This window comes from Ooceraea biroi, chromosome 5 (assembly GCF_003672135.1).
Source record: "Ooceraea biroi isolate clonal line C1 chromosome 5, Obir_v5.4, whole genome shotgun sequence".
NCBI lineage: Eukaryota > Metazoa > Arthropoda > Insecta > Hymenoptera > Formicidae > Ooceraea > Ooceraea biroi.
Genome location: NC_039510.1, coordinates 8,773,527 through 9,247,814, shown reverse-complemented (window position 1 = coordinate 9,247,814; position 474,288 = coordinate 8,773,527). Strand labels below are relative to the sequence as shown.

General features: G+C 40.2%; 32 protein-coding genes, 7 long non-coding RNA genes and 2 pseudogenes across 57 annotated transcripts; 18 read left to right on the top strand and 23 right to left on the bottom strand.

Annotated features, from left to right (window-relative positions):
- The first annotated feature begins 2,974 nt into the window (after positions 1–2,974).
- LOC105275155 lies at positions 2,975–26,299 on the top strand. Of its 5 annotated transcripts, XM_011331815.3 has the most exons (18): positions 2,975–3,305; positions 10,460–10,840; positions 13,386–13,456; positions 17,018–17,115; positions 17,177–17,300; positions 17,469–17,700; positions 18,232–18,717; positions 19,312–19,356; positions 19,551–20,159; positions 21,182–21,625; positions 21,809–21,951; positions 22,062–22,139; positions 22,236–22,578; positions 22,869–23,073; positions 23,150–23,337; positions 23,627–23,799; positions 24,357–24,579; positions 25,142–25,230. In XM_011331815.3, the coding sequence occupies exons 2-17, from the start codon at positions 10,660–10,662 to the stop codon at positions 24,555–24,557; spliced, it is 3,621 nt and encodes a 1,206-aa protein (XP_011330117.2). In that variant the 5' UTR covers positions 2,975–3,305; positions 10,460–10,659; the 3' UTR covers positions 24,558–24,579; positions 25,142–25,230. The 5 variants fall into 5 exon arrangements, with proteins under 5 accessions (XP_011330117.2, XP_011330115.2, XP_011330113.2 ...); XM_011331813.3 differs by having other exon boundaries at positions 24,357–25,265; XM_011331811.3 differs by lacking the exon at positions 24,357–24,579 and having other exon boundaries at positions 2,979–3,305; positions 25,142–25,585.
- Positions 26,300–26,597: 298 nt separating this feature from the next.
- LOC105275156 (basigin) lies at positions 26,598–37,900 on the bottom strand. The gene is made up of 5 exons (XM_011331817.2): positions 36,901–37,900; positions 30,098–30,361; positions 28,878–29,120; positions 28,304–28,748; positions 26,598–27,799 (listed from the first exon to the last, which is right to left on the bottom strand). The coding sequence occupies exons 1-5, from the start codon at positions 36,974–36,976 to the stop codon at positions 27,754–27,756; spliced, it is 1,074 nt and encodes a 357-aa protein (XP_011330119.1). The 5' UTR covers positions 36,977–37,900; the 3' UTR covers positions 26,598–27,753.
- Positions 37,901–38,759: 859 nt separating this feature from the next.
- On the bottom strand, positions 38,760–40,130 carry LOC105275154. Its single transcript, XM_011331810.3, has 3 exons — positions 39,767–40,130; positions 39,219–39,640; positions 38,760–39,141 (listed from the first exon to the last, which is right to left on the bottom strand). The coding sequence occupies exons 1-3, from the start codon at positions 39,823–39,825 to the stop codon at positions 38,810–38,812; spliced, it is 813 nt and encodes a 270-aa protein (XP_011330112.1). The 5' UTR covers positions 39,826–40,130; the 3' UTR covers positions 38,760–38,809.
- A 756-nt stretch (positions 40,131–40,886) lies between these two features.
- On the top strand, positions 40,887–42,922 carry LOC105275151 (histone chaperone asf1). The gene is made up of 3 exons (XM_011331808.3): positions 40,887–41,227; positions 41,490–41,605; positions 41,861–42,922. Exons 1-3 carry the CDS (start codon positions 41,119–41,121, stop codon positions 42,233–42,235), a joined length of 600 nt encoding a protein of 199 aa, XP_011330110.1. The 5' UTR covers positions 40,887–41,118; the 3' UTR covers positions 42,236–42,922.
- On the bottom strand, positions 42,678–44,476 carry LOC105275152 (60S ribosomal protein L11). The gene is made up of 4 exons (XM_011331809.3): positions 44,190–44,476; positions 43,836–43,985; positions 43,610–43,757; positions 42,678–43,242 (listed from the first exon to the last, which is right to left on the bottom strand). Exons 1-4 carry the CDS (start codon positions 44,361–44,363, stop codon positions 43,115–43,117), a joined length of 600 nt encoding a protein of 199 aa, XP_011330111.1. The 5' UTR covers positions 44,364–44,476; the 3' UTR covers positions 42,678–43,114.
- Positions 44,477–52,901: 8,425 nt separating this feature from the next.
- On the bottom strand, positions 52,902–55,797 carry LOC113561905. Its single transcript, XR_003406519.1, has 3 exons — positions 55,488–55,797; positions 54,686–54,720; positions 52,902–53,453 (listed from the first exon to the last, which is right to left on the bottom strand). It is a non-coding gene; the product is annotated as an uncharacterized LOC113561905 (long non-coding RNA).
- Positions 55,798–58,070: 2,273 nt separating this feature from the next.
- Positions 58,071–60,490, bottom strand: LOC113561911 (formin-like protein 14). Its single transcript, XM_026969514.1, has 2 exons — positions 59,226–60,490; positions 58,071–58,356 (listed from the first exon to the last, which is right to left on the bottom strand). Exons 1-2 carry the CDS (start codon positions 59,658–59,660, stop codon positions 58,135–58,137), a joined length of 657 nt encoding a protein of 218 aa, XP_026825315.1. The 5' UTR covers positions 59,661–60,490; the 3' UTR covers positions 58,071–58,134.
- Positions 60,491–61,111: 621 nt separating this feature from the next.
- Positions 61,112–61,753, top strand: LOC113561986. The gene is made up of 2 exons (XR_003406544.1): positions 61,112–61,227; positions 61,565–61,753. It is a non-coding gene; the product is annotated as an uncharacterized LOC113561986 (long non-coding RNA).
- Positions 61,754–74,892: 13,139 nt separating this feature from the next.
- Positions 74,893–76,546, bottom strand: LOC105286064. Its single transcript, XR_895173.2, has 3 exons — positions 76,425–76,546; positions 75,771–75,913; positions 74,893–75,674 (listed from the first exon to the last, which is right to left on the bottom strand). It is a non-coding gene; the product is annotated as an uncharacterized LOC105286064 (long non-coding RNA).
- Positions 76,547–76,582: 36 nt separating this feature from the next.
- On the bottom strand, positions 76,583–81,606 carry LOC105286063 (putative uncharacterized protein DDB_G0282133). Of its 5 annotated transcripts, XR_003406527.1 has the most exons (5): positions 81,503–81,604; positions 81,247–81,413; positions 80,493–80,622; positions 80,285–80,358; positions 79,719–79,914 (listed from the first exon to the last, which is right to left on the bottom strand). XR_003406527.1 is itself a non-coding variant. In XM_026969573.1 (4 exons), exons 1-4 carry the CDS (start codon positions 79,275–79,277, stop codon positions 76,699–76,701), a joined length of 861 nt encoding a protein of 286 aa, XP_026825374.1. In that variant the 5' UTR covers positions 79,278–79,471; the 3' UTR covers positions 76,583–76,698. The 5 variants fall into 5 exon arrangements, 1 of the variants encoding a protein (XP_026825374.1); XM_026969573.1 differs by lacking the exons at positions 79,719–79,914; positions 80,285–80,358; positions 80,493–80,622; positions 81,247–81,413; positions 81,503–81,604 and adding exons at positions 76,583–77,125; positions 77,378–77,642; positions 78,817–78,909; positions 79,202–79,471; XR_003406528.1 differs by lacking the exons at positions 79,719–79,914; positions 80,285–80,358; positions 80,493–80,622 and adding exons at positions 77,624–77,642; positions 77,742–77,804 and having other exon boundaries at positions 81,503–81,606.
- Positions 81,607–88,962: 7,356 nt separating this feature from the next.
- On the bottom strand, positions 88,963–90,711 carry LOC105284638. The gene has a single exon (XM_011348307.1). It carries the CDS (start codon positions 90,709–90,711, stop codon positions 88,963–88,965), a length of 1,749 nt encoding a protein of 582 aa, XP_011346609.1.
- Positions 90,712–91,219: 508 nt separating this feature from the next.
- Positions 91,220–94,394, bottom strand: LOC105286539 (annotated as a pseudogene).
- Positions 94,395–95,312: 918 nt separating this feature from the next.
- On the top strand, positions 95,313–96,904 carry LOC113561928. The gene has a single exon (XM_026969572.1). It carries the CDS (start codon positions 95,336–95,338, stop codon positions 96,299–96,301), a length of 966 nt encoding a protein of 321 aa, XP_026825373.1. The 5' UTR covers positions 95,313–95,335; the 3' UTR covers positions 96,302–96,904.
- Positions 96,905–99,786: 2,882 nt separating this feature from the next.
- Positions 99,787–100,909, top strand: LOC113561927. The gene has a single exon (XM_026969571.1). The coding sequence runs from the start codon at positions 99,801–99,803 to the stop codon at positions 100,773–100,775; it is 975 nt and encodes a 324-aa protein (XP_026825372.1). The 5' UTR covers positions 99,787–99,800; the 3' UTR covers positions 100,776–100,909.
- Positions 100,910–115,498: 14,589 nt separating this feature from the next.
- LOC105286992 lies at positions 115,499–117,491 on the bottom strand (annotated as a pseudogene).
- Positions 117,492–118,264: 773 nt separating this feature from the next.
- LOC105287000 (anaphase-promoting complex subunit 6) lies at positions 118,265–125,771 on the top strand. Its single transcript, XM_026969929.1, has 7 exons — positions 118,265–118,401; positions 121,170–121,336; positions 122,237–122,310; positions 122,685–122,795; positions 123,355–123,447; positions 124,623–124,920; positions 125,169–125,771. The coding sequence occupies exons 1-7, from the start codon at positions 118,399–118,401 to the stop codon at positions 125,452–125,454; spliced, it is 1,032 nt and encodes a 343-aa protein (XP_026825730.1). The 5' UTR covers positions 118,265–118,398; the 3' UTR covers positions 125,455–125,771.
- Positions 125,772–126,365: 594 nt separating this feature from the next.
- Positions 126,366–132,157, top strand: LOC105286993 (exonuclease mut-7 homolog). Of its 2 annotated transcripts, XM_011352353.3 has the most exons (14): positions 126,366–126,557; positions 126,724–126,841; positions 126,927–127,067; positions 127,279–127,469; positions 127,554–127,792; positions 127,876–128,057; positions 128,158–128,346; positions 128,408–128,617; positions 128,712–128,861; positions 128,977–129,255; positions 129,333–129,481; positions 129,642–130,358; positions 130,434–130,624; positions 130,742–132,157. In XM_011352353.3, the coding sequence occupies exons 2-14, from the start codon at positions 126,733–126,735 to the stop codon at positions 131,088–131,090; spliced, it is 3,096 nt and encodes a 1,031-aa protein (XP_011350655.1). In that variant the 5' UTR covers positions 126,366–126,557; positions 126,724–126,732; the 3' UTR covers positions 131,091–132,157. The 2 variants fall into 2 exon arrangements, with proteins under 2 accessions (XP_011350655.1, XP_011350654.1); XM_011352352.3 differs by having other exon boundaries at positions 126,367–126,841.
- Positions 132,158–132,161: 4 nt separating this feature from the next.
- On the bottom strand, positions 132,162–135,715 carry LOC105286994 (paraplegin). The gene is made up of 9 exons (XM_011352354.3): positions 135,462–135,715; positions 134,991–135,281; positions 134,680–134,911; positions 134,278–134,592; positions 134,030–134,198; positions 133,598–133,950; positions 133,024–133,520; positions 132,670–132,795; positions 132,162–132,541 (listed from the first exon to the last, which is right to left on the bottom strand). Exons 1-9 carry the CDS (start codon positions 135,627–135,629, stop codon positions 132,380–132,382), a joined length of 2,313 nt encoding a protein of 770 aa, XP_011350656.1. The 5' UTR covers positions 135,630–135,715; the 3' UTR covers positions 132,162–132,379.
- A 479-nt stretch (positions 135,716–136,194) lies between these two features.
- Positions 136,195–147,408, bottom strand: LOC105287001 (serine/arginine-rich splicing factor 4). The gene is made up of 11 exons (XM_026969928.1): positions 146,333–147,408; positions 146,079–146,237; positions 145,747–145,901; positions 144,510–144,617; positions 143,911–144,001; positions 139,737–139,799; positions 139,256–139,378; positions 139,013–139,105; positions 138,461–138,695; positions 138,186–138,300; positions 136,195–137,782 (listed from the first exon to the last, which is right to left on the bottom strand). Exons 2-11 carry the CDS (start codon positions 146,213–146,215, stop codon positions 137,778–137,780), a joined length of 1,125 nt encoding a protein of 374 aa, XP_026825729.1. The 5' UTR covers positions 146,216–146,237; positions 146,333–147,408; the 3' UTR covers positions 136,195–137,777.
- A 1,026-nt stretch (positions 147,409–148,434) lies between these two features.
- Positions 148,435–151,284, top strand: LOC105286997 (2-hydroxyacylsphingosine 1-beta-galactosyltransferase). Of its 2 annotated transcripts, none has more exons than XM_011352357.3 (4): positions 148,435–149,422; positions 149,523–149,868; positions 149,990–150,065; positions 150,503–151,284. In XM_011352357.3, the coding sequence occupies exons 1-4, from the start codon at positions 149,055–149,057 to the stop codon at positions 151,015–151,017; spliced, it is 1,305 nt and encodes a 434-aa protein (XP_011350659.1). In that variant the 5' UTR covers positions 148,435–149,054; the 3' UTR covers positions 151,018–151,284. The 2 variants fall into 2 exon arrangements, with proteins under 2 accessions (XP_011350659.1, XP_011350657.1); XM_011352355.3 differs by having other exon boundaries at positions 149,055–149,422; positions 149,990–150,245.
- On the bottom strand, positions 151,069–184,706 carry LOC105286998 (protein Wnt-1). Of its 2 annotated transcripts, XM_011352359.2 has the most exons (8): positions 183,788–184,706; positions 158,793–158,973; positions 157,036–157,159; positions 156,726–156,883; positions 155,001–155,178; positions 154,369–154,600; positions 153,893–154,097; positions 151,069–153,796 (listed from the first exon to the last, which is right to left on the bottom strand). In XM_011352359.2, the coding sequence occupies exons 1-7, from the start codon at positions 183,856–183,858 to the stop codon at positions 153,896–153,898; spliced, it is 1,146 nt and encodes a 381-aa protein (XP_011350661.1). In that variant the 5' UTR covers positions 183,859–184,706; the 3' UTR covers positions 151,069–153,796; positions 153,893–153,895. The 2 variants fall into 2 exon arrangements, with proteins under 2 accessions (XP_011350661.1, XP_011350660.1); XM_011352358.2 differs by having other exon boundaries at positions 151,069–154,097.
- Positions 178,094–178,712, bottom strand: LOC109611494. Its single transcript, XR_002193925.1, has 2 exons — positions 178,467–178,712; positions 178,094–178,311 (listed from the first exon to the last, which is right to left on the bottom strand). It is a non-coding gene; the product is annotated as an uncharacterized LOC109611494 (long non-coding RNA).
- Positions 184,707–187,194: 2,488 nt separating the features above from the next.
- LOC105286999 (CDK-activating kinase assembly factor MAT1) lies at positions 187,195–189,335 on the bottom strand. Its single transcript, XM_011352360.3, has 3 exons — positions 189,103–189,335; positions 188,900–189,026; positions 187,195–188,807 (listed from the first exon to the last, which is right to left on the bottom strand). Exons 2-3 carry the CDS (start codon positions 189,021–189,023, stop codon positions 187,966–187,968), a joined length of 966 nt encoding a protein of 321 aa, XP_011350662.1. The 5' UTR covers positions 189,024–189,026; positions 189,103–189,335; the 3' UTR covers positions 187,195–187,965.
- An 8,224-nt stretch (positions 189,336–197,559) lies between these two features.
- On the bottom strand, positions 197,560–202,462 carry LOC105284830. The gene is made up of 2 exons (XR_894932.3): positions 202,319–202,462; positions 197,560–197,867 (listed from the first exon to the last, which is right to left on the bottom strand). It is a non-coding gene; the product is annotated as an uncharacterized LOC105284830 (long non-coding RNA).
- LOC105284829 (decaprenyl-diphosphate synthase subunit 2) lies at positions 197,883–201,215 on the top strand. Its single transcript, XM_011348628.3, has 6 exons — positions 197,883–198,661; positions 199,603–199,728; positions 199,928–200,129; positions 200,274–200,540; positions 200,655–200,810; positions 200,890–201,215. The coding sequence occupies exons 1-6, from the start codon at positions 198,330–198,332 to the stop codon at positions 201,043–201,045; spliced, it is 1,239 nt and encodes a 412-aa protein (XP_011346930.2). The 5' UTR covers positions 197,883–198,329; the 3' UTR covers positions 201,046–201,215.
- Positions 202,463–203,222: 760 nt separating the features above from the next.
- Positions 203,223–204,428, top strand: LOC105284828 (oligosaccharyltransferase complex subunit OSTC). Its single transcript, XM_011348627.3, has 4 exons — positions 203,223–203,566; positions 203,804–203,877; positions 203,968–204,185; positions 204,278–204,428. Exons 1-4 carry the CDS (start codon positions 203,428–203,430, stop codon positions 204,294–204,296), a joined length of 450 nt encoding a protein of 149 aa, XP_011346929.1. The 5' UTR covers positions 203,223–203,427; the 3' UTR covers positions 204,297–204,428.
- Positions 204,429–204,493: 65 nt separating this feature from the next.
- Positions 204,494–206,433, bottom strand: LOC105284827 (calcium and integrin-binding protein 1). 2 transcript variants are annotated; one of them, XM_011348625.3, is made up of 7 exons: positions 206,294–206,433; positions 206,140–206,154; positions 205,955–206,047; positions 205,812–205,846; positions 205,471–205,718; positions 205,185–205,383; positions 204,494–205,103 (listed from the first exon to the last, which is right to left on the bottom strand). In XM_011348625.3, exons 3-7 carry the CDS (start codon positions 206,003–206,005, stop codon positions 205,082–205,084), a joined length of 555 nt encoding a protein of 184 aa, XP_011346927.1. In that variant the 5' UTR covers positions 206,006–206,047; positions 206,140–206,154; positions 206,294–206,433; the 3' UTR covers positions 204,494–205,081. The 2 variants fall into 2 exon arrangements, with proteins under 2 accessions (XP_011346927.1, XP_026825238.1); XM_026969437.1 differs by having other exon boundaries at positions 205,955–206,154; positions 206,294–206,428.
- A 45-nt stretch (positions 206,434–206,478) lies between these two features.
- Positions 206,479–207,299, top strand: LOC105284826. Its single transcript, XR_894931.3, has 2 exons — positions 206,479–206,638; positions 207,001–207,299. It is a non-coding gene; the product is annotated as an uncharacterized LOC105284826 (long non-coding RNA).
- Positions 207,300–207,465: 166 nt separating this feature from the next.
- On the top strand, positions 207,466–214,937 carry LOC105284824 (maestro heat-like repeat-containing protein family member 1). Its single transcript, XM_011348619.2, has 22 exons — positions 207,466–207,766; positions 207,871–208,016; positions 208,147–208,355; positions 208,493–208,659; positions 208,740–209,031; positions 209,180–209,386; positions 209,493–209,583; positions 209,644–209,802; positions 209,892–210,035; positions 210,110–210,414; positions 210,504–211,029; positions 211,117–211,274; positions 211,338–211,422; positions 211,494–211,681; positions 211,792–212,050; positions 212,153–212,330; positions 212,415–212,608; positions 212,703–213,086; positions 213,168–213,485; positions 213,567–213,917; positions 213,999–214,168; positions 214,251–214,937. The coding sequence occupies exons 1-22, from the start codon at positions 207,724–207,726 to the stop codon at positions 214,438–214,440; spliced, it is 4,764 nt and encodes a 1,587-aa protein (XP_011346921.2). The 5' UTR covers positions 207,466–207,723; the 3' UTR covers positions 214,441–214,937.
- Positions 214,938–215,976: 1,039 nt separating this feature from the next.
- On the bottom strand, positions 215,977–217,928 carry LOC105284825. 3 transcript variants are annotated; one of them, XM_011348620.3, is made up of 5 exons: positions 217,560–217,928; positions 217,299–217,476; positions 216,996–217,209; positions 216,591–216,707; positions 215,977–216,528 (listed from the first exon to the last, which is right to left on the bottom strand). In XM_011348620.3, exons 1-5 carry the CDS (start codon positions 217,571–217,573, stop codon positions 216,329–216,331), a joined length of 723 nt encoding a protein of 240 aa, XP_011346922.1. In that variant the 5' UTR covers positions 217,574–217,928; the 3' UTR covers positions 215,977–216,328. The 3 variants fall into 3 exon arrangements, with proteins under 3 accessions (XP_011346922.1, XP_011346923.1, XP_011346924.1); XM_011348621.3 differs by having other exon boundaries at positions 217,580–217,925; XM_011348622.3 differs by having other exon boundaries at positions 216,591–216,671; positions 217,560–217,924.
- A 102-nt stretch (positions 217,929–218,030) lies between these two features.
- LOC105284822 (autophagy protein 12-like) lies at positions 218,031–219,549 on the top strand. The gene is made up of 4 exons (XM_011348616.3): positions 218,031–218,225; positions 218,340–218,718; positions 218,804–218,940; positions 219,028–219,549. The coding sequence occupies exons 2-4, from the start codon at positions 218,556–218,558 to the stop codon at positions 219,148–219,150; spliced, it is 423 nt and encodes a 140-aa protein (XP_011346918.1). The 5' UTR covers positions 218,031–218,225; positions 218,340–218,555; the 3' UTR covers positions 219,151–219,549.
- LOC105284823 (cilia- and flagella-associated protein 52) lies at positions 219,478–224,896 on the bottom strand. Its single transcript, XM_011348618.3, has 11 exons — positions 224,851–224,896; positions 224,264–224,463; positions 224,018–224,195; positions 223,461–223,710; positions 223,025–223,298; positions 222,325–222,497; positions 222,093–222,241; positions 221,502–221,647; positions 221,045–221,196; positions 220,244–220,806; positions 219,478–219,896 (listed from the first exon to the last, which is right to left on the bottom strand). Exons 1-11 carry the CDS (start codon positions 224,894–224,896, stop codon positions 219,631–219,633), a joined length of 2,397 nt encoding a protein of 798 aa, XP_011346920.2. The 3' UTR covers positions 219,478–219,630.
- Positions 224,897–226,721: 1,825 nt separating this feature from the next.
- Positions 226,722–240,290, top strand: LOC105284821 (putative inorganic phosphate cotransporter). Its single transcript, XM_011348615.3, has 4 exons — positions 226,722–227,028; positions 235,810–236,027; positions 236,241–237,132; positions 237,250–240,290. The coding sequence occupies exons 1-4, from the start codon at positions 227,004–227,006 to the stop codon at positions 237,579–237,581; spliced, it is 1,467 nt and encodes a 488-aa protein (XP_011346917.2). The 5' UTR covers positions 226,722–227,003; the 3' UTR covers positions 237,582–240,290.
- A 1,231-nt stretch (positions 240,291–241,521) lies between these two features.
- On the top strand, positions 241,522–245,371 carry LOC105284820 (ankyrin repeat domain-containing protein 27). Its single transcript, XM_011348613.3, has 3 exons — positions 241,522–241,717; positions 241,919–242,277; positions 242,360–245,371. The coding sequence occupies exons 2-3, from the start codon at positions 241,931–241,933 to the stop codon at positions 244,653–244,655; spliced, it is 2,643 nt and encodes an 880-aa protein (XP_011346915.1). The 5' UTR covers positions 241,522–241,717; positions 241,919–241,930; the 3' UTR covers positions 244,656–245,371.
- A 98-nt stretch (positions 245,372–245,469) lies between these two features.
- On the top strand, positions 245,470–249,787 carry LOC105287440 (presequence protease, mitochondrial). 2 transcript variants are annotated; one of them, XM_011352985.2, is made up of 2 exons: positions 245,470–245,925; positions 246,388–249,787. In XM_011352985.2, exon 2 carries the CDS (start codon positions 246,435–246,437, stop codon positions 249,546–249,548), a length of 3,114 nt encoding a protein of 1,037 aa, XP_011351287.2. In that variant the 5' UTR covers positions 245,470–245,925; positions 246,388–246,434; the 3' UTR covers positions 249,549–249,787. The 2 variants fall into 2 exon arrangements, with proteins under 2 accessions (XP_011351287.2, XP_026825594.1); XM_026969793.1 differs by lacking the exon at positions 245,470–245,925 and adding an exon at positions 245,940–246,234.
- On the top strand, positions 249,578–251,688 carry LOC105284819 (protein RRNAD1). Its single transcript, XM_011348612.3, has 5 exons — positions 249,578–250,118; positions 250,201–250,419; positions 250,505–251,084; positions 251,158–251,286; positions 251,352–251,688. The coding sequence occupies exons 1-5, from the start codon at positions 249,912–249,914 to the stop codon at positions 251,597–251,599; spliced, it is 1,383 nt and encodes a 460-aa protein (XP_011346914.1). The 5' UTR covers positions 249,578–249,911; the 3' UTR covers positions 251,600–251,688.
- Positions 251,689–251,742: 54 nt separating this feature from the next.
- Positions 251,743–253,472, bottom strand: LOC105284818 (mediator of RNA polymerase II transcription subunit 8). 2 transcript variants are annotated; one of them, XM_011348610.3, is made up of 6 exons: positions 253,195–253,471; positions 252,831–253,076; positions 252,561–252,569; positions 252,170–252,340; positions 251,918–252,035; positions 251,743–251,835 (listed from the first exon to the last, which is right to left on the bottom strand). In XM_011348610.3, the coding sequence occupies exons 1-6, from the start codon at positions 253,357–253,359 to the stop codon at positions 251,759–251,761; spliced, it is 786 nt and encodes a 261-aa protein (XP_011346912.1). In that variant the 5' UTR covers positions 253,360–253,471; the 3' UTR covers positions 251,743–251,758. The 2 variants fall into 2 exon arrangements, with proteins under 2 accessions (XP_011346912.1, XP_011346913.1); XM_011348611.3 differs by lacking the exon at positions 252,561–252,569 and having other exon boundaries at positions 253,195–253,472.
- Positions 253,473–253,612: 140 nt separating this feature from the next.
- LOC105284817 (magnesium-dependent phosphatase 1) lies at positions 253,613–256,112 on the top strand. The gene is made up of 4 exons (XM_011348608.3): positions 253,613–253,821; positions 253,958–254,015; positions 254,104–254,325; positions 254,419–256,112. The coding sequence occupies exons 1-4, from the start codon at positions 253,785–253,787 to the stop codon at positions 254,582–254,584; spliced, it is 483 nt and encodes a 160-aa protein (XP_011346910.1). The 5' UTR covers positions 253,613–253,784; the 3' UTR covers positions 254,585–256,112.
- Positions 255,350–374,380, bottom strand: LOC105284816 (discoidin domain-containing receptor 2). 3 transcript variants are annotated; one of them, XM_011348606.2, is made up of 16 exons: positions 374,037–374,380; positions 319,457–319,638; positions 316,054–316,159; positions 308,636–308,867; positions 297,085–297,232; positions 296,141–296,451; positions 288,332–288,539; positions 278,644–278,983; positions 277,450–277,640; positions 277,031–277,212; positions 274,102–274,224; positions 272,674–272,783; positions 268,897–269,097; positions 267,650–267,742; positions 260,398–260,539; positions 255,350–260,256 (listed from the first exon to the last, which is right to left on the bottom strand). In XM_011348606.2, exons 2-16 carry the CDS (start codon positions 319,557–319,559, stop codon positions 259,909–259,911), a joined length of 2,838 nt encoding a protein of 945 aa, XP_011346908.1. In that variant the 5' UTR covers positions 319,560–319,638; positions 374,037–374,380; the 3' UTR covers positions 255,350–259,908. The 3 variants fall into 3 exon arrangements, with proteins under 3 accessions (XP_011346908.1, XP_011346909.1, XP_026825595.1); XM_011348607.2 differs by having other exon boundaries at positions 277,031–277,209; XM_026969794.1 differs by lacking the exons at positions 316,054–316,159; positions 374,037–374,380 and having other exon boundaries at positions 319,457–319,578.
- A 28,712-nt stretch (positions 374,381–403,092) lies between these two features.
- On the bottom strand, positions 403,093–405,187 carry LOC105284815. The gene is made up of 2 exons (XR_894930.3): positions 404,462–405,187; positions 403,093–404,393 (listed from the first exon to the last, which is right to left on the bottom strand). It is a non-coding gene; the product is annotated as an uncharacterized LOC105284815 (long non-coding RNA).
- Positions 405,188–450,093: 44,906 nt separating this feature from the next.
- On the bottom strand, positions 450,094–452,335 carry LOC113561992 (THAP domain-containing protein 1-like). Its single transcript, XM_026969791.1, has 2 exons — positions 452,268–452,335; positions 450,094–452,158 (listed from the first exon to the last, which is right to left on the bottom strand). Exons 1-2 carry the CDS (start codon positions 452,333–452,335, stop codon positions 451,915–451,917), a joined length of 312 nt encoding a protein of 103 aa, XP_026825592.1. The 3' UTR covers positions 450,094–451,914.
- Positions 452,336–474,288: the final 21,953 nt, after the last annotated feature.

Below are 474,288 nucleotides of genomic sequence, written 5' to 3'. Positions count from 1 at the left end.
TATGACGCGTGTGGAGCACTAAAAATGTCTAATTCTGTTCCTCTATATAATAGGAAGACTAGTTTCGCATCTACCATCTTCAGTGCCATGAAGATGGTGGTTTCCCTACATGAAGAAACACCTCAAAGTATCGAGAACTCGAGGCTTCCGCACTGCTGATCGTTACAATTGCATTCAGCTTCCGGGATGGAGTCGCATTTTGTGTTGCTTTCCGTTCCAATGTTTCGTGTATAACATTTCAATCGACTCCACCAGGAAGAAGGGTAACCTGATACGGTATCAGATTACTCCTCTCCCTGATCAAATGGACTGAATGTGCACGAAGTACACATTCACATTGGTACTTGGAAGCAATCAAAGTGATAAGAAACCCGAGTCCGTCCCGGAAGCCAGATCCAACGATACCTTGCAAATGCCATTATATTTTCGTAATAACGATAGACTGACATTTAAAAATATAATTGAAATTGTCGCTGTAGCCGCGTGCATTGATGCGCGACGCAATAGGCTGCTCGTTGCGTATGATCGATGGCATACCTATCGGAACCTCTGATCCACGCCACCCTCCCTGGCATATTTGCGACTGATCGATGACACGTAATATGGCGTAGTCGTTATGATCGGCGAGCGAACGAACAAGAGACGAGTGCCGCCCGGGATGAAACCCGGGGGTCGGAGAGAGGCGGCGGATAGGAAGGACGACGTGCCTCCGCAACTCTCCTCGAGGCCGGCCGAGGGAGAGGCCGCATTCCGAGCTGCGCACGAGAGAAAGCCTCTCATGCTTAGCCACGACGAGCGAGCCTTCGGAGGTCGGACGAACAAACTTCTCTCTCTCCCGTGTCCGTTAGTAGCCTGAAGCACGTCGCATTTTCGTCCTCCTGAAATTTTTTTCGTCAAGATCGAATTAAGAAAGAACTGCGCCCGCAAACGTGTTTCATAATGTGTATATAGAAAACACTTGACGACTCGATGAACAAGACACGCTGAATGACTTCCTCACCTTCTCGCAGTTACGTAACTACTTGAAGAATAGGACCCATTAGGCCTTTGTTTGTTGCAAACAACTTGCTCAGAACTTTTCGATTTTTCGAGTTACGAAATACTCCCTGGATTTTTTAAAACGATTAATCTTTACTCATTTTGTCGTCTCCCTCGTGAAGGTCGCAGAAACGGTCAAGGGCTGCAGAGGACATGCACACCGCAGGGTTGTTTCGAGATGGTACCATTGGTACTCGCTGGTGATCTGGTGATCATTAGTCTCTCTCTTTTTCTCGTCCCTCTGCCTACTTTCCATTCCAATCTCTCGGTGATCGGTAAGGAGCGACGCCGTATAGGAAAATACAAGCGGGCGCACCTGCGTACACCTGTGTGTATCGACCCGATCGCCTGTCTAATTGGATAACGATATTGGGATTGGAGTACCGCTAAATGGCCGCGGTCCGCTATCATTGCCGATACGCGCATATCGAGGCTTCGATATCGGCCAACAATTTTGTACCGTTGAAAAACGCGGAAAGGCTCGTCCGCGATATCGTCCGCGTTGTCGGGGACTGCATTGCAGAGCCTGCGAATCGCAGGTGATAACGCATTCCCGTTTTGCATTCCGATCGCCGACCTGCGGATACGCGCGCAAAAAGCAAACGCGCGCACCACCTCTCAGGCGCGCATACCAGCGTTCGACTGCGCAACGGCTGAATGAAAGCCTCCTTCGAAAAATTCGCCTACTCGAGGCGAAAGACGCCGAGCGCGACTCAATTCAACGGGTAAATGGTGCCTCGTGTATACGCACTTGTTATCTTCTAGGTCCTTCTAGGTCTTGCCAAGGGAAACGATGTTACGCGTCGACGTAATCTCGCGAAATGAAGTCTAGAAAGTCGCTGAGAAATATTTTACCAGTTGCGTGATCGCTACAACGTAAAATCGCGTTTATAATTGAATTCAGATCGCGGAAGGTTGCCTGCATTTCTGTTCAACTTGTTGAATACATTTCGAGGGATTTCGAGGGATTTCGAGCTACTGGACAGCTTCATAAAGTAACACGTAACACTGCCAACGGGATCAACTGCTGCAGGATTGTCACTGCACCAGTTGCACTACATTTCCTCGGTTAGCTTGCCGCGTTATTAAATTGCGGATCGCGCAATCGAAATTCCTTCGGAAGTTAGTCATATGTTGTAACATTATTTATTCGTATTTAATTCATATTGCTTGATCTAGGCCAGTGGTTTCCGGCCTTGCGATCTCATGCTTTTGATATTTCAGAAATCTATCCTCGCAAGTCTCGACCAGCTCAACTGCTTTACCTCCTGGACTTGTTTTTACGACGGAAGCATCGAAAGTTAACAGGCAAAGCACTTTTCTGCTTTGCAAGTGATCTCTCCCTGAACGATTCCTCGGCCACTTATCCTTACACGAAATGCAACATGTGCATTTGCGTGTATCATGAAATGAAAACTCTTATTCCTATACTTTCTCTGAAGAGCATTTCTTTTACTTATTTTTATCGATACAAACCTATTATTGCAAAATAAAAAAAAACGCAATTTTTATCATAGTTTTGCAAATTCTAGAAAACTATTCTCTTGATTTGGTTCTCGCTACCAAACGCGCTGAACAACGCGCTGCAGCTAACGTCTAAATATTGAATTTACTGTGGCACGTAGTAAAGGTCCAGAGTACTCCTCCATCTACTCTCCGGTGTAATTCATTCCCGCGAAGTTTTCAAGCCGAGCCCGCTCGCTCGCAGGGAAGACAGGCATTCGAGCGAGCTTCGGCAGGCGGAGAGAAGGCAGGCGGCGGGGAGGCAGGAGAAGCGGGACCGAGCGACCAGGTAAGAAAGCAGGCGAGCGAGTCTTCGGCGTGGAAGGTGGGAGGCAAAGTAGTAGTGGAGGAGAGCGTAAAGTGAGTTTTCGCTTGCGGCGTTCGCTCGCTCGCTCGTTCGCTCGCGAGCAGAAGCGAGTCGTCGTCAGTCGACCGCACGTTTCCGTGGTGCCTGTGTCCTGCTCATCCTGCGAGTGCGGTGCGCTCTGCACCTCGTCGACCTTGCGCGACCGTCAGCGCGACCGTCGAGCCTCCGCGTAACGCAAACATCCGGTCGGTGGTCACTGAAACCGAAATGGCCGCGCGCTGAGAGTTCTCCGATCCGAGTGTCGCGCGGATTCCTCTCTCCGAACTCGGAAAAGTTTCCTCGCAGTGTTACTCGTTCTCGCAAGGGTTTATTCTCGACGATGACGTCGGCAGGGGGACGCCGCGGATAGGATCCTCCGAGGGACGAGACGAAGGAAGAATCTGGACCTCCGAGCCAGGTAACGTCCGTTCAAATCTATCTAAAATGCGCCTCTCGGGTACGTGCGCCTGTATAAAGTTGAAGAATTTTTACGTGGATTATTTACGCGGTTGAGAATAGTCCTCGAGACGGTGGTGAATGAAAAGGCGCAGCGCGTGATAACATCAGCTCGACGAGGTCAACGGCACCCCACCGTCACTAGCTACGTTCTCCACGAGGAGTATGTCGATGTGCATTAGCTGACCGAATCCGTTAAACGTGATGCAAGTGTTACACACAAGAATGGAATATTGCTCTTATCGTCTTTTAGCAAGAAACATTCATAAATCACGGGCTTTGCTATTCCTGTTTCTATATACATGTCACTATTTTCAGACAAGGCACAAGAAGACGATTTTTAACGATTTCCGGTTTTATAAATAATAATTTGAGCACTACGTATAATTGATGATTATATATGACTCTCGGCTACAAGCCGTACGTCGATTTCAGTCTAAAATATGACGATTATCGATCGTCATTGTTTTTTAGTAATTAGAATGAAATATATCTAAATAGAACAGAATCTATACATATAAAATCCCTATTCTGTCTGTCGTTGAATTGATCGGGTACTTCCCGACATGCTATAAACACCAAATTTCGCATGGTGATAGGGGTTCACTCCCAGGTAATGGGAAAATTCTTGAAATCTTTAATTTCAACAATGATAACGCCTGGCGTAGACAGGCGTTTCCCTAGTAAAATATAAGAGAATAAAATAGAATAAAATAGAAGAGGCAGCATCTAATCTCACGGAAAAATAGGAACCACTCTCCAAGTACATGTACTTACTAAAGATAATAATAATTGTACAGCGGAGTCGCGGAGCCAATTCGATTGGCTGCACCGCGATTTCAGACTTGTTCAGCGAACGTATCGGTTTTACAGCGGAGCATTACGAGAAAATATGACTCCTCTGTTCAGCTACATCGTCGTGTTGTAACATCGATGGGTTTGTTTATACGGAGGGAAAACGGGACGCCGCGTCGCGCCGCGCGCCGCCAATGAAAACGGGATGTTAATGAGTTCGACGACGCCGGCTGGAATGCCGTGCTGGCTCGCTTTCCATAATACATCGGCGCAACAGCGTTCTCCATAAACGTCTCGTGATTCCTCCCGCCCTCTTCGCCCCCTCGTCGTCGTCGTCGTCGTCGTTGCCTCCTTTCCCGTCGCGCTCTGTACCTCCTCTCGTGATAACATCGCGACTGCCGGTCCAGGTATGAGAACCGCGAGGTGCAAACGAGCGCAGAATCAGAAACGCCCGACCGACCAAGGCCGCTCGAGGAATGTCGTCGAATCGTTCGATATCGAGACGACAATCGGAAAGTCGCAGAAGTCCGCGCGAGTCCGCTTGGAAGGAAGCGCTTTTTTGCCCGCGATAAGAGCAGGGTTGGGTAACTTCATTTTTTTCTTTAAGTCTAACATAAGTTAAAACTAAGTTAAGTCTAAAGTTAATGACCCAGAAATTAACTAAGTTTACGTTAAAAATTACTTAAAATTAACTCAATTAAAGTTAAAAACGTAAATTAACTTATTAAAGTTACAAGTTAATAACTTTTTAACTTTTTAACTTGACTTTTGACTATTTAACTAATCAACTCTGGATAAGAGACATCATATTGATATGTTGTTAACTAGTTGATAGCTAGTGAAGAACATGTTCATTAGATGACTCAAGGAATTTGTTGTCTTTAAGTATTATTATCGCCTTTGCACGTACGCCAGTCAGTGAACGATTGACGAAGAGGAATTGTTAGCTGACGAGGTCATCAATAATCTGTTCGCTGATTTCTATGAATAACTGTTCTCATTTATAACCGATCTCTCTCTCTCTCTCTCTCTCTCAGCAGACTGGTTAAAGACCGCAGAGTCTCAGGGACAAGTTAGTCCGCGTCTTATTCAAAGCGGACGACGCGAAGAGCAATCCCGAATCTCGGTAACAGCGTGATTAGGACGAAGGACGTCTGCCGTTTCCGGCGAGTCGCGTACACTTCCGCGTTCTTCTTCTCCCGCTGGCGGTCTCGCGAGTCCGCGCTGCTGCTAGATGCGTCAGTGAGAACAGGAAACCAACGAGATCAACGGCATCGCGTTCGCCGGAATGCCAGGTAGCTTTCCAGGACGTAAGGAGAACTGTTCCATGCACGTTGCGGTCTTAATCTCCCACCTCTCCTCCGCGCTCCTGCGCTACCTCTCGTGCCGCTCGCTCGTTCGGACCGCTCGTCGTGCATACGCGGACTGGCGTGTATCAATGAGAACGATCGGCAAATGCAAAATTACCGCGTAGCATATGCGAGAGATACTTACTGCTTCGAAGCAGGCCGCGATTCAGCTCTTTTTCGAAACCTCGATAGCCAGCTTATATCTCATAGCCTTTTTATTTCAATTAATCGGGGCAAAAAATTCAATTTCTGTTGCATGTATATAAATAGCATCATGTATCTGACTGGCAGAGAGCAAACATTCTTTCTGACTAACAAGTAACACTACCCAAGTGTCACACGCCGATTTTGATAAGCTTTGAATATGTTGTTGTCTGGGTCAAAATATGAGATACATATTTTTTATATCGGCCCGTTTTGCCATTAAGGGGGTGAAACACCCTCTTGAAAAAAATCGGGTTTTATATTTCTTAGCGAATACCGTCGAAACAATAAAACATATAAGAAAAAGTTTCAAGTAAAAGTTTTATGGATTCTAATGTACTTTATAACAGTGCAATCAGATTTTTCGAAAATGTCATATTTTTCGAAATTCCTTTCCCCCTCCAGAATTTTTGAAAATTTTAAAATTTATCTTTCAGCAAAACTTCAAGCATATTTAACGACAATTCAACCATATATGATAAGGTCATATTCTGAAAACACATTTTTCAAAAATAAGCTAAAAGTACCTCTATATCGCTACATACGCGCCCCGTCCGTATTCTCGTATTTAATACGCTAGTTACTCCTGGCAACAGTTTTTTCGCACAGAGATAACAATGAAGTCGGGGGATTACTTTTAATTAACAAAATAAGTCAGGTTCTCGCTCTCTGCCGGACCCAGAAATGGTCAACGTAGAGCTGACAAGAAAATTTTACTTTTTTTATTTTTTTCAATATTTTTAAATTTGTTTGTTTTTTTCTCTATAATTGCATATATACTAACATTTCTTATAAATTAACATATATTTGTGTGTTTTTGAAAAATGCGTTTTCAGAATATGACCTTATCATATATGGTTGAATTGTCGTTAAATATGCTTGAAGTTTTGCTGAAAGATAAATTTAAAAATTTTCAAAAATTGTGGAGGGGGAAAGGAATTTCGAAAAATATGACATTTTCGAAAAATCTGATTACACTGTTATAAAGTACATTAGAATCCATAAAACTTTTACTTGAAACCTTTTCTTATATGTTTTATTGTTTCGACGGTATTCGCTAAGAAATATAAAACCCGATTTTTTTCAAGAGGGTGTTTCACCCCCTTAATGGCAAAACGGGCCGATATAAAAAAATATGTATCTCATATTTTGACCCAGACAACAACATATTCAAAGCTTATCAAAATCGGCGTGTGACACTTGGGTAGTGTTACTTGTAAGTGAATCCGTATGCGTCAGTCATATATTTTGAAATATTTCTGTATGGTAGTCACGCATCTCCTACAGAATCATTTTCCAGAAGTTTCGTATGTTATGATCCGTAAATGTTAAACAATTTCTCTCTCTGTACGTTATTTTAATAATGTCATTTTTTCTCTTTTTGTCACATAAGTCAATGTTGAGGAAGTTACTCTTACGTTATCGTTACCAATCAATCTCATCATGATCCCAACGTAATAAATGTCCGTATCAGTGCATCTGCGCATCCATATCGATAATAAATAATGACTTGCATTAATAAAGACACGGTGAATGAGATGTAACTAAAGGGAAGAGACAGTCGCCTCTACGTTCATGCTCGTTCCTTCCATAGGACTGGCTACTCAGTATCGTGTACGGTTTATCTTCATCAATACGACTCGTCATCAGTTATTTGATGGTCACATCAATTTTGCTGTAAGCGTTGACAACTCCTTTTAAATGACTGTCCATATGCGGAACCGGTGATAACGTTGGATTCCCTCACATGCTGCTCGACTCTAATCGAATCTGTAACAGTTACTAGTTTTACGTGTTTATTTCTCATTGCGAGCAAAATTAAGGAGAACGAACTTTATTGGAATGCTTTGATTGGGATTCTTGCTCGCTTTCCGCTGCGAACGAGAGAATCCCGTGCATGCCAGGAATTCTCAGATTCTTCGAATCGTGAATTCCTCTTGGACATATTTGAAATGCTCGTGCTTCTCCGCTTATTTTCATTAGAGGTCCAATGCAGAATTTAATTTGAGATTTTGTCATTTGTATGTCAAATGTATGTCAAATTCCTTTTTTTTCCGTTAACTAGACACTCGTGTATAAGGTATATTGTAAAACAAAATATAATTTCTCTCTTTTTTTTAATTTAACATAAAATTGATATCTAGTGTCAAAAGATAGTTTTTTAATATCTTAGAGATTCTCTAGCTTTTCCACAAATTTCATACAGATCCAACACACATGGTTTAAAATGTTGAATTTTCCTTTAATTATCTCTTTTTCCATCAATTAGTCGTCTTTGATTTAGCTTCAAGCCGCCCGTTTGTGAAACAATGTTCTACACTGTGTGCATGCATATTCCTCTTATATTGCTTCCAACGTGGAAATCCGACGCCTGAATGGGGTCGTTCATCGCCATCGACGCATCGCTTGATGTGTCATCCGTGATGAGAAGGTCGTCCTCAATGCGGTGCCTCTCACATCTTCTATTCCAGCGTATCCTGCAATGCACAGGTGGTTTCAATCTGGGACGTTTTTGTATGTTTGACTTCACTCGTGCGACAAATTTGACGAAAAATCAGCGCACACATGTGTTGCATTTATCAAAGTATTTTTGATGTTAAATATATTTGCAATGTTTAGGTGCGCTGGTCGACACTGTGTTTGGAACATCGACACAGAGCAAATGGCAATGTGCGATGCGTTCAACGTTCGCATGTCGCAAAATATTTTTCGGGGTATTTCGGTTGATTCTCACGACGGTGGCCGCTTCTCACGTCTGCGAGGCGCATGGAGTAAACAAGGCGATTCAGCTAACGACGAGATAATTACCAGCTGGTGGTTGTGGTACTTCCATTGTTCGCCACTGATCCAAACTCACGCACGTTCCTTTAGTGGTGGTATCTTGACTTCGATGACTCATAAGCGCGCCATGCGCGCTAAATAATATACGCGCGATGGAAAGTACGCTTTATACCCGCAAGAAATATATGAATCGAGAGGAATTCGAGTTGCGAAATTAGATCTCCGCTAATAATCCAAGAACTTACAAGAATTAAGATTATCCAAGAACTAACAAGAATTAAGATTATCCAAGAACTAACAAGAAAATTCGAGCAGGGTTCACGTTCATCAGTTTCACGTTAGTCATCTCGCTCGTTTGGAGATGACGCGATGCGCCTTTTTTTCACGGAATCAATCGCAAATCGCTGCGAGAACCGTGAAATTCCACGTGACTTGTACTGTTGCAAAATATTTAATCGGATAATTTTATTGTTCGTCGTCCGTTCGTCGTGAAACATGTTCAATCCTTTCTCTTTATTTTTCTGTTTTCTTTCTTTTCTCTTTATCCGTTTCACGCATCTCCTCCACACATCCTTTTATCCCACTAATAGAAGGTGGCAAGGTGGTTGCGTGAGATGTAAGTATCCTTCGACTTATGCGATTCGTAAGATCCCAGCTCAGGTCCGGGCACGATCGCGAAGATCGATAGCAGGTCGAGGAAAAGTACACGGCTCCTCCTACTCCTTCTTCACCTGCCTCCACGCCGAGCAAGTACATCAGGCTCTTCTTCTTCTTCTTCCGACCCACTCGTTACGTGTTTATTTTGCAATTATTACGTTCTCGCGCCTGGCGCATACAATAGACATCAATGTACATACCGATTAACGAACATCTAGTTGATGAATCCACTTATATAAGAAAACTTTGTATTCGCGTCGTTTTCCGATGGAACATGGAGAAATTTTTCATTATAACTATTTTCATTGTAACTTTATTAGATATTCCAAGATCAATTTTATTGAAAAATTAAAATTCTTTGGAATCTGCAGACTTTTTTATTGAAGCGTATATACTGTAAAATACTAAAACATTAATTTGCCTGCTTATTTGGGCGCAACGCAATGTATACGTCAAGCCTCCTATAATTTAATACGTTACAAACCGCAGCATTGCGTAATTGCGAATAAAACGCAGGCAAGGTTATTGCATATGTGTGTATTCTTCCTGTGATTCCGATTCTTTGTATGAGCGAGGAATCTTCCTTCACACAAGCTATTTCCCACGCTTCTTCGTGAGCGAGCAAGCAAGCTAGCAAGGCGACCAGCCAAGCAGCCGATCATGCAATTCGCAGTGAATGTTTCCACTTTCCATCTTTTCACGTCTTACACAAATCTCCTTCATTGAAGTCTTGCAACCCATCTTGCCGAAAAAAGCTGGAGTGATTACGATTTCGACAAGCTCATGTCAAGCTGTTATTCATCGTTTATTTTTCTTCGACAGGTGGAACTTTCACTATTTATCTTTTCACTTCAAGGAGAAGGTTGCATGATCGAATCTGAACGTAATCAAAGCATCTGAGATAGCGTGAATCTATACAATTTTGCAAAGTCCTTGTACATGTAGGTAACTTAAATATTATGATAATAATATAATATATGATAATATAATATACGATAATATAATATACAATAATATAAACTAGAAATTGAAGACTTTACAGCGATAAGTTTTCGTTCTTTCCTAAATTGTTCATTCATTTTTATTTCTTCATCCATGAACTTTCGTAAGCTTCAAATATAAACGCCTTTATTCATGAAAATCACGTTCAACGTGATAATGAGAACTGGACTGGATCACGTTTATCGCTCAACGCGCGTTAGGAATATATTCCTTGGTGTTCAGATCCAGATCTCGAAAGAAGTACGTCCCGTAGCCGCGCCGTTCTGAGAGCGGCGATCGAGATCGAAGATCGATTGTAAATAACAAAGTTCATCGCTTTGGCTTTCAGAGATCGGCCTCACCGAAGCGAGTAAGAGCGACTGGACGCCCATGCCGGGCAACGGAAGGGCTCAGCAGCAGGAGGGTCTCAGGAGTGCGAAAGGAAAAACCGTCGGTGGAAAACGCGGAGGCGTCACGTCGTAAAGAACATCGTTCTTTTATCGCGAGCACAGAGACTATTTTCCCTGCGAAACGCTCTCACACGGAAGGATGTCGTGGAGAACGGTACACCCGACGCTCCTAGCGTCGTCTTTGCTACTCCTGATGCTAACGACAATGTCCTGGAAAATCACGCAGGCTCACGTGGCTCTGACGTTTCCGCGGGCTAGACAATACGATCTGGACTTCCTGGATAACGCCAGAACCCCAGCACCATGTGGCATGCCGCGTGGTAAGTATTTTTACGCACGATAATCGCTATTATTTATACACGACAGGATGAGATATCCTTCGGAACAACTTGTCGATAGCTAGAACTGAGGAACGCGGCGCGTTCTGCGGAAACGCGCGAGGTATTTTCGTAGAGAGCTGCGTTGCTCGTCTCAGTCTGTGGCTCCGGAGAAGCAGTGAAAAGAGAGGGGTTGGATACACGTCGGGGTGAAGCAGCAGCGCGCCGGGGGCATTGGTAGTATGGGAAAACGACATTAACGCGGACGCTCGATCTCCCTCTCGGTGGGGATAGTCCGCCACCACTAGTCAGTCCGATTCGAAGCGACTTTCACCAACTTGTACGAAGGGAGTGCGAACCTCTCTCAGTACCGCGAGCATTACCTTCCATGTTTTACGTGTACCTAAACACCGATACACAGGGCCGCATTTATATAGAAAGAAGCACAGAAGAATGTATCTCAAAGTCTGGAGTAGGTGAATTTAATAATCTATCTGAAAAGAAAAAGAAGAGAGAGAGAGAAAGCAGACCTTAAATACATGATAATTTCTTTGTGTTTTTATATTTGTCAATTTGCATATAAGATATAAAATACGATGTAACATTCTGAGAAGAATTTAGCAGCACTAGAACAGACTTCTCTTAAATATCGTCATAGTAAAACCTGTGTTTTAAATTGGAAATGTTGCCAAGTTCTGCTCCTTCTGCTACTTTTGTGCCTCATTCTAATTTTTACATCAATCTGTTCTTACGGCAAAACTTAATGGGGCGGAAAGTTGAAGAAAGGAGGCAGTCGCTGGCAAGTTTTCATACTGTTGCATCGCGACGGGCACGGGCACGAGATAGACATTGTTACAATTATCCTGCTCGGTGTCGTCGGCCTCCGTCATTTTTTCTTGCGAAAGCGTAATTAAGACCACGCCGTAGATGGTACGGTGTGACTTACGTAAGTCAAAGAGAGACAGAGAGACCTATATCATTATACCGTCAAGTCGGTGGAGTCGTAACGTGGATTATTCGTTAGCTTAACAAAAGAAGACGACGCCTTCGTGGACTATTTCCGCGCATCGGCTCTTATTTGCCTCGCCTCGTCATCGTCAGTGTACTGATGAATTTGTAGCACGCTACTTATCGCGAGCACGTTGTCTCACATGTCGCAAATTGCGAAAAAGCCGCGTAACCGGTCACGGAAAATTGCAGCTCGGACGTATTCGGTGTGACGTACGTCACACTAGTGTATGCAGTTGTGTAGTGATATTTACATCGACTGCACTATAATTGATAAATTAAAAGGCCAATGTACTTACCTCCATTTTTCATTTATTAATACTGTTTATTATACAATTATATATATATTATTATCTTTTGATATTTAATACACTTTCGTATTATATTGAAAGAAATAATTAACTGAAGATAAAAGTAATAAAAATAATTAAGTAATTACATTAAGATTTATAGTCTTGAAAGAATTTCTATTGCGAATATATATTTTATACAAGCGTTTCCTTATGCATTTCCTTATGCATTGTATTAATATTATTCATCTTAGCATTCGATTTTATCTGATTACAAGTAGAATATAATGATTATTGGTCGAAGTTTTACTTGTTTCTACATTACATTAATGTATACTAGCTGCATGACGTGCAACCATGCCAATAAATTTTTCTTTCCGCGATCATAAATTTAATCGAGCCGCTCCGACGACTGCGCTCGGTCAGTGGAAGAGAAGAACCGCTTTCCTTCCGGAGACGCTTGGGGAAGCGGAAGGGAACATAGTGCGGTAATACTGGAAAAGTTGATTAAAAGTACCGGAGGGTAATCAGTTATTTGCATTTATATTAAATTAGTACATGAGCCTCGCGGATTCGCACCCTTCTACCTTCGGTGCAAGATTGTTTTAATTAGATTAACATACACCGTGTAAAATAATCACAGTAGCGATAAAGAATAGTAAAATAATTACATAAAAATATTAAAAATTTATATATACATATAAAATTCTTTATCATTACATCAAGTGTTTATCACACTTATTAAACATGTTCTTCAACATTTTGAAGAAAAGAAAAACTGCGAAATATATTTCCAACTAATTATAACGCAATACTAACTATTACGCAAAACTCCAACTCAATGATTAAAAAATAGCTCTAATGAATACACGTGATAAAGTTTGGTTTTGTACGTATGCACGATTAATAGTTTTCCTTCAAAATCTCATCCATACATGTCGAAAGAATGTTTGATAGAAGAACTTGAATAATTAGTAAGCGAAAGATATCTCGCGCATTAAATATTTGTTTCGGAATACGTTTAGATCGTGAAATACCGGCATTGGACATACGTGACCTCTGAAATATGTCACGACGAGTGAGCAAGCCGGACGAGGTCAGAATCTCAATTTCTAACGGCGACAAATGTTCATGATTTAATCGGCGATAAAGTGAGACGATTTATCAGTGTCGAACTTTGATTACTTGTGAAATCTCGCCTAAAAGTTACATTCTAATTCTGACATTTCATATTCGTTTCTTTTTTTCAGGCAGCATCAAGACGTCGTTATTGGCAGGAAGCAATTTTAATGTCACTTGGCACCTCGCCTATCCTCACAGGGTGAGTAAAACCCATGCAAATCTATGGAGATTTTTATCACATGAGACGAATCTTAAGTTTATTTTACGCACGTTAGGAGAAAAGTGTACAATGTGCTAAAATTAGTATAACTGGATAAAATTCTGAATATTTAAATAATGACGATAACTGAGCAATGATACAAGTTTAGGCAGGGAGATTGGGATTACTTCGGAGCTCGCTTTGCGCAAGAATGAAAAAATCTTGAGGAGTTTTCGATGTTGGGAGATTACATTAACGAGAGTAACGGGAATTTCTTGGACACCGAAAACATGAACACATGCGAGGAATTATTTCCCTGAATATTTTATGATACAACATTCTTTACCGAGCACAGTTTTAAATTTGTCACGCTACTCTTACAGCATCAAGAGGTTTTTTCCACCAAAATTTTATTTCAACTGCTATGTAACGTCGAATTAATTGTTATAACATTATCGCATTGCCATTCATGTTTATGTCATGAAAGAAGAATGAAGAAATTTTTTTATAGACTGCACGTAAATTACTATGATTTTATATTTCATTGTACCACTCTCGCAAATTTGTGAAGAGAAAGGAAAACAAAGTGTAATGCCTCCGGTTACTATCGCCACCGGCGTTAATTCCCCCTGCGTTACACATCTCAAGTACTTCAAGGCGCGAGCGAACCGACCGACTGCCTGCCTTCCGCCGACTGCTTAAAAGTCACATCAGCGATTACGCGAGGCAGGATAAAATTGTACGTGCGTTTTATTATTTCGGTACTACTTTCTCCGGAGCGCTGAACTTTCCGGCTACGTCCTCTGCTAATGCGGACGCAAAACGCGTTCGACATAATGGAGCATTCTTCGTGCACCGCAGGTGGTTACCACGTTTTCTGAAGTATCTTTCCCTCGTAGCAATTAACTCCTTTGCAGTGCATGTAAATGTAGGCTGTAATGACACAGCCGTCTGCGCAGGTTTCCAAATAGCGAAAATTAGATGTAACTTTAGGCGATTAAATCTGGATTTCCATTTAGGTAAATTGCGTTGAAATTATTATGCGCGCAGTCGACTATCGATTATATACATAATCTCATGAAACAAGCGATTCTTATGATGATCTCTCAAAGGCAAGAAGAGGAAGCTTCACGATCCCTTGGAGAAAGCATTATTAGAGTGCGTTGGAAACGTAAGATTGATGAGACACTGTGTGCTATCAAAACTTTAGGGGACCGTAAAAGATAGCTCTTGCGACTGCTGCTAGTCTATTGAAATCAATTTTTCCTGTCAGCTGTGAGAGCAACAGCTGCGAGAGTGACTTTATGAGCGTTCGCAGGAAGCGTTTCCGAGGTATGAAGCGTGAAAAATTATCGAGAGGAATCATCTTATCAATAAATGTTATAGGATCATAAGTGGTATAACAACCATCGATTAAAATTTGAGAGAAAAATCTCTTTATCAGGAAGAACCGACAGAAAATATTATCGCGCCAAAAAACATGCAACAAAATAACGATAATAATAAATTCTTCATTGTCCGCGATTTATTAAATACATCATCAGGCAAACGAGTAAACGTCACTCGCTCCACTCGTCCAATAAGCTCGTCATGCTCGACGATAATCGCCGCTGGTCGTTCGTATTCAAAGAACGAGTACGAGCACTCGACGCCGTCCACAGGACATTACAAATTTGTCCGTACGTGGTCTACGAAAGGAAAAGAGCACGACGACGAGAGAGCCAAGCCGAAGAGAGATTCTCTGTGCCTACGCGTGCTCGTCGCTCAAGGTGACGCACGCTGAATTATTCACGAGCGTGGTCTCCTCGTAGGCATGTGGCTTACGAGTAGGCCGAATAGAGGCGGTACAAGCAGGCGAGCAGGCAGCCTCGCATACGTAGACGCGGTGCCTGGAGCCTTTGAGGTAGAACAGATCGGTATGCCGAGTACCGTAACTCGAACATCGCCGATGACGATCGTTCAAGCACGAAAGCGTCTTTCGTCGCCTTCGGTTAACGTGTAAAACCCGCGATTCTTGCCCAGCGAAGCGTGGAGCAAAACCGAGCGAGACCTCATGTGCAACGACGTTGCCGAGACGGTCTTAATCATAAAATGTATAAGTACCAAAAGATTTGTTACGTTGTTCTTTTTGCTATTATACCTAGGCCCGTAACAGTGTCATTACGTCGCAGCAGTGAAAGAAGGATCGCTTTTCAGACATGCAAGGAAGAAAAATGATCCTCCTTAAGAAGATCTCGAGGCATGAGCCGCGCGAGTCGCTAATGCCTCACGGGATGGAAGAAATACCGCAATAAACATTCGCGCAGATTACATTACGACGGACGTTAAAATCTTGACCGCAGCGGCCACAGCAGCCTTCGTGCTTGAAAATATCCTCGGCACGAGAAAAATTCGACTATAACAACCGTGCTTCCAAGAGTGCAGGTGTGTTCACTCTGGTGCGAAGCAGTGCCATGTCGTTGCAGCCGTTTCTTCCCTTTCTCCTTTGCGGCATCTCGAGGAAGGGATCGCGTCGTTTCGCGACGACGAGCACCGTTCCGTTCTCGTCGTTTACTGATTTGCGACCGATCGCTGTGTGCGGAAGAGGTCACGCGACATTCCTAAACCAGCTACCAGATTTATGCATCTCTTGCCTCAATTTTATCAAATGACAAAAATTACTTCAATGAGAAGCGATAGAGATAAATCTGATTATAATATATAACAGCAGATATGTGACAAGATTTACAAGTCTCCTCATCCCGAGCGCCAAGGCAACAAGAATTAGATGCGAATCTGTGCAACCGGAAGTATTAATGACCGGAGTTACAGAGCTACCGAGTCATGTACTTCGATTAAGCTGTAACAGTTGCTAATCGCAGATCGCCGTGCGATAATCCTCACGTCTTCCTACGGATGCGGATGTTACTCAACAGCGTTTATGAACTTGCATCAGCTTGCGCATGAGCTCGCTACACACTTTCCTAACGGTGCTTCGGGCCTGTGTAGTGCGGATGACGCGATCATAAAGAATCTCACGATGTCGCAACCGGTGGCGCATATCAATCGGTTGAACAAGGTAGTCATTAACTCGCTGTCATTATTCCATCCAATTATTCTGGGGAAACTTCGGTTCCCCGCGAGCTTCATCGGCCGCGCGCTCTTAATTCGGCGCACGTTTCATAAATTGTCGTGCGCGTTTCACCAGCGCGGTATTGCGCGACGCGTTCGCTTCGCGGGTGAACGTTAACAGAAATAACGTGACCAATCGCGCAAGAAACTCGTGTCTTGTGCATATAGCGTGCTTACGCATGACACGACTCCGTGTACCGCTACTCACCGACATCGTGGCGCCTTAGACACAGATTTGTTTGATTTATTTGCGAGGCTTTAATCAATTAATTAAAAGTTATCGATCACGACCAAAGAAAGAAATATGTACGTACTCTTATATTTGTTAAATTAGCCGATTATAAATTCTTATTTCAGTCTTCTTAATGTCCATTAAATAACGCGACGTTTAGCGTTATTAAAATATTTTTTCTGCTTCTATCTATGTGCCTTTCTTCCATTTTTTTTTAGGGAGGTTTTCGACTTCAAATCCTAGATGCTCTCGATAGGCCTTTACTCGATCTGACGCCCGTTACGCAAAACAGCGAATTTGTTGAGAACGATGCTACGTAAGTATACGGAAACGCATTTCGCTTGAACTAGCACGAGCCTGACGTTTCCAATTTTCAGAGCGCAGAGTTACGCCGTGCAGCTGCCACAAGATTTCACTTGTACCGACTGCACCATCAGATTGCTGCGGAAGGCCGAGGAATGGGGCTCCAACTACAGATTTTGGTCTTGCGCAGATATCGACGTAAGTTACTCGTGATTTTTATTAGCATACATAGCTGCAAATCATTTCAGTAATCCATTAGCAGTCAATAAGAAGACAGTGGTGTTAATGACACCAATTTCCATCACAATCCGTAAGACATTTTCCTCGTAATTTCCTTTCGAATGATTTATATGCCTCTGCTGACAGATCCTTGACAGGAAGGCTTACCGGGAGGATTGTAGCGGTCACGGACGTTACCTGCTGGGCAGGTGCAGATGCGATCGTCTCTATCACGGCACGAGGTGCGAATTTAAGGAGGAGTGCCTGGACGACTCGGACTGCGGTATTCAGGGCACGTGCATCGACAATGGTGGCACGACCGCGCCTACCAAGCAATGCTACTGCAACGCCGGCTGGTTTGGTCCGGGTTGCGCGAAGAGTAAGTTTCACCACGCGCGCGCGCGCGCGCATTCCCAGTGCGAAATTCCTTTCAAGAATTTCTCGCGTGCCATGGGTGGCGACGCTTCTGGGACACTTGGTCGATATCAAAGTCGAATGGAAAAAAGGAACATCTCGCAAAATAAAAATTACATTATCTTAATTTAAAAAAAAATGTTTCTAGCACAAAAGATATAGGTAAACAATTTTAATTGGCATTCTGTTGAATGCATAAAAAAATATTTTAATAATTTAAAAATAATAAAAATATTTTAATAAATCTCTCTTGAGATTTAAAACATTTTTCTTATATTATATTATATCTCTGGTAATCGAATGTATGTATGAATGCATACTTTTAAGTACTGAGTTTTTTAACTAATCACCAATCTATAAACTGCCACGATTTCAATTAAGTGAAAACTAGAATGAGAAAATATCAGAGATTAAAATGACCGTTGTTTATTCCGACAAGTTTACCGTACAACCGACTATACAACCGTGTTATCTCCATTAATGACTCAACTTTCAGGATCTCCGGTAAAAAACATCGACGTCAACTTGGACGCATATACGATGAGGCGGTTCTCTGACGACGTTGTATTCTATTGGAGGATTCTGAAGGACAGCAAGGAATTAGAAGGCGTTCTAATGGCCAATTCCACAACGTGGATCGCTATCGGATGGAGGCCTAGCAATTTGGGTCCGACCTGCCGATCCTTCCCGAAAATCGAAGATCGACCGAAGGATGAACCGCTTCCACAACCAGAACCAAAGCTGGTACCAGTTGCTGAAGTGAGCGCCAAGTCGACACCGAAACCGGAACCGGAGCCCGAAGCAGAACCAAAAGCAGAACCAGCGCCGGAGCCAGAGCCCGAGTTCGGAATCGAGAGCGAGAAATCGGGTGCGAAGAGGCGGTCAGCTAAGGCAGACACCGCAACATTGGGCATAACGCCGCGACCGGATGTCGACGTCACTGTGCAGACCAGCGTAACTTACCAAGTCAGCACAAAGCAAGGTAAAATTTATTTTGTTGCTTTATTCGATCACTATTTTGCAAAGTTAGATACGCAATTTATTGTAATTGTTGAATTCTATGCAAAATAAAGTTTTAGTGAAATATTATCATAGAATAAATGTTTTCTTGAAATTGATTCTGTTCTTGCTGAGCAATGTGATATTCTGATATTACATGCAAATGTTTAAGCAATTATAAATACATTTTCATGCATTACATTCGAAGGCCGCGTTTAACACTTTTTCATTCGACTGTTGCGTGAAAAACAGTTGGCAGCACGCAGTCGTTGTCATTTAATGTATTCTGTGTTATATTTGATCGAAATCGTACAAAGTTCAAGGAGCCTGTAATTAGCTACATAAATACTACTAGAAGAGGATGACAATGCAAGTACTTAGACGCGTCAAAATAATGATATGTTAGCCATATCAAGAATCAGAAAAATACACACGTGTTTTACTTTGATCACTTTGGTTTGCAATAAACAAATTTATAAATTCTTTAAAAGCTCTTTTTTAAATCAGAAATTTTTGCATTGCAATGTAATACTTTTTACGAGACATTTTTGACTAATAATTAATTTTTATTACGCAGGTCGCAGGAGAAGATCTCCGCAACCAATTCCACTTTCTACAAATGGTATGTATGCATATTTATGTGTAAAACAGCTCCGATGAGTCGCTCGCTTGTTCAAGGACTTAATACCAATACGTAGTTTGCCCAAAAAATCCTAGTAGTTTTTGTAGCAATTTCCTCCTTTCGAGACACGACGCACAAGGTGATGGCCCGTATAAGTAGGTAGTTTGCACGACGTACGATGCTTTGTTGCACAGGGAAACCGGTCGCCGAATCCAGCATTGTCATCGGACAAGAACCGAAATCCGAGCCAGAGCCAAAATCCGAGCCAGAACCTATTTCTGAACCAGAACCAAACTCCGAACCTGAACCCAGCTCTGAGCCAGAACCAAAATCTGAACCACAATCCATCTTTGAATCAAACTCCGTTCCCAAACCTAGCTCTGAGCCAGAGCCCAGCTCTGAGCCAGAACCTAGCTCTGAACCAGAGCCTCGCTCTGAGCCAGAACCCAGCTCTGAACCAGAGCCTCGCTCTGAACCAGAACCCAGCTCTGAACCAGAGCCTCGCTCTGAGCCAGAACCCAGTTCTGAACCAGAACCAAAGTCTGAACCAGAGCCAAAGTCTGAGCCAGAGCCAAAGTCTGAGCCAGAACCAAAATCTGAGCCAGAGCCAAAATCCGAACCAGAACCAAAATCCGAGCCAGAACCAAAGTCTGAACCAGAGCCAAAATCCGAGCCAGAACCTAGTTCTGAACCAGAACCAAAATCCGAGCCAGAACCAAAGTCTGAACCGGAACCCAAGTCTGAACCAGAACCCAGCTCGGAACCAGAGCCAAATGCAGGTCCGAAGTCGGGAGCGACAAAAGGTAACAAGGATTAAATAACGCTTATTTTTGCATCGCCATGCTATTGTATCATTAACTCTTAAACTACTAGAGATTTTTTCTTTTTTAACTTGTCTTTAATAAATTACTTATGTTGCATATGTATTTTTATTTTTCACACACATCATATAAACGGTTCGTTCTAATGAAGAGAAATTCAATAAGACATGAAAAAATCTCTTGTAGTTATAACCATCAATACATTTTCAACAGTGATCAGTAGTATGTACATCGCTCATTACTTTCGGTATTCGCGACTTTCACGGTAACCGTACAACCGTCGAGAAAAGTTTAAACAACTGGAACGTGAGGATCACAACGGTAAATATTTGCTGAGAAAGTGTAATTAGCGTGCTGATAAGAAGCGGGAGTAGTCTATTCTGTGCGCGCGAAATGTGCCACTTCCACCAGATGCGATTATGATTGCGAAATGTTAATGCAACTGCGCTGACAAATTGCACAAATTGCCGTTTAATTAATTTGCCAATTGCGGATTTTTAACGGAATTCACGTAAAAATGTAACAGTAAAAAGGCCACCTATAGATACATCGATAACGCTTATGCTTCACATGTCATTGCTCACTCACCATCACTCACTCACACTTACCATTACCGAATTTTATTTTTTCCTGTAAATATCGGCAGTCTCCGACAGCATGCATTATTTTGACACGAAATTTGCACGTGTCTCGATTTCACGACTCTTCTACGACACCGTAGAACACCATTTAACGCCGCATTATCATAACATCGACTCATCTCATTAGAATAAGTAATTCTATATCGACTGAAATGCATTCAATAAAAGAATGCGAACTTGATCAACAGAGATTCAAGTAAAACGTGTCCTAAAAATAACGGATACGAGACAACAAATTTTATGAATCTGATCTTTAGACATCAGACGCATTTCAGTTCACCACTCAATTTCATCATCGGCCAATATTCCAATGCTTCATCTGTATCTTTTATATTAATTAAATCTGCATTTTCGCGCCCAAAGCGTCGTTACCAGCGCCAGGACACAGGTACACGCCCAAGCACGACTTCAATCCCATGGACTGCACGGACATCATAATTGGTACAGCGAAAGGGACCAGTTACAGAATTGGTGATTATTATACAAGGGATAGATCGACGCCACGTAAAGACGAATACTGGGGCGGAAGGGACAGCTTGACGGCCGCATTCGGTTATGAACGCGACGACGTCACGACGATGCTCTTCCGTAGGAAATTGGCTGCCACAGAGCTGACCGATCACGACATTCTTGACGGCAATATGCAAGTGATTTGGGCGAAAGGTCAAGAGCCGGGCAAGTACGTGCATCAACCGCCCAGTGGGATTGAAAAGGCCAAAGTCAGCGTCAAAGATTTCTACAAGGTCGACGAGCTTAAATATCACGGCCACGGAATGCAGAGAGGTGTCGCGACGATGAATTTCTTCGGTGAGACTTCCAGTGTCTACCCTGTAATTTAAAATCGCTGAATTGTTCATTAGACTATTATTCATTAGACAATCTCGCGCATCTAGCAATATATATCGCTAACGGAATAACAAAGTCGGAATTAAGAAATTAATTTATGTACGGAAAGCGCATATATTAATTATTTAACGCGTTATATCTCAGATGAAGCGAAAAAACCAGAATTCGCCGGTGGAGTGACGTTGCAGGACGGTCGTTGCGGCGGTCAGTGGCGTTATCCGAGAAATTGTTTGGTAGAAAATGGCACTTGCGAATATGCCATACAATGGACGTACAAGGGTAGAAAGGTAATTTGTCTCTTTATTCCCATCACATTTTCTTTACGCGGGAGGCAGATAAAAGCGTCCTGCTCCAACTCCCTCTCCAACGAAATCAATATTATGAAAATTCTTCGCAGGATCTGATAACGTTTGTCATCTCCACGACACATACAAATTTGTGGACCGGAGTCGGATTTTCTGATGACAGAAGCATGGTAAGAAAGATAAATCGTCTTTTAGGATTCCTTATTAGGAAGAAAGCGATGAAAATAATATTGCAATATATAAATTCTCGTACGTTCTATTCTTAGTCACAAACCGATGCTGTGCTTGGCTGGGTCGACAACACCAATGGGCGAGCTTTTATAATGGATACTTGGATCAGCGGCTACAACGCGCCGTTGTTGGATCCGTCGCAGGATATCTACAACATCAGCGGTCGCATTGAAAACGGCGTAACCACTCTGAGATTCTCAAGAAAGCGCGCAACAAAGGACAGCAAAGATCTTTCCTTTGCAGACGATCATTGCCTGTACATGATGTTCCCGGTAGCGGGTGGTGCATTCAACCCCATCAATAAGAAGATCCGAAAGCATGATCAGACGCCGTTTGTTTCATCCGACAGAATATGCATCAAATCCTGCGGCTTGGAAGGTAAATATTGAAAATATGTTATTTCATCTAATTATATTGCTGTTAGTATTATTTAATTAATAGCAATCATTTTATTCAAAATTACTTTCGCAATTACTATATATCATTGTTTTTTTATACATCATGCATTGAGTGAATTAAATTATTAATTTTTAATTTTTAATTTTAATATGTATAAAAGTTTGAATTGATGTTCTACGATGCGTGAAACGTCACGATGGCTTATTGTATTCTAAAATGTATTTTAGATTTTATTACTAAGAATAAATATTATCTATTTGTTCATTCAGAAATCGAGGGACAAACTACACCTGCACCACCGAGATTGCATTACGATATCGAAGTGAAACTTGTCAACTTGGGCGACGGGTTTGTAGCTCCCACACCCGACAGTCCCGATTTCGAAATAATCTCGAACACGGTATCAGAAAGCTTCGGACCAGTTTTCGAAAAACTTCCGGGCTATTATCAAGTTCGTCTTGATGAGCTGCACAAGTAAGGCGAAGCACAATGTTAAAAGAATATAAAATAATGGTGTACGGTACTTGAATACGTTATCTTTTTCTCTCAGAGACAACGAGGAAGGCGTGATAGCGCGCATGAACTTGATCCTTGATAAGAATGAGGCTAAGGGCAGATCCTTGAAGCCTGTGGACACTGGCATAGAAGCAGAAAAGGCACTGCGCGAAGCTCTCGTGACTGGCAAGGTTGGAGCACTCAGCGTCGATCCACAGTACTTAATCATTAGAGCACCTCGAGGTAATTCGCTAAACAATACATGAACATTAGTCGATTACCGATTACCGGCATTTTTTTCAGCAACTTTAAAAATTTTCTAAAATCATGTAATGAAAATTGTGCGGCATTGAGTAGCATTATTATATTGAAAATGTTGTACAAAACGATAAACAGATTACCCAAATTACTCAAAATATTCAGCAAAATATTTCGAACACATCATTAAAAGCTCAATCGGATGATTTTTTTGGATAAACTGCCGAATTGCCGATATATAAAATTATATTTATATTGATATTTTTATTTTCAGTGAATGATATAGAGACGGACGACGAGAATGATCGACCAGTTTCCGCGACAGACTTATTCCTCGGTGCTACGAAGCTTTATATCGTTGTTGGTTGCGTGGCGGCATTACTAGCTCTCGCATTGCTGCAAGCCAGTTGCACCCTTTACAGGAGTTCGAAGAGACGAGCGACCAAGGTATATGTGTGTGTTAGAATGTACATGTGTGTTCAAAAAATCTTCTTTTCTTTTTGCATAATTTTTCTTTCTCCACTCTCTCTCTCTCGCATCCCAGACTTTTCTTCTGAGTGTTCTTGTGTTCTGCTCTTCCTCTAACGAACTCATGTGATGTGATCTAATGTGTTCCGAGAAACATGTATATAACGTTATCAATACCGAGTACCCGTGAATGTATCCCCGGAAAGAATTATAGTTTCAAGTAAAATTTCATATAGAACTTCCGCATTCATAACTCTTTCATCTAATTAAACAACTGTGACGTAGTAATTAGAAAATAATTCATTCAGGAATTATTAAATACTTGAGCAAGCGGTTCAAGATAATATAAGAAAATAGCAAACAAAGGCACGTTAGATGTTCTTCCTACTTTTTGAGAGTACTTTGAAAACCTGGTATTCGCGTATGTCTTCTTGGGACACTCTGTAGCGTACAAACTACACTTTCATCCCCTACTGAACCCGACATCTTCTGCTTCGCTTGTGTTGCATGATCCGCGCTCCTCGCAACCAAAAAAGAGGGTGTACTCGCTGCCTCTGGCTTCTTCTGACGCGTCCAACCCGATTCATCGCACGAACGCGACGCGGTATCATCGACAACAAAACGGCGATCATCATCACCATCACAACAACAACAACCACCACCACCACCATCATCATCATCTTCGGCATCATCAATACGCTCCATCCGAAATGCGTCGAGCTAATCCCAGCTGGTAGAACTCCTCGTCGAACACAATCGGTGCGCAATATTATGCTTTTCTCACATTCTCTTTTGCTCACTAATCCAGATGTCTGACTAAATTTCCGCACTCTTAGCTGCATTTTTTCTGCACTTTTCCTAAACGACTACTTTCCGAAGCTTTCCTCCTACTTTAATTTTGGTCACTAATATGGAATGGTTAAATTAATTGTATTATGTCAATTTCAAGTATGCATAAATTCTCAAATACACGAACAGAATATACGTATACGAAGCATAAATTTTAAAAAATTATGTGTAACAAGAGAGTATGCTTTAAATTGAAAAATTGGAAGATTTCTCAGGACTTTTTAAAGTTTATATATTATCGAACTGACATGGTCTATTTCTGAAAATTCGTCTTAATCCGAACCCTGATTTTCTTATCTTCAACCTGATTAGATGAAGAATAAATTTTATTCTTTTATACTTTAAGCCACTATTTCATTTGGCTTAATTCTCAAGATCGTCCGCATCAATGATTTAGTTATTTTGAACGCTATAAAATTGCTCCTCGATTCTCAAAACTTTAATAAAACATTAAACGTACTTTCCCTTTTAGGAGCGTTTAATTGCCAGCAACGCTTGGAAGGACTACGCTTCTGGCGCGAACACAAATTTTGCGTTCGAGGCATTCGAGACGGAGGAAAAAGCACCACCGCCGCCAGTTTCCAGTCTGCCGAGACCCAGGGAGATGACCAGCAATGGTACGACTGGCATGAACGGGCACGACGCCGTTGAAGGACCCAACAGGATGGTCGGCCCCAGGGCGACCTACAGTCTGCCTCGTGCGCCCGGTGCTAGACACTCGGCGCCCATTCAACCCGGTTACTACACTCAGGACCGCAGGGATCATTACGGCCGCCCCAAGAGTCTACATAATCCGGCGGTCGGTGCATCAGCGCAAGCAAATCAGCCGGATTTCTACTTCATGCCCAGTCAGCGAAAGTACAGCGGCGAGGTCGTGCGCGTTTACGTGGATTACGGCAGCCAGATGCCGAAATAACGAGTTCAAACTGAATCACAAGAGAAAGAACGATTCTCTCGCTTCACCGAAGCGATCTGTATATACCTGAGTTAGTGACAGAGAATGCGGAGAAAGGACTCGCAGCCCCTGCGCGGTGCTATTATCTCTATCTTCTTCTTCCCCTTTCCCTTTCTGTGACTTCCCTCTCCTCCGCTTAATCAGCTCGCCGAGTTTGGTGCTTGGAGAGGGAAGTCCCCGTACGGAAGCGTAGAAGTGGCGCTTACGACCAAAGAAGTTATCCATAGAGCGCACACCGTATTTCTGTACAGAGCGCATAAACTCTCGTTAAACTTTTTGTGCTTTTGTGGTGGAAACTGTATAGTTAAGTAAGTTTCACGTAGCCGACATAGAGTTTCAAGGATCCTCGGGTCCACAAATCTTGCGATCTTGAGGTGTGTTCGATATTCAAAGATTCAAGAACTCCAAGGGACCTTGAAAAATTCAGTATCAGAAGAATCAGGGCTCTGAGGATACGAGGACGCAAAGAATCTGAAATTCAAAAGTTCAAAGACCCAGAAAATTATGTATCTAAAATTAATACTCTCTTTCTCTCTTTTGCTCGACAAATACGCGTCTATCTATCGATTTCGCTCGAACATTGACATGACCAACGAGTGCACCTACTTTAGGAAAAAAAAAAAAACCAGCATGGACGTGCATGAGCAATAAAACATTTGTACATTTCTAAACAGAGTCGACGCGTCTTTTTCTTTAATTGATATTATCCTGTTTATCTTTAAATTACCATTACCTTCAACTACGAGCGTGCGTTGTTGGTCTATTAATCTCTATTAATTAAGATAAGAATGTCCTGGAAGAGAGACACGGATAAAAATGGCATGTACGAATAAATCTGGAAAAAAACAACAAAGTATCCGCGGTTTCAGGCGGTTGTATGTCGTTATGGATTGAAGTCGTGATACCCATGATGACACTGTCGATATAGATAGAATCGTGTTGGTACGGATTATAAATTATTACAATAGTGATAAAATTAACGATATAATACTTGTAATAATAACGATGGTTGTAAGCAGTAATAACGATGGCAATAATATTACAGTATTAATTACATTAATGTCGTTAACAACGGCATCGCGTGCAGCCAGACTTCCAGGATATCACCAGGAGAGATGGAATACATCGTACGGTATAAGGCGACGCCGAAGGTAAACTCTTCTCTTCTCTCTTGTAATCCCGATAATTTCTTTCGCTCTCTCTCTCTCGTGATCTCCAAATATATACGCGAGCATATATATCCGGAAGTCAATTGCGACGTTGCTCGCACGCACTGTCCGCGTTCCTATCATTACGTAACTAGTATCGAGCACATATTTTTGGCTCTACCATAAAGTTTATTTTTTTCTTCGTTCACACGTGCGAAGTCTGATAAACGATATTCTACGCGAATCTAATATTCTTGCGACACGCGCCCGCCGAATGTAAGTACGAATAGCACGCGCGCAACGGGAACGGGAAAATGTAATGCGACGAACAAACCCACGACTGGAACTCTGGTACTGTACGTGTATATGTATGTCGGATGTCTCCTGGAGAACTTGTGATCACGTACATACACGCATTCGGCGGACGCGCTGTCTTATCTCTGCTTTTTTTAAAAATCTATCGGTCTCCGTTTTCTTGTTAGTTTTTTTTGTCACTCACGCATGCATTATTTTGCTCTTTCTCGCCCATTACCATCCTTAAATCTCCGGTACGTATTCGTGTCATCGGCACTTGGACATAACTTGTATCGACACATATATACTATCTCTCTCTCTCTCTCCCCCTCCCTCTCCGTCGGTCAAAGCAGTGTAGTTAAAGAATACGAACAGGCGAACATCTGATAAATGGAGTGAACACCGTAATAAGGCTTAATTTAATTTGTTAGTAACTTGTGATCCTGCTTTTTGTAAGCATTTGTTGCACAAGCCTGTTTTCACGCAGGTGTGCACTATGAATGGCCCACTCGAGCTCGCTGCTGTTCATTTGCCAGTGTCTATTTCACGTTTTGCGACGTTTGATACACGTTCTTCATATCCAAAATCGTATCCCGTTGTCAATCTCTATTGTAGTCACTCTTCACGCACGATGATTCCCATTTCAATCGCATCGCTCTCACTTATTTTTATCATCCTTCATCGTTTTCACTTCCTCTGCCTGACGTCGGATTCCTTGTTGGGCGTCGGTTTACTATAAATTCAATAAATTCGAGATATCAGACAAACAGTTGCTATTACAAACATTGTTTGCAAAATATACTGAGGTTTACAACTTATTTGTAACTTATTTGTGAACGATATTCAGAAATATTGAAAAATTTAGAGTTTTAAAAATCTTAAATGTGAAAGTAGATAAGAAGTGGAACGGAGTAACTCTCGTCTGCGTTTTTCTTTCTTTTCGGGAGTTAATTTAGTCAAGCTAGGGTGGATTCTAGAGCACGACGTTTCCGGAACTCATCCGAGATGAGGTAAAGTGAACGCTGTTGATGGATTGGATCTATGACGTTGGAGATGACATTGGAAGAGGGAAGTGGTCCGTATAGCAGAATCATATCACTCCAAAGGTTCATCGACAACAGTTGGTTCTAAAACGCTACGTCAGGCGAAAATACAAAATCGTACTATTGTACTAGCGTAAAGTAATGAAACTTGACTTGCACAAAGTGAATGGCAATCTCGGAACAGACATACTTACGTATCAGGACTTTGATCGGTGTCTGATTCCTCAAGCTCGGCTTTGTTCCGCTTCTTTTCGTAAACTAGGATGATGGCACACAGAACGACTACCTCTGCGCAAATGCCTAGGAAAGGCCAGAGCGCGGCGAGTCTATCCTTGACCCTGAGAAATGTCTCGGCCTCCGATGAGTGTTCCGCTTCGGTATCGGACCAGTTATATGACACCCTGCAGATAACGTGACCGCGATCGTTCATCTCGATGTTGTCGACAGTTAGGACGGCACCATAGATACCCCTCTCCTGATCCTTGGAAATCTTTACGCGATCCTTGCTACGCGTATAATTCTTATCTCCGAAGGTCCAAGATACCTTTATGCCGGGGCTCAGTTTTCCGCCGCACACCAAATGTAACTTTTCGCCCTCTACCACGCTGGTAGATTCGGCCAAGTGCGCTGTTGGCCTTGCTAAAATTTTACGACACCGAAAATAAAAACATTCTTGAAAGTAAGACTCTTGCAAAAATTTGTTTTTCTCGTAAAACTGATATTTTGATGATATCAGTCTGAAAGAATACTGTACTTGAGCATACTTACGTACGACTCTATACTCTGTTGTGGAGTTTGCTGCTTTACAAGTGTAATTACCGTAAACCTCTTCCTTGTCCTTCAAAATCTCCAGGGTACCTGTCTCGTTATCAATCTTGATATCTTCGTTACCAGGCAATGTTGTCAGCGGTGTCTTCTCTCTCAGCCACTGCACCTTATCACCGGCGCTTCTGTTTGTACATTCGAGCACCAAAGGTACATCCTTCGGCGTAAGTACTTTAATCCTAATATCTGCATCAAGCAAAGAGACAAAGAGATTTTCAGCAGGCTTTATGTCATTACCGTGCAATCTACAATTTCAAAAGAATATCCAGATATTACAAAACATACGAGTGACGACAGCAACTACTAGTTATATTTAGAACGTCGTCCTAAATATTTTGTAATAATAGCTAAGAGTCTCACACATGAAGCAACTGAAGAGAGATGCAAAACAACTAATACGTTCTATTTACGTAGAATAAGTTCATTCACTTCTACATGAACTTGCCTGCAAGTTATCGATATATTGCAGGAAGAAATTTTTATCGAATTGTGAAAAATATAATTTAATTGTCTTTTACGGTTAGATATGTGATCAATATAAATCAATTTTATAATTGCTCAATAGTGACAGAATTTAATATATATTTTATATTATATATTCGCAAACGAAATTTTTTAATTATCAAATATAAACAACATGCAACATGGAAATAAGATTACTAAGTCTTAAAAACTCTCAAACTTTTACATGTAAATGTTGTGATATATACTGAGATTCTCTACATTTATTGTTAAGTTAATAAATGATAAATAAATTGATGTTCATATCTTGTACAATCTCATATTGAGAAAAAGAAAATAAGTAAAGTCATCTTAGCAGCAATAAACTGTGCAATATAAGTAACGACGAATTATCAGTTATCAAATATTATCAAATGCGTCGAGAAAAGACTTTAGATATGGGACAGTGTATCCATGATACTTCAAGACAAGCAAATACTTCACCTGTTAATTTAATCGATAATAGATATGTAGTTATTTATTCGGAGACAAGAATCCAATAAATGTGTAATAATAAAACAGTACTGCAAATGTAGCTTTGAGCATATGATAAGCAATATAATGACACGTAATAGAATAAAAAAAAGCGTAAAATTTTGTTAATAAGTTATTAATAAGAAAATCCTTAAGTATGATTAGAAATTGAATTACTGCATACATACCAGAATATATCGTGAGATGGAAAGAATCGGAACTGTCGGGTGTGCATTTGTAATCTCCGTCGTGGCTATCCGTCGCTTGATTCGCCGAAAGCATGCTACTACTGGTGCCAGCTTTTGATAAGACAACCAGTTGACCGCTGGACAGTTCAGGTTCTAGGGTCTGACCGTTCCTGGTCCATCTAATGAGATCATCCTCCTTCAAGTCATTGCACTCAATCTTCCAAACTTGTCCCTCGTGCACCATCATCGGTCCCGTGTATATCACTTTACCGAGAAAGAAAAAAAAACAAAATTACACAATTTAAAAAACACAATCAAATTCATTGTAAGCTGCAACAGTTTATTAATGGCGAGAAAAACTATACGAAACAAACATGATATTATATATTAATAAAATCGAGAGAGAGAGAGAAATTCTTTGTAATAAAAATTAATCACGACAAGTTATTCCAGTATGATTATTGTAATATTATATTTCCTATAATTCACGTTTTTTACTAGTCTAACAAGAGTCCGACTAGTAACTGCTAGCTTGGCACATTTCAACGAAAATTCATCAGCTCTTATTTCTTGCGTGTTTATAACACTTTTGTGTAGTCACGCACAGAAAAGGCCAGTGTCCGTATAAATTTGTAAAACCTTGAATAGAACGGTCCTCCAAAACATTCTCACTTCACAGAAAAGGACAAAATGATGTATTGAAGAGTTAGTTTCCTCATTAAGAATAAATACAATACTTTTTAAATTATTCTTTTCATCTCCAAAGTGATATTTATTATGTATTTGCTCAGTACTTTATTTTGAACCTTTTCGCTATTATTATCAACAAAACAAACTATACACACACGTAACTCAAAATTTAAATAAAATAAAATTTTCTTAATATATATTACATGAAATCTCTGCATATCCATGTATTATAATATCTAAATATAATAGACTTAAAGTTGTTTAAAGCACTTAGAGGGTAACTTAAAGAAAATAAATGTAGCAAAAATGTAGTTGTTCTTCTCTCGGATACAAGAAATCTGAATATCAATTGCGTTCGATATTTATGCGTATTTACGTGCATGCTCAATAAGTTCCTCTGTTGTTACGTCATTAGCACATATTATGTGAATGACCACACGACCGTAATAACTATATGTATATAATTAGCAATTCTTTTACAAGAAATATGCGTAAAGATATTACATAAAAAAATAATTATATAACATTAAGAAATTACATTTTATAAAGAATGCACACAATAACTGTTGAACAAAGAGTTTACGTTAAACCCTGCTCCATGTATCAGTGCTACGAATGATGACGAATCAGCAGAACCATATGGACGTGATGACGTAAATGTGTATGTACATGTGAGTGTGCGTGTGCGTGTGCGTGCAAGATATATGCGTCACAGTGACAGCATAAAGTACTGGCATGAGCAGTAATGTGAGTCAAAACCATTATTTGAAACGTTATAACTCAGTCCTTAAATTAAAGTGCTTGGCAGTATTAATTACGAGGAACAGACAGTGTACAAAATAAGCCACATATTCTAATCAAATTCGATGTTGCAGCTCAACTAGCAGCTAATTGGTATTATCGAAAGTGTTATTTGGTGAACGAAATAAACAAATTTTGAAAACAAATCATTTATCATGGTATTGTGTAATTAATCTCGTTAGAGATTAGAATTGTTGTCTGGATATATTCTTTTCAAGAATATAGATATCAGGATAGATACTTATGCTCAATATATAATCTAATTTAGTGACAAAAAAGGAATTGCCCGGTTGAGTAACGCGATGTGAAATGCGCGAATCGACATGGCATAATATGTATATGTATATAAATATAACTCTCTGGGAAAATCAATAAACTACCAATGTTATTTTAAACCCGCTTTCACGACGGCTCCACGCAGCTGAAATTCACGCGAGTTTCGTCAGCAACGAAATGAGGATACGGCAGACTCTTAATCATCCTTGCGCATTCCTAAGAATTGTTGATGAAGACACGTGAAGTTTCGTATGGATTAAAAAAGAGAAAAACTCACAAAATAGCCAATCTAGCACGTTTCACTTTTAACACGAGCAATTACAGTTTACAATTTGACATTTTTTCGGAGTATGCTATAGTTTCTGCCAATAGTTTCTGTCTTCTCACATGACAATCTTATATAATTTTAACTGTAGCATCTTCTGTGTTTCTCAATCGCATCAGAAAGACTATGGTATCCAGCATAAGCTTAGAAGTCGTAAAAATAGATGTATCCTTGCAGGATGAAACGTAAGCGTACTTCTCATCTGGTGTTCAAGAATAGAGATATTTCCTGACCAGTTTAATGTGTGTGATGGTCAGATACAGTGACTAAAATAGTAGAATGACTGCATTGCTACGCGTACAAAATTACTTCTGATTAATAATATGTTTAAAAACATTTTAAAAAGTCGCAAATGCTTCAAACTTAACTTATTAATAATAAATTCCTAACATACACTTACACATACGCGTACATGTATCTTTCAAAATTCTAATACAAGTTCCATAGATCTCTAGCTTGACTTTTCCAACAAAAGTGAAAATAATGCGTCAAAGAGATGACGAAAGTGGCAGTTTTAGCCGAAATGATGCCTATTAAATTTTAAACACTATATTCCGTCAAGTCGCGATTTACAAATGTAAAAATAAATAGACTATAGCTCTCTGATATTAAGTTTTTCGCATTCTCGCATCTGACATAAACGCGAATAGCCCGGCAGAGGCAACGTCCTCCACTCTTCCTCTGTCTCTTCCTTCAATGTAATCTTCCGCGTACATGTCACAGCTAGGTCTATAACGATCCTCTCGGTAGACTGATATACCAGATATGGGTTACCATTCGCAGAAACCGAGTCGAGTTTTCTGGGTGGACGAAAAATAGGGTCAATCGTTGCGCAACAAAAGTTGTCGCGGCGCGAATAGTTCGCCGCCGTTGTCGGCCGGCGTCGTCATCCTCGACTTGATCGTAGCCGTGGTCATACTGGTCATCGTCCTCGTTCTCGTACTCGTCCTCGTCCTCGTCATTGTCACCGTCATCAGCCTGGAATACGAGACTGGAATACGAGCGTTGAAAGCAAAATGTTGCTTTCGCTCGATCGTTCTCACGAGATTCCAGAGGCGATTTTCACACACGAGTGTCATCGATCGCGTTAAATCTGCATTATGATGATGCGATATCCTACTGTTCATTGCACGTGAAATCCGTATTGACTCAGAAATACACAGCAGAAGTATTCAATCTTGACAGCTATTGCCTGTGAAGCCTTCGTTGTGTAAGCAACATCGTGTGAACATAATATGATCCATATCTATATCACGTATTTATGTTTAAATGAGACTGCTTATGTCCTAAAACAAAATAACGTGCTACATGATCTCGTGACACTAATAAAGAAAGATAAAGAGGCAGAGAGCGAAACGATTGTATTTAACGCCAAGTGCGTTAAATAACTTAAATATATGACTTCAAAACAATCCTTTGCATTGTGAGCTATCGTAATAAAATTACTCGATGTCTGGAAGACTGACATGAGGTTGATGACCGAGAGATGCAAACATCGCGAGAATTAGATCAAGATACACATTGTGTATATACAAACACCTATATCTATTATTTTTCGCAGAATGCACACTTATTGTATCACTAATTATAAAGCATTAGTTTAATTATTAACTTTTCGAAATTTCCATCCGTGAGATAAATAACTTGAAGAAGCGTGTGCGGTATACAAGAAACTGCGATGGGTGCAGCATGTCATGACTCACGAGAGGATGCACTGTTGCAGCATTATCGACTAAACTTTTTTAGAACGCGTCCCAACGGTGTCGATAAGTCTCATTAAATGACCTAGAAAGCAATGCTCGTCGTGAGATATTTAACAAACCGCAATAATTACGCTGATAAACATCCCGTCTAACTGGCCACTTTGAATCTTCGTTCGTTTACCGAATCGTCGTTATGCTTAAACATACTCTCATCGTGAGACCCGAAAAATAAATTATATGTAAGAAGATTAAATGTGAAAAAATCAATTTTCTTCTTTTTGGGCAATGTATTTTCCATGTGAATCTTCTAAAGCTTCTATTCACGAGTTTAACTCTGATTGTATGTTCGTGGATTCCATATGTGATTAACACGTGTTACATGAATCATGTAACGAGAGGAAAACTTTCGGTTTTATCTTTGAAAAGTTTCTCCAGCCCTTCTCCGTGAACGTGGGTGTACCGTTTTGATATATATAGGCGTGTCGGTAGTATCATAAATATTAATAGACTGCGAAAAGTTCGTGCCGACAAGTCTGCTGTATATTCAAAAACACAAAATAGCGATGAAACAACTTTTCAACGAAAGATCTGGCGAAATTATGTTGGAAAGCAAATTTATGTCTCTATGGACGTATCGCTTTAATATTTTTTATACGATAAAATCGCGAATGTTTTTCTTCTGTCAATAAAAAACAACTGTTTCGCAAGTTGGCTGCTGGCTAACTTGTATTTTATCTGTCGTATATTGCTAAACACTCCTCCGTAATTATCGCGATAACGCTAAAATAAGAAGTTGAAGTTGCTTGAAAGCAACTTCAAAAAGCTCAACTAATCTTGGAGAAATAGAAACTAATAAAATTGTGATTTATTTTTTAACCTTTTTGTTTTTCTCGTTAAGGTGATCCTGGAGTGGCCAGTGAACTCCGTCGCGGCGTCTGTATTACCGGCGAAATCGGTGATTTTCCTGCATTTTTCAAGAAATATATCTTTTTATTGAATTCACAGAATGAAAAATCCTTTTCCACGATGAAAGTACACACAATAACGTAGTGTGGAAAATAGGACTTAACTTTCCAAATGGAAAAAAAATAAAAATTGTGATTTTTTTCCATTTGGAAAGTTAAGTCCTATTTTCCACACTACGTTATTGTGTGTACTTTCATCGTGGAAAAGGATTTTTCATTCTGTGAATTCAATAAAAAGATATATTTCTTGAAAAATGCAGGAAAATCACCGATTCCGCCGGTAATACAGACGACTCCAGGATCGCCTTAAAGCTTTTGCTCGAAAATATATGTGCAAAGTAATATGGAGTAGCAACAAAAATGTTATTAATACTAAAGCTTATCACTAAAAACTTGAATGTAGATCTGCCTTTCTTTAAATCCATCTTTAAGTCGTTTTCTTATATTTATTTAGAACTCTTTCATCTTAAATTATGAATCTCACGTTGATTCTTTTCCGTACATTATAAAAATTATAATTATTACATCTTTGAGTTTAAAAAATCTCAAGCTTTGAAAACTGATTCAAGCTTGATGTCAAAAGTCTACTAAGCTGTTAAATTGCAGAAATCGCATGATTATTATCGTTATCTGGAAGATAATCAATCTAATCTTAAAGTCCGCATGATAGACATAATCGTAATAAAATATACTCAACGTAGATTACTCAATATAATATGTCATCATTCTCCATAATTATTACATAACACTTTTGTTTCATTTTAATCAATTTTAATCTCCAAAAGTGAGACTTATATCCACAACGCGATCAATACGAAGAAATACGACTCAGATGTGCCATTTTCACATCTAGAACTGTTTTCTCATTATACACTTAGCGCTAAATATGTCAATCTCTTTCTCTCTCACTTAGTATCGAACAAACATGAAATAGAAAAATAATAATCCTCCTCGGACAAGGTTTTCCTTATGTTTATTCGCATTGATGCATTGTAGACTGTTTTCGCCCGTGTTACGTGATTATAACTTAAGAGAAGACAGTGAATCGTCAATCCCGGATTGACCAATTCAGCGTCATGCAACCCAAGCTTAATAATCCAGGTCTGACTTTAATAAGCGCTGTGCAAATCAATCGAACGATCCTCTCAAACGTAGTTTAGAAAAAGCGAAAGACAAGTGGCCGACGTGTGATCGATAAAGTGATAATAAAAGTGAGCCTAATCGATAAGAATTAAACCTTGATCTCGATCAAAAACTATTGACGCCGCTTGAAAATTACTCCAGTCTACATTTAGTAAATAATTAACTGTCATTTTGTCAATTGCCAATAATACATCTCCGACATCGTCACTTGAATGATTAATGTAACAACAATCGCACGCAGCATTGAAGTTGATGTAACACTGCTAACGATTGTTTGCTAATAATTATTAATAACGTGTGTCGCGTTGAAACAGATATACCAAGGAATTTTAACGATATCGCATCACTCACCATGTGGTGAGCTGATCACTGAAACGTGTTCTCTTTAACTGCAATGCAATCTCTTAAACCACTAAAGTTCACGGATTTCTATATTTCATTTTGAATTCATTATCATGCTGATAGCCAGTGCCGATCATACCGTGGCAATCTCCATCTCAGAATTGTATTATCCATCATGGTAAACGTCAATTAGGATCTACCGTATGCGAATGACGATATCGCGTGAGCTGGCTGTTATCGACCCCGTCAGAATCAGCATTTTCAGGCGATTCTTATCGTCGGTCTTGCAAGACAGAAATTCAGCAAAAACGGAGGAATTGAAACGGCCAGGACGATCGGTCACCCATGTTTCATTAGGGCACAGCTGGGGCCAGGTAAGCCAGGTAATACTAGGAATCGACGGATGAGGAAGAAGTCGTCCCGTGCGCGCAACGGGACGAATGAACGGTCGCGAAGGAGAAAGCAAGTGAGCGAGCAAGCGAGCGAGCGAGCGGGTCTGCCGCTCGGAGGCCGAAAGAAGCGAGAGAAGACAAGAACAAGTGCCTCGGGGAGACTCACCTGCCTGGACCATGTCGAGGGTGCCCACCGCTAAATATAGCATCCCTAGCAGCACAAAAGCGGCTCGCCTCTCCATCCCGGTGGCGCTGTTGCTGATGTATGCGGTGGCGCGTGACTCCGTACGACAATGCGATATCAACGAGTGATATCACGACGTCCTCCTCCTCCTCCTCCTCCTCGTCTCCTCGTCCCAAAGAGGTAGGTAGAAAGAGAGAGAAAGAGGGAACCTCCTGCACGCGGGAGGAAGGATGCTATATTTCCACGACTTGATGTCGTGGTCTACGTGCTCGTGGATTGTCGTACACCAAAGCGAAGTATTATAGCTGTCGTCGTGGCCCTCCTCTTCCTCGTCGTCGTCGCTACCACCACTGTCGTCGTTCCTGTTCTTCCCGCAGCCGTGGTCAATGTCACTCCGACTCCTCGCGATCGTTAAGCCCGTTATGTCGTACGTACTAATCCGATCTGTCAATCGCGATTCCCGACAGCGATCTCCTTTTCACTCGACCGTGCGCGACTGACGATCGCACGTTCGGATCGCACGTTCGCGCGAGAGTACTCACTCCGTCACTTCTCCTCCTCTTCCTCCTCCGCCGCCGCTGTCGCTGTCGCCGCCGCCGCCGTCGTCGTCGTCGTCGTTGACGAGCAGTCACGATCTATCACTGACGTCTGTTCTTATCGTTATCGGAACACTCGGTTTTTATCTTTTGATATTCACTGCACAAACAGATCCGGACCACCACTGTCGTCGTTGTCGTCGTCGTCGTTGCGGTTATGCTCGTCGCACACGGTGCTCTTTCCTTCGTCGTCGTCGGTTCACCTTCGCGAGACAGAAAGAGAGAGAACGAGGGAAGGAGGGAAAGAGATAGTTCCGCACGGCAAATAGCACCACGAGTTTCAAGTAGCTACGTTAATGTCAGAAGAAAAATGGCCGCCGTTCTGTCTTCTGCTCAGACTTCTGCGCGGACGTTCATCTCACTCTGTCATCGACGTCACTCCTTCTTTCTTCGACGGAACGGATTTCACCAGCAACCAGCACGTCCTCTACATCGCCGCCAAGAGCCACGAACTCGATGGCAGTCTCGAGAGTTGTCAGTTGCGTCACTTGGAGCGCTAGTGTCGTTACAGAGTGAAGTTTGCCATTATAAAATCGACTCGACGACTAATCTAGAGAATATCCATACAATATCCAGATTGGTCCCTCAGATCTGGGCAACTCCCGCTCATATTTGAATCATACAAACCTCATATCATTAATATAAACATTATATTTCAGTAACACAAATAAAAAGTAAATTAAATAAATTAAAAATAATGTTTTAGAAGAACTAAACATTATGATCATTTTATTTAAAACATCAAAATAATATATAATATTATTATAAGCAATTCCTTGCACTTAATCTTTCTTTATTGAGTAGTTGTATATAATTAACAAAATAAAATAAAAATACAAAGGAAAATAAACACACAAAACATTATAATCAAAATACTTTATGTATTGTAAAATAAAAAATTAATTAAATAAATTATTACATTATTAATACATAACCTAAATACTATATATTGCTAATTTTAGTGTAAGGCAAAGATTTTAATTAAAAATCAATATCAATTATATACAATCACCGTCTTGCTTTTCTGATAAATATGTCCAGCCTGTGAAAGTAATTGAATAAATAAATATTTCCTATTTTCTTAGAAACATGTGTAATATAAACTTTTTTATATTACACATGATTATAAGGAAAAATTAGAATTTTTATTCAAATTAGTACATATACAATTCAGATATTTTATTATTAAAATATACACTTTCTTTATTAATTCATAGATTTATTTATAGAAAAAACATAACAAATACACTGAAAATTATATAAATGTCTCAGTATTCTTTTATTAATTATTACTGTTATATATTTTGAGTTATTAAATTTTCAGCAGTCATTTTCGATTGTAAATTTTGCTGCTGTAAATGTTTAACAAGTCCTTTCATCAGTGTTAAGCGAGCAACCAATCTATTTCGCGCTTGCTGTAAAGTTTTAATTTTCCTTTGTTGCTTTGTGATGATGCATTTTACGAACTGTAAAGTTCTTTTAGCTCTTGTAGGTGTTGCAAGATGTGACATTCTAATGTCACCAATGTAGCGAGGTAGATGATCATGAGTAGCTTTAACAGGTATTTGGAATCGAGTGCTTTCGCAACTCGGTGGTGTACATGGACGCTTTACTGTTGCAGAAGGTTCTGTAGAGGTCATCAATTAGTTTTTCAGTTACAATACGTTTCAATGAAAGACACTGAAACACAGTAATTTATTTTACCTGGAAATGATGCAGTGAGATCTTCATCGACAGATATAAAGTTTTTCTCGTCCGCAGTTTCATCATGGACTGTTTTGTCAGTGACAGTTCCATTGTCAATAGTTGTAAGATACACATCTTTAACGTCTACATCATTCATCGAACATGTGTCATCAACAGTTCCATTGTCGCAGTTTTTCAGTTTTTTTAGACAATCTTTGTGTATGATTACATTCAAATATTGATCTAAATACACTTTCCTCTTCTTGATAATAATACATGGCACAGCATTGGGCTTAAGAATCGTACCCTTAGCTCTGCAAATTATATCACCTTCTTGGAAGTGATTTGAACACAGTTTGGTAACGGTGTTCAAAACATCTGGCTTATCAATATCACAAAAAGCTAGCCACTTCTTACATAATTCAACGTTCTTCGGAAATCTATTGAGAATGAGTGAAATTAATATTCAATTTGCAAACCCGAACAAATATCGTACAAGACACTAATTTAAATTTTATGATATTATTCATTGTATACATTGTAAAATATTACATATATTTATTTACCTGTAATACGAGACTGATTTATCTCGGTTACCACACAGCACACAATATGAGTTTGGCATCTTTTTCTAATAAATGCAACAAAAACTTAACCTACGTGCTCGAGCGAAGCAGTCTTCCCCAACGATAAAGATACCATAGCGCAGTGACAGATGAGATAGATGAGTTTGCGAGTTTGAAGCCATACATCCACGATGATTCAGATCATACATTATGTATAAATTAAGATAAATATCTGATAGATAATTGAATTCAGTCAGAATTCAAATCCGTATTTCCGATGGAGTTCGATAATCCACTCATCTTTGGTTCGCCGTGTTACAGATCGGAACCCGACCTCGCCGATATCTACTCATGCGCATTGCAGAAATGCAGACATTTCTACCTTTCTCTCTAGCACGCATGTTGGACTGTGTTGGACACAGATTCGTTCCATTAGAAGATTGTGATTATACAAAAAGAGTCTTAAACAGTCTGTACAATAGATAACTGTATTCTTTGCAGATAATAGAAGAGACTTAACCTCATGTAGTCTGATCGAGTTCGAGACACTTTTATGTGTACGCTATCTTAAAAAAAGGAACCAAAAAAATTGTAAAAAAGGAAGAGAAAGCGCATAAAGCATGTACAAGTTCAAAAAACCTTTATTCAATAAGATATTCCGCATATCTTTCATATCGCATACATTCCCTCCTCCGCGGTTTTCATTGGACGCCGAAAACCGCAGTGCGTTCGATCGCGGGCGCGTATCGCACGAACAGCATATCCACCAATCCAAACCCGAAAAGAAGATTTATTTAGATACAAATAAAAAATAAACCGTCGATCTTTGCAGTCTCATTCGCGCACAAAACCATCCTCGGACCTGCAATCCCTACAAGCTTGTGCGTAACATCTGTCTTCTTACAGAAATCATCATCCTTCACGCAGCTTTTCGAACATATCGCTGGCTCGAGCTTTCAAGCACTGCGGTAAATCTTCGCATCGCAACGAGACGACGATGCGTCCCGCAGGCTGCTTCATAATTCGAATGGGAATTTCTTATCAAGCTCTCATGATGATTCACATCAACGCGTACTACTCCACGATAACGTACAGTCACTTTTTAACAGAACACGCACGACATCACCGGAAGCGAACTTCAGTCATTTGCCGCCAAACTACCCTGCGGGTCGCGATGAGATTGTTTATCCGTCGACTCGCGGTTCCCTCAGACAGAGATCGTTAACGCACGGGATTGCGTCGGGCGTGCAGATATCGCAGATCGTTCCGCTTCCAAGCTTCGTAGAGCTGTTCGCGAGTTCTCCATTGAGATCGGTTAACCGCTCAGGCTTCCTGATCCTGTCGGACTTACCATGGCGAAGGTGCAACTGGCGAATGTTGCTGTCCTCGACAATCCGTCGCCGTTTCTGAATCCGTTCCAGTTCGAAGTCACGTTCGAGTGTATCGAGGAGCTGAAGGAAGGTGCGAATGTACATTTTGCCGATGCGATCGGAAGGTCCGCGCGGCGAACGCTCTCGGCACTCGGTTCTCCTGCAAATACGAGCAAATTTCTGGGTGCTCTTTCGATGCGCGTGCATCGCTAGGTTAATTTCGTGCTAGTGATGTCAGCGTTCAGGAATCTTCCCGCGGAATCTTCCCGAATATTCCATGATGCGTTTGTCCGAGAAATAACATTTTGCTCATGAAAGCTAGGATGAGATCCAAGTTTCTAACGTTGTTTCAGATCTGGAATGGAAGATGATATACGTGGGAAGTGCGGAGTCCGAGGAATTCGATCAGGTCTTAGATACTATCTACGTTGGTCCGATTCCGGAGGGAAGACACATGTTTGTGTTTCAGGTAAAAACATTGTGGATTAAGTGTGCTACTTGGATACTCGTACTTGTAACTTGTCCATTTAAGGGAAAGCTGGGATCGTCTGTATTACAAGCAATTCTATGTGTATTATAATTATGGAAAAGGATTTGTTGTCCTGTGCAACCAAAAAACAGTAGCGATGGAATTAAATCATGGGTAAAACAGACGACTCCAGGATCCTCTTAACTTGGCTTGGCTGCATAGAGCTGCCGATTATTGCTGGTTCATTATTCGCAGGCTGATCCACCTGACGTCAGTAGGATCCCAGTCAACGATGCTCTGGGTGTAACAGTCGTATTGTTGACTTGCTCCTACAGAGGCCATGAATTCGTTCGCGTGGGCTACTTCATAAATAACGAATACACAGACCCGGAACTACGAGAGAATCCACCTGCGCAGCCACAATTCGACAAGGTCCAAAGGAATATACTAGGAGATAAGCCACGTGTCACTAGATTCAAAATCAATTGGGACGATTGTCCAACCGGCACGGCGAACAATCTCTCCGAGGGTATGGACACGCCAGCGTTAGAAGAAACGTCGCAAGATGCACCTACGTCTACGCTAGGGTTCACGGAAAACACGCAGAACGGTGGAATGGAAGTGATGTGAAAAACAATCTGCTGCGGATAAAGAAATGAGTTTTCCGGTGAAGCAGTAAACACAGTAACTTAAACGATGAAGTAGTACCTGGAAAGAGAATGGAAGTACATGCTCCATAACATATATTTAGATAATTTGAAAAACTCGCGCAAAATGACCTTCCATAAGTATCGATGTTGCCCTTCGACGAGATCTACGAACGTTTGTATATTTTAAAAAGACACTACGTGTTGTAATGTGATAACTTTACACTTGAGCAAAAGAATGAATGCACGAGTTGTGGAACAGCTGTCCCCACAATTATCCCAATCAAATAATGGTACTGAATTGCGACTTAGTATCTCCTAAAATTCGTGTAACTTTCGCGGAAGAGCTTACAGATAATCTAGCGAGCAATAATTCTAGCGTGATCCATCACGATGATTAAATTGAGTATCAACAAGCGATATTAATTATAAACATTTATTACAACGCAATGGCAAATTCGATCGTACAACACTGCATAATTATTGTTTTTTGAAATTATTATGCTCGGTAGCCTACAACATTTGTTTGAGACTTCAAACTGAAAGATGCACTTGATTCTTCGAGTATTATATCATTGTTGCTTATTATTATTACGTCGCCTGGCATTAGATCGTAAAACAGTTTCCATTTTTTATTAATGTATATATATATACGTACTAAGATAAAAAATAAAATACATATTGTTTTTTACTTGAACAAAATACATTGTGCATTGTTCTCCTTTGACTCTCTCCCGATTGAGAATCAGGCGCGACAGAAGCTTGACATTTTTCTTAAATTTCGACGTGAAAAGTGATTCAAATAATGTAATAAATTTTTGTTGGAATATTTTATAATTTAGTCACACGTAAAACGTAGGTATTACTTTTTCCCAGCTATGATTATTCCATCATATTTCTGTTGGAACCACTTCATTGCGTCTTCTTTGGTAAGCCTATGCTGGAAACCAACTTTACCAGTTTTCCTCCTTCTATGTGCTACATTGAATCCTATAAATCAGATTCAATCACTTTACAAGCATTGTGTCCATGCATAGTAGTAAAGTATATGTGGATTTCCTATTTTATATTTCGCTAGAAAATGTATACAAATCTCGAAAAAATAATAAAAATAAGATAAAAGAACAGCCTCAACTGAGTGATGCGTGAATACAGCAAAATAAATATGGAGTGCAAAAATACTGCACTTTTCTCTAGCAATTCAATATATTCAATGCAATTATATATATATATATGATATATATATATATCATATATATATATAAGATATATATATATATATATATCATTAAAGAAGATGATTAATAATATGTCACATGTTTGTCGATGGTTAACATATCAAAATCACGTTACCAACCTGGGCGTCCCAGCACAACGTAAAAGTCCAAACCATAGATACCAATACTCGGGTCGTATTTGATACCCAGGTCTATGTGTTCTTGAATACCGAAACCAAAATTCCCAGTGTCCGAAAAGTTCTCTTTTCTTAATTCATATTCTCTTACCTGGAACGTGAGAGAATTATTAATAATGTAAATATACTGTAATGTAAATATAATGTAGACAGAGAATTTCTGACTGACCTTTAAGCCACGCTCAAGAATCTCTTCAGCTTTCGCACCACGCACGGTACAGTGCACAGCTATCTTCTCGTTACGACGGATTCCGAAAGAACGCACTGTATATCTAGCTTTAGAGAATACAGGTTGCTGGCCAGTCAGTTGCTCCAAGACCTGTGGAAGATTAAATGAACTATTAGATTCTCTTCAGCAAATAGTTGAAGACTGGAGAAGCTATGCTGATGTTGATGTTGATATAACTTGAGATTAATAGAGTAAAATATTTAATTAGTGATAAATTAATTTTTTATTAACTGGACGACACACACATATTCATAGTTTCAATTAAAATTCAGACAAGATAATCATGAGACTCACCTTGGCAGCGCGAGTCAGTCTATCACCAGACTCACCGACACAAATATTCAGGCACAGTTTCCGGATTCGAACTTCACGCATCACATTTTTAGACGCATCTTTTGGCTCTTTCTTCGGCACCTTTTTGTTGGTCTTCTTACCGACCTTCTTTTCGGTCGCTTTCTTTGCATCCATGTGATTAAAGTCTAGCTTGCAAGTATTCTTCTTCTTCTTTGGTTAGTGGCGCGCAGTTCCATGAACTGAATCGACCATGCCGAACCAATAGTCGGTGACGTAAAAATGGCGCCCAGTTCTATGAGCTGGATCGGCCATGCCGAACCAATAGTCGGTGTAGTGCGCAACTCAAGCGACCATGACATAGGAAAAGGAAGGAAGGAGCGGGAAATTCAAATCATAATATCCAAAGATTTAGCGTACAACAAACGACACAGTTGCACAGACGGAATCTTAAGAAATGGTAAAATATTGAGCGAATGCATAACAAAACCATTTTGAGAGCGAAGATACATCAAAAGATATCGCGCATGAAAAGAAGTAATAGGACAATGAAAGATGATATGATTTATGTCCTGATGCAAAGCGCCACAATTACAAGCAGAAGAATCTACCATTTTTTCTGATATAAACTAGCATTAAGATTATAATGATTACTCCTTAATCGATTAATTAAAACGATTTCACCTCGTTGTAAATTCAAATCATAATACCACGGACGAATACTTAACGAATGATACAAAGAGTAATATTGACGACCAGCTGAAAACGAACGGGACTCAAAATAACACTCCATGCTACGCTGGAGATTACGTTTACCCAACACGTAAGCATCCGTAAAAGGTAAAAGAAAAAGAGGTTTAAAACCATGTCGCGTCGCAAATTTAGCCGTCACGTCCGCAACCTCATTGCCCCGGATGCCTCTATGAGCAGGGACCCACATGAGGGTGATCTCAATCCCATCAATCGTTAAAGAATAAATCTTAAAACGAATAACATTAATTAAATAATTACGATGACACGCTAAAGGAGAACTTACTGCTTGTAAAACACTCATGGAATCTGAAAAAATTACCGCTTTAACACACCCGAGCTCACGAATCTCGTCTAAAGCAATACAAATCGCCCAAGCTTCAGCAGAAAACACAGACGTATCCGGCGGCAACTTGTGTGAAAATCGAACCTTGAGCTCAGGAGAATACACTCTCGCGCCGACCGTCAAATCGGGATCAGATTTGGAACCATCTGTGAAAAAAGAAATAGCATTATGTCTAATATCTATCGTGAGTTCCAAAAAAATAACGTTCGCCTCTACCCCTTGACAAGGCGGCAAATCCAAATAGGATATAGGAGGTCGAAAAATAGTAGCAGGAAAGGATGAAAGAAAAGCAGGCAAAGTAATGGACTGATAAATACGAGAACGCATGTAACGATAACGTATATACAACTTAAAAAGATATATATCTCTAAGAGCTCTAAGGCGAATATGAAGAGGAGAAGCTGCCTCTATGATGAGATCAAAACTAGCTAAAACAGGATCAAACGAAACCGACATCCGCTTAAGTAAATACCTAGTGGATAATAATCGAAGCCGATGTAATAAGAGCGGCTCCTTTGCCTCCGCCAACATAGCAATAATCGGGGTGGAATTCCGATATCCCATGGCAATCCTGATAGCTCGATTGACGATTTTCTGCAAAGGATGATCCATAGCATTACGATTATCAAACGGAAAAACTTGATGCTCATATTCAATAGAGCTCCGCAACAAAGAACGATAAACTATTAAAAGCAAATGAGGGTAAGCACCCCACCAAAGACCAGCCAAAGCAGATAAAATATTTAAAATACTCTTACTCTTATTCAATAAATATTCCAAATGCATACCCTAATAGCACAAAATATTTTAAAAGATTTAATATATTTCAAAATATTTTTGAAGTATTTTAGAAAAATTTTTTAAATACGTTTTTTCCAAACTTTGTTAACATAAATTTATAACATATTTAAAAAATATTTTAGAAATATATTTGGACGAAATATTTTATTATAATATTTTGAAATATTAATGAAACATTTATATTTAATATTTTTTGTAATAATTTCAAAAAATATTAAAAAAATATATATTAAAATATTTTTAAAATATTTTCAAAAAATGTTGGCATAATAGGTTTCAAAACATTTCACAAAATGGATTTAAAAATATTTTTAGAATATTTCTTGCAAATATTTGAATAACACATTTTAAAACGTTTAAGAAACGTATTTTTAAAATAAGTAAATAAGATTTTGGGAGCTTTCAAAACTATATTTCGTTATACTCCATATTAGGAGGAAAAGGATAAACTCTGAACTAGTGCAGCCCAGTGCAGGGAGTTCAGCAATAAAGAACAGACCTCATCTGTCGAATGCTTGCTAGTTACGATCGATTTGAAACGTTAAAAATTCTTAATTAGTTTAAAAATATTCATGTTTTAAAACTTAAGTGAGAATTAAGCGAATCTCCGGGTCATAGATCTTAAACATTCTTATTGCATTGTTCTAAAGTTATGAGTGAGTGAAAAATCATCAAAAAACGCATCTTAAAATGAAAAGAAAATTATACAAAATTTAAAAAAAGTTATTAATGAAAGAAATATATTTGTAAGATTTTAAAATATTTTTATTTAATCCCGCCTCTGATTCACCAAGCGACCGATAGATGGCCAGGCCAGGCGTGACGTTCTCGCAAGAAACATTTGCGTTATCACCTTATAAATAACCATCCGGAAAACCGATCCAGTACTCTTTACTTCTTCTTTTCTATTGAAACTTTTGAAATCATTATTGCTTGAAGTGATATCTCATTCCAAAAGAGTGAGATTCCACTACACGAAATTTAGAGTAATTCATAAAATATAAAAATCTAGTTTTCAATAAAATGGTTATGAAACGTTACGTTAAAACGTTTATGAAACGGCTTTGAAACCAATGTGTGCTGCCTGAGTCTATTTCGCGAAAAGGTTCGAAAAATAATTTCGCGGTATGGCAAAACATTTAGATATATTAACAAAATCTTTTAAAATATCTTACAAATCTTTCACAAATATTGTAAAATCTTTCAATAAAATATTTTATTGAAATCTTTTTCGTGAGTTACATTTGGACTTTTAAAAATATTTTAAAAATATTTTTCATATAATTTCAAAAATATTTTATCTTTTAAAAAAATATTTGTGCAACATTTAAAAAATGTTTGAATACTATTAGGGTAAGTAAAAGATAAAAATATAACGTAAAATTGTTTCGACAGAAACAATTTACATAACTTTACTACTCTATAGCCTTCGGCAGACCAGCGCGACGCGGCTCGCGATGCGCGATACGCGACGTGCGATATCCAATGAGCGTACAGCTTTTCCATAAAAACTGTACGCTCATTGAATATCGCACGTCGCATGTCGCGCATCGCGTGTCCGTCGCGCTGGTGTGCCGTACCGGTAAAGCCCGTATTCATAGTCGGATCTTATATTTAAGACCGTCTTAAGTTTATCTGCAGAGCATCGATTGTGTATCTTTGTCGATTTTTCTCGCTTCTCGTACTTTCATCTCACATGAAACAATACGCGCGATTGGCTTTGGGCATAGTGAAAATGCGATATCCCTATACTCACAGAAGTGAATTGTTACAAAAGCGAGCAGTTCACCGCTTGTGGTCACGGCCATCCACAGCGAAATTGCCAAATCTTTTTCGTGTATTTTATCATACGTGTATAATATATTATTATAATGAATGTCACCGAGAATCAAAAAGTATACATAATTCGTTTTATGCAACAACACCCTGATTTTGGTCGTGGTCGGTGAAAATAAACGAAAAAATGTAAGTGTTATGAATGACAATTCATCTATTTACAAATATATTTCTGTAAGTAGTATTATTATAAATTTTAGTTTTGTATATATCATATTGTTATTATATTATTTAAATATTTGTAGGATGAACTTTGGGAAAAATTATCATTATGTTTAAACACAGCATACGTTACATGTTATTAATAAAAATAAATATTCAGTTTTTATTACAAATATATATTAATTAAGGATCTTATTACAAAACAATCTGTACAACAGTATATGCATATGTATGTTTAAAATAAAAAACTATTCAAAATATCATCTAACAATATTTTTTCGTATTTGTTGAGCGTTATTTTCATTAACATCATTATATAGTATTGGTGCTTCTTGATCTATATTCTCTAAATATATTTGTAAAACACAACATGCATTTATAATATGAGCTAAAAAAAGAAAGAACTACGTTAATAAATACTAAACAACTTTTTTTTCATGGAAGAAAGTATATATACCTAATACCTGCACATTCTGGCTTATAATGCAACGCCCTTTCTTTTCGTAAACATCGCTATCGGCCTTTTAAAATACCTATACATTTTTCCATAGCACATCGTACTGGTGTTATGTTATGTGTATCTATATTCTGAAGATCCCATAGGTGCATTTATGAATGGTTTTAACAGAAAAGGCATTAGCGGATATGCAGAATCTCCTAAAAAATATATTAAAATGCATAATTTTAACTGGCTGCACTATTTTCGACACAATTTTGCGTTATTCGACACAGAATTTCTTGTCGAGTAATCTCACGTGAATATCTCGCATTTTCCCTGTAGTGAAACTTACCCAATCAAGAGAATGCTCACTTTTGTCATTTTCACTAGGTTTCGAGATACACAATCGACCCCCAGATGCTGTATGAATCATTTCATTAGCTATGGAGTATCTGCAGATAAACTTAAGACGGTCTTAAATATAAGATCCGACTATGAATACGGGCCAATCACATAAATGCAAGAATAATCATAAAATATAAAGTAAAATATTTAATTATTTGGATACTAATATATATAATTTAGTTGCAGTTTGTATGTACTTTATTAAATATTGCATTGAGAAAAGATTTTTTATGTATGACAATTTAATGGGACCATATGGAATCATAACTACTTTTTAAACTTATCAATATGTAATGGAAAGAATATAACGGGTTTATCAATCTTTTCGTGCACTACAGATATTTTTAGTAAACTTTTAAAATTTTTGAAAAATTATACAAGAAAATTTATAAATTGCGCTTATTTATTTTATATTATATAATAGAAAAACGATATATAATGTTTATTATTAGTCTGTATATTTATTTATTTTTATTTCAAGAGACACGGTAGTGTCTCGCGCCAAGTATACGCGCAGCGAGACCGCACCGTGACTCTTTTACACGAAGCGACGCTTTCGCAGACACTCAGATTATTAGATCTCAATAACCGCTGAACGGATCAACTTCTAAGTAGGCTCAATAGATAGCTTGGGGTCGAATTATATAATAAAAGTGTTTTTATTTTTTTGTACGTGCCCTACGAGCGGAGATATGGCGATGCAAAGTCTGAAAAAGTCTAAAATTGGAAAATTTCATTTAAGAAACGTCGTCATTGTCGTCAAATGTACAGTCCGTTCTTTTTCGTCGAGATGGCAGCAGCTCTGTTTATACCGACCGGCGGAGATGCTGTTGGTATATCCGTGTGACTCACCATACAATCATGTAGAGGCTCTATATTAGAAAACTCTAACTTATCGACCCGACCGTCATGCGTAAGTTACACGGATATACGGACAGCATCTCCGCCGGTCGGTGTACGACAAATGTACGACGCGATGTAGTGCAAGAAGTTGGAGTGAGAAAAGATATATTTGCGAGAAAACGAGTGAGTGAGTGAGTGAGAGAGCAAGAGGGCGAGTGAGTGAGAGGGCGAGAGAGAGAGAGAGAGCGAATGAGAGAGCGAGTGAATGAGAGAGCGAAAGAGCTAATGAATGAGAGAGCGAGTGAGTGAGAGAGCGAGAGGGCGAGAGAGCGAGTGAATGAGAGTGCGAGAGAACGAGTGATATAATGTCTATGCGTGCAGCGCATAGCGATCCGAGTCGTGAGAGTTACGTATTGTAATCCGGTAAGTATATTCAGTTTAGCGGCCTCATTAAGCTCTTTCGAGACGATTTACACGAAACGAAAGAATCTGGTAGAAAAAAGCGTCGCTCTGCCCCGCAAAGCGGGATATTAATCGTTAAAGTTGATCACTTTTCAGGTTAGGAAATCTGTCAAATACATTACTAAATATAATGACAGGTTTCCTAACTTAAAAAGTGGTCTACTTTAATGAGTGATATCTTGCTTCGTGGGGCAAATTGACGCTTTTTTCTGCCTAATTCTTTCGTTTCGCGCAAAACGTCTCGAAAGAGCTTAATGAGACCGCTAAACTGAATACTTACTGCATTACAATATGTAACTCAACTTTCTTTTCAGATCGGGAATATCTCTTATGTCCATAATAATTGTATACACTAATTTGTGAAAAAGCGCGATTAGACAGTTTTATACGTCTTTGAAGCTGGCACGATGTTCTACGAATATCGACAAAATATTAGAAGTTCTAATAGCACTTTTCATAGTTCTACAGTTCCTGATAAAAATTAAAAAGAGTTCTACATTCCTTCTATTGAAAAATCGAAATTGAAAAAATGTCGTGCTAACTTCGCGAATCTAGTACGACACTCTCTTCTCTAAAGTACTATAACGCGTGGAAAATTATTATTTTTGACTATAGTTCCCGATAGTTCTAATCGAGATTCATATATATATATATATATATATATATATATATATACACAATTTCAGATCGATATTCCACCAATTAACAATTTTTGAATAATTTGGTATATCTGCGTTCAGCACGACACTTAGTGAAAATGCGTCGTACTGATGATTTTCAGCAGTTCTAACGATAGTTCTCGACAGTTCTGCAAGAGTTCTATGCAATAGAATTAGTTTCAAAAAGAGTTAACTATCGTTAGAACTGCTGAAAATCATCAGCATGACGCATTTTCACTAAGTGTCGTGCTGAACGCAGATATAACAAATTATTCAAAAATTGTTAATTGGTAGAATATCGATCTGAAATTGTATATATGTGTGAATCTCGATTAGAACTATCAGGAACTATAGTCAAAAATAATTTTCCACACGTTTTAGTACTTTAGAGGGAAGAGTGTCGTGCTAGATTCACGAAGTTAGCACGACATTTTTTCAATTTTGATTTTTTAATCGAAGGAATGCGGAACTTTTTTTAATTTTTATCAAGAACTGTAGAACTATGAAAAGTGCTATTAGAACTTTTAATATTTTTTCGATATTGGTAGAACGTCGTGCCAGCTTCACAGACGACATTTTTATTGTGTCATTGTATTATATATAACTACAAAAATGCATGATATCTCGATAAAATTACCTTTTTAAAAAAAAAAGTAAAAAAGGGCGCCAAGTATGCGCGTGGTACGTGCTCGAAAAAACCAATGTGGTAGTTTCTTTAATTAAAAAAAAAATTAAACCAAGTAATATGTACCTTTTATATTCTCATTCAATGATCCTATTCCAATCCAAGCGATAGTAGTTCTAATTGTCTTTAAATATTATTATTTTATAGTATTTTATAAAAAAAATTTATGAAATCCTCAAATTGCGCCAATTGCAAAGAGGATGTATTACCTCGAAAATTAATTATTGTACAACAATTTAAAATAAACCAAGTGGTAGTATCTTCCCAGTGAGCATTATTGAGAGCAAGAGTTCTTTAAAAAGACTTTTTGTAGACCTCATTAACATCTTCTAAAAACGATATCAATAAGTTATCCTTTCATAAGATGTCTTTCAAAAAAGCTCTTTATGATACCTTCCGTGCAATCGTGCCTCGCGCAGTTCTTTGCGACCATTTACTTTCATATGGCGAAAGGTGTATAGCGCTACATTGCACGCAGAAATATCTATAAAATACAAAGAATTACTATATATATAGAGAGAGAGAATTACTCTCAAAGAGAGAAAGAACTTTGGCACTATTTTTCGGTCTCACTCGGCTTTAATTTTTTCCTATAATATTGTTAATAAAGTTCACTGAGTGGAACATAACCTGACTACAAGAGACTAGGAAGAAGGAAACAAGAGGTAACGTTATCATTTTTTGTCATTATGTTTTTATAATAATGAAAATTGCATTGAGCATAAATAGCAAAACAGTTGTAAACATAGTTTTGTTGCAATTTTTCCAAATTATTACAATAACTATTATTATTATAATTATTATCTATTATTTCCAGTTAATTTTGTTCATTAAGTATTCACTACATACGTTTAACGTTCAAGAATTAATTTTAATTTCTTTTGGAAACATTTGTATTCTGATATTTCTTAATATATTTTTAGAAAATAATAAATACATAAAATGAACAATTTATAAGTTTTATTAATTAATAATTTTTTATTAAAAAAATTTTATTAATCGTATTTTTACAGAAGTCATTATTAGTGGTAGTGGAAACAGTATTTCTTCCCATTCTATCCAAACAGTTATTAAAATCTGGCTACAGCATGCTGGAGATTGGATCAATCAAAATACCAAACGACATGAATTGAAGAAATTAAATGTTTAGAAAAATAGTGGAGAAAAAGTAGCGGATCTACTTAGTCGCTCAGTGAGCGATTGTATTACTGAATGCATCCATTAATTTTTTAAATATTTGATTTTGTTTATCGGTAAGTGTTTAAAAAATGTTTAAAAGTGATATTGAAATTTTCTTTATATTATTGTCATGATTTTATTTTTCACGTGTGTGCAATATGGCAATATATTCAAATTAAATTAAAATTTTAATATAACATGTTCATTTTTTGTATGTATATATGTGAGTCGTATACATACACCAATTCAGTATTTTCTATTATTTTTGAAATTATAGTTTTGTATGTTATAAAAAAATTATTTTTGTATTATTAAAATGTAATTTCTAAAATGATTTTATAATATTATAATATTATATTCTATATGTACGTGTAATAAAATTTTATATATGTAATACATATATTCGGTTATTTTATCTTTTTTCATATAAATAGTACTAGTAAATAGCAATTCTTAATGTTAACATTTTCTTGACATTTATAAGATATCAAATTCTTGTATTCCTTTAGATGTCATTTATGTGATGTCTTTTTTGTATCAAATATTGACGCATTAGAGAGCTTATTGACATTATGTTATCTTCAAGATGGCATTGTCAGAAGTCCAACTCTCAAACCTGATTACTTGAAGAGCTCTTTTTGATATCACAATGCTCACTGGGTTACCAATTACAAAGAGAATCTATCCCAGTCAGCCAAACCTGCGAAGAACAGACATTAGCAAAATCTGTTCGACAAAATATGTGAGCAGAGAGGCCACAGATTGGGTACAAAATCCACCCAGTAAGCACACTGTCAGCAGTATGCCGACAGATTGGCAGCAGATATGAAGCAGAATAATGCAACAGATCCGATACCATCTGTGTCCGCATTAAGCTTGTGTTCTGCCAGCAGATCCTGCTTATAACATGATCTGACAGCAGATTGGCGGCAGAAACTGAACAGAGCCTGCCGACATAACCTGGCGGCAGATTGGCGGCAGAAATAGAGCAGGATCTGCGCAGTGTAGTTGGCAGCATATTGGCGACAGAAACCGAACAGAGCCTGCAGACATAACCTGGCGTCAGGTTGGCGGCAGAAACCGAACAGGATCTGCAGCTTTTGACACTATTCAAATTTACACGGCTAGGAATATGCGTTTTCGCTTCGCACCACTAGGTGGTGAACATGTCGAGTTCTTACTCGACGTTAAGATTTAGCCTGACAGTTATATAAGTTAATATACGCGTCTTGACATAATAATATTAATTTTTCTAAGAATTTTTGCACTTGCGGCACAGAGGGTCTCATGGACAACGTCCACACACGCCGCAAGCAATCTGAAGGCATTAAATTTGCCCATTTAATCAAATTAAATATTGATTAAAAAAACAGATTACTTTACAATAGTGGACCAATATAAGAAATTAATTCATACCCCACATAAAAAATTAGATTTATATTGTTAACCAATATTGCTCCAATAAATTTGTACTACTACGGCACTTTCTCGCAGAGCCTGCTCGATTTCTGCTCCCAATCTGCTGCCAACTACACTGCGCAGATCCTGCTCTATTTCTGCCGCCAATCTGCCGTCAGGTTATGTCGGCAGGCTCTGCTCAGTTTCTGTCGCCAATCTGCTGTCAGATCATGTTAGCAGGATCTGCGGGCAGAACACAATCTTAATGCGGACACAGATGGTACCGGATCTGTTGCATTATTCTGATTGAATCTGCTGCCAATCTGTCGACATACTGCTGACAGTTTGCTTACTGGGTATTTATTATACATTTAACATAAATAATCAAAAATTAACAAAAATACTTATCTCCTCGTAAGGTTACCATCTTTGACTATTTTAACAATTAACAAATTTAAATAACTAATAAACAAATTTAACAATTAACTAATTTAAATAATTTTAACAAAAATACTTATTTTCTCGTAAATTTACCATTTTTGGCTATTATTAAACTTTTCCACTTTAGCCTGAAAAAATAAGAATAAGATTAGTTTCAATAGCGTCTTAAGGGGATACTGGAGTTACTAGTGAACTATTTTTTCACTATAGCAATGGTAATTGCAGTTTCGAAAATTCTCTTTATTGCTTGTGCAGAATAAAAAATCCTTTTCCACAAATGAAGTATAGATAGAAAGAAAGTCCGCTCTACAGGACTTTATATTCAAAATGGAAAAAAGTTAGAAAAGACAAATGCAAATTTTTAACTTTTTTCCATTTTGAATATAAAGTCCTGTAGAGCGGACTTTCTTTCTATCTATACTTCATTTGTGGAAAAGGATTTTTTATTCTGCACAAGCAATAAAGAGAATTTTCGAAACTGCAATTACCATCGCTATAGTGAAAAAATAGTTCACTAGCAGCTCCAGCTTCCCCTTAAGAGGATGCTGGAGTGGCTAGGGACATTTTATATTAACCGATATTTTATATTACGAATATCTTTGAATTTGCTTTACAAAATTGCAAAATTCTTCCACACGATTAAAGTACGCAGAAAAATGACGAGGGCGACACTCAACTTTATAGGAAAAACGAAAAAAAGTAAAAATAGCATTTTGTCTTGGCATGTAGAGCTGTCACCTGACAACAATATTGACTGAATATAAGAAAATCTACAAATATATATGCCAAATAAGACTGTCGCCCTCTAGGGACAACATTTAAGACAAATATTATGTAATTAGAACTAAGATTAAAAGGCTAGAAAAAAAGATATTAGTAATGTAAATTTTATAACCTCAAATACAGATGGAGATGATAAAAAAGAGCAGTAATTCGTACAAAAGTAGATGCCGGATCTTACGAGAGATGGCGCCACAATCTGTTAGCACGGCAGCATTATTTTCGTCTGTTCATGTGTGTGAAAGTATTGTACATACATGTCGCCACACATATGTGTCTACTTTCTCTTGATTGCATGCTCGCTCGATTGCTCGTTTTGGCTTCTTCGCGCCTCGCCAGGGCCGGATTATGATTTTTAGGGGCCCGAATTATGAATTGTTGCAATTCATAAATCAATACCCGGTAAAAAATTTTTTATATATCATCATATAAAACTGTATGTAATTATATAGAAATATATAAAATTATGTATCAAATATATCCATACATACTTCCTTTCTCTTGTATAATTTCTGATCACATATATGTAGAACAAATAATAAGAAAAATAATTGAAAAATAAGTAGAAAAGTAATTTGCGCATTGTCTTTTTGTAAAATTGTTATTTTGTATAATTGTGAGATAATATTTTATCATCATCATATATAATCGTATATACAAAAGGTATTTATTGTTCGACAATTCTGGCAAGTGTAATACAAAAGTACGACGTTTCGACCCCAATTCGGGCCCTTCTCAAGTGCAAATATAAATAAATCCGTAAAATCCATTCCTTGCAATGTTAGACACCCTATTTAAGTCCATGGTGTTGTATCAATATCAATAATAATAATTCCGCCAGATAACTTTAATTATAAAAGGTATTTATTGTTCGACAATTCTGGCAAGTGTAATACAAAAGTTATCTGGCGGAATTATTATTATTGATATTATCTATATATATAGAAACATGTTATATACGATTATATATGATGATGTATAAAATATTATCTCACAATTATACAAAATCACAATTTTATAAAAAGACAATGCGCAAATTACTTTTCTACTTATTTTTCAATTATTTTTCTTATTACTTGTTCTACATATATGTGATCAGAAATTATACAAGAGAAAGGAAGTATGTATGGACATATATGGACATATTTGATACATAATTACGTATAGTTTTATATGATGATCTATAAAAAATGTTTTACCGGTATTGTTCTTCCAAATCTTGAGAGTAAACCTCTACAAGAGTTTTGGTGCTTACTTGCATTTCATCGCTCGCTCTTTCTGTCTCTCATTCACTCACACAGTCATTCAGTCTCTTTCTAATCAGTCAATCGTTGTTTCATGCTTTTGGAATATTTCATTTCACGTTCTCGCTTCTCTCCTTCACTATATTTATGATTACCCGTTATGATATTCTTTCTTTCATACTGCTTGTATTCTTTACATTCTTTGCATTTTTGCAAACATAGAAATAAATGTATATTGTATATATAAAATTTTTATGCATTGATTGCTCGCAGATAATGTCCATTCACGCCTATTTATTTTATTTCTTTGTCGTATAACTTACGTATGAATGTATTAAATAAATGTATATAATATGAATATATTATATGTATATATACATATACACATTTTTATTTTATAGTAGATATGAAGTATTAAAAATATAAGTTATAGTTTTCTTTTATATTAATAAATATAACTATAATATAATAATATAATAACATAATATAATATGTATTCTTTACATGTACTAAATGTTCTTAACATGTACTACATAAACATAATTTAAATATATGTATATGTATTATATGAATATATGTATGTTTTTTTACAACTAATTGTTAAAAAATTATGTTTATTGTATACATGTAAAGAATACATGTTATATTATATTATTATTTTATGTTACATTATCATAGGCATATTTATTAATATAAAATAACTTATACGTATAGAATGTTGCGTCCGGGGCGTCTTCGGAGCGCGCAGCTGATTGCGATCAGCTCGTAACACCGGGTGGTTCCAAAACACAGAGCCACCCCGGACACAACAATAATACTTCATGTATATTATAAAATAAAATGTATACATATACATATGTGTGTGTGTGTGTGTGCGCGCGCGTGGTGTGGGTGTGTGCGCGCGCGCGATATAGATTTTATAATATTCATTACATTTATTTTATGGATTCATACGTAACTTATACGGCAAAGAAATAAAATAAATAGAAGTGATTGGACATTATATCTGTGAATAATCAATGCATAAAAATTATATATATATATATGTATAATATACAGTTCTTCTTACGTTTGCGAAAATGTAAACGACGTAAAAAGTAAAAGGGACATGAAAGAATATTCGGATAATCAGTGTGAAAACAGAGAAGCGCGAACATGATAAAACCAAACATGTCAAAGGCATGAAACAACGATATAGTAAACGATTGATTAGAAAGAAACGGAATGACTGCGTGAGGGAGGGAAGGAGGGAGGGGGGGGGGAGAGAGAGAGAGAGAGAGAGAGAGAGAGAGAGACGAGCGAAGGAACCAGAACGAGCAATCGAATATAAGGTAACTTTTCAATATTGTACGTTTTTGATCATTTTTTTCTAAACAATCTAATGCAGGTAAAAGGATGTCTGGGAATTTATTGGGAAATTGTGCACATGTAATAAAAAATTAAATACATCAATATATTTTTTATATGATATTTATTATATAGAATGGAATGGAGAAGGCATATTTTTAAAGACAATTTTTAATATCTGTATGGATATGGGTACGGTGCATACGGTGTGGGCGGCAGCGGTGCGTACGGTACATACGGTGTGGGCGGCGGCGGTGCGTACGGTGCATACGGTGTGGGCGGCGACGGCGCGTACGGTGCATACGGTGTGGGAGGCGGCGGTGGTGGGGGTAGTGTATACCCCATTCTCCTCCTCTCCACTTGCAGCGCCCGACGAATGATATTTTTCACTTGCTGAAAAAATACATTTTTTAACTGTAAACAAATTATATTAATCGACCAACTCGCTGTATGTAATTTTTATTCAAATGTGAATTTATTAATAAACACAACGTTTCGATCGTGATTCCGAAACTTTTCAAGCGCTAGTTCAATCAGAAATATGAAATTATTGTATGTCAGATTGTACAAACCATGAAGTACTCAAATTAAATTTAAAATGTATAAAAACATAAAAAGTAGTCAATTATAATTGAAATGTATGTTAACTGTAAGACTTGTCAAAAGAATGGAAAGAAAACGTGTAAACAAAAACAGTACTTATTTTGTTTCCACGTTTCCTTTCTTTTCATTCGTTTTCATTCTTTTGACAAGTCTGACAGTTAACATACATTTTATTTATAATTGACTACTTTTTATGTTTTTATACATTTTAAATTTAATTTGACTACTCCATGGTTTGTACAATCTGACATACAACAATTTCATATTTCTGACTTGACTAGCGCTTGAAAAGGATCGGAATCACGATCGAAACGTTGTGTTTATTTGAATAAAAATAACATATAGCCAGTTGGTCGATTAATATAATTTGTTTACAGTTAATTATTACTGGCGAAAAATTGCGTGCGTGCATGCGTATGTGTGCGCGCGCGTGTGCATGCATGTGATGCGTAACGTAAGCGTATTTGCGTGTAACAGAAAAAAGTAAGGAATTAGTGAACGAAGGAATGAGCGAGCGAGCGAATATGTCAACGAGCAAAGAAGCAAGAGAGAGAGAGAAAACGAGCGAACGAGCGAGCGAGTGAATGAATGAAGAAACATGCGCGCGCGAACGAACAAAACCGAACCTAACCAAATATAATTATAGAAAAAGTACTTACTTTATGCGATACGGGCGCTCCTTTTCCTCTTCCTCTTCCTTTTCCTGCATCCCATGACGGTGGATGATCCGTTGTTTGTTGCCCCGTCGGCGGTGGTGGTTGCGATGGTGGTGGCGGTGGTACTATCGCTGTCGTCGTTGTTTGTTGCCCCGTCGTCGGTGGTGGTTGCGATGGTGGTAGCGATGGTACCATCGCCGTCGTCGTTGTTTGTTGCTCCGTCAGCGGTGGTGGTTGCGATGGTGGTGGTGGTGGTATTATATTCGCAAACGTTTCCCACAAATAAACGTGAGCAATATAATTTTTGAAAAGGTGCAAACACAACCGGATTATACGAGTTGTGGTATTTATGCTGCCGCCTTTGCTACTGCTATAGCGTTGGGAAAAGATCCATGCGAGGAAAAATATTGCAATGACGTGAAGCGCATGAGACGTCATTTTCTTATTATTTTACAAAGTAAGGAACTGACGCTTTTCCCGACCTAAAAATGTTTACACATCACATTTTCAAAGGCATCACATACATGGCAATGACCTCATAATCAATGATGTCATAAATATTGAGTAAAACATTGTTGCTCGATGCGTGCGTTATTCGCGCGAACGCTTCTTGCAACAAATGCGTTATTGCTCACATGCCTCCTATGATCAATCGGAGAGACGAAAAAATAAATTGGTTGCGTTCTCACGGGAATGGGCGTTGGAGGGGCCCATTCTATTTCTAAACTTTCATAAATATTTTAAATTTTCTAAATATTTAATGTCACTGAAGGATGTTATTAGTAAGTAACTTATTCGAAATACTTGGCGCTGCTAAACCGACTCAAGAGGACGGTGTTCCATTGCTGTACTAGTTCAGAATGTTTCTTTTTTCTTCTAATATGTAATAAAAACATTGCCTTCTTTCTTATTCTTATTTAAAAATATTTTAGATATTTTATATATTATACATAACACAAGTTCTCACAAAACAGCTGCATGAACTTGGAGAACACATAGAGCAAGTATTTGGATTTGTCAACATTTAAATTGTTGCAAATACAGGAAGAGGTGGCGATTCGAAGACGAATAAATGCACTCATGGAAGACGTGACAGACAAACAGAAGGAGAACGCTCGTTACAAATGCGGTATGCTCAGTTACAAGACCAGTTGCATCAGTGTTGATTAAATAATACATAATTATTTAAAAATACATCATTATGCTTGTTGAATGTTATGTAGCAAGCTTTATTGCAACATGTATTATTTTCCAAACTATATTTAATTTTAATAAATACTAATTAGTGTCATTTTCAGATTTATTTAGTTTATATTTTTATATATTCCCATCACATTTATTCAAAATCGACGGAGATTCTGCGTTATTAAAAATAATTCAAAGTATTCTGACACATTCACAATCATTTCACATCATTTTATTAACTTATAAGTAATCTGGCTCTAGATTTTGATACAAATAGTAGCGATGTTTCGGTGAATTTGGTTTTTTGTTTTATAAAGATATCCTATAAAAGTTTCATATACGAGAAGCTACAAAATATAATGATTGTATGAAAAAAATGTTATTGGAATGTTCATATGCACATTTGATATATATTGTAAAAAAGTAAGTTTGTTGTGATATATAATACATCATTATAAATAAATGCGCGCATATGCGCGACTCGGAACGCACCCTAAATGTTGAAAGACTTCTTACAGTCCAGTTGACGTTCCAAATGCTTCAGAGTTTTGAAGCATTCACGTTTTCCCGACATGTCGGTAATGTCAATTCTGTCAGCCACTGATATTTTAGTTCCATCGAAGTGGCAGCACTTTCACGAAAAAGTTCACTAACTCTCGTAACAGCGACTAGAGACCCTAGAAGTAAGAGACTGGACACCTCGTCTAGTTGGATACAAAATGGCGGATTTAGTCCGTTCTTGTCAGCTGCACTGGTAACGTGTATGTATTAGTTGAGCAGTGCAGACATATCCGCAATTATTAATATTATTATCGTAAAGGTAAGCATATGCTTAAGAAGTAAATACTAGTTAAATAAAATGAAGATACATTTATAAATGTGTTCATGTTTCTGTTTTTCTCATATTTTATGAACGTTTCATACGTACTTATAGCGATTATTCCACAATATTTTGTTTTATATCATATTTATGATTATATATATATTATATATTACATAATTATATCATAAACATTTCTTTACAATGTAGTTTTATCTGTTTTCCAAGTTTCTTTTCTTCAATTTTCTCGCCTATTCCGTCATCACTGATTGGTTCCGCCATTCCGTAGCCAACCAATCAAAACTTAGACCACAGGTGTCCAGTCTCTTACTTCTAGGGTCTCTAACAACGACTAGAGAGGGTCAAGGGAGAGTGTGGCCAATAAGCCGGAAGCCGCCATGTTGAGCACAATGAGATTGAATTAAGATCGAAAGCGTATATATGTATTGTAAATGCGAAAGAATGCAAAATGTTATGTAAAGAAGTAATATAATCGTGTCAGTAACATTCTACTAAAGAGTAAATATTATGCATGTTAATACTTAGCCTCCAAATATTAGAGAAAATCATTGAATAGAATATGCATGATCTTTATCCATCGAATCGTGTCCATAATGAAATAAATCGTCACGTATCTCTTTAAATATAGACAATGTGTCAATACTACAGATTCTCTAATGATGCTTTTACTATTTGGAAGGAATATGTAGTGATGAAAAGATCTTCTCATCTGTCAAAATAATATAAAATACCATTTCATAAAAGTTATGTTTACTTTTACAGTTAACCTTTTATTTGTTTGTCTTTTAGTAAACAATTTTCTAATATTTCATTAATATTAAATAGATTGAACCGAATATTTATCTGTCAAATAGCATAGAGAACCATTGCGCTTGCGCACATACAAATGTATATCTATATATATGAAACTAGCGGAAGTGTTCTCAATATGGCGGAGCCAATCAGCGATGAGTCCCTACATCGGCCACACTCTCCCTTGACCCTCTCCAAAGCCCGTATTAGACTACGTATTGGAGATTGGAGATTGGAATTTGACGAATCAAAACAAAGCGGACCCAGATTGCTTTGTTCTGATTGGTCAAATTTCAATCTCCAATTCGCAATCTCCAATCTCCAATACGTAGTCTGATACGGGCTTAACAGCGACCGTCCGCTAGCGACACCACCGACAGACTTGACAATTACCGACATGTCGGGAAGACGTGAATGCTTCAAAACTCTGAAGCATTTGGAATGTCAAGTGGACTAGGCAATTTGCCAACATCATTTTGATATATATATGTATATGAATGCATTCTATGAAATAAAATTGTCTCGTTATTATATAATAAAGGCTAAACTTAATACTAAATACTAAATTGCTACATACTAAACGCTGAAAGAGAGAAAGAGAGATTTCTTGTAATACTCGGTCTAGCAGCGCCAAGTATTTTGCATTAAATATTATTTAATCAATCAAAGTTTTATATTTTTTGAAAGTAGGTGTATAACAAATTTTCAAGACAATATATACATATTAGTAAAATAGCCTGTCTACGCCAGTTAGTCCCTGGACCGAAATTAAAGATTTCAAGAATTTTCCCATTACCTGGGGGTGAACCCCTATCACCATGCGAAATTTGGTGTTTCTAGCATGTCGGGAAGTACCCGATCAATTCAACGACAGAATAGGGATTTTATATATATAGATACCCAGTAAGCAAACTGTCAGCAGTATGTCGACAGATTGGCAGCAGATTCAATCAGAATAATGCAACAGATCCGGTACCATCTGTGTCCGCATTAAGATTGTGTTCTGCCCGCAGATCCTGCTAACATGATCTGACAGCAGATTGGCGACAGAAACTGAGCAGAGCCTGCCGACATAACCTGGCGGCAGATTGGCGGCAGAAATAGAGCAGGATCTGCGCAGTGTAGTTGGCAGCAGATTGGGAGCAGAAATCGAGCAGGCTCTGCGAGAAAGTGCCGTAGTAGTACAAATTTATTGGAGCAATATTGGTTAACAATATAAATCTAATTTTTTATGTGGGGTATGAATTAATTTCTTATATTGGTCCACTATTGTAAAGTAATCTGTTTTTTTAATCAATATTTAATTTGATTAAATGGGCAAATTTAATGCCTTCAGATTGCTTGCGGCGTGTGTGGACGTTGTCCATGAGACCCTCTGTGCCGCAAGTGCAAAAATTCTTAGAAAAATTAATATTATTATGTCAAGACGCGTATATTAACTTATATAACTGTCAGGCTAAATCTTAACGTCGAGTAAGAACTCGACATGTTCACCACCTAGTGGTGCGAAGCGAAAACGCATATTCCTAGCCGTGTAAATTTGAATAGTGTCAAAAGCTGCAGATCCTGTTCGGTTTCTGCCGCCAACCTGACGCCAGGTTATGTCTGCAGGCTCTGTTCGGTTTCTGTCGCCAATATGCTGCCAACTACACTGCGCAGATCCTGCTCTATTTCTGCCGCCAATCTGCCGCCAGGTTATGTCGGCAGGCTCTGTTCAGTTTCTGCCGCCAATCTGCTGTCAGATCATGTTATAAGCAGGATCTGCTGGCAGAACACAAGCTTAATGCGGACACAGATGGTATCGGATCTGTTGCATTATTCTGCTTCATATCTGCTGCCAATCTGTCGGCATACTGCTGACAGTGTGCTTACTGGGTGGATTTTGTACCCAATCTGTAGCCTCTCTGCTCACATATTTTGTCGAACAGATTTTGCCAATGTCTGTTCTTCGCAGGTTTGGCTGACTGGGTATATGTATACAGGGTGTTTCGCATAAGGGTAAAAACCTTTCGCCCACAGGTAGATCAGATTGAATTAAAAAGTCCTGTACCATTTTGCGATTTTGCAATAATTAACGAGTTATTAATTATTAAAAATCGCTGTATTAGTCCGGCCCACTGCCGAATGCAAGCGCGCGGCGAGATGTGACCGCCTAGCGATCGAGATTGCTAGACGCGCCGGGAGTTTTTTATCACAATAGTGGCAATGGTTAGGCAGATGCAGCTTGATGTGCTTGATTAGCTTTGTAATTTGAAATAATACTTGGCGTGCCCGGGTCGTATTGGACATGTATTCTTCCCTTGTACTGCCTTGAGTATTTTTACTGATGACTCGTAAATCTTTGTATTTGGTAATATTAAAATAAATATGTTTACAGTTTTACACATTAGCAAAGTGATTATAAATATCCCTTTTCATTACTCACTCAATACATGTAATTTACGCATAGAGTTTACATAAATTATAGGTAGGACGTACGTTTTAATGCGACCCGGGCACGCCAAGTATTATTTTAAATTACAAATCCTCACACTGAATTGCTTCTAGTTACTTGGCTAGTTAACTATGGATTTCATCTTATTTTTGCTTTTTTTATCTACTTGGCGTATTTTTTTTACCTTTGTAAGGTTTTTTTAGAGGTATGATATTTTCCATTTTATTGGGAAAATAGATGAATAACAATATAATAGTATTACATATATGAGTAATGTCAGAAAACTTTTAATATTTACCTTTTTTACTTTTTAACGACTTATCTGCACCTTCTGCGTGATATATATGTTTAATTTTCCAATTCTGTATACAAAAAGATATCAAATAAATATATTTAAAATGTCACGTGAGATTACACTTTATTTTTACGATGTTTATAATTTAAAAGGTGAGTATAACGCAATGGACATTTTTAAGCAATAATATCTTCATATTATTATATGATATAAAATCGTATCGCATTTATAATTAACGTGTAAACTGCATTGCTCAATTACCTTTGAGATTATTATTTTCTAAATATTTTATTTTATAAAATATAGTTTTACAGTTGTCAATATTTGGTAGACCAACAGTATCATGTTTACAACATAGTCTATATCTTAAACGCATACCACTAAAAAAAGCTACAATTCGTTAACTAAATATAATATATCGTTTGGATATTCAGTTGCTAACATCTTATTTGGCATATAATAAGTGCCTTTGAATTCACAGAAATATACGCCGATTGCGCAACTATTAATAGGTGTCGGCGTATTTAGCTTCTCTAACTCGTCTGAAATAAAAAATATATACAATCATGTTATTATACAGAGTGCTTCCAGGTTAAATGACCAAACTTGAAATATGAATTTAGAACCTCAAAACAAAACAAAAATCTTTGGAAGCTCGCAAATGCTTCGCTCAAGAGATTAATTTCTAAAATTGTTAGGATGTAAGTTCTGTTAGGAATAAATAATTCTGAAACAATCTAGGTTTGTCATAATAGGCAAATTATTAGACTAGATGGTCAGTCTTAATTACTAAAGAGAATCATTTATTCAAATTCGAGTTTTCTGCACGCCAACAGGATTCGTCAGTCTTAAAACACAGTTATTTTTCAATAATAATCAACAATAATTATTCTTGATGAATCTTATCAATAGAGAGGTTGTCTATCAGCGATAAAATAACTGTGAAGATAGATAACTTCCATCGACTGAGAGTATTTTTCATATAAGTGTGGATGAAATTCCTAACTCAGAAACAGATCCTCTGATACTTGTTGATGGGTTTTAGTTGTAATGCTGCAATATGATACCAATTATTCTTTTATTTTGCAGAGGTTCAAAAACTCCATCAGTTCGTGGCACCATATTAAATGACCCAGTTTCCCTCAATGATTCGTTGAAATGTTAAAGATAACAATATCTTATTTGGCAATCTTCTGTTTGAAAATCGCGTTGCGTATTCACAGGGAACAGCATTAATATTTCCGTTACAAAATCTATATAAATATACAATGTCTATCAATGACCTATATACCGAAAAAAGAGATATTTCGATTATATTCAATCCTATGCTTCTGTAGCTTCAAAAGTCAATATCTCTTGAACAAAGCGCTTGCGTGCATACTTCCAGAGGAAAATGTTTTATTTTGAAGTCCTCATCATAATTTAAGTTTAAGAAAATCATATTTTAAGTTTGACCGTTTAACCCAGGGGAATCCTATATATAGTAATTATATGTGTATATAGTAAATATATATAATTCAGATTAACACAATGTATTTAATATAGTTTGTTTATACCTTCGCAAATACGAAATATTCGCTCTGCAGAAAAGACGAAATACCATACAGATTGATTCTTGGCTCTCAGTTCCAAATCATCAATCTCCGTCCATCCTATTATCACGAGCGGTATATTAGGCAATAAAGAATCTTTACAATTCCATTTCACGATCATTCCAACTGCGAATTTCATTTCAGCCTTCCTCTTCTTCGGTTTGAGTATGTATTTTATATGTTTTTTGCTTGGTGTATTGTAACGAGATTAGAAAGTACAAAATAATTAACGATAATATATAATTATCTTTATAATTTCATATACAACACATCCCTATAAAAGATAATCTCTTCAAAGAAGGCAAAGTGGAGTAACAGAAGCTTGTGTTGTCTTCATAAATTAATAACATACATTTTTAATAACATAAGGTACTAAGGAAATTTTAATAGAAGGAAGTCTATTGTCACTAACGTTCGCAAGCTTATTAAATTTAATGCAGTATTACGATTAGAATCTTTCTACATTATTTTTTACATTTATGCTTTCTTTTGTCTCTGCCATTATCTCGCATAAGAAATCACCTTTGTCAGAATGTCGTCGTGACAGTAAAGTAAGATTTAATTATGCACAGAATATTATATTTATATTATCTTTTTGTGTATATGTGTAATCTTTATCTATCACACAAACAATGAGCACGCGTACGCGTAAGGACATACCTCATATTCAGAGAATATACCGGTTTTTCTCTGTTGGAAATCGATGTTCATTAAATAGATGTCTATTGAATCGAAGTGTCGACTTACATAGTAGCATTTAACCCTCAATTCATTCTGCACATATGTGGAAATACGAAAGTTATTTATTGTGGAAACATTTCTTTTTGCATCTATAGTATTTGACAAATATGTGATACGCTTATTTCAAGATATATCGATACTCCTAATAAAAAGTTTTATGTAAAACTAAATAAAATATTCATATGTATAATGGATCTTAGTATTCTTTGTTATATGGAGATATTTTATCATAAAAAAATATATTAATGAATCTTATTTTCAAAAAAAAAAGAAAACAAAACTACAGGAATTTCATTTCTTTAGTTATAAACTTATTGAGATACCGTTTCATACCAATCCATCTACGAGCTTAAATCCATCTTTTGTTCTCTCATATAAACAGACAGTGATGTCGACAAGTCTTCTTTCACCAGATGTAGAAACCTTGTCCACCAACGACCTTCTTCCAACATTCGTCCGAAATTATTACAATTTCTTCCATGATAATAATTATAATTCGTATCTTCCATTGCCATCATATAACTTTTTGACAAACTTATCAGTAGCTACAACAAACATTACATTCATAAATTAAACTAAGATTACAAAAATTTCGAAAACAAAAAATGTTTTGAAATTAGAAACGACTCACCCTTTAAGGGGAGAGGGTCAAGTAAATGACCTAAAACTTTGCGATTTTTTTTCGAAGAGAATAATACATCGATTGTTTTGAAAATTAGTACATGTTTTTATATAGTATTTAAACTGCACACAGGAATTGTTTTATGTAAAAATAATTAAAATTTATTGAGTAGTAGCTGATTGAAGTTGCCTCCTCCGCGAACGCGCCGTGGATCGCAGCTCAGTGAATTTTCAAACAATCGATATGTCCTTGCAGATACATATACTTTAACATCTTCTCCTCAGCATGAACCTAACGGATTGTGGAAATTTTTGCAATAAACAGTTGTTTTTTGCAATTGTTTGTAAAGAAAAAAGTCGTTTGTTTTTAAATTGCTATTATTTTCTCAATTAAAAATTTATTTTCCTAAATAGGTTCATGCTGAGGAGAAGATGTTAAAGTATATGTATCTACAAGGACATATCGATTGTTTAAAAATTCACTGAGCTGCGATCCACGGCGCGTTCGCGGAGGAGGCAACTTCAACCAGCTACTGCTCAATGAATTTTCATTATTTTTACATAAAACAATTCCTGTGTGCAGTTTAAATACTATATAAAAACATGCACTAATTTTCAAACCAATCGATTTATTAGTCTCTTCGAAAAAAAAAGTTTTAGGTCATTTGCTTGACCAATAAAGGAAGTTCTTCCTTGTCGAGAATTACATTATGCAAAAGGTAGCGTTCGACATATAAATTGTGGGGGTGTTGAAAACAATGGCCTTCCCAAATGCTTTCCTGCAAGAACTCATCAGAAGGATTGTGGTAGTACTTTTCGCTCATTTGTGCCAACAAATGCCGCAATTCTTCCTTACATTTTACTCGTGCGTCTTCAAAACTGAAGTAGCCTTTATACATTTCGGTTTGACGAACATTTTTCAAACCAGGGTATCTGGAATAAAAATGTAAGGAAAGAATATATTTAATTTTTCGAATCATTGGATATATAATTGTATAAATAAAACCATTGTCAGAGCAATAAATTTTGAGGAATGGAAGAAAACTTAAAATTACACATACTTTTAATGCAAAAATTAAGATAATTTTTAAAAAGATATTTCTAAAAGGATATATTTAATTGGATAAAAGGAGGATATAAAAAGAAACAACAGCAATAATATAATCTTTCGACATCTTCTTTATGATGGTTATATTTATCTCACAAAAATTACCTTTTTTGAAAAAGGGGAAAAAAGGCGCCAAGTACACGCACCAGTCGCAACCAACCAAATAAAAATTAATCTATTAAACAAATGTCGTATATACATAAAATTAACCAAGTAAAAATTAACTCATTAAAAAAATGTCGTATATAAACCTATAAAAAAATATGATATCGCAAATGGTGCCAAGTAAAACTTTACCAGTCACAACTAACCAAGTAAAAATTAATCTCTTAAAAAAATGTCATATATATATAAAAATAAAAAATAGTAATGCTAAAGAACTTGGCGCTGCTACATCATTAAGTAATACGTTAACTGACAATGCTAACTAATGTAGCAGCGCCAAGTTCTTTAGCATTACTATTTTTTATTTTTATATATATATGAAAATGTTTTTAAGAGATTAATTTTTATTTGGTTAGTTGTGACTGGTAAAGTTTTACTTGGCACCATTTGCGATATCATATTTTTTTATAGGTTTATATACGACATTTTTTTAATAAGTTAATTTTTACTTGGTTAATTTTATGTATATACGACATTTGTTTAATAGATTAATTTTTATTTGGTTGGTTGCGACTGGTGCGTGTAGTTGGCGCCTTTTTTCCCCTTTTTCAAAAAAGGTAATTTTTGTGAGATATCATTAATTTTTTTATTATAATCGAATGTCAACACCCAGTATATTGTAAGTAATTATCGGTATACAAAAAGTGCAATTTATCATGTCAAATTTTTCTGGAATCACAAATACAAGTTTTTTGGGTTGGTCAATTAAAATCGGACACCCTATATATTATAATAAAAAATCGACACCCAGTATATTATAAAATTATAAATACAAGTTTTTCAGTTGGTCAATAAAAATCGGACACCCTATATATTACAACCAAAAGTCGACACCCAGTATATTATAAAATCACAAATATAAGTTTTTCGCTTGGTCATTAAAAATTGGACACCCTATATATTATAATCAAAAGTCGACATCCAGTATCAATATAATTACTCATCGGAAAAAATAAAGTTTTATCTATCGTGTCAAATTTTTCTAGAATAACAAATACAAGTTTTTTGGGTTGGTCAATTAAAATCGGACACCCTATATATTATAATAAAAAGTCAACACCCAGTATATTATAATCCGTATTAAAAACTTAATTTTTTAAAAGTCGGGTACCATACATGGTCAGGTTCACATACGTGAGACACTACCATCTCTTGATTCTTGTTATTTGAATCCCCGAACACACCCCGCAGTCGATAATAACTCGTAAACGCCATCTAGTATACAAAGAATGAACTGTACATTTTCGTGCCAAGACGACGACGACGACAAGAGAGTTTCTTAATGATACAAATTTTCACGATGTGGACTTTGTATCGTAATATCTCCCTTCACCGGGCATGTACGAGAAAAATAAAAACACTTTCATTATATAATTCGAGTACGCAGAATCGATTGAGGCTGTTCTTAACTCGATCGATCCACACGTTATTAAGATCCGCAAATCTCGGCTAGTCTCAACTAGTCGGCTCGCGTAAAGATATACGGTCCGTCTCTCGCTGCCATTGCGCCGCGCGTGAACTTTGCGCGAGACACTACCGTGTCTCTTGATGATAGTGCACCACACAGAAAAACCTCATCATAAGGAAAATTGAAAGTATTACACATGTGAGCCAAATTTATACGCTATATTTTATCTGTTGTACGTTCAAGGAAAATAATAAGAGCTTTTCCGTTGCTTGCATTTCGAAAGAAAAATACGATCTAAACGAATCGCAAAAAAGTACTGACATCTGGTTCCGTTTTATCATAAAGGCAGCTTTGTGGGAAAGGATAGCAAAATGGGATCAAGGCAGCAGGAGTGCAACAACTTGCTCTCGAAACTCCTTTACTTATTTATCTTATCTCTGAAGAATGTAATATAAAATTATATAAAATGTTATTGACGCATGCGAAAGCTGTATCATACACAAAAGAGTCTTTCCCTAAAAAAAAAGTATCTCTTTTAAATCTTTTTTAAAAGCGTTTATTTGATTAGTCACTGGATAATGGATATACAGAGTGTCCCGGGTTTTAACCGACAAACTGCGGGAGCATATTCTACTAGTGGAAATAAGAAAAAATTCTTATATCGAGTTTGCTTAGAAATGCTTTATTACAAAGTTATAAACCAATATTGAAAAGAAATATGAGATAAGTAACAACGGAACATAGTGTAGAATTTGGAAGGTCGAAGATGTTTATGTTATGTGTATTCACATGTATTCATGTTCACTATGTTGAAACGATTCAGTATGATTGTTACTTTCACAACAGTAGCTGTTAGATTTCAATCGTCGTGTCAACTAGCAATTACTATCAGAATGCCAAAAGTGTTTTCAAATGAGGAATACACCGATATTCATTTCGTGTACGGATTCTGTGACGGAAATGCACGAGCTGCCGTACGAGAGTATCAACGTAGATTTCCTAACAGGAGAGTACCAGATAGATTTAAAGCAACGAATTACTAATTCAGTTACTGAGATGCAACAAAATTGTCAGGAATGTCGTACTGTAACAAATTCTGTACTACGTCGATGTCTAGCTTGTATCGATGTGCAAGGATAACATTTTGAAATGCGTCACTAAATCATTGCGTAGATAATTTTTCTTTTTGTGAAAAAATCCGTTGTTACTTATCTCATATTTCTTTTCAATATTGGTTTATAACTTTGTAATAAAGCATTTTTAAGCAAACTCGATATAAGAATTTTTTCTTATTTCCACTAGTAGAATATGCTCCCGCAGTTTGTCGGTTAAAACCCGGGACACCCTGTATTGCGATCAATGTGTTTATTACAGAGCTACGTTCCGACTTTTGCTGTTAATACTGAAAATTTAGTTCATATATTACGTACATCGAACTTAAACAGTTATTTATATATTTTTTATGCAATTCGCAACAGAGCAGCAATCACGTAACACTTTTTCTCTAATTGTAAGGCGGAAGAAAAGTAAAAAGTTTCATATTTTAAAATGTCACATATCTTATATGAAACCATTTCAAACACTTTCTAATTACACACTTATGAAACAAACACAAACTTAAGCACTGAATTCTTACAAAATTTCAACAAACCAGATGGCGCTCGCGGCGCAGTTTCTCGCGAGCAAGAGTTGCCTAACAAGGTATTTATTAAATCGCGATACACTGGGAATATCTGAAATCTGATGGTCGGACTAAGATGCAGTAATCTCTCGCTCTAGGAACCAATTCATCCACTACGCGCCAACAAATTCGTTAGACTTAATACATATAAACATTTGATTTGCAGGAAATTTCAGAAAATCAAACACCTTACGCGTGTAATATAATTAAACACCAACCACAAACCCAACACTTATAAATGTTTGAAATGTCAAACATTAATAAACATCTTGAAAACGACGACAACGAAAGTGTTTGAAATTTCAAACACTTATTATTTAGAATATACAATAATTGCATATATATTGTATTGCAATGTTGCTGCAATGTTACATTGCAATATTTCTGCAAGCGGACATTTTATTGTTGCTGCAATGTCATAGCAAGCTTGCAGCAATATTTCGTAATGTTACTGCAATGTTGCAATCTTGCAGGAAAACATTACTGCAATGTTGCTGCAATATTTCTGTGCTGTATGTGAAGAGACAAACACCGCATGCGCATATTACCGAGCTCAGATTCTGGTTATCACACATCATTGGTCGAATAGATTTGGACGAATCTCGTTAGGATAGAAGACTCCAATGTTTTAATAAAATGAATTATTAATATTAATTAATTACAAATTTTGATTGTGCAATGTTTCCGAAACATTAATGTCATGTTGCTACAAGTGTGCTGGTATTTTGCGGATATATATCTCTGCAATGTCTTTGTACTGTTGCATTGCAATTTGCAACGTTGCAACGTTGCTGCAATGTTGGTGCAAGCTTCTGTGTTGTATGGGTTTTCAAGGCAGATCCCATTCATATAGAACCAAGGCTGCGTTCCATTATTCACTGCTAGAGACCCTCATAATCTCACAACATTTCGTAAACGGCTCTCGCTTGTGTGTGTTACCCCCTCCACTACTCGGACCGCGGACCGCGTCTGCATTCTGGCATCTCTGATCCAGAGCAGTACCTCTGAAGTAGCTGCGCAGATGGGATATATCTCTGCATAAACGAATGACAAACTGCGCTGCAGTCGCTTTCGCAGGCAGAATAAACGAACAACATCTGCGGCAGCCACTGCGTAAACGAACGCACCCCTTGTGTCCACGATGCTAGAAATCGGATCGAGATCTCGGATCGATTTCTAGCATCGTGGACACAAGGTTTAACTCATTTGTAACATTTTTTATAATCAGTTTTTAAATTGATTTTAGATTAATAATTTAATAATTTTTAATAATTTTTTTTATTTAATAATTTTTTTGACATATAGTTTTGGATAATTACATGCCAATATACGGTTGGCCCACGTGGCACAGTGTTGCCAGAAACTGGGGATCTATTACGTATCTCTAGCGCGGAGTGAAAATGTGAAAAGTGAGCAAATTTACTATATATTTTTCTCTCTCACATTTCCGGTTATACTCCACGCGCGCGAGCCAATCAGGAATCGTTCACCCGGTGTCCGATCTCTGTTATAGGATCTTTAGTATTGGGGTACCTCGGTACCTGTGGTGGGGATGGTCACGTGACGTGACCATCCCCACTCCATCCTCCATCCCACCACAGCTAGAGATTGGAGGGTCACTAACTACTCACTGCTAAAGCTCACTTTTACTCAGTGGGCCACAGCGTCAAGTGAAGTGAAATCTCTGTGCTACGTACTTAGTCGAATTTTCCATCAAGTACCAACTCGAACTTTCCGTGAGTCACGATGTCTGAAATTCTGTGGACTGGTAAGTACACGTAAAAATTTAAATTTTCATTTATAATTTGAAAAATTTCTAGATACATTATACTATTCACGAACAGTTCACGCATGTATATCTCTCATTACACAATATTATGCATAAAAATGTTGTTTGCCAAGTATTAGATATTGAAAAATTATCAGTCACGATTTAAATTATCAGTCATTTGAATCTTATGTTTAATTCATTTTTACTATTTTATTATTAGAAATTTCTTGAAAAATACTGCTACTACTTAGACCCGTTTCTACCAATGTTGTTTAACTTTAACCGTAGTTAAACTTTAACTTTAACTGCTCTAACAGCCTAATGACCCAACTTTGGTCCGCCTGGTCCACCTGGTCCACTTGGTCCATAGGTCAGTCTGGTCGCCATGTTGGGCCCGTAGCTACTTTTCGTCTCTTTCTAACTATCCGCCTTAGGCCCGTTTCTCCCATCTTTGCCTTAACCTGCAGTTTAGTCAAACTTTCTTTAAAATTAAAATAAATATTAAAATAAATTAAAATAAAATTAATATAATACTTCGGTTTAATACTGATAGGTTTCTACCAACATTGTGAACGTTTAGCTAAACTTATAAAGAAGCAGAAAAATTTATTTTGATAGATATATGATGTTTTGATACAAAAATAAATAATAGAAAAAGCCCATACAGCCATGAAAGATTGCAAAAATGTCTCACGGAAATATTGTAATATTGCAGGTTGATTGCGCAATATATTTGCAACATTGATGCAATGTTATAGTAACGTAAAAATGTCCACCTTTAGCAATATTGCGCTATCATGTTGCAGCCATATTGCAATGCAATGCATATGCAATAATGAAAATAATTTATCGCATTATTACTATATATTATTTAAAATACACTTCATGAAATAATTAAATAAACAAATTGTGATGTATACATTTTATTATAAAAATTTAGTACAAAACTATTTATTTAAATCCACCGATGCGTGTATGCATATAATTTATAAATAACATTAAAATTAAAATAACATTTTATACTTTACGTAGGCATATAATTATTGTATACTTAAAGAGTTATACATAACTTATACATATATGAAAATAAAATTTTTTTATCGAATCTATATATCTGCGGAACATGGCATAATGATCGACTGACATATATAAACCGTGCGGATGCGGTATTTTCTCAAAAATAAACATATGTAAAATATGGTAACAACATTAACACGGAAGACGTACGGTTGCGCAGCAGAACTGTAAGGCAGGATTCACACAGCGTCCGATTTCCGTCCGATATCCAATAGAAGAATTTGCTTTATATAAAACAAATTTTCCTATTGGAAATCGGACGCTGTGTGAATCCCGGGTCAGACGCGAGATTTGTCTAAGTAGCGACGACATTCTGGATCAATCCTTATCACCCGTTACATCACATTGATAACAACGTGTTATCAGATTGCGTTCGCGCATTAATAATACGTTTTCTTATACAAACATTGTAGAAAAACGCAGAAGAAATTTCGTAGAAAGCTAAGCATAAGTCCGTTTGAGTAATTTTTCTATCATGTTTGGTAATCTCATATCCAATGGTCCGGTAATATATTCTAACTTGATACCGTCATACCTTTATCACTTCCTGCTGAAGAAACTTGAGGGATGTCTGTTGAACTGCCAATCTGGTCTGATATATGACTATTCAGAGTACGATACCGGTTAAACAATTAAACCAACTGCTGCGTCCGCATATTTTGCCCAAGTATTAATATTTTTTGCAATTATCACTAATAATTGCCAAAATGAGATGAGTTCTCCTCCGGTTGAATACGTTTGCTAAAAGTTGGAAAAAGGAAAGAAATTAATAACTGAATAATTGATAAAATATCAAAGTTAAACACAAATAAAAAAATAGTAGGAATCAGAATTCACATGTAGTATGTAGAAACAGAATCCACCAGCTTATCTAATTGTACACTGCACATTAATCAATGCAGTGGTACATGAAGCAGTAGCGATAAACAAAATCAATGGTATTCAACTAATCCCTAGCAATGAAAGTGTTATAAGGTAGTCTGTAAAAGAAAATAAATTTATATACATATGTACATTATACGTTATAGAACGTATTACTCTTAGGACCGTATTCATAGTCGTGACTCAACTTCAGAATCAGGTTTTGAACTAGGTTCAAATCAAGTGTTTTAGAAATAAAAGATTGATTTGAACCTAGTTCAAAACCTGATTCTCAAGTTGAGTTACGACTATGAATACGGCTCTTAGAGAAATTGAATACTGATTAAATTAGCTAGTGATAAATTACTGTTGCTCAATACTTTGATTATACATACGAGTTAATAAAACTATTAAGTAACAATAATTTATGATCAATTTACCACCATTAAATTTCTATACAGACTTTTATAAAAGAAGCACGTGTTAAGAATACTTAACCATAACCAACGTATGAATAATCAAAAATATTGAGCAAGATTAATAATAAGTTTATCACTAGTGAATTTATCACAGTCAGTATTAATTAAAATGATAATCATACATAATCTATACAGGGTGTCCCAGACTTACCGAATCACCGGTTCAGGGTAGATTCCTGAAGTCATTCTGAGACGATAGTTCCTCTTGCAAAATGTCGAGGGTGGCGTAGTTTCGGCGCTACGAAGGGTTGTAGTTATCCTATCCTTGTGCAGAATTTTCCCGCGTTCAGTGACGGTAGGTCGAAGGGGCCCCACGCATCGCGCACACTTCAATTTGATTTTAATTTTTCGCGGCTGTTCACTGCGTGTTTCTATTCACTGCACAATGTCCTGCAAGCACTATATCCTGTTCCTGTAAGCACTGTTCACTCTTCAGGGTCAAATCCGAAGACCTTGCTGGCGAAATCACTCGCTCCGCGTTCGATCCATTTATCCGCGTATGTCTCGTTAAACGCATTTCCACATACGTGTACACCGAGATTTTCACGCGTTATCGTTCGACTTTCTGCAACATCGTTTACATTGATTACATTCACATTCATCGTGATGTTCTTCAACATCTGATTGATCAACATCGATTTCTTCCCATTGTGCTTGTTTCCGTTTTCATTAGGTTCCGGTGTAAGGTCGGTATTGCTGTCAGCATTATTATCAGTATCGTTGTTATCAGTATCCTCATTATCAATATTGCCATCAGTATTGCGCTCATAATTGTACATATAAGTCTGCAATACTATATTTCTGGCGTTATCCTGATCCGCAGTTGATTCCGGCATCGTAATAGCCAATTGTCTGCAACATGATTTGCGACTTATAAATATCATTAGAGATAATTCTCTTTAAAGAATTACTTTGATCAACCGATCAAAATCGACTCGTCTATAAGACGATAAGTTGTGATACGACAAAATAGCAGGCCTACTTTCTATCTATAACAATGCGCATTTCTGGCTCATGCTGCATATATAGCAACATTTTTTGGCCAGCTCCGTTAGTGAAAAGATTATTATCTATTGCAGAAAAGTAAGAAGGAAAGTTACTCACCCTGCGGTTGAGTTGTTAGGCACATTTGTATTAGGCACATTGCGTACAGGTGGTACTTGAGCTATTACATTATTTCCTTGATTAGGAGGATTGAAATCGTCGTCGTCGTCGTCATCGTCGCCCAACCGGTTCGTGCCGTAATTGGCATTCGAGACCCAGTTCGGCGTTCTCCATGCAGTTGCGCCCACGAGTTTATCGATAGCAACGACCTTGTTGTTATCGTTTTCAATCGTCAACTTTTCTTCCTTCGATTCAATAAATGGATCTGAAAATAAGTATTTGCCAACTGTACTCGATGCTGCCGTACGCGCCGATTATTGGTAACTTATAAAGTAGGCCTATGCCTTGCTTGCTGAGCAATTACCGCATTCTTAACTCTTCGCACTTTCATTTCAGCATTCAAATACGTAGATATGCTGTAGACGTACTGTAATGTAACAATTACGTTGTTTTCATTAACGTGTATAATTTAATTGATTGCTTTTGTGTGATTATTGTGCATCTAGCTGCGTGTTCAAAGCTTGCAGACGTGCAACTACAAGAAATGCAAACTCTCTGTGAAACATTTAATTGACTGTCGATTAAGAAATTTATGTAGAAATTTATATGCAAACTAAAAAACATGTCTACTTTGTGCATTATCAAAAAAACATTACCTTTCTTTAAGATTAATTAACTAAGAGCCACTTCGACCAAAGTCCAGTTAATTTAATCGTCGATTAACTCACTCTTCGTCTCTTTCTAAGGCAGGTAGTTAGAAAAGGACGAGGAGTGAGTTAAACTACGGTTAAAGTTAAACGGCATTGGTAGAAGCGGGCCTAATGAAATTAATGAAAAAGCGAAGCTGCGCGGTAACAAACGATTGTCAATTGATCGTTTGTAATTTGTACATACCACATGAAACGAACACATAAGTGTATGATAAATATATTAGCGAAAATATATAAAACAACTAAATATGAATTTTTAAATGAATCAAGTTAAATTTTAATATGAATTAAGCTTCTCTTATAATTTATATTACGTTTATATTGTGATAATATTGTGATTATACAGAGAAAGATCATGTAAAAGATGATAAGCTTGATTAAAGAATTATAAATATATTAAAAAACATGAAAGAAACCAAAACTAAGTTATTTAAAAAAATATTTTACGTTTTATTATTTTCAACTTATTACGTTTAGAAGTAAGTTCGAATTGAGCATATTGGATCTAATATTTAGTCATTTTTTAAAACACAAAAAGAAATATAGAATTAATAACATTTTTCTATATGATTAATCTTTTCAGGATATTACTACATCTTTAAATTTGAACAAATTATATTAAAGATTTTGATTAAAGAACTTGACAAAACCATATTCCCATTACAAGTTATATATAAATACATATATATATATACACACACATACATACATATGAGTAAATATACTTACTATATTCTTCCGGTGGAGCATTGGCATTGGTTGCTACTGCATTGTCATTATTAAACTCAACGCACTCGACGTCGTTACGTTTACAATAATACCCTGAAAATTATATTGAGTATTTTAAGTTATGCTCAGAAATAAAAAAATTGTTAGATTACGTAATTTACCACTTTTATGGTTATCATAAAAATGCAAAATTAGATCTAAATATGTTAATATGAAATATAACATATAGAAATACAAATTACTTATTTTATATATGATATAAAAGAAAAATTTATGTATCATATATAAAAGAAAAAGAATATGAGACTAAGACTTGTAAAAAGAAAAATTAAGAGACTTGTTATTAAAACAATACGCGCGTGTTTGCCAAAGATTACAAACTTACATTTTCTAAGGAGAAACTTCCACAGGATGCAACCTAGTGTAGTAAGAACGATTAAACTACTCCCCATACAGCACATAAGCTTCCAGTTTCATTGCAGGAATGTTGCAACATTACAAGTTGCAATGTAATTTTGCAGAGATATTACAGAGATATATAATTGCAATATTGCACCGAAATGATCCTGCAAAGTTGTATGCGTTTTCGCTCCGCACTACTAGGTGGTGCATATGTCGAGTTCTTACTCGACGTTAAGATTTAGCTTCACAGTTATATAAGTACGTACCTTAGCATGATAATAATTTTTCTGAGAATTTTTGCACTTGCGGCAGAGGTTCCCATGGACAACGTCCACGCATGCCGCAAGCATCTGAAGTCATTAAATTTGCCCATTTAATCATAATTAAGTATTAGCTAAAAAACAGGTTACTGTATAATATTGGACCAATATAAATTACTCTCTTTTACTATACTATTATATTTTTTGCAATGTTTCTGGGAGCACATATTTCAATGTTGCTGCAATGTTTCCTAGGGCGGACATTTCAACGTTACTGCAATGTTGCAGCAACATTGCAGAGACATTTCGCAACTTCCATGCAATATTGCAATCTTTCAATGTAAGATTTCTGCAACGTTTCTGCAATCTTTCGGTGCTGTATGGGTCAAAGTTCCTACAAGTAACCATATTAGCGCGGTTTGATCTATTGTAGACACTGCAAATGTTAAATATAAATTAATATGTGTTAAATGTAAATATAATATAAATAATATTAATATAAATTAATATAAAAAAATATGAGAAGCATAAACAAATGATATGTACTTAATTAAAACAATAAATTATAGAATACACAGATATATTTAATAGAGAATTTATGGATATATATATATATATATAATGTTATGAGAACAATATCCATATATATATATATATATATAATATATCGATTTTATATTTAAGCAGGAGAATAACAAATGATTAAAATTGTACATTACAATTTAGCAAAATGCATCATCAATCACTTTACATATTTCTCAAATGAAATTATAGAAAATTATTTCAAAGATGGCAGTATTACTCACGTGAATTTTCTGTCTGGATCTTTTTCGCGCAGTATGACCCATCGTGGCCGTTTGCAAGCACTTCATTTGTATATCTATAAAATCGAGGAAATATACAATTCTGTGTAAAGTATAGGAGACAATTGTTTCATGCTTTGTTCTTTCTTATTTATGCAAATAGACATATCAAGTAGCCCCTCTGTTGTTACATCGATTATGTAACACGCACGTGTTCGCCGTTGACTTTGATGATTACGGTCATACGACGCCATTCTAATCGCACAGTTTATTTTGACAGTGACACATAATCAGCTCGTGGATTAAACTGAAGTTTTATATCGGCATTTGTCACTCATCACCTAGGTTGTCGAACAACCAGAAAAATATATTTTTATATCAATATAAAGTTTATTATGAACAATTCAACTTTTCTTATGAATGAATTAAATCTTACGTGTGATATTAAATGTAATGTTAAGAATGAGTATTGCAATTATCCGTTAATCTTAATCGCTGAGGGACAAATGATTAGCACTTTGTGCCAAAAACCAGTGAAACTTGGATAGTTTTATGTGCAAGGATGACGCAACAAATGCCTTTTTGCTTGCCAAGTTCTTTCAAATTCTCTTGTAATGTTATTTACAAATTTGAATTCTATTAGGCGCTAATATTAGAACGTAAACGTGTAAAGCGCGACAGAAAGAGCGGAAATAGAACCTTCCCAATATGTCTGATACAAGGAATTAATTAATTCGAGTGCAAGAAATTGTAGATTAATATTATTGCATTGTTGCATAATGTGCATGTTATATACATATATCATGCTAGTGCGGTTGAAAGAATTTGAAAAGGTGCTGATAAAGGGATCAACAATGACTAAGCACGGAAGCAGGCGATCATTGATGTTTGTGTGTCATAATACCTAGATAGCATTATAGCAAGTATATAAGAAATGTGAATGCAAATGTAATTTTGTGTCTTACCCCTCAAAGCATGGCCCGCATTGAAAAGGGTTCCGTGCCAATTTATCTGTTTCGACACGATTGTACCTGCTGCATATCGTATAATTCACGCAGTGTCCAGAAAGTTTATAACAGTACTGCTTCTCAGGACAGTCTTCATCCTGTTTGCATGCTTCAACGATCGCGTCCTGAAAAATAAAAATAAAATATATACATGTGTGTGTGTTTCTTTAGGAATTGAAAAATAATTCTTATAATATCTCCGTTTGCTTATTACATTTATATTTTGTTGTTCTTGACTTTATTTATCAAGCCACAATCGCACAATAAACGCTCATGAAAGCATCTGTAATATAAAAAAACGTGGGACCGATCAATTTGTTCATGGTAATGCAAAAATACGCATTCCAGCGTATCATATTTGAAACAAAGACAACAAGAGACAAACAAATTCAGTCATAAACGCTCCAGGTTTTCTAATTCCTCCGCAGAGCGCAGAATACTTTGTTTTCGTCTGCATCACAAACTGTGCACAGTAGTGATGTTGCTTACTCTTTATCAGACTTGTAAACTAAACGTCATACTAAATCTTAATCGCACTAAGCGGCAAGCAAGTGATTCATTATCGCATCGCTTCCTATTGTTGTAAGATACTTGATAGATATTTTTATCTGTTATTCAAGCAATAGATACACACACATTTATTACATATATTTTTATTATTATTTAATATATATATATATATAGAGAGAGAGAGAGAGAGAGGAAAGTCCCCGATTATGAGATACCATATTGATTTTGCCGAATGTAAGGAAATCTATAGGCAGAATTTAAAAATGTAATACGTTATCTTGAAGAGAATTTAATAAGCTTTAGGTTGGTAAAATGAAAAATCTAATTTAAATATTATTTTTTCTGAAAATTAAAAAACTTTAAAAAAAGAGCTTTACGCAGGATCGAGAAAGTGTGCTCCTAATATAAGATACTTCGAGAAATCGGTGTTAAAAATGCAAAATACATCAGTATTGCAATTAAAAAACTTTATTAGATAATTTTATAAAAATACTGCTGCCACAGCCTTCGCCAAATCTTCACGATTCCACTGTCGACGCTTCCTCGTATCTCTAATCTCCATAGTCAGATTCTATAAAAATTAAATACACAAAACTTCGTAATATAAATTCGTATTAACTTTTCTTTAATCTTAAGTAGTATTTTCTTTCTTTTTATTACACTACATAATCTTCATATTCGAGCAATAATTATCTCATATTAAGAGTACCCTGAATATCTCATTATACGAGCCACACGCCTAGCGGTTCCGCGATCATGAAATCTAACCTCTACAATTAAACAATTCAACAAATTGCGTATTTTCCTGTTACTATGATTCTACTCTATCATTGCATACTGAATTTATTACCAACCATTTCCTTATTATATAATAAACAAGGTTTAAAGACTTACCTCAAGTTCCTTTGACATGTTCACAATTTCACAAATCTTTTCTTGCAAAGGCTAAACGCAATAACGAACAATGAATTTTTCACTAAATACATTTTACACCAAGAGTAATAAGTTCATGGTGGAACTAACAGATGGTGCTCACTAGTTTAGCAGAAACCCCATTATCTCATATTAGGAGCATATCTCATAATAGGGGATTCTCCTCTATATATATATACAGGGTGTTTCCTAAGTAAGTAGACAAACTTAAGGAGGATATTCCTTGGCTTATTTTAAGAAGAAAAGGTCATATAAACATATGTCTTAAACTGCTTTGTTTTCCAAAAAAAGTACATCACTGTTTTCGTTCACTTTTCGTTTATTATAGAACAGTTTGTGTTATTGCAAATGAAACAAATGAAAAACAATAGTAACCAAAAAGAAAAATTATAACGAAAAAGAAAATAGTAACTAAAAAGAAAAATAATAACATCACAGTAACTGCTGAAAATGTCCACCTGCAGCCATGATACACGCCTCAACTCTCCTTTCCATTGATTAACGTACACGCTCAAAAATACCTGGAGTGTTACGCATTCTTTCACATCCATCTATTATGCGATTTCTGAGATCTGTTAAAATTTGTTGACTCGTACTGCAAAAGCACGCTATCCGAAAAGTGAACGAAAACAGTGATGTACTTTTTTTGGAAAACAAAGCAGTTTAGGACATATGTTTATATGACCTTTTCTTCTTAAAATAAGCCAAGGAATATCCTCCTTAAGTTTGTCTACTTACTTAGGAAACACCCTGTACACACACACACACACACACACACACACACACACACACACACACACACATACACGCACGTGTGCATTTCGGAGCACTTGCTGTTTCCAAGCGCGTATCGGATAAGCGAGAGGCTGCGCGCTCGGAGATTCCCACTTTGATTCGAAAAGAAAATACCAAGAAGACAAGTGACTCATGCTGTTGCACGAGCTTGCTGGTACGGCTCATTTTGGCATGCGGCAAACGAGCAATCGAGCCTCTCTCGTCCTTACACGATCTCGACCATGAACCGTTTCCTTTCGTTTCGCAGTTTTTCACCTTGCGTTTCGAGCATGAATTTATTTTGAGATGGTCAAGTGGTCATCAAGTGGTTGATTTTCGTCACGTCAATTATCTGTAGTACTACGAGGCGTACGCCGCACCACCATTCTACATCCGCCACCAGCGATAGCAACGAAACGTATAACAAAAGAGCCGCGATATGACCTGCCTTTGATTTTAGGTCAAGATCGAGAGCATTTCCCGATCATTGTTGCGTAACTGCGAGCCTTATGGTTGGCGTAACGCCTGTCCATTTGGCCCCTGCGCTCGTTCGGTCGTTTTTCCCGTTGGTGGGGTTTAGTTCTTATTTGTTACTTTTTCCTATTTCTAAATTTAATATTTTTCCTATGGAAGCGAGGAACCGTGGAGTCTCTGGACGTAACACCATATACAACTCAATATTTTTCTTTATATATATATATATATATATATATATATATATATATATATACCCAGTAGCCAAGTCTGTTAGAACAGATTTTCGTCAAATACCCGCTACAAATTTTGAAAGCAGAAAGACTGCAGACTGAATACAGGAACTGATATAACAAATGATGTTGTCAGTATGTCAGCAGAAATACAACAATATCTGCTCACATAACTAGACAGAAGATAGTCGGCAGAAACCGAGCAGAGCCTGCTAATATAACTCAGCAGATTGACGGCAGAAACCGAGCAGGATCTGCGCGGCGCTGTTGTCCAGTTATGTTTTATACAGATTCTGTCGACAATCTGTTGTCAGGTTCTGTTCTACAGTCTCTGCCGCCAAAACAAAAGCTTAATGCGGACACAGATGACTATGGTTCTGGTGTGGGTTTCTGATCGAATCTGTTGCCAGCCTGCAGGCAGGCTGCGAACATTTTGCTTACTGGGTATATATATATATATATATATATATATATGTATATATAGCAATATTATTACTTTTCATTCCGTATTAATAGCTAATGATTATGAGTAAATATTCAAAGAAACATTTATTAACCGTTTGAACTGTGCGTGATTCAAAATTTTTATATTTTTATATATTACTAGATGGCGCTTGTTCCTCGCGCGCTTCGCGCGCTCGGTATTTTTAGAAATTGCAAGACGATTGCACATAGCCTATGTTACTCAGGAAGATCTAAGCTATCCACCAGTGAAAGATTTTTTCAAATCGGTTTAGTAGTTTCTGAGATTACCCCGAACAATGGAACAAACTTTACCTCTTTATATATTAGTATAGATTATTTGTTGAAAATAAGAAATTAATTCGAACTAGGCGGCAATTTTGAGCTGATCCGGACGATAAGATAGATATGAAAAACAAAGAGTAGACTCGGTAATGCGGATTCGACTCTCTCTCTCTCTTGTTGAGCAACCGGCGTAGCGAACGGACGTGCACGTACGAGCGAGCGAGCGAGCGAACAATAGCGTGGATCCATGCGACCGAATTTATTAATTGAGAGTTATACAAGATAAGTAAAAGGATATTCAGAGTGTTGAGTAAGGAAGGAACTTTCAGAATACATTGATTATTGATTAATACACGATTGGTTTTGTTGATTTTTCACAGAAGAAAACTACGGACTGAATGTTCCTTTCTCACGTATTAATATATTATTTTTCTTGTGATCATCAAATGTGTATAGTTGATTTGCTTCATTTTTGTTTATTTTGTTTACATTGCTTATGTAACTGATCACAAAATACACTTTATTATTTCTTTCAAGAACACACAAATCTATTTTTTTATCAATTTTACCAATCTACCACTGCAAATCGCAACATTATTATTATTATTGTTATTATGTTTTTTTACCTTTTATTATGTGTATATATATGTTCGCAACTGTGCAAGACGTTAGTAGTTTTCGGTTTCGTTTCCCCTTTGCGTACTATTCTATGTTAGTCGCTGTTTTAGTCTATGTTAGAGTATATGTACCTATTTTACGTTGCGCATCACTATGGTCTACGAGTTAGTCCGGGGTACATTTCCGACTTGAAATTTTTTGGAGCGAATTGAATGTAGCCCATCTTGATCAAATCTCTTTGACATAATATCCTTCGTCGGGATGATTGTCGATGGTAAGATCGACGAAAGCGCCATTTTCATCCCCCTTACGAATTTTAATTTTCCCGTTCTGGTGTTCTGCAATCGCCTTTGCCATTTGGCGAGTTTCAAACGACCAGTTCCCGGAAGGTTGCATCGCTTACACGGGAGAGGCTGCATGCGACGGCCTGCCATGGTAGTTCATGGAAGCGCAAGGGTAATCGACAGCATTCATGGAGAGGCCGCAGGATATGCCGTCCCCAGTCCTTCAAGGCGATGCGTGCCATATCTCCTTCGATACCCGTTATGCATCCTCGATGCCATCGCATCCCATCCCTAATGGCTATGGCTTCATTTACCTTTACCTGATCTGGATAGCAGACTATGTATTTCCCTCTACGTACATCGCCACCTGAAGGTCCTCCCTCATTTCCTGGTAATCTATCTGTGAGTTTTTGATGTGTACCCAGATCAGACTCGGGGAATTGACCTTAATGACGGTGACTGCCAGCGGTCGTCGTGTCAGGAGGGTGACGTCAATGGTTTTGATTTCTATGGTGGCCAAGAATTTCTACAATAATTGAGCGTTTTGTAATTGTGCGGAAGGGGTCGTATATTAGGAAGTTCCAGATGGAAGGGGAAGTTCCGCGGAGGATACTCATTCCTTGATATCGAAAGTGAATGTAACATTTTTAAGTTCATCTTTGGGGGGATAAGAGTGCAGGAGGGGGTAAACGCTAGACGACGAAGGGCTACGTCCGTCAGTTTCGGGGGCGGTCGGTTTTGCCGCGTCTGGGTCAGTTTTATGACCAGTTTCCGGAGACGACGCGTCACCTGACGGTACAGGCTTTTTCCGTCCCAAATGTAATAACAGCTACGTGAGAGAATCCCCATATGGCCCCAAACAGGTAAAGGGACCAGCCATAGACAGTGTGGAGCGCGTACCCGTGCACGATGGTATCTAGTACGAGTTTAGCCACTCTGACGAGCAGATATATGGCTATACATCCCGCGCTTAAGTTTCCAAAACTTAGAAATTTATTCCAAAATTTTTCCCAAGTTGAGATGGCTATTTTTTCTATGGAGGTTTCGTCAAGCAAATTGGCGATCGAACCTCCGTGTATAATGGTGGGTCGACCCATCACGCCTCGTGCTACTGTGTTAAGAACCGCAGGCCGTTCCGCTGGGAACATTATATGGTCGGGGAGCGTTTCCAAGTCTTGATCTGTGTATATACCGCTAGTTACCAGTGATCCTGGACTGATATATTTCCAGGTAGGTTTTGTTAGTGGCTTCATTGTGACTGGAGGTAGTGTGTCCACTGGTCTTGGTGCCAGCTTATACCAGGAATCACCCAGAAGATACATAGTGGGTGCTAACAGGTTGCAGGAAATTTGTGTTCCTTGTTTTAGTAACACATGTGTTTGTGGAGTCACAAAATACGTCTGATTGTCCCGAACGACTGACAGCTGATTGTAACACTCTGTCGTCCGGAAAATTTTTACTTCTACAGGTACGCATTTTACGATATGTATTACTTCTCCGGCTAGCAATGCCATAATCCTGGACCCTTCATTAAATAATATGCAAATGTGTCAGGTGATTGCGTGGTTATAGCTAAGGCGTTTTGCAGCATTTGTTGCTCCAGCCGGCATTGCTGAATTAATATGTTTCGATATAATTGATTTATTTGCGTACTGATATATTTCTCGACATATACGAACTTTGAGTTTGTGTAAGCAAAAATATCCAGATTGTTAACTCGTTTTGGTCTTTTAAACAGAGCGACTCCATGGCTAGTCGGAAATATTATCAGCTTTGGATGTTCTGTCCGTATGAGAATGTGTCCACAGACCACTTCCTCCCCTCTAGTTGCCAAAGCAAAACTAGTATCTTGTGACGTTAAAGAGTAGATTGTTTGAGAGTTTTCGGTGATACTATCGATAATTCGGTCTGCGAATCCTTCGTACAGCAAACTGTACCCCGTGAAACTGCAAGAGTAGTAGTATGGTAGTGCGTCCCAGAAGGTGTTTCCACCCTCCATGTCGGTGCAAATTGTATCACTTAATTCGCAGGTTATTCCAGATCTTAATTGTACACGATTGCTATTTATTCGTACATCTGCGTCATAATCCTGTAGCGTAATTTTTATAGTGCCGATTACTACAACATCGGTCCAACTTCGGTAATGGTCCGAATATGCTCCTCCGGTACAGGTTCCGGTAGTATCCACGTTTCCGACGAATGTAACAGGCCGACTCGACGTTGCATTTGATTTTAATCCGTTTATAAAAACTCTTCCTATTTGCGCACTTCCAACCATGTGCATGCGAAAGCAAGCTTCTCTGGTTACTTCTTCTATATAAGCAAATTTTCCATTATGCACGTCCATGGTGTGGGAAAACATTCCACATTTCCGAATCAGTCTATCTATTTCCACTTTGCATTGCATTACATGTACAGATTCGAAATCATTCAACTGTAGTAGTTGTACGAACTGTCTGCTGGAGTTCACGGTTACGTGGGGTATATCACATTCTTCGATATTTAATAAGGACATAGTAGTTATATTTGTGGTTGATGCACACAATCATAACCAATGATTCCATATGTGCTATGAGTCCATATTAACATTATTATGAAAATTAAAATGCCTTTGTGTAATAGTTCCATCTGAAATCTTGAAAAAACAGTTATTTTTACGCTAAGGCTTGATGTGAGATATTCTAAGTCGATTAGGATGAACTATTTTGCTATTCTTTTTAATCTTGATTTTCACATTGTTTCTGTTTAATATTTCTAAAATCTCATGAGGTCCTGTATATTGATCTCCAAATTTGCCTGGTTTTGGTCCTTTTAATAAAAATACTTGATCACCTGGTTTAAATTTTTGTGGGTTTATCTTGCGATCATAATATTGTTTAGACTTGTGCTTGGCCTGAATAACATTTTTCGGGCGGTCGTTTGAATATTGTGTAGTTGCGTAACTAAATTGACTAAGTAATCGTCGTAAGTAGTCAATTTATCCTCGGGAGCTAAGGCATCGTGAGATGGAATTCGGGCTATTTTACCGTATATTAATTCGTACGGAGTGTGTTTCGTAGCTTCGTGTACGCTTATATTATAATTAAATATCGCGAGATCAATCACCGGTCCCAGTGGTTCTGTTCATTAACGTATTGTTTAAGGTACTCGCCTAAAGCATGGTGTGATCTTTCCAGTGATCCATTCGATTGTGGGTGAAATGCGATGGTTCGAAATTTCCGAATTTTAAATATTTTTGCTAACTTCCTCATTAAGTCACTGATGAAATTTCTTCCTTGGTCAGTTAATATTGCTTTAGGTGCTCCGAATACACAAATGAATTTGTTCACGAATGCTTCAGCTATGGTTGCAGAAGTTTGATCAGGTAATGGTATTCCCAAGCAAAATTTAGTCAATTGATCCTGAAGGGTTAAAATATATTCATTGCCATTGTCCGTTCTCGGCAAGGGTCCTACGATATCCATGGCGACTTTATCGAAGGCTGCACCCGGTGTATCGGTGATTAACATCGGTTGTTTAGTTTTGACTCTAACTAATTTTTTCAGTTGACATTGTAGACATTGTTGTATGTGCTTCTGCACGTCGGACTTTAAATTTTCCCAATAATATTTATGTTTAATTCTACTATATGTTTTGGTAACGCCGCGATGTCCTCCTGTAGGCAAATAATGCATTTCTCGGATTATCTCTGAGTGCAGATCCTTCGGTGGGTATTTAATTTGCCCGTTACAAATTATTAGTTTAGTCGGTGCGTTTGCAAAGGCTAACTGTAGCTGAGATTTCACATTGTTCCATGGCACATTATTAATTAAATCAGTCTTTGCAATGCTGAGTGTTTGTATCTTTAATTTGTCAGAAGTTGCCCTTAAGTCTTCTATAACGGGAATAATCTGTTCCAATGTCAATGTTGGTCCTTTCGACTGCCTTTCGCTAGCAGGTAGTACCAGGTGTAAGAAGTTTTTATGTTTTATTACTTTGACCTGCCCTAACGTGAGGGATCCCATACGTGGTAGGTCATTGCGCTCGAAAAGTTTCTGTGAGCCTGAGTCCAAAGGGTTTCCGTCTGTATCTACGAAGTATGCTACGTTATCCTTACGTAGGAATAGCAATTCTCGTGATTCAATGACATTTTCCGTGCGATTTTCCGCCTCTTGATGACTATCCATGTCTTCTGATTCTTCCTTTTCATCGTCGGTTTCGCTTACGTCAGCAATATCATTCTTTTCGTCATACTCTTGCTCTTGTGATTGTTTAGCACTTTGGCTGCATGTTAATCTTTTTTCCATAATTGGTGGATCTTGAATTAATGCTGTTTCAGTTGTCTGTTCTCCTTCTGGTTCTGGATTTTCCTCAAGTTGATTTTGTTCTAGTTGATATTCCTCACAAATCTCATTATCCGATAAGTGTAGTTCGAAATTATCATCTTCCTCTTCATCGGATTCTTCCAAGAATCTAGATATTGCTTCAGCATCTTCTGGACAATCGGGATTATAGAATCCAGGTCTAATTATTTTGCAATCACCTTCATTATAACAAACCGGATTTCTGGATAACGCGTCGGCATTTACGTTTATTTTACCGGCTTTGTAAACCACTTCGTAATCGTATTCGGCTAGCTTTAATCTCCATCTGAGTATTCGCATGTTTGCGTCTTGTGTATTTTTGAACCACATTAATGATTTGTGATCGGTAACTAGAGTAAATATCTGTCCGTACAGATAGGGTCGGAAGTGTTTCACGCAATATATTATGGCTAGGGCTTCCTTTTCATAAGTGTCGTACTTGAGTTCGGCGTCTGTTAACGTACGGGAAGCGTAGGATATCGGGCGATCCTTAGGGAGCAGGCACATGGAGCGTAACTTGCGTAAGCGTAACCTGCGTATTCTAGTGATTTAATAAAAGTTACCATGAAGTTGCGCTATTCTGAAAGCCGTCATTCCAATGGGGCGTAATTTGCTGAATTGCGCAAAAATACAACCAATCGCTGATTAGAGTTTCTGTTACAGAAATGCTAAACAAATTTGCGATTGGTTTTCGTAACCTATGCGCTTTGAAAAGTACGCCTCATGGGGAACCGGTGCCCACGACATTCGCACGTACATACCATTTCAAACCTGATTCACATTAATGATAAGTACGTTATAATTAATAATTCATTAAGTTAAAATTAGAATATTAATATTACGAAATGATTAAGGTCACAGAAAATTGGCATACGTCTTATCGCGCCACGCCACTTTGCCACCAAATGCTTTTCAGTGGCCTGTAGTCGCACAAAGTTCCAGCATAGGCAGTTTTGGTCTTGACAATTGTTCTTAACATCTTTGAGAGTTGTTTGTCGAAAGAGATAATCCCGTGTATGTCGAAGGAGATCACGAAGGGCTTAAAAAGCCACCTCAAGTTCCAGTTTATTTGAATTACCCATTGAATTACAAGCACAGTTTTGATTGTCGAAATCTGTAATTATCGTAATTCGTAGAATACAATCTTGTGACTAAAATAATTTAGAAAGCGAGACCAGCCTCGGAGTAAGTAGTGAATATCTTCTCAATCGAGTTGACGTACGCGGCTGTCCTCAGGTCGAGTCCAAGATTAAAATCTCATGGCAGTTTTCATGATAGCCTGGAAGTAATAAAACGTTGCTTAAAGTCTGAATTTCATTTAATAATAATGATTTAACGAATAATGAAATATAATAATAGAAATAATAATGAAATAATAATGAATAATAAAAATAAAATGTTCCTATTTCGTATAAATATGGCATCTCGATTATATCGATCGAGGTAATTACCCTAGCTGATCTCTCCATTGTGTAATCTAGACCAGAATGAACGATGTCCTTTTCGGAAGCGCCAGATATACGTTTCTGGAAGGCCTCGGACGGTGTGACGGGTATGCGGCCATCAACGCGACCGAATCTACGTTCCAGAATCTCTACTCCTGTACCGATTCTGTAGGAAGAAATTTAGAAGATTAGCTTTCCGCTTATTCCGCTGTCTGCGAGTCTGAACTTTAATCGAGCCACTGTTACTTAATGTGACTCAACATACCTAAAAGATAATAATTGGACTCCCTTTCGTACTTGAAGGTCAAGCGGCCGTACGATACATGGTTCAGATTTTTTAACCACTCGAAGAACGAGACTGTGATACTACCGGCGTTAATGTACAGATCCGGGATTACCAGGATGTTCCTGTCAATCAGGATTTTATCCGCTACGGGGGTGGTCGGTCCATTAGCAACCTCCGCGATAATTTTCGCCTGTCGAAAAATACGATTTGAATGAAAAATTTTATTATCCAGGATCTTTATGAGAGAAATAAAAAATTTTAATCTTTCGCAGAAATAATCCGTACCTGGATACGTCCTGCGTTGTCTTTGTGAATTACTTTCTCTATAGCGGCCGGTATAAATATATCGCACGGCTCGTATATGAGATTCTCGCCTTCGTACGGTTTGGCGCCCGAAAAACCAACGATGGTGCCGTTCTCTATGCGATACTCTTCCAATTCCTGCAAAAAATAACACGAGAAGCAAACTCAGAAAATTTTCTTGTCTCGTATAATCGATGAAAATTTAGGCTCACAAATTATTAAAGCATAAATGCTGAGATAAATACATTTCTTCATTTACCTTTGGGTCGATGCCCTCTGAATTGTAAATGGAGCCGTCGTGCTCAATCATGCCTATGCAAGCAGTACCCGCCCGATGTAAGTAACGCATCGAGTGCAGGCCTACATTACCAAAACCTTGCACAATAAATGATAATTTATTAGATAAATGTAATACAATAAAATTATACAATAAAATATTATAAAATAAAACTGGTCATTTTATAACAGTGTGTAATATCTTGATGTTAGATCTGTTTGTGTTGTTTGTTTCCCAAAAATTCATGCACTTAAAGTGAGAATATATAATGTTACGTCCAAACCACGTATCTCTCGCGTATGAACGCGAGTTGAGCCGACCGAGTTATCGAGAAGAACCCAAACAGCACCAAGTCGACTGTTAGTTGACTGTCAGTCGGCAGAAGAAGTCTAAAGTCGACTTTAAAAAGTCGAAATCAGGCTGAATGTTAACTTATAGTCAGCTAATAGTCGACAAATGACTCGACTATAGTCGTCTATCAGTCAGCCAAAAGTGGACTTATAAGTTGACTTTATGGCAATTAGAAGTCGACTTTCGAAAATAGTCGACCTTAGGTCGACTTTCAGTCTATAATTAAAGTCGACAATAAACCATTCAACAAATAGTTGACTAAATGTCGACTTAAAAAGTTGACTTCAAGTTGACTAAAAAATGCCGACTATCAGCCGGCAAACAGTCATTTGTGCTGTGTGGGAAGGTCAGCAGCTGAAAGCCACTATTACGCTTCTTCTGAATGAAGGTCTGCTCGTTGGTCCTTTTTATGTAAAGGAAACAAATCCTTATTATAAGGGACAGGACCTCGTGCGATAATTGAGGAAGGAAAGGGGTGAATAAATTAAGTTTACATGAATAAATATGAAATAATTTTATTACAATAATTAAAAGAAATACTTAATCATTTGAAAGTAAACAGGATTACAACCAACTGACTCAAAATTAAAATGATAATGTAAATGTGGGTTTAATTAACATTAATCGGTCAATCGCTGGGAGTCTTCGGTATCCGTATTGTTGTTCAGAGGTGGAGGAAGGTTTGGTGGTGGATTAGGAAGGAAAGGTGGAAGATGCGAGAATTGTGGGAAGTCAGCAGGGGAAAGATTATGGCTGAGATGATCAGCGAAAATTTCTATTTCCTCCAACGGGATTGGAGAAGGAGTCCGTGAATTATTACGCACAGGGGAGAGTGGAACTAATTGATCTGATGGGATAGGTGAATATGATGGAGATGAAGGTGGAGGGAAAATGTCGGTATCGGTCAAAAATGCCTCTACTTCTTGCAGAAAATCCTCAACTTCTTCATCGAGGGTCACCTCTGGTCTTAGTTGAGGGGGTAATAAGCGATGCAGCGGAATGTTAGTTTTGCAGGGTGGCACTAAATGAGTCAAAGAGTGGCAATGTGTAAAAAAAGGAAAGACAAAGGAAGAGGCACAAATAAAAACAATGTCAACCCGTCGCAAAACGAAGAAAACCAATAATATAATTTAAAAACTTACTGCTGAATTTATTGCTGAGTTCGACACCAAGAAATGAATTAGCAGTGCTCGGAAGCTGCTCCAATTCGGGGTGCAACAGGAGTGGTAGTTAGCTGAATCGCACTGACTCAAATTGTTTAACTATGAAGGAGATGTTGATGTATAATCAACGAAAGTTCGACTTGCGACTAGTACGTCCGGACGATTAGACTGAAAAATAACGAATGCCCCAGGACGGTTTCTCTGCCCTTTTTATAAGATGTGGAAAATTCGTGTAGGAGGGGATTCTTCTAGAACATTCAATGAGGAAAAACGCCCAAAGTTAGGTAACGGGAAGACACGTATAACTGAAATCGAAGGGCCACCTTTGGACCTTGATAAGTGGCCGAGAGCGTGATCATGGTCATGGTGACGAAATGCACGTGTTCACAGCCAAGGTGACCCAACAGTCGTAGTGATAAGGTAGATGATGCGCTAACGTTCAGGGTTGCTGCAAGAAATGTTTGTTTAATGATCACGCGACGGGCACATGTATTGCGTGCCTTACGGTCCCCGTGAGGTTCCCGTTTGATATCGTGTGTTAAAAAAAATAAAATTCAATTGAACTTGTGCAACAACCGTGAGTGTCTTGGCTCAATAATGCATGAATGATAAATAGCACGCGGTAATTGCTAAACGAATGTAATTCTATTATCTATTTCTTACGAAAGCAAGGGACCGTGGAGTCTGGACGTAACAATAAATTAATTTGGGAAAAAGAGTTCAGAAAGAGAAAGCAAAGATTCTACATGCAAAAACAATACGACAGACCTATTAATACTCAGCTATAACCTTAAAATTTTGTATTGACAAAATGGGGAGTTCGATTCGGATCGTCGTACGAGACGGATCGGAAATTCGGAACTAGAGAGCGTTGTCTGATATAGGTTGCGCAGAGGCGGTGTATATAGAGAGAGAGTGAAGGCTGGTGCAAAGAGTTTTATTCTCATTTCTTTTCGTGAGATTGATTTGAAATGTCTGTGGTTCCCCCGGTCGGACGGGGGAACAGATTTAATCCGTACGGGAAAAGAGTAGGAAAAACTATCAGAGGAGGAAGTAACGGAACAAGCGGTATACCAGTTATGGGGAATAAGAAGAAAAGTCCAGTAGTACGGAAAATCGAGACTGATAAGAAGGATTTAAATAAGTTGAGAGTTCCAACTAGTGTGAAGAGCGAAGAGTTAGTTCAGAAGAAGCCGACGGTCTCGAGTGCTCAAGAAGATCTAGATGAATCACGGGGGTCCGAAAAAGAGGATATGGACGTAGTGGACTCAAATCTTGTGTTAGAGATGAGTCAAGAGTTAGTGAGATGGAAGGACATGATGGCGATGTGTTGGTAGCTAAAGATAACACGACGACAAATAGCGACAAGGTCATAGATAAACCGACAACAGATTGTTATGTAGTTATTGATGGGGCATTGTGTAACGTTCAGGACGTTGATGCGCAAACGTTAGATAGACTACAAGGATTCGATATCCAGCAGTTAAATAAACAAAAGGACAGTAACGTCAAAATAAAACTCAAAATATCGGCGGAACATGCGGCTTCGAATAAAGGTAAAAATTTATTTAAAATTTTATCATGGTGTAGTAAGAACCAGGTTGTTCCAAGTAATATGGAAATGTTAAAATTTAATTTGGCTCTTCTCACATTTATTAAGGTTAAGGAAGCGAAAGAATGTTTAGTTAAGGTTAACTCTTTGAACGATAAATGGCTTGTTGGTATTATAGATAAGAGATTATTTTCCTGCAAGGGTGTAATCGCCGATTGGCCTTACGATATTCCGGAACTTTGGAAAAACATGGTGGACAAGGACAAGGACGATATTATCAAAATAGAAAGAATGAAGAGGAGAATCTGGGATAAACAAACTAACAAATACATATCACAATTTTCGGGTAATTTTATTGTAACCATGAAGGGTTCTATTCTTAAGGACAAGTTCACTATTTTCGAAAATTTACACATTATGTTACGTGTGAGACCATACGTGGAACCGGTGGTACAGTGCTACAACTGTTTCATGTTCGGGCACATTAAAGCACATTGTAAGAGAGACGTTAAATGCATTATTTGTGGAGATAAGGCTCATGGAGTTTGTAACGATCGATTAAACTGTATTAATTGCGGTGAAGAGCATAAATCCACAGACAGAAGATGCCCGGTTTTTCAGAAAAACAAGGAATTGAAGGTTATTATGGCTCATAATAATATTTCTTTTATAGAGGCAGAAAGGCTAATGTTTGGTAAACACGACGTACCAAGCACATGATACGACAGATATACCAATCATAATGCCTGGCCGGCATTAGGTCTATCCAAGAAAAATAGGCAGAATATACAGGAGGATAAGCCGGATCCGGTAAGTGAAACTCGGTATATTCACTACAATAACAGATTCGATCGGAGGAATACGAATTATGAAAGAGATAACGTACGATATAGGACAGAAAGAGACAGTGTAAACAAAAGAAGACAAGAGTTTTTAGGCTACAATAAACGTTTTAATAGCCGAGAAGAGGAGATTTCTAAAGATAGGTTTGGATTACTCTTACAGAAAAATGAGATTAAGCATACTCCGAATAAAACTTATTCTACGGAAAGAAGAGTAAATTACGTTGAATCTCACGAAGGTTATAACTGGATTGCGGATATTGAAAATATTATCTCGTCTTTGAAGGATACAAGGAGGGAGACAATGAGTCTCAAACATGACTTGTCAAATCTTATGTTAAAATAAAGTGTGCCGGTATGTTATCGCGGAGAAGAGGAAACAGAGCTTAACAGAGTTGAAGATTTCAGAGAAGAAGAAAGAAAAAGTAGAAAACGTAGAAGCGAGGAAGATTTAACTAGGTTAAAAAAGTTGACGGCTGGCATAAAGAGCGGTGCTAGAGGAAATGAAGGAGGTCGATAATTCATCTTCACAGAAACGAACATACTGTTGTGGAATGCTGGTGGCATCAGAAGTAAGAAAGAGGAATTGTTGCATGCTATATCCCCTTATGATATAGTAGTAATAACAGAGACTAAGGTCTGTTGTGATAGCATTATTTATTTCCCCGGATATAAAACGTATAAGTCCGATAACTTAAACAATAGCGGTGGTGTAGCTATTTTAATAAAACATGGCATAGAATTCGAAATAATAAAGGATATAAAGGTACAATCGTACAATTTCGACGTCATTGGTATCAGGGTTGTAAACACCACGAGAGTGTTTAACTTGATCGCGGTGTATAGAAAACCTTACGGTCGTGAAAATATAGCAACGTGGAATGAATTGCTCGATTTTAGTGAAGTGGAAGAGGATACGATCATCCTTGGGGATTTTAATGCTCATCACACTACGTGGAATTGCGATTCAACAGATAAGAATGGAGAGAGATTATTTTCGGCTATGTATGATCAGGGTTTCTCTGTCTTAAATAGTGACTTCAAATCTAGATTGAATTATTATAATCAGGTTGCCTCAAACATAGATTTGGTTTTTGTCAACAATAACTTACCGGGTTTATTAGAATACAACCAACTTCCTGATACGTGGGGATCGGATCATTATCCTATAGAGATTTTGTTGGATATAGAGGTTGGACCCTATAAAAAATTAACTAATAGAGTTACAAATCGGAATACCGATTGGTCTCGCTATTGTTATGAAGTGGAAGGGAACATCATATCCTTAAGAGAGAGGTGGAATGATTTCGATGTTGGTGCCATAAATGATAGATATAACGCTTTTATAGATTGCCTTCGAAAAGCAGCTCAGATTGCAACCGGCAAGAAGGATAACAACAGTGACGCTCGAATATCTGGTCACCGTAAAAGTTCTCGACATAAAACAAGGCAGCCAGTCCAGTGGTGGGATGCGGAGTGTGCAGCAGTTATACAAGATAGAAAAGCGAAACTACAAACATGGAAAAGATCCCAGAGAATGGAAGATTTTATTGAGTTTAAAAGAGCCCGCGCTATTGCTAAAAGAACTATTAAAAGCAAGAAGAAGGAAGATTTGGACCGATTCTGTAATAGCATCAATAGGTATACTGACATGTCTTACGTTTGGAATACTATGAGGGTTTTCAAAAGGGTTCAAACAAAAATCAATTGGAATAAATGGCAGCTCAAAGATAGAACCATGGAAATACGAAATACAATAGATACGCTAGCTCCGCCCTGGGTTGCTGAAGACAGGAAGCGATGTATCTATCAGAGTGATCACTGTCATGAAGACATAGATAACCCGTTCAGTTTGGAAGAGTTAGATAGAGCGCTTCAAATGATTCGAAAGGATTCGGCACCGGGCCTGGATGGAGTGGACTACTCCATGTTAAAAAAGCTCCCGATATTAGGAAAACATATATTGCTAGATATATTTAATAGTGTATGGTCTAGTGGTTTCTTCCCGGACGACTGGAGGAAATACCAAGTCATCTTCATCGATAAAGCAGGGAAAGACAAAGTTCGTTCTATCGCCTTGTCCTCCTGTGTAGATAAACTCATGGAACGAATGGTCAATGAGAGATTAATCTGGTGGCTAGAGTTTAATAACAAGCTTGACCCCATGCAGAACGGTTTTAGACGAGGGAGATCTTGCATGGAAAATCTGGCCAAGGTTGTATCGGACGTAAGAAGCGCCAATTTAGCTGGTGAATACTCTCTTGCAGCGTTTTTAGATGTGTCGTCTGCATACGACAACGTGGTTTTTGATATCTTAGCCGAGAAACTGAGGGCTGAAAAGTGCCCAACAAGTATGTATCATTTTATCGACAAATGGTTGGATAGCCGTACGACAACATTTGTGATAAACAACTCCGAGACTGAAGTACGGTACGTACATAAAGGTTTACCTCAGGGTGCGGTGCTAAGCGCCATACTATATGCGTTGTACACTAATAAGTTAACAGTTAGACTTGTTAATTTAGTTCGGATGGTGCAATTCGCGGATGACATTGCGGTATATGTTCAAAGTATTAATAGATTTGAAAATAAAATCAATCTTGAGGTGGCTGTGAGTACTATAGCGAAGAACCTAGAAAAGTTAGGACTAAATTTAGCTCTTCAAAAAACAAATTTAGTAGAGTTCTCACGGACCGGGTTTTGCGACAGAAGATTATACATTAGGGTCAAAAGAGCGAGAATTTTCAATAGCCAGGGGACTCGGTTTTTGGGAATTTGGCTCGATAACAAATTTAATTTTGTTAAGCACGCCACGAACATTAGAGGTAGAGTTAACAAGGCCAACAACTTGATACAATACCTGAGTAGTGTTACCAGAGGAGTGGAAGTAAATACGGCTATATAAAAGCATAGTACGTTCAGTGATGGACTATGGTTTGTTTATTTATAGTCCTCTGTTGAAAAATGTTCAACTTCAGTTAGAGAGAGGTCAATTTCTGGGTATCCGAACGGCCCTTGGCTATAGAATAAGCACACCTACCAATGTGTTGTTAGCGAAATCTAAACTAATGTATTTGCGAGATAGAGCTGTAATGCTGGCCAAAAATTTTTGTGCGAAAGTCTACAAGTATGGTGAGAATGCTCTCAGAGATAGTCTAGATAATTTGAAAAGTAAAGAAATGATTGCCAGATTTAGGAATCCATTATTTAATAAGAGCGTTTTATGCGAGGCATGGGAGTACACATGCAGATTCCGATCTAGACTAGGTAGTAAAGAAACTAATTTTGAGATTTGGAAGACTGATTACAAATGCTTAACTGCGAAAATCGAGGTAGACTGTGATTTTGGTATAAGTATCAAGAAATGAAGTACAAAGATGGCGTTTGACTTACATAAGGGATATAATAAAGAAGATATTAAAATTATCAATGAAGTTCTGCATAAATATGACTTGAAGGAAAAAACGCTAGTGATGTACACAGACGGATCTAAGTCTCTTTTGAAGCAATCTACGGGCGCGGGTATTGCGCTAGAGGATTTAGACATAGGATATACCGTAAGTCTGCCTATTCAATGTTCGGTTTTTACAGCGGAAGCCATGGCTATTTCCTCAGCTCTTAAAGTTGTTGAAACTCAAACCGATACAGTCAATAATATAATCGTATTTACAGATAGTCGTTCGGTTTTACAAGCGCTTATGAATAATCATCTCAATGTATATCAAAACAAATATGTTATAGAAATTAAGAAGTTATATAGTAAATTTAAAGATATCTATAATGTTAGGATTATTTTTGTATGGATTCCGGCACATTTCGGCATAACCGGTAATGAGTTAGCTGATTACCTCGCAAAAACAGGAACCAAAGAACCGGCAGATAACAGTATTGAGATTCCAATCCGCGATCTTAGATGTATATATAAGAATGAAGCGTGGTGCAATACTCAGGATAAAATAGAGTACGAATCTAGATATAAGGGAGTTTTTTATTATACAAATTTTTATAACAGACAGTCTAAATTACCGTGGTTTCATGGATTTAATGAAGAAAGATATTTTATAACATTTGTTAATAGAGTTAGGGCGAATCATTATAATCTAAACGCATCCTTAGCTAGGAAGAATATTGTTAATAGTGAAAGGTGCGAATGCGGCTACATGCGAGAGGATATTGATCACGTGGTATGGCAGTGTCATCGGTACGATGAGGAAAGGATGGCTATGGGAGACATCTTGTGGAGAAGAGACCTATCTGGTACGGAGAGTGTAGCGAAGGTGCTAAAGAGAGGAGACCGGAGGAAAACCAAAGTTATATACAGTTTCATCAAGAAAATTGGCAGAATTGTCTAATCTGATTATTCAGGAGTCATTTATATCTCCCATTCAATTGGAGGCACTCTCGATCACCGCCTCTGCGTTAAATAACCTGTACCTACGGGTACGGTTGACGACGCGTGTCAAAAGACACAAAACCAAAAAAAAAATATTGACAAAATCGTAAGCAAGTGGATTGAATATAATAGAACGCTATAGCTGATATAATAAATTCTATATAACGATAATTATTAACTTACCCTGATTTGATCCTTATTCATGTTTTTGTTTAAACTTTTTGTGTACAATATACAATATCCTTTTTGTAACACATAATACGCGCACGAACTGGCACGAACACGCACTAATACACATCCATCGGCGTATCTTCCGCCAGAAATTGAAATCGACGTAATGACAAAACGACGTAACAGCGTAAAATAACTAGGCGGAAGTTTTCTAGTAACTTCAGGTTACGCTTACGCAAGTTACGCTCCATGTGACGGCACCCTTATATTTCACCCTGTGACGATATGCCGCCTATAGCAATGCCTGAGGCGTCGGTGGTTAAAATAAAAGGTTTCGAAAAATTGGGATACTGTAGCACGGGTTCTTCACACAATTTCTGTTTTAACATTTCAAAAGCTTCCTCTTGAGCTTCAGTCCACTCGAAACGTGTATCGTTTTTTAGTAAATTTGTTAATGGTTTAGAGAGGTTTGAAAAATTTGGTATGAAGCGTCTGTAATATCCGGCTAACCCTAAAAATTGTTTAATATTTTTCGGAGTTTTAGGTCTGGGAAAATGTTGCACTGCTTCTAATTTTCTCGGATCTGGTTTAACACCGTCTTTGCTAATTACGTGACCCAAATAGGTCACTTCTGTTTTCAGGAACTCACATTTATCCGGCTGTAATTTCAAATTAGCTTTTCGAAGGCGATCTATTAATAACTTAAACTTCCCATGTTCTTCTATAGATTTCGCGTAAATAACTATGTCGTCTATGTACACAAATATTTCTCGGCCTTGCAGTCCCATTAAGGACAAATCCATCGTCTTTTGGAATGTTGAAAGTGCATTTTTTAATCCGAACGGCATTCTTACGAATTCATAATGTCCAAAAGGGGTTGTAAATGCAGTTTTATGACTGTGTGCTGGATTCATTTTTATCTGATGAAACCCTAAGGCTAAATCACATACAGTAAAATAATTAGCTTCCCCTACCTGATCTAAGATCTCGTTTATATTTGGTACAGGATATGCATCTCCTATGGTTTTATCATTTAATTGGCGAAAATCAAGGACCATTCTCCAGCGTTTATTACCTTTCGAATCTTCCTTTTTCGGTACTATCCAGATAGGCGTATTGTATGGTGATTGCGAATGCTTTATTATTCCTGCTGCTAGTAATTCTTCTACCTGTCTGTTGATTTCCTCTTTATGTTGTTGCGGGAACCTGTATTGTCGTGTGTTTATGGGTCGATCATCTGTTGCCAGTATATCATGGTGTAATACATCTGTTGCGGTCAGCTGTTCCCCAGGCAAGTGGAACCTATCCTGACTATTGGCTATGAGTTTTTCGATGTTATCTCTTTCTTTTTCACTCAGATGATCCAGGCGTAGTAATTCTATTATTTCGGAAACCCTTTTCGTTGATGGTTCACTTGTTATTCCGAGGCATTGCTGTTCATCCGGATTTATGTCTGTGTTGGGGATGAGGAGTTTCCTTGGTTTAGATTTTCTTTTCCGTATAGGTTTGTTTGCTATTACCTGTGATTTCTCTTGTGCTGGTGCAAGTTCCGTGGAAGATAGGTTATTTAAATTTACTTGATCATTGACCTCAATTATTCCTGAATTGTTAGTTTCCATTGAAGAGGTGTGGTAGCTTCCCTCTCTGGAGATTTTAAAATTTATATCGGAGAGTTTCCTTTTCTTACCTATTATTACTTCTCCATCTATACCTTTTCTTTTTCTTTCCTCATTTATTTCACTGTTTTCATCTGGTTCTAGATTTTTAATTACTTCTTCATTTTTATTTAATTCGTTGTTTAATCCTTTATTTTCGTGGATCTTTTTATTTTTATTAAATTCTTCGTTGTTATGTATTTCTTTATCTTTGTTTAATCCCTGATTTTCCTTTAATTCTTTATTCTCGTTTGTTTCTTTTATTTCTTTCATCAGTTTTTCCTTTTTGTTTATCTTTCTTGTTTATTTTTTCCCTTTTTATTTCTTCAATTGAACTCATAGTGACTAATGAGGTTTGGTAACTTCCCTCATCGCACTCGACAGGACAGGAATACTGGATTGAGGGTGGATGATCCTCGTTCATTCCTAAATAATTTATATCTTTTGGAGAGGTTTGGAAATTTCCCTCTCTGGAAATATTGTACTCTATACTCGCCATTTCTGTATTTTCCTCCTTTTGTTTATTCATTTGTTCATTGCTTAGGTCCGCTAATAGATCATCCAGATATTCACTTATCAAGGAATTACCATTGGAATTTAATTCTTTTGGAGAGGTTTGGAAACTTCCCTCCCCGGAAATATTTAATTCTCCCATCACGGAATTATTACTGGATTCGATAAAACAATCTTTTTTTCCTTTATCATAATCCTCTATACTTGCCATGTTGAAGCGGAAAGGGCGAGGTAACCGGAGAAATCGGAGCACTTTGGTTTTAACACACAGAGTTTATTCTAACAAGTAATAAGTAACCAAAGCAGTTCACACAATGAGAAATAATTAAGAGAAAAGAAACTCAGTCTCTGCTCTAGAGAGCTGTACTGTACGGAAGCCGGAACTCGACAGAGGTAGAGCACGAACGCGTGTACTGGCTTTATTAAGAAGATGTGCCCGCATCAGCGCCATCGCTCGCATCGATTAGCTATCGATTAATCTATCGATATCTCCGTCTATCGAGATTTATCATTACGAGAAATTATCCTTTAACATGCCATTTCTGTATTTTCCTCCTTCTTTTGTTTGTTCAATTGATCATTACTTAAGTCCGCTAACAGATCGTCCAGATATTCACTTAAAGGTATCATTCGTAAAATCGGCACGCGTATTTTCACTTCTTTGTCCAAAGTACTTATTATAGGCAAGTGAGCTTTCCCGTTAACATTGTCCACAATGGTGTCTCCTAAATAAATTCCCTGTGTTAAATCAATCTTCGGCAAATAGCCTATCTTAACATTGGGATTTTGCAATCGTATGTAGAATGATGATTCGGATCGCGGGGGAACGATGATAGTTTCCGGTGAAAAGAACGGTATTTTCATATCAGATATTTCTAAATAACCGTCCGCGTAATCGATTTTGGATCCCGTGTGTACAAAAAAATCATTTCCTAATATTCCGGCTTGAGATATTGGAAAATCGTCTGATACCGCACCATCCCGCCTCACCAAGCTCACGATATCGTCAGCTGATCGACACAACAGCAAATTTAGTCAGCTGTTCTGTTGAAGTAAAACGATTGCTTTCGTGCTTCTCAGATACTCGTACACTCAGTTCATTCAAAGGTTTTAGACCTAATTTCGTTTAGTTGTTATATCACGTTTGTGTTCAGATGTCGCGCCTGATGATAAGAAAAATTTGATAGTATGTGCGATATCTCTATTATAGTTTCATGCTCGTGGCGTGCGTTACCGGTTAACCGATCTCTCTGTTCAGTTCTACTCGCAGGGCAGTACAGTACGGCTGCTCTGTTCGTTAGTTGCCGCCGGTTAATTTTTGCCAAGACAAAGGCTACCGTTTATTTCTCGTCTGTCGAATAAAGTATTAATTCGTAATTAACGTGTATTCAATTAAAATACCCAACAATTTCATTAATATTAAATAGATTGAACTGAATATTTACCTGTCAAATAGCATAGAGAACCATTACGCACATACAAATATATATCTATACAGGCTGTCCCAGACCTACCGTATCACCGGTTAATGGTAGATTCCTGAGGTGATTCTGAGACGAATGTTCCTCTTGCAAAATGTCGAGGGTGGCGTAGTTTCGGCGCTACGAAGAGTTGTAGTTATCCTATCCTTGTGTAGAATTTTCCCGCGTTCAGTGACGGTGGGTCGAAGGGGTCCTACGCATCGCGCACACTTCAATTTGAACAACCGCGAAAAATTAAGATCAAACTGAAAATCTATAGTGTATGTCACGTGAACTATAGAGTTTCAGTACTGGCAGTGAATATCGGAACGCAGCCTATATAGGACTCTAAGTCAGACTTTGCGTATCAAGCAACAGGTTATAATGAACGAAGCAATCGAAAATTATTTCCCACGCAACAATTCGACAACTTTTGGACGTCCAAAACGACGTCCCGTTCGTCATGTATGGACATCCATATGCTGTACCGAATATGTTCCAAAGACGTCCAGTAGACGTCTTTCGTACGTACAATGTACCGCCCGAGGATGTTCAGTAGACGTCCTTTGTACGTACAATGTACTGCCCGAAGACGTCGACGTATATCATTGGCTGCCTTCAGAAGATAAAGCAGATCAGCGAGCGCTGATTCTTTAATATAATTGATTTTTGCCATTAGATCTTTGCTGGATCTAAGTGCAGAAATCAATCATAATGAAGAATCACTGAGCGTTCACTGATCTGCTTTGTCTTCTGAACGCAGCCATTGTAACGACCATGGAAGAAAGATCAAATTACAGAAAGGAAGATATTACTCTCCTGTTCTTTCCTCTATGGTAACGACATTTATTGGAGGTCTCTGAGCCTGTGTTCGAAAATAAGCCCTGTATTCGATAAGAAAACTTTGCTCCATAAGGTCTGTACCTCTTCAGCGCTTTCTTCTTTTCGTATCTCTCTTTCTTGCTCTGCAGTGTTATGTAGCTTATAGAGATACAGCGTTACAGAGTATTTTTACAGACTATACCCCTAAGTTTTGTTTGGTGTTGGGGAAAAAGAGTAAAATTAGCAATATTGATGATTCCCAGTTCTGTGTTTCGTTTCTCGCTGGGAGAATGATGGATAATGACTATCTTTACACGATCCACTATTCTCTCAGCAGAAGAAACGAAACGCAGAAGTGGAAATTTTCAATATTGCTAACTTTACTCTCTTTCCCAACATATCAAGCCTATTTTCGAACGCAGACACAATGTATCCAATAAATGTCACATTCTTCCAGGATATATAATTTAATGTAGACGGTTTTTGGATATTTTAGTTATGACAATTACATTTTAAAAGTAACATTCTTATATACGTGTTACAAAAGTAAAAATTTAAGGCTGAAACGTAACTAAAAGCATTAAAATTTGAGTTCAACAACTTTGTCATAAAAAATAGAGATTATTGGATTCGCACAACGGTCGAGAAAATAAAATTAGATAAATATAATTATTTTATTATATTATCAGATTTTATTCTATTAATGTTATTATTTTTTTATGAATGGAAAAAGCTTATTATAAATATTTAAGTAACATTTCATTTTTTAAATTACACTTATGGCAATTACAAGTACAAGTAACTTAACTATTACCGTAATACAACAGAGATAATAGATAATGAATATGTCTACGTGTGCGCGATTCGCGCTTGTTGCGTTACTTCTCTCTAAATTTCTTGGAGTGGAATCTCATTCTTTTGGAGTGAGATGTCACTACAAGCAATAATGAAAATACTGCCAGTCGAAAGGAGTGAAATTTCACCTTTTTAAAAGAGTAAAGTTATTCACGCTTACTTGGAGTGATTCTTCAACTCTGAAAAGAGTGCCATATTTCATAAAATAAAGCTAATCAGTGAACACTCAGTGATTTTTTAATCTAATTAGTTTTTGCCTTTAGATCTTCGTCAGATCCAAGTGCAGAAACCAATATATCGTAATGAAAAATCACTGAGCGCTCACTGATCAGCTTTGTCTTCTGAACGCAGCCTATGTGGTATTCTAGCCTAAAACCTTCTGAACACGCAGAACCGGGAAATGGGAAGGTAATTTCACTCTAAACACAGCGAAGTTTGGAGCGCTTATGTCTTCACTTTAAAAATAAGAGTGAAACTCTTCACTTTTTATCTTAAAGTGAATGAAGTCACTCTATTAGAGTGTGTGGCGACTCGGCGCCTAACAACCGGCAGCCAGTCGACCACTATGCGCAGCGAGGCGTAATCACAAACATCCCCGATACGCGAGTAACACCACAAAACAACGATAGAGGGCGAATTCGCGGAATCGTTACTCGTAATTAAAACTTCCCCCGGCTGAGGATATAAGGACCGCGAAGATGAAGAGCCGACACACTTGCCTCTTTTTAACCCCCCCCCCCTCCCAAAACGTAGGTCTGGCTACGCCACTGTCTTAGAGATATCATTGGTCTTTGATATTTCGGCGGAAAGTAAACAGCATCGTTGTCACGGACGGCACTTGCTTCTTATTGTGCATAATTGGCTCGTCGGGGTTGTGAGAGATCTAATCCGTGGCTACTTTGCGCGCCGTCATTGTCAGCAGACTCATCAGATCCAACTTTATTCCATGCTCGTCCAAGACGTCACACAAGCATTGTATGTACCATGTACCTTCCACGGGATTTCTCCAGGTATAAAAACCTCAAGATAACACAAAAGGCTTTGTTGAGTATTCCCAGCAAACACGGGTATATAACTGTTACATTACCGTAATAAAACGGAATGTAACACGCAATATTACATAGATGTACTATGTTCCCAGCAAACACGGGTATATAACTATTACATTACCGTAATAAAACGGAATGTAACACGCAATATTACATAGATGTACTAGGTTATATACACGTTAGTAGTAATTTCCTACTCACACATGTTACAATTATATAACGTGAATATAATACGTATGTAACATGTTATATACTCTTAACAAAGTTAACGAATACTTATATAACATATATATATATAATCGTGATGTAAATTATGTAATTGTTATATTACAGTTATATTTTTTGTAACTGAATAGTAACTGTAGAATGAAAATATATATTTTATACATACTAATCCCAGAAAAGGTCTTTGAATTAATTCTAAGCGAAAACAAACTATTTCATTTGCTTTCGCTCGAAATTAATTCAAAGACCTTTCCTGGAATTAGTATGTATAAAATATATAAGTTAATACAGTTACATATACAATAACAATCACGCTATAGTTATTATAATGATGCAGTTTTTCCAGAGGAAAGGGAAAAATATAAATATTTAATCATTATATTTTGCACTCTAAACATATACATATAAAATATACACAGTATGTTGTTGCGTGTTATGGAAGCGTTCTCTTTATCCAAGGTAATCTTTTCTAACAGTAACATTAATATTAAAAGTATTCAAAATAAGTATTATATTATAAAGAAAACTAAATATTTGTACATATATAATTTTACCAGTATTCTTTAACTTATTGCAGTTAATCTATGCATATGTAAAATGGTAATAGATGCAAAAGTCGCATTGCAAGAATGCAACGTCGAGTCATTTCCACTTCTACGGAGCATTTAGAAATACTTAATTTCATTATCAATCTTTAGAGTTGTGTACATTTGATAATGATAAGCATTTCTAAATGTTCCGTAGAAGTGAAGACGACCGGTATTGTATTCTTGCAATGTGACTTTTGCATACATAACCTACTACACTATTTTAATTACTAATTTAAAACAATTGGAATTTGGGTCCGCCATTTTGAATTCACCATATTGAATTTGCCATTTTTCATCCTCCACCTCTAGATTGATATAACTGTTACCACAATCGTAATCACGGGTCTAAAACACTTCTTCGAAACTGACTTTGAATAAAAGTTTTGAAAATTCTGCGATTTCGGTCCGCGATTTTGAATCTGCCATTCCGAATCTCGTAAAATTAATGCCAAACATTCAGACAATGGCTGCGCTCAGCAGAAAAAGCTGCTTTGCAACCGTTGTAAAATTCGTGAATATGATTTGCGTATGCTTTTAGATTCAATCAAAATTAAGCGCATACGCCAATCAGATTCACGATTTTTACAACGGTTGCAAAGAAGCTTTTTCTGTCGAACGCAGCCAATAAAATCATAATAGAGTAATGTCGTAAAAGTTGTAAGAGAATAACGCTCAGAAGTAGCGTTAGTTACCATTGTGCTATAAAGTGTTAAATTTTCGAATGCGTTTTCTAATCTTAAAATGCGTTGTTAGCACAAATAAAAAGACACGTGTCTAATGTTTTTCGATGTACTACGTGTGTGCAAAGTTTCAAGAAAATCGGTGAGTGACACTTGGGTAGTGTTACTTGTGAGATATATAATAGTTATATTCTGTGTTTGCTGGGTTATATACACGTTACGAGTAATTTCCTACTCACATAAATTACAGTAATATAACAGTAATGTAATATACACATAACATGTTATATACTCTTAACAAAGTTAGAATAATCCCAGCAAACGCAGATATATAACTATAATAGTGTCGTTATAAAACGGAATATAACGCGCAATATAACAAAAATGTACTATGTTATATACACGTTACGAGTAATTTCCTACTCATATGAATAACAGTTATATAACATGTATATAACATGAAAGTAACGTGTAACATAATCGTTATGTTACATGAGTATAACACGCTTATAACATGTTATTAAATCTTGTTATATACCTCAACTTTGTTATTACATACCCAGCAAACACAGTCATATAACAGTGATATTGCCATAATATAACAGAATGTAACACGCAATATAACATGTTCGTTACATGTAATGTATATGTTAGTTGTAATTTCCCGCTCATACGAAATTGCAGTAATATAACAGTAATATAACGTGTTACTAAAATGTTACTTAAATGTTATATAAATGGAATATAATTATTCTTTCTTCCTCTTTCTACAACTACTACTAGGTTTGTGTTTAATTTATTTTCCTAAACGTTATGCAGAAGGTAGTACTTTGCTCTTATTTATTATTCGTTCAAAAATGTACCACTTCATTGTAAAAATGGACTTATAATACAAGTTGTACCGTGCCGTGATCATCGTTCTTATATATATTTTGTATCATATTTTGCATACGAGAAACGGAAGCCATCTAGCGGACGACTCGACATCTGTATGTTAAAAATGGTATATAACATAAATATAATATGCAAATATTACAGTTATATAACATCGCATATTTAAGTTATATTACTGTTATATTATTATAACCAATATATAACAGCAATATAACAGTTTTATAACATAGTTATATTGCAGTTACAAAGAAAATTATGTAACTTTAATATTAATAACATATAACAGTTGTTATATTGCGTGTTACTTCTGTGTTATATAACAGTTATATTTTGTGTTTGCTGGGTAATTACATTATTGAGATAACTTCAGAATTAAACTTTAGCGTATTGTTGCGTGTTATGGAGGCGCTCTCTTTGTCTAAGGTAATCCTTTCTAACAGTAATGTGTTAATTAAAAGTATTCACAATATAACAGGTATTATAAACAATAAGTATTATTATATTATAAAGACAACTACATATTTGTCCATATAGTTTTACCAGTATTTTTTAACTTATTGCAGTTAATCTATGCATATGTAAAATGGTGTAGTAGATGCAAAAGTCGCATTGCAAGAATGCAACGCTGAGTAATTTCCACTTCTACGGGACATTTAGTTTAGAAATAATTTCATTGTCAATCATCTTTAAAGTTTCGTACATTTGATAATGATAAGCATTTCTAAATGTTCCGTAGAAGTGAAAATGACCCGGTTCCCAAAAAATGCGACACGGCGAGCATTAAGCCCGTATCAGACTACGTATTGGAGATTGGAGATTGCGAATTGGAGATTGAAATTTGACCAATCAGAACAAAGCAATCTGGGTCTGCTTTGTTTTGATTTGTCAAATTCCAATCTCCAATTCGCAATCTCCAATCTTCAATACGTAGTCTGATACGGGCTTTATGGGCCAAAACAATTACTCGAAAAAATTGGGAACCCAATGATTATTCATGCATTTGTGATGTAATGTACATATTTAAATAATTGATAATCTGTGAAAGATAAGATTGTCAATAATATTATTATTCATTTACAGGTCCACTTTTCAATAGAAATGTGGGAAAAACCCCGTGTAGACGGCAAAAAAATTAAAGGTTAACGCTGTGCCAACAATTTTTCCCCTACCAACAAATGCAGAAAACCAGGATTCTTGTGAAGTACGTATTTATTTGATAGTGTCTATTTTTCTTAATCGAATTTATTAGTATAAATAATAAAGAACTTGTTTGTGTTTTCAGGTTATTACTTGTCCAGTTGCGTCCATGGAAACTTCTGAAATATCTACGGACAAGACTTTGGATTGTTCAATTAAAAACACTGACAATTCTGTACAAATTGATGAAATTGATGAAATATCGCTAGACATTACTTCGGACTCTTCAATTAAGGACAATAACACTGACACTTCTTTAGAAATTGAAAAATTAAAACGGCAATTGAGAGAAGCTGAAAATAAACTGGATATTGCAAACAAATTAATTTGTAAATCAGACAAAATAAGAAGAGCTTTAATTACTCGTAACAGAAAATTAGAGCGTTACAAAAGAGTACATGTCGAAAAAAATATATCAAAATCAAGAAATATATTACACAAAGTTTTTAATGATGATCAGATAGAATGACTTCAACATGACATTAAAAAACGTCGAGTATATAAATGGTCTAATGAAACAATAAAAAAGGCGCTCCGACTAAAATTTTCATGTACAGAAAATGATTATAAAGAACTATTGAATCAAAACATTCCCCTACCATCGACACGCACATTGAGAAGAAGTCTTGAAGGTATCAATTTTTCTCCCGGAATATGTGATGACATTTTCGAAGCTTTGAAAGATAAGGTTGAACAATTTTGCGATGATCGCGATAGAGATTGCATGTTTGGAATTGACGAAGTCTTGTACTAGGTGAAAAGATTGATCCGTCCACAAACTGTATTGTTGGATATGTTACTATTCCTAATGGTCAAGGTATGCATTTTTCATAACTAACAAAAGCTTATGTATTGTAAAAAAAATCATTTTTCCAATTTGTCAGTTTTGAAATCAATAGTATGTACATATCAAAGACTGTTTTTACTTATTTGGTGAGTTTTGCTACTTACTTTTCTTGTAATTATTTATAAATCAAGCAATTTCTTATTGGTTATTAGTTTATAGTATTATGTTATTCATTTTTTAATTTAGTATTTCTCATTTCATTTCCTAAAGGAAAAACAAATTTATGTGCCGCAAATGGTATGATTTTTATGCTTGGTGGTATTTTCGAAAGATGGAAGCAAATTGTTGCGTATCACTTTACTAATTCCAAAGGATTTGATGGTACAAGATTAAAACCTATCATTGAAGAAATTATTCAAAAGGCTGAAAAACTAGGTCTTTATGTACATGCCGTAACATCTGATATGGGAGCATCTAATCAAAGAATGTGGCGAGCTTTTGGAATTAATACTTACTCATAAGTACTCTACTATTCAAAACTCTGTGCCTCATCCTATCGATCCACAACGTAGGCTCTTTTTTCTGCTGATGCTCATCTTCTTAAAAATCTTAGGCCGATATTCATAATCGGATCTTATATTTAAGACCGTTTTAAGTTTATCTGCAAATGTTGTATAGATAATTTCATTGGCTACGGAGTATCTGAAGATACACTTAAGACGGTCTTAAATATAAGATCCGACTATGAATACCGGTCTTAGAACTGCAGTAATAAACAATAGAAGTATTATTTTACCATCAAATTATGTCGAAATTTTAAATCTGTCATCACTGTTGTTCAATGTTCACATCTTGAGGAATTAGTTGCAGAACAAGAAAATATGTTTTTTAAATTTGCTCCAAAATTGAACAAAGATATCCTCACAATGAGTCAATTTAATAAAATGAAGGTTAATAAGGCAGTAAATGTATTCAATCGAAATTCGAGCAGTGCATTGAACTATTGGGTCATTAAGTATGAAACTTTACAAATAGAACATCAACTTTTGCATTTTTTGGCACATGGACATGATTTATTTTCAATCGAAGTATGCGCTCATGTTATCTACACACTTCTGCCATTTTAGTGGTAGTTGGTCTATGCCTCTACTATAGAAGCCAGGAGTACGGGAATCGATGAAGTCGCGGAAGGCTGTTTCGACTGCCTGTTGAGAATTGAAGAATTTTCCCACCAACAAGTTGTCCAAATTCCGAAAGAAGTGATAGTCGGTAGGTGATAGAGCTGGTGAATATGGTGGATGACGGAGAGTTTCCAATTCCAACTCCTGTAGCTTTGCCACGGTCAGTCGTGCAGTGTGCGGTCGAGCATTATTATGCAACAGGATTGGCATTGACCGATTGACCAATTTCGGTTGTTTAATAGCAAGTTGTTGCATCATTTCGTCCAGTTACTTGCAATATACTTCAGCCGTTATCGATGTACCAGGTTTCATAAAGTTGTAGTAGATAACATCTGACCTGGACCACCAAACAGTCACCATAAGCTTCTTCTGTGTAATGTTGGGTTTCGCGTGATGTCTCGGTGGTTCATCAGCGTTCAACCACTGATGTGAGCGTTTACGATTGTCGTAGAGTATCCACTTTTCATCGCAGGTCACAATTCGATTCAAAAACGATTCATTTTTGTGACGAGAAAGCAAAGAAAGGGAAGCCTCTAGACGTTGCGCCTGCTGCGCATCGGTCAATTCGTGCGGGACCCATTTGTCCAACTTCTTTATCTTACCAATTGCAACTAAATGAACCAATATGGTGGGTATGGAAACATTGAATATCGATGCCAATTCACGTGTACTTTGAGATGGATCGGACTCTACTACGGCTCTCAAGTGATCATTATCCACCTTCGTCTTTGGTCTTCCACGTGGCTCATTAGCGAGGCTGAAATCTCCATCTCTGAAGTTTTTGAACCAATTGCCCACCGTTGCTTTAGTAGTTGAACCTTCACCAAATACAACGTTGATATTACGAGCTGTCTCCGACACTGTGGTTCCACGGCGGAACTCATATTCATAAATCACACGAATTTTGGACTTTTCCATAGTTCTATAAAAAAGAATCCACCAATAAAACTAATGAAGATATTTGAACAAACAAATATGACATTTGAAGAGCGAACATACATCTATCACACTAACCTAACTTGATACTGACGTCTGGCGCCAAATTTGAGATAACAAATGTTAAAGATGACGCTTTTACATTTGTAAAGTTTCATACTTAATGACTCAATATATGAGTGAAAAGTATAACCACAGTATAATGATATACAGTAGGGACAAAGAGCGTCGGCACCTTTGATCTTTTTCAGCCGATCCGCCATGTCTTCGGGCGGCAAGTAGCGTATCAATAATATTAGAAACCACCGCTATCAGCAAATATTTTTAATGTGTTTTCTTAAAAAAAATTACATATTTTATAAATACATAAGTAATGCATACCTTTCTTTCTCTTTTGGAAAGCGCGAAAAAATGATATATTATCACTGTGAATCATTGTGAAAACAATTTTGCACCGCACACACTCGATGTATTCTCTTAGACATTGTTTTTAACAAAAGCACAAAACAAACAATACAATACAATATGCGAATTTTTATGTTTGGTTATGTTTCTCTATCTATATGTGATCACAGTTACGGAGATAATGTGCGTTCTTTACTTTGAACGGGATTGGAAGCCGCCCAAGAACATGGCCGCTTGGGATGCGCAAGCAATTCTGCGCGGCTGACTCGAAAACGGGTGCTTGTCCCTACTATATATCCTTATACTGTGGTATAACAATGAAGAATATAGAACAACAGCTTCCTTCATAGAAATAGTCTCTCAATGGTTTACATTGATTACCTCGAGACATGCTTCAGTTGCGTTGGGAAAGAAAGTGGGATGTGTAAAATCTGAAGAGAAATTTAATGAAAATGTCAATTTTCTAGAGTCAGTTATTGAATTATTTCGAACAATAAAAATTGGAGAAAAGAAAGAAGTATTTAAACCAGTTCAACTTGGAATATTGATCACGACAAGATCTTATATTGAGCTGACAAAATATTTGATTAATGAACGCGGATTTTTGTATTTATTGGATAGTCGATCTACAAATGACTTTGTAGAAAACGTATTTTCAAATTTGAGAAAGAAATTTCCTACACCGAATGAATTAAATTTTCAACAAAGTTTGAAAATTTTGAGCGTTTCGCAGTATTTGCAACAGATGAAAAATACATGTTATGAGCAGGATGACGGTGCCCTTTTTGTTGATTTTTTGAAACGTTCTTCACAACAGAAAACAATAGACAGCAACAAATATACTAGAAATCCCTGAAATTCCTGATTATATTGAAAACAAAATTATTGAGCTGGATAATAATGAAAAAAATGCTTTTTATTGTGTTTGCGGCTGTTATTTTTAAGATTGCCAAGTATTATAGGGTTTGTGACGAATGTATAAATTCTGCAGGATCAAAAAGATATAATCCTACTTACAAATATTCTAAATTCCTTTATATGCAATGTTATAAGCCATTGACATTGTTTTTCGTGAACAATAAAACATTTGAGTTTTTTTATGAGATGGAAATTATCATTCGCCGATACTTACCATGTTTAAGAGGTGTGAATTGCGATAATATAATTCGTGTAACTTGCGCGGAAGAGCTTACGGATAATCTAGCGAGCAATAATTCTAGCGTGATCCACCCGATGATTAAATTGAGTATCAACAAGCGATGTTAATTATAAACATTTATTACAACGCAATGGCAAATTCGATCGTACAACACTGCATAATTATTGTTTTTTGAAATTATTATGCTCGATAGCCTAAATTCTTTTTGAGACTTCAAATTGAAAGATGCACTTGATTCTTCGAGTATTATATCATTGTTGCTTATTATTATTACGTCGCCTGGCATTAGATCGTAAAACAGTTTCCATTTTTTATTAATGTATATATACAACGTACTAAGATAAAAAATAAAATACATATTGTTTTTTACTTGAACAAAATATATATTGTGCATTGTTCTCCTTTGACTCTCTCCTGATTGAGAATCAGGCGCGACAGAAGCTTGACATTTTTCTTACATTTCGACGTGAAAAGTGATTCAAATGATGTAATAAATTTTTGTTAGAATATTTTATGATTTAGTCACACGTAAAACGTAGGTATTACTTTTTCCCAGCTATGATTATTCCATCATATTTCTGTTGGAACCACTTCATTGCGTCTTCTTTGGTAAGCCTATGCTGGAAACCGACTTTACCAGTTTTCCTCCTTCTATGTGCTACGTTGAATCCTATGGATCAGATTCAATCACTTTATAAGCTCTACAAGCATTGTGTCCATGCATAGTAGTAAAGTATACGTGGATTTCCTATTTTATATTTCGCTAGAAAATGTATACAAATCTCGAAAAAATAATAAAAATAAGATAAAAGAACAGCCTCAACTAAGTGACGCGTGAATAAAGCAAAATAAATATGGAGTGCAAAAATACTGCACTTTTCTCTAGCATATATTTAATACAATTATATCATTAAAGAAGAGGAGTATCTATGATGATTAATAATATGCCACATATTTGTCGATGATTAACATATCTTCAAATTAACATTACCAACCTGGGCGTCCCAGCACAACGTAAAAGTCCAAACCGTAGATACCAATACTCGGGTCGTATTTGATACCCAGGTCTATGTGTTCTTAAATACCGAAACCGAAATTCCCAGTGTCCGAAAAGTTCTCCTTTCTTAATTCATATTCTCTTACCTGGAACGTGAGAGAATTATTAATAATGTAAATATTATACTGTAACTATAATTAATTGTAATTGTAACGTAAATATAATGTAGATAGAGATTTTCTGACTGACCTTTAAGCCACGCTCAAGAATCTCTTCAGCTTTCACACCACGCACGGTACAGTGCACGGCTATCTTCTCGTTACGACGGATTCCGAAAGAACGCACTGTATATCTAGCTTTAGAGAATACAGGTTGCTGGCCAGTCAGTTGCTCCAAGACCTGTGGAAAATTAAATGAATGAACTATTAGATCCTCTTCAGTGAATAGTTGAAGACTGGAGAAACTATGCTGATGTTGATGTTGATATAACTTGAGATTAATAGAGTAAAATATTTAATTAGTGATAAATTAATTTTTTATTAACTGGACGACACACACATATTCATAGTTTCAATTAAAATTCAGACAAGATAATCATGAGACTCACCTTGGCAGCGCGAGTCAGTCTATCACCAGACTCACCGACACAAATATTCAGGCACAGTTTCCGGATTCGAACTTCACGCATCACATTTTTAGACGCATCTTTTGGCTCTTTCTTTGGTACCTTTTTGTTAGTCTTCTTACCGGTCTTCTTTTCGGTCGCTTTCTTTGCATCCATATGGGGAGTCGCGCATATGTGTGCATTTATCTATAATGAATGTTACGTATAATATATATAATGCGCGCTTCATTTAATTATTTTATGTGATTAAAGTATAGCTTGCAAGTATATTTGCAAAGAATTGGTTATCAGAGAATGCATCAGTACGGTAATTATTTAGAATACGTACCTCACCTCAAAATTCAATGAATATGTGCTCATTGGACGCGTTTTTGCACAAAACGAAAAAATCTGGCGGAAAAAATTGGCGGTCTGCCCCGTGAAGCGAGATATTAATTGTTAAAAATATGCACTGCTAGAAAGAGCTACAATTTTTCTGCAAGGAACACACACACACACACACTGCAACAGTGCGGCACTAGTATCGACAAGGCCTTATAGTATCGACCATAGATATGGTATCGACAAGGGATTAAAATACTTTTTAGGGGACTTTCAAAATGCATTGATCGATATATCGATTTTGACATTTTTATCATATGAATATCATCATCTGATAATACTTTAATCACTTTACGACCATGTTCCATGTCTGATCGTGAGTGCGCGAATTTTAAACGACACAGACGATCGAGTTTCGCCACTGCCCGCTTGAAACTGTCGGAATCTCAACATTTTGACACTAGAATTTGTATTTTAAACTTCTTTTCTCCGAATATAAAAAAATATAAAAAAGTAGGTTTTTAGCAGATGGAAATTTGCAAGCACCCCGTGCTGTTTACGATATACACGGCCTTGGGTTCATTCCCCCACCATCCGCGCATGGCATCTCAGGCCAGTGATTTCGAACTCCGACAGCATGCGGTGGCATGTGGAGGGGATCGTCACGTCACGTCACGTGACGTACACAACTACGTTTCGCGTGCATGGCGCACACAAACACGACACGTAGCTTGTGCGTCGCGAGACCATTGGTGACCATCCCCTCCACATGTCCGAGTTCACATCATTGTGTCAGGCTCCAGGCCTCCCCTGACTCCCCTCCGAGTTCTCGAGTATAAGACATGCACGAACATGTTAGTACAGGTTGATCCTGCGAGCACCCACGGCAGTCAGGTGGACGGACACTGTCACATCATCACGGAGTGCAACGCGTGAGAAGAAGTCGATCGAATGAGCTCGTTCGTAGCACGGCCGATTAAGTTAGCTGGCTTGAGATTTTCAAATCATCCGTACAGTAATCGATTTGTTGGTGCAGACGTGCGAATCTCTTCACGGCGAAATGGTGAGTCTACAAAAAAATGGATATATAAAACGATATGTATGATGCTATGTACGAAGCTATGAAATAAATGCACATGTGTATTTAATAGCATCCTGCCGCATTTGTTGAAACTTCGATCGATTAATCGATTGGAAGGCGCGTAGAAATCTAGCAAATATCTACGATATTTATGGTGATCATTGTGCGAAATTATTTTAATTTAGATAGAAAATAAATCTATTACGTGCGTATTAATTAAATTGAATCCAATAGAAAAAACTTGAATCGTTTCAACGCTCATATAAACACATCTTCACTTTGCACATTTTTAATATGCGAGAAAAATATGATTTAATATACTATATAAATTCGAAATTAGCAAGAAAAGATGGAAAGATCTACAGCGATGTGAATTTAATGTAATACTGCGTAATACTGTTTATCTACGAGTTATTTTGATTATGTTGAATCGACGGTTTCTTGCTATCGATCGCAAAGATCAACGTGATTCAGAGATGTTAAGGGCGTGCGGGACAAATAATTGTGAGGCTCTCTCGAATATTCGAAAATGAGAAAATCAGATATGTAATAAGAATAAAACAACTAACGAGGTTCTACGAGTGAAAGGAGCGTTTCATGAAATAAAAGACGAGTTTATGATTTATACTCAAAAATTCATCAAACTAACAACGTGTACAAATAATTTTAATTCTTATCCCATTTTCCAGTTACATCAATTTAATAGTAATAAATGGATAAAAAAATAATTACAATTTTTTTATTAATGTATAATTTTATATAATTATAAAATGAACATTTAAGCATATTTAAACAGTTTCACGCAAATGTTCCGACAAATTTGTGAGAAACTCATAATTATTTTTTGCAATAATATAATTCAATAAAATAATTCAATGAAATAAAAATATTCGATATGAACGTTACATCTTTCGAAAATCGAAAAATCGTAATTCGCAAAACAAAAACTGTGCGAAAAAATCTAAATAAAAAATTTTTAATCTAATTAAAAAGGGTAATATTTGACATCGTATTTTATATAACGAATTTTATTCTTAAAAGTATTAGTAAAAACTAAAAGATGAATTCTATTTCTACTCGTGATAATTCACGGAAACACGAAACACTTGCCGCAAAGTGCAATTTTTCTACACTTGCAGTATCGAATATTTGTGAATTCATCATGTTGATTTCAATTTTTGCCTTAATGTAACAAGAAACTTGAAATCGTTATGTAATCCGTCTGGGCCCGATGTAACCGGATTTTGATCATCTAATGTTCTGACTAAATTGATGATCTCAAAGATGCGAAATCAGCACTTAAAAATCGCTTAGCAGGCGCCAGTTCAAATTCCGATTGTTTCCGCAGAACTATTTAACTTGGATCTAAATTCACGATGAGGTGTTTTGTAAGTTCCACAAAGAAGATATTTCATATACCTTTACAACGTGATATGAAAATGCATCGGAAGCAATCATGTAACGGACTTTTAACATTTCAATTACAAAACATTACATCACAAATTCCAGTATTCACTGAATTTCTCTAGAGGTCGATATAAGATACAATTATATTTCAAATCGAATAAAGATACGCTCTTCTCAAAGTGAGACAGATTATCGCTTCAGCGAAACGTGCGACAAGCAATATCGCAATTCTACGATGCGTTTCATCATCCTCCAAGGAGGAGAAGGAAAGTCGAAGAAAATAAAAAAGGATCGCGCAACAATGATCGGGAAATGCTCTCGATCTTGACCTAAAATCAAGAGGCAGGTCATATCGCGGCTCTTTTGTTATACGTTTCGTTGCTATCGCTGGTGGCGGATGTGGAATGGTGGTGCGGCGTACGCCTCGTAGTACTACAGATAATCGACGTGACGAAAATCAACCACTTGATGCATCTCAACATAAATTCATGCTCGAAACGCAAGTGAAAAACTGCGAAACGAAAGGAAACGGTTCATGTGTAAGGACGAGACGAGAGGCTCGATTGCTCGTTTGCCGCGTGCCAAAACGAGCCGTACCAGCAAGCCCGTGCAATAGCATGACTCACCTGTCTTCTTGGTATTTTCTTTTCGAATCAAAGTGGGAATCTCCGAGCATGCAGCCTCTTGCTTATCCGATACGCGCTTGGAAACAGCAAGTGCTCCGAAATGCACACGTGCGTGTTGCGTGTATATATATATATATATATAAAATAATAAATATATATATTAAATAATAATAAAAATATATGTAATAAATGTGTGTGTATCTATTGCTTGAATAACAGATAAAAATATCTATCAAGTATCTTACAACAATCGGAAGCGATACGATAATGAATCACTTGCTTGCCGCTTAGTGCGATTAAGATTTAGTATGACGTTTAGTTTACAAGTCTGATAAAGAGTAAGCGATGTTGCTTACTCTTGTGATGCTACTGTGCACAGTTTGTGATGCAGACGAAAACAAAGTATTCTGCGCTCTGCGGAGGAATTGGAAAACCTGGAGCGTTTATGACTGAATTTGTTTGTCTCTTGTTGTCTTTGTTTCAAATATGATACGCTGGAATGCGTATTTTTGCATTACCATGAACAAATTGATCGGTTCCACGTTTTTTTATATTACAGATGCTTTCATGAGCGTTTATTGTGCGATTGTGGCTTGATAAATAAAGTCAAGAACAACAAAATATAAATGTAATAAGCAAACGGAGATATTATAAGAATTATTTTTCAATTCCTAAAGAAACACACACACATGTATATATTTTATTTTTATTTTTCAGGACGCGATCGTTGAAGCATGCAAACAGGATGAAGACTGTCCTGAGAAGCAGTACTGTTATAAACTTTCTGGACACTGCGTGAATTATACGATATGCAGCAGGTACAATCGTGTCGAAACAGATAAATTGGCACGGAACCCTTTTCAATGCGGGCCATGCTTTGAGGGGTAAGACACAAAATTACATTTGCATTCACATTTCTTATATACTTGCTATAATGCTATCTAGGTATTATGACACACAAACATCAATGATCGCCTGCTTCCGTGCTTAGTCATTGTTGATCCCTTTATCAGCACCTTTTCAAATTCTTTCAACCGCACTAGCATGATATATGTATATAACATGCACATTATGCAACAATGCAATAATATTAATCTACAATTTCTTGCACTCGAATTAATTAATTCCTTGTATCAGACATATTGGGAAGGTTCTATTTCCGCTCTTTCTGTCGCGCTTTACACGTTTACGTTCTAATATTAGCGCCTAATAGAATTCAAATTTGTAAATAACATTACAAGAGAATTTGAAAGAACTTGGCAAGCAAAAAGGCATTTGTTGCGTCATCATTGCACATAAAACTATCCAAGTTTCACTGGTTTTTGGCACAAAGTGCTAATCATTTGTCCCTCAGCGATTAAGATTAACGGATAATTGCAATACTCATTCTTAACATTACATTTAATATCACAAACCGCATCACACGTAAGATTTAATTCATTCATAAGAAAAGTTGAATTGTTCATAATAAACTTTATATTGATATAAAAATATATTTTTCTGGTTGTTCGACAACCTAGGTGATGAGTGACAAATGCCGATATAAAACTTCAGTTTAATCCACGAGCTGATTATGTGTCACTGTCAAAATAAACTGTGCGATTAGAATGGCGTCGTATGACCGTAATCATCAAAGTCAACGGCGAACACGTGCGTGTTACATAATCGATGTAACAACAGAGGGGCTACTTGATATGTCTATTTGCATAAATAAGAAAGAACAAAGCATGAAACAATTGTCTCCTATACTTTACACAGAATTGTATATTTCCTCGATTTTATAGATATACAAATGAAGTGCTTGCAAACGGCCACGATGGGTCATACTGCGCGAAAAAGATCCAGACAGAAAATTCACGTGAGTAATACTGCCATCTTTGAAATAATTTTCTATAATTTCATTTGAGAAATATGTAAAGTGATTGATGATGCATTTTGCTAAATTGTAATGTACAATTTTAATCATTTGTTATTCTCCTGCTTAAATATAAAATCGATATATTATATATATATATATATATATATATGGATATTGTTCTCATAACATTATATATATATATATATATCCATAAATTCTCTATTAAATATATCTGTGTATTCTATAATTTATTGTTTTAATTAAGTACATATCATTTGTTTATGCTTCTCATATTTTTTTATATTAATTTATATTAATATTATTTATATTATATTTACATTTAACACATATTAATTTATATTTAACATTTGCAGTGTCTACAATAGATCAAACCGCGCTAATATGGTTGCTTGTAGGAACGTTGAGTAGTTTAATCGTTCTTACTACACTAAGTTGCATCCTGTGGAAGTTTCTCCTTAGAAAATGTAAGTTTGTAATCTTTGGCAAACACGCGCGTATTGTTTTAATAACAAGTCTCTTAATTTTTCTTTTTACAAGTCTTAGTCTCATATTCTTTTTCTTTTATACAGGGTGGCCCATTTTAATTTATACAGTCGATTTTTTAAAAAACTAAAAGAGATACGAAAAAATGTTTCAGACAGACATGTCACGATTTCGAGGGGGACATAAGATGATACCATTGGTTTGACCTTCAAACGACTATTCAAGGTCAAACCAATGGTATCATCTTATGTCCCCCTCGAAATCGTGACATGTCTGTCTGAAACATTTTTTCGTATCTCTTTTAGTTTTTTAAAAAATCGACTGTATAAATTAAAATGGGCCACCCTGTATATGATACATAAATTTTTCTTTTATATCATATATAAAATAAGTAATTTGTATTTCTATATGTTATATTTCATATTAACATACTTAGATCTAATTTTGCATTTTTATGATAACCATAAAAGTGGTAAATTACGTAATCTAACAATTTTTTTATTTCTGAGCATAACTTAAAATACTCAATATAATTTTCAGGGTATTATTGTAAACGTAACGACGTCGAGTGCGTTGAGTTTAATAATGACAATGCAGTAGCAACCAATGCCAATGCTCCACCGGAAGAATATAGTAAGTATATTTACTCATATGTATGTATGTGTGTGTGTATATATATATATGTATTTATATATAACTTGTAATGGGAATATGGTTTTGTCAAGTTCTTTAATCAAAATCTTTAATATAATTTGTTCAAATTTAAAGATGTAGTAATATCCTGAAAAGATTAATCATATAGAAAAATGTTATTAATTCTATATTTCTTTTTGTGTTTTAAAAAATGACTAAATATTAGATCCAATATGCTCAATTCGAACTTACTTCTAAACGTAATAAGTTGAAAATAATAAAACGTAAAATATTTTTTTAAATAACTTAGTTTTGGTTTCTTTCATGTTTTTTAATATATTTATAATTCTTTATATCAAGCTTATCATCTTTTACATGATCTTTCTCTGTATAATCACAATATTATCACAATAGACGTAATATAAATTATAAGAGAAGCTTAATTCATATTAAAATTTAACTTGATTCATTTAAAAATTCATATTTAGTTGTTTTATATATTTTCGCTAATATATTTATCATACACTTATGTGTTCGTTTCATGTGGTATGTACAAATTACAAACGATCAATTGACAATCGTTTGTTACCGCGCAGCTTCGCTTTTTCATTAATTTCATTAGGCCCGCTTCTACCAATGCCGTTTAACTTTAACCGTAGTTTAACTCACTCCTCGTCCTTTTCTAACTACCTGCCTTAGAAAGAGACGAAGAGTGAGTTAATCGACGATTAAATTAACTGGACTTTGGTCGAAGTGGCTCTTAGTTAATTAATCTTAAAGAAAGGTAATGTTTTTTTGATAATGCACAAAGTAGACATGTTTTTTAGTTTGCACATAAATTTCTACATAAATTTCTTAATCGACAGTCAATTAAATGTTTCACAGAGAGTTTGCATTTCTTGTAGTTGCACGTCTGCAAGCTTTGAACACGCAGCTAGATGCACAGTAATCACACAAAAGCAATCAATTAAATTATACACGTTAACGAAAACAACGTAATTGTTACATTACAGTACGTCTACAGCATATCTACGTATTTGAATGCTGAAATGAAAGTGCGAAGAGTTAAGAATGCGGTAATTGCTCAGCAAGCAAGGCATAGGCCTACTTTATAAGTTACCAATAATCGGCGCGTACGGCAGCATCGAGTACAGTTGGCAAATACTTATTTTCAGATCCATTTATTGAATCGAAGGAAGAAAAGTTGACGATTGAAAACGATAACAACAAGGTCGTTGCTATCGATAAACTCGTGGGCGCAACTGCATGGAGAACGCCGAACTGGGTCTCGAATGCCAATTACGGCACGAACCGGTTGGGCGACGACGACGACGACGACGACGACGACGACGACGACGACGACGACGTCGACGTCGATTTCAATTCTCCTAATCAAGGAAATAATGTAATAGCTCAAGTACCACCTGTACGCAATGTGCCTAATACAAATGTACCTAACAACTCAACCGCAGGGTGAGTAACTTTCCTTCTTACTTTTCTGCAATAGATAAACTTTTCACTAACAGAGCTGGCCAAAAAATGTTACTATATGCAACATGAGCCAAAAATGCACATTGTTATAGATGGAAAGTAGGTCTGCTATTTTGTCGTATCACGACAACTTATCGTCTTAGACGAGTCGATTTTGATCGATTGATCAAAGTAATTCTTTAAAGAGAATTGTCTCTAATGATATTTATAAGTCGCAAATCATGTTGCAGACAATTGGCTATTACGATGCCGGAATCAACTGCGAATCAGGATAACGCCAGAAATATAGTATTGCAGACTTATATGTACAATTATGAGCGCAATACTGATGGCAATATTGATAATGAGGATACCGATAACAACGATACTGATAATAATGCTAACAGCAATACCGACCCTACACCGGAACCTAATGAAAACGGAAACAAGTACAATGGGAAAAAATCGATGTTGATCAATCAGATGTTGAAGAACATCACGATGAATGTGAATGTAATCAATGTAAACGATGTGTAACAACGAAATTGAAAATTGTTATCGAAATCATATATTAATCACATATTAATAGATAATACAATGTTAAACTAAGCTAATGGTACAGTTTACATATAAGTATCTCTGTGATTTGCAAATATACGAGTTTGAGATGTTTCATATGAAGAATCGTAATCAAAAATTGTATTGAAAAATAATTTATATGCCATTTTAACGTTTCATTTCACGTTTTCGGTTGATACACGACATAAATTTTATATGATAAATCATTGATATCTGTTCTTCACAAGGCATCATATTCTGTACCATTTTACGCCATTAAAGTATTTTTTTTCTACTTTATCGTCCTTTATTATTTTTTTACTCCGATTCCTTCTCCTATATATTTAATATTGCGGCTGCTTATTTACCTCTATTTTTATATCTAATAATTGCCAATGTTACTCATGGAAAATGTATGCTTACATTTTTCATGATAGAAAATTCTCGCTCACTCCTCTTTCGCTGAAGCACTCGATTCAAACTTCCTGAAAACTCTCCAATAAGGAATGCAAAGAATACCATGCGACAAACAATGCACCAGTGCAGTATTTTCTTTTCGAAGCAAGTGCAAGCTTTTGTATCGTAAACGCCTATTTAGACCGATTTGCATAGGCGCATGTCGACTCGAGATCTCAGTCCGAGAAATATGTAGCCAATCAACTCACAGCTTTTCCGTAAAGATGCAAGTTGATTGGCCACACGTTCTCTCGGATCGAGATCTCGGATCGTTTCTAGCATCGTGGACACAATTCTTTGCTGGAAAGCACCCTAATTCACTACCAATAAAACTATATCATATTATGATTCCGTCCAATGACCGCGAGCCTAGGTAGAAAGCGATAAATGAGATTGGATGTCTTTGTTCGTTGCGCTCCATTGTTCGCGTTGAACGTAGTTTTTCATTCGTCTGATTAATTGACGTGTCGAGTCATGACGTCAGAAAACAAGTGCGCACTCTGTTATTATCTTGTAATTCGTGCCCATTGGCGTGTAAGGAGCGCAAACTTCAGAGATATTGGGTGAAGTCCCGGCTAGCGTTTTGTCTCGTTGGCTCGTTGGTGTTGTGACGTTACATCAAATGAGTAAATTTTCGTCATTCCATTATTTATTCGTACGGTGCGAGCCTGTATCGGGCGTTGTCGTCTACTCTCGGAGTGTTTCTATAACGAATATCTAAATCGGCGATTTGTACTGCGCAAGCAGTAGCCGTCGAAATTCAAACGTTTGACGATTTCCAATTCTTTCCAGTTCTTGACGATGAGTCGTCATCGGACCATGGACACGGATATGGATTTATTATTTTTTACCTCCTTAGATGAAGCCACGAGGGCATGGCTGGATAATCTGAACAAAATGTGGGCACTATGTAAGAACAATTCTTTTCCGTCGTAATTTGATCAAATTTGTTTTTTTTAATTTCGTCCATTAATTGTTTCTTGCTAATTGCGTAGGGAAGAAATGCGATAGCGTTACCAATATGCTGACGGATTATTTCGAAACGGCACCGAATCCTTATCTCAGCACGCTCAGAATTCTTGTCAGTACCAATGATTTTGGCTACATGACCAACAGCAAGACGCTGGCATATACAGGTTTACTTTTAAAACTTGATAATTCGTTCACGGATAATTGTAATCGTAATTAATTGAATGTCAATTTATATTTGTGTAAGGTAGAGGTAATTATTTATATGTTATGAGATGCATTACCAATGATCTCGACTTCGATATTGATTATTTTATGTTAATAAAGGATACAATAATGCAATTTTGTGAAACCTGAGATTTTAATTGTGTGTTACAGTTACGGAAGAGTTTGCAACTTGGATAGAGGATAGAAAAGAGGGATACAAGGAATTTTTGGTTCCTGATTTAAAGTTAGCAGTCTTTAAATTGGTGAAACAGAAACATGTGAAACAAATGCAGTTGATTAAAATACTATTCAATACATACGATTTAATGGCAGACAAGGATATGTTTCTCCAAATAATACAGGTACGTAGCTGAAAAATTTTATGATTATGTAAAATGTTTGATACTAGTTTGTTGAACGTTATTACTCCTGCATGTATCTTTCAGGAAATAATAGAAAAGAAAAACTATAAGGAAGCTGCACAGTACACTGCGATGTTACAATTGCAAAGTCATTTTATGGATCCGGAGTTGTTGTTGTTGCCGCTTATATTGCAAAATAAGTTGCAAGTGGTGGATGAACTTTTAGCTGGCAATCCAGACATTCAGAAAGCACTGGTAACTTATTTAGATAATTTGATAGCACCAGGAGGAAATGCTTCCATAAAACTAAATCAATTTATATAGTAAGCAACAATACACTCTTGCGAAGCACTTGAATCTTACTGTCGGTCGACTGGAGTTTTCACACCGAACACACTTCTTTTAGCGAGAACGATTTGCCGGATGTTAACATGTCATTAACGCAATCTCGGCCAATAACCAAGCTTGTCGCACGTCTCATAAAGCAGTACAATCTATCACCCGACATGTGCCCACACTTGAATACAAAACGAAGTGAGGGAGCACTGCAATTTCTTATACATAAGCGTTACGTGGACGGTAGTTTAAGTAAATATTTCTTTCTCTTTCTCTTCGATTCTCCAAGAATTGATTGTACGTGGAAGTAGGAATGCACTTTGATATCTCTTCATTTAATTTTACTTCACAGGTGTTGCCAGTTGGAGAGAGATGGTGAGGGAGGCAGTGGGAGATGATGCCAAGCTGCAAGCGGATTTGCTCGTGATGTTGGTTAACGCCAGCGATGTGCAAGAGGGCTTGTACTGGGCGAAAGAATATAATATACCTAAAGAGAAGTGGCCGTGGGCTATTGCACATACGGAGGAACAGAATAGACAAAGTAATGTTTCTCATATTCACTTTCTTGTCTGGAGAAGTGTTCACAATACCATAGCTTACAGGGATAAATGACGGTGCTTCCACAAGTAGAGACGAAGAGTGGGAACTGAGCGAAGAAGCCAATGAAGATAACGTAAATTATCACGGTTTAAAGTTGCCCCGAGAGCGCATTAAAGTGGTAGATAACAGGCAGTTGTTTGAAGAGTTTCTTGATAATGTGTTCAAAAATGTTACCATGGTTGGAATTGACTTGGAATGGAAGCCTAGTTTTGGTAACGAACCTACCATACTTTGCGCACGAAAGAAAATTGTAGAGCAGAATTTGCGTTATTTGAATTAAATATGAAATTTTTATGTTTTTTCTAGGAACCAAACAGTCCGAATTGGCACTTATACAGATAGCCACTGAAGATGACGTTTACATCTTGGATGTGACTACTCTTGGCAGTGAATTACGTGATCTTTGGGGCGAGTTTGGTCTCGTACTACTCGGAAATAAAGATATTCTCAAGATTGGTACGTACTTGAAATAATATTAAAAAAAAAAACAGGAAAATATTCGTTGCAATATATTTTTAACCATCGTTGTATAATTGAAAGTTGTATATTAGTTATTGCATGCGTGTTACAGGATTTGGAATAGCGCACGACATGACGGTGATACGCAACAGTTTGCCCGTCTTGTCGTCTATTAAGACACATGGCCAAGGATACATCGACTTGATGTTCTTGTGGAGTAAATTGGAAGAAGAGTATTCTTTCGTTTTCCCGTACAAAGGTGACTCGAGTTTCACGAGCAGAAGTTTAAGTAAGCTCGTAGAGCTGTGTTTCGGGCAGAGACTCAACAAATCTGACCAGTTTTCAAACTGGGAGCTGAGACCGTTGAGGGAAAGTCAAATAATATACGCCGGTTGGTAATTCTTTTTCTAATTTCGCCTCTCGAAGGAACAATATACTTTTATATTATCAGTATATCTATTCTGACAGCGTTGGACGCATATTGTTTACTGGAAATATATAATGTGCTGGCGGAGTGTTCAGCAAACATGGATATACCGTTTGACGATATTTGCGCGGAAGTACAGTTTATTCCACAGAAATATGCAAAGACAAATGCAAATAAACCTGCATACAAGGTACAATTGTAAAGGAACTGTATCAATATTCATATGAGAATAAATTTTTTTTATAATCTATTTTATTTTAATTTTTTTTTATAATTTGTTTTAATCGCGCTTATATGCGTGCGCTTACTTGCGTGCAATGTGTATGTGTTGATTGTTAACAATTTTACAGAAACCTCTCTATTCGAATCCAACAACCCCTAATAGAGCCAACGAGAGTTACAGGGTCAATGCAAACGCGTCGGCGAAGTACGAAGCGGCGCCTCGACAGAGGCCTGCGCAAAAATACGGGTACTACGGCAGTAAAGAGAGGAATCAAAATCAAGCGAAAGTTGGAAGTATTGGGATTATTGATATAGTTAGCGATGGGAGGCAAGACAACCAAAGAAGATATGACAATCATAATAATTACAATCAAAGTAGCACGCACTGCGGATCAAGCAAGGCGACCAACGACAGAAAATATAATCAGAGGAGATATCAAGATAATCAAGATAATTACAACAGATATGATAATCAGAACAAATACGGTAATAAAAATAGAAGGGAGAATCATTACAAGTATGACAAACAAGGCAGATGGGAGGATGGTCAGAACAGACGAGACTCGCAAAATAGGCAAGACGATGCTCCAAATAGACGAGATTTTCAAGGCAGGCAGAACGGTATGAACCGGCCATTATCGGTACAGCGAAATCTTGAGAATCCAGTCGTCGCGCACACGTGGCGCGTCGTGTGTGACTCGATGTTGGGTGGTCTGAGCAGCAAGCTACGAATGTGCGGTGTGGACTGCGTGCACGTGTTATTCGATCAAGGTGGAGACGACTCGGCTAAACTGGCGATGCGCGAAAACAGGGTGTTACTGACGCGTAACAAAAACTATGAAAAAGTAAGGCACATTTTACTGTAATTCAATGTAAGAGCGGTAATCGCAATAACATCTAATGATATATCTGTAACGCAGTTCAGACAATACCTACCGCCGGAGAATTGCTACAGAATAACAGCTGACACACCTGACAACCAGTTGCGCGAGGTTTTAAGTTACTTCGGCGTAATGGTCACGCAGAACGATATCTTCAGCAGATGCCAAATATGCAATTGCGACGAGTTCGTGAAGGTCCCGAAGGAACTGATGGATGATCTTGTGCAAAGGTGAATTGCATTTTTTTAATCGCTATACTTATACGTCAGTGTAAACGTACATTATTTCCCCCTTTATTTCCTTCAACTTTTCACACGACGAAATTAAAAAATTTCATTTTAATTTAGCTTCGTGAAAATTATCAGAAAGAACAATTATCGAGTGTTACCTAATCAATCGAACGTTAATGTGGACAATGACGATTCGAACGACGACCTCGCATTCGTTCGGAATCCGAACAACTACTTCACGAACAGCGAACACCGTACGTGGCGTCTATCCATGGATACCATCGACGTCTCATCGTGTACGACCAGGTATCAGGTGCGGGTACAAATCGACAAAGTTCCGCTGAAGGTACTAAAGAACGTACGAGTGTTTTACATTTGCGAGCACTGCGGGAAGATATACTGGGACGGCTCGCATTTAGAGCGTGCTCTCAACGGCGTTATTAAAGATTTACTTGTTAAGCAGTAAGTATTAAGTGCGAGATAAAAGATATCGAAGATATACTCAGAGAATTGAGCATAGCACAAAATAAGAATCAAAATCGTCCTTCGAAACTTTGAGTGCATAACTGTTCCTAGATTTTCACAGCATTGCAGCATGGCGATGTGACATTGTCACGCTAATCAAAAGTATCTAGCTACTATAATCTTCCTAGGAGATATCCTGTTGGTATATTTTTTTTTTGACGGTATCGTTTTTCGTCATCCTATTCAGTTTATCTACATATTATTACCGTAGTCCTATAAAATCGATAAAGTTGATTTTAGTCATATTGATTACATTATAATACAATCGAGTGGTAGTATAATCAAGATGCCATTGATTTTTTTAAGTGACACGATTGTTAATATAATTGTTGCCATTGATTGACTCCTATTGACACAGATTGTTAAATCGTTTGTAAACTTTATATTAGAATTTCTATTTTTCTTCAATTGATTAATCGAGAGATTCGCGGGAGACTTTTAAGATACAGATCGGTTAACAATGACAAAGGACCACAAACGAGCGTCTTGCACAAGACAAGATGTAATTTCTGATACATAATTGCATGCTAGAGATTGCCTGTAATATCACACGTGTATAAGGACGAATCAAACGTGCAATGTAAGTCAAGTATCGAATGTATCTACTTTATTACATATTTATATTCTTGCAACTATTTCTCGTTACTTTTTGACACAAAAATGCCCGTTAGAGTACAAGATGTTATCTTGATTTTTCAAAGTGTATTTCAGTTATACACTTGATATATACATATATTTTATATATATATATATATATATATATGTATATGTATATGTACATATTATATTTACATAGAAGAATATGCATAACTATTTTTTATCGAGGAAACAACATTAAAGAAACTTTATTAGGAAAAACGGTATTAAAATAGAAAACATTTTAATAACTGTGAGGCATTCTAGATTTAACAGTTTCTAATCCCACATTTCATATGTTTTTTCACACGATTATGCTGTAGCGACACTTTGTTTCTACCTAAATATTGAAATAAAAATGAAACTCTTCCACTTATGCGTGTATAATTTTATTTATTTCAATTATTTACACTTACATTGCGAAACGTCACTGTGTATGATACACAGCATATTGTGAACACAGAATGAAAGTGGCGAGGAAAAGCCCACTTTACAAACTATGCGTAATAATTTAATTGATATTTTCAATGCATTTGATCTTATTCTGGATTTTTTTACACAATATATAAATATCTACAAAAAATAGACGTTTTGCTATATGTTTGCACCATCTATCGATGGGGATTCTCTAGGTGCATCGGATTTTTCAAATTCTGCCGGCTCGACAAGCCTCTTCTTCCCGAACGGTGGAGGTCCGATTAATTTTTCCACATCCTCGTATGTCAATGTTTCCCTTTCTAATAAAGCTGTTGCAAGCTGTGGTTCATGAAAACATTTTACATATTTGTTCCATTTTATAGATTTATATTTGATAAAAAAAATGCACTTATAATTTATAACAACAAATAATTAATTTCCAAAACGCGTGAAGAGATGCACCTTACCTTATCTAACTTCTCTTTGTTACTCGACAGTAACTGCCGAGTTCGTTCGTACGCTTCTGCTATTATTCTTCTAACTTCAGCATCCATCAGATTAGCTAATTTTTTACTATACGGTTTTTTACTTGTCTGCAAGAAGAAGAGATTGCACGACACTACCAAATGCGAGGATCAAGGGCCGCTTCGACCAAACTCCGATTAACTTGCAGGGTGACTAACATAAAAATCTTTAATATAATTCTCGTATATAAATAATATAAGTTTTATGTTGCCCCGTAAGTTAATCGACGATTAAATTGACCGGAGTTTGATCGAAGTGGCCCTAACTTGTGAGAACATCGTTGTTTCATGTCATACCGTGTCGGTGACTTCTTCATGGAAGGAAACTAAACCTACAGCCGGACTCATTCCAAATTGCTGAACTTGATGATACGCCGTCTTTGTAACCTTTTCCAAGTCATTTTGGGCGCCCGTCGAGATTTTACCGAACGTTATGTACTCCGCGACTCGGCCGCCCAGCATCATACATATCTGCTCGGAGAGTTGCTCTTGGCTGTGCAGCTTCTGGTCGGATTGGGTGTACTGCGCGAATCCCAGGCTCAAGTTGGTCCGTGGCACTATCGTTACTTTGAGCAAGGCGTCGGTGTGCTCCAGCAACCAGCCCACCAGCGCATGGCCGGCTTCGTGGTAAGCGACAACGCGCTTCGTCGACGGTGTCAACGGGTTGTTTCTCTTCACCAAACCACCGATCGTTCTGTCGATCGCGTAGAGAAGATCGTCACCGTCTACTTGCTTCTTTTTATCCCTCGCGGCATGTAAAGCTGCCTCGTTGCAGACATTCGCTATGTCAGCACCTGGCAACGTCGAGATTTGTGTAACAATTGATGTAACAATGTAAAAAGTATTTTGTGGGTAAACTTGAGGAAAGTACCGCTAAAACCAGGAGTAAGGTAAGCTAGGTATTCGGAATACTTCGAAGGTTCATTCTCCAAAGCTATTTTCTTCAGGTGAGTGTCGAAGATTTGCTGTCTCTCTTCTAACGTCGGAAGATCAATTAAAATGTGCCTATCGAATCTGCCCGGTCTTAACAAAGCCTTGTCCAACATGTCTGCCCTATTTGTTGAGGCTAGTATAATAACGTCTTCTTTCGATATCATTCCATCCATCTCTACTAAAAGTTGATTCAACGTTCGTTCAGATTCGCTGTTAGTCAAACCGGCCGAGCTTTCTGAACGTTTCTTGCCAATTGCATCAATCTCGTCGATGTACACGATGCTCGGTGCTCTATTGGGGAATTGAAACAAAAATTAGTATTACTGAAATATATGACTTATTTTTTAAAAAAATAACAAAATAGTCGAACCTCTTTTTGGCTTCTTTAAACAAGTCCCTAACTCGAGCGGCACCTAAACCACCAAATACCTCAATAAATTCGGAACCGTTCATCGACAAGAAGGGAACGTTTGCCTCAGTTGCCACTGCTTTAGCTAACAACGTTTTGCCGCAACCGGGAGGTCCCAAGAGCAAAGCTCCTGAAAATAGGATTGCACAGGACTTTCTAACATAAATATAAAGATACTGATAATTTTCCCATATACATATTTGCCATACCTTGTGGTACCTTGGCGCCAAGCGCCTTGTAACGCTCTGGCTGCTTAAGATAATCAACGAATTCCATTACTTCTATCTTAGCTTCTTTCAATCCAGCCACATCCGCGAAGCGTACACCTTTACCCTTATCCACGAACGGTTCAACCAACGTGAATTTCGCTTGTTTCATCTGAGATATAATCTCGAACGGCTTGAAAGAGAACCGTTTCCGCAAGAAGGCATAGGCAGTGATAGCGATTAACATGATAAGTAATAATTGTGTGGCGCCTGCTATATACTCTGATTTTCTTTCATAAATAATTTGCACCTCCTGGCCTAGAATACGCAAGTTTCAGAAGAATATCGTGAGAGATACAGCCTCGAAGACAATGTTTATCGATGTCTCACGAATAAACTTCTTACCTGGTTTTATGCCAAGACTTTTCTCCACTTTCCTCAATTTCTCCTCAAAATTTTCAATGTTTGGTACAGACATGATGTATTTCCTGCGTGCGGCTCGTCTACCTTTAATAATGGCTCCATCGTGTACAACAATTACAACATGGTCGAAAGATGGGTTTATAACAATTGCCTGTACCTCTCCTTTGCTCAACATGTCGTACACAAATTCATTCCATGAGACAGAAATTGAAAACTATTTGAAGATGATTGCGCAGTGATATCTTAAATCCTCAATAATTTCCAATAAACAGTGGCTAGTAAAAAAAACTCACTTCTGAATTTGACGTGTTCATCTGACTTCGGAGCCCAACCAGAAGAATATATACTAGTACAAGCAGCATGGACAACTTGCGCAAAAGTAAGTTAATTTCTTCATTTTTATTCGGTTTCTTGTCGGAATCGTCAGAGCCCGATTCCTGCGACGACTGCTTATTGGGATTACTGCATGTTGTATTAAAGTATCTGATATTGTCATATCTCGGATGGAAGCTAAATTTGCTTATGTCGCTGTGCAACAATGCAGACTGTACAGCATGAAATTCTTTGCGAATTTTCTTATAGGCCTGAAAACAAGTGTACCGTCATCAAAGACATTCCCTTCTTGTTGAACATCCGCACACGTAGATCGAATGCGGTAATACTACAAATTAGTTAACTAATAATTTAAACATAACACAACATCAATATAAAACGTCAAAACATTCCGGAATGAAGGAAATAGATGAACTAGCAGAGGTACTTGCATGATGAGATACAGGAAGAAATAACCTATGCGCGCCGTTGCCACACGCGAAACTTAAATGTTTAATCCCAAAAGCTATCTTCTCCGTCGGCTGATAAACATTTTTACAATTAAATATCCGACCAGGCGCTACATAATGCCGTCTTGAACACCTGATTAGATTCTGCATAATTCAAAGTAAAGAAATAACAAGTAAAAACAATCACCCCCTCACTTGCCGGTGCATCACTGGTCAGGGTGGGCAAACCTCCCGTCCCGTGTTGCTCCAGCATTAGTAACGCTATCTGATATTGGGGTCTTAAAAACTGTGAACTAAAACTTAATATGGCGTTAGTTTCCGCGTAATATGAATAAAAATTTATATGCTAATACTAATTATAATTAATAACTGAATTTTAAAAATGAATAAAAATGTAAAATAAATGTAGAACAATATTGTATAAATATAGAACAATGTAACAATATAATTGTAGGACAGTATTTTCGAGAAATACAATATTTATTTTATAAAATACATACAAATGTTTTGAATTCTTCCAAATAAAATATTATTGATCGTACATGGTGCACATTTATCAATAATATTTGTTGAATATCCTAGGTTATTAGGATAGGTTACTTCTTTCTCTTCCACTTTCTGTATTTGAAGTGCGATAGATATACGCGCTAAGGAGTTCCTGAAAGAAAGAAAATTAAAGGAAAGCGAGAGAGAGAAAGAGAAAGATTAACACACGTAAAAATACACAAGTTACTTTATTTTAACTTATTAGATCATCTATACATATATTAGTTGCATATTTTTACATTTGTCTTATCTAAAACGATTTCGAGATAGATTCGCATTTTATACGGAGAATAAAACAAATTTATATTTTCACCGTCACTAATATAAACTGCTGTATGGCAAACAACATAAATGATACTGAAAAATTGTCTACTAATATTTATTAGATCATACATATAAAATTCAATACTAATAAGTCCAATAATATCTAATAGTAAAATATAAAACAAGTTTTAAAAAATGCTCTCTCTCTCTCTCTCTCTCTCTGATTTCTTTTTTAGTAATAAAATGACAAATGTTCCGGGCAGAGTCGAAAAATTGTTCGTCCTCAGAAGGCAAGGAACAAACTACCGAAAGTTCCTTTCCAAGAAAATCTCTCATATAGTCGTTCGGAACCGACGTTAAACACATGTGGTGTATGTGAGAAGATCACGACGTTCGGATACGAACTACAATATGGAAGATTTATTAAAAATATGTTCAGCAAGAGAGAGAGAGAGTATAAAATTGATGAAGACTTGATTAAAATTACAATAATACGCTATTTACAATTACAATACTTATATTAAACTTATATAAAATTAAAAATAAATGTCTCAAGCGATTAAATATATCTTTCTAAAATATTATCTAACTTCCCAATAAGCAAATTGTTAACAATATGTCAGCAAATCGGAAACAAATTTAATCAGAATGATACAGCAGATACGGTGCCATCTGTGCCCGCATTAAGCTTTTGTTTTGTTGCCAAATCCTGCCGACATAATAAAACAGCAGATTGGCGGCAGAAATAGTGCAAATGTGCGCTGCAGATTGGTTATGCCTACAGATTTTGTTATGTTTCTGTTGCTATGTTGCTAACAGTATAGAAAAGACAAAACCTGCGTCAAATCTGTAGCGTTTCTACTAACAAAATCTGTAGCAGGTGATGATATTTGTTTTCGACAGAGTTGGCTATTGGGGTTACTAAACTAATAAATATAATAAAATATAAATCTATCTTATCTAATTTACTAAAATATAAAATATATATTATAAAGATAAAATTTAAAAAATATATAAAATATAAAATATAGTAAGCTTTCCTTTTATCAGAGACAATCCCTTAGTATTGCCAGAAAAATAAACCAAGTATTCCTCTGATTGACCACAACTGGCAGTTTATTAATTAAAGTTACACTACGTTTCGGCCAAAGGTTCAGGCCCTTTTTAAGTGAATATTTAGATAGTCATTTTCAGCCAAAAATGACTATATCTAAGTAATAATCAGTTGTGGTCAGAGGAATACTTGGTTTATTGCTTTCCTTTTATTTTAACCATAGTGAAAATTTTCAGAAATACATCTGTGCCGGGATTCTCACTAAAACCACCACGTTGATCGACGATATAAGGGAGCTCCGAAATCGCAAAACGTCACAGAGTGTCTCTGTAGCGTAAGCTTACTTTTGTTCCCCTTTGCGGCTTGTTTTTCCTGCATTTTCCACTCGGTTTACAGTTTTATCCTTATTCCAATTGTGAGTGGAAGTATAAAATTTAGTCTGCATTACACAAATTTGAATTATGAAAAGAAAAATAATTGGAGGAAACGTAATCCGCGTACAATGTTATCAACAAAAGTGTACGAGAAAAAATCTAAGAATATCGCAGTATATAAACATGTTGAATCTGATCAGTGTTGCATAAAATTTTAAATAATAATAAACGCAAAATATTTGAAACAATAAAAAATCATAAATTTTAAATCAATATTAAAAATAGTATAAATGTCTCATACATATGTAATATTAAAAGATATCCTTATGGATATTAAATGTATATTAAATTATATCGAAATTGCGCTATATTGTATCTAACTCTTATTGACGTAGCTCCAATAAACTTTATTAATAATTATTCCTTGTGCTAGAAATTATCTTTTATTTTCATGATTTCTGAACTTACTTAGAGGAGGTGGATACCACATCATAGATGGACGATATGGTGGGATTTGTCCATAAAATGGTCTCGTTTGGGGAAACCGAGGTGGATAAGGCGGTCCAAACATAAATCTATATTGCTGAAACAAATGTCACTTTATACAAAGTATGATCGAAATAGTAAATGAATTATTATTTCGATTCAGTAAGTATACTTGCTTTATTTTTTCAATACAACGATTCAAGAGTTTCAGTTAATTTATCAGTTCATTTTTTTACATCGAAGTTGGTTGCACTTACGTGATGAGGATTGTAATAGCTCATATGTGGTCTTTGATGGACATATGGTAATGGTATGTGATGATGGAATCTATGTACATCATCACAATATCTTTTAACTGAAGGTGCAACTTTGTTATTATCAACTTTTTCTCCTGTTCCGTTTCTACTCCTACTCCTACTCTTACTCCTGCTCCTGCTCCTACTCCTACTCCTACTCCTGCTCCTGCTCCTACTTCTTTTCTTGTTTCTGCTCCTGAAATGCGAAAAATTCTGTTCTTATTCTTGTTATATTGATGAAATATTTTATGTATACATTATTATACTTATAATATTCATAAAAATTTATCTCCAGAATATTAGAAGAAAATGTGTGGAAGATTAATAATCTTACAACAAATTTACTAAAAAATTTTTCTCTCGAGAAACTTTCCTAATTCCAAAGTGTTATTATGAATAAGCACATAAAAAAGGTACTTTTCTTGGTAGCTGTGTTATTTTTGTCATTTTCCTCAATTATGCATAGAAATATTGAATGCAGTTACGTATTTGTGACAAAAACTCAATTGGTACCTGTTAGATGTTGTGCTCGTACTAGAATGTCCACTGTTATAGTTTCTTGTTATATGCTTTTGATTTTCCTTTTTATTTTCTTTGATTGGACTCCTGAAATAAAGAAAATCGTAATAGCAACTTCTTATGTTATCTATACATTTTATATTTGACAGAAAGGAAAGAAGGGAGAAATGTTCAAACTTGTCAAATATTTTACTTCGTCATTTATGCTGTATATAATAAAATAGCTTTATTTTGTACCTGTAATGAGAACACTCCTTGGCAGTGGATATTGTATCATTACGATGATCCGATACATTTTCATTTCTCTTTTTATTTAAATCTCGCTCTTTCTCTTTTCGTGTTGAACTACTGCTCTCATTACTAAAATAATGAAAATTATAATAAAAATATCTTATTTTGTTTATATAGTACATTTTTACTATAATAGATTAATTTTAATGAAAAGATGTGAGAGATAAAATTAAAATATTTAACTTTATCAAATAGCATTAATAAAAAATTATCATATAACATAAATTCCAAATTTATCACTCAAAAGAATATCACAAGATGAAAAAGAGTAATATTATATAAATAATCTATACATTTATATATCTACATGTAATTCTATAATTACAATATAAGAAAATTATAATCTAAAATTGATTTAAAGTTTATCAGTTATTAAATTACTTTAATTTGTTATATGTAAATAACAAATATATTAATTGTAAATTACCTGTCACTCTTATATTTGTTATTACTACTAGTTTCGCCATGCTCATTTGATTTGTTATACGACCTAAAATGTGATTTGAAATAAGCATTGAAACAAGCTGCTGTACACTATATTGGAAGCGTAGCGATAGCTCTAAATAATCAGAGATAGTAAATGGGGACGTTAAAACATACAGGTTTCTCCTTTATAAAAGCATAATTTGAAGAAATAAATTTTCAAAATGTAAAATGAAAATTTTGTGAAGATAATTGGAGTTTTTAGGGATAATACAATTTTTAGCGGAATACAACAAAATGCATAATTGATATGAATGACTAAGGAAGCAAGTATAATTTTATCGCTATTCAACTATCTCGCTCCCATGGTCTTAAATGATTTCAAAAGAGCATACGCATTCCAATATGATACATAATTAAGTGATTATTAATTTATATCATAAACCCAAAAAATTTTTCTACCAAACTATTGTTCATAGACGTATAATATACTTATATTATATACCTACAATTGTTTATGCGTATAAGGTCTGTTCTTAGTTACATACATAAACATGGAATGGCTCAGTATAAGTTATATGTTGCATTTTGCTAAAAAGATCGACATGGGCTTTCCGATTAATTTAATAATTTTAATGTGAAAATATAAACGGATTAGAAATAAACAGACCTTTCAAACAGATTTATATCCATATTTATATCCATAATATACAACCTTATGAAACATGATCGAATAGTTAAAAAATTAATATTGATTAAGAATACACTTTATTAACACTCACTTTTTATCTATGCATGTACGTATAGATATTCGATATATTCAATATATAATCGTCTCAAGTATCTGCTCGTATATATAAATTATAATGAGTTAAGTAAGTTACTTTATTTTTTATCGTCAATATTTCTTAACATATTCGAAAAAATTTATGAAAAATTAATTCCATTCATGTGAGATATCAAGTTCACATAGGTTGTTTCATAATTTTTAGTTTAGCAGTAAATCTCCAAGTATAAATTACATGTTTTGAAAGAAAGAGAATTGTCATAAATTCGATCAATACTGCAAAAATATGATATTTTATATCTGCAGGAATTACATATAATTCCAATTACATTATATAGAAAACATTAAATTAATATGTGCATAATAATTATACACAAAACCTGCTCTCTTACCTGCATTGCAGAATTTACCTGTCTTGATAGAAGATTATTTGCCATTTCTCAACGACGAAAGGTATTTGTCTTGCTCATACTTGATTATTTTGCTGTAAGTACTACACATAAATATATTAAAGTTTAAAAATATAAATAAATAATTTGAACAAAATTTCAAGAACATTTCTGCCAATGGTTTATAGCAGTTATACAACATAAAAAATTAATTCCATAACAGTGATTACAATAATTATGCTTTATAATTATTACATGAGTGGAACGTATATGGTATTTGTAATGTTTTTTCTTTTAATATTCTGCTATTCGTTATCATACATGTGTATATATACAGGGTGTACCAAAAGTCTGGAAACGGTCGAATATTTCATAAACTATGCATTTTAGAAAGAAATGTTTCAAACAAAAGTTGTAGGATTTCAAGTAGCGCATTACATAGCAACATCAGTATGACTTTGAAGAGTGTTGTCAAGGTCATGTGAAGGTCAACTGTGTTTTCTTAAATGGAACCGCGTATAAAATGTTGCATATTTGGATTCTATGGGAAAAAACGAGTAAATTTTATCTGAAACATTTGTTTGAAAAATGCTTCTATCAAAAGTTATACGCATTTAAACCTTAAAGTAGAATGCATTGCAATTAATGATAAATAAATTAAAAGACATTATCGTTTTGTTCTTTTACTTTATTAAATGTTCGAACTGGTGTCCATTAACATCTAAACACTTATTAAGTCTTCTTACGAAACTTTGCTCTAAGTAACATTTCTGGGGTCGCGCTAGCGCAAGCTTCACGTATTTTTCGTTCGAGTCATGATTTTCGAACTTGATAAGCAGCATGAAAACCAGCTCAAAACTAACTAAATGCATAGATTTGTATTTACATTTTCTGATAAATGTGTGAGTTTATGTTTCTTTCAGTTAACATCAAGTACGTACTCCAAGGCCATTAGCTAGCGCTAGCGTGACCCCAGAAATGTTACTTAGAGCAAAGTTTCGTAAGAAGACTTAATAAGTGTTTAGATGTTAATGGACACCAGTTCGAACATTTAATAAAGTAAAAGAACAAAACGATAAAGTCTTTTAATTAATTTATCATTAATTGCAATGCATTCTACTTTAAGGTTTAAATGTGTATAACTTTTGATAGAAGCATTTTTCAAACAAATATTTCAGATAAAATTTACTCGTTTTTTCCCATAGAATCCAAATATGCAACATTTTATACGCGGTTCCATTTAAGAAAACACAGTTGACCTTCACATGACCTTGACAACACTCTTCAAAGTCATACTGATGTTGCTATGTAATGCGCTACTTGAAATCCTACAACTTTTGTTTGAAACATTTCTTTCTAAAATGCATAGTTTATGAAATATTCGACCGTTTCCAGACTTTTGGTACACCCTGTGTATATATATATATATATATGTATATGTATATGCGCGCGCGCGCACACACACACACACGCGCGCACACACGCACGCACGCACGCACACGCACACGCATCACACGCGCGCGCGCGCGCGCACACGCACACGCACACACACACACAAAAGTTATATTGGATTATTAGCGATATGAGACAGAATGAAATTCGCGTGTGAACAATATACACGTACAATCAAAGATAATCTAACAAAAAAAGTGAAACCGAAAATTAAATTAATAAACAAATCGATGTATCAAAACTCGAATAAATTATTCAATCATCGAATAGATGCGCGCGCCTTTATAAACGCAGCACGCAAGTTTAAAAAAAACAAACAAAACTAAAGATTTTCAGCCCGTAATTCTGACTAATCTTAACAAATATTCAAAATTATATATTCCTTAAATTGTACATAGCTAGATGCATTTATATCTTTGTTATTAATATGCATATGCATATTGCAACAAAAGATTGCAGAATATAAAAAATTATATAACATACTTACCATTGCCATAGCCATCAAATAGAATGGCTGCAGCAGTATAAAAACCATTTAAACTGAAACTTATAGAAGTTCTCAAACAATTTTCAACTGAAACAAGCTTATTAATCTTTTAGTTTTAACATACAATTAATTTAACAGAAAACTAAAAATACAAATAATAGCAACATCAAAACACAAAACCATTAGTTTGATACAATAAAATTTGAATATATAATGTTCTTTCTCTATTTTATATTATTGCTCATTAAAGATATACAAACAAAATTTTATTACACAGTTGTGTCACCATAACACTGTTTTATATTTCTTACAAGTATCTCTTTTTTGATATTTTTAATAAAGAACATATTTACTTTGATTATAGTAGAGTCAATTTGTTTGGTGAATTAAATTAATATAAAAGCACCACATTACAAAAATAAACAATGTATTCCGGAACCGAATGTGTACGTGTATATGTATGTACGTGTAGGTATGTGTATATATATGTGTTTATAATTAGTATTTTTATTTAAAACTAATATACATAATGTATATGTATATGTACATGTATGTGTATATGTATGTATATGTATATACTGATGTAAGCAATACTCAAATAACAATATGCATAAATAATGATTTTTATGTATGTATGTATGTATGTATGTATGTATGTATGTATGATGTATGTATGATGTATGTATGTATGTATGTTTGTAATTAGTATTTTAATAATAATATACATATATAACGCATATACATATATATGTATGCGTGTATGTATGTATATCTATATATAAGCAATACTCAATAACAATATCCATTATTACTCAATATTAAGCAATACTCAATAACAATATCATAAATAATTATTTATGATACAAAAGTATTAATTATAATTAATACTTTTATGTATGTATATATATTTGTGTATATATATACATATGTACATATAAGCAATACTAAAAATCCATTAAATAAAAACAATATCCATAGTATCATAGATACCTGATACTGTTATACTGTAGAAATATATTTCTACATTTAAGATTTATATTAACACAAATAATAAAATAAATACCTGTTGTCGTGGATAATCTTATCATCACAATGTGTGTGATGGGCATCATTTCTTTTTCTGTTCGAGGTTTTACTTTCTTGCACGTGGTGCTCTGAAATCAAAACAATTATTCTTCCAATATCTGCAGTGTTAAGTTATTTATCTTAAGTTATGTCTTATAATTCTATTTTAAATACGAAATAAAATTCTACACTCTTATTTTGATAGTATTATTATTATATAATTATTAAAATATAATTATACAGGGTATACATATATAAAGTATACAGAAGACACATTAAGTGTTTAGTATATTTCTTTAAAAAATGTCATAAGAGTATAATTAAAAATAAATAAAAATACCTTCTATATTTATAATAAAAATAGGAAAACAAAATTATTCTATTATTCTGCTATTATTAAAGTTCTTGTCATAAAAAATGTTATTCGTTTATCGGTATTTTGGAGAGTTGACATGATAATGTAATCAATAATTATATTTTCACTAATATATAATTATTCATTACATTATTGTGTTAAATCATCAATTTCTTCTACATTTTATTAAAAAACAATTAATTTTTATAATATATAAAAATTTTACAATAAATAGAAAATACCTTTTTTAATATCTTGTACGAATATGTATTTTGAGTCTTTTAAAGTTTCCAATTCTACCCAACCATTTTTTATCTCTTTTCTTTGAAATATTGGACGAGAACCTTCATCTGCAATGATGATATGTATTAATATATTTAATCTCCGTTTATTATTGACCAGACTGGCAAATACAGATGTAACAATCTCACGACGTTTCGACCTAAAGTTTTAAGGTCCTTATCAAGTGATAAATAGTCACTCTCTGAAAGAAATTGTAATTAGGAAGGTTTAGAAAAAGGTAATAGATGCATGTATAAGTTACTTACTTCCAGAGAGCGACCGCAAACAATGAACTAATACTATAACCAAGGAAAGGAACCACCGCAATCATTAGACAACAACATAATCCTCACTAACATTAAATAATAAAATCAACGGAGGAACAAACGATCCTCCTCTGCCAACACAGCCATGTCGACAACAAATCAACCACTATTAACCGGTCTAAGAGCTTGGAAGTCCTCTATTTTACTCAAAATATTATTGTAGATACCAGGCAAGGTGTCCATATCTCTCTGAGAATTTATGGCCTCATTGTGTTGTCTAATAAATACCATCTCAGCAATCTCTCTCTTTTTAGTGTGATCTTCCTTGTGCAAAACTTTTACATTAGACCAGTCACATTCGTGATTGCTGCCAACTCTGTGTCTACTTGACTACGGATTGATTGTCAACCTGTTTTTTAACGTCAGAAATATGCTCCTTAATTCGCGTTCCTAAGTGTCTCTTAGTCTGTCCAATATAACAACATTCACAATCGACGCAATCAATCTTGTAAATAACGCCTGTTCTTTTATCATTGTTAAGAATGTCTTTTCCCCGTCTAATGACACTATCCAATTTGTTCGGAATGGTAAAAATTGTATTGTATCCATATCTTTTAAAATTGCTTCGAATCCCTAAGCTCAAATTGTTAACAAATGGAACGTTAACAAAGTTTTTATTACAAACATATTCGCTCTGTTAGTAGGTAATAAGTGAGATTGTTACATCTGTATTTGCCAGTCTGGTCAATAATAAACGGAGATTATATTGAACCTACTGTGTTTGGAGGACTTTTTTTCTAAATTAATATATTTATTAATATATATACTAATACATATATATATTATACGTTACAGATTTTACATAACTTTTTGCATTTATTATATATTTAATTATTATATATAATTACAGATAGTAAGATAACATGTTTACCTTTCTTTCGTGGAATAATTATGTCGTTTACATTAATGTCCCTATTGATTTGATAATTTGTATTATAGTTGCAAGAAGAAGAAGTTATTTTCTTTTCTTTAATCATTACTTGTATTTGACGCAGATCGTGTTCATAAATTTTTCCATTTTTCAACCTAGCAAAGTTATAAGAGAATTTTAAATACATTACATAATTTTTTTTAAGAGTAGATTAAAAACTAAAATATACTGCTATTATATTACTATTCTATTATTATAATATATATTACTATTTCTATTATAATATTTCATGCTGTTTAATCTGTTCACCTTAAATCCCGAAATTTACTTACTGTCGTTCCCTATTATATTTTATATCAAATTCTTTAATTTTCTCCAATCGTAACTTGTCATGTTCTTCTAGCAATTTTTGGTTTTTGTGCCATCTTCTCCTACTTTCGCGTTTTCTCTCAAGTTCAGATCTGCTCATCTTTGATGAACTTCCCACCTTTCTTTTAAAGCAACAATAAACTTTTAGTATATAATTTTTCATTAATTTTATATACTAAAACAATTTTTAGTATATAATTTTACAATTTTCTCTTACAATTTGCTATGCAGATGATATTTATGCGATTCGATTGTTATAGCTGCGTTTCTAAATCTCCGTTCTCGCTTCCTTTCTTTCTAATACCTGACAAAAATTGCCTGTATTGTTTCAATATGGCCGCTGTCATTCTTGCTACATGGCAATTTTGCCAAAGTCCAAGTTCGATTGCCATGTGGCAATTATTCCAAGATGCAAATTCGATTGCCACGTGGCAATTTTGTCAAGATACAAATTCGATTGCCATGTAGCAATTCTTCCAAGATGCAAATTCGATTGCCATGTGACAATTCTTCCAAGATGCAAATTCGATTATGCCACGTGGCAATTTTGCCAAGACACAAATTCGATTGCCACGTGGCAATTTTGCCAAGATGCAAATTCGATTGCCATGTAGCAATTCTTCCAAGATGCAAATTCGATTATGCCACGTGGCAATTTTGCCAAGACACAAATTCGATTGCCATGTGACAATTCTTCCAAGATGCAAATTCGATTACCACGTGGCAATTTTGCCAAGATGCAAATTCGATTGCCATGTAGCAATTCTTCCAAGATGCAAATTCGATTATGCCACGTGGCAATTTTGCCAAGACACAAATTCGATTGCCATGTGACAATTCTTCCAAGATGCAAATTCGATTACCACGTGGCAATTTTGCCAAGATCCAAGCTCGATTTTTTTATCATTATTTACATTCGTTAGTTCTTACCTTATCTCCATCTTACTTTATCTTGAACTTAGTTCTTACAGTTGATATCATTCAATTCATAAGCGAATAGTCAGTGTCAAAAGAAGTACGTTTAAAGAAAATGATAGAAACGATATTTCTTCAGTTTGTACGAACGATTTGATATTGTTTATAAGACCTTCCGATAGATGAAACAATAATTATATTTCAATCACGTGGCAATTCTGCCAAGATCCAAGTTAGATTGCCACGTGACAAATTTGCCAAAGTTCGATTGCCACGTGGCAATCTCGCAAAAACAATCAATAGTCTCTCTCTCTCATTAGAATTCCTATATTGATTTATTAAAAATGAATCGAAATGAGACGAAAAAAAAGAAATTATAAAATTGAAAAAAAGCGATCTTACAAATTCTTCTGAGATGAGTCTATGAATCCGCTAAGTCACGTCCCTTCAGGAGGATGAGAGCGAAGAAAGTGGCAAATCGTGGCAGGAGCAACAGAAAGACTGAGAAAGACTGCCAATCACGATCACAATCGATCCTTTGTCAATAACTGACCCTTCTGCGTGCGCAGAGACATGTACGTGGCTGTTGCCCTATGGTTGAATCCTATTTCCTTGAATGTAAAGTATGAATTGTGCGTATAATCGTAAATGCCAAGTATCTCTCTTTTTCATGTGATACATTATAATATTTGTTTCATTATAATTTTTCCAGAACATTTTAACATTTTAACTAGAAATTCTATTATTTGAATCGACTGTATAATACGAAAACGCTTGCTGTGCAACAAAAAGGAAGCTAGAGAATTGTATGGGTTGACCGAAAAGTCCATGCCGATTCCTTTAGCAAAACACTGCGAATGTTACAAAACACTTTTCTTCCTTCTTTTTATTTGAAAGAAAAAGAATAGTAAGTATTTTATTCACAGTACCAACTGGACTACTGCTTCCTTTACAGCGTTTTGAAACGCCGCCATGTTCGATGTATCGAACATCAAAATAGGAAATTTTCTATTCCAGCAAATAAAAATATTCCTAAGAAAGAAAGTTCCGTTGAACATCTCATGTTGAAGAGGCAATCCGATGAATTTGGAGTTATGCACAAAGATTAATGATTCATATCATTTATTTTGCATCATTTTATATGCCTTATATATATGACACATGACAGGATCTAGGGACAATTCAATTTTTTCACCCTATCAACTTCATGCCCTGCTATAGTGAATTATTAATCTAGGTATATACGCCATTGTCAAAAACTCAAAACACGTGTTATGTTTCAAGATAAATCCGCAGGTGACGCTATGGAAGCAGACTCGAGATACAAGAGTTTGATCGCCAGTTTGCTCTTTTTATTGATGAATCCTTCGATGTAATTGTATGCAATTGTATCGCAGCCATTATGCACTTGCTTGCCGGTGCATCACGGGTACGATCATGCACAACGTGACATCTATGCCGATTAGAGGACGGTAGAGACAGCTTATATGACCACCAGTGTCACCACGCGCTATATGACGGTTGACGGCTGTGTATTGCCGTGCATGTCGGTCAAAATACTTGGTAGAGGTTAGGTGGTTATAGGTCAATAATAAACAGATGTAAACACCTCTCGCATGCCGGGAGACTCGAGACTCGACCCAGCCCGGCTGGGTCAGCCGTTCCAGTCGTGCTCAGCGTGGTTCAGTAGCCTGGTCGAGTTATCGCTGCAAAAGAGATGAGTCCGAGTCTTACGCGATCGTTACGCATCGCACGCGGACGTCTCGCGGGCGTTCTGCGTTCAGATTAGTTATTCATACGCCGCGGCGGTCTGCGCTGTGCCATGCTAATGCTGATCAGTGACGTGAGAAAGGAGCGAGAGTTTCGGCCGATGTTGAGTTTTTCGAACTCTTGAATCGCCTGAGCAGCTGCATTCTAGAATCGTCTTGGACATCAGAGTTCACCTCGGTTTACCGCAGATTATTCGGACTGTTAAGAGTGAAGCAGAGATTCGTACGAGTATCTGGAGCGCCGAATCATTCACAATGTTGCTGTTAATCTTGTTGCACGCGTGCTTTTATTTATTTCGACTTGCCAGCAGCTCGATCATGACGGCGCCTCCTCTGTCGGCGCTGATAGTCGCGTTTGACAGCGTGTACGATTTATCGTTACTCGCGAATACCTTGTCGGACGAAGGGGTCGACGCGACGCTGATAGTACCAAATTACGCTGCCGGCGATCTGTATAATAATCTCATTGACGTTGAAGTTTTACAACTGGACGTTAACATTGATAAATCAATGCACGCCGACACACGTGCGCTGGAAATGTGCGACAGCTTCTTCAGAGATGAACAAGTATTGAGCAAGATACGAGAGTTTCAACCTACGTTCGTCATATTTCCAGCGTTGAGGTACTCAGTGTAAACTCATTATAGTTCCACGAAAGAAGTGGACTTTGTGAAATATTAATATTTTATAATATTAAAATTATATATTTTATGTAACTTTTAGACACGATGGCTGTTTACTCCCATTCGTGAGGCATATTGAATCAATTCCAGTAATCTGGGTGGGAGATCCGGATGAGGAACTGTATGCGTTTGAATGCACCGGAGTTGCTCTGCCAATCCACAGTGGTGGATTTTGGTCGAGACTTTCAACAAGCTTTGCAGGGAAATCCATATTCTCCAATACCAAGAGCAATTATCTAGCTCCTGCTTTACGATTAGCAACAAAATATCTGCCGGATATCAATATTGACTTGGATCATCTTTATTCTGATGTCCATCTAGTACTTTGGGGCGCCGATACAGTGTTACGTTCCAATTTTGCATCTCTGACACAATCGCTCATAGAGGTTGGTAGAACTTAGACTCGATTATCTTTTATTTTCCTGTCGTTTTGCTCCAAAATAACACTGCGCTCATTTGATACTTTAATGTGTCCCAATTTGTCCAGTAACATAAAAATGCTTCTAGATCGGCTGCCATCACTGCAGAGGGCCACATCCTTTACCTGGAGATCTACAAAAGCCATTGGTCGAACATAGACTGGGTACTATTGTTGCTCTTTTAAATAAGAATTACGGGACGTTAGTATCAGGACTGGCAAAACTATTGCCACAAAGCAGAGAGGGCCAAGCTGTCGTATGGAGCGTTAAAAGGGACAATACGGATGTAGCCGTACCGGAAAATCTTTTTATTCGTAGCGACATTGACCGACAGGACCTTATAGGTAAACTATATACGGAATAAAATCTCGCAAGGATTTAAAGAAGCGATCTGGCGAGTGTAAATTTTTCCTTTCGAGAAGTAAAACAAAAGCGGCGGATCTAGACGGCTGCTTCACTCATACGCACACGTAGAACGTGTTTCACGACTAGAAGAACTCTCGAAAGTGCCATTAAATTGAAATAATTGCACGAGAGAGGATAATGCAACAGGCGGACATTATTTTCCCGTCTTTAATGCTGTCGCTCCATTGTGTTACAGGTTACAGCCGAACCCGAGTAGTACTGAGTCATTGTGGCGATACGGAATTCTTAGAAGCCGCTTTTCACGGGACACCCATGATATGCCTACCGCGGGACACGCACGAGTCCCTCAATGCTGGCCGCGCGGTCGAGTTGGGTTTTGCGCGATCCACCGAGACCACGGGCGATTACACCTCGGCAGAGGAGATAGCGAACATCGTGCACGAGATCCACGAGTCCGCTGCTTATCGCGAGAGCGGGCGGAAGGTCTCCCTGGCGATACGCGACCGACTGAATCCGCCGTCCGACAGGCTACTTTATTGGCTACGTTACATCGCGAGGACGAAAACCGACAAGACCAAGTTCCACAAGGCGAAGAGCCAGGTCAGGACGCTCACGGAGGATATCCAGTTCTTCGTCGGTCTCCTGGTAGGCATAATCTTCGGAGTCGTTTGCACGGGTAGCGCGGTGGTCGCGCGATATCTCCTTACTACTAATAAAACGCAACGATCGAAGGGACGGTACACGCGATGAGTGACATTTGATTGAGACTCGCCTTGGTACACGACGTATGCACGGACATTATTGTATATATATGTATTTATATAAATGCATGTAGAATACAGGTACATACGAATACAAATGTATTATTACGAGCTAGGATTTATCTCATAGCGAAAAGAGACGTTACTATCATTATTATGCTATTACGGGAACACTTGCTCATAATTCGACCGAAAGGGACTACGAGTCTAATAACATGATGTACTATCATGGAGAAAATAAATTACAGTTTATCAATACTGAGTTCTGTATGTCGTTGGCACGAGCGTTTATTACCTCGTGTTCAAGTGAATTTACCACTAAATCCTTACAATATACGGACGAATCGCGATATATCTATTAGGCGTTACTCAAGACCGTAAACGAGCGCGCAACCTCGCGAAATAAATTATTCAAATTTAAATCAATCAGATATTTATGTAATATTCGTCGTAACATTATTTACCATAGAATACGCTTAAGTTGATTATCAATTAATCACATTCCTCGCACGAATTTTTATACGTATTGTGGAAACCTAACAAGGCATAACTAAATAGTACACACGTGTATTGATACTATTTATTTGAATAATATTTTTTTCAATAATTAGGAAATTATTTCAATAAATTTTTCGAGAGGTTGCAACTGGCTGTTCACAGAGAACATTGCATACAATATATTTATATATATAAGTATAAAATAATAATATATATAGTGTATATATATATATATGTCTTGCAAAATAATAATTACGCGATGCGTTATGCTACTACGATTCGTTTGGCTGAATAAAATGCGAAACCTCGCGTACGTAACATTCGTTATGAGCATAAAATGTCGACTGATATGGATCAGAGAATTCACGAATGACTAGACTGCCGACTTAATTAGTGCGGCATGTGTGTGTGGGGGGGGGGAGGGAGGTGTATGCGTGACAAAGCGATCATTTATATATATACGTTAAATATATAAAAGGGGGCGACAGAGAGTATATAAGATGAAATCACGGATGGATTAAATATTTCGTGTGAACTGCGGAGAACGCAACGCAAATAACTTTTCTAAAGCCGATAAAACGCTTACGTATATACAACAATAATTATGGACGTAGAGTCTAGAAAAACGGTCAGACAATATTTACATTCATTGGCAGAATTGTTCCCGATTCGTGCGAGTTTTAGACGCAAACACTCGACGAGACGGAGTCTTTGCCTCCCTTGGCAGTTGTCCCGTCTCCTCGCATAATTCGCATTGTTCCTCCTCGTATCCGGCATAGTGAGTCCTCACGGTTGCTCCGTATTTAAGCGAAGAGAAAATTCTACACGCTAGAGAGCATTGGTATACGTTATGCGATACCTACACATCGTGAAGGTCTGTATTTCGATAGGACATTCGCGTAATTATACGCGCATTCATTCGTAAATTTATTCGTAAATGTGTGAAAATGTACGGAAGAAATCATACCGCGTATGATCTATATTCTATAACAATGCTTTTGCTCTTTTTTTAATAATTTTCCTTTTTCTGCCTCGCCTCCTTCTCTTTTTTTCGTCTTTCTCTCCCATTCTCATATTCTTCCATTCGCTCCCTCTTTCTCTCTCTCTCTTTCTTACAGAAATAACAAATTGGCACATCAAGGCATCATGATGTCGAGTGTTTCAAGATGCGCTAGATACGCGCAAAAGTCCAAAACGAGAAATCTAAGAAAATGTTTTATCACTTAATTCTTGCTACCAAAGCGCGTTAATTGTACACAATATATATTTATGTATATAAGTAGTATATAAAATAAATAAATATATATATATATTTATATAATAATCGGAAGTGAAATAAGAACTAGATGCCGCACCGCTGTTCGCATTATTATTCCAAAATTCGAATTGTCAGATCACGTGAATTTAACGACGCAAAGTAAACGTAGCATGCATTAACACGCTGCCTGCCGCGTACCATTTTCGGTGTATGTACACTGAAACTCATTTTCAGGCCAAGTAATATTTTTCATCATTGGTAGATAAAGTGCAAGAAAATAATTGTTGTTATCATTATTACACAATCTCTATAATGCTGTTTGTTAAGTTGCGTCGAGTTTCACTATTTACTTTACTAAAAAAATTAATTTCTAACTCCGAAAAAACGACTTGGCAGGGAACGTATTGCTGTATCAGCGGAACAAAAATCTCTGCTTAGCAGCATATCTGGATCGAGATAAAATTACGTGATTAAATGCAAATTAATGTAACACATTTACTTTCAATACATTTAACGTTCGCGTAAATGGTGTGGCACCCGGTAGCGATCAATGTGATAAGCCACGCAACAGCAAACGCACGTTGTCACATTAGCTATATATATATATATATATATATGATGATGATAGTAATACTGAGAATCTCGATCACTGCAAGGAGTTTCGCTTGAACTTTATATGCACAGACAAAACGTATCTTAACTGCTTCAAGTCCTACTTAAATCGATGAGCCGTATGAGTAACACTGGAGCAAATGCTTCTAGTAGACTGTGCAATCGAAGCTACTTGTTTTAAGACAAAAGACAACACACACACACACACACACACTCTCTCTCTCTCTCTCTCTCATCACAACTCGTACTTTTTGACGCATTTGTTCAAGAGCAAGAACGTTTACGTGTATCTTATTCGTATGATCCGATGTCGCTAAAGAATAAAACTTACCATTTACTGCAGCACTATCAAGTGGAAATCGCATCGATATAACGTATCGTTGTGTAGCCTCTCACGGCGCTAATACAACGGAAAACGACGACGAATAATTATTACGAACTTAAAGAACGACGCGAGCGGATTCCTATAGATAGGTCGAACTCCGGAATGCATTACCGTCTAGTTACACACGTGTTCCTCCCGCGTATGCCGGCATAACTCGCACTTCACGTGACAGCACCAGACGAATCGACATTTGCATTTCTCAGTGACATCCCGCACCCGCGTCTGGTAGCCCCGGCCGCAGCACAACAGCCGGCATCCGTCGAGGCCGAGAGACGTCCGATTGCATACTCTTCCTCGCGTACCGGGAATGCCAAGTCTGAAGAAAGTGAAATCGCAATATTAAAATTATACAATTATAAAATTATTATTGCGAAGCCGATTATCGTAATTATGATGAAAAAATATGGAATAAATAATTATTGAAAATTTTGTAATTGAATCCTTTACTGGAATATCGCAAATATTACAAAAAGATTGATAAAACTCGTGAAAAGATAATCATAATAAAATGTATTACCAGATATTTTTATGAATTTTCTTTGTACGTTGAATATTCGTGTCAATTATTATTCGCGACTTGGACTCACGTGAGATTCCTTTCGCAATAATCGGGACTGTCTTCGAGATAAACCAAGTCTGTCTTGTTCGGTCGTTTGAGATCGGGACGCGCCGGTCTGAGTCTGGCTGGTCTTCTGCCACCGCGCTGCGCCAATCGTACCAGAGCAGCACCTTCATGCAAAGCCGCTAGAGCGACTCCGGCCACCCTGAATGCCGGAAGTCTTCTCCAGCATACGCGCACGCTACACGAACCAGACATGCCTAGCGCAATAAAAAGGAAGAGAAAATAATTCTGTAGAACGCAGAGTGCTAGAGGGCAGTGAATCGCGGAGGGTGGATAAGAGTACATAAATACATAAATTTATTATATGAGAAAAATTATGTCACATATAATATTTGTTAAATATATCGTAGTAGGATAAATGTCATCGAATGATACACGATATGTTTTAGATCAGTAAATCAGTTTGTTTTCCAGTTGTCATGTATTAAATATCTTCAAAGATCTTCAAAGTCGTTAGAAAAGGCTGGACCTGGAATCTTATGTATAATTGTTGAATTTCAAGTTATAAATAGTATGTCTGGAGAGCTGCCGGTTACAATAACATAGGTCTCTTAAATAGTCGAATCAGTATTAAGTCAGTAATGTTGTTGCGCTCACCGTGACATTTGCATACACGTTGCATCCTAGAACGAATAGCGCGTCTGCCGGCCTCGCTATCATGTTTCCTCATGAGCTGGCCAGCCAGCCCTTTAGACCCGTGCAGAACGCCTTCTTTCACCGGTTCCTCACCGCTGTCGGACCATTCTCGCGAAAACTTTTCTCCAAAGTGTATATCCTGTGTAGAACAAAATGTGTTTCACATTTTTCTGAGCTACAGGAAAAACCGTCAGACATCTAACAAACGTTTGAAAAATTAAGATGTTTTTTCTCTCTTAGAGTCTTGCATTGTTTGAGTTGTCTTCATTCTGGGACTTTAGCAACACCGACAATGGCTGTGAATATTAAGCTAGCAGATAGATCCTAAACCTGCTGAGGATTTTGTATAGAACATAAGTACTTAAGAAACCCCAGCTTCAGAGTAGTTGAAACTTCAGAAGCAGCTTTACGCATGATTCATAATCACAAATGCGCGGTACACGCGGTAAAAGTTTTGTGTGGTCGTACGTACACGTGGAGCAAATCCGTATTATATGTACGAAAAACAAATCAGATTTCGTAATATAAATTTCAAATAAATAAAAATCAGGAGTACAATCCTATATAATTTTATTTCACTGTGTACATATTTTTCTAATATTATTTTTATTACACGAGAGATGTAGTTTACACATTTATCAATATTATTCAATTATATTCTTTGTATTATTTTATTAAATACTAGATTAAATATCACGATACTCTTTTCAAACAGTACACGTGTGCCCTCATCGTTTACGAATATTTTCTCATACATATCAACAAGTCTAGATTATACCGTGCCCTGTTTTGCTTTTGCTGTCAGATGCTGTCTAAACGTAATCCCTCGTGAGCACCGGCACTTTCCCCCTCGCGAATGACACCATGCGCACATCGACTTATCGATGACAATCTGCTTCACTGACAAAGTAGTATTAAAGAGATTGCTAATATTTTAACATTATTTGATGTTACAAGAACGGTATTATACTGCAATTATTCCAACAGTTTGCCAGCGAGACATGCTTAAATAAGTGAGTTTGATAATGATACAATTGTGTCGTATTTTATACAGACATCAATATCAAAATCTATGCTTGCAAAGAATTAAAAAGCGCGGATTATTGCGCAAATTGAGTGCAAGATATATTCCTAAATTCGTAGATGCTGGATCACGTAATTGACACGTACGTAACTATCTCTGCACGTGTCACGCACTTACGTGTGCGAACTCGTTCTTCATACGCAAGTAAGTTACGTGTCCGGATTGTAGGAAGGGGGCCGGTGGGTTGTTGCAACTTAACAAGCTTAGCTCCCTTAATCCCCTTGTAAGCCGGCAATGTCTACAAGGGGTCAGGCATTCGCATGAAATGCATCCGTTTACTGCCCAAGCTTTGTCTTCGGCTAGTATTAAAATTCGCTTCGAAAGACTCACCAGTGGAAGGCAAAAGATATCCAGGAATTACTAATGCACGAATTTTAACTCTCTTTGTAACGCGACGTTGATGTATAGATCAAGGCGGCATTGATCGCATTAAAAAGGATGACAATATCAAATCGATAATGCAAACGGAATGTAAATTTGTAAATCGATAATTAGGTTTCTAATGTAACACTGACAGCACTTACAATGGCAAGTACAGATAGATTTATACACGAGAAATATACAAATGTGAAGAAACAGAGAAAACATTCGCATGCACTCACCTCGCTGCATCCTCCCCACTGCCAATTATTCGGTTGTCGCGTTCTCACTCGATTGTCACACGAGCAATCGGTGAGTTCGCCTCTGGAACAGGCTCTCGTGACACTGTAAGCGACTCCAGCTGCTGATATGGCATGTATAAACGCGGCCTCTCGACTATCTGCAAAACACACGCATTTTTTTGTCGCGCTAAACCAACCACTCACAGTACTTGATGTACTCGATGAAGTGCGAGCAGTGTGCATCAACTCTAAGAAGTAACACGTTTGGCACGGTCGAGCCGGTGTTAAGCATCGAACTGTGAGTACTTACTGACTAACATGACGCCGCCAAACACGTTCTCGGGATTTTCCGGGCTGACGGAACAGTTCCATCTCGCTGATCTAAACTGGTGCTGACACTCCTCTATGGCGAGCCTAGCACCCGCGCTGACTGCCTGCAAGCAAGAAGGTGCAAGCTAAGAATCAAAAGAAATATGCCGTTTCCGATACTGGAACGTCTCTTCGTATCAAGCAAGCCAATATTCGCAACGCGTTTCTCTTATTCTCTTAGTATTTGTAACAATATAAAAATATCCAATAAAATGTTTTTTACATGTTTAAACAATCGTGTGACGCGAGAAATTTATTAATACTAGACAGTGTATAAACGCATAATCACTAAATATATGAAATCGGAATAAAACTTACGAATGAACACGCGTAAAAAATTGTGATAAAAAGCAAATATTATAAAGAAATGTGCAAAATTAGAATTTGCAGATTTTTCTTTTTTAAATCAAGGATATTATTTAATTCTTCTATTTATTCCACTAATTTCCATTTGAGAAACGTTTGCTGAAAATTTTACCAATCAAATCTTTTTAAATTCCTTTACACCATCACGAAATTACGTCATCAAGAAAATTTAAAAGTATCCTATTACTGAAAAATTGTCATCCAATATCTATGCGATTATCATAAAATTAATATACAAATCTTTAGCTAGCAGTTTCACCTTTCACGCAAAAACACGTATCAGCAGTACGCTTTAATAACTGCAAATAGCATACACCAGCGCGCGCACACAGCAATAATCATCGATATCGCATGACGGCGGACATTCCGTACATCGTTGGAAAGCGTTTAAGCCGTCTCTTAACGGGTTTGGTTGCTCGTTAAAAAATTAAACTCCGATATGCCGGATTGACATATGAATATTCATGCCAGGTTCTTTTGTCGGTAACTTACACTCGGAAAAGCAGGGCCGCGCTGTCGGCAACGTTCAAAGAGGTATCGAGCCTCGAGGTTCTCCCGTTTACCTAGGTACCTAGATTCCTAGGCGGCTGCTCCCTTTCCCTTGCTCCCCTCCGCTCAACCCCCAGACAAGTTTTGTACATTAAGGAAAGGTAAACGCGATTTTTCGGGGTGGATGAACCACACAACGTCCGGTTCCGTCTTGTCACAGTCAATGCCGAAGCTAAACAATGCGCGACGCTGACCGGGAAACAGATTTGTTCCGCTTAAAGAGTTTGTACCTACCTCTACATTCTGTCATTGTAAACGTAGCGGTAAATCTTTTCACTCGGATGCCGCAATATGCGTCTAATGGTGCGTCTCATCGCGCGAGCGAGAGCTGCCTACTACGCAATGGAATTATAATTAAATTTACAGTGGAACGGTTGTTCAATTACGCGGAGGAAACTATTCAACAAGTTACAGTCAAGCTTCAGATGTTATTTTATATTAGCAGAGAAAATTATTTTATATATTAGCACAGAAAATTATCGCTATCTATGCGCCGTATAGAATCTATAATTTCTTCATAACTTCACAACTTCTAGACATTTACACCACAGGATTTCTCGAGATATGCGCACTCTTAAATTACTAATCGCAAAAGTTTTCCTAGGAGCAGCGGCTCCAGAAGATTTCGGACAAACGATCGGTTGGTGAAGGCCGATACGTTCGCTCGGCACGCGGTCGTAGGTCCCGCGAATCGAATTAGCCGCGTGCCTCTCCGGGCATTAATCCGAGAGAGAGAAAGAGAATGAGGCCGCGGGACCCTCGAGCCTGCCACGAAGTAAATACCTGCAGGACGGGTGGCGAGCGGGAGCATATTGCCTGCTGCTTGGCGGTCAGGTGCGTGTTCTTACAGTTCTTTTCGGCACTCGCCGGCCCGATCACACCCGCGCCGGCAATCTGTGTCTGCGAGTCGATGCCGCTACCTTGGATTGAGCCGAATGTTAGCCTCGGCTCTAATCCCAAGTACCTGTAACCAGAACCAGTACACCTTGTAATAATAATGCCTATGGCTATAGTAATTAATCTAATTCATTCTCGCTTCATCATGTACCAGCTAAATGTGTGGACTAAATATAATAATAATATAATATATACTGATTTCTTCAAGTATTTTCAAGTTTTTCAAAGAAAACTCCATCTCAAATTCACCATTTTGCGTTACAAGACTGTTCAAACTCTGAAGATACACCGTCGCTTTTTCATAGTTCCATAGTTATTGCTCGAGGAGAAGCAGCTGAGATCAACAGCATTTAATGATCAGTCTCTGTTGAGGGAATTTACGCATCCTTTTACCGAGTACAGAGAGATGCGCAAGTGTCTTGAAAGGAGTGCATGTATCTTCCCGCGAGCAAACATCGCGAACGCCTTAACTACCGACTCTGATTTTGACGCTTGAAGCCGACCATTGCATCCAAGGTAAATCGGTGCTGTCCGTTATTGAGAGAACTCGGTGGCCGACATGCCATGGATCATCTTACGGGGCACGATAAAATATCTTATGACGATACACACGGCTGAAATCGCGCGCGCGAGCTACCGACACTACTCTCGCCGTGACGAACCACCTATAATTAGAGCAGGTATTCGGGTGAAAATTATAGAGAGGGAGAGGACGAAGGCTCGAGAGAGGATGAGACGGAGGGTGAAACGCGCGGGCGGGAAGAGGTAGGCAACACAGGATACGGGGAGGACGAGAGAGAAGCCGTAGCCTCGTCGTCGCGAACGAAGTCAGGAGGAAAGCCAAGCAAGTGAGTTGGGCTCTTCAACTAAACTCTCTAAAACTATCGACTCTCTGGAAGCACTCTAATCTGCTTCAGAGCCTCGGCATTTTTTTCTTCAATGATTAATCCGACGATAGAAATCAAGATAATCTAATCCAAATCTTTTCCTGGTCTGCAAATATTAAAAATATCATGTAAAAAGTAATAAGTGAAAGATGTGAATGGTTAAGCACAGGGCTTAACACAGATAACAGGACTGTATATTTTTAAATTTAAGTCTATCTCAGCCGAACTTTTTTCAAGACACTTTCATTTTGTAACGTTGAATTATACATCAAATACCACACACACACACACAAATGTTAATTGAGCATCTGTATAGCATTTAACGACTTGATTCTTCGATTTCTTAGGTCTAGCCACAAAATCGAACTTAAACCGAGCTTAACTGAACGACTGTTACATTTAACGCTATAGTTAAACTTGTATTGCGGTCCACATCGTGTTTTTAACTGTAGTTTAGCTATAATCTGTACGAAGAAACTGTCAAAGATTTCTATTTTTTTTTTTAAACATTGAATGTGATTAGTTGCTAACGTTGTTAATAAATGAAGACATTGCTAGACAACTTTTGACGCTGAAATCGGTGACGCTACAGTATTAAACTTCATTTATATTCATTAAACGTCCAAAATTTGGCGTTTAACTTTAACCACGAAAATCGATGTTAACTGTAGTTTATATAAACAGTTGTGAAACGCGACATTTCTTTAAAACTAAAACTAGGTTTAATAACTTAAACTACGTTTAAAGTTGTGGAACTGGGCCTTAATGCGTGACAGTTAATCCGAACTCGAGTTTGCTGATAATCGTGCTGGTACTTAACGGCAATGTCGTTAAATGTAAATTGGCCAGACAACTGCCCTGGTTCCTTGCCACGATACCCTTAAATACCGGGCAATCTCGTTCTCCTAAAAGCCTCGAACGCGTCAGCTACGCGTTGTTTTCAATTCTTTTGGCTCGAGGGGTTCGATTAGTAGCACCGTCCGGACACGGGTAATGCTCGTTTACACGGTAAATCTTAATGAGAATCGAGGGTGTGGCTTTAGGGCTCGGAAGCGCTTTTGGTTGCCCTTAGGGTACCAACAGGAAGGAGGTGGTGGTCATGGTATATCGATGAGAGAGCGAGGGTCGTTCGAAAAATGGTTAAAGCGCACCCGTTATTTGGAATGGTAATTAACGTTACCGATACTCGTACTGAAAATGTACACGCATTTAATCAATAGGATCCCGTGCAATATATCTGTTTTAATGCTTCGAGGCACGATGGTAGGATAAAAAAGCGTATCATCTTTTTAACCATTTAAAATGTTTTTCGCGTGAAACTTTCTGTAAAATGTCCAAATTCTCTAATCTGTTTTATGTAATACCGAGAAAAAGACCAGATTTATAGTTTTTTACTACAACTGGCTTTTGAATGAATGACAGTCAAGTATTAGTCCCTAAAATAAGGACTTTGCACTTTGCAGATTCACGCAAGTAGTATTATTTCCGGCAGGAATAAGGGTTTCGAAAAGATCGCAGATCACGTTGTAATCACTTTATCCGCCAACCGGTTACTTTCGTTTTCATCGGCCGTTTTCTAAAGCGGTCGTAAAGCCGATGATAGTTTGTCGAGAGCACAGCTCTCGTAGAGACTAGCGCGACGGTGCGTGTAACGTTTATTATTTATTTGCGGCCGAGAATACAGACGGTGCCGGCATCAGCAGTCAGCAAGACTCGTCAAGGCTCCGTCGGAGTCGACTAGCTATTTCAGGTTTGTTTGGGTACGGTTTACGGCCCTTCCGAGAGCGCGTTTTACGAATACTCCAACGGGGAGATCCTACCCCACCTTCTTTTCGTTTCAGTGTTATCTTGTGTACTCGGAAATGTCGTGGCTCTCCTCGTACCCGGGATTACCTCCGCGCGAGATCGAAACATTCCTAACAGACGCGTTCGATCTTCATGACGAGTCAGAGGCAACCCGGGCAACTCGCGCACGTTCCTGCGGCCGCATCGCGAGAAACGCTGTTTACGATAAGGATGAGCCCTCGTCAAACAACCGATTTTCCCCGCTAACACCCGGCAGCGATCGAAACAGTCGTCGGATATTGCGGTAAAGCGAAACGTACGTCATTTCGTACGTGTTTCTCAGGAAGAGAGGCGCTTGGTGTCCGATATCCTTGCCAGAAGAAAATCTCCTGGTATCATTGTTTCGATGTCTTAATACGATCGTCGATCATCGATGATGCTTAACTACAAATAAAAAGGAAATCTGAAAATAAGGATACTCTGTATGGACGTTATCATAGATGTTACATTTACATTTTACAGATAATTTCCTTCAAGCAGCTGACAGTTTTAAGCTCGAGTGTTACTGATAGTGTATTATATCGACGTATGATTTACTAGCGTCAGTTTTAACTCGTTGCTGCTTTAGTTGAAACACTTTAGGGTTTATCTCCGATTTTGCCTTGAGTGTTTTAAAATTGTCTTGCTCTAATAGCCATCCCCAGCACAGTTCTTGGAAATGACATTTCGAAACATTTTAAAACTCCATGCAGGTAAGCGGTAGTAAAAGCAATATCGTAAGCGGAAGTGATCGATTGTTCGGTTTTGCGCTGAACACTCTCACAATCGATATCGGCCGATCGGCTAAAGCGGTCAAGGACATGGAACATAACAGCCGGGGAACGAACGTTGGGAAAACCTATCATTTTCTGCGTGCGACTGCTGTCTTTAAAAAAAAATATTAATATACATTATTCAATAACAATACAACGTTTATATTATAATTTTTACGTTCAGAATTTCTATAATCCTTCCATAATCCTTGAAGTTGTATATTTTTCACAATCTTTTAAAACTGTAAAAATTCTTTTCGATTTAACAAAATTGTATTTTGGTAGATATTGTTTTAGTTGAACTGGTATTCGTGCTAAAATAAATACAGAAAATGCAGCGTGGAATGGAATAAATTCGTCGAGGAAAGAAGCGTGCGTACAAAAAGAATGGGGGTGACAGGGGCAGTAAAAGGGCAACTGGGAATAGAATAATTGCACAAAGCACCGATATGAAAGAATGAAATCCATATTCAGATTTGCTTGATGTATCCGGGGTACACCGCGGCGGAGAACCGTCAAGCGGTCCTCCTGTCCTATTCATGTTCAGGAAAGGAAGGAGTGCTCCGGGATGGGAGGATGATGAAGGGGAGAAGAGGCGATCTCGTGGTTCAACGACGACAGCGAAACAACTACGATTATTATATTATTACTCGAAAGCGGTGTATATCGCGTTGCCGTCATAAGCACGTCAGGGCCGCGCCTTTGTTCGTGTGACAGTGATAGGGCCCATTTATGTCAAGAACACTCACTCACAGCCGCCAATATAATGGCCGGATAAATCCTACGAAAGCCTACAATACGTCGTAGGTACCGTCTCGTCGGTATTAACCCCTCCGAGGAACGATGCAGAAGGGGTGAGATACGCACCGGGGCGAACGCACGTTGAAGCGCGCACCGTCGGAGCGACCACCGACACACGGCCCGAAACTTTGCCTCATTCTAATTAGTATCGATTACCGAAAGGAGAGTCTCCCTGCTCTCCCGCACGTATGTATGTATTCCTCGATCTTGCCCTCGCTGCGTAAACCAGTGAGGGGAAAACAGCGGCATACGCACATGCCCGCTCGGGGATATTTGCTGGCGGTAATTTTTCGACCGCATCAACGGATTGACTTGACCTACGCATATCGTTGGGAAACTGCAGTACAGTCTGCATCCTCATGAGGGGACGCGTGGGGCAATGGGGAGCGCCAGAAGGAAATTATGAATCCCCGGGCGTAATATTAGAAGAGCGCTAATTAGGGTGATTCAAGTCCGATTTGGAGATTAACTTGCACTTTGATGAAAATGTACTTCCACGCAATAGAATCGAAAATCCTCATAATCAATTGACACTCTAATCACCCAAGATCACTTTAAATCAATCAGCGCGGCGTAAACTGTACGGCAATGCGCAACATTCATCCTGTAAGTGCTCATTATTTATCCGCTTTGCTTTTGTGTCTTGAATCGCGTAAACAAATATGCGAGCGTGCATGCAGTGTGTCAGTAAGAAATTGCTTCCGCCAGGCAAAGTGCCTCGAAGTTCGTGACAAGGAAACGTTGGCAACGATCCCTATTCTTGATGAGCTACGGACATGTTGTGTGGAGAAGCTTAAAATATGAGCTGTATATTTTTTCATGTGTTCCTTATCGCAAGTTTAAGCTGTCAAGATTAGTCCTCGGCACTAACTTGACATATCTGATTCTAGTTTATAATACATCGTTAATTTCCTGTATGAGTAAAATATATTATAAGAAAATATATTCCGAAATTATTATTGAAAATTAGAATTTTCAATTTTATATAGGAAAATTTCGAGGCATTACATAAAATTAGCTCGACAGACTTGACCTTTTCAGAAAATCTGACAGTACAGGAATAATAAAAAGCAGCATCTAGGCTGCACTGGAAATAAAACATGTTTTACATCACCTGCTACGTCTATTGAAAAATCCGTCAGACGTCGTCACCGATAAATATCGTTCCGATAAATCTTTCTTGCGCGCGGTACATCAATCTGGCTTACGTTCTCCGACCCAATACGAATATCCTCATAGCCGTAGTGCGAAAACAGCCCTTCCCCGTGTTAGTGCAGGCTTTCGTTGCGCCGGGTTAAGGGTCGTTCACGCGTGAAACAAGGAGCCAGCGAGTGCCCTGGCAGGATCTTAACGCTCGGTTAGACAAATGTTGTTGGATACCACGATGGTTGCATTAGCATATTGCGCTGCTCCGTGCGATTTGCATTTCACGATGTAGAGTAGAAGTGGTCGCGTTTTCCAGCTATAGTCAAAAGTAAATAGGATATGTTACGTGACGCGTAACAGTTATATGACCAATCGTTCAACTTATCATACAAAATCGCATTTATTTCGGCTGGAAAAAAAGACAATTATAGAATAAAATTTTTCAACAACTCATCTCTATTGATTCGGAAAACGATTTAAAGATAATGTAACATTTAGATTATAAAATATAGTATCGTTTTTCTATCTAGCAGTTTGCGCTACCAAATGCTTCATAAAATTGTATTCAAACTTTTATGAGGGAAGCGAGCAATGTTAAGTGAGTAATTACACTGGAAAATCAGAAACGCATAAGTATGCGTGATGAGGAGCCGTGCACGCTTGATCTGCAGTGCATGATAGATGCTGCAGGCCACTGAAAATAAATCAAAATATCCTCGTAAAGCGCTTTACATGGAGGCCTTCATTCTAAAGCAAAGAGGAAGAAAATGTCGGCAATCCTCCATAAATATCCCACCTCTGTACCTCTTTCTAAGCTATGTCTGAAAATAGTCGCAAGTACCCGAGCGTGTCTCCATAAACATCTGTGTAAGTATCAATTTAGCGAGCTCCATAACACACAATAACACATTAATCACATTAATTAAAGTCTTAATTAAAATCATATCTTTTTATCTTGCTATTATAAATATAATTTCTTTACCTGGTTTCTTCATCAGCACTAATTATGTATTGCATTGTGCAATAAATAATTTCGAATTACGCGTAACTTTATGGTAACATAGTCTTCTAAAGTTTATGATAATCTTTCAAGAACTTTCCCTTTCAGCATCGATTCGAGGTTGTGCACACTTCACTTGTCAAACACATAGAAGTTCTCTAATGACGGTCGACTTCATCGCCTCCCAAAGTCTTGATTTCTTCTTCCAGAAACCTCAATTTCACATTTTGTCCCGAACGACTACAAACGACGAAAGCATTTCCGTCCGCAGGTATAATTTTGCCATTCTTCGCGCGTTTGCTGGCTATTTCTGACGCACGCGACGACGACGACGTTGGCACGTCAGTCGTTTTCCAGTTGCGTCAGAAGCGATCATAGATCCGGCACGTATGTACTCCTCCGGTACTCGCGCGAATCATCGTATGGACGTCGATGAGACATCGAGGGCGCGATTCATCGCGTGCGTTCGCACCACGAGGAAAGAGTCGTCGTCTTGTTGGTGGTCGTTAATTCTTGTCGCGCGCGTCCTGCCGCTTTGATCACGCGAGTATGCTAATTGTTGCTCGCCGCCTACTCGCCGCGGACGAGGAAGATGAAAGAACCAAAGCAAGAGGAGCTGAAGAAAAATTAGCGTAATGAAGTGAAGAAGAAAAACGAAAGATAGAGAGAAGCCAAAAACGGAAAGGATGATTTAATCGTATTAAAAAAAAATATAAATTAATTCATCTCCTGATGTCACATTAGATAAATAACAAGAATTAATTAATATTCAACATATACGCGAATCAAATACTGAAATTCGACTTTGGAATTTAAGTCTTGGAAGCATAAAGTCTTCTTGATTTACTCCTCTTTAAATAAACAATAAGATTTCATTATTCGAACGCAGTCTTAGTTTCTAAAATATTTTAATACGTTTCTCCTTCACAACTTGTAAATTATTCTTGACTGCCGTATAATTTTACATGCGCAGTGCATGCATGCATGTTATTATCATTCAGATATGTACCATTAGATAATAAAAAAAGTATCGCATGTAGGTACATAGTTGTTTCACTGTAACTGAAATATTCTCATATCGAGAGTGATCGCTCTGTTGAAACGAGAAGTGAAAGATCGAGTGGAGTAAGATGGCTTTGGCACTCTCGACCGCCGCCTGTATATATGACTCCGACGTGAGACACAACTTACAGGCGGCCGAGACACAGTATTTATTTTGTCCCGCGTGTCGCCGTATGTGAAACCACCATTCATGCCTCTCCGCTCTCTTTGCTCGCGGTATATGCGTGTGTATACCTTTGCTAAGAAGACAATTATCTCGCAAGCAAGCTTGCCTGTGGCGGCGCGCTTTGTGCCGCGGTGTTCTCTCATCGCGTTCCTCAAATCTTCGAGACCATTTTGTCGGTATGGATCCATTATTGGCTTGCGAGATCGCATGCACGATAAACTGGAACCGAATTTAAAAGCAACCGTTTTAGCAAAAGTTTCTTATCACGTATTATCATAAAATTATAAGCAAACGTATCACTAAGAAGATATAATTGTATTCGAATCACTTGGTCATTTAAATTCCAACATTGGTATGCTTTAATAAGCATTTATTATAAGACGAAGAGAGATCTTTGGCTTAAAAGAAAATATTTTTTATACTACTTTACAGATGTTCTATATCTTTTTCTATAAATGCCCTAACATTAAAATTTTGAGTTTTGATGTAAACGAGGTTGAAGATAGCAATAGAAAGATTTATCAACGAGTTTTACATCATATGTGTGCGTGTGTGTGTGAGAGAGATAGAAATTATTAAATTATTTAAAGACATTCGCGGTAATTGCAACACATTTGCGAACACGGAACCATGTCATACTTTCGATGTGCAGTTTTTTATTTGCCGGCCGGGAGGGATCAAAGCGATGTATGCTGAGAATAATCGTTGACGACCGGGAAGATAACTTTTGCGCGTACAGCCGCGCCCGATAAATCTCAGGCGTGTTACTCGAATAAAATGTACACGTAAAATAGAATAATATAATATCGTAAATCGCGTACACGTGTGTCGCGATTAGAGTTCAAAGGGACCTAGAACGGCGTGGACTTCAAGATTGAACGCGTCTACGAATAACGCCTGAAGTCACGCGTACAATTTATCATACATTCACCCGGAAGACAGAGTACAAGCTGTGCAACGAGATCGCATTAAAGAGCGATACGTGTGCCAATATCATTTGCAAGGTCTTTCAAAACTCGGATGGTCTACCAAATATACTAATAAAAAAAGGGACAGAAAGAAGTAGCAAATGGAGCGAGCGGACCAGAGATCTAACCGGGAAATCTGGAGCTAAGAAGCAGAGAGAATGACAGAAGAGGAGATGAGAGAAGAGGAGAGTGCCGGCGAGTGGGCAACGTGTGTGTGCGCGCGCGAATGAAAGAACGGAAGAAGAAAGTGGAAGAGAGACGGAGAGACCTTCAGCTGAGACGTAAACATAGGTACACGGACCATTGAGCCCTCCCCGAGCTGGTACAACATGAGAAAGTCTGATTAGCTTTTTCGTTTCTTATTGGAAAACTTTCATTGCGGCTACGTCGTCGCGTCGCGGAGGGGCGGAGGAGAGCGGGCACTGGGAGAAATTCCATCTCAACGGAAGCGGCTCAATTTAGCAGAAAATTCTTTATGCTTTCTCCCAATTACCCCGGTGTTTACCCTCTAAACCGGCCCCCTTCTCCCGCTCCAGACCGCGCCGCGCCGTGCCGGCATTCGCCCCTTCCTTACGTATGGATTTTCCGCTTATTAAGCCATTGTCTCGCGTGCTCCCTGACCCGAGAATCTGGCCAATCTGAGCCGACGGAGTCGAAAGATCGCGACAAACGTGGGTCTCCCCATGGTCTCGCGACAAGCTAAAACATTGCGATCGCGTTTACAAAGTGGTAATAAAGAAAAATTGGAGTTGAGTAGCTTCATGAATTAATCATCAATACACTTGTACTCTCTACTCACAAGATATCGTTAGAAAAGTTGTGAATAAAGGAATCAAAATATAATACATAAAATCAAAATATTAGGCCACTCTAATCTTGGATTATCAATTAATAAACAAGGAAAAAAAGAGAAGAGATTGCGAAGCGTCACGCACCAAGATGGTCTTCTCTCTCGTTTCAGATAGAATCATCAAGGTGCACTTGAACGTGGAAGATCAAAGGCTTGATAACCTGCTCCTTGAGGTTCTCGTTCAGGAGAAATCTACTTCGCACCTCTCGCTGGATCCACGGCTGGCGAGTATGCTGGATCCGACGACTCCGTACCGCTCGGTGCGACATCGTTTGCGTGGAACGCGCGCGGGAAGGATACGTTCTCGAAATAAAAATCCGTTAGAAACGCGCGCGCGTCTAAACGAAACGCTCCCTCGTCTTCGGCCGCGTCTTCAACTTCAAAGACGAAGTTTTTCGGAAGCGCGCCGTGCGTTGCCTTTGACGGTCAGTTCGGAAGAAGTGGGGGCGAAGCGCGCGTGAAACGGATGCAACCGGATGTATATCGCGTGCACTTTTTTTGAGGAAGAGTACTGCTGGCGCCAAGTTCATTCATCCTCATTCGTCCATCTCTCAAGCTAGCGCGTGATTTGTAGATTTATTGGACATTCGGAAAAATTCGTCAGTGTAACGACCCAGACACAATGAGAGGACTAAGGAACACGGAATAGAAACATAAGGAATAAAAAAATAGGGAATTAAAATTCGATCAATGAAAAGCCGTGCATGCGTTCATCAGTTCACGCGTGCATGGCTTCTCATAGGTCTAGATCTAGACTATTCACAAATATATGAATTACGAATCGCGAGTTACGCATCGCGCATAGCTTCACACGACACGAGTTATTTATGACCTAAAAAGATGTATTATAAAAATTTATTATTATTCATTTCGTGCTAAAGGGCTAACTTGCATCACATCGCGACAATTAAATTACGTCGCGCTACTTTATGTGGAAATTTTTTGAACGTCACTGTTCATGTTTCACGCAGCGATAATTAGATGTGCGTGATGGAAGAGCGGCTTAATTTTTTGTAAGGAAAAGAACGCGTGCAAAATCGCGGCGTGTGCGCTATACTGTTTCGTGTACGCAGCGATAAAAGTATTTTTATATCGTAATTTGTGATCGTAGCAAACGGCCTACTTTGTAAATGAGTCTTTCGACGCAATCGAATCGATCTGCGTTGAACTTTCGCATATAATAAAACCGCGATGTTTTTGGCTATGTGCCATGTATAATTTACGTTCACAAACGTAATATTTTATTAGAAATAAGTATAAGAAATAAGGAAAGATATAAACAGTTTACACTTAAGTATATTTCATGAACTTTGCTTCATGTATACTCCGACAGATATGTCTATATTAAAAATGTTAGTAGGTCAATAGATAACATTTTCTTTTACATCTTTCAGGCAAGTACCATCGGTATTCCTTGAACAACGTTACGGTCCTTCACATGTCCCATTCAACGAATCGTATCGGTCGATCACTCGCGTCACGCTCGATCACTCTTGTCCGAGAGCATTACCATTGTCAATCACGCATGATTCCTAGATACGCTCAATTAAAAAAAAACCCAACCACCGAACAACTAAAATAGATTTCGAAATCTATTACTATCATTTTTATAACACTTAATGCGTTAAGAAATATAAGTTCAGTGTTATGTATGAATATTTTAGCACATAAAATATGATTCCACATCTCAGAACAAACATTTAGATTATTCAGTACCTACGCGAAAACAAAAGCAAAATGCAACATAGTTCTTCGACATCACTGTCAACGTTTTTCATTCAGGCTACTCGATATCAACGAGCCACAATACTGAGACACGACATCGAGAAACATAGAAGTAAACCGTCATCGTTAAAGCTAACAGCCATAAAAGAAAACCCGTAATTGAACGTGGCCGCACTTAATCCTGAAATGCGCGAGCTCGTGTATTAGGGATTGACAATCTTATCACTGGGTTTCGCACGCACGAGAAAATGCGTCGCACGAAACTCGGAGCACGCCTTTGGCCGTGCTTGGTTGCACAGTAAGAACAACCAACGTGTGTCGTAGGCACAGCAGTCGAGGTCACGCAGCTCTCCCCCGGTGCTGCCCGTGCTGGAGACGCCAGCATTTTATGGTGAACGCGTTTTATTGCTCACGGCTGCTGCCGCGGCCGAGTAGTCGGCGACGTTCAAAGGCCGAGGCGGAACAGTAAAGGCTAGTTTAACGGTGCTAACAGCGACCACAACACGAAATGTATTACTGTACCACCGGCGCGATCTGCTGCACCCTTTGCCTTACCCGTTCACGCCCTGCCCGCTCCCTCCCCCCTTCCCGGGCCCCTCATTCACGCCCTCGCCGGGCGACGGGTCCCACCTGACATCCCTGTCGATAGCGCGATAATTTACAACCATGCGTGAGTTTAATTAAATTTGCCAGCCGAGAAGATCGCCGCTGGTCGCAAGTGACTGGCATCATGCGCGTTTCGGGAGGAAACCACCGCGACGCTGAAGGAGCCGCATGTTATCTTCTCGAAAGACGTACGCTCGGATAATTCCAGCACAAAGAAGATCAACGAAACGTCAGAGAGACGCAGTTTCACCGACGAATAGCTTCTTCGTCTCGCAGAGCTTCTTTTGCTTCCTGCAACGATACGAGTATGTTAGAAAGAGTAATTTTGATTGCTCAGTTTATTGTAGAGAACAAAATGGACTGGAGATTTATCGAGAAGAACGTGGCAGAAATAACGGCTTTGGGAATGACGTGAAAATGCAGTTCTCGACAACGTCCGTGCAGGATCTGAAGCTTATAAATAAGCACTGTTTACATGCACGCAAGCGGTCGGCTGTCGGAGATTAAAATTGATTTCGTGTTCATAAGATATCGCGGATACGATCCCTTTCTCATCGGAACACGGACCCCGCTTCAGGAGGAGAGCGCATCCATTGCATCTCGTTGCAGAGTTGTTCAGCTACTTGAAGAAGATATTCAAGGAAGTAGAGAAGAAATGCAAGTATAGAGACACGAAATTACGACTGCATACGACAAATACTCTTGAGAGTTTCACTAAAAGTGTTGGAGGCAGCGGAAGATATCCGAGATAAATGGACGAGCGGGATTCCTGGAAGTCGTAAAACCTTTATCTGAATTTTCCTCGCGCCAAGTTTTTACGTAATAACACGATAATAACGTACTTCATCCCTTCGATTTGATGATATCGTCGCTGGAAATTTTTCAGGTTGCAGCGTATCATTTAGCGGATTCTGCTAACTGATGTAATTGTAAACAAAAACGAGAGATCACAGAGAGATAAATCAGACAACTAAATATCATCTCGTATACTCGTGTCAGATTGGTCTTCATTATACCTCCGCGCTGTTAATGATGTTTTTTTTTACTACGTTACATATGTAGGTATACATCGTTTCTACAAGCGGCTTCTTAAATTTTCATCCTGTTTAAATGTCCTGCGCGGTAAAGCGCATTCAACGGTCGATTTCCTGACGGACAAGTATATAACTTCATGGCCTGGTGCGGTTTCGTCGGCGAACGGCTTTCCCACAAAATTGTGAACGTCGATATATAGGAAGATCGGGAGTTTTTTGGCAGGATGAATCGATTGATCCGGACGCTCACTTTCATTCTTCCGCCTCTCTTTTAGCGGTGTCCGTTGTTTTGCCGTCCTCCTGCCGCCAACCACGCTCTCTCGCTCCAAGTTTAATTCCGGTAGCCCGGCATCTCCGATAGATGGAATCATTTCTTTCCTTCTGGCACCGCTGGCGGACCGAGACCGCTGCGGGAGCGAGCGAGCGAGCGAGAGCACGCTAAGCTGGAAGAAGCCAATCTCAGAAATGAATATGACTGCTGCAAAATTCACAGAACAATCCGGGTGATGCTGAATGCGGCTTGTTTGTCTGTTTGTTTACACGTCTAGTTCCGGTCTCATTTATATGCACGCGCATCACCGTCGAGAGCTACCCGTGGCCGTGCACTCGCTCGTGCACGCGCAAAATCAACCGGAGCATTTGCCGAGTTCTCGCTCTTTTTTGGCGAAGAGAAGCTTTTGCGCATTCGCACATGATTCTTTCTGGCGAAAGTAATAAAGCGTCAGGGATCCGGAATGCGTTTCAGTCAACATTGGGACCTGAACATGCTGGATGAAGGGAGTAGTGTAAGAGATCGCAGGATGGAGAACACATTACGTTATATTACGCTCCTTTTACTTGTACTGTCTTCCTTCACAGCAAAGGTATTTTCTGTCGAATCGAATTGAGCAGTATCTAAAGAGCCTTTATCTTTTTTAAGAATTGATAACTTTCCATCCTACGTGCGAAAGCAAGCAAAATATGACGTATCGGAGAATAGTAGAGCAAAAGAGATTTAAAACTGAAATTTTGTATGGAAATGTTAGGTGGAAATTTCATGAATATCTGAATTATTTGGGTACCGCGAACCGCGAATGTGGTATCAACGGCAACGATACTCGAGAACTGACAGCACTCCGACAAATTCGGTCTGAATTGAAAGAGCCGCCGTGATACCGGAATACTGATGCTACTAGACGACGAGGAAGATAAAAGCTATATGAAATCGGGAAGCCAAGAGGTAGCTGAACGAAGCAGAAAGAGAATCTCTTCTGCTGCGGAGGATCTATCTGCGCGAACGAGTACCGGAAGTATCTCCAAGAGGTCGTAAGACAACACGCAGAAGGAGAAACGAAATTTTGAGCCGGTCGAATGACGCATAACGAAAAAAGGCGATACAGGCATTGACGGATACAACGAGAGCCGGACGCCCATTGGTCGGTCGGGCTGAAAAAGGGTTGGATTTTCGAGAGAATTCGCAGTGTAAAGGGTGGAGCGCTCGAGAACGCTCGAGCATCGATGTAGCGTGCATGTTACGCAAGAGAGAGAGAGAGAGAGAAGACGAAAGAGCTTGAGAAGGGAGCAAGGGACGATCCCGGAAAAGAAGCAGAAAGAGAAAGAGGGAGAGAGAGAGAGAGCGAGAGGAAGGAAAAGAGAAAAAGCAAGAAGAATAAAAAAAAGGAAGAGAGTACACGCGTGTGCACGCTCAGCTTTCTCCGCTCGAGTATACTTGAGCTACGAAACCAGCCTCGAGCTTGTTTCCCACAAGTTTTCTCGAAAGCTTGTTAGCGAGATTCGCCATTTTTCCCACCCCCGCGCTGCTAGCTACTACTGCCGCTCTTCTCTCTCTTCTACATCCTGCGTGTGCCTCCCGCCCTCTTATACGCCCCCTCCATCGTGGTGCCCCTTTTCCACGAGAAACTCGCTCCTGACAAAAGATCGACCGGGAAGATCGGGCCACTAGCAAATCGAGAGTGCTCTCCATTTCGGTTCTCTTCTCTACCCGCGGCATTTCGCGCACATTACGCCCCAGTTATCGCAGTCCGTCCTTTCCCTATGATCTCCCCCTCCCATTTTTTTCATATCGGTACCACGAAAAATCGCTGACAAGCGATGACGGAAAACAAAAGAATCGCGTAGAACGCAGCGAGAAAATCAAACACAGTACATACGCATCTTTTCGTTTTTGCTTCCTTCTGCGCTTCTTTTTATTTCGTCCTTTCGTATCTCAAGGCTACGTCAAAAATTGTGACGCGGTCGCTTTAGTCAAGTCCAAGCAGTATGCAGATTTCTTTACTTATCTAAAAGCATAAAAATAAATTTTGGAGAACTCTGTATTGACTATAAAAAAAATGTCTGCTATATTATACATGTGAATAGATGGAAATAATTGGCGAATTCCGTTAATTGCCGCGGAATATTTTTTGCAACGCTAAAATGGCTAACGCTCATCATCATTCATATAAAGATGAATACCCTCTTGCTCCACGGCAGATGCAAAAACTTTGTTCAGTAGTTGTTGCTCTCTGCGAGCGAAGTTTATGAGCTGTTACAAGAGAGTAGTCATCCGACAGATGTTTTAATATAAATTTTGTGGCCGATTAAAGTTAGCGCGCTAGTGATGAATAGCGGCGAACACGACAGGCCGCAGCGCACGCGGTAATGGAGTTTGCGCGATTGCCTCTTCGCAAGAGAGAGTTTTAATAGCTACAGGCGTTACAAGATGTTATTACCAAACGGAGAAATCTTACGATCACGCGTAGCAAATCAAATGTAATTAATTGATCTCGTATTTTGCGACTTAATCCTCCAGCAGGAACGAGTAATTAAGTAACACGTAATTATCGACCTGATTATGCATTTGATGTATCTGATGAGCAGTTGCAAGCAACGGAACCGCACGATGCGAAAGACGTGGCAGTCTTTCAACGATTGCAGATACATTCCTCATTTGTTGCTTTTGTGTTAATTATCGATCCATAGTCAGCATTCTGAAAGTTGAGTCGAAATAAGCACTCGACTCCATATGACATTTTATTTAGTTGCTGAACAGACTTCCGGAATTTGTTCTTTTCGTCGAAACCTGAAATAACAATTACTTGCAAAATAATATATAAGCTGTAGTGAGATATATTCACCTGGTAATTCGGCTCACACATACCGTACGCGCGTATAGGATCTACGAGTATGTGCGGCACTCGCAGTGGCACTGGCGCCCATCATCGACGTCATTACATCTCGGGAAAGAGGGTGTCTACTAACTTGTCCATTAATATTAAAGATCCGGGGTTGTCGGCGTAGTATTATACGATACTATGACTTTGAGAGCCCAGATAAGGCTACTTAACATTTATTATTAGCAATTACAGTTTGCGATCATATCATATGCATTACTTATTTTTAGTCTCACTTTTTTAGACAGTTTTATAATTTAGCGTTTTCTTGCGTACGGATGAGACGTTTCAATACTGCAAAAAGTTTGAATATGATATAGTTGATTACTTTATCACTTAATTGTCAATTACATTAATAGAATTAATGTTATTATTATTCAGGAATAAGTAATACTCCCATAAATATTATATAATAAATAATATCCCATAATTGTTTTCCTATTTTTGACAAAAATTGATCTGTCATGTGAAATGGACAAGCGTCGATTAAAAGTAGTCGAGATAGTTTTTGGGAAAACGTGTGATTACCGACGGCTCGATCCGCTCGAATAAATCGTCGATGCAGCTTAAAAAACGTCTCGTATATTTGGCAGGTGGTTAAGCACTATTCGGATATATCGGGCGTAGATACACGAGTACATGCGTGTGTCCGACACGATGCAGCACGTGGGCCGCGATCTTTTCGAAATAATTTAGGGGACGGAATCCCCATGCGCACGCATGTACACGCATCTGCACAGAGTTATTTATGATGGATTAGACCGGGATTTAAGCCACGACTAATTTATGTCAGGCCACGGGATTGCGATTCTCAACGATTTTCTCTCTCTCCTACCCCTCCCTCTCTTCCTCCCGCCCCCAATTGCGTACATGGCACTCGAGACAAAGTGCATCGGATAATATTAATTCGGACGCAATACGAGATAGCGTATCTGGTGCACTGACCTCAGAGTCGCGTGAAGAAAAAAAGTTTTGCTCCGTGTTTCAGTAAACTTTACTCCGTAAAGTTTCCTGATACGATCGCATTAATTTGTCGCTTAAATTATGGTTGCGCAATCTATAGAAAAAGAAAATTGCCTTGTTACTTATAATCTAACACGTTGAACTCCGTAGCAATTTATCACTATCTAAATTTATTGTTAAGAAGATTGCCCTCATTCATACAGTGCAACTATTAAAAAGCAAAACAGACAGAAAATTTACTAATTTTGATCATGTTAAAAGTGCTCTTGATGTATACTTCTTCTTCTGTTTCTTCTGAAAAACTACATTTCTGGAAAGCTATCCCTCTGCTTCTCTGTAGATACACAAGAAACGATCATAGTAATACTATTTTAAGCTTTGAAAAATGCTCCGGCCCATTTTTCCATGTTCTCTTGCGTCTTATCTTCCATCCTATCCGGATCAATGACTCCATGCGCGTTTTATTTTTATTCCGTCCTCTTGCTATCCCCTTATTACCCTCCTCTCTTCCTCCCTTTTTTCCTCTCTTCCTCTACTTTCTCACCCCTTCTGCGGCCCTACGTCCCGATATCTCGCCAGCCATAAATTACGCTCCTCCTTTTATTTGCACGAGCACCAAACTTAAGTAACTAGATCCGAAGTTCACATCGAGGGGTTAAACGCCCACGGTTTTCTCCTTCGTATGCCTGCGATACGCGAGTAGTGGACTCACCCCTCTCGCCCACTCTCATTCCGAGCAGATGCAATTGCGTCGTCCCGCGGGGGCGAGAGAGCGTGTCGCACAGCCGGACCAAGGGGTCCAATAATGGCGACTTGAATAATACAGGAATAGAGAGAGGAAGAGAGAAAGAGAGAAAGGAGAAGAGTAGCTTGTCGGGGTTGCTGTGCCTGCGAAGTCAAATCATTGTCGCCGCCATATTCCCTTCTATTTGCGTGAAATCTCGTACATACATACGTTTCCGCGCTGCACTCTCTATTGGAATTGCAATCTGACTGACTGCAAATGTATCAAAAATTCAGGAGAAAGTAGTTTCGTTCAATCATTCGGTCAATCATCACGTCTATGCGAAATACGCCACTTGGCAAGTTTGTCTTGCGATCCTATCGATATAAAAAATTTCATGAAATGAAGATTCGACACTTAGCACTTGCGTGTGAAAATTTTCATCGATACTGACCACTGTATTACTGAGTAATCGCATTGAGTAACGTGCTCAGATGAAACTTGTGCGCAAATCAACAATGTTGCGCAAACTGAAGAAACATTTAGAAAATAACCGAATTGTATTTCGTACTTCACTTCATCTTCTCAACAGACTGAAATGTCTCAGAAATGATTTGAAGAAATCGTTACTTAGAACTTAATGCGTCCTTATGAATGAATGAAAATAATATAAACAATCGAGTGATATTGTACAATTTGTATAACAGCATCGCGATCGTACCTTCGTGAATTACAAGCAAACGAATAAGGTGAACAAGAGAAGAGTCACTGGGGAAGACTTGTTAGACTCTGAGTGATCTATGGGCCAAGATAAACCACGCGTTCAACAAGTGTGCGTCGGCGATAGTCTATGTATAGTCTATGTATAGTCTAGCACGGCGTAAAATATATATATACAGAGCATCTGACATTTTTCCAATATTTCGAAGAGTGATGCCGTGGTTTTGATCGTCGTACGATCGTACGTGCGATCACCTTAAACATTATGGAAAAAATATTATGTGATTTGCAGAATTGCGAGTAGAGTTGCACGCAAAGTTGCGTATCGCGACCATTGAAGCCCTCAACGTACCCGATATTTATCAATCCAATACGTCAATCGTGTTATGCCTTCGGGGTACAGTACATTCTATGGAGTTGCGAGTCGACAGTGAGCTAACAAGCTTATTGTTCCTTGATGAATATGAACATTTGCGCGGTTAATTACGCGCGGCGAAAAAATGTTACTGGCATACGGGAACAATGAGGGGCTCGATCGCGCGCAAAAGCGAACGCAAATAACGAACCGGCCGCGTATAACGCAAGAAAAAATGCATTGGATAGAAAATGAACGTTCTCTCCATCCTCGGATATAAAAGAGTCTGAATGCTCAGTCCCTGTTTCGCTGGTTTCGCTTAAAATCTGGTTCGTTCGCTGGCGAGTATTTTTTTGCGAGTATGCGACACACGTATATACACACGCGCAATGCGAGATAAAGGAAACTGCCATAATGATATTCGTAATTTCCGTACATTATTTATGCCCTTTATGCTTTGTATGTAGAATATATAGCTCGTATCACATTTACATTCACGTTTACAAAATCTGAGAAAATTCGTGGTAGTCAAATACCTCCCTCCCCTCTCTCTCTCTCTCTCCTTTTTTTCGAGTCATCTTCTGTCAGTAAATATGAGATACTCGAGTAATCCGATACTCGAATAATCCGTACGTCAGACTGGTTTTATCTGAAGCAAAAAAAAGAAAAAGGAATTTGCACGTAATGAAAGGAACGATTCTGAAAAATCGAAAAGTGGAGGAGACAGGAAGAGAAAGAAGAAAGGATACAGAAAAAGGAGAAAAGAAGGTGAAAGACAGAAGGAGAGAGAAAGAGAATGAGTACCTCATGGCCCAAACTCGGCCTCTTCGTTATGACAATATATCTCTGGCTCCAGGGAAACATTGCCGAAGGAGTCCCGAAGGCATGTTACCAAAGCTCGCGGCGGCCTCCTTTGTCGGAGATTCTTCAACCGAGAGGAAGAGATGGCCGGCACAGAAGGGCGGTCAGGGAAGGTGCTGCCTCTCTTTTTCTCGCTCGTTTCCTCTCCCTCGCTCGCTTGCTCGCGCGCTCTCGTGGTGAAACGAGAAATACTAAACAAAACAGGATGCTATTAGGTTTTTGCCGCGCGCCACTGAAGCCTCCGTGTACCGGTGCCTTGCCGTGCCATGCCGCGCCGTTCGATGATACATCCACAGACTTCCAACGCACCGGCGGGATTATTACTAACGCACCGTGAGGATTCGACGGTTACACCTCGCGATTTTGAGGATCCCGCAGGAAAAAAAGAGAAAGAAAAGAATAAATCTCACGCGCGCGCGCGCGCGCGACGAGAACCGTTACTGAGAGCCCGATACGAGAATTCGATTTGGTGCGGAGAGTAGATTTTATGGCAGGATCCACACTCGGATTCCGCAATGAAATTAACGAAACATGTGGTAATCCCGATTTTTCCCTTCGATCGGCGTAGCCGGAGCGCGGATCTCGGGGTGGCTTTCGCGAGGGGATGACATGTCGCGCCGAAGGGGGAACATGTTATCGGCGGCGGTGCCGTTTATTTTTACGAGACGGCTAGGTCATATATTACGGTGCTTTTTATATGGGTCTTATAAAAAAAATACGAGGATCGGGGGGTAGTAACTAAAGTACGACGAAATGCGCGCGCCATCGTATTGGACGCGACGCCCGTTGTTCCTATAAAGCGCTTCTATAGTCGTCGTGCAAACACATGACGAGATCGCGAGGAGCCTTTATCATTCCGGTCATCGAATTTTCGAGGATTTTCAAGACTCGCGGGATTCGGCGAACAGCGTCCAGACGTTCCGCAATACAATACACTGCCATTGGCTTTCCCTTTTCCTATGAAATTGTACTTGATACCTACATGAAATGGATTTACGTTCTTATGTACTCAGAGAAGTGATTCCTTGCGAGATAAAGATGCGAGATATTGCAGACAATTTTCTATTAGAAATATTATCAATTGGTTTGCGTTACAGTACTATAAATTATTTTCTCTCGTATTATCGCGTTACGAATCTGCGGCACAGCGAAGACTTGCCATACGCGAGCTTATGACAACGATGACACTGGTCGTCACCAGATATGCGTCGTCTGATAAAAGCTTGGGTGAGCAGCCGTGAAATAAAGCACAAAATCGTCATTCGGGTCTGGTTTGACCGTCGTTCCAGGTCGTTTCGGCGGCAGCGGTAATAGCCAGCGGCCTGCCGACAGCGACGGGGTCGGGATTATTGCAGAGTAACGTGGAGTGTTAATACCAATTTTAATCGCTTGTCGTAAAGACGATGCGCGCGTGCAACTATAACGCACCGACCGGAGATTCGCGTTTGGCAATAAAGATGCTTTTATTAAATCTGCCCCGGCGGCTGTGCGCTCCCTTTCTGCCTCTCGCTCTCCACAACGGTTCTTTCACCCTCTCCTGTGTCCGCGTGTGTTGGTTTATGGCCGCGTTCTTTCTGCTTCTTTATGGAGATCGTGACGTTTCAAAAGACAGCGACGTCGTCTTTGTCGCGCTGCTCGTCTCCGACTGTCGAGTGACTAGCGAGCACGTCGCGGACCAGTCGCCGAGAAGTGGAACACGATTTTTGTCAACTACCAAATGATCCGGTCTCGTATTGGTACCAATATCGCTCACTTGCTTTGATATCTCCTCATTCGGATGTTGTCGGGTGCTGTCACTTATTGTTAGTCTACTTTGCACTAGTCTTTCGCTTTGTTCATTTTTGAAAACCTATAGAAATTTATTCGATTTGTAGAAATGTTTTCTACAAACTTTTAAGAATATAATCATATATAATTGAGAAAAAATTGTTTTCTTATATCTTATACCATGTTCCATGTTATACGTATCAATGTAATCATGCTCGCGCATTCTCTGATGCGCTCAACGTGAAATTTATTGCGATAGAAAAGGGAATGAAGCACGAATTATTACGATAAGATGAGAGATGTCCCAAATAAAATGTAGTCTATAGATTTTTATCAACAAATTTGCGCGGGAAAAGAGAAAGAGCAATAAATCGTACCATTTCTCCCTTCGTCGGATAAGCCGAGAGAAACTCGAGGGTGCGCGTCTAATTCCGAAGCACGTTAGATTCAATGGATGCGAAGGCAAAAGTGCACGAGAGATCGATAAATCGAGAATCGCTCCAGATGGTAAACAAAAGCTTGAAAATAAGAAAGGAAGCCCTCGTTAAACCTCATTAAAACCGGGACAGTCATGCTCGAGGCACCCCTGAATTAATGCGGCATACGACGAGGGGCTCGCATTCCCATAGCGAGAATCGAAAGCTTCGAAAATTCATGACTCGCTTCGAGACACGGTCCTCTGGTCCACAATGGACATCCATAATGATGACGTGAAATCAACCATGTCAGCATACGCTTTGATAACTCCCCGAAAAAAAAACGAAATAAATGCCGTTAACAAACAGGATAACATAGATTCATAGGAAAAGAATGCAACGTTGCAAGGTGCACAAAAGTATTAGAAAAGATATCGCAAAATTCAATTCCTGCAGTAATGATCGATAAGCTAGAGCTAGTAGACGTACACCAACATACACTTTAATAAATTATACGAAAAAAATTAACAAAATGTTGATGGAAATTATTATAGTAGAAAATTCATGAAAAAAGTCTGGTATTATACAATTCATTTTAAATTGAAAATTCTTTTATATATCTTATAATAACGATTGATGGATATAATACAACTGCAATTACGATATCTCAAAAGCCATCAATGATGATAATTTGGTTGATTGATCTCGTCGACGTACATCCCGCGCTATATTCACACGCGCCGTTAACTTTCATGATCGGATAAAGATTAGCCGGCTCTCTCAGGGGATATTCCTCAATTTAGTCGATAGGCTACTCTTTAATGATTGCCGGTGAGCTAAAATGTACTGGTGTTCTCCGGACAGATAAGAACGGCCGACAAAATGAGCTCATCAATAGCTAACTAATCGACCAATTACACCAAGTAGCGCGTGCTTTTGATTTAAAGGAAGTCGTAATTGAGATGAAATTTGATATAACAATGAAATACAAGATAGATAATATATAAAATATAAGATATAAGAGAAAAAATTAAGTAAAAAATTTAAAAAATACATATCAGGTAAAATCATGAAGACTTTATCATGAAGATCCATTTATCTTCTTCCTAAATATCAGAAATATCTTTTTATTTTTTCAAAGTGCCGACGCTGAACGATTTGAAGAATAAAACTAAAAAGATTAGAAAATGCAAGCTCGACAGCGGAACCAGTGTGCCTGTGTACCATGTTACGTATCACGGTATCATTATGGTCCATGTTGAAACTAAAATAAGGGATCGATGTTCCCTAAGCATCGGAGTATCGATGACCTTAATCGAGGGATTCGCCACGCGCATCGATGGCGAGTCATTAATCGCCCGAGGGAACCAGTTTGCCGGAAATGAAATATCTGGGTAGAAAATCATGCTCGACCGTAAAAGATCGGCGGCCCTTCCTCATTTAAGATTGTAGAGGCACATTGTCGCTGCCAATACCGTAGAGCGATACGCTCACGTATAGCTATTACTGCCGGGGCTTCTCCGATCTGGCTCGCGGCGGCTCGCCCGATCGAAGGGGATTATTCGCCTATTATGGATTTGTGACTATCGACGACTGACCCTGCTGCATGCTGATCAACGTTCTTCAAATTTCCGCCGAAACTTCTACTTTCCACTGTACTATACTTCTCTTACGAACAAATTGCCACCGCATTTTCTTTCTGGAAAAACGTTTGTTGGGAAAACGAAGATCGCGACAGTCTACAATCGCAAGGCTCCTAGCTGAAACGCCTCCTTAAAGCCGTCACCGAGTTGTCGTTTAACATAATTCGCGCAATAACTCGCTGCTTACGCGCTGCTTTGCAGCCCACGCGGCTTCTTTTCGCTGAATCTCGTGGGATGCTTTCGCTGAACCCTCAAATAATCATGAAGAAAGCCAGCGCTAGATATCGTATTCCCCGTGGACGGATCCTGTCTCTCCTCGCGTGATGCATCCGCGGCAGGTGTACCGCAACGCGTACGCTGGGTGCTAGGTGAGCGCTGCAACGCGACCACCGTGTCAATAAAAATAATTGACTGTCCAGAACTCGCGTAGGATATTTGTCTGCAGCGAGAAGCACATTTGTTTGACCGCTCGCGGACGACAAAGTGCTCGGATGGAAGGCCAGAGACTAGGCAAGTTTGCCTCCGTCTCCCGGAGGAAATTACCGTAGATAGAGACGATGCTTGCAGGAGAATGCATTTCCTGCAACGTGAACGCTCGCACGCGGAGAGCGCGATTAATGATACTGGAAATCTGAGTGGACATTGGCTTGTTAATTAATTAAGAATTATTTATCATTACCTTGCAATATATGTTTTGCGAGTCCTCAAGATTATCTTTTTTCTAACAATTTGTTTTTTTTTAATCAGAAATTCCTTTCAACATCTTGTCGAGCTGAAAATTGTCACGCTGGAATTGTCACAATTTTTGCGTATTACAAGTCATAATTGCGAGTGACGGTAACTTGCTTGCAATCACTATTCGCAATAATTGTAATGCGTTTACGATACTTACATCTTTAGATTACATTTTCGCTATAAAATAATCAAGATGTATGTCGTTCATGTTGCGAGCAATATAAAACTGATGATAGAAATCGCTATGCGAATAAAGAGCCCATCGGTGCCCTCGGGTTTTTTCCCATGAGAAACTGAAGGCGCTCTCGGCAGTGAAAGTATTAGATCCGTTACGGATCCAAGTATGATGCAGATCTGTATAATGCATCTTTAACGTTAAGTAACACAGCTAAAGAATCTTTCATTCTAAATACCTATAACTCATACTTCATCGGACAATGAAAACAAAAACACGTTTAAAAAGTATCGGAGCAGTTAAGACAAGATTTTCGTAGTCGCCTTGCGCCATCTTCTAAGCTCGTGCTTAGCGCTTAACATTATGCAAGTCGCAAGTGAAGAGATTACACGCAACTACCTCGATAAGTGAAGTTGATGAGAAACTAACGATACAAGATTTTAACAATTTATGGACAGCCATAGAGATTTTACATTTCTCATTTTCGTATCGATCATTAATCGCGGACAACATATAATTTAGACTTACCACCAATTGGCCTGCACGCCGCTCTGCCACGCGACGATCAGCAAGGACACGAGTAGGTAACTCGTTGACATGACGGGTGTGCGTTGCGTGCGGCGATCCTCAGTGGATTCTCCTCGACCAACCGCCGAATCGTCGGATCTCCTCGTGGAAGCGCGCCGGAGAGGAACGTTTACGTGGCACACTCTCGTCTGGCTCCTTTCTCAGCCTTGCATTCCTACGTGCACCGCCGACGACGATTCGCGTCTCGCATCCTCGTCCTGTCCGTCAATCGTCACGAATCGACTGCGCGATCGAGGCCGAGCAATCGCGATCTCGTGTCGCCGCGCCGCCAACGGTAACAGATCGAGCGATTTCGGAATCGGCGATCTCGGAATTGCGCGCGCGGTCCGACAACGTCAGCCGCGGCAACGTTGCGGCTAACCCGCGTCTCTTCCTTTCTCGCGTACCTCGTGGTATCCGGCCTCCGCGGTCCTGCCGCTCGCGACGGAAAGTTCTCCAGCTCCGTTCTTACTACACGTTCCGTCCGTTTTACATGTTTCCAAGAAGGAGCGAAAGATCGACTCGAGTGTCGCGACGCGATACGACGCAAAGCGGCGCGCCGTCAGTCAAACACTAACGTGACGGCCTATCAACGGTAAATCGCGCCCGACGACCACCACTCGCTCTCGCTGGCGATCGTTCACGAAAGAAATCGCGCCGGTAGCGAATCGATCAATCGAATGAGCGAGAATGAAAATGAGAATGCAAAAAGAGAGTGCGGAAAGAGTACTACCGGAATTCGCAATTCCGCGGGCGAGTTTGGACGTGCGCGAAAGTCGCGCGCTAAAGTTGTGCGATACACGGCGACGCGCGGAACCGGACACAAGCGAGACGACGCTCCGTGAACGTTCGCGTACGGACTGTGGCCGGTAGTCACGAGGAAAAGGGCAACGGGGCTCTCACGGTGGGCGGAGTCGCCGTTCGTTCGGTCGTCGCTGATTGGCCGCGTCACCGAAGAGCCTCCGAGGCTCCACTCGCGCTAATTAAGCATTTCGGCGCACCGTCCCCGTCGCCGATGCGAGCGCGTACACTCGCTCGTTCGCGATTCGTTCCTCGACTCGCTTGTGTCTCCGCGCGACACGCGGAGCAAGAGGCTGCACTCTTTTCTCGTCGCTGCACTAGCTTTCTCACTGAATCGCGATGGTTTTCGAATGGAACGGATGAATATAAAAATATCGGAATTTACGTGTCCATTTTCCAGAACGTGTTATATTTTCGTTTAACAGCGAGAATTAAAAGTAGCGATATCATTTTCGCGATTGTTATGTTGGTAGATGTGATTTACGCAATGATACAAATTCCTGTAAATTAAAACGATTAAAACATCTCATTGACGAGCGATTTACCTGTATTTGCAACGCGTCACAAGTGAATATATGCGGCAAAACATATCTAACGCCGTGTGTTTGTCGCTACGTAAATATATTCAAACAATAAAAAAGATACAAACATTTGAGTAATTCTGAATACTTTCTGAACAACTTTCTCTTGTTCAAAATTATTTCTCATTGATTATAAATTCGTACTTTGCAGAAACATAAAATCCAGATCAAGTGGATCTTCCCATGTTGTCAATTCACGATTGATTAATGATTGACAAAAGAAATATAAAAATAACATCAAACAGTAACAAAACTAATCTATAATTTAGACATTATAATAAACGTGTACGTTTTATCATTTAAATAATACTCAAAAAGTATACTGTGCAAGGAATTAACATGATACGACTGAATCTTTATGACAATGGAACAGGAGGTTTCCTTAGAAAAGGATCATTTTGCTACTCCGTGCCAGGAGGCACGAGCAGGATTGTTTAATCAATAATATATTATCATCCACAAAACTAGTTTTCGGCTGACCTCGCTTCAGTTATACATATGTATAAATATGCATAAAATCCTTCTTTTTCGACAGACAAGTGCAACAAAGTATAATTATACATCATGTGTGAGAATCGCGTATGAGGCTAATTTTTCAATAAATGTGTAAATCAAAGTTCAAGATATATTAATGTTTAAAATAATAGAATATATAAAATGAACGTATCAAATAGCTTTGATCAACTCAAAACAATGTTGCGTTCAAACAGTATCTTATTATGATATACAGTAATATCACATTTTCTTACCATTAACTAAATATTAAGTTTTAATTCGTTAATACCTTCTCGTCACGTCTTAAGGCATAATCTACCTCATGTGCAATTTCCACAATTTATAAAACATTAAAGTAAAACCAGCAAGAAGAAAAGTTTTAAATCTTTGCCGAAAATATGAATATGTATACCCTATATCGTCTTTATTATTACAAATAAAGATCATTTCTATGTGTCTGCTTCATCTACAACGTCTGATCTTATCGAAGTTTGTCTCATTTTTTTGTTTCAAGCCTCAATAATCAATTTAATTTAATTTAATTTAATTATGCTGCATTATGAAAGAGTATGATGCACATGTATGTTGCACTATTAAATAATCTATATAATCAATAGGATGTATCGATAGAATCGATAGAATTGATATCTCATATTTTTTCGAAAATACATTAATATTTTTGTTTGTGTCGGAGAAATCTGGAGAAAATATAGCTTAACGTTTGTGATTTATCTCAAGCATAAATATTTTTAAAAAATTCAAAAGATTTAACAACGCCTTCTATAAAAAAATCAGTATAACCTAAAGAATAAAATACCTAAATTTATATTTCGAGCGTTTCACTAAAGCATGGAATATATCGTTTCAAAAGTTCTTATAACTTAAAACTTCGTAATCTTGATTACAATATGAAAATTTCTCTTTTCGTTGCATTAGTATGTAAAATGATATTTTGTAATATTTATTGATAAATTTTACAAATTATAATATCACCATCAATAATTGTTTCTGTATTGCATTTTCAATATTTGCATGTAATGCTGATATTAAATTTCCTAGTAAGCTGTCTGATATGTAAAAAATACTTTTTATATCTGATGTGTACATTTTTGGTTTTATTGAATTATAAAAGATGTAAATTATATATTTTCAGCATATACAGCGCCAGGAATTGCACCTATTTGATTAAATTATATACATTTTCAATATTATCGTAATAATTTTTGTAAAAGTACAACTAAAATTTAAAATTCTAACTGCGTACAATTTGTTAATTAAGTATAAATAATGCAAAACAAAATACGATAATTGTTTAAAAAAGATACAAAAGATAAGAATTATCTAATACGTCCAAGGAAAAGTCATTAAAATCTACGAATGTAAATTTTATGTGCGCACATTACAGAAATATGATAATGCTGCCATCTGCAGATCTGCTTGAATAAGTAGTACGAGCAACATTTGGTAAGGGAATAATTGGAAAGTATTGTAACGTGTAATGAGAAGGAGCATATCTTTTTGCAATCTGATATAAATAATGTATAATAATGACGGTCGTAAATAAACTGAAATGAGTCATGTAAATTGTTTTAATTAATATACATTCAGTAAAAAGAATGGACATAAAGAACGTACGGATTACCATAGATATATCTTACAAATAGAAATATAACTGCAAACTGTGCAAAGTTTTTATTTTATTTTGCGCAAAACTATGTATTTTTATACAGTATATATTTATACATTATGGACTATCTCTCTCCATAATTTGACGAGTATCCTCACGTCTATAAGTCATAGACTCTCTACTACTCATTCTCATTATCTCAATATTAGTATTAATTTTACATTGTTATATCTAAATAATAAATACGCTCTTTACTTTTTCGAGAAGAAAGATATCCGCTATCTTCAATCGTAAAGGAATGTGTATTGAAATTCATGTATACTACTTAAATTAACAATACGTATTTGTTTCAATCAGCAGACAAATTATTTAAAAATATACATTTAATTTAAAGAACAGAATCCTTTCTTCGATGATAGACACTTTGGTAATTTCAATTACATTTCATGTGACATGGCTCAACCATGTCACCCTGTAGCAAAAATCCCACACTGATATGTTTCACGTGACAAAGAGAAATCATAATTGTTTCATTAGTATTAAATTTGCGTATGCAACGTTGCAATGTACTAAAAAATTGAGACGACCAAAGAGACGTCATCACGTTCGTGGTTGCGTAAAAACAATTTATGCGGTCATACAGTCGCAAATTCTGCCTGTCGCTGCGAAGGGTTGTGATACAAACCGGCCATAGCTTCCTGCAGTGCGCGCAGACACGCGACATGCGCTTTAAATCCTCCTGCTCTCTCGACCTGAGATTCACTACGTATGTGCGAAACGTATCCGCGAGCCTGAAGCTCTCGCCAACCAGGTGGTGACGGGCCTTCTATCTGCTGTCGGATAGGCGTGTACGAATACAGAGGACCCTCCTCTACCTTCGGCACTGATATGTAATTTTGATTTCCTTGATTGCCAAACTTAATTCCCGTGCTAAACTGAGTAGCTTTGATCGCGGAATTAGCCTTCGCTTCCTTCTTCTGCGTCTGGATCGCAGAGGCGAACGACTCGACAATATTTTTGGCACTCGCATCGGAAAATGTCAGCTCGTCTATCAGAGCCTCCTTCTCGCGAATCCTCTTTCTCTTCGCTTCCACCTCCTCCTTCGCAAGTTCTACCCTCCTCTCCTCCTCCTTTTGTTTTTCTAATTCTATCATCTCCTCCAATTCGTGCTCGCTCCTACCAAGTTTCGACTTACTCTTTGCTATTTGTTCCTTGTTGTCCTTCTTATACTGTTCTATTTTCTTATTTGTCTCGATAACATCAATGTTATTTGCCAAATTGTATATTATAGTCTCAATGTCCTCCAAGTAATTGTTGTATTCTCTCAACGTAGGAAAGTCGTCTTCCTTTTTATTGAAATCTCGCAGAATACGTTTCCTTATATTTATTTCCTTTTCGACCATGGAATCCTCAAACATCTGAACTCGGAAATTTGTTCTTCTCAATGGTATCTTGCATTCCGGACAGGATCCAGAACCTGAATAATGTAATTGTAAATATTACAATTTATATTCATAACACTCTTGTACGTTATATCAAGCACAACGGATTAGTTATAAAGGAGTGAACCTTTCAAAAAGAGTAAATCCACGCAGCTCTCGCATAATGTATGGCCGCAAACGTTTACCATCAATTTCAAGGATGGATTTCGGTATTTGGTGGTCTTGCATCGTGGACACGCTTGATCGTCCATCTTCTGAAAAAAATAAAGTCGCATTGACGAGAAGTGTCTCCTAACCTTTGTAGATTTTACTCGATAAAATCTAAATTACCTCAATGTTTAAGATATTATCCCTTGCTCATAAATTATAGTAACAACTCACTATGATTAATTGTTATCTACAAATCATCTAACGTTACGTTCTATCATATTTGTTTGAGGGCCGTCAGTCACACTCAAGACTCCTGTATATTTTGAGTGACCGGCGTTTGTGGTGCCATCTAAAAAATTAAAACCCTACATTTTGGAACTAAAATACAACATGGCCCGGCCACAGTATAAGCAGAGAGGAACCTGAGAGCGGCCATGCCCCTGTATTTTGTGTAATGCTATTCGGTCGCTGATTCGAGCGCCATCGCATCCACTTTTTGTGGATGTCGAGAACTACGAAGCCACATCCACTTTCGCGCGGTGTACAAGCAACGGCATAAATGCCTTCCTTCGGTTATGAGTAACGGTCGGTAACGGCAGATGGCACAACTGTGATGTGGACGGAGGCGGCGCGGTGCACACAGGCGAATTTTTACAAATTCAAAACCTAAAATATAAAATTAAGGTGTTTTCGAAATCTAGTTTAATAAATAATGTATTGACTATCAAAGAATCATTTGCAGTTATGAACAAAACTTAACCATTGTTTTTAAAAAACGCCATTTTTAATCTGACGAGTTCGTAATTTTTGCAAAAATTAAAAACTAAGTTATTGTTTGTATTTTAATAACATTAAGAACTTATCGATCAAAATGATAAGAACGTGCTAATAACATAAGCATCGCCAGCGTAAACATAGTATGTATACATACTAATATATTTTTATGTATATATACTATATATTGTTAAAGCTAAATAATAAATAATAATAATATAAAATTTATTAAGAATATTTTTCAATATATCTATTTAATATATATAAGATATATATATATATATATATATATATTTAATATATGATATATGGAAAGTTATTCAAGAAATATGTTTGAGACTGTTTCGACGTTATTAAATCTTTGGTGGCCCTGAAAAGGACCGATTTTTGGCCCTGAAAAGGACCGATTTTTTTCGGTAAAGAGGTCGATAGTGAATAGTCCGTCAGTCAGTAATCAGTCCAGTATCCGTCACGATCGATAACTTGATTGAGTCGATTAGGAATCGAATTAATCAAATTTGCGAGGAAGTCGGGTTGAAACTGAAGTTCTTCCCAGACTTCTCTCACATAGGCGGCTAACGCTGCTGTCGTCCTCTCCCTTCTTGGTTTCCATCGTTGAACCATTTGTGCCCAAACATTTTCGATCAAATTTAGATCTGGCGAACGAGCATTGGATTAAATAAATCTCCGGATGATTCCGAAACCATGCTTGTGTTTCCCGTGATGAATGGACACTAGAATTATCCTGCACTAATCGAATAACTGGCATGTCCTCTGCGGGGTAGATTTCACGTACTGACGGAAGAAATACTTCTTCCAGTATGCGAATGTACTGCGCAGAGTTCATGCGTGTGGGAATGTCCACCAGCTCTCCGATTGTAGTGCCAGAAATCCAGCCCCACATTGGACAGGAAATCCTTCCACTTCTGTGGATAGGCACAACATGATTAGGATTCAACCGTTGATCACGTAATCGCCATACGTGAGGTTGACGGTCGGTACACGATACAAAGACCTTTTCATCGGTCCAGATCGTGGCCTCCCATTTCTCACGGCTTGTCGCCAAGCTGTCCAAAGCAAACGCGACACGTTGCTCCCGATGTTCAGGAGTCAACGGAATTTTGTGAGCTGGGCGATAGCAGTGAAGTCCGGCTTCGTTTAGTCGTCGTCTTGCAGTCCTGTCCGATATGTTGACGTCCGCAGTCTGGATGGCTTCTGCAACTGTGCCAAAAGGCCGTTGTTGCATTGAAGCGACGAGATTTTCGTCTTCGTCCCGTGTCGTCCGTCGTGGTCGGCGATTATGCTTGCGATGATCATACAATGCATGATCACCGCCATCAGCATACCGCTGTATCCACGTGCGTACTGTCTTTGTGGAGCATGGAATATCAGCAGCAATATCTGCTACTGATCTTCCAGCTTGCCACTGTCCCACTATGCGACCTCTCACCTCGGGGCACAAATTTTTAAACATGACTTAACGCGCACCTGCAATAAGTCACAAGATAAAACGCATCGCCTCCCTCGAGTTGTATTCATACGATTTGCGGGAAGCGCTGCGGCTCATTTTCAGAATGTGCATTGTTTTTCCGTGAAATCGTAACATTGGACTCGCTAATTAATCGCCAATAGGAATTGAAGAATTTGTTATATGCATTTCATTGGTTCGCATCGACACACCCCGTTGGGTATATAAACGATGCGCGAGTCCAGTGATGTTATAAACAAACGTTTCATCGAGAGAAGACGGAACTCTCCCTGCTTATTTCTTCTTTTCGAGGCTGCGTAAAGGTTGTTCTACATTAGTCGCAAGCGATTGACCACATGCACATTAATCACAAGTCGCACGAGTCTTATCCCAGCAAACACAAAGTAACAGGTAATATACATGTTAGTTATAATTGCCCACTCATTAATAAATACAACATAACATACGTGTTATGTAACAATTACATTGTTGAGTGGGAAATTATAACTAACATGTATATTACCTGTTACTTTGTGTTTGCTGGGATTATATCATATAGTTGCCATGATAACAAAGTTCGACGCTCAGGTTATTGCAAATCGCAGAGACGCAACTGTCAAATTTGACCAAACTTTGCGACTGCTGCTTGCGAGCAGTTTACGATCGGAAGTAGTGCAGCTTACGTTCATGCGATTGCTTGCTTGCGTCTAATGTAGAACGACCTTTACTCGCAAACAATGAGGCTGTCATCACTGTATGTGACTAACTCGCATTATCTGCAGTAATATATATTATTTTTCAGGGCCAAAAATCGGTCCTTTTCAGGGCCACCAAAGATTTAATAACGTCGAAACAGTCTCAAACATATTTCTTGAATAACTTTCCATATATCATATATTAAATATATATATATATATATATCTTATATATATTAAATAGATATATTGAAAAATATTCTTAATAAATTTTATATTATTATTATTTATTATTTAGCTTTAACAATATATAGTATATATACATAAAAATATATTAGTATGTATACATACTATGTTTACGCTGGCGATGCTTATGTTATTAGCACGTTCTTATCATTTTGATCGATAAGTTCTTAATGTTATTAAAATACAAACAATAACTTAGTTTTTAATTTTTGCAAAAATTACGAACTCGTCAGATTAAAAATGGCATTTTTTAAAAACAATGGTTAATTTTTGTTCATAACTGCAAATGATTCTTTGATAGTCAATACATTATTTATTAAACTAGATTTCGAAAACACCTTAATTTTATATTTTAGGTTTTGAATTTGTAAGAATTCGCCTGTGTGCGCCGCGCCACCTCCGTCCACATCACAGTCGTGCCATCTGCCGTTACCGACCGTTACTCATAACCGAAGGAAGGCATTTATGCCGTTGCTTGTACATCCACTTTACTGTCGATAAGTAGTTACTCAAATCGGTGCGAATGTGCCAACACATTAACAAACTGCTGAAAAGCAACGAAAATGACATATGTTAATAACAATACGCGCATAGAGATGTGTTCACATCTATTAAGATATGTGTATTCGTATAAAAAATACACAAATACAAAAATACGCAAAAATACACAATTCTAAGAAGAATTTATATAAAATATTATTAGGTATGTTCATTTGGTTTCAATAAAGCGCAATATCTGACAATTTGTGTTCCTCTGTCTTATTACTTATTTCTTACTAGCTCTTTTTGTTGCTACTGTTATTGTTTTTATACGAATGTGTTTTAATGTTATATGTCGTTCCTCAAACGTTTGTTTGAGATATCATTTCACATATGGAGTGTATCAAAACTGACGGACGAAATACCCTCCTTTATAGAAATTTATTATTGATGCGTGTCATTGCCACTCACAACAAATCCTCTTAAAACTCATTAAAATAATTAGTTGCTCGCATGTATTTGGTACCAAACTAATCTAGAGGCAACGTACTATCGAACTATATCAATATCCGAATTTGTTGCTAACTCTAACATGTGGAAAAACATTAGTTTATCACAGACGCTCGAGCGGCGCTGCAAGTTTCTTCAACCGACGTTTACAGAATTCGTTGCTCGCACTCTTTTGGTCTCAAATTGTTCCTTGCATCACAGGCTATCGAAATATATCAATACCTGAATTTGTTGCTAACTCCAAAATCACAAAATAACCAGGTACGTGATTGCGCGACCATATACGACAGGTAAAGGCAGTTATTGACAGAGTGTTTAAACAATTTGTTACTAATTCGATACAAGGTATAAATTATTTCTTACTATCAGTAATATATATTTTTATATATTACTGACTACACATGCGGTATTAGAGAGATGTAAAGGGAAAAGGTAGGCGGTCCTTATAAGGATCGCGTGATCGAAGCGTGCTCGATAGCGGCGAGCAATTAGAAGCGTCGCGGCAAGAATCAAAGGCTTGCGGCAATATCTAAAGTAATATATTTTTCGCTGCGGTAAGCGCGAGCGGTCGCTCCAAATTTTCCCACAGCGGAAAACATGTCACTTTAGGTATTACCGCCAGCCTTTGATTCTTGCCGCGACGCTTCTAATTGCTCGCCACTATCGAGCACGCTTCGATCACGCGATCCTTATAAGGACCGCCTACCTTTTCCCTTTACATCTCTCTAATACCGCATGTGTAGTCAGTAATATATAAAAATATATATTACTGATAGTAAGAAATAATTTATACCTTGTATCGAATTAGTAACAAATTGTTTAAACACTCTGTCAATAACTGCCTTTACCTGTCGTATATGGTCGCGCAATCACGTACCTGGTTATTTTGTGATTTTGGAGTTAGCAACAAATTCAGGTATTGATATATTTCGATAGCCTGTGATGCAAGGTACAATTTGAGACCAAAAGAGTGCGAGCAACGAATTCTGTAAACGTCGGTTGAAGAAACTTGCAGCGCCGCTCGAGCGTCTGTGATAAACTAATGTTTTTCCACATGTTAGAGTTAGCAACAAATTCGGATATTGATATAGTTCGATAGTACGTTGCCTCTAGATTAGTTTGGTACCAAATACATGCGAGCAACTAATTATTTTAATGAGTTTTAAGAGGATTTGTTGTGAGTGGCAATGACACGCATCAATAATAAATTTCTATAAAGGAGGGTATTTCGTCCGTCAGTTTTGATACACTCCATATGTGAAATGATATCTCAAACAAACGTTTGAGGAACGACATATAACATTAAAACACATTCGTATAAAAACAATAACAGTAGCAACAAAAAGAGCTAGTAAGAAATAAGTAATAAGACAGAGGAACACAAATTGTCAGATATTGCGCTTTATTGAAACCAAATGAACATACCTAATAATATTTTATATAAATTCTTCTTAGAATTGTGTATTTTTGCGTATTTTTGTATTTGTGTATTTTTTATACGAATACACATATCTTAATAGATGTGAACACATCTCTATGCGCGTATTGTTATTAACATATGTCATTTTCGTTGCTTTTCAGCAGTTTGTTAATGTGTTGGCACATTCGCACCGATTTGAGTAACTACTTATCGACAGTAAAGTGAATGTACACCGCGCGAAAGTGGATGTGGCTTCGTAGTTCTCGACATCCACAAAAAGTGGTTGCGATGGCGCTCGAATCAGCGACCGAATAGCGTTACACAAAATACAGGGGCATGGCCGCTCTCAGGTTCCTTTCTGGTATAAGCACAGTAAAGCCTTGTGTCCACCATCCAAGTTCCTGGTCAAAGTTCTAGGTCCGAGAAATGTGTAGCCAATCAACATGCAGCTTTTATGTAAAAACTGTAAGTTCATTGGCTACACATTTCTCGGAACTAAAACTTTGATAAAGTTCTTGGATTGTGGACACAGGCCTTAAAGGCCTCCACAGACAAAATTCCGTAAGACGTAACGTAAGGATTCGACCAATCGCGTTGCTCGATTCGGCTGTCCGTAACCGTAATGTAAGGATTCGAGCAACGCGATTGGTCGAATTCTTACGTTACGTCTTACTGAATTTTGTCTGCGAAGGCCCTAACAAAGAGCGTCGGTACCTTTGATCTTTTTCAGCCGATCCGCCATGTCTTCGGGCGGCAAGTAGCGTATCAATAATATTAGAAACCACCGCTATCAGCAAATATTTTTAATGTGTTTTCTTACAAAAAAATTACATATTTTAGAAATACATAAGTAATGCATATCTTTCTTTCTCTTTTGGAAAGCGACAAAATGATATATTATCACTTAATCATCATTAATCATTGTGAAAACAATTTTGCACCGCACACACTCGATGTATTCTCTTAGACATTGTTTTTAACAAAAGCACAAAACAAACAATACAATACAATATGCGAATTTTTATGTTTGGTTATGTTTCTGTATCTATATGTGATCACAGTTACGGAGATAATGTGCGTTCTTTACTTTGAACGGGATTGGTGCCGCCCAAGAACATAGTCGCTTGGGATGCGCAAGCAAATCTGCGTGGCTGACTCGAAAACGGGTGCTTGTCCCTACTGTATATCAGTATACTGTGATCCGACTATGAATACCGGCCTATGAATCAATCTTTGACTATAGAAATTTTCTATAGTCAAAGGAATCAATTAAAAGCAAGGCGAAAATTCCATAAACGTATAAAGATGTGTTACATACGGCTGCGCATCTGATCTGTGCAGATGAGGAACACTACTTCACCGTTTCACGTAGTGCATACAATTTTTTTTCAAGACAAATAAACCAACAAACGTTTTAATTAGTGTATCTGTGACCAACAAACGATTGCGCATCGATTGAGCCGAAAATGATAAAAAATTAATTTTCGTCCGGCTAACTTCCCACAAAATTTTCTTTAAAAAAAAATATTAATCAACAAAAATTTTAATTAGGCCAACAATAACCGACAAACGACCAACAAACGATTCGTAAAAAAATTAAAAAAGTAAAAGTTGCCCGGCTAACTTCCCGGAGCTTCAAATATCTACTCTCGTAGTTTATAGTTATGGCTCATGCCCACAGGACGCGGTAACGCTAAAGTCACTAGATAGATAAAGTACCGCAATCCGTGGTAAAATACGTGGAATAAAAATGGCGTTGGAAGTGTACTTAAGCCCGTATCAGACTACGTATTGGAGATTGGAGATTGCGAATTGGAGATTGGAATTTAACGAATCAAAACAAAGCAGACCTAGATTACTTTGTTCTGACTGGTCAAATTTCAAACTCCAATTCGCAATTTCCAATCTCCAATACGTAGTCTGATACGGGCTTTAGTGCAAACATACAACTTATCAACACATTAAGTGCAATTCTACGAAGCAGCGTTGCGTTGTATGTCCATTGAGAAAGGTTACATATTGTGATAGATGTGAAGAGAACATATTGTGATAAAAACACCGTGTAGTTGGAATTAAAATGGCGGACGATTGCGGTACTTTATCTATCTAGTGACTTTAGGTAATGCGGCAACGCGGCGCACAGTGGATCGAAACCACCAATTCAGTGAACATCGACTAAAATTTTGTTTGAAATACAATTTTGTGCAAAGATCGGTTTTAATTAAATAAAATTTGTTTTTTTAACATATTTCCATAATATTTTCATGATATTAATGATATTTTCCCAACGAATATGAACAATAATTAAAGGAAAAGATGTTCCTCTTCGACTTCAGTAAAGCAAATGTTTCCAGAAGCATTAAAGTTATTAAAAATAAACAATATAGATGTAAAAGATGAAGATATAAATATGAGCAATTCTGAGGATTCTGAATGAAAAGAGTATGATACATATATTATACATAATCATAAATGTAAAACATGTAGATTGTTCATTAAAGATTATTTTTCTTTTTTAGTCTTACACACACACAAAATTTCCATTTCTTAATATGATTTTGTTATAATTATTTAAATTGTTTTATTCTAGGAGGAGGACAATCCCTTTAACATAACTTGCGCAAGGCTAGCTTGTTTTTTACTTATAGTGCTAATTAATGAAACCAAACAGGAACTTCTTTTCCTTCACTTATTTATATACTTGTTTATATTTATTTAATTAAAATCGATTTCTGAACAAAATTATATTTCGAATGAAATTTCGGTCGATGTTCACAGAATTGATGGTTTCGATCCATGACGGGGGATAATGATGTACAGGAAAAAAGATCGCAAGAGATCGCAGCTGAAACCTACGTGAATGTTTTCTACACAAATAGTTCTTTAAACCCTCATATAAAAGATCTTGGACAAATACGAACTTTTTTTTAAATCACTAATAAACGTATAGGAATTGAGTTATAATTTTGTTGTAACTCTTCGCAAAGGAAAATTCGTAAAGAATAATGAAATCTGGTTAAAGAAAATGATAAAAACATAAGAAAAGAACCATAGAATTGGGATTTATGCAATAGACAAAAATACATAATCCTTTATACAGAATACAGCGAATAGAAGTGGACGATTTCTACTTTACAAATTTCATTTATCACAGGACTTTGGGAATTTGACATACTTACAGTATCTATATTACTCATTAATCTATATTTCCTGCTTTTGGATTATGCGTTAGAAGTATTCTACAACACATTTTAATGAGTTAAATTGTAAAATTAAAACTTTTATTTTTGCCTCGATGTCCACCTATTTCCGCATTTCGATCCATTGTGCGGCGCAGCGCATCCTGAGGAAACTGTAAATAGAATTTCAGGGAAGTGGCGCCTTTCTTTTAACATGAGGAACTAAAATCTATATTCCGGCTAACTACCGAGTAATAAACATTTAATTACAATTAACTGAGGGACTCACAAACTTTTTTAATCACACTTCATTACTCTACAAACAAAATACAAACGATTACATATAGCAGTTCCTTAAAATTACGTTCAATTCCGGTCAAGTGTATACGAATATATAGTCACCACTCAGCACTTAATGATTTAAAAGGTATCAAAGTAGAAGTTATTAAACTCTTATCGCAAATTATCATGGCTGCATTTGAAGGTCAATGTTGAGTCAATATACATATTAATTAACTAGTATAATACTTTTGTAGAATATTTAACATTACCAGTATCAGTACAGTACCAGTACCAATAGCACTAGCGATAGCAATAGCTAAATATTAGCAATAGCTTAGAAAGCAAAATAAAAAATGTCTGCAAATACAGCTGCATACAAGATTTGGAAGAGGAGTAATTCGGTGACTACATTTTTGTGGAGATCACCTAGAGCTTTCCAAATCCAGAGAGCGATTTGTACCTCTACGCAAAACAGATTTCTTCTCAGCGATGCTAATCGAGTTGAGAACAAAGTAGTGAGCCAAAAAACAGACTGGAATAAAACTATGTTTGAAGCAGAAACGATTGTTGGATATCCGACATCCTTCTTGAATTTGAGATGGCTATTGAGCGATGAATTTGCAACCGTCGCGTTACACTTAAGAAAGTTAGTGGGCTCGAATCATCCTTTACTAAAAACGGCTAAGTTAGTATACATTATGGGTAATTATTTACAATAACGGACCACCCTCCGATTTCAATAATTTTTTAATATGCCATCAAGGTCATCACCCTGAGTGATGTTGTGAAGGTTTTAGTCGGCGCTCATTGTTTATTAAAAAGTTATTAACAAAAGAAGTTTCGAAAATATAGTAGTTATTTTGAATATTGAAAGACATAAACGACGAATATGAACGAAGGAAGGAAAGTGATTTAACCTAACCTAACCTAACCTGTTTAGGTTAGGTTAGGTTATATTTTCCGAAATTGGAGCCCCGGACACATACGCTCATTTTTCAGCCCGCTTTGCGGAAGGCCTTGCCCCTCCCCCCGCCGGAGCTGGTGTTACAGGTTTCACTGTACAGATTTTGATCACCTGGTACACGGCACGGAACCCGGCGGGGGGAGGGGCGAAGTCCCTCCCCCCGCCCTTCCGCGAAACGGGCTGAAAAACGAGCGTATATGTGTCCGGGGCTCCAGTTTCGGACAATATAACTTAACTCAAACCTATTTCTGATTTAAAGGTAAAATTCCATCAAATATACTCTTTCGTAAACGTATATGATAACGTAAAATTATGCTCTTCATTAAACGTTTTTGTTAATAACTTTTTAACAAACAACGAGCGACGGGTGAAACCTAGTGCGGGTTATTCGGGAAGGTGACTTTTGTAATATATGTCAAACTCAAGTCCTTGCTTCGCGTGGACAGCTGAAAATTCGTGCAAAATCATTAGACTTCTATTGTTAATAACTTTTTAATAAACAATGAGCGCCGACTAAAACCGTCACAACTCAGGATGATGACCTTGATGACATATTAAAAAATTATTGAAATCGGAGGGTGGTCCATTATTGTAAATAATTACCACATTATGTAGTAACGTTTTTTTAAAAACAGAAATACTTATGTCGCGCTTGATTTCAGGAGCATTATTTACAATGGACATAATACACAAGCATTTGGACTTATTGTGCTGTTAATTTCTAAAGCTGCTGGTCATCTGAATGCACAACCAGTGCAAGAAAATAAAGCTACTGGCGTATTGCATAGGTATGATATACATCATAAAAATTGTTCGTTATTATACATGCACACACACAAATCACTCGTACATAATAATTTAAAAATTTTTTACTACATATGACTATATAAAAGTATATAATAACATACAATTATTGCTTCATAAAAAAAGAAGAAATTCTTAAATGAAGAAAAAGATGAAGCCCTAAGTATACAAAATCTATTTTAGTCAAAGAGTTTTAGCTGAAATTACAGAAATGATACGCACTAGCAATTTGATACATAGAGGATTGGTAAATATAAATACAGATAAATCTTTGAACTCTAGCCAAATGAACAATATGATTTTTGGCAATAAAATAGCATTGTTATGCGGTGATTATTTACTTAGCAACAGCTATACTGAATTAGCAGCTCTCAGAAATCAAGATGTAAGTATATCCAAATCTGTTGCTTTTCTCTCTTCTTGAATAACACACACAAAACTAGCTCCTCCTTAATTTTTACAAAATTGAATATAGATGTAATGTTATACCTCAGAATTAATTAATTAAATAAAATGGATTGTTTTTCAGCTTGATTTCTTAATAGCATCTGCAGTAAAAGATTTAACTCAAGCAGAATTTGTATCACGCAGAGACAATCAGAATTTTCCCATACCACCAGTACTACCTGAAAATCAGAAGGATTATGTGTTGAAGGAATGGACGCTTCTAAATGTTTACGGTGCTGGATCATTGCTTGGAAAAGCTTGTCAAGGTACATTAAAGCTAGCCGGACACAGCGAAGAAATACAGAAGGAAGGTTATAAGTTTGGCGAGCATTTGGCTTTAGCTTGGCAGGTAATGTGTATTTTAGAAAAGGCGTATATTAAATTTATCCATAATTCGCAATTTGTTTGATACTTCTACTGCAAAATGCTGACTTAAGAATCTGATGTAATAATATTTTTACAGGCTTCTCTGGATTTAGGTTTATGTATTAATAAGGACAAGGGGATTCTGCATAATTTGTGCGCCGCGCCCATCATGTTCCACGTTGCACATGATCCATCAATTTTAACGGAGCTTGACAAAGGACTAGAATCAGTTGAAAACGTTGATTATTTGAAGGTAGAGACAACAGATTTGTGATCAAGTTAGGTTTTTTTTTAATGAAAATAAATAGTAATATGAATAATATTTTGCGTATGTGCTCGAGTTCGTTGCAGCTGGTCCAGGCATAGGATTAACCAAAGAGCTCGTGAAGGAACATTCACAAAAAGCAATGGAAGTTTTAAGTGTGTTTAAAGAAAATGATGCTAGAAAGGCATTATCTAATATTCTTATCGCAATAGGTGATTTTTAATGTCTTGTTTTCTGTTACTTATTTTGTTAATTGTTACACAGTTTAAATAGAAAGATATAACATTTTAAGTTCGTATGTAATGTTTATACAAACTTAAAATGTGATATGTGATATGTCGTATATCACACTAATATAAATAATAATCTTGCTTAGTGAATTAAACAAAATCGTAAGAAAAAAAAATATACCAAGTACATTGGGATGAGAAAAAGGTTTTAAGAAGCAAAAATGTTATTTTATTGACACGTATAAATTTAATATATAAATATAGGATAGAAAATATATTAATATATACATATATGTATATATTAATATATTTTCATATATCCATATACATATATCCAGATATATATATATCAGATATATATACATAAATATATGTATATATTAATATATTAATATATACATATATTTTTATATGAAAGTGATGCTCTATTTATACTTCTCATATATATTAAATATTTATACATATATACAGGGTGGCCCATTTTAATTTATACAGTCGATTTTTTAAAAAACTAAAAGAGATACGAAAAAATGTTTCAGACAGACATGTCACGATTTCGAGGGGGACATAAGATGATACCATTGGTTTGACCTTGAATAGTCGTTTGAAGGTCACGCGAAGATCACCTTCAATTTCTTAAATTGAAACCCCAACTTTTTATTGCAGATTTTTATTCTCCATCGAAAAGTAAGTAACTTTTGTCTGAAACATTTTTCGGAAAAATGTTTCAGACAAAAGTTACTTACTTTTCGATGGAGAATAAAAATCTGCAATAAAAAGTTGGGGTTTCAATTTAAGAAATTGAAGGTGATCTTCGCGTGACCTTCAAACGACTATTCAAGGTCAAACCAATGGTATCATCTTATGTCCCCCTCGAAATCGTGACATGTCTGTCTGAAACATTTTTTCGTATCTCTTTTAGTTTTTTAAAAAATCGACTGTATAAATTAAAATGGGCCACCCTGTATATAATCTTCTATATTACAATTTTGTATTTTCCAATACATTGTGAAAGACAGTGATATTTAATTAAAGTATTTTTGACATGATATACGATTATTGAATTTGCTTAAAAAATTGTTAATTTTTTTGTATCTAATGTACTATAGTAAAACCGTTTTTCCTTAGTAATGTAGTTGACTCATATCGATTAGTGCAATAATTGTGTAACGATATAATTGCTTCTTATCTTTTAGATACCCTTAATTGTTTGAGTTTCATGCAGCGCGATTACGCTCCTCTTTATTGATATAGAAAAAACTTTACCGCATAGCAGATGACCACACAATACGCCTAACATCCTCTCTTGCAGAATCGGAATTCCTTTTGCAGAATTGAAGATATTTCAGTGAAATATCAAAATAAATATCATCACGAGTCATCGATCGTAAAGCCTTTGGCAGACCAGCGCGACGCGGTTCACGATGCGCGATACGCGACGTGCGATATCCAATGAGCGTACAGCTTTTCCATAAACACTGTACGCTCATTGGATATCGCACGTCGCATATCGCGCATCGCGTGTCGCGTCGCGCTGGTGTGCCGGAGTCTAACGCGGCGATCATACAATCGTGATAATCATAGCGATCTTCTTCTTAGTGTTTAATGGCACCCGATCCCTTTCAGGGGGTCGATTGTGTATCATATTACTTGGGTGAAAATTACAGAAGTGAGCAAATTTACTAGATGTTGACCAATGAAATTATAAATATTCTAGTAAATTTGCTCACTTCTGTAATTTTCACCCAAGTAATATGATACACAATCGACCCCCAGGTTCGATATGACCAATTGCAAAAGTGAGGTAAATACGAAATACAAAATAACAAGTTGAAAAAAGAATTCGGGACAATCGTTGTGCACCTGACGACTGTCCCCTTCAGAAACCATAATCATAGCGATCCTAACCACGCACGCATCCAGTCAAAAAATACGCGACATATGACATGCCTTCATACTTCTCCCACAGTGCAACCAATAGGAGATTGATTCAAGGTTTGAATGTCGCGCGCAGTTTCGGCTGCCATTTCTTCATCAAATAAATTTTTCATGATTTGTCCCTACTGTGGCTGCGTTCCGATATTCACTGCCAGTACTGAAAATCTGTAGTTCACGTGACATACACTATAGATTTTCAGTACTGACAGTGAATATCGGAACGCAGTCTGTATATTTATACTGTGGCCCGGCCTCACCTCTTTTGACGAAGTTAGCGATCTAGTACTACAGTATAGACATCTGTGAGCAAATGTCACTCGGCTCGGCGGCGCACGTGCATAAACTGGCCACAAACATCGTCAATAGGACCGGCGTGAATGTTTTCGCAGCAGAACGTTTATTTTTCCATCGTGTAGTTCATTTAGATACACCGCGAAATGGAGTGCATTTACCGGTTACCGTTCTTGGTCCTACAAGTGCCTAATTTAAAGCTAAAAAGGCCGTCCTGGTTCGCGAAGCCTAGCGCTATGGTAGTCTTCTCCTTCATCCTTCTATCCTACTTCTTGGTGACAGGAGGTTAGCTCAACGTTTCAACGTCATCATACTGTGCGCTAACATAAATACTTCAATTTAAGTAGTTCGGCTACTGTGCAGCAAATTTTTTATATAAGAAAGCACATAGCTTTGGTTTCATTATGACTTAAATTATGGATAAAATTGTTTATTAGTCATGCTAAAAATTTAAATTCAAATGTCATAAAACATTTGTATTCATATGTATATATTATATTATCACATGCGTATGCTTCGCAGGAATCATATACGATGTGATCGTCGAACCACCCAGTGTAGGATCGACAACGGATGAACATGGTCATACAAGACCCGTAAGATTTTCATGTCATAACTCTGGCATCATTATTTCTTTATTTTTTAGTCTTACATTCTCTTTAATAACATGAATGTAATCGTTGCAGGTAGCATTTATGCCTTACCGTGTAAATGGACAGTACATCATGGAAGGTTTGGCTTCCAGTTTCCTATTCACCATGGGAGGCTTAGGGTTCATTATATTGGATCAAACTCATGGTCCGTCGACGCCAAAACTTAATCGAGTTCTTCTAATATGTGTTGGATTTCTCAGCGTACTCGTGTCGTTCATCGCATGCTGGATATTCATGAAAATGAAACTTCCGTAAGTTATCTTCAAGTTTCTTTAACACTTGTGTAGAAGCACTCATGTATTGTTACATTATTTAAATAATTAATCCTTTTTTTTGTTTTTAGTGGGTATCTGCAATCCTAAATGTAAGTTATTACGACTTGTATGAACATTATAAGCATCATTTTGTATCATTGTACGAGATATTGTTACAATACAGGGTACATGTAACAGAGAATGTGGGAAGATTTTTATAATAAAGTGTAACGAGTAAACAAAATTTTCATTTTGTCATTATGTATATAAAATAAAATTGATAATAAAACCAAGCTCTCAAGTAATACTTTTATAAATGCGTATATTTTTTAAAGTACACATTAAATACTTTCCGATATCTGTATATGCAGAAATTGTAAATATTCTGCTGTGTTTGGACACATCTGATTGTGAACGTGATATACGCTCGAAATTAACTTGGCAGTCTGATAATACAATCGTACGTGCAAATAGGGCTCATGCTTGAAATTAGCTGGGCAGTTCAAGTATTAAGAAAAACTTGATTTTTGTATTGATTTATAATATGTAAATCAATATTACTATATAATAATACATAACAGAATTTCAAATTTTGTAGTGCACGCATGTACATATATTAATGATAAGAGATGTATATTTGTTACATTCGTCTCCTCGATTATGATAATATCAAATAATCGCGATATAAGCTCGATAAAAAATAAGAGAGTTACGTTTTTACTGATATTATTTAGCTTAGGCCTAATTAAATAGGGCCTTTGCACATCCTGTCGATCATGTCCCTTTTTCATGAGTATATAATATTAGGCCCGTGTCTATTGTTAAAATTATTATTGAATATCGATCAATGTTCAGTCTTCTGTTGACTACTCGCCGTTAATGCTATCATGCCATTATAAACGAATACGAAAACTCCTGTAAAAATATTTTTGATAATTAAGAAATTTTAAGAAAATTACGGTTTTTAAATCGATTTTAGGAAAAGGAGAGTCTTACTTGGAAAAGTCGCTACTCTTTTCTATAATATGTTCAAATTCTGCAAAGCTAAGAGCACCGTCATCATCCAGATCTGCTTCGTCGAGAATATATTGAAGTAGCTGCTGCATGTCGTTGTCGTTCAATCTCTGGGGTGCAGTTAATCGATCCACCACTTGCCTCAAGTCTCCCACACCAAGCATATCGTCGCCGTCGAAATCTTCACAAATAAAGATACACATTATTGATAAATTTAAGGTATCGTTATAACACGTGGCAAATGATTCATTAAAATTTATGCAACTACCGAATATTCGAAATGCATGTTCAGCTTTTACAGCTTTCGGCGCAGCGTCGCTGAACACGGACATCATGTCCAAGAAATCTTCAAAAGTACAATCGCCATCCTGACTAGAACTGAAGACCTTGCAGATCCTGTCTCCAAAAGGATTTACTCTTAATTCGGGATATTGCAAGATTTTCGACATTGGAAGCTTGGCATTTCTGTTGTGTCCTACTTTCTCTGGCGCGAGTGCCTTGAACTTTTGATGTGCGCTGTTAAAAAGAGAAAAGAATATATAAAATTTGCATACAAGAGATATATGTCCTCACAAACGAACGTGTTAACTCTACGTCGATACTACTCACTGTAAAACTTCCTTCTTGGTAAAGTATGTTAAGTCCTAAGTTAAACGCAAAAGTTATCTTTAATTAATATTTTAACTAAATCCCCATAAAATATTAGGTAAAGCTAAAAGAAATGCGAGGTTTAATAGAGCAGAGACTCTTACCTGATAATCCTGCAACTCCTCTTCAGTAAACTGGCTCTTTCCTGCGCCCATGTCGCGTATTGAATTTCGCACACAATCACACAACGTATCAATCTGTTATTTTTACCGCGAAATTTGATAATTGTTAGTCAGCATTACACATTGCTGATGACTAACTAGTCAAACATGTCATGCATTGTATGTACCTGTCACAGCATATTCTGAAACGTAAAAACAGCTGTCATTAAACAGCCCACACATTTGAGAAGTTCTTCCTCCTAAATTAATCACTGATCGATTAATTATCTGCTCGTTACAGTATAAATAAATCAGGTTTGTCATAGCAACAAAAAATTCTACCTTCGACCGCAATGTTTATTGATCGATGCGTTGTCACACGTGAGTCAAACGGACGCTGTTTGTTTTCTCTGCGTTTACTAGAAATAAATACGCCAGGTCTTTAACGAGAGAAAGAGACAACAGATAAGATGATGAAGAATGACGGGAAAACGATCGGATACACCAGCGAAATGATAAAAGCGGGAACTGGCGTAACTTCTGTTGGGAACGGGAGGGAACAGAGTGCAAGAGCACTTTTCGAACGTTTTAGGAGCTAACCAACAAGTTCCACGACAAAAGACAAATAATAGCGATGGCAAAGATCGGAAAGATCGTCAAAGATATCTACTACGATCAATTTAAATGGTGAGTTACGTAGTAACGTTTGTTGAAACATTTTTATGTATATTCAATGGTGATTGGTGAACATAACCTCTCTCAGCTCACTCGTGCACGCATTAATACGATAGGATCTCGTCAGAAAAGCTAAGTTTAATTATTAACGCTTTAGTAATTAAATTACTGACAATATTAAAAAGATTTCTATCGCCTAAAATTGATGCAGTGCAATTTGTGTTACGTGAAAGATACGTTTTGGTATGCTAATTATGGAAAATAATAAAACTACTACATTGCAGATATCTTTAATGTGCGCTACGGAATCGCGTGTGCAATTTCTCTCTTTGGCATGTAATGTCTTTTTTTTACTAATATTCTCTTATTAACAGGTCGGTGGTGAAGAACATTGCGTTCTTTATGGTCGGCGTCAAGATCGCTATCGAGTGTAATGGGATGACCCTCATGCCGCCAGTTTAAGATTCAAGTCCCTCAAATCCACAAGGATCCACAAAATGATTGTCCAAATGCTTCGATAATCTTTACATCTTGCAAGCACGTTACGGCCATTGCAGCAATATTTAACTTCCGTTGTACTATACACATTACGCAGTTATACAATTTTCTATTTGGAATACGATATATTGTAGAATTTTTATATAATAAATGGCACATTTACGTTCGGTTATCGATTTGATCGATTTTCCATCGGTATATTCGAAAGTTGAAATAACCGCTTACTTTAACCTGCAAGTTACTTTCCTGCGCGACTAAGAGATGGCGTTATAAACTGATAATTTCCAGACACTTCACACATGTATATATAATTCGAGTGTGTAATTGTGTACGTACGTACCATATGACTTTGTAAATGACACTCTACGGATGACACACGTTTTATTATCAAGCTAATGTTTATTGATACCTAGATTTCGCGATTAGTTCAACGAACAGTTATATTTCCCTCTAACACTGATAGCACAGGATGACAGATTATGAAACAGTTTAATCATAGTGCGGAACAACGTGTGACAAGCAGTCTGTTTTTCAAATTTATCGAAAACAGAAAAAATCTCCGCGCAAGTAATACAACGTAATATCTATAGTTTGTCAACATGAAGGAAGAATCCGAGACCAACGACAGCTCGGAATTGTCAGGTGAATTTGCAAAATGATCGCCAAGCGGAAGTAAAGAGCCATTTGTCGGTCTTACGGAAATAATAAATACATTTATATGTAACGATGAACACTTATATTTTCAGCTGTAATCGGCGCATTGTTAGATTCCTTAAATGACCGAGATCAAAATGTCAGACGGTCCGTCGTTGATTCGATCGAGAGAATAAGTAATCGAAGTCCGGAAGTTGTTGTACATGCTGCTATATACTTTTGGGAAATGCACAAAAAGGTTAATATTCAATGTAATACAACAATGTAATTCTCATTATATTACATTTTCATCATGTTAGAGTGTAATGTACAATTAATACAATTTTACATATTACGTTAAATTGTTATACATTGACTGTTTCGTAAAGATATCCACGGAACACATGGCATCTCTGTTGAACATAATGTCCAGCACCTGTAGATCTTCAGCTATGAAACTGAACTCGGATCTGGCATCTTCTCTTGCTGAGGTAGCAGTGAACGAATTGACAGGGGAGACTGAGGATCAAGCAGCTGAGCTATTAATCGAGCTCTGTAAAGTACATTGCATCCAAGCCACTGGTGGACTCTTAACTAAGTCTGTATCGATTTCATTTTTTATATAAATTTTTATATTATTTTTTATATTTTAATACGAATTGATTTAACCAATGAATTATGAGATAAGAGAATTGCCGTAGATTTTTATAATAATGGATCATAATGCTCTTCTAGATTGGAACCTGGAGTAATCCCTCATCCCGCGTTAGTCTTTACTATAGGGAAACTCGCATCAGCCAATCCGCATGGAATGTTGTCTTTTGTCAAGATAACATTGACCATTGTATTTCCAATGCTGAACCAAATACGCGAGGAAGTCTTGAAACAAGCAGTTTGTTTCAGTGAGTATGGATGCTATACAGTATATACTTTTGATAGACGAGCAGTAAAGCTGTACGACGATTGAGTTTCTTGTTTCTAGTGATTGGCAAGTTTTGTGAGGCTATAAACGATTACATAATGAACTCGGAGAATGCGACTCCGGAAATTAATAGGCAAACTTACCAGGAGGAAATGTGCTCCGTTTTTGATATGCTGACGTACAATTGGTTGAAGGCATCTCGTGACTACAAAACGACCGACACCATTCTAACAGCATTAGTTTCGATGGTACCTCTGTTACCCTTGGAACAAGATGACGAGAGAGTTGTAAAGCTGATACCTATGTGTCTAAATCTTTGTAGGAAGAAAAGCGTACGTTTAGCTGCCGTGAAGTGAGTATCATATTCTGTAATAAGTTTTGCTACTTAGTGTCATGTTTATTATCTTTCATTTTCCGATTTTTTGAATAAGCACTTTTGATAAGTTTGAGATAATTGTCTTTTACTCAACCGACGTCAATACTGACTGTCATTTGAAAAGAGTTTTAGCTGTACTTTTGAGTTGCGTGGAAAACACAAATGACAAGGAGCCAGTCCGTCCATTTATGGAGAATATCCACCAAGTTTTATTCGAATTCATCAGTGTAAGTCCCTTCGAAGCAGCTCGAGATGTACTTCTTACGCATTATGAGATACTGCAGTGCTCCAGATCGTTGGTCATTTTGTTCCCTGAAGAAGGTCTCGACAGGTAATCGACATAATTTGACTAAATTACTTGATTAAATTAAAATAAATTACAAAATTATAAATAAATTTTTTTAAAACGTTTATCTTAATTGTATCATTTCTTGCAGAATCTTGCAACAACTCAAATCTCCACTTTCCAATTATCGCGCACGTGCTTTGATAGTTCTTAAACATCTCATAAACACTCTACCGCCAGAGGTACGGAAATAGCTTTAGTTAACAAGCACGACAGCATTTCTAATCGTATTATTTTGTTAGGATGACGCGACATTACAAAGAATCGCGCTCAGCCTGCAGGAATCTCTCGGCGAAAACAATAGCGGCGCGCTGCAAATGGTCAGTGCCATTGTGGCACTTGCGGCGAGACCAACATTTCCTCTCCTACCATCGCAGAGGGCTAAATTCGTTCGCTACATGGTACGATTCAATCATGTTCGAAGATGCACACAGTAGAATTAAAGGAAAAAAATAATCAAGAAATTAATTTTGCTTTCCTGTTGAAATAGGTGTCACATTGTGAGGGTAAAAGCGACGACATGGAGGCGTGCTCCGAGGCTCTATACCTGCTCGCAACGACAGTCGACGGCGTCGAATCATGGTTATGGCCGTGTTTGATAAACGCATTGCTGGATCAAGCTTCCGTAGCGTCCGTGAGTAGCGATCCTACTTGCTCAAAATATATTCGTTGCGCGTTCAATCCAAGTCCAATTATCGCTTCTCCCAGGTTACATCCGTGCTGCGTTCGTTGTCCCCATTAGCGACGAAGATAATACGTAACGAAAGCATGTCCTCTTCGACAAACGAGAGGGATTTCCCTGGTACAAAAGTCTTGGGCAGGTGCCTGGAATTATTGTCCGATCCGATTAACCGACTTCCAGTAATACATTTTTTAAAGTCGGCAGCCCCTTTGGTAGGACATCGAGTGAAGCCTTATTGGGATGAAAAGCTATCGGAGCTTTCGCAGGAGCTTCTGCAGGAGGAAAAAGGCTTTCATAAAAATCTCGGAGAAACGGGAAATTCCACGCAACGGTAACGCATTTTTATATGTATGAATTATTTTTCTGGTTAGCAAATATCGTTAAAAGGGTGCTGCTTTTAACACTATATCTAATGTGCAGAAATCTAATGTGGGAAGAAAAGGTAGTGGAATGGCTGGAGGAGAGCGTAAAGCTAGAGGGAGAATCGTGGGGCTCCAAGCTCGCTGATGAACTCGCATTGAAAGCGAGTACGCCAAGTATAGCACCACTCTTGGCAGCTCTGTGTAACAACAACGCTCACATCACTCTGCTCGTTGAATTTGCGCGTTCTCACGGCACCGTCAAAGAATTCGCACGTGCGATTGGCATCTGCGCAAAGCGGCACTTTAGCATCGTGCTGAAATTAATGGAAGAGTTCTGCGCCGCTGAAGATGCCAGGAAGGCGCCGGTGAGGCTGCTAGGCTTCGTGAAAGACACGAAAGCCGCCGCTACCGCCGAAGCTGCGAAAGCGGGCTTGCTGCAATCTTATGCCGAGATCGCGCAAAGGGGAGATCCGAAAGAACTTTTCCCAGTATATGAAAAACACATATTACCGTGGACTATCAAGCAGTTGACCGAGTGTAAGGAATTGTCTGCCAAGGAAGCAGCATTGTCGGTTCTGGAACAAGTAATTTAAATTAATCTCATTTAGATCGTATTAAGAAAGATATTTTACATAGAAATTGTCATACTAACTAACGATGCCGATTCCTAGGTGGCCGATTCTGTTCATCCCAGTAGGTTGGCCGAGTCCAAGGGGTTACGCATTAAACCTACTGCTCTGGCCACTATATTAGGAAGTTTGCAATCATCAGCTGGGTACAGACCATTACAGCTCTATCCAGTGATACTGAAAGCTGCGAGTGCTTTAATGTACGTAATTAATTTGATAAAATCTATCGGAATGAATATATTTATTTTTAATTATTTTCGCAGACGTATACCACCGGAGCTAAATAACGAGGAAAGAGAAAATTTCCTTAGTGCAGTACTGGATAAGACGATCGGTGCCAGTTCAGAGGTAGCAAAGTTGCGATAATGATCACGCTTACTGACTTATATAAACGATTAATCGATACCTCTATCTTACAGATCGTTATGCTGTTACACTCAGGAATAATGGAGCAAGTCATAAAGGAACTGGGGATCATAGCCAGCGAAATTGTACGTGATTCAGCGAACGCGTTAGCTGAGCTGGTCGATATACTGTTACCCTGGATGCAATCCAAGTTGAATGCGGAGAGGAGAATCACATTGTCCGTGCTGTACACAGCGCTCGAGTAATTATCACCGTGCTTTTTTCATTGATCTTCATTTTATATTTCTTCATGCATCAGAGTCGAGTGAATCGCAGGCAGAATTTTAAAATATAACATGTACACCTTTACAGCTCCTATTATAATTCCTTAAAGTATACATATCCAGGCGGCAAATTGGACATCGGGAAACTCGTAGGACGAATTTTATGCTGGTGTCTCGACTCCGATCTCACATTGAGACCATTAGTGGTAGACTGTGTGCTCCTCTCGCTGTACATTGCGAACCGTCACCGTTCCGTAATGCCTGACAATACTTTCAACGAGGATGTGCAGCGGATAAAGATAGACATACTCATCGACAACTCATCAGCATCCTACGTGGTCGTGCAAGTTAGTTTGCGCAATCGAATTTGCCAATTAATCGCGATGGATCTTGTAGGTCATAAGTGAATCTAAATTAAAAGTTCGAAACATGACTTTCTGTCGAAATAGAATCTGGCCGCCGCGGTATCCTCGAGAATTCCTGATGGCGAGATAGTCAGCTTGGCGGAAGGATTTATAGAAGGCTTGTTGTTTTGTAATGAGGCGAGCATGGTAGCTGGCACAGCTCTTTCGCAACATTTTAAGATCAGGGGCTCGGAAATATCTAGAATTGACGTCTGCTTAGTCGGTATGCGGACTATTATTATTGTCCAACTGCTTAAAGACGCGCGTTCAATTTTATATGAAAGAATATTTCGTCTGCGTTATACAGATCGTATTATCAAGCAAATGAGGCATATGGAGAGTGCGAGCTGTAGATATATCGCAACGGTAGCTATCGTATCGCTGATGACGCACCATCCCGAGGAAGTGATCGAGCATCTTTTGTCTCAGCCGTTACCGTTGGATCCCGGTACCGCCTTGTGTTGGAAAGAGATTGGCAATAACGAGAGCCTTGGACATCGAGTAAATCGACTTTCCTATATACGCAAATACATGTGCAGTTTGCTGTATACAGCATACAAAGTATACACTAATACCTTGCCATGATTGATTTTAGGTTTTGGAGCTGCTGCTGAAAAAGCTCGAGTCCAACAATCTATTCGTCGAGAATACTGCGTCAGCGAATTTCGAAAAGAGTAATACCGCGTCTCCATCATCCTTGGCGGCTATCGTAGGCCTGAGGCATTTTCTCGAATCGTCAAACACTGAAAACTTGATCAGCAAGTCTGATCAGTTATCGGTGTTGTTGTCGATTCTCTTGAGATACCTTGCGGGCTGGCTGCACGTCGATGCTCCGGCATCGGTGATAAACACGAAGTATGGATACGTCCCGAATCGGGCGGCACAGAAGATAAATCCACACGCGGAGGTATACTCTGTGTTGATTAACGTATTACGAGTCATCGAATCAAACGTCTCATCCAGCTTGCTGAACGACGCCGTGCGTATTGAAGCGAAGCTACTTCGTAAGTTTGCTTCGAATCTGAGGCACATCGATGTATGAAACTTCCGTCCTGTGCAGGTATCCCTTTCGGAGACGCAAAACGAGGAGAGTGTGATATCAACTGTGCAAATACTGATAAGATGCTTAACGATGAAGGATGATATCCTGTCGAGCATAGCGCAATCTCTGGGCAAACTAATGACCAGCTCGATAGTCATGCAGCGGGCGGTCGCTATCGCCTTTTACGCGGAACTGATCGGCAAGGTGGACTGCGGAGCTATATGGCTTGAAGCTATCATTAACACCTTGCATGAAGCCAAGGCCGATTCATCGTCCTTGGTACGAAAACTCGCCACTATCGGGCTCGGCAGAATAGCCTATTTAGATCCGAGACAGGTAATAGTTGTTTTTTATATTTCGATGCTCTACGATTTTAGTCTTGTACTTTTCATATAACAGATGGATCATCTTTCTCAGGTTGAAGAGTACTTTGATAATTGTATGGATGCCTTGCTTGATGGACTGGAAGAATCCGCTGGTGGAGAAGGTGGCGTCGAAGTGGTACTCGAATCGTTGCGTGGCCTTTCAGTGCTGCTGGCGGTTCGGTATCAGAAACCCATCAATCCACGAGTGATACTGGCCTTGAAGCCATTTGTCGAGAAGGAGAATTGGGAGATGAAACTCGCTGCTATAAGCGCCCTCGGCGCGATAGGTAGCAATTGGAAGAGATTGATCATATCGCCGAACGACGATTTGGTTGATCACATACTGGGCTGTTTACCTTCTCTGATAATAAGACTGGAAGACTCGAATATAACGATAGTTAAGGTATAATCATATTATTACAGATTACTAAACGGATCATTAAATAATATATTTAACTATGATTTATCTATGTTTATACAACAGACTGCACAGGATACATTATATAAACTTACGAGTGTCATACAGAGTGAGAGATTATCGCGCGCGATACAGAATAATTTGGGACCACAAGTGAAGTTTAATTTTGAGACTTTTTCGAAGGATTTGATAAGTTACTTGAACGAGGAATGTCCACAGAGAGTAGAAGAACTTAGGTACATATTACAGACATACGTATAAATTGCACTTTCATAAAAGAGATGTACACAACTCTGAACTTTATTGTCGCCTCACCAGAAACGCCGTTGTCCGGGGCTATTCGAAATCGGAGAATTCTCACACCAGAGCTACATCCGCGCTGCTCTTAGGATTATTCGGTTCTCCCAGGCCCGAGGATATACAGAGATTGCTACAACTTTTACATGATACAGAAAGTATCGTACGAATACGCGCTTCGCAGGCTCTTTCGTTTTGCTTTACTCTATAGTTTAACGTAAATAATTCTTTGGTAATTTATTCCACTAAACACAAACTGCATTTCGGGTTCTTTTATCTTTTAAGATGTTTAATTTTTCTGTGATTGTTGTAAAATAGTGATATAAATATGAAGTCCACTTTTTGTTACTTGTTATATAATAATATTTGGTAAAGTGCGTTCTGAAACTGTGTAATCTATTAGCATCATGTAAGAAGACAATAGTTCTGTAAAAATGAGAAATTCTAATTGAGACTTCTAGGCGATTGACAAGTTTCCTTCTTCTCTAAAGGCACTCCACTACATCATGTACGGTCTGTGTAGGATGAAGATAATTTGAAGAAAAAAGTATTTAATTTATCTTTACAGATTAATTTTCTTATCATGTGCTCTTTTTCTGACATCTCTTCATCTATATCTCTTCTCTGACCGACTGTAAAAAAAGTTTATAAATCATTTTTAATGTACAAGATGTTTTTTTACAAGAAATATAATATTGAGAAAAATTACCAGCTTCTTTTTTATGACCTCGAAGTTTTGCATTATATCCTTTTGAGCTCTTTTTTTTATCATGACAAGTATCGAGAAAAGAACATTTGCATGCAGTTCCATTCTTTAACGACTCTTTAAAGCCTTGCTGATAAATAAAATATTGTTCGTTGATAAGTTAACTGTAAATTATATTAATTTGTTAATTTTTTATAAAACTTACAAAAGATTTATTGAAGTGAATACTGTGTTAAAATAATACAATTTTATCTTGCTTTTATACAGCAACATTGCATGCAGGAGAGAAAGCATTTCCGACATCTTCAAATCCTATTACTTCATCTCTACTGATATTGTAAAATAAACTTGCTTTTAATGATGCTTCATCAATGCATAAAATGCAATATGTGTCGGAGGAAACTACAAATGTGCTTATTTTCTTCCGTAACGCATCAAATAGAAAGTCATGCAGGCCCGGTAAAATTTTAAAATTAGTTATCATGCGTTGTAAGGTTCGTTTCGTTGGTAAGTAAAATGTTTCGTTCAATAAATCATAGCATTTAGCATTGCTAAAGCATTGCTATATGTTCAAACAGAATTCTTTATACTCTGCGGTATATTTTCTACCTTTTTTCGATTGCTGATGTAGAAGAGCTTGATTTTTAACAAATTTTGCAACAGATGGTGGCAGAAAGTAATCTGTTAAAGTAAAACGATTTGAATCGTGCTTTGAGTCAGAAACGTCCAATAATAGCGCAAAGAAAACACAAAATAATTTTGTTGCACGATAATGCTCGACCGCACGTTGCAAAGGATACATTATCGGCACTTAAATGGGAAGTCCTACCACACGCCGCGTATTCACCAGACTGTGCTCCTTCAGACTATCACTTATTCCGATCCATGCAGCACAGCCTTGCTGACTAGCACTTCACATCATATGAAGAAATTCAAAAATGGCTCGATGAGTGGATTGCCTCGAAGGACGAACATTTCTTTTATCGCGGAATTCACTTGTTGCCCGAAAAGTGGGAAAAAGTTATAACTAACAATGGAAAATATTTTGAGTAAAATATAATTTAACGTCTCTCTACAATGTTTTTTTTGCACAAAATCCCTCAAAATTAACCGGAACACCTATATTTAAATGTATTTATAATATATTTTATCGTTAAAATATCTAACCATTTACAATTACTAATTTACATTATGATACATCTGTAAATATCTATATGATTACAATTTTTAATTTTAATAATCAGTGTAAAACCTTATACATGTACACATATATGTATTTAGCAATGTATTCTTTATAAAAATTATATCTAGCAGTGTATACACTTATAGATTTCGAATATCATATATTACAAGAATTTCGAATATTATAACATATAAACCAGCCAGACAATAATTATTTACTATGTAGTTTTTCTATACAAACGCTCAGTTGTTGGAGACGATGGAGCAAATGTCGCATATTTGCGCTCGATTGTCGAAGGCCTGACTGTTCTCCACCCACTTCTTGTCGTTGACCCAGCTCGAAGTGCAGTCTGGCTAAACGTTCTTGCTGTTCCCTTATTTCCGTCATTTGCTCCATGCTGCAGTCCTTTCCTATAAACAATTAACGATTATGTTAAAGATTTTGTTGTTTATTTAAACTTAAGTATACCAACCAAACGCTCGTAAATTGCCGCTGTGAAAGTCCTCCAATAGTTGTAGTAAGGCTTGCTCCATATGACGGACATCAGGTACCTCTGACAAAAAGCAATGGTGTTTGCATGGCACCATGGCTTTACATGATAAGGCCGGAACAAAATGAAAAAAACGTACTTAATGTAAAACTCAAAAAACTCAAATATATATAAACGTAAAGCTCATGCTCTTGGATGAGCGGTGGAATCATAAATCTAGGAATAATATGCGAAATGTACAAATACATAACTATACTCATAAAAACTATAAATAACTATGAATAATATATAAATAACTATAATCAAAACGATATGCAAGATAGAAATTAACGAAACGAGAAAAAAGACAAGATCAACGTACTTATCCAAATTTGGAACGCAAATTACCCTTGTGCTGTCTCGTTATTCTTGGTGGATCTGGTCGAGTAGGTCTCTGCTTATCCTTTTCGTTGAGGTAAGTCAATCGGGATGGATTACCAGTGTAACTTGAAGTATTGGCGATTCGACCAGAGGCCATTGAGCCTTGACTCGTTCCTTGACCAGAACTGCCTTTACTGACAATCGGCGACACTTGTGTATTACTTTCCCACAATACCTGTTGCTGCAAATTTCAGGAAATAACAATGTTATGGTAGTCAATCTACTAGAATACACTAAACGATTATGCACTGTTAAGACATGATACTCTACCGATACATTGGAATTATGTGGCTCAGTTTTACTAGGCCGTTGAGATCTCGCTGGCGTCGACGGAGGTGTGGCTTCTCCACCATGGCTGAGCTGCTCCTCACACTCCTCTTCTTGAACCAGTTGCTGCAGTTCGCCACATCCAGCACTTTCTACCATGGTGATAATGCAATATTCCTGACTACAGAAAAAGAAATGTATAAAACTTGTACATTTAGTTGTGCATCACAAAGGAAACATCTTATACAAGCAGATTTTACTTACTTAAACATTTTCATACTTACACTCTGCTTTATATATTGCTTTGTGTACAGCCGAAAGTCAAGAGTAAACTAACTTATCAAGTTACGTTTTATTTCAATATTTATCACAGTCAGTACAAAAGCGTTTATAATTACTAAAATCATCAAGCTAACCTCACTTGGAGTCAACAGCACTTATCAAAGATAATGCGCATTCTACATTTCTCAGTATTTGTAATATACTAAATTTTATGTAACAATTGCTCGCTTGGTAGACAAGTAATAATAAAACTCAAGCTTTAGATCCGATAAAAATGTAGATTCGTTACCAGTTACTCAAAATTAATAGAAAAAATGTATGGGGGTACGAAACTGCAGTTTGAAAATTCGCGGCATCTCGAACTACCTCTGCCGATCGTGTATTCCTAATATTTGGAACTTGCTTCATGCATTCAAATCCGTAGCTTGCTTCAGTTTATTACTTCGTACGTTTGTATCTCGTCATGTTATCTCGATAACGCTCCTGATCCGGAGAGCGCAAATTTGTCCAGGAACGCGATCCTCGCAATGTGCTCCGTGTAGTGAAAAAGCAAGACTTGTGTGTCCACGATTCTAGAAATCGGTCCGAGATCTCGATCCGAGAATTGTGTAGCCAATCAACTTGTAGCTTTTATGGAAAATAATAATTGTAATAAGTTATCGAAAATAATAATTGTAATAATTTATGGAAAATAATAATTGTAATGATTTATGGAAAAATTGACAAGTTGATTGACTACACAATTCTCGGATCGATTTCTAGCATTGAGGCTAGAAGAAGCGATGCTACATTCAATCGATTTCTCGTTATGTACCTGTCACTTCTCTGCTCCGTTATAAACTCTTGCTTTACCGATCTCTTAAATATTGATAATTTTATTTAAACGTGTACATACGTGAACGTGAGATATCACCGGATAATTCCACGATATTCGCGACACGTTGAATTAAGTGATAACGAACGTGCAGTCGTTGTATTATGGCTGCTAAGGATGAAGTAAACAATGTGACGACCGAGATGAAGACCGAAGAGACGCCGGATAATTCGACGACCGAGGATGCACCCACCAGTTTAGAGACTATTCCCGAAGGAAATGCCGCACGCAGCGAACAGCAGGCAGCACAGAAGGATAAGACGAAAAGTACGAGTTAACCTCACTTTTCGTGTCATTCAAATGCAGAAACATAAGAAAATATATTTCAAGAGATTACATTTAAATTTCACAGTTGATATATTACTGAAGGCTACTGCTAACGCTCCGATTATGAAGCAGAAGAAGTGGTCGGTTTGCCAAGATAATCCCATTGGACGGATCTCTGAATTCATAAAAAAGTATCTCAAGTTGGATCCCAATGAAAGATTGGTGCGTCGAGATGCCCTTCTCTCTTTTGTTCTCCTTTAGAAATGAGTACGATAAGGTGATAATAATTGTAACGCATTTATTTTCCAGTTCCTTTATGTTAATCAAACGTTTGCACCTGCTCCCGACCAAACAGTTAAGAACCTCTACGACTGCTATGGTGCAGATGGAAAACTAGTCGTCCACTATTGTAAGAGTCAAGCTTGGGGCTGAGTTAAGTTAACCAACAGTTGGCACAATCGACTCTTAAGAGCATATATATATATGTGTATATATGCATATAATTGTATAATATGTTACAATTAGAAGTATAATTTTATAATGTAATGTATACATAATATGTATAGTATAGTAACACAGGACGTTGTGATATAATTTTAATGTTAACATTAAAATCCAATTACATACGATAAGTTTTTAGTTTATCAGATAAGTTTTTCAGATTTATTTTTCTAACATGCAAAGAGAGAACTCTCATCGAGATTGAATATTGCATTGATGTCAGAAAAATGCAAAAGTCACGATTTCCAACTATTCCAATTTTTTTCCTTTTGTGCAATATTAGACTTGTAATTGTACTTGTTCTTGTAATAATATAATATTTCTGATAAATTAATTATATTGTGGTAATATATTAGTGATACAAAATCTCTGCAAAATTGATGCGATTGAGCAATTGTATCCTTTCATGAATTACGTGCTAGAGGTAATCGATCGTTTGCTGTGCGAACTTGAAGTTTCTTTTAGCTTGTCCACTGATCGCTTGTCCATTGATCTTCCACTAGAGGATCTATCGCTTTTCGTGTCGCCACACCGACATTGATTCGGTGCACCTACACTCGATTTGGAACTGGCCGATTTTAGTGTACATTTACAAACGGACGCTCTTCCCGTGTTAACTTCTTTTTTAGATTCTTTACTTCGATCCGATGCAACTGACAATTGCCTTTGATTACTGCCTGCAAATATAAATATTAAACACACATATATCATATAATGTAATGTACAAGTAGTCTGGCTATTATTATTCATACCAGTTATATTCATTCAGGAAATATTAGATAGACCTTATAAAATACCCATTAATATCTATAAATGTCTAATTTTAGAAATTTATTTCAGATATTTATTGCAGAATTAATAAACCAACGCATTTTATACATCAAGAATTTCAGAATTGACTGCAGCGTAGATTTAATAAAATCTTCAAAGTAAAATATTTGTCAGGTAAGATGATTTTAGATCATCACTGTACTAAGCTAAGATTATTTCGCACATAAAATCAAAGTGCTGTATGTACGCTTACTCCTACACGATGAAGCAGATTCTACGAGGGACCGCGCAGTCTGATCCGCCTTTGTGCCTTCGGCAACTTCTGCAATTTGCGAAGATAACTCATTGCATTCCTCGTTGCACAGACTGGACGTCCTGCGCAACCTGGAGTCAGGTGCTCTTTCCTCGGTTCGAGCCTCGGCCAGAACTTCAGACGGACTGTACCTCCAAATCACGATCGCTCCGTCTGCGCTGATGGTCACCAGTCTTTTCCCGTCCGGGCTGAATTTACATCCGGTGACTATCGCGGCGTGGGACATGCCGATGTGGGTGATGTCCGCGCTCTCGTACTCCCAGATCTTGACGGTGCAGTCGTTGGACCCGGTGATGAAGTGTCGGCCATCGGGACCGATGTCCACGCAATTCACTGTACCGACATTAGAGCCCTCGATTTCCCGCACCAACGAGCAGTCTAACGTTTCCCAGTAAGCGATCTTCCGGTCCGTGCCGCACGTCAAGATCTGGATGCCATCGGGGGTGAACTGCGCCATCATGAACATCGTGTTTCCCATAAGAATGTGCTTCCTTACGCGGCGTCTGTCGCAAAACGAATCGTTATGGCTTTAAAGTAACGTATACCTTTAGGCTCATGGCTATTTATTATTTATGCAGTATTTTATAATCTTGCGTTGCACGCACAATCGATTATACAATTATGCATTCCAGATGATAATTACTTTAAAATTGTGTAATGAACGTTTTCAAATTCCTTCTGGTGAACAAGAGTCTGTCATTATCTGTCAGGCTAGTCTAACTACTTACAAATGATACTTACATTATGTCCCAGACGACACACGTGCCGTCCGTGCTTGAGCTGATCAGATCCTCATCGTTGCGTGAAATGTGCAGAGACGTTATCGGACCTCGATGTTCTTTCAATACACTAATTAGTCGCTGCACGTCGGTTTTTATCTCCCATATACGCACCTGGAAATCGCACAAATCCCATATTACACCATGAGGTACATGCAAACGCGTAATACCTTCATAGATTGATTTCGTCATTGTGCTTCTAAATGCAGACAAATCATTTTGATATAAATTCATCAGCACAGCTGTAGTCAGTAAAATTAATGAATTACTTTGCCAAATGAGTCCATTTATTAACAAGAATAGCGGATTAATTTAATCTAATCTTATGAAAGATATCCGACGTAAATCATCGCACAGCTTGCGACATAAATTGTGATCTATATTAAAAGAGATTCCGCAGAAAGCGATTAATAAATTACCTGGCCATCGCAGCCACCGCTAATGAGCGTCGCACCGTCGCTCGTGACCGCGACTGTCGACACGGCTTTCGTATGAGCGTTATGAATGGCGAAATAAAGTTGCCCGTCGCACACCGCAAATGCTTTTATGGTGCCGTCATTCCAAGCTGTAACGTATCAGAAGTGAAATCACTTTTCTGCCGCAATTTAAACACAATGATGATTATACGTTATTAGACGCGCGTAAGACATGACGACTACGCAAACTGTTGGAACCCGTGTAAACGGAAATGTTTTGCTAAACACAAAATAATATACGTAAAGATTAGCGATACATTACAAGGAATAATGGTTTGCATTAAATGAATAATAATACGAGCTATTTGTAATTTTCAGCAATTATATTATTGGGTCGACTAAAATCCTTGCTGATATTTTTCGTAAAATTCGCCACAGTAAAAACGTCAAACTTTGTATTACGAATTATAATAATACAAAGTTTTGCATCTGAATGCTGTCAAGAAAAAAAACATCGGCACGGACTTTCCCGTCAGCTCAATATTTAGAAATCCGAAATTACTAAAAATCTTAGCAATATACGTGTATGCATACCGGAAAGCAGCAGTTGATCGTCGCGCGCGAAACATAGATTCGAGCAGACAAAGTTCGGCACGCTGATGCGAAGTGCTTCCTTCTGCGTTTTCAGCTGCCACAGTCTGATGTCGTTTTTGCCACCCGTTGCGAATATGTCCGAGCGGTTGCTACGTGTGACATCGATTTTCGTGAATTAATCGCATCTATATTAACTGTGACGAAGACGCGCTATAAAATACGATATTCTTACAGCGGAAACGCGACGCTGTATACGCAGCTAGTATGAGAAGTGACGAGCAGAGAGCTGTGAAAATTCGACAGTTGGATCTGATGGATCTCGCACCATGCTGTACCGACGAGTACAAATTCATTCAAATAGAGGATCATGGACGTCACAGCGCTGCATACATTCTGCGCTCGGTGCTAATAAAAGGTCAATAATTAGATTATGTGAATCAAATTGTATCAGAATGATCAAAATTTCAATAATTTCAATTCACGATTTTTTATTCATTATATTCATATGGAATTATTGAATTACGTATTTCATATGAAATTATTCATACTAGCACACAGGCGCGCGCTACGCGCGCTATAAATAAAAAAAAAATAAAAATAATATAATAAATAAAATTGTCAATATAACCGCACTGACAGCCACTATGACATTCTGACATTCGCAACACGAAGTTCAAGTCACACGAAGTTCGAGCCAAGCGAGAGAACCAATCAGCGTCGCGGAAAAGAGGCCTCAATATTCGATAAAAAAGAACTTCACGAAGTTAACACGCCTTTTTTAGAATAAGAGGATGTGCGCTAGTTTTCATCTTACATTTTTGCAATTTTCCGTGTTACAATAATAATATATCTTTTCTTTTTACCACAATTATAAAGCATTCTATATCTCTTTCTCGTAATAAATTTGTAACAAAACGATTTAAACGACTCACAGTAAGTATCTGTGGCGTATTAGGGAGCTTTGACAGCTTCTGTGAGCGGCTGTTCTTTCCACTTATTATCTCGATCAATTCGACGGTACCGTCACCAGCACCAACCACCAGTTTGCCATCTTTCAGAAGCAGCAGACTCTTCACACCACCCGCGTAAAGATCGCCCTCACCTGCTTTCATTTTTCTAGAGTCGCGTGTTACTTTTGAGTAGCAGCCGATCATCACTGGCAGAGGCGCCGGTTCCCCACGTTGCTGATCATCGCGTAAATTCAACCTATGGGGAAAAAAGACGGTTAAGTGGCGAGAATGCAGTAGGCAGTAGATAGCAAAAGATAGTGTTCAGAAGATAAGTTAAACAGTAAATTGGTTAAAAGATAAATATAATAGATAGGCGCGTATTGCTAATAGATTTTTCTCAAGCAACTTGCTTCGTGACCTTGCTTTGATGATATCACCGGAAGAAGTGCCGCAATAAATAATTTCATCTTTATCGTCCACGACGATACAGTTGATCAAACGCTTCAGCTTGCCTACTCCCACATCCAGTGCATGCACTTTTCGCTTCTCCGTATCAATACGCCAGATCCTCAGGGTTCTGTCGCCCGCACTGACAAAGCGGTCGCCGTGAAAATGCATCCTCGCGACATTGTACGCGTCGCCACTCGTTTCGTTGCTCGCGAACGATCCTGAAGAATAATTATCCCGTATCGAAAAATTTCGAAAAAAATTATATATATAATGAGAACACTTTGGAAATATAGTAAATGTATTTCTGTAAAAATAAAGAAAAAAACCAAACTAAAAGTCAAGCTGAATGTACGTTTAATTTGAATTTTGCACAGATCTATACTAATTTTACAAAGAAAAATTAAACATAGGAGCCATACCGTAGATGAGAGATAATTACGAGATAATTATTACACGTTTAATTTGAATTTTGCACAGATCTATACTAATTTAGAAAATAAAAAAATCAAACATTAGAAGCCCTACCGCATATGGGAGAGTTATTCTGGACGTCCCACACGACCACGTTGCCGTCATCCCTGCCGCCGAGGCTCACGAGGAAGTCACTGTTGCACGTGAAACACATGTCTTCGATACCGACTTTGTGTATCTCGTAACTGCCTCTGATCGTGCGTTCTTTACAGTTCCATATAATCACCGTAGCCTGATACAAATCGATAAAATGAAATACGGTCTCTTGTAGACAATAAAAATATGAAAAAACGCAAGTACCTTGAAACCGAGATGATTGTTCTGGCCGGAAGCGACGTATTCACCGCACGGAGAAACGCACAACGCTGAGACATTATTCGTGTGGCCGCTAAGAAATTGTTGCTCATTAGTTTCAATGTTTTTTATGACTACTTTGTGGCCCATTGGGTATAGGAGGTGCTTCTCGTCCGGATGTAATCGCAGACCATTTTTTGCTACACCTTAAGAAATAAACGTACATTATTATGTAAAATAAAATAGTTGTACGACATATAAGAAATAATATATAAAAAGGTGCGTTGTACAAAATTTCAGATTATTACAAGCGTCTAAAAATCATTCGGAAATTTAAATCTCGCTTTGAAATTCTTTTTCATCAAATTTCTCAATTTAGCTTTAGATATGATTAATTCATTCAAGTACTCTTATCGTGTTCAATATATCCGATATATCCGGTTAATAAATATTTTAATATTTATATTCGATTAATATCCTAAGTATTTTAAATTTATGCCGAAAATTTTAAAATTTAATTTCGATAAGTGTAATTAGCTAGAATTTAGCTTTCAGAAATAGTATGATCAAAAATGAAGCTTTAAAGTACAAACCATCAAACGCGATTATTCCGATCGCTTCGAGATCTCGGGGCTCCATTATCAGCGAGTTCTGTTCATCAACTTTACGATAAAGTGTATTCTGACGTAGGTTGTTAATTATGACAGCAGTGTCAACCGTAGCGTTACCGTGACAACAAATTGATTGTATTAATTTGTATGGTATCTATGCGCTCCACGTAGCCCAGTCTTGTTATATTCTACGGTTGTATATATTATATATTTCGCACTATCTTTATATAAATAAATTTAATTTAAGAAAATACTTATTATTCAAGATACAAAAAATTTTAAAGTACTTTATAAAGTACATAAAATTCGATAAATTACACATCTTGAAACTTAATTTTTTTAATAATTATTATCCAATTCTTTTTGCACCTAAATATACTATTGCCACGGTATTGTACTTGTCGTAAAAGCGATCTCGTTAATGTTAATATTCATCGTAACAAATTTAATAATGAATGCTCAAGACTATATAGATAATACTGAGGTGTGAATTAAGTATTGTATATTATATTATCTCAGAATCAATCACATGCGAGATATCAGCTGAATATTAATTATTAGTTTGTAAATTAATTTTGATAAATAAGACAATGCTGAATATTAATTGTTATCTCACGTTATCAGAAGAGGACGTCAGGATTAGTATAAAAATTAAATTTTCTTATCTGGAGCACTTTACCGAAAGATTACAAAAGTATGACTTCATAATTCTAATCAATGCATTATTTTAAATGCCCAATAAATATTGAAAATTGCACACGGAATCGAAACAATGTGAATTTATTCGCAAATTCACGCTTCTCGGACCGCAGAGAATTAAAACCGCTCTTGCAATGAAAGATGCGAGATTATGGATTCAGCCTTGTAGGATATTCGAAACATCAGATAATTAGAACACCGATATTGGGATCGATATCAAACGCGTGATAGGCGTATAAAATCGTCTGTATGAATTAGAACTTAGACGCGAGCACGAGAAGATCTAAGCGACGAGAGACGCCGCCACTCGCCATGGAAATATACGTGAAAAGAATTCGGTAATTATAAAGGACGAGCAGTGACTTCGATCCTGAAGGTAAAGCATCTCATTTAAGATGAATGTCTCGTTTCAAACGGCAAACGGTGAGTTGATGACACGCACTCCTGCACGATGAACATTCACGTGCACACGTAATACTGAATACTTTGCATAATAGAAACATCGAAAAAAGAAACTCGGACAAGTTGACAAAATTTCAAAACGAAAAGTCAGTCGATTCCTTTTCGCGATCGCTTTGAAATATCGAGGTTTGTCTTCATTAATTCTCTAGATTTTTTTAATGATATACTACGTACGTGTTATACAAGTTCTAATACCTAATAATTTTTTTCTTGCGATGACGTTTCTAAGATCCGTGATGAAATGCAAATTTGCATGCCAAATAAAATGTGTTTAATGCATTGTAGGTGCAAGACGCGATTGTCATTTTGCCATTTCTCTGGTTGATGCTTGCGTACGTGGGAATGTTCGGGCTCTGCAAAAATCAGTGGGAAAGTCCCACCCGTTTCGAAATCAACCGCTCCGATGCTTTCTCGTGCGAGATAAGGGAATTTGACGTAATGACAGTGATCGTCGTCGATCCCTCCCTCCCTCGTCGTTGCCGCCGCCGTCGCTATCCGAGGCACGTTCCGACGAAAGGCTACCGGAAAAATCGTGTGTGTGAAGGTGGTCGAATTTCGGCTCATTCCGGAGATTCTCTCTGGAACGTGCCGCACGAAACGATGAACATTACACGCGCCGAGGATTCGCGTCCGAGCAGCTTATCGCTGCTCTTTACCACTCTTACCTGCGTTCCTCTCTTATTCCCCACCTTGGATAATGCGCGACAAGTAGCACATACAGATATAAAGCGAACATGTCGAGGGTGCCGATTCAGTCGCTCGCGACACGTGTGTGCGACTCGTCGGGATCGAGGCAGCAGCAGGAAGTGACTCCGCAACACTCCTCCCCGGTGACTACGCAAAGGGACTCCGAGAGAGCGAAGGGAGGCAGTCACTCTGATCGAAGAAGTGCGCGATTTTTAATTAATTGAGATATCAATTGATGAGAAAAAAGGAAACAAAGACGTCGTCGCGTGTCTGGTAAATCTTCAAGGATGATCTCCGCGTGGAAAACGTGCTGTAAGTAAGATATGTATCTCGATCCCGCGTTTGGATTCGCGGCCCCCCCCCCCCCTCTGCGACGCGCGATACTCAATAAATGCACATATCGATCGATCTGTGTTATTTATCGTCGGATTTCAAGCGGATCGAGCGCTGCGCGCTGATTAATGATTTCGCCGATTGCAGCGAACCTTTTGTTTTATTCATGATAGAAACTGGCTACCGAATACCGTCAAACCAGATCATAGTGAAAAGGAAAAAAAACGATATATAAATAACTACTTACAACATTTTCGCGACGTAAAATCATAATACGTCGATAGAACGCAAAACAGCCGGTTAGCTTCGGTCGTTCCGCAATCTTCCAAGCGGGTGGCGTAGTATAGCAACAGCAACCGCGATGCTATGCGAATTTTACAGCATTAAATAAATAAATACATTATATTTTATTATATCGATATTATATTTATTATAATGATACACAAAAGAAAAACTATCCGATTTTTCTGAATTTTTTTCTGAAGATGAATTCCTCGCAATGAGGAAATGTCACGAAAGAAATATCGCATAAGACAATTCTTTTGCGTAGTTTCTTACACACATACGCAAGTATGATAGATGAATTTGTTCATAATAAAAGAAGTTAAATAAACGAAGTAAAAGAAGCATTTTGCATAGATAATAGCGGTATTTCCTTTGCGACGCAAGTATCAATTCCTTTTCTCAACATAACTCAGATTATGTATTAAGTATGGCCTTCGTTCAATTATGCAATCCATGTGTTTTTTAAATGCATTATTTAAAACACGGGATATGTGTCGGTACGATACATAGTTACGATACATAGTACAACGTTCAGTACTCTCGATTCTTGAATTACTTTGTCAAGTGACACCGCTGATTAATCGCGACAGAATATGCTCCAAAAATTGAAACTAAACACTTCTGATTTTATTATATATATTCACATAATGGCCAAGAAAGATAGTAGAAATTTTCGAGAAACTTTCTGTATAAGTCGCGAAGCGTTGTGATCTTTCCAAAATTATTTTGGCACAAAACATGGTCAAAGTCAATACTTCCGCCTATCAATTTCCACCAAAAAATCAGTGTTTTTTGAAAACTACTGTTACAAGAAATAGGATATTTCTTTGAGCATCCTCGAACTATTTTTTAAGCGTAGCATGATCGATTTGTATTCAAAATGCCTTTATTTGCATTTTATTTGCATACGCAGTTGCTTAGCAAAAGTATGACCATGCTTGGCAAAGGCCAGAAGAACTTGCCGCGAGAGAATCGCTGATTATTAGAAATCTTAATTTGTTAAGGTTGCAGCCTTAATCCGTTAACTTTCACGTTCGACCGACGCGACAGCGGGAATGCCTTGACATTAATTGCAACTTGTTCATTCGCGTAGCACTTCCTGACATCCGCGTAATCGCGAAGCAGCCGTCGCTAATTCATCTGTCTCCTTTTTTTAAATCGAATCGGACCGGAAAGGGATCGCGACGAGCTTCGACTCGATTTGTTGATCGGATGTGTAAAAACCTATAATGAGAGAAATCTGAAAAATCCGGAAATGTGCCTAAATGTTCATTATCTATCGTCGCATCTGTGCACATTTGTCTCTTCTACTTCCACGCTTTTTCTCGCTCATGCATTTTGGATTGGTGTGACCATGTAACAATCGACTTGCGGAAATAGGTGCCCGTCTCTCGGTCAAGGCCGCTTTTTCTCTCACGTTTCCGCACAATGAATTTGCACACATTCACTTTTGCTGATGCGAGAAATCGTTTTGTTAAGAAACTGGGCCGGATAGAAGCGGATTCGCCAATCAAGAATCGTCTGACGTAAATAGATCGACGTGGAGAAGTGGATTTCGTGAAAATCGGCATATTCCACTCTTCGTATGTACTTTGAAATCCAAATTAACTCTTAACAATCAATCGTTGAAGAGTTTTGCATGATTCGATGATAAACGGCTATAATAAATCACGTGTACGGACGGGCGTCTCAATGCTCGGTACGTAGGATGCTCGATAAATTAACGCTGCTACATCTTGATTACGTTCAAGACATGAAAGTCTTATTGGTATTCGACTTTACGCGATACTCCGTCACAGCGTGGCACCTGTCAATCGCATAATTAATTTCGACAAGATGCGTAATCAAGTTTCCGTTCGCGCGATAGCTCCGCCTTTGTCGCAGTGATCAGCATTGAGCCGTTCGCTCAATATTCCGCGCAGCTGCTTCCAATTTCGCATAAATCTGCAATAAAAGGTAATCTTAATTCTACGTTGAGAAAACTGAAAAAATCATGAATACATAAATTGCATGCGTGAACAAATGAAAGAAAGATCATCGTAAGATCTCGGCGAACATCTCTCTTTCTTCACTTCTTCTTTCTCGGGGAAGAAATTCACGACCGACCGTTCACGTAAATGTCGACGATCTCGCTTGACACACTCGCACTCGCGCCTGTCCTTCGTAATAATATCACAAACGAATATAAAATCGTCTTTTGCGTCATAATTGCGAGCAGGTCGCGCGCAAATATTTGCTCCCCGATTTCCTCCCTTCACCTGGAAGAAAATCGAGCGACCGATTATCCGTGCGAATGATCGCTTCACGCCTCCTTGTCTCCGTTTTCTGTGATGTAAGTTTAATAATTTCGTGCGATACCGCGTCATGCTGCTGTGTTTGCACGACCGTTACGGGCTTGCGTTTGATTTGCAAGGATAATTATCGGTCGTTCGTTTGGTAGTAGCAGGGATCGCAGGAATCGCGGGATTGTTGATTACAGAGATTGAGTCGCGAGCGCGTGCGGGCCTGTTCCGCGGCCCGGCGAGAAGCTCTCATTATCTTTGCCCCTCTTAACAAATCAATGCCGATGCAGTTTGGTAAATTACGGTGGTAAAGGAAAGAGAGAGACGGCATTATCGGTGAGCATTCCGACGAATATCTCGAGCGTATACTTTTCACGTTACTATCGCGAGATAAGATAACGACCGACAGCGGGCGATCAATATTCTTAACAAGACACAAAACAATTGTTTTACACACCGATGTCAACAAGAAGACATTATTCGACGCTTATCACGCTTCATTTCGCGTCGTAGGATTAGCGTACTATTTTGCTATAACGACAAGAGCGACAAGGCCGGTGTCTTTTTGATACATACATGTTGTATAATTATCGTAAAGTCGTTCATGCTTTAAATCGAAGGTTTCGGTCGGAAAACCAATTTTCCGCATTGCGGAAAAAAACAATTTCCAATTTACTACGTGCACCTTTTACGTACAATTCTCGCGTTGAACATTATTATCGTAGATTTTAAGTAACATGTGAATGTATGTGTGTGTGTCTTTTCTGTATCCTTTCTCTCTTTCTCTCTCGAGGGATCTACAAAAAAAAACTGGAAATACAATTATAATTTAATAACGACAATAAAAATTATCTGGCCAATAAACGCGATTCGCGGTTATCCCCACTTGATCGATCACAAAGCTACATTTTTCTTCAAAATTCTGCGCTTAACTTATCTCTCGCCACGAGCTCCTGTATTTATCAAAGTTCTGAGCGTCCTCGAGATTAACTCAGGATTAGTTTAAAGTGGCGATCAGCTTTATCGCGGCCCATTGTGTCTATATTCCAGCAATGTATCTCCGAAGAAATATTTGAAAGATAAATTGATATTATCGGTGATAAACGCGAGACGCATTTTTCTTTTTACCTCGAATACTGCGTTTATCGCGATGACTTCAATCATCCGGATCAATTGATGTACACGTTGTATCCTGCTTACTTGGATGCATATGCGAACAACCGTGCATACGTTTAAATGTCTATGTCTACATAAACTTTGCATATCTGTGTACGTGGAAAGCATGTAATGTGAGCGTCCCGCAAAAAAATTCCAATGCATTTCAGTGGTTTTCGTAGCAAAAAAAACGCAAGCGCAAGTAAGGTGAAATATTTTTCAGCAAATTTATTCAATTCAATATAAATAACGCGATCCTGGCACTGTCTGATAGTCGGACAAATTTTTTCCTTGACTGCACGTCAACAAAATCGTTGAACTTTTATAACTATGCAGTAATTATTTCTCGCTCGAGAAACTAATTTAACGGCTACGCGCCAACATATTGTTAGACTTAAAAACATAGCAATTTCATATTTCAAGAACGTAACTATTAGATAAATGGAATCAACTATTAGAAAGATGGAATCAAATATAAATTTTTATTGCGAAAAATATGTCACCCCACGTCAGGGTTCGAACCTGGGACCTCCCTCCGTGCGGGTGTCTTACCCAACTCGACCATTTGGGGCATGTGATGATACTCTTCCGCAACTAGCTTATAAACACCTTCATTACCAGGTTCGAACCCTGGCGTGGGGTGACATATTTTTCGCAACAAAAATTTATATTTGATTCCATCTTTCTAATAGTTGATTCCATTTATCTAATAGTTACGTTCTTGAAATATGAAATTGCTATGTTTTTAAGTCTAACAATATGTTGGCGCGTAGCCGTTAAATTAGTTTCTCGAGCGAGAAATAATTACTGCATAGTTATAAAAGTTCAACGAATTTGTTAACGTGCAGTCAAGGAAAAAATTTGTCCGACTTAAAATATGAAATTGCTATGTTTTGAAGTAACAATATGTTGGCGCGTAGCCGTTAAATTAGTTTCTCGAGCGAGAAATAATTACTGCATAATTATAAAAGTTTAACGAATTTGTTGACGTGCAGTCAAGGAAAACATTTGTCCGACTATCAGACAGTACCAGGATCGCGTTATTTATATTAAATTGAAATATTTTTTTGGAGAACGTTGATCGATAGTTCATACTTCTCGTAGGAGCTGTGACGTCGATTGCTTCAAACTGCGTGAAAGCGTTTAGCCACCTAGATAAGATGCAAGAATATTCGATCAATCAAAAAATCAAACAACGAAATCTACTTCTGTTTAGCTAGGTTATCGTTAATCTGCTCATTTGGTTCATTTATAGCATTTTATAGCGGCAGTTTTTAGCGTAACAGTGCTTTGAAGTGCTAGCCGTGCTCACGAAAAGTCATCGCCCTGTTCTTTTAACGCAAATCTCGCACAACGGATATAAATCAAATTAAATACGTCCGCTTTTTGCTAAGACGTTAATGTCGACACGACGTATCTTGTGACATCGCGACGTCGAATTAGGTAATTGGAACAATTAAGTAATCAGAACGATTATAAGCCGGTACTCCAACGGCTCTCGCTCATTGTATCTTTCCGCGAAACACGTTTTATCGCGCAAATTTCACATCGGCGCTTTATTAATAAATAAATAGAAGATAAGCACAGGAAATATACGATCTCAATCAGAAACGTATCGTTCGAAATGTGATAAGTGGATCGATCACGATTGAGGTAAGATCGCACGGTCATCGAAAACATAATTGAAACGCATTCTTGATGACGACAATGTTGATATTGACACTAAATCAATGTCAGTGAAATATTTTCGCAACCACATTAACGAATGCCAACACTTGTTATTATCAAGATCTCCAACAATTTAAATCTTTTTTAATAATATCAGAGTTAATATTAACATTACTATGCCTATTTTTTCTTTTACATGACGGAAAAGCTCCAAAACGCAAACTGAATTTGAAAACTCGCAGGAAAATAAAAGAAGGAGTACATCGCAAGGAGTATAAGAAGGAAAAGAGGACAAGCAATAGATTTATCGCTGCAGACGACTGCACAATATTTAAAACACGATCGAGAGACGTCAAATACAATTTCGCAAGTCAGTGATGGTTTATTGTCTGTCTCAGGATTGCACTTAATGCGACGGGTATCCCGCGGATTTTCTGCATATTATGCGCAAATTGCGGCGTATTGTCTAGAGCCCTTGCGATTACAGCGTCGTAATAAATCATATTGTTGTGTTTATGTATATATGTGTGTATGTGTTGCAACTTATTTTCTGCTAATCCTCACCGGAGGCGGTAGAGATATCGCGCACATATTGCGATCAGATAATGATCTATTCCACAGTTGCTAGGTTTCGATAGCTCGCGCCACGAAGATACAACAAAAATTCACGTTAATCCTCGGAAAGCGCTCGTAACAGCTTGTTGCGCAACAACAATAATCCCTTATCTGGTGAGTTCACGTACAATGGATTTTCAGATTATTATGTTTGCTGTGATTACTCGTGATACATGAAGCGCGCAGTAAGAGACTTCTGATCATGGTAAAGTCCGATCACAGTGATTCAATCTTATGATAAATTATCGTTTATTGGATCTACACTCCGGCTCTATGTATTAAATCCGAAAGTAACTTTCATGGTAACGACCCGCTGAACTCTCTTACCTGCCCATCGAGCTCCCTTTGCCCGTTTGGGTGTGCAAGCGTAAAAAATTATCAAAAATATCAAAAAATAACAAAATAATATCAAAATATCACAAAAAGGACACCGAGGATCTAAATAGCAAAAAAGGGCAAAAGTATCGCAAACTGTGCGTGCGCGAGACACAGCAATCACGACGGATAAACTGCGTCGTAAACGCGCGTAACAAAGATAATTGCATAATGTTTAATATCGGTAATGAGCAAATGTTTAGTATCAGTTTTGTGATGTAGAACAACAAAACGCCGCGTTATCTCGCTCGATGATAATCGTCAGAAGCGCGATACCTCTACTGGTGGTGCGAACCGTTTCTTTTTCTTTGTAGGTGAAGGCGAACTTCCTCGCAGGAATTTTCCTGTTCCCAAAAGCTCTCTCACGCGCTTAAGAAAAACTCGGCATGAGATACGGATCCTGCGTCGCATACGTAATAATTATCAATCGGTGTCGCATGTTAAACCTGTGGTTTTCACAAGACTACGCACACGAAAGGTCCATGTGATATTTCCTCAATCATTTTTCTTAAAGTGAAAAGAGACGCGCTCGAGCTGTCGATTCTTTCCCACGGCTCTGTACGAGGAAAATTCGGCAGCGTGTGAAGCGATAAGAAGCCTCACGCATCACGAGATTGATGACAGAATGAACCAGTCGCGGATACTTAGAATTTTCGTTTACTTAATCCGTAGAAAACTTATCTTTTAAAAAAACGACGCCAAGTGCACGCGATGATTGATTTTAAGGAAAAAGTATAATAGAAGATCGTTTTAACATAAAAAGTCTCCATGATGGTTAATGTGTTGGAATGTCTGGCATTAATGATATCGGAAATTATCGAAGATTGATGATAATCCTGTCACCGAATGCTCCAGAACGTGAATCAGATTGAGATTATGAAGAAATGCATACAAAAATGATACGTAGATAACGTGATGTGAGAGACGACTATACGAATCTCGCTTTTGCTTCAACGAGACGCGTTCTTGCACGAGCACATCATACGCTCTCCATAAAAATAGCGGCTAACGGGATACAGATAGAATTTCCACGCGTGTGCCGTTGCTAGTGCGTGCATCCTCGGTTGAAAAGCTTGAGGAACGTCGAAGATGCCGATGAGGAAAGTTCGAGGTCGCGCACGAGGAAAGAATAGCAATTAACCACGTTCGCTCGGCGGGTAGCTTATAGTTGTTGCTCATTGTCGTTAAAAATGTAGGTAAAGGCCAGGCTCTCTGAGCGCCAAGATGTCCGTTCTGCCGTTCTGTGTGGACCTAAGGGAGAGACATGCAACCCTGAAAATGTTCTGATGAGGCAGAAGGCCGAACGTTGATCGAATGCGATCAAATCACGCGGGTACATTCACCGAACGTTCCTCCCGACGAGGAATAATGAATATGTATGTCGGGACACGTATGTACGCGCGTACGTGATCGCACATGGGCGCATCGCAAGAGAACAGCTGCAGAATATAAAAAAACTCGTGACAGAGCAGCCACTCACCAAAACGGGGTGGAAATCATGCTGCGTTGACGTTGCGCGGACCTCCACAGCTTGCGAATGAGATTAAGCTTGCGTTTTACCTCCGTGTCGTGCAGTCCAAGTTGCAACATAAAAATCATGTTTCTTTTTTAGAACAAATATTATATAAAAATATATTGAAGACTCTCAGAACGTAGGTCGTATTAAATATGCTAAATTATAATGATTAGTTATAGTCACTGATGACGGTCTAAAATGAAACGGAAATGCTTAATGCGGTTTTAAATATTGATAAAGTTGTTATTATAATTTAGTATATTTAGCGCGATTATTCATGCTCCTGTTAGTTTATTGCGAAAAATGGCATGTAATGCGCTATTTCCATTAAAACAAACTTTTTATCAAGACCGAGATTAATTATAATCATAGGCCACTCCAATGTATCTCATTTTGTATTTCCGAGTTGAGTAATCTCTTGTTTTGCGAGCTACAACCGTTATGGCCGGCAGGATGCGGTGAAAGTAAAGTCATGAAAAAAACTTCATCGCACGAACGTCGATTTACGGACAAAGGAATCAAAAAATGTGTATCGGCGATAACGGTGAAACAAATAGCAAGTAATCGGGTAACAAAGAGATAAATGAGCTAACGCGGTCTAAGTCCAATAAAAAGTAATTTCTCGAGAAGGGGAGGTGCACAAATACTTCCTCGTAAGCAAGCAGATTACTTAGAACTTACAATTCTCTGTAAGTTTTTCACCGCAATTTTTTAATAAGAACTTGATACAGTTTATGCAATATTTTTGTATGTACGTTTGTCATTTTAGAAATTGTTGAAATAATTTTAGTAATTGTTGAAAATGACAATGACATGGAAGGATGGAATCATAATAAAGTATAACTCATAAACCCGCGGTTACAGGTGCCCGACTGCCACAACGATGGGTATTCGCCATTATGGGATTTTTGGCGATCCTGAACGCCTATACCATGAGAATCTGCCTCTCGATCACTATTACGGAAATGGCGTATCCGATAAAACACAATTATACGGACGATACATGTGAGATGCCGGAATCGAAAACACGAGAGAGCAACATAACGGGTGAGGCGCGCTATGATTGGGATGAACAAACGCAGGTACGTAAAAGCTACTTCGCTCAAGACTTTGCTGTTATTACCTTTACGTTTTGGCTTTGTGTTCGCATCTTCCTATTTTTATTTTTTATTTTATTTTCTTTACCTTCCTATTTTTACTTGTGTTTCGCTCCGTTGTGTGCCTTTCAGTATGTAACTATAAATACGTATACCTTTACCTCTACATATCTACAAGAAGTGTCGTACTTTGAACAGGGTATCATTCTTTCGTCGTTCTATTGGGGCTACGTGATCACGCATCTGCCAGGCGGCATGTTGGCCGAGAAATTCGGCGGCAAGTACTCCCTCGGGCTCGGCATTCTCTCGACCGCGATATTCACGCTGTTGACGCCGGTGGTAGTCAAGTGGGGTGAACACAACGGTCTGATAGTGCTGCGGATCCTCATGGGTCTCGGTGAAGGCACTACCTTCCCAGCGCTGAACGCTATGCTGGCGCAATGGACACCGCCGGAGGAGAGATCGGTGATCGGCTCGATGGTATTCGCTGGCGCCCAGCTCGGTACCGTAGTAGCCAACTTGCTATCCGGCCTGATTATTCATTACTACTCATGGCCTGCGGTATTCTACGTGTTTGGCGGGCTCGGCGCCCTCTGGTTCTTCGTGTGGGTGCTGATATGTTATAACAACCCCTATGAGCACCCATTCATCTCTGAGCGCGAAGTCAAATACTTGCATGAACGGATGAACGAACACACCCACACGAAACCGCCATCCGTACCCTGGCGGCATATGCTGAGCTCGGTGCCCATCTGGGCACTGATCGCTGCCCAGGTGGGCCACGATTGGGGCTTCTTCACCATGGTCACCGATCTGCCCAAGTACATGAGCAGCGTGTTGCACTACTCCATCAAAGACAACGGCTTCGTGTCAGCGTTGCCATATCTCGTGATGTGGTTCTGCAGTCTGGGATCGTCCTGGCTGGCCGACTGGATGATCACCAGGAACATCATGTCGCGCACCAACGTACGGAAACTTGGCACCACGATTGCTTCCGTAGGTCCAGGGGTCTTCATCATCGCTGCATCCTACGCGTCGTGCGACAAGACGCTCGTGGTGGCCATGTTCACTATTGGCATGGCTCTGATGGGTACGTACAGCTCGCATGACTTACTTACAAAGTGACTTTTGTAAGTCATAACGAAGGACTTGCAAATCATCTGTGAATTGGAAAGAAGGCCTTTAACGTTTCGTTGAATTTTCACAGGTACCTTCTATCCCGGGATGAAAGTCAACGGGTTGGATCTCAGTCCCAACTACTCCGGCACTCTGATGGCGTTGGTGAACGGTATCGGCGCGTTCACCGGTATCATCACGCCGTACATCGTCGGCGTGTTGACACCGGAGCAGACCCTTGGTCAATGGCGGATCGTCTTTTGGATCGTATTCGGTGTCTTCATCCTTACCAATGTGATCTTCGTCATATATGCAAGCGGTGAGGTCCAAGAGTGGAATGATCCGGACTTCGTTACGAAGGATCGTGAGGAGAGGCGGCGGCGCAAGCAGCAGAAGAAGCAGAAAGTGCCTGAGAAGGCATGAAAGCGTCGTCTCGGATGACTGCTGCTTTTCGCGACGCCGGAAAAACTGAGTGCTTGCACTCCACGAGCAGGAAAAGAGCCACAAATGTTTTTCCTCTTCAAGAGGAAACAACCTCGCGCGTCCAAGAAGCCGACTATCTCTTCTTCTTCTCTCTGTCTCTCTCTATCTCTATCTCTCTCTTTCAACAAGTCTCAAGGTCCGCTTCTTTTGTGGTTTCGCCATGATTTTCGATAACGATCTCATCTGATGAGATATGTAAGAGAGACGCACATCTTTTCGATCCTCGCGCGTAATCCTTGAATAATAAATGTGTCGAGCGCGCCGTTTCTCGGATGCATGAATTGACAGGAGAGACTTTCACGCAGACGAGTCTTCTACCCCGAAAGGAGGAGCCGTATTAGAAACAATTAAAAACGATAAGCTAATATAATGATTGTACATATAACACTAGCGATTCCGTTAAGATATGATTAAGTAGATTTAGCGAATTCGAATCATCGACTCTCTGTATAAATCGCGCCGGAGTGCATAGATCGTTACGAGTGTCATCGCGAGCAATCTCGCCTCTTGCGGTCTTCTAGAAGATGAAATCTTCTATCGTTGCGAAAGAGCAATCGGTCACGTTGACAAGTAGCTGATCCCCATCAGTTCCAGTTACGTCAGACGCGGCTATTATTCGACAGCCAAAAATGCAAATAAAAAGCCAAAGATAGACAGGCCCGACGATGATCCAAATTTCCTCGGGCGATTCTATCTTTCGCCTCGTAAATTCCGCTCGACGTAAAATGTGTATAATGTTGTATATAATAATACGCCGACTTGTGAAAAATGCGCCGTGATTATACATGTAAAATGCCACATATCTCGATGTCGTTCCACGTCATCGAACAACGCAAGAGCGGTGATTTCGACAAAGTCACGCGTGCGGGAACTTACTAAAAACCGCAGACATTACGTAATACGCGCGAGTCATTTTCTTTCTTCGTAATCGCGTCGTTACTGCATGTTACGCCTAATTATTCGTGTTCTAATTCTATCTACCGTATCGCTATAATCGCCCGTATTACGTATAAGCTAGTTATATATGTATATGATTGTTTCCTCCGTAGCGGCAATTTACTCAAATCGTGCTTTATCAAATGTACACAAAATTGCTCGAGGAACAAGATAACAATTAAAGCGGAAAGGAACGCGTTTGCGCTCCTCGGATATCGCGACGCGAATTAAGTTCGACGCCGACTTTCTCACACGTTCTTATCGTACATTTGACAGGATGAGCGCATGTACATACATACTCTTGCGGAGGCATCGACGGGCGTGTAACGATTCGTGTTACCGCAAATCGTCAATTTTTGCGTTCTTACTACATATTCACCGATTTATCAGCTGATCGATAAATTACGCACGTAATTCCGCGAACCTGTTTTACAAAATCCAGATCAATCCAGCTACTCTCTTATCACCCTTTCACTGTTCTACATTCTAGCATAGTTCTACCGAGTTCGAGATACTCTGATGACATGTCGAAGAATGTTTCGATTGAATGTACTTTCACGTAAAAAAAATTTAAGTACAAATAAGAACGACTGAAATACTTCATCCTATATAATAAAATCACGATGCACCGCACGCGCGGTACGAAATTGTCGAAATTCTTTCGACTGACGAACCGATGATGTTTCACGTAAGCGAGATTACAAACGCCGAGCAGAGAAACGATAAACGGTGTGCTGATAATATTAAAAAAAGCCAGTCAAGATATTTCATAATTTCACGTAAGCACATACGATTGGGAATCGATTAAATTACAGCGGATATATTCGGCAGTCAGATCCAGTATCATGTCTGATAAGCGCAAGAAATCATCTGATGGACTATCATTGAGCGATTAATCAGACACGATAATGTATCAAAGTATCATTTCGCAAATTTTTTCGGCCGGCTTGTTTCGCACCGTTTGCCTCAGAAATCGAAAATGATATAGATCTAATTGCTAATCCGTAATAAGAGTTTATAATTGGCCGTGACAATTGCAAGATCTCGCGACGAAGATCAACTGAACTGACCAACGGTAATTCCCGGTAATTCCATACTTGCAGTCTCATTCACGTGTCTTGTTTAGAACTGTATAATTTTTAGAAATGTAATTGTGATCACACACGTTACAATTAAAGAGTTTATTTTTCTTGTTACTGATCTCAAGTTTCTATTCGTTTTCAATATCTGTGATATTTTATTTGTTTCAATGTCTGCGATGCTGATGCAAAAGTGATGCTCGCAAGCCACGACAGGAACTCACCGCATACGTTGCGTGCATTATTACGTTAATGATGGTCGAGTACAATAGCAGGATTGCCCCCAGCTGTAATTGCTACACTACCCAATTTTTAACGAGGTTTATGCAGGACTCGTTTTGCGAAATAAACGCTAATTAGTCGACGTATCTGCGGAACATGTTTTGAATACGAAGAACACCGCATGTCAATGTTATTTGAAACGTATTTCCCGTACAGATCAGTTGAAGCGTTAATCAAATCCTCATTTAATTGAAAGAAAACATATTAAGCTTGCAAGCGATTTCAATTTATTTTAATTGAAATAAAATATCGCTCCGTGATCATTGTCTCTTAAATTTCTCTAATTCCATATATGTTAGGAGAACACTTGTGATTTTGTACAAAAATATTAATAATAATCAAGATGCAATTGTATATACATAATAAGTTCATACATTCTCACGGGAACGTGTAAATTTTACAAAGATCGCATATATACAAAATTGCATAAAGAATGCAATTTTACACAGTCAGCAAAAAGTATATATTGCATAAGTACGTCTGTTTGCTTTACTTGCATTTTGTATGCTGTGCTCTTTTTTGCAAACTCTGCAAATGAGATAGATGATATTATAATTCAGATATAGATACGAGGAGGAGGCTATATTTGTTCCACTTCAATTTAGAAAATACATAAAGTGCGATTATAGCAATGTACATTCACATAGTCTTAAAAATGTCACGTTACTATAAAAATTTCAGTTTTATTAAAAATATTTTCATTTGTTATGTATAACGAAGAAGCCTCGGGCATTCTAAAAAGAAATATAAGTATCTCTAATAACACATTTTATATAGATTATAAAAATAAACTTTATTAAAATCTTGATCACAAAATCGATCTTTCTATATATGTCGTTCGCTTTCAATTAGGCAAAAAGGTAAATGACTTTGTCATATTTTTTTTCACTTTATATAAAGCCTACAACGTACTACAAAAGTACTCTGTAGTAATTTTATTCATGAATAAAATTACTAGAATAATAATCTACGAGAACATATATGCAAAATGAAATTACGCGGCGTATTTTCTGCAAAGAAGTTGCAGATATTGAGAAATAGTTTTTTTTGTCTGCACTTATAAATTTACATTCATATTTACATTCAGATAAGTGTTTTCTTTAATTATGCAAGAATTCTCGGCGAGACTTTTATAGCAGCTTTACTCATATGTTGTTTGTGTCCAATTAAATCCTGACGCGACTTGAAAGAGGCATGGAATAATTTAGGAATGGTTTAAAATTCAATTCATGGTTCTGCGCAAAATTAAATTTGCAATCATCACATCTTACCCACAAACAACGAAATCAAGAAGAAGATTTAATAAAGTGGAGTAAAGTGGAAACGCTGCTGCAACTTTTGCCGAGTGAAATCAAGCTTGAAACTTAATTAATTGGGAAATATAATGAGAGTCCTCGAATACAAGAAAGCTAAAACAACTTTGAATTAATGTTAGTAAAAAACTGTAGCACGCGCGCGCGCCTTAAGTTACGCGGCGTAACATATTCCTTGAAACTCAACCAATCAGTGATGTCGGATCATCAATGCGGCGCATGCGCGAGATTTCTCTACATATGTTTGGAGCCATGTATTGCGTCGAAGTTAACAGTCTAGTTGTAATATAGATGTCTGTGCTTGAAGGTCTCTAAAATGCACTATTTGATATGCGTATCAAACGATCGGTGCAAATATTAAAGTTTTGAAAGAATTGGAAAAATAATATAAGAATTTGAGATTAGATTATGGACTAAGAAGTTTCAGGTATCAAAAAATTTAAAGTATTAACGGATTGAGAGCGCGGTAGGTCAAATTAATTAATTAAAAAATAATTAAGGAAAAAGAAAATTGTCATATGCAGTCTGAAATTGTTCCGCGTATAATCATAAATATCTTGTTGAAAAAGTGACGATTTTCGGACTGTCACAATATTCTTGCTTCCTTGTTTCACGTAACAATTGTTCACCTTACATTTAAATTATTTAAAAAATCTGATACTTGCAGCGACCATCAATAATGAACGCTGAGTACGACGAAGATCTGTCAGAGAATCAGTTTTTGCAGGAATTGAAGAATGAGTATGATACCACGTTCCAACGAGCCATCCAAGAAGGCTGGATCGTGTGTGTCCCTCGCAAGGGCAGCTTTGTTGATCGCAAGTTGAGGGAGGATGAAATTCTCGCTCACATTCTGATCCCCAAACAGGACCTGTCCATCCATCGATTCGATAGTCTTGATGGCAGCGAGGTCCTGCTTGTTGACAAGGTCCTGACTGTTGAGCACAACGATACTGAACGATACTCTGCACAATTGCTCTTTAAGGAGACCTTCTACAGCATGGATTCACATAAATATCACGTATGGTAAGTATATGCACTTGATCAAAAAAGTCTCCAATAATCTCCAATAATTAAGGATATCTTGATGATTCTGTTCACTCTGCAGGTGCATAGAATGCCCCTTAAAGCCTAGTCTACACATATCGGACAGCTGTGTGAACATTATCACCAATTTCCAGGAAGCGATACACTTCCTTGTGGAATTGCTTGACAAGCAGCTCCGTGATGACTTCAAAGCCAAGATAAAATCGTTTCTACAGGCTAACAAGAATCTGGAATGTAAACCGGTGCAGGTGCAAAGTGATCTGGTACACGAGTTATACGCAAACTGCCTCAGAATGTTGCTGGAAAACTCAGCGTTAGGAAAAAAAGCCTCAGATAGTAAGCACTATTACTGCAACATCCGAGTATCGCTAGAAACGTACATTCTGTATGCTCTGAGGAACGTGCTGCTGAAATCGCTGTCCGCTTGCACCGCCGTAAACGATGCGTGCTTGAACAAGATCATTCGGAACTTGGACGGAATCCAATTGAGCCATCTCCAGATAAGGTCGGACTTACAGTCTCGCATTCACGGTGGAAGGATGGAACTGTCGCGATTGGATAATTTTATGACCGTGTTGGGTAAAATCGAGTGCCTCCGAAGGGCCGTGAAGTATGTGTCGTGCGGAAAATCGTCCGTCTCGTCGGACGATCTTCTGCCGGTGCTTGTGTTTCTCGTCATCAAAGCCGGTCTCTCGAATTGGATGGCGCAATTGTTCTTCATGAAACACTTCCGCCTCTCCGCGGGCTCCGATCACGAGGCGGATGAAGCCGGCTTCCTGATAACGTCCTTGGAGGCGGTCATCGAGTATATTAGATCCGGTGTGATACACAATGGGGACAATTTGGACAAATTAAACAAACTGAAAAATGAAGCGGAATGTTCGTCGATCAGTCATCTGTTCGCGTGCATCAAAAGCGGCAATCTGTGCGAGGTTGAGAAAATATTGGCCTGCGACGCATCTAGCCACGTTGCTCTTTGCCATCCTCTGTGCACCTGCACTTCCTGCGAGCAAAACTGGACGAAGCATCAGGATCTAAACGCGTGTCTGAAAGACGACACGGGTGACAACACCAATCTGACGGCGTTGCACGTCGCGGTGCTGTACGATCAGATAATGATCGTGGATTTTTTTCTGGATCGCACAGATATAAACGCCGCCGATTCGGACGGCCTGACGGCTCTACATTACGCCTGCATGAAGAATCACCAAAATATTCTGTTGCTGTTGCTGCACGAGAACGCGGATCCCCGGGTGGCGGACTCCCGGGGAAATACGCCTCTACACCTGGCCGTGGACCGCGGTCATGAGAGTTGTGTGAAGGCAATGCTGTACTTCTCGGAACACATGAACGTGCCAATAGACCCGAACACGGCGAACGATAACGGCGATACACCGTTACACCTGGCGGCCAAGTGGGGCTATCACGCGATTGTTCGTATTCTCTTGGAATGTGGCGCGAAATGCGAGCCGACCAACAAAAAGGGTCAGACGCCGCTTGCCATCACCTACAACAAAAGAATCGCCGGCATGCTCAAGTGCCACGCAGGGACGGGCGATATCGACAGCAACAGTATCCCGCTTTCGCATACTCTTCAGCAACCTTGTCAGTTGCCTCTTCAACAACCACCGGAATGGGCTGCAACGTCGTTGAAGAACAAGGACCTACTGAAGTTCGCCGAGCGCTCCAAGAATTACGATAACGCGGTGCAGCAACACGTGGTGGACAGGTTGCTCGCTGCTATAACCGAAGGTGACATCTGTCTGGCGTGTTACTATCTGGGACTAGAAGGATATCGCGAGCATCCATCGTCAGACGTTCGCCCGTGCCCGTGTCATCATCCGCTGTGTGACTGTGAGCATTGCTCGACGGCCGCCGAGCGCAAGCTGGAACGCAAGCGGAGACGACGCGCGATCGCGATCAACGCGTGCAACAGCCTCGGTGAGACGGCATTGCACGTAGCAAGCGCGACCGGGCGCACGAGGATGGTGCAGTTACTGCTGGACGCCGCCGCGAATGTAAACGTAACGACCAAATCGGAGATTCGTACACCGCTGCACCTGGCGTGCCTGAACGAGCACATCGACGCCGCGAAGCTGCTGTTGAACTGCGCGACCTGCGACGTGAACGCGAAGGACTGCAACGGCGACACACCGTTGCACGTTGCAATAGAGACTGGCAACGTGAAGCTCGTCGCTTTGTTGGTGAGGCACGGGGTGAACATTAACGCGCGCAATCTGCAGAACGTGAACGTGTTGCAGCAAGTGTTGGCTAAACTATCTGTCGTCTTTTCGGATAATTATGCCAGTATACTAAAAATTCTGAAGCAAAACGCAGCGGAGTTGACGGACGATTAATTTAATTTTTACTGCGCTGCTTTTACTTGCTTCATAGTTTCCTCAGGATTTTCACATGCGCGTGATATCTTCATGCGAACACGCAATGTCTCCAAGAAATGCGTCAGGAAGGAGATGGAACGTCCATTCTTCCTGCCAGTTACCTCAGAATACCAAAGATTATAAAGCAATATTTTATATAAGCGTATCATGACAAATAATTTGTTTTATTACTAATTAATTATATATTATATATTAATTATATATTATATTTATTATATATTAATTACTAGAATTAGAACTAATTCTAATTCTAGTAATTTTTCTATTTATTTTTCTGTAGATATATATTGTTAAAAAAGCACTTTCTAGCTTTATAACGTTCATTGAGATTTAATTCTGGCCTTGGCAAATAATATGCCATAGATGTCTATCACGATTCTAAAGCCGAATTTCACATAGAGTATCCTTATGTTAGCTATTTCTCTTTACGTTACTACTGTGAATTTTCGCCTTTAGAATTGTTTGCACAAATCACGTGGTTAAGCTTAATATCCATTAAGAGTAATATCCGTGCCTGTAATCTTTCTAACAGCTACAAAATAAGTGAACTAACTAAGTACAATGAGCGTAACGAGTGAGATTCGTTTTATACATTTTATATTTGTATAGTTATACTTAAATAGTTCTGTACAAATTACATTAAAAACAAAACTTATAAAAATATGATTGTTTTGTAAAAGTGAAATATACATATTTATATATATATATATATATATATGTAGTTAAAAATAATAAATTAATTAATACATATATAATATTGAAACTACAATAGTTTTTAAATGAGAAACGTTTAAAGCTGACCGCAATCGTCTAAAGTTCGTGCATGAATTCAGATTTTTTGTACACTTTAAATAGTTAAAAAAATTGTCAGACTCTCAAAAACCCATGTTTGTACGGATGAGGTGCCATTTTTCACATTGTACGCTAAGAATTAAAATTTGCTGATCCAATACAACTGTTCTCGCATGCGTATTATGTCAGACGCGCACGATGTTACATCACGCGCATAATTTTGAACGTATCGTACAGTTCGATGTATCGATCTATCGAGAATCGTTCGTTCAATTTAACCTTTAAACACGCCACTGTCGAGTGATGAAAGTGCAATTCAACTATTTGTTAGAAAACCTATCAACGCGAAAGATATTTGATAAACAGTTGTGCGATTGATAAGAGAATATTGCGAGTTGATCGTTATTGTTGTAACAGTAAACTGTCAGGACAGTAGGTAAGGTTACTTACGTTCACTCCGATTTGTTGGTTAGACTTTGCCGTTCCGATAATACCGGTACTTGCTTATTATCACGAATATTAAATCATTAGGAATCGTTCATTTCACTAACTGGCATTCCTAATCAATTATCCATTAATTGACGCTTTCCTTTGAGATATACTCTCTCTTAGCTTCTTTTCCTGTTTGGTTTGAATTAACATTTGAATTAATATTGTATTGCAACGTGGAATGTCTGTCAGTGATAAGTGTTCATTGTACTCGAGCTTTGTATGTAATTCGTATCCAATTATTCAAGATAAACTGGTAAGTATTGTTATACACAAGAGATTCGTTTAAGACATACCTAGTTACTCTCATATCATTTTTAGCATATAAAATTTTAGCACACAATATTTCAGCATATAAAATTAATAATCTCGAGTTTCATAAAATTAACACATGTTGCTTCATTTCCAGGTGTCATTTCGGCTTCTTGCTGGTTTGAAGCGCAACGCTGCTTCAAGATGTTGCGGTTGCTAAATTTATCAAGAAACTCGACTTTGATGCGCACATATGTGCAACAACAACACATCACACATCACACATTCCATTCATCGTCGAGTACCAGATCAAGCGGACTACATCCAAGAGGAAATCTGGTGCAAAATGAACTGGGTAGATTCAAGAAAGGCCAAATTCTTCATGGCTTTGAGGTAGACGAGGTCGCAAGGATAGACGATCTATTCCTTACTGCGGTGAGGCTAACTCACATGTCTACGGGCGCGCAGTATTTGCATTTGGCCAGGGATGACAGCAACAACGTGTTCTCCATCGGATTTCGCACGACTCCTATGGACTCTACGGGTCTACCTCATATATTGGAGCATACCACTCTGTGCGGCAGCGAACGATACCCCTGTCGAGATCCGTTCTTCAAGATGCTGAGGCGATCCCTGGCTACGTTCATGAATGCCATGACCGGCCCGGATTACACCATATATCCGTTCTCGACACAGAACCTGAAGGATTATCGCAATCTGCAGTCGGTCTATCTAGATTCCGTCTTCAAGCCAAATCTGCGAGAGCTGGACTTTCGGCAAGAGGGATGGAGGCTCGAGCATACGGACGTAAACGATAAGAACTCCCCCGTTATATTCAAAGGCGTGGTCTTCAATGAGATGAAGGGTGTCTTCAATGATAATCAGGCCATTCTGGCGGAACATCTGTTGAATTCGATCCTACCAAGCCACACGTACTCGGTGATTTCCGGTGGCGATCCCCTTGTCATACCTAGCCTGCAATACGTTGATCTTCTCAACTTCCACGGCAAGTACTATCATCCCTCCAACTCACGCTTCTACTCGTACGGGAATTTCCCGCTGGAGGACCACTTGAAATTCGTGAACGACCGATACCTTTTCCTGTCGGACAGGATAGACGCCTCTATGTCGAGAGTACCGCCAGAGACGCGGTGGAATGAAGCGAAAAAGGAACACGTTACGTGTAGACCCGATCCGCTACTGGCAGATCCTAGCAGACACGGCACCATCGCCATCGCGTACCTGTGCAACGACATAACTGACATACAGACGACTTTCGAGATGTACGTGCTGTCGCAGCTTTTGCTAAAAGGCCCGAACTCGGCATTCTACAAGTCTCTGGTCGAATCGAACATAAGTACTGGTTTTGGACCAGTCACGGGCTTCGATTCGCAGTGCAGAGATACTATGTTTGTCGTAAGCCTGCAGGGTGTGAAGCCTGAAGACTTCGAGAGGGTTGAGAACATTTTTGATAGCACCGTGGAGAACGTTATCGAGGAAGGATTCGAGAAGGATCACGTCGAGGCTGTCTTGCATGGTATTGAGCTTCAGGTGAAGCACCAAACGTCAAACTTCGGGCTGAATATTCTTTTCAATTTGACGTCGTTGTGGAATCACAACGGTGATTTAATACAGGCGCTGCGCATCAACGACGCAGTCAAGAAGCTCACGTCGCGAATGAGGGAAGACCCCAAGTACCTGCAGAGCTTGATCAAGACTTATCTCGGAGACAATAATCACAAGTTGACGTTAACGATGTCGCCCGACGAAGGATACGAGCAAAATAAAGCGCTTGCCGAGCAGAAGTTGTTGAACGAGAAATTGGAGGGACTTTCCAAGGAAGAGAGGGAGCAGATATATGTCAATGGAAAAATCTTGCTCGCCGAGCAGCAGAAGAAGGAGGACGTAGGAGTCCTACCCACATTGAAGATAGAAGATCTGAAGGCCGACGTGGACAGATACGCGACGTCCACTGTCGAGGTATCCGGAGTACCGCTTCAACTATCCGTGCAACCGACGAACGGGATTTCTTATTACCGCGGCATACTCAACACGCAGGCATTGTCGAGCGAATTGAAGCAGCTAATACCACTATTCAATTACGTAGTCGCGAAGATGGGCACGCGGAACTACGATTACAGGAGCTTCGATCAGATGATGCAGTTGAAAACCGGCGGACTAAGCTTCATGAATCACATCGCCGAGCACAAGAAGAGTGAATTGTCATACGAGGAGGGAATCCTCGTGGAGTCGTACTGCTTAGATCGCAATTCGGACGATATGTGGAAACTGTGGACAGAACTGTTCAACAACGTCAAGCTGACGGATCTCCAGAGATTCGAGACGCTCGTAAAGATGAAGGCAGCCGATCTGATCAACGGCATTTCACACGCTGGCCACATGTATGCGATGAGCAGCGCCGCTAGTCTGATCTCCCCGGTAGCTCGGGTAAAGGAGGGCCTCTCGGGATTGCAGTACGTCACGAGGATGAAGAGAATCGCGCAGATACGGGATCTGACTCCCTTGATGCACAATATGCAGGAAATAGCCGATCAAGTCCTGAGCAAGGAACACTTGCGATCGGCCATCAATTTGTCTGCGGAGCGCAAGGACGATGTTCTCGATGGTATCCGTGCGTTTTATGAGTCATTGAAGGGCCAGTCGAAAGATCCATATATCGTCAGCAGTGATCAGAGCACTGACACGATGGAAAGTGGCAATCATCACGTGCTGCCGTATACGGTGAATTATTGCTCGAAAGCTATTCTGACAGTTCCTTACACACATCCAGATTATGCGCCGCTACGTGTGCTCTCTAAATTGATCAGTTCGATATATCTGCATCCGGAAATCCGAGAGAAAGGCGGCGCTTATGGCGGAGGCGCAAAGTTGACGACGGAAGGGATCTTCTCCTTTTACTCTTACAGAGACCCAAACTCCACTCGTACCTTCGATTTGTTCGACAGGACGTACGATTTTCTAATTGGGTATCCGTTGCCTCAGAGCGACGTAGACGAAGCGAAGCTAGGAATCTTTCAGCAAATTGACGCTCCCGTGCCGCCGAGCAATCGGGGCATGACCAATTTCACACACGGCATCACGGACGATGATCTGCAAAGGCAAAGGCAGCAACTGAAAGCTGTGACAAAGGAGCAGCTTCTGCACGTAGCTGGGAAGTATCTGAAACCTGGTGGAGAAGGTGCCAGGATTGGTCGTTCGTTGATCGGACCTACAAATGTCGATATCAAGAACAGACACGCAGAAAATTGGACGGTGTTGAACCAGGAAGAGGCCGACCAAGCACGAGCCACCGAATGAATGGATGAATAGTCAAAGAATTTTTATTACTTTCGTAATGAAGTGTTTCATTCTATATTATGTTGTCATTGTTATGTGATCACTAGACGTATTCTGTAACATGTCACATGAATTTTATTTTACATGTATTAAATTAAAAATTTAAATATTGACATCACTAGTACATAGCGCTCGTTAAACGGATATGACATAATTTATGCTATTTTGTATATTAAATATATTCCATAAAAATGGGATAAGAGATCATATTGTATTTACTTAATCCCTAATTAAGTTTAAATTTCCATTCCAGCTTAAATTAAGCATTGACGTATATACGTATATAGCAAAAAGCGTAATGATTTCTCTTTCTTCTTTAATTAGATGGTTCATATGGATATTGATGCTGAAAAGAAATATTTTTTCGAAGCACTATGCTTGTTCCATGAAATGCAGTGGCTGCATAACGTACCAGTTACTGAAATTTTAACGAGAAGATCTTTAGATGCAATTCCCAAAGGATGGACAGAGCAGCTAGAGATCTTAAAAAATGAAGAACTCAATAACTTTGCGATGGGAAAGACAATAAAAGTTAGCCAAAAATCGGGAACTGCATATACAATAAATTATCGAGGCTATCAAAATGAGTTATCAACTTATTTTCTTATTTCAGGCTGAATGGCCTGATTCATTGAAAGCGTATCTTAGCAGATGTAAAGAGATCAATAGACTACCACTCGTTCCTGTACTATCTTCTGTGGAATTGCCAAAAAATTTTAGAACAGGACTCAGCCAAAAGAAACAACACGAGATAATGCATTTAGCCAATTTAGTGCACGAACAATGTACACCGCATAATATACAAACAATTATTGATTTAGGTGCAGGATTGGTAAGAAAAATTCAAGAACGCAACATGTAATCTGCCAATTTACTTATGCGTTACAGATATTTGCGATATAAAATACTTTTTTCAGGGATACGTATGCCAAATGTTGCATCACTTATACGACTACCGCGTGGTGGGTTTGGAGGAAAACGAAGAGAACGTAAACAAAGCGTGCGCTAGGCAACAGAAATTGTATCCCGAGTCGTTGACTAGAGTGAAATACATCCATTGCAAAGTGACATGCGATTCCACCGATACCATAGAATCCATTTTGCGGCGAGAGTTTCCTGACGCTACCGAAACGTGTTTAATCGGTCTGCACGCCTGCGGAGATCTCAGCATAAGCGCGTCAAGGATTTTCTGCAAAATAAAATCCGTTAAACTTTTCATTCTGATTTCCTGCTGTTATCATAAACTGTCAGTCTCGAAGAGTGTACGGATACCGTTACAAGAAAAGCAATACTTTCACAATTTCCCTACGTCCGATTGTCTGCGAGAAGTGATCGCGTTGCACGATTTTGACACGGGGCAGTTTCTAAGAGCGCCCTTTTTCCGACTAGCGTGTCAGGAATCGGCGGAGAAATGGCGCGACATGACCGAGGAGAAACATGTCGAACATTCCTTTCACGTTCTCGCCAGAGCCGTGCTCGAATTGTACTCGAAACAAAGTAGGTATCCAGGCATTACGCGTTACATTGTACGTATTTTGCGGATTAGCTAATTGCGGGAGATGTGTTTTAGATAATCTTCTTCTCAAGAAAAAGGTTCGGAAAGGCACGAGAAAGTCACAGTGTTCGAATTTCCAGACTTACTTTAAGGACTCATTAGCAAGATACGATTTAGTGCGAGATACCGATGAAAAGTTAACAGGTAACTGATAATACAATCGATACCTATTTACAAAGTTAAGTAACATCTGATTTCCTTTTATAAAGCTACCACGTTCGCGCGTGATGAATTGGAGGCGAGTATAACGCGATTATGGGAAGAACATAGTAAAAAATTAAAAGTCGTGGAAGTTTATACTGGACTGCAAATGATGCTACAGCTGCCAGCGGAATCATTGATCTTGCAAGATCGATTATGCTGGCTACGGCAACAAGGTTTGAAAGCTGTTATCGTGCCTGTGATGAACAAGTGTGTATCTCCTCGTTCGTACGCGATCGTGTCTCATAAACGATGAAACTTAATAATATATTTCGATACGTAAAACGAATTAATTGAATCGTCAAATTTGAGAATAATAATAAAATCTATATTTGGAAAATGCAATTTAAAGAGTTAGGAACATGCTAACGTTTCAATTATTAGTCATAGGAACCATACCATTTTTCTATGATTCTTATCTGTAAGGATGAATTTGCGATGCCGCTTTGATATTCGTTTTTATTGCACTTGGCGCCTTGTTCATCTGGCCCACTGAAAGATATCAGAAAAATTATTGCAATCATACAAAATTAGAAAACAAAGAACACGAGAATAATAAATAAAAAATACTCACTTGGTGGATTACCCATCGGTCCTTGTCCCGGTGTTTGCTGCTGATTGCCAGGTCTGCCCACCATCATGCTACTAGCTACTGGATTTACGCCAGTTTGCACCATTTGTATAGAATCAGACTGTAAATATAAAATGACGTACAAAATAGACATATGTTACGTACATTGATCGGATACGTTGATAATGTCAAACAGCGGGTTTTTTAAAACCTTTCCTAAAAAGATTCAAGCTTTTCCTTCGATCAGAAACTTACTTTCAAACCTTTGCCCATTCCCACAGCGGCTACAAGGGCGTGAGTGTCCGCGGTGCTGCTGGTTTGTGCCTGTGTCGCTCTGGATCCTGCCTCACTTTCCCATTCCTCGCGTGCTTTATTTGCTACGTCCCACACATGGTTCACCACCTTCGAATACTGTGTCATTTGTTTCTGAAACCCAGCAGAGGCGCAAGGAGAACTTAGTAAGTAGAGGAATCCTAACGTTCCACTCGCTAAATGGACCAATCTCTGACTGCGTAGCAAACAGAATCTCAGACACCAAACATCTATGGTTATTTATGCAGCTACGAATAGGCTTGCAACACAATATTAATCTAAGCCCAAAGCGAATGGAACTGGCAAAGCTGAAGCTTTCTGATTGGTAGCTTACATTGAACTCCTAGTTGTTGTTAGCGCGTTAACAGAAAAATAAAACATCTTCAGTTAACGTCAATGTATCTATCTCGATAGATACTATATACATACTTAATTATCATCGGATCAGAGATTATAAGTTTGAATTGTACTATAATTATAATGATTATTCTGATAATACTGATAAATATCGCCGAGGAAGATTTTCCATTGTTTTATGAAATAATTCAAAGTGGTGAATTAAAAGAGGATTATAAATGCAAAGTATTAAAAAATCATGTCTTACCTGTGAAACATCGTTGTTAACATTTGCGGCTTTGGCTTCCAGCTGCATCATTTTCTGTTCAGCTTGGGGCTCCAGTTTTGTCCTCAAGTAATCGGGAACCAAATCGTGTGCAAATGTGGGAATTCTACCCTCGGTCAATCGCAGCAAGTCCTCATCCTTCTCTGGGCTCAAGCGCAGTGGCAGAACCGTTTGATGCTTGAGATTTGGTATTTTTTCATACGCAAGAATCTTGGAGAGGCTCGTCAGCTGCATGAGTGATACAGTAACGAGCATAAATTGAAGCGATATAACGTGATTAAATATACATGCAAGAAACTATTCTACGATTCGTTATCCATTGATTACTCGAATACTGGATACGTACATGACCTGAAATAAGTGCAAAATTGTCGAGGAAATTCGGCCAATTCAAATTCTCGTATTCATGCTCCACTTTGAATATCATCGCGGCGATCGCGGTTTTTAAGTCATTCACTCGCATTATGATGGCCTCCAAGGCCGAATCCATCTGTTTCTCCTCTCGTTGCATCGTGTAATTTTGTTGGAAAATATACTCGACACCAATTTTTGCCTACTACTTCACTCGTTACCGCTAAGTGCGTTCTCTTTTCTCTCATGTCATCTCAGATTAGGTTTGGTCATGTTAGATTAGACCACGGTGGAAGAAAAGTAAGGTGAGTGACGGACCTACCTTGGCTGTGATTTTAGGGAGGTACTTCATAATTGTCCGCTAGAGGGACTGGCGGTTGAAAGAGTAGCTAGAGTCCCTAAAAGTTTTAGGGACTAAAAACTAGTGTGGTATGGATATGCGGATAGGGTTATAGTTCAGTTAACCTGACAATTGTTTACATTTTCACTCATCTAAAAAAGTTAATTATATGTCATATTATATATAATAATAATCGTTTTTGAGTCATTCTGTGGATTAAATTGTATTTCAACTAATGATCGAAAATGGAAAATAAGCCAAAAATCATTATTTTTGACTTAGGTATAGCCAATGTTGTGACACTTGTGACTGTCATGCACTTGTCAGTGCTTGACAAGTTCGATTATTGTTTTCTCTCTTTATTATGAGAAAATTTTCAATAATATCTAAATAAATAAATAAAAATATAAAATTTCAGATTATACTTTATGGCCATTTTGGGTTGACACTCATGTAGATCCTCCTTTTCGCAAAGGGTATGCACTCCAGTACAAGTAGAAATTAAGTAAAACTAAAACGCAATACTTTAATAATCCCTTAAACTTAAATTAGATAATATTTTAGAGCACGGAATGAGGTGGTAGATGCGCATGGTTACGTCGTACGATATTATACTGATGTACCCAGTGTATTGAAACAATTATCTGAAGAAGGATACGAGCTCGGTGTAGCATCACGTACGTCAGAAATAAAGGGTGCTAATCAATTATTAGAATTATTTGGCTGGAAGAAATACTTCAAGTATATTGAAATATTTCCTGCTAAAAAGGTCGCACATTTTGCTAAGTAAGTCTCGTACAAAGTTTATCATGTCATCGTACAATTTCAAACCATATATTGATCACTGCGTAACACGTTTTCTGGTTTTTGTTTCCTCAGCATTCAGAAGGAATCTCAAGTTGACTACAAAGACATGCTTTTCTTCGACGATGAGGCTAGAAATATCTTTGACATTAGTAAACTTGGAGTTCATGCCGTATTAGTTCGAGATGGTATAACTTGTTCTCTTATAGAAAATATGCTAAAAGTATTTAGTAAACAATAATTTAGATTTTTAAATTCATTGTAAATATTAATAAGCGTAGCGTACAACCATTGATTGGATATTTTTAAAGATCCACCAGTCTTATGCGTGAGTTGCGTACCTTAAAAGTTCATATTGTGATAAATATTGCTTCTAAAGGAAAAGATAATAGATAAAGTTTGTAGATGATTAGAAGAAATATGCGAAAAAAAGGTATTTCTGCTAATAAAAATTTCATTATTAGATGTAGGAAATTTTATGATCACGCTTACTGATAATTAAATAAATTGACAATAATATTGTAAATAATACAGGGAGGGTTTATGAGAGATGGTAGGATTCTCATAAAACAAAAAATCTAACTTTCTACGATCGTCTAGTACAAATAGAGTTTACCGTTACGCTTCATGGATAATAAATAATTGCACTTACAAGTTGCATGTTGTTTTTTTTTTTAATAAGATACAGGGGTGCAATTTATATAAATGATGTGTTTGGGTCTACAATGTACAAAAATTTACGACTTCTTCGGCAGAATCTGCTCATACTGCGTATGCAGCGATTAATCAAGCTGATTGAATGCGTGATTTAAAATAAGTTTAAAGTTGCTTGGAGAGTTCAATTTGTTACTCGACAGTTAAGCTGATCGTTATAGATGCGTTGACGCATTTTTCGTTATTTCTATCGAAGCAAGAATAATCAAAGAACAGTACACGTTGCACTTGACGTTTTTTTCATCAGGGATACACTTTAATTGTTATAAAGTGCCGTACATGACTAATCAGATTTTAGATGCATTATATATATATACACGGCTATATATATATATACTAATAAGTAACATATATACTTTTATGATTTGTCCCTTAATTGTCATCTTTGTATATTATATAATACAAATAATTCCTAGATCGTTGTACATTGTTACGTTATCGATTCACGCTTATGCGAAATTTACTTACATCCCGATCATTGCGATCGCTGCCTTACGACTATATTTAAAATATAGAGGTATGTTATAAATACTTATATTTATATATATATATTGTTTTTTGTTCATATATAGTCTACTTAAATCGAGTTTGTTTAAGCTTTATTACTCATAGACAATCTGCTTGATATTTACAGAGATTAGATACAAAATTATAAACAGTTCTTAGTACAAAATAATTTTATGACTATAACGATCAAGGTTCGATAGCGTAGAACAGATATGGGCAACTCACTGTGGCCGATGATCAGTTTCATTGTAGCTCTTTTGCTAGAAATTGAATAAAATTCCTTTGATTCAATTCCGCGAAAGTTTCGCGGATAATTTTGAGAAAGAAAGTATCCAAAACTATAATGCAAACCGTAGCCGAGTGTGATAACCGTGTGATATGACCGTAATCGTGTGTTGCCCCTATCTAGATAGAAAATACAACTAGATGAGCTCTCCCCAGTTTTCTCACAATTATCTGTAGACTCCTCGCAATTCCACCATAGAGGTCAACAATCAGATATATCGAAATCATATTCCGCATGTGCTTACAATAAAATAAATATTCACACAACAATTGTACATCTGTTTCGTTACCGTGACTTTTATTTGTGACGATACCACTTTGTGTACAACGCAATTAATGCTCGACATTTGCTCTTATATTATCAATCGACATTTTTCCATGTAGTATCGTTTTTTGAAAAAATAAAATTGAATTTTCTGATTTAAATGTATAATCTATGTTCTGACTAAAATGTGTAATCTAAGATTATATTTCTTTAACTTGTTTATTCGTAGCTTTCAGTTCATTAGCCATACAATTATTATTGAATAATGACTATTTCTCCAATTTCGATAATAACATTTTCCTCATTTTATTATCCTTGTAAATAATTTCTAAATTAAATACAATAATCGTATACAGCATACGTGTGCATGATATTAAGCATTTATGATTTGAATGATCATTTGATAGGGAAAATATATTAGTATTTAACAAAACATCACTATTATTGGAGTTGTAACATTTGAATGTAATCTGAAAATATATAATTAATAGTTTGCACAAATTATTTCCAACTTGTTTCCGGTTAGAATCAAGTTTGTTTTACGAAGATCGTGATCATGCATCTGAAGTGATTATAAAATGCCAATTTAGTTAATTGCAAAGTTGCGATTGGTGTTAAGTATATTTCCTAAATTCCGAGGCAAGCGTGATTGTCGATTATACATGTCTAAAAATATGTATTAAAGAAATCAACAACATTTGTATGAATACTTAATGCTTTTAAACATGATACTTCACACTGATCTAGCGTATTTTTTCGTATTTCACAATAGCCAAACAAAATATATGATTATTACTTGTCTCATATATTGTGACTCTGGACAGTTACAGTTCTCGGTGATGCCATTGGCAGAGCTCGAATTACGTCCGTAAAGGATATAATTAACCATCACTGGAAAAAGGGCACGCTAGGTAGAAGATCTAGATTATAATAGCGAATATTTACATAGAGAAAGGATTAAGTATGTTCCATATGCATTCTACTTCACATTACTATCTCATTTCGTTAACGTGCAATTTAACAACATGGATTTCGTAGCTAGAGCAGCTGCATCTTCGATGTGAAGCAGTTAAATTCTAATGAGGCATCCATCGTGTTCCTCAACAGTTGTTATACCTTGTGTCAAGTTTCTATTATGAGAACTTAAATATTTTATATCTGAATTGTGATGTAATTTACGAAAGAAGGTATACTGGAATAATCCTTTCGCTATGGAGATTTTCGAATTGATAGGTACAAATAGGTACGTAGAAATATATTAAATTATCACATGAGTAGACAAGTAAGTTACTCGTTAGCAGTAAGGGGCAACAATATAGCCAAAGGCAGCGTTATGCTTATATTGGCGAATCTAAACGCAACTACAATTCGTTCTCTATTCTCGTCTAAAAGTAATGGCAGTCTGCGTTGGACTAAAAATGTATCGATAATAGGTATTATTGTTTCAACTCAGTCACAACCAGTGCGAAAAATCGATTGGCCAAAGTTTCGCGACGGCACGAAATTATATGTCTGTCGATCTGATACTTATGTGCAAATGTAAATGACGCACTTAATTACGCTTAATTAACGTGTAGTCGATCGACTATCGCTATCTACTTCCGGCAAGATGAAAAATTGGTATTGCCTATATCTTTATTACCCCGTAACGTTCGTGCATGCGAACTCGCATTGACCACAACAAATTTTCTCTTTACCTCTTCGCCTTACACGTTTTTCAGTGACATAGAAGCAATTCCAGTTACGTTTAAATTCAACGCGTGTATTTTAACTACGCATGGCTATACTTCCGTATCATCTACTCCTTACGCGGTACGTTACGTTAATTTATATAAATAGTATTTTAATGATATAACGGTAACATCGCCTATCCGCTAAATATCGCTCAAGTTACGATACGATTCATCTGATATTACATAAATACGTGGAACTTAAACTCGAGTACGCGAGCAATTCTTAACTTCGAAGTATTTAAGAGTGATTACGACTAGTCCTCCTCTGTCATTCGCGTCTTCCTCTTCACTTTATAAGAAAAAACATTCCAGATATGTTGAACCTTTTCGTCCACCTCCGATTACCTCAGATACGAACATTTTATCGGAAGCTAAACAATTTCACATTAATACAAAATTGCAAGCAATTGCCATTTCAGAGACAATTCGATTTTCTCGTCCGCCTAACTTTAGCCACCATTTCCGAAAAATGCAGTAATAACGTTCCTTACTACGATACGTCTATATGTACAATATTCTAATTTCATTGATCCCGCCTATCATATTAAGTTACAATTATGATGTGTCATAGTCATGATAGGTAATCTATTACTGTTTCTTTCGACGCAGTACAGATAAAACATTACCCTCCGTTTATTTGCGCTTATGGCTTATGATATATTCGTCTAGTTACGATATTAACGAGTTCCACATCCACATACAAACTGTTAACTTGTGATTGTAATAATGACACCGTCCGAATAAATATTTAATATCGAGAAATCTTCGCAGTCGTTCGACCGCTATTTCAAGCTATTTAATGCTCCGGTATGTCGCACGGATTTATATTTAGGTGTAAACAAAACTAGCGTTTAAAGGATGGCTAATTTCCCCACGTGATCAGACGTAACGTTGCTACATATTAGTACGTAGTATATGATAATCATTTCGCGATATGTCTCATGACGATAAAGAATTCCGCCGCGATGCAAATCACACGTAGATTCGTTTCACAAATAGATCCACAATATCAGTATACGTTGAAAGAGAGCAAAAGAGAGAGTGATGGAAGGAGGGAGAAATACGTTCACCCACACGTTCACGGATACACCCAGTTATAATGTTTTACGATTAACGCGAACAGTTGCCGTAGCATCTAAAATCGTAGCTGCTATATTGCCGTCGATGTGATTCAGATTTTTCATGAAATCCTTTATCGAAATGATATAATTCCGAAGGAACCCTAAAATAACAATCTGCGCAATCGCCACAGATGTCCATTCGTGTAGGAATGTTCACAGCTGCATTACAATTATACGATATTGCTCCTAATCTCCCGACGACTACGAGAGGACCTTCCTCAGTTTCGCGATCTTACAATTTACCTTCCCCAACGGCGTACGAAATTTGTTTCCGCGGAGCGGAGCTACCTACGACGGGCAAGTTTCCGATTGTCGTACTCACAGATTCACGTCCGTCTTTGTCTCTCTTTTTTATTATTCGACATTTCTACGCTTATTTCGGGTACAGATTGTCGCACGATGTTTTCGCACGTTGTGATCCGGCGTCGTGAATACACGCTGAGATCCGACGCCGTACTTTCGCGACGTGCCACAAATCGATAAGATACTTCTTCACGCGCGGACACTTTCGCTACTAAAAATTTCAGAGATCAGTCGTATTCAAGCGACAACTCGGATTCGTATCCCGGCATTGAAAGAGTTCCAAGACTCGACTCGCGCTCTTACTCTTCTACCTATACTAACGTTTATTTCTTGCCCGCTACTACTCGTTGTCCAGAAGGTATATCGAGACGAAATTGCAGGACGATCGATACCCGTCAAGTCCAAATCCCAGCCCCGTTTCGTTGACAGGCAATACAATTCCATCGTTGTACTCACTTCGATGTTACATATCAGCTCCCCGGCCACGCTCTCATCATCCTTCCTCTTTCATTTATTCACTCATCCTCGCAGTTGTCCGTCATTACACAATCGCCGATCCATAGCAGAACTGAACTAGTTCCCGATTTGCGGGATGACTATTAAGAACGTCGTACTCGTTCAAGTTGGGGGCTCAATATCAGGATGTTGGAGCGTATCCAAGATTTTTCCGTTGCAGAAAGAGCGATATTTCACGGAAGGTCGGTCTCTCGTTCTCCTCTCGTCGCCAGCACTCGAGCATCAAATCGTAGATGTCCTTGGACGAGGCAGTGGGCCGTGGTAGATAGTCGAAGCCATTCCCAGAATCTTCCTTGCAACTGTCTTCAGGATTGTCATTGCTGCATTCAGTGGCATGATGGAGTTGCTGCAGGCTCTGCACCACCTCCTCGTCGGACAGGTGTTCATAAGGGACACGCCTACCAAGGTTCAAGATCTCCCAAAGAGTCACTGCGAAAGCCCATACGTCGCTCTTGGTCGTGTATTTTCCCTGCAAATTTCAAATCGAGATAATAAGAATCCAAGAAAGCTGCGACGATGTTATTGCAGTTTTCTAATCCGAAAATTATAAATAAATTGTCATATTAATTCGAGATTTATATCGTGGAAACAAAATAATTGGGTTACTTACCAGAAATATTGACTCCCAAGCCATCCATCGTACTGGCAACGGCATAGTTCCATCAACTTTGTAGTAGTCGCAGGCATACAGTTCATTATCCGTACCAAAGTCCGAGATTTTGATATGATAAGCTTTCCCGACCAGACAATTCCTGTAAACAAAATTTTCGTGTTCGGAGAATGCAAATTATTTTCTCTGTAATATAATACTGTATTGCAAAATGCATCCCTTATGTCTGCTTTTACTAGATGGCACGTAAAAGTAGTAGAAATAATAAGGATTTTCCTTAAAATAATGAATTAGAAGTTCATTTTTAATTTATTTCGCATGATTTTTTTAAGTTTTTAAAATAAGTAGATAAAAATTAACTAGAATCTGAATTAATTCAATGGAATTATTAACAATAATTTACCTCTTTTTTGATTTTAGTTAAGTTAAAATTTTATAATTTAAGTTTTGTTGAAGTTAAAAGTTAACTCGGTAAAAAATTTAATTTATTTCTAAATTTAATCTGAAGTCGAAATTAAGTATTTAAGTACTATTTGCGGATTATTAATTTATATGTCGAATATTCAATCGCTCAGAGAATAATTATGTATTATCGGCTAGATAGATTGAATACTTTTCCAAGCACGGCTCGCGCCTGAAATGAAAGATGCGCAGTCAGATTGATCTCTCGTCGGTACGTGGAGCGCATTGTGCGCCCGCCAATCTGCATACGCGTACGCATTCTGTGCATGGCAGTCAACCGGAAGCGAGAATGGTTGTCTACATGCAACATTTGCTCGCGTATGTGGTTGCGCTACGTTTCCTGCCCAAGCACACAGGGGGGCATGCAATTGTACCTGACGCGTGAATAAACTTTGTCTGCGTCGGATTGCCGTTCAACTATCATCGCAAATCGTTTCTTATAAGAAGGCAAGATACTAATATCAAGAAGAATATTCTATGATAATTGCAGAAATAGCAGCAGATTTTAATCTTGTTAATCTATATATATATATATATACAGGGTGTCCCGGGTTTTAACCGACAAACTGCGGGAGCATATTCTACTAGTGGAAATAAAAAAAATTCTTATATCGAGTTTGCTTAGAAATGCTTTATTACAAAGTTATAAACCAATATTGAAAAGAAATATGAGATAAGTAACAACGGAACATAGTGTAGAATTTGGAAGGTCGAAGATATTTATGTTATGTGTATTCACATGTATTCATGTTCACTATGTTGAAACGATTCAGTACGATTCTCATCAATGATATTATGGACAGATGAAGCGACCTTTACAAGACGAGGCATATTCAATTCTCATAATAGCCATGTATGGGCTCATAATAATCCACATACTACCAGACAAAGAAACTTTCAACACGAATTTCGATGTAATGTTTGGATGGGTATGCTTCATGACCGGCTTATTGGTCCGTTCTTTTTACCTGACCGATTGAACGGAGAATCTTTTCGAAGATTCCTATCAAACGATTTACCAATTTTGATGGAAAATGTGCCACTGCAGTTTCGCCAAAACAGCTGGATACAGTTAGACGGTTGTCCATCGCACTATGCTAGACAAGTTAGAAACTGGTTAGATGAACATTATGCTCATAGGTGGATTGGTCGAGGAGGACCGGTTTTCTGGCCTCCAAGATCGCCCGATTTAACGCCTCTTGATTTTTATTTATGGGGAACTTTAAAAAATAAAGTTTACAGTACAGAAGTAATCTCGCTTGAAGATTTAAAGCAACGAATTACTAATTCAGTTACTGAGATGCAACAAAATTTTCAGGAATGTCGTACTGTAACAAATTCTGTACTACGTCGATGTCTAGCTTGTATCGATGTGCAAGGACAACATTTTGAAATGCGTCACTAAATCATTGCGTAGATAATTTTTATTTTTGTGAAAAAATCCGTTGTTACTTATCTCATATTTCTTTTCAATATTGGTTTATAACTTTGTAATAAAGCATTTCTAAGCAAACTCGATATAAGAATTTTTTCTTATTTCCACTAGTAGAATATGCTCCCGCAGTTTGTCGGTTAAAACCCGGGACACCCTGTATATAAGCCAAATACTACTCACTCACTCACTCACTGACTCATCAACGTGCAGCCCGAACCACTGCACCTATTGACTTGAAATTTTAAGGGTATATTACTACTATCACGTAGGTGCTCACTAAGGGAGGGTTTTCCGAAATTCCACCCCTAACGGGTGAGAAGGGATAAAATGTGTTTTTATTTAATTCTACACATAAATATCGCGGGCGAAGCCGGGACGGGGGATGCTAGTATACCTATATGAAGCGTGAAAAATAGATTGGTGTTTTATCCATTTCTATATAATAATCAGTTTTAATTTAAATATTTAAACTTAAGTATCTTGAAAGTGCTGTCATCAATGTTTTCAATTTTTTAATTTTTTGTTAATTAATTTAATTAGCATTAAATTAATTTGCATATCTAGTGAATATTTAATCCAACGTGTGTTATATATTATACATATATGTTAATATATTATTTAGTTATGTAGTTAGAATACAGTTATTTAATTTTATCACGAGTACGTCTAATTCATCTGTTCGTCCTTTGAGCAAGTTTAAGCAAGGGAATATATATTCGAGCATTCTCTGAGGAGAACTTAGAGGCGGCGGATTCATACAACTCTGTTCAAAGCGCCAGACATTGACCAACTCGCTTTAAAGACGAACTAATCTTCGCTATCTGAGAGGCGACTAGCTAAACGTTATCCAAGGAGCAAGGGTATGGAATAGATAGAATCAATTAATTTCGCCGGTGGAACAAAGCTCCAATTTGGCGGTAGAACCTGGTTAATTAGGGGCGCTTTATCGATCATTGCTATTGGCTACTTCGCCATCGGGCCACTGCGTCGATGGGGTTGACCCCGGTCCTCTCTATGCTGCAGAGTACGACAGTAATGCAATAATCCACGTTCACGCCTCGCATTGAAGCTGTTTCAGTATAAATCAAACATGATGATCTCTCCATAATTTGGTCGTTTGAATTTTGCTTTCATTAATTTCTAAAATAATGATTGACACGCGAAGTACGTTTGGCGCGAGACCTAAAAACCTATTATTATTAATAAATATTTTCAATATTATTTTCATATTTTAGTGTCATAGTTTATCTGCTATTTATCCACCATTTATATTATAAATAAATATATATATATATTTATTTATAATATAAATATATATTATAAAATATATATATTTATTTATATATTTTCTACTATTTTAATAGAAAAGAATTCAAATTTAGAATAGTATTGAAAGGTAGGAGAAGATATTGATAAATATATAATAGCTGTGCTTGCTACATTACAAATATGAAAAAGAAAGATTATGAAAAAATAGACAAGCTAAACTCAGGCTATAAGAACATGAGGAAACGCTTTCTTCGCATCTGTAATCGAAATCGGAACAAGGATAGGCTTTCTTGCTAGTAATGTCTACATTCAGCCCGCGACGACTTCTTCGATGAATAAGGAGAATCGCCCCTGTCATTGTGCAAGTTGCAAGTTGAAGTTAAACTCGAAATCACTTGGCCGTTTGATGGAGGCTTCAGTGCTATTGTCGATAGGAACAGAAACGTTAAGTGTACTTGTCCGATCGGCACGGCTGTATAATTGAAGTCGAGGTTCGAACGTATCGACATTGAAGTCGAACGTTCGATCACACAAGTTAGATTGAAAGTTGAATATTGGATATGTTCTCGTTCTAAAAGAAACAAATGGCGCCGATCAAAGTAGAAAGAGCAAGAATAAGGCGAAGAAGTAAGCGTGCAGGAGCAAAGCCGTTCTTTGAATTTTTAACCAGTTATTCGAGCACGTAAGCTCTCGGACTTCAGCGGATGAGGCCCTTACACGTAGTCTTCAGTATCCTCAGGGGTGGATAAGGAGAATCATGGCCTTCTCTGTCTCACGAAGTTGTATTCTAGAACTAGGGGTCAGTGAGACCGGATGACTGTTACGAGTTAAACGTGCACGGAAGTTTCGACGTTGGAGTTTGACTGTACTTGTTGCAAAGAGAAAGCAGTTGCAAGAATGATAAAGTATGGATGAGAATATTTTCGGATCTTTCAACGAAGGTTTAAACAAAACCTTCTGTTCGTAACAAAGTGTAAATGATGATATCAAATTTGCAATCTTTATTTATATTTTAACGAGATTAAATTGTTGCATTCAATTGATACTAACATAGTTGAATACAACATTTTAAATGTAAAAATCGATAGTAAAAGAAGCATTCCTTCTAATATTAAGTACCATTTACACTGACATTGCAACGAAGTAAACGAAAGAAAACTTGTCCGCTACATTTGCGATTCAAAATAGGATGAAGGAAATCTCTTTTACCGGAATACGAAATATCTAAATACGGAAATACAGGCTTTTTGCTATTCCTGTTTCTTGAACATACGTACATTTAACTATCACATCAATGCCGCCATTAACAAAATAATATTATCAGCGAGCTGTACAGTGAGATTTTGCTTTAGTGCACGTACAATACTTATCCTTATATCTTTTCCGATTGAACAAACACTCGTATGCGAATCCACTGTCCTTTCCACCCTTAAAGCATTACATGCACCTATTGATCCTCTTTGCTCGCTTACGTCCTTTTTCCATTCGAACCAATTGAATTGCATTACCGTTTGATCAGCAATCGATCCCTTCTTTTTCACTTGGCTCGGTTCCGACAATGACTCTATAGCTACACCGTGCACTCGCGAATGAAATAAGAGGCAAGATTGGCAGTTTGTATCGGGCGAGGAGTCTACGGAATATCCCCAATCTCCGACCAAGCGATTCTCGATTCCATTTAAACTTCATAGTTAAGAATCCTTTACTAAGTTCGATTTGAATGAATAAAAATATGTCGGCCTTTTCCATTTATCGTAGCAGATAAATCGTGCATAGAGGTCGGTCTGATAGAAAGAGCAAAAATGCATTTCGAAAGTATCGCGTACGCACCATTGATATCCGCAATGTCCATTTCTCTTTTGACACCGCCAGTCACGAAGAATTTATGCCCCACGGTGGAATTCCCATACGGTCGCGTATTTCACTGAAAATCGTCGGTTCGTCACGCTGACGTGTGCCATCAAAGTGGAAGTTCAGCGGTGCCATTAAATTCTGATTAAATTTTGATTAAATCCTGGCGCCCGGCACAAAAGGCATCGATCTATTTGGAACGCGATCGAATCGTATCGCCCTTTTTTTCTCACAAAAGCACAGAGAAGGATAACGTGCCGCGGTTTTGATACGAGTGTCACTAAAATTTTATAAAGCTGCGGTGCTTGTTAAAAATTTCACTAAAGTATCATGACCGCAGCAATCTCAAATCACAAATGTGACATTCCACTTTCTCTGATTTCCAACATAATCTGAAATTTGTTACGTTATTATCTAGTATTTTGAAAATGTTAACAACAACGTGGAAATATGTGCAATATAAACAAAGTATGTGAGACAAAGAGGCAACGCTAACGAAAAAATAAAACCCCTCTTTTCGATGATACGTATTCCTGCAATCGGCAGGCGAAAGTATGTCAAAAGCCTTTATATACAAGAAATACTGACAAAGCTGCAATTACCTTTGCAGGAAGTGTCTCTTGCCATACCATTAAGATTTATGAGCAAGCGTTTGAGAGACACTGTCCAGCCGGAAACTAGGTCCCACGTGCTGTGAGAGCTCGGTGGTTTGCACGAATGTACGCGTACGTGTGTACGGAAGATATACATATATGCACATATGTGCATCTAAACGTCCTATCGATTCGGCAAGATGGCTATTGCATTTCAATAACAGCCACATGGATGGACTTTGTTTCATACGGGGTGTATTTTGTATTTGCGAATCGACGATCATCAGTACTAGACATTATATAGACATGTTATATTGCTGGAAAATTATTATGGGAATTTATCGGTACACTAAATGTGTAATTTAAGTTTCTTATTTGAAGAAAAGATGCCTTGGAAAGAAAATCGAGCGTAAATGTGACGCAAATATTCGGCAACTACATGGGACTCAGAAAGGTGGTTATTGTGCGCTTCAAGTCGCGCGCACGCTTTGAGGTTGCTCCTGCAGAGAACCCGAACGAATCACCGCTAGTAGTAGCCTGCAAGAGACACAATGCGGGAAGCTGATCCAGATAGTTGCGACGATTGGATGTGACTGGATAGAAAAAGAAAAACATTGGAGCTCTCTTCCGCCGATACATTGAAGCTGCACCATCATTCACTGCAGAAATGAGTTGCTTGCTCCTCTCGCAGCATTCCTCGTGACGATTCACTAACAAATCGTTGATTTCCCATGCGGTTCTCGGCTCCGTTTGTTTTGGGGCTTATGGAAATGCACTACGGGGGCAGTATAATTCAATTTCATCCTGAGAGTGTAGCGCAGGGGGAATCGATATCGGTGCCCCGTTCCGTTTTAACGGCTGCATCGAGTTCCCGGCATAGCAAAAGCCTCGCTCTTCGTATGTGTATGCACATCTCTGAGTACAGCCACATGCCACAATAAGAACATTTCAGTCTCAGTTATTAGTCTGTATCAATTAAAGTGGACGACGCAATCTCAAACAAGATTGAAGGGCATCCGTCGAAGGATAATTTTGGTTTGCGACGACTAAAGGCGATCTAAAGTTGACAGACCGGGCGGAGTTATCTTGTCAGTCGATGAAGCGGAAAGCGAAATGGAGAAAAATACATCGGACGGCCGAGTGAGTTTAACGTCGGGGAAATAAATCAAGAGCAGCCGGATCCATTTATTCTTTCCGCAATAACGTAAAAACTATGTTGCGACATTCACGCCGCGCCGTGCTGCCTCCGTGTGTGACCGCAGTCGGCTTTCGAAATTACTTTTCAATAAATTTCAATTTGTTTCGTGACAACTGGGAATTATAATTCAATCTGCATGAAAGTGTTTCCTTTGCATCGTAACAACCAGAGATTCTTTTTTCACGTTACATCCCCTTGGCATGCAACGTGCTTGTACGAAGAAAAGTTTCACGTTCACATTTGCATTCAAATCTCCGTTACTTTTATTTAATTTAAGGGAAAATTAACGTTACACGTCTTTTGAAAATGATAAAGGTTTGAATGTGTGATGAATATACCAATCAAGGATGATGGTAATCGCGTGCTCGTTGACGTTCGTCTATCCCCGGGAGATGAAAGCAAATGCGCGAGAGATTCGTTTCGGCAAAGTCTCGTTGTACTCACCTAGTAGCCAGATCCCGGTGAACGAAGTTCAGGTTCTCCAGATACCGCATGCCCGACGCGATCTGCGCTGCCATGTAGATGAGACAGTTGAAACTGAAACGACGACGAAATGGCGTGAGTTTCCTGCGACGAAGTTAAGGTGTTCGCACTTGCGAATCCTCCCGACCACCGTCGCCGGCGGGAGTCGAAGGGATTTCTCCAAGGTGTAGGTCGACGGGAATCGGGGGTTGTGTCAGGGCTGGTGCGTCGCTCACGATTAATAAACGCGTCAAACTCGCGCCGGAGAAACTTATTGCGTGTTAACTCTAGCGACGGCAGTTCGTCGGGAATGAAACCGAGCTCCGACTCGTTAGAGACGATTGCGCCATTTCGAGAGCCGTAATCTCGAATACTTTAAGCTCGCTAATAACGGCACATTATGATATGCTCGCACAGTCGCATTTATATTGCGCCGCCAACATTGTACAAGAATTATAAACTGTAAAATAATATTAAATCAATCAAGAATTCTTTTCAGTTTCTGCGCTGATTGATACGACAAAATTATCATGGTACATACATTCACTGAATGTTTTACTGCTGCCACGCGAAAATCCGTAATGTGCCAATTAGGATTTATAATCCTCATGATTTCTGGTAATTGCCGTAAAAACGGACAGAGGGTTTTCCAAACGCGAGATAGCGAGCGAAGTAATCGCCGCGTCATTTAGCGCTGCGCGTTCTCATATAACATTCAAAAATCTTTACAAGTTGATCAAGTATATATATTTTTTTTGACAAAGCGGTATTGCTTTTCAATTCACGCAGTGCCCCATACTCGGTGACTTTTTACCAATTTTATTTGCTAAAGGTACTCCAATTTGATATTTTTTGAAGATACTGTATTGCTTTTATTTGGGCACGTTCAATTTCCGTTACGCGAAACATCCTGCGCGCGTGCCATTTTTTCGGAAAAACGACAGCGAATGTTTTAATAAACACTGCTCTTTCGCTGTATCAATGAAATAACAAGTCGGCAGAAAATAATTGAAGGCGATATATTGCATTGCATTCTCTCGATCAGAAAACATGGAAATGTAATCATTTTCACATTTTCTGGAGTTAACTTAAATTAACAATCACTGGTTAATAAACTCTTCGTCAATTTGAAGAATTTCAAGGGAAACGATGCAGCGGGAGAATTGTGCCGGGTCTTGAATATAATCCACGGTAATGATTAATGTCGGAATGTGTCAGTGCAAAGTTACCTAAGTGTCTTGACGCCAATCGGCATGGAATGTGCGTCCTCGGCAGTGATATGCGTCTTGAGAAACTGACAGAGATCCCCGTGCTCCAGGTATTCCATCACCACGCAGTATGGTTCCTCGCGATAACAGGCGCCTAGAACGCGAGCAATATTGCGATCCTCCAGAGCAGCCAGAATCCTCACGTCTCTTTGGAAGTCTAACCTGTTCAGGATCAGTTGTTCGATGAGTTATCACAAGCGGGCGTAATTCATTCGCAGATTCTGCGAGAATTCCCGAAAATAGAGAAAGCCTGAGATTACGTCTTCCATCTGTAGCAAATGTGCACATGGTAACCGTTTACATGTCACGTCGTAGTTGCCATAATCGCATAGACCAGATATTCGACTCTAATTGCGCGGCGAACTTTAATATGGGGATTCTTTAAAATACGTACCTAAAATATATATATCCCATACAGCACAAGATCGTTCTATGATCATTCATAGAATAATATCGGAGAATGTTTAGAATATTCTCATATAATGCTTCAGAGTTTCTGTGAACCTTCCATGGAACATTTGAAGTAGACAAAAACTCATATTCTCTGAATGTTCTATAAATATTCTGTAGCATATTCTATGAACATTTTGCGTATGTTATGGACTGTCTCTATATATAGGATATTCTAGGAATATTGTGGAAAATATTATAAGAAATAAAATATTATAAGAATATTCATTGAAATATCATTAGAATATTCTGAGTACTTACCAAATAACATACCAATAACATTTAGAACATTCGTGGAACTGTTTATGAATATTCTTTTCGAATATTCTCAGAATATATGGAAATTATGTTGTTAGAATATTCTCCGAATATTTTTTGCTGTATGGGATACTAGGGAAAAGCCTGTTTACGCCAGGCTTTTAATTAAAGATTTCAAGAATTTTTCCATTACCTGGGGGTGAACCCCTATCACCATGAGAAATTTGGTGTTTCTAGCATGTCGGGAAGTACCCGATCAATTCAACGACAGACAGAATAGGGATTTTATATGTATAGATATATATATTTTATATATACGACTCCAACCTCCCCTTAAGTGGAAAGTAAATTCGATACCGTTCCAAAGCGACGAGAATCATCGACGTAATGACTCTTGTATCTCGTTGCGCGCTCTCTGCACTACGGTCCCGGTGCCGATATTAACGACGCGACGTCCGACGAGCACCGTCTGCATCGTTGGATCGCGACGTATTCCCGGATAAAGGAAGCGCTTCCCAGCGCCGCGAGCACATGTGCACGTCGCGTCGGCCGACGCGCGTTTCCACGCAGCGTCGTTACCGCGGGTTTACTTACGATCGACTTGGTAATGGCACTCTCGCGTGATAGCTTAATGCGACCGTTAACAAAACTACGGCGACTCCGAGTATCGATTCGCCGTAAACTACGAATCCTCTTGGCGCGGGCGATCGTCTCGCGCGGCATCTCCGGGCTCGGCGTGGGCGAAGGGTCCTGTTATTGGTCGCCGTATGCAAACTAGCCTGCTTAACGTCGTCACCGGCCGGCTAATGACGCATGAAAGTCCGTATTCGCGTGATTTTACGGCGCTTTTCACTGAGAAAATCAATGCAACGTTGGTGCGCACTCGAAGCAATTCGAACGGATGTAAAGTTCGAAGCGGATCGAGCACAGTTGAACGAGCGCGTCATTTTATAATACAGCGCTAGGTCGCGTCACGCGCTGCAGCATGCGAGATACCGCGCGTCACGCATAAAACATTTCTTATCTGTCGTCAGCACGATCTCCTCCGATGCGGCCAAACGGTAGTCTCGCCAGCGAGCACTCTCCTGTTGCAGTTTCCTCATTTATAATCGCGCGGGGGGGGAGGGGGATCCTGATGGCTGCGCGCTACTTTGCCATGATGTCGTCGAGAGACGAGGTAAAAGCGACAACCATTGAAAAGAATCAAATATGCAGATATATGCGTAAATTAAAATAGAATTAATTGTGCATGGTATAATAAGCATGTACAGGTACAGAGGATTTTTTTCTCGTGGACTCGGCGTTTCGGATAAGACGCGCCGAACGACTGCAGTCACGAGATGCCATTAGTCATCCGCGCGATAGGGGACTTGTTGCGTGAGCGGACGCCGAAGATTCGCGGTGCTCCGATCTTTCGGCGCTCACGCGAGATAAAGGATGACGAGCCTCGGAGCCTCGGCGAGGCTGCGTGCCCCGCATCGATATACTAGAGATCACGGAATTATCGCGATTGTTCTTGTCCATGGATTATCTCACCCCCGCGCGTTTGGAAATTGATCTTCTCTCGGCGGAACTATACCAAGATAAAGTACCGAATCGAGCTTCAAGTGTGTTCTAACGTGATCGAAGAGAGAAGTAACGGAGAGAGTCTCGGAGAATGAAGATTGGCGGAACAACGTGTATGTATTCGACAATACGAGCAATCTTTGAAAAATCTTCGCAACCTGTTGGCCAGAGATCGGTAAGAGATCGAAGACTTCGTTCTTATATAATGAAATATAAGTAAGAGATGAGAGAGAGAGAGAGAGAGAGAGAGAGAGAGAGGGGAGAAGAGGGAGAGAGAGAGAGAGAGAGAGTACATTAGTAAATTACTTTTGTAAGATATTTGTGCGATTACTTGCGCGACACGTTCCGCTATTGGAGACCATCACGGAATGCCGCAGCGCAATTCCGCGCGCAAGTAGGTACAGTCGTGCGCGCTAAATCAGCCAAATTGCTCGCTATTCTACCTCGCATCGTCTCGCAGACGTCCGACAGATTACTCCGTGGATGAAGTCGACGAAATTCCTCTTTGGCCGCGACGCCAGAATTTGCCGAGCGTAACGGGCGACGGGCGGTGCGGCATCCAATGGGAGGATCGTCGATTTTCGTCGCTGTTCGTCGGAAGGAAGCTTTGTCATCTTCGCTACGAAATCTCCCGCCCGTTCCGCGTGTCGGGCTAGAGCGCGCGCGCCAAAGTCCCCCTGATATCCTATCTCCCGGTCATTGTATGCAAATCCGTTCCATTCGTGGAATCAAACTGGCCTTTTTCTGATGTCTGACGCGATAACCGCGAGAACGATCGTCCGAGAACGGCATATCCGTACGTCTCGCCGCCGCGGGGCTTCCTTGGCGAACGTCGCATGCGTTTGCCTGGGAAATCTAGACAAGAATCTCTCTCTCTCTCTCTCTCTCTCTCTCTCTCTTCAAATTCGATCTATTGTCCCGAAAATGGACCCTATCCCATCCTAACACTGTGCATAATTTATATTATTTGGTGTGTTTATATTTTGTGTGTGCGAATTTTATTCTCATCTAACGACACATAGATTTCCATGGCGCAAAACAAGCAATATCAATACGAAAGGCGATGCTGTTGATCAATTTAGAAAGATTGTATTCTACGCTAGACCGATGCATAAATGTGTTGGGTTTTGATATACATTTTCACGTGGTACTTTGCAATCGATTTGCCTTGCGCGGTACTATAGAATGGTGCCTTATCCGTCTTGCCATCGGTCGTCAGCTATCGACTTTATCCGAAAGCGGGGTAGCTCATGATCTATCGATCAACATGGGAACGGACGCTGCATAAAATTGCGGACGTAACCAAATAGCAACGTAGAAGCACGTCCCCACGTGGCTGTAAAAGGTTTATCGTTGTAGACGCAGAGGAAACGGGTTAACGGAAGGCATGCATGCTCAATCGAGCATCGCCATAACGAAACAGAATGCAAATTGCGGCTTCCATATAGACGCGTATATACTCACTTTTCCTTCTCGCTGGCTTCCGGTAGTAAAAACTTGACGGCGACGAGTCGCTTGCCGAGGGTAGTGGTCGTTCCATATTCCGGAATCCCTTCAGCTTCCGCCACGTATACCTTTATATACACAACTTGTTTGAATTGTATTATGTTATGTGCATAGAAACTAACATGGCCAGAGTAAATTCAGCAGAAAAATTCGATAATTTATTTCGGCAAATCTCGTTGTACGTAAATTTGCATATGTCTCACTTTTAGAGCATTTATAATTACTATTTAACACAGAAGGAGGGTAATAGTATACTTTGACGTGGTATCTTTTACTGCGCAATTTACAAACGTATTCTTTAACTTAACAAGAGTGTCACAAATTCTTTGTAATGTAAAAAATTTAAGTAAATGTAAACTAAAAAATTCTTATAGCTCTCCATCACGTTATGGAAGAATGTATTTTGCAAGGGTAGCTTGCAATATTCATTTTGGTCTATGCAATATTATTGTTCTTCTACTTCAGCATGAAGGAGTATTCTTTTCATTAACCGGAAGAACGTAAAAATACACTCTCCGAGAGAACCTTCTCAATTTTAATTCTAGTCTCCCGAGTGAGAACCGTGATCGCATGAATCATGTAGCAACGGTCGCATCTTTCCGCGATACTACGCGTAAGGAATTTGACGATTTTCCGTCGACCTCGCACGAGGATGATTAATATCGACCAGGGCGAGATCGACCTGGTGTCCGATCGCGAAAGTGCATCCGCGGGTGTTTGACGCGGCAACTGGCGAACTGTTTCGCCAATCCTTTCGTCCGTCGTCATTAACGGCGCGTCGCCGATGCCCGAGGCGGGAAACAAAAGGGAATTATTAGCTGCTCTAACGCATCCTAAACTGATTATCCTCGACGATCCCGACGAGGCGCCATTGTGCCAGCGAAGAATAACGCGCCCCGGGCACGTTCGTTAATCGACGTATTGTTGCGCATCCGGGGCACGCTGAATTGCCCGTGCTCGCCGTGCGGCCAACAAACGGATTGATTTCGTGATCGTCGTCGCGACGGAGGAGGTAGCGCATGTTGCGTCGTGAATTTGCGAAATGGTCCGCCGCACCCGAACTTCCGTCATTCGACGTGGAGGCGCAATCTCGTCAGGGGATGATATTGTAAATTGATTGATATAACATATTTCCGTGTTCACGCTACAGTAAAGTAATTCGATGCTGATGTGATTGCAATAATTCAAGTTATTTTATTCAATAGCAAGTAAACGAGTCAAATTTCGTGAAAAATAAGTGAAAAAGTTGATATAAACGTAACTTTTCTTTTTCGAAATTTTTAAGGATAATATTGTTCGTTTTCGGTTTTTTCTAGGATTCGTTCTTCTCGGATTCGTGTCGAATTATATACTTATTATTCGCGGGTGTAATGGCAATGTCATTACCGTTCCAAACGCCCCTTCGGCGAGCTTGGAGAGCATACGAAGGCGGTGCCGTGGAAAGAGCGGTACGCTGGTCTGCTCCAGACGTCTCTTCAGAGCCGAGAGTACCTCCTGTTGAGTCGGCGACTGCAACACGAAAGCGCAAATGTATTGTGCGGGCAACGATAATCAACGATCTATGATCACGCTAGTCGCGCCGGGATATCGCAAAATCTACGGCCGTCATTCGGCTTACCCCTTCGATCTTTGCGTTCGCGTCTGCAAATTCCCAAGCGCACGAGAGAATACGAGAGGAGAGCGGAACTGTAGCACGACTCACAAGTGTTCTATTGATCATGAACTATTTCATTGTCGATTGGCAAAAGCCGATGAACTCACAGAGTGTAAGATAAGACGCGATATATCTCGGGCTGTCTGATCAGAGTACGTTCTCGTGGGATTATGTCTCAGTGAAAATTTATGGAATATTGTACGTTAATATATAGATTTTTATGAAAGAGAAAACGAAATACCGTCAAGCTATTTTACTTGCAAAATTGATCAAAGAATGAAAGTACATGAAATCATAGGATAAGTATAACAAAGGGATCCATTGATCGGGAGATTGTTGCCCGAATGTAATTTTTGTCGTGGAACGATCAATAATACGCACTTGCTGCTTTCATTCGCTGAATACCTGGGTGATCGCGAAAGTTGCTCTGAAATATGAGACGTTCTCATAAGTGAGAGTGACGTGGAAAGAAATATTGTCGAACGCGCCGGATATTCGCCGGATAATCCTCGTTTTACGGATAACAGTGAATCCGCCAGGAAGGATGATTGGCGTTGCTACGAAGCGTCAAGGCCAGACTCGACGCGACACGGGGTGAAATGTTTTGACTGTTTCGAGTGGCGCTGTCGGATGTCAATCACGTGCAGACGTCTCGACGTAGACACGGGCACTTTCGAATCTGGAGCGTGCCGTTCCGAGTATTGTGTTCGGATCAATCTCGATTCACGGCGCGGAAACCGTACGCAAACCGCGATGCTAGATGTGTCTATCCTAGGGGACACGCGTGTATTTCGGCGCGGAGAAAGGACTCACTCGACGGTGAAGAAGCTATTCGTATTCAGGGCTTTGAGGGAATCAATGTTAGCTGAAACATGGGGACAAACGTCTATCAAGTATTTTCCTTTACATTCGATACGCGCAAAATCTCGATTCACGATGACGAATATTGCAGCTAAAAAATGTAGACATTTCGGAATTACCCGCCGCTGCACGAGCAAGTCAATTATTCGCATTCAAATGACAAAATTCGTAATAAAAGTCATCGTGAATTATTCGAGCTTTTTTTTCGTCGAGAAAAATGCGTGCGAAATGTATTTAATTGTCCAGATTTTTCGTGAAAATACGTGGGATGGGCGGATAGTCGCGTGCAGCAATGTTATCCATGAAATGTGTAATCCGATTTAATTCAAGATCAGGTATTTACTCCGGGCGAAAATGGTTCATCTGTAACGCGTATTTTCACAGTGTGGTATCATTTTGTCAGCGTTTGCAAAAAACGAATCTCGAGGGAGCTTGATCGCGTTACAAGATAGGTAAACGTGGTTCTTGGAAAAAAGAAATTATCCGCGTCATAAAATTTCGTATATATGTGCCGTATGCCGTGAAGCGTCCAACGTCCAACGACCAACATCCGGTGATACCAGGATGCTTGGCCATGAAATCAACCCCTATCACGTAATATTTTTGCGATGTCGGCTGGGTACAGGGGGTGGTTAGAAACGTGATTACACGACGCGCTTTCTCTCCGCAATTAACGGAGCGAACTGGTCCGGAAGCCGCCGGACCGCGTAATGATGATACATTCCATGAGGGCTGCAGCGGCGGGCGTATCCGCGAAAGGGTTCCCGCCGACGTGTTCTATCGGCGGCTGAATTCGTTTACAGGCCAACCGGCGACGATCGATCGATCGATTAATTTTGCGGACACCGTCCTGATATCGTGCTGACTACGCGTCGTAGCCGGTTTTATTTCCAGCGTATGTGGGACGAGTCACAATAACGATTTATAGTCTAAGCAGGACGGCGCGTTACGAGCCCGATCGGTTTTACTCGAGTATTTTACTCCAATTATCCTTTGCCAGATCGTGAGAATAATAAATCGTACGAGAAAGCAGTCACTAAGATCGGCGCGTTATCATTTCTCCGATATGCTATTAAGATTACAGATTCAATCAGATCTTTATGAATTCCCAGCCAGTTGGCATAATTGTATTATTCGGTGCTGCAAAAAAGCTTATTTTCAGAATCGATCGCATGCTTTTAGATTGACCTTCGGCCGCGACTCCGTGATTCTTTTTTGTCGATGGAGAACCCAAGGGATCGTCTCGGGTGTTCGATGTCGGCCCGGAGGGGTTCCTGCGCTCTTTTCCGCCCTCGTGCAATGTTCTGGCATTCTGGATACGAGCTACGGTATACGGTACCCACGGGAGGTATATCCGCCCCAAATGTTCCGCGCTCGTTCCACCATATTGATTTAAATTATTAATTGTGAATTTATCTCCGACCGGGTGGGAAGCTACGCTTAATGCCGACAGCGCGACAACGGCATACATTTTTCCAGGTATTCTCTTTATTTATTCAGTACGCGCCGAGGATCAGTTGGCATCAGTAAACTTTAATATTGTCGCCTTTTTCACGTCCTGATTAATTTATTCTCACCGTTCTCACAATATCGTACAAACTAAGTCACAGAGAGAAATATTTTTTCTATTTACTGTTTCTACAACGATGTAAAACGTAGGAGATAAAAGATTATGTATATTCATATCGATTTATCGAAAACCGAAACGGTTGGATCGATTATCGCAAGTCAGGGCAAAGACCAAACCGTACAGAACGAAATCTGTAAAAAGGTCTAACGATAAGAATGCGAGTGTCTCACCTTCTTGTCTTCGCTCTTCGTGGTTCGCGAGTTCTTGGAGAAGAGGCTGTCCTGGTCACCAGTGGCGTTGGAGATGGTCGTTCCGCGACCGGCGCCGGCATCCTGATTGAGCAGGGGCACCGTGCCGAGTTCCGGTACCGCATAATCGTACGACGTGTCAACTGCACCATTCGCGTACACTGCTGTGGATGATATAGCAAAGGAGGAGCGAGCGCAGAAGGGGATGGCGTATTGATTGCGGTCAGGGCGAATGCTTTGTTGCCGAGACGTATATGGGTGCACCACCATTGGTACAGGAGTCGCAGTGGCTGAATGTGTGCTCGCGCACGTGTATGGACACGAGGAGTGTGTGGGTGGAATATGTGCATGCGTGCGTGCGTAGTCGCGAGTATAGATGGGTGCGTTCGAGCGCCGCATACCTGAGTGATTGATGTTGGTGGCCTTGTTGTTCAGCATCATGTCTTTCATCTCCATAACGACGGTGCTGTAGCTGTAATACGGCGCGTACTTTAGCGCCTGATACGGCTCTTGGTAGTCGTCCAGTTTCACGATGTCCAGCAGACGATTGCCGAGGTCGCGTGGCAAAGTCGGCAGAGAACCTCCCGCGTATCTGAAAATGAAGGATCGATTCATTCGGTGTGATATTTGCCAGTTAGGTACTTGCCTCGAGTACTTGATCGAACATAATACAAAATGTTCCATTTCGTAAAATCGTAATATTAATATACGATTCGAAGGGAACCGTAAAACGTTCCCGGCAAAATTTGGACTTGCGGAGCGCACGAATCCCCGGTTTTCAAGAACAGCATATTTTCCGTTTGTGAATTTTAGTGTTGTATGTGCGGGACACGCGGTTCTCGTCAAAGGCCCAATGCAACATTCGCACGCCTACTTGAAGTTGCACGTTATACACGTTCTCTTTTGGTACGAAGCTCGCAACTGCAATATCGGATTGCACAAAGCGAGGATGGAGCTCGGGGGATCGATGCCGAAGCTCGTGCGGGATGCTTCGAAGTTACAAGGCGGCCGGAGGATCTTCTCTGGAGACATTCGTGCCGCACAAACTCGATATATTGCCCGAGGATGTCCGTTATTGGACGTTATTGGACGTTCGCTAACGAGCACGGCGGATGGAAAGTTTATTGGAAGGCTGCTTCCGTCATCGTGCTCAGCGTGTTCTGAACGGATACAAACTTTGAAGAAATGAGGAATACGGCCTCGTACGGTAGACGTGTATTATCGTTAAACACATTTTGCGATGCAAAAGCCAGGACTCGACTACTTGTTTCGTACAGTCGTACATCGGTCTGTCTAGACGTTCATGTCGTCTAATGAATAAAAATGTCGAGAAACACAGAATAAAGTACACATTTTCCAAGCTTATTTGCCAATAACAAATAAATTTAATTATTTGATGAAATTTCTTGTATTTTGATTATAAAGAAATTATCACTTGATATTGCGTTTCTTCTATGTGATATACGGAAAAAAATGTTTCGATTAATATGCAAAATATCCAAAAACTTATATTTGATTAATAATTTTCTTTTCTTTTTATTCATTCGATTTTTATCATCATTTTTCATTGCATGATATATTATACTATCCTTCACCTTTCGTCGTCTTCCAAGGTATACGCCATCAAAGCCGCGCCTTTCTCCACGGTGGCGCAGGTGGAACCTAGATGAGAAGGAGCTTTACCGGTCATCGGACTGGCGAAACACTTGCGTTGCCTGTGTCGCGAGATAATCATAAATATCGCTAGAGCAAGTATAATTATGACGGCGGCGAGCGCGCCGATTACGATCGCCATGAAAGTGGGATCATCATGTTTCGCCGTCGAAACCGGAAGCTCGCCCTCTGCGGCACCATTTTTCTCGACGAAGACGTCACTTTGGATTGGTGATTCGGTTGTCGGCGTTTCCTCGGCCGTAAAATTGCCATGTGCTATGTCTAAATGAAAGAAAATATTTAATATTTTAGAACATTAAAATATTGTACATTATACGTGTACTACCATTTTGATTTTACAATTTTGTTACTCAAACTCGCCAAGTCCTTTGATGATATACTCTTATTTTTTATTTTATGCGAATTTCGAAATATTCTAACAACGATATATGTACATGCAGTATATCGAGTGCGCTAAAATTTGATATACTATTATATAGGTATGCAATGAAATTTGATGCTCTATAATGCTTTGTGATACTATCCGTGATTACATGGTATTATGGCTCCAATTAATAATCGTCGTTATTATTATATTCGATGCTATTATCTCTGTTATTATTATAACCGCTATTTTATGACGTTACTGCGTGTGTCATATCGAGCTATTATTATTACGAAACTTTCTACATACTCTGAAGTATTATTATTATTAACTGTTATTAGGAAAGTTGGTCGTTTCGCCTGTTTAATCCAACTGGACTGGAGTATCGTTGTGACGCAAACTTGAGCGTTGTTACGCACCGGCGATACTGATTAAGGAATAAAGCTTTTCTCACAGAGGAGGGCGCATATCTAGCACGCGCGCGGATTAAGCTAATCGTGCATAAGATACTCGCAAGATCTGCCTTTGAGGATTAAGGATTACAAAACATGTCTGCGCGAGATAGACGCGTGAGAGCATATGTAGAGCGTGTAATTAACCCATATGCGCTTTGACGTACGACTTCACTAAGGATGCTGCGAGAATATACGAAGTTCGTTACGAGGAGGGTCGTTTGGTTCACTGCTCTCGTAAATGCGAGAGATAACGTTCCCCATTTATTATCATCGCGATATCGCGCATGAAAGAGAGCCACCCCGCGCGGCGCAGCTTCCACCGTATAAACGTATTATATTACGCTTTTGTCGATGGCTTGTTTTGTGCGCAAAAATTACGTGATTAAACTCTCGTTGTTTGTTCTTTTGCAGAGTAATTACACGCGTCATTCTCATGGTGTTTAATAATGTGCTTTAACGGAAAATGATATGATATGCTTTTCCGCTCTTCCCGTCGTCAACAAGGGGATTGCGTTTCATCTTGTCGTAAATAATTACGATGCTGGGAGAGTGGAGATGCATTACCCCGATAAGGATTATTTTTCACACAAACAGCGCATCGATGGTATACGATCTTCTTCGATTCGTCTCGATTTTTTTATTTTCTTTTCGAAATTTTCTTCTCGCACGTGGAAATAATCTCGTTTAGTTCGTTTCGTGCGAATTGCACTATTTCGAATGATTACTTTTCGGCACGCAGACGATTTTCAAATCCCATTTGCGTCACCGTGTTGACGTATTCCTATTTTACCGCGTCACCCGTTTCTGTCGTTGCATTTCACCGACCTGGTCGACAGAACAAGAAATAACATGTAGGAAGAAACGAAAAGAATCACGCGCACGCGGGAGCAACGTGCACGGATTCACGGCGCAGCTTCCGAAGCCGTTGAAACCTTTTTGTGTTGCACTCACGTGTGGAATTCCCTTACAAGTTCTTGCACGAATTTTTTTCGCCAGAATGCGCAACGAAAACTCTATTCCGTCGTTTTACGTGCAGTAAAATAACTTCGTTTTGATGCAATTTCTGCAAGATTGGCTTGCGTTATCTTCCTAACTCTGCTATATCCATCGAATTTTTCTTTCAGTTTTCCGTATAATTCTTGAATAATATATTTCTTACATTGTAAATTATGTGTACACAAACGAGCAGGTTAATGAGAATAATTGACGTTGAATATGTTATATCGAGAAATTATATATTCTATCAATTATTAAATTAAAAATTTAATAAAAAATATTAAATTGAAGATTTTGTCAGAAAACACGTTATTAAAACTTGATGACACGCTATTGTAAAATTATATTTTTGACAATCCACAAAGGCGTTGTGCAGCAACATTAAAATGTCCGCTTTGCATCGGGGCAAGATTCTAATTTAAGAAAAACGCGACGCACGCGGCGAACTTATTTTCGCGAGGGGGTGGAGAAGAGATCTCTCGAGAAGAAAGCTCGGGGACCGCTTATGCGCTCGCCCCCCCGGATTTTCCGCGAGAGTCGTCCTGGAATATCCAGCGTCGCGCGCGCAGGAATATAAATTTCTTCGGATGCAATCCCGTCGCGCGCTTTCCTGAACATCGTCGGCGAGAGGAGTTTCTCCGAGACGGCCAAAGCGAGTGTAACGTGCGCAGGAGAGCGAAGGAAGATCGGCCGGAGATAATAACAAGTCCGAAAGGAGAAATCACGACGGTGCAGCTTCGTCGACGGAGCTCGCAGCCCCGGGACCTTCCCGTGTGCGGTATTCCGCCGCGGAATTCCCGACGGGGTTTACGCCGAGCAGAAACAAAGCCGTCGTCGCGCTTGATATCGACCTCCGCGTGGCTCGTCGAGCGTCATTCACGACGGCAGGACGATCCTCGACAAACGGCCGGTTCTCTTGGCGCGGTCCCGCATGAAATCTGATATTAAACATTCTTTGTGCCGGTGGGTGGCGGTCCGGAATTGAATCGGAAAAGGATCTTTGTCTTGCGGAGGCTGCACCAGTGCTTGGACATATTACCGTCACAGATTTACAATTGGCTCAGGATGCTGGAGGATCACGACAGAAGTAGGTCGTAACTTACGTGGATCTCTCGCACATAAATCATCTCCGGAGCACATGCAATGCAACGTGCCCTCTTCTACGTTTCTTTAACGAAAAGAAGAAACAACGACAACGGGGATAAAAACTGAACGAGGGCAAGAAGAGAAAGAAGAGGCGTGAAGCCAGAAGACGCAACATCGCCGCTATTGCACGTGTTCGCATCTCTTTTGCCTCGCAACTTAGACTCGAAGATTGGACGACGAGGAGACGGGGACGTCGACAACATTACGGTGCACGTGCAAATGTGCCTGTGCCAAGACGCGATGCGGGGTAGCCTGCAGCTGACGCTCGATGTCAAATGCTAAACTAAATGTGCGCCTTGATCTCGTGCTCGGTGAGCCTCCACCGCCTCAGCATCATCGCCGGCATCATCGTCGCCGCCGCCTTTTAAGCCCGATGATTTACCGTTCCAGATGGAAGTGTAGCCGCGAGCTTTTTATCCCGTTCGTGACCTCGCTCCCGATCCGGGAGCCTTAATCGAGACTGGTGATCTCGTCGGACACGAGATAAGCCCGATTGTCCGGCGAGATCACCGCCGGTGTTCCGATCACGTCAGATGTCACCGGCAATCGGTGCCGCTCGCTTTGTTTTATTCGTCCGGCATTGGATAACGCTATGACGGGTGGGAGTACGGTTTTTGGGTCGTCGCCGTAGGCACATGGGACGTTTACACGCTAAATAACGCGTGTCAAGATGTGATTGTGTATGCGATTGTGCCACCAGTAGGTCAGTACTTTCGAAACTAGTCATGCGCGAGTTAATCCTTAACCCGTGGTTATTACTGTCACGATATTGCTGCGTCAATTTATGCCCTTTGCACAGAGAATGTAGAGATATTGGCAGTATTAATCGGTAGACATCTTAACTCAAGTTTATGAATATGTCATTAATAATATTCTAGAATGAAATACAAAGGGATGCAAATAGCGTCTTAGATCAATATCGTGAATTAAAAGATTCAAACAACTCGGATGCTTGCTTTTTTCCAACAAATAACGCGGTTAACAAGCCAAACAAAGTGCAATGAATTTAAACGTTCGTTGAAAAATGAGCGCATGCTTGGTTCGATACTCGTTATCGGTTACCGCGGATGCTTCGGTTTATACAAAGCCACGCAAGAACGTCGAATAATTACACGGTAATAATCCCCGTCCGATAAGGATAAATTAACTTCGCCAGAAGCGGCACAGCCCTTTACGCAGGAGCGCTGTAGTCCATAAGGATAATATTAACGAGCCAAGTTTAAGTACATTTTTCGCGTCGCTCCTACCTTTGTCAATTAATAATCGACTACCGGGAAGAGAGCGCTTTAAGTTAGTTCAACGAGGGAGTTCTTTCGATAGCGCCCGAAGCGTCGAGTCGCGGGGTAAAAACTCGTGATACCTACATCGAGACAGGAACAGGATATTTCGAATATTTAAGGAACCGTCGGCATGAGCGATTACTGGCGGTGAATCATTTTTACAACAGATCGGATAATTGGAATGGAAGAAACGGGGAACAACGCGGTGTGTGTGTGTGTGCGTGTGTGTGTCTCTATCTGCTGTGTATGTGCGTGTGTGTAAGAAAGCGAGAGGAAGCGAGAAAGAAACGATGACCCGGACTCTGCAAGGAAATCCGTGGCCAGTTTCCTCGTATTTCTTTGTCCAATTATGTCTGTCGACGTTAGGGACTAGAAGAGGGCGGGAGGGCAATGGGGTCGGGGTTGGAAATCCTTACAGAACCTATGCGAAAAGGAAGAGGCCGCGAGAGGTGCATCCATTATCTTCCCTTTTCCGACTGCATTCGGAGGTGCATCCATTATCTATCTTTCTCAGAGCGGAATCGTACGATCGCTCGCTGGTGAATTGCGAGAAAATATACGAATGACGGTCGATAAACTTTTAACGAGTTCCTTTTGTGTCGGGTGCGAATATCTGTAAGCTTTGGGAATCGCGGATCCAGGTTGAAAACCTTCGACGATGTTTCTATAGGGAAGATCACTCGTCAACTACTCGCAGCAGGAAATATTTGCAAGCGAGATTAAGATATTTCTTCTTATGGACTTTTCTTTCTCTTTCTTTCTGTAATTACTAGAAGAAAAATTGCGGTATAACGTAATTTATTAATTTTTATGTAACTTATATTTGTACAAAGCAATTTGTATGTTTTATATTTTATATATATGTTTTTTATATTTTACAGAAATGTTGAGAATTATCGAAGAGAAATGGCTACTTCAAGGTATGCTTAAAGCGAAAGGAATAAATAAATAATTTCTTTCGCTATTTTTCCTTGTTACTTATGTTATAAAGATGTATGTTGCGTATCACCATAATATCGTTGAATGTATTTTTCAGCACTCAGAAGAGATTTGTAAGGCCAGAATAATTACGGGAAACTTTTATGATTCTTGTATGAGAAACAGATATATCACTATGGTATTGTACACTCCCTGTGCTGCCTCCCTATATCTTGGTAATGTCATTTCACCGTCGTGCTGCGCGCATTCGTTTGAAATAGCATAATGATATGCTACCCCGGAACTCTTCTCTCCCGCTCGCAATCCTATGAGAATCCCCATGAGGGAACTCGAAATTCCACCCAGGAATATGATTTCCTCCCTCGCGGACACGAGTCGTAATTTACAAACATCCGTCACCGAGTGGTCATACAGCGGTGGGACGTGTCGTTAGTCCGTGTCATTTTTCTTCGTCTTCCGTTGCTTCCCGGCAGTCTGATTCGTCCCAAAGTCGATTCCTTCTTGGAAGCTACGTTCTTTTCATAAATGAACAGGGCGATTTGACGTACGTTTGTTTAAAAAGATCAGCAAGAAATAATTTATCGTATATTGGCTTCGTGAGTGGTTCTCGGTAAAAGAGATGCCGAGATACGAGTTCAAACGAGGATGTCGCGATCAAAATGCTGAACGAAGATTGAACGAGATCCGATCGCACGATGAATCATTACATCGAACACGCAATATTCGTCAAAGTGTCGAATCTTTAATAAATATCGGGCCCAAGATGCATCGATTCAATATACTTCAAAAGTTTATTTCAAAATGTTCAATATTATCTCGAGGGACATTATTAATTTATTCGAGAAACTTGAAAAAAATTCTTGAGGAAAAGTGCATTCCTCGGCACTTGCATACACATCGTTAAAATTTGAATATTTCTCTCTCAATAAAGATTTGTTCTCTTTTTCTTGCATTAATAAAAGTATACGATCTCTTTCTATGCAATGTTCCCGTGATGTTATTTTCGTTCAACACATGAATCTGAATACTGAAGACGCATATTTCGACGGCATACTACAACGCATGAGCAAGACCAGCGTTATGAATATACTAGAGGTAAAGAGTTTCAGGTTTCCTTGCCGGCTTATACGATCTCGTTGGTATAAATCCGCTTGACAAACAACCCTCCATACGCGAATATCTTAAACGAGAGTATGATGTTCCCTTATGGCAGTTGCCTAGTTGCATCATTATCTACTAGTAATAGCTCATAGTTATCTACGTAGCACTAGAAGCACATAAGTTTCTTCGGTAGAATGCTTCTTCGAGATTGTTATTGGCGAATACTTTGAATAATGTCAGATGTTTCTTGCCGGCAATCGTTACTGCTAATTCTTTGGCTTTGAATTATAGTCATAATACGAATATTGTGTCTGCGAATCCTTGTGCCATAATTAAATGTTGTGAAACAGCAGACGGGACAAAGAAACAAATTTTTTTAATGATTATTTTATGTTGATGAAAATACGAGATTTATAGCTGCCAAATTATCCTTGAGACGTTAATGCGGGAAATATTATAGTAGCGAAATAAGTAATGGCGTCTATCTTTCTATAATTCTATCGGTCTTGCACTATTATACCTTGTTTGCTTCATACATGTGACAATCTTAGTATCTTAGTCAATCTTCTCCTTAATTACGAAGTTTGCGATTTGTGTGTAGGCAAACAAAGCGATACATAGCAATTCTAGACGCACGTCTCTAAACTGACACAATTAAATTACCGCAATTACCACGTTGGAAGCTGTTGAATGGCATTTTGCATGTTACTTTCATTGTTCTTATTGTGACTTGCAATGTATTTTGTGTGCCTGCGAAAGAACCGTCTGGCATGCGTTTTTGCATCCTTTGACGTGGAAAAAGAGTGGAGGAAGTACAAGGAAGAGGGCAAAGAGTTTCGTGCTCGCTTTATGATCTCGTCGCTAAGTCCTCTCGACAAACGACCCTTTGTACGTAAATACCTTGAGTAAGAACGAGGATGTTCTTATCTCCTATTAGTTCATCGTGTAATTTCTCATTATAATACGAAGATTATGATCTTAAATTTTCGAATGATTTTACATATTTACATTTCACTGATCGCAACATAGTAGGAGGGTAAATCTGTTGCGTCTTCATTCTTATTATTTTATATTTTCCGAAAAATATGAATGTGCTTTTCCTAATTAAAAAAGTACTTTTATCTCGAAAAACCGCAAGCAAGAAAATTTTATTCCTTTCAACCATTGTAGTCATTTAAACTTCTGGCATGTTGCAATCTCATCAGTCGTAACTCATTTCCGAGAATAAAATCTCTTTTTTTCAGCGAAGCGAGAAAATAGCGTACAGATGTGAGGAAAGATTTAAAAATAGTTTAGATAAAATTCGTATCGTTATCACGTTGTTTGGCAATGCACAAGCGTGCGATACGATTAACAGAGAATTCAAAGTTTAAATGAAGTAGAAAAACCTGCCATCAGTAGTCTATCACGAATTTCCCGAATAAAGGTTTTCGCTGATACGATGTGAAAAGTGTTGAAGTTTTCCTCGTCGTAGACGATATAGTCCATGTACCGGACTTATCGAAAGTTTCATATCGTCATGGCCGTTCGATGACTTGTTCACACCTGCGCGAACGCTTCCCATGCGTTTTCATGCGAACGTTCCTCTTTTGACAGGCAAGATTGAAGGGTGACTTTAAAGGATGAGGGATGATCGTGATCTTTCGGCTTTGTGTTGCGTTTCCGCCGTTTGCTATGTATCATGATACATGACACCGTGAGCCCGTGGAATTATCATATAGAATTTTTTTATTCAAAGGCGAGGCTTTTAAAATCTTTTTATCATCACATTTACATGTCACTGTAATATTGCTTTATTGAAATACAATTTATGCTTCTGTAATTTAAAAGTTCTGCCTTATGTATCAAAAATCCATAAAAAGATTTATTTTTCTCTATACGAAACGAAAGAAAAATGAGTAACTGTGGATTTTCTGAAATTAATCATCAATCAGCAATTAATAATTATATTAGTATAATTGAGTTTGATTATATACTAATTACGTGTAATTATTTTATAACAAAAAGTGTATATGCGTGAGATGTAACATTGGCCGATAAAGTCTCACATAACGCAATTTATATATCTGTATGATATCGCTGATGGGTCCCTCTTCCATCACATGCTGATTATAAATCCTCTTTACAGACTTTACTGCAAGCGCGGATAAATTCCTTGTAAAATGTGATTTCTGTCGAATCCGCGTTAAATCAGATGGAAGGCACGGCTGAGGCGAGAGTCCCTTCCAGAATCGCATACATATCGATATAGAGACACATCCCACGATTTTATATCTCCATTGATAAAGCATCCTCTTTTCCGTAACGCCGTGCCGTGTTTCTCTCTTCAGAAGCCAATTGCAAGTGGAAGAACAGATTGATTTCTATCGAATAAACTTTAAAGGATGAAGGATGATCGTCATCTTCCGCTAAATCGGATCACACTCGAGTTTTTTGTATGCGTGATGGCAAAATGGGGAAAACGCCGCGTAAGTAGATGTCATGTGGATTTTTACAGGTTTATCTTCTCTTTCTCGAGTAACGTTTACTCAGGATTTACGAGATCGCTGCCTGACAATGCAATATGCTGTTGTCAATTACGCGCGTATCAGTTTAAATCAACTTCGAGATTTATTTTTTCTATGATTGACGGACAGACGATTGATGGCTGAGGGAACGAAGACAGAGAGGGAAGAAGAATGTGGGATAACGCGGAAGGAGGATTGCGGCGGTTTGGTTGCGCGAAATCAGAATGAAATAGCAGAATCACAAAAAGAAATACATTCACCATCGGCCACCCCTTCCCCCTTATTCTCTCCAGCTACAGCGGAAGCTTATGTACCACGAAACGATTTCGCGTCACGAACAGAAATTTTCGTCCCTATTTCGCTGCAATGCGATATCCTACGGCTCTTTTTTCACCCCCGGCCATTGTTTTTGTCCGTTGTGGCGCGCGAATCAGTGCGGAAATATATATATTCTCGTTCAAGGGTTTTAATGTATTTCAGAATTTCGGCTGGCATGTCCTACTGCGAGCTGTCACAAGATAGATGAACGAGAGATGATGGATTCAGTGAAATTAAATCGTGGCGTCTCTCTTTTTAGCGTTGCCATTCTTTCTCTCTCACTTCACTATTCATAAAACACTGAACGAACAAATTTATATTGCTCTAGTTGCCTCAATCACGATTATGGAAATTTCTTAACTAATTAGGAAATTAGTTAATAACTTTGGTGATTGTTTTCGAAGTTTGTTACGTATAAAATAAATCTTTTTACAAAGTGGAATATAAAGTATAAAATAATGAGAAATATAAAGTATATCTCGTGACAAAATTGGTTGCCTTACCAGAATCGAAGGTTACTTCGCTGATCATGATCCATCGATCCGAGAAATGGAGTCTCAGCTTAACGAATTTTCCGACTCGATGATGAAGCTTGATCGTGATGTTTCGAGAAGTCTCGAAGATCTTGTCCTCCATGTACGTGTAGGTAATAGGTTCCCCTGTGTAATACTTTCCACCAATACTGAAGAGTATATCAACTTGAGAAAACACCTGTAATTCAGAAATTCGGAAATCAAATAACGTGTCTCGAAAATTTTGCCGGTGAATCCGTTGGAGTAAATGTAAACGAAAACTATATGAATATAGATACGAATAATCGAATAAAAATAATTCTGTATATCTATGCTGCATGTTACGTTCGCAGAAGCTACTTCTTAACAGACGGCCCGAAGTTGAGAACCGTTACGATACGAATTACACAGTGAATAAGCACTCGAGCAAAATTTATCGTACGTATTACGCGCATGAGTGTTTCGTCGGCATGAAAGAGGAAACGCAGTACATATTTCGCAACAGCAAAATTCCTATTCCGCCTCTCCGAGCTACTTTTTCACCTCCTGAACAACCGCATCGCGCGCCCGTAAATTTTTGACCGCGGATAGCATTTTTCAGGGCTGACTACTTTCGTGGTCGTAAATTCATGGACGACGACCTGACAGGAAAGGAATTTTCGTCGTCATGGAATGCAGACCTTGCCTGCTCACCGATGAAATTTGGGGTAGCTGCTGGAGATTGCGCCGAAAAATCACACGTTCGAGATCGATTTCGATATTGATCGCCGCGTTTCTGATTGTGATTAACTGCGAGAAATGCCAGTCATAGCGAAGAAAAAATAATTTCTGCTACGGTTAAACGAGTACCTCCGGTTGATATAGAATAAAACGGATTAAGCTAGGTGGATATTAGGTAAAATGGATATCCGACGTGCCTCGACGTTGATGGATAGAGTCGACTCGAAAACCTTACCATTCAAAAAAGATTTACCGACGAAGTAGAGCGTGGATAGCTTTCGCACAGAAAGCGAAAAACTGTGGTACTTTTGCGGACGTCAGAAAAGTTTGATGTGTCTATAAAGTTCGATAAAGTATATGATCCGATCGTAAGTCAACCATTATTATCCTAGGTTTATTACTTGAGTTACCGTGTACATCTTTTTCGTTATTAAGTGTGCGTCAAGATTGCATCTGCATAGTATACATGTAGTAGGACTTTATTGCGTAATATGCCAATATGGGAGAGCAATTGCCTAAATGATCTCATGTACAAACGCACGCTGAGTGTGCGAAGTGCCTGTTGAATATTCGTAAGTCACGGGCCATTTGAAATTCCGAATATCTAGCGATGGCGACGACCACGGCCACGACGACGATGCGGCGGATAATCTGGAATTCCGTAAGTTTCGATTAATGTTGAATAATTCCGGGGGGGGGTTCTTAAGTGGACGCCGGACTTTGCTTGCTGCCGCAAGCACGGCTCGTAGATGCCTTCTATCTTGGCTTGTGCAGGTCCACGGCAGACTAACGGATCTGAGTAATCTGTCGAGGAATTCAGTGTGTGCCGTATTTCGCCGGAATTGGAGCGAGGAATATCATATCACGTAAAGTTGATTGTCGAGATTTATAGCGTGTGTGCCTATATATGTGTGTATGGGAGGAGGGCAGGGTCGAACCGCATATAAGAGCTTGTAAAGTGCTGGTTCCCTAAAAGTTACCGAGTTACCGAGTTCATGAGCAATTTTCTTCTACTTGATTTAAATAAATGTACATATTTATAAAGTCGCAGGACTCGTCACAAAAATATTTCTGCTAAAAAGTTTGATAAAGGAACGTATAGAATTTTCTAAAAATATCAGCTTATCGGCGAGATTCTTGTTTCCGCAACATGCTTGCGGATCGTCTAGTAAGAAAAATCAATCATACACTGATCCCGGTACAGAAAGCAAGATAATAGGCAATGTCGTGAAATTCCTTCGTGATGTATCTTCTTGTCCTCGTCTCGTATTTTGCACGTTCAATAGTGCAGCCGTGGAACCTGGAATACATTTCCTATGATGCGGCAGACAGGGAGTCGGCCTATCAGATTCGGTTATCCTAATCCGCGTCATGTAAATCCAATTTCCAGAGGTTTATCTCGCGGCAATGGCAGCCAGGAGCGATATACTGTGTGGTGGGAAGACGCGGGATTCGACGGTAACAGCAGATAGTATCGACATGCCGATGCACCTTGCGCGTGGCGAGAGATGCGTAGGTGGTACATGCAGATAGGTCGCCATAAAACTCGTTTATATCGTATCAATTCTCCATGTTACATTGTTGCTGAAAGATACTGCTGGCAGACGAGGTTCCGTAGTTTTATTGTACATTTCATGTTAAATAACTGCCTAATTTTCAGGTCAACGTTTCGTATACGACCATTGTGTGAGATGAATGAAAGCAAGAAACAGATGGCTATAATTAATGTAAAATCTGTGATTAGGACATGACTGAAAGATCAGAGATAGAGTGTCGTATATATGTAGCATAAAATTTAGTAGTAATCCAAAATTAATCTTGTTTTAGATCTCTTATGGTTTAAGAGAAACATCACAATCATGACGATCCGTTTATAAGTGGATAATTCATACATTTCTTTTACAATGGAAGGATTATATGTCGTCTTTGTGTAATTATTCAGAAAAAAATAATTTCATCTTTTATTTAATCTTTTTGTACGTTCAGACTCGTCTATGTTTCTTGACTTGATTTCTACATAATTAAACATGAAGAAATAAAGAGTTTTACTGAAATGATAGTAAGCACCCGAGTTCAAAGAATGTAGATTTTTTAAAATAAAAAATAATAATAAAAATAAACGTAATTTATTGGCAGGCTGTTGTCGAGTTGTGGGCTCAGTTCTCGAGAAAAGCGAGGGGTACTGGGTTACATTCTTTTTTGAGGGACTTTTAGAATAATTATGACAGCGCGTGTACATTCCATTTCATTCCATTAGTCGACCGTGGAATTTTATGCATTACGCTGAATAGATAATGCGCCTTCGTTCGGTCAAACATGTACCGGAGAAAACGTCCGCCGGCAAAATTGAAACGGATTCGAGAGGAAAGAGCATTCGTAAATAAAATCGGCACGCCGAACGCACGGAAGACCGTTACATCGACCTGGGCGTGCAATCACGCGAATTTATGCACTTTGACGAGACGGCACTCTTACGTGAATGAGAGAGAAGTATTTCCCTGCTGCTGCTGCTACTGCTGGAATATCAGACAAGAGAGGATCTCTGCGCGCGACGAGTCTCTCGTTTCTCTCGTCCTTTCCGGCAAAACGCGTAACACGGCTAAATTCATTCTTCGCGAATAAGCAGATCCGTCTCTCCCTTATGCTTATTACATTACGACGCACGGGGCACATTCCCGGAAAATTACCTGACTCTGAGATAATCCGCGCGAGATCGCACGCGCGGATTTCCAGCCCCGAAGCAGGGGCTGTTTTGATGGCCGGCTCATATCGCGGTCCATTATCGCTTACGATGGACCTGTTTCAGCGGCTGGTAACGCTGAAGGGGAAAATACTATTTGGGTGTTAAAGATGCGCCAACGCGGAAAGCGGAATCTCCAACGGAACCCTACATTGCGCATCGTGAAGGGCTTGGATTTACGAGTCAGGGTGACATTGTTGTTGCCGGGCTGAGACTTGGGCTAGAATTGGAGCTGGGACTTGGACTAGGGTTAGGGCTAGCACCCCTACGTATCAAACCAGCCGACGTGGAAGGGAATTCGCAGGACGACGATCGGGTGTTAGGCGCCACTACGTCGAGGCCCCGAGACCACGAAGAGGTTGCAACGTGGCCGTTTTGGAGGACCGCTGACCGCTGCATCAAAGACCGGGCGCATTTATGGCGCACCGCCAGCGTGGTAGCCTCTCTCCGGTAGTTTGCGTGCACATGGAGCGGTGAGCGTAACGTGTGTACAAGGGACTTTGTAATTATTGGGTTTAAGCGAAGGTTCCGTCGCTTTTTCAGCACACCCCGATTATCCGAATTGGTTATCGAAAACCCATTAGTACGCTTGCGATGAGCCGTTCGTTTTTATCACTTTTTCTTTTCTGCAGGCAACGGGGGAGGAATATGGGGATGCGGCGTTTCATAAATTCAGTAATAATTCTTGGGTGTATCAATGTGCGAGTTTCCGGCATTTCTGCAAACGAGTTCCAGCTCTCGTGACTAAGATATTGATTTATGACGATAAAGAGCGCGTATATTTTGCATTTCCATACATTCTGCGCGCGCACACAAGAAATCCATTGAGAAATTTCGCTCTTTTAATATTTTCCCTTGATGTATTTGTATTATACATTTTATAACGCCGTTGCGTATCATGTGAATACTTATTGGGTTTTACGCACTCGCGGTATGCCATACGAATTTATATGATTTTTCACGATATGTAAACGCCATTACGATGCGACCGTTATGATGCCACATAGTCTACCATGCACATAGCTCGGATTATAAAGTATATAATCCATTTATGGTCTATCTCGCATGTGCACATTTTTATATTACCCACTATGCGCGCCGCGTGATAAGGAACACAGCTCGCAGCGGATTTCATCGCACGGCTACATTCTAATTTACGTTTAACAGGCTATTAAAGTTTATATATATACATTCGGCGGGAATCTGGGCTGAAGTTGAATCGCAATACGAACACTACGGGGTAGGATGTTTGGGAGGGTGATCACTGAACCCAGCATCAAAGAGTATACGCGTTTATACCGGATTGCTTGTGCGCATGGCTGTATTTGCGCTTTGTGCGAAATATTCTGCTGTTCGCGCACCAGTTTCGTGAAAGTACGCGCATGCATGGCTACGTGTTTCCGGTTCTTTTTTCAGTCTGCCGCCAAAATTTTTCGATTTTCGCGGCAATCGTATCGCTAACGCCACTGCTACGCTCCACTATATGTCCTCCATGGTCCTCCTGAAAAACATGGAGCAGTTTCACCGCATTTCTGATAGCGCAAAACTAACGGAAGCACATTCGGGTGTTTTTTGAAGGATGCGCTCTGCGCGTTTAACGATGCACTCGAAATACTGCAGATCAAAGTCCGTTATCATTTAGATTGCTGGGTCAACACGCGCTTTTATTTACAGTTTTCTATGCATACGGTCGACAGTAGGTTTCCTCTATGTATTTAATATTTATTTGCACTCGCGGTTTTGCTCACTACGCGTATCTATTTGAGTGACACAGTGACTGCTCATATTGATCGATCGATCGAGGGAGAGAAAGAGAGAAAGAGAGAAGCTACGTTAAAACCGCAAAAATTATTTTCATTCTTTTCATTGCGAAAATAAAATCAGTGATATAAATTTGTCAGTAACGAAAAGCAACAGTAATCGCATTTCTTATATAATGCGTATTAGTGAATATTATGTTGCTGCATAATTTTTGTTGTATTTTGTGCCCCTATCTTCGACGCGGAATAAATTATTATTAGATTTCTTTTTGAACTGCACTGCTAGTATGTAAACAACCTAGCAGCGCACTTAAAAAAAAATCTAATAATAATTTATTGCGCGTCGAAGATATGCGCTCGAAATACAACAGAAATTATGCAAAAATCTAATATTTCTTAGCTATAAAACTGGATAACAGCTAATCTTTTTTCGTTTTTTCGTAACGTGGCGTTATGACGTAATCTGGTGACTCTCGCTGCGAAGCGCGAAAAAATTATTCGGGGCAATTTTACTCTGATCAAAATTCGGAGCTTCTGTTTCTGGCAACGTTCAATAATCTCCCATACATATTTCACCGCACGCACCGCCGAATCTCTAAACGAACTGTAGCATATGACAGAATATGCGGACGTGTTTAAAGCGGATTTGTCTCGGGCTATGGTAAAACATGCAATATGTACGGTGTGGAGCGTGTCGTCAAAAGTCTCGAGTTTTCATATTTTCGGTATGACGTTGCCATATAATTCTTGCAATACATGATTTTCGGTGGCAAATATTCGCGCATTACACACGTCAATATCCGTTTATGCTTCGAAATTTGCAATACTTTGCCTAATAAACTTTTGCCTTTGATCTTTTGCTGTTTTTGAGTCTCGCATTGTTATAGTTTATCCTGTATTGTGATCGAGGTATCAAAAATTTGCAAATTATAATGAAAAAAGTGCATTACGTAGCTTTGGGGTAACAAGAGTGTATGTAAATCGTCGCAGAATGGCTACTATCAATCTTATCGGATCATCAGATCCTACGTAGGACGATGCAGCGGGGTCGCGATTTGTGACCGAACGGAAATTACACAATGGATCGAATTATAACTCGACGCAAGCACGAGGAATCCATTTTATAAGCCGCCCCCGCGAACTCATTTCCGCGACTACGACCGCGCTGAATCACGGATATGGCGAATGATGCGAAAAGTTTCCTACCTGCCTCTCACAAGGAGTATCTGGGAATTGTTTTTCTTCCATCAAGTATCTCTGCTCGAATTTTCTGGCGTCCTCCTAAGTTTCGCGAGTAAAAGTTGAAATTACGAAACAGGGATTACGTGTCTCAGGGATGAAGAGTATAAGACTCGAAGGATTTTGCATCTATTGTAAGAATCATGACAGCGACGTTGATATTTGCAAATGACGGGTGGGGTTTATTACAATCTTCATGTTATTTATTTGATAATAACGCGATTTATTGTAATCAATCATTATTATTATTATTATTATTACACCCACGTTAATTATCGCTATTATTATACCGAAACTTTCTCGCCCGAGTATTCGTGTTCTCGGCGTTTAGATTCCAACGAAGCAACGCGTGTATGAATACCTTCCCGTTGGGATTCACAAGATTCCCCGGGAAATAACGCAGCTAATAGCCGACTCAACGCGATCACCGTAGCGAGACCGTGGTGGCAGATATCAAACTGCCGGAATTGCTGCTTCACGGTGTATTGATATTCAACGGGCGCCTGCCTGATAAAGCGTCGAGTGGAATATTCAATCAAGCGTGTTGGTGAGAATAGGGGAACGAGAAGGGAAAAAGAGAGAAAGAGAGAGAGAGAGAGCAGGTGGAGGAGGAGGATACGTCTTACAGACCAGATGCTGCGCGACGACTAAGGCAGATGGTGACGGTAAAAGGTAGAGAGGATCACGAAGAACCGTGGATGGCGAGCGTGTTGATCGACGCTGCTTGCGCATTCCTGGCGGGGACTAAGGAATAACGTCGCTAAAGCGAAGGTAAACGATTCTCCTTGGCGTCAACGAGTTCACGCCGGGGGATCCTTGGCTGGAGAAGTAATTCGATATAGAAGCGGCGCGTGCTCCGTCCTGATCACGTGGATTCTTCAGGCTCTTCTAGAGTGTTATCCACCACGCACAGTCGGAGGAACTAGACGCGTGTTTCAAGTGTAACGTACTTTGTTTTAAAATACGAGAGAAAGAGGAAGAAAGAGCTTCTTGCACGTGTTGCTCCCTTTCTCCCTTTTTGCATGATGTATCTCGGCTCTTAGTTCAGGCCTACCGTGAGCACCCGGCAATCTTTCAATGGGAGAGATTTATATACTCCTACGTGCTATATGTATACTCATACGTATTATATTATGTCATAATAACCGCAATAACGTACACAGCGATGCTCCATACGTTAGCTCTGCGTTACAAAGCCAATGTGTCCTCGCGATATAGATGCAGTTGTTCTTTTATGATTTTAACACATTTATATTACATTTCTTTTTCCTTAGAAATATCGACGATACATCAGTCGAGGACTACAATGTTTACGTATGAAAATATAACTTAGTCACTAACCTGAACGTCTCTGGTGAATTGGTTATTGCAGTAGATGTGAACGGCGGAGAATTCCCTGACTTTGTCGAACTCGAACTTGATCTCGACCGGCTGACCGCGGCTATCGTTTCTCCAGCCTACCCAACCCTGGGCGCGATCGTTATCATTATAGTATCCCATTTTGAAATTATCAGGCCCCGTTTTGCCGTCCGTCAGCTGACCCAAGCCTCGGCGCAATTCACCATCCCAGTGTCCGTCGTAGGTCGCGTCAAAGAATTCCCATCCGTTGCCCCTTTTATCGCCCTGGGGCATCGAGTAGGACACCACGCCGTCTGCGGTAGAAAAAACTCAAGATACGTTGTTGACCTTTCCATCGACGGCAATACTGTCTCCGATTTGTTCAAGTGCACGTTACACGAATCTCCCAGTCGATTTACGGCGAAGCGTAGATCGTAACGCAAATAGAAATTTTGTCGCAACGCGATCTCAGTGTTGCTTGATAATGGTTTTAGTATCCAAACGAAGTAAAGATACGCTTGCAATCGTCAAGCTTCAATTTTCTAGAAGACATAATAGCGAATTGAATCACGACATTAATCATTAGCTGAACGTCGAGTAACATGTTGTTTGTAACGTAAATCATATACCTTTCGCATTGCCATTTTGAAATGATATATTCCTTCTCTATTTATGAAACACACTGCTCATACATGGACACGTTTACGCGTTCGAATGATATAATGGTCTAACATACGTGCTAATGATTCAGCGCGTTCTCGGCATTGAGAGCACCCATCCGACGCCCGTAGCTAATTCGATTTCCAGCTCGAAAACGGAATTATACGAGCAAGATTTTGAAAAGCAAATTTGCTCTGGGCGCGCTGGTATCAGGGTTAATGGACAGTCCGGCGGGTGTACTGGTCCGCGGCAAGTTTCACGAAAATTGGCGAGTGCAAACAGCTTACCGCTCCAGTAACACCCGTAGAGCTCGACCCGCATGCAAACCGTCCGCCTGTGATGGCTGTAGGGCAGAAAACGGATCTTGCTCGCCCACACAGGCCGCTCCAGCTCGTGCTTGGACTCCAAATACGTGTTCGTGTTACCCTGTATTACCTGAAAACACAGAAGCGTCGGTTCAAGTACAGGACAATTTCAATTTTCAGTCTGGCGCGGCGTTTGAGCTTTACCAGACCGGTCGGCGCGAGTCTCATTAGCTCTCTCTTTCGCAACGACGTTACATTAAGCTCGAACAGTCGGATATTTGGGCACGTGCGCCATTCCTGTACTATCGTGCTTTTGGTATCGCCATATCGGACGATACCCATGCGAACGAGATGTACGAGTAAGCTCGTGAATGCAAAACAGCGGACTTTTATGCACTGGCGGTTCCGAGATAAGGATTTTTAATGCATCGTACCGTTTGCGTGGCTGATGTTTGTATAGCTTTGAAATTCTAGCGGTACGCTATATTTACAGAAAACAGAAAATCTCTACATTATTGAGAGACTTGGTCTGATATGCGCGTTTTAGCGATGTGATTTGACTTGCCGTTAAACCGGTTAAACGTACTCGCGTATCTCGGACCGAGTTTAATGATTCATGACATTCTTCGCAAAAGCGCATATCAATCAGTCGACTCGACAGATCGGAAAAAGCATCCGACGCGTTACTTTATATCCCGTTCGAAATGTCGCAATCGTCTGACAGTAGTCGATGACATTTATATCGTTCAGACAATGCCTGCGTTTCAGCAGCGCGAAATACCGCTGTCCCCCTCAGACTTGGATATGTCCTGTCACAGAATAGGCATTGCGTTCCACGGGATCAGATGGGGGCTAAGGACTAATTTCATCCTACATTCCACCGCGTTAGGTACGACAGAGACGCACAGAGGAAGGACGAGACGTGCGAATCGAGGAGGGACGAAGGGTTCGTGGCAGGCGTAGGCAAGAGGGTAACGGAGGGCGAGAGAGGGTTGAGTTAAACGTCCGCCGTCCGCATTCTCTGATCCCCGTCGAGGCGGCGAACGTGTTGCCTTCGTTGACGACGTCTCTCTCTCTCTCTTTCTCTCTCTTCTCGAGCGTACAGGGGCGACGGTGCAATATTGATTCCACGTTGTGGGTTTATGAATAAAATAAGCGGTTTATCCGACGGCGGTGTGTAGGGTGGCGTACCGATGTATAGAGGGTACGGGGTGTGCGGGCGGATGGCACAGTCCCACGGGATCACGCGAAGTGGCGTTGCCCATGGTGAGTAGATAGCCAGGTATGCTTATATACATAGGTATATATGCGATGTTTGCAGCACACATACATGCCACACGGGTTCTACATGGTACATATTATACAAGATGTACAGGAAATGTGTTGTGTGCTTTCTCTTTTATAATTATGAATTTTCCAATTTGATTCTCTCTCTCTCTCTCTCTCTTTCTCTCTTAAACGATGTCTTGTTATGTGGAACTTTAAAAAGATATTTATGACAAGTTTTAGAGTAACTAAATATAATCATGTTTTATAATTAGAGATTCTCAGCGCACGCTTAATTAATTAATTGTGTTTCAACTATTAGAAAACCAAAATTGCACACTCACGAATCTCGTGAACTTGTTGTGATAGTTAGCACGTCGATTTCATTAGGTGTGGTAAAGATATGAGTTCGCAAATATGCGGTGGCGTTTCTAACTCCCAATAGCGGATGCTTCGATAAATTTTCGTGGTTGCAATTTGCAATCATATTTACATAGTATCATACATCGCGTGTTACATGCGCGAATATAAGAGGTATGAATGGTACAATTGTATTAATATAATAATTGCATCAAAATATTTAATAGAAATATTACTGTTTCTAGATCCACCGGAGATTGCAGCAAATTCGCGGCACCGAAGGATTCGATTCAGGCCAAACAAGATTGGCGTGTAACGTTAATTCAAAAATCTTTTTAATTTCTCTGTTGTCGAAAATGTTCGTTTGTGTGGCGACATAGGTGCATAATGGAACGTTTTATGACAGGAACGATACATTCTGTACACGTCTTGTGGCCGAACATACGTTTCATGCCTTTAGCTACTATTACTTTTCAGTGCACTCACGCGCCGACCTCGACTAATATTCGACATGCTCGTTCTTTGAGCTGGACTCTATGTAAAAGTGCACCAAACATGGTCCTTAGGGAAAGCCTTGTATAGGTTTAGTACCTCTATATACATGCTCATAATCTAAAGGTCTTGATACAAAGAAAAACGTAAGCAATAAGATGTGATTGCGATCATATCTACATCGCGTGTTACGCGAATGTAAAAAGTATAAATTATACAATCGTGTTAATCTATTGTAACAATTGCATCGAAATATTTAGTAGAAATATTATTGTTTCTAGATCCATTTCTTCTTTTCATACGATCTTTCACGATCAACTCACGATTACTAGCTTCGAATCGCGTTCCTATAGGTTCGCAATTTTTTCAAAACGCTATTCGTCCGACGCCAAATCGCTCGCATAGCCGACCCAACTGGCTTTTGGTATATGTAGTAAAGTTTAATTACCACCACGACGTAAAAGTTCATGTGCGTTTCATGGATTTCCATGGGTTTCCAACCCTTTCGCTGCTTCTACTCTTTGGTCACGTGATCGTTCTCTCCTTCCAGAAACAGACACTTTGAAACTACTCCCTAAGGCGCGCCCTTACTTCCTTACCAACGGGTAGCTTACTGCACCCTGAGTAAAAAAATTCCACCCTTACTATCTGGGGGTCGATTCTTTCTCATTTCATGGCAACTAGGGACCCATTTCAGCTGCGCGTTACGTTGCTAGTTTTCGCAGCAGTGCAACATCAACATCTTACATCTCTGACATTTAACTGTCTGTTCGTTTGTGTCGACAGGTTACAAACGTTTCAAGTGCATATACGTTTGTTCTTGCAATTAACAATTCAAAGTATCGAAAAATGATTATCATCTCTTTTGGTGTCATCTTTTATACATATTATACATCTTTTATACATAAATAAATTCTTTTATACATACGAAGAAAACTAAATTGACTAATAAAAAATATAATGAAATAAGTTGTATATTATCCCGTATGTATATATTTGTCATACATCTGACATGTCTCCAGTGATGTTTCCAATCTAAAATTAACTGGATTGCATCAAACTCTATTATGATATATCTATAGTATTAATATATATTATTACATATTAATACATATTATGTACATGATATCCGTCATTTTGGCTTTATATTGTATTATTAATTTGCATTAGAATGTTGATTTATAGATGTAATTATCATTTTCACGAGCTATTAATTCTAATGATCATATGTAAATCATCAAATTAAATGATCTTTATCCTGGTCATTACGCAAATGTATTCCATGTCAATTATTGGGCAGTATTATAATATATACATATGTACGTAGCATATTATTTAAAGAACTGCATGACGAGATAGCAGCTATCACCTTTTTACAACTTCATTCAAGATTGAAGAAAGATTTACCCTTATAAGATTTACGTTCTTTCTTGTAATTCTCCGTTTCTTTAATTTTCATCCTTCGTACCAGCGTGTGCCGTGCATGTTCATGAGGATCAAGTATTAAACAAGAAAGGATTACGGGTGGTATCGATCTGTAACGTTGATGTTTAATATTTTTTGTGTTCGCAGAGAAAATATACACTTATTTCATATTATAAAAGGATAAATAATAAATTTCACAATTTGTACAAACTGATGATATTTGTTGTTACTTCAAGAAAAATGGACAGTCCGATAATATTAAAGAAACATAAGAAACGTCGACGGAATAGAAAATGGAAAATAGCGAGCCATTTTACAATCGAATGACAACCAGTGACGTGACCGAGCATAAGATGGGACATCCGTCGACTCTTGTACGTCTATCGCGTTGCACCAGTCTTGTGCAAAATTATGCAGCTGGCAGTTTCTTGAGACAGGAACGAGCGCATGGCAGTGGAAAGAGGCGTGTACAATGTAAAAGAGAGTCAAGAAGATGCACAGCTCGATGGAACTTTATCGCGACGGGTTCTTCAAATCGTAATAGCTGCATGCGCAGTTTACGGCGGAAGTGTATCTCGTAAATATGCATCTCCGATGATGTCACGATCGAAGTGCATTTTAAGATGCTAGATACCGTTATAAATTTTCTAAATTTAGGCGCCATTTAGGATGCAAGTCGCTTCTGAGAGACTTTATCGCAATCGTGACGTAAAAAAAGTAGCCATCGCAATTTTTCCACGTTTTTCGTAGAAATATCTTGGAATAATTTCAAGTCGTAAAAAAAAGAGACTTTACAAGCTACTCAAAAACTCAATTCTACGCATCGTTTCTGCCACGAACGCATGTATTTTTCATCTATTCGAAATCTTTCAAATCTTGTCAGTGCACATAACCGGTGCAAATAACGTCTGTATTTAAATAAATTGTAAGTTTCTTCATACTTAATACTTTTTCCACATGCAGTGTCATGTAACTTTACGTTCGACTTTTTGATTATTTACTTCTATAACGGATATTCAGGCGTTTATTATTCCACCAATATCGTTCTTCATTGTTCAAATACATTACGATTCTGGATGCTTTAGGCAGTTAGAAAAATGTTGACGAAAAAATTTGGTGAGCCAGGCGAACCGTGCCTTCCTGCTCATACGCGATTTTCAAGTGTTCATAACTTATGTCCATGTTCATTTTTTGCCTGTCGAAGTGCCGTATAAAGCAAATTTATTGCATTGGCGTATGCATGTCGTGACAGTAGCTGCCTCCGCGAATATTTTCGTGCACTTCTCTTGAATGACGCTATTGGAATTTCGCTCGTCGATGGGCCGATATTTTTAAGACGTCCTGCCTATTACCGATTATGGTTCTATTACTCTGCTTCCATCAACCTTTTATTCGCAGAGAATATTCGTTCGATCAAAACCGAACGTTCGCTGCTAGAGGAAATGACTTGATTCTTCTTAAGACTTGTTTAAGGAAAAAAATTGCGGAGACATTTTTTCGAAATACTTTTTTGTTTGCATTCTTTCAGACAAATTGTTAATTTTTGGTCCGGGAAACTTTAATTTTTAAAGGGAAAAATAAAAGAGAGATCTATAATATTTCTTGATGAATACTGCAGTGATGCAAAGTCTACACATATCCAAGTCTTTTGAATATTATTTAAAATCTGACTATAGCATTTTCTTCATGATGCATAAAAATATATTCATATATTCGATTCATTCATTGTAATCGAGAGAAGCTGTTATAACCATTTCACTTTTAACTCTGGCTGCAATTTCTTTCTGCCGTTACATTCTTTTGAAAAATGTATGCCGATCTGTATATCCGCTGCTAAATCTATCACGGTTTCGACATGTATAATAAAGGCATGCAACTTCAATGGACGCCGTTATTGTCGCGCGATAACAAGTTATTACGCGGTATCGCGTTTGGGATATATTCCAGTCACTGTTGATCCAGCGCGTAGGCGTATCTTGTTTCGATGACGCGGCTGTCGCTGTCGTACACCGCGCCCAAGTTACATTTACAATTGCAATTACACGCTGTCGTGAGTGTCGGGCACGCACGCGCGTGTCGTGACGCTGGTAAATTATCCCGTGGACAGAGCGCGTTTCACTAATGTCCCCGGCTTCCTGTGCGTGCAACATCACAACCGACATCGTAGTAGCGACAATATCGCCCTGTTGTTTCCTTTATTTTTTCCCTGTCTCCCACACCCTCACCACCATCGTCGCAAGTACCTCGAACAGTGTGTGATTTACGCGGAACTGGCATCGCCCAGAATCAGCTGGGGATCAACGCAAATGCCGGTTTGCGTGTCTGCCCCGTGCTTCGCACGCATGCATCCGTCTCCTCACGCACCCTACTCGCGCACTTATCCTTTGACAATTATCGAATTTCCGCACAAAATTCTTCCGTCTGGTTTCAGAAAGCGGGAAAGAAAGCCGACAGTCCTTCGGAGTTGATTCATCATGGGATAATGATCGACACGCTAAACCTATCGATTTCCACGAGCATTTTCGTAATCGTCACTTTCGCATCATTAAAACCTTTAAAGTTTTCGTGTCCCTTTATTGTCCTTTAATTGCAGTTGACGAGTAATAATGAAACATGTATCAGCATTTGCAAACAAGTTAAGTAATACTTTTTGCACATTGTTGCAAGAATCGATATTATCCGTTTTATTGATAGCTAGCTCGAGAAGCGTTATTCGTGCGGCCCTGCCGTACTCGCGTGATATTGCATGAACTTTCGTGATTAAGTGTCGCTTTAAAATGTAACGCATAGAACACTCCGCGTTAAAATCTGCGGAAAAAGAGGGTGCCATGTCAATTGCCGCGGGTCATTGTACTCTACCGAGAGCCGTGATTAAGAGCCGTTTCAAAACTGATGGCATATACCGATATGTCGCTTCTTTGAATGTTAAATGGGGCCACTTTGATTAAGTATACTTTTTACGAGCGTTGTTTTCAAGATTTTTATCATTTTACATGAAAGAGAAAGAGTTACAAATCCAATAGCCGTCACTGATACGTGTTTTCGTAATATGTTATTTCCGTAGTTTTATATCACTTTAATCGACACAAGATACGTATACCGATATTTTCATTTTATTTAATTCTGCAAATTTATTTTCTGACAAACGTACCAAAGTGATTTCGTTCTTGGCACGTATTATTCCCATCTCGGCGTCTCGAATGTGCTTTTAACTTTTGACACCTATTAAAAGTAGTACGTCTCTTCTTAACTGCTTACGTCGCACTAAACAAGGTAACGAGCTAAAAGGTACAAAAAGGTTTGAAAGCGGAGCGCGCGAGGCATCATTAAAAACTATGGCGATGGCGGAAAAAATAAGTGGGACAGTTTCGATGTCCCAGCGTAAGCACCCTTAGCGAACCGTTTATGTCTTAAGCGTGATGCTCGTCTGCCAACATAATCAGTGAAGTTACTGCTAAAAACATTATGAAAACGTTATTTCATCGACGTGAGCGAGCAGTTCGTCGACTATTTCCGTAATTTCTTGATACAGACTTGACAATTAAATAAATAAATAGTATGTACATTTTGTTCTTTGTTGCGAAAGATACAAAATATAACAGTTGCGCAGATATAAACGCTCGTGTTTAGTAACATAAAGTGGTCAATTTGTGAATGCTGTTCCATTTTCCGGTACATGTCCAATGACACATGTGGGCCGCGTGGAATAGAAGATATCCATATATTGTCTTCTTTGTGCAATGGACAGTGTTTTCCGCTTTTATACTAGCGTTGTCATTTGGTAGATTACTTCTGTATTTCATTGCTGGAAATAATCATCTTTTCTCGACGGATTCGCAATCTCTCGACACAGTAAAGACATAAATAACACTTTTGTTATATCTCTGTTTGCCCAACAGATGTTTGAAACTGAGCGATGTGACACACTATCTGTATATTTGTGAAATGTACACTACCTCAACTATTTGCAATCGAAATCCACAAATCGTTTTTGGATAATGTTTGCTAATGATATTTAACGAATTGGTTTAACGAATGGACTTGATGCGCTGATTAAAGGTACGAAAATGTGTAGCCAGGACCGAAAGAATAATTAATGCTTTCACGAAAAAGTTTAGCATCTAGGATAATCCAAGTTTGGAAAATTAATTACGGATGTTGTCACAAAATTAATAAGATAAAATATTGTGCGGCAGACACACGGAAAAGCTTCCGTAGACTTTTCTCTAATATTGTATAAGGACATATAATTTTAGTATCATCCTTTTTTTGAAAGATAAAAAAATATGTCGAGAATATTCTCCAAGTGTATCATTTCCTGCAGGCCATCAACTGCACAAGTTATACTTGGACGAATTTACTGCACCGGAGATTCCAAGAAAATCTATTTAATCTCTCACGCGTCGATGGGGTACAGTCGATGGGAATACACCATGCTGCCTCCCTAGACTAATGAGAAGCGGGGTCGGTTTTTGACGTCGGGTATTTATTATTGAGACGAACGTTGCAACCGGTAAAAGGAGTTGGAAGATGATTTCTCTCTTTCTTCAGGATGACGCGCGCGCGTGTACAAGAAAGTACAGGGCGGAAACGAGAGAGACAGTCGGAGAGGGAGAGCAAGAGAAAGGTCGCGCCTCGGGCTTTAATTACCTCTGGCGGCCTTTTGAAGCTGGAGTGTTGCCTCCGTCTTTCGTCCCCTCTTCCTGACAATTATTATTAGTATTACGTAGTTTTGTTCATGTTATTTTACGCTCGCATACACGTGCGCGCACAAGTCCATACGTCAGAATATATTAGCGCTTCTCTCTTGTCTTCGCAACTGGTAAAGACCTCGCGGTTTTTCTTATCGTTAGACTCGGTGCGCGAGTCTTCGTGAAACGTTTTTCTTTCCTCTCGTCCGCGGGTATCTTCGTGAAACCCTGGAAAAACTTTCCACAGTGCACGACGCGGAAAGAGAATATTTGCTGCCTCGGGTATATTTGCTGCGGAAGCAAAAATTTCGCTTCCTTCTGCAAGCGTCCGCCAAGTTAATCTCATTTCCTCGTACAGCAATTAATTTCGGATTTCTCTGCATGACCACTTTATGTTTATTCTCGGAGAAAAGATATTTATTTTCTCCATCTTCTTAAAGAGACAAATATCATAAATTGAGGAATATTCGTTAAAATTTCCATATTAAAAAATTTGTATTTGCACTGAAATCAATTCTTAGCTGTTACTGGATATCCATAGTATAGAAAGATAAATTACGAGTAATAATCGCACCGTAATAATGCTTAGTCATAAAGTGGTGAATAATTATGGAATCAGAGGGGATATATAGCGTTTGCATGAAATTATGCGGTTGAGCGCCGATGACAGCAGATATCGTCTTCGGCATGTGCAACGAAGATGCAATCCTCTGGCGCATTAGCGCCGGCGCAAGCTGGCTATCAATATTAACAAGATCGTAATCGGACGCCAGATGTAGAAGTACGTTCGATCGATAACGGATAGCTGGTCTCGGTACAGGCAAATCGATATAATATCGAAATGCCCCGTTAGCGTTATCGTCGTTTCTCCGCCAATTGGTATTTTACGCGTCAGCAACTTTTCATGCGTGGACGCACGTTCGAAATTGGTTAAGTACGCCGAGTTAATAATAAGGTAATGAATAGTGATGAGTCAGAATATGTCACACACTCGAGAAACCGCATCTCGGCGTAGAGTTTCAGATTATCATCTGTCCGATAGCCATACGTTTAAGTCAATGTTCTTGGACGTTTTCTGTATCAATATATTATCGGAATAATAAAATTAGAGATTGAAACGCATATTAAAAATTTATCAATTCCATCGGTAATAAAATTATTGGGAACATATAAAAACAGGTTTCATTACTGAAAAATCAAACGAAATGCATACGTGTATATAATTGCAGATCTTTATGGCTGAGATTGAAATCGGTTCGAATGTCATGTTCCGCACGTTGCTTCAAGCACGTTGGGCCGCGTTAATTTCATGGAATGAAATAATCGTTACATATCCATCGTCGACCAAGTGCATTTTCAGAGAGGTCGCCTGCGAGGCAGAAAACCGCCGAGCGGGTTAATCATAAGGTACTGAATAATCATGAAGTTAATCGCGCGACACGCGAGACGTCGTCTCACTGACGACGGGGGAAACGACGAAGTCACGGTCCCTCGGCACATTAGCGCCGGCGCGCGAGTGGTCCATCAATATTAATAAGATCATAACCGAGCGGGCGAACGTATAGAGGCCGGCCGATCGGATGGCCAATTTGCCTAGCGGTTAGGCGAGCTTTTTCGTCTCGCCTTTCAGGATGCGTATCGGCCTCTTCTTAGCGCCGTAAAGCGAGATAGGGGTCCGTCGGCGCATTAATGAGCGGGGAGCATGCCGTGTCCGTCACTGAGGAATCGCCCCCGAGGGGACGTGCCAGTGAACGAGGCTTAAAGTGTCGTAATAGCGACGGCGACGTGGTCCATAAACATTGGTAGACGGGATGCGAGTTCACCGGGAACGTGTCCCGTCGCCGCTGGCGATGCTCGTGTGCGGCACCCTCAAAGGTAAACGGTATCGGGCTCATTTGATGTTTGCAGTCGCAATGTGTGGACAGAGTCTATCCAAGCGGTGCACTCGGAACATTTTGGACCCGGGATACGGGTACAGTATGGGGTGTACTTTTTGAAATACTAGTCGCAACTCGTTTTTCTCCGGAGGCGGTTGTCTATTGCTGCTACTGCTACAGGATCTGATACAGGAAAATTGTTGTCCAATTCCGAGAAGAAGGAATATCCGTGGTAAAGTATTATTGCGGTGGGATGAAACATCTTATCGGGTCACGGAATCGTAGTTGCGCCTCGAAGAGTCTTTGTATTTACGAGGAGTTCCAATCTGGAAAATGCCCCGAACGTCATAGTGGTGCATCGATCGCGGTTCCTCGCTACAGATATGAACGGAATATACTACCGCTAATGCATACTACACGTAATGCCGGGTATCCTAACTTTACGGCGTCCATCATGAACTCGTTCCGCTCACCGCAGCTGCTCCCGCTAATACTTCAACATGGGCTTCGCTGTTGGTCGAAAGAGAGAGAGAGAGAGACTCGCAACAGATTCGCTCGCGAGCAGACGAGCGGAAGGCTTGGAGGCATGCCGGTAGTGGCAGTCGAGCCTCGGCAAAGTGGCGCGCCGACGGTACGAAATTAGCTTACGGATTCGCGATAAGCGGCTTATGTTTCGAGCAAGGATAATCCTGCGCTTCGCAATCGATTCTTGATCGTCGAGCGAACACTTTGAACTTCAACTCGCTTCGACCGCACGCGCGCAAGGTCCCAACTGCGCTCAAACAGAATGCGCCGTCGCTACCCTATCTGCCGTCGGAATAACGATCTCGACACCTTAGCTAGAGCAACGATGGCACGATTATTTCAGGTCAATGCCCAATGCCCGAGACCGAGGTCTATCTCGGTCGTCACGCTGAAACCGCGGCAGCTGCAGCCGCGCATCGACTGGCGCCGATGGATGCGCGAATCGGCGCCGGCGTCACATCATAAATCACGATAGCGCCGAGTGTTTTTGTCCAAGTGCCCCGTGTACGTCGATCTGACATTCTGTCAGTTCTAAAGAACCAGCAATTGCTTTTTCGAATCGCAAGCTACCGCTTTGGCATTTCGTATGAGAATTTGAAAAATTGAAGAAAAATCTGGGGATTGATAGTCTTGCTTTTTCCACGCATAACTCTTGTATAGTATGCAAAGTGTCATGACTACGAATAAATACAATCCGTGCAGAACGTCTTTTATATCTTTTCCGTAGTTTACTATTACATTAAACCATTAGGGTAATAGGTAGGTAATGGAGAATCCAATCGGTTCAACTTGGCAACTCAGCCGGAAAACGCTGAACAACTTTAGGGCAACGTTCTATACCAGTGCCCGTAATCTAGCGCTACGATAGAGAATCTTTAATTAAGTTAAGGTGCTCACCTCCTTTCCTTTGATGTCTCTATATCGAACCCATTTGCCCAGTCGCGGCCTCCAGTAATCCAGCATATACGCCTCTGCGAATTCAACACCCATACCGTTTCCGAACCGGCCTTGGGTAGCGATGGCCGTGATCAAGTGGATCGTATGAAGGTCGATCTCTAGCCATTCTCGAGCTTCGCTGGTGATTTGGTCCTTAGGACACCAGGCACCGCCCAGATGCTCCGATTTCAACCTGTAACGATATCGATGAGGATCGAATTAACTCTTACGTTTTATATCGCATAAATAAGATATTTTTTTATTAATTTTCACAATTTGGAAAAAGTACAATCAGACAACCAGACTGAGATTATCAAGCTAAAACGCATAAAATTGTGGAGGTAGTTGTGTTTTGTCCGACGATTGCTTTGGAATGTTACCGAATTTTAAACAATTCTATATTTCTACGTTTTTAGCTTATTCCATTTCATTTACAAAAGTAACGGTCTAATTAGACGAGAAAGTATCGCGTTAGTTTCTCGCCAGCACTGTTCATCTCGTGCTATCTGAAGATCAGTCGGCGCGTAGTCGACCATCAAAGTCCTCCCACTGAATTCCGATATTATCGCGTTTACGTGCCTGAGAAATCGGAAATTTCGTTCTTTCTCTTTCCCTTTCTCTCTCAAATGTTAGTCCGCTGATGTTATACTACTTGTGCGCACGACGTGAATTTGAATTGCATTTTAATAGAAGCTTGAACGATTTTGGACCAAGATAAGGTGTTTCAACGCCAATTTCACATGTATATTCATAGAATATTATTCATACAAAGTTACGAAAACAGGAATGGAAACAAGAATGGGCTTTCTGATTTGCCTGACTCGAGATGATCGAAAATCCGGAAGCTTATCGAGATTTCCAAAGTCCAGCCTGATAACCATCGAATTTGCATAGAAAATCGGAGATTCCGAGTGATCACGTATCATTTTGCACGCCGGTGATATGGGTCGGATAGGAATACGCGGCCATTTATACGTCCAAGCTGCGTCCGCTTCGTGCTTCGGTTTTAATCTTCGAGGGGTCGGAAGCAAGGCAAGGAGAGTTCTGGTGCCGGGGCCAGTATGAATAAAACATGAAGCGCGAAGCGCCTTCCCTAATTGCGTGGACCGTTTAAATGCCCGACTAAGAGTGCTGCTCCTTTTCGGCGTTATGCTGAGGATACTGTATAGTTATATACAGTATACAGTATATAGGGTAGGTGTATTCTTCTCAAATTGCAGATTAGGAATCACTGTGTGAACTAGTCTCGCAGACTCAGCGCGAATAGCGCGCTCGATATACCCCAAGTGTGCACGCGCGCAAGAAAAAGAGGAGCACCAATACGCGACGATCGTTTGTTACGCGAGGGGCATTTACGATAAAATAAGATATAACTAGTAATGAAATGCATTATTACAGTGCAGGATGATTTATAATAAACTTTCTTGATAATAGCAAATATGTGAATAGAGCTGTCTCAGCGTTCGTATCATCGAGAAATCGGCGTCGCAGTTGATCTACGAGGTGCTAATAATCATGCCATATGTTAGTCATTGACCGAGGATGATAACGCGACTGCATTCCCAATGCGCGTCGTTGTAACAGCCACGGCTGCTTTCATGAGATTTACAACCTGTGGTGGAAGCACCACCTCTTTATCGTTAACAACCGGCTCGGTACAGGCTGGTCCGCCAAAGGTGGAGCAATGACAAGGCGGTGATTCTACGAGCGTGCGGCGTATAGTAAAAACTCTTGTATAGCTATCTGAGAAAATAACTGGCTAAATTTGTAAATTTTTAATTGCCCACACAAACATGTTGACGGATAATTCTTTGTTTATAAAAAAAAGTGAGATCTCATAAAATTTGTTTTTGAAAAGCATTTACTTTACTAACGACTCGGAACCATTGAAAGGATCATGAAAGATTACTTTACAAATTTACTTTGACTTTCTGATAGAAACGTCATTTTTTAATGGACATCCTACCGAGATTACAAAGTTTCTCTATCTGAATTACATGTAAATGTATGCAAATGCAAATTTATTTGTACTTGTCCGTTTCTTTTTACGTAATGAAAAATACGCAGTGGTATCCAGAACCGGCTCGCAGATTCTATTTATAATAACTTTCCGAGAGAGTGGCCGCGAGGCGAGCAAGGATCGAGGCGTGTGGTCTCGCACGCCAAAAAGTTGCCCAAAAAAACGATTCGGTATAATCGTTTCCTCGGCGGTGGGACACGACAGCGAACCGCCGAAAATTCCATGTCGTCCGCTCCGCACGACTGACACGGGTGGATGGCATTAAATCGAGCGAGGCGAGAGAAGGGCGGCGTGGCGAACTTAAATTTTCCATCGCGTCAACCGCGGCCGATTCTGCATTCGCCGGAATTAACGGGCACGTGACAGCGAGACTGCTCGCTATCTGCGCGCGTTAACGCGTCTGCATTATGCAAGCTATCGATCGAGAAGATTGACGGACATCTCACCGCCGCACAGCCGGAGAATGACGGTGTGAGCACGACGATCGATGGAAGAAGATTCGCGCGCGATTTCGTACGACAAAAGCACCGTCCCGTCAGCCGCGATCAGAATTTAATTTCGCGGTGAAAAAAAATCGCCGTTATTACCGTTTCGACGACGACGTTGTCGGTCACGGGAAAATTGAATCTGTCACGCGGCGGAATTTTTATCGCTGCGTTATCGTTCTGAACTGAATGGTCGTTACCATCGAAGAGGAGAAGTTATTTTTCAATCTAATGCAGTATGGACGGCAATCTTGGATCTATGCCACTGGAATATATTTGTCGCATTACTCTTTGATCTATTAGTGAATGGAAGTGAAATGAAACTAGGGAGTTTTTGTTAAGTATCGTGATAATGATTCAATTAACAGTTTTCGATAATCCAATTTAAAAGAATATTAATTATATATTGTCGCCGCGTATTATTCGTGCAATTAGATATTCAGGACGAAGGAGAATATCGGTTCACTGGCCGGGGCGAATTCACTGAACGAGATTATTCTCCAGACGTATGCTGCTTTGCATTCGTCTCTTAATCACATCTTCCCAATTTCTGCTTGTTAAACTCGTCTAAAAAATTCCGCCTTTATAAGGAGAATTCTGGCTCTACAAATGAAACGAGCACCGGCAAAGTTCTGAAACTAGTTCTCCACGGTCGAATAAATGGCAAAGCACTCCTGTGTCGCCAGGATAGTCGGCTTCTTTTGTTGGCAACGTAAAATATATATTTATATGTTCGCGAGCTAAATACCGTGCGCGACAATAGGCCTGTACAGCGACTGGCATATCTTCGCCGATGTAAGATGAGCGAGCCGCGCCTCTCGCGCAATAAATGTTATCGCGATAGACTTCGCAGCCGAGCGAAAGCATCTCCTTAAAGAACCGTTGTGTCTCTCCGTGGCAAAATCGAAGAGACAGTTCCGGCATTTACCATCGAATCTCCATTGGCACTTGCTGTCCGTCGTCACTGCTATCTCAACGGGCTGCGAGCTACACCGATAACACAAATACCGCGGGACTAAATGATTCCGTGACCGAAACCATTCAAATCGCACGTCCAATTACTTGTGAGAAAAATATTAGCTTGCGATATTCCGCTTTACTTACGATATTCAAATCATCAAGTTACACGTCATTAAAAGATAATGGAGTAACAGGAAATAGCGGACAATTACCTCTTCATGATTTCAGAGTGTTAATTAGTCTACTGAAATTTTTTCTATACTCGTCGCATGACAGCGAATTGTTTTTAATGACAAATTTTCCAAAATCATTTTACTGGCATTTTACTGGTTGCGGAACGTTATTCAGATCGGAGGCTATTTTCGGAGTGCTGTTCGTGATGCTCGAGGCATCTCTGTTCCAATCATTCTCCGAAGTCTGGACTCGAATGTTGAGACGGAGTTGAATCGAAAATGGGATCCACTTTAACGCGCAGCGTAATCGGTCGCAACTAAAAGCGTGCCTGTCTTGTTTAACCGGCGCTTATCCTTGTGTTTCTCTAAATTACAGTGTATCAAGTAATGACTCCAAGTAAGCGCTATTACGAATCCGTAAAAATTCGCCAACTTGACGCCAACACGTTCTCTCCTATGAATACCTCGTATCATGTAGTTTTCTGCCATTCTTCTACTTAGGAAAATGATTCGTTTCATATTTCCAGTTATATTCCCCAATGTGCGCACGCCAAGATTATTACAGACATGCGAGGATCATTGCTTAACATCTTTCCGAAAGCCATGGTAACACGTACGGCGTTACATAAACAATGATGACTAAACATTTCGCTAAGAATAAACCTGTAAAGGCTTGATGCAGGCACGCATCAGCGCAATTAGCATGTAATTACAGTTTACCCGGCAAATAAATTAACACGCGCGCTATTTTCGTTCCGAAGAGAATTACGTGACGAAAATCGTCCCGTGATTTCTCAACCCCCATCCAATTTCTCCAAGCGGTATCTCTCCCGCTCTCTATGTTCCTACTGGCGTCTTAATTGCAGCCATTCTAGAAACGCCGTTCAATGGAAACACGAAGAAAAGGAATGGCGGAAACGTGTGAAAGAACTTGCAGCTGCGCGATTCCTGAAAGAAGCGTGCGCTCTATACAGCGTACGCTGCTTTTTCGTGGTGATTGTACGTCAAAAATTCCCCGCTTGATAATTGGAAAAGACTCGCTCCATTAGCTCTCGCGATACGCCTTGGAATCTGTTTATTCTTCCATTCGTGGATGATTTATGACGACGTCGTAAAGTTGAGTTTTCGATTTCAGTTGAAATTAACGTAGCCACTTTATCACATTCGGGGAAAGATCGATCTTTCTTTCATGCAGCAGAAACTTTCGCTCAATTGATAATTTCTAGGGAAGCAATCTCTCTCTTTCTCTCTCCTTTTGAAATATCAGGATTATACGCGTTACTCTCTTTTAATGCATTTTCCGCGTGAGAGCGCGTCTACGCAATGGTTCAAGTCACGAAGCACTTATGTATATTTTACATTCCGAATGTTTTCATTCCGAGGGATTTTTCTCGCAGAACCGACGCGCATCTCCAGGCGAGCGTTGCTTTAATTCACGACGGCGGACGTTTTCAGCGTAACGAGAGTCCGGGAAAGCGCGCGCAACCTGGCTTCCACGTTTCTCCTTTTTCCTCTCTATTTTTCGAACCCGCGCCTGCCCCCGACGCCCGCAGTGCTGGGCGAGAAAGAATAATGCACGTACACACGTACGCACATACACGCACGGCGCCGTAACCACGGTAATTCGCATCGAGGCAAAATGTTCGTCGGCCTATCATTCCGCGATATTTCGAAGAAAATGGCGGGCAATTCTCCGGTATTATTTTCTTCTTTTTCCCCCTTGGTCGAACAGCACAAAGAAGAGTTAGCGCGCGGCGGCGGCGGCTGTGAACATCCGCGGCACCTCGCGCGCGCGCCCGAGGCCGGCCTGTATTAAATTAGATGGTGACGTGCGCGGCCGGAGGAGGATCCCGGAGATCCCGTGCGATGTGGGGCCACAGCGGAGCTCATCAAGACTCGGAGGCCCATTCAGCCGGTCATTGTCTGCGGTAATGGAATGTATTAATATGGGAGAGCCCGCGGGGCCGTCGACCAACGCTCTCCGTGTATACTCTGGCCTGGTGCCGCGCGCACACCCGTTCGGTTCTACAACCGCGGCCACTGCTGGCCTGGGATACCACGTCCCGTGGGATGGAATATTCGTATAAACCGCCGCTGCACTGCAAACCGCCGGCGAATGCCAGGCCCCACGCATTAATATCTAAACACGAGCAGCGAGAGAGAGAGAGGGTGGAAAAGAGAGACAGGAGTGAGGAAAGGGGGGTGGTAGTTGGCGCACGTACTCTGCCAGTTGCATCTCGTATTCATGCGTTGCACCGGCGGCTACCAGAGGCGTTACATGACCAACCCTTTTGCCACTGGTCAGGTGTAATACTCTTTTTAGTCCAGGCATGATACGTCAAAGGTCCTTTTGTGATAATTGCGTTAGAGAACGAAGCTCCTGCGAGGCATGTCCGCCGAAGGCGATCTCTGTTTTGCGCCATGGCCATTTTGCAAATGTTTGCGAGCTAACAGGAGTACGAATGAGACGAAACAACGGGCGTAGAGACAACGCTGCTGGAAATTAATTTCAAATGGAATGAAACTACTGTCACATTTAATCGTTTATTAACTCGACATAAAAGGCTAGAGCATTAAATACGAATCCGTAATTAAGTTTATATTGTCGGGATGTTAATTTGTTCCAGTGAGGGATACAGCTCAAGTTTTCCAGACTATCAATTCGTTACCGTTATTGTAAATAATTGCAAACGGTCAAACAGCGTAGTTAAGGGACGCGTCGAATAATGACATTGAAATTATTAACGCGGAACAGAACGCACGTGGACGACAGTATGCAAATCCCCGATCGACCATAAATTCGCGTGGAATAATTTTTCGTCAGTCGTAATTAAAAATAAATTTCTCTTTAAACCGAAGAACAAACCGGCACACTCGCATGGAGAATGATCAATGTAACGGCTCTATAAATATTCATTTCGCGCAAGCGAGCAAGTGCCAAACGAGAAACGATAGCTATTGAAAGGGACTACGCGGATTACTTAATTATACGTTGTTGCCGCGTGAATTTATTTTCGCGGCGATAGGCGTTAATTTATAATTAGACTTCATAAGCTTTCTCTCGCGCGCCCACCATCGCCGGTGGTGAATTTTTTCGTTTCATGGCGGGACGCGAGAGAGACGTCGACTAATCTCCGTTAGCTAGTCTTGGCGCATAAGCCGGGCTGAAGCTACGCCCGTTAGATTAGAAATAATTACATTCCCGACCGCCTTGCTCTCTTTGTTCGCACGTAATAACGTCTTTCGCCATAGACTTACGAACCTGATATTCCGGATTTTACGTATTAACGAGCAGCCGAGCGCTTTGCGCGAGCTTTTAGTATTCATGCGCTCACGCAACGCGGAGGCGTCATAATTAATCCTTCCACAGGGCGATATATTTACCCTTGTCGACGCAGGATCCCTGTTTTCCTTGGAAAATATTCCTGAAAGGATACAACAGAGTATCGTTCGAACTCACAGTTTGCATTCGCTACTTGAATAAAAATCGTACGCTACGATGAAAATGAGTTTCCATTTGCAGGTATTACTCTGCTCGAAGGTCTGGTTTACGTCGCGCGCGCAAGGGACCGCGCGAGTGGGATCAATTTTTGCATATTGCCTGCGTTGGTCCTACGATATCAGCTCCCGTCACACCACCGGCCCGATCGCGGATGTATCGAGCGCGACAGAAGGCGCCGGTAGATACGAATGATCGATGGCGGTCAGGCAGACTGTGCAGAATGAAAAACTGTCATTTACCGTGCCAGGGCGGGACCGACGTTTTCCCTGTCGAAGCTGGAACTGGCGTTGATATCCGCGTCCAGGATCGCCCCGGACTCCATGCCGAGCGGTGCGATGCATTGGGCTGCAACAAACGCGGCATCGCCGGGGTTAAAACGAGGGTTAGATTTACATACATCTCCTACATATATACACATCACGGTCGGATCATAAACGGCTAAATAACCAGCTAACCGAGATGGATCTGCGCGATAGCCGGCTTACGTTCTCGTACTCGTGCTGCAAGTTACGATTTGAGAGCGCACGAAGGGACAGACAGGAAGCCGCTTCAATGTTTTCGTATCTCGTGGACCGATCTAATTGTTTCATAGGTGAACGCGGCTGTCTTGTGCGAGGATGCTCGCATCGTCGCCGACTTTACCGCCAGTGCCGGGAAACGGGGCATCTTTGGGGGTGCGAGATAGTCCCGTGCCGAATATTTATCGCGCCGTCGTGTATAATGTCGATCGGCGTATTACGTCCTGGGGAACGACGACGAAAAACGATAACGCTGATAGAGCCGAGAAGCCGAGCGCGACGAGGTACAACGGATGCCGCGATTTTTACGCCGGTCGTAATAAATTCACGACGTTTTTAGGTGCGGCCGTCGCGCGTACGCGCGCCCGGCTTTACAAGCTCTCGTCTCGCGACGCCTGCATACTCATTAATGAGGGTCATAAAGCGCTTTATCTTCCAAAGATTTAATATCTCCGAGAAATCTCCTCTCGCGCGACCGATCGGCCGACGATCACGAACACCCAATGACAGGGGGTAAGGACTATCGAAGAAACGATACCGTCTACTTTGCATACATTATTCCGGTCTCTCCAGCGCAGGCATTTTCGAGAGGCGTTACCTCGCGAGAGTTCGTCCGCGATTGTGCAATAAAGTTGGAGCAAAATATGATGATGCATGTTCGTATTCGGTATCATTAGGGGTTCGACGTTTCGGACCCGCGACATTTCGCGTTCTCTTAAGGCCCTCGTTAACCGCCCACGCGTTATTGCAGCCCTTTGTCTCGCGAAACGCGAAACAGAGACGCGTATATTGGCCGTTCACTTGAGCGGAGACCGGATGTGCCTTCTCGTCGTGCATTATGTCAAAGCTGGCAAATTCACGGATGCGCGCACGTGTGTGCGCGTGTATGTGTGCAACATACACACCGCGTCCTTGTAATTCGACAAAGGAGCGCATATCGAAGCGTAACTAATTCGAACACGACGACCCGATCGGTCGTTTTGCCCGGAGCACGTAGCCGAGTCCCTCCCTCGGTGTGCATGATGCAACGCGGCGGCATCGATTATGGTTTACACGCGGCTCGAAGTAGATGATGGCATTACTACGTGGTACGGAAACTGCTAAAATTTCAAGTAGCCGGGCGGATCGACGATGCGGCCGTACACGTAGCCGACAACGATAATGCCTAATGCCCGGATATCGGGAGTGCAGGTGCAGTGCGCGAGGCCGCTGGGCTATGGGGCTAGGGGATGGAGTTGGAGGATGCAGCTTTGTGCCGGGGAGCATAACGGAAGGAATCCGCGCTAAGCCAGCGCAGAACTGAACGGGCATGTAGGTGGCCATTAATACCGGCGAAAGTTTGCAGTGTTCTTCCGACGATATCCTCCCTTCGTAATTCCACTCCCGGGCTGGCCGGCGCCGGCCCCGGCCGGAGCGAAATGTGTATTTTGGTCTTACGTTTTAATCCAACGTACTTTATTGCCGAATGGAATCACGGAGGAGCATAGATTCGCGCCCGTCGCGTCGCGGGCTCAGGAATACAACGCTCGCAATTTGCACGACCCATGTCTCTTTCAACTGAAATCATTACGCGGGCCTCGGTGGAATTGCCCATCCCGTAAAGGAGAGGTGGTCGGAAACGATAACGGAAGGATCGGCACAATGCGCTGTTAATGCGTGCCGCGCGATTTCGCGACCAACGCAATCTCGAGTGGTGCGATGCGGTGCGATGCGGTACGATCGATCGTAATCGGCGGATGGAAAGTTGCAGGCGTCTACAACCGCGTCCCATACGGATTAATCGCTGCTATTATTAACGGAGCTCTCCTCGTTATATCGCGATTCCGGTGCTCCATTCCGGTACGTATGTCGGACTTCCTCGAACTGCGCCGGCCGATTAGAATCACAGTGGCAGGAAAGTCGAGTCGACAAAGGGAGGTAACGCCGATCGGCGCGAGCGCGGACTGGTCGTTATTATTAATGAAGGCCTCCTTCGATATATCGCGATGACCGCCGCTAATATATGTCTTTGGATTCCGCGCCAGCATCGATAGCGCGGAAAGTCGTGTCTCTGCCGGTGAACGAGAACGCGAGAGCAAGTTCGAGATCGCCGCGGTGGGTCTGCGCGGCCAACGTGGACTCGCTATTATTATTAATGAAGGTCAGCCCGATACATCGCGATCCTGTCGCTAATATATGTCTTCGAATTCAACGGGGGCAATGCAAGAGGGTGATTCGAATCAATGGTAGGAAAGTCGTGCCAACAAAGGGAGCAAATACCGATCGAGATCGTTGGCGGGCCAACATGGCGAACGAGTCGCTATTATTATTAATGAAGGTCCAGACGATATATATCGCGCGTATCGCACACCCCCGCTGGAATTCTCACGACCACTCACCCTCGATAAAGTTCGATCCCACGTTCCGTGGCAAAATCCGTTTCCTTTGTCGGCGCGTCCGGTCTAACGAGCCGCCGTGAGATATCACGCTCGTAAATCGATCGTGAATAAGGGTTCCTAAATGCGCGACACCCTCCGCGTTTCTTGGAGCGCGAGGATGTCTGGCAGACTAGCACAAGTCTTTCATCGCGCGTCAGTAGGACTCCACTCGAGAAAAGCATCATTGATTACTTCTCGGCTATTGGCATTTAGATAAATTACGGAGAATGGAAGGAAATCGCTGAGGATGTTGTTTGGGAGGGTTCGACTGACACAATTATTAAGCGTTTCGTTATCGTTCATTATTGCGATGGTAATGCAATTTTTCTCCCACGAAAATCTATATTTCCATCAAGTTCCAATCATTCTCTTATATTCGGTAGTTTCTTGTTTCTTGTCGTCCGAGATGTCGAAACTCTTCTTATCGCGCGTTCAGCCATGAGGCCACCGCTAAATGTAGGCTCGAATGATGGGACGTGATGTCTTGAGATACACAAGATACCTAATGACCACGGTCAAAGCCGATCTCGGATCGAAAGTTCGTCGACTGCGGCGTAAGTTCTGGGGTCGCGCAACTTCCGCGTCGTTAATAACTTATAAACGAAACAACCTGCACGCGGCATGGGCCAAAGAGCTATAGCTACAAAGTTTCATGAGACTCGACGGGGACTATAAGGCCTGCGGATTAGAGCTTAGGAGCTACTTACAGAGGTCCACGCTGTGGTAAGCGGGAGCGAGTGCGAGCAAAACGACGAAAAGGTGGATGGCAGGTGGCGCCCTTCTGGCGAGGAAACTCAAGCTTTTCACCATAGCTCCCTTTCCCTGCGAGGGCTTCACCCTCGCCCTTTCCTCACCGCGACTCCCGCCGTGCCATTTCTGCCTCGTCAACCTGAAACAAAAAAGAGCGCAATCGTTATGTCATGCCCGACGATTGTCGAGGTGGGAAGTCGGCCGACAAAGCGGGTCGTTACGTTGTCCGTTTCCCCGAGAACGAGTCCGCCTTGTTGGCGAATCCGCAATTATCACGCGAGAATGTTCAAGACACGATACTTTAGAATCGCGACGGTTCATCATGAAAAAATAATTTTCAATATTTTATTACGATCATCAAGTTATGAATGCGTTTCGCTCAATGATTCCTCAGTTCCATTCCAAACTGGATAAAGCGAAACCTTGCAAAGCTAGAACAATAGGCGAGTTACATTGTGTCATCACACGTCAATCTGTTCGTAATACTTGTTCACGTTTCCGTCAATTATGCACTGCACGAACTATTATTTCCTTCCTGTAAGGAACCAAGGACAGAGTTGGACTTTCTGCGACGCACGTCATGTACCTTCCAGGAAGGATGATACACGAGTACCGCGCGTGTCAGTTTTACATAAAGACGTCTCGAAAAGTTGTGTCGGCGATCGTATCGATTTGCCGGCACAACGATCGCCGTGCGTCAAAGATTGGACAACAAACGAGAAACTGTAGAGAGCCGCAACTAGAGTCGCAACAACTCGTTGTTGATTCACGAGCTTATAAACCAATAATGCGTTTCTCGCGCTTGGTGCAAGCTCTGGTACACGTCAGAACTCGCGCCTCTCTCGACGCCATGGTGAGAAAGGTGCGACTTCTCATGTCTCGACTTTGATCGAGTATCTCACTAGTAATTGCGCCGACGGTGAATAAGTAATAGCGAGAACGCTAGTAAGAAGTCGTTCGGTCGTAGGCCTCGCGTGCTCCGCATTAAACATACATGCCACAGCTTATAGCCGCGACGGTGTAAAATCTCTTCTATGGCGTCACGCGTCTCTTCATCTTTCTCTTGTTGCCATAGGAAAAACCGGTACGAGGATCGCTTGCAAAATCCTTCACAGCCGTTTGATCATAGGGCGCTTATTTGCAGGTCTCACTTGACTCTGTGATGCGGTGCATGATGCATTTTACGCTTACCGGCTTCCGGAGGTGTATCAATGTATCTCGCACGTATCGGCGAGTTTATTTTCCACGATTTATGGGATAAACGAGTCGCGTTCAACATTTCTGGAAATGAACCTTTTATTTCCAACAGAAGAGAATCATTAGATTATGTCGGAGCAATTTCAATTGCTTCAGTTTCGATGCTCCGCGTAAACATTTAATCTCCCTAAGTACCGAGTGTTAAATTAGAAATTATTGGAAAACAGTAACGTTTATACGTTGAGCCGGCTATAAAAGCTTTATCTTCTCATTGTATTCATGAGAGACTTGACGTCCGCGATACGCTCCGTCGAAATCAATTCTCCCGGACGGTGAGCATGCTGGCGACCACAGAATTATTCATCGATTGTTTTCTTTTCATCTCGCGAGTTACGGAGAGGACAGATTATCGCGCGATCATTTCAGGCAAGTGCCATTTTCTCGTCGTCGTCGTCGTTGTAGTCGTCCTTTTGGATAGCTGGCCAGTGTCGTCTGCTACCACGAGGGAAATGAGGATCTTGCAATTATTATGCCGTCGACGCGACGAAGGAGATTCGGTTTACGGTATCGGTATCGTTAACATACGATGCACACGTACATACACATGCGTTTATATATTTATATACTCGTACCAGCAGCTTGCGCGCGGACGGCATGTGCTTGCACGCGTGCGCACGTATAGCAGCTCGTTTAAGCCGCGATGTAAGCCGCGGAGGCTTCCCGTGATATCCTAGTTCAACGTCGAATCTCTTCGTTTGCATAGGAATGAGTTTATGCAGATTAATACACGCGAGACGTCCGTGTGGGGAACGCCACGTGGGATGTGCGCGGCACCTACACCAAGCTGCGAGTACACATGCATATTTTACTGGCGGCATCGCGCTCACGGATTTCCGATCGCGCGAACCGCCACACGCATCGCGGAAGCACACGCGAGCCTCTGTATCCAACCCGATCTCACTTGATTATCGTTATTCGATTTCTTTTAATTTACTCCCAAGTGATCTCGATAAGAACGAGACACCAGAGGATCAAAACAAGGATGTCTCGTGTCGTTAAGCGGCCATTAATTCTCAATATGCAATTTTGCGATTAGCGAGGCTCCTATTAAATTCTCTTTTAGCTTTACTTTCCATCAATTTGCAATGTTATTTATGAGCTGGCTGCGAGACGAGTTTTAAGCGAACACATTATGTGCGGAATATGCATATAGTAATTTGTTATTGAATCGTTACAATCATCAGAGCAAAGAAAACAGTATCATCTGCATACATCTCGTTACTCTATGTGTATTAAATAACACGTGGAGTTTTATGACGCGCCTTCTCTCCTTTCCTATTGTAAGCTCCGAAAGAAATCGCTCCCGACAAATCGCCGAGTTGACCTTAATTGTACGGAAGCCAAGGAGAAACGATCCGGGCGATGTGGAGGCAAAGTCCTCTGTACAAAACGAAGCCAATGAATTTAGTAATCCTCTCTGTCGACGAAGTAGCTGTTCAGGACGAGGTTGGGATAACGGAGAACCAGGTACGAGCAGCAGGACGCTTCGCCGGAAAAGCGATTCTTATCAGTCGTAAAAACACATATGCGCCGACACTCGCGGAGAAATACGAGCTAGCCACAAATGTAACCACGTCCGACGAATGGAACGTTAATGTCAGTTAATTATCTGTAAAGTCTCTTTGAGAAAGGCAAGATTCGTTTTTGAGTAGGGTCGTTTGTAAGGCGTGGGCGAAGCGGACACGATCGTGAAATCACGGGACCGGCGTGCATCTCCCTTCGATTTCCTTGAGAGAAAAATGCCGCCTGTTTACGGATTCCGTCAGATTGTCTGTACTTTGTGAGAGACTTGTCGTCGGGCCAGATGAATCGAAAGATTATAACGAAACAGACTTCAGGCCTGGGCAACCCTTGGCGAGTCTGGACAAAAATATCAAACTTGTGCAAGATTTACTTATCTCATAAATTTCATTGTATCATGCATCGTCCATAGCTTTATACATATTTTTATACATTTAATCTACGCGACGGTGTTCACACAAGAATTTTATTCCGAGATTTTGTCGATCCAGCAAGCAGCTGCAAAAATTTCAAATTTGGAAAAAAACAGCGTATCACGCGGAGAGCAAAACGTAGCAGAGCACGCGAACGAATTTACGGATTGATCTCGGCCATGATCCTCGTGTCGTGTTCGAAGGCACGCTCCGATGACTCAGATCCATTCTAGTTGGGATTTCGCATATCCTTAGCTCTATAAGCATGTCTAGAAGCAAGAGAGTCTATGTGCAAACACGATCATCTACTATCGCGTTTTGTATCTCTCTCGTATTATAAATGTAAAATTCATTACGACATTCAGCAGCCTATTGCTTTATGATTCTAAGATTTTTCTAAGCACTCGTCGATATTATAAAGGGCTTTATTCAAAGACCGTTTATTAGACGATATCTAGATTTATGGCGATGTGTGTAGTGGCCAGTCGACTTTTCATTTATCAGTATGCGATACCTGTAGCATTTCGGACGCGGAACTGCTGTGCAAAACAGCCGCAAACTTCGATCTAGAGAACAAATGGACGGAGTTTCGGGAAAGAAACGAATGGACGGAAAAATCACAATGGGAAGCAGCATCGGATGCTCCAGCATTCCTTTTCTATTGTCCGTAGACTCGTGAAAAATGCACGCTGATTTTCCGTAACAATGCTGACGAAAGGAGGATTTTACTGATCGCAAGCAGACTACAGTGACGGTGAAGGTATTCTGTTTGCGTCCAAGATGATATCCTGATCGTTAGACACCACAATGCATAATGCATATCGCAATATAATATTTGTTTGTTACGAGATAATAAGTATTATTAACGTTTATGAATAGTTTCCATGATGCATGTTTTGTTCCTTTTCATTATTTGTATGAAGTACTATATCACCATTACTTTGCGTATTCTTTATGTGGATAGAAAGGGATAAAATTAGAATAAAATAGAGATCAAGAAATATGAAGCATTTATTAAGAAAAATAAGGTAACTGAAGCAGATACATTTGTCGAAAAAAGTTTAAGGTGAAAGGTACAATGGTCAAGCGTTTCCTGACCACAGTCGGAAGTATTCTTCATGGCTCTGATTTGTGTGACGTCGTTGTTCCAACGTGGGACCACTCGATGTCCCTTGAGTACTCCTAGAAAAGAGCTAGAAGATGTTCACCGTCAAGAAGAAGACTCTTCATGGTTTTCAGACAACTCTGTCGTCTTAGGACTTTTCTTCTTGGTTTCGCCGATGACTCTCCAGAGAGATTTTTGTTTATCAAAATACTGTGGTAAGGCCGTTCAATAAATGCTTCAGCTGTCTGCACTATGCTCATTGTATGTTGTATTGATAGGCACGTATGTCAAAGATTAGCAATAAAATTTTATTCTTTTCGATGATATTTTGAGGTGTTACATGTCATGTAACTATTCTTGTAACAAAATCCGGATTTAAGATTTTATTTGACACGTGATGAACGCTTTGCAGTATTTCGCAAGGATATAACTAATATTATAAATTTTTTCCATAATTTTGCACATCGTCTTACAAACATTTCCTCGGAAATAACAAGCTGCACGACAAGACTCGTGGAATAATTCTCAGACATCGACTGGTTGACTGGTTGCGCGGCCGAAATTCTTTGAAAAGTCCGAGGATCATCAGGCATAGACTCGTTCCCGTCATGCGCCATTCAGAATCGTGTCCGATCGCGCAGCGTAGAGAACAATGCCGTGGGATGATCCAGCACCTTTATAGTCCGAGCCGGATCATAATCAGCACTTTAGCCGAGTACTTTCATGACGGAATGAAGGAGGCAGGTTCGTTCGTCTCATTGTGCTCGTAAACGATTTTATTTGACCCACGGATTACCGGGTTGAAAAGGAAAGGCGCGCGCAAACACTCGAGAAGACTGTTTAGACGTGCTAGGGCTGCCATTAAAGTCCATTATTGTAGGGAAGAGGAAAGGATTGGTCGTTAGAAAAGCGTCTTGGAAGTTGCCGAATGATATAGTTGGACTCGCGTAAAAAGTACGCGCGAATAGTCAATATTTTTTCGGGCTGAATAGTGCGTTTGTCTTCGTTGAGAGACGTCGCACGTCAACGCGAGGCATTATTACATTTTTTTCTTACGCGCCGCTTATTTAGGTATCAATGCGTTGTTCAAGCAGCATTGTACGAAGGGTCTCCCCTGGACGGCGCATCCACAATCGGATTTGCCGATGGCATAATCGGGCTCGTAATTACGTAGTCAGGTGTACGACGCATGTCTTCTGCTACCGGATAGCCGATGATCTTCAAACGATCGATCCTTGGTATAAAGTGCATTTGCATATACGACTCGGGGGCTCGGGGCGCAGTGACATCGGCATTCGTTCATCTTAGCGTCTAATCTCGCGCTTAAGCGGAGTCGTTAGTCTTTCTCGCGGCATACGTATGTAGAATATCGTCCAAGAAACCCATGCCGAGTCATTCAACTGACACAGTGAAAAGTTGGACGATGCAAGGAACAATTGCAGTTGGGACATTTCCAAATGTAATTACCGTTAGCGTCCGCTGAATTACACGTTAACCCGCATTCCCCTGGTATGACCTTTACCGTCGTTTGTCGCGTGTTTAATTAACCTGCCCCGATAATTTCTCCCAAATATTTAGAACACGAATGTGCATTAATGCACACACGACGCGGAAACACTCCAATTATTAGTTACAAGCTTCCACCGCGAAACGCAATATTGCGCAGTTGCGTTACACTATGTTAACAGAAGCCAACTGCGTGTTCGCTTTCATGCACTATTAGTAAACAAATTGACGTTTATTCAAATTAATATAATTCGCTTCAACTCTATAACGCGTGTTATAGAACTATGTATACGCGTACAATATCGTTTTCATGTTTGGGGCTTCCCTAATTCTAGTAATATCAAGGAAGCTGCTACGATATGTTATAGCACGTATGTACATATAATTCAAGTGTTACATGTATGCTCGGAATTATTTCGGATTAAAATAATTATTGTGGCAAGTAGTTGATCTGACGTTTATAACAATATGATACGGTATAATTTCGTCTTAAGTATGGCTTATGTACATGTATGGATTTCGTACAATCGCTTTTTTTCCATTGTCGGTGTATAATACCAAAGATATTTCGTGTTACTAGAGCTAATAGCCAACATTTTTCAATGCCGCACGTTAAGTGACGCCTAAAAGACGATAATTCCGTCATCGTCAATCAGTCTCGACTTTCCTTGGCGTACGTGCACAATCGCTTCGCGCCTAATTAATCACTTTTGTGAATCGTAGATTTAACAGGTATTTTATAAAGCGGGGCTCGAGATTTCACCCTCCGTCTTTATGTTTGCAAATGTATATGGTATTTATTCATCGTTGATTTATCACTGCAAGATAAATGCGCAAAGATAAATAGCAAAGAACGAGTACAAGATAATGTTAATGAATCGTAGGTCTCTAGAAAAATGATGTATACCAGAACATTTCTGTTTGCATTTGAAATGAAAAATACACACAATTGGTATTAAAACAATAGCATTTCTCGTCAATGTTTTACACAATAAAAGCGATCATTTTACAAAAATAGGTCAATTGTTCGTTAACAAACAAAGAGTCCAGCTTCAATTGTTCTAAAAAACATCATTGTTAAAAATATACACTGGCGGTTTTGAGACATCCTGTATATACAGGGATGGAAGGAATATTCGCGTATGCGCACCTATCGATTTCGTTATTATTTACAAAAACGGGCGTAATGCAAATAAATGGATTTTCGATGAACGGGGTGAGCCGAAAAGTGCATACACCGCGAATCGATGCGCCGCGGGGGACACAAAAGCGGGTGGAAAACCGAACCATCGATGCACATACCTATATGCATGCGCGGCTTATGCATCTATGCATATACGGAGTGTCTCGAAAGTGTCGTTGCATTTTTTCATCTTACATGTAATAAATACATAAGAAAAATCATTTTTGTCATTATTGAGTGAAATTGTAAATTTCATTAAAATAAAAAAGAATTGTAAATTCTCTTAATAATAACTCAACATTCGCAGAAATAAAACTTTAAACAAATAAAACACTAAACGCGATTGTGAAACGGGACAACGATGGAATATCGTTGAATAAAAAATTATGATTTATTTGAAATATTCTGCAGAGAATAAAATTTTATAATTTATTCGTAAATAATTGATCAGAATTTAATTTTTATTTGTTGAAAACGCAGTGATGATCGATACCGCGCAATACTTTGAAAATGATTCTTGTGGACACACATTATAAACATGTATGAACACGGGACAAATATATCTTTTCGCGTAGTAATGCTATCGCTGATTAAAAGAAACTACGATAATTCTGAGACACCTCGTATATGTCAATTCCTATGCGCATATATCGTTACTTTCTGCAATAAAATACAGTGAAGCGCGTAAAACGCCGACGCCGACGCGTCCTGGCGCACCAAAGAACAACAAGCGACTCAGGCCGGGACGATTTACATGCATAAACTGCAACCCTCGAATCCTCTTTCGTCTGTTCTATGTCTATCGCTTTTGTTATCAGCCGTTGCATAATCATCCCCAAATTGCTTTTACTTTCAGCAACGTTTGTCATTTGGCCGTTGTGCGAGCTGATGCATGACTCATTAAAAAACGCATGTCTCGATGCAGTCTTTTAACTTGGTTTGTTTAAACCATTTATCACAACGATATTAGGCGCGTGCGAGTATTGGCGTTTATTTTATAGTCGTCCTTAGCTTTCGTAGTATTTCATCGGAACAGCCTGTTATCTTCAAACGCCTTTTAGAAGAGCCAGTTGAGTGATGTCGGACATGCCAGAAGCAATAAAATCAAAGCGGTCTCTGACTTCTCGTAGTAAAGGAGTAGCAGCACCGGGAATAAAAGAGAAACAAGAGAGAACAGAGCGGGAGAAAGATAAAGTGCGTAAAGCAAAAGAGGCATCATAAGGGTTCCCGATTCTTTTGCAGTTTCCGCGTGTTCTTAAAGGTGGTCAAGTGCTATTGCAATATCTTTTCAAGAGATCCAAGCATATAATAGCATATTTCTTTTTCCCCGTTTACCATGTTCATAATGTATAATTCTCAGTGAAAATCTCTCGTGATGGTTTGCATTTGGCATCCATTGTGGTGGTCCTTGCACGTGTAACTTATGTAGATGGCAAGTCTTGGAAAGTGAGAGTGACGTGGAAACGTGGGGAAAATTTTATCGGACGTAATGCGAGAGAAAAGATTAACGCGTGCAACGTCTCGTTCGTGCAAAAGTAACAAAGTGAAAGACCGTGGTGTCGGCGACGAAGTCAAAACGAGAACCGACGTTTCAAAGGGAGAAGCAGCGAGGGGGTTAAACTTAAACCGAAGGCGGGGACTCGCGGTTCTTAAACTCCGCTTTTCATGTCGCCGTCGCGTCTTAATATTTCCGCGCGCTCGGAATCTCGCGCGTTCTCTCGACGTACCCTCGGCTGGAACACTTGTTTAAACGTCGCCGTGTACAAGCAAACACACGAACAAAGTAAGTGCCGTCGAGTGGTCGGAGCTCGATGTCTAAAGGATCTCTCAGACAGTTCATAGAATCAAGTTTATCTTTGGAGAAGCTGGCGCATTTCTTGGGTTATTATCAAAATTTGTCTTAATAGAATGGAATGTACGAAAAGTACGAAGAAACAATTTTAATTGTCGCTCACGTCACACGATTATTCATTTATGTATAACGTACTTTATTTTGGATTATGCAGATTATGCATATAGATTTGATTATGCGAGCAATTCAGTCTCTTTTCATCACTATCGTACGCAAATCGTTATAGCGAGGGGCTAATATTCTCGTCGACGCGAGATGCGAAATCTGTCATCGAGATGCTTGCACCACGTGGCACGCGGGAGTAACGCGAATCAAAGCTATTAACCCACGGAAGCTGCGGGAATTCGCGCGTGCGTTTCCGCAGCTGGTCCAAAAGAAGAAACACGCGTCCGGAGATAAAGCGTATCGGGCAGAAAAGGCAAGGCGCCTCTCCGCGAACACTCCGACTTCTGTGCGCGCGCGCCTCCGTTTCTCTCTTCGCATTCCATCACTCCGCGTCCGGGCGCCTTAACAAGCCTCTAATGAGGAACGGGTGTTACTCGTGTCCGCTGCGGTACTTTTGCGCAATTACCATTTATCACATCTGCCCCTCTCGCTCTCTTCTCTCGCCCTCCCGACTCTGCCTTTTTTCACCCTCGGTCGTCGTCGTCCCGCTCTTTCTACGACTGCGACGCCCACGACTTTCCTCATTTTCGTTTTGTGTCGATAGAAACGCTTTACGCCGACGACGAGAGGCAATGCTTCCGGTGCGCCACGCGCCGACCTTCCTGCCGTAACGCGACACCGATGAAGGTCGGGGATCATTTAAAATACCGTAAATTCAGTTATGTGTATTCTTAGTGAATTATGAACCAAGAGGAGGAAGAGGTTTAAGAGCTTTATTCATGTATATTCATGCGAGAAGTAAAAATAAGCCAAGATTTGTTTAACTATTGGGATTATTCAGAAGAGATTTCTCTGTTACTACCAGTACAGAGGCGGTGTAAAACAATCAGGAAACGTTGACGTTCCAACGAGGTAATAAATTTGCATCGTCGCAAAACACAGAAACGTCGAGTCACCAGAGCAATTAATCCACGTCTTGAAAGGTCTTGAAAGGTTCGGTTGTATTCATCGAGATCATCGATCTACGAAGATAAACCCGTGGAAACATTATTTATGCATGTAAAGGAATGGAATAAGAGGGAGGGAGGAAAGAGAGAGAGAGAGAGAGAATTGATGGAGCGTACATATCCATGAGGTTCGCGCGCTGGAAATCCGATCGGCTGGTACGTTAACGGTATGTTAATTTAAACGGATCCTGTAACTATCTTAAATTCGTTATACGTTAGTGGAGAATCAGACGCGGCTTGCACAGACGTCGTTTGTGCCCCAATTAGCTTTGATTTGAAATCATTATCGGTCCATGCATCATGCATGTTGCGCATAGTGGTAAATTCCGGGAAATTTACCAGCGGGCTTCGATATCGATCATACGCGTTTTTGCAGCGTTCATATCGAGGTGTTTTCTGATTTCGAGCGTCGAGATCTGTTTTAACCGCGAATATACGAAAATCCCTTCGATCGGTACGAAGACGAGATGCAGGACGACAGCAAAAATAGGCAAACGGCAAAGTAGGTCAGTCGTGATCGAGAATGAGCTTCGGTCAGTTTTGTCCAATATTTCGTTGGCGTTGAACTTAGGAATTTTCGATTCGACGATATCATCGTCCCGGTTGGTCAGATCGTATCTACGTCTGGGTGAAATGTCGGTCCAAGGTAGCGAACGATCGGTTCCCGAGAGGGAAGAGGGCGGAAAAATAAAAGGGATCGAGTCTCGAGTATTGTTTTTCCGGCACGGTTATTTTCCTCTCAAAATTCCGTAGCGTAAGATAGAATTCGGGAAATCTCTTCTAGGTTTTATTCGCTCAGCTCTGATTTTACAGCACAGCTACCGGAAGCGGAACGATCATAAGAAAGCAGGTTGAATGCCTAGGTGAAATCGAAAATCAGTTTTACGCTGCCGCGATCAGCGATTCCGATGACTGTCGATCCCGGGGATTTTCTCGAGCGTCGACATCGTTCCTGTCGGTTCGTAACTCTGATCGTAACTCTGGTAGTTAAAACTCGCTCGCCGAACCGGCAGTCGTTTATTCGGCCGAGAAAGGGATGCCACCGTTAGAATGCAAATCAGATAAGATGGATTCAACCAAATTTTCTACCTGTTAAAAGCTTGTCAATATTCATGAATTTTTCTCCTACGATTATTTATCATGATCGATATCTGATGATTATGTTTAAGTTGATTGCGACATGATTATAATCATCGTGAGAAAAAACCTTGCGAGGATATATAAGATTAAATTTTCGCAAAAGAAAATATAACTTATATAAAATACATAAGAACCTTTTATATTATGTAAGTACGATAGCTCGTAAAATAGATTTTAAATTTGCATGTAAGAATTAAAAAGATGTTCTTGCTTTGAATCGAAAACATATCCGTGTTTGTCTTAATTATACCAAACGATCGTCCCATTTATCGACAAAAATGATTTTGACTTCGACAACGGCCTTTCATGCTGGTGATGGATGTTCCATTCTTCGGCACGCGCGGGTTTCCCTCATGCGAGGATAATCGCAGAGTGGGAAAAAGGGTGAGAACGTGAAATGGATGAAGTAAGCGGTTGGAAAAGAGAGGATGGGAGGAATCTGGAAGTAGGGCACCACCAAATCGAAAATCAGGTTTACACGGGCGTTCAAGGTTTTTACAGTCCGGGAATGTGGGGGGGATTCCTCCTCCTGGCTGTCGCTATCGTTCCAGTCGGCTAGAGCGAATCTACCTCGCTGAAAAGTCGACCGGCAGCTTCTACGGTCATTTCTTTTAGAGACGGACGGGGTGATAAGAGACACCCAGCCGGGAATAGATCCAGGGATTCTCTTCGAACGGTTATTTCCCCGTTCATTAACTTTTACGGACTTCCTTCTCTCGGCGAGCTCTCGTTTCTCGTCTAGTGTTTCTGCGACGGCTGCTTCGCGATTTTCAATGGTGTGCGACCTCATTACCGAAATGGCGTTCATTACTGTTGTAAGCGTGGCGGATAGCCGAGGACGAGCCAGAGGGTTGCAGGGGCGAGCGTGCGGCATACAAGGGTGGCGAGTTTTGTCACAATGTTACACACCGGGCACTCTCTGTAAAAAGGACCGCCTGCTTAATGACCATGAGTTATTCAGCTGCGCATGTAATCGCTCGAGCTACGAGATGGGAGGATGTGGTACGAGAGGAACTAATGAGATTGAACTTGTTTCGAATATGAGATCGAAAATCTTTCGATAAACGACATTTTGCAAATCAAATTTCAATAGAAACGAGATTCTCGAGAAGATCCGACGAGCAATCATGCATTTTGATTTCATACGCTTGACAATCATCGCAATGTTTTTAACGCGTGTGGATGTTCGAGTGACATATATGACCACTACGAGAAAAAAGTTGTTTTATGCGTTATGCTCAATGAATATGAAAGCAAGTAGACAAATGAGCGAACGTTTAAATATTTGAATACCGCTACTGCGATTGTTTCATCACGACGTTATTTGCGTACTTGTATTTTGAATGAGGATGACCACCATATCTCGCTATTTCATCTAGCACCCTACAGTAAAATAGGAGTTTATTGTCAGCAGCGTGCACATCAACAAATTTTCATTTAGCTAATGTACATCGAGTTCGCAGTTACCACGTGCATCATGATTCTATTCGCAGTGTGCAAATATACAAAAACTACACTATTTTATTCACGTTGCACCATTTTATTCACAAACGTAAAAATTGTAGTGATCTTGCCAACAAGTATTTGAAAGATTAAAGATCTTTTTAGACTTAACAGAATACTCAGCCAATCATTGACTTAATCAAAAAATTTCGTAAGTCAATCACACAGAGTGAGATTACTTAAACAACAGAAAACTGAAAGGGAAAAAGCAGATGACATTTTCCCTCGTTCGATCAGTGACGGGGAAGCGTTGATTCTCAAGACGACGAGTCTCTCCTTTCGTCTTTTCCGCCATTCCGCATCAGCCGCCTTCAAGAAAGATTCAATCGATCTTCGCGCATCGAGGATTCCTCTCTGGAATGGAAAGAACCTTATCGCGCAGCGATATACCGTACATCCGGTGTAATTCGCAGAGTATATCGATAATCAAAATCCCAAGCCGTGCAAGATTAAACATCAGCTTGGTTCGTGTACTAAAGCCCAAGAGGGAGAAAATGGCATTTGGTGGAACTTCAACAATGCTTTCCCTTTTCTCGTCCATTCTCGCTCGCCAGGCGTCAGCGCGTCGTCGTCCCGTGTTAAATAACAATGGGATCGCGCAAGTGGGACTACTCGAAAACATTTGCACGTTTCCTCGTCCCTCCTTTTGCCGCGATTCATTCGGGTTTCCGCATAATGACGCTTTGCGTCTATGGAGCAGCCACAGTCGCATTCACGAGGGGAAAGGACGTGCCATCTCGACGTCGCTTTCCGTCCTTTCCTCTTCCGGTGGTTTAATTGTTGCACTAACATTTACCTCGCGGGTATCGGTTCGGCCGTGTAGCAAAGACGTCACCACGTAAATGATACAATTACGGCCAAGGTATGAATTCGTAGTGGTCTTGTCTGTCTCATGGTTCTTTTGTCATTTCGTGTCCGTCGTCGGCGAAAGGTATAGCTCACCACATACAACGCAATTAAATGTTACGCATTTTATACATGATAAAATACATTATTTAAACATGTGCAATTTTCCTATACCAATTAAGTGTTTTGCTATCGAGGTCAGCTTAATTTTGCTTTGATAATTGCATGAATTAAATATTTATTTAATGTGCGTATTCACTGTGTACATATGTAGACCATACACTTTATATTATGCATTTGTTAACCAATTTTATAATTAATGATTATTAGTTAAACAATATGTTTCGAATAATATCGTATGCATAACAACTATAAGGTAGTTTTCGAGAACGTTAAAAATTTATAATTACAGAGAAATCGACTACAATAAGAAAGGAACTCCTCATATAAGCGCGTCATTGAATATTTTCCGCGACCATTCGTAAGCAATTCCGAAATTGCAAAGTGATCGTTTCCGCAAGATTTCGCATTCGGGTATCCGGCAGCTACGCTCATGCTTCAGTATACATGTCTACATGTATGCGGTCCGATGTACGGTCGAATAAACCGAGGAAGAGTTTGTGCAAGCCGGTCTCTCATTAGGTTAGAGCAAATTAGCACGCGAACCCAAACACACACCGGTTAGCCCTCGCATACGACTCCACCGAGCCACCCCGTGACCTCTCCGGGGAGACGTTCCGTTTCGAGATTGATTATCCCCTATCGGCTCGTGCAGCGTTTCCTCCCAGTCGAAACTTAGCGGGGCTCGGCATCGATAATGCAGAGAGAACAACCGGAGTACGGGCGGTCGGTTGTTTCTAGTTTCGGGTGAGCAGCAAGTGTGGAGACCGTAAATTTTCCCTCGGTAGTATCATAGACCGCGTCAAAGATGTACAAAGCGAGCGTGTCAAGTCGGATAAGCTTTCCAGCGAACGGTCGATCAATCGATGGCGACTATCCGTCGTAAAGGCACCATTCCTCCTCTCCATTCTTCCAAGAGTTTCAGACAGTTTGTTTAACTTCCCCGTTGCCAACGTCTCCCGTTATCAGGGAATGAGCGCGAGAAAGCTTTACCAGTTACGCGGTAATTACTTGCCGAGATATTGTCATCCGCCTTGCGCTTTATTAAATAAACAGCTTATTGTACACGATGTTGGAAACCTCTACAAGAAATTTTATTACGAGAACTCGGGGCCACATTTCGCTAACCGGCTCTTTTTTCCGCCACAATGCGCGTTATTATTTATTCGGAGTGCCCTCCGTGCACGGTGCAATCAAGTTATTCGCGAGTAAAACAAATCTCTCGACTTTACGTTCCTGAGAAGACGCGCTAAAAAAGGAGGAAGGGAATAAAAAGAAACTTTACCTTTATTGCGTAACCTTCGACTGGACAGGATAGGAAGTAATAGGAGAAAGTAACAAAGGCGGTCGGAAATAACTGCTCGGGAGGGATACGCAGAAATTCCTCCTTCATCTCGGATACTTCATACGAGTGCAATTTTGAGAAAACAGTATAAGCATCGACGGAAAAATTAGCGCACATCGTGCGATGCGTATCGCGGCACGGACGTCGTCGATAAGCCATGAAAGAGGGATATGGTCCGCGGGAATAGCGAGGAGAAGGGAAATGCCCGAAAGAGAGGGACTGGAGACCATCAAATCGGATTTCTAAAGCTCAGTTAATGTATACGATTTCTACAGGGCGGGGCCGAATTACCGAGCAAAAAGCGAGGGACGGAGCGCGAGGGGTGGTTTCCTGCGAGACTGGGATCGACCACATAACTTTGAGATTAATTAAATTTAAGCGCTGTTAAAAGGATTAATTAGTAGTACGTACTTCTGCGAGGACACCGAAGCTCGGCACAGAATTATGCCGAGACGAAAGTTTTGCCGAAGAGGGGGTGAGTCGACGGCTGGAGTTAGGGATTCGTTTGCACTGCCCGAAGCTTTGGAGACTTGGACAGTTGGCTTTCGACGGGATAGGTTGTATCAATTGCAACTATAAATGCGAAAGATATTTGCTTGAAAATTAATAACAGAGCATGAGTCAACAACAGGCAGAAAGACAAGTCTAGCATTATTGATATTTCTTCAAGTCGCTTTAAATTTCGCAAATTCGAAGAGCCGTAAACTGTACGTGTATCGTGTTTCATAGTAACGCTGGGCAATGTTGGCAAATGTCATGTGTATTTCTCGTGGTCATAAACGATAAGATTGACCAGCATCATCGAACGTTTAATACCCGCAGTACAAGTGATAACAATGAAAATACACTATATCGCGATGGCTATTCTAGTGCCAACCTATTGTCAGTCCGAAGTTCTCAGGTATTATCTTACCAAATATGCTGCCTAGCTGCGAAAGTGATACTGGCAAGAACCCACTCAGGCTCGAGTACCTTGTACCTATACTTCGCAGGAGTAACGGTTGAAGTACTCTCTAAAGCGAGCGGACCGAATGTCGAACGGCTCAGTGTCGGAACAGCCAATTCCAGTCTGTTAAGTATGCTTCGCGGTTTGGGAACTAATACTTGCCGGTATGTTACTAGCTGGCCGGAGCGTCTCATCGCGTTACGGACAAGTTCAATTGCGGAAGGATGCATCTTCGTACCTCGAGAAAGGCACTGGGAAAGGCGATTCAACGTTCGCCTTCAAAGCTGTCATTTCATATAAATTTCGTATAAATTTACAAAAAAGACTGAGCGGTTTTAAGACATACCATTGTAGACTCCGCTCGCAAGGCGTGCAAGATAACTAGAACATTGTCCCGAAATTAACAAGTTGATCTTTTTTACACAATGAAAGACTGATTCAATTTTTTCTATTCATTGTGCCGAAAAAGACGAGCAGTGACTAGCGCGTAAAGAAGCTAAGCAAAGTAAAGCTTAAGCACACAGTAGTCTTTTATCTTCATTCGAACAATAGCGTATAATTCATGTGTATGCTTTTGCCAAGAAGAAAATAAACGCTATTTCGTTCGAGAGGAGTTTAGCAGACGCAACTTTGGAACAACAGACAATGATCTCTTGCTAACCGCTTAAGACAGTAAATCCCGTACATGTGGGATCTATCGAATATCGATAATCGGCATCGATGATATTCAATTGCCTTTGGTTATCCATTATTTGCTCGGAATCGAGTGAAAGGAGCGAGCGAGAGCTCTCCGGCGGATCGCTTTCGGAGCACGTCTCGGAAATTTTCATCCCCGGTGTTTACTTAGCTGGCGCGGGCAGACTTTCGATTGTGTAGACTTTTGCAGCTCGGCGAAAAGTCGTGGTTCTCATTCCTGTACGCCATTTTCCTCACCCTGCTAATTCTCGTACGCGCATTCTTGCCATCCGGCTGCCGCTGGAATAGTAAATAAGAATGGGCCTGCGTCCTTTTCGCTGGTATAACGTTCATTTTACCGAAGAATGCCAGGAATGGCGCCCGAGGAAAGACGCGAACGGAAGCGGCAAGAGGAAGCAAAAAGGGGGATGTGCAGCGAAGCGAAAGAGAACGAAAGAGTGAGCGGTGTGGCCCAAGACAGCGGGACATTGTTCAAATTGCGGAGAGTGGAGACATCGATCACCGTGGTGCCGCCGCAGCTGAGCCCTCGGGAACAGACACAAGCGACCTAACCGCCTCGCGTTCGCTCCTTTCCCTCCTTTCCCATTCTCTGCCTTTTCTTGTTCCCGGCGAAAAGTCTCGCTATTTCTTCCCACCCCAGATTGTAATATTTTAAGAATTAGTTTCGCGTAGTAATTATCAAAGGAAACGTCACATGCTGATGATGATGCTGACAATCCGTACGAGCAGTTGTTCTCTGATCCTCCGTTGATTGACCTTTAAGCACCGCTTCTGAACTTTCGTCTAGATAGGTATAGGTTCCGTCGAATCGATACGCCCCGTATTTAGGGGTCAGTCGATATTCACGAGAGAGATCGAGCGGCGAAATTCGTAGGGCAGGAAGATTTACGACAGGGCGGAGAGCCGTGGATCAGACCGACTCTTCCGGGATGTGCGAGTTAAACTTTTATTTCCGGTGAGTTTGCATGCACGACGTGACGCGACGCGACGCGACACGGTGCGACGCTTCGCCATCGGCCAGATTCTGGATTACACTCGTGTATTTTTGCACGTAGCGCAACTGTCAAAAATGAAAATATCCTGCCGCTCTTGCTGTGTAATGCGTTATTTTTGCAGTTCGCGAACTATATTTGAAAACGACGAGATCCAATAGCGATTGCGGATTGAAAAAGGTCGGGGCATTGGCACGAGTGTCCCGATTTACGTATCGATAATAGATGCTCCAAAGCGAAAATATTCCAGAATCCTTGGTACCTATTCCTGTCAACTTAAAGTAGGGCCGATATGTGGAACCATCGATCGTGTCGAGTAAGCCGACCTGAGAATACGCGTCACGTTAACCGTTGCCGCGAGTCGTATATTACGGTGCTCGATTCCAAATCCAGATAGGTATACAAGTGGGCAAAAAAACTTGCCAACAGAAACGCAGCGCGGATGCTGATTCGTGTATCACGAACGCTCCCGTTCTGCTTTTCGCGTCCGATGCAATTTTGCCGGTAGGCGAAAACAAAAAGATCTTACATCCGGGGAACAGGCCGACAGGGCGTCGGCCGACACATTGCCGAGACATTGCTTCCTTCTCGTACATCGCGCATCGCATCGGATCACATCCCAGAGTATACGGATAGTACGAGGAAGAGCCAGACTGGCCAGGCGTAGCATCCAATCCTAATAACGTTGAAATTTTTATATGCCAACATGGGCGAATCAATTCTTGGATCGCGGCCAGTTGCAATGGCCCCAACGCGATGCGCGCACTCTCCTTCCTCGTTCTTTGATTTATTCGAGATCCACTCTGGTATTTATCTTCCTACCGGATACGACGTCGATTTGCTTTTGGCTGAATATTCAAGGGTGCTTTGTGAACCTTTTGCGCGTTCTCCCTGTGCGGTTATTAGCTGTTCTACTTTCGATCGTGGTTGAGTGCGCGGCGATTCCCGCGGCAAATCATTGACCGATGATCGGCCCTTGGCCAATTATCGCGAACGATAGTTTCCTGTAAACCGTCAAACCGCTCCGATCAATTACGCAAAGCCGTAAGGGACGCGCCATAGCACGGGCATGCCGCGAGCACTTCCTTTGCCATTTGACGTGAAGTAAAAGGGACTTCAAGGCGTGCAAACGCGCTCTCTCTCTCTCTCTCTCTCTGTCTGTCTCTCACTTTGGCATATCATTTATTTCACCTTAGCATCTAGGATCGATTCGATTTTAGCCGCGAGCGTTTGTTCCGCTCCGCTCCGCTTAGCTCCTAGACGCTGGCTATCCAGTTAGATTAGGCGGTTGCTTCGAGACGCGAATATATTTGCTCGGTATTCTCGACACAATGACGCTTAAAAGCTCTGACAAGGGGTGCACGCATCCTCGAATGAATAGGAACAATGCCGATGGTGAGCTGAATTGTAACAGTAACTTGTTGGGAGTTACACCAGTGCACCGCATCATCCGCACCTTGGAAAGTTTAAAAGCGAATCCAAGTTCTCCGCCTAGCAAGAATTTCTCCACGCCGTAATTACTCATATGCATGCTTACGCGCTTTTGTTTAGACACGTAGCGCTACAAGTATGCCGCTCTGTGGCACTAATCCAGACAAAATCTTATATATTTTCATTGTTTGTTCTCAAATACGGATAGGCGAAGCTTTTGACATTTTTTTTTTCCAAGACTTTGCACACGTATTTTTCCCATTTTACGAATCATCCTAGATCCGGAAAGGAAACAATTTGCATAATCGCGAAACACTGGATTAGAGCGGCTTAAAGATGACTGTTGACTACCGCTGCGCAACGCGCACGTACTCGATGCTTACGTTTCGACGTGATGAATATTTAGCGACGGTACTTCAAAACGTTAAGATGCCTCGCAGACGAGCGACTCCATCCCAAGGTTAACTCTATCTGCACCTACGAGCGTCTAGTACGTTTCGCAGGGTGTGTAACGGGATACATTCCCACATTAACGTTCCAACAACATGACTTTGCTGCGAACCACCGTCGGTACGGACGACGGTTGTAGCTTTATACTGCTGATGTTTGCTTTAGTTATGTACCATGACACTAACTCCGAAAACACTCATTGTACGATAACGATGAAAATCTCTAACACCGTTGATAATCTTAGAGTGTCGCCGAGACGAGCGCTTGGGGATAATCATGATTGCTGATCCGTACATCTCTTTTTTAATTTCTTCTTGCCTATTATAGCGAATGTTCATTTTAAATAACAATCGATCACTCTGATAACAAGAAAAGAGATATATATATATTTGTATCACGAGGATCGAAAATCTATAAATAATAGTCCGTAATTAATACATGATTTTAAATTCATACGTGAATTGTGACGTGAGCGCGGGAAAAGTCATTGACTTTAATCGATTTTCTTGGAAAGTGTGACGCGACGGTGACGAAAGCTAGCTAGCGACCACAGTGGATTTTAATCCGCAGTGTTCAATTAATGAACGCTTGCTGAGCCGTGACACGTCGGCGGTATCATCGCGCGTAACGATTGCTTTCGTTGCGCGACAATGCAGCACCGTTTGCAAATTGGAAAGCGACGCGCTCCACGCTCACGCGCCGGCGGCCGCGTGGTACGATCAGCGCGTTAATTATACAGATCGAGGGACGCTGCGTTGGGTGTATTTTAGGTAATTGGGTGCTTGCTGGAATCGTCGCGCACCCCTTACACCGCCGTCACGCCTCTGTAACCGTGGAAGTGCTTATACGCACGTGCGCTTCCCACAGGAAAGGAGAGAACGGTGACGAAGCGACAGTGAAGCAAGATCAATTTCAGATGCACATCTTAACAGTTCCTTTTATTTTTGCTTTTCTTTATATATCGAACATATTTATACAGAATGCACTGATCAAAAGAATGTTTTTAAGATAGAATAAACTGACAAAATCAAACCAAAGGAAAATAAAAATATTTTGTGAGATTCCGAACGTGGAATATTTCAACGCTTTCCATAACAGGTGGGGGATACGCAAGGGGGGTGAGATAGTAGTCTCATGCTCTTAGTTTTTATTCTGACAAACACTTCATTTATCGATCTACGAGAAATTATCGTTTTATCTGAATGAGCAGAGGTGTTTATATCTGGCTGCTTGTCATTTATCTGGAAATACTCGTTTATTTTGCGTTACAGTGACTTTATTATTTATCTCAATACATCGATTGGAAATGATATAAAATCATGTTATTTTCGTAGGACGAGATCGATTCGGGCCGGACGACATGTCGGTATACCGAGGCCGGAAAAGCTCATGCCGATCCGTTTGTGATTTAGCGCAGATGCAATCGCGCGATTCTGCCGGCTTGGCGCGGTTGGGTGGTGGTTAGCGAAAGGGTGTAGGTACCGCCACCACCTATGGACGCATCCACCTACCGGTTTGTGCCTCGTGGCGGATGACTCTCGTAGACTGGTGTTAGAGATCCATTAGCTAATGGCCACACCAGCCATCTGCTCGACATAGCTTTTATTCACCCATTGCACCCCTCTCTTTCTCTCTCTTTCTCACACGTACCTGCGCCTACATTCCCTTCATCTCTTTCTTTCGTTTGCTTACTTGACTGTCCTGCGGCTTAATACGGCCCACTGCACGAACCAACGATTCATTTATTCATATCCTCCTTTTTCTTCTTTCTCGTTCTTCTTGTACGAACAGTGCGGTCGTTCGGTAACCTGGCAGCACAGTTGTTTCTCCATGGTTTGGACAAACGGGAAAGAATGCTGGAGGAACTCCCAGACGTTGGCATTAATCCGCATCCGAAAAGTCTTGGGCGAAGAAGCGAAAGAAGTCTGTCTCCGCTTTCGTCCGCGTTGTCTATTTGCATGCGCTGTCCTTTTGCTTGTTACGTTACCTTACCTAAGGTGAATGTTTTCGAGAATCTCGTGCTGGTTATGACTATGTGTGGCATGGATGAGATTCCGCGGGGAAGTCATGAGAAAAGTATTCGAGTCGACGATCCACTTGGCGCAGCCAGTTTGGTCGTTACGCCTTACTTGCCGAGAAGAGTTCGCCCGATTTCCGGATAACGAGAGTGGAAAACTTCTCGCCGGACTCGGAACAAGTCTCGGCGTGAATGCTAGGTACGATCCGGCCTTTAAATATCATCCCGATTCGTTCGTGTGAGTTTATATGACTTTGACGCGTCCACGTTGTAGCTTTAGGACGAGAAGATTGTCGCGTTTCAGTGGGAATTCGCATGCAATTGCAGAAATGTCACAGCGTGTGTTTTTAATTAAAATTTTATGGAAAATCTGGCACCAACATTCAGCAGATATCATAAAGAATAAGAAAATAAACATCATATTAAAGCTTCAAGTTGTAACAAGTCCGTAGGAAGATAAGTCACACAAATGCTGCGTGCGGAATACAAAAGGTCAAATTCGCTTAATTCCAGTATGCTCCGCGTGCATGGAGCTTTTGCGTTTTACGTATACGCAACCTATGTTCCGCGTCCATTGTGAACACAGGTAGAGCAGATAGTCTGCTGCGAGCGATATTCTCGGTAATTAAATGGGGTACACTTTGCACGCGCAAAACGCCATTACAAATTTAGATGAGATGCGCGTGTGACGACGCATAATACTCCGCTATCGCGGAAAATATAGCGCTCGAGCTTTTACGCCGACGTCGTCGTCGTCGCTCCCGTCAAGAGTGACAGAAACGCACGAATACATTCGCACGGAGCAAGCCGAAGGAGATACGCGCAGAATTTAATTTCCGGTCGCTAGTGCCGGTTATCCACGACCGAGCGTCATAGAAACGAATACTTATATCTTTACGACGAAGTGTCCCGACTTCCTCCCGTAGGATTAATGGCATCATTACCTGACGATACTTGTGACACAACGTTGGAAAGTAGATCTTGCTTCAACGATCTAAACTCGTTAGCTGCGAGTCTTAATGGACTCCTGCTCAATCTTACTTTTATGCGCTAATCACGATCCAAAAATCTGCTCAATCTAAACTCAATAATAGTATGTTGAAGTTTCGTTTCGCGATAAATCATACAATTTCTGCACGCACGAAACAATTCAAAAGAATCGGCAGCCATTCATCGTGTCACGTTAAATCCATGACGTTTTTGTCGAGCAGATGTCCGGCAATACGGATCGTCATCGTTTCCGATCTTTCCCGATATCATATGTTACATTCGCGAACGTTTCCCCATCCATCGATGTTCTCGACGTCGCGCAGCAAATGTGATGTACCAACAAATCGCACGAGGGCCCGTACAGAAACGGCTTCGCATAAATTTCCGTGATTATCTTGTGGACAGGGACGTTACGTGATCCGCGTGATTGTATTCACGGCCGATCAGATCTCCCTGGTCGTGCGTCTTTGTTTGATGATCCGGGGAGTTCGCTGTCGAGTTTATGGGTGAGCGCGGTCGAGAAGGCCCATACTGGATACTTAAATGCGTGATATACGCGATATACGCTCGGTGCTGGCTCGGCACAGGTACTCGGTCGTGTACATACCTGCTCACAGGTACGAGAATAAGTCGAGGAGGCTGCTCTCTACGCATGTTCGTCTACTTTACAGCCCGGTGAGTAATGCGCCACGGTCCCGGTATTAAAAGCGCCAGTAACGTCGACTTTGCCGCAGGTCATGAGAATCGACGTCCTCGTCGTGAAAATCGTACGTGGGGATGATAAACGAGCAGGTATAATAGTAATAACACCCCATTAAAGCGGACATTAAAAAAAATCTGCGGCGTCGACGGGACGATTACGCGAGCGAGCGTTTTCATTCAGCGAGCATTTTCATGACGCCGGATGAGTCGCGATCGTAAAATTGCCCGCTATCAAATTGATATCTCGAATCGGCAATAATCCACATGACGCTAACAACGAGCGTCATTTTTAATCGATATTTTACGGTGAGACCTCACGCTGTACATTCAAATATCGGGCGTGTGCATTTCTCATTCGACAGCAGCTGAAAAAACTACATCAGAGTACACAAAGATATTCTTCATCTTTAATACTGATATAAAAATAATGTATACGTACAAAGAGGGTTTCCTCGATAAATCAAATTCATCGAGACCCAGATTTTTTTTATGATCGCTTTCAACACACTAGAGGATGCATGGAGAGCGATCCATATGGGAATTGCGTATATGATACGAATACGTGATCGGATCAGTCGCCGTTTGTCATTTTTATTGACATATGAGAACTGTGCTAACAAGTGCGTCTTTCGTACATATATCACAGAATACTTTGCATCTATTATGTTTGCGATTGCAAAAATTCAAAATCAGTACGTATTCTAGAAAACGACATTCCCTTTTGGCGCTATTACCTTGCTAATTATAAATGTCAGTAAAGAGGAGAGGTAATTTTTGCTCGGAGCGTGACTTTTAAGTTATCGTAACTCTTGCTCAGCGCCGTAGTAAGTACAGCGCGCAACCTGGCATTGTTTGTCTCGAAGTCTCGCATTACACGTCTGCTTTTCTCCAAGAAGTGTACTTACTAATTACTTCCTGCGTCAGTTTCCTCGTTAGCTTTGGACGAATACAATGTTATAGAGAACAGAAGGGAAATCTCGAATAAGGGCAGACCAAGAATTAACGGGTTTGATCGACGTCGGGAGTGCTAATGAGGATTTTTCATCATTTCCTCGCATAAGCAACAGAGTTGCACTTGTGTACTTATTATTTTCTCATATCACATCAAATTCTCATATACCGTAGTAAATTTTCTTGATTACGATGAGATTCATTACATCGAGTATGAAAATAGCAAAATTATGAATGCCAGCGGTAAACATATTCTATCGTATAAACATGAATGACCACATGAATAATAACAATCTTCTCGGTAGAATTTCCGTAACGTCTAGCAAATTTGGTTGGAAATATCGTTTCAACGCGATGAATCATAAAGCGCAGACGCGCGCGCGCGGGCGCGACAGTTGTCTTTCTCAAAATTGAATGTCGGATGACGGAAGCAAATAGGTTGTCCGCGAGAATATCTTCAGGAAAGCAAATACCGGCAATCACTGGCAATCGAGATAACCAGCGATCTAACACGATTCTCTCAGTTTACAATTACTCGTTCATCCGACTTGGTGTTGACTCTCGGCGATTGTTTCCTTCAACAAGTGCCTCTCCTAATTACTCGACGACCGAGAGTCCTCGTTAGAGTTCCTCGTAGACTGCGGAGACGAAGCCGGTAGTAAAGGAGCAGTCGAGGAAAAAAGAAGAGTCGTCCGTGGCAAGGCGCACCGTGAATCAGACCGGGAGATACAATAAGAAGAAACAGAGAAAGGAATGAAAAGCGAGAATGCGCTCGGCCGAGCTTGTATCACCAAAGATTTTTTCACTCCGCATCAATTACGATTGCGTCGTTGCGAGATGAGTGGGATGCGCTAAAATTATCATACGAGAAAAATATAACGAAACGAACGTAAATGCAACGTTTTACACTGTATCGATACGCTGTATTTACAGTGCAATGAACCTTTCGCTGTTTTCTGTGTACATAAGTTATCGCAAAGTTATCAAATCCTTTACAATTTTATCTTGTTTTCTTTGACTGTATCTTAACTATATCTAAGCCGGAAAACGATTAAATCGGAGAGTCAATAATAGTGTCAAGAAGATAAGAATTAGGCAAGAGATACATCTGGGTCAGATTAGAATTATTTGGAAAAGAATTTCATATCTGATTGAAATTGCTCTTCGTCGGAAATCCATTTGAGAGATAATGGAATACATAGGACGGTGGAATACCTAATCGATCGAATGACATTAATGGTAAATGTATGTTTGCGTAGCATCGACAGAAACCGTGGCTAATGCCGTTTGTAGAACCTATTGTGCCGTGGGTCTAAATATGTTCGATGGATGCGTCGTGTATGCAAACTTCACAAATGGGATGACTCAAGGTACCCAGGTGAAAGAAAAATACCAAAGAGAAGCGGAAGAATTCAGACTAAATTATCCCGACAAATTCAGTCGTGTTTGTTGTACCGAGGGTAATGATCGAAGACGCGAAACAAGTGTAAAGGGGGATGCTCGCTGAGACGTACCGGAAGATGTACTAGAAGGACCGAGCGGAAGGAATAGACATCGGTGTTCAAAGCGGAACGGGCAGGGACCGTCTTTGTCACGTTCCTCGGAACGCCATGTTATTAAAATTGGCCCCGCAGAGACACTTAACGGTGTCAGACGGGTAGCGTGTCTCAAAACGCTCCAAGAGACGTAGTCCGGTATACGTCTTGCAATGACAGCTACTTGATATTTCTCGATTTATTTTCTTCTCTTGCATATCAGAATCATCATGCTCGTGGTGAAAGAATCACGTCGTGATCATTTAAAAAATGTGATTTCTCGACTTGTTTGACAATCTAGTTATAAAGTCTACACGCATATTCAACAACTTGTATCAACGTGAACGTTAATACAAGATATCAGATGATTCTCATCGACTTGGAAATTTTCGTAACGAGATAAGTTTCGAGAGATGATGCCATGTTGAGAGCTTCCGGCTTTGAGAATTCTTCCAGATCATCTTCCCAGATGCTTTCGGTCAAAAAGAGAATGAGGCGTAATCGACATTTACCGCGAAAAACGCGCAGTTTCGAGACGCGTACGAAACGTGCGTCGCCTTAAACGCGGACTTTTATGGCGCGTATAGGAACTCTCGCTGTATGCAACGGCAACTATCATACTCGACGGCACAACTCGACTGCCCTTTCTTGGAAGCACGAGGCAATCTCGAAGACGCTTCCACTACTTTATCTGCGCATTCACGGGTATGACTGTGAGACGTGGAACGGCTGTATCGAATGTCCTGACTTGAGCTGATTGCCGCAATACCGGGAAAAGGCTTAACGAAGGGATTGTTGCTTCGTCGGATGGTGGAGTGTGTGACCGTCACGCGGGAGGATGAATGTCTGACAAGTAATAAAACGCTTTTTTTCGGACGTGCAATGACTGTGCGCGAAGATATGCGCAACGACCGTATCTCTGCACGTCGAAACATGCCACGAGAAAAAGTCGACTCTGAATTATACTCGGACGAACCGATGGACAGTGATTGACGCCATCAGATTTAAATTGTCAGGCTCATTCGTCTCGCTGATATTGGGTGATTGATATCGAGTGGATTACAGCGATCGTAGAAAATTTTCATCAAATTAATGATATAAATAAGCATAGTGCGAAATAATAAATAAATAAAATCGTTGAGATCGCTGTTAGCGATTGTGAGAAGATAATATTAGGAACATTGGTGGCTACTCTGCAATACAGTGTTCTTCAGTGGCAAAGTCGGCGAACACGATGTATGTAATACATATCTCGATATCGAATTAAACAACTTTTTATACAAGCAATCAGAGTTTGCGCAGCGAGGCGCATGAACGTTTAGGAATTGAACGGCGGGAAGTAATTAAACTTGCTATAATAGACGGAGCGATACGTGCAAAGAGCACATTTGGTTATTAATTTCTTCCTTTAAAAGGGCGCGTCCTTGCTTTGACGTGCGCACCCCACGTACATCGAGCAAGGAAATGCTCGCCGATATTGAATATCCGCCCATCTAACTGCGCATCTCGCGGTATACGAGAAATTGCTTAACGAACAGGCTATAGACTCGCGTAACGAGGTACACTAATTCGCGCTCTCGTCTATGGAACGCGCGCGATCCTTAAGGAAGCTTGACGGATAATACGTAATACGGGTTGTGTTCTGCAGGCGGAAATTAGTTTCGCGTTTCGACGGTGGGAGCTGCATATAAGCGCGAAACGAAAATCGAATCGTTCCTCGTCGGAAAACGTTTTCGTTATGGCGACTTACTGCGCGCGCCGCGCGTGTATCTTGAATATTCATTCTTCGTGTCGTTTTCACAATGCGCCATTGTTGCATCCCGATAGAATGCCGCTCATTGTTCATATATATGTATATATACACGTAATATACTTGCACGAATCACCAGGGCAGGGCGCCGCCTGCAAACGCCTGACGAATGTGGGAACCGGAAGCGGTTTCGAGCAGCTTTCGGAGCAGTCCGATTTTTGCGCAGACGCGCAAAAGCATTTACTCTAATCCCTTTATGCCACTCATTGTCGGTACTTTTGTTCCAGCGCCGTTTCCGAGGGATTGTGTGAGGTTCGCCTACGCGCTGTGTAAGACGCGAAGCTCAGTAAAGTTTACCGACGAGGAAGACATGATTACGGCCGTTAATTATTTCGTTGTTGCCGCGAGTACGCACGAAAAACACAAATCCGCTCGGGAAAGCATTTCCATAAAAAATTCACCGCTCGTTTCGCGGATCAGAGAGAGCACGATGAAATGAGATCATCGCGAAAAGAGAGCAGCCCTAAATGCATTCGCCTCGTAATTCTGCCTCAGTGCTGATTACCTCCGAGTTCCGTTCGCATCGCGACGGATGCACCAAGTGTAATTGTTCGTTCCGTCAATCAAGCAGTTCCGCACGGATAATCGCAAAAATGGGGTTGTGTATTGAGAACGAAACATGACACGCCGATAAGCAGCGATTTTAAAGCTTTAATTATTGTAATTAACTTTCGAGCGAATTTCTACTACTTACGTTATTTAAACGGATAAAAAGATGACTCTGATCATTTAATTTTGTTACTACAAAATATAGAAAAATAGATACATAAACAGGAAAGTCGCTTTTAATGGTCCGAGATATTATATTTGCGTGAGATTCGCGTATAATTTTCTACGTTGTTTGCGTCGATACATTGATGTATCGAACGGAAATTTGCCTCTGTTTGCGAAATAACGAGATTCCCCGCATTGTATCTCGTAACGAGTACGTAACATCGAGGATGCGCCTCGCGAATATCGAATTCGCGCCGCCCTTCTTCGTTCTCTAACACGCTTACAAGCCGAATTGCTTAATGACGATACTCGTTCTCTCGTTCACTTAGTTTAGTATGATGCCAATGGGGAAACCGCGACATAAGTGGATGGTGTCCTGCGTACTCCCAAGCCCTTCTACGGTTAAGTGCATCGGGGGTGGCTGCCGAAGGGTGCAGTCACACTAGTGAGCAAACTTGAAGGGGACATTTCGGCCAAGTTACGAAACGTCTGTCACTTTTCGTCTGTTTATTAATATATCCACGCTTACGATTTACATATTTAATATTCAGTTAGGCCCTTCCAGTGCCTGCCAAGTCTTAAAAAATATCATTAAGGTAAAGGAATTAGATACATTGAACGAAATAGGTCACGTAAGAATTAGCGATCGCAGCGAAAGCTCTACGGATGACGAAACAAAAGCGGAATCTCGGTTGTGTGTCGAGGTAAAACGGAAGCCCTTTGAAGTGAGCGCGATTATTCTGCGATTCCGAAAATTATACGCGCTTAATATACTGCCGGTTGACGTCAACGAGAAAAAGTCGTTGTATTAAATTGTGAGCGCCGAAAATCGTGCACACGACATAGAACGGCAAACGACATTGGCATATGTAAAAAGTTACCGATATACATCGTTTGACGACATAGTTCGTTTCACACAGAATCATCCTCGCTTCGCTTCGTCACTCCCATTCTCCCGGCGATTCGTCCCGTATCTCTCTTCGTCTTCTCCATTTTCTCCCTCCTCTTTTTATCATCGAAGCATTCGTGGGCAGAGGCATGTGCGTTGTCAGATCAAAAGCATGAAAATGCGGGGGAGCCGCGCGGCTGCGTCCGGCAGAAACAATGAAAGCAAATACGGGCAATGGAAAACTACCGGGTACAAAAGAACGAAAAAGCGGTCATTGCGAGTTACAAAGGACCACACGGAAAAGTACCGTGGATATCCAGTTTGGGCAAACACGAGGAACGAATAAAAAAGAAGCAAAAAAAAAGAAACGGAACGGACGCGCGCGCGATATGCGCGCGTGCTCGCGCTCGGTCCCCGATATTGCCGAAAACCACCGACTTCGGAACCGATATCGACAGTCGCAGACGTTACCGTCATATGCCGAGGTTTTCTGGATCTCCGACGCGCGGAACGCGCGGGGGGTGGGAATCGATTGCGGCCAGAAATAATCTCCAGCCTTTTGAGCCTGACGTCTCGGCGACTCTTCGTGAGAGAGCCGCACGACACGAGTTATCGAGTTTATTTGACCAGCATGATCCGTTCGATATGCAAAGTCTCTTTCGTTCAAGCACGCGTCTCTGGCGGCGTGTTTGTGCAACCTTGCAAGAAGCACCGAAGCTGCACACCCTCGTGTGTAATCGATGTGAAATAATAAACTGTATCGCGCATTCTACGAAAGAAACGCACAAATGCGCAGATACGAGCAGGCAGCAGATGCGGAAGATGTAACATCATACGAGAAGTGGCATCGCCGAGCAAGAGCACCGCATTTCGACGATATTACATACGTATATAGTTGAAACAGCACTCGCGCAAACTGTCATTCACTGCAGAGAATCGGCAGAACACGAATATGTAATCGTAATTGTAATAATTGCCTGACAATCGATACGAGTACAAGTACGTACGTAAAATTAAACGTGTATCATTTCATTGACGAGGGGCGACTTCATGATCAGCCGGTACTCGTCATCGCGGCACAGAGAGCCGAATCGTTCTCAATATCAAATTAATTTTCAACAATACGCATTGTGCGTGTAAGTGTGTACGTACATATGTATGTGAGTTCGCGAACAATGTTTTTCGATTGTCCTCTTCGGTACGTAACTTGATTCGGCGTGTGTAAAGTCGATGCATGCACGCACACGTTTACCGCGTTTATGGTGCACGCAGTGCGCAGCAAAGGCTCCGAAGTAATTGCGAAAAAGAGTTATTCCACCGGCCGACTGGCTTTCACCGCCGAAAGTACCGCCCTTTCCCCGCGGGAGATGGAGAGAACCGCATGGCGGGACATTAAAGCCTCGAACGTTGCTTTTCACCGGGATGCAAATCCACGGTCTTATAACTAAGCCCTTCTCGAACGTTCACCTCTCCGCACACACCCGAACGCATCCGTACCGTGAAGGTTTCACGAACACGCGACGTGCTTTAGGCGATTAACTCCATATCGCGGTTCATTAGTCGTGCAGTTTTATAAAATAAAACCTGCCTGCACACCCGGCTGCGTTCTCTACATTTTCGATATTTATGAACGGTAAATCGTTACCGCGCGAATACGGCCAATATTTCCAGAAAATATTGGCCCAGAAGAGCTTTATTTTTTCTATCTCAAGTGAAAAGCGCGCAGCTGTCTATTGTTGCGACCGTTTCGCGCTCGCGTAGATCTTTTCTGAATCGTCGTCGCGATCGATTAACTGGGGAAAACTCGGGCCGTGATAAATGTGCGAATTTCCCCTCATCATAGAATTGTTATTACCTAATCTATAAATATTTAATCTATAACTCTGTGATGTATACGAATATTATTTATCAATTTCATGCACATCTTTTTGGTGATGCTGTATACGAGCAACACCTAATTACGCGCCTAATGACAAGTGATTACTTCATTCACGCACTATTTTGCATTATCGAAGATATAAAGTGATATATATATATATATATATATATATATATATGTGTCTAAATTTATTAAGACATAAACGACAGACGGTACTCGCGATTGAAACGTACTTTTCAATTGAAATTTTCTGTGAGGGGTGCGTTCAAGATGTCGGAACTCTAGCACTTACACGCAATTGCTTTCGAGCGTCGCGTATACTTGGAAAAAACATTCGCTTGTCTCGAGGTCCATTATATTCAAACCACTCTCGGGGTACTCGTATTGCCAGTAATCATTCGCACGTCTGGGGCTATGAGGGTGAAAGACTTGGGGTTCCGGGCGAGAGGAGCAAACAAGTAATACCATATGTAACGACGATCACGCATTCGATATGCGGGAAATATGTTTCTACAACTATAATAACTTGGATTTCACGAGTCTTTTGTCAAAATGCTTCGCAAAATTCAAGTAATTAAGTTAAAAATTGACAAAGACGTTTGACTCGAACAGTAACCAATTCTACCGAATTTGATGTTGTATTACTTTAGTTAAAAAATTTTAATTATCCTAGCATTACCCTTTACCTTCCCCGTTATACTATGTTGTACATTATAGTTTGACGTACGAGTATATAACTCACTTTTTAATTATGACATTTAAATTACTTGTACCACGACAGCACGGACAAACGCGGCACGAAGAGTGAGTAGCGCGTGAATTTAATAGAAAATCCGCGCGACACATTTCAATAAATTAACGAGACGTCGCACATGCGCCAGAAATGATTGCGTTCGCGGATAGCATCCCGGATTTTTAAGCACATTGAGCGCCGGAATTGGAGCTCAGGTGCATACCGTTCATTCAGGAAAATCCCGGCGAGGAGACGAGGCAAGTTTATTGCGCCTGCCGTGGAAAAGGAGAGGAAAAGAGTGTAATCGCGCGAATACTGTCGATTCGTTTGGACTCTCATATCTGCTGAAATTGCTGTCGCCTCGAATCTATTATATCCGAGCTGGCGAGGCCCGGGAATGGAGGGAGGGAGAAAGAGAAAGAAAGAAAGAAAGAGAGAGAGAGAGAGAGAGAGAGAGAGAGAGAGAGAGAGAGCCGGATCTCCCCCGTAATAGAAATCCGTGGCCGAGTTCGTTAATTCGCGCGGGTATACGCGACGAGTGTGCGAGAGGGGAAAGCGGTAAAAGTCGAACGGGGAGAAAGAGAGAGATGAAGAGATGTTAAATGGCGACCTGGTAACGGCCATGTGCGAGAAAGGGACAGAGAAGGAGTGAAGGGATGAAACTCTCGGATGAAAAAGGAAGTAGGAGAGCGATGGGGGATGAAGCGCGACTACTCGAGAAGAGAGAAAACCGGGGTACCTACGATTCCATTGAGCGGGGGCACATCTGCCACGTTGCATTGTGCCGCGCGCTGCGCTCATCCGCGTCATCCGATCTGCTCGACGCAACCTCGAACCCCTCGAGAAGAAAAGAGCGAGATAAATGGCGCGAGGTAGATCACGAGAGAAAACGAGAGAACGGCAAATCAAGAGGGAGAGGGAGAGGAAGAGGGAGAGGAGAGTCGGTCGTTCCCCTTACGTCCTCGTGCCAGAGTTATATCGTCATATCGTTCTACCTGCCGAACGATAAATCCGCCCGATCCCTTTCAACGAGGTAGCCACTCAGATTTATGAGCGTATTAATAGTAGTAATAGTCTAACGAAAAAAATATCGGCGATACATCAGTTATGCGATCATCTGCCGTGAGTCCAAGAGAAAGGCACGCGACCGTTGCCCTTGGACGACTAGCTTTCATGGAAATGTGGAATTAAAGGCTGATGAAATAAGCTCCTTGTCAATTTTGTAAATTGCACTTTATTCGTTTGTGGTAAGTTGGATAGAAAATTCGCTTGTACAAGATTATTCGTAAGATATCTCACTGACACGTTGCCGTAAATATTTTTGGAGCGCAAGACCACTGGAATATCTCCGCACAAGACTCCGAGGTTTGTAGATACGATCCTCTGTCGTTAAATAATTTGACGTGCGCTGAGTAACACCATCGTTAATTCTCTGATCCGTGTTTGCGCTCTATTTGTTCTCACTGAACTCCGATCGAAGTTGCCGATGCGAGAATTAGCCGCATTGAAACGGCGTTTAATTCGATTAAAGAATCGTTTATCTCCATTGATCATCGTCGGCTAGATAAAAATTATTTACCGTTTAAACGCTCGCCTGCTACAGTAGTATGCCGTGATACGTTCCCTTTTTGCCGCGCAAGCAACGTTGGAAAATTGGACGGAGCAGAATGACAGACAACAACGCGCTATAGAGAGAGAGAGAGAGAGAGAGAGAGAGAGCTGCGCCCTGCCCTTATAATCCGGAGTACATTTTTCACGCCGGCACATTATATTACATATTTATGTCACACCCGATGTCCGACTCCCTTCGCGTTACGTTGGATATGCAACAACTGCGCTTTTAGGACGCGGTGCCCATTAATGATTCAGCGAGTCGAACAAAGCGCGGTACTGAAATTTGTTCGAGCCTTCGTAGTAGAGGTCGGTTTTATATTCCGAATATTTTTCAGTTTCTGCTTTGCCTTTGCTATGTAAAATATAATGTAAAATATCTACAAAGCAAATTTCAAATATTGATATTAATTGTATTAATAATTTTGTTTTTACAATGTATACTACATACATGTATAAACAAAATGTCCAAAATAAAACAAAGTACATAAAATTGGTTAATAATAACATTTTTATCAAACGGATGGAAAATTGCTTTATCAATTTTATTGTTTATATCCTAAATAAATCATGTCAATTTTAGTATGCTTTACTTTATTTTTATCACATGTGTTTATCATATAATTGTAACTTATAATACGATAGAAATTTTAATATCGCAAATTCAGCTGCATTCACTACAAAATTCGATGAAATTCGCTACTGCATTGCGGAGTGCCTCTCTCTCTCGTCTCGACATACGCGTCCAGTTTCCTTTTGTCATCTTGTGTCTCGTGTAACTATGCAGAGCGTACCATTGCGTTACGTGCAATCCCTTGTACCGCGATATATGAATCCTCCCCGTCCCCACCGGGGAAAATCCTGACGGACGGGGATGAGCATTGGGAGCTTACACGCGATTACAAACCCTCCAACGAAGCCCTCTGGCCAGTTGGCCCACTTTCGCATAACTTTCGACATGCTGCCCGACCGGTTAAATCTGGCTAACCGCTCGAGACGAGGATATAATATCGCCAGCTTCATGAATCGAAGTATCATATGGATTTGGAATGGGTACATTTTAAAGGAGACAGAAATCGTTAATTTTGTTCTGTAAAACTTGATTCACGTAAGTAACACACATTGAGATTACAAATTTGCTAAAAATTTAATGGAGGTCGATATACATATTTTTGTACACATGCAGATATTTTCGAATTAGTCACGTGAATAAATATTCGTAAATAACTTTTATTTGGCATTCAAACAGATTGTCTCTACGCGACGGTAAAATTACGTATAAAGATATTGGTAATATTGTGATATCTATATGCAACGGGATGTGAATATATTTTGATCGGACAATAAGGGCGATAACGATTGTTCCCGATCGCATTGTCTGGTCGAGATAATTTATCACATCAATGAATTTATGGCTACTAGTGCGATGAAGGGGTTAATTGCATATCCTAGTGTATGTTGAGTAGTTGATTCTATTATTCGAATAACGGTTGCTTCATTTACATGGATAATTAGCTAACGCAATATCCAAAGCCTCTGTTAGTAATACGCCTACATTTGCGAGCGCGTATGATATGGATAAATATTGTCGCATCATTAATAAAATCATCGTTATGGATTATTGTCGTCTTTCTTTGAGTCTGCTATGAATAAATCAGTTTACGTGATTAGATTACCTTCCTACGTGACGTTGAATTATTCGTTCTTCTAACTTGAATCGGATCGATACCTATCGTATTGACGTAGCTTTATCCGGCACATTTTCGGTATATTTCAAAAGAAGGGGAGATTTATTGCAGTTCAACAGCGGTAAATAGCAGGAAATAAAAGAATATCATTGGTAAATAACTTTTTGTTCACGTACATAATTTCTTGTGTATATTTATGTCACAATGAAAAGTCCATAGATATTATATTATGTGCAATGGAGAAATGTCATGAGCAATTAATTCAGTCTCGTGATGTCTCATGGGAGCGACGAAATTTAATTCTCTTATCTGTCATCGGGCCTTTGAGAAAAGCGAACGCGATTATGACAGTCATCGAGTTTCTCGGTCACGACGAGCGCACCACCCCGTGCATGTGCACGCCGCCGTGAAATCCTACCGAAAGGGCGTGCACGATCACGATCGAGGGTCGTTGTATTCAAACACGCCGATCGCACGCCTTTCACGTGTCTCAAATTTACATATAGGGTTACGACTCCATTCGCGGCTAAAATGAAATAATCTCGTTATGTAAATGGACGCCCGCAGACGCGAGATGCGACGTGACACCACGGCGCACCGGTTCCGCTTTAGCCAGTGTGACGCGAGATGCGTCGAGTCGTTTTCTCGTCATCTTCTGTGCTATCTCGTGACCTGAAAGCGAACGCGCAATGACGACGATGTAAAAGTCACTGCGAATTTTACAAGCCACATCACGGCTCCAACTTTGGTTTGAGTAATTATTCAGGTGTCTTGGAGATGCGCTTCATTTATATTTCAGCCGGTACGAGCATGCATGTTGAACAGTTTTAAGTATTCGGTAACGTGTGATTGGATGTCTACGAGCGAGGAGAACGTTGGCAGCGTATCTAGATCGAGCGATCTCTCATTCGTGTCAAGCATGAATTATTTAAGTGTATTCTTGAATAAACATCAACTCTTAAGACTGACACCTCGCCTGCTACCGAGTTCTGAGAATGGTATCTTGGAAATATGTCTGTTGCCTGTCCAAGGAACGTACAACGCGAACGAGTGAAGCATTTAAACGGTCAAACAGCGGGCCCATACCATTTCGGAGTATGGAGCGAACGTGAAAACGCGTTTTCTTAAGATGAACTCAAAGTGTAACTGTCATGATTGTGATATGTAAAAGTTGCATTTAAGAAAGTCGAGATAAACTTTAGAAATAGATTTGTATGCCTATCTATCGTTCTTATTCTATAAAGATCGCTCATTTGGATTTGTATCAATTTCATGATTCCACGAAATCACTGATTGCATATTGCGTAACTCCTTTGCGGGAGAAGAATGCATTTACACAACGAGGACCGTCAGTTCCGTCGCAGACGCTGAAAGAAATTAATCTCACAGAGCTCCAAGTTGGCGGCGGGGTGATAACTCATTCCTGCACACCAGCGTCGGCTGGCCTATGAGCAGTCGTACAATCATTCTCCGTGAATCGGATTTGTCGTGAGTTATGCGACGGCCATGCGTGTGCGAAGAGACGTGACGGCGTTTCGTTATTCCGCGCGCGGTCATTCACGGCCTTATTCGCCGTAAATTAAAAGCAACGAAGAGAGCAATCAGTGATCCCTCAATAGACCGTCGAGATAAGACTCGTTGTCGCTGAGTCTCGTTTAAAGGCGAATGACGGCGCCTATAAGACATCATTCCCCGTATTATTACTCATATCTGTCGTTAAGAAAATCCTGGTCCATTGTCCTGGGTCAGCGACGAGACGGCGAAGCGCACTCTTTCGCTTTTCGTTCTTTCCGCCTGTCGAAGATGGAGTTGGGGAGTTGGAGGGATAAATATGTAGAGAGTCGTTGGCCCCTCTCTCTTACGGAGAAAAGAGAGCTGCCTCTTTTCCGTTGCGCGAGGAGATGCACATGCATGGGCGTTCACGGGGGAACGTCATGATTCTTCGCGCGAATCGGGCTGTCGCACGTTTATTTCCTTTGCTTCTATCTCCCTTTCTTTCTCTTTCTGCCTTCTCCTCCCTTCCAGTTCCACCCGAACTTCCTTCTCCTGTTCGCGAGATAAAACGGCTCAAGCCGGCTTTTGCGATAAGAAGGAAAAAGCAACGGCGTGTATCTGTGTACTCGAGATTATTTTATCGTGGCGCATTGCGATACACGTGGGATTTGGCTGTTTTCCCCTCTTTCTCCTTCAAAGATGGATAGATGCATCTCAGTTAGAGCTTCTCGGCGTTTTGAATTCTGTCGGTGCGTTACGCGTCATGTAATGTCATCGCGCGTTTTATTTATCTACTTTAATTTTATTCAATAAACGGTCATTATAATAATGCTATGTTATGCCAGAACTTGTATTTGTTTTGTAATCATTTAATTTGCTCTGACATCGCATAGATCGTGATTACGACCAATGGAAGGTACATGAATATTGCGTCCATATAACGCGAAAGAGAAATGAGGTCAGCTGTAAAGCGCAGTATTAGTTTGTATGGACGTAATTAACGACGGAATATGGATAAGCGAGCATTATTAAGTAGGACAGGCAGATGTAGTTCCTTCTATAAAGACAGTGAAAGAGATGCAATTATTTTGCCTTTATTCGCGGTACTCGATTAGCGGGCAATTAATAAAGCCGATAAGCGAATACGGAATACGTTGGCGCCTGCAATTTGCGATAAATGGCATAGTGATGTGGGTATTGTAAATCTACACGTATACGTACAATAGTATAAACGTTACATCGCACTTGACGATCATTGCAACAATGTCACGCTATTTCTTATGTCAGTTAATTTAATTTGAGATTCATTCCATTTTTCCAATTTTCGTGCGATTATTATATATGCTAGAAAATGGGATAACGAGGGATACTTTGCACCAATTTTACAGCCATTTATACAGCACCATTGTAATGGACTTTTCGTTATGAAAATGAAAATAAATTGTACAATTCGTTGACACGGAGTAAAATTAATTTTCCTCGTTAATGGCAAGCAGAAAAGCATCAATGTGTTATGATAAAAATCCCACAGACTCGGGCGGGCACTCTGCGAAAAGTGTCTTTTGCTCGGGAAATGAGGTAATAATACCACGATAGCGCGGCCGGTATATTATGTTCCATTAGCGAAATCTCATCGTGCCAGGCATTGATTATCATTAACGACGGCGAAATCGATAGCGCTCGGCGTTCTCGTCAGGTTTCATGGAAGCCGTCGATAAGCCATCCGGGCCACGGCATAATTCGTAATAAAGGAGACGGAGAGAGAAAGACAGCCGGAAAAAAAGAGAATCGCGAGTCTCTCGACCATTCATGAGAGTTCATCCTTTTTCACGGACGGAGCACACATGTAAACGTGCATGTAAATTCCTCGGCTTCCTCGCCGAAGACCCCCTTCGCGGAAACGAGAAAACGTGGTTGTACAGAAATTGCTTTGCCGTGTTTCGCGCGCGTATACGATCTCCCTTGTACCCTCCGCACTTTTTCCTCTCCATTATCTTACTTCGGTGACTTACACTATGCTCCATCCCGCGCGTATCTCGATGGGATTCATGGCGGAAATGTAATAAGATCGTGCTTGCGCCCAACGATATTTCCTACAAAGACGAACTCGTACGTTAGATGAGCCGCAATCCATTCCGAGCAACGTACACCGTACTTCTCGATAACACCGACGCGGTCATGAATATATTTCCATCAGCTTGCGAGGAGTGCATCGCGTTCTCCGCGTTTGTCTAATTACGTCGTCCGATGAACTCTTCTATCGTATCAAGTCTCGATGCGATGATATCTTTCGGTGTTATTGCAAAAGCATTTTCAAATGTCGCGGGGATACGGGCGACGCTTGTTCTCTTCTCAGGCAGCATCCAGTCACATAAACGTTTCAAACTACGCCGATAAGCTCGCGGTTTGATAACTCTTTTGATCCATTTCGAGAGGATACTCGACAGCCGAGGTTTCGGGCTACCCTCGCAGCAGTCCGACCCGCATTTGCCTTTCTCTCGGTCGAGTCTTCCGCTCTTTGCCGCTTTCAAGGAATATTAATTACGACCGCCTCACAAAAGACACCGACCGGAAGTTTTCGTCGGCTATCAAATGCAGAACAGGTTAATTAAATTCTCGGCGCTCGCGCGCGGCTCGCAAAAGGGCGCCGCGACGCACGGCACAATGCCGGGGTCAGAATGCCACGGGGCACTGTTAATTAGGCACGCGATGAATAGCATTGCGATATATATCCGGAAACACTTTTAGTCAGCGTTACGATGCGTCTGTCGCCCGTAATTCTAAAGATCCTCCGCGCAACATTCACGTTTACGTTTCACGTTATCGAGTATTATTTACGCAACGCAAACGTCCTTACGGAAGAAAGTTACAAGCAATAACAAGCAAGACGCGATCGTACAGATGCATAATTATTCACAGCAGCTAGCAGCAAAGCGGAAAATCGAGAAAAAAAGGGCTGCAACTGAAACGATACAAGGATATTGTATCGTTTTCTCTTTACTCCACGCAAATAGTTTTGGCAATACGAAAAATTGAATCGAGTGACCCGGGAACGAGACGTAAACCCGACTACAAACAGAGACACGCGTTGGTTACGCGCACGCAACGCGGATGGCTGTTTTTGCCAGTGGCTATGCATGGGCGTATACTGCAGGCAGCCGCCGGCTTCTGAGCTAATTAGGCGATATCATCAATGCACGGGCAATGAGGATTGATTTTCACGTACGCGCGGGCAGATCCGTACGAGCTTAATTGGGTAGAGAATGCCACCACATGCAGTTTATATTGATCGGAATGTTCACATCAACGATGTAATCATATTTGTCCAGGCATGCTTTGGGAGCCTGCCGTCCCATCGTGTTTGCTTAATAATTATAGATCGATTTTGGGACCGGATAATATTGACCCTCGACGTTGCCGCGTACCGTTCCGTCGCGTCGTGGCGCATGATGCACCGCTACGCACGCGTGCGCGACGCGTTTACGGCGTTTACGCGGCATGGCTCGTGCGAGGCAGAAATCGCAAACACGTTCGTTGGCACGTCGACGATTCGTCCCGGCACGCTTTTATTTGGCTCGTTTTTTTATCTCTTTCTGTCTTCCTCTCTCTTCCTCTCACTCTGATTAAGCTGTTTCGGGCGCTATTTCGCGCCGCGTAATAAACGCCACATTCCTCATTTTTCGTTTCGTATAACGCCGTAGGAAATAAACGGGCCGAGAGAGCGTCGACGCGATAACATCTCTATCGGTGCGCTCAATCGCGAGAATCGTAAAGCGAGCTTTCGCGATCGAGAGATACTGCCATTGCGTTGACACTGGAAACAGCTACTAAAAATGCGGCGGGTTGTGTTGGGTTCGGTCGCGAGGACGCGGTCGCTTTTAATTAACGACGCGATGGCTAGGGAAGAGGGGGAGAGGCCTCGACACAGAACGGGAATCCACCGTCGGTGATCACCGTGGAGATATGTAACGCTGTGTACATGCACGCCGCGATGGTGGCCTATAAACCCCGCGGGGATTACATGTGCATACGCGCGTAAACCCGAAGCTGAATGGCCGATGGACACAGGCTCGTAGCTATTCCGTCCGCTGGAAATGTGCGAATGAACGGACAAGCCCATTTACGTGTACGCGGACTTCCGAGAGCATCGCGTCATACTGACAAGCTCCCGTTCGTTCGTCAAATTCGCGTAAAAAAATAGCGAAGCGTTATTTCCTCTCCCGAGGGGGCTGATCAGCTGCGTCTCGTGACGCTCGAGATTAGATGGTGAAAATTTCGGGAAAAGTCTATACATAATGAGATCTGCGATTGTGGCAGTTGCTTTCTCGAACAACCGCGATAAAACGCATCCATAGGAGACGTTAATCGTGAGATTATTCGAAACTGCGTTCAAAATGTATCAGGATGCAATTGCATTTTGTGGTACAGCGATAATGGAGTTGGAATATCGCTGATATTAAGCAATGAGCGCGTTTAGGTGCATTATTATCGCGAATGTGCCAAGCTGCGAACGTTTATTGATCGATAGTATATTGTATTCGCACAGCGTAATTCCAGCCAATACTATCTATATTTAGTAATTATGTCGTTACTGATCAAACGAATGCAAATCGCAAATGAACGAAACGAATGCGCAAGTGCGACGTGAATATAGCTGTAAGACATAAATTCGTGTGTTGAATATAACGACGCTATTTGCGGCGTTGTGGTAGCCGTGCCAGCGTATTATCGAAAAGTGGCTACTTCGAGTTTTGCGACTCATTATCTCGGTAATTAAGACCGGAAGTTACCGGTGTGGTCGCCGAGATTCGCCGTGTAATTCTAGAAGCGGCGTTATCCTATTATCATGGATAGCGGTGCTACTAAAATAACTCATATAAACGCACGCATGTGTGCTGCACTTGTATATGCCATCTGGTGTTAAATGCCGAAAAGTGTTCCGTGCACACGGCAGGGAAGGTGTTACACGTAACTCCGGGGGGTACTGGTGCATGTCGGGCTAATTGATTCCCAACGACGACGATGACAGCAACGACGACGACGAGGACGAGGACGAGGACGGCGACGGCGACGATGAACGGGGACGCGCACGTGTCACAGGCACACACGCGCCGTTGGCACGACTCTCATGTGCATATGCATATGGCGAGAAGGCCCGTTTATGTATATGAAGAGCGATTTTGCCATCTATGTTAGTGGGATAGCCTCGAATAGCCGTTGGTAAAATTCAAATGCGATGCGGATGTCGCGTGAATTTTTGCTTTATTTACGCGACGCCGAAAACCCGAGGCGTACATCGAATTTTAATTAACGTGCAATTCCAAGTATCGCCGATGTATTGGGTAGTAACGTGGATAGTAAACGCCTCGGTGTTAAGAGGTGGAAGAATTGAATTCAAATTTCGGTGTAATTGCACAATTAGCGCGTAACGCGATACAATGTATTGGGATCAATGTATAATATAACATAATATTACGTGTCCTTACACACTGCAAATTGCTTGAAATTATACGCTCTTTTATGTACAATAAAAGTCAACAAATTTCTAGCATCTCGAATAAAATATTTTCATGTTGGTAACGTTCTATTTGCCTAACATAATTATTAGTTTCTATTTTCTATTGCAATGACATTATACGATGTAACATAAATACCTCTGCATTCCATGCGCGGATCTATCTTTTCGCCATATTCAACGAGAATTCACATATCTATCTTTACATAATTATTTCAGTCATAATTATTATTATCGGTTATTACTTTACTCAATAATTATTAGAACAATTACGATACCGCGATAAAGTTTTTACTTATATGCCCATCGCGAATAAAGCTTTCCTTACTTCTTGCGCTTCATGTTCATATGCATATCACGTTTTAAAAGTAGCGACCAATATAACTTTTTTCTTTTTATATCCTGCTTCAATCTTATAACTTTTTTCCAATTATATACGAAAAGGGCTACGTATGCGTGTACCTTCGACGTGCAACCTGCATTTTATTAGAATAGTTTGGTCTCAAGTTTTTTAATAGAACCCGAGATACGAGAGCTGGGCTTTTCTTGCCTATTATTACGTACCGCGAGACCAAGTTTTTACAGTAGCGCGTAACTTATAAGAAAAGTGGTTGGTGCGACGGCCACCATTAAAAATTTCGTTTCAAGTCACCCCTTATCGCACCCTTAACAATAAAGTTGTGCCCTTACTTGCGCTAAATTCGTACGTAACGATTCGCTTTGAATCGCAACGTCTTATTAAACTATACTGCCATTAGAACAATAACTAATCGGGTGCGAAAAGGATTCGTTTCGTTGCAGCATATGGAATCCGATCCACCCATCCTCACCAATCACGGCGAAATTTGCACGTTGCCCGCTCTTTGGCAGTTTAAATCGTTTTCGCAAGCAGCTATCTTTCATTCACGGTAGGCGATATTTGGCCTTTTCATTAAGCGACGAATGCCGCTTGATTAATGGAGTTTGGTTACCGCGCTTGTCGTTAGTTTCCATCGCCACGAGCCGACAAACGCGTCAGTCACTCCGTGCTTGGAGTTTGTGGAAACGAGGTAGAAACGGAGGTTTTAGCGGAAATGCCCGACGTAGATTGGTGACGGAGCTGGCGAAACGGGTTTCCACGTGGCGGAGAGAGCGGTTTTGCAAGGTGCAACACTGAAGAATTCAGAAGGGAGGGATCACGAAATTATACGTTCCCATTTGTGGGGTTAGTGGATTATTCGATATTTATGAAAATGAAAAGTGAAAAAGAGAGAAATATTTTTTTCCTCTCGTATTTTTCTTGCAGAGAGGGAGAGAGAGAGAGAGAGACTCACAGCACTAGATAAGAGGAAAAACATATGATAGGAAAAAGGCATATACGAAACGGTATTACGCGTGCAACACATAGCGATTCTCAAATAAAACTTTAAACCGGTATGTGTAAATACCCGTACATTGTATGCAAAGTTTATCTGAAATAATATGAAACTCGCATGGATTAATTTGAATCGTATTGTCTATTCGAGAATTTTCTAGCAACACTTTTGGCAGGACGGGCAATTTCCAGGGAAAGAAATACCGGTCTATCCTGTATCTATCACTTAAATGAAATACGGCACAGTGGCCCGTGAAAAAGCGATATACGATAGTGTGTGCCTTGTTGTACGAAACGGCTTTTACTTAGATCACTGCACGTCAAAGGCGATTTAATGGTCGGAAAAACGACCGAGTCCGCTCGCAAAATTGCTAAATTATGCACAAGCCTCATACATAGATGCATTTTCATAGAAGAATATAAAAGCGTATGTGTGCAATTACCGGTCGGCGCGCGGACAACTCTTTGGCTAATGAAAAATGTTTGTGTGAAAGGAGCGCGAGTGCATTATACCGAGAGAGGAATGCAATTCTCGACTGTCGTATAATACAACCTTCTCGCGCGCATCAAAAATACGCTCCACCGTGTGGAAATAAAGCGGTGACCCGAGGCGGACTAGCCGTTCACATCGTGGATCTCGTTTTCGCGCAGCTTCCGTGGCGTGTAAAAACTTGACGTGAATCTGCTGCCATGGCAGATAGATACATCCTTTCGTAGCAATCCAGAAGGATTTCGACCGCGGCGATCAACGATCGCGCAGCGACCACTACCTCCATTCTCTCGCAAAGGGGATAGCGGCAAATCGGTTTTACGCACGTATCCTCGTCGCCATTATAAAAATACTTTTGTGTCAGTGCGCGTCAAAAACGGGATCCGCGTTTGTTTTTCGTGCACAAAAAGAGAGCACATCGGAGCGTGCACACGTGCGTGTATCTCCTTGAAAAAGGGGCAAGGAACGTGTGCGCGAACGTGTGCATTGGCAGCCGTATGATCCGAGAGACTCAGGGAGAGCCCCTCTTGGACTCCTTTTCACGAGTGCATATACTGCGATCTCATTTGAGTTTGCGTCTCTTCCCCCTTCTGCTTCGCCTCCCCACCGTTATCGTCTGCGTGCGTATAATGTCGGCGACCGGCGCTACACAGCGGGAGGAAAAAAACTTTTAGCCTTTCCCAACGCTTCCTCTCGTTTTCGCAGGTATTCGTCCGTGGCGCGTATATACCGCTGGCGTTTCTCCTCCCAGGCTCCCGGCTTCGATTCTCATTAACTCCGCGATACCATGCGTTTTCTACCACCGAGCGAGTCGTGGCTGAGCATTTCACTTACACGCGTAATTAAATGAGAGAACGCTTTGAAATAAGATTTATTTAAACTGCTGTCAGAAAGCTGTAGATACATTCGACGATATTTTCAACCATACAGGATTATGTTGAATCAGGAGTAAACATTAATTTCCTGGTAGAATTTCAGGATTAATATCATTCTTTTTTTCTCGTGTATCCAGCGATTGTTTGCTTTGATTTTGCCACAAAGTTATGCCAGTTTACGAAGAATCTTTGTAATGGACGAAAAAAGATCTATTTTTCCCGCATCTATCACGCATCCCTGAACGCAAACGAGCTTGATTTTATAACGCAAATTACATAAAACATCCGGATGAAGGAGAGAAAAACGGTAAAGCGTCTTTATCCGAGAATATTCATTTTGAGAATTTATTAACGGCTGAGAGAGACAAAAATGCGCAAAGTTTCTGCGAAAGATAAGGAATGATGTTAGAAAAACGATATCACAAAATGACATTTTAATGTATGAGGTGCCAAGTGCATGTTAATGCCGCAGGTAATCCTTCCGGCTTTACTCTCCGTATGTTCCGTTGGAACATGTGCGCAAAATCACTGTTGGATACACGGTATCGTCGAAAAAATGGAGAGCGGGATAACACGTTCGGCAGGGGATTCAGATGTAACTCACTCGGGCTTACGCGAGTATCCATCGGTTTTTAAACTATTACATCATCGATGGAACAGCGCGATCCGTGGTATAACGACGTTGTCGTTGACGTGGTCCGGCTGAGGGTAGGAGAGAGCGGCGATTGTCGTGGTTGCCGCAACGATAATCGAAAGGTTAACGATCGCGCACGGTGGTAGCATAGAAAACAACGTGATGCGCCGCTATTGATTGTTACGTTGCTTCGCAGCGACGCTGGCGGAGTAACGTCGTGCGTGAACGAGCGGAGCGTCGAGAGGGTGGTCATAGAGTGAGATGGGAAGAAACGGACAGAGCGTGCGAGAAGGAAGCGAGAGACCAAATCACCCACGAGAGAATAGGAGACGAAGACGAAGGGAGAGAAACGGCGAGAGAATGCGCGAGAGCGTATGCCGTTGCAGGCTTCGACCCTCTCGACGTAACAAATTGTTTATTGCCACATGCTCGACTCTCACACCGTGCGGAATGGGGTTGCTCGGTTCCGTGATGCTGCCGACACCCGAAGCCGACCTTCGCCCATCAGTATCGTGCGCCTCCCTTTCCGTGCCGTGCCTGCATGTGTCCGTCGCGTGCGAGTTGCGCGCATACGCGCTCACTATCGCCGCTGGACAAGAGAAAAGTCCATCCCCTTGCGGGCTGTTGCGCCGAGGAGGCTCGGGAACGAACTGTCGTTTTTTATTGCCCACTGGATCACGCGTGAATCCAGCGTCTCATAATGCGGCGAACGTACAAAGCACGCGCGACGCGCGTAAGCACGGGGCTTCTTTTCTTCTTTTGTCCGCCGGTATTACGTAGGCCGGAATAAAGCGCCCGGAGAATACGTCGAGTATTCTCTCCGCCCTTTAGATATCGGTATGGAGAAGAGGAGATCTTCTTTCGAGAGACGGGTGCCATTATGAGACTCGTAAGAACGCGATATAACCGAGACGTTTTCGGAGACCTCGCTTCCGAAAGAAATCCTTGCCAAGAGCGCCGTAATCGCCGTCGTCAAGTGGCGGCGTTCACATTACGGATCCGCTTGGAAATCGAAAGGGGAAAATTCGTGTTCGACGTGCACGCGATTCATCCGGGTAACACGTATGCATTCCTCCAGCTTACAAAAACAGTTGATAGCCGATATCTGCCGTTTGACGAAATTGATTATTGTTGGGCAAAAGAAATCAACCAATAAGTGGCCTATATTGAAACACCGGTATGCCATAAGGTCGGGTCGGGAAAGCCCCGAGGATCCGAGGACCCGAGGACCTTCGATAGAGTAAGTTTGAGCCAACGCTGTAAAAGTCCACGTTGTTTCGAGGAGGAACGGTGCACAAAGAGTACAGCAAGGTTGGGGACTGAGGAGGACAAAGAGGAGAGTCACGATGGAGGAACAGAGGGGAAGCAAGGAACAGGAACTGTGAAACAGGAAGTGAGAGAAGACAGGCCGGGTGCAGTTCACCGGACAATCGTTATCTTATTACCGATATCGCATCGCCACTCGCGTCTCTCCGCCGCCACCGCCGCCGCTTTTCCTCCCCCGTCCTGAACAAATGTTTGCGCCGCGCTGCCGTGGACAGATAGCGACGCGGACCAACGGTAGACCGGTCCTGCTGGGGACCGCTTCCTGTTTGCCCTCGGATACACCACGGGTGCACACGCATACTTACGTCTTACGTACGTACGTACGTACACGCATGCATTAAACGTGCCGTGCGTGCGATCCCACGCAAATCCCAGAAGAAGCTGTCCGGGGGCCGGTTATCCCTCGTTCGGAAGTTTACGTCCGCTCGCACGCATCGAACGCTTCCTACGGCGATGCAGGTTGCTGAGGAAATGCGTTTTCGTAACACGTCAAGTGAAATATATCCGCACTTCTGCTGCGTTGGCTTTCTAATCTTGTCTCTGTGTGGATGTGTATATGTGTGGGCTATGTATATAAAATGCACATCATAACGATAAGTTCAATCTAATAAACCAATCAACACGATACAATACAAATTTAATAGGCCAATGTTGAGAAAACTCTTTTCTTCTTCTTTTGCCTAGCGAAAGTTTCTTTTTATTTACAAGGAGATGTTTAAGATTCAAATGCTTTTCAGCTTTTCTTTTGTATTAACGGTAAGATAAGTGATTCGTTGTTTATTTTTATTATATCTGTTAAACTGACTTATCCGCATAAACAAATATATTGTTAAGTTGTTTTAATACGCGACCAAGTGCGAAAAAGATCTTTTCCCTACTACATAGGCTACTAAATTACGCAGAGTTATCGCGCTTCGGAAGTTTGCGCTCGCAGACTTCCGATGCAGTTCCGCTGTACGATGGATCTCCACTTTCATAATCTATCGCTGATATATGTAAGGCGCGCTTAAAGTAAACTTTCTGATTAACTTTATGTGTGAACTGTTTCGTAATAATGAGGATGAATATTCATATTTTTCATCGATGCGTGTTTTGCGGCACGGAAGGATCACGGAAGAATCTTCCTGCACTACATATCTGATAAAGTTTGGTATTAGTTGCAAAACGGATGTGGTTTATAATCTGCTTCATTAATGTATTCAACTAATCATTTATTTAGCAGACTTCTTAGCTTTTTGGAAAGAAGAGTGCGAATAAAATTATTGCAGCCCGGAAATTGCAGCAATTTTCATGATGACATTGTAGAAGCATCCTATACGCATTCATAATTCATAAAAGCTATCTAGCTATAAATATATTACGCACGCTTTAAACGAACTTTCTGATTATGTTTATGACCGGCTGTCGCCTGGTAATGAAGATAAATATGCGCACGTTTTATCGTCACATGATTTGTCGACGCTCATGTGGGAAAATGCATTCTACGGGAAACTATCGTAGGTAATTACGTTAACGAAGGGGGCCCGTATAAGTAAGCACGGACGCTTGATTATTTTTATTTGAAGGCGAACCAAATTTTTTCGAAAAACTGCTCCTTTAGCTGCAAGCATGGCTATGTAATAAAATAATAGGCTACAATTATATTTTGTCTCTGAAAAAATATGCAGAATCTTTAGACAAACAATTTCCCTGTCGATATATATAAAAGAAACTGTCTGTAGAAATGTATGATTTGTGGTGTGCTAGTTCGCTGACGTTATCCTATAATGAATGTTTGGCGGCGTTCGTATTTCTTAATGATACATAATTCCTACTTTCACGCGAGATTAATTGAAACAAATATCAGACTTGCACACCAAGGCGGCTACTTTTCACGCCATAAACATGGGAAGTCCTGTGCGTCGTGGAGGATGTAGTCTTGGACAGGATTACTTGTCGTCGTCCAAAGTTTGCACCTACTCGCGTCCGTCAAACGCTTTCTACAATGACGCAATACTTGTACACGTTGAATACGCACTTTCGCAATAAGCCAACTGTGCGTTAACGTGTATCGGCGGCGAGTGCGTACCAAAGAAATGTTCTTATTACGTTTATATACTGAACGACTGGACGTTAACGAAAGTGGACACGTGCGTTTTCTACCGGTTCGCGAATTATGTCCCGGAATTGAATTGCATTTGATAAACGTCATTCTGATACAATGTTGTAAGAACGTGGCAGCTAGTCGCCGCGAAAATATAGTTTTGCAAGTTTGTTAAACGACGAAGGAAATTTAAAAAAGGCATTTTTTACGCGCAAGTTTTATTCATGTTATTATGTTATGTCATGTTATGTTTTATGCATGTGTTGTTCACGCTCGAGATGCTTTTCGAGCGAGATGTCGATACGTGAATTCATAGTATGGAAGACAGAGTGACGAGTGACGAGGCAGGGCACCGGTTCGAAAGTACGTAACGCCACGCCATTATCAGGATCGACTGCTTCGTTATATTGGTGGAACGAATCGCTTTTACTGGCCGTGCCGCGAGCTGCATTGCGCTCCTTGAACGACAACTCGAGACAGCCCCGAGAGACGAGATCAGCGGCGATAAACCGTGACGAACGAATGCGCGAGTGCTTGTCAGATTACCCGGAAGGCAGCTTGCGGATACCAGGGCAGCTGGGACTCGCAAGAGACTAACCGAAGGCTTTCGTCTAATCACTAACGTGGGTTGCTAATCTTGCGCGACGGATAGATCCTGGCGAATTTCGATTAAATGGTCTTTCCATTTGTTGTGCGAACATGCGAGTATTCCGATCGTGATTCCACACGAAGCATATAACTTTAAACTTAATGTTACGTATTAATTTCGCGAAAAGCGAATAATATATACACATTTTATGAATCAAAATAAAATTACTTATAAAATATAATATTATTATAAACGAAATATAAACAACGTGTAATTAAAATTATTCATGAACGTTAATGGAATTGGTATGAATTGTTTATCAGCGTAAATGGAATTCTCGAATCTCGTTATACTCGACGTAATTTTTCACAGAAAATTCAGTAGCGGAACGTTGAGGAATAATGGACTCATTATCAGGATTTGCATCTTATCATGTCATGCGCGTGTAGGTAGGAATAAATTTTTAAGATACATTTTATTAAGATTTTGACGTTATAATCAAGAGAAAAATGTATAATTATTTACACAATTGAGTCTTGTCTGCAAGGAAGATAAAGATCAAATATATATATAGATAGCGAGTTGTGGAGCCAAAGATGAATTATAAAAGTCTGCGTTCGTTTACGCGAGTAAAATAAAAATGGTCGCAAGAGCATCCTCCCTGGTGGAAATCGATGCATTAATCGCACGTGATGCTGATGATATCGTGCAGAAAATGAGAACGTAATCTCGCAAGTGTGATCAGATGCGGAACAAGTCGATTATTCATTATACGTGCTATGAGCTGTTTCATCGTGACGATGTGGTACATGCAATGACACTTCGCGATCGACCATCGGGCGATTGTACGATAAATATTTCCTGGGCACGCGAGATTAGATTAATTTTTCGTGTGACGCGGTGATGCAGTTTATGACACCGGTACAAAGTGCCGCGATGAATTGCGGTTACATCTACGTGTCACTTATGACCCAGTATCATTATGCTTTCCGACCAGTCTTATAATTGCTCTTTCGCATGAGATACATCCCGTATGAGATATCATCGTTAATAACCGCTCTGACAATTCTTTTTACCGATTAGAGCGAATCATTGCGTGTCAATGTTAATGTAATGGCATATCTGTTGATAATAAAATAATAATGTTGTTTTCAACATGGTAATTAAAAATATTACAATTGGTATATAAAGAAATCGTTGAACGGAATAATTTCAATAATAAAATCACCTTTTACTGTGATTTTTCGCTTAAATTCAACTCGCATGTAATTTCGCCAATTTTGTATGGAGCTTTTAGTTATGCGCACATAAATAACGCTTTTGATTTTGCTTTTTACTGCAAAAATGATAATAACGTGGATGATTAAAAATGTTCCATTGATTCGAATTTACGTTATCGAAAATTGAGTCTTTTATCAGAAAGTCGACTTATTCCGCTTGAATTCTTAATCAAAGATCGACGCGCCTTGGTAACAGCCACCTCAATCCCGCGGTTTGCTGAACATTCACTCGAGTGGGTCGGTTACCCTTCAACCGAAAAGACTCACCGCAGACTTTTCCGAATTTTCGTTCAGCGAGCAGCTTCCGTGAGCCAATGGCTAAAGTAATTTCGTACATATCACAATTTCGTTACGTTACTATCCCGATATTTTACAAAATTATGTTAAAAGTCCCGTCTCTTTTTAATGAAATAACATAAAATGGAGTAGATATTTCATGATTGCTCGGATGAGTTTTCTGTACTGGAAACGGTTGTCGTAGTGTTTACATTTCATTCTGTCTCTCGTGATAATTAAAAACGCAGTAATTAATTTTAATCAAACGACGCGCAAGGTGGAAAACGTAATAAGTATAGCAAGCATTTTAGCCATTTACAATTTTTGTACTTTTTCTGTAATTGCAAGCGGCAATTTTCTATAATTTGTATCTTTATCTGAAAACTAACTCGGATAATGTCATTTATAGCGGAAATGTATACTTTGACTATGCGTCAACGAGCACGCGCGCCAACACTCGCGATCGTCGAGTGTCGAGTAATTTCATTGTTCTGTTTATTTCTCGTGAATGAAATTAAAATAGCTTCTCGGACACAAGGGCGGCTGAAGGGTGGTCGAGTGATGATGGTTCGCCAAGTAGGGAAGGGTAAGGGTCAGCCCAAGGGGTGGTAGGACCTTATTGCGACTCCACCTTTTTAATTAAAGTTTGAAACTGAACTAGCGCATGCGGGAGGAGAGCGTCGTACTCTCGAGCCAGGAGAAGCGCGGCGCATAAAATAGTCAAGCGTAGAGTTTTCCCAGCAGTGAGCGCTGTCATCTCACTTGTTTAACATTCTGGCCGTCACGGAATGAGTGGTCGACGAGTTACCGAGTGCCTTACGCTAAAAAAACAATTTCTCGAAATATCTATATTCCCTATAACGAGCTACAATGCGCGCTCGTTCGATACGTCTTTTATGAGAATAAAATTCTCATCGGAGAAAAGTGATGAAGCCATTTTGCGCGTACGTCTCCAAGAAGATAGATTAAACGATGCGATGTAGCGTCTTTTTGCTGTAGCTTCATTGCAGAAAGCAGATCACGTATAGACGGACATAAACACGCACGCGCACGACTAGCGCAATCTGCACGGGTGTCTCGTAGCTAATTCGCTTTCTTAAGCCTTATAGCGCTATTCTACTGTCTACGGGTACCATTAATTTCGCTAATGGTTAATCGATAGACAGGCGAGTTGTGGGTACTATCCTACGGTCGCGCAGTTCACGTGTAATTGTACGGATTCGAGCGATCTGCAGGAAGCAAGGAGTACAATAAAGCTACCATAAAGGTACTCGCAAAGCTATAGTTGCAGAAACGGGGGCCGGTAGTTAGACACCTGTTTCGCGGCACAGACTACGTACACAGACTCGTATGCGCGGGGAAAATGAGAAAAAGGCATCGCCGACGAGAGACAAGACACGAGAGCGATCAGGAAGAGGAATTATAACTGGCGAGAACGGAAGGCGCTATTTATTATCAGCCCCGTGGAGCACAATGGCTCGCGACTGCTGATTGATGTTCTCGCCTTTAGTCACCGTCCGACGTGCTATATTTACAACAATCCGCCTAACCCCGTACATCATCGAAGAAAAGCGCACCCGGGAGCGAGGCGAGTCGCGCGGATACGCGCGTTCCGCTTTTCGTGGGATTCAATTATCCGCCATCGCGCTGATTTCCGCTATAAACTTTGGTAATTAAGATGATAGAATTATTCAACGTGCACTGTAGCCGCGCCCAATATGAATACGGGAACACGAGCTCTACGTGCTATTTACACAGCTTCGAAATATACATCCGGTTCGACGTACAATTCGCATTTGTTCACAAAGAGAACCTATTTTGCCGAAGCATGTACGCCCGCGCGCGTACGCCTGCTACGTGCGGGCAAACTGCGCGCCGATTGCTCAAAGTTCATTATTTGCACAATGAATTTATCGCGAAAATGTTATGACCGACAGTGTTGGGGTTGGAGTTAAAACTCATAGAAAATACGCGGCGAGCATTGTCGAGCTGCAATAAACGAATAAAATCAAGGCAACGAATTTCGAAAATCGTAAATTTTTGCCGATCGAATGCTCAGCGAAAGATCAGCTGGAAGAGTCGTTCGACATTAGAGCTCGTTCTACTAGACCTAGAACGACGTGTGCCGCACACATGCACACGGACTTACGTGACGAGAATTAGTTAGTCCGCATGGAAGCAACCAGTGGCGTAGATCCCCATGCGGTTGTGTCGTAGATTTCCGGTAAACGTTCTCCCAAAGTGTATTTCGAAAGTTCTTAACGCGCCGCATTAATGCGCGTTGATTCGCCTCACTCCTAGCGAAATATCATGCAAGCTTCTTATTTTCCTCGTGTGGATTGAATGTCATGGAATGACGGTGACCCATGCAGCGTGACGTCTACGTGTCGTCTACATGTCGTCTACGTATAATGCACGAAATTGCGGATAACACAGCGGGATACGCTTTCCGCATCGTCACTATCGCGATCATTTAACTCCCCCGAGCCGTGCTCGATAACGTACGCGCGCCCGCTTTATCTCACCCCTATCTCGCGAGGCCGCATTATTAATTGCGTGCCGGCGGAGCTGCTCAATTGCCGAGAAATTGTCGGCACAAAGCGCTTCGGAGCGCCGGCGACCGCATCGCGCGCGCACCGCCGAAAGAGGCGCGTGACGCGGTTACCGCATTAGTGACATCGCGAGCGCTATTGCTCGTCGAAAGGGCAACCCGTATCGCGCGATTGGACGAGCATCGAGCGATAATAGAACGCAAACTGCACCGTGTGTACAATGGGCCGGTGACCGCGTCCAGGGGATCATCGGCACGAACGCGCGCTCCGATCTGTCACGGTGACAGCTGAGCGCGATGAGCTCTCTTGACGACGGTTGCCCTCTTTCTGCTATTCGCAAAATACCGATTCTGCATTTTTTACTGTCAAGCAGACGAATCGTGCACGCGAGGGCAGCGACGTTGAAAACGCAGCAGCTCTTTAGAAAACACCGTTCGATCGATTGCGCTTTGTCAGTGTGTCAGACGTACGTGTATCTCTCGTGTAATATCTCTCGAGGTATAATAATTGTCTACTCTGCTACTCCGAGGAAAACTTGACACTAGAATCAGCAATAAAAAGTAGGAGTGCTGACTTGTATTTTACTTCAAATATTCGCTTTCTTCTTCAGAGCGCAAATTATCCAAGAATTTACGTTGCGTTCATAATCTTCTCGTCTTATCTTAACAACCATGCTTGTAAGCATGCAATTACTCGGAAAAGTTATAACGAAAAATAAGAAGAGATGCATCGCGTGTTTTCAGCAAAGTTGCTGAAATGTTTTCTTCACTCTCTGATCGATCCATCTCCCGCATGTTATTAAAGTAGTTAAACTAAACTGTGTCAGATTATATACCCATTTTATAATTGAACCCTACGCAAGAATCAAACGTAACATTACTCTGATATTTAATTGTTCATTTAGTTCTTTATATCTCTTACGTAACTCTATATAGACACTCCAAGCGTATATAATACAAGTGATAAGGCTGTTATTTTATCAGGTTATCAATCAGCACACAAGATTAACAAAACAGAAACTCTTGACATGAATTATTTTCGGCAATTAATTTGAATTAAACCCAGGTATATCTATATATAATGATGAATTTCACCGAGTCAACAACGATTTGGCATCATCTAGAACACTCACTTTTAATGCGTGTGTGTGACAGTAGCGCACCCCCGTCGCCGATCCCGTTATCGTGCCGTGTGACCGCTCACCGGTGTCCTTGCTATCACCCTCTGCTAAACCGTACCGTCACCGTCGATTGCCAGAGTCGATTTACCGTGGTTCACAAGTTGGCGTCATCTCACCGAGCACACAACACTTTTGCAACGCGCGTCAGTGAGAAAAATCCAACCGCAATGTCGACGACGTGCGAGCTGTCAGTGTGGCCGGGCTCTCACGCGGCGTGTGCTTTTCGCGCGTCACCACGCTCGGGCCCGGGCACGGCCAATCGACGAGAGCAATGCGTACCCCTCACGACCCCGTGACGGACTGACGATCGCGCCGGCGGCGCAGCGCCGCCGTGACCCGTGGCGACACCGTGAACTAAATCCGCGGCCGCACATTCGCGCCGCGAGTATCGTTGTTCCGTTGTGCCACGCGACCTACCCTCCACTTTTCGCCAATTTTAACCCTTTGGGCACCCGCTGTCGGTGCCTACGGATACAGAACGCTATGAGACAACTTGTGGAATAATTACATCGTATTTGCATTTCATGCGTAACGCATCCGTGTGATTTTAGGCGTCGAGAGTCCGTTCCTATTAATTATTATAAAAAAGAGAATTATTCGACACTCAACATAAAGATGTAAGATAGGGGATAAAAAAAAGTGATATTTTGTCAGTCGCAACGTGGAACGTGAAACGACGAGATAATCGAGTTTTTGTAACCGTCGAACCGGCGCAGTTTTTGCATTGTTTCTGCTCTCTGTTACCGAGCCCCGTAAATATACTGCCCATGCGGCGAATATGAATACGACTTCATTACCGTAGTTATGTGTACACTTTGCAGAATGAATAAAATGTGTTTCTCAACAGCGGAGCAATATTACGATACATAGACGCGGATAATTAATATATAAAATTTACATGCACTGCAAACACGCGAGCAATCTACGCTTGCAACGTACGCCTACACAAAGCAAACATTTAAAGTTATTAAACAGAAAAAATGTATAGTAATTTATTAAATCCATCGTACTTTAATAAGAATGATATTAAAGCGAGTATTTTGTCTTTTACGCGAAAACACCGAAAGACACAATTAACGTAAACTTTTTTGTGGCAAAAAGCTCGAAGTAAAAATACGTAATACATAATAAAACCATATTTTTTCCAGGCAACTTTAACTGTGGGCAAAATTTTAATTTAAACGCTAGTTAGATAGTTACTTCAACTTGTGAATATTAAAAGCTGCGGGAAGGGAAAAGCTGGCGCGTCGCGAATTAATTTTTCGCGAAAGAACAATCGCCTTTAGATTACTTAAGAAACCTTAATTTTTTTAGAAGATGCGAAAACATTTTGCATACCTATATATATGTATATATATGTATATATATATCTTGGGTTTTATATACATATACATATTATAGCGCTCGGGTGGGAGCTTAAACTTGACTATTTTCCATCGTACTTTGTGTAATGTTCCCAGCACCTTGTACCGCAAGACGGTGGTGCGGTTTCGCATTGCTCTTTCCCACAGGCTTTTACAGGCTACGGTAGAACGAAGAGATCCGACGTGGTTCGTCTCGTTCGACGAGCGGCGAATGTCGACGCGAGAATCCGACGAGAGAGGGATGGAACCGGCGCGCTCGTGTAAGTGGCACCGACGTTCCGAAATATATCGTTGCGGTAGGTCGCGCGGGAGATGGTCGTGGTACCCGGAGAACGAAAGGCGCAATTATCGGTCAGCGTGGCACCCCGACACTGCTCGCGCGGTTCGCTTTCGTTGCTCATGCCATTTACCGTATTGCTTGTACATTATCGCTTTTCCTCAGGATGTTTTACTTATCTGACGTTAAACGAGCGCACACTTGCGGTTTTACGATAATGATAAAAGCAGAAAGGGAAAGAATAAGGAAATAAAGGAAAGATCGAAATACTTGATTTGAACAATTAACATTCGAAATGATTTCGAGAAATTTTCAGACCCGTTTTCGGATTTACGTTTCGCCGCTTCCCGCTTTTTCAAACCACAAATCTCCCGTAGCCGCGAATGTGGACGCACGGTGTAATTTAGCCGATTTGGGTCGACATCCATTGGGCCGAGGTACTAAGCGCTGGTCGGAAACATCGGCGAACATTGTGGCGACACGATCGAGAACAATATCGCGTGTCCATGAATCAAGCATACCCTCACTCGAGACATTGCTCGGCAGTAGTTCAGATACGATAATGTCAGCCGATATCACGGTATCGGTTGGCCGAATCAATCAGCGAATATATCTCGCGAACCACAAAGGTCTGTCTCGAATGGGCGGGCATAGGTCGCAGGTCGCGGACGTGGGACACAGAGAGGGCGACTTGTTTCATTCGGACACGTCAGCGCGGCCCCGTACAATCTACCGCGATTCGCATTTTGCGTCGGTTAAACTGAGGGCACATAATGTATCAAGCTTGTGCTCCCGAGTGGAGTTACGAGGAGTGTGACCCTCTGGAGCGTAGTAGTCTCGTACGAGACCAAATACGAGGCACTTAAGCGGCAGCCACATTGACCCCGCCGCGTTGTCTTCGACTCGGTTTGCCATCGCCTTTGACAATTCCCCTAACTTGTTCCGAGAAGCTCCGGCAGAATTGCTTCCTCGCGTTATTACGCGTAAGCGGCAGTTGGCTCTTCACGAGCCTCTTAAATCAATGAACCGCAACGTTGAATCCTCGCGTGCGATTCGCGCCTAGACAAAGTTGGGATCAACTCTCTCGTTTCGCACGATCTCATTTCACACGGCGCGGGCGATCGAAAGAATCGGATATTCGCTACAGAACGCGGTACAATCTTCCGCGGGCAAAGGGCGCTTTTTCCGACCAGTAATTCCTTTGTGATTAGTGGCTCGGGGCATCGGCTTACTACGGGCACGAGTAAAAGAAAACGCGAGATTGTTTCCCCAAGCCGTTACCGCGCTCTCGCTCACCTGCAAGCAAGCTTAGATTTAGTGCCACGTGGAAATAAACGCTTTCGCCGCGGTGAACAACAAGAATCGTTCGTTACGTTAATGACGGGTTTCTTCGGGCGAATCAGAGAAACTCGTAGGTCTCTCTTTCTTTCTCTTTCTTGGTATTCGGACCGGACACTCGCACTCCTTTTCATCGAGATGAAATATCTTGGCCCACCTTGGCGTCGCGTCGGTCGAATACCAATGCAATTAATCGCGTTGATGCTGATTAATTTCATGCAATTCGGTAAACATCGTGGAAGCGACGGACACTTTCTCCGACCCGCCATTAATCGGATAATGCAAAATCGTCCCCCTCATCGAAAACAATGTTTTCCGTAGTGAGCGGCCATAAATCTCGTTCACGCCGAGCACGCCCCACGAAAGTTTTCGCGTCTTATGTTTGTCGGGTTTCGAAAGGCCCAGTGGCGCACCCGCTCGATATTTTGTTATGCCATTAATAACCACTGTCTCGCTCCTCGGTAACAGGCTTTTTCAATTAATCTACGTTACGAGTGTGCCGAATGGCGAGGGGGAATGTAAAAGCACGAAAATTAATATTAATGCACGGAGCAGAGAAGTCCGCGTGTTCGTAGAACGGGCGAATCGATATTTTACGTAGCGGATGTCAATGGCTAATGAAAACGTCGAATAATCCGATACCAGCGGCCAGGTATTCCTCGTATTGTTTCGCACGGTGGCAAACCTTTGTGCCGCATCCAATGAAATTGTTTCGTCGACAGTCCACGTTATGCCGATAAATTGCTTTTCCGCGAGTAGTTACGGAAGGAAATTTGTCGAAAAGTGAAACTCGTTTGCCGTCTTGTTTCAATTAGCCGCGGCGCGGGCGCGGCGTCTCGCGATCGCGACTCTCGCGGACTCGTTCGATTGACTCGCCGTATCGGAAATTTCTTTACCCCTCCAACTCGGGCGATATATTCGACAGTCGGCGAGATCGTCGACGCAGAAAACTGAAGCGACGCGAGACCGCGGGAAAAGAGTCGCATCGCAAATTTTAATGCGGTGTCGGCTCGAACGAATGGTCCCGCATGAAAACCGCCCGCGCCGGCCGCAGAACTCTCGGTAAAACGGATCGCTTTTTTACGTGTCACTGCTCACCTTGAACTGGCGATTCGTTTTAGCGGACCGTTGGCGTTGTTCCGCCGTTGCACGAGGATCGCGTGAACGAAAACGGATCGTTGCCGCGCTGAGCAATCTCCAGCCCGAACGTCGGATAATTCATAAATCACAATTCATTTATTATGGTTCTTACGCGCGCTTCAATCTGCAAACAATAGACCGCTACCAAAATTGTAATTCGTAAAGCATTTCATATTCATACCCACCCTATCATAATTCGGGTTATTTAACGCTTTGCTGCCCGGCGGAATATTATTGAGGCTTCGTTTGATTTACATTGATTGCATATGGCAGTAGTATTAATTAATGCAATGATTAAAAGACCGCTACGAAATAATTCAGATAATATTAATTGCGGCACATGTTATTAAAATATTCACGTTGTGCTGATGAGTTTGCAGCCGCTTCTGATAATGCTTTTGTACGAATATCGCTTTGATATCCCGCCGCGCGCGCGTCCATTCTTAATGTCCGGTCAAACAAAGCTCAATATTTCATTCGATGCTCGGCTCTCGTATCCCACCTCGCGATAACTTGATCGATCGTTTAAACGCTTCTTTGTCAACCGAGTTAGGTTCGCGTGGAGCGGTCCATCAGCATGTACCGAGCTCGGTCCGTTCGATATTTCCATATTAACGCGCATCACTGTCAGTTATCGGCTGAAATTAGTCGAATAATTTGTTCACCGATGCGAAACGGTGCGGATGGCACAGAGGGGGAGGAATCGCGGGATGAAACGACGAGAGAGACTGGTAGTTTCGCGGTTGCTGGAATTTCATAATGGTCCATTGAGTCGCGATCGGCAACAACCGACGCACATGATCCCCGAGTCGCGCTAATTTCTTCTTCCGTCGGAGATGAGGATCGTGCTTGCTTCGTGCGCGGAACCTGCTCGATGACTCTTCAACGTCTCGCGCTCGGCCGGTATCGATTTTATACCATATCGCTTTTTTAGGCGATGTGTTTTCAGGTTTCTCGACTATCCGACGAAAATATTTGCTCGCGATACGGCTGCCTCGATGATGCGACGCGGACGTAACGCCGTGTATTGATATTTGCACGGACGTCATGAATTCACGTGTCGCCTGGTGTGTGTCAACAATACAAATACTTCCGTGCCATTTGCAATTGGGCAATAAATAATAGTGTGACCGATACATAAGCGCAAAATACTTGGTGGCTGCCTAGTGCCGGGTGAGTGAGTCGCGGTGAGGGTTGACCCGTGTGGCACTCGGATCGATCCACTCTCCACGTAGAAACCTAGCCTCCTCTTTCGCGCTTGTAGCCTTGCGTCGCGCCTGCTTGCGCTCATGCCAGCCGCAAGGTTCCCCGATGTTTTGTATCTGCTTTCCGGGGAGTTCGCGGCTCCAAGACCTCGTTCCAGATACCACCGTCGCCAAATATTTCCAATTGACCTAGTTAGGATTGTCGGTGTCGCCCTTTCTTGAATGAGAGCGCAGAAAGATCAAATTCGAGCGTTTCCCCGAGGATGTCGAAACGCGGCTCGCCGAGCCATGAAAGACTCCCGCGCTGAATATTATTGTCGCCCACTACGGCATCTACTACGTTGCCAAGAAATAATTGTTTGGTCTACCATCGATTTTGTGTAACTGGCGTCCTGCACCTGTTTGCGCCGATTTCGGTTCCGAGGAATACGTCAGCGTTGCGTCCGCGTTTGGGAGCGTTCCATCTATTCGCGGCGACGTGCTGCTCCAGATATTCCGACCGAACATTCCAATTAGCCTGGTCATGCGCCCTCGGACCACATAAAAGGTTCGAATTCCGCGTGCGGATTCGGAGGTTCTGGGTCAGGCAAACCATGGAGCGACAAGCTCGTTCTATTGTTCGCGTTCGCTCGCTCGGTTTGCTCGCCACGGGAAGGAAAATCAAGAGGTTAGCGTTATCGTGGAATTGGAGTTTGGCGAATCGAATCCCGCAATCCGGCCGGATGGTGCCGGAGATTCCGTCGAAGGAACATTGCGTCGCATAGGATGTCGCGCGGATTGAATTTCGCGGTGACTCATTCTTATGTTAATCCGCGAACAAGTAGATACCTGGAACTCGTTACGTTACGCGAGCAAATGGATAGCGCGATGGACCGGAGAAAATTGGCAATGTCTCGTCGATATCGATGCTCCATGAAACCGTGATCGTGGCGGCCGCGGCGGCGACGGCTGCGTCATTGGCGGTTGGCTCGTTTCACGAGTCTTACTTATCGAGGTGTTATGGCGCGTAAAGTACGGATTAATATAATGGTTCTTTCGCTCAGGCTTCGGTTTATACCGCCTATTTTAGAGACACGCTCGAACGTCCAATCGTGCCGATCGTAAAATTGCTCGCGATACATATTTGCAGCGAGACACTCTCGAATATTCTTTCGCACTCTCCTTATTTCACGGGAGCGATTCTCTCAAATACCGGAACTACTTACTTCGAGATTCAAACTCCTCCCGGCTTCTGAATTGCTTAATGTCTCTGGAAGCGGAAAGCTGACCTACATTCACGCTCCCATTAAATATAGACCATCCTGTCGCGTCTAAGACTGTCCTCGGGCGTAACGCGCGATATTGGCGCTAGGCGCCGGTATACGTGTATATATACCGCGTCTATTACAGCTCACTCTACTTACACGCGGTCACGTGTCTTAACGGCGAGATTCAGCGTAACCGGTATCGACAGGTTATTTCTGAAGGGGTAGCCTCGAGACTATCCTCCTCTTTCTCTTGGCCGATAAAGGGGTTTAGATCCACATTACTGCCTTAGAACCATCATTACCGTATCCGGCGTAGCTATAGCGTTCAACGTAATGGCAGGCAATAGATGAGCGCGCCTCGTTATTCAACGAGCATCAATTCGATGCCGATACGTAGAACAGACGCAGTGTGTGGTTCGTTAACTCTATCGCATGCTTCTGCATGCACCGTTTTTCCCCGTCATTTCCGATGCATCGCTCGGTAATCTCGTTATCGACGAACACGAATCGCGAACTCCGCGTATTCTTCCGCGTACCGCGAAGCGCAGCGCTTGTGTGCGTTCTCCGGATAATTAAATCAATATATCCGATCGATTGAGGTGGAGTGATGGATCCTTGATTATCGATACCTTTCCTCGGAGAGAGAGAGTACCTCGTAAAAGAGCGAAATAAGCCCGGAAACATCCGTGTTGCAAACACGCGGAGACGGACGGCCCGGCCGGCGGAGTAGGCGCGACGCGTGGACTTTAGTAGGCAATATATCGAAGGGTTTTCCCATCGGGATCTCACGGTGACACACACACACACACACACATACACACGTGCGGCGTAAGCGGGCGCGCGGGCAACGATCCGTCCGTCTCGCGCGCGCGACGCATCCCTTAAAGCTCGCCGTATCCCGCCACGGCACGGCCATCGGCGGCGTGGCACCCCCGGCGCGGGGGGCACAAGCGGGCTAAGGTGCCGCGCGGAAGGCACGACGAGGTGTTTCTCGTTGTTGCGGGTGTACAAACGGGGTGGGGTTGGAACATTACGCTCGCTATCCGTCCCGCCACCGCCGCCACAGTCGCCCGCCACCCGGTCTCGCTCTGTCCCTTCTTACCCCGGAAGCTCCGTGTGGCGTAAGCGCTGTTTATGGAGACCGCAGGCGGCATCTCCCGTCGAGCTTAGCGTTACCACTGCGCTCAGCCAGCCTCGGTTACGAGCGAAGGGATTTTCCGTCGGATGAGAATACCATCCCCGACAGCCGCGCGGCTTTTCCCCAGCGTTCCTCCCTCTCTCGATTTAATGTATAAAAATAAGCCGGTTCGACGCGCATTCTATTACGAGCGAGACGTCGCGTGCACCGCCGATGGGGCGAGTATCCGGACGTGTCACGGATAGACGCCGATGTAAAATTGCGTTTCTTGCGCGCGGGTTTTTCTTATTCCGTGCGCATAGCTGAATCGGATGAGACAGAGGGACGTTTCAAAACTACTATTGCTTTGACATTTTTAATGATTTAATGGGAGTCGATTCAACGAGAAGAATCCAGCGAGAGAGATAGCTCCTATGCAAATTTTCTCTCCGTGCTTCTTTTCCGCTCGGTCCTCCTTCCCTCCGCTGTATAAAATAATACGCACCGACTATCGTTACGAACAGTCGCGTGCAGAGGACAACAGGTATCGCGAGTCTGAATCGCCACAAGTACGTTTGAATACGTTATTTCAATACGACCACGTAAAGGTAAGCCGATGCCTGGTGGTTTTCCACGAGATGTCTCCGTCGTTCACGGCCGCGTTCGGGAAAGTACGCGAGACCTTATGGATATTTATGCAAAGTGAGGGGGCGGGATATCATTTCCGTTCGTAGACGGATATCGCGCGGCCGTCGCACGGAAACAAAAAATTTCCCAGCTACGTTTTGCGCGTGTATGCTGTACGTGTTACGTGCATTATATTCCGTGACATTTACGTAGAGTCACGCTCGTGCGACAATCGTACGTGCGTGCGCTCGGTCTCACCGCGTTACACGCACGTGTACCCGTTACTTGCCGATTTAATACCACAATCTCGAAAAATCCGACGAGACAGCAAAAAGCTGGAAGGCGGAGGACGGAGAGAAAAATGAATAGGACGGTAGGTCACCGCGAAACAGCGAGAAGGAATGGCGGAGAGAGAGAAAGAGGGACACGGTGGATTAAAACATTTTTATACATTCTTTTCCTCTCTTTCTTTCTTTCTTTCTTTCTTTCTTTTTTCCTTCCTTCCTTCCTTCCTTCCTTCCTGCTTAGCTGTCGCGCCGTCCCGCTGCTTAAGAGGCATTGCTTTGCAGCCACCATGCCAGATAACTGCCAGCTCTTGGATTTCCCGTCCCAACTGCTCTCCTCGTTTCTGTCTTTCTCCGGTCACTCATCCGCGAGCCGGCCCTGTCCGCCTCTCGAGAAATTATTTTCCTCTTGCTCGGACAGGTGAAGCGCGTAAGGTGAGCGAGATTGGACACACGTCGACTCTCTCGAAATGCGGACCGTTTAACGAGAAGGGAACGCGAGAGGGAACAAAGATGCAACGGCCGCAAACGGGAACAATTGTACGTACCACGTACCGTGAATTTCTTTCGAAACTATCCGACGAGGAACGATGAAACTGGCTATCGTCTCTCAAATCGAAGATATTTCTCGCGGATTATTTCCCTTCTCTCATGCGCTCGTCCACTGGGAGGGAGTTAAAAGTTCGTCTGTACGTTCGCACGCCCCCGCTACGATCATTGCCGTCGGCTTTGCTCCAATTAGTGTTGCCAGTCCGACTTAATACTTTTCGCGTTGCCGAAGCCGCCGAACGGTTCTCCTTAAGCCACGAGAGCGGAGTTCAAAACCTCGACCGAAGGTTTTCAAGCGCGGTGACCCACCGAGGCGGATTAAAAGCTGCGCGAGAGCTTCCCGTAGCTCCCTCCCTCCCTTTCCCCCGTGGGACCTCCTACTCCCGCTGCTTTTTTTTTGTTCCAACCGGCACGATATCTAACTGTAGGTAAGAGGCTTTCGCCTTTGAAGTCTCCTCACTTTTGCAACTTGTATTTCTTTCATTAACGTACTTCGCTCCCGAGTATTTTCGCGGTGCGGCATGGCAAAGCCGGTGGAAATAACTCTTCTTCGTTCTCTCTTCAACCCGCCACTCGGTCCCTACCTCGCGCCGTACGGCAGTCGGTATCGTAAAAAATCTTCAAACCGCATTTCCTGGGCCACCTCGCTGGTCCTCCACCCCTCCGGAGACCGTTTCGCTCCTTTATCATTAATTCTATCTAAAAGTCCGAGCCACTTTTAATTCCCTCCCTTTTTAATGCAACGCCCGGACAAAATCCTTCGTGTTTTACAACCCATTTGGCGTCACGGTAATATATATGTATAAAACAGAGGGGAGGAGATATTAGTATATTTCGGCTTCCGCACGGCGCGCTGCCCCCGCCGCGCACGCAGAGGATAGAGCTGCCAGTAGCGTCGACGAGGGGTAGCGGTGGCAGGGGGTGGCTGGGGGTGCCGGTGGGCTCAGGTGTTTCCACTGGCGTAGCTCGGTATAGCGGGGCAAAGTGGTGTGGTCGATATGACTGAAACTACCCCTGCCCCGCGATTCCCGCTGATCTCCCTCCGTCGGACCAGCAGCGTCTCCGTTCCACCTGCGCCACTCTCTCCCTTCTGACCCTGTATCCAGAACTCGTCCCCGCCCTCGTCCTCCTTCATGCATCTCTGGATCGCGCGATAGTGGTGGCATTCGCGGAATTTTGCTTTTATAATATTTAATCACGTTCAATATTGGAGAGCTCCCTCAAAGTCCGCCACGTTGTAAATTATTCGGCGCACAGGGTTTCTCAATTTAGGAACGTTGTCCAAGTGACGCAGCTTTGCGTCATTTTTCCGATTTAACGTGACCGACAGCAACTTTCTAGTTGACTCATTTATTACTAATTTTTTTACTACGTTTATCGTGACAGGACAAACTGACGAAGACTTCAAGAATGATTTCCAGATTGTTAACATCTTTATGATGCAAAGATTGCACGTAGTATTGTGTTTTCTACGCATCACAAGCGTTTTATATTAGATATTATTATTATAAGCTTCAGGACAAATCAGATGCGACGAGAAATAAAACTGCTTTAAGCGGCCCGTAGAAAAGAAATAAAGTACAATAGAAAATTTGATATTGAGTTAATACGCAAAGTTTGAAGCCAACAGGCCACGGATTTAATTTTACCCGCTGAACCATACCGAATTTCTCCGATTCTATTGGGAACACGGTCGGTTTTTCGACGATCGGCGATTCGGAAAAAAGCCGAAATACATGGCGCCACTGTCATGGGAAATTGAAACATGCTGACTAGCAGACCAATTTCGTCCTAATTAAAGGAGTTTTTTTCTTGCTCCCATGAGATTTCGCCTATACGGGATGCGAATTTCTCTGCGGAAAAATGCGGCGCTTGAAAACCAAGCTACTCCACTGCACGTGTTTTTTCACGTGACAACATCGAAATTTAAATATATGCATATGTGAGATACATAGTTTAAATAAACTGAATGCAGCTCCACAGAATATCAAAATTCTTTATAGCTTTGTATTATATATTTCAAAATATTGTGTCAGCAGGCTCGCGTAGTTTTTATTCGCGAGTAAGATCGTCTTTCAATAATTTTGACATTTCACGTACAGCGATTGTAATAAAATAATATGAGGATCATGAAGCGGATGAAAGTATTGCATATTTAAAATAGTTGGCATTGTACTAAATTGTGATTTGAAAAAAAAGCAATTAACTCCAGTGACATGCAATTACTTTCATTATGTCGAATTAACGCGCGACGATGTAGATTAATTTTGTCATCGATATAATTTTCACAAAAGAGCATCGGATATTTGACACTCGGTTTACACAAGAGGATTATGAGAATGAAAATTAATTGAACCTTGTGTGTTATTGAAGATCATTTTATGCGCAAAAGAAGATAACGTGGGCAGAAATTTTTAATATTATTCTACGTTAATGTCATTTGAGATGAAGTTGATTAAATGGTCAAATCGACCAAGTTAATGTTTGAAAGAAAATCAGCAAGCTGGTAGGTTAATCAAGAGACTAGCGTAATTGAGGTTTAAAGAATTAGTTTGAATTTTATTTGATGACTTTATGTTGACATATGCATCATGCAATTATTGGGGAAATAATGATGACCGATTAATAATAGATTTACTTAACGATCTTTGTAAAATTCTTAAATTACAGATTTCGTACTTAAAATTTGTACAAAGTTTTGTAAGACAGCGGTGGTTGTGTATCATGAACTGAGCGAACATGCCGTAGCAATTTCGTTTAGGACGGTACGGTGAAATCATAACTTTTTGGCGGGTATTAATTGAATAATCTCAAATAACTCAATATAATCTGTGGCTGTCTGTCAGTTAACTTTCGCGACGGCACGGACTACAAGGGTGCTAATTAAATGATTCGATTACGACCGCAGAAATTAAGATTTGCCGCGGAAAACTATAATTCAAAATAAAACGTCATGGACGTTGCTGGAATTTTAACGACTAGAAATCATTCTTTACTGAATATATCTTCTTATATTAATATTAGCAGTAAATTATTAAACGTTTTGATGAAACTATCTCGAATTCTTTCAGTGTGATTGACCGAAGGTGTGAGAAAGATTTGTGGATTTACCTTCCGGTCGATCTTGCATCGCCGGATGTCTCCTTTTTCTCCTCCTCCTTCTCTTAATGGTCCTTTAGGGTACTCGGGAAAAAACAGCACTCCCGATACGATTATTTCGTGCGATAACATACGACACTCCCGCATCCATTAACCGCGCGGCAAGGTTCTAACTTGTCCATTTCCAGCTTGGAAAATGTAACAGAATCTTTAATTAATAATTATCGACATCATTTCTTTCTTCTATAATTGCATGTCATCGGCACTGTATCTAATATTAATAATTACCATTCTCTCTCTCTCTCTCTCTCTCTCTCTCTATATATATATATATATATATATATGTATATGTAATATAATATAAAATAGTAATATGAAATTATTCTTTTGAAAACGGTATATTACCATTATTTTAGAGACATAGTATATTTGCGTAAATTTTATTATTGAAAGGTAAATACTGCTAAAATGTAAAATTGGTCATAATATATAGCTTGAACGTAATTTTTACTCGCAATCGTGTTACGCGCGCTCGCGCAAAGATCATTCTTGAAATGAAATTTATAAATTTTCCCCGATACATTTATTCATTTAAATGAAAATAACTGTAACGAAAGCGTATATAAGCGTATATAGGTACTGCATGTTAAATTAATATAAATGTATCATGCGTTTAAATGTAACTAATATAAGCGGCGATCCCTCTCTTTGCACAGTCCATTAAATTCAATCGGCCGCGATGGCGATAAAAAACGCTTATTAGTCGCACGTGCGCAGCTCCTTCCAAATGATCGAGCCTTCTAAAAAGGGGTGACGACTCGCAAGCGCTTATTGCAATGCCGTATAAATAATGGCCTCGTAGCTTTCACGCCAAAGAATAATTAGCCTTGGCAGACGGAAAGATGCGACAGAGGGTCCGTCAAGCACATACAGCATAATGTAGTTTTTGCAATGCGCGTGTCATTTTATGCATATTTACATATACGATATATTATACTATTTCCGACTGCCGACTCTGATGCATTCATAGACGATCCATCAATTTTTCGAGTCAAGTCGGAGGATATCGAAGAGAAGAGTTTTGAAGCGTGGGAAATATGGACCTTAGGCCCCGGCGGAGCTTAATGCGGTCAAAAAAATTCTGCGGCTAAGCCATTAAGTTTCCTTGAGGCTCTCCATCGATGATAGATGAGACGTGGAACGGCGGGCAACCCACGGATCAATAAATTAAATCAAGGCACGAACTGGACCGGGCTTGAAAATGATATCAATTGAACGCGGGGCGGCGGCGAAGCTGGTGGTATAAACCAGGATAAAACCAGGTGGCTTATGACTGATGATTACGGAGTGAAATGCAGAAATTCGATCGAGATCGAAATAAATTGAAAAAAAGAAAAAAACTCGGAGAGACAGAGACGGAGCGTAGATATTCGAAAATACATCGCGTCCTAATTCGATTTAGACGAGGTTCACCGTCATCGCTCGCGCACGGACGCGTTTTGATATTATTTATAACTATCGTTCCTCCACCCTGAAGCACGCGTCCGTGTCGATGCAACGCGGTCTAAACGTTCCACACAATGTCCGGCCAAAAAGTCACAAACGAGATGAAAGGCGGATGTAAAAAGGGCGAGGAAATAAGACGAATAGCGCTGAGGTCAAAGTGGACATACAAAGAGAAGACTCGGAGAGCACGTCCACTTTGCCGGCACCGATGTTGGTTCTCGTCACGGTGGACAAGTCGGCGGCCGACTTTAATATGCACCCTAGAAATTGAATTCTTTCCCTTTTCTCACCGCGTCCCGATCCCTCCGACCTTTCCCGCTTTCCCGGCTTCGTCAAAGCCGAGCTTCGGCCTGAGAGCGGAACGCAGGTGCGGCGGGATCCGTAATATGGATTTAAGAACACTCGGTGATATTGACGGATATGAGCGTTCCCGTGGAGGCAAACGTGCCCCTTCGAATGCCACCGTGTTACGCGATGCGCGGGAGTCATGGCGCTGGGGCTTATGCACGTTCATATGCACGAACATATGCACATGTATGTGCAGCAGCGCAGTGAGTCACACGATGGCAGTCACAACAGTGGGTGTTTTTCTCATTCGAAACGATCACAAGGTCTTATTCTTGCGGCTTAACGTGCGCATGGACGCGTCGATCGGCATCGGGGTGCGTAATGACGAGGGGCGAGTTTATCCGATGACCGTGTAATCCATTATTGCGTCCGCCACTCTCGATGACGTGTACCGTGTGCAGGAATCCAGAATTGATCCCCGGGAGAACGTCCCAATGCCAAGTGTCAAAAGCACGGGGTGCACAAAGAGAGAAAGAGAGAGAGAGAGAGGGTGGTTACATTAGAGTGGTTAACCTTCGAGTGCAATTACCATCAAAACTGATGAGAACACTTGCTCAATGAGATCATAAAAGTATATGTTAATCCTGATGACGCATTCGAGACTCATGTATATATATATATTTTTACGGCGATTTTTCTTTTTATACTAAATCGCTCACACCTATATATCGTTCATCAATCAGCTATTTCTTTCTCTCTCTCTCTATCGCAGTTATAGCTAAAAACGTTTGTACGTAATATTTCACTTGCGTTTGCCAGTTTCATCGTTCAATGTTTTCAATCGGCATAAAACGTTATCGCAGCAAGCTGATTTATTTTCCATCGAGTTTTACGACAAACCTCTACAGAAAGCATTCACTAGTTTAATCCTTGGATACTTAAATAATTTCACGTTTTCAAGTGCACTTGGTGCGAAGATGAAATATTCATCGCGACGTCATGTACTTCGACGCTAAGCTAAAGTCTGTTGCCGGTGTCAGGAAGGGACTGGTAAAGTTACGATTGTCTTTAGCAAGTGCGTGGGAAATAGGGTCAAAGTAATGCGAAGGATTTGGATGCTTTGTAACAACAGGCGAGAAACTTTATTAAAACTTGTTCATGAAATAATGGCAACGATACCACTGATCTCATCATTCACGCGGGGACAATTTCAGCAATTTATTTTTAATATTCATTCGCGTTTCTCCCATAATAATATGCGTTACCAATATGTAAGAATGAAAATGTTTATTACAATTTATAAAACTTAAAGCTGGAGTATTGCCATAATTTTCTAAACAAAATGTAATTTCCGTAAAACTTTTTTGTCTGCAGATCACTGAAGCTTTTGTAAAACCTCACGGTTGAATTTCTCGACGTTGACACAATCACAAACCGAATGACATTTTCAACTAATATGATGGTCCAAGTTTCATTCTTTCATACTCTTTTCTCTTGACGTATACAATAGATATCCTCGAGCGTGATGTGGAAGGATAAACTTTCTTCCCTGTCGCCATATGCTATGTCTGACCCGTGTCTGATGTTTCGGAGATGAATGTATTCCTCGATTACCATTCTTTTCGACGTAAGTCTGGTATTTTAGGTTTCACATATGTCTCGCCGGATCGCTCGTCCATCTAAGGACCAAATTTCTTGCTACTTATCGTGACTAAATCCTGTGAGGCGAATCTAACATTCTTGTAAGAAACACTTGCGATGAGCACTAATTTTTTCTTCTCAGGCTACTTTTTGGCTTTTATTAAGAGCAGATTTTAAGAAAGTCGACAAATGTGTTCTACGGATGACTTTCGGATCTGTATAACAACTTTTTCATGTAATCGTTGATGCAGGTGGTGTCGGTTTTGATGCAGCGCGGTGCGAAAATAATAAAATATGCAAATTAGATAGGCATATTTGATGATTCCGTATCTTCCGAGACGATGAGATTTATTGACATCGCACAACTTGCCGTTCACTTGGACCAAGTTGGCACGCTCAGGCACACAAAGATGTACAAGGAGAACCCGGCGGTATTAATACTGAATTGCAACGCTACAGCATTCGGCTCATATTAAATGGAGCATTGTAGGTGTTTCGAGGAATCGATCGTCCACAAAGTGGCAATCACACAGAGAGTGAGACTCGATCACATGATTTCCCATGGGTGCCGTCACCGACAAATGACCCAACTGCTACAACGTGGACGCCGCTTCGTTGATCATCCCGTACTTACTTTGACGCCGCGGAATGTCGTGATGTACTTGCAGATATTTTCCACAAGTCGATTGTCGAAGAACTCTCTCGGCCTCATAATTATAAAAACTTTCGTACAAAGAATATTACGCGTGATATTCTTTTGATTCGGTTAACTATTTTGATGCTTTTTCCTTAGAATTCAAGCTGCTTGATTAAAATTCTCTAATAAGGATTTAATTTACGGATTTAAGCCGACTACTTTTGTTTGTCAGACAAGATTTAATGAAAATGCTAGATGCGATCGGCGGAAGCAGGTAAAGCAGGGTAGGAGAGGAAAATACAAGAGAGATAATGGGTACTAACTGTTAATTAATAATAAAGTCAAAGCATTTTCCGCTAATCAACCATTTGCAAGTTCGCTCCGAGCGAGCTTCCCGCAGAAACCCGATATTTACCAACTTAAGTATCGCATTATAAGCTCCGAGAGAGCGGTATCGACGGATAGTTTCACGAGCATTAAATCCAAGATACTTCCATCGGGTCTCCCGCGTTTTCTCCGGAGTGCGGCGTATCCAAAGTGAATTAATGTAACTTGAGGCTTGCGGATAAAGTAGTCAGATTCCGTCGCGATGCACGCGCGTACGCGACCGCACGCATGTACACACATGCACGTTCGCCGTTTACCTAAGCACCCACGAGCGTACACCCCCATCCAGGATATTACGCTCATTCCTTTCCGCCCCAACCACCGTAGTCCTCGGTCGCGGTAACGCCGAAAGATATTGCATAATGCCGGCGTATCGACAGGCGGTCGGGACCGCCGTCGCGCCGGTGAGATTTATTTTTCAATGCACCGCACAACGCGCCGAACGGTTCTCCATGGGGACGTAGCTCGCGGACGATACGTACACGCAGGGGTTGCGACGGGGGTGTCTCAATCCTCGCGAAAATGGATTTCGTTTTCATCGTGTTCAATGAAGGAAGACGCTCGTTGGTCATCGACCATCCTTCATCCATTCCGGGCTATTGGTCACGCGGAGATTCAGCTGTTTCGTATCGCTCGCAAATTCTTGAGTCCGCTTGTGAAATTGCACTCGAAGGAATCTCTGACGCTATGGTGTCAGAAATCGTAGCGTGACGAGGTTTATTAAAAAAGTAGTCGTTATTGACGCCGTTTTTAAAGCGTTTACGTTTTATGACGTATTTCACAGAAACGAGATTAAATTTAATGGCGTTCCTTAAAAATACATAGACGCGGCACAGACGGCGCGTTATACCGTGAAAGCCGTTGAAAGTTTCGCGGAAGACTCGCACAAAGTTTTAATTTACTTTCGTGCCTTGGTTTATGCAGCTCGTTGTCAAGTACATGTGTGCCGCGTATAAACGAAGCGCTCTCTCTCTGTCTATTTCTCGTGGAATCCCCTTGGGAGAAACTCGCCGACGACCCGATGACGAGCGCGACGACGTCGCCAACGAATTTCCTTTCAACGAGTCGCTTCCTCCAGCTGGGACTTGTCGCGATCTAAAAAAACGCACTATCCGCCTGTCTCAACTCTGTAATCGGAAGATTGTTTGTGTAACGTCACCGCTGATACTTGTGACGATTTATTTTGACAGATTGTACATCCTTGTCGCGCCATGGTTTTTTTCGGCGCTTGTTAATTCGGGCTTCATTTTACGATTAACCAACACTTACGAAAAGTTCAACACAAGCGTTGGGTCGTTGATACCTTTTATACTTGATGTTGTTTTTTTTGCGGATAGTAGTCCATTATAAACGTCGTTATCCATTTTTCATAGAAAAACCTTTTTCTAATTTTGCGCATATTGCACTTTTCCGATTTTTCGTTTCACGTTGGAAATCGAAAAGGTAATTTAGAGAAATAGTAATTGCCATTTAAATCTCCAAATAAACGGTGATCTTTTGTAGGTGTTCCGGTATTGTCGCTCGAATATTGCGGGCCGCGCTTTTATGCGGTTTTTACCGTAACGACGTACTTTTGTATTTACAAACGGGCAACAGCCGTAATCAACTTTCTGCCTTGCGGCAATCGTCGGATGCGTAGAATTTGCGAAACGTTGTATTATCTCGCAAATATGATAAACGACCGGTTCACCGTAGCATGATAATATTTAATTGAATCCCTGGCGTTGCGCGGGCCGCGCTTTGTTTAAATTTTAACGACCCGCGCCGCAAGTGACCGCACGTGTCATCCGTAATTAATTTTTTACCTTTTAGCAATTGCAATGCGCGCAATTTGCGAATCGTTGTAGAGAATTTTAAATATTATATTATCTCGCGTGCGCGAGCGGTGCATTGTAGCGGAATAATGTTTAATTGAATTTTCGACGAGGTGGTACAGGAACTGTCTAAATTTTAATGATCGGCGCCGCAAATAGCCGCACGTGTCATCCGTAGATCATTGACGACCGAGTGCACGGAATGATACACAGTGATGTGATTGATATACATATAAATGGCGGTAAAAGGGGTCAATGGAATTCGCCTCGTCTCGCCTCGATCCCGATCGAGATCGCTAAAGTGCCAGCTGCAACTCCAGTCAGATTTAATCTCGCCTCGTGCATTCACTTGACAATGGCTCATTGTCAATTGACAATCGCGATCGATACGCGCATCCGCGCGCGAGTGAACTCTCTCTCTCTCTTCAAGCACAAATAGTCAAATCGAATTACTCTTTGTACTGTTACGACACGATCGACGCTTGAAGGGTGACCAGATACGGGAAATGCTTATATCTCTCGTTATATAATCGCATGCTTGTCGATACTGTCCCGATACTGAGGTTATTACGGATGCTATGCCGGAAATGTCAGTGAATATTATGCGAGTCATGTAAATTACGTGTCCGGGTGATACACGTTGCACGTAATCTCAAATTAATCGACAGAAATAACATGAAAATTTTACATATTTGCGTTTCGTTTTTACGATTAATTATTACGGTTAATAATGGTGACGATATCGTAAAAGATATTAATATTATATCGCGTGCAGATATGATAGGTTTCACACAAACGTTGCTCAATACGGGCATTTCATACAGCGCTTCGTTCCGTTGTGGAGGAAAAGGGGTACGAGCGACGAGTATATCGTAGTAGGCTTCGGGAGACCCCGGAGGGGGTCCATCCTTTCGCATCCTGCGGCACCTGCCTTTGCGTTACCCGCGGCGTACGTCCTGACAGGGGGTCACTGAAAGTAACTTGTAACTCGTAGATCCCAACGTCGACTGATATATGTTACGTGTTCCAGGGTTTCACGAGACGCGCAACATCTCTAATTTAAACGATACCGGGGGCTGAGAAAGATCCCATTAGTAACAATTGATTTTTTGATTGAAGCGGTACATGGGGGCTACGCGTAACATGGTGGATTTATAGTATCGTATTATTGTACGTATATAGAAAACGCGCGGTATACGTGCACCCGTAACTGTATATCTCCGATAAATATTACAGCGGCCGTTGCATACAAATCTGGACTTTCTCCAGGGCAACATTGGAAACGCGCTTTCAATTCGGTATGTAATTAATATAACAGTCACGTGATTTATCGGGGCCGGTACAATGCCGACACCCCGGTGTGTCATATAAATATATTTATATCCATTATATCGACGTATTTCGGTGGCGGGCGCATCTGTATTCCGGCAGCGCGTTGCAAAAATACGACCCTAAAATTGTTAATGGACTTTCCGTGTTTACAGTGTGCGATGCCGGTTTCGGTTCCACGTTCGATTCGAGCGGGTTTTAGCTCGCGCGGGCTTTTCCACGTCGCAACTCACGATAGAAATATACGTTTCTTCGAGGTCGATCGTCGTGGCCGTCTTTCCGAGTGGCGCGGTCAGTGTGCATCAGTGGATAGCCCCGATACGAGAAATCTGTTATCGCTGCTTGTGTCCTGCTGTCAGACGGAAAATCTATACATGGATGTATTTTAATCGATACCCGTGTTTCTTTAAACTTACCCTCGTAAGTCGGAGCAGTCGGCGGGCTCGCTCGCTCGTTCGCTGAAACTCGTATCTCGTGTATCTCGCCTTGCGTTCGTCAGAATTTAATGAGAAAAAGATGCAAAGACGCACTTATAATCGAGTACAAATAACGGAAATTGCAACCGCGCAAAAATAATATTAACGCGTCTCTCGCGCTCACCGATGCGTTTGCAGGAGTATCAATAATTTTCAATTAATATTTTGCCGGCACGGTGTGTCACGTTAGCTTTAACGCGTATTTATGTTTCGCCAGGACGGCCGCGGCAGCGTAAATGAACGTAAAATAATATCGCGTTATTAGTAAAAAAGAAAAAAAAACAGTCGGCTTTCATCTGCCTCTGGATACTGCTACCTCGGTATCAGGTATCGGGCGAGCTCCAGGAATACCCGATATCCATCGGGGCTAAAAAATTCCGATACTTTCGCGAAAAGTATGGGATAGAAGTTTGGCTTTATATCAATTTAATCGGAAGAGATAATTATAAAGCCGTACTAATGTTATAATCGCGGGCGCAGTCGTTCGACCGTGAACAACGTGGATACACGTTACCGAGCCTTCATTAAGCGTACAATTACTTTCGCTTTACATTCGATGATACTTCTGACGTCTCTATTAATCGATGCGATCAACCTTTCGACGCGTCGTTATTCCCGTCGTTTCGTGAAAGATATTCATGTTTCTCCTTGTTGCACAGTAAGCACGAAATAAATAGCTATATTTCGCTGAAACGACATACACACGTACATAACTGCGTATAATGTTTTGTCTTTATTATCGATTCCATTATGGAAGCCGTACAATATAAACTTAGTGCTCATTCGGATTGGAAGCGAATAACGGAAAATGTGGCCGATGTTGTTATTCAATCAATTAGCGTTTTCAGCTGGGATCGCATCCATTTCGCCGTATAATAGTTGCATTGTTCACAATTTAGCGCACAGTAAGATTTAAGCACCGTTCGTTCGTTGTCTGCCGGAATAATTAATCCGACCGCGTCACGTTTGCGTGGGGAATGATTTACGGACAGGTTTGCAGAGACGAGGATACGCCGGTCTTTTTCTACGGGTTACCTTCCAAAGGTTTAACGGGAACCCGGTCCCGTGTCGACAGCGAAAACAAACTTGCGCCGTGTTTTCCGGCGGCGAAACCGCGGAAAGCGTCAGAAGGACTCGCGCTGAGAAACTCGCGCGGAGGGTGCGGAAATCCTCGTTATTCATCGCGCCTTACCGCGAGTTCGAGAGTGGCGCGAGGAGGCCACTGGAATTCAGCTATCCCGCGCGCGCACCCCGAGGGCTGCGCTGACCCGACGTCCTCGCGTTCATACCGCAGCCGGATATATAACCGACCGGCTCTCCGTCCGTCACGCGTCCGCAGTGGGGTCCGCAACGCGGTATTGTCGTTAATAATGAGCAAGCTTCGGTATTTGTTTATTCAGGGGGCACTCAACGCACCGGTCCTCTGCCCCCTCGCGCCACTTCCCCTCGACGGTCGATGGCGAACTGCGGCGCAGTAGATCGTTCCCATTATTTACGAGGCCGCAATTAGCTGGGCCGCGGGCATCTATCCTTCACACCCTAGTAGGCTTAATAATTCAATTAAGTGACGTACAGGTGAACGGGCGCGACGCGCCCGAAAAAGGGGCGGCGCGGCGCGGCGCGTCGGCGTCGTGTCAACGCGCACGCTTGGCATAAAAAGTTTCATTCGTTACGGGCTGCTTGAAATTTCATGGAAAAATCGATTAGCCCGGTAGAGAAAAGGTAAGCGTGGTCATATAAAACATTCAGGCTGAAAATCGATGGAGCTGTCCGTCTAGCGCGATGTCGAACTGAGCTTTTTATCGGCCGGATGACTCTGTCGGGTCAAATAATATTGGCTCACGTCGATGGCGGCCCTTAGACCGCGCATCCTCGTCGAGCATTTAAAAAATTCACGGGCAGGATATGGACAAATGGTAAAAAATGTGTCCGGTCGCGTCCATATTCGCATTTCACATTTCCGTCAAGGGTTTATATAAACGATATAACGAATATAAATTGGAGTATAAACTGCCCGAAAACTCGATACTGTTTCATAATTCAACGATTTGTTTTGTTTGACATATTTCGGTTGAGTTAAATGATGTCATTTAGCGAAGGGATTCTGCTAACGCGTATTTGATGTTTCTTTTGATAGTACTTTTTCGCCTTCATAATCCCATCCATCCGTTTTAAAGTGGTCGACGTTGTGCCACATGATACAGACATGACGAAAAATGTTTTACAGAGCACAATAATTATATTCCGTCTGTCAGTCATAAGAGAATTAAAATGTTCAACATATTCTAGACCATGAGAATAGAAGGAGATAGGTAATTAAAAAAATTAAGCTTAATCGTGGATTTTATGTCATCTATACAATGACGTAAGTTTTATTAAATTTCTAATGAGAGAATTGTCCAATTTTGTTTCTTTTCTTGTAATCGGAGCAAGATTAAATATGTTTCGTTAAGCTCATTAATTATATTTGAGCAAGTTGCAAGTACGTGTGAAAAGACAATTTTGCAATCTTTCTGCGTTGAGTGAATTGGTTTTAAATGCGGGAAATGACCATCAGTAAATAATGAATTATATAATTAGTTTAATTTGCTAGAAAAACGATATAAATCTCGGAATAACTCGACGCATTAAATCACGTGCCTTGTTTTATTGCCACCTCGGAAAATCGGTGTTTGTTAAATCTTTCAGCGGGAGTCACAGGTAGAGTGTAGTTTACGGTCGGAATATATTGCGACTGATATCGATTTGTTTCGCGTGTTGGATGAAATTTCCGAAATATGTTGCGCGCGCGCGCAAACAACGATCGGCGGGGCGTTATCGATGGCGCGTGTATGTACACGGCCAGAGAAATCCGCGGAAGATGGAATCACGGCGAGGTGTTCGCGACGGACAAGCGGAGAAATTCCGTGAAACTTGCGAGGACGAGTCGCCCGCAGGAGTTTCGGGCGGAAAACTTTCGGTCCTGTCGGGTTGGGTCGTCACGTGACGGTGTGGAACTTTCGACTGCAACCGGTGCGCCGATAGAACAATCGTCTCTACCGCTCGGAGAGTCCCGGCTGGCGCGTATAATCGTAGATATAGACTGACCGAGAATGCGAGCGATCTGTGAGGACTGTTTTGCTGCATATTCGTTGCGAACGCGATGGCTTCCTTTCAATCGTCTCATCGTCAGCAACGGCTCCACTAGGGTCGAGTCTTCCACGGCGCGGGCGCGACGAATGGTAACTGCTGTCATAATCCGGTCTCATAAAACCGTAACTCTATCCCACCGGCATCCGCTGCACGCTCGTGGAAAATGTCGCTGCTGGAAATTGTGAACGTTAAACGGGATGTCTGACACGTGAGGGAGGGTGCCTCGTTTCGTTTCACCGATTGCTCGGATGGGACGTGTTCTCGAGACGTAGTTTCTCCCTGTGCTCGACTCGTAACAGGCTCGACGGATCAATTTTTCAGACGCGACCGCGCGCGGTTTATGTAAAGCAGGATCTACATTCCGATTGAACCGATTGAAAATTGAATCTTTTTGAACCACATTGTTGATCCGAACCGCGAGTCGAACTTTATCGCGAATCGATCGTGCGGCAATGTGGATGTGGTACACGAGAGACATGTACATAGACCACTGCGGAGAAACATAATTTTACATAATACCGCGCGGCTCACATAATTCTCGGCTATTCCGTTTAAGCAAGGGGCTTTCTTTCTTGCGCGAGCAATTTACACCTCGTAGGAGCGCGGCGCAGCGCCCCAAACCTCGCGCGGCGTTATAAATCCTCGTCATAACTTTACATTTGCGGCGATTTCAATCCCCCGACGCGGCTTTAGCCCGGCACGTTAATTCGTAATTATTATTAACGATCCGAGGGGGACTTCTGTCGCCCTACCTTCCCGACGGTTTCTGATTTTAATCTTATGTGGTACACGCGTCTCTGCGTACCTACGTATTGTCCTGTCACGTCACTGAACGATAAGATACGGCGTGAGGAGGGTGTCGAGAAACGTGGAAAACGAAGAGCTAAGAATGCCATTATCTTGCCGTACCTTAGGCTCGCTACGATTGCAATATTTATTAGTGAAATAGGGGGAAAGGGCACTCGGAGCGCTAGTTGGAACTCCACGGGGACTTTCGGAAAGACAAATAGTTACCTCGAGCAGTTAATAACCGAGAGCAGGCCGCGCTCTCTTCCGACTTTATGGCGTACTCGCTATTTAATTTTCATTTTAACTTCACTTAGGAATTTATATCCTTTCGCGTAACTTGAGATTTTGAATGGTAAGTATCATCTCTGACGAAGAGTTGGCTCAAAGCATTTGGTCTCAAGCAGATAGCGAAAATTTCATAAATTTCCCTACGACACTAAGAAGGTAGTAAAGTAAAGACAATCAAAGATTGGTTTAAAATGTAACACGTTTAAAACTTGAAACAAGTAAAAGCTATTATGATTAAAAGCTATTGATCAATATTTCATTAAATGATGAAGAGTGTTTAAACTAAAACTTTCAATATAAAAGTACATATGTGCGAAGATTTTCTTTTTTCTACGTAACTCTCGAAAGTTACTGAATTAAGCTCTTGGTTGTCGCGTGCATTTTCAATATCGATGTGCACATAAACCATCATATCTCAATAGCCTTCGGGGCATTCCTTGATACTTTGATTGCCCCGCGTCTGTGTGATTCCATTCGCGTGTTCGCCGGCAACATGGAAAATGGAGAGAGCCAACGCGTAGTTTCTCGGTTTGGACAAGTTAATAATCTTTCCTCTTTTCACGTCACTCGCAGAAGTTTGTCGTATGTGGTTAACGGAAACTCCTAACGTTATCTCATTAAAATTATCATCTCGTCAAAATGCTACGTATACGATGGGATATGTGTATATTTGCGACATTTATATATATTTTTATTTTTATTTAATCATATGTTCTAATGACTTTTTGAGTTTAGCATACAATCTCTCCTTTAAATTGAAATTTTGCGAAAGCAGTTAATTTTATCGACATCGAATTTGAATCGCATTACTATCATGTCTCTTAAGAAGATTAATGACTTTTTAAATGTTTTCGCACTGCTTTGCACAATTTTACATTTTCTCAAGAAAATTGTTAGACCTTGCAATGGAAATTAACTTGGTATGTGCAAGTTGGCATCGAGCTTGCGCACGTGCTCGAGGGAAAGCCATAGCAGTTTGCAGCTCGGCACGTGCCGGAAGTGCGCCGATCAGCTTCGCTTAATGTTGCGCACGGAAAAGCTGTCGGTTAAAGGAAAAAGGATAAGGTCTCGGCAGCGAATAGGATCACATCGCGCAGCGATATTCGAAAACGCAACGAGATTACTCGCGGTTCAGCGATTAAACCGCCAAGGCTGAATGTTCAATCTCGCTGAGTGTCGCTCGCTGAGAGATCGTAAACGTGTCACGTAGAATGTAACGTAATGTAGGAATTTCCCGCTTCCTCGCTAGAACCTAGATAATAGAAAATCGCGTCGCGTTTATATTCGCTTGGTAGTAGATTTTGCCAATTTTCAGTTAATACTATAATTTGATTTGCTTTCTTCTATCTCTTACTTCAATTGGAAACGTGAAGGCACAACACGTTTGACCTAGACTGCAAAATTAAATTATATGCGGTTATCCAGGTAACATGACCTCCAAACCGACTAACCTCGATCTAAGAACGTTCGTTAAACGGATGAGAGCTTGGCCAAAATAAGATTGTTCTTTGATAACTGGCCTGGTTCAACTAGCTTGTGCATGCAACTCTGATCGTGATGGATGAACCGAGGCCGAGTAGTTCTTGGTCAAGGCCGTGTCAGTTGCCTCGGTTCATTATATCATCGAAGGTGTGATGAAGGAAAAAGCTAGAGTAAAGAGACGCAAAATTATTTTGTTATGTAATATCCGTTACATTGTTGTACTGTATTTATATAATCTGCTCCATTCGATTTGCAAAGACCACTATCTTGTTCTTGACTTTTCATCAAGCGTCTGGCAAAAGCTCGGCCCGGGAAACCGTGCCTGAGACTTTGTCGTACCACAAAAAACTCGTTCTTTCCCGTGTCGCGCGACTCTCACTGAAATGGGATTACCTTTGGGCCGGTGGTCAGAACGTGGACGTTCTCGAGCGGTCCATCAGAGCCGCTCATGAAAGACAAGCAGGCAGTTCGTGAAGTGGCACGTTAGTCACGGCAGCCATAGCTCTTCCGCGTCACCCTTCTGACTCTCCCTCTCCCGCGTCCGACGTTTTCTCTCATTTTCCTTCCCCGCTGGACAGCACAATGCCTCGCGGGGGATATCCCGTGTTTATAAAATAAATCCCCTCATTGTTGCGCAGCAAAGCATACTCGAGAGAGAAGGGCGGGTAAAGAGAGAACGATAGAAAAGGCGAGAGTCGCTCGGCCAGGCTGTAGCTCGATGCATAACGTTTCAGCTGACAGGACAGAGAAAGAAGAAAATAAGGGATGAGTAGTAGGGTATGGCGTGAGAGGAGGAACGGAACTTTTGTGAGGACGTCAGCTGCCACAGCGCCGGACGAGGCGCGTATAATGTCGAGAAAGGGCGGATTAGAATATTTCTGGGACCTCGGCTAAATGTTATCTTTCACGGCATGGAGGGCTTCTTTTGCCCCTACCAGGCAACGTGTTCTGGAATCACGAAGGAGAACGCCCCCGCTTTACTGGTCTGGTATTAATCTGGCGCCTCGCTCTTTCGGCCTTTATCGGGGATGTGCTGATTTCATTACATTTACGGACCGTGAACTCTTCGACGAGTGCAGATTTTTGTGCAAGACGTGATTTACATTTGCTTGACTTCCAAATCAATGTTTTCCAGATTTTATTTTTATCAAAAGTAAAGGGTACAATCTCATTCATAACGTAACAGAATTGAATTATTTCGCTTATAGCAATTGAATACAATTGATTGAAATCAGATTTAATTAATGTAGCTTTTCAGCAAGTTGGGCGATCTTTAGGAATTCAAAGGAGCAAACTTTTGGGTACGTTGGTCTCTTCGAAGCTTTTAGTAGGATGAAGGTAAAGGTAGAAGTCGCCAGGAGGTCGTGGTACGTGCCGTAGCTCCCTGAGCTCATCAGTAATGATAGCGTACTACCATAACTGTTCCCATAATGGAATTCGTTAATACGAGATGTCGGGACACCTCGTTTCTATAATCTTACACGAGCCAACGTCGAACGCGTTCGATACTGGTGATTAAAAACAAAATGGATAGCACATGAAGTCGTGCAATTTGCTTTCGAAACTTCCATGAGATGCCATATTAGTATAACATACACTTTGGTTTCATTACGAGTGATTTCTTGAATCACCATAAATTAAGACTATGTGGCAATGCAAATAAGAAATTCCAATAAATCTGTCCGATTTCTCGTCGGTGCTCGCCGCGATTCGATTTCATCCATTTCGTGTCACGGTATAATAAGCATAGGGCGCAATACGATAGTTTACGATTTTACGTTCAATGTCCGGTGCAGATGTCAATGTGCATTAGATCGGCACGTGCTTACTGCCAATCACAAATGGCAGATTATCACTATGGTTGATACACAAATGCGAAGCTTACGGACCGCGCATACATCCGTGCAATTCGCATCAACTGCGGATGGGCATATGGTGAAATCCATGCGACGTTCAGAACTGGTGGCCATAGTGCGCGAGTGGTCAGCCGGAGATTACCGTGGCATAATTACCCCTGCACTGTGTACCCGCGATCTGTGTTTAATCTGCAATTAATGTTTCAAATTGCCGTAAACCCCTTCCAGTAACGGATGCCACTTATCATCGATGATAACCAACTGCATTATATCAGTGGTACAACGCGGACTTTCATCGTAGCGTATAAGTGTGTTTTCGTACAAACGCGATCGTGCAAACGCTATTACCGAGCTTGTATAATTTTACTTGAGGGTCTGTCATCGTTACGAGGATTCTTTGCACATTTACATTTGGCGCATTTTATAAAAATAGAAACGTTAAATGTATATGACGCAATAGCGTCTAAGAGGACTCAAAATGTAAAACAGTAAAACTACAGAATTCAACTATATCCAGTAACAATTCTCCAACGAACACAAGCACTCGTAACAAGCCCCTTGAAAATCCTTCGGCAGTGGTACATGTGCTCGCGTCTAGAAAGGAATCCAAATGGTGTATATATTTTCTCGACTTGGAGAGATTGCTATGGGGTCGCGGCTCAATTCGTGGTTATTATTCGTTTACACGGAACTGATGGGGTCGAAGACATCCGAAATGGGCTCTTTACTCTGCTATACATAGAGAGCCGCGCGACGCTGGCTCTTGTTATTCCGGCAAACTATCTACTTAGGTACTTTTATATTCAATACATCCGCGAACGTGAGAGAGACGACTGGTAGGGGCGCCTAGTAATCCCCTAGGACACACGAGAGACCCATCTCGGGAGCGGAGGAACCCGACATAATGTCGGCTTCTATCGAAGGGTTACTGTCGTCTCTGAGGGACGCATGAAAATATTATATATCATGCCTATTTCTCAGGCAGGCTCAGTAGCGTATTCAGTTAATGTAACAAATCATATATATAGCGAGGAAATTTTGAAGGAAATAAAGTTACATACATAATATCTATTTTACATCAACTAAAATATGATAAATTTTATCATATTTAAATTATTAAATTTAAACGTTTGGTATTTCATGATTTTTCATTCTATAATTCGAGACTGATACGCGAGATAAGTATACATTTTGTTTTAACATGTGTAATAATTTTAACATAACATATTTTATTATTTGATAGCGTCGAGTAGCGTAGAAATATAAGTGTATAATGTATTATATAAAATTTTATAAATTATATAAAATATTTCACGCATGTTTAATATTGCACTTGCACACACATCCATACGCACACACGCGCGCGCGCACAGTATGGAGAAATAAAAAAAGAAACTTATACTTTACCTTTCTAGATTGCGATATATGTATCATTCTAACATTAATGGTATATATTTACGAATACTTTTATACTGTGTGCTCGTGAATAATGCTTGTAAGGGATGCTTAGTGATCCCTCAAGATACATAGGGAGTCATTTGGAAAACGGACAAACTTGCCGTAACATCGAGCTTTATTGAAGAGTTAGTATAGCCAATAAGGGAATTGAAATCACCTCTATTTTTTAGTCAACCTCGACATATCGATCTCTATCGCCATATACACAGAGTTACATCTAAGAGGTTCATAAATAATACAGATCGGTATTAGGTATATTATCGAAATGGTTTTTTACTGCAGTAGTGGGCGCCAATCCTTGCACGAGCCAACGAGCACGAAATTATGATTTAAGTTTAATAGGGTTTCCTCTGTGCGATTCTACTATCGAGTTGATGATAAATGCCTCCCGTTGCAACTAATGATCCGGAGAAAAAAAGAGTAGCCATTTACACGTTGAAAAGCCAATGAATAAGCTAACAGACGCTATCTGTTTGAACATTTTCGTGTTACTCTTTTGTAAATTGCGTTCTTATTGGATTATCGATTTTTTAATGCTTTATATTGCTAGCATCATCTATGTATCATCTATTAAAATGTGATACGCGCAATTTCTCTATTGTTGAAGTTTTGTACATGAAATTATAGTATAGAGTAAGATCGATATGGTAAGATTTTTCATCAATTGTAACTACGTACATACGAGGAACTTTATAATGTTGATGTACGATGTATGCCAATATCGTGATGCAAAAACTGAACGTGTCTCGGTCAAGTATCCGTTGCTTCCACCATTTATCAACGAGCGATGCGTTGGAACATCCAGTTTTCGCAAGCTTAATTAATGCACTTTCGCACGAACGCAATCGTCGAACATCAACTGTATCTTGATAATTTATTCACCGACGCTCGCGCGACACCTTGGCTCCCTCGGGCTCCGGGATTCGTATTTCATTTTCGTCAGCCGTTCATTCGTCACGGTATGCTTTATTTATACATGCTGAAAAAGTGACATTTTAATGGGTTCTCTTCTACCTGATGTAATTCAATATCGGAAAAATATTATACCTCTTGCATCGAGTCACATCTCTGTCAATCGCATTACGTTTCATCTGATAATACCGACGGCACCGTAACGATATCGTATCTCTTGCGATAATATCTCGGCGTTTACTTCCCTAAAGACATTAATGCATATGCAAACAATATCGCATAGAAAATGCAGAGAGATATTTTCAAAAATAAATGCTCTTTCGTTACAAATATGTTCATCAATTTATACTTGTATACTACGAAGCTTAATAATCTTTAGTCATGTTCAAAATAATCAGTATCGTACATCGAAGTAGCAGGAATGCGCGATGCGTGCATACACAACATATTTCAACTAAATAGTTTTATCAATTTCTCCAGATTAAAATTTTTCTCTCAAAGCTTAATGAACCAAGTAAATACCACAAAAATGATCAATCTCGTGATTCACTTCCCTTACATCCGGTTTCAAACCCTTTCCCTACAGTCTGCTGTAAATCCACAAGAATTTCCGTCCGCCGCCCGTGGCATTCCTCGTTGACTCCGCAACGAGGGGAAGCTTCCGAACTGTAAACATATAATTTCCGACAAAAAAAGGTACTTGAGTATCTCATGCCGCTGTGCAGTCGACAAGCGCGGGCTGGTCTGGAAGCTCATTAAGTAATTGCCAAGTGACCAAAGCTTGGAAGGTCACCGAGGTAATGCGAGAATCGTGTAGGTACCTCGATACGCGGCGCGACGAGAGGGTAGTTTAGGGGGAATAGGGTGAGAAAGAGTAAGAGAGAGAGAGAGAGAGAGAGAGAGAGAGAGAGAGAGAGAGAGAGAGAGAGTAGCAAGGCAGCGTGTGCTACACGAAGGGAGTGAGACGTGCATACGTACATGACGGTGCCAACATTGCGGCTCCTTCACTCGGACGTACATATTGTGCGCGTGTAGCGTGCGTATTAATGCGTTACCGCCACCCCACGATAGAAGGGGTGCTGGCATAAGGGCTGCAGCAAGGTCTCCGAGACTCCCCTTCCATCGGTGAAGGAAAAGGTAGGAGACGCGAGGGGATTGTCGGAGACTCCGTACATCGGTGCCAACCGGTAACACTATAGCCGAGTGCCGGCAAATTAGATTATGCGGCAACCTCACCCTCGCCACTCCGTATCGTCGACACCGACCCTCAGAACGCGGAGGAAAACATCGAGAATGTCCCGCGTAGGATTTTGCTTGGATCCCGGCTCTGTTTGCTGAGATCATGCGAAATGTCGTTAAGAAAGATACGCGCTGGATTTCGAACGTTTCTTCTTTCTGGCGATAGAAATATGCAGCGCGATTGATAGTCTTTTCGAGGGCTTTCGAAACAAGTACGTTTGGTCTTTACTGTATAATGTGCATCATCGCGAACAAGGTAAGTATATCAACAACTATTTGTTCTTGTGAAGTTATATTTTTCCGCAAGCTTTCTGATACTTTTTTCAATATAATAACAGCGTGCAACAAACTGAAACAAATCTAATACGGATGAAGGACTTTCATCGAAATGAGCTATATTTTTCGACCTGTAAGAAATTGTGAAATACAATCACGCAGCTATAATCTCAAAGAAAATTGATATATTTTAAAATTTCGTTTCTCTCTTAATGTAATAATAAGGGATGATGAATATTTGAAGAAAAAACTAGAGGTACACGTACTTTTCTGAAAATTTTCGGCATTTCGCTAATATTTCTGATCACGTACTAAAACGTATACCGCCTTAATATCTTCCAGTAACAGTAATCGTCGGAAATTCGGTTTTCCTCCAGCTTCGACGTGAAATCACTGAGCTGTCGTGACCGTGCGAAAAACATTCGCACGAGGGTGCATCGATCGAGACCGCTGGCTACGGCTTGTATCGACGTGCACAGCCGATGCAAACGATAGAATAATACGTTGCGGTCGAGCGAGCGTGCCGTAAGAACGGCCGCGTCATTCGGCCGTAATTATCGGCGATTACACGACGCGCGAGCACACGAGTTACAAACGAGCTACGTCGAGCGGTGCCGATCGTCGCGTCGCTGTCGCCGTCACCATGTGCGATCCACGCGCGCGAATAATACCCCGCTAAAATCCGCAGCGGCGGCCGCGTTTCATGCTTCCACTCGTCGAAATAATCCACCATCACCGTCACTCGTCACTCGACGAGGGACTCGACGGCTTCATAGCGAAGTGCGCCGTGTCGAGAGGATCGCGACGTCGACGCGACGGCCAAAGTTAGCCCTCCGACGGGGAAAAGCTTTTTATTTCGAAGGGCCGCGTGCCCGCGCGCGAAGGAACACTCGTTGCCGTTACTACCAACCCGGCCGTATGCATTATGCAGCGCGGCTGTTTGAAGTCCGCCCTTTCCGTCCTTTCTCTCGCCGTTTCTTCCGTTTCGCTTTACTCTCTCTCTCTCTCTCTCTTCTTTTCCCTTCCTCCTGCTGCTTTTACGCTCTCTTCGCCGATGCGAAATGCGGCGCCCGCGACTACATCGCCGGCGAAATGCTACTCGCGCGCTTCGCCATCGCGAGGACCTCGAGAGACAGATATTTTGCGATACAAAGGGGAACGTTTCACGGCGAAGTGGATTGATTATTCGGTCTCGCGGAGCCGAGAGACGCGAACAATGCTCGGCCGCTCATTTGCGCTTCTGCTTCGATGAAAGGATGGAAATCGCATTACTTTAATCGCCGCTGAGATAATAAAAAAATCGTCGCCACTGTTTTGCTACGTTCCTCGCTTTCTGCCACTGCGTTCTTTCTTTCTGTTTTCTTTCCGCTGCGTTTTATCTGCGCCTGCGTTTGCACGGTTCTAATCTTTTTTCTGTACTTGTATGCGTATCTCGGTGTATCGTGACGCGATTTTGGAAATTGTAATTGGATGATCGTATGTAAGAGAAGCTTTAAGTGATCTTCTGCCACCGTTTTGTCTCGAAATGATGTATGCGTAATCCAATAAGGAATATAGCTGTTGTAGTCTCACAAGTTAATGGAGACTCGTAGATCGAGACTTTTAACGTGTAATTTGGACGTTACAAGATTATAGATAAGAAAATGTGACAATCATGGTTCTTTCGCATTCTTCAAATTTCCATTTTACGTACCACGATAGGGTAGTATCGTGTACTAAATTCTTGCGTATAAATAAAGTTGTTCGTTCGCGTACACATTTTCATAGACACAAACCTCGAGGTATTAGCCGAATGTTGAAATTTCTCACTTAATCAGCACGTTGCATGTTTGCTACTCTTTATCTAAGTCGTCAGATGTACGTTGAAAATGACAAATTAAAAGCAACGGAATTAATTTGATGCCCGGTAAGACTGCACGAATTATGTCACGCCACTGGGCAACGGGACGGCTTTTTGGAGTCACGATATCTTTCCTTATCGCTACCTGAATCTGCAATTCATGAAAAGCGTGTGTTCTTGCGACAAGGAATATTGATACGTGTTTCTTTGATATGGTACAAAGAAATATTCTTTTTTTTATATTTGGAGATTGCTTTGTTGATCATTTTTCTTCGAGTATTCGTCGTTAGATTTCCAACACAACGGACGTATTCTATCTAGTATTATATCTGAATCTTCTTGATAAAGCACCATATAATAAATATCGCTGGATATTAAAAAGGAATAATTAATAATACTGCCGTGCGTAACGTTGTATCATTATGACCAGATTGCGTGCCATCATCGTAATGCACGACCAACAAAATAACTGAAAGCTGGACGCATGGGAATACGCAGCGATTCGACGTGTCCGACTTCCGGTTGACACGAGGCAGAATTAAATTCCTTCTACGAAAAGAATTGTGCGGATGGAATCGGAAAATGTGTTGCAACCGCTCTTGTCCGACTATAAGGTGCTGGCGGCATCATTAATCACATACCGAAGGAAAGTACGGTGAAAGGTCGTGTACACGCGTGAGATTACGAAACGCGATCCGAGGACCCCGTGTTGGGAAAGAATCACACACCAGAGATAGCCACTAACACGCGGACAAAGTAGACACGTGATGTAGATCCGTGACACGACAATAATTTATCCGTGCCAGTCTGGGGAAAGAGCGGCACACGAACTTCCTATAACTCACGAAATACGAAAATGTTCGTTTCACATCGGGAGAGGTAACTCCGACAATTGAGCCCGGACGCGGTTCCACCATTCTTCCCTTCCTCTTCCCCGCATCCTTTGCACGATTTTCTCTCAACTTCACACGTGTACGTGCTTTACACGCGTAAAAGTCGTGCGAGTCGTGTTTGATTCTGCTAGCTTACGTAGTTTACGTAATGCATCCTCGAAAGAACCGGCTCGAAAGGATCATTTTTACATTATCGTCAGGGATTAGAAGCGAAATGGCTGTAAAATGTGAAATTTGCCGCACAGGGTAACACGAGCGATAAAAGGGAGGAGTCGTGGCGCGTCTACGGTGAGGAAATGCGTTGATCACAAGCATACTTTTCACTCGGTATACGGCTCGCGAGCATGACGGCATTGTACCGAGCAGCCGCGTTTTACGATGCACACGCCGTAATTACGACGATAATTTAAGAGAGACAGAAGGGGCGTAGAAATTCTCCAGGGAATCGTAATACCTGACATTACTTTGGGACTAAAAGGGACAAGGGCTTCCCGGCTGCTATTCTGGGCCTCAGTATGAAATATATAGCATATTAACCAACGCGACCCTGAAAATATTTGTTTGTTACTACTGCAAGGCTAGAGCCGTGATTACGATCCCTCGAAGAAGGGTAAGCGTCACGCAAGAGATTTGCCATGAAACACTGTGAATGTGCCAACGAAAATTCAGGGTCTTTTTATGTATCAGGCTGGTATGTACTTAAGAAATTATAGTAATTTCACACATAAAGAGTACGTTGGAAGAGGCCGACACGTTCTCCTCATTTTACTGAAATACGTATCTGTTACCTTCCTCAACAAAATGCGACGTTAATCAAGCGGTAACGTGTGACTCTTTAATGCGATGATCGGGCAATATCGCTTAAGCCGCTGCAGCATGGCCGTAATTAATGGGTGCGAACGAAGGGACAATTTCGAAATCGCTCTCGGCAACCGCGCGTACAACTGCAGCTGCATCGAGCGGAAAGCCACGGTTCGATTAATATTTGAAAAATGTTAGTGATTTGTAGCAACATTGTAGATTCGACAATTAATCAAAAAGAATTATGTGAAAATATCGTTGTACAAGTAATTGAGTAATAATCAAGCACTTTTATTTTATGCACATTGTTATAAGCGTTTTGTTATTTGAGAGAAAGTGGATAAATGGTATTGTATTAAACTAAAAAGAACAGTATTGATTACGACAATAGTATATTGATTTTGGCAACTTTTTCCTATGTAATTACAAGTGTTATTAGATTTTTCAATGATTACAGATGATATATTTATTGTTATTTTTAAATAATTTACGTGCCGTATATAATTACTTTGACGAGTGTATATGAGCGTCAGAGATTGCGAGAAAAAGATATAGAATGCTAGAGAAATGGTGATGGCAATCAAGGGTGCAGCGGTTGGGGGGGGGGGGGGGGAAGCGACACGGGAGAGAGTCGCGTGTCTCGCGTGTCACCATTCGATTTGGCGCCGCAGTAGTGCCGGCCGGCAGCTGGGCTTTGCCCATTTGTTATTCCCTGTATGGAGTACGCGACGTATGCACGTGGCTATATTGCATCGGACACGGGAATGCAACATATACCATTTCGAATTACACGGTGGTGGATGGAGAAAGCGCGGGGCAGGAGAGGCGTCAGAGTTGTCGAAACGTTGACGTGTTTTCTACCCCCGGTGTCCCTTTGTAGGGGGTGCAAGTTGAAAATTCAAGCATCTCGTCCCGTGGTTATTCGCTGGTGCACGTTATTCCGAGGGTCGCGGAGAATGGAATTTTCATTTAACATAATGCCTCATAAACCTACTGGCTCCATTTTCCGTCTTTTCATGCACAGATCACCACCATCGTAGCTCCGACATCAAAGGAACGTCTATTTATGACAGGGTTGTCCCGCAAGTACCTCCTCTGAATCACAGATATCAAGAAGAATCACGATTACTCGAATTCCGAAGTGGGCTTTATGCGTGTTATAAGGAGTAACAAAGGATCAAGAAAAAACGTGCACAAAACAAAGAGACATTCACTCACTCACGAATCACATTTTTCACTCAATTTTACGTGAAATTTAACGGGATGATAAATCAGGAGAAAGAGTGTAGGGGTATCGGGCACCCTGATGATCTGATCTCCCATGTTGAGTCTAATCGATAATTTTTCTACCTCAATTGACGAGCTTCTAAATGATGGTGCGGTGCATAAAGATTCTCGAGGAACAATAAATCGGCATAAACAATAAAGAAGAATCGCATCAATGTATTTTTGTGTGTAATTAAGCACTCTGCTCACCTGCGGGAGAAGAAATTTTTCAAGATATTCTTTTCGCGATCCGCGTCCGAGTGGGAGGAGGATCATAATTACCACTCATAATTAATTGAGACGCCGGGAGCGGAGTCCCGTTCGGAACGGAGTTGAGGCACATCCGCGAATAGGTATCCAACGAGAAAACGAAAGAATGCTAGGAACATTATCCGCCGTCATTCTCCGAGTCGCACGTTTTAACGAGTGCTCGCGTCTTGGCGTTGTCGACCGTGCAAGAATCCATGAAGGAAATTGCACCAATTCCGCAAATGCGTTCTACACACGTATTCGTGGCACATACACGTTTACAATCTCGACCCATACAATATTTATCTCCGACGATGGGACGCACATATGCTGCCGCTCTATTACTTCCTCGACGAAGGATCGGCGGTCGCGAGCGAAGCGACTCGTACACAGAATGTGGAATGTGTGGCGGGTAAGGGAGGGAAAAGTACATCCTGCGGGACGCTTTCGCGTTTGGACTCGGGAGGAGAACCGACTTGGCGCGAGGTGCGGCAAAGTAATACCCGCTGCCTTTGCCATCCCGGATTCTTTACGATCAAACGGAAATGTATCGTGTGAGGAAATACGCTGCCTCCGCTCCATAAAATGCTTTCAACGCGATTAGGAGGCTCGGCTGTATGTTTTATGATATTTAGGAAAATATTTTTTCAATTATCAATATATGTGACAAGTTAATCTCGAATCTCGAGAAGTGGTGTCACACACATAGATCGAGCAGTCAAACACAGTTTTGTTAGTGTGAAAAATTATCTTGGGCAATTTTTAATAGAAACCAATCCGTCGTAATCTCGTCAAGTGAGAGTGCTGCGTGGTTATCAAACACGCACAAAATGACGAATGAATTTTTCCTCTTCTCGTTCTCGTTGCGACGGCGCGTATATACCGGGCATGGGCGCGACAGGCAATTTGCATTAAGTTAATTGAACCCATGGCCGGGTACTCTTTTTACAAGACAATGCACTTACACCGGTTTCTTGCGGGTACGCGCGAACTGGCTGCATACGGCGCTCCCTCGCAGAAACGTTAAGTGCGTTTCCCCCGAAGAGACAAATGCAGCCTGCGGATTATGAACTCGCCCGGTATAAACGTCGGGCCGCCGCCGCCACCGCCGCCGCCGACGCGCCGGTAATTAATTCCGGACGTTCTTTCATATTATCCTTCGTCCGCGCGCGCGGTGGGCACACCGTGGTGCGGATCGGCCCGGGTCGCAACAGGAATGCGATAAACGTGAAAAATTGCGCTACCCTCGTAATGTATCACAGCCTATACCACGAGTTCATAGCCCGCAAAGCGGCCGTTGGCGACATTATCAATTCACGTCGCGAGTTCCCTCCGGTTTTCGAGGGCAACGACGCGATAAAGGGAAGTTGCTCCCCGAGACTCGCTCCGTGACGCGTCAAGGTAGTATCACCGGACAGTGTCGTTCGGCAATGACATGGAAATGAACGCGCTACAGCGCGCGCTGCAACTATTGTACAGTTTAATCATCGTACGTAGATTTTGCTGGCGGTGGCTATTATCGGCCAGCATCGAGGTTTGCGTCAACTGAGAAAGGATAACAGCAGGAGCTGGCGTTCGCACGCAACGGTATCGCAGCCGGTCACGTTGAAAAACGATACATTCAGCCGGTCCGGTTATCGCTATCAAGGATTAAGGCGACTCTACATATATGCGCTTCGTTGCATGTCGGCGAAGGGAAGGGTAAAGGGTGCGCGATCATCGACGAGCGCCGTTAATTCATTTCACGAAGCAATTTAGATAATCCCTCGGAGGTTGTGTTTCGCTTAATCAAGGGGCGGGATCTCTCCTGAGCCAAGGGGGTTGCATATGTTTCGTCGCTGCGTGGCAACGCGCGCGTGCCCCTGCTTTCATCGGCGCCCCTGCACCATCCGGAGCACGGTGCGTTTCCTATTTTTTCGTGGGGACGACCTACGAAATCGAGCACGCTCGTTTTTCGTTCCGTCCCTCCCGCTCGCAGGCTCGTCTTATCTCGCGCGGCCCGCATCCTTGGGAAATCATGCGCAGGACCCTGCGAGCGACTGCTCGTCCCTCCGAGCTCTCGTTCTCGTCTCGAATTTGCATAAACACAATTAGTTGCTCTCATTGAATTATTCAAAACTGCCAGAACTATCAGCGAGGACAGCGGCCATTATCATCCCCGTAGTCGACCCCTTCCCTCGGACTGCCCGTTTCATGCGCGACACACTGACTTTCATCGAATACGAATTGCATACACATTCACACGCATTCACACACACACACACACACACACACACACACACACACACACCATTTTGTATTTAACTTCACGATTTACTTATTTATTTACTCACTTACTTATTTGCTTACTTACTTATTTTTTTCACTTATTTATATGTTTTTTTGATCGGTTTGAGTTTGAGAGAGCTTCTATAGAAAAAAGGTATTTTATTTGTGCATCTTAGGATTCAATAAGTAATGAGAGAAATAAATGTTTACATGTAATGGATCACGCGTAAACGGATGCGTTGCATTACGCGCTGTAACTCTGCTGTACATACATACAATAAAACGGGAAACACGAAAGTCACACTGTTTCGGATGGACGCGTATCGGATGAGTGCAGCCGATATGTTTACGAGGGGTGAGAGACACTTGTTCAGCTTGTGCATTTATCCGTAATGAAATTTTCCGGTGATGCGACAAGGGCGGATGCCACTACAAGTGCAACCTTAGAAGGATACTGACAGATGGAAGAGCACGTCACGTGGACACCTCGCGCGTCACGGAGTAGAAAAAACACAGAGGGAGAGCGTTACCCCGGATATAGGGGAGTTTGCCTACGAACGCGTTCTACTGCGGTAACTTTAACCGTCCTTCCAAATATTATTCCTCGGCAATCAAGAGTTCTTTAAAACTTCTTTTTTTTCTCTCTTTTCTTTTTCGGCCCCCGCACTCGGCCAGCGGTGACACTGACGAAACGCCACCTTTGAATATTTTCGTAACTCTTGGCGAATACCGTGAATACGTTCGGTCGTGTTTTGACAGAAAATAAGTGCGAAAATTGAACGCGCCCATGAGAGAAATTCGAATCGCCCCTCCATGGAATATTTTTCTAACAATTCATCCTCTTTCGTCCACGGATATCGCGAGCTGGTGATGCGTGCGGGAAAACGAGGGGGTAAATTGCGCGTCGCGCAGTGAAAGACGATATATCCTGGGGTTGGCGGGATACGTTAATTGCGACAGGATGTGTATCGGTCGCCTGGAGATGGTTCGTGCGTTGCGAGATACAAGTCGACGTGTAACGTCGCCGTCACTGCCGTAAGGACGTTTTGCATGGTATTTTCATGACGATTGAATTATCCGGACGCAGATTCCCGCCTCTCCTAAAAACCGTCTAATTGCCGCTGGGGAAAGTCTCGAAGGACATTACGCTCGTCCACTCGAGCGACAGGTGAGTCGGAAAGAGAGCCGAGAAAGACAGGAATTTAATATTTCACTTATAGTATCTCTCGTCTCCAATCTGGCAGCGACAGCTACCTAACTTTCAAATGAAAATGCACGCGGTCCACCCCGGCCGCTCCCTCTCCCGGCCACCCTTGACGGGCGGCCCTTATAAATATTCAGAACGGAACGCGAAATAACGTGACACGCGAGACCGAAGGCATTTCTTATCGTCCCGCGGCCGAAACGACGACGTGGCGTACGCGGTGCGTACACGCTGCGTTATCTCACGCATCCTTTGCATGGGGGATTCGTATTGACCCGACTCGCACGCGCGCGCGTTCTCGCGTTCTCGCGATCGTGAGTTGCACTTTCCGGACGTGTCCTCCTCGTGTTCCGGATGCGCTCATTAAGTTTCTCACGAAAAATGGGTCTCCTGTTGCGCGTTAGGAATAATTTCGCACCGCGAGCCGACGTCGAGCTCTACGAGAGATAGGAAACGCGCGCGACCGTCCGCGAATTATCTTTATTTTGTCCGCTACAACGGACGTTCATCGCATTACGGGGCGCTCGCTATTGGTTTGCACATGAAAAATGAGTCTCCCGCCGCTCGTGTGAAATAATTTCATTCGGGCATCACTCCTGCGGATTTCCTAGTATAATAACGCGCATTACGTTTAAACTAATTTAACGAATAATGCTCGACGCTTCGCTGAGCTGTTTTCGATGCGACGTAAAATATTTATCTCACCGACGCGACGGTTTGCTTCCACGAACTTTTAATATTCACGACAAATGTGAAGTGTGATGTCACGTTACATTAATCGGAAATAAAGTACATTTTGAGACATTTGTTGCGGTGCGAAACAACGTGCATTTATACCAATGTTGCAATTTCATAGCGTCGGGTAAACATTCTCAAGAATTTACGTAGGGAGTAACCTTCGAGATAGTAAAGTAAGAATTTTTCCGGGTCTCCATCAGAGAGGAAACAGACTATACTCGGTATTCTGCAACTGCATACGTGCATCTTCATAAAGAGTACATCAGAGCGCGAAGAGCTGAGACACTTGGATAAAAGTATCGTGCGCCTCGCATTCCCCGCATTCGGAACACGAAATGTAACGATGCATCTAGAAAAGCGAAGATCGTCGTAACGCTTCGACGTAGCGAATCGATAATCGGCCGTTTCCTCCGGCCAAAGACCCGCTCTATCAACAAGGAAACGTCGTTCTTTTTTCGGTACCGCGCTCTATGTCGTTTCCGTGCTATTTTGTTCTATTTGTTCAGGTTGTGCCGTGAACGTGTCACGCGCGGTCGACGCATCGCGTGCCGGTCTGGAAAACGTCGCGCGGCGCCATCGGTGTCGGCGTTCACGCGATCCTGCCTGTGGGGCTACGTACGCAGTACCGCCAGCAATAATAACCGTCGGCGAAATAGCGGGCCGCGAGTGCACCTCCCGGGAAATGCAATTCTGTAACGCGTCCTACGGGGTAACCGTTTTACCGTTGGCCACGCCTGATCCGAATTCGCGGTGGCAAACGCTGAACCCGCCGATGCGGGTTCATTTTTCCGATCGGGAGATCGATTCGCACGCACGCGGAGAAAAGCGCGCGTTTCTGCTGGCGTTCTACTGAGCGAATTAAAAATTCTTTGCGTTTTCACGCTGTTGCGCATGCCAGACAGTACGAGATCGACGGAGCCGAATGAAACGGAACGTAATATGATTTCCCGTGACGCGGGAGCTCTTCTTCAAACAGAATAGATAAATTTCGGTGCTTCAAGGAAATGCTTGTTAACTGTAATAAATGTAGTTGAAAATATGCACCTCGCGCAAATACACATAAAGCTGTAGAATAAAATTTAATTGTGCCAGCACGCGCGCACATATCCGAGATATGTTATTATATTAATGAGATTTATTATTAATATTGCAATCACAAATTACAATGATTAAAGCAGTACGTACACATTGCCGAGATGACGATTTTCTCATTCTCTTTGGCAGATGCCTGATGCTCCGGTCGACCGGGGGACGGGGCCGGACCATCCTTTTCCAAATAAATATTAATTGGAATTCCTCGAGTCTTCATAAATGGAGATACTGTATCTCCTGACTTGATAATGACAGGATGCGCGCCTGAAATACTAATTTTTTCATTTATTCCCTTTGCAAAGACGTGCTGCCGTAATCAAAGCACTTACTCTAATTACGTCTTACGCGCATCCAAATAATTATCTCGAAGCTCGTGAATTTTCAGAGCTCCTTGTTTCACGTTACTGTTCGATATCGTTGTACGCGCGTCGCTGACGATGACGACACGATGACGACGAGGTTCTGCCAAGATACCTCCTAATTGCTCCGCTAATTTTTCGACTCACACACGGTAGTCGGTTCGCGATAGTGGCTAATTTACCTTTCGTAATTACTTGGGGAAATACACGCTTGTAAGTATAGCTGCTTACATGAGAACGCGGTAGCGGTTAACGATAGTGCCTGACGTGTCGCGAGCCGTACATGCGAGCGCGTAAATACGGGCAGGTAATAAATTTGCGACGATCGTTACGAATAATTATACCGCTTCATATTTTCGCAATCGTTTCATCGTCGTACACCGTAATCATGATTCCACGACGGTAATTGTTGCGTCGCGTGTCTAATGGTGAAATTGAAAAAAAAGCGCGATTTGCAACAGAGATCTTTCTACGTAGGCAACATTACGTGGTCGGTCACCGCGAAGAAACCTGCAAAATCGCAACGGTATAATAGGTCATCGTCCCGCGGACTCGGTCCACACGAGAAGAAACCGAGCGCGATACTTTGTTAAAGCCAGGAATTAAACGTCTCTCCGAGACCGAGAGGCGGAACACGATATCCGGTTAAAGCACCAAGAAGTCCGTCGATTGCTTCAGGAAGCAGCAATGTTTCTCTCCCGGCGACAAGAGCCGGAACAATATCGACAGTCGTAATCGAACGACCGTAGGTGCTCTCGAAGCCGCGGTGATAAAACGTCGCTAGCGGTGGCACGGCGCCGCGTCCATTAAAACCGGTACGGGGCTATTTGTACGAGTTAGGCCCTCAGTGAAATTTATTTTCAATCCCGACTGGGCATCTTTCTTTCTGCGAGGGTAGCTCGGCTAACCTGGCATGAATATACTGCACCCGCGGGCTACGAGTGCTACGACACCGCGCTACGGCACTGCGCGGATTCGCCTTCGTGTACCTTCGGGGCGGCAAGACAAATGTTGGCGCTACAAACAGAAAAGTATCAAGATATACTTTCGGTCGTCGACTGTCTCGCGCCGAATATCTCATAAATCTCTTGTGTATTCGGTCAAGACCAATTTTAGCAATTTCCCAGATAACGACTATGTGCGATGTGTGCGTTGTATAGCCACCAAGTTTCAGTTCGTGCACATGCGTTTCTGCATTCGTTACCTTTTGTACGGCAACCATGTATGTCCCTCTGTACAGTTGCATTGTTACCCAACAATTATATCCCATAAAATGGATGAATTTCTGTTACCATGATGACGATTAGATTGCGCGAATATTAAGTGGCAGGCGGAAATAATTTTTAATCAGGCGCGGCTTACGCACGCCATGCCGTCCGCGGAAAACTTTGAGATACATCGCGTGAGTTTCCATTTGACGTGGCGGAGCGACACACGCAACGCGCATATATTCTCGGATCTATCAGCGACTAGATGAAGGATCGTTTACATAAATTTCAGATTCTCGCATAAGCGGATATTAGACGGGCGTGCGCGGGGCGTGCACCCCGTCGGCGACGAGAGACGCGCGACGTGTCGTGACGCGATGCATCCCCGTTTCAGAGGGAGGTCAGCTAGAGAGGACCCGGTCAGGTAGTCAGGTGGCGCGATATCAGAACCGGAATTCGAGCGTATTTCTCATTTTGGATGCTTCGCGATGATAGCGCGCGCACACGCGAAAAAACTCTAAAACGTTGATAGTTCGGTAGCCACTGGACTGGGAGAAAACTGGACAGAAGGGAAACAGAAGGCCTCACACATACGCGCATACGGAGTACCCATGCATCATTGTTCGCGCTTCATCCCCTCCGACGTGCAGGAGAGCTATCTACGTTCGGGCGTGCACGCGCACGTGCATGTGTACGTATGCACGAACGTGTTAGCGCATAAATCGAACTTTTGCATTTCCGTCGTCGACATCACTCTCCCCCGATCCCTTTGCCGTCGCATGTTGCGAACAGGAAACATTTGGCGGCTCACCATGGCCGTTCACTTTCTCCTTTTCTTTTCTGTTTTTTTTCCTCCCATTTTTCTTCGCCATGTATAGTAAATTTATGCCATTATACTCGGTCGTGGTTTTAATCCGCGCTTGGATAAATACACGCCCACGCTTATAATCCCTTCGCGATGGCGAATAGCGTGCGAGGGAAATTGCGTGAATCGGGGCACAAAGGGCGATTTGCTTTGCTTTTTCGATAATTTATGCAGAGGCAGATATCGTCGAAGATGACGAAGGTTTGCCACTTAACTGCCACTTAATGAGTGGTTTTACTTTGCTCAGATCGCCTTCGGTTGCATCGAGCTAGCTTCGCAACGATTTCCTTTGAGATTTTCCATTAAAGTGTACTCAAGTACAAGAGAAATGTCTCTCAAACGTGTCGCGTCATCCGTTTAGTCAGAAATAAGGTTGAATGCATTACGAATGATTGATTAATCGTAAGAGCGTGGAACAAGCAATTACCGTATCTTCACGTACCTCCGATACAACCGTCGCGTCTGTTTGATCGCTCGGTACGGTACGATGTGCGCGGCATTTGAAGGATAATGCTCGTTTTTTGGCGAATGGATTATTAACGAGAGTGCCGAGGTTAATTGAATTTCAAATACAGACGAGGTTAATCTGGTCGAAATCCGGCGACGCCGGAAGAGTTTGACCCGTTCGAACTGGCGCTAGCTTTCGGCGGGCCAGGAAGCCAGGAACCTGCACGCTGCTCGCTTTTCTCGGTCGTTCTGGCGAAATTAATATTTAATTTTCTATCCCTCATCCGCCACGGAAGTTCCTACGGCTCTCTTGGCTTATACGCCAACGCGGTCGTGGTTTTATTGCCCTCGTGGCCGGGCTTACACGGTGCTCCATTGTTTCGCGGCTGTATTATATTGCCACTCGAAACACGGTACTTTCTTCCTTACTCCGTCCTGCTTTTCTGTCTCCCTTTTTCCCGGGTCTGGCTCGGTGCCGCCCTCTCATTCTCGCCTTCGACCCTTTGATTGCGCCAACGACCCACGTACGCCCGAGCGCCGCACGGTCACTTCCAACCGCTGGGCGTGCCGACATGGCGAATTAACAACCGAGAAACCAATAACCCAGAAACTTGCAGCAGCTACGTAGCCCGGCTCTGCCGATTCCATGAAACTTTTAGTACGTGCGTCGCGCACGAGCGTGAACGGTACGACACGGCAAACCCCGGGTGCGTTTTAATTATGGAAAATAATTTACATATCTCGCGTCGAACGCGACGACTCGCAGCCGGAGGAATTAATTATCGCGCGCGCGAATAACGTCGGCGACGCCGGTGACGCCGAGTTGTTCGGCAGTGTGTTGCTCGTCGGGCGCAATTATCGCGCAACGTCGGTGGCGTAAACTTGGCGGCGCGGGATTCTGCGACCGTGCCCGGTTTTTATCTCGAGTCGACTTGACGAGGTGCTCGTCACACAGTTTCTCTCTCTCTTTCTCTTCCTCCCTCAAAATTATACGACAGCGATCGAGTAATGACACGTTCCGTGGCGCGAAAACGTGACCGCTTTTCGTTGCTGCAAAATTACGGCGCCGTTTTCGTCGGGAACCCCGAAGGCGTGCCCCCGATATCAGCCGGCATCATTCGCCCTGTAATCTCTCGTAGTGACGCTGTGCAACGTTCCGGCAATTTAGCATCGGTGACGTGTGTGCGTAATTATCTGTTTATCTCGAAAAGATAAAGCAGGAAAAAAAGCAGGAAGAGAACGCATAAGTGCGACGAGTGTCTCGAGCGGGAGAAAAAAATGTATTCGATGATGGATTTTGTAGGAGCGATTCGGAGCGAGACACGAGTAACCTGACCATTTCGAGTGATTCCCTGCCTCTCCCGCGCAGCCATCGCTACATTTGCCTTCCACTTCCTCTCTGACGCGGAACCTTGAGGTTACCCACAACTAATACCGGCACTCCGAACCCTCTGCGATGTACCCTCTCATCATCTTCCCGTGTCTCGGACATCTTGCCCACTCTTTGATTTGATTAGCATAATTGCACTTACTTCGGCTCCATCGACCGACCGCGAATTTGACAGAGTAGGACAAGTAAAAAGAGAAGAAAAAACGAGAGGGGATCTGAGAAGCAACGCGACATTGATATCCTTTTTGTGTGCCTCCCTTCTCTTTTTATTATTAATTGGAATACTTACGATAATGACGAATAGCAGTGATTTTAATGGGATGATTACTGTGATGAATGTTGTGATAACGGCAAATTTTTAATTAATTTTAACATTGAAAAATTTAGTTTAATAATTTTCTCATAACGATAATAAAAGAATAACATGGTACACACGTATGCCACGGCTACATGCACGTTCCATTGTTTTCAGAAGAGCTGAAAACATCGATAAGCATACAGGGAGGAAAATAATAGCAATAACGGAAAACATCAGGCCGCTAAAATAGTTTGGAATTTTAATCAACGGCCGCGGAACGCTCCCAGCCAAAGCGGCTTTCCCGGCCGGCCGTGCTCATGAAATATTTTCTCTTAGGTCGGCGTAATAAGTGATACTTTTATTATGCATTCGCAACCAGAATGGCGCCGTCTCGTTTATCGATTCGCTCGCGGAGTAAATTAATTATTTCCCTTCGCGCGTTTCCCGGTTATAACAGTTAATGACATTTAGTACGATAACTAACGTATTTTCTGCTTCTCGTTTGCGCGACGCTAAAGCGACACCGTATCGATTTTAATTCTCGTTTTCACTAACACATTTTGCGTTCTATCATTGTGATTTTGATGGGACGAATAAAAGGATACAAGGTATGTGTGTGCAGTAAGAGACTTGTTACATGGAACATGGCTGTGCTGGATCATATTACGAGAGATGGAACGACGTTAGGGTTACGTTCCGTCTTTCATTGAAATTTCCACTCTAGTGTTAAAATTCGAAGGAAAGACGATACTAGACAAATTGAATGTTTGCAGCACTCAAAGATGCCCCATGGGGTACTATTGTCCGTTCCTGGAAACGGCGCGTCTCGGATGTCATTTGGATGGAAGTCTCCAATGCGACGTTTGCAATTTTTCATTTTTGCAGAACGCTCCTATTTCTACGTACTTTTCCATGTTAGTCGTACAATCGTGCAAATGATCGATCGAGAAGAAACGTGCGGAAAGATCGTCACGCGCCACACACTTTTATTCATCAGTATTCTTTGGACGAGATGGGAACTTGGGAAATTAAAAGAATGATCGATCGCCGCGATGGCAAATGACGTATTAATATTACTCGAGATACTTTTTCCACGTGATATACTTGGCTGCAAATTTTATAAAATTTTTCTTTCTAATCTTTTATACTCTCACGGAATGAACAAGTTCATTATATGACTTGTTAGTAAATTTGCATAACTGGTAATGATACATCATCACCAAAACGCGATTCTTATAGTTTTTATCAAATGGTAAAAAAGAGAAATACACAGTAATTGTAACGGAGGATTGCATCGCGATAGGATTTTCGCGATTCAGTTGTTATGAATATTAGAGAATACTCTACATTAGTTACATTTTGTTACCATTTGGGAGGAAACGAAGAGGTGTGAATCGATATTATTGCCTTGCATATATTAACAGTAGCGATTTTAATTATCACGATTAATAGTACACGTATATATGTATACTTTATGGAGAAAGTTTTCAAATGTAACATGTTTGAGAAATAATGATACAGGTGTAATAAAAAGTTTGAAACAATATTTCTTTTAAATTTCGATAGGACGATCGTTTTCGAGCAAAGCAACTCTCCAGGAACATTGAAGGGTGCTGCCACCCTACGTATACCTGATAAACTTGAAGGATTCCGTAAACCGTAAAGTTTCCTTTTGCTGGAATATTTTGCCGTCACAAAATGTACCTTACCGCGTTTGATACGTAAACAGTTTTATCCACTATGTACTCTTCCGATATTTTAACAGCCTCATCCAAAGGAAATGTCTCGAGAGCGACTATCGATCCGGTTATTCTATCAAGTTGATTATTAATTAAGCTTGCGCCTAAACATTTATTTTTGCATAAATCCTGCACATTTTTCACGTCCCTCAGGGAATTTTATTTCACACTTTAATGGAATTCTAGCGAAGGTGTTTACTCTTGAATAATTTAATTGATTCTTATGCTAACAACAGCTCACAGTTACAATTGTACAGGAACACCCTATGGCATATATCTCGATCGTGTCGCGCGTTTTTTACTTTACTGCGTTTTAAAAACAATTTCCAAGAACGGGAGAAAGAGAAAGAGGCAGAGTAGTATATTGCAGTTTGTTTTTCCGAAGGTCCTCGTGGCAATACTCATAATTGAAAATCACTGTAATCCAATATCCTTGTCGTGAGGGAGGCATGACGTAAAATCGCGCAGATCCCGCTTAAGGCCGTTTCACCCCAATGAGCCGGCGAAGCCCCGATACCGGCCAATAAGGCGGTACCACTGCGGACTTACAATAACAGAACCGCGACGTGTTCGGGACCCTTCACCCTCTGGGACAAACCGCACCGACACGCACCGACACCGTACATGCCGAAATCCACATATTGTTTCCCTGTGGGATCTCGACTAGCCATACATTGCGAAACGCGTCGTGGGTCTTCCGACGTCGCTTTATTACGACTGACGAGGATGTTCACCACGACGAGGTATTTACGGCTTAGCCACGCGCCATTTTCACCATCTCCTTTACGACCAGCGAGAAAATGACGATGACACAGTACACTAAAAACAAAAGTTATTAGTAGAACGCAAAGAGGATGGCATATGTTTCAACTGATATTTCGTTCTGTCAGAAAGACATACGCTTTTTCAATGAAATGATACGAAATTTTAATTACGAGACAAAAATACAATTTTTTCGTAAAAGATAAAATTTATCTTCCAGAATTGCAAATTACCGAGTTTATAGAAAGAGAGAATGCCATATAACGCGTATATGCGTTTGTTATTCAATGGGAAATTATATCTAAATATCTGAAAAATGTGTAATATAACAGCAATATTCTTGAATTCAAAAAAAATTTTTTTTTAAAATAACGTACAAAGTCATAATTTAAAAACTACATGCAAAAACGAAATAACTGACGTGTCCGACGTTCTTCTTTTGCTCAAAATTTTGATGACACGTTCCGGCATTGCATTTATTTAACCACACGGTTCAACTTTGCGATTCTACCGGACTGCCAGACTTACGCTTACCAGGACTCGTATCATCCACTTGACTTCCCGAATTCGCTCACCGGTTTGCCTCCTTGCCACGTTTCGCTACGATGTTGCTTGGTAACAAATGCGAGCCTCTGTATTATTCGTGGCCCGACGATCCCAAGGGTGACGTGAAGAAAACTTAGCCCAGTACCCAAGCAGCAGCTGGTTGTAGACTCGGTGACGTTTTCACGCGCGAATGATATTTCGTCTTTAAAGTTTCCAGCATAAATCGTCATTCGCTCATGACCCGCGGCATAGGGTAGCGGATCTTACCCCGTATCCGTACGTTCGTCGTGTCCTGTACATAAAGTCCACGCGACATGAAGACGACGTGAAAGGAGACTCCTTTTTCTTCGCCACCTCTGAACTTGTTCCCCGGACTGGCCCCATCCAAGGTTTTCACCAAGCGGAAGTAGCCCTAGGGGAGGGGAGACAGCATCTATTTTATAAGACTGAGAAATATCGGTGGCATCAATAACGGTTTATCTCGAATACAAATTGCCGCCCTGAGAGGGCTCCTGCCTTAAGAAAACACTCGTAATCCATAGGAAGTGAAGCAGGGATGTAGTGACAAGTCGATGGCGCCCATATCTATCGCCTCCGGGTCTCGATCCTTCGTGCTCGTACGCGCGGCTTGCCGACGATACTGGAAATTAATTTCACTAGCGTTTCGCACCCTGAATTCGACTTGTCGCCCTCGATTCGTCACACTTGAATAATTCAGTAACATTTACATGACGCTGATAGACTACCTGCGCGCAGGATAGTATCTTTTTGCAATGTACGGCTACGTAGAAAACCTTTGAAAGATATAGCTTAAGTGTCATTCTCGTCTTCGAATAATATAATATAGTGCAAATTGAACAGAGTAAATCGTATTTTTCTTACATTTATTCGATAAACAATTTGCTTTAAGCCTGTTTGTCTGCAGACGAAAACTTATATCGTAATGATGCAATCGTGTCGCTTCGGGTAAAATCTCGTAACGGGATAATGAGATGTCTCAGTTTCTTTGACGAAATGTTCCGTCGATTCCCCTTTGCATGGCGAACGGATGATTATGAACGGACACGGTTTAATGGCGTTGCCGTTGACCGCAATGATGAATGACACGATGGGACATATTCGACGCGATCCGTCGTTTCAAGAGATTTTTTGCCACGGAAGCTCGTTACGTTTTGGCAGCAGCCTGGGCAGCAACTATGTGCTAGGCGCAAGCTTGGTTAATCGCTTTCCAAAACTATACCGAAAAAGCATTCGCTGTCATGGCGGTGGTCGGTTTTTGGTACCGCCGCGACTGTTGGACGTCGTTAAGTTTTTCTCGTCTGGATATTCAATGACGAATCACGATCAGTGACATTGTCGTGAAAATGCAATTCTGCTAATTATGGATCACAAAACATGCTTAATCGTAGTTGCAGAATTTGCGGAATCGATAATGCATCTGTAATACCGTCTGCAATGCATGCAATGTATCGTTCGTTGTATCGTTTTACGCGCCGGTTTTTGATATCGTGTTATAGGCACTTTTATCTTTCGTAACAGCCGCTTTATGTACTTGTTGGGTGACTATTACGATTACTGCTGGGTGATGAAATAACGGAGGACCTCCACGTGTCTTGTGGAACATCGAAGGGTCGATCGTTTCCGCCGCCGCGTAGATTTCTTTCGACTGTGTAGGTGTAGGGGAGCTATTCGACTCATCCCGGATGCTTTGCTCGCGTTTACATCAACGTGAATTTCTGTGTACAAAGCCAACGTGAGATAGCCAGGGCGTACCTCTGGCGCTTGTAAACCGAATTACCGGTATTAGTGCTTGCGCACGTTTACAAGCATCTCGCGCTTAGCTGGGGATATTACGGTTGTTCGGAATTACTTGTTTGATTGCCGCGTACGGCGCTGCGCCGCACGGCGCGTCGCTACGCCGTAGTACGAACGACAAGATTAACTCGGTTACTCGAAACTACCCTCACGGTGGATACCATGGGATTGCAACTTTCCTCTGGATCTCTTTTAGCTTCGCCTTTCATTTCTTTCTTTGTATTGTGTGGTCATGTTCAGTAACAGTTGATTTGTACATCTCGATTATATGTTATATATCTCAATATCGTTATGGATATTCACGAAATTCGTGAAAAATGAAAAATTAATTGTCTTGTTCGATACACCGTACAAGTTGAAATACAATTACGAGCAAGACTAGAAAAATGATCGGTGTGATCACGTAACGTATTGCGTTATCACGTACGTTTAAATTGGTTAAATCGAAATATTCAATAAGGCGGTATACTATATATATACGGAATGTATACCTAAAAAGATTCTCCTTCTCATAGATGCGCGAGCATACGTATCGGTCGATCTCCCCCAACGTAACATAAACGTGATTGATATATTATTAAGAAGGTCCATTAAAGAAAAGTATCGCGGTTGGATGAAATATGCCGCTTTTTCGAGGACGAGGGCGAGGGCTTTCCAACTCGAACCACCCCGGAATACGCTCGACGCAATGCAAGGAAAGAGAAGGTGCGGTTCAATGTGGCGGCTTGCCCCGCGGGGGTTCGAAACGGAATAAGATGGAGAAGAGGGTAATGCGCCCGCGTAAATTTAACGGGAGGGGTGTGCGACGTGACGAGGCCGCCACGTGACGCCAATCCCACGGTTCGGGCTTGCACAAGTGCAGCGTCGAGGTCAGAGTGTTAGAGGCCACCTTACCGTCTTCTCGGACGGGATCGGTAAGTGTCCTTTGTACGTCGAGAACAAAAGGAGGATGCTCGTCTTTCGACGAAATACGATCCATCGACTCTGTCACTGGAGACGTTTAAATAAACTTGGAGATGATTGCGTTTGATTAGGGAGAATTGTTCTCGATGAACGACGAAAGATTTCGGAGCGACATATGCATAGGGAGTCGCGACACTCTGCGTATTCGCCAAATGTAGCAACAATCTGCAATTGTTTTATAAATATAACACGATATGAGAGAGATATGAGGAATACAAGCAAAATTGCTAGGATGTCTCGTTTAATAAAAAAAAAGTAATCAATATTGAGGATGCAATGTCAAGGTGGATCCTTTAAAAAACGAAGTCTAGCCTACAGACGAGAGTATACCCAGCGGTAACATTTCGGAACCGAATTTAATATCTTTGGAAAGTCGGGTCGAAACGCATCGAAACGAACGATTCGGGCCATGTTGAACAGTTTAATATCCAGAGACCCCACCGGGGACGATTTCCTTTCGCGGAGGGTGAAAGTAGTTGGAGGAGTCACTCGCGTCTATTCGCTTGAAGGAGCTTATATGCTTCCTTTTCTCTTTCACCTCCCTTTCCCTTTAATCTTCATAGTTGTCATGCAACCTGCGGAAAGTGTATTCGGAAGACAAAATGAACTCTACGGAAAGCTTAAGCTGTAGTGGCAGTGGTGGCTTGTTTACCAAACATAAAAGTATCTTCGTATCTCGAACCGTTGCACCGCAAATTATCTGTCAATGAAGTAATATGGAGACCGTCTGTGCAATTGATGGGATGGAATTACCATGAAGAGGTGCGCACGGAGCTCGCTGCAGATAAATTTAGTTTTCGTCCCTCGATCACGAGAAGACATCGTTTTTCACGGGCGGTCTATCTTTCAACGTGATAAATGACACTCGATATCGCGTTGCGGAGACACACCGAGGATACTCCGCCACCAATTTCCACGATACTCGAGTATCCTACGAAACGTACGAGGAACGGATGCTGAAACGGATGCGATGGCCTTCCGCGTCGAGAGTTTAAATATTCTGTGGTGTTCGTAGACACGACCAATTCGAGGAATGTTTAGTTTTGCGGAGGAGTCTGAAGAAGACCAGGCGGAAGGATAAAGATGAAGCGAAAAGGCGAGAGAAGAAGGAGACGGAACGAAGGAGTCCTCGGCCCGTGTCGGCTTAATGGAACGGAATTGAAATCATTTGCCTGGCGACACAGGCATGGGACGTCGCCGTCGTCACCGGTTCCTGAGCTTGGCAGTCCAGTCGCCGACGACACGCGTGTCGTCTCTCTTTCCCCATCCGTCTGTATAATTGAAATTCTCGAAAGAAAAAGAGGGACGTGGGGAAACTCGGAGATGGTGGATCGGGCAAGAGTAGGAGAAAAAGAGAACATTTCCCGAGACGGATAGCACTACTAATGGAGCTCTGGTTAAGCGTCGGTCCAACGCTACAACGTTCATTACATTTATCTCCCTGGGTCTGTGGTCCTCCCCGAATGTCGACCGGAGGGTCCTCCCCCAGCTGAACATAAGGCTGTTAAACGATTTAATTCAATTCGTGTGGCCGAGCGCAGCGTGAGGGAGCACAGCGGCTTCATCGAATTTAACGCCTCCGCTGGTTCTGCGCTTTAGAAATTGCCACCGTAGATTTACCTCGCCTCAGCGTTTTAACGCATCACGCGCCTCCCGACTTCCTCTCGGCTTGCTCTCGATTGCGCTCGATAACGTGCGTTCGATGTTTGCACACGGCCGATTTGCCGTGACACACATACGTATCTCGTAATTTCACGTGATCCACTCACAAACTTGCTGTTAAAGTAATTCGACACTTAATGAATGTAACACTGCAAGATTTGCAACATTGCGTGAGGCGGTAGGTACTTAGTACACAGTTGTATATATCGTGAAAGTAGTTGGCAAGTTGCTTTACAATTATTGCATATTCCAATGCCAACCTTGACGGTCGGATAGGTGGCTAGTTAGGTACGTGGCAATGGAGCGTGGATGCAGAGTGAAGTTAAGCGAGGAAGGGTAGAGAAAGCGACGCCTTCGCGGCACTCTCAAAGAGTGAAGAACAATGCGAACTCTGGGATAACTTGGAGGAGAGCCGGAATCAACATGAAAGGGGAAGTTTCTATCTCTAATTGGTATTTAGGAGATCCGAAACAGCCAAGTTTGAGTCGATCTCGCGTACCTGTGCGTGTATAATCCGCGTATACACTCGGCATATGCGCTCGTGTGTGAGTGCAGATTTAAACGCTCCCCTCTTACCTGCTGAGGGTGTTCTTTTCACTTTGTCAGCTAGTCAGCCACTTGATGTTTATCATTTGGTTCGCGAGTCCACAAAAGATTAAATTATCTATGCATCAATGTGCCTCAAAAAGGTAATCTAACTTTTCCAACAAAAGTGTCAGGTAGAGGAGGAAGTAAATCTGAATAAATGGAAGCAACACCTACGGACTTGCGCTTGAATCCGAGAGGATTTCGACTGTGACAGTCAGCGCGCAAAAAATTGCAAGACTAAACTGAAAGACATACATCTCGAAAAAGATTTTCATATTGTCGAGTTCTTCACGTGCAAGTTATCATGTAGTTAATGCACGTGCACGCGTGTGCGGCCGTCACAGCAGTATATTTATGGAACGTGTCTCCGAAAGAAGCGATTTTATTATTCACAAAGCCGTCGAGATCCCTTACATGCTTTAGAAGAGAAGAGAGGAGGAAGAGAGGAGGGAGAAGGTACTACGAATATAAGTAACATATTATGTTATAAATATTATTTAGACTTTGAATATGAAATTTGTGAATTTATACAGTAACGTGATATTATCGATTGCTGGCTTGTAGCTATCTTTGTCGATACCAATGTGCATGATATGTATACGTATAGCGTAGTATAATGTATACTTAATTAGTTACTAATTGAAAATGTGATATACAAAAATATAAACAATTAGAAGAGCAACATTTATTAACAAAAGTTAAATTGGTTTCGTGGATAACGAGAAGCGAAATCATTGGATAGCAGCAGCCGCTAAGCAAACCACAGCTCGTTTTACGTTAATTATCCGTTTTAAACAACCCGCTTCTGGATTCGCAAGGGTTGGTATTTAAGGGTGGCATTGGGTTACAACAGTTTTGCACAGATGGCGTTGGAGTGCATTTATCCCTTGCGCAAAACGCGAGAATTACCCTCAAAGCCTCAAAGGCAATCTCCAAATGTACTTTATAATCCTTATCGTAATCGAAAAAGAAAATCCTAGAAAATTGCAGGTGATACGCGTGTCATATCACATGAATATATTTAAAGTATTGAAGAGCATTTTGGTAACGCGCCTTGGCTCAAGCAAATATGATAAAATGTTACATGAACGATCGATAAACCGCATGTCACCTAGACGTGATCAGGACAAGATATTACTAAACATTGTCAAATAAGTTCAAGTAATGTGGAAATATAATGAGGATTTGATGAAGAAATTTGATAAAGAACTATCGTTATCCATGATTGTTGTTTCTGACAAGAATAGCAACAAGAAAAGCACTTTGTATTGAATGCATAATTAAATTATTCCAATGATGTATATTAGAAACACAAATAGATGGAGACTTGTTTATTGACCTCTTTAACTGGCAGTATATGTTCAAATCAAATAAAAAAATTTGAACATATACTGCCAGTTAAAGCTGGTCAATAAACAAGTCTCCATCTATTTGTGTTTCTTATTTGAATCCACTGGCGAATAATTGGAACTATCAACTCTGAACACGATGTATATTAGGATAACTCGCGAAATATAATAATATTTATTCAGGTTATTTCTCAAAGAAAGAAATTTAAGAACGGAAGGCAGTCGGCCACGGTCGTAGATGGTCAATGAACGAGGACCACTTTCTTTTGGCACGTGCTACCACCCTCAAAATGAGCTTCGGCCTCTCACGTATGTTGTTCAGTGAAAAGAAATAAAGCAGTGAGGCAGTCGCCGACGGGCTCTGAAGGGGTCGATCGGCACCCATTAATGGATGAACGTTGAAAGGACGTGGATGAGAACTCCAGTGGTAAACGTGTAACCCGGTCTTTGTATGAGTACGACGAGGACGGAAGTACGGAAAAGAAACGAGTTCTTGCGATCGACTTAAGGATTGGGCGCAAAACCGCCTGACCGCTTCTCTTCTCTTTTTTGTCGTTTCTTTTCTTACGCGATTTCTATTCCGGAAGGCACGCGCCATTTCAATCGAATCGTTTTTCAAACATTTTTATATTTGATTGTAAATTAATAAAATCTGACAAGTGGTTTGTCACAAGTATACGTGTAATATCTTCCTTCTTCCCTTAAATAATACTCAAATAATTAATTACAGAATAGCTTTTTTTTAAAAAAAACACAAACTTTTTCAAGGTTTCTCTGGAAATAAAGAAATAGAAATAAAGAACTTACTGTTTGATAGAAATACCTACTTGTAGCGTAGATTTAAACGAGATTTTGTACCGTAAGTAATGAAGCAGAAATCGTTTGAATAATGACCTTACGTCACAGCGGACTAAATTTGTCCCATCCCTAAGATAAGATTTGAGATTCGGTCCATTCATCTTTATGTCTTTGCCCGTTTCCTTCTCCTTCCGTTTCTTTTTCTCTTTCTCTCGCCTCTTTCTCAATTCGAAGACTCGAGGCTCTATTAGCAGTTTCTTAGAGCGGTCCCAAATGGCATTCCCATTGATACTATGGGGTGTACCTTAACGTTCGGGGGGGGGGGGGGGAGAAAAGAGCGCTATTCCGAAGCAAGAGAGAAGTTTATGGACTGCGCAACGGCTACTGCATTCTGTTCAAGGCGAACACTGGGGCTTCGACGCTCCCCTTTTATATCGTCTCCATCTGTAACCTCCTCTTGGATTCGTATTCTTCCATGCGATTCTCATATCGCGACTTTGTCGTGTCTTGTAACGATTATCGCTACTGTCAATGAATTCCGATCCAAGTAATCGACGATAATTTTGTAAGCACAACTATCGTCTTCTAATTGTCATGTGGGATTTTTTTTAGAACATCGGAAAGGTTTCCGATACAGCTTATAACCAAATGTACATTCTAATTGAAACCAATTTCCATTTGCTCGTATAAAGTAGGATATAAATGGACGTTTCGAACAATGCTGGTACCAAAAAGAAAAAGAAAGTAATGTTAACGTAAATGTCTAATAACGCGTTTACCGTAGAACTCTCACTGATTGAAATTTTTTCTGGTACAAGCTTGCGCGGCATAAAGACATTGGTACGCCCCATGTACTCTGATCATCCGAGTAACAACTCGTTTCGGGGAGAAAACTCCGTCGACCGGAAGGATCGGACGATTCTCGTTCCATTCGCCGTGTGCTCTATTCGCTTTCATCGACCACTCTTGTACGTAACTTTCTCGGACCTCCTCGGTGTATCCACTGTTTGTCGGTTTATTCGATTAGTTGCAATCGAGACGGTAGCGGGAGATTCGGGCATATCGATGGCTCATCCAGCACTGGGTGGCAAGGAGAAAAAAAAAACAATATTGTCTTTTCATCCACCAGTCGACTCACGTCGGCTGTTAGCGACGAGCGCGGTTCCTCGTTCGGAAGGAAGAGCGCAAATTGGATTATCCGCGGGCGAACTTGCCTCGGGAAAAAGTCAGGAATGGAGGGTACCTCCGATATGCCTTCAGGAGATGACGGCGACTCAGCCGAAGCTGATCTCTTCTGCGCGAAGTAGTTGGTTTGCCGTGTCTCGCCGTTGAGGCTTCGGAGTGCGCTTACTCCTGTTTTGTCGCCAACTGATGGATTGATATTTTTAATGCGAGAGACAGCCGATACGGCTCGTGTTGACGGAACGATCTAACCCCCGAAATAAGATGTATCCCCAGGCGTTATTGCTCCTTCGAGGAAGGATCGACCACTGGTATGGGCCGGGAATTGCCGATATTATTGGCTAAGATAATGAGTTTTCTTGCGGGAAAAAGTCAATGGCTCCGAGTCACTGTCTCTGACTCGTCTGTTCAAATATTGCGAGCGGCGCAATAACTAAAATGCTCGCGGTAGCATCTGAAAGTAATAGAAATGCGGCAACGTAAAAAGAAATGGACAGTTAAATTTCACTGTTACCGAGATACGTTTCAATTCATAATAATTAATAATTGAAACACACTAAGTAACTAACGAAATTACGGAGGCACGATCATTCGCGCTTTCGGAGACTCATGAATAGGCAGCATGAACAGGAAGCAGAATTTCGAAGCAATAAATTCGCATTATTCGCGTCCATTGAATAATTCCCGCATTCTTGCGCCTGGACATTCACCGTTTGCTATTTCTATGCAGTCGCAATGAGCGAATTAATAGCATCCCGTGCCAGGAGGATCGATATGCGGCACGGTGGACTCGCAAGAACCGTCGTCGTGAACTGCGACCTATCGTTAACTCCCCCGAGAAAGCAATTCCACGATGGTTGCGACGATGATGCTTGGTACCATTATTTCCTAAATTTCCCGAGACCCCACCGACCTTATCTCCCGTTAGACTGGACAATGGTTACCAAACTCCGACGCGATTCGAGGTTGAAGATATCGGCGTTGGCCTAACGCCAAAACACTTAGAAATTTCGAAATAACACTGGCAAAGCCATCAGATACGTAGCTTCGCTGTGACCCGTGACATTGCTGCGCACCTTTATCCGCATTGTTTCCCATCGCAGTTGATTCGCAGACATGCGATACCTAAAATGCTACAGCTTGTGCTATGCGTTGATTGGCGCATATTCTCGGTATCGTACATCGTGTATATCGTCATGTAGCGAAAGTTGTTTAAAATTGTTTTCGCCATTTCTATCTTTACTATTGTGTTTAAGTTTTTGAGTCTTAAAGGAGGAGGACCGATAAGCCACGATTTCGGCCCCCTCTGGATTTTATTGTAAATTATCAGAAACAATTTCTTAATACATAAAACACTAAATTAAGCTATTTTCAGCCTAAATGGACATGTTCAACGTGGTCGTTATCTTGTTTAAACATAGAAATTCATATTTGTGAGTATTTTGTGCAGTACTACACAACTCGTCTGAAAATCGTGGATATTATATTGGAAAATCATGAATATCATAATATAATTATTTTTGTACGTAAAATTGATGCCAACATCGTTCGTTACCAACTAAATATTCTTTCGCATAACATATTTCTTACACAAAGTTACTTTTTTCACCTCATAGATTCAGTACGATGAAAGGCGAGTTCATTTTTCACGGTTTTGCAACCAGGTATGTGTGTGCTATCTGACTTATTTCACTGTCAGCATCAATTTTACGTACAAAAATAATTATATTATGATGTTCATGATTTTCCAATATAATATCCACGATTTTCAGACGAGTTGTGTAGTACTGCACAAAATACCCACAAATACGAATTTCTATGTTTAAACAAGATAACGACCACGTTGAACATGTCCGTTTAGGCTGAAAACAGCTTAATTTAGTGTTTTATGTATTAAGAAATTGTTTCTGATAATTTATAATAAAATCCAGAGGGGGCCGAAATCGTGGCTTATCGGTCCTCCTCCTTTGTATTTATCTACTTTTTTATTATTTAATCACTCGTTGCATATTTTCTCATCATTGAGAAGACTACGAGTCAGTCCAATTTGGCATATGATACTCCGAGCAATGTAATTGTAATCGGTTTTGAGGTGAATCGATACCGGATTACTGTTTGCATAACCGTGTGCATGCACACATATGAGAGGACAGACAGAAACGGAGAAGAAGAGGACGGACGAGGGAGTCAATTCCGCGAGGGCAGAAGAGGGCAAGCCGGGCAGGCTGCATCTGCGCGTGACGGCTGGGTGACAGCTCGAACCGCCAAGCCAAAACGGAATCATTAGCGTGGCCCGTTAAGGGGGTTACGAATTAACGGGCTTTTATCTGGCGGAACGACGAAATTCGACAATATGCCGGACTAGAGTATTCCATTAGCGATTTCGCGATGCGTCGTCGGACTGGCGTCGCCTGTACCACCGTCGCCGACACCGACGTAATTTAATATGTCGATATACGTTCACAGACGTGCATGCTTGCGCTCGCGCGAACATATGCGTATACGTGCTAGCCCGTACGCTCGTTTGTGCGGGGTGTAAACACATTTACGCGTCTTCAGTGGAAGAGAGGGTGGAACCCGCGAAAATGTCTTCCCCTATAAAAACGTCATTGTGCCGGATACCACGTGCGATCGTGAAAACGGAAATGCTGCGCACAGTTGCTTCCGGTCGTCGGTCGCCACCCCCGTCGCTGATGCCCGAACGTATTGAGGTTCGCGTCTTTTCCAGCTTCCCAGCAGAGATATCTCCGCTGGACCAATCGGCTGAACGAACGGAATTTTTTTGCTCGTTACGGCGCGAAGAGATGACACGTATATTTTATAAGGTTTTCCGAGAGCATGGGTTTCGCGAGTACTTCTTGCGTCTTTCAAGAGAGTGCATGAATATTAGTATGTGATTCATGAATTTGCATCGCTTCGCTGGTAATGGTCCTCAAATGTTCGACCGGTTCTCGTCGACGTAATTGTAAGCAAAAACGTATACGGCGGGAGGGAAACCCGTAACCGTGTTCGTCTGTTCCGATAGTTTGTAAGCGGCTTATGGATAGTTAACGAAACTCTCGCGTTATTTGCGATTCGAAATGAAATGCATTATTATATTATATCGAGAATTTTGCCGTGCAAAGCGACGCTGGCTACATCAATGAAAAAATAATCGCGGTAATGGGAAACGCTGATATTTCCGGTGAATGGACGATTCATTCGGCGAAATAATTAATATGCGCTTGTGCACGTGAAATCGCACGGAATTATTGATTGCGTGAGATGGGAAAACAATGTGGCTGCGGTAACGCGATATTATGCGATCCTATTTTTAAATCAGAAATGGGGAATACGAAACTTGTTTACGAACGTATACGCGCAAACATTTAATGACTGTGTAAAAAGTTGCTTTTAAAGCCACATTATTTATTGTGGTATCAAAGAATAATTTTCGCTACATTGGAGACTATAAATGCAGAGATTCTCTCAATACTGTTTGAGCTAAAATTTAACAATAATAAAATCGATCTAGTCTATTGAATAATTATGAGACTTTGGCGACTTTGAAATTTGATCATGGTAATAAATCCAATTTCTATTTACAAATACGCGAATAAATTGCTCGACGCAAAATAAATATATTATCCTGGTAAAATGTACGGAATACGTATTAATTGGAAGAGCTATGTACGCACGTGAAAATGTAAAGCGCATGTGTATAAAACATGCTCGCCGGTACGCGTTGCGAATTTTCCGAATACAGTATTTCGTGTTTGTCTCCTTTTGTAGATGTTTCCGTTATTTCGAGTATGTCACGCTTTGTCATTGCCGAGTTTTAATTTTGCCCGTTATCGCACTTCTAAGCTCTCCTAAAATTGTGCTCGTAGTGTTTCATACCGAATACGGCACTATGAAAATGAACCAAGTAGAAATTTTTATGATACATGATACACGGGATAAATAGTCGTGTTATCAAAAGATCTCTTCGCAACACTGCAGCGATATATTGATCGTAATAACATATAGCGTACATTTAGTATTTTGTATTTAATAGCTGAAACTGTCATAATCACATACAATCTACGTAATTTGTTGTAACCGCCGTAAGTATCCTGAACATTGCTAAACTCGTCCATCTTCCGCCTTTCGCTCGGACGACTTCTCTTTTTCGTCGTAATCTGCAAGAGCTACGGGACGGGCGGTATTGTTGTCGCGGGAACTACACGCGGCGGCCGCCCCCGCAAGTGCGGTTTTGACGTAAGCGAACGAACCCTGGTTTAATAGCATTTCCATTTGCCTAATGATCACGGCGACCGTACCCGCGTATCGTGGCCCTATCCTCGCTCTTATCGCATTTCCTCTCCGGTACACACGAGAGAGGCGCTGCCGCCTCTCGTGCCTGTCGTCGTTGGGTCGTTGCCGGTTGTTGTTGCTGGTATCGCTCCTGGGTATTCGCAGCCGCCGTTGATTCCGGAGATTCCGTTCCTCGTGCAGACGCGGCCATTGTGTGGGAGCTATTCGGCAAATAAGATTATTACCGCGTATACAAGTCGCCTACGTCACGCGGATTACACCCGTTAGAGCCACCGCTCATTTTATGCTGCCCGCGCGCGCACGAGACATGCACGGCCTCCATGGCGGGTCCTGTCTACGTACCGGGCGTATCCTTACCGGTGTGACCGATGTACCTACACGTGGGCAAATATGTGCTGAAGCACCCAAACTGGTTCCTACGCCGCGGACGATGTTTGCGGGCAACGGTGCGCGAGTCCTGATCGCGATTATGCACGGTGCATTCGAATGTCGGTTATCCAGGATGAAAGGGAAAGATAAGGTTCCTCTTGACATTTTGTAGATTGCGCATCGCGATCAGTCACTTTACTCTCTGTTGCTGCCATCCTGATAATCCTATCCTGATAATTACTTTTGCATCGTTTTTGGAAAATTGTCCGACATACTGGATGTCTTAGGAAACATGCAATTTTTCTAAAACACAAATTTAATTCAATTCAAAATGCATGTTAATTCAAAGATAAAGCATAATTAGTTTTAATTTTGTAAATGATGATACCTCCTTGATTTTGTTATATCTGTTTAGATTTCAATCAAACAATAGCTGTACAATATCACATGTTTCCTCTCGCCAATGTGTCTAGCATTCCCGTCCATCATCTCGACACGTTTCGTTGAAAACTGTCATTTTTCGTCCGCTTTTTAATCGTCCTATTGTATTCGCGGCATATATGTCGATAATTGCGCACGGTATCTCTTCGTCTCTATCTCGGTTAATATCTCGCCAACCCTGCTCTCCAGCGTAATCTCTGACTCATTGAAACTTGGCCACGTAAAAGCGATAGAGACTTTAATAAGCACACCTAATCTGCATCAGCCAACAAGAAAAGCCTTCGTACTATGCGTATGATATATACATCTTGCACAGCGATGATGTCAAAACAGGTTTTCTTTTTTTTTCTTTTTGAATGTATTACTCTTCATTACTCTGCGTGCTTTTAATATCCTTTAATAATCCTTTTCGTATTGGTAGAGGAGGTTCATCTGTGAATACCTATGAAAAAAATCGAGTCGAGATTATCTGTTCAACTTGTCCTAAAATAACGAGTCGATATAGTTTGAAATAGCAAGTCTGGAAATAATTCAAATATGTATTAAACTTTTGGTCGATAAATTAATTTTAATGTTAATGGGAATTAAGCCTTTCCATTCATTTCGGTGAAAGTAACAGGAAAATTGATTTCCTTTATGAAATATATGAAAAAGGATGAGAATGTGAGAGAAAAAAACAGAGTGTGGATCTATCTCACCAATTTGCATGAGATTCTTCCGGCGAAATGAAAAACTGGGCTTGAATATGCAGCTTACGTTGGCTATAAATTTCTCGCGTACTTTCTGAGCCAATATACCGGAAATTTGTTTTTGGCAGCAGCTCGTTTCGCGTGTAAGACTTCATCACATACCGATCGATACTGATCGATAATACATGATTATGATGGAGAAGCAAAAAGGATCATAAAACTCGGTCGTGGATGCAGTTTGGGATGCTGCCGAACAGGGAACCCCTGGGAGAAACTTTAAAAGCTTCAATGAAGGTGCTTTCACGCCTCCCATAAAAGTTTAAGCGTACGCCGCTCATATGATATTTTGCTTAAAATTATAATTAGCCGAGTATCGTAAGTTCTGACTACGAGATAGCGGAAACGACATGCAGGTGTTCGTAACGAATCCTGTTCGAAAGCGCATATGAATTTATAAACTTTTAATTCTCGATTTAAATTTTGCTTAAAAAGACGGCCGAAATTTGCTAAGATTATGGCTGCAAATGTATCATCATTGAATGTATCGTCATGAAATTATATATTTATTACATTATATGTATTAAAAACAAAAACGATTTTTTATAATAATGCTGGTCCGTAAAGAACGTTTCGCAGTATCTGCGGTATCATTCTGCCACATCTCGTTATACTTTTCTTGGGTGAAGTTCCGAATGGGACAACGCACCTATTACGATGAAATTTTACAGGTAGCTTCAAGATGTCATAGTAAGGTCAATTCTAAAATTTCACTCACGGCTTTTGTTTAGTTCAAAAGATATAAACAAAAACATAACTTAATATATTACTAATCGACAAAAGAAAATTCTGCTCTAATGACCAAATCTTTAGTATATCTTATCAAAGTTATGTCTATAAATAACATTTAAAAAATTCCAACCTTTACTCACTGTCAGTAACAAAAAAAAGAGTAAATATTGACAATAACGGAGGACGCCCCGATGACCTTGACGGTGGCATATATTATAGAGGTCACTCTCCTGAGTGACCTTCAAAAGGTTTTAGTCGTCGCTCGTTGTTTATTAAATAGTTATTAACAAAAGAAGTTTAATAATTTTGCATGAATTTTCAGTTGTTCACGCGAAGCAAGAACTTGAGTTTGACATATATTACAAAGGTCACCTTTCCGAATAACCCGCATTAGGTTTCACCCGTCGCTCGTTGTTTGTTAAAAAGTTATTAACAAAAAAGTTTAATAAATAAAGCATAATTTTACGATACCATATACGTTTACGAAAGAGTATATTTCATGAAATTTTAGCTTTAAATCAGAAATAGGATTGGCTTAGGTTACATTTTCCAAAAGTGGAGCCCCGGACACATACGCTCGTTTTCTTTAAAGGGATTTGTTATGATGTACTTATACGTCGGGCACCTCGGACGAATGACATAGGGGGCGGTGTGGAATGGTATCGGCATCGTTTTCAGCCCGCTTCGCGGGAGGGCGGGGGCAGTGTAACAAATTTCACACAGATTGTGATCACTTGGTACACGGCACGGATTCCGGCGGGGGGAGGGGCGAAGCCCCTCCCTTCCCGCCCTTCCGCGAAGCGGGCTGAAAACCGAGCGTATGTGTCCGGGGCTCCAATTTCGGAAAATATAACCTAACTCAAACCTATTTCTGATTTAAAGCTAAAATGTATTCTTATAAAGTGTATTTCTTTTATTAATAGTTTGAGTTATCTATCTGTTTATATCTTTTGAACTAAACAAAAGCCGCGAGTAAAATTTTAGAATTGACCTTACTATGACCTCTTGAAGCTACCTGCAAAATTTGATCGCAATCGGTGCGTTGTCCCATTCGGAACTATAGCCCTTTTCTTTATTTCATCGATCATGAATCAGATTTATGATCTTTACATTAATCAGAAAATACAGAAAATTGTTTTATATTTCATACATTTTTGTTCACGAATTTTTCAATTGATGCACCACTTTCATCTAGATATTTTACGGGAGGAAAACACAGTATTAACAGTATTAAAAGGTAAGCCAAATGAGTTACAATAAAATGGATATAGAAAATAAAAATAAAAATATTAAAGTTATTTTAAATAACAATAAAAGCAGCTATATTGATAAAAGATACGTTAAATAAAAGAATGCTGTAATAAAAAGTTCGATCTCCTTAATTGGGAAATGGCATTCGTAACGATTTTCCGCTTAACGATTATATGACATTTGTCACAATCAATCCTCATGCAGAACAATACCGAAGAAGGCGACGTACGTATGATACGGGGTAGCTGCGATTAATACGGAATGCTATCGTTACGTATTCAGCGCGGCACGTCGTTCACCTCTACGGATCCGTGGGCGTGTAACTTGAAGACTGTACGCGCGTGTATTGCGAATACGTGTGTCATGTACCTTCTATGCTAGGAACGAGACGCGAGTGCAAGTTAGCAGGCATTGGGGTAGACGCTCTACGACATGCAAATCATATCACTGCCGTCTACTGTGTGTCTCTGTCGGAGCCGTGAGCGTGATACTATAACGGGCGTACACGAATATGTATAAGCTGCGACGTTGATCGAACTTAATTTCATTCATTATCATGACGTGACGCGGATGTGATATTCCGGGTGAGTGTACGTTTGCGAGAAAAATGGGCAATGCAGTAATAATTCAACATAAAATCATGCTATAACGTTAATATATTTGTGATGATAGAATAATATTAATTTCCATATGATGAAAACCTCATACCAACAGATTATAAGCACAAAGCAATTGATTTCCGGTATTCAATTTCTGTATTCAGCTGCTTTGTCTTCTCATCACTTCTTTTTCGACGCATTTTTGCGGAGAATCTCTGCGAAGAATCGTGATGCACGTCGTTTGCCACCTGAGGTTCACGGTGAAGATTTCCGTGATTCTTTTTAGCCACGATGGATGGGAATCCCCCTTTGTCTGATACCTTTTTGGCCTGATATCAATGCCGTCGGTTTCCCTTGGATGCGACGACGAGAATGGAGGCTGGAATAGGAAGGTTTTTAAGTAATTGCACGCAGACATGTCCGTTTTCCTCTTACTTTTCTCCATGAAAGCGGATGTTCCACGTTCGCGCATTTCTGCGAAGGTCGAGACGATGCGTGGAAAGAGACGATACGTACAGCTTTACGATTACGGATATCACTCTCACACATCGCATCGGACGCAATATCTCTGATGGTGTGAAGTTTATCCGCGTCTTTCCTCGCTGCTTCAGCAACGAATAGTTTGCCGACGGATTCGTTGGCATCTGTTGTATCTATCTAACCAAGGAGAACTGTCTAACACGTCAAGACGGCTCGGTTTCCGACTCACAATAGCAAGCCGTTTGGTTTGCTGCGTCTATAAAACGCGACGGTACGCGCGGCGTGGCGAGAAGCCGCGCGTATTGCCACTGTTCGTCTCTCGCGGTGCAGCCTGGCGATTATGTAAATGTTGCTCATGGAAGCGCAACAGATGCCTCTCGTCGACTCCCGCACCTTCGGCTTCTCCTTTATCGTCGGGATACGCCTACACCCTAATCCTCCAATAGCGTCTTCAGCCGCGACGCTTCGTGGGATATTGTTTAGATCCCCTAACGAAATTCCTTAGAAATTCTGGAGAACGCGAAGCGACCTAGCTTCTAACCCGCCGTGAGGAGGGTGCGAATTGAAAGGGAAACGATCGAAGCATTTCCGTGCGAGCGTACACGCGCGCGCACACACACTGTCGTTACGCCCTGCCTTGCGCGCCAAACTTTGCCGGAACACGCTTTGTGCGTGTCTGAGTACTCGATAGATCGTGATAAGCGCGTATCGGAAGACGGTGTGTTTCAGGAACACGTGATTATCGAGCACAGAAAGTTCCACATTGATTCTAATCGGCGAGACTCGACGGTTCTCTCTGCGATTGTCTGCGCGTTGCAACTTTCCTCGAGGAGAGTCACCCGTTGTCTTGGAGAAGCTCGGCTCCTCTTCCATGCAGGGCGCACGTATTTTCTTACAAGATCAGCGTTTTATTTAGTCGTCAGTCTCCAGTCTGGCAAACGACACTACATGCGAGCATGCAAGGGAGATCAGTGAATGTATCGAGCGTGCATTAGGTTGCATTAATATATCGATTACGAGTACATTGGCGCGCCATTAACGTGCATTAGCGCCTCCAATTCACGTTCTCCGCAGACACGATTAAGATAAAATATGCATCCGTTGTATTTTATCTGTATTACCAATAAGGAAGACACCCTGGATCGCGCGCATGATGTACACTCCGCGTCGCGGCCATTCCAATCCTTGATAGTCGATTACTCGTTTGCCGCGCTAACTGGCTGTGTACGAGAAAAAGGCTAGTGACACGTCATGTGCAAGCACGCGGACAGAACTACTCCTGTTACCCCACGTGCATACGGCATAGCCTGAATAATGGATCCGGCCAAGATAAATAGCGCCAACAGTCGTCTCATAACGTGAACAAGTCGAAGATGGTATATCGATGTTATCTCGAATGTGTAGCCTGCGAAGGTGCGAGGTGTCGTTAATAATTGCTTCCTCTCTGAGGAATATCAACTCGGTTTAATCATCGTGAGCCGCTAAAGCGAGGAGCGCGCGACGCTGTTGTGTAGATCTTACGTACTATGCGGCGCACGGACCACTCCAGTTATGCGCGTCAATATTCATGACTGTACCGTAATGGTATGATAAACAGATTCGATCAATTTGCATATTGGTATCAATCATTCGAGATTAATTCGCACTTTTATCGCACGTGATCAAGAAAAGTTTCCTTAAATGTACAGCGATTAGTTTGCACATTGTTGCAGAGTGTTGTGAAGTTCCTTTATACATTCGAACACGCAGTTGTAGTACCAACATAAATTATACATTACAAGCTTTTCAAGAATAATCTACTCTTATATGCCGCTTGTAAAAATAAATTTTTGGTACTATGTAACAATTGAAATCTTATTACGTAAGATTTTACATTTGCAAATTATATGTTTAGCAATTTCCGTAAAACTTTTTGGCTTTTATGTTGTTTTGGAATTGATGTGTCAAGCTATTAACGATTGAATGACAAATTTACGTTGTCGTTGAAGCAATATTCGCCAATTATTGGACGGAGGCTCGTCCATAATGTAAGAACGCGTCAATATGCATACCGTGTTCCATAATAATATGGTAAAATTGGCCTCATCACCTGTAACTTTACGACCCGTGAAGTGCCAACGTTTCAGAGTGACATGATTACTTTTACGATGGCCAATGATTCATGCTGAACGAAGATGTCAAGTTCCATGCGAATTGACTGCATCGTATAATCGACTTCATCGCGTGTGATTATGTATTTGTAGCATATATAAACGTCAATTTTTTCTGAAGAATTCAGATTTTCATTATCTTGTTTGATATATCATACGACTGATCTTATTTGCTCAATTTATAACTTTTTTCATGGGGAGTTAGTTTTATTCTCTCATTAGTTTGAATTTGAGGACTATAATATGTATGAGAAGGATAATGTGGCTTAGAGCAGAATTGCAACATTTATTATACGATGGAAGTCACTGGTGTGCATCTGAGCCCCAGGTTGCACCCAGATTGGGCTAATGCTCCCAATGCGCTGATGACTCATTGAGGAAGCCTCAGATGGTGTCGAGAACATTTCGTATGTTCCGCCAATTAAGCTGCAAACACATTTTCGCTCGGTACAAAAATGGCAAAGTAATTATTCAGAAAGTTGTTAGTATTTTAAGATTAATATCGCAAAGATCGTTCATTTATTCTTTTCCCCAGAGACATCAGTCTCTAAAAAAATATGTTCTCTCTTAAATATTTATTTAAATCGAATGAGATCCGCTCAAATATTTCACATTAACCACTCTGCTATTTATACAATACAATAATTGCGCCAGTCTGATAGCATTGTATAATACATTTTCCCGTAAGATAGCTTGATTAAATACCACTTTACCCTTGATTAAATACGCTTCTCTTTAGTAAAGGGCGCAATGTAAAATCGATTTGTGAAATGGTTTCGGAGGGGTACAGTAAAGGAGAGGACCAAGAATACACGTTGAAGATCAAGAATACCCATTGTGCGAAAAGGTAGACTACCTGTCGACTTATTTTCAGAAAACAATGCCGGGAAGACTGTCTTCCAACTACAACGATGCGGCAACCTTTGTCCCTCACAATTGAATCGATCTCATCGGCCTGTTTCTTTTTTCGTGCTTCGAGGCTTTTAAAGATACAGGTGGAAAGCTATAATTTTCCGATCATTCCGAGTTTTTCGTGGAACGTTGAATAGCAGTTGTTCTTTGATAGCAACAGATACAAAGCGGTGGGTGGAGACGATGCTGATGAAGGAAGGTAAAAAGGAAGGTGGCACCATCGGTACATTCTTTGACAAGCCAGGTGATAATGAATTATTCAATCGGATAATCACAGCCGTGTCGCGATTGCGAATCAGTTGCACGGCCGGATAAATGTGTGAGTGAGACGCCTTTACGAACGAGCGACTCATCGAAGCAATTCATGAAACATTCTCTCACTCTCGGATCATTAGTATTTTACACATGCGCCTAATGACTATCGTTTAATGATTACTGATTCGTCATTGACCTTGGTTAATTGGAGGATCTTATATCCTGTAGAACGTCCTACGTCTGCACTTGGTTAAAGGATACGTATATACATGTATATAGTACAATATATTCAATTTTATTTTATTTCGATTGTACACACACACACACACACACGCACGCACGCACGCACGCACGCACGCACGCACGCACGCATATGATAAGTGTATAATAAAGAGATATTTAAAGAAATGTCATTAGTGCACAGTTCGCGCACTCGTCTATCGTGATTCTACAGCATCGTTACACCGTCCTCAGCTTTATGGCACCTCTTGGAACATTACCACGTAATGTCGTAAACGTGCGGCAGGTCCTTACGCTCGTAAAACGACCAATTGACACAGGATGATATAAACCACCTTCATCCTGGACAATATCATGTATGATGAGAAAAATAATTCATTTTCTTGCCTACAAACGTATTTCGTTACTCCCACTTGCTAAGTATCTCTTTTATATATTTGATATATATTTTTCTATTATTTCGCTGTTTTTATAATATATATGTAAAGATAATTTTCTGACGTAAAAAGATCAAGGTTTTGTCTTACTCCGCGTTTACGATATCCTACTTTTCTGAGGTAGGTCTTGGAAAAGATCAAATCAGGCTGCGACCGCGAAACGACCCGCTGTAGCCCGTGGCTGTTTGTCCGTGCTCTTCAGTGCCCCCGTATAAGCGTTAAATGCCTCTTCGCGGTTTTAACGGACCCTTGCAGCATTACCAGGTAATGTCGTAAGTGCGCGGTGTGTTTCCGCGGCCATAAAACAGGCGGTTGGCACGAAAGATGAGGATACGTACGCACGCTTTTCTTCCTGTTCCTTCCGCGCGCGCGCACTCGCGATATTTTCACAAACCGGCGAGCCAGCCGTTCGTGTTCTTCAACGTTAGCGAACGCGTGCCGTCGGAAGCTGCGACATGGTTTGGCTCTCAGAAGGACAAATAGAAATGGCCCCCGGGGAGAGAGGTCGCCAGATAGAGGGAGAAAACGTGATAACGACGGGCGAGAGTTTGTTGTTCGTCCCGTACAATCCCCGCGGATACCCAAAGCTCGTTGTCTCGTTTCGGCCACCGGCCACCATCGGCATTCGACGCCCTCTTAACGGTACACCCTTCGCTCAGCTATTTTACGCGAGCGCAACCCTGCGCGACAACTGCGGTTGAGCAGATCTTGCGGCAACGCGAGCAAACTGCTTTTCTAAGTGCAAGAGGTACATACACTGTCTACCTGTGACTTGGCGTGTGCAAATTTCTCTCTCTTTCTGTTCCTTGCTCATGTAAACATTTCTGATTTTGCAAAAGATTATACAAACACTTTTTATTTGCGTATAATGTATCACGTAAGTAAACTATTAAACTAGATCCATCAATTGTTTAAGTTTAACAAATGTTAACTGACATTTTGGATTAAAATATAAATGTACACGACTAAAAACAAATGCGAATCTAAGCATTATGTGGATTCATGGCGTTTATTTAGCTTTATGGGAAAAAGGAAAAAAAACATGTGTAAAGATTCTCATGTTTTTGTGGGGTGGAGAAGGAAGAAAGACGCAAGTGAGAGGACCATTATGGCTCCAACCCTCATTAATTACTCGATCTATTTGACTGATGATAATCAGCACCATGCGGTGAACAAGACCCCATATTTCTGACAATTTAAAATAATCTTTTCTCCTCCTGTGTTTACCTTGAAGCATCGTGCTCAGGTAATCTGGCAGTTCTCGAAAGAGCTTTGATTTTTATTCTCGAGGCCAGATGGTACGCGACGATGGTTCGAATGCTCGGCGAAGATGTTTATGCGAAGAGCTCTTTGCTCGAATCATGGTGACGGTGCATAATGAATGTAGGGAGAAGAATTTGACGACGCGCGAGCAAGCAAACGCGGATCGTCTTGGCGATGATAATAAATCGTTAAGAGAACGATGATGCGAATGTTTGAGAAAATCTTTGAGTTGAAGCATGAATCGGATTCTTTGACAATGGGCTGCTGCTACTATATCGTGGTAGAGGTAATAGATCTTAATTGGATTCTTTGAGAAACATATTTCATAGTCAGTTACTTTAATGGTTGATATGCTTCAACAGCTACTAATCTTGCGAAATTCTTGAAAGAGTCGTCTTACTTAATATTTGAATTTATATAGGATTTAATGATCTTTAGGGCCATTTATTAAATATGTATTATAAATGAAAACATTTCTGAATATGCGGGCATATATATATTTGCCTTATAGAAAAATGATTATTTGTATTGAAAATTTCAGTAACTCGTATATTAAGCGACGCGGTAGCGTCGCGACGCCAAGTATATTTTAAATACAAATAATCATTTTTCTATAAAGGTCCTTTTACATTAGACGCAAGCAAGCAATCGCATGAACGCAAGCAGTACTACTTCCGGTCGTAAACTGCTCGCAAGCAGCAGTCGCAAATTTTGGTCAAATTTGACATTTGCGTCTCTGCGATTTGCAATAACCTGAGCGTCGAGCTTTGTTATCATGGCAACTATATGGTATAATTTCATACTATTTATATTTTCATACTTATTCACTGCATAAACATCGAGCATCTAAGTTCAGTGCATAGACGTCAAGCGCTACCGCATAGCTTATCTGGAATTCATATCATTTGACATGTCACATAAACTTGCGATTAAAATATTTTAGGAACTAAAGTCGTAATCAAAAATCTAACGGCACTTTTATAAGATAATATGGGTGCAAGCTTTCGGTTGCGACCACTCCAAATAAAATTGGTTCAGTCAATCCTGAAATAATGTAATTGGATGTTAGAATTGTGACGTTTCGTTCTTCTCCCTTTCCGAAATCAGATTCAGACTCACGTACATATGATCGCACATACACATTCAAAGTGATTTTGTCACTCAAGGTGCGTTCACAGATGCACGATTTAATTTATTATGAATTAAAACTGATTTTAATATATAGAAAATGTTTTATTTTACGATAAAGATATAAATCGCAAAACCTATTATATAAAAAATTAAAAATTACTTGTTTTAAATGAAATCATCGTGATAGCGTCGCAATGATAAGGAAATAATTCTTCTAATTTTGAAATATAAATTATGACAATGTACATAAGATATAAGTTGGAACATTTTATACTCATAGAATGAAATTGAGAAAGAAAGAGAGAGGGAGAGAAAAAAAATTTTTAATTATCACAATTTATATTTGACAATTAGAAATATTAAGAAGATTTGCACGATTAGATAATAAATCTTTATTACCCAACACTTATATGTTTGATGAGATCTCACAGCAGAAATAAAATGGCATATTATTGTAGCACTACAAAAATACATAAAAATATTTAAAATTAACGAAATATAAAAAATGTTTACAAAAAGTAATGAGATCCCTCTAAAAATCTTTACAAAGGTAAAAAATACGCTAAGTACATAAAAAAGCAAAGCTAAATATGATGAAATCCATAGTTAACTAGCCGAGTACTTAGGCCGTGTTCTAAAATTCACTGCCAGCGCTGAAAAGCTATAGTGTACGTGACACAAACTATAGAGTTTCAGCGCTGGCAGTGAATTTTAGAATACGGCCTTAGAAGCAATTCAGTTTGAGGATTTGTAATTTAAAATAAAACTTGGCGTGCCTGGGTCGCATTAAAACGTACGTCCTACCTATAATTTGTGTAAACTGTATGTGTAAATTATTTGTATTGAGTGAGTAATGAAAAGGGATATTTATAATCACTCGGCTAATGTGCAAAACTGTAAACGTATTTGTTTTAATATTAAAACATACAAAGATTTACGAGTCATTAGTGAAAATACTCAAGGCAGTACAAATTTAGAAGAATACATGTCCAATGCGACCCGGGCACGCCAAGTATTATTTCAAATTACAAATCCTCAAACTGAATTGCTTCCAAGTACTTGACGAGTTAACTATGGACACTGAACTATATACCATACCGGAATGCGCACGGCGCCTCTGATTGGCGGCCAGCAATGTGCGACTGCGATAGTTGTCGCTTCTTAGACCTGTCCTCGTCTATCTAACTACATCGACCACGTGATCAGATGTACTACCCGTTCTAAAACCGTTTATCACCTGGAAGTTCATTTCTTTGTTATATTAAACTATTGTATGTTAGGAAGAAGCTAAAACATGACTACAATCACTAAAAAATGATCAAATTATTAAAACTTTAAATTTATTTATAATTTCCATATAATAGATAAGTATTTTGTCTTTAGATCTTTAAACAAAACAAAATAATAATTTTGTGATTTTGCACATAACATTTATACTTGTTATATAAATAATTAACAGAAGCTGGTTCGTTTTATCAAAAACAAGAGATCAAGAAGGTTTACTCGAGCAAATATTGTGTTTCAAAATTAGATTTATTGCAAAGATTTTGCAATAAATATAATTTTCGCACACGTCTCTGTTTGCTTAAGCCTTCGTGCTCTTCTTATTATTATTGTTTTTTAATATAAATAAAATTGAAAATATACATATAAAATATAAAATATTATACATTTTATATAGATTACATGTATGACATGTTTTAACAAATACAAAATAGTGCGCTTTGGTAAAGATATGTAAGAAAAGAACAAAACAACTTATTCTTACAAGTTGTTCAGTATTATTTCTTACATGTCTTTATTACATATCACAAAATATTGCAGAAATAAAACGTTTTACTAACTTTTACACATCAATTATATAACATAAATAAAATGCAATTTGTTAATAAATATGAAACATCAACATAAATTTCTATGTAAGAAACAACGTACTTCAATGTAACGTAAGAAAATAAATACAATACAAAGCAACTTAAAAGTTTAAAAATAAATAATATAACATGAATATAAGTAAAAGAAAAACGAAAACTTAAACGTGATAAAATAAGATTGTATTATGTAATTTGGCTCGACTTGTTTCCTTATCTTTTAAGTGCCGCTCTGTCAGTTTTTTGCAGTACGTTAGTGTGCGAAGTTTTATATATTTTGAAGATATTATTTTAATTATTTGAATTTCGTGTAAGTCTTCGCTTCCCGTGCTGTCAACAATTGGATGTGTGGGTAAAAAAATGTCTTTAATTTTTGGCAATAATGTGTGTATAACGTTAATCACTATTTTTTTTGTAAAATTTGGTTGCTGTATATTGCCTAAAGTACTTTCTATTTTAAATGCCTTTTCTGTGGTTTTTATAATTTCAAAAACGGTATTGGACGGATAACAAAGTTTACCATGATCTACAAAACGAGTAAAGGAATTATATTTATTCATATTTATTTCATAAGTATGAATCTTATTATGTATTACATTTGTGTCAATTAAAGTGTCTGTACAATAAGAACAATGTATTTCACTTAATAGTAAACGTACAATAGTACCCGCTATATAATATAAAATATTCTCTTGAAGAAAGGAAAGATTTACATTATCTATTAAAGCAGAAAGTGATTCTAATTCTTTTTCATTTTGTTGTATATCTTTATCATTAGATATTGAACGTTGGGTGTTCGAAATTTCAATATAGAAGGTGTCTCAGAAGTGTCGCCCAAGCAATTTGCATTAATACTAGCCCGAACAGAATTACGAAACAGAAGTTGTCGTAAAGCCCATTTAAATTGTAGTACATTGGGATTATTATTCTCTCCACCACGTCTTCTTATACATGAAAAGAATAATTCAATGTGGTCTTGAGAACATTTATATGGGAGAAAATATCGTAAAGTGTTTTCTTTTTTATGTAATAAGTCATATGCCAAGTTATAAAAACTTTTTGTATTTATTACAAATCCTAATGCAAATGTATGGCGAGGATGACGCAAAATATTGATGCCATCAATTGTTAGGCTTGAAATATATGTGACGCTGTAATCAAAATATTGTTTAAATAGTTCTAAATTCTGTATCATCATAGGTGATTTAAAACCTGTACCAAAAATTTGTCTTGCATTCATCATATCAAATAATCTGTCAAAAATATGGATAAATTCAACTGTTGCTTCACTATTTGCAAAATCTTTATACCCACTTTTTCCCATATAATCAATTGCATCAGCAACAGCACTGCTCAATGCTTGTGCTGCCAAACGTACGTTCATTTTCTTATTCTTAAAATAAACGTGATTATAACTCAATCTGTTAGCTAATTTCAAATCGGCTGTTTCTTGAATTGTATGTAATTGTTTTATGTAACTAAATGAGATATTGCCAGTTTCTGATGTCAAATTTGATTCTGCAAAAGTATTACGTGCTAATTTAATCATGTGGTATGGATCCAGAATACAGTAAATATTTGATTCATTCTGCGGATGTTTGAAAGAAGTTTTCATATTATCGATAGAAAAGTTACATCCAAGTAATCTCAATGTTGAAATGTTTGTTTTAGCTCCATCACATGTAATTGAACGAACTATTATACCTGTTTTATACAGTTTTTCAATAGCATACTTTATTAAATGTACTTGAAGATCCGCATTTATTTTATTAATAAAAACATATGCAATTGGGCATTTAAATCGATTTGTGTATGATACTATTTGGAAAACTAATACTTCTGTAGCTAAATCATTAGAATTTGTAGTTACAATGCCACCATGATCAATATATCTTTTATTTTTATCCGACTTAACATCGTACACAATTTGAATACGAATAGCCATTGCATCAAATATCAAAGCAACATCTTTTAAATATTGTTTTTGTTTTACTTCTGTTTCTAAATACTCAAAAACTTCCGAAAGGAAACCAGTCTCACAATTATAATTTCCTATCCATTTTCGTAACATTGACGGATGTGGTAAGTATAATGTTTCTCGAAACAAATCCATAGCCTTTTGGACTATAAAAATATAAAGTTAATGCAAATTGCTTTATTTCTGGCGTGTACCGTCTCTGAGTTGGCGCAATATTGTTATTATTATATTCATTTAAAATCACTTCTAATTTCAAATCACTAAAAGTGTTACGTAATATCTGTTCAAGATCCACATTACATACATTATGCGTTTTTAGGGTATTAATAATATTATTCATTGTTTTAATAGTTTCGTCCCAACGATGTAGACGCTTTCGCAATATATGCACTTCTCTCTTTAAACTTACTACTTTCTGCGTTATGTTTTCTTGCATACGTATCTTCTTTAGTGAAACTTGTGTACACATTTCTACGGATCTTCTTTTGTTCTACAATAAAATAACTATTTTGTCATATACACTAACATTATTAGTTTATTTTTTAAGTAAATAAAATTTATAGCATTACTTTAATACAGCTATATCTAAACTTGTGTTGTTTACAAATTTATACTAACCTCAACAACAGTATTCTCTTTTGTTGTATCTTCATTAGATATATAAAACATTGATGGAATAGCATTTTTCCATAATCTCATTTTTGATGTTGGCGTGCATTTTGGATAATATGCATCTTTGGAAAAATGCTTACTACAAATATATGTACGTTGTTTTAATGACAGTTCTATTAAATCTTTCGGTATGGCTTGCACCCATTCCTTGTATCTATCATTTAGTGGAAAACTACAAACAATCATATATTATATAACATTTATATAAAATATACAATATATCGTATAAATTATACAATCTACTACAAAACATTACTATTTTATTAATATGTTTTATTTACCTGTGAAAACTAAGTTCTATGTTTTTATCATAGTTTGATGTGCAGTTTTTTAAGATACACTTAGACATTTTTCACATTTATTGTAACTCTTTTTTAATGTTTTCAATCACCTAACCTAATAAAAACAAATGCGGTCATCGCAGATTGCATGTCGCGAAGATTGCATTCAAGGGCGATGTTTTTAGTCGTGGTAGTTCACGGTAAAAAGAGACAGCTCTAAGAAGCTACAGCTATCCTTTAGTGGCCGCGGTAGTAGTGGTGGGGGTATGGTCGTGCGCGTTCCAGTATGGTATATAGTTCAGTGACTATGGATTTCATCATATTTAGATTTGCTTTTTTATGTACTAGGCGTATTTTTTTATTTTTCTTTCGAAACTTACCTCGATTTCTGGCCAAAATAAATTCATTTTGTGCATACATTGTTTGGCCGAGATAAGTAAAATGTAACTACTGTTAATTTTTTGTAGGAGAACACGAATCGGTAAGAAGTGACTCGAGAAAGTTTCATAATTGCGATTATAGGAATTACCTCGATTTTTGGCCAAACGATTTATTTAGTTCAAACATTTTTTGGTCCAGTTAATTAATTTTGTAACAGGAGAAGATGAATCGGTAAGAGGAATTTCCTTTCGAAAGTTTTATCGCCATTACCTCGATTTCTGGCCCAAACAAATTTATTTTTGCATACAATGTTTAGCCGAGATAAGTAAAATGTAAGTACATTTAATTTTTCGTAACAGGAGAACACGAATCGGTAAGAAGTGACTATACTGCGTTCACGGACAGAACGACCAGGCATTTCGTCTGGTACGGTCAGATCCTGCCCCCTCCACGCCGGCAAATGGGTGTGCGTCTCGTAGGCCAGAGCCGTTACAGCAGTGGTGCCATACTTGACACGCTGTCACATACGCACACAATCGAAGAATCGTGTACGCGTGCCGCTCGGTGCTTGGCACCATTGACATAGGAATATATGGACGGAGCCTATGCTACGAACTTAGGCAAGGGGGGTTCTGAGATTTGCGGTAAGGAGAGGCTGCTGGCAAATCGGGCGAGTTCGGCTGTTCTCGACATCGCCCGAATGATACTCGATAAAGTTTTATAAAGTTGTGACACTGAAATTACATGTACGATGAGTTATTGTGTTGTGTCGGAATGTAGCAATCGCATTACTGCAAAAAGGAAAAATTGGCAACAACTTATGAAAGAAAATGATCCGAAAATTTCTTTTCATATGTAAGTAAAATACATACAATTGTAGGTTATACACAATGCCGGTAAAACGTTTCAGATATTTTTATGTGTTTATTATTATATTCATATGAATAATTGTTCGATAACAGTTTTTCATTTATAGTTGTTATTATAATTCATATATTTAATAATAATATATACGATTTGACTATATATATATAGATCATTCATATATTTAATAATAATAATATATACGATATATTTGACTATATATATATATTTATTATTAAATATATGAATTAATAAAAACTATAAATGAAAAACTGTTATTGAACAATTGTTCATATGAATATAATAATAAACAAGCCAAAATTCTTTCTTAACACCGCCAGTAGATAATTTCAGTAAACGAGTACGATTAATATTCGACACAACTGGCTATAATTCTCTTTATTAGAACGACGTTTCGATCATACGGGATGTGGTCCTCTTCAGTAGGTGACAATGTTACATCTAAATTACGTTAAAAATATAATAATTAAATAAGATTGTCTTTCGGTGCCACCATTACTCGGTCTAGGTGTATAATCAAGCCAAAATTCTTTCTTAACACAATAATAAATTTAAATAATAAACACATAACAATATCTGAAACGTTTTACCGGCATTGTGTATAACCTACAATTGTATGTATTTTACTTACAGATGAAAAGAAATTTTCGGATCATTATTTTCTTTCATACGTTATTGCCAATTTTTCCTTTTTGCATTAATGCGATTGCTACATTTCGACACAACACAATAACTCATCGTACATATATATATATATATATATATCACTGGCGAAACCGAACATACCCGAACAGCCGAAGTTACACGAAGTGCCAGTGCTCTCCCCTTACCGCTAATCTCAGCTTCCCCTCGTAAAAGGCTCCGTCCATATATTCCTATGTCAATGCTTGGCACCGAGTCCCCCCACTCTGCCCAAAGCTGCGCGAAGCGTGGTCGTTCTCTCCGTGAACGCAGTATAGAGAAAGTTTCATAATTGCGATTATATGAATTACCTCGATTTTTGGCCAAACGATTTATTTTGTGCATACATTTTTTGGCCCAGATAATTAATTTTGTAACAATAGAAGATGAATCGGTAAGAGGAATTTCCTTTCGAAAGTTTTATCGTTATTACCTCGATTTCTGACCGAAACAAATTCATTTTGTGCATACATTGTTTGGCCGAGATAAGTAAATTTCCTAAAAACCTTTTTAAAAAATGGAAATCTATATACGCCGAGTACATAATAAGTCCCAACTTGTCAAAACTCAAAACTAAATATGAAATCAATAATTAACTAGGCAAGTATCTAGAAACAGTTTGAATATTTTACCCAAACGTTTTCCATGCATACTCTCTTATCGCATGACGACATTGAAGTACTTGGCGTGCCCGAATCACAGTAAAACGTCCTGTCCTATCTATAAGAGACACAAAATCATTTGCGAGTCAGTATTGAAAATCATGAAGATACAAGATACAATACAAATCAAGATATTGTACAAATTTACAAGAATACATGACCACTGCGATCCGGGCACGCCAAATACTTCAAAGTCGTCATGCGATAAGAGAGTATGCATGGAAAACGTTTGGGTAAAATACTCAAACTGCCTATAGATACTTGGCTATTTAATTATTGATTTCATATTTAGTTTTGAGTTTTGACAAGTTGGGAGTTTTTATGTACTCGGTATATATTTTTTCTTTTTTTAAAAAGGTTTTTTAGAGATTATTTAATATTATGTTTTGCAATTATTTTTCTAATGTCGAATCTTATATCTCAAAAAAGATCTCGTATGTCTTAGTTTATAAACGTAATAGAAATGTAATATAAAATTTTCTTGTATCTTAACATTCAAAATACTGAACACATTTTAAATCTCTTTTATTTTAATCTATTATTATTTAATTTGTTGAATATACCTCTCGATATCTCGTTTAGTTCAGAAAAGTAAAATTCTGTTCCATGTTATCCATATACAATTGTAAAATAATAAAATGATACAATTGTAAAATAAAATTGGAAAAACGCGGAGCATGTAAAACCCAAATAATAAATATTAGTTTATGTCTCATGTAGAAACATGCATTATTAGTCGAGTAGTATAATTTGCGTTCTCGACTGAGCGGGAAGGAATTGCCGAGATATTCGACCGGATTTGTGAGGACGAATATCAACATTGGCCCTTTCATCGGATATAATCCAATTTCCTTCTTGCTCCCGTGAGATGTTTATATCTCGTGGAATTATGCGCTCGATTTGGATTTATAATAAAGAGCGTGGCTCATTCCGAGGCGCGAGGGCGCATAAATTATGGTAATCTTCAGTGTGCCCAGCGGCAGCTCTCCGACAATTTAAATTCAGTTAACGTAACGCGTCTGATTTGATGCTGGCGGCCCACCTGCCGCTAAGTGGCCACCGATTTTAAGAATGAAATTCTTAACGACCCCTTGAGTTACGTATTCTTCGTGCCTCCTTCACGAAAAAAAACTTCTCCTAATTCGTGTGACCCACAAATTAAGTAAAATATATGTTTCGTGCGGACGGCAGTTTAACATATTTTCTTCTATGAAACGTTGTTTTAAACCGTACATAACATCACGAGACGTAGATGATTTATTTCTTAATATACGTGTGTATATACAATCAAGAAAGCTAACGACTATCTGTTATTTGTATTCATGTTTGGTGATTATGGATACGTGCGTGAACGGACGTTTCTTGTCAATTCAGTTAATAATTTTCTAGCTTACATCATTTTTATATTGTGTCATAGTCGTATATACAGTAAGTGCAAAAAGTATTCGTACAGGGGAGATTTCTTTGCAAAAATCCTTATTTGAAGAAAATAAACTTTAATTAACGATATATTAATACTAAATACAATATATGTTATATCTCTGAATAATATTACATCAAGAAAAATATAATAATTGAAAGATATCGTCCTTATAATGAACAAAAACAAAAACTTGTAGTAATTCACTGCGCAGAAAGTATTCGTACAGTTGAGAGATTTAGATTGTAGCGTTGCGACACAAGTGTTTACGTGGAGCTTTTTTGTTTACAATAGGAATGTGTGTTTTACTTCTCGGTTACGGTCCTAGAAATAATATCCATATCAGTCTTACTGCGTTATTAGAGCAAAATGGGTTGCAAGAATAAGGAGACTAACGAAGAAGAGCGAAAAATCATTATTAAATTACACAATCAGTGTAAATCTCTACGGGAAATTGCTCAGCTCATCGATAGACCTCGATCAACAGTCCAATCAATAATTGACCGTTTTTGTATTAGAAAAACAGTTAAAAATAAACCAAGAAGCGGCCGACCACAAGCCTTCACTGAAACCGACAAACGTTTCATTCTTTGCCAAGTAAAGCTGGATCCGAAAACAAGTGCTCCAAAGATTGCGGGCGAACTAAAAAATCGCGGTGTGGACGTTTCCGCTAACACAGTTCGAAATGTGTTGCGAGAAAATGGATATCATGGCCGTGTTGCCAGGAAAAAGTTCTGAGTAAATGCGACTAATCGCAATAAACGATTAGAATTTGCGAAACAATGCTTAAATAAACCGGATGAATTCTGGAACACAGTTATTTTCTAAGATGAGAGCAAATATAATATTTTTGGCTCCGATGGCAGGCGTATGGTATGGCGTAAAAAAAATACAGAATTAGACCCAAGAAATCTTATACCGACGGTTAAACACGGTGGCGGTTCTGTACTTGTTTGGGGGTGTATGAGCGCAGCTGGAGTCGGCAATCTACATTTAATTGATGGTATAATGGACCACAAAATGTACATAGAGATTTAAAAAAAATCTTCATACTAGTGCACAAAAATTAGGAATCACGGAAAAATATATTTTCCAACAGGACAATGATCCTAAACATACAGCATATAATATAAAACAATGGCTTTTATATAATGTTCGGAAACAATTATATACACCTCCCCAATCACCCGACCTCAATCCTATTGAATCCTATTGAACATTTATGGAAAATTCTTGGAGATACTATTAGAAAAAGGCAAATTTCTAATCAAAATGATTTAAAAACAGCTCTTCAACAAGAATGGAATTCTATCTCATCAATTGTTACGCAAAAGTTGGTACACTCGATGAATCAAAGACTACAAGCTATAATTAATACTAATGGAAACCCTACAAAGTATTAATTAATAAGTTTTTTTAATTAAAAAAGGAGTGTACGAATACTTTCTGCGCAAGGAATTAATACAAGTTTTTATTTTTGTTAATTATAAGGACGATATGTTTCGATTATTATATTTTTGTTGATGTAATATTATTCAGAAGTATAACATATATTGTATTCAATATTAATATATTGTTAATTAAAGTTTATTTTCTACAAATAACGATTTTTTGAAAGAACTTTCCCCTGTACGAATACTTTTTGCATTCACTGTATATTATTACAATTCTGTACTTTTTATTAGATTGTTACGTACATGTTGAATATTCTTACAAAAATTGTTTCTCAAATTTGTTTTCAATTTCATTGCGTATACATGTATATCTATCGATTAATTATCGAAATTTATTTATTTAGCATACTGTCTCCCTACGTAAGACAACGCGCGCGCTCGTAATCCCAGGGAGGAATTACCTGATAAGTTCTTTCATATAATTGGAGTTGAAGTTTAGTGGCACTAACTCGCTGCCGTGGCGCTCCAAAGAGCCAATTAATTTAACGAAGTGTGCCATTACCTCTCTCCTAGTGTCGGATAAGCAAAATCAAAGGTCCGAACTGCTCGAGAAGTCCGCTCCCTTTCTTTGTTTTTTCCTTCCGTTTTTTTTCAATGGAAGAGCAGACGGTATCACGCACCTCTGCAAAAGATGCAGCTGAGCAAGGGATTTCTCAGACATGGAAAATGCGCGCACGCTCGACACAGAGATTCTCACGATCTTTTTATCGATCGTCTAAAGCTGCGTCGCGGATTCTCTCACGTTCGAGTATCACAAGCTCAGCAGATGGCATTACGCGGCTTATCAGCGTCAGCCTTGCCTGTTCGTTATTGTTTGCCACCCCATGCATATCGATTTAACGATATTTCGATGAACGGTGTGAGATAAAAATTTTACGATGCAATATACCTTCCCCCTAATGAAACGTAATAATGAAACGACGCCACTGCCGTAAATTGCAGTTTGAATTAACAACGTCCTTAATATCGTGTCCGTATCTCGTGGCGCAGCTGCCGAGCTTGAAAAAAAGCACGTTAATGGATCGCATGAGCGAGGTAGAAATGAACGCTAATGGGGTAAACATTTCCCGAAAAGCATCGTGACTCCCGTTCCAGTCGTTTCTCTCTACTTCTAGGAATAATATTTACGCAACAACTTGCTCCTACGTAGCACCAGCGAACCTCTTAAAAGAGAAAAATATCATCGTCTAGAGTAAAACACGATGAGCTTCGGTTATTTTCTTACTTACCCATTATAATTAGTTTACAATAAAATTAACAAGGGTGGTTGCGCGCGCGCGCGCACTTTTGCTTTCGGAAAGCTTACATCTTTATATTTTTAAAAGTAAACTTACCATTCTCTCAGGTACATGTCTCTTTTATATAAATAACATTTTATCGATGTAATAATATTAATACCATTTCAATAATAGGAGTTTCGCTGTACATGTGGCACACGTTAAATTTATCGCGAGTTTCTACAAGTTATTTCATATAGTTTGAGACATGCTATTTGAATGCTGCAGGTGTTATCCTCGCAACTTTTCTGCGAGTGGTCGGACTATCTGGTCATTTCGGTTTTTTTTCAGTTGTTTCGCGAAGCTGCAAAATGAAGATCTCGCTACGACAATGCCGTTGTGGTTACGAGGAGCGGAAGAGGAACCAGTAAAACGGAGAGGGTGCAGCGCGGCATTTCGAAGGAGATGGTTTACTGCGACCGACAAAACAATAAGGGCCGTTACGGAAAGTTCTGTATATTTTAAAATGCCGCGAAACTTTGGGAATAAGCATCGACGTAACTACGGTTTTATTGGAAATTTATTCGTAGAGATACGGGCGTGCAATGGTGCGCGACTCGTAAACAAGAATCATCCTCCATCAAGAGAATACGAATTCACGAGGAGGCTTTGGACATTTTGTCGTTTTATTACATACCTAATTATCTTTGGTTATATGGATTTTCTTCGTTCTTCGTGCATTCGTTTGCGGTTAGAGCGTCTCGACGTTGGCGAATCTGTTCACGGTCAGCTTCATCTCATCCGGAATGGAAAATGATTAATCGACGTACTGTTGCGTGACAATAAAGCCAATAATTTTTCACAAACAAGAAACTTTCATGTATGACGACGAGATAATTATCGAGTAATGTGCAAGATGTAAACTCAAGTTGCAAACACGTAAAAGCGTAAAATAAATAATTTCGCTTTCCTAATGATTATTAAATTAATTATAAGAGAAAAAACGCAAGTATATTATAAACTGTGTACTAATAAAATTAATCTGGCTTAATTCTTGGTCTCGCATGTTATCTATGAAAAGAAATGATTAAGTACTTTAAATATTTTATGGACAGGCACAAATTAATTTATATTGGGTTGTTCGGAAAGTTATTTCGTTTTTGCAAGGAAAAATGAAAGGCGGTTTTTTCATATTTAGAATAAATTTTATTCAGTGATGTATTGGCCATTTTCTTCCACTACCTTTCGCCATCTTTCTGGCAACTTTAAGATTCCACGCTCATAGAAGTCCTTCTCCTTATTGACAAAAAATTGAAGCAAGTGATTTTTGACGCCTTCATTTGAATCGAAGTTTACATTGTTCAAAGAATTTTGTAGAGACCGGAACAAATGGTAATCGGATGGTGCCAGATCAGGAGAGTATGGTGAGTGTGGTAGCACATCCCATCCAAGCTGTAAAAGCTTCTGGCGAGTGACCAAACTTGTGTGTGGTCTGGCATTGTCGTGATGGAATACGACACCTTTCTTATTCGCCAATTCTGGTCGCTTCTGCTTGATGGCAGCATCCAATTCATCCAGCTGACGACAATACACTTTCGAATCAATCGTCTGGTTGCTTGGTAGTAGCTCGAAAAATACGATTCCCTTCCAATCCCACCATACAGAAAGCATGATCTTCTTTTGATGAATATCTGCCTTGGATGTCGATTGAGCAGGTTCATCTTGCCTGGACCATGATCGTTTTCGCTTAACATTGTTGTAAACAATCCATTTTTCATCTCCAGTTATGATTCGCTTCAAAAATGGTTCATTTTCTTCACGTTTCAACAATGAATCGCAGATGGTAATGCGTCGAATCAAGTCAATTTCCTTTAAATTGTGTGGAACCCAAATATCGAGCTTTGAAACAAATCCAAGGCGTTTCAAATAATCGTAAACGGTCGAATTCGATAAATTTAACTTTTCAGCAATTTCGCGTGTTGTTATGCGACGGTTTGCATCCACCAGAGCCTTTATTTTCTCGTCATCAGCTTTAATTGGCCGACCTGAACGTGGTGCATCTTTCAAATCGAAATTTCCAGTACGAAATTTCGAAAACCAATTCTGACACTGACGTTCACTCAATACATCTTCTCCGTACACGGTACACAATTTTTTTCTCGCTCGCACTGCATTTTTACCCTTTCGGTAGTAAAAAAGCAAACTATTACGAAAATGCTCACTTTGATTTTCCATGTTTGATGTGATGCCAAAAAACAATTACTTGATAGATCGCAACACAATAAGATACTAAATGACGTCTGAAATGTCAGTTGTCAAAATATAAAACGAATTTGCCGCTTAGAGTAAGGTTAAGTATCGAGGAACGCGACTAACGACATCTCTTTGTGAAAAACGAAATTACTTTCCGAACAACCCAATATCTCTTATTTCATTCAATGCGCGTTGAGCATTTTCGTTTCTGCTGTATATACTATTCCTAGAACATGTATCTTCCAAGTTTCATCGAAATGATCGACCAATCATATCCCACAAGCAGTATAACCGTCTTGTTGCCTATAAATAGGTATTAATATGCTGAAACTGCAGACTATAATGCAGATCATTTTGTCTGTACAAGATCTTTACGGAATGACACCGGGATGCTTTACATGTAACGCAGTTAGTGACACATGGTGTTAACGAGCAATTTAATCGTAAGAGTTCATTAGAAATGAATCAATCGCCAATGAACCTTAATGAGGACAAGAAGCCGACGTAAATTATCGGCGCTTCAGGCGCTGCGCTTATAATTGGAATACTTTGGTAACTTTCGACACACGGAAGCATACTCTATCGACTTGAGTTTTTCCATTAAGCAAATAATAATGGCGAATATATAAGAAATATGATTCAATAAATTATACATATATTGTATAAACACAAACACACTTGGTACCTCGAAAAGCGATCACCAATTATTCCGAGCACTGACACGGCAATTACCGTTGATTTCTTAAAAGTCGAAGGATAGATATCGTCTTTGATACGCCAATAAAAAGGAATTCTGAAATGAATCCAATAACGTGTTGCTAAGATAAGACGAGTCCGACGATCGACTACACAATCGTACTGATCGCATGCATAAATCGTTCCGAGGAAGCCGCTTCTTCTATGAATAAATTATAAACGAAAGGCATCTTCCTCCCGCGCAGCGTTGGAATCCAGGGCTGAAGGGTAACGCGCAAACGGATAGGGTGATGGTGAAAGTTAAAGAGGATGCGGGGGCGGAGAGGATAAAAGGCTGAGGGCGGAGAAATATTCTGGACGGGTCCATCGTTATGCCACGGCCTGCGCAATCAATATTGCAGGAAAGGTGAACGGCGAGGGCAGAGTCGGAGGTACAGTTGGCGGAGGTCCTGAGCCTGGCATTTACAAAGAAACGAAGAAAGGATACTTCGTCTTCCTCCGGCGCCGTTTTCCCCGTCCCGCACTGCCGGTTCTCAACGCCGGTTTCTTTTCCCTCACGATGCACCGCGCCGCGACTCGACTGTCGTCGAAGTTCACTTTATACCGACGTTCAACAAAGCCTCCCGGCCCCTCGAGGGCTTTATTAAAAATTGAGGATGCAATTCACCTCGCGGGAGGGCCGGCGGGTCCGTCTAAATAAAGGAAACCGGCTTGGAATGGGCGAGCTCGGTTTTTGCCACGTACGTTTCTCCCCCCGTAACCGTCCACGGAGCAACGCTTCGTGCGAGATGGCGAGATCGGGGTAAAGCGCGAATTTACAATACGTGCGACGGAAACGAATTTGCGCCGCGAACGTTCGGCGCATGCATAAGGTACGAGTGAGATCGGACGGACACGATCACTTTTCCGATCGTCCGCGAAAGATCGCTAGAATAGACCGATGGATGTTCTAGTCATAAGATGGAGTACATTTAAATTGTCCGAGGTGAGAGTTTGTACATTGAATTACCGTCGATCACAATGATGTGTCCGTCTGCAGGATTAGGATCCAAGCAATGTCCGTTGCACCCTCATGTCACTATTCTTTTTATTGCATTAAGAAACATGGTCATTTAAAAATAATGAATATGGATTTTTAATGCAAAAAGCTAATCTGAATTTATAATAACCAGCTACAGAATAAACGTTGTAAAAACATAATAATGCTGCCTATAAACAGCTTTCTTTTTTCTGTCGAGAGTTTATATCTCTTTCAAGTGACTTATAATCAAAACAACGTGCCTTGGATTATATCAACCAAGAGCGGCTTACTAAAATCCCACCCACGATTTCGCATAGTTAAATGCACTGTCGTAATTAGAGGCTTTTCATGGCGTCGCACGCATGCGGTCGGGGAGTGCTGGCGCGCTAAAGCAAAGCTAAAGAGCGAGTCAGGAAAGTTTTAACCACGTCGGCAGTTCCTTTCGCTTCACGCTGTGCGCGAGAGACGATACAGTACTGTTCAGAGATGAGCAACCATCGCGGTTGCTCATTTCGTACGATGAGCCACGTCTCTTCGATTCTTCCGTATACAAGTTCAAGTGTATCACAGGGATATCAAAATAAGAAAAATAATTATAAAACGAAAAATTATTCTCAGTGAAAAAGATGTCTGACTACGTTCTTAGTATAATTGAAGATTTCAAAAATATAATTTAATATTATCAATCTTGGTAGTTTAATTATTAGAAAAAGAAGATAAAGGATCACAAATAACGTATGATAATTTAATTCGATCGTCAAGTTAAACGGAACAACGATTAAATGATTAGGTGTAGTCTCTTTGAGTTTCTTCATTTGTCAATCAAGATTGTGGTTCCTGAAGTACTGTACGCATCGCGGCGGCCATCATCGAATTAACGCCATGGACGTTAATTGTGTCGTAAAAGCGTACTTGTCTACGGCAAGTCCGCGCAAATGTTTAATTGCCAGAGATACATAAATCCTGCAGCGCGATCGTCGTCGTCGTCCCAAGTCCGCTGGAGCCCGCGCGCCGTATTACCTTATCCGCATTGGAATTCCCTGCGGCGCTTCTAATTTACGATAAGTCCGCCACGTCGGTGGAGGATTCGAGAGATGGAGAGAGAGAGAGAGAGAAAGGAAAAGGGAAGCTGGTGTCGAGAGCCGGCACCTGAAAGGGCGTCGAAGTCGCTCCAGGATACCTAGGATATCTAGGACATTAGATCCATGGGGACTTGCGTGCCCGATGGTGGCTCCTCGTGGTAACGGTCTTCCTTCTCTTCCTCTAACATAAGCTCTCGATGGGCAGGACCTCCCGCGGATCTCGGCTTATAGCACGCATCGAAAAGGACGGGACTTTGTCGGAAGAATCATAGATAAAGATTGAATTAGCATTATTTCGTTGATCGAGTAGCTGTGTTTATTCATGTGGGGATAAAACACATTTGATGATCAGTCATTGACTCTAGCCTCTGGCGGAGTGTAAAACGTGATTTACTTTTTAATAAATGATCGAAGTTTTTTGCTCGATGTAGATATCTCCGATAGATATTCTGAAATTAGCTTTTTTATTATACCTCGTTAGTCGATTTGAGATACTTGCTTGAGCTAAAAAGGAGAATATATAATAGCGATAGCAGATATTACTTGCGTTTGTGACGTCTTGGAGATAAAGGATGGCTGTTTAAGTAAGCGTCACGCATGTTTCACGTCATGCAAGGCACAGATTCACCAGTTTCCGTCGTCTTAAATCTTCCGAGGAAAGACCTCCCGCAGCGCGACTACCATGTGGCATAAATCGATAAAAATCGTGTTCCTCTCTTCCGTATGATTCTTTCCTACTCCCAGGATGTCGACGCCGCGTGGTCACAGGTAAATCTCTAATATCCGTGTCCCAATGTCGCCGATGAAGTATGGACCATGGGCGGTACACAGACAGTTACAAAAGCGGAAAGGTATTAACTGCTTACAAGCTTGAGAGCCGCGGTTTTGCACGTCGTGCGTATATTTCTTACGGATTCAAATGGTGAGATCCTGTAGCAATTCTGGGTTTAAAAATAATTTCTGTTGACGATGCTCGGATATCAGCACTGGCCGACCCGGCGCCGCAGGGAATCTCCAGTGTGGCAACAATTGTGATTTATACTTTTCGACGCTGTCTCTAGTCACGAAGGTTCCTTCAGAAATTATAGTGAACGAAATATGGCACGAGAACCAATTCGCGGCAACTACTAATTGTTCGATAATATATCAATATATTAATATTGGATGGAAATTTGCAATTTTTAGTACAACTGGTTTGATAAGAAACATAGTTATTCGCAATGCATAGTATATGCAATTTTCTTGAAATCTGAACGAGTAGAGTTAATAGAGTAAATTAGAGGGTTTCAAAAGTTCCGTCTAAATCTCCCATTTGCGAGATAATTTCGTAGCTATTAGAATTTGATATACCCATGTAGAAGAAACGCTTGTTTAACGTTATTCTACTCTGCCAGCGCGTCCCACTTTTCGTTATTCCAGATGGCAGTACTCGAGACCGAACTTGGGCGAATAAGTATAAAAGTTGCATCCGCCAGCGTGCTTCCGTATGCAATGCATTCGGCGTAATGTCCGCCGGTACAAATGGAACTTTCCACGAAATGCACTTTCCGCGCGTCGCAATCGGGATTATCGTCTTCATCTCTTCATGCGAGGGAGGAAATAGCCGCTCCATCGGAAACTGTATCCACCGCGTCAGACATTTTTGCAACTTCTGGTACGCGCGTTGCTAGGAGAAAGTTATCCGGCGAATTCTCGCGTAGATACCGTTTTCCCTATGATAAAAAGTAGAGGAATCGAGCGAACACTTCTTGCCCCACGCATTTTCTCGCGTCGATTCGACGAGAATTGACGAGAATTCGCTCGCGATAGTTCACCGCGCGTGGCGTACCTATTACGAATGCTTTTGCGAACTCGAGAAATTTCCTCGACATCCATAACGCCGAGATATTTTTTACGGGGAGAACGGACGCGACGCATAAACGTCGGCCCATCTGTTAGTAATTTGTAAGACGAGTCGGGTAATTAAAAGTTTGATGCGAGCATTAAACTCGTCGGGTTATAAAACGAGGGGGTGTTGCTCGCAGGCTGGTCGGGTTGGCGGCTTTCGCCGCGGCAGAGAAAAAGCGAGAGAGAACGCGGAGGGTGCATGAGAGGAGGGAGGAGACTGCTCCGATGCATACGTCGTAGGAGGCACGCTGCAACGGCCATAAAGTGCTTTAGAGTGCATAATTTTTTAAATATCTTTATTACGGCCGACGCGTACCTCGACGGAGACAAGGCATGAGTCCGCGGCGGACGAGCCGCGGTAATTGACCGAGCGAAATCTCGTCGGTGAGCAGCGATAAAATATAGCGTTGTGAAACTTTTAATGACACACCTCGAGAGGTGCGAGACATATCCCGTGCGTCGCAAAGCGTTTTGCTGTATATATTATATTTTGCAGATTCATCGTGATAGCTTTACGTACGTTCACATATTTCTTTACGCGATATATCTCTTTCTCTCTCTGATACAAGTCAATGTATACCTGCACAATGATAAATAAATTGCGTTTTGAAATTTCTTTCTTGAGATTGTACAATGTACAATTATACTCTCCTTATTTCATAATATTTCTCTTGTAGATTTCTAAGGAGGTTGGAAAGGTTTATATGAGGAAATTGGAAAGGTTTACTTGCGTTTCGACTCCTTTGCTTTGAGTAATTCATCGAACCGGTTTAATTGCTTGTCCGTATGGATCTTCATCGACACAATTTGTCGGTTTGGCCTCGCGATGAAAACAATCCTGTACGAACAGCTAGCTGGCATTGCGGTTTCTGGATTGCAGACAGGAAATAGACGGTAAGATATCGGGAAAATCCAATGAAAGGGAGTTAATTACAGCTCGTCCCCTCTCACATAGCTCTCGCACGGTTGTGACACACCGCAAAACCTCTCTTCCCTCGATCGACAATTTGCGCACACAGAGTAATATGAGCGGATCTGAGTTAAATCAAGGGGGAAACGTCGATTTTGTGCATACGCAACTGCATTAAGAGAGACTATTGTGTAATATATGTGTATATTTCATTCCTATTCAAATGCAATTCAAAACGGCTATACATTATTAGCTTTAGTTGATATACATGAACGCAAATACGACATAAATATGCACTATACGTGTAATGTTATGTATGTTACATATTTATCTGATTGCTATATTTTCTACTTTTACGTATATTTCTGAATTACATATTTGAGATAATGTAATGAAGCATATCAACACGCAAAAGAAGAAAAAAGAAAACAATAGGTGAATTTCACCGATCTATTCGATATATGTATAATCCTTCGATTGTCAATTTACGCCACGGGAAAAATAATGGCGAAATGGTGTTATTGTACAGCATGCCTAATGGGCTTTTTATGTGACCGATCGTACCTGACCAAACCAAAGTTCATAAACCGCAGAAACGTAAAATAAAATCATTTAAATGACTCGTGCACTCGCGCACTTGTTATTAACCCTTAATCCAGCTGTTACCAACGCGCGCACACTGAATCTAATTCCCGTTAATCAAAATATTACGGCCTATTCATGGGGTATCGCGCGATCTGAACCGTTAAATTCACGTATAACGTACAGATGGCCACTTTCAGTTTCGCGTACAACCAATGAACGTGTGCCGTCATGAACGGATACGATAGCAAATATCGTTATTATACCTCATATACTTAGATACATTTTCATTCGGTTTTTCATCATGTTAGTTGCAGATATCATTTTACGTGCGCATCAATCATCGATTTGTCCCGATATGCAAATTCTGTAATGTGATTGGTACGTATTAATAGCGTATTGCGCGACGTAAAACTTGTGAAGGTTTATGCAGTAGATATTTAAGTATTCTATACGTCGTGATGTAGGCTGATGAGAGCTGACTCTCAATAGCATCTATCGAAAGATGAATCTCTGCAATTGTTGATCACAGCAACGTAAAATTCCTCGTTAAATTTATATAAACGTAACATATATGCATTAAAGTTTTTTTTTTTATATAAGCTAGTTCATACACAGAGAATTTTTCCGTGTGATATCAAGTTGTACCTCGGTTTTAAATGTTAAATTTTGCATAAATTATTTAGTGATAAGCAACAGTTCGTTAACCTGAACAGAATTTAGGATTAGGCATAAAAGCAGTATATAGAAAGGGGGAAAGAAGATCCTTGTAACATGATAGTCTTGTTCTCAGTAGTCTGAACATTGTAAGATATCAATCTGATGACTAAAACTTATGTGTCTACTTTATCTTTATAGCAAGCTTTATTTTTCTACGTCTCAGAAATCTCGCGCGTCGACATTATAATGACATCGTTAAAACACACTGATCAAATCAAGAATGATTGATGTTTGGTCCAGTCTCGTGCCATGGAGGAATAGATCGTTTGATTTATATATTACGTTTGTCCTCCTCAGAGATCCTATCTCCATATTATATCCAAAATTTTTATTTTAGCCATTAAAATTAAATATAGAATTATATAAATTATATAGTTATAAATTATATAGGAGAGTTAACATGACGAGATTAAATTTGTTAAAGTTTAAATTGATTCAACCTGCCACTCTGAGCGAATCGCGTGTACTTACTGCGTAGCTTCGTCTTCCTTAAATCGTCACCTTAAATTCCTTCGAATAATGATATCGTTACGACCCACTGACGAGAATCACTGCGGGTACCGCGTGTCCAGCAGAGCGATTCGTGAGTCTATGGCAAACCCTCTCGCACCGCTTGCCGAGATACTCCGTGGGGTGCTTTGTTTCGTCAACCACAGGCAATTTGTTCGTTTGTTAGCCGTGGAAGTATTTCGTTGGCTTGAGACGCGTAAATGTCGATTCTTCTGTTGGCGACAACACGATGCGGTACAATAAAGTGCTCGTACAAAATGTCGAAGGAAGAAGAGAGAGGAACACCAAGAACGAAAGGAAACGGCGACGAACGAGAGGAAAGAGAGAGAGAGACAAAGCGGAAAGAAAGACAGAGAGTGGTGGCGCTTAGTTGGCAAAGTACAAATTAGATTATACATGATGTCGCACTGCGGGGATGCCGCAGCCACTTGTCTGTGGAAAAGTTACAGTCCCGATCCTGACGCTCGTCTAGATGCTAACACTGAGGACCTTTTCAGACTGGTTATTACCGAATTCCTTTCTAAGACGGCATTACCCGCCGACTAGTTGATTCCATGAAGGGAAATATTTATCTATATAAACGTGGCACCCAACTTATAATAAAATAAATTTTGAATACATGAAATGTTAGTATTTCGTTTGCAGTTGCTTAGTTGAAAAGTGTAAGTATGTAAAGCAGATCAGTTAGCGTAATTTCTTAACGATGCAATTACAACGGGGTACAATCAATTTTCCTGGAAGATAAAGAGGGGCGGGTTGAGGACATATCGCGAATTGAAGGGAGTGTTTAAAATTATACGACTTGTGCCAAATCGAAAGTATATCTCGAGAAAGAGAACGGTTTCCGCAAGTTTGAAACAAACTTGCCACATAGAAATCGATCTCATTAACGGCAAGAAAGTGAACCGAGAAAAGTTGCAGTCGAGTTTAATCGCTTCATGAGAAATAATTTAAGGTAGGAGCGAGACTTGGCGACACCAGTGACCCGTTAAGAGTAAAAATTACGATCGTATAGCGGGCTCCTTAATATTGGTCAACGTAATGAGTCGTTGTAACAAAGCAATGTAGGTTAATTGGTTGTTCGCCTTGGTAAAAGGACAAAGATTTATAGAGTTTAGTTAGGGTATTTTTTCCATAAAAATCTCATGTATGTATGTGCGCGGGAAAGAGGATAAGAAAAAATGACAAATTTTCATCTTAATTATTATACTCATCATTATATGTCACAAACAACGAAAGTTATTCTTGCAGGCTCGAAATTGATTGTTACGAGATACAAGGAGGACGGGTGAGATAACATTTAATGTAATAAATCTTGATGGTTTCGCAGAGTTTTTGATGTGCGTTCCATTAAATTGGTTGGTTAATATTATGAAAGCGTGTCAGGGCATAGGGCTAGCTTATTTCCTTCAACCGGGCTATTAACCCAGAGACATTTAGTTCGCGCGTAACTTTAAATGAATAGTTCATCAGCTCCTAGAGAGAAGGTGCCTGTCACTTATATAAATGGAATATACTAGAAGAGTGAACTCTTAAGAGAATATTCCGTCTGACGAAACCTCATATGAATATCATGTAACGATATGAAAGCACTCGTTACCTACTAAATAAGATAAAAGAAGAACTAATAAATGAGCAAGAGGATTTCGGGATGAATAAATCTTTTTTAGTAAACAGTGTTATCCCCCTGAATTCTGTTTACGTTGTCTGCATCCAACCATCATCGGCATCCAACATCGACGAGGGGACGCTACCCTTCGACTGAAGTTCAAATAAATGCTAACCGCATTACATCCGTCACGTACCATTTTCGTCGCACAAGTGAAATTGCGTAGACCCCAACAATATTACTTGGATGTCATTAATTTGCACCGGCACACTAAGAAATTACTAATCAATTTGGCAGGCGCAGCCCTACGTTATCCGTCATTCAAGTCGGATTATGATGCTCCATCGGGGAGACGATACAAATGATACGACGTGTCTACAAATCGAATTCCGTTTGTTTTATTCTCGCGTGTGTTGTTATCCCCAAGAAATTTGTTTAATTTCTCAAAAGTTGGTCCGTTTAACGCGTAATCAACAGGGTTGTAAATGGGAGTGTCTTTCATTATCTTTGATCCGAGTTTCTTCTTGATAATGAGTTAAAGCTATTAACATTTGGCTCACGATTCTATTTTGCATGAAATCGAGACGAGCGCATAAACGCACGCCAAAGAAGCGAGACGTTGCGCCGTCGACGCGACAGCGAGAGATGCGCGGGATCGATAACGCCCGCGCCGATTTTATAATTCATGAATTCATAATTCGAGCACCGCGCTTTTCCCGGATCGGTCTAAAGTGGCACCTATGCAGGTACTTCTTGATCGGCGAAACGTCGTAACGCTCAAGGATCTTCAAACTTACTTTTATTACTTACAAACGGCAGTAATTCACTCCCGCCTGTGTTCACTAGTTACGGCAATGTTGCCGATCGCTGCAACAGCTGCGTCGGCACTGAACGCGCGCGCTGCAGTTTATTTTATTAGATTATTAATTAATAATTTCATTTACGCCGGGCCGACGATCACCGGGAAGTCGTTTGTAACTTTAACCGTTAAAAGTAATAGGGTCGACGGGAAGTTTGCAACGATTATAACTGATGATAATTGCTTCGCCTGTGAAATTCGATCGGTTTTAATGGCGGCTGTACGGAGGGAGCAATAATATTGAAATTTAATAACGAGTGGAATGGAATGCACCCCCGTAACGATGCACCGTAATGAGGATTGTTCCTAAACAACGATTCCGGCGCGTGATGAACGATAGTCGTGATTATCGAAAAGATATGCTGCATTAGTCGAAAATGTCGTTTCAAAAGTTTCCGACGTACGAAGCGTCGTGATCTTGAGAGAGGGCGATCCTATTGGCAACAGACAAGAGTCGTAATTCGTTTTAGATATTTGCAGTCTATCTGTTTGCTCCCCGGAAATAGCTCCGTCGGCGCTAAATCCAGCGCTTTTAGATATTCCCACGATTCATTCGCGTCTTCCCATAAAGTTCGATGGCCCGTGAAGCCTTAGCCGCTCTCCCTAACTAGTTCCACTCTTTGTCTTAAGCTTCGACGAGGCGAACAAAATGTACGAAACTCTCTTCGAATATCAGAACAACTGGCACGATCATTAAATTGTTTCCTTTGGATTTCGATTAACGAAGAAATAAAGATATCGCTACTCGATTTTCTTCAGCGCATGCTTCGATACATCGTGGAAGAAATGTTTATCGATCTGCGATGAAAGAGACGCTTCTGTTTCGCGAAGCGTCTTGTGGGATAGTAACGCGTTTCGCTCAACGATCAAACACGTATCGCGGCTTGTCACATTTGACCAGTGCGCCAGCAGCTGGAGGTGACAACTTATTTCCCTCGCGCCTTACTCACTGTTCCAGCTCTTGCCCTTTGTTCGATGAATAATATATGACGATGACTGTCTGTATTGTTTTGCGTATCCTGACACGCGCGCGCGCGCGCGAGCATAAGCGCACGTATGCATCCTGGGCACCGGATGCTGCGCGTGCCCCCTCCGGCGTCTACGCGATTTCCCGCTACGTGTCCGCGTACGTAACGACGTATCCGGTCTGCGCGAAAGGAACTTTGGCAAGTCTCGACGTTGACGATATCAAAAGCACCGACAACCACCGGGCCAGACACGCTTCGTAGAAAATTCCGTAAGAAATTTTCGTCGTAACCTCGCTTTACGTGACGGACATATGTACGTTGGAATACTGATATCCATGTTGTGCCGGTCGTAAACGCCGTAACGTTGCAACCGAATACTGCACGCTGCGTTCTCTATTACATGCAGAATGCATTAATAAAACAAACTTTACCGCTATGTAATCGTAAAATTTTCAGACTAGCTGTATTATATAAATCAATGTATACGCATATTCGTGACAAAGATTGCAAAATTTTGTGCAATCAGGTTTGTAAATTAAATTAACTTTCCTCATATGGAATGTTATTTCTTACGAAATATAGTTTCGCAACGTTTGTATATAAAAAGAAAATAAGCAAATAAGGAGAAGAAAAAAAAGAAAGAAACGATAAATTAGCCTGTTGAGTTTTCGAAATAATTTTCCAAAGAGTTCTATTTTCCGCTTATATTCGCGTTATTTCGTGTCTAACGACACGTCCACGTCACCTCGTACATCGTTGTTAGTTAACACGTGGTACTACGTGACGCGACTTTTTGAGTGATCCGAAACACAGAATTGAATTCGGTATCTACGGCGACGTTGAATTTTACAAGCGGTAGCCTCGGATAAACCAAGATAAACTTGGCTTGGTTTCACCGCTAGATTGCTTCCACCCTTCCTCTGCCATCGGCATCTAAAGAATTCATAAGATCCAGGGAGGCATCCCTTTCGCGGTAAACAATCGTAAAACACGACTCACGTTTCTCTTTATTTTTATTCCGCGAGATACCTTACAGGACTTGAACTGGCCCGCGGCGGAAGAGTCGAAACGTTCTTGTGGCGAAATTAAAAATATTTTCTCGCATTTTGTGCGAGCGGCATCTCCGCAGACCTCGTAGAACGAGAAATGTTCATGAAATCACCGCATCACGTTTGCGATTACCAACTGCAAAGTTGCAAAGCAGTCTGTTACAGTTTTATTCTGCTAAACGTGCTTACGCAAATTACATAGCACAAAGGGAACGTTCAATGATAAAACGATCTTTTTCATTTTCTTAATTTTGTATGGATTAACGTATATTTGCATATTACGTAGATGTATTTTCCAGAACCGCACTTTTGCCTTGAGTTTTTAATCGTTTTACGTTTCTGCCCAATGTACCAATTAAAAATGTTTATGTTAAAGCCGAAAGTTTCCCCAAATAATGACAAAAGAGTAAAAAGTGTAATTTTCTCGATGATGATATAATATCGTATAAGCAATCGTATAATTAATAATTAATGGTAATAAAATAAATATTAGTTAGACAATTAACTCTAACTATCCAATATTATACCGATAATAAACCGTTGAAAGGAAGCGCATAATGTTATTGAGTGCGAATAATCAAATGGCTACTCATTATTGGCGGCACGAACGCAATTGATCAATTATATAGTCGAGCATACGCAGCGGCAAAGTATCCGCAGACAGATACAATATGGTCATTGCTGCGGTCACTGTATAAATGTTTCTCTCTGCAGTACGATTACCCGTTTGGTAATTGTCTCTATTAATAAAACTTTGCAACAATATAATTTAACTTGATGTTAAATACCATTTCATTATGTATCTATCACAATGTATCAAGTCGTCAAGAAATGATGCCAGTGTTGCATGCATTATCATAAAATCTGTGATAAATGTTTCTGTATTATTTGCTATTTCTTTTCTTTTAACATGTATTCCTCGATACGCAACATACATGAGCTATTGAAAACAAGGTCTGTACAGTTAATAGGCATAATAGGCTGGGGATATATGGTGTATGTAACAGGAACAACGCGATAAAAAGACAAAAAAGTCGATGTCTCTGAGTACGCATAATAAAATGAATGTTCATTATCACGGTGGGAGTTCAATCAATTCGATCAATTAGATAATTGAACTCAGGTCAAAGTGCCCGTAGTCGGATACAGGATGCTTGTGATCATTGTGCGTAAAA

Excerpts from the sequence above, each read along its gene's own strand:
- LOC105275155 (XM_026969482.1), top strand. The coding sequence starts at position 10,660 with ATGTCGTGGAGAACGGTACACCCGACGCTCCTAGCGTCGTCTTTGCTA. Across the intron at positions 13,457-17,017 it reads ACCTCGCCTATCCTCACAGG|GGAGGTTTTCGACTTCAAAT; the intron begins GTGAGTAAAACC and ends ATTTTTTTTTAG. Across the intron at positions 17,701-18,231 it reads TGGTCCGGGTTGCGCGAAGA|GATCTCCGGTAAAAAACATC; the intron begins GTAAGTTTCACC and ends CTCAACTTTCAG.
- LOC105275156 (XM_011331817.2), bottom strand. The coding sequence starts at position 36,976 with ATGGAGAGGCGAGCCGCTTTTGTGCTGCTAGGGATGCTATATTTAGCG. Across the intron at positions 29,121-30,097 it reads CCATCTCACGATATATTCTG|ATATTAGGATTAAAGTACTT; the intron begins GTATGTATGCAG and ends TGCTTGATGCAG. Across the intron at positions 27,800-28,303 it reads ACCGATCAAAGTCCTGATAC|TAAACCGACGCCCAACAAGG; the intron begins GTAAGTATGTCT and ends TTGAATTTATAG.
- LOC105275154 (XM_011331810.3), bottom strand. The coding sequence starts at position 39,825 with ATGCCAAACTCATATTGTGTGCTGTGTGGTAACCGAGATAAATCAGTC. Across the intron at positions 39,641-39,766 it reads AAATCAGTCTCGTATTACAG|ATTTCCGAAGAACGTTGAAT; the intron begins GTAAATAAATAT and ends CATTCTCAATAG. Across the intron at positions 39,142-39,218 it reads TCTCACTGCATCATTTCCAG|AACCTTCTGCAACAGTAAAG; the intron begins GTAAAATAAATT and ends TGACCTCTACAG.
- LOC105275151 (XM_011331808.3), top strand. The coding sequence starts at position 41,119 with ATGGCGAAGGTGCAACTGGCGAATGTTGCTGTCCTCGACAATCCGTCG. Across the intron at positions 41,228-41,489 it reads TATCGAGGAGCTGAAGGAAG|ATCTGGAATGGAAGATGATA; the intron begins GTGCGAATGTAC and ends ACGTTGTTTCAG. Across the intron at positions 41,606-41,860 it reads GACACATGTTTGTGTTTCAG|GCTGATCCACCTGACGTCAG; the intron begins GTAAAAACATTG and ends CATTATTCGCAG.
- LOC105275152 (XM_011331809.3), bottom strand. The coding sequence starts at position 44,363 with ATGGATGCAAAGAAAGCGACCGAAAAGAAGGTCGGTAAGAAGACCAAC. Across the intron at positions 43,986-44,189 it reads GACTGACTCGCGCTGCCAAG|GTCTTGGAGCAACTGACTGG; the intron begins GTGAGTCTCATG and ends AATCTTCCACAG. Across the intron at positions 43,243-43,609 it reads CGTTGTGCTGGGACGCCCAG|GATTCAATGTAGCACATAGA; the intron begins GTTGGTAACGTG and ends TCTGATTTATAG.
- LOC113561911 (XM_026969514.1), bottom strand. The coding sequence starts at position 59,660 with ATGACGTCTCATGCGCTTCACGTCATTGCAATATTTTTCCTCGCATGG. Across the intron at positions 58,357-59,225 it reads GAGCGCCCGTATCGCATAAA|CAAGTGAAAAATATCATTCG; the intron begins GTAAGTACTTTT and ends GTATTTTTTCAG.
- LOC105286063 (XM_026969573.1), bottom strand. The coding sequence starts at position 79,277 with ATGTGCTGTATGGGGAGTAGTTTAATCGTTCTTACTACACTAGGTTGC. Across the intron at positions 78,910-79,201 it reads GAAGTTTCTCCTTAGAAAAT|GGTATTATTGTAAACGTAAC; the intron begins GTAAGTTTGTAA and ends TATAATTTTCAG. Across the intron at positions 77,126-77,377 it reads CCTAACAACTCAACCGCAGG|ACAATTGGCTATTACGATGC; the intron begins GTGAGTAACTTT and ends ATCATGTTGCAG.
- LOC105284638 (XM_011348307.1), bottom strand. The coding sequence starts at position 90,711 with ATGTGCCTGCTCCCTAAGGATCGCCCGATATCCTACGCTTCCCGTACG.
- LOC113561928 (XM_026969572.1), top strand. The coding sequence starts at position 95,336 with ATGGAAGGACATGATGGCGATGTGTTGGTAGCTAAAGATAACACGACG.
- LOC113561927 (XM_026969571.1), top strand. The coding sequence starts at position 99,801 with ATGGCGTTTGACTTACATAAGGGATATAATAAAGAAGATATTAAAATT.
- LOC105287000 (XM_026969929.1), top strand. Across the intron at positions 122,311-122,684 it reads GATCCAGACAGAAAATTCAC|TGTCTACAATAGATCAAACC; the intron begins GTGAGTAATACT and ends TAACATTTGCAG. Across the intron at positions 122,796-123,354 it reads GAAGTTTCTCCTTAGAAAAT|GGTATTATTGTAAACGTAAC; the intron begins GTAAGTTTGTAA and ends TATAATTTTCAG.
- LOC105286993 (XM_011352353.3), top strand. The coding sequence starts at position 126,733 with ATGAGTCGTCATCGGACCATGGACACGGATATGGATTTATTATTTTTT. Across the intron at positions 128,058-128,157 it reads TTACGTGGACGGTAGTTTAA|GTGTTGCCAGTTGGAGAGAG; the intron begins GTAAATATTTCT and ends TTTACTTCACAG. Across the intron at positions 129,256-129,332 it reads AAGTCAAATAATATACGCCG|CGTTGGACGCATATTGTTTA; the intron begins GTTGGTAATTCT and ends CTATTCTGACAG.
- LOC105286994 (XM_011352354.3), bottom strand. The coding sequence starts at position 135,629 with ATGCAGAATCTAATCAGGTGTTCAAGACGGCATTATGTAGCGCCTGGT. Across the intron at positions 134,593-134,679 it reads AAGTCTTGGCATAAAACCAG|GCCAGGAGGTGCAAATTATT; the intron begins GTAAGAAGTTTA and ends TGCGTATTCTAG. Across the intron at positions 132,542-132,669 it reads ACAAAGAGAAGTTAGATAAG|CTTGCAACAGCTTTATTAGA; the intron begins GTAAGGTGCATC and ends CATGAACCACAG.
- LOC105287001 (XM_026969928.1), bottom strand. The coding sequence starts at position 146,215 with ATGAGCAGATCTGAACTTGAGAGAAAACGCGAAAGTAGGAGAAGATGG. Across the intron at positions 144,618-145,746 it reads AATTATTCCACGAAAGAAAG|ATGAAGGTTCTCGTCCAATA; the intron begins GTAAACATGTTA and ends TCATCATTGCAG. Across the intron at positions 138,696-139,012 it reads ACGAGCACAACATCTAACAG|GAGCAGAAACAAGAAAAGAA; the intron begins GTACCAATTGAG and ends TTCGCATTTCAG.
- LOC105286997 (XM_011352355.3), top strand. The coding sequence starts at position 149,055 with ATGTTGCTGTTAATCTTGTTGCACGCGTGCTTTTATTTATTTCGACTT. Across the intron at positions 149,423-149,522 it reads GTCATATTTCCAGCGTTGAG|ACACGATGGCTGTTTACTCC; the intron begins GTACTCAGTGTA and ends TGTAACTTTTAG. Across the intron at positions 150,246-150,502 it reads TGACCGACAGGACCTTATAG|GTTACAGCCGAACCCGAGTA; the intron begins GTAAACTATATA and ends ATTGTGTTACAG.
- LOC105286998 (XM_011352358.2), bottom strand. The coding sequence starts at position 183,858 with ATGTCAACGAGTTACCTACTCGTGTCCTTGCTGATCGTCGCGTGGCAG. Across the intron at positions 158,974-183,787 it reads GGCGTGCAGGCCAATTGGTG|GTACTTGGGATTAGAGCCGA; the intron begins GTAAGTCTAAAT and ends TTCTGGTTACAG. Across the intron at positions 154,601-155,000 it reads ACGTGTATGCAAATGTCACG|GCATGTCTGGTTCGTGTAGC; the intron begins GTGAGCGCAACA and ends TTATTGCGCTAG.
- LOC105286999 (XM_011352360.3), bottom strand. The coding sequence starts at position 189,023 with ATGGACGATCAAGCGTGTCCACGATGCAAGACCACCAAATACCGAAAT. Across the intron at positions 188,808-188,899 it reads GGATTTACTCTTTTTGAAAG|GTTCTGGATCCTGTCCGGAA; the intron begins GTTCACTCCTTT and ends TACATTATTCAG.
- LOC105284829 (XM_011348628.3), top strand. The coding sequence starts at position 198,330 with ATGTCTGCAAATACAGCTGCATACAAGATTTGGAAGAGGAGTAATTCG. Across the intron at positions 199,729-199,927 it reads GCTACTGGCGTATTGCATAG|TCAAAGAGTTTTAGCTGAAA; the intron begins GTATGATATACA and ends AATCTATTTTAG. Across the intron at positions 200,541-200,654 it reads ATTTGGCTTTAGCTTGGCAG|GCTTCTCTGGATTTAGGTTT; the intron begins GTAATGTGTATT and ends ATATTTTTACAG.
- LOC105284828 (XM_011348627.3), top strand. The coding sequence starts at position 203,428 with ATGGAGTGCATTTACCGGTTACCGTTCTTGGTCCTACAAGTGCCTAAT. Across the intron at positions 203,567-203,803 it reads CTACTTCTTGGTGACAGGAG|GAATCATATACGATGTGATC; the intron begins GTTAGCTCAACG and ends TATGCTTCGCAG. Across the intron at positions 203,878-203,967 it reads AACATGGTCATACAAGACCC|GTAGCATTTATGCCTTACCG; the intron begins GTAAGATTTTCA and ends TAATCGTTGCAG.
- LOC105284827 (XM_011348625.3), bottom strand. The coding sequence starts at position 206,005 with ATGGGCGCAGGAAAGAGCCAGTTTACTGAAGAGGAGTTGCAGGATTAT. Across the intron at positions 205,847-205,954 it reads AGGAGTTGCAGGATTATCAG|GACTTAACATACTTTACCAA; the intron begins GTAAGAGTCTCT and ends CGTTTAACTTAG. Across the intron at positions 205,719-205,811 it reads ACCAAGAAGGAAGTTTTACA|CGCACATCAAAAGTTCAAGG; the intron begins GTGAGTAGTATC and ends TCTTTTTAACAG.
- LOC105284824 (XM_011348619.2), top strand. The coding sequence starts at position 207,724 with ATGAAGGAAGAATCCGAGACCAACGACAGCTCGGAATTGTCAG. Across the intron at positions 212,051-212,152 it reads CATCCTACGTGGTCGTGCAA|AATCTGGCCGCCGCGGTATC; the intron begins GTTAGTTTGCGC and ends CTGTCGAAATAG. Across the intron at positions 213,918-213,998 it reads CGAATATAACGATAGTTAAG|ACTGCACAGGATACATTATA; the intron begins GTATAATCATAT and ends TTTATACAACAG.
- LOC105284825 (XM_011348620.3), bottom strand. Across the intron at positions 217,210-217,298 it reads CACATAATTCCAATGTATCG|CAACAGGTATTGTGGGAAAG; the intron begins GTAGAGTATCAT and ends TGAAATTTGCAG. Across the intron at positions 216,708-216,995 it reads AATAACGAGACAGCACAAGG|CCATGGTGCCATGCAAACAC; the intron begins GTAATTTGCGTT and ends TATCATGTAAAG.
- LOC105284822 (XM_011348616.3), top strand. The coding sequence starts at position 218,556 with ATGGCTGCTAAGGATGAAGTAAACAATGTGACGACCGAGATGAAGACC. Across the intron at positions 218,719-218,803 it reads ACAGAAGGATAAGACGAAAA|TTGATATATTACTGAAGGCT; the intron begins GTACGAGTTAAC and ends TAAATTTCACAG. Across the intron at positions 218,941-219,027 it reads TGGATCCCAATGAAAGATTG|TTCCTTTATGTTAATCAAAC; the intron begins GTGCGTCGAGAT and ends TTTATTTTCCAG.
- LOC105284823 (XM_011348618.3), bottom strand. The coding sequence starts at position 224,896 with ATGGAGCCCCGAGATCTCGAAGCGATCGGAATAATCGCGTTTGATG. Across the intron at positions 221,648-222,092 it reads CGATCAACTGCTGCTTTCCG|CTTGGAATGACGGCACCATA; the intron begins GTATGCATACAC and ends GATACGTTACAG. Across the intron at positions 220,807-221,044 it reads TGTGTCGTCTGGGACATAAT|ACGCCGCGTAAGGAAGCACA; the intron begins GTAAGTATCATT and ends GTTTTGCGACAG.
- LOC105284821 (XM_011348615.3), top strand. The coding sequence starts at position 227,004 with ATGATCTCCGCGTGGAAAACGTGCT. Across the intron at positions 227,029-235,809 it reads CTCCGCGTGGAAAACGTGCT|GTGCCCGACTGCCACAACGA; the intron begins GTAAGTAAGATA and ends CCGCGGTTACAG. Across the intron at positions 237,133-237,249 it reads TATTGGCATGGCTCTGATGG|GTACCTTCTATCCCGGGATG; the intron begins GTACGTACAGCT and ends GAATTTTCACAG.
- LOC105284820 (XM_011348613.3), top strand. The coding sequence starts at position 241,931 with ATGAACGCTGAGTACGACGAAGATCTGTCAGAGAATCAGTTTTTGCAG. Across the intron at positions 242,278-242,359 it reads TCACATAAATATCACGTATG|GTGCATAGAATGCCCCTTAA; the intron begins GTAAGTATATGC and ends TTCACTCTGCAG.
- LOC105287440 (XM_011352985.2), top strand. The coding sequence starts at position 246,435 with ATGTTGCGGTTGCTAAATTTATCAAGAAACTCGACTTTGATGCGCACA.
- LOC105284819 (XM_011348612.3), top strand. The coding sequence starts at position 249,912 with ATGGTTCATATGGATATTGATGCTGAAAAGAAATATTTTTTCGAAGCA. Across the intron at positions 250,119-250,200 it reads CGATGGGAAAGACAATAAAA|GCTGAATGGCCTGATTCATT; the intron begins GTTAGCCAAAAA and ends TTCTTATTTCAG. Across the intron at positions 250,420-250,504 it reads TTGATTTAGGTGCAGGATTG|GGATACGTATGCCAAATGTT; the intron begins GTAAGAAAAATT and ends TACTTTTTTCAG.
- LOC105284818 (XM_011348610.3), bottom strand. The coding sequence starts at position 253,359 with ATGCAACGAGAGGAGAAACAGATGGATTCGGCCTTGGAGGCCATCATA. Across the intron at positions 252,036-252,169 it reads GAATGGGCAAAGGTTTGAAA|TCTGATTCTATACAAATGGT; the intron begins GTAAGTTTCTGA and ends TTATATTTACAG. Across the intron at positions 251,836-251,917 it reads ACCGATGGGTAATCCACCAA|TGGGCCAGATGAACAAGGCG; the intron begins GTGAGTATTTTT and ends GATATCTTTCAG.
- LOC105284817 (XM_011348608.3), top strand. The coding sequence starts at position 253,785 with ATGGAAAATAAGCCAAAAATCATTATTTTTGACTTAG. Across the intron at positions 253,822-253,957 it reads AATCATTATTTTTGACTTAG|ATTATACTTTATGGCCATTT; the intron begins GTATAGCCAATG and ends ATAAAATTTCAG. Across the intron at positions 254,326-254,418 it reads AAGGTCGCACATTTTGCTAA|CATTCAGAAGGAATCTCAAG; the intron begins GTAAGTCTCGTA and ends TTGTTTCCTCAG.
- LOC105284816 (XM_011348606.2), bottom strand. The coding sequence starts at position 319,559 with ATGGTGAAAAGCTTGAGTTTCCTCGCCAGAAGGGCGCCACCTGCCATC. Across the intron at positions 277,641-278,643 it reads ACCTTGGAAGACGACGAAAG|ATACGCGGGAGGTTCTCTGC; the intron begins GTGAAGGATAGT and ends CTTCATTTTCAG. Across the intron at positions 274,225-277,030 it reads CGAAGAGCGAAGACAAGAAG|TCGCCGACTCAACAGGAGGT; the intron begins GTGAGACACTCG and ends TTCGTGTTGCAG.
- LOC113561992 (XM_026969791.1), bottom strand. The coding sequence starts at position 452,335 with ATGTCTAAGTGTATCTTAAAAAACTGCACATCAAACTATGATAAAAAC. Across the intron at positions 452,159-452,267 it reads ATAGAACTTAGTTTTCACAG|TTTTCCACTAAATGATAGAT; the intron begins GTAAATAAAACA and ends GATTGTTTGTAG.